Source organism: Marmota flaviventris, chromosome 12 (genome assembly GCF_047511675.1).
Source record: "Marmota flaviventris isolate mMarFla1 chromosome 12, mMarFla1.hap1, whole genome shotgun sequence".
Lineage (NCBI taxonomy): Eukaryota > Metazoa > Chordata > Mammalia > Rodentia > Sciuridae > Marmota > Marmota flaviventris.
In genome coordinates, this window is record NC_092509.1 from 18,517,658 (window position 1) to 19,094,373 (window position 576,716).

General features: G+C 36.9%; 1 pseudogene; it reads left to right on the top strand.

Annotated features, from left to right (window-relative positions):
* The first annotated feature begins 173,494 nt into the window (after nucleotides 1-173,494).
* On the top strand, nucleotides 173,495-174,310 carry LOC114102529 (nucleophosmin pseudogene; annotated as a pseudogene).
* The last annotated feature ends 402,406 nt before the right edge of the window (nucleotides 174,311-576,716 follow it).

The window sequence follows — 576,716 nt, forward strand, 5'->3', positions numbered from 1 at the left end:
CAGGGACCTTCAAAACTGTGGCCATGCAGGACCATGGCAAATAAGGGAAAGCCATCATTCTAGTTTCTGTCTACTGCCACCTGACAGTCCTCATCACATGTCAAGAAACCTGAAATGAACAGAATTCCAGGCCTTGTGTACTCCGAAGAGACAAAACTATCAGATGAGGTATTCATCTGGTTCATGTTGACATTATTATGAGTATTTTATTTAAAAAAAAAAAACGCAATAGCAAACTGTGTTACTTTGGGAGAATATGAGAATTTCAAGTATTATTTTATCTTTTAGGATTTAAGTAGATTTTAAGCATTAGGAGTTGCTATATAATTTTCACTGTGAGGATTTGTAAATGTTTGCTTTTAGTCATATATTAAAGATTTTGACAATACCTACGTCTTTTTTATTTTCCTGAAGGACTAGGTAGCATAAATGTTTGGATTCTTATAATAACATAAGATGTGTTGATTACATGTTTTGCTGTTCTTGTAATCTAAGTCCGTTCAATTTAGGACTGAAATGTGATATGTCTCAGAAGCCTAACTCATTGATAAGTCCAACTTCTGAATGGAGTGAATGGTATGTAAGATTTCTAGTAAAATATCTCATTTTAAAGAAAACTCAGTTCAGTTACCTTTCTTGTCTATTAAAATAAAATGCAGTTTAACTTAATGTATTCAAGTAATTCACAGGCATTGTATAAAGAAATTAGTATTTAAAGTGCATTCATCTTCATAGTGAACCTAAAACAAAAAAGTAACAAACATAAAAGTAGCAACAGATTATCTAAAGCAATAAAGTAAAAATGTTTATAATAGTATGAAAAGGAAAACACCTTGCCTGGAAAAAGCTAGGAACCATACATTTTAAAACAAGTTTTCCATTCACTGGTTATGGAAAGTCAGTGCTAACCAAATCCAAACAAATGAGGATTTTACTTTACTTTGATTTGTTTTATTTTGTTTCACTGCACTAAGAATTGAACCCAGGGATGCTCTATCACTGAGCTGTATCCACAGTCTTTTTTCTTTTCTTTTTTTTTTTTTTTTATTTTGAGAAGGTATTGCATTGAGTTACCCACATTGGCCTCGAACTTGTGCTCCTCCTTCCTGAACCTCCTCAGGATGACAGGAATGCTACACCTTGTTCAGCTCCTAAATTTTATATTATATTATGAATTAAGGATTAACTGGCTTAGCTTTCCTTTTATTGCCTGATTTAATGATTCTCAAAAATTTCCTCAGTCCAAGTGGCTTGGGAGGCTGAAGCAGACTAGATTGCAGGTCTGAGGCCAGCTTCAGCAACAAGCAATGTAGTGAGACTCTGTATGAAAATAAAAATGAAATATAAGGGGCTGGGGATGTGGCTCAGTGTTCAATCTCCAGTACCAAAAAGGAAAAAAAATACAAAAAAAAGCCTTTCCCAGTACTCCAACTTGATATTAATAATTTTACCAATGCCTGTTATGGGGAACAGAACATATGGCCTTCCAGCTTCTCCTTGTCCACGCAGTGTAAAGAAGAAAGCAGGAAGATTTCATTTAGCATAGTGAGAGGTTACAAAGAATAAGGGACATGAGAGGGAAAACAAGGTGGGTGCCAGGATTTGCATGCAATCAGTGACAAAACTTGGCACTTCTCTGTGCTTCTGTGTTTCAAAAGTCAACAAAGGAAGATTATTAGAAAACCTATATGAGCATATAATAAGCACATACAGAAGTAGGTAGGTATTTATGATGACTATTTATTTTGCATTATGAATTCCAAGACATCAGACATTGGGATATTGGAGAATATGATTTAGGAAAAGGTCAAGATCAGCCATGGACTTAGCAATCAAGGTAGTGTGTAGGTCACCTCTTAAAGAGGAGCTTTAAGGGAAAAAAGGAAGCAGGGTCTGGGGACAGGTATTTAATAATCAATGAATTTTAATATTAAAGATCAGTGATCTTTAATAATCAGTGAGGGAGAGTATTTCAGCACCTATACACAGTTGGCCCTCTCTCTCAGTGTGCTGCAAATATGCAGGCAACTAACCATGCATGGAAAAATACTTGAAACAAATGTCTGTATTGGACATGCACTGAAGGTCTTTGCCTGTCATTATCCCCTCGCTGATACAGTGTAACAACTGTTTACCTAGAACTTCCTTTGCATTAGTTAATAGGAGCAATCTTGAGATGATTTAAAGTAGATGAAGATGTACATATGCTATATGCAATACCGTGCCATTTTATATGAGGCTTTGACATCTGAGGTTTTTGATATCTGCAAGTGATCTTGACACCAATCCCCACAGATACTAAGACATTTATAGTTGCCTATTAATGTGCTTATTTGATAGCATGAAGATATAAACATATTTCACTTAATTTAGGTAATACTTTAAAAGTTGCCTTGGTATGACCTGTGTCATCTTAAGTGCTGGAGGGTGGCATGGAAGCCTGAGAGTGTTACATGTGATACTCTGCTGCATACCCTCACATGGTGCGTCATGCATACCTGACTCAGGATCTGTCTATAATTGTCACAGTTCAAAATTTATATAAAATGAAAAATAAATTAATTTTATTTTTAAAAAGACTAAAGAACAATACTTTATATGGCATGGAGTGGTGTGGATTTCAAACAAGCTACATTTAAGAATGTTTTATTACAAACTTCAAGAACATGACTGCCTTACATTAGATCCCTGGAGAGGAAGAGAGTGCATTTATAGCTGTAAGCATAGGACCTTCAGTTACCAATCTTTCTACCTCTAGCTCACGGTAATCAAAAGTCCTGGCTCTGCCTGTTAGGAAGCAAGGGGTACTTTGAAGGTAGGACAGTCTGGTAGCCCTTTTCTTTGTCTGAAAATGTCAATTCGGCGCTGTGTTCTCTGCTTCAGCCTTCATAACCACCAGCACTGCCATCTTGTTTTCTCCATGACTGAAGTTCTTCTGAGTTTCACATTTTTTAATCAAATGCTACATGTTTCTGAAAACACAGGTCATCACATTTAAAGGGATTGTAGACACACATGTCATTTGTACTTGTGAACACAGAAGATATCTGTCTATATTTGTTGTTCATATTGTGCTATGTAAGGCTCCACTTGCAAAAATTAGTATAAAAGAGGAAGGAGTTTGATTAGCAATGAAAATACATAGTCTAGGAAAATGGCTTCATTGAAGCATAGTTACACATCAGAAAATTGACCTGTACAGGCCATGTAGTGCAGTTCTACTGTGGTCCACGTGTAAAACAATCCTCCCTCCTCAAGAGTTCCTGCCCGCCACTTGGCACCATGCTCCCAGCTTTCTTACGATGAGCTTAAGCATGGGATTTTTCTCCATCACTTTTACTTGGAAACTGAGCGCTTACTGGAAACGAAGTTTCTTACAGAAAATTCAGAATTGGTTGTTATTTTTTTATTCACTCTTGTCAATCTCTCAGATAATGTCTAATTCATTTAAAGTGATTATTGATATATGTGGGTGATATCTACATGTGTATGATGGTTTTATATTGTTAGATTATTTTTTTTCTTGCCCTCATCCCTATTCTGACTGATCTAGTTTAATTAAGTTTTTTGTTTTGGTTTTTACAATCCTAAGGATCAAACCCAGGGCCCTTACACATGCTTCCCCATATTTTCAAAAGTATATTTTATCATAGTGATGTTCACCATCATATAATGCTACTGTTTCCCATTCTGCAGGTATTCTTAATTCTGCCATTGTTGTTTTCATTTATTTGACTTATCTGCAACCTATAATCACCCAGTATTCTCTTATAATTACTTGTCTTAGGCCATTTGCACCACTATAACAAAATATCATACACTGGGTGACTTAGAAACAATAGAAATTTATTTCTCATTTTTGGAGCCTGAAAGTCTGGGATCAAATTATGTGTTGGTTTGGGCTCCGGTGAGGGGCTGCAGACTTCAGCATGTCCACACACTGTGGAAAGAGGGCTGGTGGGCTCTGGTGAGGGCACCAGTTCCATTAATGAGTGTCCCACTCTCATGCCCGAATCACTTCCCACAGGCCACACATCCCAGCACCATAAATATAGGAATTGAGATTTTAAAATGTGAATCTTGGTGCTCACAAGCATTTAGTTCATAACACTGATTTAAACAACTTCTTTAGATCAATCAAGATTAAGAAAAATAAAAGACTATATTTGAACATTATTTGTTCCTTTTCAGTGCTATTCCAGGTTTCTGACTTCCATTGTCTTCCTTCTGCCTGAGGAACTTCTAAGAGTTCTTGTAGGGCAGATATGGTGGCCATGAATTCTTTCAGATTTTATTTTTCTGAGAAAAATCTTTCGTTCTCCCTTACTTCTGAAAAATAATTTCACTCATTCTAGATTTCTACTCTGACGTTTCTTTTTATTATTATTATTATTATTATTATTATTATTATTTTATTTTATTTTCAACATGGTATCTATTTCACTCTGCTCTCTCCTTGCTTGCATGGATGCTAAAGACAAGTCTACTGTAATTCTTATTATTGTTTCTCTGTAGTTACAATGTATTTTATCCCTATAGCTTCTTTCAAGATCTTCTGTTTGCTATCATGTTCTGTAGTTTGACTATGACTTTGCTCAAGTGTTGTGTTCTCTTGTTTTAATTGTGTGTGGGATTTTTTTTTTCAACCTGTGTGGTTAAACATTCAGACTTGGAATGAATGTCAGGAAGGAAGAACTTTACTATGCTCACAGATTCCCATAGGGGCAGCTCAGCATGCCACACAGGGTGATGGAATAGCACACCAAGCTGGTCAGGTGGCAGAGATGGGGACAATATGGACAAGAGATTTCATTGTTTTTGTTTTTTTTTTTGTTTTGTTTTGTTTTTTGAGGAAAGGATTGTTAAGTTAGAGTGAACAGTTTTGGGACTAACTAGTTTCTCTAAATTCAGCATGCTCTGGGGCATGGGAGCTGCCCTTAAGAGTCCAGTGCCCGTCCCTGGGTGATAAGGCAGGGAGTAGTGGCCTTGAATGTGAGACACCAGAGAAGGGGTGATTGAAGGTGTGGGCTCTGCATCAGTCATTGTCCACCTAGCTGGAAGGCCAGGTAGGAATTAACTAGCCTGGGAAGGGGCTCTCCCTTGAGGGTTGGTGAAGCCCCAAATGTCCTACTGATCTCTGTTGAATTTGAACCTCTGACGTTCCAAGTGATTATTGACATGATTAGAATACAATCTGCCACTGTTAACTGTTTTGTTTGATAATCTCATACTATTTTCTAAAAAAATTTGTCTTCCACTCTGTTTCTGCCGTCTCTGATTTAAATTGGGCCTTTGATATGATTACATTGTCTTTCTCTCACTACTCCAATTTTCTTTCTTGCTGTTCCAGTTTTTGGTGGTTGCCCTTGGCCATGCAGTATACATTTACAGCTTATAACCAATCGGAATTCACTTTCAACTAACACTGTGGTACTTCAAGCGTTGTACATGAACCCTAGAGCAGAAAATTTGTATGTCTTCTATCTCTTCCTTTGTGACAGTGCTATTTTTATTTGAAATAATTTTATCTGTTAGACTATTAAAGACTAAGAAACATAAAAGTTTTTAATTTACTTTCATTGATGCCTTTTCTTATCTCTTTCCTTGTTTATACAGACTTGAATTTCTGACCTATTTCATCGTTTCTCAAAAATATCATATATATATATTTTTTTTTTTCCCCTGCTAGGCACGTCTAGCGACAATTTCAGTCGATTTTTGTTTGTCCAGATTTAGGAATTCAGATTATTTAGCCTGCAAGGTCAGCTTAAGTTCTGATATTCTAGGTTTTAACATTTATTTTTACTTACATCAATTTCCAGTGCCTCGTCCATACACATTGTGCCCTTTACCACTCAATTATATGCTACATTAGATGTGACATTTAAAAAATAAACGTTTATCTTGTCTTCTTAGGACTCCCTTGTAATCTCGTCTGTGGTAGGAAAGACGTTGTTTTCTGTTTCCCCCATCACACCTAGGAAATGCAGGATGTTTCATAGATTACCATTCCACAAACCTTTCAGTGATTAATTATTGGAATGCTCTAGAGCTAGTGAACTCTTCTTCAATAAAGTTATTAGATTTAAAAAATCTTCTTTTAAAAAAAAAAACTGTTCTTTTCTTCAAGTCCATAGTCATTCTGTTCCAGTGGTGCCTTACACCTGGGAGATGCTTAAAAATAATTATTAACTGAAAGATGAAGGGAAAAAAGTGGAGTTTCAACAAGAGCCTAAAATTCTTGAGGGGCTGGGACCATGAGGGCAACCCTTCCTAGAAATTCAGAAAATATTTTTTTAAAAAATACACCAATCAAGCAGCCAAATAGACCAACCTAGTGCATCCTGAACATCTTGCTGCGGTCCCAGGAATGAGAGCTCAGTGTGTCGAATGTGCAAAAGAAGAGGATCCTTGCTGGTACCTTGATTTGTTCAGTGACTCTCTTACTGTCGTTTTGCCTTCCTGTTTCCATGCATAACTTGCTTTTATACAAGCAGAAATGACCTTGTTCAATTCTTGTGGTGTTCTTGTACTATAAGAATCCTGTCAGAAATTTACTCGGGGATGATTTTGAAAATTTAAAGTGAAAATTGTGACTCGGCTATGAACTTTGCAGAAGCAGTAGCCACGGTATTTTTGCCTTCCCATCATAAGCTGTCACCTAATCTGTAAAATATCCCACGCATTGGGAGCACTGGGAGAGTGAGATGTCCTTACTTCTGTCAATATCCCTGCCATGTGTCCTGCACACAGGACTGAACGCCTCTCAGTACTTGCTAGGGCCCTGAGCATTCCAGTCCACATTGACCCAAATCTACACATCTAAAGACAAAAAGTCTCAAATCCAGCTCTCCCTTTTATCAACCATTCCTCTCTCTCCTGGGAAGTCTCTCTGCTACTAATCCAAATCCCAAATGACTTTGAAGTCAGCCCAATTTCTCTCAAAGAGTACTTATAACACTATCATCCTTTGGCAAACTCCTTTGTCCTTAGAGACTCCCAGTAATGTCTGAGAATCAACATACTATTCTGGTAATTTATGTATTTTAACCTTGTCAGATAAAGCAGCATTTTGCACAAGGTGATTGATTCTTAATTCTCATCTGTGTTTCATATAACTAAGTTGCTTTCAAGAAGACATCAAATAGAGTGCATTGGTATCCCAACAAATACTTCCCAACAGCATAATTAATAATGATCCAGCCTCTATTTGGTGCCAGGCACTGGGCTAATGACTTGAGAACAGTCTCCTTGTTGTCAGCATTTTACAGTAGAGCAAGTGGAAATTCACAGAGGTTATAGAATGACAGGGTGCCGTTTCTCAGCCCATAGCCTAACCCTGGAGATCCCATGCTTAACCACAGTGCTATTGACATTGTGCCCCCGCTGCAGTGTATCACTCTGACCACAATGAGAACATTTTATTTAGTGATCCTGAGGCAAGATCAATCACTATGTCAACAATGGCAATGTTTATCCCAAATATAGTTTAGGCTCTCTTACCTATACCACCATACAAGAGCGCTGACATTTCCGTGTTTATAAATAGTTTGAGAATTGCACATTCATCATGATGCAGACTAACCTCTTTCATCTTACATCAAAAGGTGTCTATGACTGAGTCTAGTAAATATGTCAAGCAAGTGCTTTAGGAGCCCTCCGGCACAGCGGGTACCACAAATAGCACTTTTCTACTGGGACTGTGGGAAGGTTAACAGGTACGATATGAAAAATAGTGCTATGTTCAGGAAATGAAAAAAATCATTTTTAAACATATCTTTTAGGTTGAAAAAAGTTATATTTATAATTAGCCAGATGGACTCAGTTTAAATGATCCCAGTTTAGTTGGTAACATGCAAAGCACCCCAATCAGGAGACAGTGAACTTAGTCCTCCTTCTTTCCACCAGGTGTACTCAGGTGTGGCCCTTGGCCACATCACTGTCAGAGCTCCAGCACACTGGGGCTAGTGCTTCTTGGGCTTCCCATCCACAGGGAACACAGCAAGTTGCTGTCTTTATCTTCTACATGACAGGCTCAGCATTCAAGGGGTAGTGATGGTAGTGTCATGGCCCAGCTTGCTTCTCCTGGGGGATCCTCTGTGGATACCTGGGCTGCCTCAGAACCTAGTGTCTGGAACACTGAAAGATGGGGACATGCAGGTCTTTTCTGTGGCTTTGGACATGTGTCAGCAATGCTTGCCCCTTAAAGTGTTTGCTTTGACTTCTGCTCTTTGAGGGGAGGGAGCTTCATTCTTCAATTTCAGTGTGATTTTGGTGAAAAGGATAAAAATACATCTCAGTGAATACATAATATAATAGAAAACCCATGATACACAGAGCTTAATGGACAGTAATATACAAATACCTGGACTTAGTCTCTAACTTAAGGACACATGTCTTCCCTTTCAAAGATGGGTTAAGAAAAGCAGAGCAAATAAGCAACACAAAACATGTTAAACTCTTCTTTAGTCCCAGTCCTAAAGAGTTAGGCCTTCAAGCTGTCACCAGCAAGGATGAGAGCATTAAGGGATTGCACACCATGATTTTACTCCTAGAAACAATCTCGGTACTTATTCACAACCACCTACAACCCCATAGTTTAATTAGACTTGAGAGCTGATTTCTCCATTTTCAGGGAGAAACAGGACATTCTGAAAGAATGAGTTATTTTCAGGGGACTACAGTAATATTTTTATTAGAGGAAGCAATCATATCTTTTATTTTCTATGGAGTGAAACATAATCTTTATAATAAATTACATAAGTAGACGAGCCTACCTAGAGTTTTGTACAGAGTCAACTAGGAAGACTGAAAGTTTGGTCCTCATATACTAAACATTTCCCCTCACGTGAATGACAGAGGCACTTAATAATGTTCTATTTAACATAACATCCTCAGGGAATGACCCTTAGCTTCAGAAACCAAGAAATCTTCTTCTAAACATGTCAAAAGTTATTTTGTTTTTTAGTTAGATTCTAACATCAACCAATTTCATAATTCTAGGGTATAAGCCCAGTATGCCAAATTACTGATAACCTTCCATGTAACTGTTCATATAGATAAGGACATTCACTTATGGTACCACTTTCATAATTTTTATAATATTTTTGAGTAATGATTTGTATAAGAGCTAGTTAAAACTGTAATGATGGATTAATTTTCAAAGAAAATTTCACATCATCATGTTCATCTTTGATGATATGGGATGTTTCGTTTCATTCTTATTTAGTGCATAACACAATGTTTTATTCAATAAATATTTACAGTTTAATTAAAAGTAATATGTTCACTTTTTTATCCATAAGATAGGCAAACTCAGATTCAAGGGTTGCACATATTATACATTGTACCTCCTTAGTCATGTATCAAGTTGAGAGCTCAGAAATATCTCCCAATTCAGTTATAAGCGAAAACAACAACAACAAAAAAACAAATATTAAGTGACTTAAGTGACAAAAGAAAATATGCATGGTATCTAAGAGAAATGCTATAAACATACCAAATTAAATGTTCAGATACTTAATATTAATGAATTACCACTTCAACATAGGGATGGTTATACCAAGTATATAGCAGTCATAACTTACATAGTGATTCAAAGAGAGAGCACTGGTTTTCTTTTATATTATTGTTAAATCCTTAAATTGGGATAAAATATAGAAAATAAAAGGTTATCTTTGCATCTTTCTATTTTACTTAAAAGCATAAAATAGCAGCAACTGAACTAAAAATATACTCAGAAAAATCGGCTGGTGTTAACTGGGAAGTCCTGGAGATAGGAGCTTCAGCTGAGCTCATGTTAACTTCTTGAACCTGGGCTTCTCCCTTTCCTCATGCTTCTTCCCTCCATGGCAATGCAGTTCAGCCTGGGAAGGCACTATACAGGGGACAGTGGCAAACAGGACAGAAGACAGACATTATATTCTAGTGGGTAGTGATGATCTCTCTTTAAATCTGTTCCAATTAATCAGCAGATTTTCCCTCTGTTTCTCCTCTCCTTCTTGCTTTAATCCCATCATTTCTTTCTTTGAATTAATCTTTTTTTTCACTCTTTGCCCACCAAAACATAATCCAGACATAAAACAAGGACCACCGCAACGCTCCCCTTCCCTCAGAAGAAGCACTTCCTTCCCGTGGAAAGATCCAGGGAAGTGGAGACGCCTCCTGCCCTTGGGGATCAAGTTCTGTGACTGCCTTCCCTTCCCTGAAGCTGATGGAGATCCCTCTGCTGAGCCTGCATCGGGCCTGACATTTCACCACCATTAGGCAAACATTATTCTTTCTGTTGGTATTTGTTTAGTGAGCAATATACTCAGTGGTATATGATTTATGTGAGTCGCCATCTCTTCCTGGTGGCTTAGGCTAAATTATGATCCAGGCGTTGCAATTTAGACACACAATGGGGACAGATTACTAAACTCTCCATATTGTGCCACCACCAAACAAAGTCTTATTCCTTATTCATTGTGTCACAAAGAGTGTTCACACTTCTAAAGAAAATGTGGGCTAATCTGCAGCTGAAACAGTTCTGGACTTTTTAATATTTTCAGAGAATGTATATATATAAATTATAATAGGATTATTATAATTATTGTATATTATCATATATAACAGTCTCATTCATATAAAGAAATTCATCTCTTCATCTATCCTTTCCTTATTGTTTTTTTTTCTCTCCATCCTTTCTTTCTTTAAATTCGTCTAGTTTTACTCTTTCACCACCAAATGATAAACTAGACATAAAACAAGAATAATGCTTCATTTTCATATATGTACCTATATATGGACTGATGTGAATAGGGATATTTTAATATTGCAATTTAAAGATAAATTTATTGCTGTTTTCGATTATCTTAAATTAATGAACATACATGAATAGTTTCTTGGGTAGACTTGATTTCCTCTCTTTTGTCCAACATAATTAGCAATTGCATTTCTTCTCACTCTGAAGCGCGTTTTTGGTTTAGAAAACGAGTTTTCATGTTCACCCTGATTGTGAAGGGTAGAAGAGTGAGCTCCCACCTGCCATCCTTTCGAAAGCTATAGAAGACCCCAGGTCTTCTTCATCACTATTACAAAGAAGAGTTCAGAGGTAAAATACAGTTTTAAAAGGCAGAATCAGAAACACTTTTAAAATTGGAAGACTATGGACATAATTCTCATAGTTTTTATTATGCTTATGTTTGGTGTATGGGTTTCTGGGATGAGTTTCTTCAAGAAAAAAATTTCTTTTAGGTCATTTCCAAGAACCAGGGTTCAAAGAAACATACTTTAAGCAATGTTGTAAGGCAAAATTAAAGCTTCCTTATACTGAGTTTAGACTCTGCGGCCATATAATTCTCCCATATAATTCTGTGGCCAGTAACTTTAGATACCCAGAAAGGGACATGCATAGTAGCAAATAATTAGCCAGTAGCACCTTCCCAGGCCTGCAGGAGAAATGTATTACCTGCAGACCACAAGCCCAACACAGAACAGAATGGAGAACAAAAATGTGGCATGCTACTTTGGAGAACCAGATGGAGAGAGAATAGATAGGGAGAAATGCACTTGGAAACTGTGATCAGTACATATATTTCTGAAGAAATCCTAGAATGAAGAAAAGAGACGAGGAATGGGATCTAAGAGTTATATTTTCACCTCCTATCCAGAGATCAAGGGAAAGAGAATGGGAAGCAGACACTTGGTAGGAGGCTTGCTGAGGGATGAGTGTATGGGATGGAGGGGGCTGTGTAGGTGTCTGACATCCAAAGCCCAGGCTGAGTAAGGGCAGGACAGAGTTCTCAGGCTGTCCACCAGAGCACTGCTGTCTCCAGCGGCAAGCTCAGTTCCCTCTTACAGCTTCATCTCATGAAGTCAGCCCACCCTGGATATCCATGACCATCTTCCTACTTTAGTCAATGACTGTGAACCTTAACCAATCTGTAAATTCTCATTTAAAACAAACCTAGTGAGGTATGGTGGCATACTCCCATAATTCCAGAGGCTCTGGAGGCTGAAGCAGAAGGATTGAACGTTCAAGGCCAGCCTCAGCAACTTCAGGAAACTGTAAGCAACCTAGTAAAACCATGTCTCAAAATAGAAAATAGAAAGGGCTAGGAATGTGGTTCAGTGGTTAAGTGCCCAAATAAATGAAATAAAATAAACTATCTGATAATTCATAAATTATCCTATATAACCACATTCAATGGAGGCCTAATTCAGTCCATGAAGGGTAGATATGTTGTGACCCTGGTGAGATCATGTTCTAAGATAAGAGCTTCCCATCCAGAATTTTTTACTCTGCCTGGCCCTCACTTAACCTGGATCCACACTGCTCGTTTCATCTTCACTGGTGCTGTGAATTTCTTCATGTCATCTAATGTCATTTCTCATTTCCCAAGAAAGAATTAAAACTTTAAGATGGGTGTGGAGGTGCACACCTGTAATCCCAGTGGCTCAGGAAGTGGAGGCAGGAGGATCACGAGTTCAAAGCCAGCCTCAGCAAAAGGAAAGCAACTCAGTGAGACCCTGTCCTAAATAAAATACAAAATAGGGCTGGGGATATGGCTCAGTGGTCAAGTGCCCCTGAGTTCAATCTCTGGTACTTATAAAAAAAAAAAGTAGGATAACCCAGTTAAATCCTGGCCTTTCATTAATTATTTCAAGGTGGGGGAAGGATTCCAAAAGAACATTACAGCAGAAGGAAGGGCCAGTCTCAAAGGAAAACTGAAGTTCCTTGGCCGATGTACACAATAAAAATAAAGCAGTTGTTCTTTGTGTTGCTGAGGCAAAAAAAAAAAAAAAAAAAATGGATTAGCAGCAAAAGTCCTCACAGATTGCAGACCCGGAGTTTGTGTGGATTCTCCCCTTAGGTTTCTGCTGGGACTGATTAGAAAGGAGAAGGCTTCTTTAAGTGTGTAAAAATGTAACACCAGGATAAACGTCCAAATGGATGCAAATGACCAAGAGGCTTCATTCACAAAAATCGAGTGCAGTTCACCTCCCAATGATAGTGGAATCTAATGTGTAAATATCCAGAGCAAATTAATAAAATCACACAGACAGAAGGGGGTTTTAGACTGGCATACTCTGGCAGCTCAATCCAGGTCCTGGGCAGCTCCTCACCCCTGGAGAGTGCATCTGGTAGAAGACCAGCTGAGCAAGCAAACAGAGAAAATAAAACACCAGGAATACTTATAAAATTAATCTAGAATTTGGTTTCATTTTCCCTGTTAAAAATATTTATTTTCATTCGAGTGGAGTACAGGGACCTTCAGATAACAGATATTACATCCAAGAAGCAAAATGTCTACTTTACTCCAAAGATGAAATAGAAATACGTAATTTATACTAGCTGTAAGTAATTTAGATATGAGACAAATTTCATTTCATCTCCTAAGTTGATGCATTTTTCATATTTTTGAGAATATAAATATCTAGGTTCAGATAAAAGCCTAAATATAAAAATATATCTCAAGCCTTTATATTATTTATAAAAATGTTTTCAAATATTGAAAAAGAAGATATTTCTGAGGTTATTGAGAACGTTAAGAGGAAAAAATTCTGCGATAGCCTTTGAGGATTTACAGAAGGAAAAATACTAACATTTAAAAACCATATTCTATAAAAATGCTGACTTGGATCCAAGATCATTTTCTGTACTTATCTACTCAGTCTCCTCTTGCTGTGCCAGAAATTGTACAGTGAGCTTTAGATGAACTGTGAAAACGAATTTGAGGATTTTCAAGGTAAACGAGTCTTTGCCACAAAAGCAATTTCTACTTAACAAAAACAGCAGAAAAAGAAATAGCTGCGCTGACACTTTGTCCTAGAAAATTAGCACATGAAAATGAATGTCATTATTAGACACATATTTTAAGCAATTCACAGCTAACTTAAATTTTGAAGGGCTTCTTCATACAGCGATCAGATTAGTGTTTGATTTACATATTAACGATATATTTAGTGTAATTAGTGTTTATCTTGCACTGAACAATATATTCCCATTTTTATTCAATATGTAAATCCTGCAAATGTACCAATTGCTGCACATCTTTGCAAAGATGCACGGGCTCCCTGTCTTCTAACCCAGGAACCATTTAGGAGCAATATCCTGCTATATGTTCAGGTACATATATGAGCAAACAGGCATCACAAAGTAAGGATATATAGTAAGAATCTGGATTTTCCTTTTACTCTTTCATAAGAGATTACAAGACTCTATGAGAGTATACATATTTAAATATATAATTTATAAACAGTATGCATTATTTATATAGAACATTTGCAAGCAGTATTAGTCTTTATAATGTATTTGAAAGTGGTAAGACCTGTACATTTGGGAATAAAAAGCTGTCTATGAAATTATTTTGGTTTTTGGTTATTTAGATTGGTGATTCCCATGTTTACAGATGAGCAAGATTTTAAGCCAAAAATTGTCTTAAGTTGTTTCATTTTGTTATGTAATGCTGATAAAAAGAATGATTACTGTTAAACATTGTTATCATTCCATCTCAAGATATAATAAGGACATAACATATAATACTTTAAATAAAATACTTTTGTTTAGTGAAAGCTCTCCACAGCTTTCTTTCCTAATGGCTTCTAAATATGTCTAATCTTTAATTTAATCCAGGGATCTACTGCTTTTGAAAATCAATTCCATTCATATTGAGTGAGATTGAAAATGCTCTTTATTTTTTTAAGAATTCAAATAACTAAAAAGAGTTATGAAAATAATCTAGAAATGTTTTCTGGGTCAGTCCAGAATTTAAATTGTATGTATTTTCCATCACTTTTCTGAAAACCAGCTTTCTTAAAGGAATTTAATGTTGTTTTTCACTTTATTTTTACAACATATTGGCCTGGCCTTGTGTTTCCTTTTCATGTTTGTATATGCAAAAGTTCAGCCACATTGAACATACTATAATTACTCTTGTCCTTAAGTAGCCATATTTCTTTATTATCTGATAGCAGCTTGCTACGTCCCTCTCTTGTCTAATGATACAATTCCAGTGAATGTTATCAGACTCTGAGAAAATTAACAGCCAATGCTCATTCACTTACAGCAGCTATATAAAGCTATATAATTAGCTTTAATTAAAGTCTCTATCACTTTTGCTGCATTTAAAATTGGGGAACTTTTTTTACTACATTTACCAGACCAAGTTAAAACCATCTTAATGAAATAAATAGCATTTATTTTGGATTATTCATATTCACAAATATTGTTTCTTTATAATTTGATACTATTGTCTAAACATTGTTATTTTTTGTGAAATACTACAGCTACATCAGAATTTACTGAAACTTTCCTGGAACCAGTCCTCGGATGTATTGAACTACCTAATCTTTACCTTATTACAGACTCATTAGGGACTCTGTGGCTCGTCAAAGACTCTAGTGCTCATTCTTTCATGTTTGTAGCAAGGCCCTGTGCTTAATCACCAAACTCTTTCTCTGTAGCTAATTTGCTCTTCCTTATGATCTCCCTTCCACAGGTCATGGGCATAGGATGCACATTAATAGAATCCAATAGAATAAATCTAATTTGATTCAACATTTTAGATAGCTGTTTTAAGTAAAATGTTTATCCCATAGATTTTCTTTTAGTCTAACCCTTTTGAAAAGTTTGCCCATATTATGTTAAGAAGGAACCTGGAAGGGTGAAAGCTGAGCCTTGACCTTGCTATTGAGGCTTCCTGCTACCTGCCAGAGCTCCTCTGTGCCCCCGTGTCTTGATTTCTATTCACCTTGGACCCTCCTCACCTGCATGAAATGCCCAGTCAATTTCTAGTGCTCATAAAAACATCATCTATTCACTGTCCTACATTGTTCAGACTCTGGATTCTTCTAAATGGGCACAGAGTATGTTCTGGAAATCAACTGTGACTCTACCATCCATCTGCCTCATAAGACGTGGCTAAAAACTCACTTCAGCTTTGGTTCAGCAGCCGCTCTGGCAGAGCACCTAGCTGCCTCATCAGAGGAATTTGGTGCAAAAGCACATCTCTGACCCCCTTTTTCCCCACACAAAGTGGGTATCTGCTCCTCTCAAGAATGCTTTCTGCCTGCAGATGACATGGTTGAATCCCAAAGGGTAAAGGTTGGACTACCTGAGTGATCTCAGAGTCTAATTTGGAAAAGGGGCAAATGACCACAAGTTGAATATTGCAAACCTTGCAAATTTGTCTTCAGAATTTAAAAACAAGAGAGGAGAGCTGGGCTTGGTGGAAATGCCTGTCATCCAAGATACTCAGGAGGCTGAGGCAGGAGAATTTTTTTTTTTCTTTTTTTTTGAGAGAGAGAGAGAGAGAGAGAGAGAGAGAGATAATTTTTTAATATTTATTTTTTAGTTTTTTTGGTGGACACACTTCTTTATTTTTATTTTTATGTGGTGCTGAGGATCGAACCCAGCACCCTGCACATGCCAGGTGAGTGCGCTACTCCTTGAGCCATATCCCCAGCCCCAAGAATTTTAAGTTCAAAATCAGCTTGAGCAGTTTGGGGAAACACCATTTCAAAATAAACTTAGAAAAGGGTTGGGGATGTGGTTCAGGGGAATAGTGTTTGCCTGGTGTGAGTAAGGCCTGGGGTTCAATCCCTAGTACCTCAAATTAAACAAACAAATGAATACCCTGAGAGAAGAGATAAAGGGCATACATACAGTGGCCATCTGGATTTCCATCTCCTCTTGCTCCCACCAATGATCCCACTTTTTTACTCTTCCCCTTTAAGGTGCCCAAAGACAGAGCTCTTCTGGGGAACCTTGCTTGTGCTTGCCGGATATGGGCATCAACTTTCTTTGTTTCTTCTTCTTGTGCATAATATGAATATGATGTTGGGGATAGAACACTTTCAACTTCATGGACAGAGTTTTGTGGCAATAGACATGAAGACAGTAGCCACATTGTTAAGATGGTAGAAAGGGAAGAGAGAAGGAAATGGGATGTGGATGTTGTTTTGGTGTGGAAATTATGGTCAGGCAAATCTGGGAATCGCAAATGTCAGGGATGTTCCTCACTGTGACCCCCAATCTAGTATGCAAAAAGAGCTGGAAGAATGTTTGAAGAATAATTAAACAGACAATTCAAAAAGAATAATTGGTTGATTTGTTTTTCTTTATTTTAACATAATTTTTTTTTAGCCTGGAATTTTTATTAACTAATCTCAATAAAAAATTAATACATGCATAGATTCTCAAAATTTATTTTACTTCTATTTATTTACTGTTTTCTTTATATCGTGGTACTTGTGATCAAACTCAGGGCCCATGCATACGAAGTACTCACTCTACAAGGAGCTATAACCATAGTCTGTCATCTCAAATTTTAAATTAGGTTAATCAGGTTGTTTTTATACGGATTTCTTTTGTTTCCAAAACATATCATGCTACTCGAATCCACTGAAAAATTGATTTTGATAACCAGATTTTGATAGCATTTTTTAATTTTAATTAAAACTAAATAGAAATCAATTTTAAGCCTTCTTACATCTTTATCCAAATTTTAAATAAAAGTTCTAATTTAAATATCCTCAAAGTACATAATTTAAAAAAATTAAAATAAAATTTATGCCCCTAGAAAGTTAGCCCATCAATTAGAATTATGTTAAAATATTCATGTCTGTGCAAAAACAAAAATGTTGAAAATACATGGAGAATTAGAAGCATTTCTAATCACAGTTAAAGCAGGTGCCCATTCAAGTGAAAGACGATAAATCATACAATAAAAATAGTAAGAATTTATTTAGAAAAGCATGGTCTAATATTTTCAGCTTGGTTATCAAGTTATCAGGACTTCAATATTTGTTTCTGATTTTGTTCATGATCACCTTTACATTATCTCCAAATATTCTCCTATTAGTACAACTCTATGTTGAACTTGCTGAACTGCAGTAATTATTTTGAACAATATTAGAATCATCATAATTATATTCTCTCTATGTGTAATCAGTGGGATAGGTGAAGATTATTCTAGGTGATGCAAACTTAAAATTAATTCAGAAAATTGTCGTTTGAAGATTTCTGAAGAAATTTGTCATTTCATGTGAGTGTATGCTTTTGAACATTCTAATCATCTCTAATTACTCTTTTATTTTATTCTGCACAATTGTTATGAATTGCTATCATGAATAGGAGTATCAATGAATATTTATCAAGCTCTTATTTATTCCAAAGAACATCGTTTTATATCCCTATCAAATTTCCTGTCTTCCTCCCACCTTCTCGTCCTCTCTTAGAGAAATCTTAGCATGATTGCTTAAATTTTGGTTCACTAATGAGGCTACAGTTGCTAATGGTAGCATTAAAGGTTACGTTGATTGAAACAGCTTCTTACCTGTATCTATGGCCCCAGAACCTGTGCTTTACAGAAATTAGAAAAATAGTCCACAGTTCATCTTGGGAACAATTCAATTTGTTTCATATCTAACTTTACTGTTTTCATAAAATCTAATAAAACATATCACATGACATTTTGATATTAACACCTCCTTTTCTTCATTTAACACTATTAAAATACCTACTGAGACAGATGGGTGGAGTTTAGGGTACAACTGGGTATTTAAGAGTCATCTGTCCCTATACTCTGTTTTATCATTTCATATTCCATGTCAATAAAAATGTTCTATTCTAAGTTCACAATATGAAAAAAATATATTATTTTTGTGTATGTTACATTCATCTATTTTTACACTTATTATTTCTTGGAATATGGAACATGTCACTGCTATGGAAAACAAAGGGTGGTGTGGAATCAAAAGCAGGGGCTGGAAGTTTTGATTTTATCATTTTAAATGGTTTTGAGCATTATATTTCAAATATTAATAAGGCCTTGGCCATACTTCTGCTCAGTCATAAATATGTGGTATGGTCCTGATCAAGTAGCGTTTATACTGAATCTCCACAAGCTAAAAAGGTTGGCGGGAACATTCTCCAAAACTTTTAGCAACTCTTAGCACAGCTTTATTATGCATATTTGGTCTGACATGGTTCCTTAACAAGATGGATACATCATATGGAATAAACACTGAATGTGGGAATTCAGGCAAACTATGGAACTACTAACATGAAACAATATAGTGTTGGTTCTTTAAATTAAGAATAATCTGCAATGGGATTTTTCTTTGTTTCCCTACTGCAATTTGCAGCTCCCTTTCTTAAGGGTTCATTTTCATGTCGCAGTTGATTTTTGTAAAATTAGTATAGTTTTTGAAGTACAATTTTTTGCTTTATGATTTCCTGCCCCCACTCCCTCTCCATTTAATTTGCTAATACCTAAGGGTGTCAGATAAAAATCCTCAAGTCAAACAAGGAAATGAATTATTATAACCAAATTTTTTAGGTTTTATTGAATAGTATCTTTTATGTTGATATTCTGAAAATAATTTTTAACATGATAGTAGCCTAATATAATCTAAAGTTAATAAAAGTTTCTAAATTTCAACGATATTTAATCTGGGGCTTAAGAAATGAATAGAAGTGGCAGATAAAGAGAATGTTGGATGGAAAGAGGACCTATCCTGTTGGGCATACTCAGCTAGGCTGCGGAGCTGGTAAGACTTAAGGACAGAGGTAAGATAAACTGTCACACTCAGGACACAAAAGTACATGCACTGCAGGACAAAATGACGCTAGAGATAATTTAAAATTCTGTTCTAAAATATATATTATATCGTAAAATAAAGTCTGGTTATGCACTTTGCCATTCCAAAACGCCAAGCACCACCTTCACAAAACTATGTACCTCCCCAAACATAGCCAAAATAACATTTGTTCCTCCTACTTAAACAGTAGGAGAAAACAGAATTAAGAGAAGGCTAGGACTGGGGCTGGGGCTCAAGGGCAAAGCACTTGCCTAGCATGTGTGAGGCACTGGGTTCCATCCTCAGCACCACATAAAATAAAGGTATTGTGTCCATCTACAACTAAAAATAATATGGAAAAAAGTGATTTTTGTTTGCTATTGTTCCTGTGTCTCTGGGTAGACTGGAGAAACTTTCCTAGGTGAGCTCTTGATCTGGATTCAGGTACTGGAGCCTGGTGTGGGTAGCAGTGAAGTGCTGCTAGCTCCTTCTTCTCACTTCTTGCGTTTGTTGATGTTTTCTTTTCTTTCCAATGCAAGCCAGGCTGAGTACATGAGAAGTAAACCAGCACAGAGCCGACATTCTAGGATGAGAGGGTCAGGTATCATTTATTTTTGTTTATTTGTTTGCTTTTAGCCAGGATATGTATATGCTAGAGAATAGAGAATTCAGTGACCACACATGACAGAGAATATTGTTTTGCAAAAAAAAAAAAAAAAAAGGCAGAAAAAAACATAGAGAAATGCATTACTGCAACTTCAATGATCAAAAAACAAAACTGCAAATTTTTAGGGATAGGGAAATTCTGTTTTTCATTTACTTAGTTATGACAGCCAAGTGTCCCATTTTCAACAAATAATCAGGAAGCTTACAAAGGGATAGAAAGATTTGGAAAATTCAAAGGAACAAAATACAGTGAGACTGAGATAGGATTAGGATAAAAAGAGAGACATACTGAGCTTTAATGGAAATGTTCATGAGTCATTGAGATGCAGAAGGCACAGCTGCAAATCTTGGACAACCGACCCTTGGCTCTTGCCTGTTTAAAATGAGGGAAATAGGCAAGTTCGGGGGAAACTGGTATGAAATTGTGCAGCAGCTCCACCCAGCTCCACCTCCAGTTAGCTCCTAATATAAACCCTCTAAATATTGGACCCTGAGCCCCAGGCAAGGCTTCTCATTCTGCAGATAGCACGCATTCTCCCTTGAATGTGTATCTACTTCCTAAATAAAACACTGTCTATGTCTTTGTTTGGGTCAAGATGGAATTCTTTTCTTTCGCATATGCCAAGAACCCCACTGATCCTGAGTGAAATTCCTCTTTCCCTCAGGATTAAATTGATAAGAAGGTCAATTCACTAAGAAGATATAAAAATTATAAATACCCATTCATCATCTGCAAGGAGCCCAAAACATATAAAAACAATATTGGTAGGATTTAGAGGGGAAATAAACAATTTTCCACTAATTTCTGGAGATTTTAATGCCCCTCTGTGAATGATGTATAGAACAACCAGATAGAAGATCAATACTGAAACAGAGGTCTTCAACACCGCAGGCAATCAGAGCAGAATACATACAAACACATACAACACCTCTCACAATGGCAGAGCCCAGATGGTAAAGTGCATGGGATCACTCAAAAATACACACAGATCATGGTCCAGGGTAAGCTGTAAGTTAGTCAACAGAAGTCCATGAAGTTAAAATGATTGAGATAAATGGTTTATTTTCTTATCACAATTAAGTGAAACTGAAAATTACAGCAAAAGGAAAATTGGAAAATTCACAAATACCTGAAAATTAAATATAGGAATGGCATCTTCCAAATCTTGAATTTGGACATGCTTCTTATATAAGACTCTCAAAGAATGGGCAGCAACAAAAACATTTATGTAATCTTAGTTTATATTAGAGTTGATAAAATTTTAAGCATTTTTGCATCTCTTTCAGTGTCAATTGCTGTGTTACCTTTTGAGGATGTTTACCTTTGGAGAGTCATTTGGGCCAGTAGCTAATATTTTATGTGAGAAATAAATAAGCAAATGATGGTTCAAACCACTGTTATTTGGGATTATTTGTTAACACAGTGTGTTATCTCATGGACTTCTCCAACTTCATAATGGCATTGATATACTTTTCTACAAATCTTTAAATTCTACCAATTACATTTATTTAGATATTTAAAATATTGAGATTTAAAATTTTAATTAATTTTCCTAAGTAGAAAACTGGTTGTCTCTGTTTCTTTATTAAATATTTCCTCCATTTCTCAGTAATCTGCAGTGTCCTGTCATAGTTTAAATTGTTCTTCCAAATCCGAAGTATCTTCATTATATCTAAATTGTGCTCTACCCATATAAAATTTGTGAATTTTACCATATAAAATTTATGAATAGTCTCAGGTGAACTGAAAGAATAACCCTTATTTGGAGTTTGATATTTTGTTGAATATGGAACCATTTACAACAAGGTAATTACAGTATTTAGCATTGCATCCTCGATTTATTTTTGCAGTCTTATAGTAGTACTAAGAAATCTAGTATAATGTGAAGAGAAGTGGTACTAGCTTTTGACAATTTCTGGTGTTTAAACATCTTAATTGTATCATTTCATTTTTGCATACAATACTAACATTTTGTATGTATTTTTTATAAGGTAAAAAATGTTCATTTTATTAATTTTGAAAATAGATTTTTAAATACTTGAATTGGTATTAAATTGTGTGTGTTGTGTGTGTGTGTTTTCTGTGCCTATTGAGATGAAAATACTTTTTTCACTTAACTAATCAAGATAACAACTTGTGGTATACATTTTCTAGTGTTGAACTAACCTTATGTTCCTTGAATAAATCTGAGTGGTCATATCCTACATTCTAGAGGACAAGTGCAAATCTGAAGAGCATGGTCTCTGATGTTTTCTCCAGGGCATATGATGTTTCAGACAGGTTCTCTCCATGTTAAATGATGTTGCAGGCCAAGTTTCAAGTTGCTGGGGAGAAAATACTTCAGCCAGTACTTCCTACCACCTTCTGTACACCACTGTTTTGGGGAATTTCCTGCATTCTAAGGAGGACTTTTCCACCTAAATAGCTTCATTCCTTCAACATCTGATTGTTCTAGCATGCTGTTCCAGCCTCTGTAAAGAACTTCAACTCCACTTTTCAGCTACACTGCTGACCTTTATGTTCAGAACTTTAGCCTTTTTGATGTCCTGTCATGTCTCCTGCCCACCTCACCCCAACAACTTAAAGCACTTCTTGCTGACATCCATTCTTGAGTGCCTACCTGCCAATCATGCCAAAAAAGGGGTATCCCAGAAATTGGGGTTTCCCTGAGATCAATGATTGACACAGGTAGGAAATGAGCTCAGGATACTGGGTGAATAGTCTGCATTGAGAGATTCCAGGATTCCCCCTATAGTGAGGAAAGATCTCAAGTACTGGGGTGGTGGAGAAGATTGAGGCCCCCTACAGACCAGAGCTGACTGCATTAACTCTTACTATGAAATTGAGGACTTTCAGTCTTACCTAAAGGAAGAGAGAAGAAAATGAAAAAGTTATCAGTGAGAATAATCTGTATACACAGAAACTAGTATTGAAAACACACTAAACAAACATGGCTATAGCTTTAGCTGCATTTGGGATGTAGTCTTGTCAGGAACCCCACTCCACCAAACCTGTCCCTAGTGCCTTTGAAGTGGTGAATCAAATATATATGATGATAAACTTTTCAGTTTATTACATTTTCATATTATTAAAAGCACATCTATAAAATGGAACTTTGTTTCAGTATCTGGAGATAATGTTTAATAATAATAAAGTCAAATAGGGCATATTCTCAATTCAATATTATTCTAGTTATAATGATTTATGAAAGTCGTTATTTTGAGCAAAACTGCTTATTAAGCGACACATTTTTATTTCCAAATGGACTGACTCGTATCTGTTTAACTAGCGCCGTGGCCCCATGGCTGGTGCTGTGTCAGGGTTCCTGTGTAAAACAGTTTGTCTAATTAAAATGTGATTTCAAAGCCTATTTGTTATTACTTCTATTATCTTCTTGTAGGGCTCCAGAATAACATGTTTATGGCTTCTGCAAACTCATCTAATTTAATATTTGCCTAGTAACCCAAATGTCCTCATTTAACAACAGCTGCCCTTGGAATGATTTTTTTTTTTCCACAAGGCCAGTTAAATTTTAACTCATTGTCACTGCGATAGCCTACTCTGCTTTGGTATGTGAGCCTTTCAGATGGTGAAATTGGAATTGCTAAATGCAAGTGGTTATTAATTTGTTCTCAGTACAAAGGATGCAATTATTCATCTAAAAATAAAGCTCTTAGAGTTGGGAGAAAAGCAATGAATGGAACAAGTCCTCATAATTTAATATTCTTCATTTTGATTTTCTGAGCAGATCTTCCGAATGACATTTAGAGGCCAGAACTGAAATTATTAGCCAGCATGACCAAGTAATTCAAAGAGCCTTAATGATTTTTTTAGAAAAATGTAAAATGAAACAATGAGGGTGTCTTCAGAATACTTGTCCTTTCTTTGTGGGGGTGGAACTTGTAGAACCCAGCTCTGAGGTTAATGCACACACACCTGTGCTCTAGGTATGGCAGACCATGACTCAGGAGATAGGAGAAAGACCTGGAGACCTACATGTCTATAAAGTCCAGAGGATGCCATTGCTGCAGTCCAGAGTTCCACACATGGGGTAAAAAGGATGTAAAATTATGCTCAAGTTTTTATTTGTAGGATTTGAATATATTGTGAACTGAAATAATTAGGGGGATCCAAGCTATTTCCTCATATAGGTGTAAGGAAACTATTTCCTTGTATAGGTGTATTTCCCCCTCTACATGGGCAGAGGGGAACTGAGACACTATTAGACCTCAAAGTATATAATTCAAACACTTATGCTTTTAAAAATTACTGAAAATGGTCATTGAAACTCAACTTTCAGTACTTGGCTTTGAATCCTTTTGATAAGTTACTTACTTCCTCCATATCTGGAGAATTGTGTAGCTAGTGAACAAGAAGCATAGTTTGTAAAGGGCTATTTTTAAATGAAATATTTAATGTCTGTGATAATATTTTATATTGATACACAGAATACCTTATCATGCATTCCCTCAAAAGGTTTGCTAGAGAATATTTGGCAAGCCATTATATTCTGGGATACTGAAATTTATTCGTGCCCTTGAAATTAGAGAAAGGGAGAGAATAGAGAGAGGGCTGTACTGTTAGTCTCATGGAAAATAGGAGTCACTGTTATTTGAAGTAGCTATGGGGATAAAAATCCACAGACCAACTTTGCCTAGGTATGGTCTCTTCTGCTGTCTAGCCTCACTTAGCTAAAGAATTACACTCAACCTGACTGCCTGGTCTCCTTCGTTGGAATATTACATTATAACCTCCAGAGCCATGTGATGTCTCCAATAATCAGACTCTATTCCATCTTTCGATTGTCCTGTGTGAAGGATAAAATTATGTCTTACAATCAAATCTAGCACATTGACTTCTGAAAATAAAATCTGACTGGAACACAGTCATCTTGTTTATGTGTGTCTGTGTGTGTGTGTGTGTGTGTGTGTCTATGTACATCATCTGTAGCTGATGTCCCACTACAATGGGACAGTTGAGTATTCTAGCAATAGGGAGTGAATGACCTGAAATGTCTAAAACATTTGCTCTCTAGATCTTTCAATAAAAAACTTTGCAACTCTGTTCTAATGGACCCTTCCTTGCCTTGTCTTTTTTTCAAAAATCTCATTTACTCTTTCCCATCCCCACTGTCAACGGATAAACTTTTTTTTTTTCGTTTCTATAAATAAGTCAATGAAACAGAAGCACCTCTACTCTGAGACACCTATGTACAGCTGAGCCCAGAGGATTAGCGACCCAGCAATAATGGATAATGCGTCTTCCAGGAGCAGCCCTCTCTCTTCTACTGTAACTCTCTCCCCATTTGCCCACTCAACAAGTTGCACTCGGGCAATCCTTCCCTTGCTCCAAAATCATCAATTTATTTCTTCCTGAATAATTCACATGCCATACCTAATTCCTTCCATTAAAAGGAAATATGTTTTTCCTCTGTCCTCAAATATAACACATCATAAAACATCAGTATATATGTTAATATTTGTTGGTCCCAATTCATCCCAACACACTGACCCAGTGGCTTTTATCTTCCGTGCCATAAGACTGCTCCTCCCGTGGCTATCAGTGACACCCAGGTTGCTTACTCCAGGCCAATTTTTGATACCAAGTCTCCAGGGACCTATCTACCATGTGGTGGACCTGAGCACCCCTTCTTGCTACAGCTCTTCATTGGTGTCTACAACATCACACACACAAGGATTCTTTTCTGTCTGGTTCATCCCTGGTCTCTTCTCATTTCCACCACCCTTCACACTGGAGTAATCCAACCTTTAGATCTCTTTTTCTATTTTTACTTCCTCTGTTAGTTTCCCTCCCCAGTTTTAAATATGATCAATCTACTCACCGACCTTAAAAATTTTCATGAATTCCACATTTATGTCGCCAGCAACTTACCTGACACCTCCACTGGATCTCAGACAAGAATCATATGTATGGTATCCACATAAGCTCCAATTAGTTTTTTCCCAAAAAACATTTCTTTCATGTCCCTTCATGTTGGCAAAATCTCAGTATATCATTGTTAAAGCAAAAAATTTAGATATCTTAGTATTTTCATAGACACAATCCACCATCAAATCCTGCCAGTTTTTCTTCAAATTATATCCAGAATACAAGATAGTCCCACCCCATCCCCATCATCCTGATTCAAGTTTCCACCATCTGTCATTTGGATTTCCCATTAGGATCATAATGGCTCTTGTTACCTCGACCTTTCTCTTCTTAGAACTTACTTTCCACAAAGCAGGTGATTACCCATTCAACACAATGAAATTTATGTCACTTTACCTTGTGGTTCCTTCAGCCATTCTGCAAGAAATCCGTATTCCTTAAAATGACTTCCAAGCCCTATGGTACATGCCTGCCTTCTCTTTTTCCTGCCCAATCCCTTCCTCTTTTCTGTCCCTCCAACACATCAGGCATGCCTCTGCTCAGGAACCTTGCATACATTACTCCCTGTGTCTGAGATGTTTTCCTCAGATCTTCATCTACTTCAGATCTTTGTTAAGATGGTACCTTCTCCATTACCCTTCCTCAATCAAACTGTTAAAAATACAATTTTTCTGAATGACATTTCCTATCTTCTTTTCTCCTTGATGAAGACATGAATTTTTATCTCTTCCATATTATCTGTTTGAGAACATGAATAAACCCTGCCTGATTTTGTGTAAACCTTCTGAATGACAAGGGTTAATTAGCTTCTGATGAGGTCTTCCCCTTCATTTCTCTCTCCCTCTCTATCACTTCCTCTCTTTCTCTCTTTAAGAAATAGTAGGGTACCCACACAAACTGCAGAAGGCCTGGCATTCACTGAAATGACCACATCCATCCCCAGAAATTTCCGGTCTTCTTTCTCGTCCTTGGTGCTAATGCCTCTAAACATCTTCTGGCACATCACCTGGGCCCAGACAGCTCAATGCTTCCCCATCCTATGTTCCCTTGGAGCGAAGTCTTGATTTTCCCATGCCTTCAGTTTATCCAGCCTTTCCACATTCCACGCAATTTGCCAGTCATGGAGAACGTAACACTGAGCAGGCAAGGCCAGATACTTGAACCCAAACTTGTGGAGCATCAGTGTCATGTGGAAAGTGGGGATTCATGAATTTTCACAGAATGGTTGTAACTACAAACAGTCCTGAGTATAATAAGCTCAGGTTACATGGTAAAGGGAATATGTAACAGGGTCCCTGACTTCTTTGAGGGTGTTGAAAAATTTTCCCTAAGGAAGTGACATTTTTGATGACACTCAAAGGATGAAAGAAGAAATCAATTAAAACATTGATATAGAGAAGGTACAAGGGCCCTACAGGAGGAGTTAGAGATCCTGAGGTAAAGGGACAGCAGTACTGAAGCACAGTGTGTAAGGGTCACACACAGAGGGAATATGGGTGGGAGAGGCCACATAAGCAGTCGCAACCCTGGGAGGTTTGGTCTTCAGCTAGGAACCAGGGTATCTGCTGCACAGAGTTAGCAAGGGAGGAGTCTAGCATGACTTCTTTATTTGTTGAATGATATTAAATCATCTATCAAAGCCAATCATGTCACTGTCTTAGCAAGTACAGGATAACAAGGCTGTGAATCCTTTAATAAAATCATTCTAATACTAGGAATTTTATGCTGTCAGCACAATAAAGGGAAGAGCTTTGGAGACTGGCATGTGTTGGTCAGATACTAAAAAGTTTCTCCTTTCAGGAGCTCTGAGTAGGAGAGATGATCTGGAACTTGGAACACAAAGGGACATAGTAGGGAGGCCGAGAGGGAGGGCACCCTAAAAATACACTGCAGAAAATGGAGCCTACTTATAGGGAAAAAGTCGTATCTGAATTTTAAGAACTAAAACTGTCAAATATATGTTTTGGTTATCTCTAAGTTTGATTCTACAAATTGAATGTGCAGAGGGAGATGTCAGACAGATTTTATTATCTTTCTCTGACCATGTGTGGTATGATTTGGCATTTTATGTGCTATAGTTTTTGTGTATTCACCATGGTAACATTTGTCAACAATTTCTCACAGGGAAATGAAATTGTGTTATTGGATATTTTCTTTGGGTGTTAATTCTTGCACTTAGAGAGTCCCAGAAAATTAATAGTAGATTTCTAATTCCCAATTATTCATCCCAATTCAAATAAGTGGGTAAAATATTTTAGAAGTGGTATTTGTATCAGCAGATGAATTTGACCCTGAGAATTTGAACAGAATTGGATGACCACATAAATCACACTAATCGATTTTTCATTTCAATGGTTTAAGATATATTTGCCTAGAAAACTGTGGGGAAGACCGAGTTCTATAATGGCTACTCAGAACCAGGTGTGATACATACAGTGATTTCATTTGGAGTAATAATTTATTATCTAGTTTTTAAAATTTTGACTTGAGCATTTGTCAATAGAGTCCACAGGAGGAAGAGACTCAGTGAGTGAATATTTAAGGTAAATTTCCCATAGGGTGATTCGAACTCTTTTTCAATAAAAAAAAAATTAGTTCTGGGCCAACATGGAGCTCAGTGGTAGAATGCTTGTCCAGCCTGTGCAAAGCCCTGGGTTCAACCTCCAAGCATGAGAGAGAAAAAAAAAGGAAGGAAGGAAGGAAGGAAGGAAGGAAGGAAGGAAGGAAGGAGAAGAAAAGAATGAAAGAAAGAATCAGTTCTTTCTGGATGAGTTACTGGGTTTTTAGAGAGGCAGTGGAGGGGGAATGACAGGTTAGATGTGCCTCACATTGCAGATGGAATCTTGATGGTCCTCTGGATGGATTGGGAAGATAAAGGAAATGGAGTCCAGAGTCACCTCACAACTCAGGCCTGAGTCTTAGGATTTCAGCAAAAGGCCAGAAATGTGAGGGAACGTGATGCAAAGGTTGGCTGAGAAAAACGTAAGATTAATATTAGGTATATTGAATTTCTTGATTCTGGGAAAGAAGCATTTATCAATGGCCAACCTTACAGCTTGTAATTTATGAAAATCACCCCTGGGTGTCATGCTGCCTTCTTTCTCTCCTTTCTCATTCAGGTGCTTCCTCTGCAAGTAAATGTTGGAACGATCTCTAGTAAATCTCTAGTAAACACTCAGTGATTCCAAAAGCATCACGGAGAGGTGTGAGATCCAGGTGTACGTGAACTCTGTAGAGGCGAAGATCCTCTTGGGTGAGACCCTCTGTGCTTTCCTCTTCTCCACTGAAACAAGCAGAGCTGCAGGATTCTGTGTCTACCATTTTGAGGAAGGGACACCTGGCTAACTGGCTGAGTCTGTTGTCCCGGGAAAGAGGTTAACAACTGTGTGAGGAATGACCAATTAACCCACACTCTGCAATTAATGGGACCAGACGTCCTCACTGTAATTACCATCTCAGCCTAAGAGTCCATCATTACATAGAAGTGAAATCCCCTAATTAGCTGGGATTTAAAGAATAGACAGAAAATTAAAATGTACAGGGACCAAGAGAGAAGGATGGACTTGACTCAGAAGATTTTAGAAAAGGCTGACTTCAGGTCATTAATATCTTTTTTGAGATTTTAAGGTGGTTTGTACACTTATACATTATCATATAGAACACTAATAAAAATTACTATGTCAGCCCTTTACTATTTCATATCTGATTTCATGTGATCCCGGAATATAGATAATTATAATCCATCTCCTGCCAGTTTATAAAGGAATGTGTACTCTGTGCTACAGTATTAATACATATATCTGAGCTGCTACTTTTTAAAAGATGTCCACTCCATAGATTTATATTTTATGTAATTTGGGGTGTATGAAGTTTGGTGGATGAGAGGAATCTAAAATTCTGAGATTTTTGTTATTGATATATAATGCAATTTCATAAAGCTGAACTTAAAAAAAATCTCCAGACTCTCAGTAGATAAAAGTCTCCTCCCATTTAATGTTACAACACATGAGAAAAGATTTATTTGAGAGCCATAAATGTTATGACTAAAGACAGTATGTAATATTCTTGTTTTAACAATAATTAAACACAGATGATTCTATTTATTATACTGTAGCAATTTCCCAATTGATTTCAAAGAGCACAAACTTGGATGCTTGTAAAACTGAGGGCTGGTTATTTCTCTGGAAATCATATTTGCTGACTCCTTTTTGAAGGAGAAGAGAGTAAGAGGTCAAGGAGCATGGCAGACGATGAGGGAGGGGTGGCCAGGGGCAGGGTCTCAGCCCTGGATGGATACAGCTGAGGAGAACTTTACCTTTACTTTGGTCCAGAGCCCAGCACCAGCTTTTTTTTTTTTTTAACCACCACCACAACAACAAAAATGGTGCCTTGACTTAGACATGTGCTTGTGCAGAGGGTGATAGAAGGTGGGCATGACAGCTAGAACATTCAGGAATCACATATAGATGATAGATGTTAGACAGAACCTGAGCCCATAGGAATACAAGACAGGGACTTTACAGTCAAAGAAATAAAGGCTCATCTAAATGGGAAGAGCCCTCAAGCATTTAGAGTTTATACCCTATTACTGTGAGATAAATGCGTTTTTTAAAAAAGTTTGAGATGCTCTCACAAGTGCATGTATATTTTAAGGATTTTCAAGATGAATGTGAATTATTTGTGTAAGCACGAAACCCAAAAGTGGTGTGAGATGAAATTTCTTCTTAGACTGAATTTTATTATATGGTTGTCAAGTAGAAATTCCTCACTCCAGTTCTTATTTTTACTACATCTTTAAATGTCGATTTAATTTGATGAGTATGCAAATTGTACCTGCTCCATAGAAACAACTTGAGCAGAAGAAATATTTGGTGTTTTTTCTCTATTACATGCTCTTTGACTAATTCCATCCTCAGATGCCTTCAGCCCTCCCTGTAGCTTCTTCCTGGTGCTTTTGGTTCTCTGCTCTATGGAAAGGCCCTCAAAATAGTGACCCCAGGGGTGAGTACTGTCTCTCTCTCTCTCTCACATATCAAATCTCTTCCAAATTCTCTTTATCGATGCTTGAAACCAGATGCAATTGAAGCAATTTCTAATTGTTTTCCAGTCCTTTCAAAGAATGGGTTTTCCTAACATCTTTGTTTTCTCACAGTTTTTCATTGTTCTATGTGGTAATCTCCTGAAAACACTTTTTGATTGCTGAGAGCCACAGCTGAGTCAGTATGGTCCCTGGCATTTTGCCAACAGTATTGGTTGAGAGGCGAGGCATTACTATCAGCCTCTGCTGCTACTTTGGAGTTCTCATGGGGATTCCCGGGGATTCCCCGAGAGTTCCCATCGGTTGGGGAAGTGCAGGAGGAGGGATTTCCGGAGGAGATATTTCCGGTGGCTGGTTCCCGGACCAGCCACATGGCGTTCAGGAGGAGTTGCTGGTGGAGTTCAAAAATAAAATTTGTTCCTGCTTCAGTGGCTCGTGATTTGTGCCCAGTCAGACTGCAGCATTTGATTATAGAAAGAAAATGGTTGCCACATCCCTTTAGGATTGGAAATTCTCACCATACATTATCATTCCAATGGACCCTAAATAGCTTTCTTTTCTTTCTTTTTTATCTTCTTCCTCCTGTTTTTCTTGTCATTTTTTAAACAAGCTTATGATTTTCTTAGTCTTCGCAAACTCAGAGGCACATACATTGAGGCTAAAACAAACACTAAACAAGACAAAAATTCCTATTGCAATGCCCTCTGCCGGTCAGGCACACAAACAGATCAGGCCTCACTGTGTTCTCTCTGGAGTCTCTCAGCCTGCAGGTGGAAAGGGCTGTAAGAGAAGAGTAGGCAGCTGTCTCCAAGGGGTTGAGCTGTCTGAGTGTCTCCCTCCTCACAGATTCTGCCTAGTCTGCTCTGGGTGCCTTCAGGAATCACAGGAAATCCACATAGGAAGCAATGAACACTCCTGGCTGTGCCAGGATCCTGGGCATGTGGAGGTGACTAATGGAGGCAGAACTGGCTTCCCTCAGTGAAGGATGGAAGTTGTTTAGATGTGTTCCTTTGTTCTCATTCCTAAAGGATCAGGGCCCAATCCCCTTCAGAATCAGGGAAGTTCCCCCATGATAACTAAGTCCTATGCTTTGCCTATACAGACCTAGAATCAGGAAGCGGAGTGGTCATTATGGGGGTGGTGTGGCCATTAGCCTGGAAGACCTCTGGCATGACCAGCTGGAAAAGGAGAGAACTTCTAGTAGGACCTGCTGGGGATTCAGGACTGTCTGAAATCCCTGTCAGGGTCCTCTTTGCTCCTGGGTGGACGACAACATGTCAGGCAACAGAACCTTACCCATAACCATTCCTCCTCATCAATCACCACAAGAAGACCTGAGTCCCTGTGAGTCTCCAGTTCTCACTATAGTTTTGTTCTTTCTGGAATGATACATAGTTAGAATTATACAGTATGTTGTTTTTTTCAGACTGAATTCTTTTATTGAGTAGTTTGCATTTTAATCTCCTCCATGTCTTTCTCTGGCTTGATTCCTCATTATTATAAATGCTGAATGGTATTCCAGTGTGTGCATGTAGCACAGTTAGTCCACTCACCTACTGTAGGACATCTAGATTGCTGCCAGTTATGGGTGACATTTAATAAAGTTGATACACTCAATCATGTGTAGGTTTTTGTGTGAACATTGAGTTTTGAACCAGTTGGGTAAATACCAAGTAGCACAATTGCTAGACTATGAGGTAAGAGTGTTTAGTTATATAGCATATACTTATAATTAATATACTAATATATTACATACTTACAGTATATTATATAATATATATTATAACTATATATAAGCATATTCAGAATCTATTTCTCTTGTAGTTAATAAAATAGAATAAAATTTTAAGAGCTACAAATATTTTAGCTCATTTAAATTTTAGTTTCACTATTTATCAAGCCCAATGATTCTAAGTCTGAAAGAAGAAAGAGGTAAGCAGTTTCTAAAATTATTCTTATATTTTGCATTTAAGTCCCATATATAAACAAGAAGACACGTAGAGCATATTTACTATTTTGGACGACCATAGACTAATTAAATAGAGTTTAACATTCAGACTTTATGGATCTTAATTCATGTAAAACAAACATTAAAAAACTACATTTATTTGAGACAAAAATTTGAATATGCACAAGTTAACAAATGACTTTAAGGATTTTTAAAAATTTCTTTTGGGCATGACAATATGATCGCTATACTAATCATCTCTATTTTCTTCAATCAGAGATGCCTAGCAGTTAAGTATTGATGATTTAATGACATGTTATCTAAGATTTGTCTTATATACTTCATTGATGGGAAAGAAGAAAGAAGAGAAGAAGGATAAATAGGGAGAAAGATGAAGGGAAGGAAGGCTAAAGGGAGGAATGAGAAATGAAAGAAAGATGTGGGGCACCATCAAACAGGTGGGGGAGGTTAATAAATGTTTGGTGCTGGGTGATACCATATTGCACATGGGAGCTCAGCATACTCTTTCTATCATTCAGTGTGTTTGAAATAATAAAAGGTTGAAGATGAAATAGTTTATAGGTAAAACAAGATCTTTGCTTTCTGAGTCATTATGAGCAAACACAGAGACTCCTCCTGTCCTCTCACTGTGCCCTTGCCCTTCACTTAGTGAGGATGGCCTTGTGATAAAACAGAGCAGATGTGTACTAACAAGTAGTAAATGCCTCTGTGTATGTGCAAGTCAATACCCGGTAGCAGTTCAGGTCAGTTTCACATTGGTGACAAGGCTAATTATGGCTCATAGGTGGTAATGGGAAGTGAGAAGTCAATTTCATGACATTCCCAAGGCTGACCTGAGACATCGCTGCTTCTTTACCTAATTAAGAGCTTCCCTGTGAGAGGAGAAAGGGAGGGAAGGAGCCAGGCCACCAGCAGAGCCATGGGGAAAAGAATTGCATGCTCAGAGAGCTGGACATCCATCTCATGGGGACATAACTGCACAGAGAAAGAGGGAAGGGATGAACAAAGAAGGGAGGGTAGAGGAGGGAGGCAGGCATGGGGGAGGGGGGAAGGAAAATGACTTACTTTATTTCGTTTTTCCCTTAAAAATGGCAAACCGTTTTTTCAAGCCTGACCATGGCCTCCCAAGTGTACTAGCACCATTATGTGATGAAAGACACCACTCTAAACATCAGTTGGGTTCAATACAAAATGGCTAAATTTAGGTCCCAGAGGTGACTGTAATCAATGCAAAATAAGAATCCAGAGGTTCTGAGTTCCACATTCACATTGAAATGACTCGGATTTTAAAACCACAATGAATATTTCATCAATCATTGATAACATTGTTCAAGAACAAAGTGATGATTGCCTGAATATAAAATCCGTCTTGTTCGAGGCTCTGGAACTGCCTCATTCATCTGTCTGCCTGGAAAAGGTGTGAGATTTCAAAGGGAGCTAGGATTAAACAGGTCTTAACACAATTCTGATTGCATGCTATTTTTCCTAGGCTTGCTCTCCCTTGACAAGATAATCAAAGTGTTGTGTCAGGCCTGTGTGCTTGTGGGAGGCTATCTCTGAGAGAAGCGATAATAAGGTATGTTGTAATTGACATGCTTTCTCCAGTACAGATGCGAAGTTCCCATTCTGGGGAGTTCAGATGGTGTAAGGTGTGAAGCCACTTCTCTTCCCACATCCTTTTCTGGTGGGGCCTCGTGTTCATACATACTCTATGATTCAGAGCACTGTCTTTCATCTTGTAAAGAACATGCAAGAGATTTATGATACTTGGAGTAGTACAGAAGTGTTTCTTCTCAAGTGTATAACCCTGCCTACCCCCCATAATTAAAACAGAAATACAGTCTCCTTTTATTCTCTCAGATATCTTGCCATGATGAGGCTACATTGCCTGACCCAGTTGTGATTTTTATGAGGTTAATATGTAATATTAACATTAATTACCTGGATGAAGTGTTTTCGAGTTTCTCTACTGTATCTTTGGTTTTCCCTTTTTCCATTGTATGCTCTGGAAAAAAGTCATTATGCACAGCCTACATTTAGGAGGTCATTTTCTGCCTTCCAATCTATGTAAAATACTTGTAATTATTGGTTTATTCTTTTCTATTTGCTTATTTATGCAATATCTATGTCAGTGTGGACTCATGGACATTTATTATACACTTGGATTATAAACCAAGACAACTGCATTTCTATTTGTACTCAAAATGTTCCAACAGTGGTCACTGAGAATTTTTTGTCTCCTATGATCTTTGTGATTTCTGGTTGTTTGGTGGAGAACAGTCTTACTTTCTGGCACTTCAATATGCTCCAGGTTCATATTATATATTTCCTGCACAGTGCTAGAATATGACACCTCTCTAGGGAACACTGGTTCCTCTTATAGAAGAAAGAGATTAGAAATCCCCTGGCTGTTGGGTGGCACTACTGAGCTGTTGCTTCTAAGGTGGCAATTGGTAGAGAAATGCCCCTATTGATATTAACCCATGTATAAATATGTATGTGCCAATGTTTGTATATATATTCACCATTATGTGTATTAAACCAAACATGAATTCATGCCAGTGCCTGAAACTCTCTTCCATTATCACATGCATCCCTGCAGCCCCATTCCCTTCTTTATCTGTAACTTCATGGGTCCATCAGAGAGCACTGAACACCCACTATCTACCATCCATTTTCTTAAATGTTCAGTTCCAGTGTTTATGTATAGCACTTGAAAATCATTAAAACCCTTTCCCTTTGAGAAGCATCTTTATCAACTAGAGTACAGTGCTTCTGCCTAGTTCCTCCCTTCTCCACTAATTTTCAAAGTTATAGAGATTACTAATATTTTCACCCAAACTCTTCAGGGATGTCATTTCACACTTTCTTTTGTCCCAGTTTGCATTTCACCTTGGAATCCTGGTTTCATCTAGAATTGCTTTCTTTTTTCATTTGTATACATTCAATTGCACTGTTTTTGCTCTAAAGTTCCATTAATTTGACAATAGAATAATGTTATATATATACCACTGTGAACTCATCATAAATAGTTTTACCAGTTTCACTCTGAAAAGTGTCAGGTATTGCACTGATTATATTTTTCCCTTCCCCAAATCACTGACTGATCTGTTTTTAATGTCTGTGGTTATGCATCTCAAAAATGCCATGTGCATTTGCGATTTTTTTTAAATATTTCTTCTTAGAGAAAAAAAGTTTTTCCTCAAAATGAAGATTATTTGTTGGTGAAAGTGAATATAATCACTGTTAGTGATTTGAGCCTACTTGGCATTGAATGAGGTCCTTTTCCTTTAAAATTCACTTTTCTAATAACTGCTTTTTTTTCATCATATTTCTGATTCATGATGGATTTTATATTTATTTTTGGCACATTTTAATATACTATCAGTACTTATCTAAGATGCTTTTATTTGCTTACCATACAGAGATTGATTTTCTTCAGCACACTTTCAATCACTATTAATTCACTGCTCAAAATTCTCCAATGATTATTATTTAATATTTTAAAAATTGTACTGTATTCTAAATCCCCTACCTTGATTTCTACCAATATCTCACCTTTTTTCCTATAATATATATTAATATAATATAATTTCCTATAATATATATATCCTATAATATCCTATAATCCTATAATATATATATATATATATAATATAATATATAATTTCTTCCTCTCCTATACACACCTCTTATATTTCAGTGACCTGAGGTGTGATCTGTGATCTGTCCTAGAATTTCTTTTTGCAAATTTTTTCCTACTTCTTTCCTTGAGGAATCTTTGGAACATTAATGTCATTTTACAAAGTAATTTCGGTGAATGCAACTCACATGTGTGATGTTAAATAAAAGAGACACAAGAATACATGTTACATAAAGTCTCAAACAAAGCTTTCCTGTTGTGACAAAGGCCAAATTTGAAGTGAGCTCTGAAGTTATTGACTAGGAAGAGGGGCATTGGAGCCTGTTAGTGTGATGGTGCTGTTCTCTGTCCTTATCATTGGTTACATAGGTGTTTCTGTTTACAAATTCATCAAGTTATTCAATTAAAATACGTAAAATGAACCCCTTCCCAATACCTGAAGTAAAAGGAAAACTGGCATTATAGATATATGTAAAAATCCTATTATTCAAATTTTAAAAACCTCTCTGTAGAGAAAAGTATAATTATTCATTAAACTGTACACCAGCAACTTCAGTAAATAATTTTACATTTCTCTTATCATTTTTTCTTTTCTTATTTCTGTAAAATAACTTTACAGAATTGAACAATTAGTACTCATAAATAGGACCATAAGCTACATACCTAGATTCCTTTCATTTCTCTTTTTAAATACATTTCTACTCTTTCCCATGTACAAATGATAGCCAAAATAATATTTGTACAATATTTATATTATGTTTTTATTCATGTACTTAGGATCACTTTTTACAATTAATTGCATCTAGTCAGCCCTGGTGGCACACACCTGAGCTCTCAGCTATGCTGGACGTTCAGGTGGAGGAAAGGCTTGAACATCTGAGTTTGAGGTCACTATACAAACAAAATAACTACAATTCATCAACAATCTGCTTGTACATTATCTTATAGTTTACAAACATTATAAATTAATGGTTATATTTAATCATGATGAATAAAGCAAATTAGTACTATTAACTGTATTTTTCAAATGAAAAAGTGAGCTTCAGCACTTAAATGATATATAGAATTGCATAATGTGAAGCAGAAAAATTAGAATTAAAATATCTAACTCTTCCTACTCCACTTTGATGTGAACTCTTCTTTACATAAAGAAATGTAATGTAGTTGGCAAGCATGGTATATTAACAATGAAGTAATTCTTTTTTTAATTAATTAATGTATTTCACAGTAGAATGGATTTTGACATATAGTACACAAATGGAGCACAACTTCTCATTTCTCTGGCTGTGCATGGTTGAGAGTCACTCCAGCAGTGTAATCATACATGTATATAGGATAGTAATATCTGTCTCTTTCTACCGTCCTGCCATCCCCACAACCCCATGCCCTCCCCCCACTCCCTTGAAATAATTCTTGATATAAAAGATCCATATGTTTATAGGCACAAACTCAGTAAAAAAAAAAAAAAAAAGAAAAAGAAAAAGAAAATATTGACCTCTTGAGGTTAAAGAACTCAATGTAGCCTAAAAAGAAAACATAGGGCCAACTTCACAGAAGGTGATGACCAATTATTTAGTGAATGTATATTCTCTCCTACTACCTGTCTGTTTCTCTTTCTCTCCATCTCTTTTTCTTTTCTGAATCCAGGTGCAGAAAGTATAGCAATTGATATTAACCTGAGTGTGATTAGTTGGCTCTTCAACATTCATTGAATTAGGTTGACTTGGTAATTTGATTGCTATGCAGATGTGAGCAGTGCTGATTACATTAAAATATGTAAAGGAAATGAGGAAATATTGCCAGACAACATGCAAAAAGATATGGGGTTCCCTACTGCTCAGCACATCCTTCAGGGGAAAGAGATAGAATGGTGAGTGACATGATGGCACTTCAATGTTCTTTTCCATTGAAGTCCACACCCCTCTTTTAAGGCAGCTTACCAGAACTTTCCAGGCAAGTTTGAGAATTTTCACATAGATCAAAAAATTCAAAAAGTATCCCATGTCTTATTTTAAAAATAGTTCATGAATGTCCTCCTGATTAAAATGATAGTTTCACAGGCTGTTGGAGTGGGGAGCATTTTAAGAATTAAGCAAGTATGTGAGTTCCAAGCCTCTATCATATGACTAGAAGGAAAATGCAACCAGGAGGTATCTTCTGTTCCAGTCACCTGAGCAAATAGCACCAGCTTGGAGAAGTGAGCAGAATGCTGTGGCTTGAAGGTTAGGTGGCACTCATACTGAGTCCTCTGCGAACAAAAACTAAAGTTTGACTCCTTTTGCACAGGCTGAGGCAGCACAATTGTGGTGCCCATGACACTGCTGAGAAGTTGGGAAGCACCTGAGTTTGTGCATATGGCCTGGCTTGAGGTTGCAAAGTTAGGAGACTTAAGACTAATTATAGGAGCATAAAACTTCATGATCTTCCAGAGGAATGTCTTTGATGTTTGGGAAATGGTAGGGAAAATGCTTTGCCATTATTTCTCAAAGACTAAGGATTAAATATGCTGCTAGATGAAATAAGGAGACCCCATTAAATTTGAATTTAAGATGAACAAAACATGGCCTTTTTTGTGGATTTATGTCCTATGAGTGTACTCTATTTTTACTTAATGAACCTGGATTCATCTCACCTATGATTTCCAATGCTGATTCCCAGGAAGTCCACAGGAAAAGTAGAATAATTTCTAAAGGTCATTCATAACTGCCAAATGCTACGTAGAAATAGTCTTTTTTAAATAGACAATTCCAAATAGAGAAGACATGATCTGTGATGAACAGACTCAAGAGTGTAAAGGCTGAGAACACTTTACTTCTGCATTTCCCAAGATACCAAGTTTCTTCCTCAGAACCCTTTATTTTTGCTGTATGTAAAGAGTTTTGTGAGTGTGGGTGTAGCATTAAAGCAATTGGCACTTAAATCTGAGAACAATCAATCAATACAATATACTATCCTATGTTTACTTTGGGATTTCTTGCAAATATTTCAATTACATAGCCCCTTTTTAAAAAATAATTAGTCTTATACTAGTCACAAGAATTTAGGTCAGATAAAGCTCCCACGAACCACTCTGAACAATTCAGAGGACAATAATTTGATGTTCATTTGCAAATGTGAAAAATATGGCCTTTATGTCATGCATTTAAAGCTTCAATGTATATAAATGACAGCTTTCAGTCTCTTCTGAAATGAAACACATAATCTGTCATTGATATTACTTTTTCTTGAATAATTCACACATTAATCTTCCTAAGGTTATAAATTAAAGTCTCTTTTTTTTCCTGAAATATGACAGGTAATTAGCCATTATCGAGCATCAAAACAGTCAACTTATTCCCCAGAGTTTTTCTGGATTTATACTTCCATTTAAGTCCATTAGCAAATTGATAAGATTTTTTTCTTCTGAAACATAATTTATTAATAGTTTCACCATGCTTATCACTGAATATACGTTTACATGCTTTACATTTACATTTTGAGAATCCATTTTAACTGTGCTGCACAATGTAATATCCACTGGCTAAATATGATTATGGAGAATTTACAATATTACTAGTGTGAATTGGGACGTATGCAAGTAAAAATATACATCAAAGTTTAAAGATTTATGATGAAAAATCACATTTTACATTGGTCACATGTTGAAATAAGATTTTTAATTAGTTGGCTAAGTAAAATGCATTGTTAAAATTTCACTTCTGAGGCAGGAGGATCGTGAATTTAAGGCCAACTTCAGCAATTTAGCCAAGCGCCAAGCAACTCAGTGAGACCCTCTCTCTCAATATAATACAAAATAGGGCTGGGGATGTGGCTCAGTGGTTGAGCATCTCTGAACTCAATCCCTGGTACTCCCGCCAAACAATTTCACTCTGCTTTTCAATATGGCTACTAACATTGTGAAGTTCTTAAATAAAGCTCCTATCATGTAGATAGTACCATGTTAGACAATTTCATGGGGGTTGTAACTGAGTTGCTTTTTTATGGTTTATATTCCTAGAGATGATTTTTTTCAATAGTAAACAATTTTCACTCTCTATCTTACTTTACTTAGTGTTAAACTCACTGAAACCAGATTTGTGTTTCTACATTGCAATACATTTTCTCGAATATATTCATATTTAGTAATCAAGTTGATTTTGCCTTCAGCTGCCCCTTGACAGGCCTTTCTCCTGCATGGGGCTTGCTGCTGTCAACGGCCTTTGGAAAGCTGTTTATCTGGCTTCTGTGCCACTGATTTGTACAGATTCTCTATTTATTTCTCTAGTATTTCTAAATCTCCCTCCTGAGTTCCTCATCCTTCTTCTCATAAGGACTGAATTGCTCCCTATAGTCCAATATGGTTTAACATGTGCCTATAATTTATCATGTATGTACTTATACACACATATATAAACTAATTTTATATACTTCATGCCAACTCATATCTATGTAAATTTTAAATATGTTATTAAATATGTATAGGAGTAGGTAATAGTCAAATAAAAATCAATCTCTTTCTGAGATGCTCCCAGGAGTGTCAGTTCACCATGTGCGGAGGCAAAAGCCATGTTCAATCTTGCAGAATGCTCTCAGGTGAAGAGCTGTAGATGTTATCAGTTGGGGTTAGCTGGATCCCTGATTCATAGGCAGAGAACCAACAGTCTTGGCAATAGTAGCTTATGACAAGAATTTACTTTGTGTTCTCAGGTCTGAGAGTAAACTCAGACTCTTGAGTCCTGGTGAAAGAGCCTGTGCTCAGCAAGAAGTCAAATAGCATGTGGGCTGGCCTTGCTATTTTTTCTGGAAGGAGAGTGCTGCTGTGGTTATGTCTGTAGAGAGTGCTCTCAGGAAGATCTCCAAGGAGCAAGAGCCCAAGTGTGCAAGTACATTGGAGTCTGCTTAGAGTCTTTCCCTAACATTCCACCCACACTCAACGTTGCTGGGGTGAGAAAGGGCACTTCATCTACAGCAGGACTGATACCACATCATAATCCAGTATTTTAAAATTTGTAAACATCTCCTGAAGTCTTTCTTTTGTTTCAATGAATAGTATGATTATCAAATTACTCAACATAAGCTATGTTATAAAACATGGCTCCAAAAACCTAAAAAAGGCTTACAAAATATGTTTGCTTATTCCTCATGCTAATGTTCTGCTATCAATTCAGGAATTGATCATATTTACAAATCTATTATTCTTTTTGATTATGGCACCACTAGAATGCACCAAACATTAAACCTTCACTGAAGAACTAAACAAGTAATTTGTGAGTCAGAGGAGACAGACTTCTAGAAAATACAGACAAGTTATTTGGTTCGATCTTCTTCTAAGTATTGTTCTCAAGCTGGATATTTTTTAAAAATGTGAATAATTAGTGAACAAACTAAATAACCCTAAGGATTTGCAGAGGCAAGACCTAGAAAAGAGAAAATGTCCAGAGAGGCGAGCTAAGCACTTGGTGTTATTTTTACCATTGAGGATTTTGCGGGTTATGAAAGTGTTGGATAAGAGACGGAAAGGTGAAAGTCAGGATCACCCTGCAGAAGAAGAAAGGACTTTCTGTCCCAAATTTGGGTTCAGACTTATAAGCCACACACATAAAGATGTGAAAAGGTGGTTTACATAATGAGGTTTTCTGGGAAGATTCCCAAGCAGGTCTGACAGTGGTGTTGGAGGCAGCAGGGAGAGGAGACTGGCTTGAATTATGTTGTTGTTAGAGGGTAGCGGTGAGCTGGAGGCTTCCAGACTGGGAGGCTGAGTCTCTGTGCTTTGTGCTTCCTGCCAAGGCAAGGGAGGCAATGCTGGGATTGTCAACTGGCTGGAGCAATAGGGAGAGTGGAGGGACTTGAACAGTTAACAGAAAAATAACATCCAAAATGAAGGTAAGTTCTCTACTACAGCCAAGCATGGTGTTCCCCAGGGGCCACATGTTAAAGCTCATGATTTCAAGATGAGGCCCTGACCGGGCACTTGTATTTTCATGTTCACTATTGTGTCGGGGCAATTGCCATCCAAGTTCAAGTTGTATGAGGGTCTATATGTATTAAAAGCAGAGTATCCACAGAGAGAATTTAGGGTTCAAGTTCTGCCTCTACTATGCACAGTGTGATTTTGGACAAGGTCATTGGTATTTTTATAGCATTTTCCTCAGCTATAAACTGAGAAACACAGTGCTCTCTAAGTTATGATCTCAGAATCACACAGCAGGGCGAGGCCCTCGCTTTGGCAGAGTTGTGTGAGACTCAATGATCAGACAGATTTTATTCTCCTCAGACTTTGCTCTTGAACCTATTAAGTGCTATGAATTCTCCTGACCTTTTCTCTATAGTAACTTTATCCAGTAGTTATCATGTAAATGTGGTAATTATTAAAACTTTGAAAATAAAAAATAATTGATATTAACTTGTTATTTTGTTATTTGCAACATTACCAAAGCTTGTTTGAATAAATATGCATATTTTAATATTCATATTTTGGGTCTATAAAGTCTTCACCTACAAATGAGAGCAAAAAAATAAGAGAAGCTAATATCCTTCCTTTTCTGACTACTATTTTGAGTGGACATGGGTTAGTTTTGTGCAGCGAGCAGCACTAGAGAAGGTTGCTGGTGGCTTAGGCATTGCAGCTCCTGTGTGTGCTAGTCTCTCTTTATCACAGAGGTGACCCAGCTCTAGTGAGCAGAAGACTTCGCCTGGGAACTTGCCGATTCTTCCCTTGGCCCCGTCTGATGTACTCAGGGAATCTAGTAGAATACTTTCCCTCTCTGGCTTAGATAAATTCAGTTATAACATGGAAAGCAGTATTTCTGTTCCACCTTTTTTTTTCTTTTGCCACTAGTGAATATACCATGAAAAATCAGTTAGTGAACTGACTGAATTAGAAGTAAAATTATAAGGATAATGAAGCAGCTAACCAACCAGCGTGGACTCTAGGAACCATAATATTGATGTACTGTGATGTGCCAGCTGACCGTTCTACCTAGAACGGTTTAAGTGTGCTGTACATTTTGTTAAAGAGAATTTTGTTAACCTATGACAGGCAAATATCAGTGAGCTCACAGAAGGAATGCTCAGAGCCTCCTGAAAAAAAGAGAAGACAGCAGGAATGGTATCCGGGGTGATACATATCCACAAGACTGATGAGCACGGGAGAACTTGACCCAGACCTGAGTCAGGGACCAGGTCCCTAGGCTTGCAAAACAGAGAAGGAAGGATGAGAACAATGAAAAGAAAATTTAGTCTACTTCACCATTTTACCCAGGATCAGCGCTGGCCTTGTGCCTAAGGCTTTTTGTAAAGATATGAAGCATTAAAATTACTAATTATAAGCACAATTCAAACCATTCCATAAGGCCTTTATGATTACACAAATGCAGACAAACTTTCTAATTGCTGCTATGGGATCCTGTGGTGTCTGATATTGTATTAAACCACGGTACTAGCATTTTAGTTACTTATGCAAAAATCACATCAGCAATTGATAGAAATATTTATCAGTGTGTTCACTAAAATGAAAATGCACTGAAGCAAGTAATAACATTTAAAACAAATAGGAAAGCCCAAATGAAAATGAAGCATTTGAATAATTACACAGTGTGTAGCCTGGAATAAATGATATCAAAATCCACTTCTGTTTCAAATCAATAACACTGAAATGTGACAGAATCTTGATGATACTGTATAGCAAAAATTTAATCCATAAAAATATACTTGTAAAACATTTCCAGACAATGGGATATTTGCTTTTCTTCTTTAGCACAAAGTGATTGGCTTCTGGAAATCATTGGCATTTTTTTCTTTCATGAGTTATTATCACATATAACTCATACGTTCTGGATTCTGACTCTAGTATATTTCACATTCATTTTTCAAATTATGTAGGAAGTTATTGGAAGTTTATATATCTTTTTATTGGTAGTTTGTTAAAGACAACATTTGACACATAAGGTCACATGCATCTTTGGATGTTCTGTGAATTTATTTGTCAAGTTCAAAGTGTTCACAACCACCCGAGAGTCCTATTCTTGGCTGTGCCAGCTGGGGGTGTCTTTGGTAACTTCTGTTCCTAATTGCTATCATTCTTATTACACCCTCCTTCTCTTAGTCAGTAAGTTATTAATGAATTCATCTTCATTCATTGAAAAAGTTGCAGAATAATTTGTATTTCATTTCATCCAAGGTTTTAAGTATCACAGAAATAATGAAACAAAAAGGCCTGGGTTCTTTTTGGTCTAGTGGAGAAATAAGCTTTAGTTTACTATTTTATGTGATGGGATACTAAATAATCATTTTTTATCCCCCAAAAGAGTTCTGCTTGTTTGTTTTTTCAGAACCTCATGAGAGTCCCTATATTATTCTCTTCTGGAAAATAATTGAACAAGAATCTGAATGTCAGTACCAGGGTTCAGGAGGATCACCTGGACCAGGTCAGCTCAATTTCCAGGGGCTAATCCTACAAGAATGTATTGGGTCATAGTGGCATGTCCAGCAGGAGAAAAGGATGGCCACTGAGGGCTGGAGCTCGCTGGCGGCTGTGTGCAGTACTGGCGGGCGTACAGAGTGTATCCTCCTGGCTCTAAAGCAACGTGGACATCTGCCTGCAGCTCTCTGAGTTGTAAGTCTTATGACAGCACTCCACTGGGGACACCCTCATCACACAGGCCTTCCCTTCAGGCCATTATTTGTTCATTACATCAAGGACTCTTGTAACTCTAAGAGCCCTCAATAAGTCAACAGATCCATTATCTCATATTTATGCAGTTGTGTCATTCCCATTTGTCAGCGGAAGCATTGGGGACCCACAGATGTGTGCTGGCCTCTCCAGGCCACAGAGCCAAGTTCTCATGGTTAGCATTCCAGATTCTAGGTCTGCAGGAGAGAAACCTACGGTGCTTTTTAACTACAAAGTGAAAATCACTCCTGTAGAAACTTCAGCCTAGCAACCAGGACTGCATCTATTTTAGCTTCCTCTAGCTGCTTGAACAAAATACCACAAAGAAGGCGCTTGGAACGTCAGAAACGTTTTGAACCATAATTCTGGAGACCAAAGTTAGATAACAGTGTCAGTGGATTTGATGCCATCTGAGGGCTATGAGGGGAAATCTGCTCCCTGCCTCTTTCCTAACTTCTAGTGCTTTGCCCATAAACCTGGGCATCCTTGATTGGCAGAAGTGATGCTGCAATCACACATTTTCACACGTGGTTTTCCCTTTCTGACTTCTGACCAGATTTTATTTTTCTAAAAGGACATCAGTCAAATGGATGATAGGACCCATTCTGATGACTTCATCTTATCTCTATTACTCCTATAAATACCCTCTCTCTCTCATCAGCTCATATTCTGAAGTCCTGATGGTGAAGACTCCCATTTATCTTTTATTTGGGACCCAATGCAACCCGTAACAGTATCTCTAAAAATCTCTGAGTACACTGCATAATTTTAAGTCATTTTCAATGCAGCAAGGGTGAACTGTGGCATTGATATTTCTTATGTGGAAAATAGCTCAGAATGAGAACACCTGGGCATGGGGATGTGCACAGGAACACATGTGCACTGAGTGAATGATGACAGCTTTTCAGGGCGCTCACCTGTAATGCAGTCTTTCCGCACTCAGCTCTGCTTGCCAAGCCTTCCTCTGTGGTTCCACCTTTCTTTTCACAGGCCACTGGGGCTTTTGCTCAACCAGTAGTCCTGGATCCCCTTGTGTCTGAAGGCCTGGCTGCTTCCCAGCCAATGGTGGATCAAGTGCTTAGAAGTGCTGGGTTTTGTTGTTAGTGTGTCTCTTCCCATAGAACAGAGAGAAGCCACAGCAAGGCGGCTTTCTGTCTTACCAGGAAGAAGTAACACATATAGAAAAGCTTGAAATGGAAGGAGACCCTCATTGCTACACAAAATTACATATAAGAGGTTGTGAGGGGAATGGGAAAAAAAACAAGGAGAGAAATGAATTACAGTAGATGGGGTAGAGAGAGAAGATGGGAGGGGAGGGGAGGGGGGATAGTAGAGGATAGGAAAGGTAGCAGAATACAACAGTTACTAATAGGGCATTATGTAAAAATGTGGATGTGTAACCGATGTGATTCTGCAATCTGTATTTGGGGTAAAAATGGGAGTTCATAACCCACTTGAATCTAATGTATGAAATATGATATGTCAAGAGCTTTGTAATGTTTTGAACAACCAATAAAAAAAAAGAAAAGAAAAGCTTGAAAGGATTTAGATTTCAGGATGTGGGCATTATTTTAAATAGAAATAAATGACATGTATTCTGGGGTTACAATACACATGATTCTCTTTTAGACCCAAAGACCGTTGTTACTTCACCAGAATCTAGTAGTGTCGAGCGGAGTTAACCTAGAGGACAATGTTCTATCTGCATTGTGACCCTCAACATTTCTATGTTGAAGAACTTAGTCTTAGGACCTCATAGTGTGACTGTACTTGGAAATAGGGCTTTGACATTATCATCATGGTAAAATAAAGACCATTATGGGGAACCCTAACCCCATATGACTGATGTGTCATTTTAAGAAGAAGAGATACGGACACACAGAAGAGCCCAAGAGGAGGAAACACTGTGTGGAGCCATTCAGAGGTGGAGGTCCTTACATCATTGAGGGAATGTGTTGAAGGGAAGAGTAGGACCCTGGCCCTTTCTTCTTTGTTTCTTTACTTACTGGCCATGATGGGACTGGGTTTACTCCACATACATCTGCCATAATAAGCTGCTATATCCCTAAATTAACAACAAGGCCAACTGATTATTGACTAGAACCTCTAGAACTATGAGCCAAAATTATGTTTTTTTCTTTATAAATGGATTATCTTAGCTATTTGCTATAGTAACAAACAGCTTACCAACACCTCCTACAACAGAGAAACATACAAATTTAAAAATTTCCTCCAACTTTTCTTAATATTTCCTTTTATTGGTCAAAACATATGCAGAACTATGGTATTTTTGTTTGTTTGTTTGTTTGTTATAAAATTCTCCTAGACAGTCTTGGGAATAAAGTAAAAATGTATAGACTGCATACGTATCCTCATGCAACTTCTACTCTAGATGGTGATCATGCAAGCAAAGTCAGGAGACATTACACTGAAAGTTCAAATTTCCATTAGAATTACTTAGACAAAAAGTTCTAAAATACATGGAGGAGAGGGACTTATGGTGAAAGGTGCAGATGTCAGGAAAGAAGTCATTGGAGGTGAGATTTAACAATGAGTAGGGTCAAGGGTAGCATTTAAATAAATATATATACACACACATACACACACAGATCATACAAAAGATTTTATCATTATAAAATATCTGTAAAGATATGACAAGATGCTCAATCTCTTCAGTAATAGGTAAAACAAATATTATTGCTGTAAACACACCAGAAAAGCTAAAGTAAGAACATACAAAACACAAAGAATTATTATTGGGTAGACTTAACCAACACACTGCCCCTATGATGCTGGGGGAGGAATAATTCTGATTACGCAGTAGGAATTCTGTTCGGCAGTATTCCATGGACTTTATGCATATACTAACCCAACCCATGCAGTCCTAGATAATTACCCAACAGAAAGGGATACAAATGTTCACCAAAGCCATAACTATAAATCTTTAAGCGTCACTGTATAAAATAGCTCCAAACAAGAAACTGCCTAATTGTCCATCCCACTGTAGGGTAGATAAATAATCTATGGTATAGTCATGCTAGAATATGGGATAGTATTGAAAATAAAATATTTACAAAATATTAAAAAAAAAACTCTTAATGAACCCAACCAACAAAATATTAAAAGAGATTAAATATATCAAACACAAAGTAAATAGTATAAAATTCCTTTTATCAAAATGTTTAAAGTAAACACAATATCTATGATATTAGAAATTTGGACACTGGTAATGCTTGGAGGAATTAGTAGACAGAAACATGCAGATTTCTTCTAGAATACTGCCTACGGCCACCTCTTCTCTCACAAACATCATTCTGCAACATAATGCCTGCTTTTCTGAAATGAGAGTTCTTGAAGATGTCATTTCTCACCTGTATTTTTACGGCTGCCATCTTAATTCATCACCTCCCATTCATGCTGACGGAAATGAAGAGGAAGAGCTCTATAAACCCTCACATTTCATCCAGGACATAGATTTCAGCTCTTTTATCTTGGTCATTATTCTTAAAGATTCTTGAAATGGTTCTTCCAGTAAGCTTTCCATCTTCATCTGAGGTCTGTGGTCTTGTGTGTTTTATAGATGTCTGTGGATGTCTCTTAATCCTTTAATTAACTCAGTTCATTCATACATATTATAAATCATCACCACCACCATCATCATCATCTTCACCATTATTCAGAGGCATGAATGCCTTTTTCACTTTTGAATCCTTTAAATGCATCCTGAAATTGCCAGTATAGTCACGTATTTGAAGTCTGAAACATGGACACAAAGCCATGCCACAGTGACTAATCACACTTCTCTCACTTGCAGTAATGCCTTGTGAAAGGCATTGACTTTACATGCTCCCTTTGAAGCCTCAGGACATGATTGCAAATGACATGCGTGACATCCAGCATCCCCTCCACCCTTTTTTTCCTCCCCGACATGTTCACAGATTATACTGGAAGTTGGAACATGGAGGTAAATGGCAGCTCCCATCACTTAATGAGACATTTATTAAGAAAGTAGGACTGATTATAAGCTGCAAATTAGCCATAATGTAAGTAATCAGCAGAGATGTCACATTGGTAGGGGAAAAATGATAAACAGCCAAATGCTCATCCCTGTGCTCATCAAAAAGTACCTGCAGTTCATTACAGAAAGTAATTTGCTGGAATCCCAAGATGTAGGTGAAGGAAGGAAGTGTTTTTTTTTTTTTTTCTTTTTTGCTGAGGAGCATTCATCAGTGTTCTTCTATGTTATTTCAATGAAGATTTCATAGATAACTTAATCACACCTTAGAGGTTTTTAAAATTTGCTTCAGTAATATGGATATGAGTTATAAAGTAGGAGTAGTCTCAGACTACAGAATGGGTCAACAAAGTGAAAAGAAATAGTATTCTAAGAAGAAAATTCAGCAATATAAATGTGTTAAACCATTCCCAATGGCCACATCTACCCATCATTCAAGAAATCATAAAAGGCAATTGTGATGTATTTCTAAATTATGTACATGCCCCTAAATAAGAATATAAAAGGAAAATACATATAAATTTAGTGGATAAAATCCTTATTTTAGCATTAAAAAGGTTCAAGACTTACATCACAGTTTTGGAAAATTTCGTTGGGAAGATGTCTAATGTCATAAAATCTCAATCAACACATTAGAAATCTTGATTTTTTTCATTCCTGGGGCTTTGAGAAAAATATAAACTGCACCCAAGCAGCTTCCGGATTGACAAAAAAATTAACATTATACCAGGTAAGATTCCAAATTGTTTGCATTATAAAGTTACTTGAGATAAATACCCTTTTCATCCCCCCAACCTAAGAATATATATTAATGCTTACTATTTGGGCATAATATTATGAACTTTGAAAAATAAATATGCTATTATTACCACCTTATCCATTTTTTTTGCCAAATGAAATATGTGTTTCTGGAAAGAGATTTATTCAAGGTGAACACCTCCAACTGTTCCCACCCACAAGATATCAAATAAATTTAATACACTAAAAAGAGAATGGAACAAATAAACTCATTAATTTGGTGTGCTAATAACCACAGAACACTATTTTATAAGAAATTTTCATAATCCTGGTGATCACTGGAATATAAATGTCTTAAACCAGCTTGATGTGTTCAATTCTTTTGCACATTTTATACGATTCTGCCTCTGCCTATAGTCATTATTGAATTATGATATAATATGTAGTCTCAAAACAAACTGTAAAAGATTGCTTTTGAATTCATAATATCCTCATTGATCAATATATCCTTTCTTGGATCTTTGTGAGCAAAATATTCAAAGAAATATATAATAAAATCTTATCTTTTCTTTTAGCATTTTTCAAATGACCTTTAAAAATAGGGAGGATATCACATGATAAAATATAGGTGATACATAATAATTGTTATATACTATATTATATTTACATATATATATACACAGATAATTTAATATATAATTCATCACAAATTCATAATTTATCTTAAGCCATTTCAATCTGAAGTCAGACTTAAAACACATAAAGCCTTCCACTTGTATGTGTGAATCAAATAATTTCACATTTGAAATTTCTGTTGTTCATGAAAAAGTCAAAACTACAATGTAACTTTTGGAAAAGCATGAATTTTATTTCTTTTGTAATCCAATGTTATTCTCATAAAACTAGCAGGTGCTGTTTTGATAACAAACCTATCATTATAGGAAACTGTAATGTTTAAGAATTTGAATATATGACAATGTTCTACTATATCCAGGGTAGTTGAATTTTTTTATTTGAAGCTCTCCAAGTTATATTGAGGATTGATCACCTTCAATTTTGTATACTTTGCATTGCTAGGATTACTGAACATTTAGTTATGTTTCAGAAGACTTTGAATACAGGTGAAATTTCAGCTTTGCCTCTTTAAGTATCTCACTGCACAAACTAAAGTTAATTTTAATTGGCAATGGGGAGGAGGAGAGTTTAAAAAAAATCATAAAGAACTGAGAAGAAAACAAAGGTAGGTTTTAGATATTGGGATACTTAAAAGATACCCACCTTACATTTTCAATCTAAGGATGAGGAACACATCCCATTGTTTATGTTTGGACAATTATTGAAGGAGCCACCATTTTTCAAATCTATCATATGAAGAGATTCAACTGAATGTACCTTTAAATTTAATGAAATTAAGAATAAGCTCTAAAATATTTTCCCATTATTTAAACTTGTAGGAATATTTTATTTTTTATATTTATTGTTAAGATATCTCAACTATGAAAAAAAGGTTATCTCAACTATCCAAAAATTTTGGGAGAATCCAAAATTTGAGTTTGTATTACTAAACTAGTTTGTCATTCTCAATGTTTCTTTCACCTGCCATGTAATACAGTTGAATGTCCTTTGGTGGAGCTTGAAGACAATCTCAACTCAGAATTTCATTCCTTATCTGTAAAATGTTTAAATTACTCCCTTTTATGAAAGCAAGCAATACTCTTGACATTCTTCCAATGACTTAAAGACCAATGTACAAGTGATAGTTTTTTTACCCGTCAGAGAAGAATTAGTTTTTTTCTAGTTTAACCAAACATAAAAACATTGGTCTGCATGAAAAAAACTTAAATTCAGACTCTTTCTTTAAAATGACAAAAATATGTATTTCATGCATTAGCAATATTAGAAAATTTTAATGTAGAATATGAAAGATTTTAATTGTTAAATTCTATATTGATCATTCACACATCCCAGCAAAGCTGAAGCCATTGAGCATTGTCAGTAAACGTGAAAGTACTGGTGTCAGCTCCTGTGACTCTGTCCTCTACTAGCGTATAACCATCATTCTAATGCCCATGATCATTATTTTCTTACAATTTTATCATCTCTGCAGGCATTCTTAAGACTAACTTCTTATAATATGTTTTCTGTTCTATGCAATGAAATCAAAGAGTACATCACTCTGTTGTGTTTGGTTTCTTTTATTGAACATTATATTTGTAAAACATTTCCATGCAGCTGCAAGTTTGCTCATTTCCATTGCGGTTATGTAACCCAGCGTATAAACATATCAAAGTATTCATTCAGCCATAGATGGACACCTGCAGGATTTCTAATTTGGGGTTGCTACAAATAATCCTGTTATACCCATGCCTGTATATATCTTCTGGTATTTATAAGCCCAAATAAAGTTCAATGCAGAGTGGAAGTGGAATTGACGGTTTTTAGGCTACACTTTAAATGACACACTACTCTTTACTGTGATAATATTAGTTTATACACATGCTGGCTATGGATAACACTTTTCATTGCTCAAATCCTCACCACAATCTGTAAACAATGCAATGATTATTTATCTTGCTAGAAAAAGAAAAAAGGAGATACACTTTATTCTTCCTTTCCTCCTACCTTCCAGCCTTCCACCTCAGGTCTACATGGAAATATTGCAGGTTAGGTTCTAGACAAATGCAATAATGAAAACATTATAATAAAGTGTACACAATATTTTTGGTTTCACAGTATATAGAGAATTATATTTACTATAGTATACTAAGTGTGTAATAGCATTATGTCAAAAAAAGCATATATCTTAATTTAAAATACAAATCTAACATAGCTTTCCTATGTACACATAGGAAAATACTTAAGTGAATTCCACCTTCATGCCCACTCACAAGATGGGTCCTAATTAGAATAAGATATATTCCATGCTTGTATAATCATATCAAATGTATTCTACTGCCAATGTATAACTAAGAAGGACCAATAAAAAATCAAATAAACAAAAACAAAAAATCAAAAGTAAATAAAATTTCCTTTTTTTAATGTTAATGATCATCTGAAGTGTCAGTGAATTCTGATCATTTCACCGGTGCAGGGTCTCGCTGCAGTGTTGATGGTTGCTGATGAGATTAGTGGTTGCTGGAAGTTAAGGTGGCTGTGGCTATTAAAATAAGACAACAATGAAGTTTGTCACATCAACCGACCTTTCCTTTTGTGAAAGGTTTTTTCTGTCCCATATGTTGCTGTTTGATAGGATTTTACCAAAGGTGAACTTCTTTCTGAATTGGAGCCAATGCTCTCAAACTTTGTACTGCTTCACCAACTACATTTATATAGTATTCTAAATCCTCTGTTGTCATCTCAGCAATGTCAACAGCATCTTCACCAGGAGTGGATTCCATCTCAAGAACCACTTCTTGGATCATCCACAAGCATCAACACCTCATGCAGAAGCTTTACTCTCCATTCTAGTGCTCTTGCCATTTCCACCACATCTGCAGTGACTTCTTCCACTCCAACTTATATCCCTCAGAATCATCCAGGAGATTTGGAACCAACTTCCAAACTCCTGTTGATGATGAGGCTCTGCCCTCAATGGCATCTAGACTGGAGAATCTTTTCAAGGATGTTCTAAAATTGACATTGCCCAGCTCATGAGAGGAATCACTCTCTATGGCAGCAATAACCTCACAAAGAATAATTCTTAAATGATAATATTTTAGAGTTGACATTATTATGTCATACATGGACTGCAGAATGGAGGATCTGCAAGCAGGCACAACAGCAACTTTAATCTCATTGTACATCATCATTAGAGTTCTTGGATGACAGGGTATATTGTCAATGAGCAGTAGCATTTTGAAAGGCTTGAATGACCCAACAAACCAAATTGCAAATAGATGAACCAATGTGCTGTCATCAGACTTCTTGTTCCATTTACAGGACAAAGACAGAGTGGGTTTACCATCCTTCTCAAGGGCCCTAGGATTTTAAGAATTGACTTTCACTCCCCAGCTGCATTAGCCACTTACCAGAGAAAGCCAGTCTGTCCTTTGAAGTTTGAAGATAGGCATTGACTTCTCCTCTCTAGCTACGAAGGTTAAGATGGCATCTTCTTTCATTACAAGACAGTTTCCTATATACTGAAACTTCGTCATTCATTGAAGCCACCTTCACTAACTATCTTAGCTATATTTGTATAACTTTGTGCAGCTTCTGCATGAGAACTGGCTGCTACACCTGCACTGTGATGTTATATAGACAGCTTCTTTCCTTAAACCTCTGCTGGTTTTAGACTTTTCCTCTGAAGCTCCCTCACTTTTCCTAGCTATCATAGAATAGGATAGAGCAAGGACCTGGCTCTGGATTAAACTTTCCTTAAAGAAATGTTGTGACTTTTTTGAGCTTCCATCTAGACCACTGAAACTTTATTCATCTTAACCGGAGGTTATTTCACTTTGCTATCATTTGTGTGTATGCTAGAGGGGCACTTTTAATGTTTTTTCATGAACTTTTCCTTTGCATTCACAACTTCACTAGCCATTTGTCGCAAAAGGCCTAGCTATTGGCCTGGCTTAACTTTTAACATGCCTTCCTCATTAGGCTAAATTCTTTCTAGCTTTTGCTTTAAAGTGAGAGATATGCACCTCTTCCTTTCACTTGAACACCTAGAGGCCATGTAGTATTGTTAATTGATTAAGTTGATTATCATTATTTTGTCTCAAAGAATAGAAATAGGGAGGCTCAAGGGCAGAGAGAGAGGTAGGCAATAGCTGGTGGGTGGAACAATTGAAGCACACACTATCAATTAAGTTGGCCATCTTCTGTGACCTCAGTTTGGGTCACTCTAAAGCAATTACAATAGCAATATTAAAAATCATTGATTACAGATCACCATGACAGAAATAACAGTGAAAATTTTGGGAATATTTTGAAATTTACCATAAGGAAATAATGGAGGGAGACACAGAGACAAGATACAGAGGCAGGGAGATGGCAGAGAGGCTCCTTGTCCAAGCAGCCACATTTATTTATACCAATAGGACACATTAGGTCATTAGTACCGTAACTACATTATTGTGTGGAGTACCAGTAAGGTTGCTTATTCTGCAGTTACATTCTACAGTTATAATATGTAATGTTAGGAGCTTTGTAAAGTTATCAAGAAAGTCCATTGTCTGAAGTTACTGTTAGGCAAGCAGATCCAGGAGGACCTGAGCTTGGTGAAACATTGTAGTTATCAAACAAGCAAGTTCCTTTATTCTCAGGAATTATGTGCCTAAGATCAAGTCATAAAGAACATTGCTACAGCAGCTACAGGCATCCCATGTCTTTTACAGGGAAGTTTCCCAGCAGTCAGGCACTCTGTACCTTTGCACAGAAACTTCCAAGCCACCAAAAACATGCCACAATCATGAAGTTAACCAGAGACCCCAATCCCAAACACAGAACCCCTACAATTTACAAAAATGTGACATGTGTACATGAAGAGAGCTCACACTATTGAAAGTATGATGCTGCTAGACCTTCTGGAAACAGGGAGCAGGTTTGCCACAAACCTCCAGGCTTTATAAAATGTAGCGACATGCAATAAGCAAGTACACTAAAGTGAGGTATGTGCATAATTTCATCCACTGCCTGAACCTCTGGAACACATTTGTTTGGTGGTTAGGAATTGAATTTTTGTTGTCACTGGAAAAAATCTGAAATGGTACGCAGCTAGCTAGAAACCAATATTTTATTAATCAAGGATGTTGAAAATATCTTCCCCCTATTATTTGACTTGTCTTTTTGCCTCAGTAAGAGTGTTTTCTTTTGGTGGACTTAAAATTTTATTTTTAATATAGTTATATTTTATTCACATTTCTTTTTATGGTCAGAGCTTTTGACAAACTGTTAAAATACTTTTCCTATCCTGAGATAATGAAAATATTCTTTATTAATTATCTTTTACAACTTTAACAGTTCGTCTTTCAATAAGCATAGTCACTTTCTACATAGACTTTTTTACTGATGTCATGTGAGAGGATCAGTTTTCTTTTTTTTTAGGGATACCTAGTGATGTCAAATTTTGATACCAATGTGCTGCTTTTATGAAATTAATTCAGTGAGTACAATTAATCTATAGAATTAGAGATAATAATAGGGATTGCCACTTACAGGAGGGGAACTGATGTCATGCTTATTGGTAAGGGCTGGAAGCTCTCATGCTGAGATGAAGAGGAAGGCCAGGATGATCTTAGCTAATATCACAGAGGTCCTGGCTGACAAAATAACACAGAAACTAAAGTAAAGTGTATAGAGATTGGGACAAAAAAGGTAAAAATATCTTTGTTCTCAGATTAATGCAGAATAATCAATAACATTCCTAAAATGAATAAGTGCTTATGAAAGAGGTGCAAGACACAAAACTAATAGAGAAAAGCCACTCTCCAAGGAACCAGCAAAGAACATGTGGAACTTGAAAACACTATACCATTCATATTAGCACCAATAAACAAAAAAAGAAAGAAAGATTTAGGTATAAATTTAATAACGTGTAAAATCTACATAAGAAAATTTACAAAGTTGTTTTAAAAAAACTAAAAAAAATCACCAATGGAGAAATATTCTATCCTTTGCATATAGGTAGACTCAAGATTGTTTTCAAAATTTTGGTTATTTTCAATTTGATCCGTAGATACAATGCAACTCCTGTCAAAGGCCAGTATGATGTTCTGTGAACAATGACAAACCACCAATTCAAATTTATAAGGAAAGACAAAATATACAGAATAATGAATACAGTATTGAAGAAAAACATCAAGTTTAGAGAAAAGGTAGCACCTAACTTCAAGAGTTATTGTATTCAAAACTTACTAGTATGTGTGAAATAGTAAACTCATAGATTGACAAAATAGAATAGATATAGAGTCACACAAATATAGTGAACCAATCTTTGACCAAGGAGCATAGACTGTTCAGTAGAGAAAGCATGGACTTTTCTTTTTTCTTCTTTCTTTTTAATTTAAAGGAATGCATGTTTGGAGCTGGGATTGGTGATGCATGCCTGTAATACCAGGAACTTGGCACACTGAACCAGAAGGATCACAATTTTGAGACCCACCCAGAGCAACTTAGCGAGACCCTGTCTCAAATTTAAGTAAGTAAATAAATAAAATTTAAAAGTACTGGGGATGTAGCTACATGGAAATGGCACCCCTGGGTTCTGTGCCCAGGACCAAAATAAAAGAATGCATATTTATTGAGAAAGATTTAGGGGATATATAAAAGCACAAAGAGCAATGAAATCAAATTACCTGCCAATAATATAATTAAACTGCATGAATGCCTATTTGTATATCTGTACGTATACATATATTTGTCTGCCTATCAGTCTATCTTTCTTCAGTGAAGTGGTGTTCTTTTCAACAGATGATACTGAAGCCACAAGATATTCACATGCAAAAAAAAAATGTCTAGGCATGAACCATTCACTCTTTATAAAATTATCTTGAAATGTTTCACAGATCTAAATACATAGCAAAAACTGATAAAATACCTAGAAGAGAAGAAATTCTAGGTTACCTAGTTTTAGATACAATATCCACAGCATGATTCATGTATGAAAATATTAAGTATTAATAAGTTGGACTCCATTATAATGAAAACTTTTGCTCTGTGAAGGCGCTGTTAAGAAAATCAACAGTAAGCTGCAGGGTGTTGGGAAATGTTTGCAAAACACAGATCTGATAAGGAACTGGTATCCAAATTATACAACGCACTCTTAAGATCAGTAATACGAAAACAAACCACCAATTAAAACTGATCCACAGATCTGAACAGACATTAATTGAAGAAGATATATAGATGAAAAATAAGAATATGAGAAGATGTTCAACATCATATGTCATTAGGGAGCTACAAGTTAACACAACAATGAGATATGATTGTACATCTATTAGAACAGCAGAAAGCAAAAATATTGAGAACACTGAGTGCTGGGGATAGGGAGTAACAAAGTCTCCTTTTTACCGTGGAAATGTAGAAGTAGTGCAGCCAGTTGGGAAGCTGTTTTGCTTTTTTGTTGTTGTTGTTTGTTTGTTTGTTTTACAGGATAGGAATATTAATGAAAATACTAGATACATGTATACAGGGGTTGTTAGTGGTAATGGACATCCATGCCAGCCATTCTCACTCAAATGGTTCAAGGAAAAAATATTTGTTATTATTCTTGTGAAATCTGTTTGTAAATTTGAAATTCTTTTAAAATTAAAAAAAATCTTTAGCATCTATGATTTTATTATGATCCAGTAACTTTCTTCCTTTTTATTTATTTTAAATTGTTGAAAAATATGTTCACACAAATTCATGCAATGGATGATATGACAGCTTTATTCATATTCGTCTAAAACTGGAAGCAATCAAGATGTTCTTCAGTAGATGTCTGAATGAACCATTTTATTATGATCCAGTAACTTTAAAGAGTAGTGTTTAACAATAAGAAGAAAGCATCAATCAAGCTGGGCGTGGTGGTGCATGCCTGTAATCCCAGCAGCTCAGGAGGCTGAGACAGGAGGATTGTGATTTCAAGGCCAGCCTCAGCAATGGTGAAACCCTGTGTCTAACTAAAATACAAAATAGGGGATGGGGCTTAGCAGTTGAGTGCACCTGAGTTCAATCCCAATACCCATTCCCAAAGAAATGAGAAATGATCAATCAAGACATGAAAAGACATGAGGAATCTTAAGTGCTGCTAAATTAAAGGTGCCAATCTGAAAAGGCTATAGAATCTATAGTTGCTGCTAGATGGCATTCCAGAGAAGGAAAAACTATGGAGTCAGTAGAAGTATCAGGTATTGTCAATGGTCAAGTGTAAGAGGGGACAATTAGAGCACAGATAATTTTTAAGGCACTGAAAATATTGTTCCTGATACTGTAACAGTAGATACATGCCAGCATGCATTTGTCAAAACACCTAGGATGCACAGCATTTAGAATGAATCCCAATATAAGCTTTAAATTTTTATTAATAATGTATTAATGGGATTGGGGTTTGTAGATCTATAGTAGAGTGCTTGCCTAGCATGCACAAATCTTTGGGTTTGATCACCAAAATGCAAAAATGAATAAATAAACAAATAGAGATTGCTTCATCAATTTAAACAAATGTAGCACACTAATGAAAGCTGTTAATAATAGGGGAGACGGTGGGAAAGGATACTATGGAACTCTATGCACTTTCAGTTCATATTTTTGTAAAAAAGAAACTGCTCTTAAAATAGCCCTTTGATTTAACAAAATGCTAGCTGCAGCAGTCACATTTCCATCTTCAATAAAATCAGGGAAAATGGGGAAAGTAAGAATGGACGTAGATCAAAAGATGGAGGTAAAATCAGGAGAGAGACAGGTCATCTCTAAAACCTGATCAGATCTGTGCTGCTGTTGGAGAGGCGGGAGCACCCAGGATGTGAAGGTTTCATGCATGGAATGCATCTCTTTCCTCAATGAAATCAATAATCAATAAGATCACAAAAATGCAAAACATTTTAATACTTCTTTAGGTTTGGACAGGTCTGTTTGAATTAACACAAGCCTTTGAAACTTCCAACTAGAAAAGCCATATGGGGAGTCACCGACCCCTCTAGCTTCCAAGAGTCTCCACCTGCGACGTTCCCCTTTCTATCTCATTGCTGTAATCCGTGTACAGTACCAGCCCTCTGCCACAAAAATAAAACAATACATGTCACCTTACTCACTGAACTGACAAGGTATTAAGGAGTTAATAAGCAAATTAATTTATCCTTTTAACCAGAGAAGTAATTAAACTCCAGAAGAAATCTGACTCATAATTGAAAATGAGTAATGAGCAAGCAGGATATGAGGGAAAAATGAATTTAGTTATTAAGAGAGGAAGTTCAGGCTAACAAGGAGGAAGCATACAGTGCATGCTCCACCTAGGACCTGCAGCTGGGGAGGGAGCAGTACAGATGGAGCTACTCATCACAGCACACAGCTAGGACGGTGCTGAGTGGGTGCCATGCAGCCCTTGAGAACAGCAAACCATCCCTGACATTATCATCATGCTCTTCACTTTGATAGGAATACTCTTATCCTGTGAGCTTTTGAAAATTGTACTTGTTTAAAAAAAAAGTGGGGGACATTTTATTTAACTCATTTTCTTTTTTTCTTTTGTGTGTGTGTGTATGGAAAAAAAATTCTCAGCCAAGCGTGATGCATGCCTGTAATTCCAGCATCTTGGGAGGCTGAGACAGGAGGATCATGAGTTCAAAGCCAGCCTCAGCAACAAGGGAGACACTAAGCAACTTAGTGAGGCCCTGTCTCTAAATAAAATACAAAATAGGAGTGGGGATGTGGCTCAGTGGTCCAGTACCCCTGAGTTCAATCTCTGGTACCACCCCCTCCCCCAAAAAAGAAAATTCTCCAGTTTTGCTAACTTTGTTGATAATGGATTCATGGCTCCTTATATACAAAAATGTTTTTGATTTCATTCTGGTTAATAAATTGAAATGAGTTGGCTTTGGCGGGAGCATGTTTTGTGCTGTTCGTTGTTTGTTTAATGTACAATGACATCCTTCCACTGTGCATTTGGATTCCTTTTTCTCTTGGATATTCAGACCCCCAGTTCCCTGTCTGGCTTCTGAAAATGTCTTTCTTTGGCAGATCATTCTAAATCCTTGTTGTGCTCGTTTTATCATGCTTTTCTTTTCTTTCTTTCTTTTTTTTTTTTTTCATTTAGTGATTTTGTCTGAGAAAGAAAAAAACACATAATTAAGGGTGTATATTCTGAGTTATTGTATGAACACAAAAGGGGAAACTAACCAGTTCTTTGGGCCAACTGAAGAGAAAAAAAAAAAAGACTCCCGTTGGAGTCAATGACCTAAAATGTTTGTTTTTGTAAGATGGTTTTGAGCTTGGGAAGGATAGAGCCAACTGCCTAAAGTAGTTCAAGCTCAAAATTCATGGTTTGCTGACTCTCTAAATTACCTGGCACCCTGTGCTCCTGATCTCAGCTACTGTACACATTGGAAAGAAACAGACTTTAGAAAGGCAATATGGGTATTATGTTAATTTCAAACAATTTAAAAATACAATAGAAACTGCTTTGAAAATCAGATGAATCCTCAAGATAATATCAATATGTTGGCAAAGCACCAGTTTTTCTGGGCTACAATGAAATTTTAATGCATAAGTAACAGCATGCAGGAAATGCCCTTTATTTAAAGGATTTACTTTATAGCATGAATGAGACTGATACCCACCAATGACATTGTATTTTATAACACTTTTTGTATCTATTATTTGGGAGGATTCAGTTACCTTTTCAAAATAGAAAACAAATATTTTCCGTGACAAATATCCATTTAGTTTTTGATGTCAATTATTGAGGAGATCAAAGTGAAAATCTACCTTGCAAGCAAATCTGGGAAATAAATTAAATACAAAAAATAAGGAATTTGGAAGATGACTGATACTGAATCCTGGCTTTGCCACTTACCATCCAGATAACTGTACCATGTATAGCCCTGTAGTCTCCTTTTCTCATGTACGTTGAATAAAAAATTTATAATCACACACAAGAATAATAACAAAAATTAGGTGGATACAGTAAACAAATGTCAATCAATGTTACCCAAACAAGGAGAGAAATGATCCCTGAGTTTCCTGATGTTTCATGCCTTTGTAAGAAACATTAAGTAATATTTAATAAATCAGGCTTCACGGTATGGCAGGATCAAGAGGAACAAAAAGGTTTAGATCTTTGTGTCACTGACAGGTTGTAAAGATTTTTGATTATACGCTATAACCCCACATGGATCTTTCCCCCAGTTTGCAGCCCTCACAGTATACTGAAATAACAAGAGCACTAATTAGCTGGCAGCAGCTTTGGCGGTCAATTCAGAGACTCTCTCTCCAAACTTGGAGGTTTCAAATTGGTTGCCATGTTTTGAGAAACCTTCATTTATGTAGGCTGACAGGAATTTGTGAAAAGATTCCAACAGATTAATATCACAAAGCTGTGAAAATCAAAAACAAACCCTGTGGCTACAGAGAATATCTGAAAACAAAACAAAATAGAAACACAAACTTTTTTTTTGGCTCCAGATGATAAACTTTTCTGAGACAGCCATCTCCATACTTAAATGGCATTTGATGGGTCTTACAAAAATATTTTGTATAGATAATTCTTTATAGAAAATACCAAGAAAGATATTTTCATTCTTGGGAACCTATTTTTTCCCTCTTTCTGTATTTTACACATATTTCAGTACAGCCCAAGTAAAAGGTTACAGGAACAGAGAGAAGTAAAGTGAGAGAAAAGGAGAAGCCTCATTCTGGCATTGAGGCGCGGACAGGTGGGACTATGTAGTCCTTGCAGCAGAGATGACAGTAGGCTTTAAGGTAGAAATGAGGTCCAGTGTAAGATCTCTCAGACACAGCAAAAGGTTGATCTTTAATTAAATTCCTATAGCCTAAATGTTACAAACTAATTTTTAAAAATTTGTTTGTAATTAGAAACATAATTTAAAAAATTTGTTTACATTGTAGTTGAACACAATGCCTTTATTATGTTTATTTTTATATGGTGCTGAGCCTTGAACCCAGTGCCTCATATGGCTAGATGAGCACTCTACCACTGAGCCACAACCCCAGCCCCAGAAATATTTTAATAAAACTTTCATCTGCAATAGTTTTAAAAGGCACAAAATATCTAATAACTTTGAAAATTGTGTTGAAGTCTTTAGACTGAATAACTATAAACTTTCATACCAATACAACTGAAACTCTATACTCTGTTCGTGAATATAAAATCTTAATTTCCTGAATTTGTCATCTTCTTAAATCCACATGTAGATATAACAATTCTAATTGTAATTCCATTAAATCTAGCATTTGGGCATATCCATGATTACAAATTTTCATGAAATTTCAAAAGTTGCTTCTTAAATTCATATAGAAATTTAAAAAGTCAAGAAATACTAAAATTCTTCCAAAGAAAATGAATAAAGAAATAACTTCAAAATTATTCATCATTCAGACAGTGTAGTATTGATGACACAAAAATAGGCAAAACTATGAAATAAAGGGCTAAGAAATGTGTCTGGAATTTAATATTCAACAATTCAATTGCATAATACTGCTGAAGAGCAGAAATTGGTAAAAATAGAGGTAGAAAAAATTATTTATGCTGGAAAAGTAAAAATGTGTTTCCTACCATATATCTTAACATGTGTTTTAAGCAGAAAAAAATGATTTAACTTTCAAAAACAAACACTGATTTTTATAGACAAAAAAAGTCACATATGTAATCTTACCTTTCCTTCAACACAAATTCATAAACATTAAAGAAAAGATTAAAACATGAATTTTGATTAAAGTTTTCTATCCGTGCAAACATAATTAAGAAAATGAAAAGGAAAAAAAAGATAAAACAAGAAGGTATTTACTAAAAGATAAGAAGATATTTGCCACTCTTATAACTCACATTGGATGTTTTTGTATGAATATATGTGAAAACCCCTAAAATAAAGAAGAAGATAAAAAAAAACTAAAGAGAATAGGGGCCATAAAACATTCATAAGTATCTCAAAAGGAACAATAAATGCTAATAGGCATATAAAGAGTTTTGTGCTTAAACGCACTTAGAGAAATAATAATAAAAAACATGCTGGGGCATTGTTTACACCAGTTACATTGGCAAAAGTAACAAGTCTAATAATATTAACTCAAGAAATGAAAGCCTTGTTGCAATGAAATGTGATGCTACCTTGTGAAGTTAAATATCCAGACTGTGAGGCCAGATAATCTTATTCCTCAATTTATATCCAAGACCAACAAATGAAGGAATGTTAATAAAACTGTTGCATAAAATTCAAGAAGCTCCTGTGAACTTTCATTGAAAGGAGAATAAATAAAAATATAGTCACACTATGAAATATTAGAGAGAAGTTAACATGAATAATTCACAGCTCCCTGCCAAAACGTGTATGAACTGCAGTAGCACAATTCTGAATGAAAAAGCAGATCCTCCTTTAAAAGTACAAAAGCTTGTACAATTTAGTAACATATTTTAAGGGACTAATATGCAAACTCTATCAGAGGCTCAAACAATTCAGTAGTAAGAAAACTAACAACTCAATAGAAATTGGACAAGGATCTGAGCAGACATTTCTCAAAAGAAAAAAAAAATGGTTTTTCTGTGTATCCCCTCCAAAACCCTGTTTTAGTCCCTATTGCAGTGGTGTTAAGAGGTGGGGAGCCTCTGAGGGCCTGAGTAAGTCATGAGGGATCACCTTCATGAACAGACCAGTGCCTTATAATAAAAACGAAGGGACCTAGCTCTGGCAATTTTCACCCCTGTGTCTTCCACTATTGAAAAGGCAGTATTTTAATCCTTGGGAAAAGCAATAAGGCACCTCCATTTTGAAACAGGTAGGAGAAAGTAGCCCTCACCAGAGACTTGAACCTGTAGATCCTTGATTTTGAGCTTTTTAGACTCCAGAGGAGTGGGAAATAAAATTTTCATCTTTGAAAATTCTCAGTCTGAAATACTTCATTAAAGCAGCACAAGTTAATAAATACAAAGGCATACCAGGAGCTAACAGATATATGAAAAAAAATGTCCAATATCACCAATCATCAAAAAAATGCAAATTAGAACCACAATTAAATATCACCTTACACCTGACTATTAAAAAATGGCAACAGATAGCAAGCGTTGATGAGGAGGAGGATAAAAGGAAAACATATGCATTGTTGGTAGGAATGTAAATTAGTACAGCCATTACTGAAAAGAGCACATAAGTTCCTCTAAACCTAAAAATGGAACTGACATTCCAACCAGCAATCCCACTACTGGCTGAATTCAGAAAAAAATAAAAGATATTGAAGAAATATCTGAACTCCCAAGTTCATTGCATTATCAACAACAATAGCTGAGATGAGGAATCAGTATCGAAGTATCCATCAGTGGATGAACAGAAAAAGAAAATTTTGCATATATACACAAAGTGATAGATTCAGCCTTAAAAAAAATGAAATGCTGTCCTTCGTGACAGCATGGGTAAACCTGAAGGACATTATGTTAAGTGAAGTAACTAGATGCAGAAAGGCAACACTGTGTGATCTCACTGTGTTGTCACAAGTGAGTGACATAGAAGGAGAGAATTGATTCGTAGGGATAGGCTGGGGGGATGTTGGCCAAAGGAGGAGGGAGTCCAGCAGGTCACTGCACAGAAGCTGACCATGGTCAGTAACAATGTGTTACAAATTTGAAAGTTACTGAAAGCAGATTTTAAATGTTCTCACCACAAAAGCACAAGAAGAATGTGAAGTGGTGGGTATATTTATTAGCCTGATGCAGTAGTTGTGCAATGCATTCATATTTCAAAACATCATGTTTTATCCTATAAATACATCATTTTACTTTGACAATTAAAAATAAAAACATTTAAAAATGAAGTAGATAAAACATAAACATAAATGAAAAATCAAACTCTAGTAATGTCATACTTGGCCATACAAGGAACAGTTGACTTAAGGAAATGACGATTAAGAGAGAGCCTCTTTCAGTAGAAGAAGTCTAAATGCTGAGCTGAAAGATGAGAAGGAATAAATCATGTGCACACTGTGGGAAAGAACATACTAAATTTAAACACGCGTGCACACACACACACACATACACGTGCAGTGGAGTGTATCAAAGGGTCTGGGAAAGACCACTGTGAACAGCAGAATGATGTTTGAAGGAGCCTTGCTTCCTCAGGAGTAACCATAATACTGCTCACCGCCTTACCTGCTTCTCTAGTTAATGCTACTTACCATCTCTGACAAACGCCGAGCAAATGCACTTCTATCGCTATGCCTAGTGAAATCGTGCAGGTTTCTGGGGATGTATTTAATCAGTGTTTTCCCAATGTTGATATGATGCTATTATGGTGATAGGGAAGGGAGGAAAGGGGATCCATGATAGGTGGGAAGCCTGAAATAGCATCCTGTTCACCACCCACTGACCCACCCACCAGGTGGGGCCACTGGCAAGCAGGGGTGTGCAAAACCTCAGCAAGTGTTTGGGACTGAGACACATCCCATGATGCTGACAGTCAGCACCGAGCCTCTGACCACAGACCCTCCTCAACTCACCCCACACTCTAGGACGTGTCACTGCCCTGACGCTATTACCCAAAGCTCCTATGAGAGCTGTCCGGGTGTGTTTTCACTGACTCCTGATCCAGTCTGTCCACATTCTATTGTCAGTAATGACCAGCATCTGGGTGTCCGCTGGTCACATACATCATTTACTCAGCACCCCCCCTTAATCAGAGTCACTTTTTTCCAGAGCAGCTCTTTAAGAGTAAGTGAGGGGCTGGGACTGTGGCTCAGTAGACAAATGTTAGCCTTGCATGTGTGAATCACTGGGTTTGCTCCTCCGCACCACATAAAAATGCATAAATAAAAAATAAAGGTATTGTGTCCATCTACAACTAAAAAAATATATATTTAAAAAGAGGGAAAAAAAAGCCAAGAGCAATGGCGCATGCTTATAATCCCAGTGGGGTTCAGGAGGCTGAGACAGGAGGATCACGAGTTCAAAGTCAGCCTCAGCAATGGCGAAGAGTTAAGCAACTCAGCAAGAACCTGTATCTAAATAAAATACAAAATAGGGCTAGGGATGTGGCTCAGTGGTCAAGAAAGTGCTCTGAGTTCAATCCCCCGTACCAAAAAAAAAAAAAAAAAAAAGAGTGAGACTTTGGTCTTGCCTTAGCCAGACCCTGCAGGAAGTGTACCCCAGTGGCTGTGGGCTTGTCTACTCCTATTTCCCCTGCTTTTTTTCTCTCTTGATAACAGCATCCATTTTTCCTTTGAGAAAATGTCTGTTCTCCATCCCATGTTATTCAGAAGGAAATTCTTTCTCTTCATAGGGTATCCCAAATATTTTGAATAAAAGTAATTATTTCATTCTCCACCCTACTCTGTAAATAGGACAGTAGTTTTTTTCAAAGGTGTGAATTTAAAACAGTTCATTAAAAATCCATTAAATGACCACTTTTTAAAGTTTTTATTATTTGAGTCAGCATTTTTAGGAATATGGATTGAAATTGCTTAAAAATAACAATTCAGAGGAGTATTTCAATGCATATAAAACTCCTAGAAAAATGTGGATGTGTATAACTTTGCTACATCTTATTCATTTTTGATTTTTCAGAACATAGTAACATTTTCAATGTTTAGATTTTTAGTAGATAACATCAGAAATAGAATTTAATGTGATATTTTTTGCTATTCTGTTGCTTAATCAAAATATTTCTAATAGATGATAATTTGTGCCCTGTAGTTATACTGCCAGCACAGTGCAATGGCAGGAAGATGCATACACCAAATAAGAGGAGCCTAGTCCCAGATGAAGGAGGGAAGGGGCAGGAGGAATCATTCCTACATCTGGAAACCTCATGGATATTAGCAACACACCTCCCAACCTTTGCCTGGCTGGATTTTCAAAACTACCTCCTTTTTACTTTCCACTTTCTTCTTTAATACTTGGGGTTCTATTGCTGCTATCTTATGCCTATCCCCCCATGGTATGCCGGATAAGATGGAAAGAACTCTCTAATTACACAAGTGGGGAAGAATCATGTACAGGGGATGTTTGCAACAGTCTAACCCAGCAGCCTCATCTGTGCTATCACCTGATTCAGATGATGAAACTCTGGAGTTTGCGTTGCTGCATTTGCAGGGGCAGGAGGTGCCTCATGGGAGGCAGAAAGAGGACTGTGTTAGAGAGGCTACCAAGGTGGCACCCACGATCCCTCCAGTTAGAGTTCACATCCCCTTGTGATCTCCCAAGTCTGGTCAGAAAGAGTCTGACTTGCTTTTAACCAGAAGACCACTGTGGCGAAGAGGATGGGTGTCCTTCCATGATATTGTTTTATTCAATTCTCCATCTTACCAAAACCTCACCCTAGAATCTCACTGACTTTTCTGAAGAAGCAAGTAGCCACATGTCCTGTTGTCCTACGGGAATGAATTCTGCCCAAAGCCTGAGGGAACCTGGAAGGAGACTCTTCCCTGGTTGAGCCTGAGCCTCCGTAGGAAGCTCACAGAGACCCACCTAAGCCATGTTAAGCCTTCTGATTAAAGAGACAGTGAATAGTGTTTGTTCTAAGCAAGCACATTGGTGGTTATCTGTTGCACCATGTAGAACATTAGTTCAGTACCCACTGTTTTGCCAGAGTGAAAAATACTGTTTTACCACTTTTTGTTTGCCTAGGTGGACATACATTTTCCAAGGCTAATCACAGCTAAGAGGCAATATTTTGTTTCTCGTAAGTTTTCTATGTTCTTTGGGGAGAAATAAAGTGCAGTTCTGATTGATTTGGGGCTATGAGTTTGGTCTTAATATAAAGAATCTTCTAGGAAGTCATTGAAGCAATCAGCACATGCAAAATGGTGGCAAAAGCACATTAGATTAACAGCTCATCTCCTCCAAGGATGCTATCAGAGAAAACAGCTGTAAACATGGCATAAATTCGATTCAAGTTAAGCACAGCAATCTCGTTCAGGCTATTGATCTTGTCCCTAATAAATTAGTAGGTGAATGGCTGGCTGGGTAGAACAAAGGTTGTTGAAAATTCCTTACCTATAAACACTCTTGAATGATTCTCAACCTCGCTTTTCCTCCTTGATTTTGTAAAATACAGCATAGGGAATAATCCCCATTTTATCTAGGCTTTAGTGTTAAAAGAAAACAGTGCAGTTCCAGCAATTAATACATGGTTTATAGAACCCCATATGGTGTACAAACTGATCAAGGAGGCACAGATTACATCAGAGATGAGATTAAATAAAAGGAATAAGTAAGACTTTCGAGAAATGAAAGTGTGCTCCTACTTTGAGGCAGGGAAGATATTTTAAAACATATGTTTTGCTGGTTAATATATGATAAAACTAAATTGGTAAACTATCATCAGTTAACGGAACCAGTAAGCCAAAAGAAGGAAAACAAGAAGGAAAAAAAAACCCTTCATATATACAGCAAGTTCTTCCAAAAAATGGGCAAATGCTGCTGTAAATAAAGGTACAATATATAAAGTTAGATGTACAACAGTACTTACTCTCTAAATGTGGCCTTCAGCAATTTATTGACTACTGAAAAAAACATATGACAGTATGAAGCCAGCAAGCAGCAGATAATAGACTATCTTGAAAGAGGACCCTTTTATTCTACACACAGCAGTAGGTGATAAATGGCCCTAATACTGGTGCTTACTATTTTCTTCTCATTTTTCCCCCATGGCATATCTCAGATCAGAGACTAATAGCCCCCCAGGAGAAGATACCCTGACACAACCCCTTCCATCTGCGATAACTGCAGTTATCAAACATCTGTCTGTAACTTGCAATAGGGACAGGCTGAGAGCTTGTCATTTGTCTACCAAAACACTTGGTATTTTCAGCCATAAAACAGGAGAAAGTAACATAATGTAATTTATTTGTGTAAATGCGAGAGGCTTTATGATCCAAGAGCCAGAGTTTAGCTAGAGGCCTTCACAGTATTAACTATTTCTCTTAATACGTACCCCAAACAATAATGTCTGTCATAAAGTTTCCCCCACAGAGAATGGCAAACTTATTTCTAAACTACCTAATTGTGAGACTTTTTCTAACCTCGTGCTTTAGAGAGAAAAGGAACAAACAACAGAATGCCATCAATTTCATTGTATCATATGAAATTCCTAGGGTCCGGTGCCACTCAGCTCATGTGTAAGCATTTAGTCCAAACATGGTTTAATGTTACATAGAGACAGTTACCTGAAAGTTTTAGTGCATCTGCACAATATTCCCTGGACACAGATGGTCACACCTCTTAATGAGCTGAGTGTAGGGCTATTGTTCCAACTACCACCTTGCTAAAGCAAGTACAAAATTTCCCATTTAAGAAAATATTTAATTGCAATTATAACTTGCTTGTATTTGTTTAGCTGTCTTCAAGTGGAGCATTTCCAGCATCTTTCAAATCTTCATGGTAAAATGAAGGAATGATTCCCGAGAGGCGTTGGGAGAGTTGTTAAGGTCAGAGCTGCTGAGCCATTTTGAGACAGGGGTTTAAGAGTCATCATGAAGACAGAGAGCAGTTAAAGGCTCTTGAATCATTTAATAAAGAGAAGACTGAAGGGATGCTGGGACTCCTAGGAAATCAGTGAGGAGCAGGGAGATAGTTCACTAGTGGTGGGTGCCTTGTTCTTTGGTGGATGTGCAAGCACTGCCCAGGTTCCTTTTAGGAACGATGGTCTTTTATTTTTTTTCATTCTTGCAGCTGGGAGTCATGCCAGCAGACTGACATCACTTGTCAGCCCCTGAAAGATTCTCAGTATTCCTACAACCATGCCCTCTTCTATGCCATGCACCATCATTGATTGGTCAGCAGGGAACAGAAGGGCCTGGCCTCTTCCTCCTGCTCAGGCTGGGATGGAAGGTTAAGTCTTCTCTTGAGCTCCCTTGGGATTGCCTGAAAATTCCATTGATTCCTTGGTGCAGACGCTATACAGTAATAGTGCAGTAAAATTAGTTATCATTTACCAGTAGCAGCCAGAAAAGTGCACCAAAGACTGGGTGATGAGGCTGGATAGAAAAGTGTTTACTTATTAGGAGAAAAAGGGGATCAAACAGTGAGCAAGGTCCCCAAGAGGTGGTGCTGAGGACTCTCCCAGAGGCAGGGAAAAGGAGGATGGCAGACACATGGAGGTAGAAATTCCCGTATTGACACAACTCTATGTCGGGCAAAAGTGATAACCTGTTCATTGGAGTGAGGGTGATGAGTGAAGAGCCTGAGGCCATGTAATACACTGTGGGCACCTGTGGATGCTGCAGCCCTTGCCACACCAATGAACAACATACCAGTGCAAGATTCTGGGATCATGAGGAAGGTCTGTGATCCTCTTCTGTAGGTCAGGGGTACTGGTCACAAACCTGGCTAACATGAAGCAGTAGGTATAACAGTACCGCAGAACAACAGGAGCCAAGTGGTGATGGCCACCCTTCACTAACCAGAAGAATTCAATTACCATAATGACTAGGAAGCTGGAGGAGTTTTGTTGTTGTTTTTTTGTTTTGTTTTGTTTTGGTTTTCAATTAGGGAGCTTTGATCCATAGGGAGTTAAAGAAGTTTTAATAAAATATGGTGTCTGTAGACCTCAGTACCAAGGGTTGCTCCTCAATCTGATCAGTAAAAATAAAGTAGAAATGTACTCACTCCAATAAGATGTCAGAATGCCTTGTCCTTTTCCAAGAGGATCTTGTTATCAGTTGCAGAATCTATTGCCTGAAGGAGGGTAGTAATCTCTTACAGCTCTAAGGAAAGTATCCATGGGCAGGAGATGTGGCTCTGTGGTGGAGTGCTTGCCTAGCATGCATGCATGGGCTCTGGATCCTAGCTAAGAGGAAAAAAAAGCTAGAAAGTTTCCAAATCTTCCTGTTATCATTACCTGGGAGAACACACACTGAAGAAAGGGACAACCAAATATTTGGAACTCTTCTTCATACAAAGGTTCTGTTTTCACTATTACTTTCAGGACTAGTGTGACACAGAGCCCCCTCAGAAAGCAGAGGCAGTGGGAGGTCAGCAAAGGGAGCTCTGACTCATGTCCAGCTCACAGTGGTTCCTTCTTGGTCTTATCCATGTGAGGATTATTTCTCTGATCTCCAGTCTTCCATGGTCTTTGAAATGACCCTCACAATTGTTCCTTGTCTTATGGAGTGATGGTTACTGTATTTAGGAACAGCAAGTGTAAGTTCTAAAACTCTTTTCCCAGACAGAATTCATACCAAGAGGAACATTACCTCCTAAAGGTGGAAGGGTAAAACTCAGAGCCAGCAGTAAGGACCTAAAAGCTGCAGGTGGCGAAGTCACCAACATATCTCCATTTGCTTCAGCAGAGTATCTTCTTCAATGACAGACAGATCTCATAGCATGGAGAATAGTCTATCTGATCTCCAACTGTGGCCTGTCTTCCAGACAGTTCCTGAGTATGCAGCCTTTAAGCTTGCAGATACACTCTTTCTATTCCTTCTTAGGAGGAAGATCAGAAACAGTTCTTGTTCACTTGAAAAAAGACCAGAACATGTATTTACCAACAGAGCCCAGAACTGTGTAAATAAAATTCCCAAACTCTCTGTCATACTCTACAGACAGATGGACCAGTGTGATCCCACAAGATATCACAGTCTCATCTCCTCATCGATACCATGCTGAACAAGAAGTGACTGGTGCATTTGAGGCCACGGTAAACGCACAAGCTCCAGAAGAGACCCAGGAAATCACAAAACTGTTAGTTGTGCAGGCATGCTAAGATACACCTGCATGATAAAGCTAGATTGTTGCACATCCTTTTTTATATGCTACTTTTATTGCACAATGTATGAATAGATACTATCATCTGATTTTTAATTCATAAAATATAGTTAAATTTAGAAAATGTATATTTAGTACTAATAAATAGAATTAACAAACCACATCTTCTTATTTCAAAGGCTGAGGGAGATATTATTCTATTTAATCTTGGCGTTTCTGCCCAATACTGCATAATCATCAATCCACATATGCAAGCTATTTCATACACAAATTCTACCACTCTGTTCCTCTGTTTTCAATCTTGCGTTGATTACAAAATTTATGACACTTGAAAATTTTTGAGTCATGACTTCTCCACAAGGACCTAAAAACCATGATTTCCTTGTTTTATAAAAATATGTAGCTCATCCATGGGGCAGGGGGAGGGGGAAGAAAAGTAAAAACAACAATAACATTTTCTCTTGGCCCATGGCCTCTTTATATTCTTTGCTCATGTTGACAGTCAAACTCCATCTCAGAATCTCCTCTGATTATTATGAAGCTACTCTAACCAGATTATTGCCTCACACTCTAAAATCATGAGCTTCATCAAAGTGCTCAGTTTTGTAAAACTAATGGTCATCTCAGTCCTTATTCTATTGTCTAACAATAATAATTGAAATGATTGGTAATTCACTGTTTATTCCCTCACCTTCCAGGAAAATACATCACCCTGGTTTTCCTTTGAACTGATACTGTGGACTGCCTCGTGCTCAGTGCTGGAAAGATCTCTACTTTCATCCATAATTCCATGATGAATAGATCTAATGACATGGTTTTGTTAACCAAAATCTATGTAGCAACAATACCTCCACATTCTTATATCTCTACTCTGAACTTTTACATGAAATCCAGACTCCCACTCATCTCAAACAGAGACTAACTGATTATTTCCTCAGAGGTTTTGTGGAGAGCTCGGATTTTAAATGCCCAAGCGAAGATCCTGACTTCCAGCCTCCTCATCAGTCTTTAACATCTCAGTGAGTGGCAATTGCATCCCTGCCTTTTTTTCCAGAGCAGAAACCTGAAAGCTATTTGTGATTCCTCTCTTTCCTCTGCAGTCCATGTTTGATACTCAATTTACAAAAGGATTCTGAATCCACACACTTGCTGCCATGTTCATTTCTGACTCCTGGGTGATTGCAATGGTCTTCCAAGTAGTGCCTGGGTTTTTGACCCTCGCAGAGCTGCAAACTATACTCCACTCAGCAGACAGGGAAACTATTGACCCACAAGCCAGAACTTGCTGCCTTTCCCTGACAATGAAACCCAAATCCTGGGCAATATGCCCCCATGTTCTATTCCCATTTATCACTCTGACCCGCACCCCCCCCCCCCACGTGACATCTCCTTCTCACTAGGCTGTAATCACACCAGCCTCAGTGCTGCTCCTCACACTGGAAGGACAGTCTCCTTGCACAGTCTGCTTTCTCTGGTCTCCTCTAAATCAGTTCTGGGTGGATCCTAGACTTCCTTTTACCTTGCCTTATTTTTCTTTGCAGCTATCACTTTCTAGCAGTGTCTTAATTATTGCATTTATTTACTTACTTCCTTACTTGCTTGTTTCTCTTTTGTCTAGCTCCTTCTGTAGTAACATGAGCCCTGGGAGGAAGGCCACTTGACTTCTTTTTTCATTGTTTGTTCTATTATAAGCACTTTCCACAGGGCTTCATGCATCATAGATGTTCAATAAATATTAAAGGTTATAAGGGGGAAAGGAAGGGAGAGGAAGTGAAGAAGGGAAAGTAACTCAAAAGAAAAGGAAAGAGAGAGAAAGAAAAGGAATAGGAGGGTGAGCAAAGGAGAAAAACAGAACGGGGGAGAGAAATAAATAATAAGGGAAGAAGGACAGAAGAAAGGAAAGTAGTTCATATTTCAATGAATGACCCTAAAGTGACATCTATATAAACAACCAGAGTGTTATACTTAAAAATACCTACTTCAAGGAATTGAGTCAAACACTTTAAACTTATAATAAAATTCTATTGAAATTATCTAATATTTATCTAATCACTAATAATTAAGAAATGTCCATATTCTACTATATTTGCCTCATATTTCTCCCTTTTAATTTTAGAAACATAAAACCTTACAGATAAAATCTCATGATACCTTTGCATTAGCTTCTCTCCATGCTTACAGATAACCCCATGCTATAATTTATATAGATAGATATGTATATAGTGATGAATACATTATATATATATATATATATATATATATATATATATATATATATATATATATGAATATTCTACTTGCACCAGAATTCATCTACAAATAATGCTGTGTGTGAATTCCATAGTATATATAACATTGTATAAGTGAATTGTTCTAGTGGCTGTCCCTATCTTACCACAGTTCTGCATGATTTTTTGATTTTACCATACTGCAAAGGTGATAGGCAATCAGGAGATACTGTACTTTGGATTTTGAATTCTAGTCTTTTCCTGGAATGGCAGTAAGTGGCATGATACTCTCTTGAGATCCTGGGCAGCAGCAGTTAGCTGCAGTTTCTACATAGCCCCATAATCAGGAGATAAACAATCCACATCCCACACTACACTCTGTGGTCAGTGTTTTTCAAATATTCAACGAACGAGATAAGATAGTCAATACTACATTATAAAATAGGCTTGTGTTCAGTGCTTTTTCTGTAGGCTAATTAAGTGTTCTGAGCATGTGAAAGGTAGGCTAGGGTAAGCTATGGGGTTCAGCAAGTTATGCATATGAAATGCATTTTTTTTTTTACTTATTCTCAACTTGCAATGGGTTTATGGGGACGTAAGCCCAATGGTTAAGTTGAAGAGCATCTGCATAAATATCTTTTTCTGATATCCTTTTATCTCTAAATATTATGTATGTGAACTTTAACTCTGTGTAGATAGATGGATAGATTGTTAGTTAACTCCAGTTTATAATGTTGGTATAGAAATATCACAATATATTTTATCCCTCTAATGACTAATATTCCATTCCCTTTTTTCCCACTGCTAACAAAAAAAATTACTATCTTTGCACAGTTCTATTATGCCTGTATAAAAACATTACCTAGAACCTACACAGCTTTCCAGGAACACAAAAGTGAATTTGCCACATCATTAAATTTTGGTGGTGCTGTGGAACTGCTGTCCAAGGTAGTTTTCCAAGATACATCAACACTAGCAACTTCTGAGTTCCTGTTCCACATACTTTTGTGCACTCACTCAATAGCACTGATTCCTTATTGTAAATCCAATTCATTAAAAGTGGAATTTCAGTGTTCTTAATTTGCATTTCTTTGATTGCCAGTGTGGTTTTTAACTCCAAGTGGTCGCCCCAGTTACAGGGCCAGTCATGCAATGGAGACTTGTTTAAGTTTCAGCTTTAATAACTTCACAAGTAAAGCAGCCTGTATTATCACAAAACTATATCAATTTTTTGCACTGTTGATATTCTTATGGTCATTGCTTTTAATATAAATTTTAATTCTGCTCTTGCACTTCTGACTTCCTTTAGTTTTTCCTCATAAACAGTTTGTGTTGATTCAACCTGATCCCCCTCATTATGTACCTGGTTCCTGGTGGATCTATCTCTCCTTTCATGTGCCAGAGGCTGGGTGATGGCCACAGCCACTTGTCAACTGTCTGGTATAACTCAAGGAGGATCAGAGGTGTAATGAGGTCTGTGCTTTCCTGTTGCCTGGTCACCTCTTTAAGAGGAAGATGAATAGCACCTCCCTGGTTTGAAGCCCTTGTTATGTCTTCCTTTGCTTCAAATATGGAACAATAGAATGTTCTCCTAACCCAAGGAATCCTGTTCTCACAGATATTCCTCCCAGGACGCTGCTATTATTGATTCTTTGGAGCATGCTTTTCACATTTGCTATTTTCTAACTTCATTCTTGGAATAATAACCCAAAGCGTAAACTCTTCTCAGCGCCGACAGATCGCCACCTGTACAACCTGGTATTGCCAAGTGGCATTAAAACTATGACAGGCTTCACGCATCAAAATGGGTCTTAACAATGTTGATTGCCAAAAGCAAGGGAGGCGCAGGCGGTGCCAGGGTTCAGGTCAGACAGTGAGGAGCCCGGGAGCACCTAGGCAGCTTTCTTCCTTTCTACTAGAAAATAACTAACAAAATAGTTTGGGGCTACAAGAGCTGCTGTCAAAGGCAGAAGAAATGTCAAAACAAAACTTTTATTTTTTACCTAGTTTTGTCCTGTTGAGTGAACTTGAACCATCCCACAATATGATTTTATGTGACTAGGGACAAAATAAAAATCATAGATTTGGCTCAAGTGACAGCATATGCTCGCTTAATTGCCACTTAAGGTTTCCACGCTGCTATTTTGCTCCTTCAGTGATTCTGATTGAAGTAGTTACTATTTTGAGTTCCGTTAATCCCTGGTATGTTAAGGAAACATCTACCCAAGAAACAAGGAATAGCAATTCTTGATGACAGTAATTTTACTTAACTCATAAATAAGAATATTAATATGCCATTCATAGTTTGTCAAACCCTATGCCATATATTTGAGATGTAAAGGAGTATTTGGGTCTCTTTAATTTAATTTATATTCTAGTTAGGAAAGTTCTTATGATACAAATAATAATGATATAATGCCAAAAAAATAAGATGAGAAAAAAAATCATGTAGTCAATGTGACTCTCCAAATGAACAGAAAATAAAATAATTCACAATTCCATGACTGGGTCCTCATCTTATACCACCTTAGGCTCAGTCAAAAGCGCCTTGAGCCCTGTTCAGAGCGGGATGCTGCAGTGCACAAATATACTGTCTCCCTGTCTCCTTAGAGGGGCTGGGGTCAACTTAGTCTCCTGTTCTGCTGGGACTGTTTCTTTTACTGATATCACATCAGATCTGCTAGAGAAGAAAAGGAAAAAATGGTTCCATTTTGTGTTTGTGTGGGCCAGCCAAGTCAGGCTTTGTCTGTGAGCAGCACAATTAGGCCGCAGTGCTTTCTGATATGTGTTAAATGAAGCCAGCAAATTGGTCAGTGCCTGTTTTGCAAGTGGTGTTGATGTGTCTGAGTCAGCAGTGGCCTGCACTCCATTAAGGAATCTCATTTGCACAGTTGTCAGGGCTGTAAATAAGTAATGAGCGCTTGCCTCCATGTAGAACTCTCTTCCTGGGAACCGGGGATCCTGCACACTGGAGGTGCCTGTCAAGAGACCTACTTCCACCCTGGTATTTACACCCCGTTACGCAGGAGACCAGCTTTTAGGCCCTGTGCACACAGTACTTGTGAGGCAGTGACTGGGCAGATGGCCACCTGACTCATTGCGTGGATTTAGCAAGGAAGTTGCTAGCCACACTCCTCAGTGCGGGTCAAATTCTTTTCTCCTTATGAGACTCTCTAATTCCCTGAGACACAATAGAAAAAACAAAAGTTTCTTTAAAAATGTAGCTTTGAAAGTGTTTCTCAGATAAAAAAAAATTATGAGATATTCAAATTAATAGCAGGGATTTCTACGATATTTTTCCCTCATATTAAGTATCTCAAGGAAGGCAGAAGCTACCACTTTCCTTTCCTTCTCTCTCTGTGGCTCCCACAGTCCTGCTATGTGCCCTGTATTCTTGCTACCTCCTGTTTCTCTGTAGCTCTGCTTTTCACCAGCTAGTAGCCTCTCTCCTTCGAAATACAGCAGACCTACCATTCTGGATTTTCAAGTTCTCTAGTTTATCTTTTATCAGGCCCAATAATAAAGGAGTTCAAGGGTGGAGGTTGCAAAAGTAGAGGAGGGTCAGAGGTTTTTGTTTTTCCAAATGTAATTATTATATTTATCATTCAGATCACACAATTGCTATGTATTAAATAAATGACAAATCAATTTGTGTAACTATTAGTATTTACAAATTACAGAAGAAGAAAATAAGATCTAAGTATTTTAAGACATCTATCCAAGAATAACTTCATTGTAAGTGGCAGTTGTAGAGAATAAATTTGTTGCTCTCGATTTCAAGGCTTTTCAGATTATGATATTCTGGCAACCAGAATACATTTCTGTGTAGATTGAGTTATTATATGTCACAGGTAGAATAAATGCCAAAATACATGCTAATCAGACAATTAAGAAGCCAGTTATTCAAAGAAGTGCTATATTTCCAAAGTTTGGGGCCATTATAGTGATTTAGATACAATAATATTTATTTTGCGTTCTTAAGTAAGCACTTCTGGATCATAGCAGATGGTATCAATTATGAGATAAAAAACATATTTTGAAATTGAATCCAAGCATGCCATATATATATATATATATATATATATATTTTTTTTTTTTTTTTTTGGATACACTAGGTTAGTAGGACAGAGAATTAGAGACTTTAATCTTTGTTTTGTTCCCTAGATTGTTTTAAATTACAAAATATTTTAAATAAGTAAAATTTGAATTTGCAGGATAAAAATGCAAAGATAATATGGCTCCCAAGCATTTTTTTTTTTTTGAACTATGAATTGAACCCTGGCATGCTTAATTGCTGAGCTACATCTCTGGTCACTTTTTCTTTTTTTATTTAGTTATGTATGTATTTATTTGTTTTTTAAATTTTGAGATGGGTTCTAAGCTGCTGAGGCTATCTTTGGAAACTTGAAATGCTCCTGCCTCAGGCTCCCAAGTTGTTGGGATTATAGGCGAGCACTAGAGCACCTGGCTAGCATCTTAAGTTAGCGTGGCACATTATTTACAATGAGTGACAGATGTTAATGTATTTTGATTAAGTACAGTTATCCTTTATTCTGATTCCTCCAGTTTGGGCCTAGCATCCCTTCCTGTTCCAGCATCCCACAGGGAAACTACTAGAGAACCAAAGATAGAATCCGACACCTACTTAGTTCTACAAGGCTATTGGGCTGTGAGCCGGAGGCGGTGAGGAGACATCTGCACCCTGAGTGCGCTTACTGGTAGGTAAACAGGCAGGAGCAGCACAGCACACCCAGTCTGAGAGTCTCTGTTACTAGGTCCTGTGATTTGAATGTCCGTGTCCCCTTAAGTTAATGTGTTGAAGCCTACGCCCCCAGGAGAGGGTATGAGGAGGTGGGCTTTGGGGGTGATTAGCTTGTGAGGAGGGAGCCCTCATGAATGGGATTCAGTGCAGCTGCAGGAGGCCAGGGAGCTTGTGTTGTCCTCCCACCAGGTGAGGACACAGCTGGGAACCAAGGAGCAGGCCCTCCACAGACACCTGGCTGCCTGGGCTTTGATCTTGGGTGGCCCAGCCTGAAAACAGGAGGAGATAAATCTCCAGTGTTCATAGACCACCTGCTCTGAGCAACCCAAGCCGACTTGGACTCTGTCTTCAATTCCTTCATCTTATTATCTTTAGCATGTTAGCATATCTAGCATACTATTGATTTCAGAAATGTTAGTTTTTTCCTTAAAGACAAAAAAAAAAAAATGACCCAATCAATAAATGGACAAAGGAAGTGAAAAGTCACTTCACAGAAGAAGAAATACGATCAGTCAACAAATATAGGAGAAAATATTCAATACCTCTAGCAATCAGAGAAATGCAAATTAAAACTACACCGAGATTTCATCTCACTCCAGTAAGAATGGCAATTATCAAGAATACAAGTAACAATAAATGTTGGCAAGGAGGTGGGGAAAAAAGTACACTCATACAATGCTGATGGGATGGCAAATTGGTGCAACCACTGTGGAAAGCAATCTGCAGATTCATCAGAAAACTTGGAACGAAACCACCATTTGACAAGCTATTCCACTCCTCAGTATATACACATAGGACTTAAAATTTGCATATTCTAGTGACACAGCTATATCAATGTTTATAGCAGCTCAATTCACAGTAGCCAACCTATGAAACCAACCTAGGTGCCTTTGAACAGATGAATGGATAAAGAAAATGTACTATGCATACACAATGGAATATTACTCAGCCATAAAGAAGAATGAAATCATGGCATTTGCCTATAAATGCATGGACCTGCGACTACTACTAAATGGTAATAAGCCAACCCTAAGAAACTGAAGGCCAAATATGAATGTTCTCTCTGATATGCAGATGCTTACTCATAATAGGTAGGATGGGGAGAGAAAAGTTCATTGCATTAACAAATGGGAATGAAGGAAATATAGGGGTGGTGGGAATAGGAAAAACAGTAAAATGAATCAGACATAACTTTCCTATGTTCCTATATGAATACACAACCAATGAAACTCCATATCATGTATAACCACAAGAATGGGAAGTTTTTTTTTTTTTTTTTATTTTTATTATTTTTTTTATTTATTTATTTTTTTTAAATTTTTTATTGTTGGCTGTTCAAAACATGGCTGTTCTTGATATATCATATTTCACAATTTGATTCAAGTGGGTTATGAGCTCCCATTTTTACCCCATATACAGATTGCAGAATCACATCAGTTACACATCCATTGATTTACATATTGCCATACTAGTGTGTGTTGTGTTCTACTGCCTTTCCTATCCTCTACCATCCCCCCTCCCCTCCCCTCCCCTCCCCTCCCCTCCTCTCTTCTCTCTCTGCCCCCTCTACTGACATTCGTTTGTCCCCCTTGTATTATTTTTCCCCTTCCCCTCACTTCCTCTTGTATGTACTTTTGTATAACTCTGAGGGTCTCCTTCCATTTCCATGCATTTTCCCTTCTCTCTCCCTTTCCCTCCCACCTCTCATCCCTGTTTAATGTTAATCTTCTTCTCATGCTCTTCGACCCTACTCTGTTCTTAGTTACTCTCCTTATATCAAAGAAGACATTTGGCATTTGTTTTTTAGGGATTGGCTAGCTTCACTTAAAAGAGGGAGAACTTCCAAATTCATTCTACGAGGCCAACATCACCCTGATACCTAAACCAGACAAAGACACTTCAAAGAAAGAAAACTACAGACCAATATCTCTAATGAACCTAGATGCAAAAATCCTCAATAAAATTCTGGCCACTCGGATACAAAAACATATCAAAAAAATTGTGCACCATGATCAAGTAGGATTCATCCCTGGGATGCAAGGCTGGTTCAATATACGGAAATCAATAAATGTTATTCACCACATCAATAGACTTAAAAATAAGAACCATATGATCATCTCGATAGATGCGGAAAAAGCATTCGACAAAGTACAGCATCCCTTTATGTTCAAAACTCTAGAAAAACTAGGGATAACAGGAACATACCTCAATATTGTAAAAGCAATCTATGCTAAGCCTCAGGCTAGCATCATTCTGAATGGAGAAAAATTGAAGGCATTCCCTCTAAAATCTGGAACAAGACAGGGATGCCCTCTCTCACCACTTCTGTTCAACATAGTTCTCGAAACACAGGCCAGAGCAATTAGACAGACGAAAGAAATTAAAGGCATCAAAATAGGAAAAGAAGAACTTAAATTATCACTATTTGCAGATGACATGATTCTATACCTAGCAGACCCAAAAGGGTCTACAAAGAAACTATTAGAGCTAATAAATGAATTCAGCAAAGTGGCAGGATATAAAATCAACACGCATAAATCAAAGGCATTCCTGTATATCAGCGACAAATCCTCTGAAATGGAAATGAGGACAACCACTCCATTCACAATATCTTCAAAAAAAATAAAATACTTGGGAATCAACCTAACAAAAGAGGTGAAAGACTTATACAATGAAAACTACAGAACCCTAAAGAGAGAAATAGAAGAAGATCTTAGAAGATGGAAAAATATACCCTGTTCATGGATAGGCAGAACTAACATCATCAAAATGGCGATATTACCAAAAGTTCTCTATAGGTTTAATGCAATGCCAATCAAAATCCCAACGGCATTTCTTGTAGAAATAGAGAAAGCAATCATGAAATTCATATGGAAAAATAAAAGACCCAGAATAGCAAAAACAATGCTAAGCAGGAAGTGTGAATCAGGCGGTATAGCGATACCAGACTTCAAACTATATTACAGAGCAATAGTAACAAAAACAGCATGGTACTGGTACCAAAACAGGCGGGTGGACCAATGGTACAGAATAGAGGACACAGAAACCAATCCACAAAACTACAACTATCTTATATTTGATAAAGGGTCTAAAAGCATGCAATGGAGGAAGGATAGCATCTTCAACAAATGGTGCTGGGAAAACTGGAAATCCATATGCAACAAAATGAAACTGAATCCCTTTCTCTCGCCATGCACAAAAGTTAATTCAAAATGGATCAAGGAGCTTGATATCAAATCAGAGACACTGCGTCTGATAGAAGAAAAAGTTGGCTACGATCTACATACTGTGGGGTCGGCCTCCAAATTCCTCAATAGGACACCCATAGCACAAAAGTTAATAACTAGAATCAACAAATGGGACTTACTCAAACTAAAAAGTTTTTTCTCAGCAAAAGATACAATAAGAAAGGTAAATAGAGAGCCTACATCCTGGGAACAAATCTTTACTCCTCACACTTCAGATAGAGCCCTAATATCCAGAGTATACAAAGAACTCAAAAAATTAGACAATAAGAGAACAAACAACCCAATCAACAAATGGGCCAAGGACCTGAACAGACACTTCTCAGAGGAGGACATACAATCAATCAACAAGTACATGAAAAAATGCTCACCATCTCTAGCAGTCAGAGAAATGCAAATCAAAACCACCCTAAGATACCATCTCACTCCAGTTAGATTGGCAGCCATTATGAAGTCAAACAACAACAAGTGCTGGCGAGGATGTGGGGAAAAGGGTACACTTGTACATTGCTGGTGGGACTGCAAATTGGTGCAGCCAATTTGGAAAGCAGTATGGAGATTTCTTGGAAAGCTGGGAATGGAGCCACCATTTGACCCAGCTATTCCCCTTCTCGGTCTATTCCCTAAAGACCTAAATAGAGCATGCTACAGGGACACTGCTACATCGATGTTCATAGCAGCACAATTCACAATAGCTAGACTGTGGAACCAACCTAGATGCCCTTCAATGGATGAATGGATAAAAAAAATGTGGCATTTATACACAATGGAGTATTACTCTGCATTAAAAAATGACAAAATCATAGAATTTACAGGGAAATGGATGGCATTAGAGCAGATTATGCTAAGAATGGGAAGTTATACTCCATGTACATACAATATGTCAAAATATGTTAAAAAGAACAAATTCAAATATTTTAAAAAATTAAAAGAATAAAAGAAATGTTAGTTTTTATTGCCCAAAGCTTGGTGTGAGTCCTTCTCTATCTTTTCCCAACTCTACATGCTTCCTTATTCCTCTGGGTTCTTAAACATGTTAGAGTTCTAAGAATCATCCTTCTCTACAGATAGTACATCAGTCTCATTTCTAGGCTGGTGTTCAGAGATTGGTTATTCTGTTCATTAATGGACATATTTCCCTCCCTTTTTTTATAAATCTTATAACAGATTCTGATTGCCAGACTCTGTGATCCTCATCTTCTCATTGTCAGATAGTTTTGCATTCTGGTGAATATTAGGGTTTTGTTCTGGGATGTGGTTAAATGGCTTAGAAAGGTTTTGCCCCTACCAAGCTTGCGGTAAGGCTTTGCTGTGTGGGATGAGAGCAATATTTAGCTGAGGGCTAATTTTCCTCTCTACTGAGGCAAAACCCTTCTGACTACTGTACTGAATACTCCTTGAAATATAAAGTTTTACAGTATTTCTGGTGGAAATAGGAACTATCCTCAGCCTGATGTTGTTCCCAGCTATTAGCTATTGTTCCTTCAAATCTTTTCTTTCTCCTGTCCAATTCCATCAACAGGAGTAGAACCGAAGGCAGACCCTGGGCATCAACAGTTCTCTCTCTGATCCTCTGCTTCCTGGTACCCTGCTCTGTGGATTCTCAGATAGGGTCTCTCTGGAGTCCCAGACTCCTCTCCTGCACTGACGCCTGGTCAACCCTCTCCACCCACAAGACTTAGGCAACCAGTATGCTCACCACACCTGTTTCCCATTTCTCAGAGACCATTGCCTGATGTCCAATGATTTATATTCTGTGGCTTCATACAGCTAGTTTTTAAGTTATTTCATGTGTGCACATGTGCGCACACACACACACACACACACACAAATGTTAAATCCCTTTTGCATCATCTTAGATGAATGAACCCCCATGTGTGCATTTTGAAGATATAACATTTGAAATTCTTCCCAGCCTTTAGAAATGGAAGAAATAAATTTCCACTGTTTACAGACGTAAGATGTATATAGCATTATTTCATTTAGAATAAGCATAAGAAGTTTGAGATTTTACTATGAGTTAAAGATTTGACAAGTTTCTTTGTGTGTGTATGTGTGTGGAGAGGGCTACTGGGGATTGAGCCCAGGAATGCTCTGACACTGAACCACATTCTCAGCCCTGTTTTTATATTTTATTTTGAGGCAGGGTCTCTCTAAGTTGCCCAGGCTGGCCTCTAACTTGTGATCCTCCTGCCTCAGCTTCCTGAGTAGCTGGGATTGCAGGTGTGCTAGTTATTTCTATCAAATACATGAGCAAAACTTCACATAATTACAATTATGTCAAAAAATTTTAAAAAATTGTCTTCTTGAGAATTGTGCCTTTATTGAATAAATCCTACATGTCCTACACAATGTTAGAGTTAATTTTATTTAAGTCTTATGCAAATGTTGTTATTCCAAAATAAAGGAGCAGGAAAGTATAATTTGGAGAAAGACAATGGATTGATAAATATGATTATTTAGTGAGTACATAACCCAAGGAATATATCTATCTGACTTAGAGAATTTATTTTTTAGTAGAACATTATGCTTTAAAGATACATATATTTGTATTTTACAAATTTGTTTTAAAATAAAAATTAGTTTGATAAAAACATATTACCTTTCCCATGGATGTTCTATATTAAACTTAAGGTGTGAAGCTTGAGTTATTTTACTTTATTGTATTTCTCAAATAAAGGCATTAACAACCTTATGATATAATTACAAATCACACCTATAAGTCTTCATTGAAGGAACCACAAAGGGAACATTTAAGTTAATAACCCATGGTTAGGATTTGAAAGAGAAACTATTAAGATTCAAGCTTGATGATAAAACAGACCCATTTCAGTAAAAGTTCTGAGAGAAAATTATGAGTCCAAACTCCTCAGGAGATTATACTGCTATAGATTGGAACATAAACGCACAGGAATATGGATGATGAATATGCTTTAAAGTTCGTGAATCTTTAAATGGAAGCTGGAAAAATCAGGCTGCACTGAATTTTTATGATATCCTGTGCTTACTGGATACAAGAAAGCACAAAATCAATATTTTTACATCATATCCAGTTATCATAGTAACTCCTAGTTAGAACTTGATACTTAATATAAGTGCTTTTTGTTCCCGAGCCATTTGGAAAAATTATTTTAAAAACCCTATGTAGATATTCATTTAGATGAATAGTAAGCATACACATAATCTTTTATAGTATGTCATTAGTTTTTCCATTTGCAAAATTAATAGAGACTAAGTTGAGTACTAATTTGAAGATACTTGGTGGAATAGTTCTTTCCTCCATTGAGATATGATTAATAATTATAATATGTAATGTCTAAACACTGTCTAATGAGCCTGAAAACACTAAGTTAAACAAACATATTAACCTTCTAGCATGAGTTGGAGTTAGTGTTCTACAGAAAACCAAACCTTTCTCCATGACATAGAAAATAGTAATGGAATCTCTTGCCTGTGTTAAGTCAAAAAGACTGTCTTTTATTTCTATGTCGTTCAACAGTGGCTATGAGACCAATGCACATTTAAAAAGTTTAGTTGAACAGTAACTTTTATTCTGGGGGAAAAAGAGAACATTTAATGGTTGGGGATTTCATTGATGAGGGCCATTTTGACTGATCATCTCTAAAAGCCAATTAGCAAGAAGAGAGGAAGGAAAGAGGAAGTCTTCAAAGTCCCTCTCAATGTTCTTCTATGTTTATTTTCAGGAAAGATTCATTCACAAGATTTTAAAGTATCATTCTTTTATTTGACTATTTTTTTATTCATCTCAAATTTGTAAATAATTCCATTTGGCACAGAGACACAGATCTAGTAGGATAATCACTTTTCATTTTCATATCTCTACATGTACAGGGGCAAACCATCTGGAGAAAGAGCTGGAAGAAAGCCAGGCAGGTCTGCTGTTACATTTAATTTAGCCAGTTTTTATATGATGTGAATTGCATCTGAATCCCTGATCACATTCAAATCAGTGACTTTCAGTCTTGCAGTGTTTCATAACTGATGAAAGTTATGCAGCTTTGTGTTTATGATCTAAATTGTTAAAATTATTCCATAGGAAATAATAATAAATTCAATCATAATATTTTCAATTAAACCCAAGCATATGTTATGTGATTAGGCTATTGCCATGTTAAAAAAAAAAAGAATATACAACTTACTACCTTGACCTCTTACAATCTAGTAAAGACCGCAGACATGTATAAGTCAACAATCACACAATGAAAAGACGATTACATGTATTTTTGAAATGCAGACTATACCCAATTTAAGAAGGCTCAGCTGAAGGCTTTTTGACTTACAAAGTCAAAAGCGGTATGCATTCAGTAGAAACCATACTTTGAATTTTTATCCTTTCCTGGGCTAGTGGATGTGCATTGTGATCCTATCTTGCAAGGCCGCAGCAGCAGTGAGCCGCAGCTTCCAGTCAGCCACAAAATCCCAAGGGCAATCACCCCGGACCACACAGAGCAGGGTTGCTCTGATGTTCAGTAGCTTGGGTGAATGAAGTGCTTTTCCCACCTAAGATACTTCAAATTTACAATGGATTTATCTGCACACAATTCCAACCCAAGGAACACCCGAATATCCTCCACCCTGATGCTACAATTATAGTCTATTCTTTCATCATTGTTCACTGAGAATATTGTAATAATTTTCAAATTAATGCCTCTGCCTGAGGACCTTTTCCTTTAAATTACCTGAAATCTTAAATGTGAACTCCAGTTTTCTTTTATCCTGATGCTAAAGCTCCATGGTCTTCCATTCCTTCTGAAGAGTGGAGAACACAAAACCAGCAGGTTATCACCTCTTTGTTAATAATACCTGCAGCAATCACATCCTGCCACCCCTGTGATCATCTCCAGTCACTCCACACTTCTCACCTTTCCCATGGTCAAAATTCACACACACACACTCACACACGCACACACACACACACACACTCACACACACAGATATCAACAAGCTCTCCTTTTTCTGGAACATCCACGATTTTCAAGAAATTGAGTCATTTAAAATTGTACACCTTTGTCAATTTTCCAATGTGTTCAATAGTTTTTCTATCAATGTTAATGTATATTTATATTAATAACTGTCCTAACAAAAATATAAACAATGCCAGGTGTGGTGGGGCATGGTTATACCAGCAGGTACCTATGAGGCTGAGACAGGAGGATTGCAAGTTCAAGGCCAGCCTGGGCAATTTAGTGAGACACTGTCTCAAAGAATAAAAAGAGTGGTAATGAAGCTCAGTGTCATAGTGACCCTGGCTTTAATCCTTAGTATTGCAAAATTAAGAAGAAGAAGAAGAAGGAGGAGGAGGAGGAGGAGGAGGAGGAGGAGGAATAAAGAAAAGTAAATATAAGCTATTATAAAAGTAAAAAAGGGAAGTTGTTTTTACAAATATGGGCTAAAGAAAATTATATTCAATAGCCTACTAACTTAACTTTGTCTTGTAAATACAGATAGTTTCTAAGATAAGAGAATGAACAAAACAGAGGATTACCAAAAAACAAAACAACAACAACAACAAAAACTCCAGAGATGGATATCTTCTTCTCTCCCTATTGTTCTTTTTTCAGGTTATGTGATATCCTTGGCATGCAAAAATAAAGTGGATGGTCTGTGTTGGAATTCTGCTGTGTCTTATGTGGGATTTTTGTCAGCTGCTTACAGAATACCTATCCACCACTTACCCCTCACGGACAGAATCTTAGCTTTTTCCATGGCAATAAGACAGGTAAAAAAAAAAAAAAATTCTTCTTCTTCGACTCTTTTGAAGTTATAATACATTTACACAGGTCCTAGTCAACCTTTTTTCTGCTGTGACTAATGAATCTGACCAGCACAACTTTAGGGGAAGAAAAGTTTGAGGACTCACAATTTCATAGGTTGTAGTCCAGAGAAGGCTGGCTCCCTTCCTCAGGGCTCCAGGTGAGGCTGAACATCATTACCCAGGAAAGGGGGGCAGAAGGAAATGGATCACATCATGGTGATCAAGAAACAGAGAGAGACTCCAACTCCAGATACAAAATATATACCCAACAGCCATGCCCCTAATTAACCACTTCCTCCAGCCACATCCCACCTGCCTCTAGGTCACACTCAGTTAAGCCACGCCCACCAGCCACATCCCACCAGTCTCTAGTCCCCACTCAGTTAATCCCATCAGGGATTAATTCACTGATTGGGTTAAGACTCTTACAAATCTAATCATTTCTTCTCTGAAACTCCCTGCATTGTCTCACACGTGAGCTTTTGGGAGACATCTCATATCCAAACCATAACAACATATAAGAACACAAGCAGAATTTACTAGAATTTCTGACAGAACATTTCTTTCTGTACACGTCTATTTCCTTGACCTCTCACTATGCCTTTTTCTCTTCTGTGACAAAGATTTGAAGACCCAAACTGAGTAGCTATTATACAAACACGGCAGATTATTCTGTGAATCAAAGTAGCCTCACCAGGCCTTAATAAAATGACATCAGCAATGACCTATCTGTGGTTTCTCGTTATAAAACAAACAGGCGGGCTGGGGATGTGGCTCAAGTGGTATCGTGCTCGCCTGGCATGTGTGCGGCCCGGTTCGATACTCAGCACCACATACAAACAAAGATGTTGTGTCCGCCAAATACTAAAAAATAAATATTAAAATTCTCTCTCTCTCTCTCTCTCACTCTCTCTCTCACTCTTAAAAAAAATAAATAAATAAAACAAACAGGCTTCAAGGTTTTGTTTTGTTAATTCATCCCAAAGCCAAATACAGTTTTTGACTACTCCAAGTCTATAATAATTATTGTCATAGACTAGGAGGAAAGAAACATAATACTCCAGGATATACTGATAAAATATTTAAATATATATCCAGCAACTTTTAATTCCACCAGCAGTTAGAGGCTACCTCATGGGTCTACCATTCAGCGATTAATATATGTTCAATATGAAGATGTATATTGATAAACATGCCAATGGTTGATTTTGATTCTGACATCAAACTAATAACATATTGTAAATGGAGTATCAACAGAATCATTTGTGAGTCTTTGTGACAAAATCAGCAAGATATTGTGTCAGTGTAAGCTTCTGTGAATAGATGGATCAATATATTGAATTACAATGAAATCTGAAATAACTGTAACATAATTAATCCAACCCCTCAGTTTTGCAGAATGGACTTTTACAGGAAAACCAAAATACAATAATACTGGCATATAGGACACTTTTTTGAACACAAAATAATGAAAATTATAAAAAGCCCAGAAGAGAATTTGAAATTGAAATATCCCTATTTTGATATTTTTTAATGGATCATTACAACTAACATTTAAATTTAGAATACAGATTCCCTAATAAAAATTCTAGGCCAGATAGACTGATGAATTTGAGTGAAATTTTTAAAAATTTAAGCCACCAATACTTTGTTTTGCTTTGCTTTAGCTTGAACTAAACAGAGAAGAAAAGCAAAGAAGTTCTAAGGTTGAGGCAGATAGACTTTGTCACATATAAAAGTGAGAGAGGAATATGGGTTGGTAGAGGCTTGATGTATACAGTGAAATCTGAAATTCACACCCAGTGCATGAAGCAAGGAGCCTAATCAATTTCATTCATAAATATAACCAGTAAAAACAAGACTAGTCTCTTTCATTTAAGTCCATTTTCTCTATTTCTGCTGTATTTCCTAGAATCGCTTGGGCTGCATCCTCTCTTAAAACTTCACCTACAGTGCTGTTGTTCACGATGAGGAATGCTCAGATCTCAGTCATCCTTATATTTTAGCTCATCCAATACAGGAAAGAGGCTTACTTCTCTCTTCTTTGCAGTGAATTTCTCTCTCTTCCTTTAACAATAGTTGTGTAGCACTTATACTGACATTCCAAACAACGTGGGGGTACAAATTGTTATTTAAATGAACCTCCTGGTTAGCTGGGCTTAGTCATATTAAAGTTTAGATGTGACTCATGCACAATTTAGAGGAGAACGTTTTAGTTCCATATAATTATTTCTTAAATGTCTGCCACATTTTAAGATGTCATACTTTTAAATGATAACGGTGCCTTTCTCTAAAGAGAGGTCTTCGATCATCCCTGGCTCCTAGGAGGTGTCCTCTGAACCTCTGGACTTGCCCAGGGGCTGGATTACCTTTGGTATTCAGGATGGACCCTTCAGATCACATCTGATAGTTTAAGACAAGCAATGACTCAGGGTGGGGACTGGTCATGGCCAAAAGACCAACTACATGATTGAAAGTGGGAATTTTGTGTTCTGTGTTATCAGTTGATTTAGCAACTGAGTTTATCCATTGGGGCAATCAATCAAAAAATAATGTCTAATAAGGAAGCCCTGGGAAACCACAAAAGCTTGGGTAAGCTTCCTGGGTGTCAACACTGTGCTTACTGTCACACTTGCAAACACCACTGATGCTCGGGGGAGTGTCCAGAGGACAATGGATGCTTCCTAATTGGAACTCTTCTAACTTTGCCCCTTGTGAGCCTTCCTTTGGCTGGTTCTAATTTGTACTATTTATTTCCTTATAATGAATGAGCATCATGATAATGGTTTTCAATGAATGCTGAGAGTTTCTCTAACAAATTATGAAAATTGGAGGTAGTTTTGGGAAACTTTGGAACCATAATCCAGCTCAGAAATCTAGGGCAGATTGAGGAATGTGGAGAAATGTGCCCTTATCCTCACAGTGTGGCCAATTCTGGGTAGAGCATTGATTAAATCTCTTTAACACTTGATCTCCAGATGTATCTGCTAAAGACTAAAAGAGTAAATATATTTTTACTTGATAAGATGAATATATTCAATTTGTCATATCTTCCAAAAAATTCATAGAGTTTGGACTCTTAATCTCAGCCTGCATTTGTCCTGTGGGAATCTTTATTTATATGAATTCTATTTGGGGAGAATTTAATTCAGCAATGATCATGCATAAAATGCTATCTCATTTGAAACTGAAACCTTTATACCATGGACCAAATCAAAATTATGATAATGAAACACCTTGATTTTCATGAAGGTCTTTTTTTTAAATGCTGCACGTGCTGTGTCTCTATCTATTACAAGGCCTTCCTGATTTTCACCACTCTTAAAAAATCCAGATATAAGTTGTTTTTCCCAGAAATGTCTGTGCTGTCATGATATCAGCACGTTTAAAAATTATCAGAATGCAGTAAGTGTTGTGAAATTTCAGGGTTACCAGGAGGGATGCAAGGTCTAAAATGGCACACTGGGCATTCATGCTCCATGCTGGGCCAGATGGAGCAGCACAGAGCTTACAAATGACAGCAGATACTTAAAGTATGACATACTTTTTCAGTAGTCAAGTCAACAAGCTAGACAAAAATACAGCACAAACCTGGTCAGAGCATAATGACAGTTGAAACTGTCCTCACAACATATGTGTAGCTAAGGCTTTCATATACCCTCCTTCATTCACTCTTGGTGTGGAGATGGTCTATGGGATCAGTACATGATCTACATGATAACATTTTATATTTAAAGAGTCTAATTTACTCACTCAGTGTCAAAACGTTTTTCACTACATCATTTTATCATTTTGCCACAAAATAATTTGTTTTGTAAACTTTTTTTTTTTGGTGCTAAGTGTTGAACCCAGGGCTCTCACATGCTTAGCACATGCTTTACCATTGAGCTACATCCCAACACCTAATTTGTCACCTTTTAAAGATCCTGTCCCCCTTTAAGAGCACCTTATTCCCATCTCAGTTATCATGATATGTCTTATCATTTTTTTCTTCTTTTTTTAATTCATGTTGCTGATTTGGGATTCTCTTGCTATTAGAAAAAATTATGTTTTGTATGACAAAGACCATATTGCTACTACCTGTGAGCTTTAGACTAACATTAAATAATACATCCCTAAGTTTCAACTACTTTGCAACTATTATAGACATATTCTCAGACCTTCTTCCTAATGGTCCTAAACTGATACCCATGTGACAAGGCATCTTCGGCCTCTCTAGTAAGTGCCTGGTTAGCAGTCTCAGGGCATTCAGTGTGTAAAACCTTGTCTTCAGAGTAACATATAGTTTAACCATCTGAACTAAAAGAAAATTAAATCAATAAGCATTTTATAAGGGAAACAGGCAGCTCAGTGCTTAATTTGAATCTGTGAAGCTCTCTACGGCTTTGGGAAAATGTTAAGTACATTTTTAAGAAGACATTCCAGTTCCATCAACAGAAAACGCAATCCCCTGCTACTAAATGCAATCAAATCAAAACTCAAGAACACAGAATAATACAATCCTAAACTCTAGAAACAGTCCACCAGACCCTATAGACACATCTCTTCTAAAAGTGTACGTGCTGGTGCCCATTACATATTGCTGGAACTTTATTTCTAAGGATTAAAATACATTTTTCTTGATTTCCAGAGGGTCAGTCTCTACCTGTGAACCAGGCTTTCCCTCTGTTAGATAAGTGAGAATTACTTTCTCCAAACCACTTGTCAGTTGAGTTTATGGTTATATCCCAACCTTGAGCTTTGCATGAGATTTCAAAGATAGAAGAGAATCAGAAGCCTATTCTTCCTCCTGCAAAAGCATGCAAGTAATGGATGAGATTCAGTAGTTATAAGACTGTGGAGCAAGCTGCAGTTTGCCCTGGAGAGTTAAGAGTCTCTCTTCTGCAATTCTGTGGTTTTTGACATTTGCTGGTTCTGCAAGTGATTAGCCTAAGATGTACCTTCCTTCCCTTCTGATTTCCATCTCTTTCATTGGTTTTGTAGGTACCACTGTCCCTGTATTAGAGGACCTACTATTCAAGATACTTGCAGTATTTTTCCCCCTAAGTGACAGAGTCATTGCTCTTGAATTCTTCAAATACCATCAAGGTGACCAATCATTGATTATTGCACTTGCTTAGTGAAATGCATGCAACCTTACTGTTGCTTAGTGAAGTTCTTATTACTGGATAATGGCCATTGAGTCTGGAGTGTAAATGTTGATTAAAATTAATTTTAATATAACTTACTATTGTAGTAAAGGCAAATAAAAATGCATAAGGTTTGCATAGATCCATGGAGAGCCATCATTTTACCTATGGCCAATGAGTAGTCACTGGTGATCTTTTTCTATTCGTTATGCTGTATTTAGCTTTCCTTAGATCATTGATAAAATGTGAGAATCTAGAAATTATAAAATCCAATGAGAATGTTATTAATCCATTTAAAATACAGTGTAATAATTTACTTTAGTAAAAACCCTTTAATTTTAAGGCTCTTTCTCTGCACTTGAGTTTCTTTTCTTTCTTTCTTTTTTTTTTTTTTTTTTTTTTGCTCCATAAAACTCAATTAAGGATAGATTTCTGAGAAGCAGAACTTCAGATGGAGATTCTTGTGTCCGTGATGTATTAATGAAGTGCTCTCAAGATCAATTTAAAAGGAATTGGGGAAGCAGAATAGAGAAAGGGGAGACAGTGATTACCCCTTGATTTAGACTGCAATCTATTCCCTCAGCCATGTTGTATAGGAAGCCCAGAGGTATCCCACTTTGAGTCAAAGAATACTTGAACTTGATACCTTCATATCAGTTAAGTTGTGGGATCTTACTAACTGAAAGTCATATGTAACCTCTCAGGTATTTCCAGGGTGACAGTACAAGCTGGGGTGACAGCAATTTTCTGTAAAAAGTACAGTTGTGAGAGATTAATATCTAATACCCATCAGCAGTGGGGGTAGAGCTGTGGTCCTTTGAAGGTGATTAGGGAAGATCACCAATAGCATCCCTATATAGGATTCACATCTTTATATGTTTGAAACTCCAAAATTATAAAGAGATAAGTCATAAGTCTTTCTTATTCCTGTCTCTTCAGTCACTGTATTTTTAAATCCCTTTAGTGTATCAAGTTTCATAGACATTTTTCTCCTTTCACATTTTTTTGTATAAGCAAAAGAAAAAATAAATACAAATTCTTTTGTATCATGCCCTTTCCATACATGTGAAATCTACAAAAGTCTGATGTAAGAATTCAGTGTCTGTGGTTCTGTCTGCTTTTCTAACTCAAACTATGGGGAGCAGTGTCTCCCATTAGTATATCAAGATCATACTCATTATTTCAATCATCTAGTAGCCCAGTGCTTATAATTCACCCACTGAGTCTTTTCTTACTAGACTGGAGTGTGCACTAGTAATCTGTGTTACAGAACCACATCCATTAGCACATGCTGGGGTAGAGTTAGTGCTACTTTATTTGAGATGTGGTTCCAGGGACACAGCCAGCTCAGCAAAGAGGTTTAGACACCGAGGCCATCCAAGATCTGTACTGTGAGGCTAGAAGGCTCAGTTGTACCTTCCTTCCCTTCTGATTTTCATCTCTTTCATTGGTTTTGTAGGTACCACTGTCCCTGTATTAGAGGACCTACTATTCAAAAATAAATACTGTGAAAATTCACAGTTCAGAGTTATTTATTAATGGATCTAATAATGGCAAAGCCTGTATGCAATCCAAAATAATCCAAAGGATAAACTATTCAACAAAGGAATACAAATGACTGAAAAATCATCAAATATCTCATTATTCATCTCTACTCTGAAGAAAAACAAGAATTTTGAAACACTGAACCTTGCTCATTTCATAAAATAGTAGTAATAATAGTCAGATTGGCTTGTATCACACTGTACTTGTCATAATTTATATCCATCAAACCTTCTGATAAATCCCCTCTTGGCAAAGCCTAAGGATTAAGGAACATTTTATGATATACCATAATAGAACTTCTGATCCCATTGGTTTACTATGATGCAAACATAAACCAAAATCCTATTGAAGATTGGTATAAGTGAAATTTACCGAATTACTTTCAACCTTGTATTGCATGATAAATAAAACATTTTGACCCCTAAAAGAGAAAAATATCCTTATTTTGCATTTTATGTCAGAATCTAGCATGTAGAACTAGAAACAACAATAATGTTAAGTAACAAAGTACATGTTCAAGTTAGTGCAAAATATTTCTGACTGAAAATTGTTTGAATTTTAAAAGCAAACCAAAAGGACTACTTACTCTCTGGGGTATTGCAGTGTCAAAAGTACTTGTGATTGTGGAACTTGATACTATCCATCCTCCTTTTTGACCTCAACCAAGAAAATCCTCTTACATGCTTGTCTCTTGCCCAAGTAGATTAATGAATTCAGGATATAATAGGTCCCTGAAGTGATTTGCATGTATTGATTAAATGTCATGAATGAAACGCTGCAGGTTAAATTACCAGAGACACACAAATGGAGGAAGCACAATTGTAAGCATTGTTTAAATAAATTACTTGGTGATTCTTCTTGACACATGATTATATTCTTTATATTGACCCCGGTGTCTGTCTAAGTAGGGAGACCATGACATACAACTGTAAGTAGGAAGAGGAACTGTTGACGGTGGAGTCTAACACTCTGGGAGCCTTCATCTCCAGGAAACGCTTCATTATTTCCTTATAAGTATAAATTGAAAGGTCTCGGTTATATGATTAAAGGACATTTCATAAAACGTAGACATTTAAAAAATGTGCACTGGCACTGATGTTTATAAGCAAAACTAGATTATACTCAGAAGATTTTGACATAGACTACAACAATAATGTTGGCTAAACTGAGAGAAGGATGAGCAAAATAAATAAGGATCCCAGCCTGAGAGTCCCTACACTAAGTAAGTTAAGGAAAAGAACAGCTCATATTAAAGTTCACAAAGGTCCCAGTGCTTGCATTCCTTATCCCTCTCTCCAGAGCTCCTTGGAATGATTCTTATGTGACCCTATGTGGTCAGCCTCATGCCAGGTCAGAAGAGCTCTTGGCTCTTCTGTTCATGTGGGATCCCAAACAGCAACGGAAGCCACATCACTTATTTCCTAACAACAATATATGTCTCATTCTTCAGCTGCCCCACCCTGTGACTGTTACCACATGCAGCCTTAGTTTTTAGTTTCTTGTAGGTAAATAATTTCCAGTAACCTAAGATTTCTTCCTGCAAGGATGTTCTATGTGTAAGAATGGCCTTTAGCCACACTCTTCTATGTGTAAGAAAGGCCTTAGCCAAGGCCTTTCCAAGGGTCAGAACTGACCAAGGCATAACACACCAATTTAAAATGAATGAGACCATGTATAAAACAGGAGAGCAGAGAAACAAACGGGAGGACACTAATAAAACTAGCAGCAAACGAGTGAAAAGGACGTGGGGAAAAGAACAAGAGGGGTTGGTTCATGTCCACCTCAACAATCCTAGTACCAGAGGAGAATTCAAAATGTGTGAGCAGCCCCAGGGCTGTTGAGGCCCCTCATGCTCTTCACTGATCCCAGGGAAAGAACTTGGACAACACTATGGAGAGGGTTTGGCCATTTTATTACTCATGCACTCTTCCCCGCAGCAGTACAATGGAGGGCTGTCCCATGCCTGCAAGCAGGGAGAATACATGGGACAGTTTGTATGCCTACTTCAAAGGTGGATTTCTTCAGATGCCCCATGAGCACCTTCCTTTGCAAACAAGACCACCCTGCTTTGATTCTCACCTAAAGGCTGAAGGAACAACTGTCCTGATGGGAATATGCAGCAAAAGGCTTCTAGAAGACAGTCTGAAATAAGAGAGTCCTTGAAAAAATTGTAGAATAGTTGAATGCTTGAAAGCAAAAGTGAAGATATAGTCATACACAGACTGCAGCTTGTAAAGTTAAAGTAAAAAATAAAACATTTACTTAATTATTCTGCTACTATGACTATTTTCGATCTTAAGCTAAAATCCATTTGCTTCCTCCTTTATTTTGGATTGGATATGTCATATTTGGTTTGACTTTAATCTCTAATAATGCATGATTTCTTTTAACTTTATACTCATTGATTAAAAACAGGTTCACATGAAGAAAGTATATATATATAGTATATTATTATTCACACAGTATTATTCTTAGTGATATGTTGACTAAATGCAAAGCAAACTAAAATGTTACATGGATTTTAACCCTATGAAAGTGTATATGTGTGTGTGTGTGTGTGTGTGCCGCGTTGGTTACAGATATTTAAAAACCAGAAAAAAGAAAAGACTGACAAATAAAAGTTGATAAAAGTTGATACTATTCTCATCTCACCAAGTTAGGAGTCTGGAGATGTTTTGTAATGTTATAAAAATAGCATATTGGGGCTCAAGGGTATATTACAAATTGTGAACAAATTAGAAATGGATAATAGGGACAAACTAAAAGTAAGTCTACAATTATATCATGAACAATGGAAAACACAGAGGAACAGGAAGAGAGACATATAGATAAATTATAGTTTTACCAGATTAAAAAAATCTGTAGATAAAGCTGATAAATTATAAAGTAACTACAAATTTATTGTATGACATCCCCACTATGAACTACAAAGTTGAATGGCTTGATGTTGTCTCTGAACAGCTAGATCAGTGCAAAGGTAGGTAATGAGGCAAGTGTGGGTTTTAGCAAATATCCTCTGTATTATTTGAAATTCTAATAAAAAAATAGCAGAACTGGAAAATGAGATGCTTCTGAATATCATTTAGCTAATTATTGATTCAATGAGAAAAGGGCTTGGAACTTGTAGAGGGTTTCAAATTCCTTCACCATAACTGTTCATACAACTTGTTAAAGAAGTTTTCTGGTCCTATCACAATTCCTCTCTGGTAGGTCTGTAATGCTCTCTGGGAAGGTGTTTTGTTAACGCATTGTGATTTTATTCTACTACACAGCTCATTCTGATAACATGCCACAATTCTCTACCCAAAATTAGAACTTGCTAGGACTTCTTAATTTAAGAGTCTGTAGAAAAGGAACCAGCAACTTAAAATTCACTGAATAATGTTTTTACTTACATGCTTAAAAATAATTACCTTTAATTCAATCACTTCTATTTTCTGAAACTAAGATTTGTTCTTAGGAGAAAGAGAAGTACTTGGAATTCTTTCTTTCACCCAGTTATTTCTTTTACTCCAATGTTGATTTTCAGTTCATGCTATTAATTATACATTAAATTTGTTATAGAATGCATACAAGTGAGAGTAATCCACACTAACACACACCAGAGGGATAAACTTTGTGTATTCACTATAGATGACAAGACCATTCACAAGAGGACTTGATAGTCAGAATTACCTGCTGCAAAAAAGAACAAATAGATGAACATTCCCTAAAAGGCACTGACTGTGTTATTAACTTTCCAAGTGTTTGTCTCCTCTGTTTGTATGTGTCTGTTGAAGGAGCCAGGAGGGAAGTTCTTCTCCTCTGCTGTCATTTAGTCTTTCTTTGCAGCTCTGCTTTGTCCTTCCCAGGATGACCTTCCAGGTCAAGGTGGAAGGGACTCTTCCAGCAGCATTCTGTTCCTACTATTTTTTTTAAGTGACAAGTATTGAATCCTTTATTATGTTGAGCTTTCTGAATAATTTCCAATTTATAACATGATAAATGATTAGTCCTTTTAAATTTCATATTTGAAATCAATAAATGACATTTTCATTGCTGAAAGGAAAAGGGAAATAAGAAAAAAATGCAAAGAAAGGGTTAATATTGGCCTATTTGAGAAAGAAAATGAAAAGGAGTCCCCCTAAGGGCTTGTGCTTCATCTTACTGTGTATTGAAATGTGAGCTGCAACCACCCGTCTGGTTAATAACAATTCATGCAGCTGTCAATCTTTTTGACCAATGTCATCAATATTTTACACTGCAAAATAACAACAATTAAGAATCAGGACCACAAGAAGCACTTGGGGCAAAAGTGTTTCTAACACGATAATGAAATCGACAATACAGAGCCAGCATTTCCAATAGGTATTCTAAGGAAGGTTTGATTGTAATTTTTCTCAACAGTAGAAACTACTGCTCCTTATTACAAATGAGAACTAGTGCACTGGAGAAATGACGTAATATCAATCTATACAATCCAGACAGAAGTGCTTCTGGGACAAACAATAATGCTAACAATGGTAGTCAATTGCTCATGGCTTAACTATGGCTAGGTTTTATCCCAAAATACTAGAAAAATTCCAAATTAAGCAATAACCTAAATTAAAACAAATCTTAGCAAATTTCTATTTGTTGAATAATCAAGTTTACAAAGCATTAAAATAAAAAAAAATCAGATCTCCATTTTCCCTCCAATTCGATTCTTATGTTCTAAGACAAGTACAATTGACCTTAGTTTTATTTGTTATACTTACTGCTGAAAACATAAAACAGTAAGGAATTAAATTCAAAATTGGGTTTTATTTATTACATAAGCTTGAGTTGAGCTATTGCACATTTTCATGTTATTTTGGGTTCAGATTTTAAGCATCTTTTTTTTTTTCTTTTGCATTGAAATTTACCAATGAGAGAGGAACAAAAATACACCTGTGGTCACAGTCCAAGATTAGGTTAATTTACCTCATTGAAGCCAGAGGAAAAGCACCACCCCACACATACACCCTTGAACCTTATGAAGTTATGGGTAAAACAGATAAGGACATAGAGGCTTACAAGATGACTTTGGGCAGGAAATGGTAATGGTGGGGCCAGCCCTGCATTGTCTGCAATAATGGAGGCAATTTGGTGACCTGGTATCTCTATAAGATTTTTGTGCAGGTTGGTAATGCAAGGCTAGAGTTTCATTGATAAGAAAACATTAATTACTCAACAAAGGACATATTAATTGCTTTTGCACTTGTGCTTCTACCTGGTCTGTATTCTGATAAGAGCACTGTTTCTGCTAAACAGAAAAAGGAAAAAGTGACAAAGATTTACCTAGTAAAATAGGGTCAGACACTTTTAGAGGAGGAAGTGCTTAAATCTTTCAAGAAAAATGTGGCCTTCCAGGAATTCATTGTTTTCCCATCTCAATTTTTTCCTTTTGTTAACATAAGTAATATTGCAGGGTAAGTGAACGGAATTAGGTTCCTATAGCAGGAGAAGATTTCAGCTGCAAATCACTAAAACCTACTCAGTCCAATTAAAGTAGAGTGAGAGATTGTTAGAGAACTTTCAGGAGGTGCTGAAGAATCACATTGCATTTCCAGTCAGGCTCCTATTGTACCTGGGGTAAACTCATAATGTATCCATTATACACATAAAAGAGAAAAACAAACCTAATTACAAAAGATGCTACCTTAACTTTACATAGTTACATGTACATCAGACTCAAATAGCCAATATTTCTTCTCTAAATCATTAGTCCTTTATTCGCTACCATAAATTTAAAAACCCAAATTCTGGTTTCCTACCCATCAAAATGGGCATTCTTGGGAATGCTATGGAAATGCAAATTTTGTAGCTCCACTACAGATCTACAGAGTCAGAAACTCTGGGGGGCAGATGCTCAGAAATCTGGTTTTAACAAGGTCTTTGGTGATTCCAAGGCAAGCTCAAGTTTGACCCATTGCTATGGAGTCAGTGTACTGTGGATAGATCCAGGATCTGACACCCTCTTCTTTACTCTCCTATTCCCCTAAGCTTTACTTTCTCTCTCTCTACTGCATCATGCTCATTAGCAGCTCTGTCCACTACATTAGCAGATCCCAATGCAAACTGAAAATAGCAGGATCCTATCCAAATTAATTGATTAATTTAAATGATTGTTTTTAAAAGTGCCAATAAAATTAAGTAGGAGAACTAGTTTTTTCTGTTCATCTCAATGTGAGTAACTGCAAGGGAAGTGTGAGTGTCTCTTCTTGAGATAATAAGTGTTAAGCTTATATTTGAAAGCAGGTGGGTTCTTGAATAGAAGTCCAATTTTATGAGAATAAGATAAAGATTTGAAACATTTATTTTCATTAAAATTTAAAAGATGCCCCCATAATTCATCTATTGACAACTTACAGAAATCCGAAGTGAGAAAATCCTCTAGTCTATAATTTTTATTAAAAATAAACACAGCTTTCTTTGGTATCTACACAAATGATCTCAGTTGAGTTCTGCATTCTTCAAGATTAAAAGTATTACCTCTGCTAACAATAAGAAGAAAGATCATAAAGTCTATCCAGGTTGTAGAGATGGGTCTCAAACATGGATATTCTGACTCCATGTTAATGGTTTTCCTTTAAATAGAAGAATTCCCTTATTAAATAACAGGCATTTTATCCAAATTCAGAAAAGAGTGGCTCTAATGTCATCTTACATATGAATTTCAAGGGTATTGATTTTTACCCATAATGAAGGTGATCTCCTCAATGTCAATATCAAGAAGCACAAACAAAATTTTAAGTAATTTATAAACACATGATACTACTAGAAAAAAAATTTATTACCAGCTAATGGATCTTCTCTACTCATTCCTGTATTCTGGCAGTTGACAGTCACATAATGATGACATCATTTGGGCTTTGGCATTTAGTCACACTTAAGCAGAGGGAATTAAATCCAATTGCAACTTAGTGCTACTTATCCAATGCTATGAATGCCTTGACTTATTGGAACCCCCTGGCAAAGCCCTCGGTGTTCTGTGAGAATGAGATATTTTCACCACAGTCAAGCAGAATAATACTACTAAGGATGAGAATAGAATACATCAGAATTCCTATTTTTCATGATTGAGGCTAAGGAAAAGTGAAGGACCAAATCAATTTTCTGACCCAGGAAAATGGCTTCATATGGTCTCAGAAATTGAAGACATTATAAATGTAATCTATTTTAAACTTTTTCTACTAGTTATAAAGAAGAAATATAACTCTTTTATTGGGTACTCTGAGAAAGAACCATGTTTTCAGTTACTATGTTAACAAAAATTAGCATATTTTAAAATGAAAGGATTAATTTTAATAAAGTCTACTGGTTATAATAATCTATTCTTTTGTAGTCATAAAATAAAATTTGTTTTAATGCTTACATTTATGATGCTTTTGATGAGAAATAATGCTGAAGTGTGGTCAGGGAAAGAAGTGAGAAATAATATTTTAAATAAATACTCTAATGTATTTGGAGATATCGCCTAGCACTTTCATAAAGATTTAGAATCAGGGCTCAGAAAACTGAGTCCCAAGCTCTGGATTTGAGTTTATCACATAAACTCACCCCAAAATGGGGGTGATGGTCTTACCTGGTAGTATGTATGTGTCTACATGCATAGACACACACACACATATTTCAGAGAAATTGATAGAATATAAGAGAATTGTTGGAAATGTGTTAGTGCTCAGTTTTTTATTAGTTGAAATTCATGTATATGTTAAATCATGGAATAGTCAGTTGAAGCACAAATTACCACAGTTAATCAGAATGAGGTATCTGCTAAGTAAGGGTTGTTGTCTCCTGAAATGCTTCAGAAAATTTGGGAGTACTGAATTGCTCCTTCTCTAGGAAGACATTCCATGCTTTTTGCTGATCCTCAAAGGCTGGAACTATGGTTCAGAGATTATATCCTTTGTCTCCATAAAATCCCTTCCAGTGAACTGCACTTTGGTATTATACTCTATCGTAAACTTCAAATGCATAACTTTTCTTGAAATGATCACAAGGATGCAACTACCATATTTGTTGTAGGAATTTTGTGTCATAAAGCTTTGTCTATTATGTGACAACAAAAGAGAATTGTGTCTCCAACGGAGGTTCAGGGCCACTGTGTTCCTGTGGAATCATGAAGGTTCTTCATTGAACGTATCCTTGTTGAAAGCATATTGCAACCCTAGCTCTGACTAGGGAACCCGTCCTGGAGATTTGGGACTTCCTTTTTCACAGCACAACCACCCCCGGACTTCATGAGTTTTAGACCCCAATGTGGATTGAACATTGTGAAAACTATGGCTGATTGCATTTTCTTCCTTGCTCAGTGTATTAGGAAGTGCTGAGGCTTATTTATACCCATACCCTAACAATCCTGTGAGAGAGGATAACATGTATTTCTATCAATTCCCATGTTGTGCCTTTATTTTATTTCTCTTGGTCTTGACTTTATTTATAAATTTTGAAGCCACCATAAATTTCCTTGAAAATAAAACAATAGATAAAATATAAAATGAAAACAAACTTGGTAAAATATTACCAAATTATTTAAAGCAGAGAATGTGTTTTTACCTCAATAAAAAAAAAAAAAATTAAAAATAAACTTTTGCTTGATTGGAGAGAATTAGAATACACATTACACTTTCTTCATTTTACTTAGGTTTCTAATAACCCCAAATAAATATCCAAGTAAAGAGACATACTTTATACAAGTTCAGAGAATTTCTGAGATAATATTTTTAAGATAGTCCTACAATACACCTATGCATATTGCCAAAAGTTGGTTTTATGCAGGATGGGTTACATAAAATGTGGGTTCCACTTAAAATGGAAATGTAAGATCCCTTACCAAAAACCTATTAAGAATTTTAAGACAGTAACAGCTGAACATTACCCCAATATTGGGGACCCTCTAGGGAGGATGACTGTGTATGACTTCCAGGCTTTATTCCAACTAATCTGTTCATTTAAATAATCAAGTTCAACTTTTGGTGGCTTGATTTTCTTTCTTTCTTTCTTTCTTCTTTTTTTAATGAGCAGTTAATCTTAGAGAGAAGTACATTTCAATGTGCATGTGTAGACAGAGAGGATATTGTTCATTGGTTTAGTTTCCGCCATGGGGAAAATTCATTGGCAAGATGTTAGCACATCTCTATGATATGCATCCATTAGAATGCTGTCAATCTGTTACAAGGAACAGCTGCTAGTGATGGGGAGGATTCTATGGTGGTATCTCACAGCATCAAAGAAACTAAAAACATGAAGTGTTCATCTTATGTATTTCATGTACAATGTTCCAATGGGAATATCTCTGGTGACCTGCTGGGATGCCCAGTGGAGGAAATCAGGATCCTAAGAGTTTTGTTTTGGGAATTGTCATGATTCTTGAAAAAAAGGGTCTGGAGTCTCCTACATGACTTTCACCCTCTATAGGAGTAATCTAAATCCCTACTTTGTATAACATTCTTGGGTTGAAAATTATGATCCTTTTTATTTTAAAAATCCTAATGTCCAGAAATGTGTTATAGGTTGGTTACATACCTTTGCAAAAACAAATTAAATAAACCAAAAATAATTACCAACTATGAACTCTTATAAATGATCAATGTAAATGGCAATATTGTAGAATATAAGATTGCAATATACAAGTCAACAGCAATTTGAAGAAAAAAGATATAATAACCAAGATAGTGTGGTATTATCTAGAGAATAGACATAAAAGATCAATGTAACCGAACAGTGAGCCCAGAAACAGATTCATGTAAATATAGTCAATAGACTTTTTTTTCACTTTTTTTTAAATTTTTTATTGTTGGCTGTTCAAAACATTACATAGTTCTTGATATATCATATTTCACACTTTGATTCAAGTGGGTTATGAACTCCCATTTTTACCCCATATACAGATTGCAGAATCACATCAGTTACACATCCATTGATTTACATATTGCCATACTCGTGTCTGTTGTGTTCTGCTGCCTTTCCTATCCTCTACTATCCCCCCTCCCCTCCCCTCCCCTCCCCTCTTCTCTCTCTGCCCCCTCTACTGACATTCATTTGTCCCCCTTGTATTATTTTTCCTCTTCCCCTCACTTTCTCTTGTATGTACTTTTGTATAACTCTGAGGGTCTCCTTCCATTTCCATGCAATTTCCCTTCTCTCTCCCTTTCCCTCCCACCTCTCATCCCTGTTTAATGTTAATCTTCTTCTCATGCTCTTCGACCCTACTCTGTTCTTAGTTACTCTCCTTATATCAAAGAAGACATTTGGCATTTGTTTTTTAGGGATTGGCTAGCTTCACTTAGCATAATCTGCTCTAATGCCATCCATTTCCCTGTAAATTCTATGATTTTGTCATTTTTTAATGCAGAACCAAGGACCCAAGGCAATATAATGAAGAAAAGATAGTTTTTTCAATAAATGGTGCTGGAATACATGGGCATCCAAATGCAAATCTCCCCAAAAATATGATCTTGAGAAAAATCAACTCTAAATGAAGCACTGATCCAAATGAAAATCATAAAACTTTCATCAAATTCCTGAAAGATAACATAAAAGAATACCTATATGACATTGGGTTTGGGATGAGCCTCTGAATATGATAGCAAAAACATCAAACATGAGAGAAAGAAGTGATGAGGCAGACTTCATTGCACTTAAAATTTTCTGCTCTACAGAAGTCAATGGCAAGAGAGCAAAAGAATAAGACAACATGGAAGTAAATATTTGCAAAAATTACATATAAGAAAAAAATATGGTTTTAAAATAAGCAAAAAGCCTGAAAATTCACCTTATCAAAGATATACTGATGACAAAAATGAACAGAATCTTAATATTATGTGTCAAAAAAATATGACATAAATACATTAAAATACCACTACTTACTTAATTGAATGTCCATAATTCAGAATACTGACGATACCAAGGGCTGACAAGAGTCTGGAGCAAGAAGAAACTAATTCACTGCTGGTGGAAATGCAAAATGTCACAGCTACTGATGAAGACAGTTTAGCATTTTCTTACAAAATTAATTTACTCTTATCATACAATCCAGAAATCGTTTCCTTGGTATTTTCTCAAAGGATTGAAGAGTTATATCTATGTGAAAACCTGCACACACATTTATAGCATCTTCATTCACAATTCCCAGAACTTGGAAGCAACCGAGATGTCCTTCACTGGCTGAATGAATAAACCGTGTTACATGCAGACAATGGGACTTTATTTAGCACTGAGAACAAAGGAGTTTTCAAGCCATGAAAACATCTAGAAGTGTGTACAAAGTTTACTACTAAGTGAAAAATATCAGTCTGGAAAGGCTACATAGCTAATATCAGATATACATCCTATTCTACAAATGGCAAAACTATGGAGACTATAAATAGATGAGTGGTTGCCAAGGGCTGGAGGGAGGAGAGGAGGAATAGGTGAAGCTCAGAGAATTTAGGGAGCAAAGAAAAACTACTCTGTATGATCATATGTTTGTCCAAACCCATAGAATGTTCACCAAGAGTGAACCCTAATGTAAACTGTGAACTTTGGGTGATGATGATGTGTCATGATGAAGTCACAAAAGGTGAAAATAGCACTCAGCTGGAAGTGGACTGCAGGAAGGGAGGCTGTGTTATGTGCAGGCCAGGAGCACAGGCAATACGGGATTTTTGTTTGTTTGTTTGTTTTTTGGTACCAGGGATTGAACTCGGGGCGCTTACACTGAGCCACATCCCCAGGCCTTTTAAAAATATTTTATTTAGAGGCAGGGTCTCGCTAAGTTGCTTAGGGCCTCGATAAGTTGCTGAGGGTGGCTTTGAACTCACGATCCTCCTGTCACAGCCTCCAAAAGCTGCTGAGATTACAGGTGTGCACCACTGCACCCGAATGGGATGTTTTTTATCTTCTGCTTGATTTGCTGTAAACTTAAAACTGCTCTCATATAAAGTTAATTAATATGTTTAAAATAATATGGAAGAATAAGATGTCATTGAAATACCTACTTGTATTTTATATCTTAAAATGCAAAAGCAGATCTTAGCGCTGAGGAGCTAGTTCTGTGTAAACCATTCTGGGAAGTCCTTCTTAGGATTACATTTTTATGACTTATTCCCTCTCAATATACAGTTCTTTCCATGTTTCTGTGTCTTAGTTAAAGCATTAATTTTGGACCCAAACATCATTTTCTCATTTCTACCCTTTGCCTTCTTCATGGAAATGGATGACATGCACTTGCAATCCTTCAAGCTCAGGCTTCCCACCTGGAAATTTACCCTCACTCCCAGGGCTTCTGTACACGAAGTAAATAATAAATGTAAACAAGTACTCTGTGGATAATCATTGGAAAGCTGACTGAGAACTTGAGAGCCATGGCCTTCAAAGCAATCTGTACTCTGGTGTTGCAGCTTGAAAAATCTTGTCAGGTCTCCTATGTTCACAGGTGATGCTTTCTATTCCTGCCATGGGAAAATTCTCATTATCCTTAGTGTTAAGCATGAACACCTGCCAGTGGTTGCCCATCCCATTGCAGGTGCCAATTCAGTATCCTGAGTTTACTGTCTGTGCCTGCTTTAAGGAAGTTAAGTTATACATATTACAGGAAGTGAGGTAAAAGCACTACAAAAACATTTGCCTTATGTCAAATTGGCAGGCTTTGTTCAAGCTAACAATTTATTCTCTTCCCATAACTGTGAATGCTGCACATTTTGTGGCTTACATTGCCATTTTGTTTTAAAAGACATTATGGCCTGTAATCTTATTTCATTTGGTGCTAGTCTGGTAAATGGCCATTTTTCATTTCAAGAACTTCAATCTAAGTACTGAACGGTGGGTTAATATTATAAAAAGTACACCCTAGGGTAATATAAAGAGATGGTTGGATTTTAGAACCTAGTAAAGTAGTTATTTACTCCAAAATGGGACTACTTTAATCAACAAAATGACATAGAACAAATATGTCCCTTCTTTGTGTTTCAAGTTATTTGAATGATACTTCACCAAACTCTGAAGACTTTTCATTACATACTTTTCTTTAAGTGTTGATTTTAAATGTTATACCAATTTTCTAGAATCATAATGTGTATATGAAATATATATGTATACATATATATTTGATATGTTAATGAATAAAATAAAATAAATGTAACTATTTGCAAACCCTATAATATTTTACCAGAAGTTCATTGTGAGGTGGTTAAAAACTGTCTTATATGGTGGTCTTCTATGAACCTACTCCTGTCCTTTGGATGTGATATAATAGCTTCTTTAATATAATTTGTTAATGTAAAATACTTTATATCCAAGGCCTGTGTATCATTTCTGGCATAAAGCATTTTATCACATGGTTATCATTCAAATGACCAAATGGAGACAATGTGACCACTTTCCAATGCTTCCTACCAGCAAGAGGACCAGTAAGTATGCTGATAGTGTCCTATGGTGACCACACAATAGCCCAGTAGGTCGTACAATGATCTCATTCTGCAGTCAAATGCAGCAGGCATGGAGAGACCAAGTATGTGTTTAAGATTATAGGTCCAACAGTGATCAAATATGGAAACAATTCCTGGACTATCTGGATTCTCATTCTGTCCTGTAATTGTGGCTATTCCTCCCTCTGTGATTCTCCAGTTATACTGTGCTATACTATAGAGAACTCCTGACATGGAATGAAGTGTAATCATTCCTCCAAGTGAAGTAACCATGCACAGTCGCTATGCTCTAACCCCTGAAAAGCCAATGTGACTGTATTGCAGACTCCAGCCCTGGGTCCCACTACAGCTCTGCCTGGTCCTTCTTTAAGACACAAGATCTGATGTTGCCCCAAAGGAGTGGGTTGACTGGTTGTGGCCACAGTCCATGATTCTCCCTGGGGGAGTGACCCAGGGCTAGCACAGATGGACCTGTGAGAAATGAGGAAGTAATGCTGCTCAAGCCTGTTGGAGCTCACATCATACCACTATCTGACCCAGATGGTAAGTATGGAGCTACGTTTGCCTAATTGGAGTTTGGTTTGGTTTTGGTCCCCTTCCTTCTTTCTATAACTGTAATCCTACCTTTTGGAATGGGGATATTGACTCTGTCATTATATATTAGATTATATAACTTGCTTTTAATTTTACAGGGGCTCACAACCAAGACTTTGCCAAAGGTCTTGGAGGAGACTTTTGACTTGGACTTTTGGGCAATGTTGGAATAGTTAAAATTATGGGAACATTTGGAGGTGGACTAGGTGCATTTTGCATTATGAGATGTACATGAGCTTTGGGAGCCAGTTCCAGGTTGTTATGGTGTGGACATAAGGTGTCCCTCAAAGCTCCTGTGTTGATGGAGTGAAATAATTAGATTATGAAAGATGTAACCTAATGGGTAGATTCATCCACTTGACAGAATAATAATTTGAATGGACTGGGTTTTAACTATATGCAGGTTAGGAGTGACTGGAGGAAGTTAGGTCACTGTGGGCACTCTGAGTTAATATTTCATTCTTGTTTCCTTGCATTCTTTCTCTTTGCTTCCTGACCTCCATGAATTGAGCAGCTTGCCTCCACCACTACTTCGGCCATGATGTTCTATCTCGCCTCAGACCCAGAACAATGGACCCAGTTGACCATGGACTGAACCCATGAAATTGTGGACCCAAAGAAACTTTCCCTTCTCTAAGTTCTGTTTAGGTATCTTGGTGACAGAGATGCAAACTGAGTAATACTCCCTTTAGTGGAGTAAGGGCTATTCTCCTACAGCAATCTTCTTTATCAAAATAATTAACAATCTGTATTTGAACAGATACTCTATCAGGAAAGCTATAAAGAGTTTCATGAAGATTTTATACCTTAATGCATCCAAATGTACATATATTTGAGATTACTCCTATTGAACAGGAGATATTGAATAATAAAATTCTTAATAATGTCATGTTAGAAATGAGACACAGTGTGACTTCCAAAGTCACACAGATATTCCATTTCAAAGCCAAGAATGAAGCCAAGATATCTAGCTCCAGACCCAAGGGTTTCAGACTAGGCTTTCAGTTTTGTTCTCTGCAATGTCTCAATATTTTTACAGATGCATTTTGGGCCTTGTTACAGTGGTTCATAATTATAATTCAGTAACTTGGGAGCTAGGAGGATCACAGTTCAAAGCCAGACTCAGCAACTTAGCAAGACCCTATTAAAAAAAAAAAAGACTTTGGGATTGAAAAAGGAACTTGTACTTGGGATTTTCTAACTCATGCTTGAATTCGAATATACATAAGTCAAAACTTTTTTATGGTCAGATTTTTCACCACCATGACCAAAATACCCGAAAATAACAAATTTGAAAGAGGTAAAGTTTATTTGCCGCTCAATGTTTCCAAGCTCTTTGTTAATAGAGGTCCAACTCCACTGCTCTGGACCTGAGGTGAGGCAGAACATCATGGCAGAGGGTGTGGAGGAGGAAAGTGGATCAGGACATAGTAAAATAGGAAGGGGAGAGAGAGCATGTGTTATGCTCACCAGGGACAAACTATATACTCCAAAGGCATGTCCCTCGTGACCTACCTCCTCGAGTCACACTCTACCTACATACAGCTAACACCCAGTAAATCCATATCAGTAGATTAATCCATTGATTAGGTTGAAGCTGTCATAACCCAATCATTTCATCTTTGAAAATTCTTACATTGTCTAACACATGCCTTTTGGGGGGCACCTCATATCTAAACTATAACAGCATTTTATGTAAAACTTCCTATGCTGTTTTATTCCTAAAGATCATTTTAGATCTTTCTATTTTCACAATCCTATTCCAACCCTGGCCTTCCTATAGATATGTGTGTGTGTGTGTGTGTGTGTGTGTGTGTGTGTGCGCACACACACATGTGTTTATAGGGATCCACGAAGTATATATAATCATTTAAAAAAAAAAAAACATGCCTTAGCAGCAACTGTAATACAGGAGGAGGAGAAAGAGGACAATAGCAAGACAATCAGACTAGTGAGGACTTCTCCTTGACTTGGCCTGATGATAGTACATCAATTTGTAACAAAGACTTTTCTCCCTTCTGAGTTTCTCTTGAATTTAAAGTGCAGCCTTCACAGGACACATGCTTGTTCTTCTCCCCGTGTCTTACAGACATTTAACTTGGTACTAATGTGAAGTACTCTCCACCTGCCCATATATCATTACAAGAGCAAGGCTTCCTTTACTTTTACTGAAAATCACTCATAAAAAGTCAAAATGAACACATCATCACCATAAGTACATGTATGTTTGCATGAATGGTGTGACCCTATTTTGTGTACAACCAGAGAAGTCAAAAATTGTCCTCCATTTGTGTACAACAAATCAAAGGGTATTCTGCTGTCATGTACAACTGATAAGAACAAATAAAATTTTTTTTAAAGTTAAAATATCATTTAAAAAGAAAAAGAGCAATTTTAGAAGCTTCAGAGAAAAGAGAAACTTTCTAACTTTATCAAATTGACTTGAAGAATTATTTTCCAAAACACATGGGCCCCCTTCAAGCCAGTGTATACATGTGCCTGTTAAAAGTGACAATTTTCAAAAAAAAAGAGCATTATAGAATGTCCCAGTAATTTATAATATTTAAACATACATTTCTATGAGACACCCTTTGATCATTGGATATCCCAGCTAAACTGATACATGCTATGAGAAACATTGTTCCAGTTTGTCTTAAGCTTTTCATAGTATAATGTTCCCAATGATGGAAGCTCCAAGTTAAAGGCATGCCATGGAATATTTGAATGAGATCCTGCAGTATTTCAAATTATTTTAATATTTTGATGTTAGATAGATGAGTATATATCCTATACATCCCTGATTATCTGTGCCTTAACTCACAAAAATGATCAAAGAAAAGAACTAGTACAAACTGGCTTACACTACAGCGTGCAGTGGGCAGGCCTAGTATTCTGGTTACAGGTTATTTTTCTTCACATGAGACTCATCTCAAATCTGTCCATTGGGCTAAGTGGGTGATGGGCAGTTCAGCATCCCCTAGGTTGCACTTCCTGTCTTTCCACCTGCCTCTTCCTCATCTGCCTGTATAGTTGATTGCCTCCCTTTATTATGTGGGCTGAGCCTGCCCTGAATATTTCACCTTCTCAATCACTTCAGCCAGGATTACCCTGAGAGGAAGCCCTGCTCTTGTAATGATATATGGGCAGGTGGTGAGGACTGCACATTAGTACCAAGTTAAATGTCTGTCTGTGAGATGCAGGGAGAAGAGCAAGCATGGTGTCCTGTGCAGGCTGCACTTTAAATTCAAGAGAAACTCGGAAGGGAGAAAAGTCTTTGTTATAAATTGATGTACCATCATCAGGCCAAGTCAAGGAGAAGTCCTCACTAGTCTGATTGTCTTGTTATTGTCCTCTTCCTCCTTCTTCTGCATTGCAATTGCTGCTAATACATATATCGTGGACCCCTATACACACACACACACACACACACACATCTATAGGAAGGTCTGGGTTGGCATTTCAACTCTATCACAGGATTGTGAAAGTGGAAGATCATTTTAAAAGGGAAACAAAACAGTTCCTTCAGGATCAGGTAATAGAATGTACCTCTATGGCTAATCGTATAACTGATTCTATTTTGGCTAGTGGACAGCTTTCAGATAAAAACATTTAAAGAGTAAAAAATAAAGTGTACTTTTGGATACCAGAAAATTTGTCCCTAACCTGACAAACTGTGCCACCTCAGAGGGGAAATACCTTCAGGCTCCCTTTTAAACTGAGTCGTGCTTCAACCTGCCTCCTTCTCACCTTCCATTCTGGTTCCCACTGGCAGCCAATTGCAGCTTGCCCACCATTTAACAAGCTCACCGGATCCAGCCTCTGAGCTCCTCTTCTGTACTGGACTCTGTCACTCGGAATTGAGTCTAAAACAGTAACACATATGCTTAAATCCAAATGTGGTTGAAGAAGTTTCCTACCTAACATCCACAAAGTACCTGCATCACCCGGCAGTACAGTCTACAGGCCCTAAAGCAGGTCCTGGGGGAGAAGGTATCTTCTTGCCCTGTGGACTCCATAGTCAGGGAGCACTTGCCACCTCTGGGGGACATATGATGGAATAAGGTGAAACTTACAGCACTTTACATTTGCCATATGAACTCCATTCCTCAGTTCCTAAATACTGTGGGATACACACTACCAGTCGTAAGGTCTGACTCCTCGTCCCCCAATATTCTGGGATGCTAGAGTTAAGCAGAGGGAAGAAAACAAGAGTGGGGGGCAGTTCTTGGGGATAAAGGAAACTCAAAAGAGAAGAAAGGAAAAATTGATCTGTGAAGGGACTTTAATTAATAGATGATCAAAGGAGGAAATGAAGGCGTAGTTTATATCTCCTCAGGAAGGCACCATGGGCAATTAGAGACAGGGATTTCTTTCTGACAATGGATCACAACTTCCCGCCTTCTCAGATGATATAAAGCACAAAATCAGGGGATTAAAACAACATATGTTGTCTAGTGCTTTTTACAGTTTGCAAAGCTCTTTCAAACAAATAATCTTATTTGATCTCCATAAAGTCAGCGAGGTTGCAGGCTGTCTAAAGCACTCAGTATGTGGTGAGGCTGTCAGGCCCAAGCTCCCATTTCCTAACAATGACACTCTAAAGCTCCTTGGACAAGCAATATCGTGAATCACGTGGCCAGAACTGTACGCGTTCATCTCCTCTTGCCTGCCAAGAAATTTCCCTTTCTAAATCAGATTGGAGGTGATATGCAAAGTCACTTTAGGAATACAGTAGTCCCTGAGCAATTGACTACATTCTGCTTAAGAGAATTAGCATATCAAAAGAAAGACCCTGTCAATAAGAATTAACAGAAGTGAGCTGAGCCCCTTCAAGTTGTGGGTTCCATTTCACAAAGAAACTGTGCATTTCTGTCGTCAGTTCACAACTGTGGTGGAGATGAGCCCACCAGCCTAACTAAACCTCATGCTATTAAAAACTGCCAATAATGAACTGCCTTTGCTCTGATATCATACTTAAGGAGAAGTCTTCCCACAACTTGGCTCATATGCATGTTTTCTCCAGAAAAGCAAAGAACACAGAACAATCCTATCCATAAGACACTTTTATTGCATACTGTACTTCAACAAATCTTCACTGGTTTGCATATTGGTTCTTTGATCCATTAGTATTAGTGGTCAGATGGTGTAAGCAATGGTCACTGAAATTTCTGACATCATCCCCTCCTCCCAACTGTCCTTTCAACCTTGTATCCTCACACTGGAGATTTTAGGGAAGTGGTTATGTTATTGAAGGTAAGGGGCCTGATGTAGAAGGTGAAGTGTGTTGTAACTATCCCGACGCCCAAGGTCAAGAAAGTTATTACAGGCGCTGGTAAAAAGGAGCAGAGCCAGGCACAAGTGCAAGGTGTAGAGACAGATTTTATTCAGAACTGCTGTGGAAGGGAAGAGTTCTATGTAGTCCTGAGCTCCTTCCTTCTAGCAACAGAGACAGCTGGGGGCTGACAACAAGCCAGCAGAGTGCTCAGTGTTATTGTTGTGTAAAGACACAGAGGGGCACGTTTTTACTTCTCTATTATTTCCTGTAGGTGAATCTCCAGAGGAGGAACAGAAGCATTCACCAAGCTTCATGTGCATCTCGGTATTTCGCATGTCACAAGACACATCTTTATAGAAAGGGGATGTACCAATTTAGATCGCAATCAAATTTTTATGAGTAATTCAGTGTCCTCCTAACCTTGCCATCTTTGTGTGTTATAATTGAAAATACTAATTTAGCAAGTGCAAACATTTACCATAGGTTTACTTCATTTGCATTTCTTTAATTACTTTTGATGATTCCGTTTTCCATTTCATCTTGGGTGAATTTCCTGTAGCCTTCTAAAATGATTTAGTTACGTACTTTATTAAATTATAAAGTAGTTAATCCAGTTATGATTTCAAGCTTCAATAATGTGGCTTTTGTAGGACCTTAACACATTTGAAATGACAGAGTGGATTAGGGACTTCCCAGGCACCTTTAAAATCCTTCTGATCATACACTTAAGTATTTTGAAGGTCTGTAGTCTAGTCTGTTGCATAATTATTTAACATTCTCTCTGAAATGTTTTACAAAAATGACCCTAAGTTAATGTAGCTTGAGATAAATTACAAAAAGATAATGTGAAATAAAAACAATACTAACAACATTGCATGAACTTTTATTACTGTTTTGTTGAGCTAATGTTATGTATTGTAAATGACCTCTTTTGATAATATTCACTTGTCTATTGTTCTACAGCATTTTAAGTTTGACTTTTGGAAATTAAGGAATTGGCACTATATTTTATATAATTACTATCTGAGGATAGTAGTTCTATAGCAGGACTTTAGTTCTCCTAATTTACTTTTATTAGTCCTGCTTAATTTCAAAAAATGACAAGTTCTGTTTTGTGGAGATTCGGAAAATCACCAGAACCTGGAACTACACACTTACGGAGAAATAATGTTTTAAATACAGTAAATGTTTTTTTCATCACTTGGGCTATTTCTTTCAAAACTTAAATTTCAGTCATCACTGTCCTCTTTGAGTCTAGTGGTGTTTAGGAATGCTGCAGAATGCATTTCCTGCATCCTGAATGATGCCTTTCAGAGTCACTGGTGGGCGGGCTCGGCCTCTGGGGGGGAGGGGGCTCTGCTCTGCTGTGTCTCTGTGACCTCCCTCATAATGACCCACTCACCCACTCAGATACACTCTTGTATCTCATTGATAAGGGTTTTCTGTGGAGTTGAGAGAAAAGTCTTTCTCAAGTGCAGATAGATTACATCTATTGTCTCGGGGCCTGTCTAAGTGTTCTGTCACTCCATTAGAGAAGGAAATTAAATTGACTTGGCACAGGTTGGCCCCTCACTAAAGGAGGAAGCTGATTGTACCCCACTGCCTCCTGTGCTTCCAGGTGATTGCAAATTGATTAGTTGACAGTAGGTTCCAATTCCTCCCTAACTATTGAAATTTTAAGCTGACCCATTCGTGATCATGAAGATAAATCTCATCTTTTAATTTCAGAAATAAGCAGTATCATCAATCCTTTCTATGATTTCAAGGACTCTATGACTTCCATCGGTTATCACACACATCTGCTGATTACTGGAGAGCCTGCCATTGGAACTGCTGGCCTGGCTTCATCGCCTTACAGAGCCCTCTCATCACTTCTTCCATATTGTCACAACCCAGGAAGTGCTACTAGATTCTCTAGATTTTCTTGTTATTGAATTTATTGCCATTTCTACAGAAAAATGAATAACTTATTCAATATAAAAAAAAGAAGAAGAAGAAGAAGGAAGAGTTGGGGGAATAAAAGGCTCAAACAGCTGAAATTCTTTCTGGTCCTTCCCTGTGTATAGTCACATTAGAATAATGGGTATTTTTGTCCAGTGCAGGACAACTTCCCAGTTAACTATGTAATTTGATCATATAGGCTGAGATTCAAATCACCACATAATTATTCACAGATTGTAAGAAAAACACTTTGAAGGTTCTATATAATTGGTATCAAAGAGTACTGACAAGGCTTTCAGAGCAGGCTAATGCATCCTGAAGTGAACAAAGATATTTAACATATATCACCAGATATTCTTGATAAGAAAGCTCCTCTTGCATTTTTAATTAGGGACCTTTGGGAAGTGCATTTGCCCCACCAGGTTTCTGCCATCCAGTGTCTGCACCAATAATAATTTGCTAAATAGCACCATGTGCCCTATAAGAAGGAAAGCCAACTACAAAAGCCCAGGCGAACTCAATTCCCAAGCTCCCCCTGAGGAGCAGGAGTTCCTGACTTCCTCCTGTCCCCCAGGGCCAACAGCAGCACAGTGGCTTCAGTATCTTCCAAAGCAGCATGTCCTTAGATGGTCTGACCCTAACTGCTTCGCTTCATGTTAGGTGGGGATCTATTTGCATTAAGGAAAAGGACACAAAGCTGACAAATAAAATTTGTGTTTTATGTGATTCAGGGAAAACACTTATATCAGCTCTGGATCAAATGTCTAGGACCATCACCAAGGCTTGGCAGACTAAACTTGGGGAAGTCCCTTCTCAAGCAACAATGTGTTTGACACAGTTGGCTTCACCTAGGAATAACTGTTTCTACTGGTACAAACCTTGAATTCTGAGGCAATGATAGACAGAATGATAGACAGCAAAATGAACTTGGGAAAAAACCTTAAAGAAGGAACAAGTGAATGAGCAACTAGAAGTCATGTGACAACACTCAATTCTTTCTGTCAATTTGTTTTAAAGATGTTTTATAAATGCACCCCAAATGGCCTTCTGTCTTGCCTTCATTCTAGCTTCATCTAATCTTTCCTTTGACCATATTCTGCTGGCTCAGTTTAACAGGTGTGGCAATGTAGACTCCACTGTCCATCTTGAGAATGGTTAAAAACACCTTGACTGGTACCAGAGTCAAATCCCAGGTGGAAGAGCAGAGTCAGGAAGGTGCAGCTCTGCTGCAGTCTCACCTGAGAAAGCTCAGCTCGGCGGCCTCACAGAGCCTGCCAGCCCTCCCTGGGGAAATTCATGTTGGGATGCTGTTTGAAATGGCTGTTGATTTGTCCATGTAATGAAGACTTTATTGAGTGCTTCCTGTGCTAGTGTTCTAGGCATGAAGCAAGGTCGACAAAAGATGCACCCAGGGAACTTATTTTCTAGTAACACAAAGTTAGCTGGGCGAGAAGAGTAGCAGGTGAAAAACCAAATGAACTGGACAAAATACAGTGAGTGGTATTTTGCAGATAAACAATAAAACTAATTAATTAACTAATTACTAAACATATATATATATATATATATATATACAAAAAAAATACCCAAAATGGTGCAGGATGATGTGAGCCAGGATGAACAGAGGATGAGAATAAACACTAATATATACTAATATATAGTCAAAGCAGTTCCATTTGAAGGATGTAATATTTAAAAGTAAATATAAATGAAGTTTTAAAAAGGTGGATGGCCTAGGCATTTATCTTTAACTTATAAAGAAATCAGATTTGTAGTTTGCAAACTTTCCCAATCTGTAGCTTAACTCTTTCTGTGTATTTAAAAGAACAGAAATTTTAATTTTGGCAAAATCTTGTTTCATGTTTAGAATATTGTCTATCATACTATATTTACTACATAAATAAATAAACTATTATTGCAAATTGGCACCTAATGTTGATTTCCTGCATTATAGTTTTTCAGATACAGGCTGAACTTTGTATGTTGTAGTAGAGAAATCTTTCCATACCAAGTCATTTTTTTTTACATTTTCTTTTCAAAGTTTAAGACTTTTGCTAGCATTTAGGTCTGTATCATTTTGCAATTTCTTTTTAATATAATAAAAAGTATGTGTTAAAGTTCATTTTTTTTCTTGCAGTGGATGGCCAATTGATGCACACCAATTGTTGAAAAGAATATTGTTTCTTAATTCAACTGCCTTAGTATTTTGTAAGTGAATCAGATATTTATGCAAACATATACATATACAGTAGTTTATTTTGCAATTGATCTCCAGATCTCTGCTTTTTCCAATGTCATAATAAGATACTCTCATGTTTACTGATGATTATAGAGAAAGCCTTGAAATATGAAAATAAATATCCTACAAGAATTGCTTTCAAAAATCGTACAATAAATATTTTTTCTTGTCACATAAATTTTAAATTTAGCTTCCCGATATGTACCAAGAAATCCTGCTGAGGTTTTGTTGGAATTACTTTTAATCAAAAGAAAAATCTGGGGAGAATTTGTATCTTATCAGTATCGAATCTTTCAATGTACATGTCTAGTATATCTTTTTACTTATTGAATCTATTCTCAGCATAGAGACCATGTAAAACTTCATGAAATTTTTATCTATATTTTAGGGATTTTGGTACTATTTTAGATGGCATTGTGTTTTAATTTTAATTTTCTATTTCTAATTGTTCATTGCCTGTACATTTAAATATATTGATTTTATAGCCCATGATTTGAAAATGTGTTAGTTTTGTGAATTTTCTTTGCAGATTCTTTAGTAAGTTTTTTTTTTAAAATAGAAACAGTCTTGTTACTTCTTCTCCTACATGTTTGAATTCTCTATCTTTTTCTTGCCTTCTTGCACTAGTTAGGACCTCAAGCACCATATTAAATAGGAATGATGATTACAGACACTTGATGCTTTGTTGTGCTGTATGTGTGTGCTTCTTTTTATTCAGGTCAAAGTATTTTCTCATATTTTCTAACCTCATTGTTGACTAAAACAGAAGGCTTAACTGTTGATTCTGAAATCATAATTTATATAAAGTAAACCAAAATAACTCTATGCAAATTTCAATATTAATAGGAATATTACTCATAATATTTGTGATAATTAATTCCTCATCATTGTACTTTCATCTTTCACCCCCCCCCCTCTTAACCAGGTGTTTTCTAGTCTATTATGACTACTATGGCAAAATATCATAATCTAGGTGGGTTAGAAACAACAGAAATTTACCTGTCACAATTCTGGAGGCTAGAAGTCCTTGATCAATTGCTGACAGGCTTGGAGTCTGTTGAGGGCCTTCCTCCTGGTTGCAGGGGTCCTCTTGCTCTGTCCTCACATGGGAGAACAGGAGACTGAGCTCCCCAGGGTTGCTTTCATAAGTGCACTAATCTGATTGGTCCAATGACTGCTTCCCAAGGCCCCACCCACTGATGTCCTCACCCTGGGGTTAGTATTTCAACCTGTGAGTCTGAAGAGACCCAAATGTTCAGAGCACAACATCTGGGGGGGGCCTTGAGGGAAATTTTCAATTCTATCTGTGACTCTCACTTGGCTTCAAAGGCTTGATCTCTTGCCATTCTATCACCTTCCTCTGTCTTCTGTTTGTATTGATAATAAAATGAAAAAAAGTCATGAACTGCTTTGCTTTATTCTGTGTACTCTACCAAATATTTTACAAACCTCATCTTATTCTTAAGACAATAAAACTTATGAACAATTCTTCATCATCCCTGTTTCACATAAAAGGAAAAATCCAAGAGATTAAAGAGCATGTGACACAGAGTGGGCAGACAAGTGTCACTCTGCCTCTGCAAGACCCAAGTTTCTATTCTATACTACTTTAAAATGTAGATGCCCATGCACTCTGCAGATTGTTTTTTTAATGTTTGAACAAAAATATTGTTTAAACAAGTGCTACTATTGCTTTTGCTGAATTATATTTATTTGTAATTTATTCTTATAAAACAGTAGAATATTTTCTCTGTCTTATCAGAAAAAAATAGGTCCCTCATTTCAAAAATGTATCCATCTCTTAAGAAAACATCATGGATGGAGAAACATCCTTTATCAGGTCTAATTCCTGATGGAGATCCTGGCATCTGCTAGGCCCCTGACTTTACACGAATCAGTGAACCTGATTTCTCAGTGTTCTCATCTAGAACATGAGATTAACATCACTGAATCTTTTCCATATTTGAGGAGAATTAAATACAATAATGTGTCACCTGTGTAGCAAGGTCCCCCATAGACAGTACAGACCTACTCCTACATGTTGGCTTACATGTTTCTTCTGAGATCTCTTATATTTTATTTCCTGCTTAATATCTCTGGTATCCTCTCCTGACTCCACATTTCCCACTGTGTTTCCCTAATATCTAGTTCCATTTAGGGTGCCCATTTGCAGTAACTTCTTAAGATTGCTCTTTCTCTTTGACCATAGTTCCTCGGAACCTCTAAGTTATTCCAATGAGAACCCCAGGTCACTGCTCCTGTTGTCTCTAATTTTTTACATCACTGAAGATCAGGCTGACCCCAAGAAATCATGAAATATAGCAACCTCATTCACACCATCACATCTCCATACCTGCTTCAAATTCTTGTGGCAATTCTTCATCTTTTAAAAAATAATTTAGGGATAATTATGTATCCTGTGTTTTCCGATAGTAAATAAAAACATCTGCATCAATGATCCTAACTCATGTTCACAATTTCTCCTATGAAACCCTGGGAGTCAGAAGACTTCCAAAGCTCAGAATTTTTGCCCATTAGAGTAATGGTACAGTGACAGCAAAAGTTATCATGTGATGCCTCAAAAGGGTTTGGAGACATGGCATCCAGTCAAACATGCTGATAACTCTGTAGGGAAATATGCAGATATTTGCCGTCAGTGCTACATAAAGACTTTCATAAATAGGATCTTGCTAGCTCAGCAGAAGCGTGTTCCCCATGAGCTATGATAGTAGTGTCATTATCAAGGACTATCAAATTTGGGAATCAGAGATAAGGAATTGTGGGCCTGCAGCAATTCATATTTATAGACACTAATACTAAAACTTACAATTAGATTGCCATCTGAATATACCTAAGAGGAAAAAACACAAAAGAAAGATTAAATATTAAAGTGATTAGATCAATGCAGCTAACACAAAATACCCATGGGCCTGTTATATCCAGTTCTTATGTAATTATATTTATTCAATGGGTTAAAAATGCATTAAATATGCTCATTGCTCTTGTTTAAAGTTGAGTATCCAAATATGAGGTCATTGGATCTGGTGAATATTTGGATCAAATATTTGTGATTAATAAATAATCAGGAATATCGTTTAAGCTATTGAAATCCATAGGGTAAAACAAACATTTTTGCAATTCAATTATTTTATGGAAGCAACCAAATATACTTTTGAAAAAACAGTTTTTCCATGTATTATTTGAAAACAAACTTCAACCATATCTCATTGAAATCACCTTGTATAAACTCTCCTATACAGTGTAGATAAAATGCTAAACGTGTGTTAAGCATGGTTGGCCCTCTAAATATTTGATCAGGGTCAAGATGGTTAATTTTGGCATCAGGGGAGACAGGGGATGGTATGGTGGTCTTAGGATTTGCTTTGTCAACAGAACCTCTGCTCATCAGCTTGCTTTTGTGACCCTTGAAGAACTGAAAGGTGAATGAAAGCAAACTGATCTCATATAAACACAATTAAGCATGTGCAGATTCTTTTCTCTGATGAAACTGTTACCAAGTCAATCTCATGCTCCATTTTCTCTTAAAAAGCAATATTTTCCTAAATCTGTCTAATCTTCAATTAATCATTAAGAGGGACTTATAGACTCAAGGTTCAATCCACTCACACAGTCATTACCAGCAAGAAGCCTGGTTCACATGATCTTATTGATGATATCTTACAGGTTAGCAATTCATTAGAAAGTTCTTAAAATTAAAGAAAATATTCCATGATCTTTGCCCATATAGAAACTAAACTAAATTCCCAAAAGTCCAAATTATATCGTTGCAAAACTTACACATAACATCAATGAGCAAGTATTGCGGTCTCTGTGTCTATTTGAATAGGCAATGTCTCAGAGTTCTTCGAATATCTACCCAGATGCTCTCAAAAACAATTTAAACAACATTTTTAGAGATTCTCTAATGATTTTAAATAAGATTCTCTAATGCTTTTCTTAAATCTTACAAAATTATCAAACACTCTCAGTGTGATTGAAGGATAGTGGTTTTCTTTATAAACTTTGGAATGCTAGCTTCCATGACATATTAGTCAAGTCAATGTAAAACTACAGTACCAAAGTCTGCCTTTTAGAATACATTTTATTTTATTTGGTCAAGAGAATTTATTTTGTGTTATTTCTTCAGAAAGTGTCCCTTCTAAGTCTCCATAAATTGTGTCTTTATGAATTTGTTATAATAATATTTTGTCAATTGAAGTAATAGTTTTCCTATCTTTACACTGAACAATAAAATATTTGTTCCATTTTTAGTGAGGCACAAAGGCAACTCATCAATGTATGGAATAACTGAAGCAAATATGCTGATCTTTCTAAATGGACTTTTTAAAGACATGGCTATTCATTCATTTATTTATTTTTATGACCAAAATATATTTGTGTGCATTATATAAATATAAGTCCCATATTCCCATATGTCCAAAAATCCTTCTCATATACCATTAAAAAACAAGCTTCTTGATAAGCCAACACCCCCAAGGGCCTTGGCTTAGTGGCAAGAATAGGATCCCAGACTCAGGTAGTTACTTCCTGAGAGCCCTGGCAATAAAATGTGTTTCAACAGAATCCCACTCCTACCTCAAAGGACAGTCAGGCACCTGCCAGGGAATGACAACCTACATCTCTTAATTCACACACTTCTAGCCAGAAGCCTCTGCTTAACACATGATTGGCATTTTATCTACACTGTATAGGAGAGTATATACAAGGTGATTTCAATGAGATATGGTTGAAGTTTGTTTTCAAGTAATACATGGAAAAACTGTTTTTTCAAAAGTATATTTGGTTGCTTCCTGTCCTCAGAGAGATGTAGCAACTGGCTCACAGGCTTTCCAATTTCATGACATCTAAAATCAGAGTGGGCATAGCTTCCCCAAGTCCAAGTATAGAAAGATTAAGTGAAATAATATTATATGGAAATTACTATTAAACTTTGTGCAGGTAAATGGAAATGAACACTAATGAAATATAAATAATAGTGGTAATGTAATACCAATAAAAAAATGAAAGCAAGAAGCATGACTGGTAATAGCAGCCCAGGGGTGCTTAGAGTGTATCCGGATTCCTTGACAGCAGCTTTTCTTCACCCTCAGGAACAAATGTTTGCCAAGGCCAGTGAACATTGACTTCTAGAGATGTCTCACCTCCATTCACTTCTTCCTATATTCTTCCCATATGATGGCCTGCTCCTGGATTTCCCAATTCCTAGTCCTGCAAGCAACACACCTCAATGAAACCAGAGTGGTCTGACAGAACAAAGCAAAATTATTATCCTGTGGGTATATAATTTTTTGAATGTTTTCCATTGCTCTTCATAGAAACATCAGCTGCTTCTCATGACGTGGGTAGTGTGTTATAGGCCTCCATCTGTACCTTTCCTTGACATGGCTTCTTCTCTTATCCTATGGTCTAGCCAAGGTTCTTCTCTCTGTTACCCAAACATGCTATGATCCCTTCTACCCCAGGAAATTCACACATGTTGACTCCCCTGCTCCCAAACCCTACTTGGCTTAACTAACACTGAGTTCTCTTAGATAGTATTGTTACTGCCTGTCCAAACTAAGAATTTTTATTTTATTTTTTTTTCATAATTTCCATCAGAATTCTTACTTTGTTTGTATCTCTTTTCTTCTTCTTTCCTTTAGTTTTTGTTCATGATTTTCCTTAATGTGTTAAAACATGCAATAAAATTAATACTAAACATATTTATAATTGCTGATTTAAAGTTTTATCTAATCTACTCCATGTTTTGGTTTCCTTATGTATATGTTTTTTTTTTTTTTTAATTTATATCTTATTTTTTTTTCTTTGTGACAAACTGTCTTACTTTTTAATGTTTTGTGATATTTTTGTTGTTGACCTCTAGATTATTGAATAGGATAGCTAATAATTCTGGAGGTCAGATTCTGCTGATCTTAACTGTTGAGGCTTTTTGTTTATTTATTTATCCACTCTGTTTTTAAATGATTGAGATTCTTGTCATGTGTGGTCACTAAAGTCTATTTCATTAGCCTGTATTCAGTTACTATTGGACAGATTTCTTTGAATACCAAGAGCTAAAAAACATGCAAGCAAACAAACAAATATAAACATATAAGAAAACAAAAACAAAATCCCACAGTTTCGCAGTCTTTGCAGGTTGATTTGGCAGTGGAGGGAGTCTCCATTCTCACTTCCCAGCCAACTAGAAATGATTCCTTCCTGCCATCAAGTTGCTACAAAAGAGTAGCATTTTCTAAAAGTATGTTGAATCATTCTCTTATGCACTTCCCCTTGCATATAGATTATTTAAAATTCCTAGCTCAAAAAATCAAATAGACAAAAATACATAAAAATTTTTCCTAGAGGACCTTCGTGTCTCAACAGCTCCGAAGTTAAAAGTACAGAGAAATTAGATCAGGTCTATGAATGAGTCATGGACATAAGGATTAGAAAGGACTCATCTAGCTACAGAAAAATATGATGATTGTGTCAGAGTCTGGGGGTGGGTGGGAGCAGCAGAAATAACCATCAGACTCTTCAGTCATGATGTTATCATCTTTCACATCCTCAGCAAGTGCAGGTGACACCATGGTCAGTCCCATCACACGTGTCCATGTGTCTATGGAGGTGAGAGAAAAAAAAAAAACAGAGGACGCTGGGAGTTGTTCAAGCACCCATATTGGGAGATGCATGTGTCTGCTGCAGGACTGTAGCTTAAGGAAAGGAAGCCAGAGAGGCACTGGCTGCGTGAACCAAAGCCTGCTGGTTATTGAGTGACAGCTGGAAAATAAACATTCTGGTAACTGCAGAGAAAGTGAAGTTTGAGGAGTCAGTGAAAGTGGAGTGGACATTTGTGTATGTTATTTTGTCTCTGGTGCTGTTTAAAACAGAGCATTGTGTCTGAGATTCTGCCAGAGCTTGAATCCATGTTTACACAGATTCAATGGTCAAGCAGTTGGTCCAGCTCATCCACATTAAATGGGAGACCCTGGAAAGGAGGTGATAATGTCTTTCACAAAAGACTTCTTGACAATACTGATATCACTGATGGAGCTTATCAAGCATCTTCAATTTACACAATAAACTTATAAAGCTTCTTCTAGTCTGGCTCTGTCCATGTATAGACATGACCTTCATAATGACATTGCCTATTTGGGCTCCCAAGTGTTTCATTAAAAAAAGAAGGGAAAAATAAAAAAAAGAATAGCAATGATCATAACAGCTTGCCTTTTAAAATCCAGAATGTTTTTAGTCACTTTGTTTTAAAGGAGACATCCTTTGGGTGGCCGTTTCTCACAATGCCCATACTCACCAGCATAAATATTGATGAGGAATAGAAGGAGTCCTGGATTTCAGCTTTTTTAATGTGGCAAGACAAGTGAACAGGGCTGCTGAGGAGAAGTAGGTTTGTGATTTATCTCAACAGAAAAAACCTCCTGCTTCAACTTATCACACGCCTCAGAGAGTCACTTGAAATGTGATTCGTCTCCGGACACCACCCCACGACCATTCCAGTTAGTCTTTGCCCAGTGGGCAGTGAAATGACAGTAGCTTTGAGCAATAGGGCCTGATAATCCTAGCTCCATTGACACTGGAACACATTAGAAGGAAAAAACACTAAGAAATTAAAGAAAAGCAGGAAATGTGCTTAGAGAAATCTGTAGTACATAGTAAATATTCAAGCCCTTTGAATATTTTTGTTTCTTTCTTATCAACCTGCCCAATTACTAGAACAGATGGAAGGAGGAAAAAGTAATTGAATGGAAATTTAAAATAAATGAAATGTTTTTAGAAACTCCACTGAAGTAGCAATAATGGTACTTGATTCCACCGCAATAAAGGGCCACTGAGACAAATAGACTGTGGCTTTTGTGCAATTACAAATTTGTGCTATGGGGGTTTGTAGCTTTTATTGCTAATCTTTGACCTACAGAGAACAACAGCTATAGCCCAGACGCTACTTAGGTTCTTACAAAATACATCAAGATGCATGCCTTGCTCTGTGCAGAGGTAATGATAGCTTAGTCACACAATTGCTAATGCATTTTGAACAATTTAATTCTCACCACTAGCTCCTTTATGTATAAGCAGGCAAAAAAAAAAAAAAAAAAAGCAAACAAGTAAAAACAAATTAAAAACACCATGACAGTGGAAAGATGCTGATGCCAATGGACCCTATGGGGCTGAGATTTAGGCAAGGCGTGTATGGACTGAAATTTAGGGTTGTTCTCTACTAGCAAAATTTATCCATGGAAAGCCTGTGATATTAGTGAAACCTGTAGGTTTAAAATATAGAAATCTCCCATTGACAGGAGCAGGTCAAACACTGTCATATTGTTTGAGAAAATGTTTAAGGTATTGCAGACCTCGGTAAATAAATTTACATCTCACCAAATCAAGGTCCACATTTAGTAGCTAATACTCAGTAAGGACAGGCACTCCTCGAGGTGATCTAATGCAGTTCACTTTATTGGATACTAATATCACAGTTCTCTGAGGAAGAAACTGTTATTCTAAACTACTTACAAATGAGACAACTGAGACTCAGAAAGCTTAATAAACTTTCTCAAGATCATACTGCCGTAAATCATGTGTCCTGGGATTTAAACTCAGTCGTCTGTTCCCAAATCTTCGTCTTTGAGAAATTATGAATTATCACCTTACTAAAAATAATGTTTAGCACCGTCTGGATTGGTGCTGGAGGATGTAAATAAAACACTCTGTGCCTCCTGCCTGAGAGAAGTTACTAGTATATCAGAGTATGTAAACTGACATGTTTCTCTCCCTTACTTTTACTATCTGTCTAGCTATCGTCTATCATCTGTCCAGATCATCTATAATCTATCATCTAGCTAGCTACCAATAAATGTATATATCTGTATATAAGTGTTCATACATACAAACTATATATAGGCCTAATTAACAATATTTATACATAATAGAGCATTAATCAAGTCCAAGATCCATGCAGACATGCGGCCATACAGAGCACCATTCATCATAAGAGAGAAACCTAGGCCACCCTTTGAAAAGCATAGAGCAAGGTCAAGAGTACACAAACTGGACTCATTTTGTGTGGGTTTGGATGCCAGTTTGACACCCTCAAGACTGAGGGTCTTGGATGACTGGGTTAACCTATCTGTGCTCTGTTTTCTCCTCCCTAGGATGGCCATAACCACCTGCATCCCAGAGGACAGCTGTGAGAAGATCATGCTTTAGTGTAAATAAAGACTTCCAGAAATTTCCTCATTAATTAAGCGGCAGGAAACGTTAATCCTGAGATTTGAGGCATGGGTTGGATTTGGATAATTAGGAAGGAAGTGATAGAAATTTTGGCAAAGAAAATAATACTATAGCCAAAGTAGAAATAAGTGAGCTTGACGTGACCTTGGAACAGAACAGCTCTGCCTGAGAAGATCCAGTCATTTTGTGTATACAGGATGGAAGTTGGTATGGCATGGATTTGATTTCTTCAAAAGTTTCCTAAGCTTCCCCCTGGAAATGGGCTCTTCCCAGGCATTTTTATTTTAATTATAGCTTCCTGAGAACACACAGACTGTATCCACTGGAGCAATTCTGGTGGCAGTTACCACCTCCGGTTGGCAGAATATTCTAAATGTGCTCACATTTGTGTGTCCCTATAGACTCATGTCATGTCATGTCTGCCAACAGTTTTGGGGAACACGGTTAACTGATAGACAGAAAGTAGACTTAGAGAACCATATTTCATCAGTTGAATTCACCCATCCTTTGTTAAAATAATGGACTGATGAACTAGTGAAGCACACAAATACTCTGGAAAACTAGAGGTTCAGCAGGATTCAACTCCACTTTCATTACAACCTAAAGAAAAGAGCAAAGAAAACTTACAGGGTGGCTGTCATTTAGCCAATAATACCTGCAATTGTGACTGTGAATCTGTTCATTTGACTGCAGGTGCCTGACGGAGGAGAAGATGATGGTGCAATCTCATGATCACGGCTCTCCTTGTCCCTCCCAGTTCTGCTTCTTTCTTATTTGTGCCATTTGGTCCTGTGGCCTACTCAAGGGAAGTCCTCTCAACCCCACTGTATCAGCTTAAGCTGTCCATTCTTCCTGCTGCTCAGCAGGGTCAGAGTGCCCTTGTACACCACGCCCAGCCCCAGAACACAAAGCAGAAGGCACATACTAAAGAGTGTGTCTCCTTCCAAGGAGCCCTGCTGCCAAGACAGGCCCTGCCTCTACAATGGACATCTGCAAGCACAAAAAAATATTTTAAAATATTGATTTAGGGGCCTTCCCTTATTTTTAACAAAACCTTAAATAATATGAATTATTCCAATAAAAGCATCTGCTTATAAAATGAGATGAACCACCGTTTTGGTGTGAATGTCTTAAGAAAATTATTAAGCTTTAAATGTTATCTATGAATCCTAGGGCCATGCCGAGCATGTACAGTGGTGTTGCATGACATTATTATTTATTACATTGGTTATTATTGAAAGTAGCACTCTCATGGAATTTCACTTAAATAATAAAATAAGACTTTTTGTTTCCATAGCATCAATTCAGGAAATACTTCCTAATTATCTAAAACCTTGATAAGCAATTATCTTCTTAGTATTCTTAGTAAGTACCTAAATTTGGATGATTCTTCTCATTTTCCTAAGTGTGAAGAGCCTAAATTTACTTGATTGCTCAGTATGTGACACATATGGACAGTAATGATCCCTCCCGCTAGGATATGGAGCATGTGAAGAATCCATTCTCAAATTATACTTTCTCTCTGCATGTGAATTTGCCCAAAAAGCAATGAAATCTCTAAGGGATGGGTGTAAATTTCCTGTTCACTTGTCAACTGTATTTCTTAGGGAAGCTTTAAAATTTTTGTTCGACTGCCCTGAGCTTTGCTACCATGGGTCACTCTCTAGTGTATAATGATCCCTGAGCTTTTTGACAAATATCTGGGCTGCTGCATCTGTCCCCAGGCCTCCTTCTCCTTCTTCGGTTTGCTTTTCACACTCCAGAGGCACCTATCTCATTGTATCAAGCATAGCGTATGCTCTAAGAAACTTGGCCTAGATTGGACCTGGCAAGAAGTTGGATTCTGATGTGGCACAGACAGATGTATGCATGTCAAGTTTCAATCCATTGGATCCTCTTAAGGAATGCAGAGTTTGCTATGGTGTCAGACACTCAACTGGACTAATTACATGTATGGATTTTATCACCTTATAAAAACTCCTTTAGTTCCACGTACATAGAAAATATATGAGACCACATAATATGCTGTATAACAAGCTGTGCAATTGCCAGGCCATGGACCAAGAGGATACTAGTTATCACAGGACATATTTAACACAAATACTTGTATAAATGTGTACTTTTCTTGATACATATTACCTTATACATCTATCATCCCAAATCTTGTAATACAATATTATTTTTTCTTATCCATCCAGTCCCACTGGAAGCAGCTGTTACTCTAACTAGGAGGTGTTCTTTATTCTCTTCAATTCTTTTACTTTCTTGCCCATACTTTTCTTAAATATAACATAACCAACTTACAGATGTGAATGATAGCACCAGACCTGTTTTAGCACATTTGACAATTATTTTAATGAAGATTTGTACAAGTATCATCTTTCTCTATCTTATTATATCCATGCATATGAATTCAAACACATGCTTCAAAATGGAGACCATCTCTCTATCCATTAGCCCACAGGCTCTAAATTTAGTATATGTTGCTGACTATTAGCTTTGCTGTATTAAAAAATCACATCCAGAGAGAAGAGGGCATGTCAACATTGGGTATCAGTCCAAACAAGATTGAAATATAAGTCAGGAATTATTATTTTACTTGACTTTGTTTAAATACTATTATTTTTTAAATAATAATAATAATAATAATAATAATAATATCAACAACTGATAAATAGCAAACTTTTTAAAATAATCAGTCTGGTAGAAAGGAGGAAAACTAAACCTAATATTTTGACTCTCATCTTCTCATCCACACATAGGTAAAATTACAGGATGAAACACTGTAAATTTACTCTTTCCTTCTCATTTCTTTCCTCTAACTAAATCTAAATCTAAATCTTTTAGTCATAAAAACAAAATGAGCTTAAGTCTAAGAATTGAATAATTTGGATTTGTTTTAAAATATTTAAGGATTTCTGTCAATTGAGGTTTACTTGAAAGAGAAATATAGTCCACATGTGAATAGCAAAAGTTTATAAAAATAAGAAGTGGAATATTTTGAAAGATTTAAAATGCATTTATGTTTTATATTTTGTAGTACAATGCTGAAAAAACATTGTCTTAATTATTTTACTATATTGATTTTACTTTGTAATCTATTTGCTGACCAAACTGTAACCTAACAACCATATGTTTACTCAATGAGTGAAATTCATGTGGTGAGAATCTTCCCTTTTGCAATGTCTCATTTTAAGTATATTTAACAACTTCACAGTGAATGAATTAGCATAAGTCAATTCATCATGAACTTTTCAATGCTTATGGTATGGCCAGAATGATTGGTTATCCACGTTACAACTAGAGCTGAATCTGAGTGCCACCCACCCACCCACCCCAGGATGTGGCCAGTGGGACAGGACAAGGTATTCCCTCTGACTTCACCCTTGTCACCTTCAAGCATCACAGTAAATTTCCTTTCATAATTTTCATTATGCATAGTGTCATCCTATGGTGTGTATTTAAGTTCAATTTTCTTACAAAGAAAAAACAAAACTTATTCCTAAAAACCTTAGGTAAACATAAAGCTATCAAAATAAGCACATCAGTAATAATTGTATTGAATAGCATAATAGTTACTGATTTGGATGGATTTTTGAGCTGTTGGGAGATCTAGGAAAGTCCAGGTGGCCTTCTGCTTCTGACCTCTACTCAGCAGCTGCCATTCCTTGTTGATGGCCGATCCTCTTGATGGCTCTAACTATTCTTTGTCCAGTTACGCCTTGTGCTTACTAAATATACATTTTGGGAGATTAACTCTATTATTGCTTTTTAAAAAAATATTTTTTAGTTGTAGATAGACACATATCTTTATTTTTTATTTATTTATTTTTATGTGGTGCTGAGAATCAAACCCAGGGCCTCATGCATGAGACGCAAGCATTCTACCACTGAGCTACAAACCCAGCCCCAATATTATTGCATTTTTTGTTACAGTACAGAGAAGGCTGGAGTTTAGTCTTAAGCAGACAGAGTCTCCAGTTGGTTCATGACACATAATTGACCAAATGTGTAACCTCACTCTGCTGGATTCACAGACTGTGCTCAGTATTTCTTAGAGGAAGGTCAGCTTTAAGTGCTTTCTTATTTGCAAAGTCACAGATAAATAATACAAGAATAAATACTTAAATACTTTTATGATTCAAAATAATAAATAATCTTTTGAATGTGGAGCTAATATGTCTGCAGAAATATGATGCAATTTTAAAACACTTGAAAAGCAAGAAAAACTCATTCTAATTTCTATTTTTCTTTCCAATTTCCAAGTCAATATGGCAGGAGTATACTAGGAGTACATGTCAAGGATCTTGTAGTCTCTCCACCGGATACACAGTGAGAAACTAATGACTGAACCACATTTAGTAGATGAGATAATTTTTATAAATAATAAAAGTAATTGTTCATTTTTCAGTAAGAATTTCAACATGTTGTTAACTACATACTTTCATATTCCTATGGCCACAAAGTGTTTCAGTCACCAGAGTGAGTTTGGGAGGAAATGTAATTGAAAAATAGTGTTTTCATTGTAGTTAAAAAATGTTTTAAAAGAGATGACCCTGAAATAACAGGGTTTTTTTAACCTGTTTATAAATTCAATGGATCTCTTCAATTGTTTGGAAAAATGCATTCAAATGAAAAAATACTTTTTATTAAAATGTAAATGGGAAAATCAAGAGTCAAGTAAACTGTACTGGGTATCATGGCACATGTCTGTGATGCCAGCTTAGTCAAAAGGATTCTAAGTTCAAGGCTAGCCTTCAAAATTTAGGAAAACTCTGCCTCAAAAAAGAAGAAGAAGAAGAAGAAGAAGAAGAAGAAGAAGAAGGAGAAGGAGAAGGAGAAGGAGAAGGAGAAGGAGAAGGAGAAGGAGAAGGAGAAGGAGAAGGAGAAGGAGAAGGAGAAGGAGAAGGAGAAGGAGAAGAAGAAGAAGAAGAAGAAGAAGAAGAAGAAGAAGAAGAAGAAGAAGAAGAAGAAGACGACGACGACGACTGGGCATGTAGCTCAATGGAAGAGCATCCCTGGGTTCAATCCCTAGTATTGGAGGAAAAAAAAAGAAAAGGAAGAAAGGAAAAAAGGAACAAAGGAAGAAAGGAAAAAAGGAAAGAATAAAAATATATAAATACCAAAAAATACATATATTTATGATTTTTATAAAACTGGTTTTCATCCAGAAATCTCAAATTAGAGAATATTATAAGAGTCATTTAAAACTAAGCTCCAAATTTTCTAGAAAACTTGAAATGGAATCACCATTTGACCTAACAATCCCACTCCTTGGTCTATACCCAAAGGACTTCAAATCAACATACTATAGTGACAGAGCCATGTCAATATTTATGGCAGCACAATTCACAAAAGCTAAATTGTGGAACCAACCTAGATGTCCTTCAATACATAAATGAATAAAGAAACTATGGAATGTATACACAATGGAATATTACTCAGTATTAAAAGAGAATAAATTTATGGCATTTGCAAGTAAATGGATGGAGTTGGAGAATATCATGCTAAGCAAAGTAAGCCAATCCTAAAAGAAACAAAGGCCAAATGTTCTAATCAGTGGGTGCTGATCCGTAATGGAGGGAGGAAGCATAGAAAAATGGAGGAATTTTGGATTGGGCAAAGGCGTGGGGAGGAGGGGTAGGAGAAGGGGCAGTAAAGTAAGTAAGATGGTGAAATGAGGCAGACATCATTACCCTAGGTACACGTAAGGTTGCACAAATGGTGGGACTCTGCATCATGTACAACCAGAGAAAAGAAAAGTTGTGCTTCATCTGTGTACAATGAATTTAAATTCACTCTATAGTCATGTATAACCAATTAGAAAACATTTTAAAAATAAATAAAATGTTAAAAAAAAAACTAAGCTCCAGTGAGAATTGATAACTACCAAGTATGCATCTTTAGAAAGTTTATGGAATCTTTGCCTAAATTCCGTTTTTGTATGTACACATTTGTTTTTGAGTAATTCCTTAGAAGCTTATTACTTTCCATTTCTACTATATATCACTGTAAAAACTTGGAAACAATCATGCAGTTGAATACTGTCACACTCAGATTAGGAAAATTATAGCTAAACCTGAACATTGTTCTGTTGTATGGATTCTTTTCTTCATGTCTTCTGAATTCATTTAGACTTTCATTACTAAAGAATGGAAAATAAACCAACAGTCTTTGTGGAGTATTTCCTACACATTAACGTTCTAAATACATTTCTTCATCACCAGTCTTGCTGCTGGCAGTGTGGTAGCTATTTTTTTCTCTATTCCCTGCAAGTGGCTTGTAAATATCTGAAGGCCTACAAGCTGAAGAAAGAGGTTCTATATTAAGGCGTGCTTGTTGTGCTCATTAATTACACAGGCACTTACATTTAGAAACCAGATAAAGTTTCACTTCATTCAATACACTGTTTTATTTACTTATTTTCAGCCTCAAACAGGCCTAGAACCTGAAATTCTATCTGTAAGCAGCAGTTTGAAGGTAGGGAAACAACTTACTATAGAAAGTAAATCCTGCCAATCATCTTCTTTTACTTAGCTTCTTTATGGAAAAATTTCAATCCATATTTGTGAAATTCTGAGCAAAGCTATAACAGTTCTGGCTTTATTAACATGTCCATCTAGCCTGTGCATTCAGTTTATTTTTGAAAATTGTCATTCATCAGATGCTATATTCAATGGTGCAAATATGTTCTGGGGGGAGTATTCTTATTTTTCATTAAAACAGGTATTATTTAACAAACCATTTTGTATAATTGGTTTAAGTTGCATGTTAACTGATGCTCCCATAAGGCCAGGGATCAGAGTTCATTTCTGTATGTTAACATCATACTGCCTATATATATATATATATATATATATATATATATATATATATATACACTTGTTCTGTGGAATATGTTTTCCGATTTCCTCCTTAAATCCTAATTCATGACATCTTCAGTGTAGAACTAATGATATTACAATGCTAATTATTGATTTGTATAATGAGTAACATATTAAGTGTTAATGATTTTCCCATTACCTTCCAAATAAAAACGTTCCTCCAATAATAGAAAGTCCCCTTAATGAATGACTGGTGAGAATGTAGCTTAATCTACTCTTTTTTCACTTGTATCTCCATCTAGGTGTCTGGATACAGCAACCAACCCTGAAGGTACTCAGAAGAATGATTCAAATGAAGCATTAAGAGTTTACAACAGGGTCTTTATCTACACAGGGAGCTTTTAAAAGTTTCTGTAACTGGAATTATCAATAAATGAAGTAAATTCACAATGCAAAAATAATGTTTAATATAAATTCAGAAGCTTAGTGTTTTGAATGGTGATCTCCTAAAGGATGTGTCTGTGTCCCAACTCTCAAACCCTATACTACGGCCTCATTTTGAAAAAAAAATAAAATAACAGTTTTGCAGATATTTATGAGATGAGACTCTTACCAACAGCATATAGTTGTAACTTGTCTTTTAGTCTATTCTAACAATCTAATTCTTTTAATTGGAAAGTTGAAATAAAATTTAACTTCAGTGTTATTATGGGTAGATGATTGTTATTTCCTGCTATTGTGGTTAGTTTGCTATATATAATTTTGGCTTGATTTTCATTTAGTTGGTTGCCCTTCTAGAGTGAGCTTAATTTATCTGGGAGTTTTGGAGTTCTCTGTGTGCAGTATATTTTTAAAATATTCTTCATAGTGCTGATTAGTAATCATGAATTCTTCTAGTTTATCCTTATCATGGGAAGTTTTTATTTCTGTATAAATTCTGAGATAACTTTCTATGCTGAATAGAAATCTTATTTGGCAATGGTTTTCTTTTAGAGCAGTTTGGGATATTCCACTCCAGACCCTCCTTGATTTTAGAGTCAGAGTTGAGAAATCTGAAGTAAACCGTATTGGTTTGTCTCTAAATGTGTGTTGTGTTTTTTGTTTTGCACTTTTTAATATTCTCCCCATATTTTATATTTTAGCCATTTTTATTATGGCATCTCTAAGAGCGGCTCTTTTTTGATTGTGTCTTTTTGAGGTTATATATATATATATATGCCACAGTCCGGCTGCAGCAAAATAACCGGGGGGTGACGAACAACTTGTGTACATTGATACAGCAGGAGTGGGAGCCGTTTATTGTAGGACAGGAGGGGTATATATACATTCCACACAGCTTATCTTAATTAACATAAACTAGATACAGCAGTCAACCAATAAGGAATCTCCACACTTAATGGCTCGCTGGCGTTACTTCACAAACCACTCCCTCTGGCAAAATGCCAGGCACCATCTTGATTTGTTTACAGACTCTAACATTTCCCCCTTTTGTTTAATTTAAATAACAACCATAGTGGTTTTTACACAAACACATCAAACAATCTGCTACAAGCAGAAGGGGAGGATACAAAATGCCACAAAACCAAGCCAATTGATGGCTCCATGCAAGAAGCCCTTGGAAAAATTATACCAGCAATGACACTGTTAGCAAAGATACTGAGTTACTATTTGTTGTAGATTACAGTTTGTTGTCTCAGTCCAGGTAAAGCAGTGTCTCAATAGATTAACTCACAGTCCAGGTAAATCATAGTCCAGGTAAGTTCTGCAGGCAGCTAGCTTGATCCGAAGTCTCGTCAGGTTCTCAGCAACACTGGAAATTCTTCCACCTTCGTCTTCACTGGCACTGGAACAAGGCAGGAACTCCGGATGGCTAAAGAAAATCCTGTACCATTCCAGCAGGCGCTAAGAAAACAAACTTCTGAACAATTTAGTACATTATCTCAAGATTTTTTTTACATTTGAAATAAGCCTTAATAGTGCTTATTATTCATTAGCTTCCAGGTGTGGGAGAACCATTGTAGTTACTGGCCTTGGAAATGATCAAACTTCAGGGACGCGGGTAGCGTTTTCTGCCGGCTGCAGTGTCCCAGGCAGCCCCAGATGGCCCTGGGTGTGTCCCGGACTCAAACTGCTTCTGGGAACAGGGAGCAAGAGCCCGCGAGACTGTGCCTCCAGGTCAGGTCTAGATTTGGGCTCGAGGCAGTGGAAGAGCCGGCTGCTGCCACCTGGAAAGTCCTTGCTGCACCGTGACAGGCTCACGCACGTGGCAGCCGCAAAGCCAATTCACGCACCCTCTGGTAACGAAAAGTATTCAGTAATAGCCTTTTGCTGCAACTTTTTTCCTGATAATCCTTCCTCCTCTGAACTTAACTTCTTTCTGACTAGAGTTCCTGGGCTTCCATCAACACATGCCCTAACTGCTCTTGGTTCCACTGGGGTGCCTTCTTCCCTTAGTAATTTACTTAACACCCCTTCCATATTTTCGTCACAACGACAATACAACATTTCAAGACAAAATAAGACACAAACATACTGTATCAATCCTCTCCATTTTCTCAAAATGGCCATTTTTCCTCTCGCCCTATCTGCCTAGGGATGAGCATATTTGCTCCATCCTATCTAGGGACGGGCAGCTTTTTTTTTTTCGTCACTTACCCCGGAGTGTCCTGGGGCTCCCTGGATGGGCCACCATCTGCCGCAGTCCTGCTGCAGCAAAATAACCGGGGGGTGACGAACAACTTGTATACATTGATACAGCAGGAGTGGGAGCTATTTATTGTAGGACAGGAGGGGTGTATATATATATTCCACACAGCTTATCTTAATTAACATAAACTAGATACAGCAGTCAACCAATAAGGAATCTCCACACTTAATGGCTTGCTGGCGTTACTTCACAAACCACTCCCTCTGGCAAAATGCCAGGCACCATCTTGACTTGTTTACAGACTCTAACATATATATATATATATATATATATATATATATACATATATATATATATATATATATATATATATATATATATATAGATAGATAGATATATCTATATCTATATATCTTGTATGTCGATGTCTATCTCATTTCTAAGGTCGCAAAAAGTTTCTGCTACTATCTCATTGAAGTGGTTCTTAATGTTTTTGGCTTGTATCTCCATGTACTGTTCTATCTCAATAACTCTCAGTTTTGTTTTCATGATGTTGTTCCAGAGTTCTTGTATATTCTGATCATGGTCTTTTTTTTCTTTATTTTATATTTAGCATTCAAGTTCATATACTCTGTCTTCGAGGCTTAAAGTTCTGTTTTCAGGGCTTAAAGTTTTAGTTTGATTCATTGTGTTTCACTTCCAAGAGTTCTGCCTGTTTTTTGCTTTCTTCAGTATCTCTATGTCTTCACTGAGATGTTCCTTCACCTTCTGTATTAGCTTTCTTAATTTATTCCCTAGATCTTCTTTAAGTTCACTGAACATTGTAGTAATCAGTTATTATCATCTTTCTCTATAATTCCTTCCACTTCCATACCTATGAGTTGTGTTGTTGGGATATTGTGAATTTGGGCGAAGATTTTTTGGCCTGATTCCTCATGTTTTCATAGGTATTGGACTTGCCCATGAGTTGTGTTGGATTCCTCTTCTTCCTTTTTACATGTGTCCATTGGTTATCTTTTTTCTCCTAGAGGCTTCTCTCTGTTTCAGCTGCATGAGTAGATGTCCGAGAGTGGGATCTGAGGTCATGTTTGAGTTTTTCCTACTTGTGCCTTCTTGTTGGATTGCTTTATTCTTTACCCTATCCTATGTGTTGAAGTATTCTTGAGACTCAAGTGGGATAAGTGTGTATATGTGTGTATGTGGGGAGTGAAGGCTGATGTTTTAAGGTTGTGTTGTGAGTGGTGTTCAGCAAAAAGATCTTTCTTTTGTGAGCTTGAAGTGATTCAATCTCTTCCAAGCTCCTCTTAGAAAAAGGGAGAACAAGGAATTACAGTACTATTAGCAACTGTTGGAAACCTTAAAATAAATGTCCAGTGTCTACTTTGATGTCTGTAATACTAATGACCGCCTGTAGAGTAATGGTGGGGTCAGTATTTATCATCAGTATCAACCGTGAACAACCATGAATGAGATCAGACAATAATCAGCAGGTGTCTGCTATGTCACCAACTGTATTAATAATCACTACACCATGTGTGTGATATAAATTACATAAACTACCTAGTTTTATCAGATAGAGGAATTACAGCCCCTTAAGTGAAGAGAAAATACAGTAGGAAGGCAAGAGAAAGCTTGAAGTATTTAAAAAGCAAGCAGAAGGGAAGCAGGAGATAGCAGATGAAGGGTAGGAAGATGGAGGAGTAAAAAATAACTGAAGTAATAAAATGAAGGAAGAGGGAACAGAAGAATTTGGATATTAATGGGGGAACAAATAAAGAAGGGATAATAAGAGGAACAAAAGCCAAGATGTGAATAAACAAGAAAAAGACCAAAACAAAACAAACACACATAAAAATTTACTCTGCCAAAATCAAACTGCAGCTAAATAAGAAACAGGAAAAAAAGAAAGCAATTGAAATGAAATAAAATATGTGTGTGTATTTATATATATATATATATATATATATATATATATATATATATATCATATACATATATATTTATATATATGTATGCATACATACACAGAGAGAGGGAGCCTATTCATTCAGTAACAAAATACACACACACACACACATACACACACAGACACACAAACCCATATATACAAACACATCATGCAGAACGGAAATATATTTTAAAATAACATAAATAAACAAATTAAAAACAATTATTAAAAATAAAAAAGAGGAAAAAGGGGAAATATAAAAAAATTCTTAATGAGACAAAAAGGGGTTTGTGTCTACTGAGATGATTGAAACTGGTGAAGATGGATGTTCATTGCTTCAGCTGTTGTGCCGTTCTTTGTATTTAATTTTTTCAGCCCTGTAACACCTGGATCAAGGACTGTGGTTTCCATGTCCCACCCTTGATTCTTTCCACGCTGCCAGCTGTTGTGACTAGGAGCCACAGCTGGCTGCAGTAGGACTCAGCTTTCTGTGCCCCAGGGTAGGACAGCGTAGCCTGGGCAGGATGGGGTATCCTGGATAGGCTGGGATAGCCTGGGTAGGACCGGGTAGCCTGGGTAAGCTGGGATAGCCTGGGTAGGCTAGGGTGGCCTGGGTAGGAGTGTTGACAGCTCGTGTCATCCCATAGTGGGGCTGGTGCAGAGTTCCAGTTGGAAGCTGAGGTAGCTGGCATTTGGTCTTGACTGACTCTGGGAGCTCTGTCAGTGAGTATTTGAGATTTGGTCCACATCCCACCTTGCTGGTCAGGTGCTGATCGCTCCTAGATGTCTGGGTCTCAGAGGCCCCTGAATTTTCTGTTTAGAATGGGGACTGTAAACCTTGACTGGCTTCATATATTCCACCTCCACTGTTGTGAGTTACCCAGATCAGAGCTGGGGGTGGCCGCGCCTGTCTGACACCTTCCTGGAATCTTCTGCTCCCACAATATGCCAGGGTGCTCTGTCTCCTTAGTAACCCCAGCCTGCATCCCTAGGCACAGACCTCTGCACCTGTTTCAGCCACACTGGCTGGTTCTCATGGATTCTGCCCACAGTAGGGGACTCCTGGGTCTCCAGCGACTTCCTTCATGATTCCTGATCTCCTACCTCTGCTCACCATGTTGCTGCTCAAAAGTGGTTCCCGCCACATTGTGATGATGCCGCCTGGACTCTTTGCCCTCGGAGGATTTTTTTTTTTTACATATGTGTATAGAGTTTTACAGATGTGTTGCATTCAGTTTATCAATGACTTTTTAGTGATTTTAAATGATAGAAAAATATACATATGTATAATTTTCAATAAAATTTCTGGAATTTTTAGATCTTGTCATATATAAACATGTAATTCTTCATTATTACAATAATTTCAATGTAATTAATTGTTTCAATAGCATTAATTTAATTCTCATTACATTCTCAATTACTGTATACCCTAAGAATTGGTTTTTGTTTGTTTTGTTTGGTGTCAGGGATTGAACTCAGAGGCACTTGACCACGGAGCTATATCATCAGCCCTTTAAAGACAGGGTCTTACTGAGTTGCTTAGCACCTGACTTTTGCTAAGGCTGGCTTTGAACTCCTGATGATCCTCTTACCTCAGCCTCCCAAGCCACTGGGATTACAGGCATACGCCACCATGCCCTGCTCTAAAAATTGCTTTTGAGCATTGAAATTACTAATTCTTCTTTAAAATAAGGAAAACAGTATCTCCTACAGTAGCATGTGATAAGAATTATTTTAAGCACTAACAATTTTAATAATTAGCAATAATAATGATAATTAGTGATGCCACATCAATGTTTATTGCAACTCAATTCACAATAGCTTAAGTGTGGAACCAACCTAGATGCCCTTCAATAGATGAAAGGATAAAGAAACTGTGGTATATATTCACAATGGAATATTACTCAGCATTAAAAGAGAATAAAATTATGGCATTTGCAAGTAAATGGATGGAGTTGGAGAATATCATACTAAGCAAAGAAGCCAATCCCAAAACACAAAGACCAATTGTTTTCTCTGGTAAGTTGATGCTGAACCATAATGGGGGATGAGGACATTGGAAGAGTGGAGGAATTCTGGATAGAGCAAAAGGGAGTGTGGGGAGGGGAGGAGGCAGGGGAGTAGGAAAGATGGTGGAATGAGGCAGGCATTATTACCCTAGGTACATGTATAATTGCACAGATGGTGTGACTCTACATCATGTACAACCAGAAAAATGAAAAGTTGTGCTCATCTGTGTACAATAAATCAAAATTCATTCTACTGTAATGTATAACTAATTAGAACAAAGAAGTAAATAAATTGCATTCTCTCCATAAAAAATAACAAATAAAAATTTCTAAAGTTAAAATTTCATAAATAAGTCAAATATTTTCAAAGATAGGTATTGCCGCAGTCTGGCTGGGCACAATTCAGGGGCCACTTGTCAAAAGAAACAAACTTTATTTTTAGAACACACACACCACACCACACAGCTCCTCAGCAAAAACCCTCAGAGCCCAACTGCCACCACTGGCTTCCACAAGCCTCTCCACCTCCCCCCACTCCTCCTGCTCTTGAGGCTAATTGGCTGGGTTGTGTGGGTAGAGCCAAAAAAAAGTCCCCCAATGAGCAGCTCTGTGGTCTGAAAGGGCAGGGAAACAGCCCAATGAGCATCACCGCAGAGTAGCCAATCAGTTGGCAGCTAGAAGTTTGCTAGGGCCAGCTGTGAGCCAATCATCAGCTGGCAGCTGGAAGTTTGCTGGCAGCTGGAAGTTTGCTGGGGCCCCTTTCGGCTGTGGCTCTCAACAGTGTATGTACAAAGGAGAAACTATCAAAAAGATGAATGATTTTGGTTCTCTTGAAATGGGAGAACTTTATCTGAATACTACTACATAAGGGAGATAACTCCTGATGGTGGCCGTCTTAGACCTTACATTTTCGGAGGATTTGACTCTAATCCCTTTACATTCAAAGACTTCCCCCACCTCTCTGGATTAGTTCAGCCTAGATTAGGTCAGCCTCCCTCTCCATTCCACCATATTTTACTAGTCACATTTTTCTCTCTCTGTGCCTGTCTCTCCCTGCCTTCTTCTGCAAGGGGTTGACCTGTCTGTAATGTATTATTATTTTTTTTTGTATTTTGTTCAAAGTTGTTATTTCCTTGTTTTTGTGTCCCTATGATTATTTTGCTAGCTGATGTTAAATTTCAGTGAGTTCCCTTAGTCACCCACCTTGCTCAGGAGCATCTTCCAACTGTTTAAGTCTTGAGTTGAGGAGCTACTGGGAGTACACCCTTCCTCTGATCTGACATCTTCTGCCCCGGAGGCGGGAGTTTTCTTAATGGCAGTAGAAGTATTTGTTTCTGAGTGTCCTTTCTTTGCTTTTTAACCACCTCCTTGGATGCAAACCCCAAACCCCCTTCTGATGCACACAGCCATTATATTCACTTGTTATTATCTTCATCCAAATCCTGACAAATCTTGCTGGTCTGGAGCCTACTCATCGTTTTATGTGATTTTACATTTTTTCTCTGCTCTGATCCATTAAAAGTTAAGTTTAGAGGTTAATTGTCAGAGGTCACTTTCCCTGTTGCTGCCCTTCCTCTGCTAGCTCATCGTAAATCCTTGTTGGTTAGCAAGCCTAGGTTTTCTGACCGCCGAGGAGCAAATGCCTGTGACATTACACTTATCTTCAGCTATCACTAATCCCAACCCCAAGTCACAAAATGTTGTAGATAAAATTAAATTGGATAGAAAAGGTAGCTGACCTTTAGATAAAGTCATTTTAAAGAATTTCAGTTAAACGTGACAAAATAAGAAAATAAAAATGTAAGACTGTTCCAGAGGGAGAGCTGATAAATGGCTGGAAAGAAGTTTCTTTCTCTAAAATTATTCACTCTTTGTTATCAAGAGAAAAATAATCATATATTAAGTCAAATATGCTCTCTGCACATTTCCTGCTTTGAAAGAGGAACTATATCTTACCAGGAAGAAAAACAACAGCACCAGGTGCATGGTTCACAGCGTTCACTGGAGACATTTAAAGTCTTATTCATAAAAGGCCAAATATTAACTACGTGATAAAAACTGAAAATTAAGTTTTTGTTTTCAGAGGAACTTCTTTGGCTGCTGTATTTACTATATTCTGGCTTGGTAATTATTCTGAATTTACCATATAAAAGACTTTCAATTATAGCTTTAGGAGGAAGTGACTACTTAGCATGCATACAAATTGAAAATTCCAGCTTCTTCTAGTCTAAGGCTTTTCACAGATGAAAATGTAATTCTTATTTTTAGATTTTTAGAAGATGGAAGCTGTAGTCAGAAAAATTGCTAGACCATGTTTGCTGGTCCACTTCAATTAAATGATACTCTATTTATTCCTCAAGTAAATTGGTTTTTCACAAGGATATACTAGCATAACAGACACTCGCTCCTATCTTCTCCCACATATATAATCTATTTTGGGTGACACTTTCAATCGGGTCATAGAGCTGTATTAAATTATCCAATCAAATGGGTTAATTCAGAATGTCTTTAGAAGGTAGTCAAAGTTTGCTTTCCAAATTGTCAGTCCAGACACAATGGGCTAGATTTTTTTTTTGCAAATTTTTGTTTTTTTAATTAATACATTATAGTTACATACAGTATGGGGGTTCATTTTGACAACCATACAAACATGGGATATAACTTGCTCTACTTCAGTCCCCAGGATTGCCCTTCCCTGTATTCTACTCATCTTCCTTCTGTTTACTTATAGGATTTTTAAATTGCTGCTTTATAGACATACATAAAAGTTAAAATCGCTGTAGTACATTCACATATGTATGTAGCATAATTCAATCAACTAAATTCCACTGATATTCTCTTTTCCTATCCCTCCTCCCTCCCCTTCCATCTCCTTCCTGTACTTCATTGATCTCCCTTCCATATTCATGGGATTCCCCCCCTTTTCCCCCTATTTTGGTCTAGCTTCCATGTATGAGAAAAAAAAAAAAAAAACATTGACTCTTGAATTTCTGCTGGCTTATTTCACTTAGTGTGATGTCTCCAGTTCCATCCATTTACCAGCAAATGCCATAATGTCATTATCTTTATGGCTGAGTAATATTCCATTGTGTATATGTATCACATTTCCTTTAACCATTCACCTATTGACAGGCACCTGGACTGATTCTATAACTTAGATATTGTGAGTCCTGTTGCTATAAACATTGATGTGCCTGCATCACTACTATATGTGATTTTATTCCTTTTGGATACACACCTAGAAGTGGGCTAGATTTCTTGAAAATGCATTTCACCCTGAAACCTCACTCACATCCCCACACTTACACTTATACTGACATACACCCAGAGCATAATCTTTAGTCTATACTTTCATTGTACATTTTAGGGTCATGTTTCTTAAGAAGAGCCTTTGAAGCTATCTCTGGCATGGTACTTTTTAGAAGATGTTTTGAATGTGCTTCAATACTTAGACTTTGTCACTTACATCCATGTATTCCAGCTCTTCTCTAAGTAGTTCTGGCTCAAATACAAGGTGGTTATCCCTGCAGCATAGGTATTTTTCCTCCCCTCCTAGGCCAATGGGGTAGTTGTGTCTGTCTTTCTGATAATGATGGGTGATGTCAAGAACAGGCACCAATCCATATGCACACGTAATTCTCAGCATCTCATCATATCATGTCTGTTCAGCTGAGGTCAGTCAGTCCTGTGACTGAGTCCAGAGTCAAGATGGACAGCCATCATAATGGCCCATGGCAAAGAGCACTGGTTTCTAGAAGAGGACAGTTGGGTTTTTTGTTGTTGTTTTTTATCTACTGTCATTGATTTTCTGCCCACAATTACCTTCATCCCATTTGAAAAATAAGCTTAAGCCTAGCATCTCCTCAAGTCTTCTCACGTATTAAGTTTGGTATCCTGGATTTTGTGACCTATATTAGATCCATGTTTTATGTCTCTTCCATCAGAGAACTTTGAACCAAAAAGATAAGTGATCTGCCTCCCAAATGCCAAATCCACAATTGGGAGCGAAGGATGGATGCCCATAGAGTACAGTTCCATTCACAACTGAGACTGGAAATGGGTAGCAGAAACAGGTGCAGAGTGTGTGCAGAGGTCCCTTCATCTTGGGGGAACATTGGTGCAGCCCACTAATTTGGCTTCTTCAACTTTTCTTCAACTTGCTTCACTTTCTGGACATAAGCACAATTACTTTGGATTTATCAGGCTGCTATAGCACAAAATAATTAAATTCTGAGAGCATTTTTTTATTATCCTGAGGCTATGTTTTAACTTGAGATGTCCTTCTTTGCTGGAAAGAAAGAAGAAAAACACATTTACTCTCTAATCCACCCAAATCTTGAAATTTCTGTACTGTATGTAGAATTATTTTGAATAATGCCTCAAAATTGACCAGCACATTACAGAATCAATATATTTACTGAAGTAACTCATCACTGAAACATCACAGAGACAGGTGATACTTTCATCAGTCTGCTTACAAGTCCCCCCCCCCCTATACAAAAGAACATTAGGTGAAATTTTAATTTTCTAAACTGTCAGAAGAAACAATTTTTCCAAATGTTCTCAACTATCTAACTAAGGTGTCACACTCCCCCAACTGTTTATAGCATTTTCCTTACTGTTTTTAAAAAGTTCATTAGTTTTGTCTACACATAACTATAACCAGCCAACCTTGTTCCAAAGCAAATGCCAGAAAGTTAGTGTTTTGTTATGAAAGCACTTTGGTTTAATAGCATTGTTATTGTATTATACTTTAATTATTCTAGTTGTATTGCATGAGAAACAACCACAAAACTTCAGAGACATAAACAAATGCATTTGCATTTAGCTCACAAGTGTGCACACTGACTCTATGGGCTGGAGTTGTGGGTAGTCTTCTGGTCCTTGCTCATATGTCCAGAAGTTGACAACTGAATGCCTGACTGGCTCATCAGATTGACAGTGACAACTCAAATTTACTCTTTGCTCCCATCCTTTTCTTGGGACCTGTGAACTAGTCCAGGCACATCCTTCTGATGGCAATAACAAAGGCAATACCATTGAGGTCAGACCCCATAGCACAAACCTCTTCATGCTTCATCTTGTATCACTTTGCTGGTATTCCATAAGCCAAAACAAGTTAAGTGTGAAGCTCAAGGTCATCTAGGGAGAACCCTGAAATTCTTTGTGACACAGGGTGAGGACACAGAAAAAGAGGAAAAAACATAGCAGTTTGATCATCTATCACATAAATAAGAAAGCTTTCAGTTTCTAAGTTCGGCTGAATTTGAGGACTTTGTGAAGTAACAGTGAATGCAAATACAATGAAGAACATTACATACTTCAGAAAATACAACTTTTGGAGTTAATTACATTAGTACAAAATAATCATTATTTAACCCTTTCTTCTTATTTTCTCTGTAAGTTCTTCTCTTTATTTTTCAACATAAGAACCATTATTTCTCCCAGAGATGGAGAAGAAAGCATCCAAGGCAAGAGTTTTATAGAAAACTAAGAAGGAAAAATGGTAAAAGATATTTCAGAGTAATATAAAGCAGTTCTCAGCAGATACCGCCAAACACTTCCTCTCAAAGCCTTTGCTGCCTCTTTGGGTTCTTGGGTCACAGTGTGCACCAAGTTCTAGATGCTTCTTGTCTACACCACTTCTCTGAAGCTTCGAGCAAGTCTGTGTCCAGTGCTGCTGCCTTATCGTCTATAGTCCTGCACTCTGGGGAGCTTCTAGAATTTTTGTCTAACCATGAGAAAAGAAGAGATTGAAAATTGTTGGAGTCCAGTGAATTTGAATGCTGAAGATCCACTGCTGGGCAGGAATCCAGGGACCAGCAGCAGACAGGAGCTCGGAGCCCAGACTCATCCTCTAGTGCCCCAGGGGCCTTCCTTGATCCAAAGTCAAACCCAAACCTACCTGAAAGGGTTTCTTGAGGTTTGCGTGAGCAAATCTCTGGATGAGCTGACACACATCAGTGGTTATACATGTCACATGTTTTTATTTTAAAGAAGAAAAGATGTGCACAGTATTATGCCTCGACTTCATCTCATGGTTTCAGGGACTCCCTTCTCCTGCCTCCCTCTGGACACTGGAGGCCAGGGTGTTTTTGGTCACTGCCGTTTGTTTGTTACAAAGCATCCATTGACAAACATAATACACATCCAAGGATTCCAAAATTTTTTTCCAACTATCCCTGCCTTTTCTTTGATCCTTTTTAAATTCACTGGTCTCCACCCCTTATTTTATCTCTTCCCTTATTCTGTATCTATTCTACCTTTCACCTTACAATACACACACATAAATACCCATACACAGAAGACTTCAGGTCATTAGATTTTGTCTTTGTCACTATTTGATTTTGTCACTTATTGGCTTGTCTCTTTCTATAGTGAGCCCCAAGCATACAGCAACCTCCTTTTCAAGAACCAGTTTACTTTCTTAACACAAAAACTGACTGAGAAACCACAATCATATCTGACATACCATGGCTCATTGTGGTTTGCTGTATTTTCCCAAGGAACACACCAGATAGCAAAGTCTTTGCAACAAAAATGTACAATATCTGACTAAAAACATTCATCTGCTCAGGAAGCTTCGGCTTTAACGTATTGCCTATGCTCAGATTCAACAACTTCAGAGGACGTACGTGACAATGTTAACTCTTTGCAAATTCCGAAGGCAAGAGAACTCCCTCAGATGTACCATACCATCTAACAGCAAGCATGGTTCTTAAGGGTGATGCACTGAATGTGCTGTTTCTACCTAAGATCAGGAGCAAGACAAGGATGGCTTTGCTGACCACTCATGTCCTACATGGTCCTGGAGGCTGTTGCCAGTGGTGTGCAATAGGAAGAGTCACAACAGGCACAGCGTTGGAACCAAAGAACAAAGACTGTTCCTTGGTATGAATGACATGAATGTCTAGGTAGAAAATCCCAACGTGTGTGAAAGACACCAAGACCAATAAGTGATACTAGCAGTGCCATAGAATATAGAATCAACATAGAAATTGAATGCATTTCTGAATACTCACAGGAGTAACTGAAAGTTAAAGTTTTTAAATGGTATGTAAAATATTAGTTTTACAAAACAATGATTAACAATGAATTTAACAAAATGTGGGCAACATCAAAAAGTACAAAAATAATAATGAGGGAATTAAATATGTATCTATCCATCCATCCATGTTTCCATGGACTAAATAAATACTTGGAATAATGAAGATGCCTATTCTTATCCAAATTGAGTTATAAATTAAAAGAAGTCCCAATCAAAATTCTAATGGTTTTGGGGTGAATACAACTTACCAAATAAAATTTAGAATGTACGTGGGCATTCAAAAGGACATTCAAAAGGACAAATATGTAGTATGAATATTGTGAGATTCAAGATTTACCATAAAACAACAATAATCAAATTAATACATTATTGGCAAAATACAGATATAGGTCAACTGAAGACGAGAGAGAGTCCAGAAATAAATACACACTTACATTATAAATTACTTTTGACAAAGAGGCCAAGATAATTCAAGAAGGAAAAGGCAATCAATCATTCATAACTGGAACCAGAGAGTCATACAGAAAAAAGCACAACCTTGACCCTTATCTCATGTCACCACAACAAACTCAAAATTGATCGATGACCTCAATGTGAAAGTTTAAGCTCTCTGATGTCTAGAACCGCACTGTCCATCCATATTGTAGTCACTAGCCAACTGTGATCACTGTGCATTTGAAATGTGGTGAGATGTGTCTTAGGTGAGATGTTCTAAAGTTGTAAAACACACCAGATAGAGAAGTCTTTGCACCAAAAAATGTAAAATATCTGACTGATAACATTCATCGTGATATTTTAAAACATTATTTTGGATATATTAAATTCAACATAATATTTGATGAAAATAATTTTCAGGCTACTTTTTGCTTGTGCAACTTGGCTAGTGGAAAATTTAAAGTTGCATATGCAGGTCACATTCTATTCATCTTGGGCAGCACTGAAACACGCACACACAAAAAGAAAAAAGTTTACAACCATGGTTTAGTAAAGATTTCATAGATGAGGTGTGAAGGAACAAACTATGTGATAGCTGGATAAATTATGTTTTATCGTGATTTAAGATTTCTTGTGCTTAAAATAGTAATGAGGAAAAGAAAAGGCCAAAAACACAAGACTTTAAGGATAAAGCTAGGACACAGTATTCAACTGAAATACATCAGTAAAGAAGACTTGCATCTAGAGGAATATAAGAACTCTTATAACTCACAGGTAAGAAGATATTTAAGCCAGTATTTTTTTTTGGTGGGGGTAAAGGGAATTGAACCCAGAGTTGCTTAAACACTGAGCCACATCCTTAGCCATTTTTATTTTTTATTTTGATACAGAACCATGCTAAGAGCTTAGACATGCTAAATGCATTTCCCTGGAAAGTACAAATAACTACATTAATATAAATTGATAATGTCTAAATCAAAGCATTGAAGAAGTATTTAATACACCCCTATTATGGATAAGCTAACTGAGGGAAATTGTAATGAGCCTATGATTGGAAATACCAGTGTCTAACTAAGCATAATTTCATGGTACTTAACCTCTGTCACGCTGACTTCTACAGTGACCTGGGAAGTTGGACCTAACTGGAGTCTACTTACTACTTAATAGTGTTTTTCTTTACTTTAATGTGTGGCATAGCCATGGACAGAAACCAAAAAAGCCAACCTTTCAGCCATTTGTTATCAAAAGGAATGGCTCCTATGTGGAGTCATGTCAATATATTTCCCTTCTTAACCAACTACCCAAGTCCTCACTAAGAAAAATAGGAACCAGAATCCTATTAAGAGTTTTAATAAAATGAATAGGAAACCTTGTCTTTCACATACACAGACATGAGTAATAAGATATGACCTCGCCTTACCCATTGAACTGACAAAAACACAGTCAGCAGAAATCAGAACCCAGGGACCCCACCAGGTGACATGCAATGGTGCTCAAAACATGAAAAGGCATAGAACTTGTGATATGTAAGAAAGACAAGAAAAAGTGAAGTTTTATCTTTTATAAACACAGAGGTTAAAACAAGAATCAAAAGAAAAGTTAATCTATATATAGTTTCAAAAGACCCATCAAGAGAAAGTATATCCTAGTAAAAATCACCTTCTCTAAAAAGGCAAAATTCTTTAAAGTTGTATTCTAAATATAGAGACTAGAAGTTGATTTTTAAAAAAGTACTGAAGAGGGTATATGGTGCTATAATTTCTTCAGAAACAGAGGATTAAATATTGATGCCCAATCAATAGATAAGGCATCTGAGGTGACAAGTTAAGTGATTGTAAATTAGGCTGTAGACAATAATACAAAGTCCTCCTCAAGTCCTTGTTCAGTTGGCCTTACTACCACATTTGTTAAAAATGGTTTTATTTTGTAGTTTAGTGAAAAATCAAATCCTTGATTCAGCTCTTGAAAGCCTTTCTTAAGGGAGTTGAACTTTCTCATGATTAAAGATAAATCCATGCCCCTTTCCTTCCTTGAAGCATCTGTTTTATGGGAAGGACACCCAGGGTATAGCAGGCACCACCGCAGCCATGTAGCATATGCCACACGTAAACAAAAGAGCCATGCATTTGTAATTAACACCAGGTTTCTACTCCATCTAGACATAAACAAAACACATTAAAAAATATAAAGCATCTCATGGCTCCGAAGGTAATCATTTTATAAAGGGCTCTGAAATAAAAAGCCATTTATCCATCATTTTATTTTTTTCTAAACCCATAGGGATTCCGAAAATGATTCTTTTGTGTGTGTGAGAGTGTGTGTTGTTTTTACGAGCTGTGCCCTAGATCCTAGCTCCTACTGCCATTAAAATATTCAGTCATCTGTGTAAAAACAGAAGGATTGTGGATTATATCCTAGAGGTAACCCCAAATTGTCACTGTCAGATAAGTAAAAACTGACTTTTGGCATCAACTGTATCCAAAGGAGCAAAAATGAGAACAGGAGCAATGAGAATAATGCAAATGTTTTGTATTACAAGTGAACAAAGGAGATTAATCTTATATGCTTTTATGAAGAGGAAGGGCCAGTTCATAGCCCTCGCAATCAGTCCTTACTTCCCTCGTAAATGAGCAGCTTAGAAAGGAAAAAAAAAGGATAATTTACAACTTCATTCAGAGAAATACAATTGTAGGAAATCCATATATGTGTGTAAGTATGAGTGTATATATAGTGTGTATGGATATACATGTGTAGATACATAGTATGCATATATCTATATATTTTATATAGGTGCATGCACACATGCACAATAAAGTTAACAAATAACACTGATTCTATGGAGAATGTAAGAAAATTGTGTGGGATTGGCCTCTGGAAAGAACATTGCTGCTGAGCAATATTAAGTATCTATGGGACTGGCTACTCTGAACTATTAGAACCATCCTGCATCTCCTTGTTCCTTTTGTCAGCCTCTGGACACCTTTTACCTCCAGCAGTTAATTCTTTTACACCATATTTTCTCAGAACAGTATGGTAAACTTATACAGTATATACTCTCTCTCTCTCTCTCTCTCTCTCTCTCTCTCTCTCTCTATATATATATATATATATATATTATATATATATATATATATTATATATATATATAATATATATATATATATATATAATATATATATATATATACACACACACACACAGTTATGCACACACATCATATATGTAGAAAATTCCCTAGAATTACATAGATTTTTACTTTACATTTAATTAATTAATACACTTGTTAAAACATAGTCTATGATTTTATTATGTTAACTAAGTAACATAAATTACATTGTCTGTAACTTAATAAATAGTAATCATTTCAGAAGTGGTATGAAAGAGAAGAAAAGAGGCATCATGAGCAAAAGCAATCTTCAATATCCCCACTGTTCGCAAACACCTTCTTGACTATATTTTCTGTGCCTTGTCCTGGTAGTAGGTAAGAAAGGACAACTCCATGAGAGATAAAAGAGTTGTTGATATGATATGGAAATTGGAAATCACTTTTTATCTGGGACAAAGTCTAGCTCTGTCTTGAGACATGTGGGGAAAAAGAATCTCTTCAGATTCAAAATCAGATCTAGAGAAAATGACCATTAAGGAAGAGGAGGAAGAGTCAAATAAGGGCAATCACCTGTCTAAATGTGACATGGGGAGATCAGAAAGAGGAAACAGGTGGAGAAAAATAGCAGTTTGAGTGCTCAGATTAACCAAAGTATGCCTGAAAGAATGGAGAACCTACATCAACACGGCTGACATGGAGACACAGAGTGTTTAAGTGGTGATGAGGTGCAGCTCACATTTGATCCTAAGATGAGATTGCTGAAAATATATTTGATAGTGGAAATTATGATTGCCTCCAAATAATGATAATAATGATGCTTCAAGATCTAAACAAGTCTCACATTTCCCTTTTACTCAGTTTATTGTTGTTCTCTAACTTGACTAACTTGACCTTTCAACACACATCTTTCAAGTGCCTGTCTTATGCCATCTTGCAAGGCTCTTGGGAACCTTAGTGAAAAATGTGACCTCATAGTAATTATGAGAAAAACCACTAGAGGAAAGCTGTGGAAATAGGAGTACATTTATATATTTGAGATTTAGCTGGGAAGTAAGAAGTGTCAGGCTGCCTCCAGGGTTAGGCATATGGGATCTGAATAAAGGGTTTGACTCTTCCTGTGAAAACCCCAGTTATTTTTTAGTGGGGATTCTTTGCTCACCATGGCCAACTCTTTCCAATATTATGTGTCTATGTTTTACTTTGTTTTGTTGCCCTCAGCAGGTCAGTTTAGAAGTACTCGAAAAATGCTCTTTCCTTAGAGTAGAACAGTGCAGGGACTTTTTTGCTTTTTCATTTTACAATCTATCCCAGACTCTCTTCTATCCTCACTAAGTGCAGCCTCCCTGGGACACTCAATCCACTTTCATGAGGAAAAGAGTCATTTCTGTGTCAATCACTCCTGCATTCTCATCACCAATCTAAATATGATTCTCAGACCCCCCAAATTCATACCTAACTGACCAGTTATCATCACTTCTGTCCCACGGGCTTTTCCAATTCAGCCTATGTCTCAGCAAAAGGAATGAGCATTGCTCACTTTCCCAGGTCAGAGGCTTCAGCATTTCAGAGTTTCCTCCATTCTCTCACATTCAGCCTGTCAAACACCCAGATGTGAGCTGACTCTCCAACACTGACCAGTAGGATTTAGTCTCCTATTATCCTTTTGCTCTCATAATCTCTTATAGTTCCTCATGCCTGAACACAATAGTCTGCATTTTGGACAAAATGAATAATGTCCACTTTCCAAAGTGTATATTCAATTAAGTTGCAGAAAGAAAGGAATCCACAGACCAGGACACCAGCCCTATTTCTGACTAGGGAGGATCCTGACATATCATCAAGCCCATCCCAGCCTCTAGTTTGTCATGCAAAATATAAAATTGCATTAGGTTATCTCTAAGGTTTATTCTAACTCTCAAAGCTTTTATCATATTTTTAATAAAACTAAACATGAAATATGCTGAACTTTTAAATTAACTACCGTATATACTTTTCTGATTATAAATTGCACATTGGCTAGGAAGACTTTGAATAATCAGATTACAGTTCCAAAAGCACTTGCTTCCAACTCTTACACGTAGTTAAAAAGAAACAGTATAAGTGATACAAAGAATGATTGGTAAGCTATCTTTCAGAGGACATGTATATTTCCTTTGAGGCACAACCTTTATGATTGCTCCTTAGTAACTTGAATGAGTCTTTCTCACATCGTTTCCCAGCATTCTGTAAATAAACAGTTTTATTGGAGTGCTAGGTGGGGCTTTATGGCCAGACCATGGCTCTGTCAGCACCAGGAATGTGCCTGACATGTTTGATATTAGCTCAAGATAAACCAGGTACATTCTGGCTTGGATGAAAACCATAGGACATGCTCCTTCTCTCTGACCCAAGTTACAAGAACCCACTGGTTTTGTTGCTGCTCTTCACTCTGCTATGTCTCCAAGTCCCCAGTACATTTCTCTCTGTAATCCTGCATCTCCTTCTTTCTTTCGTAAGCCTCTGGACACCTTTTACCTCCAGTAGTTGGTTCTTTTACACCATATTTTCTCAGAACAGTATGATAAACTTATACAGTGTATACTGTATATATATATACACACACTTATGCACAGACATCATACACACACATCATATATAAGCATCGCATATATACACACACACATATATGTAGAAAATCCCCTAGAATAACATAGATTTTTACTTTACATTTAATTAATTAATACACTTGTTAAAACATAGTCTATGATTCTATTATGTTAATGAAGTAACATGAATTAAATTATCTGTAACTTAATAAATAGTAGTCTTTTCAGAAAATACTACATGGAATTTACATATTTGGAAAAGTTGATGGTAGATGGGTGTTAAGATGACAGAAGAAAGCACACCCTAAAATAAGTGAGGTGAATCAAAGTGAAACCATGTTGAACCACCTCCATTCTTCCTTTCTTTCTATCCTTTCACCTACTCCATCTCCCTCAAACTACACCATGACCTTTCTATAAAAACTGTTCTATTACTCTCCCAGTTAGAAAACTTTTGCAACACTGATGAGGGTCTTTCCCTAAGATTGCATTCTCCAGGAGAATATTCTTGGCTCTCCTGAAGAATGCCATGCCTACCTGTTTTATTGTACATATGCTACCATGAGTTCATTAAAGAGCACATTAAACTGCATGATTCAGTTGTGCTTGGTTTATTTTTTTAAAATTTATTTTAGGGTGATAAGAACATTTAACATAAATTCTTCCCATTTTTTTCAGTGTACAGTACAGTATTGTTGACCATAGGCATGATAAAAACACCTAATTGATAGGAACATCCAATCACATTACATGTTAGACTCTTTTATCTGTTGTACAGGAGATCTGTAGAGCTTAGTCATCTTGCAAAACCGAAACTGTATACCACTGAATAGCTCTGTTTTTGACTCCTAATTATCATAGTAAAATTGGCTAACAGCTTCCAATAATATCCATACCATACAGAATGCTTTGCTACTCTGAAATTTCCCACACCAGATTAATTAGTCCATTACCTTTAAATTCTGCATCACAGAAAGTCTCAGCTCATGGGAAAATATACATAACTTATTTGCATAATGTAATATGAATGGTTTATAGTAGAATTCTCCTTTTTTTCTGAAACCTCATGATCCCAGTCTTTATTGTCTGCATACCTATGAGCATTCTAGTCTTCTGAGTTCCTGCCAGAATTGCCAGTTAAACTCCACTTATAATATTCTAAAGCTTTTCCAGCTTGCAACTCTAAAATTGTCCAAATTCCTCTCACAAACTCCAAAAATCTCCAAAAGTTTCTGAACCACACATTCAGGTTAATCATAGGTTAATGGCCCCACTCCTGGTACCAGTTTCTGTTCTAGTCAGCTTTCTGTTGCTTTGACCAAAGGACCTTACAAGAACAATTTAGAGGACAAAGATGATTTTTTTGGCTCATGATTTCAGAGTTCCATAGTCAGCCACCTTCATTCTTCCAGGCTCAATTTAAGACAGAACATTATAGTGAAGGGCAGAGTAGAGGAAAGCAGTTTATTACCTGTCAGCCAGTAAGCAGAGAGAGCTCCACTCATCAGGGACAAAATAGAAAACCCAATGTAAAAATTCCAGTGACCTACTTCATCCAGGTACATCTACCTGCATACGTTTACCATCCACTTCATCCATATCAGTGTATTAATCCACTTATTAGGTTACAACTCTCACAATCTCATCATTTTACCTCAGAACTTTCTTAAACTGTCTCACATATGAACTTTTGGGCAACATGAAAATCTACCATATCTCCCAACCATAATGTGAATGAATGAAAGCTTATGTAAATTAAGCTTCTTTCTACAATGCAATACCTTTCACAATTTTCATGAAATTAAGCTTGATATTTATTCAACAACTGGTGTTCTCTAGCATGTGGGGAAGAATTCTACTAGATGAAGTAAGACACAGGAGGCTTTTGTGTTTGTCCTCGAAATCCCATCTAGTGTTCATATTTTATTTTGCACATAAATATGAAACACTGCAGTATGCACCACAAAATATTTTAAGATTATTCTCTGGATAGCAAAGACTCTTAGTATTATTTTAAATGAATAAGTCTTAAAACTACAACTTTGCCTCCTAAATTAATTGTCACTATATGAAAAACAAGTTTCACATTGAGATTTACATGGAATCTGAGAATGAAAGAATATTACTTACATATAACTGGTGAATGTGAATACTCTCCTACACACATATTAATGTGCATAAAAAAACTTTATTCATTGAATATCAGTAAACTTTAGAAGCCATACTAATTAAGGAAATTTGTAAGATCCAAAGTAGACTTTTGTCAAATCAATATGAAATGACTTTTGGATGATAGGATTCTCTTAACACTTTCCAGTAATACAAGTATCTATGAACAATCAAATCCACTTTATATTTTTACATGGAGATAATCCTAAATTTTATGTTAACTATCTATCTATCTATCTATCCATCTATCTATCTATCTCACTATGTCAGTTTTTGCATAGCTGTGACCAAAACACCTGGAAAGGATAATTTAGAGGGGAAAAAGATTATTTGAGGATGACAATTTCAGAGGTCTCAGTTCATATATGGCTGACCCCATCACTTTGGGCCCAAGGTGAGACAACATCTAATGGGTAAAGGGTCCACTAGAGGAAATCAGCTTAGCTAATGATGTGTTCAAGAAGAAGAGAAAGAGAGGGAGAAGGGAGAAGATGCCATAGGGAAAATAGGACCTTCCAGAGCATACCTCCAAGAGAACTATCTCCACCAGCCATGCTCCACCTCCTAAAGTTACTACCAAGTAATTCAAACTAGTACAGACTGATTAGGTTACCCATCTCATAATCTGATCACTTTGCCTCTGAATATTTCTTCATTAACAGAGTTTTTTGGGGGGTACCTTATATTCAAACTCTACCTATCTATCTATCTACTATCTATTCATCCATCCATTCATCCATCTATAGTGTCTGACCAAAACTACCTGAAATATTAAGTATTTTATTATAAAATAGGCTTTGCAATTAGATGGTTCTGCCCAAGTAAATTCTTTGAGCTAAGGTAAAATATGATGTTTTATAGGTCAGGAGATTTAAACGAGTTTTCAACATACATTAGATTCAGTTATCAGGACATAACTCTATGGTACATTGAGGAATGTGCGTGTGTGTGTGTGTGTGTATGTGTGTGTGTGAGTATGCATGTGTGTATTTAAGTGGTTTGGAATTCATGATTTGAGAAACAATCTATACTTATTTTAAGCTTATATCATACTTTTATATACTTAATAGTGTCCTCTAGAGATTGGCTAACAATATCATAAAATATAACTAGATAATAGTCACCAGTAATATTTACTTTCTCTCCATGAACTACAGATTCCTTTTCTAAAACCCAGAAGATGTACTTGTTAGCTGACATAGCACAAACGTGTTTTTATGCAAGTTTTAGGGGAATATTAAATCCATCTAAATATTAAATCCACCATCTGTAAAATAAGACTGTGTTAACAAGTTGTAGAAGAGTCCAGGCAGATTAATGGACATGCACTTGTCGGCACTGTCCTGTGAGAAGCACTTGTGCTGCAGGCCAGGGTTTTTTTTTTTTTTTTTTCTTGGACTAATATGTTAGCCTTCTGAAAATAGATGACATATGGACAATTTCTCAAAGATTTAAAAATAAGTCTGAGCTTTAATATTAAAATGAAAAAATGATCATAGAGTAGATACAATTTTTAATATGAAAGGTAGTAAAGCCAGATAACAAGTGAATACAAAATATTGAAGAAATATTTTTTTTAAAAAAAACATGGAAAGAGATGAAGATGGAGAGATTGGCAAGGGGGAAGATTGGCAGAGAGGAGAAAAAGAGAGAGAGCAAACAGGTAACAATGGGAAAGACCTAAAGAATGGGGGAGAGAAGAAGCTATGGAAGGTCAGGGGAAGAAGGAAGAGGAGAAAGAAGAAAAGAGATGGAAAAGGCATAAAACTTGCAGAGAAGAGTGGAGTCCAGGGATGGGGAGCGTCTCCTAGTAGCTTCCAGCCTTCAGTTGTTACCATTATTCAACTCTAGGCATGTGTGTGTGTGCAAGAGTGCATTTTGTGTACTCATGCACTTTGTGTGTACAAGTGTGAATGTGCACATGCATACTTGTGTGTTTGTGTGCCTTCATGCGTTCATGTGTGTGCATTGGATGTTATGTGCTTTTGTGATCAGACACACACACAAACATTTGGATTCTGTGAAAATGCTTTATTCAATTTTCTTTTTTATATAAATAAACTTGATGCTGGTGTCTGTTGGTTTCAAATCCAAAACAGTATTTATATCCTTTTAGTGTACATGTAGCATCCCCAAAAGCTCATGCATGAGATGAGGCAAGAAGGTTCAGAGGAGAAATAATTGGGTTTGAAGAGTCTTAATTCAATCAAAGAATTAATCCCCCGATAGGGTTTAACTGAGTGGAGTGGAATTGTAGTGGTAAAGTGTAGCTGAAGGAGTAGGTGGGAATTGGGGCATGGTTTGGGGGCCTGTATTTGTATCTAGCGAGTGGACTCTCTGCTTTCTGATCATCATATGAGCTGCTTCCCTCTGCCAGACTCTTCAGCCATGATGTCCTGCCTCACCTCCAGCCCCAAGGAATGGAGCCTGCTGTTTATGGATTGAGACATCTGAAACCTTGAGCCCCTAAATACACATTTCCTCCTCTACAGTTGTTCTGGTCAGGTCCTTTAGTCAAAGCAGCGAAAAAGCTGATGGAAACACACACTTTATTATTTTTCAATATCTTGTCCACTGTGCTCCCAAAGACTGCTCAAAACTATTGATCTGCTATGTATGTTAACACAAAAAAATCAAATCCTAATTCTATATATCTGAATTTATTCCATTCACCTTTCCACTTACCAGGTGAAAAAAAAAACAAAAAACTTGGCTGTGCCCTTGTCTTTCAGGCATTTTGAACATATTACTTCAGTCCCTTAAGCCTCACTACTATAAATATTGTCCTTTTGAATATTTAATAAAATAATGTATTTTAGGACCCTAATCTAGTGTCTAGAGCACTTTAAGTATAAGAAAATATTTATTATGGATATGTTTTTTTAATTTTTATTATTATATTTTTTAGAATATACAACAGAAAACATACAGTAAGCATTCAACACATAACAATTATAAATATAATTATGAAATATAAAATATAGTTTATTAATATAAACAATTTCAATTTCAATTCAATATCCAGCATCACACAAAACAATAAAAATAACAAAGACATTTTTATTAAAATGAGAAATAGGGCAAAGTACACAGTATATAAGTAATTACATCTCAGTCAAAATCCCAAATGGCTTTTATTTTGAAACTTGACAATATAATTGCACATTTCTTCTGGAATAATAATACATCATAATAATTAAGGAAATATAGAAGGAAGACAATGGGAAAGGACTTTCACAATAAGATATTTCATAAGCTATAATAAATTTTAAAATAGTGTTAATTCAAGAGTAGACATATTGAGAAAGGAAAATAAAAACCCTCCAAACAAATGCATTGAAAGGGATATATAATATCTAATGGGTCAAATTTCTGATAATTTAGTATTATCTATATAATGTATAATATAACATAGCATAATATAATAATATATATAATAAATAGCATTATGATTATTGGTTAGCACATGGAAAAAAATTCAGGATTGAAAAATTTGTTTTATACAGTTTGTTAGCATAAATTATAGACAGACTAAATATTTAAGTATAAAAAGGAAACAGAAACATTCTAATCATGTGTTTAAATAACAATATTTTTGAATGAGTTTTTTCAAATGTCAAAATGCTTAAAATAAAAGTCAGAATTAATACATTCAATACTCTGATAGCATTAACATCACATCAACAAAATGTAAAGACTTATTTTAAAACAGGGAAGACTTTTAGAATTCTAATAAAAAGTACTTTGTACCTTTTATAAAAGGTCTTGCAAAAAACCCCAAAAGAACAATTATAACCACCAGCAATAAGAAGACATTGACAAAGTATGTGCTAAGACAAGTTTTTAAAAATAACCTTTTAAACATATGACAAGAAAATCTTCAGCTTTACCAATAGCTGCCTGCTGAATTTGGCAAAGAGAGAGTTGCCAAAACCTGCAGCTGTGATTCTTTCAGTTCCTTTATATTTTTGAAACTATGGCACTGTGTACCTATCTACACAAGGAGCAATGCAGCATCTTCTGCATGAACTGACACCATCTGACATTCAGAAATGCTTGATATTACCTATGGTAAGTTTCCTATTTTGGAATATACTTTAAAATTAAAACACCCGATCCCATTGGGATCTTTGACCTTCCCCTAAAGTTGCAGATGTTCAGTCTCATTTTCCTTTTGTTTGCTTTTCTGCCCGGTATGCCAGTCTGGAGAATTTATTTAGCTAATCTTTGACTTGCTCGTGTATCTAATTCCAAATCCAGGCTGTTGCTCTCATCATTTCTTTGCAGTCTGTAACACTTCCTTAGGTAGTTCTCAGTGTGACTCTGCTTGTGATGAATCCTCAATGTTGCCTCTTCAGCGTTCTTGGTTTACCTTTATATTTGAAAGCCATTGCAATGCTCTGCTTCCAGTTTTAGCGGATATACTGATCCCAAGCTCAGCCTCTCTTACCTAGCTCTTGAGCCCTGTGCTAAGTCACATGCTCTGCTCAGCTCTACCTACTCCTACTTTTGTTCAGCATACACCTTCTGAGGAACACCAACTGGGGGGACTCTGTAAGTAACCTGGTTTGTTCTTTTTTTTCTGGAAACAGTGACTTATGTATTTTGTCCACTGTCATAGCTTTTCTTCACAGGGTTAGTCTGATCCTTAGTTCCCCTCACTGAGCAGAACCACAAATCTCCAGCTCCACCAGAGATTTCAATAATAATAATAATAATAAAATTAAAATGTTCATTTTTTTCTCCAGTGCCACAGGCATTAAATATATATATTATATTAATAATTATATATAATAATTATATATAATTATATATAATAATTATATTATATATATATATATATATATATATATATATATATATATAGAGAGAGAGAGAGAGAGAGAGAGAGAGAGAGAGAAAGAGAAAGAAGCTTACTCAGTTTAAATTGATGTAAAATCATACTGTCAATTTGGCAGTATACCAAAATCTATCTAAAATATGCAATGTCCTTTGTTTAAAAAATATGTTTTTAGTTGTTGATGGATCTTTTTTATTTTATTCATTTATTTATATGTGGTGCTGAGACTTGAACCAAGTGCCTTACACATGTGAGGCAAGCACTCTATCACTGAGCCACAACTCCAGCCCTGCAATGTCCTTTGATACCCCAAACTAATTCCTTATTATTTTGAGGAAATAAATATAAATGAAGACAAGAGTTGTGAGTAGGAATAAATAAATGGAAATGTACAAAAATCATTTGAGAAAATTATCGGTTATTGATTTAACCTTCAAGCAGCCATCTTAAATGTTAACAACCATCTTATGAGATAAGTTTCGCTTTTCTCTACTTCCTCTTACCGACACTCCCCCCACCCCCATTAGTGACCTACCCCATGATACCATAACCCTAAGCCAATCCCAGAAGGACAGGACCCTTTTGCTCTGGAAAGCCCCATGGTGCCATGGACCTAAGCCAATTCTTTGCTATTCCCCACTCACCTAGCTCTGATGAAAGCACCCCTGAGCCTATCCCATAGCGCAACAACTACAACTCCAAACTCCTACCCCATAAAAGCAGAACAACAATTTGGGGTCTCTCTCTTCTCTCTATAGAGAGATGCCCTTTGTCAGCCTGGACAAATAGACTTTCGTGTGGATCTCTTCCTGGTCTTTGTCCTTCTTTTCTCGCTTTCCCCTCTCTTGCTTTCTCACTTTCCTTTCAATAAAATTAATTAAAAACAAGATTATACAGCCCTTAGAACATTGATTTTTAAATGACTTCTCTCGGAGCTATTTAGGCCAAGAAAGTAATTTTTATTTCTATTGTGAGTTGTACTGGGAAGCGGCTAAGCCAAAAATGATGCACATCTGGGGTCCAAGGAGGGACCAAGACAAGGGGAATGATCTGTAGAGTCTGGCTGTAATATGAGAAGTAGCAAGGATGGGTTCCCTCAGCCTCAGCAAGAAGGACAATCATATTGCAATATAACAACAATGTGTGTGAACTTCTCACCAACAATAATCAGATGTAAATATCTGGGACAAAAACATTCTAGAATTGCAAGAGACGTGTTTATTCTTCTCTCATGCAGAACAGAGGTGAGCACTACCAGTATGGTAGGACAGATTGTCCTCCATGATGTGGCTCTGATATCAGAGCAATCACTCCAATTGTGGTTATATCTCGGCTAACAGAAAGGAAGAATGGAAGAAAAGAGAGCATTTTCTTTTTTTTTTTTTTTTCTATCGTGAGGTTCAAAAGTTATGCATGTAACTTCAAATTCCTAACAACCAGATCTTTGGTCCCACTATTATTTGCTGAGGAAATTCAAATAGATCTCTACCATTAAGCATTTTTTCTTTTTTTCTTTTTTTTTTCTTCTTTTTTCTTTTTGGTATTTGCCTCCAACATGAACCCTATGCTCCAGCTTTGTGGTCAGAAATTTTTTTTCCCATAAAGGACCAGATAATAAATATTTTAGCATCTTCAGCATCTCAGTCCAACTACATACAACATGGGATCCCAAATAAATAAAATCTATTCTCCCTGTTTGGAGTGTATGGGACAAAACATCATCTTCAAGAGGCATTACATAAAAATTAAGCCAAAAATTATTAAAAATTCATAAAAATTTGATCAAATAGGAATTTAAAAGCTCATGATACAAGCTACTAAGGATTATTAGAACTTGAAATATCCCATTTATTTACAGAAGCATGTATTAAAAATGTATTTAATATACTCAGAATGTTGATGGAGTATAAAGAAAAATTTATATAGCAAATATGGGTTTAAGTCTGAAAATCATAAATGAAAAATAACTTTAGTCTAATTTTAAATTTATCCACAGAGAAGTGCAATGTATTTTAGAAGGAAGCCAATACAACTAATTAAAATTAATTAAATTGCAATTACTCGGTGGTATAGAAAGGGAGAGGGGACTATTGTGGCTGGCATTTCAAAAAATATCATCAAACGACCAAGATATTAGCATGCTGCTGGTGAATGTGATATTTATACATTGGCCATTGAAGAGAAGATCAAATTGCCTTTTTATGTTAGAAATTGGATAAAGGACAGGAATCAAGTAAATCCAAAGTGTAATTTTCTCATGAACGTGAAGTGATGGGACATGTTCAGGTCAAATATAATGTGTGTCACTGTACAGCTGAGGTAGGAATCTCACATTTCTTTGGCCCTGCTCTAAAATTTGAAGTGCCATGCTTTTATTTCCCACTGAGACAGCTGTTAAAATTTTCAGATGAGAACAGCCCCAGCTGGCACGTTTTAAATGAAAATACACGTGGGTAATAACCGTGAACTATGAAGTACTGCCGGCTAACCAGGAATCAAATTAGGTGTAAGTAAAAGCTTTGTTTATATTTCTTTTGCTTTTAAACCTTTCCAGAGAGTTAATAATAACATATTATTAGCACAAAGATGCATGGATTAGGAACCCTAGGAGACAAAACTGTATATTTAGCTTCAAGAAGCTTCCAAGGGGTGAGTGTGGTGTGTGTGTGTGTGTGTGTGTGTGTGTGTGTACATCTGCATATCTGTATGTGCCTGTGCACAAAAATATTTCTTCTCATGGGTACAGAAGTAAGAATAATAGAATACGTATAGATAGTACGTATAGATTTGTACAGACTTCTTCAGTTGGGAACAAAACTTACAGACCTAAGGCACTGCCTTCTTCAATCTGCTTTGACCTACTTCCTTTCAGGAAAGCATGAAAGGAAGATCGTTTTCTGTACCAGTCGGACACTCTGGGTGAAGTGGAGGACTCAGCACTCGGGGCTCTTAATCAACAGTCATGTTCTGGAAATGGCTGACTGTTTTGAGAAGGGCTAGGAATATCATTTGCCTCATTCTCTTTCCTGCAGAAGAAGTTTTATGCCATTTCAAGTCCTTGTTTCACAAAAAGTCTAATCTAGGAACCTTTTTTTTAAAGAGAGAGAATTTTTTAATATTTAGTTTTCAGTTGACACAACATCTTTATTTTTTATTTTATGTGGTGCTGAGGATCGAACCCAGCGCCCCGCACATGTCAGGCGAGTGCGTTACCGCTTGAGCCACATCCCCAGCCCTAATCTAGGAACCTAATGAGGATTTGAAACTGCCAGGTATGAGTGAGAACTCTGATGGAAAAGGAATTGAAGGAGGAAGAAAAAAGAGCACTGTATTGTGTGTTTCCTTCGTGTGCACTGTAGGATTTAAATTCTGGGGGGCACCTATGTTAGAAATTACCCTTATTTTAATAATAAGGAAACATGCATAGATGGTTTAGAACAGGGAAGCTGCATAACTTGAATGAAGAATTATTCCATCTGAAGAAGGTGTTTTTCATGCCACACGTATATAATCTAATGAATGTATGTTATTCAAGTTCCCATTGAGTATTAGAAGTGAACAGCAGTTGAACAATTTAAGAAATGTTTTTAGTTGTTTTGCAACAAATGTAATTTTCACATTGACAGAAATAAACAACATTCAGATATTTTCCCTGTGGGGAGAGTTCACATCAGTGACTATTAGACTTGCTTGGGAAGTGTATTCACAGTACAATGGCAATAAGAGCCAAGTCATCTGCCGTTGTCATAAATGAGAAAGTGGAGCTCCAAGCATTTTGCCTGCATAGCCATCTGACAGATTTGGTTGTCCCCATGTGGTCTGCTCAGCAAAGGAAGGCTTTTAGGCATACACCACTGGCAGCTCAATGGGATACCAAAGAGTTCTCATTTGTGTGCTGATGTCCTCCAAAGTTCCCTGGCTTCAAACATCTGTAGGTTAAAGCTTTTATTTTTTTTAAGTGTGAGAACAGCTCTTGACTAATGGGGAACCTACGATATTTCAAAAATGAAGACCTCTTCGCTTCTTCTCTGAAAATATGGTGCCCGAGTATAGCTATGATGACATTTTTGGAACAGCTATTTTATAGAATCAGAGTAGCAGGAACCTTGGAGTGGATGTACCCTGGTCCCCAGGACAGAAACAAGCTGAATGACATTCTCTTCTAGACTCTGCAATTTTCCAAAGAAGACTTTTGATTGTTAAATATCTTTCACTATTCATTCTTCCTTTTCTATGTCCTCATCTATATTTGTCCCTATATTTCATTCATCTATATTTCATTTCTCATCAAATACCTTGACTTTGTTCAGTTTCCCCACTTGGAATTTTGTCCCAGACTATTGCCATTCTCTGGCCATTGTACCCTCTCTGGATCCATTGATGAGTTGTTGCTGTTGAGTTAGAGCAAGGCACCAACCTTAAAACAGAAGTCTAGATATAGTTCAGACTACACCAAAGTCACAAACCATGGGATTGAGAGACCCTTAATGTGAGCTTAATGCACTCATGGTAGCAAATCAAGATGGGAAAACCTTCTCACCTGCCATACTTTGGAAACCACATATTGCATTGCATTTATTGCAAACTTATTTGTGTTTTTCTTATAAGATTTTACCATGTCAAAAATAACTATCTTCTAATGCAAATCTAGCTCAAAAATTAAATAAATACAGCAATTAGAAATAATCTCTGTTTTGCCTTTTTAAAAGATGAATCATTGCTTCAAATAATAAAAGGAAATTTTTAAATATATTTATTTTTCATAGTATATATCTCATCCTATTTAATAGCAGGAAAAGGAGAATACTATCATTTGATTGCTGAATTTGGTTGCTATACCCCCCAGAATCCCTTTATTTTCTGGTTGCTCAGTAAACTAAAGATCATCTATAACTGTGATATCATGACATTTAGCTTAAGGAATTAAGATATATTTAAACATAGCAAATCACCTGTTTCAGCCCTGTGAATCTTCTTGTGACACATATATTGCTCTAATCTGGTTCACATGTATCCTCTGTCCTCTATTCAGAAAGTTTCCTGACCTGTGACCCATGTCATATTGTTAATCATAATGTTACTCATTAATTCTTGACAAAGAGTCAAACACTCACCTTTAATATCCACCTCTCTAGACTGGCACACAGCTCAACTCTGCCCTTATCTCTGGCAATTCTGATGGATTAAGCTAAGAACCATTAACTGGAGTTTCAACGGCTGTTTCTCTTGGGGAGGTATCGTGGTGCATGGAATAATTGGAAAAAATTGGTCTCCTCATATTCTGGTGCAGTAGATAGAGAACCAGAGACTCACCATGGGGGCAATGTGATAAAGCTTAAATTCATTTCTACTGTCCCATTCCAGAACTCATTATAACACTATTTAATTTTTTTATAAGACAATTGCCCAGGTTTCTGGACTGCTATGCCCCTACATGGGTTCATTCCATCATCAAAACATTCTCATTCGGTTACCTACTACATAAAAGCCTATTCACTAAAAAGTAAATGGTAGAATCCATCAGGTATTATGTTCAATTTAACAGCTGCTTCCTGTACTTTGATGTGTTTTAGTCATTGAAACTGAACAAAGAGAAAAGCATTTTAGACAGAAACACTTTGTAAGTAAGCGAGTTTGAAATTATTTTGACAGTTGTTTCCTTTTTCTGTGCATCATTGTCTTCCAAGTAACAGATAATTTGAGTAAGGTAGACAAATATGGAAAATGAAAACCCTTAGTTTGAAAAGATCCACATCTCAGTCCTACCTAAGTTGATCTCAATACATCACAGACACTTCGCTTCTCTGGATTGAAAAGCTAAGTGACTGGGCTGCATTGGTTGTGTGTTTAGCTGAAGTGTTGTGCTCCTTTGGGAAAACAAAATAATATCCTTGAGACACTCTTGTTTTACTATTAATATTTTATTTGTCCTTTGAGAAATAAGCATTAACTTAGGTTAACTATAGTGTAAAAGGTTCTGGACAAACCAAGGCCCATGAAAGATTTTTATTAACTTAAGCATATAGCTTAGACTAGACCAGTGGTGATCTACGTATCTTATACTCAAGGAGTAAGGAGTTGAGTACTAGTTCCCCTCCAAAGATGTGTTCAAGTCTGTTTCATTGATACCTATATGTGGTCTTATTTGGAAACAGGAGCTTTGCAGATGGAATCAAAGTATGATGTGGTCATGCTGCATTAGGATGGTATCTACTCCACTAACACTGTGATTTGGACTTCTGGTGTCCAGAAATATGAGTGTTACCTTAGGCCAATTTTATGTGACACTTTGTTATGGCAGCTCTGTCAAAATAAAATGCATAGTAGACCTTGGGCTCCTGGAATGTTGGCCTGAGTTTATCTCATTATGGCTCAGAATTCATCTACTCTAAATAAATAATTTCCTAACCAAATCAGAATTTCATGGAAAGCCAGGAAATGAACATTAAACATATGTGAGTATTTTAAACTGTGCATTAAATTTAATCATTCAGAACTGAAGCCACTTAATAAACTGTATTTATCCAGTAGCTCAGGACTCCTACTGTAAGATATGTACACTACTTTCCCTCTTAGTATCTCCAGAAAATACCTATTTGATTCAAAGGGTAATGTGGAGACCCCATGGCTAAGTAATGAGTTGGATCAGGTGGTGAAGGGTGACATCCCACTTGTGGGACAAGGGAGCGTCATGTGCCTCCCAAGCCTTGTGATGCTTGCGGAACAGCACCACTATGTTCCCCATGAGGGATATGGCTCAGTCTGTGAAACAAAAGACCTGTTCTTAGATTTACATGGTCAATAAAGGAAAAGACTAAAGATTTAAGCCTCCTGACCAAAAGGGCTAAGAATGGAAACAGCCAACTAAAGCAGCACAGAACTTTGGACTTGATGCTGAGCTGGTAGGGGCTCAAACAGCAGCACTGATGGAACACGTGGAACAAGGACAATGACATGCACAAGTGGTGTCAAGCATTGCTTCACTGCTGATGTGTTAGGTATCATTTGGGTTTGTACTGTTGAGAAAACCCTATTGTGCATAATAAATTCTTCAATATTTATGCAGTAATTTGGGCATAGGTATTCATTATAAGTTTGAAGATGTTTGATTTAAAAGAGTTATGCACTGATAAATAAAATTTTCAGTTGAATTTCTATCTTGGACAAAAACCCCAAAGGAAAATGACTTCCAATTCCTAAACATAGTACATTCTCTAAACCAAATAATATGGAACTTTGAATTATGGAATCATTTGTTTCATACTCACTGTTAATGCTAGTTTCCCTCTCATTTTATTTTCACTTCTATATCTGAATCAATAAGGTCAAAGAAGTAGAGGTTTATTAAGCCAACTTAAATGTATTATGCTCACAGAAGATTATGCAGTTCAAAATGCTTCAAATTAATATCATTTATGTTGCATGAGTACAATGAAGAGAAATGAGGAATGAAACAATTCAAAGAGGAGTAAAGACACATTGTATTCTAGAGTCTCCATTCTCTAGTGGCACAGATTTTTTTTTCAATCCATAGCCCAAGATAATATTCCATTACCTGTTGACAAATACTTTATATTACACCTTTGGCTGTTTCTACCACATAAATGACAATCTTGTCAATTCCCGAATATTGACACAAACTTCTTGACACTGGATGATACTTCTAGCAACTAAAAAGAAAGGAAAAATGGAAAAGAAAAGCATGAAATATTAAATTTATATTCTACACATTTACTTATGACATGGACAAAAATCATCAAGATAATGCTTGGAAATCCCCTTCATCTTTTTTTCCTATTCATATGTGTAGATGATTATATATTTTCCCTATTTTAATACTCTTCTCCCTTTTCTAGCAGGAAGTATCCTGAGTTTTTTTGTTTATTTGTTTCATTTTTTAAACAGGGGTGTTTGGTGAAGCATAATTCACATGAAAGCTGTCTGATTTCTATTTATATACTTTTGAACCTGAGAAGAGAAAGATTTGGAGTATATTCAGAAAACCATGAAAGCAAAAGTGTTTCCCCCAGATTGTCAGAAAATGTCCAACTCGGGAAGTAGGAGGAATACCAGTGGTCATTTGGATCAGAGTGTGGGACATCTTGTTCACTGTCAGGCAACCCCATGGTCCTCACAAGAGCTCACTGCAGCAGGCACAGAAGATGCAGAGGAAAGTAGAAGACCCTGTAGCCATGGGAGAGCGACACATGGGACTTAATGCTCCCCCTGGTTCCAAGGGACGCTCCTGGAACCAAGTCATGCCCCAGGGAGAGGATTACAAACATGACTGAAATGCAGCAGTTGACACTTCAGCAGCATTGTGGCTTGAAGAGAAGACTAAATTACATTATAAAATAAACATTTTATGTCTTTCATGTATATTATAAATTGCTGTCTGCCATATAGGATAAGTTATGGATGTTATTATTTATCTTTATAAGATGCCCATTTTTGTGCATCTTAACTTTGTGGAATTTTTCTTAAGATGATTAAGAAATCCCTTTGAAAATAAATCTAAGTAAGGAGGAGAAAGACTTCTACAATGAAAACTATAGAACACTGAAGAAAGAAATTGAAGTAGACACTAGAAGATGAAAAGAACTCCCATGTTCATGCATAAGCAGAATTAATATTGTCAAAATGGCCATACTACCAAAAGCATTCGACAGGTTCAATGGAATATTCATCAAAATACAATCACATTTTCCATAGAACTAGAAAAATAATGGTCCTAAAATTTATTTTGAATAATAAGGAGCTAGAAAAGTCAAAGCAATACTAAGCAAGAGAAATGAGGCTAGAGTCATTATACTTGATCTAAAATTATACTATAAAACTATAGTATCAAAAACAGCACAGTATTAGCATTAAAACAGACATAAAGACCAATGGAATAGCATAAAAGAGAGATGTAAATACACATAGGTATAGTTTTAGAACCACAGAACAAGCCACTGTAAGTAGGTCACTTGTTGGAATGAAAACAAATTCTTCACATAGACTGCAATTCTGTAATTTATTTCATGTGTATCGTCTCAATCACCCCTCTGTATTTCTTTTCTGGGAAGAAAGTGATTCTGCCAAGTATCACGGATAAGTTAAGTGCAATCATGTTACTGAATGAGTGTGTGTATCTATCCCATCCCAAACCAAGCAATGTCAAAAAGCCAGTTTGATGGATTTTTCCTTAAAGAATAGTTGTACACTATCATTTGGTTTTCTTGTTATTATTTAGATATGACCAAATTTTGTGTTAAGCTAATAACAATTTATCACTTTCAATGTCTAGTAGAAATGCATATACCATATATAGATGTATGTTCAGGAATCACACAACCAAATCATTCAATGACTCCTTAAATTATTTATGTCTGTGACTTCAAAATGCACTATTTCCAGAAATAAACTGAAAAGATGACTCCTTGTATAGGGAAACTTACCTAAAATCATTGTATTGGTAGTTTTGCCTTAGCACTTTGTAAGTAAATCATAGGGTTGTTTCCATAAAGTCCTTTCTACAAGTAAATAATTGGTCTAAATCAAATAATAGCTTTTGGACTCTTGGACCATATTAGAAAGTTATTTTCTTAAATGATTAACCAGTTTATATTTTTTTAAGAAGTTTATGAGAAAATCCATGGCTCTGACCCTTCCTGACATTTCAGCAATTTTTGAAATTGTCACTTTTCTCAAAACTTTCCTCACTGAACTTTTTCTTTTATAATTTAGGACACAATTAACAAAGGTTCCCTGTACTGAATGCTCCATTTAGTGATTTTAAAGTAAACATTCACTGAAAATGAAGTAACTTTTATAGGTTCACCCAATGATAATTAATACTATTCTCCCTGATGGACATTTTACAATTTTATAGAAATATCATATTTATTTTTAGTTATCAGATGAATACAGTTCTAAATAGTATACTTATTTCTTGATTATCAGTAATGTGATATTAAATATTTCCCTGGATGAAATTTAATAAAGTATACTATAGTCATTAATTTTCAGACACTAAAAGTATTTAGTTTTCTGAAATGAATTCAGTTTGCTTGTTATACCTTGTACTTTTTATATACTGCTGAATTTGATTTCCTAATTTTTTGTTGAAGAATTTTGCATCTGTATTTACTAGTAAAATTGATGGTCTCTTTATCCTTCTGTATTTTAATTTATGATTTTTTCTTTCAAAGTGTTCAATTTGTTTTGTAGTATAACTGTTTCATTTCTTCTTTAAAATACTCATGTGAATTTGTTGGTGAATAAAGATGGGCCTGGAGGAAATGGGGGTGGGGGAGAGAAAAGGAAAGAGAGAGAGAATCTGTAGTAGGAAACTAAACTAAGTGACATTAAGATATTTCTAAGTTTTTTGAGGGAAGTCTTTTTATTTGTTTGTTTGTTAATTATAGTGTCCATTTATTTAGAAACAAAGGATTACTATTACTTCCTATTTCTTCTTGTGTAATTTTTGTAAATATTTAGTTTAAGACTGTTTACTTGAACTGGCATATTCAAATTTATTGACAAAAATATCATGAATAATGTCCTTTTGTTATCCTTTAAAAGACTGTGTGAGAGGAACTAGTGACTTTTTTTAAAATTTCCTAATGTCTTCTGTTGTGGTGGTGGTAGAGATGTTATTGGTTGAAGGGTAGGTGTTTATGACAGAGGAAGGGAAAGAAGAAACAGATAAATGAGAGAGACTATGTGTTGATTTGTGTAATTGTTTTTACTTTTCCTAGAATAGTCTCTGAAAGAGGCTATTAATTGCACTGGTGTTTTATAAGATTTAGGTTTTGGCTTTATTAAAATTTTCTATTATATTCTGTTTTTTATTTCATTAATTAATATTATGATATTTATTCCCTTCTATCTATATTCTTTAGGTTTTTAGTTTAGATGCATAAACTCATTGACCTTTCTTCCTACTTTTAATAAATTCTCTTTTAACATGGTGTTATCTACATCCTACAGATTTTCATGTCTAATGTTCCATTATTGCTCTAATCAGACTATTTCCTAGCTGTTGTGATTTACATGTTTATGTATTCATTCTCTTTATAAATATAGTTCTATTAAAATATATTCAAATTTTCTTTTAATTCAATTGTTAGGAGTTTCTACATAAACGACCTTGTGGTCTGAGAATATAGTTCATATGATTTCAAGCTTTCGAAATTTACTGAGGGCTATTTTGTGGCCCAATACGTGTTGGATGTGTATAAACATGTATAAACATTCCCCTTTCTTTATCACTGGAAAGACTATATGCTCTTCAGTTTTTAAAGGAAGTGTTCTATATTGTGAGAAGAGATTAGATTTACTGAACATGTTTCTTAATTATTCTACCAAATATCCTTACTATGGTTTCATTTTTTTTCTTCCATCAGGTACTGAGACAGATGTGTGAACATTTCTCACCTTGATTGTAAATATATTTTTTCTTTGATATTATGAAATACTATTTTCATATATCTTAAGGATAAGGAATTGGGTACACAAAACATATTACATTTTCTTGGTGACTTATAATTTTCATTCACAAAAACTTTCCCTCCTTTACCAAATAATACTTTTTCTACTGTGTCGATAGGTCTGCTTTTTTAAGGCTAGCATTCACATGGCATAACATTTTCTTGATCTTTTTTTGTATTTTAATACTGCTAAATGTGCTTCTTTTTAGCAGTAGATAATTGGGGATTTCATTTTTTGAACATTCAAAATTTAAAAATTTACTCATAATTGGAGGATTAAATTCATTTTTATTTTTAAAAATAAACTATTATTTTAAAAAAGTTTAGAACATAGTATAGAGAGTTTCCATAAAACCCAAACTCCATTTCTCTATTATTTGCATCTTATTAAAAAAAAAAAAAACAATATGGAGCCCTGGCATGGTTCCATCCTGAGCGCCTGTTCTGGGAGGCAGCTGTTACATATTTTTCATCCCTACCACCTAAATGCATGCCACCACCCCATGGATCATTTGATGGAGTTTTGTCCCCTGAGGCACAAGAACTAAATTTGGGGTTGTGAGCTGAAGGCTGACAAAAATTATCACTTTAAGATGGGTAATGATGAAAACCAGTTGCAGTTCTCACAAAGAAGGGTCAGTTTAGAGGCTTCTAAAATGGAGGAACACACTTCAAAGCAGAGGCGATGCATAATGATGGCATCCAATTAAATTAACACTGGCAACTTTGAAAATGTCTGTGCTGCCAACTGGTTCCTATGAGGTCTTTGAAATCACACCAACCATGGTCTTAGGTTAACGTGAGGTTCAGAGCCTATGCCCTTAGTAGCTGTGGAGTAAATGCAGAGTCAGAGCATGAAGAGGAGGAGAACATAAAACTGAGAAGTGCATCTGGAAGGCCACCTGCCCCTTGAAGGGGTAACAAGATTCCACAGAATACAGTAAAACTCGATGCTGATAAAGATGACAAGGATGGTGAAGATGGCAGTGATAATGATGGAATTGAAGAAAAAGCTCTAGCAAAGAGATATATGAGAAAAAATGCACAAAAATCAAACCAGTATGGAAAAGACTCCAGATTATCAACAACAAGATCAAAATGTCAAAAATCCTTCAAAAAAAAAACAGGAAAAATCTCCTAAAACACTCAAAGAGCCCACATCTTTAAAAGACATTGAAGCAAAAATGTAAGCAAGTATTGGAAAAGATGTTTCTTTTCCCAAAATGGAAGCCAAGTTCATCCATTATATAAAGAATTGCTTCCAGATGACTGGCCAGGAGGCTATTGAAGATCTTGGGCACTGGGAGAAGTCTCTTTAAGAAAATAGTGTGAACCTGAACCATTTGCTAAAATTTTCCATCTTATTTCACTTCTGTAACCCTTGATATCTGGCTGTCCTTTTTATAATGCAAAGTGAAAACTTTCCCTAGTTGTTTGATAAATATTGTCCAGGTTCCATTGCCAAGACTGAGTCGTCCAACATGTCCATTTAGTTTTTGAAGATTTAATTCCCCCATTTGCTAGGTTGTGAAGTATGTATGGAACACTATGATAGAACATAATAATAGCAGTGGTCACACATGGAAATGGTGGGGAGACAAAATACACATGTGAAATAAATTTGGTACATTAATAAAATAAAAAGATTGATACATTATCAAAGATTAAAGTCCCTAATTTATTCAGATTTGTTTAGGTTGTACACAAGGTCTTTTTTTTTTATTTTCGGTTCCAGGAGTCCAGTCAACCTACTCTACTACATTTAGGTGTCACAACTCCTTAGCCTTCTGTTACTGAGCAGATTTCTCAGAATTTCATCGTTTTGATAACCTTGGCAGTTTTCAGGCATTCTAATCATGTAATGTACAGAATGTCCCTTGGATGGGGTTTGGAAAAATGTTTTCCTCACAATGAGAACAGGCTGGAAGATGGGGAACCCTGTGCCAATCCCTCACCTCACACTGAGTGTGCATACTCTCAATCTGTCATCCCCTTAGTGTGACCTGGATCACCTGCCTAAGTTGTTTTCCTCTGGGAAGTTTATTTATTTTTTTCTCCTCATACTTTCTCTACTGCCTTCTTTAGAATGGGGTCACTTTACATACAATAAAGAATAAGGAGTGCAGTATCTGCTTCAATTATTTAGAACTTTTCTGTAAAGGCAATCTGTCTCTTTGCCATTTAATCAACCACTTATTTATATCGGTATGGACCCATAGATATATTTATATTTGGGGCCTTTTTTCCATTTCACCATTATTATGTGTGCAAAATATATGATTTCAGCACTTTTTTCTTTCTACTTCTACAAGATGTGAATAAAGTGGACTTTGGATTATGTGTAAGTTCTGAGTACTTAAATAATTATACAACATAAAATGGCAAAAGAAATGAGCCTCCTGTTACAGAAGAGTATATTATATTACCAGTATGTCTAGAATTGTTTGCATCTATTACTTCTTTATCATAACCACTTCATGGTCCCCATTTACAAATAAAAAAACTTAGATTTTAGAAGTCAACTAACTTAGCCCACATTCAATATTTAGAAAATCATTAGACTGTGACGTCAAGCTCTTATGAAGGTTTGAGCATGTTTTCTTATCACTATATCCCTTCTTGGTATTTTCCTCTGGGGCTCAGCCCATTGTGTCCATATTATTTTGCTTGCAGTACTTTCAGAGATCCAGTGTTGCTATAACTCCTCTAGGTCCCTATAGCCTCCTTGAAAAATTCAGGTAAAACTATCAGTTCCTTAGAAGAGGAGACAGTCAGAAATTCAGGAATATAGGAAGCAAAGAGTGAAAAGATGGAATGGTATTCCAGAGCAAGCACAGGCACACTGTGGTGCTTTCTTCTCAAGCATCAGCTTCAACACTTAGAGAGCAGGTGAGGGTCCAACAGAAGAGAAAACGAAAGAGAGAGATGATCACATAATCTAGATATTTATCTACCTGAGATAGATATTTACATTCCTTGAAAAAGTGTTAGCAATTTGTACACACAATGTAAATTTGAAGATGCATTTGCAATTTAAATATTGATCAAATGTATTGACTACCAGACAACGTTCAGAAAGCTTAATATTCATAACAACCCTATTAAGTCAGAATTATTATTATATCCAACATAGAATGAATATAATAATTGTATTCGTAAACAAAAATATATGTAATATTTGAAGTATGCAACCCACAGTGAACATCACTGTTTATCTATCCTGAAACTGGATGATTATTAAAGGAAGGAAGTTTACGTTGGCTCATGGTTTGGGAGGCTGGGAAGTCTCTGAAACTGGGATTTTCTTAGTGGTTAAGTGTTGTTGATTACTCATACAATCAGTTCACTTGTTATGATTCTGGTTTTCTTTTTCTTCATGATCCAAGATTAGTGCTTCCCATGTTTCTAAGAATTTATCCTTTTCATCTAAGTTATCTAACCTGTTGACAGAGAGTTGTCTTAGAGTCTTTTTATTTCTTCAAGGTTTGTAATGATAGCACTTCTTTTATTCTTGATCATGGAAATATCATCCTTTTTTTTTACTTTTATCAGTTTAATTAATGTTTGTCATTTTTATTTAATTCTTTAAAACACCGAATTTTGGCTTTGTTAATTTTCTCTTTTGTTGCCTAATTTTTATTTCACTTAGTTAGCTGCAATCAATAGTATTTCCTTCTTTCTGGCTCTATTGGTTTAGTTTGCTCTTATTTTCTATTTTCTTAAGGCAAGACATTAGGTTATTGATTTGAGATCTCCTTTTTTTCTTAACATAGGTGTTTATGAATCCAAATTTACCTTTAAGCACTATTCTAGCTGCAGATCATAGGTTTTCATGTTATGGTTTTGTTTTTATCTGACTCAAAGTACTTTCTAATTTTCCTGGTGATTTCTTCTTTGAACAGCTGTTTGCTTAGGGTTGTGTTATTTGATTTCCACATATTTGTGGGTTTTGCAGATTTTCTTCTGTTGTCAAGATCTAATTGTATTCCACTGTGGTCAGTGAGCACACTTCACCTGATGCTCCCTGAGTCCTCTTTATGGCCTGTCATTGTATCAGTCCTGGAAACATTCCCTGTGCACGTCAGGAGGATGTGACTCCCACCTTTTGTGGCGGAATGTCCTAGAGACATCTGTTAGGTAGAGCTAGATCTAAGTGCTGTTCAGCTCTTCAGTTTTCTTGTTGATCTTCTGCCTAGTTATTCTATCCATAATTAAAAATAGAGCCATTCAGTCTCCAACTATTACTGTGGAATTGTGTATTGTTGCCTTCAATTCTGTCCATTTTTCCTTCATGTATTTTGTGGCTTTATTGTTCAGGAAATACATGCTCATGTTGTTATATTTTTTGATGAAATGATTCTGTTTTCATGATAGGATATACTTCATTATCATTTCTCACAACTTTTGTGTTGATTATTTTTTAAATTAATATAGCCATCACAGCTGTCTTTTGGTTACTGGTTCTGATACTTGGAATTTAAAGTTCCTCCCGAAGCCCCTGTGTTCAGTTCTTGTTCCCTGTTTGGTGCTCTCAGGAGGTGGTGGAAACATTGGAGATGGGTCTAGTTGATGGTCTAGGGTCTTTGGAGTTGTGTCTTTGAAGGGGCTAGTGGGACATAAATCTCTTGCTCTTTGTCTGCTTCCCAAACACATGAGGGGAGCATCTTGCTCCACCAACGTTTCTCACAATTTTGTGCTCCCTCAACACAGGCCCCAAAGCAATAAAGCCAATTAACCATGGACTGAAACCTCTAAAAACGTGAGCCAAAATAAAACTTTCCTATTTTCAAGTTGATTATCTCAGGTATTTTGGTATAGTAATGAAAAGCAAAATAACACAACTTATCATGTCATAGCACATATCACCTCCATCCTTTTATATTCATCCTGTATCTAACTTTGGATTAAACTACTTCTTTTACAGACTGAATTTTAAATGTCTTCTTTTTCTGTGTTTTTATTGGCACAATCAATTCATTTGCATTTAAAATAATTACTGATATGTAGAATCTCTTTCTGCCACTTTGATATTTTTCCTGTCTGATTTCAGGGGTTTTTTTGTTTGTTTGTTTTTGTTCTCTTATTCCTTAATTACAGCATTTGTGTGTGTGTGTGTGTTAAATGTACATTTCCTAACATCATTTTATTCCATCTTGGTTTCTTTTGCTGTAATTTGCTCAGATTTTCAATTAGCATTTTTACTTAATGTAATTTGATTATAATCAATATTAGATTAATTTCAATGGCGTTAAAAACTTTTCTTCAATATACTCCTGGCTTTTGAACTTTATTACCATACAACTTATATGTTTATCCATTAAAATCCCATCAACACAGTTGTATAATTATTGGTTATACAATATAACCAATATGGTAACAACCTAGACAGTTGTCTCTTAAAATAAATAGAGGACTTTCAGTTGCTAGTCTGATGTATTAGAGGCATTAAAGAACTTGGGAGTCATGGCTCTTATCTTCACATGAAAAAAAAAGCTACCCCCCAAAATAAAGCAAACCTCTGAAAATATCCTTCTCTACTTTTATACTCCAGTCTCAAGAATTGACGTTAAAGGTCAAACTGAGCCATCTACCAGCTTGAGAGGGAAAATCCCAGCTGACCTAGTTTTAGGGACTCCCCACACTTTTGTAAGCTTTATCTCCAGGAGATTTCACCAGAATCTCAGGGTAAAGTGAGAAAAAGTCCCTATACTTCTAGAAAGGAAATGAAACTTTTAAAAATATACCAGTACCTTTTGTTTTTGTTAACAAAGTCCTACTCTTAAGGGGAAATAATCTAGTAGAGTCTAACAGATTTATAGGAAGCAAACAATGTAGCTCTGACTAGGTTTCCTATCTCTCCTGAGGAAGGAAAATCCTAAGAAGAACGTGTGCAGGTCATAGTCAAGGGGCACAAGCTCAGTAAGCAAGGAGCCTAACTTTAGGACCACTGAAAGTTTGTTCTCCATCTACACCTAGCCACCAACAGGGCTCCTCTGTATATCCAGGTGTTATATCTTGAAGAATTGCAGACTCAGATTCTATTTCAGAAGGAGTCTCTAAGACACCCCAAAGGAATTCTTAGCTCCTGAAAAGCTGCAGAAAAGTAGCCCCTCACCCATTTAATCATTAAACCTCACCATAAAGAGCTAATTACCTCTTACCCCAACCCCATCTAATACATCCTCTCTGACTTTCAACAAAAAATTGCAAGACATACTGAAAGGAAGAACAGATAGAGAAAAAAAGTAATAAGCAAAAGTATACTTCTTTTATATTTAACTCTGTAGTTATTTTATTAATAAATAACTACAGAGTTAAATATAAATATTTTTAATTTAATACTGTAGTTATCAGTATTCTTTGTTTTTTGGTCTTCATTTGAGTTGATTTCTAGTGTCCTTTTATTTCAGCTTACAAAACTCCCTTTATTATTTCTTATATGGCAGAACTATAGGAGAAAATTCTACAAATGTTTGTTTATTAAAGTTCTAATTTCTCTTTCATTTTTCAAGGATAATTTTATGAACACAGAATTTTGAGGAGTTGATAATGATGTCATTCCACTGTATCTGACTTCTGTCATTTTTTTTATTTTCAAAGAGAGTCACATGTTAATGCCACTAAATAGATTCTCTGTGATAAGTCATTTTCCTCAACTGATGAAAATCAGTTTTATTTTATTCTGGTTTATCTAGGTGAGAATCTCTTGGGTTATTTTTTGTGCAATTCATTCCTTATTGAGTTGCTAGATTAATATTTTTAACATATTATTCTTGTCACCTCATATTCTTCTGACTCTATTCTGTATATGACAGTATGCTTGATGGGGTTCTGCAAGCCTACGGACCTGTCCTTTTTGTCATTCAGGTTTGTATTGTACATCTCAGAGAAGGAAACCTTGATGAGTTTATTTTCAAATATAATTAATTTGTTTATGAATTATTTGTATTAATTTATATATTTATTTCTTTATATAAGTAGATATAATTTTAAATTTCTCATCCCAGATTTATTCTTAAACCACATTAATTAATTTTTACTTCAATTTTTATGCCCTTTAACTTCAGAGTTTGAATTTGGTTCTTTTATATAATTTCTGTCTCCACTGATATTGCTTATTTGGTGAACTATGTTGTCATACTTTCTTATAATTTTTCAGACACAATTCCTTTTACTTCTTTTTTAAATGTATTTATAATGGTTTTTTTGAAGTGTCTCTCTACTAAGCCCAACATCTGGGCTCCCTCAGGAACACTGTTGGCTGCTTTTTTACCAATTTTGTAGAAGGTTTATTCTGTTTCTGTGAATGCCTCTCTTCTGCTCTTGTCGAACACTGGGCTTTTTAGAAATTGTATTATAGCAACTTTCATTTCTGATCCTTCCCCAAGGTAAGTCTTCATTGCCAGGTGTTTTGTTTGTTTGGGGTTTGTTTTTCTCCTAGATGCTTTTCTGTGGATTGACTCTTCTGAGTTCATTCTGCAGGGTCTCTGTTCCCCACAGTGACTCCCACTGTGTTTCACGCTAGCTATAGCCTGTAAGTTATTCATTTTATTTTAAGCCTTTCTTTCCAGGGGTAACCCCTGGGTTTGTGTAGTTCAGTCACCTGCCAATGATTGACCAGATTTTTTTCTTCTGAATGTCCTCCATTTGTCTCCCACCCTTAGTCGAGAGGCTCTGGGAGGGAACATATGCCTCACTCTTAATGTGGCTGAAGAGAGCCTTGCTTCCACTTTCTGCTTAGGCAGGACCTCAGGGTAAGCTGGAGGTGAATGATAGAGGTTTTCTTTTTTCCTTGATCTTTCCCAAGCATATGCACAAACTTGTACATGCATGAAACTTTCTAGATCCTTAAGAATATGTCACATGTTTTAAAGTTCCTTCTGCTCACCTTGTTCTCCAGGAATTTCTTTTAAATTCCCAGCCAGACACTTGTCCCAGCTGAATTGCTGCCTTATGGAACTGTGACCTGTAAGCGGATTGATTGCTATTACTTTAGCAGTGGTCTTGGATTAGTATCTTTTATTCACTGAATTTAGCTCTGAGCCAAATTAAATTACCAAAGAGTATTGAGGAGTTAAATCATGGCTAGTTTTTGATTTGGAATAAGGAAAAATGAAATAAACGGCAAGTAACTTTTTATCATGATTTTTATTGTATTATAAGACTAATTCACATATCATAATTTTTCTTGCTCTCTGTTTACTATTTTTATGACCTCTATATGTTCTCATTTGCTTCATTATTTACCATATTTGTTTTATCCAATATAAAATAGTTATTAATAGCAATTTTAAAAGTACAAGCTTGGGTCAGACATGGTGACACATACCGGTATTCCCGACAACTTGGGAGGCTGAGTCAGGAGAATAGCAAACTCAAGACCAGCCTCAAAAACTTACTAAAACCCTAAGTGACTTAGTGAGGGTTGAATAATTTTTTTTTAAAAAATGGGATGTAGCTCAGTGGCAAAGTTCCCCCTGGGTTCAAACTCTACTACCAAAAGATAAAAAAAATACAAACTTATAATTGACTCAAAAGAATGCATGTTAAGTGCACAAAATGTCATAGGTTGTCTCCCATATCTATTTTTGATTGTCATTCTCACCTAGTTTTCCATTTCTCTAAATTTTCCTTATACATTACATTGTCTATATTTTCTTTCTTAACTTTACCATCACTTACATAATTATTTTCATGACAATAACCTTAAAATTTGTATTATCACCAAAAGCTTAAAAGGAAGAAAACCCTTTTAATGGTGAATGGCTTTGATTTTGCTTACTTCCTGGGCTATGGTAGTTGGGATATTGAAATGCATGTGATCTTTAAGAGAGCAAAATAGCTCCACAACTTCTCACTCTCCAAGCTTGCATGTTTAGTGATTTCAGAGGTAACATTCAAAGGTGTTTGCTATCAGATTTGAAAGCCAGGGAACAATTAAGAGGGAAAGAATACCCCTCTGATCCTTTGTTCTCTTGTTGTCTCCCATTCTAACACAAAGCATATGTGGGGTTTGAGAGCGAATGCCTTACTCTAAAATTCCTCTCATTAATTTTCTTTCTATTTCTCTTTAATGACTCATTATATTATTGGAAAATTTTCTATCCTGGTGCCTTTTGAATCCTGTCAAAGCCTCTTTACCTACCCTCACTTCATAATTCATGTGTCTATATTACTTATACAGAAATAGGTAGAATTAGCCTCAATCAAAATCACCACCTTGTACGCATATCATGCGGAGTCCCAGCATCACATGTTGGTTTGTGTTTTGATTCTGGCCTGGAAAATAATTCTTTTCACTTATGAATGAAAGAATCTGTCATTCAGGTTCAAGTCCAGCCTCACCAAGGCAAAGTCTATGATATTGCTCTAAGCCATGTCTGTGTTCCCATCCTCAGCTTGGAAAAATTATTTATCTTATCCATCTAATAGGTCACCTTTGTTTCTCATTTTTAATTTGGAACCATCAAATTACTTGTGAGTTGAAGCAAGTTCAGAGTCCAGTCAGTTTATTTTCAAGGTTGGTGTTTTCTGGTTTTAAACTACTAACATGGTTAAAAGGGAAATCTAGAATATTTTACCTTATAGAACAAAATTACATTGTTCTATAACTTCTATAAATGTCTTCAAGATAAATTATAATTTAGAATAATTTTTAATTTACATAAATATTGTGAATATGATATAGAAAACTTCTAATTAACCCGTACCCAATTTTCCCTATTGTTTATAGTTTAGTAGATTATATTATTATTGCATGATTTTCACAATTAATGAAATAGTATTGATATACTACTATTAACTGAAGTCTGCATATTGTTTGGATTTTCTTATATTTTTACATAATGTCCTTTTTGGGTCCAAAATCCATTATATATATCCCATTGCATACAGTGATCATGTCTCCCAATCTCTTTGCTGTGACAGATTCTGATACTTTCCTTGTTTTGGATGACCTTAACAACTTTCAATATTGTTTGTAGAATATGGTCCTTTTGGGATTCATCTTATTTCTTTCTGTGATTAGACTGGGATTAGCAGAGGTAAAATTCTGCTTTCAGCATACCATCCACAGGGTACTTAATCAACATAAAATTATGTTGATGCTAATCTCGATTATGTGGCCGAGGTACTATTTGTCAAGTTTTTTCACTGTAAAGTTATTCTTCTTATCCCTTTTCTATTCTATACTCTTGGAAAAGAAGTCACTATGTTCTACAGTAGGGAATTATGCTCTTATCCTTGAAAGTACAGTAATAAATGAATATTTGGAACTCTGCATAGGTGACTCATCTCTTCCACATTTATTTATTTAATCTTTGCTTTATATTTGTGTGGGCTTATGGATATTTATTTTATGCTTTGTGTTATAACCATAATTCAATCACTATTAATATATTTGTTTTGCTTTTCAATTTTTTTTAAGCATGGGTCACTGTAGTGAAAGCCCCTTAGTTGCCTACTCACCACTTGACATACTCCACCATTGTGTGTATGTGTGTGTGTGTGTGTGTGTGTGTGTGTTGCCCTTTCTTAATTTCCAGAACTCTCAAATGCTCTAGGTTTTTCTTGTATATTTCCTTCTCTGATCCTTGAATCAGTCATTTCTCCAAGAAGCCATGATACTAAAGAGTAATATTAGAAGTCAAGTTTTTATACTTAATGTGCTCACTGCTACTGAGGAAAAATTACTCTAGGTCCTCAGAGCTGACACAGCAAGAAAATAAACATGTGTGTAATAGCCCACACATACACACACCTACCAGTATTTCTAGATGGAACTCTCTGTGTACAGATCAAACTTAACATAGGTTTCTGGCAGGGTTTCTGATTCTGACCCATTATAAGAGTCATTCTAGTCTCCTTTCTTTTCCCACCCACAACTCTTCAATGAAATAGTGAGAACCTGGCTCCAATACTTTGCCATCCATTCATTTAAGGGATCAACTCCAACATATGAGTACAATAGTTTCAGAACTATGCGTCTGTACCTGTGAATAACAACTTCACCAACTGCAGTGCAATGATTATGTACAGATCCTTTTGTCTTCAGTCTCGCACCTCACCTGTCTCCATATCACCTGAATCAGCCTTCACCAGCCCCTTAGTGAGGTGGCTTCATTTGTCTGTAATGCAGTTATGTTGTTTTTCACATTATTCTCAACCTGAGGATCTCCCAGTATTCCAAGTGCCTTTAAAACTTTTTTCATATGTTAAGGTTTTTTCTTGCCATAAAGTCCTTTAAGTTTTGCTGTTGTTGGTTTTTTTGTTTGTTTGTGTATTTGTTTTTGTTTCCAGTGCTGGGGATTGAACCCAGGGCCTTGTGCGTGTAAGGAAAGCACTCTACCAACTGCACTATATCCTCAGCCACAGTTCTTTAAATTTTGACAAATGCATGAGGTCATCTCTTTTCCACTGTAGTTTCATACAGAGTAAGTTCGCCATTCTAAGAAAATCGCTCGCAGCATTGCTTATCTACCCATCAACATGCTGAAATATAGCCACCAATGATCTTTTTACCTCCTCTCTGGTATTATCCTATTCTTTTAGAATGTTCTTTCAAAGGGCTCATGCACACTATGCAGCCATTTTACACTGGCTTCTTGAGCTTACATTTAAGGTTCATTCATAGATTAGCATGGCTAAAAAGCTCATTATTATTTTATAAGTAGTATGTTCTCTTATATGAAAATTTAACTATTATTCCATAATTTGTATATTTATTCTCCTTTTGAAGATAATCTTGTTTGATTCCGGGTTTTGGTAGTCATGAATGATAATATAAAAAGTATTTTGTGCATGTTTTTGTGTAGACATAAAATTTCAATAAACTTGGATAAATAACTAGTAAAATGCCTGATTTGCATATATCATAGCCATGGTGAGACTTATCTTTATAAGTCTTCTAAGGTGAACACACCATCAAATCATGGGAACTCCGGTTCCTCTAAATCCTCTCTAGCAAATGTATTGTCAGTTTTTTTTTAGAGTTTTGCCATTCTAATGGTTGTATGTGATTGCTCAATTTGCACTTTCTAAATGGCAAATTATGTTGAAAGTTTTTTTTTATAATAATTTCCCACTAAAAGTGGATAGAAACTATCTTCCTTAATAAGAAGTTTCTTTACCTATTTTGCCCTTTTAAAAACTGGCTTCTTTGTTTTACTTATTGTTTGAAGAGTTCTTATATTTTGGATACAAATCTTTCATCACACAGATGTTTTGCAACTATTTTATCTGAATCTGTGTCTTATCATTATCTTGATAATGTCTTTCACAGAGCAGACATTTTTTATTTTAATAAATTCTAACATCCAGTTTTTCATGGATTGTTTACTTGATGTCGTATCTAAAAACCACTCCTGTAACATTATAAGAACACTTGTTCTCTTATCTTTCTGAAGAAAATAGAGCAAATCTAATTTTGCCTCTTCTATATACTAGCATTGAAGTGTATACGGAAGAATTTGTACTTCCTGCCTCACTCTTTTGGTTTCTTTCATGCATTTGTTTCTGTATGAAATGAATTTCCTGACTCTCAGGGATATCACTATTCTCTCCAATCTCTCAACCTTACCTAAAGGTCAGTTTGTACCACTAGTGTGGTTCCATTAAATGGACTGTCAAACCCAATTTGAGTGATGACCCTGGGAACCCTCTGCCCCTCAGAGTGGAAGCATCTGTGCCACTGGGTGGGGACTGCTGGCTACTGAAGGTTCTCAGTGGGTCCCTCTCCAAGATTTTTTTTTTTCTTTAAACAGAGCTGCCTTGCTTCATTTATGCCCCTACTTCAGCAAAGACAGCTGAATTCCTCAATGGCACTGTCCTCTGTTCCATGTTGGGACAACTCATGGGACATGTTTGTACTTCATCCTATTTTAACTTGTCCTTCTATCTGGGTCTCCTTTGCTCACTCCTTTGCAGCTTTTATGCCTTAGAACACTCCCAGTCCCTGGTATACCTTCTCCAAGTTAAGTCATACCTCCAAGTTTGTTTCCTTTGGATTTTGGCTTAATATACCCACTACTTAGAAAAGTATGAAAATATATAAAATGGTGAACTGCAAAATGCAGTGCTCCTGGTTGCTTGCAAATCACAAAACATGCAGCACAGTTTGTGGTTGCAGGCAGTAATGCTTTGCCCCCAGTCCTCAGGAGACTGATGTTTTAGTGAGAAGATTGCACAACCAGCAAAAATATATCTGGATTTGGAATAACAACAGAAAAGCAGCCAACATAAAAAGATCTTGTGATATAGCATTCTGCCCATTGATTCGACTTATTTTATTTGACTGAAATGTAATTTTCAATGTGCTCTTTAGCACAGAGGTAGTGATTGTCAGCGATCAAAAGTTAAATGGTTTTAATCTAATGAGAGCAAAATAATTCATTATAGTGGACACTGCCCATGGACTTCCTCAAATCCTACTGATTTCAGTAATTATTTTTTAGTGATTATTTCAGCATCAAATTGTGGGGGACGCCCACAAGCTCATCCACATAACCCATAATCCAGCAAAAGGTCACTCTGTGGCCTCCATCTTGACACTGGGGGGTTCACTGGTGGAAATAATTTCACATTAAAGCCCAGAATTGTGGCTGCCAACAACCCTTTGGCCAGTAGGAGGAGAGAAGTATTGAATGGATGAGTTTGCCTTTTTCCATGAATGCACCATTCTGAGGCATGTGCCAGGTATTCCTCTGAAACAGAGCAATCAATCACTCTTAGCCCATTAGTGAATATTCCCACTGTGGCCTCAGCCTGTGACCCTGCCCTGCCACCTATTTCCTTGTCCTAGACATTATACTGTTCCCTGGATCTCATTCTAAAGTTTGTCACTTGCACTGAGCTCATCTCTGCTCTGGGAAACCCAGACTAACCGATGTACTACAAATTCCAAGAGTTACCATATCTTCATGAACATCTTGTCCAAGAGGATATTTTAAAATTCATGAGCAGCATACCTACCACAACGGTACTCACCTCTCCATCCCATGTCCCTCACCATCCCTGGGAACTCTCCCTCATTGCTTATGAAATGACACAAAGTAGAGATAACTTACTTTTTTATTATTTTCATTTTTATTTGGCTTTTACCAACAAAGGTCCATTTGGTAATAAACATTACTCACACACTACCTTGCTATAATAGTGTATTTATCACAGTGATGACACCCTTTCTCCTTCTGATAACTTATTTACATTTCCTCTCTTCCCCTCTTGCTGATATATTATTTTCTATAAAAGTGAGTGTGTGTGAACAGTGTTAGGGCTAACATTTTTTATCCTTTAAATTTTTGTTTTCTTTTTGGTTTCCCTGTGGGTTCAAGTGGAATTGTCTCCATGCTGCTATATTTTTAATTCCAACCTGCCATTCTTTCTGGCCTCCTGCCAGGCCAGGAGCTGAAGAAAGAAATTCTCTTAGCAATTATGAATATGGCTGAGATTAATGGATAAGGTAGACTGTAGGCCAGTCCTCCATCATATACAGAAGCAGATGGGAGTGAAATACAATTTGCTCTCCATGGATTTGGTTAAATGACCTGAATGAACATAAAGGAATGTAAACAGTTTGTATTCCTTTCTTTCTGAACTGCTGTCATTTTAAATCTGTAGAAGTCACACATGAGAGATTCAGAATGAAATGTTCTTACATGTGGGAAGTGGATTAAAAGAAAATCATCAAATTAGGGAAGTATCATGTTCAAATGAAGTCATGATTCATAAGAATCTTCAGTAAGATGCTTGTATTAAGAACTCATTCATTGTGGAACGTCCATGTTCCTAGAAATGACAACACATAAAGATGAATAGATAGATAAATAAGTAGACATATAGGTAGAATAGATGGATGAGTGGTAGATAAACGTGTATGGAAATGGAAATACAAGGATATAATGTATAGGGATGTATCCATCTCTATATCTATTTACCAAACTTATTCTTACGTAACATGCTCAGAGACATAATATTGTCATAATATTGACTCAATTTTGCTGGTAATAAAGCGAGGAAACCTAACGAACATGAGTTCAGTAAATATCTGAAGTCCTTGGTTTAGCTTCTACATAGAAGAATCATATTTGAATGTAGTCATGTGACTTTATCACCAATACGTAGCCTTCCAATTTTTAAGTAATGTTGTCTATTAATTAAGTGACTCCTTTGTGTTGATTGCTTCACATATTTTAATTCTGTTCATAATAGTCTAAGGGCAGTATCTCATTTCACACAGTTGGTAACTGAAGCTCTAAGACACTAAGTAATTTCATGCTGGTATGTGGAGGAGGTGCTACCTGTCACTCAGGTTGGGCTGAAGCCTGTGGTTTTAACTGTTATCTCTGTTGCTTCTCTACAATGAAGCCCTAAACTGGTCTCAACCTCAGGTTTCCTTGGTCTGTTCTTCTTCTCTAAGAGGTTCACTTCTCATTCCAGAGACATCTGCATTTTTCCTGCTGTCCATGAATCTGATTATTGAATATTCTATCTTTTAACTATTCAACAAGAGTGAATTTTGTCTCTTTTTTTCCTGATTTTTCTCAGAGCAATTAACTTTGTGGGCATTACAAGTGAAATAAGGAAGGAATTAAATCTCTTTTTTGAAGATGTATTTCTTTGTAAGAGTTGAGCTGAAAATACATCACATATGAAAAATAATGTGGAGATCTCTCAAAAACTAAAAATAACTCTACCATATAATCCAGCTAGCCCACATCTGGTATATATACCAAGGAAATTAAATCAGCACACTAAAGACATACCTTCACTCCCATGTGTGTTGAAGCACTATTTTGTGTAGCTAAGATGTGAAATCTAACTAGGTACCCATCAACAGATAAATAGATAACTGGATAAAGAAAACCTAGAGATGTGTGTGTGTGTGTATGCACACATATATATATTCCATTGTGTGTGTGTGTGTGTGTGTGTGTGTGTGTGTATATATATATATATATATATATATATATATATATATATATATATATAATATATATATTCTATTGCATAATGAAATCCTGTCATTCGGACCAAAATGAATTTAACTGAAGGACATTGTGTTAAGTAAACTAAGCCAGGGCCCGAAAGACAAGTACCAAATGATCCTATCCATGTATGGAAGCTAAACAATGTCAACCTAAGTGTGGAATAGTGATTACTAAGGGTTGAGAAGAGGGTGAGGTGGATAAAGGGACATCGGATACCACTGCAAGATAGGAGAAACACGTTCTGGTATTCCACAGCACCAAGGGCCAAATATAGCTCACAATAATCATTTATATACTTTATAAAGATCTAGAAGGGAGGAGCTGGAAGGCTCCAACTCTAAACAAATGATAAGAAGAGGGAAATGCTAATCATTCTGATTTGATCTGTGCATATTGCAGGCTTATGCTGAAATATCATGCTGAACCCATTAATATGTACATGGTAACACAAATTTACACACAGATCTGGAAAGTAATGGTCTATGTCTTAGAAGAAGAAGGAATGTTATTTATGATTCATAAATGTTGGAACTTAATGGCTTGTGAAGCAAGTTGGGGTACATGGAACTATTTCAAGATGAGTCTTGAAATAGGGTAGGTGGAACCAAGAAAGTCCCATCAGTTGCCATAGCATGCGATCAGATGGTCATATTACAGAATATATTTCTCTGTTTATCTTTCTCAGGACTAAACACAGCCCCTTGTATCCCTGAATCCACTGTCTCTCAGGCATATTCTCTTCAGCCCTGAGGATACTGGGGTGTTAAGTTACTGAGTTGGATAAAATGTCCCTGCTAAGTCTGAGGTTTGTATTTGAACTAGAAGCTTCCAGAAAATAGAAAGAAATAATTGTTCACAAATAATAAGTGGACAGCAATTATGCACTGAACACTCTTCTAATGTGTGATATTGGACATCCCAGGTAGAAAAGTCCTCTGCCATATTTATATTTCAGCAAAATCCTAAGACTTGATTATAAAGAAATCTCTTCAAACAGGGAGATAGAGAAGGTGATTTTATAACTAAGAAGATTCTCAAATTATTCCTTGCAACTATTTGCCTTTCATGCCCAGTTAGACCTGGCTATAAAATTTATTTAAACACATTAATAACCATAGTCCAATAATTCAGGATCACAAAAATTGATGCACTTTAAAAAATTAGTTGTCATTCACAACAGAGTGGCTTCTAAGGACAGACACACCTGGATGGTGTTTCTTCTAATGCTGAATGAGCTCCTTACAGATCTATCATAAACATTCAGGATTAAAACATTACATGCCATGAGAAACATTGCTTCTAAATTATCACGGACTTGCATTCTGCTCAATAAAACTCTTTATCTGATTCTATCCACATTTCTGGAAAGGCAGATGATTGCTGTCTTATATCATTATGTTTCCTCATCTCCTGCCAACTCAAATGATTAGAGGCAATTCTAAAACTTTCAATCCTATTGTTCCAATGGGTCTGGGAACAAATTTACAAGTACATTGTGAGCATCAATTTTCACATTCTCAAAACTATCTCTATAACTGAGGAAACAAAACACCCTTCTCCCAATTTGTAAGGGGAATTTGGAATTTGGACAATGTTGGAAAGTTCACGAGCCATTCAATGCTGGATGCACACACCCACACGTGTAAAATGATTGCCTCTTTCTAAGATCAGAGCACATCCTGTTAAGGAACCATAACTGTGCTGCATTGATCAGATGAGAGAACATCACATAAAACAGAGTCCACTATGTAATCTAACCTGCCCATTTTCAGGACAGATTTCAAGTAGCTTAAACCAAACTTTCCCACATAGGAGCAGTTGAAAAAATGCCAAATCTAAACCAGGCAAAATTGTTATGTGAGGGCTCAAATTTGGCTTCAGTTTTACACAAGTAAGAACAAAGAGAACCACTTTCACCTTATAAAAAGGAAAGCATAATTCCTTCTGGAAACAAAGGTTTTTTCCTAGCCTTAGACATAAAACCAAACCAAAAGAAACCAGAAAGTATAAGTCCTGTACATAGTCCTTCCAATAGATAATAATTAGCTTTGAAATGAACAACATGATCAATAATATTTCAGTCAAAGGGAGACTTCCATCTTGACCCTTGATACTATCAACTAAGCATCATTCAAAAGGAATTTTATTAAGAATAGAACCATAGAGCCTGGCATGGTGATGCAGATCTGTAATCCCAGCAACTTGGGAGGCTCAGGTAGGAGGATCTCAAGTTCAAAGCCAGCCTCGGCAACTTGGTGAGGCCATAAGCAACTTAGTGAGAACCTGTCTCAAAAATAAAAAAAATTAAAAATTAAAAGCTGGGGGATGGATGTAGCTCAATGGTAAAGCACTGCTGGGTTCAATCCCCAATACCAAAAAAAAAAAAAAAAAAAAAGAATAAAACAACAGACAGTCGCTATCTATTTAACTCAGTAAACTTGAATTAGTAAAAGTTTACATAACAGATGATTAAAAAAAAGTCATAGCCACAATAGTGTCTTGCTTCCTAAATTTTCCAATAAAGAGAAAGAAATGCATAAATTCATCTACCAAATAAACGATTTTTCCTCCACTGTGTTGATGGTAGAAATTTGAATTAGACAGGAAAACTTCTTTCTTGGGTCTTCTGAAGTATAAGATGAGGTAACTGAAATGTAAAAATGGGGTTAAAATGATGGAAATGCAAAAGATTCCAGACAAAAATAAAACCAGAATGTATTGGAACACTATGAAATTATTAGACACTAAAAAAAAGGGAGGAGCTGGAAAACATCAAAAACATTGGAACTTTCCATTATACTGTAATTATTAAAGAAGCCAGGAGCAAAAACAGTCTCAAGGTTCAAGAAAGTGTATTCTTTGACAATATTCTTTGACTCTACTAGGCCCTACCAAAGTGAAATGATGGTGGCCCCTTTAGTGTGCCCTGTACCTACACAAGCACGTGGTCTTACCTCTGCTGCTTTAGGTCAGAAGGTACTTTCCTGTTGACTCTGTCCAATTCATTTTGTTCAGGAGTTGAGACTCTCGCGGTAAGCCATTTACATTCTCCCATGTCTAAATTTCCAGACTTCTCTTCCCAGGTGTTTATGAGAATCCACATGGTAGACATTCTGCAAGTAATGTATCTATGTGTGTGTGTGTGTGTGTGTGTCTGTGTGTGTGTGTGTGTGTGTGTGTGTGTGTGTGGTGAGTGTGAGAGAAAGAGACTGAGTAGGAAGAGAAGTAGGACTTATTATTCTACATATCACTAAGCCACAATCAAAAAGTCCCTATATCTCATTTTCCTTCTGATTCTGCTTTCTGTGTTGTAGACATAGAGCAGATGCCCCTGGTCTCTCTAGCCACCATACCTAGCTCCTTACACAATATTCTTTGACCCCACCTGAATTGAAATTTTGCACTCACAATTCTTTGACTCTGGTCCGAGTTGAGAGTAATTTTTTATCTTGGCAAATACAATGTTGGTATTGGCCCCTGTTTTCCGTAGCTTCTTCCTGCACTTGACATCTTACAACTGCTCTGCCTTTACCTGGCTGCCAGGTCACTGCGCTGCCCAATATTTTCCCATACCAATGCTCCTCTGCTAGTTTCAATGCTAAATATTAGGATTCCCAGAACTTACTCTGGTCCTTTTTTCCATCCTTAGTTTCTTCCTTGGGACTTCACACAGACGCAGGACTTCACACAGAGTCTCCAGAAGTAGACTAATATATGCATATCAGAAGCTTCACTTGTTAACTTCTGTCTAGAATACAGGTGAACAAAGAATGTTATCACATAGCTGGAAAGGGACATGAAAAATCAAAATCCAATTTTACCTGCATCACCCAGATCACATAGACAGGGTTCTCTTAATGAAATGGCATTTTTTCTTTACCTCTTAGTCACCTGGTCACGTCAAAATCCATAAAATTTCAACAAACTAATATTCTACCTTTATATCAGAACTTTTAGCCATTGCTGCTGATACAGCTCTCTGTGGTGTTTAATGTTCTTTATTACTGAAGGAACCTAAGCTTGTCTTTTTTATAGTTAATAATCTGTCATTAGTAAAAACATTATTCCTGAGAACTCTTATTAAGCCCTTGAGCAAAACCTGGAAACTCTATCACTCAACATTCTGAACTTTAAATATCTTTGGCTCATTGACAGCTTGTCCTCACCTGCATCAAAATCAGAATATGCAGCAGTGGAAATTTCCTATAGTATGGGGCTTGTGTATAGTTGGTTTTTATTTTATAAAAACCCAGCCACTGCGACTGGACACTTGATGCAGATGATATAGGGTAAAATCAGCTCTGCCTCAAATTTGCGAATGTGAGTAGAAAAGAGTCAAAATCTTAGAGGTCTGGGAACCCAGCAGCCCTGTTGGGTGGAGCAAAGACATGAGATGAAGTGAGGAAGTAGAAAGACTCAGCTTTCCGGGGACACTGATCAGATTCTAGTGCAGCAAATGAGACCCCATCTGATAGAAAAGCAAAGTATGGTGCAGAAATCAGGGTGTGACATTCTAGACAGGGAGCGGAAGGCACAGACTGCAGAGGGAAGGACCACGGGGTCAGACTCACTGCATTTGCCCGAGATCAGGAGGAGAAAGGCAGTGCCCTGTAGGAAGGAATGGCCCTGGATCAGAAAGACCCAGACTTATGTCTCCTCTTTGGAACTTCCTATACTTAGGCAAGAGAATTTACTGTCAGATTTTTCTAAGTGTCTATTATGACACTTACTGCCTGGTTTTCTGGCTTGCTGTGAGTTTTCAAGGACTGGTAAGTGTGGTTCCTAGAACACAAGAGACTTGTGATGCTCCTCCTCCTTGCCTTGAGATGCTCGGTGCATGCTTGGTCCCTGTCCTCTTCTCCTGTCTCTCAGGTCTTTGCTGTTTCCTTGCTGGTGCTCTTTATCTCCCCTCCTCCACCTTCTCATGGCTCCTATTTTGTCCTCCATTGAGACTCTCTTTTTTTCGATTGCCATTTCTCTCCCCGTCGACCCTCTTTTCCACTGACCCTTAGTCACCATCCTGACATGCTTTCTACCTATCAAACTAAACCAATTTTCCCTTTATTATTTTAATATGAATGAAAATTAAAAACAGTTTAGAGAAGAGGAAACACTATATATCAGGAAGTCAATTAGGCCCATCTCAGCTAAATGTCTCATTTAAGATTTTGCTTACTTTCTAAAATGGAAATACTAGAAGTGATCAAAAGGAGTATTTTCAGCAAGGATGGGTAGTTTCTAAACCCTGTTTTTGTTGTTGCTGTTGTTGTTGTTTTTGAGATGGTAAAATATTTCCAATGTAGGCCTCCAGGCAGAAGAGTATAAGGACCCTGGTTTGTGGTCTATGCTTCACTGTATTTTTCTTCTCATTGGAAAGTTAGAAAATAAGAGGATACCTGAAGCTTATGCTGTGGAATATATGGTTTACAACACGGGCATAGACATAATCATGTTTGGGAATTCTGGGATTTGGCCAAGGTGAAAAGATTATATCTGATCCCACTCATTATTTCATCCAGAATTGAGTTTGATAAGAAAATGGGTCCCGTTGCTTTTTGCAGCACATAGCACTACCAATTTTGAAATGGTGAGAGAACTTAATTATATAGCCTGTTTTCATGCATTTACCTACCCATTCACTTTGATACTCATTTAAAAGCCCACTGTTTCCTTAGCAACCTCTTTTTTCTTTTTCCCTTCCATTGTGTCTTATCAGTTAACATGCTCTTAAAAATGTTTTAAGGGGAAATTACAATTTATAACAATTTATCTTGTTTAACAATAACCTGACCATTGTTGTCATCCTTTTCACAGTTCAAAGAGAATCCTGTAGCAATGATGAGTCTTGCAACACGATGACGACATTCTTAGGAGTTTACAGGTAGGCAGAATGAGAAACTATTTGATGTGGGTCTAGCAAGATCTTTTTTAAGAAGTCTGTTCTGGAGTTGAAATAGCTGCCATGTGCCAACAGTTCACTGTAGACCACAGGGTTACTTCTTGGGCTTGCTAGACTATTGCCGACAGCTCCAACCTGAGAGTCTACCTTATGTGAGTTCTCTCTCCCCAAGGATTAAAAGAGAAATAGAAACAACACATTCTGAGAGGCTGACTGTTGCTGCATTTATGTTCCTTTCTACTTGGCCCAATTCTAAGTATGTGACTATGGTTTTTGCATCATCTTTTACTGGCACCATGATAGCATCGATCTAGTGACATCACATTACACATTATTTTTCTGTGATAGGTCATCACTTAATGTTAAGTGGCCATTCTGAGTTTCACAACGAAACTTGTCCCTGACCTACCTATATAAGGAAACACAGAAGGAAGTCAGTCATCATGTGTATGAAGCTCAATTGACAAATGGATGTTTGATGAACATAAGAAGCCAAGGGAATCCTTGTGACCAAAAGATCATTATAAAAATTTTCAAGTGAGCAAGGTTGCTGTCTTCTTGGAACTGGAAGATAAATAGAAATGACTTTGAATCACATAACTGACTGTGTTCTTAGCATCTGCATAGTCATGGAACATGAAACTTTGGTCAAGAGCTTCACATGGCCCATCACATGGGCTTTCAAGTTGACTTTACATGATGGCTAACTACTCTAGAGAGATGTTTTGCCTATTATTCTGATTGCTGAAATTATCAAAGTTTTAAATAATTATGAAATCAGAGCCAGTATGGAACGAAAAGGGAATTTCTTTTACTTAACTGAAAAGTACCCATCTTCAGTACTAGCACTATTTTATTTCTTCCCATGTGTACAGAAAACCAGATGATCCAGGTGAGTTCAGTGGTGACAGCTGATACAGGGAGAGGTAGAATGATGTCTTGATAGTCCTCCATGCCCAGAACTGGATGGGATGCCCAATGATTTCACAGCACCAAGTTTTACCTAAGAAACATCAGTGCATGCTTAGGTCTCACCTTGAAAAATCGCCGACATCTCCTAACGTCTTGGAAGCTATGATTTGCCTTCTGTAGCAACTCCCATTGTTTATCACTATTGTTCTGCAGTCTTCTACCAGGTGACTGTCTTGGACCCTGGCTTTTTTTTTTGGAGATAATGATATCACCCTAGTTTTCTATTAGTAGCTCCTGAAGATCTCAGGAGTGATCATACTCCTTCTTCAACATCTGGGAGAACTTGACTGGTCTTCCTTTATTTGGCCATTCCTTACTTGATAAAAGGGAAGAATACTGAATATCTGGGGGAAGAAATCACCCAGTATCTGAAAAAACAAGGTGAATTTGTCATTTACACAAGAAAATTAAAGTCCAGCCTTCTTGAGCAAAGCAGGGAGCTGATATTACATGGGAATTATGGCAGAAGATATACAAAATCTAATGAAATTCCAGAGTCAGGAGAGATTAGGAATTGACTGACCTTTTACATATGAAAATGTGTTATTGGCATACATCTGTTGCCAATGGACCAACTTTAAGAGAAGCTCACATTAAATATACTTGAAACAATAAGAATTGTTTCATAAGGTTTATTGCAACTCACTATATTTTAATAAATAGGGTATTATGTTACTCCATTATATGAAAAGTTATTTGTAACTCACACAATATATTCAAGACTTCCTTTATGAATAATAATATACTTTTTCCCCTAAATTGTTACTACTTCCAACTTTGCTACAATAAACTCAATTGCAAAACTCTGTATAGATGATTCCTTTACACCAAGTTCTTAAAATTGGAATTATAAACCAAGTAACAGGAACAGTTGGATGATATTCACATACAAATCCAACTGTACCTGGATCTATAGTCTCTAGTTTGTATGTAGTTTTTAACTTTTTATTTTGAAATAAATATGGCTTCACTAGAAACTGCAAATAAGGTACTGGAATGAATGTGTAACATTCAGTTACTTTTCCTTGATGACTACAATGGTAACTTTTTCGTAGTCATTGTATAACATCAAAACAAGAAAGTGACATTGGTATAGTGCACAGAACTTACCCATATTTCTTAGTTTTACATATAAGCATGGGTTGTATGTATACAGTTCTAAGTAATCCCAAATTCTAAGTAATCCCACGTGTAGACTTGTGTAACTACCTCTGTTATCAATGTATAAATTGGTGCCGATACTCGTACCTCCTTGACATGGCATCGCAAACCATGTCATTGCTTATCACTGAAAACCGGCAACCATTCATCCATTCCCTAGCTCTATAAATTTATGTCATAAATGGAAAAATATAGAGATGACCTTATCATATTCCTTGAAATATATCCAAGTTGTTTGAACTCGATGGGTTTCACCTTTCCCCCATTAAAGGACATTTGTGTTTTCTATTATTATGCATATAGCTGACTTGAAGGTTCATAATTTTGTGTGAGCACAATTTTCATTTCTCTGAATAAAGTATTCTGATCACAACTATTTGAGGGTTATATGGTACATGAATGTCTAGTTTTATAAGAACCTGCCAAAATATTTTCCACACAGTAATATCATCTAACATCCCCCTCAGCAACGTATGGATAATCCAAGTTCTCAGCATCTTCTTCAGCATAATCAGCATTATCATGACTTTTTTTATTTTAAAATAACTATGTAGGAATAACTCGTTGTAGTTTTATTTGTGTTTTAATGGCTAATTGTATATAATATCATTGCTTATACTTAGTTGCCACCAATATATTCATTATATTGAAAGGTTTGTTCATGCCTTATATCCTTTTTTTAACTTGAGTAAGAAAATCCCCTTTGATTTTTCTTTTTTTATTGGTTGTTCAAAACATTACAAAGCTCATGACATATCATCTTTCATAACCCACTTGATTCAAGTGGGTTATGAACTCCCATTTTTACCCCAAATACAAATTGCAGAATCACATCGGTTACACATTCACATTTTTACATAATGCCATATTAGTGACTGTTGTATTCTGCTACCTTTCCTATCCCCTACTATCCCCCCTCCCCTCTCCTCCCATCTTCCCTCTCTACCTCATCTGCTGTTGTTCAATTCTCTCCCTTGTTTCCACCCCCCTTTCCCCTCACAACCTCTTATATGTAATTTTGTGTAACATTGAGGGTCTCCTTCCATTTCCATACAATTTCCCTTCTCTCTCCCTTTCCCTCCCACCACTCGTCTCTGTTTAATGTTAATCTTTTCCTCATGTTCTTCCTCCCTGCTCTGTTCTTAGTTGCTCTCCTTATGTCAAAAAAGACATTTGGCATTTGTTTTTTAAGGATTGGCTAGCTTCACTTAGCATAATCTGCTCTAATGCCATCCATTTCCCTGCAAATTCCATGATTTTGTCATTTTTTAGTGCTGCATAATACTCCATTGTGTATAAATGCCACATTTTTCTTATCCATTCATCTATTGAAGGGCAGCTAGGTTGGTTCCACAGTCTAGCTATTGTGAATTGTGCTGCTATGATCATTGATGTGGCAGTATCCCTATAGTATGCTCTTTTAAGGTCCTCAGGGAATAGTCCGAGAAGGGTGATAGCTGGGTCAAATGGTGGTTCCATTCCCAGCTTTCCCAGGAATCTCCATCGTGCTTTACAAATTGGCCACACCAATTTGCAGCCCCACCAGCAATGTACAAGTGTACCCTTTTCCCCACATCCTCGCCAGCACTTATTTTTGTTTGACTTCATAATGGCTGCCAATCTTACTGGAGTGAGATGGTATCTTAGGGTGGTTTTGATTTGCATTTCTCTGACTGCTAGAGATGGTGAGCATTTTTTCATGTACTTGTTGATTGATTGTATGTCCGCCTCTGAGAAGTGTCTGTTCAGGTCCTTGGCCCATTTGTTGACTAGGTTATTTGTTATCTTATTGTTTAATTTTTTGAGTTCTTTGTATATTCTGGATATTAGGGCTCTATCTGAAGTGTGAAGGGTAAAAATTTGTTCCCAGGATGTAGGCTCCCTATTTACCTCTCTTATTGTTTCTCTTGCTGAGAAAAAAACTTTTTAGTTTAAGTAAGTCCCATTTGTTTATTTTTGTTATTAACTCTTGGGCTATGGGCGTCCTATTAAGGAATTTGGAGCCCGACCCCACAATATGTAGATCGGAGCCAACTGTTTCTTCTATCAGGCACAGAGTCTCTGATTTGATATCAAGCTCTTTGATCCATTTTGAGTTAACTTTTGTGCATGGCAAGAGAAAGGGGCTCAGATTCATTTTGTTGCATATGGATTTCCAGTTTTCCCAGCACCATTTGTTGAAGATGCTATCTTTCCTCCATTGCATGCTTTTAGCCCCTTTATCAAATATAAGAAAGTTGTAATTTTGTGGATTGGTCTCTGTGTCCTCTATTCTGAACCATTGGTCCACCCGCCTGTTTTGGTACCAGTACCATGCTGGTTTTTTTACTATTGCTCTGTAGTACAGTTTGAAATCTGGTATCGCTATACCTCCAGATTCACACTTCCTGCTTAGAATTGCTTTTGCTATTCTGGGTCTTTTGTTTTTCCATATGAATTTCATGATTGCTTTATCTATTTCTACAATAAATGCCATTGAGATTTTGATTGGCATTGCATTAAACCTGTAGAGAACTTTGGGCAATATCGCCATTTTGATGATGTTAGTTCTGCCTATCCATGAACAGGGTATATTTTTCCATCTTCTAAGATCTTCTTCTATTTCTCTCTTTAAGGTTCTGTAGTTTTCATTGTACAAATCTTTCACCTCTTTTGTTAGGTTGATTCCCAAGTATTTTATTTTTTTGAGGATATTGTGAATGGAGTGGTTTTCCTCATTTCCTTTTCAGAAGCTTTGTTGCTGATATACAGGAATGCCTTTGATTTATGCGTGTTGATTTTATATCCTGCCACTTTGCTGAATTCATTTATTAGTTCTAGTAGTTTCTTTGTAGACCCTTTTGGATCTTCTAGGTATAGAATCATGTCTTCCGCAAATAGTAATAATTTAAGTTCTTCTTTTCCTATTTTTTATGCCTTTAATTTCTTTTGTCTGTCTAATTGCTCTGGCTAGTATTTCAAGAACTAAATTGAATAGAAGTGGTGAGAGAGGGCACCCCTGTCTTGTTCCAGATTTTAGAGGGAATGCCTTCAGTTTTTCTCCATTTAGAATGATGCTAGCCTGAGGCTTAGCATATATAGCTTTTACAATGTTGGGGTAAGCTCCTGTTATCCCTAGTTTTTCTAGTGTTTTGAACATAAAGGGATGCTGTACTTTGTCAAATGCTTTTTCTGCATCTATTGAGATGATCATATGGTTCTTATCTTTAAGTCTATTAATGTGGTGAATAACATTTATTGATTTCCGTATATTGAACCAGCCTTGCATCCCAGGGATGAATCCTACTTGTTCATGGTGCACAATTTTTTTTGATATGCTTTTGTATTCGATTCACCAGGATTTTATTGAGAATTTTTGCATCTAAGTTCATTAGAGATATTGGTCTGTAGTTTTCTTTCTTTGAAGTGTCTTTGTCTGGTTTTGGGATCAAGGTGATGTTGGCCTCATAGAATGAATTTGGAAGAGCTCCTTCTTTTGCTATTTCTTGAAATAGCTTGAAAAGTATTGGTATTAATTCTTCTTTGAAGGTTTTGTAAAACTCCGTTGTATACCCATCCTATCCAGGGCTTTTCTTGGTTGGTAGTCTTTTGATGGCTTCTTCTATTTCTTCCTTTGTTATTGGTCTGTTTAAATAGTGTGTGTCTTCCTGACTCAATCTGGGCAGATCATATGACTTAAGAAATTTATCGATATCTTCACTATCTTCTATTTTATTGGAATATAGGGTTTCAAAAGACTTTCTAATTATCTTCTGTATTTCTTTAGTGTCCGTTGTGATATTGCCTTTTTCATCCCGTATGTTAGTAATTTGAATTCTCTCTCTTCTTCTCTTCTTTAGCATGGCTAAGGGTCTGTAGATCTTATTTATTTTTTCGAAGAACCAACTTTTAGTTTTATCAATTTTTTCAATGTTTTTTTTTGTTTCAATTTCATTGATTTCCCCTCTGATTTTAATTATTTCTTTTCTTCTACTACATTTGCTGTTGTTTTGCTCTTCCTTTTCTAGGGTTTTGAGATGAAGTGTGAGTTCATTTATTTGTTGTTTTTTTTTTCTTTTTTTGAGGAATGAACTCCAGGAAATAAATTTCTCTCTTAAAACTGCTTTCATTGTGTCCGATAGATTCCAGTATGTTGTGTCTGTATTGTCATTTATCTCTAAGAATTTTTTGATTTCCTCCTTTATGTCCTCTGTAACCCATTGATCATTCAATAACATATTGTTCATTTTCCAGGTGATGCAAGATTTTTCCTTCCTTCTTTTATCATTGATTTCCAGTTTCATTCCATTATGATCAGATAAGGTGTATGGTATTATCTCCACAACTTTATATTTACTAAGAGTTGCCCTATGGCATAATATATGGTCTATCTTTGAGTAAGACCCATGTGCTGCTGAGAAGAACGTGTATCCACTTGATGATGGTTGAAATATTCTATATATGTCGGTTAAGTCTAGGTTATTGATTGTGTTATTGAGTTCTATAGTTTCTTTATTCAGCTATTGTCTGGAGAATCTGTCTAATGGAGAGAGTGGTGTGTTGAAGTCACCCATAATTATTGTGTTGTGGTCTATTTGACTCTTGAACTTGAGGAGAGTTTGTTTTATGTACGTTGCAGCACCATTGTTTGGTGCATACATATTGATAATTGTTATGTCTTGTTGGTGGATGGTTCCTTTTGGTGGATGGTGTCCTTCTTTATCCCTTTTGATTAACTTAGGTTTGAAGTTGATTTTATTTGATATGAGTATGGCCACTCCTGCTTGCTTCTGAGGGCCATGTGAGTGGTATGATTTTTCCCAACCTTTCACCTTCAGCCTGTGTATATCTTTTCCTATCATATGAGTCTCCTGAAGGCAGCATATTGTTGGATCTGTTTTTTTTAAATCCAGGTTACTAGCCTATGTCTCTTGATTGGTGAATTTAAGCCATTAACATTTAAGGTTACTATTGAAATATGATTTGTACTTCCAGTCATGTTTATTTATTTATTTATTTTAGTTTGGCTAGTTTTTCCTCTTTGGTTATTTTTCTCCCCCTCTACTGAGATACCTCCCACTGTTAGTTTTGGGTGCTATTTTTCAATTCCTCTTCTTGTAGTATTTTGCTCAAAATGTCTTGCAGTGCTGGTTTTCTGCCTGCGAATTCTTTTAACTTTTGTTTATCGTGAAATATTTTAATTTCATTGTCAAATCTGAAGCTTAATTTTGCTGGATACAGTATTCTTGGTTGGAATCCATTATTTTTCAGCATTTGAAATACATTGTTCCAGGATCTTCTTGCTTTCAACGTCTGTGATGAAAACTTAGCCGTTAACCTAATTGGTTTACCCCTGAATGCAATCTGCCTCCTTTCTCTCGTAGCTTTTAATATTCTCTCCTTGTTCTGTATGTTGGATATCTTCAAAATTATGTGTCTTGGAGTTGGTCTATTACGGTTTTGAATGTTTGGGGTCCTGTAGGCTTCCAGGATTTGGCAATCCATTCCATCTTTCATATCTGGGAAGTTTTCTAGGATTATTTCATTTAATAGGTTGTCCATTCCTTTGGTTTGAACCTCTATACCTTCTTTTATCCCAATGACTCTCAAGTTTGGTTTTTTTATTACATCCCATATCTCTTGGATAGATTGCTCGTGAGTTTTAAGCATCCTTTCTGTATTGACTATATTCTTTTCAAGTTGATAAACTTTGTCTTCATTATCTGATGTTCTGACTTCTACTTGATCTAGTCTATTTGTAATATTCTTGTTTGAGTTTTTAATTTGGTTTATGGTTTCCTGCATTTCTAGGATTACTATTTGATTTTTTTTAAATCTCTATCTCCTGGTAGAGTTTGTTCTTTGCATTTGAATTTGTTTATTTAATTTGTTTTCAAAATATACTTTCATTGCTTGGACTTGCTGTCTCGTGTCTTCTCTAATATTCCGTTCCATCTGAGTTAGGTATGCCTTGAGTTCTTTCTCTGTCCATTTTTCTGATGCCTCTAGGTCCTCCTGTAGATTTAAGTTGTCCTACATTGTTTGTAATCCTTTTTTCCCTTGTTTTTTCATGTTGTTCACGTTACTTTCCAGCTCTGTTTGACTGCTGTGTTTCTGCTTTCTCTTATAAATTTGTTTTGGTTTTGTATATCTCTGTTGTCTCTCCTTTGTGGTGGGAGACTATGCCTAGAAATGTTGGGCTTTATTGTACTTTAAAGCTGATTCATTCAATTCATAAAAGGCTTCCGGATTCTGTATGCATATAGTGATTTGTTGTTTGTTCTTAGGACTTTATGTTTAGGTTAGGTGCTATGATGGTATGAGGGTTAGTATGTCTTGGCTACTTTAGAAGATTGCTCTACTTAAGGGGGATATTAACAGGTGATTGGATCAGGGTGTTTGGTAGTAGCTAGGTATTTAGGAGTCCTATAGACAGCCTGGAAACATTCACCTATTTGCATTTAGACAATTACACGTAATGGAAGACATAATGCTTGGGATGAAAGTTGGGGGGTAGTGGAAGGAAGGTGCTCTTAAAAAGAAAGAAGGAGAGAGAGATACATAGATTAGAGGATAATGGAAAGAACAATAAAACTTGAAATGGAAAAGAAAGAAAGAAGGAAAAGGGGAGAAAAGAACAAAGAGAGAAAAAAAAAGAAAAAAATTGAAGTCTTAGAGATCCATTTTCTTCTCTTCCAGTAGGCGGAGCTGTGCCCTCCGAGCCGAAATTCTGCCCTCTATGTGCCGACAGCAATCCCTGTAAGGCGGCTCCTGGGAGTCTCACAATCCTATCAGTCCAGAGCCATTTCACTTCTCCGGCCTCTTCCCCTTCCTTCCACCAGCCAGCCAGCCAGGTCCTGTTCACCGGAGGTGGTTCCCCAAGGATCTGGTTACACTTGCAGCCCCACCGTGTGTCCTATTTCCCGAACGACTGAGCACTCTCTCTGTCATTCATCTAAGCCCCAGTGCTGTGGTGCGGTGATCTGGGAACCAACAGTTTAATTTTTCCGGACCCCTTTGGTGGGCACGCCCCCGGAAACTGGCGGCTAAGACCTTGGGTGTCACCGCTGGTGGTAAGGGGAGTTAGGGATCAGGAATCCCCTCTGCTTCCCTACAGATACGCCCCTGGAGAGATTCCCGAGGTTTCCTGGCTGCTTGTATCTGGAGGGGGTGGGAGTCACACACCTGCTAATGTGGATTCTGCTGGGAAGGAATTCTGTCGGCCGAACTCTGGTGACGTTACCTCTCTGCTATGGCGGGCCCCAGGCTCCTTGCCAGAGTGTCCGAAGGGAGGGGTGGGACTGGTCTGTCTCTGGTTGGTTTCAGTTCCCGGTTCGCTATTTCATGAAGGCTTGGCTAGAGACCTCTTCCTAGAGTCCCTGCACCGCTCCTGCTGAGCTGCGCCTCGGAGGCTAGCCACCCAGTCGTGGGGGCCGCGGGCGGGCGGCTGATGGTCGCCGAGTCGCGCGGGCAGCGGCTGGCAGGTCTGCACTGCGTGGCGGAGACTCACTCGTCTGGGGCAAACTGTCACCTCCAAAAATCCTACTAATTCCCGGCCAGTCTCTCTTCAGTGGAATTTTGCTAGGAGTTTCTCAGCAGGTAGAATCTAAGCGTATTAATGTGTCTCTCTGACCCCGTTATTGAGGAGGTACTGAAAGCGCTGCCTCCCTGCCCGCCGCCATGTTGGATCCTCCGCCTTATATCCTTTTACTAAATGAAAAACATTATTCTGTATAATTAAAAAGCACTAATAAAATAAAGGAGAAATAAACTACAGCTGAGTAAAATTTCATAGAACTGTATATGTACACACACAGTAGTGTATACAGAGCTGGTGACATCTGAAAGAATTTTACTAAATAAAGTTTTTACATGTGAACCAAAGTTTACATATTCAGTCACCAGCGGGGGAGTATTTGAGTTATGTCTAGTTTGAGTCATTTTTCATAAAGCTAAAAACATTCACACACAGATTTCTAGACCCCAGAGTGGGATTATGACATCACATGTTAGGAATAGGTTTGAATTTATACTAAACTGTACAATAGCTTTTCAGATGTAACATTACAATTTTTTGCTTGACCTTCATGAATGAGAATTCTAGCTAGCACTGGCCACTCTGCTGGCCATTTGTGGGTGGTCCAATATCTGAATACCATTGCTTTCTATATTTTGTTTCATGTGCTTATGGTGCGAGACAGATCTTTGCTTTGGCACCATGGTCAGAAATAGAAATCTGAGTCTTCAACTTTAAGTCTTATGTCATAACTGTTCTGTGTGTCCCTGTTATCTGCGATCTCCGTGTTACTCTTACTTTATCCAATTATGCCAAATGATTCTGTTGCACAAAATGTTTTTGCAAAATGTTGATTTTCATTAAGATATTTGACTCCTTATCTAATATAATGTCATTCTTGTCTTAACTCTCCACGGGTCCTATATCCACATGAAACTTGATTCTGTACTTTCTTTTCTTTTTTTTTTTAAAAAAATTAGTTGTTGATGGACCTTTTTTTATTTACTTATATCTGGTGCTGAGAATCAAATCCAGTGCCTCACACATGTGAGGCAACCACTCTACCAATTGAGCCACAACCCCAGCCCATGTTCTTTCTTTTTTTTATTGTTTTTTTTTTTTAGTTATATATAACATCAAGATTTATTGTGACATAATTTTAAAAACATGGAATATAATTGTCTCTAATTTAGTCCCCCAGATTTCTCCTTTTCCTCCCACTTCCCTCTTTCTGTTCCCTTCCCTCTACTCTATTGATATTTTTGCTATTTACTTTTAGGTTTTTTTTTCCTTTATTTTTGTTAGTGTCTTGTGGATATACATTATGAAATATTCATATATGTACATTGGATAGTTAAGTCAGGTTTATTCCTCCATTTTTCCCTTATTCCATCCTTTCTCCCTCCCACTCAGTCCCCTACATCTAGTATTCTGTTCTTCTATTTAGATGAAACCCCCTGCCCCATTCTCCCTTTCTTTCTCTCTCTGTCTCCTTTTTTTGCCCCTTATTTTTGGCTAGCTTCCTCATATCAGAAAGATAATCTGACCTTTGTCTTTCTCAGTCAAGTATATTTCACTTAGCATGATGTTCTTCTGTCCCATTCATTTACCAGCAAATGCCATAAGTTCATGTTTTTTTAGTGCTGAGTAATACTCCATTGTTTATATATTCACATTTTCTTTAACTATTTATCTCTTGATAGACACCTAGGTTGGTTCCATAGTTTGGTTATTGTGAGTTGCACTTTGATAAACATTGACGTGGCTGTATCAGTATAGTATGCTAATTTTAAATCTTTTGGATACACCCTAGGGAGTAGGATAGTTGGATCATATGGTGGTTTCATTCCTAGTTTTTGTGAGAAATCTCCTTACTCTCTTCCAGAGTGTTTGCACTACTTTGCAGTCCCACTAACAATGTATGAATGTACCTTTTTCCTCAAATCCTCAATAATACTTTTTATTAGTTTGTATTCTTGATTATTGTCATTCTGACTTAAGTGAGATAAAATGTGAATGAAGCTTTATTTTTCATTTCCCTGATTGATAGAGATGTTAATTTTTTTTTCATATATTTGTTAGCCAATTGTAATTCTTCTTTTGAGAATTGTCTAGTTAGTTCTTTTACTTGTTTATTAATTGGGCTATTTGGGATTGTTTTGGTGTCAAGTTTTTTTAATTATTTATTCTAACACATAGCTCTATATTGATGTCCTCGCCACAAGTGACTTTGCTCTAGCCAAAACTCAAACTCCTTTCCCTTGACCAATCCAGGACCTTGTTATTAATATTAACTTACAGGAGCTTCAGTGTTAAGCACTCAGTTCTCTAGTGGCCACCATACTAATGCATGAGCTCCATAACCACAATCATAAATCTCCACCTTCTTCACCAGATCATTCAATCCAGCCCTTCTACTTCCCTTTTAATTTATCTTACCATTCATGTGCACAGCTCACCACTTTCTCCAATTAATTTTATGGCCCATAATTCTAATCACTGTTCTATTGAGATTTTCTACCTTTTCTCTTTTTTCCCTCTGTGTTAGTAAGCTTTTCATGCCTGTGATCAAAATGGCTCATGATGTCAGAGTCAGAGGCATCAGTGTATGGTCAGCTGGATCCATGGCCAAATTTTATATATATATGGCAGAAAGGAATGACGGAGGATTGCCTCTCAGCTCATGGCAGCCAGGAAAGAGAGAAAAAAAAAGAAAGTAAGGGGCCAGGGATAACATATACTTCCTAAGGGCATGTTACCATTGACGTACATCTCCAACCATGACCCAACTGCATGCAGTTTCCATCATCCCCCAGTAATCCATTCATCTATCAATGGATTAAACCACTGACGACATAAGAGACTTCATGATCCAATCACTCCCCCAAAGCCCAACCTTTGGACATCACTGTATTGGGGTACGTTTCAGATCTAAACTATTATACCTTTCTCCCAATCTCCTGACTAAAACTCAATATTGGCTAAATCAAAACAGTTTCCTATTCCAAACTTGTGCGTACTATTTTGAACACTGGAGGGAAACAACCTCACCAGTTGTGCTCATGTTTATTTATAACCACAAACTTTAAGAGGTGTTTAATTCTTGACCATCATTTCATTTTCGACGTTATTAATATTCTACATAGATATGTCATTGCTGATACCTTTTCCACCCTTCAAAAACTTCCTTTATCTTATTTGCAATTTATAATTATGAAATGCAGTCAAAAGATAATGACAGTACAACCTCACTACTCCATCCTTCCACATGGGTATGCTTGCAGCCATCTGCCTTCCCACCTGTTCCTTGAGTGGATGGTCCATCTTTGTAGAGGCTGACCGTTTCACACATGTACCGCTTTTTCATCCACTTTTGCCTTTTCAGTACAATTGCTCCAAAAATTATTCTTTCTCTTCTATCTCATCAGATTTCTCTGCTCTGATGGATCTTTGGGTCAACATACCTGCATATTATTATTTATTTCATCTTAACAAAGCAAAAGAAAAAAAGAAGTATATTAACTCTTGCTCTAGCTTCCTATCTCAATTATTTCCCATCCTTTCTATTGAGCCACTGGAAAAGCCCTTGTGAAGCTTTATGCTATGTCGAAGGGTCCTTTCTGGGTCATCATCTTGCTTCACCCAACTGCAGCAATGGTCAGGTAAAAATTAGGGGTTAAAAGTTAAATGGAAAAACCTGGAAACTTCTAGATGAGGACAAAAACTATTTCCATTATTTGGAAATTAGAATGGATTTTGGACTTGGCTAGTAAATCCATCAACAGGTAAGGAGAAAACTAATTTAAAACTGATGCTTCAAATTAAGAGGTTTGATTAAAGCACTTGCATAGAGAAGTCAGCAAAGTAGAGTGGGGGAAAACAAGGGATGAGGAAGTGCCCACAGATTTCCAGAGATGAAGACCAAACGCATGGGATAAAATATTACTTGAGGTCTGTAAAATGGAGATTATGGAACTGTCACTGCCTGGTTGAAGCTGTGGCAATATGATCATTGAGACATGGTACCCAAACATGGACAAAATATGTGGATATGTCCTGATGTCTTTTGCTCCATCTTCATCAGTCTTCCATCAGCATTTCCCATGGGCTCATTACGATTCCAGCTGTCAAAAGAGTCCAGACCATACAGTCTGTAGAATTCAGCCTCTCTGGTTCCAGAACATGGTAGAAAAGGAAAGGCAAAGTAACCACATTCCATTTGTGAGTCCATTTACTCAAATTTTATCTAGATAAGGTCTCATTGGTCCATATTTACCAATGATCTCCTTCAAAGCATTGATCACATCTTTAATGTACTTGAAACCATAAGTCCCAACAAAGAATTTGACATGTGATACTAACACATATAACAGTTAATAAAATGAAAATATCTTAAACTGGAACATTAAAAAAAAATTCTTTTGTGTAGGCCAGATGTTTTTCAACATCTTTACTATGTGCAGTAAAATAGCCACAATACTCAAATGTGGCCAGATCCAAAGTAAAATGTGCTGAAAGAATATTATACTTGCTTGTTTTTAGAGATTATGAAAAAAATGTTAAATGAGTCATTATATTTTATATGATTCGTACTTTGAAATATTTGTATATACCATGAATTTTTTTTTAATTACTAAAATTCAGTTCATGCGTTTCTTTTTCTTTCTTCATGTAGCCGCTGGGAAACCTGTAGTTAATTATGGGGCTCACAATTGTGGTTTATATCACATATCTGTTGGACAAACCTGCTTTGTGTGATTTACAGAGAGACATCAAGAGGCGGAAACCGGACTTGAACTAGATGATCATCATGTTGTTCTGTGTCTACATTGTTAATAAAGCAGTGAGAGTAGGACTCACCATCCTGAGAGCCTACTATGAGCCAAGTACCACACCAGGGGATTCATAGATGGGGCTGAGAGCAACCCTGAAATGTATTAGGATACCCATTTGCTCTCAGATGAGAAACCTAACTTCAGAATATCACACCCTCAACCTCAATGTCAGCAACAGGATAAACAAAATGCAAATCCAAGATACTCAGTGTCCTCAATTCTGAGCAGTTATATTACTTTCTTAGTATAAGTGAACTGAAAGAGAAAAACAGGTTGAAAGTTTATAAATAGAAACTAATAACATGTTTCTGAATATCCTCAACATGGTAAATTCTAGAGACACTTCATAACTTATTCTATAATGGGGCATGATTAAGGCTAAGCAGAATTTCTCATTTGTGAGCTTGTAGATGAAGAAATATTAATAAGGGAATCTACATGATAAATGGCACGGTGCCAGACAAGCCGGTTATCATTAATCACATAGTGTGCACAGTGTATGAGAAGGAGCCGTCCTGCCAACAAAAGAAGTTTACACACACACACACACACACACACACACACAGAGACCACCCTTTTCACTCTAGGGGCTTACTTCTCTATCACAAGGGGGCAATTAAACAATAAACAGGAAAGATAAGAGGAGGACTACTGATAATACATCAGAAAGCTGGAAGGGGCTGTGGTTTATGTAGGAAGCCTAACAATTAAATCATTTTAAATTATGTTTTATATTCTGGCACTAAAATTAGATAGAGAAATTTATATAGAGGTATAAAAACTTAGAATAGCCTTCCCTATGCTTCTATAATATGAGAAGGACAGCAGAAATTAATTTTCCTGCATATTTCTCATTTTTAAAAAAACTTTTCCCTGATGTTGCAGTTACCAGGTTATGGTTTTTTAGAAAACTTCTGTTTTCACTCAATCCTGGGTACCCACAATATAAATATTATCCAAATTAGAAGTACTTTTCAGAAATGCTTTTTCTTCTTTAATCCACAAGAGACATTTCTATAAGGTATTGTTCAATTAAAATAAACATGCCCATTTTAAGTTGCAGAAGCAAAGAATTCTATTATTTGTGGATAAATTTTAGTACCTATAAGATAATATATTAGAGATTTATTTATTTGCAAGAGAAAGGCACACAAAAATGTTGTCCCATGCTATTTTGATTATTGTGATGACAAATTTAAAAAAAAAAAAAAAAACTTTGGGGAAAAAGGTCCTGGAGCAGCAACAGTTTAGGACATGAAGAAAACTAGAAAGGATCACATAGAACATTTAGAAAAAGCAACAACAGAAACTGAAATTCTACATTTGCAGCAAAAGCAGACCAAAGATCATCAAAAATGTTTCTGGGACATTTTAGAACATTTTTGGAGTTCATTACTCAAAGGAAGCGAAAACTATAAAAACAGATGTTGAATAATGAGTATTTGGTTGTTTCATTGCTGGAATCAGTCTGGGTTCTATATGTACACTTTCTAAATTGGTGCAGTCCATTAAATGAGGACTATTGTCGCTGCACTAGGTTTGGCCACGTCAAAATTTTTACTCACCTTCTGATTTCTTTAGAGACTATATTCTCAGTAGGAAACTGAGTAAAAGAAATCATTTCCTCTCCTTTTTCTTTCTGTACAGCATATGGCCTATTCCATCCTTTGAAAACTCCAATTTGTTTTAGTATTCACGAACCTTCATAACTAATTTCCTGAGCCAAACTATAATTACTTTAATTCTACACTGCTGGAGAGAATTTGAAAACAGGACTTCTTCAGGAGAAAATTAACTTATATAATGAGTGAAGAGATAAATCATATTAGCTCTAATTAAAGTATATTAACATTTTGGTTGCATATGAATAAAAATCAGACACAATGAAAGCAGGCTTCTCATAAAGAGTCAATTTATGGAGATTTATGAAGATTTTAGGAACTTGCAAAATTTCATTACTTAACATCTCTATTAAGATCTTTACAAGCATGCATAATGAAAAGGCTAATAAAAGATTTAATAAATGGACTTTTGCTTAAAGTCACACTGATTCAGTGCAAGCAAAGGTTCTAAACCCCTAATGGAGATTAAAATGATAATTGTCGATTTTAAAATACATATGCTGACTACATAGTGCAAAGTGGAGAGATAGGAGAGTTAGGAACTTAACCCAACTATCTTCAACCAAAGTAAATTGATAGTTTCTCTCTACGTCCCAAGACCATGATGATTACCTCAGTCTTTTATATTATGTAATGCATTATCTAAATGAGTACAGAGAAAAGAAACATAAATGTCTCACTACCGTAAAACTGTATTCCAAATGTATCTGTTTTGCATCAGTGGAAAATTTTCTAGATCTTTCTATGCCTAGAACGAATGTCTATCACAGGTGAATTTGTTTAAGTTCAGCTTGAGAGGAAAATACTCTTCTTCAAACTTACACAATGGCAGTGCTCGATGAAATAATTTTCGCCAGCATTCCTGAATGACTCATAAAAAGAGATGCTCTCAAACTAAGTCACAGAGAAAAGTGCACAGTGAGCAGCAGGGTCTGTGTGTCTAATTTGGAGATGAGATTTGCAGCCAGCATTCGCTATGGTGCTCTCCAATTTCCATGAGAGCAAACGTCTCATTTGACATGGCATTCAGATCCCACTAAGCTCCATCGGCCACCAACACTTTTATCCTTAACTGTTTAAGTTCCCATGGCTGGAAACCTTATATTGTGGGTCCAACTTTCCTGTCATTTGCTCCACAACCTATTTACAATTGCTAGTTTAAAAAAGGATATCTTCAAACAACATGCCAATACAGTAAATAAAAAAAAGAAAAAAAAAAACCTTCAAAGCTTCATAGAAAGTAGTTGTTTACTCTCAAAAAAATATGCACTTGCAGATTATCAAACAATATAGACAAAGAATATCCCAAGCCAAACATTATGGAAATTTATTTTGGTTTCACAATTTATGCATTGCAATTTGTTAGTACAAACAAATATTTTCCTATGTGGTGCTCAGTTGTTCTTTTACAGAGCTAAAATGATACATGACAAACTATCATTCTACATGTATCATCTCTCATTGCTTAAAAATATTTATTAGATTGCCTTTTTTTAAAAAAGAAACAAAACTCTGCATTCTATTTCTAAAATTACCAGGAACAATGAAAGCAGGTAACAGAATTTTCAAAGAACTTAGAGAATAAATATCATTTTAAAAGCAGACAAAAAAGAAACATAATTGTAATGGAGAGACAAGAAAACTTATGATCAAAGACTTTCTCACAGTATGCTGGGAATACAGGATATATTCTTTACAACCTTGATACAGCAAAATAAGTATAATGCATATTTTAAGAAATATATTTAAAATTTCAAACAGACATGTTTATAACGTAAGAAAAAGAAAGGGAAGAGGCCAGAGGAATAATGATGTTATAAAAGTAGAGACTTCAGCCAGGAATCCTTGATGTGGACGAGCTTGCAATGGCTATTGCTGTAGAATGCTGGTGCAGAAGATGCTCCAAATGTTATTTTCAGGGAGAACAGACTAGTGGCAGACAGAGGCACACAATCCAGAACCCAAAGGGGCACCTTAATGTTTAAAGGCCAAATGTGGGCAGTCCAACAGTAGATGAGACCTGAAGATACACAGCATCTATGTACAAAAACTTCAAGTTGTGGCCTTATTTTACAAGGGTCTCTGTTTTGTCCTTGACAGAGCAAAAGCAAATACTGCTGAGAAATATACCTTCAACCCATGGTCTAAGAGTTTCCAAAGATGAACCACAGTTGAAAATGGGTGCACCCCACCACACACACACACACACACACACACACACACACATACATGCACATACTACAGACAAAATTAAGACAGTAGGAACAAGAACTGGGGCAAGCAGAAACCAGAAAAATCACACACACACACACACACACACACTCACTCACATACACACATACATACACATACACAGATGGGAATTAAGAGACAGACTACAAATTTAAAAAAAAACACAAAGGAAAATGCTCATGTGCTCAATGACATTCTAATTAAAAAATCTTATTTATCAAAACATATAAAAATTGTCATGCATCTTGTTTAAGAAGTAACATACTTCTTCTAAGATTAAAAAAATACTCTTCTATACTAATTCTAAGAAGCTTTCAAGATTTGTCATTTGTATTGAAGCCTTTAACTTTCTTGGAATTGATTTTTATGTAAGGTGTATGGAGACCTCATTTCATATTTTTATATATATTAACAAACTGTTTTGTGATTTGATCAACAGAAAGGAGTTCATAAAAGTAAATCCACTACAGATACTTTCTGTTTTTTACTTATTTCTTATGTATTTTGAATGTCATTATTCCTGCTTTCAGTACAAGGAGTGAAAGCTAAAAAGCCTCAGACAGATTTAAAAGATAATAGGGGAATGTTACAAATATTAGGTTTTCAATGAGAGAGAAGCAGGCTTTTCAAAAGAGATTTGGAAAACATCCTGTTTTGTAATCAAGATTAGGTTGTTATGGTTTAGCTGTGAAGTGCTCCAAAAGCTCATTTGTAAGACAAAGAAAAAAGGTGTATAGGAGAAATTATTTGGGGTATGAGAGTCTTAACTTAATCAGTAAATTAATCCATTGACAGCGATTAATTTGGAGATAATTGTTGGCTGGTCAGGTGTGGCTGGAGGAGGTGGGTCATTGGGGGTGTTCCTGTGGGTATATATTTGTTGAGCTGAGCTCATCTTCCTCTGCTTTCTGATCACATGAGCCACTTCCCTTGGCCACACTCTTCTGCCTCACCTCAGTGCTCAAGGAATGAAGCCAGCCATCTAGGGACTGAGACCTCTGAAACTGTGAGCCCACGATAATCTTTTCCCCCTCTAAAATTGTTCTTCTCGGTCTTTTAGTCACAACAGTGAAAAGCCTGGCTAAAACACAGGTCTTCTCTGAGACTATAGGAGCTGAGCAGCAAGACCTTTTCTTAGTGCAGATTTAGAGTCACCAAGCTGTATATACGGTTCGGGGAACATTCTAGTTATAAGCTGAATAACTTAAGAAGTGATTGCAGTATCAGTGGTATTGAGATGTCCTATTTGGTGGTTGTGATTGGCTCTAGATTTAGGTGTGCATGCATAGATCACTCCATTGATATTGACTTGTGAGGCACTCCTTGGGTTCTCAAATACAGTCCCAGAGAATCTGTAGGATGTGCTGCTTGATGCACATGTCACAGCTTAGTTGAGGACAGCATTTGGTGATACTTGTAAGCAACAGAATGCAGTCCTCAGATATACCTTGCCCAGAAGTTGCTTTTACACCTGGCTAATGTTAACTTTTCCTATTAATTTTTGTGTAATGTCATACAAAAAAATAGATATATCCTTAGACAAACACACAGTGCATTTATTTTTCAATCTTTGTGTGTGTGCCTCCAATATAATTTATAATATGCTGCCAATTATCTATTTTCCATTAAAGGTGTTCATACCATTACCTAATTTGTCAAAGTTTTGTCAAATGTTGCTGGGAGCCATTAGTCAAGTAGGTATGACAATTTCCTTGCCCAAGTTAATGCACTGGTACACCTAGTGAAATCTTCTCAGGCTACCCAGTTCAAAATAAAACTAAATGATTGGGAGTTACTTGCCAACTTGGAAGTAGAATTCTTTTAATTTTCTATCCTAACTGTTTAAGTTCTCTGGCATGAATTATCTGAAATCACAAACTAAACAATTACCTAACCCCAACTTTTAACTGCAAGATTATGCAATGCTTCAAACTCATTTAGATACCAGATTGTTACAATAAAAAATCATCTTTTAGACACACATTTAGCCAAGATCATCCCCAAGAAACAATCTATAATAACCTTTAAAATAGAGAGACCAGATAAGAGAAACATCTCTCCAGGTTTTTAACTTCCATTTAATTATGACTCCTATCAGTGGTACCATAGATTTCCCCATGAGTGGACCAGATGTTTTCACAGAGGGGCAACTATAGGTGTAAAATCAAGGGTCTCAGTGTGACTGACTTTACTGCATTCAGTGTCCCTTCTTTTTAAGTGGACAGAGATGGAGCAATCCTTACAGTGCAGGGAAGAATGAGGAAATTCCCCAAAGCGAAAATGGCTCTGGTGGCTGCTGGGAATCCTCAGTTTCCCTTTTACTTACAGGATTAGCTCCTTTGGATAGATCCAATCCCAGGCAATCTGGCATATCTCCTAACTTTCCAGTAGAGTCAATTTTTATCTGCCTTAGGTCTTGAAGGGGGAAGGGGTTATGTACTTTAATCGGCCCAAATTTTTCTCCTGATTCTTTTTCCACAGTGAGTCCAAGATTTTTTCTCTTCATGGCAGATATCATAGCTAAGTCTACTTTACACTGTTGGCATAATTTAGGATTTTCCCTTAGAGCAAAGAAAATCTGAACATACAGCACCTCACACCATTTCCTTTTTTGTAAATTTTATCAAACTGTAAAATTGTATTAAAATTGATATTTCCCTCTGGTGGCCAGGTTTCTTCATCAGAGAGTTTGTATTGAGGCCAGGCCAAGAAAATGAGGCAATTTTCTTGAGCGTCTGAGGTTCAAATTTATCCCAATTTTTCAATACGCAGGCTAGTGGTGCACCTGGCGTATTGGAGAGAGAAGCTCCTGTCTGAGTGAGAAGAACAGGACTCAGGCGCCCACGCCGCGCCAGAGAAAACTGTTCCCATTAGGGACGTCTCCCTAAGCTTGAGCTTCCTAAACGGTCCAGAAAACCCGTCTCTCACCTTGCTTTGCCAAGGGGTTTCTGGTCCCCTTTAGCAAAGTGCTAGGGTCTCAGTTTGCCCTGTGCCAGAGACCCTGGGAGGATTCAGACTTAAGGGCATTACTGCTTATCCTCCCGGCCACTAAAAACCCATTGCAAAAGAGAAACATGCGTTCTTTTGTTGCCTTTGCTCTGTAGACTAAAGGAGCCACCTAAGTGTTAAGGGATATCTACTGGTTGTAAGGTAGCAGATTACCAGGAGTTGATTCTAAAAATGCCTCTCTAGCAGCTTAGGAAACACAACACATTTTAAACATTGGGGCGGTAAAACAGACTAGTTAAAGTTACCTATGCATCTTAGGGAACCTGGGCAGATTTTGCTAATTATCCCATGCCTTTCTCTCAGTCCTACAACCTGAATTGCTAACGTTTCTGACCTGCGAAGGAAGGGGAGCATCCAGGAGGAATGGATGCGAAGTTGGGAGTGTTGCATGGCCCATATGGAGGCAAATGTTATTGGGGCTTTCCCTCAGTGCCATTCATCTACGGATCACCCTAGATACCCCTGAGGGCTGTCGGAAGGGGGCTCAAGAGAAAGGAACCTTAGGAATCGTCTGAGTGTAGCCCAGACCGGAATTCTGCAGTTGTTCCAAACTCCTTCCTCCACCTCCACGCATCCTAGGCAGACAGGGATTCGGGACACTGTGTACTCACGCCAATTGCTCTCCGGGCCCAGACAGAAAAGTTGGAAGCGGCTTTGGCAGAACCCAACATGCCTGCTCTGTATTGAACAGGTGATTGAGAGCTGTCTAGGCCGGGAAACCTCTCACCCGAGTCTTGAAGAGTGGCGGCTGCACTAATTGCGTTTAAGTAGCCGTCGGGTGCCCACCTTACCCTCCAGAAAGAAAGAGAGAGAAAGATGCACCTCAAACAGACATGGGGTGCGTGCACTTACCTCGGTGTAGAATCTTGGTCTGGGACCTCCAATGTCACTGTGTGCCTTAGGAAAGTCTTCTTGGACTATCCAAGCCAAATGGTGTAACCAGTCCAGTTTTTCTTTTTGTTCTTTAGGATACCATTGGAGCCACAGACTAAACAGAACTCTATTTATATTGATAACATTGTGGATGAAAATTAAAAAAAAATAGTTATTCTTTTTCCTTTATCCATGGTATTATTTTAATAACAGTGTAATAAAAAATTCCATGTTAATCAAAAATAGTTTTTATCCTCATCGTAAAAAGAGATAAAATATTCAACAGAAACTCTTAATCTCTGATTGATATATGATATATAACGTTGCTAACAAATACTAAATATTTCTGAAAGCTACTGAAGAATTATCATAATTGGTTTCTCAAGTCTCTGAACTGTCCTCATTCACCTGATCATTTTCATACTTTAGTGATTTCAAGAGTATACCTGCAATTATGTATGCTACTTGTTATTTTTGGAAAATATCTTCTATTTTTTCTTCCTAGAATAAGAAGGAGGACATTTATAAGGTCAGAATTAAATATGAAAGTCACCTAGAGTTAGATCCTGTACTTAATGTTTTGACAAATCTTTCTAATTACAAGCTTGGCAATGCCCACACAGGTTACATCTATATACAAAAATGCAGAGGTATTATCTTTGTCAAGATGCTTGTAAATTTACTGAGCATGTTGGAAAATGACCCCTTAAATTTCTAGTGAAAATGCTTCTATTTTCAGAAGGGTTTTGCAAAATGCATTTTCCTTTGGTGTTATATGCATGACCCTTCTGAAGTAACATTGAGTCAAACACTTACCAAGTGAGTTAAAATTGTAAAATTACTTCTTTCTCAGCAAAGTGCTGGATGAGTAACTTTAATTTTCTGAGTCTTTGGCAAGCATGTGACTACATTAAGTAAGTCATCAATCTTCTTCCTGGTTACTGGGTACAGCACTTATGCTGACTCTTTTTGCAGCCCAACCTGGAAGTCTCTCTAATCAGGTAGATATTCTTTTACCTCCTCCCACACCTTCTCATGGGTGCCTTTGTTTACACCTATGTAAATGTTTAATAACTTTCCTTTTTTAAGAGAGAGAGAGAGAATTTTTAATATTTATTTTTTAGTTTTCGGTGGACACAACATCTTTATTTTATTTTTATGTGGTGCTGAGGATGGAACCCAGCGCCCCACGCATGCCAGGTGAGCTCGTTACCACTAGAGCCACATCCCCAACCCTAATAATATCTTAATTTTATAATAATTTTTTTCAATAAATAGAATTTACTCAGCTGATCAGCCACTTTAATCCCTAAGGTTTTCATAAAGACAATGATGATGATAAATTACAGAACATGAGTGTGTTTTTATCCCTAAACTATTTTGACTTCTTGAACTTAATTGGTTAAATTGAGCAGAACTGAGCCAGACGTCAGAAAAAGAGGTATAAGGCAAATACACCTGTATATAAACATTTTAGAAGTAAGTAATGGGTTAAGTTTAATTGATTGTGTTCATTCTGCTTCCAATCTGTGCATTGAAATAAACTTTTAAGAATGAGGAAATCCATGGTAGATTTGAATTTACCTGACAACCCCCTGCTCTGGGGGACATTTGCTGCACACTCAACCTGCCAAGGCAAGGTGCTTTACCCAACTAGCACAGGAGAGGCATTAATTCTATCACAGACCTATTGGCTTTACCACAGCAAGAGGATATGGCTTAAAGTCCTTGAGAGGTCAAAGAGTCTTGTTATATTATTTCCCATAGGCAGATCACTTGCCCCCTTACAGTATTTGAATAAATAAAAAATGATTTGAACATGGAAGAGGATGTATACCTTTCTGAAACCAATTGTTTTCCCTCTCAAAAATCCTGGCTGCAATGGGGTTCATCTGTGTTTCCTGTAATATCATTCACAACTGTAAGATGAATCTTTCACAAAATACCCAAGTTTATTCTGTAGGTGCAGAATACATAGGATCCCCCTCCATAAATTAACATTGCTTTATCTGTAACTTATCACTGATTCTGAGTTGATGAGCAAGTTGTGCAGTTTTATTTCTGCTTATCATTGCACACTCTTCTTGAATTATTCTGAACTCACAAGCATTTCGAAAGGCAAGACACATTGATTTCCTCATTATGTCAGGAAATGGCAAGTTAAGCAAATTTCTAAACCCTTTCAAACTCCAAGGTCTGTTCAGGAGTGATAAGAGGAGACACCATGTGTAAGTTGGTGAGTTTTTGTATTGAGACAGTTCTCAGTGGAAATATTTTTGTCCTGGAAATGTGTCCTCTCCAAAGAGGAGAAGGAGCTCAAGGGCTAATTCACTCGCAGCATCCCTTAGTGTTTTCTACACAGTGGGAGACCATGGGAGAGGGCTTTGTGTTTAATTGTTTTTTACTTGTATATTCTGCATGCAATTTTCCAAACCTCCTTAAAAAGATTACTCTGATATAAAGATTGATTATCCTCATTAGCTACAGATTCATGGTAACAAAGGCAAAAGTAACATCAGAATTGTTTAATTCAGCATTAAATGCATAAGGTGCTGAGTCATGAAAACTAGTCACTTCTTAAAACCTGAACAGAAGATTGCCAAAATCAACCTGCTGGTCGGTTGGCCCAAAATGTTTTTCTACAGAACACTACTTCACACTGAGTCTTAAAAGTGTACTTAGTAAACAGAAATGACATAGGCGGGTGAAAAAAAAAATTAAATCAAAATCTTAACTGTAGCTTAGAGAAGTATAAATTAAAAGGACATCAGTGGGCAATTTGAAAGTTCAAAGGAATAAAAAGGAGGATCTTCTAAGAATAATCAGTTGTAAAACTGTGAGTGAAATTCCCTGCAGCTCGGGAATTTCCATTCATGTTTGGAGGGTTTTTTGACATTTCCATTAACAGGAAAAAAAAAAAAAACACAAATAATTGAATCTATACAGATTTGACTTATACATAGGAGAATTCTTGAGTGCATTGAAGACTCATTTTATATGTTGCAATTAAAAAGTACATAAAACATTGATTTTATTGTCTCCTGGTGCTTTTAAAAAGATTTCTATGAAATATGGTAAGGTCCGGGGACCATGGCTTATCAGTTCTGTTTCTATATTCTCCAAAGAGATTGGAAGCAGTGAAACAGGAAGACAACTGGTTCCTAAAAGATTTTAGGAGGTTTTAATTCATTTTAATTCAACTTAGTTCAGTAACTGTTAGTTCATGGTACAGTTCATATGCTCTTACCTAACTACAGAATCTTACACTACATGAACTCCAAGTGTTTGGGGCGTTGTTTTGTTGTTTTAACCTAAGCTTATGACATTAAATAGATGACCATTCATTTCACTCTTAATTTCTATTTTTAGCATAAAATCCAAGAAATAAAAGAAACATAAACATTCTCAGAAACTTCATTTAGTTCCTATCAATGCTGAAACCCAGTATTTAGGGACAAGGACAAGCTTGTGTAGGGTGCACTGACAACCCTCTCCTTATTTATGGGAAGATGTAACAGTCGAGAAGCATCACAAATGAACTCAACAGGAAGTCAAAGCTCTGTTTAAGAAGAAGTGTTGGAGTAGGTTACATTCACAGACTGCCTTCTCACAGCTTATCAGATTTTGATATTTACCTATTAATCTATTAGTAGGAAGAATCACAGATGTTAATTGACCTATCAAGTTTATTTACATAGGTAATAATCTTCAAGCTAAGACTCAAACCCAGATTTTCTAACTCTGTATTCACATATTTGAGGGGTAAGTTTTTGGCAAACCGTATTCACAAGGGATACTCATGCTTTTAGGACATAATATAGAATCACATGAGAAAATTCAGTTTGATCTTGAGAATCATATAGCCCCATTACACTTTAGATACAATAGTCTTAATTTAACTAGTCAAGGTATGTTTGCTAGATGGAAGTTTTAACCTGTAACACAACTTGTATAGGTTAGTGAAATAATATATGGCATCAGGTAAGCTGGCCATTTACTGAGAAAAGAAATGAAAGCTCATTTGTTTGTTTGGCTTTAAGCAAGCATACTTCCCCTCTCAGGATGCCTTAGAACAAAGGTAGCAGGAAAGCAAGTGTAGATTTTTTTCTGCAGATTGATCCAAAGCAATAAGATCTTGGATGATTCTGGTTCACATTCCTCCTTTCCCTAAAATAATTTGTAAACAAGAATATTTGTAAGATCATCTAATAATGTTACATGATATCATTGGGAGGTTTCTTATGACCAATCTATGCTAATCTTTGAAAGTGGAATGTTTTATAAACATTGCTGATTCATTCCAGACATATACATTGAGCAAGAGGAATGGCAGTCTTGGGACAAGAACCACAACTGAAAGGTGTCCAGGCTTTCAGGATGCCCTGCTCCCCAGAACACTCACAATGTGTCCCTGCAGGGTCCAGGAAACGTTGTCCCTGACAACCAGAGGAAAGCCACATACATGTAAATGAAGTTATAAGAAAATAAGGAGAAAAATTAAAAACCTGCTTCTTCTTTGTATAACAGTATAAGCAAGCAACTATCCCTGGACTCGATGATGACCTCAAGACACACAGAGAGCACGCACTCAAATACCTGCACCTGCATTAGTAGACCCAGCATTCTGTGCTCCTGACATAATCCGAATTCTAAAAATAAAATTCAGTGTTTTTTTTTTCTTTTTATTATGTTCATTTCAGGGAAATAAAATATGTACTTATTTCAAGTAAGGAAAACCTTTTTTTTTTCCTTCTGAAAATAAAAGAAATGCAATCAAACTCCAATTACCCAACTCTTCTGCAGCCCTATGAAAGATTCCTGATTATTAGAAACAATTCTAAGAAGTCCCTGATAAAGAACATGCTACCAATGAAGATCATTTTTTTTTTACAATTGAGCCCCTCGTTAGGTTTTACAGACATGGAAATTCATCTTTAAATTAGTTTCTAAGAAAAAAGTTTTAATATTATTTTGCCTAATATTATCTTTTCCTATTTTTTATATGACACAGGGTTTTTTTATTATATCACCTTTTATATAGTAAGATTAATTCACCAAAGCCAATTTTGCTTCTCACAATACGTTACTTGATTAGCACCTGCATTTCCAGTTAAGCTCTCCAAGTGAGTTTAGTTCAGGTTACCTGTGACACTTCCCAAGAAAGAGAGACTTTCATATAAATGACCATTAATAAATGATAAAATAAGAATGAAAAGTATCTATTATCCAGCACCTTCTATGTAGCAAGACAAATTATTACTTTAATTGGCCAGTTTTCCTGATACATAAAAAAAATGTTATATGTGTTTTACAAATAAGAAATCTAAGAATGCTTCTCCGTAGACCTTCTGACATACACTGCCACATGTGTTAAATGGAAAACAGTGATCCAGTTGTCTCAGAGTGGTAATGTTTAAATCCTTTGGTAACTGAAACTCTTAATTTCCACTGATGTAAAAGAGAATTAAAGAACAAAATGTCTATGAAATCCAGACAGGACCTTTCACCTAGTGATCCTGCTTTAAAAACTTTAGAGTGAATTGGACTTGGAAGGCAAAACATAAAACCAAAACAATACAACAAAAATAAAGGCAATAGTGCTTAACTACTCTGTCCTGTGTATGTGTGTGTGTGTGTGTGTGTGTGTGTGTGTGAGAGAGAGAGAGAGAGAGAGAGAGAGAAAATGCTTGTACAATTTATCTAACTACAAATAAAAAAAAATAACCATTAGAAGTCAGGAAAGAATGATGGTTTTCAAAATGTAGGTGTGTAAAATGCCTTCCAACTACAAAATATCTCAAACTACTCATGATTCTGATTTGCTTTATGCTCACTTGTGAGCAAGACGCATGGATATTTAAAAAGAGCATTAAAAATATGTAAGTAAAAAAATTAGTAGATGCTATTGGACACTTTTTAATTAAGTCAAATGAGGGTGAGAAGAATCACCTCATCAAAATATTTTTAAACATTTTTGTTTTTATTAGCGCATTATAGTTTCACATTTAGCAGGGTTCATTTGGATGCAAAATATGTTATATAGTTGGAAAAACAAAGAATAAAGCAAATATGTTTGAGTTTTTGTATGGACAATAAATAAATACATAGTAACAATAATAATTAAAAATAATAATAATTAAATTAATTAGAATTTTTTATTCTCTTTTCCTATTGAAAACATCAGAACTTAAAAGATAAGAATAAAGCAATACTAGTCAGTGCAGTGGTGGGTGCACACCTATAATCTCTGTGACTCAGGAGGCTGAGGAAGGAGGATTGCAAGTTTGAGACCAGCCTTAGCAATTTAGTGAGGCCCTAAGCAAACCTGTCTAGCAAGACACTGTGTCAAAATAAAAAAAAATAATAAAAAATAAATAAAAATAGTAAGGCCCTTTTCAAAATAAAAAAGAAGAAGGACTGGGGATGTGGCTAAGTGGTAAAGTGCCTCTAGGTTCAATTCCTAGTACCCAATAAATAAATAAATAAAGCATTACTTTATTGCAGGGGTCAAGATACATATTTCAGTGGGTGATAGCATGATTGTAATTAAACAAGGGATGGAGATGAGAAATACATTTAGGTTGTGTCCACTAAATACCCCCTTAGATGAATGGCAGTTGCGGCACTTGCTACTAAAGGATATGTGAATGCTATCTAGCTTCACTGAACAGACAGAAAAGGGCCCCTGCGTCATTCCCAGCAGGATTCCCAACACCAGTCACCTCCCGAGACATAACTTGTAGAGCCTACCAGGTGGGAGACAGCACACCACGGCTCTGCCCTGAGATGCCATCGCTCTGGTTAAAGTACTGCTCCTGCATCCCTCTAAGAAGAAAGATGCTGAGGCTGCAAGGTTTCTGTCTGCCAAAGGTTTCAAAAATAATTCTGGTAAATGGTTTCTTGGTATATTCCAGCGGCCCTGTGCCCGCCATGGGGTTCAAAGCACAGCTTCCCTTTGGTTTTAAAGATCCAATATGCTGGGCATTATCAGATTCTCAGCATTGTTTAATCCAGCAGGTCATTAAGCAAGAGATCTTGATTTTTCAGCAGCCACTCCCACATCTAGGGCCTCGAAGACTTCTGCTTATCAGTTTGCTATTGATCTGAATGAAAAGGGAGTTAAGCTAAGAATTATCTTCACTTCTGAAATAGGGCAAAGCTGGCAAGAAATAGAAAGGTGAGCACATTTAGAGATGAGGCAATCCAGTGCTCTAATTTTCTTTCCCACTGCTCTTAGAACATGTGCACAAGCAGTAAATAGACACCATAGTCAGTGAATTATTCTCCCCTTTCTTTTCACAGAAGGGCAAAAATCACTAACACTTGAACAAATATGCTTAAAGATGTCCCAACCAGTCATTACTACCACCCTTTTCCTTCTTAGCTGACAATCACTCCCCTCTGCAAGGTTGTGTGTGCAATAAAATGCAAATTAGTTATATAATTAGAGTTAATTATGTTAAAGGGGAGAGAGGGACTTCAATGTGCAGCTTTTAATTCTAGAGTTCTCCAAATAATAATTGACATGGAATTCAAACAATTCCAATAATGGGAATTAGAGTAAGTATCTTCACCTGTCACCGAAAAAAAAATAATAATTGGCAGAAATGGCAACACCCAAAATAGTGAAAGAACATCCTCAATTATGAAGTTCAAGAGCATAGAAGATCTTTCTATTTACTAAGATCTTCTTCAATTTCATTCCTTAGTGTTCTGTAGTTTTTTGTTTTTTCTTTTTTTTTTAGAGAGAGAGAGCGAGAGAGAGAGAGAATTTTTTTTTTTTAGTATTTATTTTTCAGTTTTTAGTGGACACAACATCTTTATTTTTATGTGGTGCTGAGAATCAAACCCAGTGGCCCGCGCATGCCAGGCGAGTGCATTACCACTTGAGCCATATCCCCAGCCCACTGTAGCTTTTTTGTAGAGATCTTTCACCTCTTTTGTTAAATTGATTCCCAAGTTTTTTGTTTGTTTTTGTTTGTTTGAGGATATTGTGAATGGAATAGTTTCCCTAATTTCTCTTTCAGAGGATTCATCACTGATGTATAGAAATGCATTTGATTTATGGATATTGATTTTATATCCTGATACTTTGCTGAATTCATTAATTAATTCTAGAAGTTTTCTTGTGGAGTTTTTTGGATCCTCTAAGTATAGAATCATGTCATCAGCAAATAATGATACTTTGAGTTCTTCTTTTCCTATTCATATCCCTTTAATTTCTTTCATCTGTCTAATTGCTCTGGCTGGAGTTTCAAGGACTATGTTGAATAGAAGTGATAAGAGAGGACATCCTTGTCTTGTTCCAGTTTTTAGAGAGAAAACTTCCAATTTTTCTCCATTTAGAATGATGTTGGCCTTGGGTTTGGCATTCATAGCTTTTACAAAGTTGCAGTACATTCCTACCATCCCTAGTTTTTCTAGTGTTTTGAACATGAAAGGATGCTGTACTTTGTCAAATGCTTTCTCTGAATCAATTGATATAATCATATGATTTTTATCTTTAAGTCTATTGATGTGATGAAATTTATTGAGTCCATATAACCACAGTCCTGCAGCAAGCAACACCCTGAGTCTAACACCTGCAGGCCAACCCAACAGCCTAAATAAAGTAACATTAGAATGAGGTGCTCCTAAAATTTCCCACACCATCCTTGCCGGGCACATTTTCATTGAACTCAGTGCTTAGGACCCACTTTAACCTACCAGCTGCCTGTCAATTTCTCCACATTTATGGTTTTGATTGTTATTATGTGTTTCATATTACCATTTAAATATTTGCTGTTCCTTAGGTTTTCAGAATCCCATCTGGTGCCCTCAGCTTATCATTGTATCCAAAATATGTCCTTGCTTGAACTCGCTCTGACATTTAGCATTATGCTTTAAAACAAGGTTCAAAAGTCTTTGTTCTTTCCCTTAAGCTTTGGCTCTATAACTGCTTCAACAATAAAAAATTGCCAAAGTGGCACTGTGCAGTTCTCAGGTCCAGGCCTTAAGAAATGGGCAGCCTTGACCTGGCACGGTAGTGCATGGATGTAATCCCAGCTGCTAGGGAGGTTGAGGCAGGAGTATCACGAGTTCAAAGCCAGCCTCAGCAGAAGCAAGGCCCTAAGCAACTCAGTGAGACCCTGTCTCTAAATAAAATACAATATAAGACTGGGGATGAGGCTCAGTGGTTGAGTGCCCCAGAGTTCAATCCCTGGTACAATCAATCAATCAATAAAAATAAAACAAGGTTCAATGGAACTTTAAAAAAAATTATTTCAATATAGGTGTTATAAAGTATGGGGGTCATCTTCTGAATTTCTTATTGTTTCTGGATTTGTTTTCTGGATGTTCCTCTCTTAACCTGCATGCAGCATCTTGGAGAATGAAGATGACAGACTAGAAGACTGAGCCCATGGCTGGGTCAAGCAGATGAGATAACTAGTTGACCCATTGCACCAGAATCATCCTTAATGCCACTTGAAGGACTGAGAATGGGAAAATCTCTGTTCCTTTGACATAGCCAATGTGTTAAGGATGCAATGATTTTCAGGTGGTATTAAAAAATAGCCCGGCACAGGCAGTCCAATCAGTGAGATAGGTAAGGCTCATTTTTATTCCATAATTTAGTTTCTTGCCTTCTTTTTTAAAAAGAAAACTAGGTCAGCAAAAATGTGAAAGTGTTGTATAATAATCACTACAAATCACTTGGAGTTCTGGGTCAAGGGGTTTTAACCTGGTAATAAATTATCCTTCCGAGATGAGACTCAGAGTTAATTATGTCCATTACTCTAATTTTATTTCATATCTAGAGGGGAACTAAGGAGAAGAGATCACAAATAACTCACCACCCAAAGCTGCTACATTTTCCCTTTAGTGTATTGAAAAATATTCTAAATGGATCACACCATCTCTACCAATGGGTCTTTCATTTTAGGCTGAACAAAGAACCAAAAAATTGTTAGGAAAGCTGAAGAGTAATTTTTGTATTTGTAGATGACTGTTAAATCTGCCTTTTGGTCATGATTGCTCCTCCCAGGCCGTTAAGGGAGGCTCTTTTCTTTCTGGAGAAGCATTGCATACCCAGTCTGATATGGCACATTCCTGCCCCAGGACTTTGGCTCTAAAACAGAGAAAGCCTAATTAACCAGAAGTCACTCAATCAATCAGAATTTGCCCTACAGTTAGAGGTCAGTCACAAAGTCATTTAAAAAAAAAGTCTGATCCAGAATTTAGATAAAATTACCTATATCCTTTACTTAAAATGCAACCCGATCACCTGTGCTTTCTTTGAATGACGGAATGAAGCTTGGTAATGATTACCCCGACAAAACCGCCAGAACTTCGGTCATTAAAATGATTCAATTATGGTTATTAGTCTGTACTCGCTTGTGATGGAAATGGAACTTGCCTATTTTAGAATTATTTCTAACCACTCAAGCTTAAGAAAGGATGGTTTCTGAGAAATTTTCATTGCTCAAAAAGAATGCTCAAAGTTGTTCTATAGCTCTTTGGTGTTTGCGGTAATAAATGTCCGTCCTATATATGCTGTTCGGCAGCCAGACTTCAAATTGCATGTAGTTTGAAATGTTTCCTATGGGACATTCTAAATGGTTTCTTAAGGCACTTGCATTTATGTCCTTCAATCTTAATCCCTTTTTTGGTGGGCTGGGGTCCTTAATGTTTAGAGTGGAAGGCCAGATCTTTTCTAAAAAAACAAAACCTTAATGCCTTCGTATTACATTTGAAGATAGCTATATATGACACACACACAGGTAATTCTTCTATGAACTAAGTTCTCTTAAGGAGCCATGGTTATTCTTTCAGAGGCATAAATATTTAATAGTCTGAACCCCATCCATATCTGGAAAATATATCCTGCTAATACAACAAATTTGCTGAATTATCTTGAGCAGATCATTTTACATGGGGTCCTCTGAATTTTTTCCTTAATCACTGGCTCCAAAATGTGAGGTAAATCTACTTTTTGTGTCTGGGGCCATATCCCATAATATACTCTCAGTTATAAAGGGATGAAAAGCTAGATGTACCAAATTATTTAGAACACTGTGTGTGTGCATTCAATTTTAAAACTTAACTGCTAATTCTATGGCAGTATGAAAACACCACCCAGAAAGAATTTCATTTTAAATAAGACCATTGAGGCTTTTTCTGTATTATGAGCATTCAACATGAAATTCTAGAATGGAATTATCTTAATAATGAGTAAATAAAGTATATAAAATTTTAAAATTTTTTTACAAAGTAGCACACATGTCTACAATTTGAAGATCTGCAGTCCTCCAGAATTGATAACAGCATTCTGAAAAAACTGATGAATAATTTTACAATGATCGGTCAAATGGCTCTTATACCATTGATCATTATTGGAACATTATAGAAAATGAAAGAGCGAGGCATTGTTATTTTCTTTTCAAGAGAATAAACTTTATGAGAGAAAATCAATCTAAGAAATATATCCACCAAAGAAAGCCTGTTTTGGTATTTGATGATATTAAGGAAATATTTAATTATTTATTTTTAGGGGTGATATTATCATGGGTATGTTTATTAAGAAGTTCTTGTCTATTACAACACATAGTATTTATAGGAGAAATTATATAATGTTTAGAATTTTCTTTAAAATAAATAAATAAAATGGGTGTTTTGAAAGGAGAAACAAAATTTGCAAAATTTTGATGATTATTGAAGCTAGATGATGGTTTCTAGCTTATTTTGGTTTCTACATTATTTTCTCTGTACATGCATAGAAAGAGAAGGCAGGGAGCTCAGTGTCCTTCCACATAAGATATAAGTCCTACAGGATTTGGGGCCATCCTCATGATGTTATTGAAATTAAAGACTTTATCTTAAAGTCCTCAGTTGCAATCATAATCACATTGGAAGTAAGGGCTTCAATAATTTGGGAGGGGATGAATCACAATTCGGTCCATTTCAGAAGGGATATAATCAAATTAGAATCTCAGTAAGACTTTTCTGGAAAGAGAATAAGGAAGGAGAAATAGGTCCCAAAAATTTGAGAGTCTGCAAATGGAGGTATAAGATTCCATATATGAGTTATGGAATCACTATCAGAACATGTATTAAAATTACTTTAAAATACTTTGAATATGGATTTAGGCTGGATTCATGAGAGATTTTGTATAAAGAAGCTGGAAAGAGTCACCTGAGATAACCCAGGTCCCTGGGTCAGGCCCCTGCTGGGCCATGAGTACAGTGTCAGTAACAACTGACAGAGGTGAGAATAACAGGAAGAAAAAGTGAGGTACAGTTTGGGAAATAATTAAGTACCAAACTAGAGCACAGTTGTGTACTAAAATGAAGGTCCCACCATCCAGACAGGTCCTAGAGGCCAACTAGAGAAGGCGGGCCAACTGGAAGGAAAAATGGCTGTGTGCAACCACAGTACAGAATGCAGCAAGATTCCCATCACTTCTGCATCACCTGGGGCAAATGACAGGGGCCCTGTGACTCCAAAGAGCAGGTCAGTTTCCTTAGTTACTGGTGCCATGTGAGATAGCTACAGAATCCACACTTCTCTGAAAAGTGACTGAGAACACACACTTCGAGGGTATGGTCCTGAACAGGGTGTCCAGAAAGCGTCAAGGTTTAGTGCCTAGATGCCCCAGTGTGGGGCTACCTCTATGAAGAAATAAGAAATGTTCCCTGATAAAAATACATTTACCTAGGGTGTTAGGATACCTAAAGCCAGATCAGCCACCAAAATGTATTTATTTTTCCTAATGGAACTGAGGAGAGTGATGGTATCAGTAGTGAGGGGCGAGATGAACAGGCATTTCAACAAGCTGGTTTAAACCTGCACCCTCAATGTTCCAATCTAAAAGCCACATACTTAAACTTTGAAATAAGAGAATATTTTATGACTTTATCAACAGAATTAATGTTTCATATTATCCAAGAAGAGCCAATAGGGCAGAGGGCTGTCACCCTGCAATACTCAATGAACTGAATTACTCCTTGAGGAAATTCATGCAAAACCACATGGAACATGGAAACAGATGCAACTTTAAGTCTGAGATGTCACTGGGATATGGGGTGGTGTGTATATGTAAAATATATATAACATAATATATATTAAATATAATATAGCTTAAATATAATATAGCTTATATATATGTAATCTCCATTCCAGTGTTCATATATATATTTGTAAAATATACATATAACTATATTTTATAAATATATATTTGTGTATATATATATATATATATATATATATATATATATATATAAAATGAGGTTAGATTAGATTAGATAAATAGACAGATAAAAACAGCTAAATAGGTAGGTAGAATAAGGCCAAAAAGAATCTTAGAGAAACACAATATAAAATTACAAAAATATTGACTTACATTCCAGAAATTAGATTCTGGTTTTTATATTTGTCTTTATGAGATTTCAAAATTTTACACAATGAAAATGAATTATATTTAATCACAGAAATAAAAGTCAAACAAGAGAAATCCAGGCTGAGGAAGACCTACAAAGGAAAATATTGCAACAAACAGTTGAACAGAAATACTAAGAGTGTTCTTAGTCATCTATGAGTTTGTGGTCATGCTGAGAGCCATTGCCAAGTAGGAATGACGCATGGCAATTTCTTTGTCAGCCTACCCCATGTTGCTTAGAGGAAGGACTCTCTATTGTGGAAATGGGCTTGCCTTGGACCCAGGTCATTTGCAGTGACATTGCATGAATGTTTGAGAAAGGTGACCCTGCTCAAGGACCAGGGTGGATCCGGGTTTAGGGAGGATCCTGCTGGATTAGGGTAGGTCCAGGTTTAGGGTGTATCCTGCTGCCTCAGGCACCCGCCTGCTCCTTGAGTTCCCGTTGAGTTCTCGCGGGATTCAGAGAGTATTTGGGATGTAGAGTGCCGGTGGATTTTCCCCAGAAAGTGTGTGTAGAGTGCCGGTGAGAGTTTCAGGAATAAAGAATTGCTGTTTGAATCTACAAGGCTGTGGGTGGCTTGTGATTTTGTGCCCAGCCAGACTGCAGCATGGTCACACATCACAGAGAGTGGACAATAATTTGATGAAAAAGTCAAATTATTTTAATGCCCCAGTCAATATTCTCAGCTTGATTTGGGGGGAGTATTATTAAAACAATTACAATAACAAAATTGAAAGTCTCCAAAGAAGTCTATAGCATCAATCAAATATGATGACTCCTTCCTAAATCACCATTTAATAGTCTTTTAAGGCTATTGATTTGAAGCATTTCATCAATGCTATTAGCATCATTAATAATAACTTTCATGGATCAAGTATATAACACTTGGTCACGTAAGCACTAAAATCTTTTACATTTATTACTACTAGTTCATACAAAATTTTCAGGATGAGAATTATTTTTCCTATTTCACATAGTTTGAAAAATTTAAGGCTCAGATGATTAAGTAACTTTCTGAAGGCACATAGTAAATATTGGATTTGTACTCTCGAATACAAGTTAACCTGTTCCAATAAAACTAATTTATTAATTTCTTTTTCTTAGGAGCTCTTTAAAGAGAGTTTCTTAACTAGTTTTTTACAGACAGGAAATCTCTTGAGTATGGTTGAATGTATCGTCTTTCAAATATTGTGAGCTTCAGTAAGCACATTGTACCTAGTACTTCCATTGGAAATATCAAGGTCAGTTTTTTCTTATATAACACAAGAAAATTATTCTCCCTTTGAAGAAGGAAAAACACTGGGTTTTGTCTTGTAAGAACTAAACACATCCAAGAAGCTGATCCTCTTCCTATGCCTGTTGTATAAAGACCATGACATACAGAAGTATATATACACACAGATTACAGCACAGCCTAGGACAGAGGGTACAAGAGCATTCTGTCCTCTTTTTCCAATTTCAGACACTGTAACAATTAAGTAAAATAAACCTATCTTTCATAACATAAAATATAATAGATGCTGTGTCCTGTACTACTGGTAATTCTGAAAACAGGATGAGGGGCGATGGGGAATAGAAAAAGCAAACCGACATGAAATGAGAGAAAAAGTTGGGACCTGGTGGGCACCAAACCCTAATGGAGTACCAAGACCAAGAGTCAGCTCAGCATGTCTATTATATAGGTTTTATAATAGGAAGGGTTATTGTGGGAAAGTTTTTTTCAAAGCAAGCATGGCCAAGGCCATGAGTATGAGCAGTCCAATTATGATTATCAGCTTGCACCCATAACTTTCTAAGCAGCTGGCATCTGAAACTGAAAGTAAAGGACTAAATAGCTCTGTGAGTGGCACAGAACCCCTTATTGAACAGGACATCACCAAAGCAACTGGCACCTTCACACCAAGAGTTCTCCAGAGGGGCATTGCCTCTGTCACAGGACAGCTTCAAAACCCATAATTCAGTCACCTCTTCTGACACATAGAGGTAAAGAAGATCAAGCCCTCCAAGTGCAAGGAAAGCACAACTTTCAATACCAGTCAATGTGCTAAGAAAACAAAGATTTATCTCTGAACAAACTGGAGAGGAGGAAAGAAAGGATCTTTGGATGTGTCATATACAGTCTTCAGTGACGTCTCATGCCCTTTAGATTAAATACCCCAATCAACCTGTCTCTACAAACCATCCAATGAGCTTCCCACATCATCTTTCTCATCAGAGCTACACCCTGGTCCCAGTTTAACATAAGGCCGTTCCTTGCAAGAACTTCTTAATAAGTGCACAATACAGTACAGTTATATGCACTGTTGTGAACAGCACACTGTTCACAACAAAAATCTAGAAATGGTTCAACTTATGTGACAGACTTTGTATCCACTGAGCAGAAGTTTTCCATTTCAACCTACTCTCAGCCATTGGCCCCCACCTTTCTACTCTCTAAATCTATGAGTTTGACTGCTTTAGACACCTCATCTAAGTGAAATCGAATAGTGCTTGTCTTTCTGAGCTTGGCATATCTTACATATCATAATGACTTTCAGTTCATCTATGCTGTTGCATAGTTGCATATAATAGGATTCCCTTCATTTTTGAGTCTGAATGTACACACACACACACACACACACACACACACACACATTTTCTTTATCCCTTCACCTTTCATGGTCTTTCAGACTGCTTCCATTTTTTTGATTATTGTGAATAGAGCTGCAATGAACAGGGGGTTCATTATCTCTTCTTGATCCCTACTTTAATTCTTTGGATGTGATTTGGGATTGCTACTTCATATGGTAGTTCTATTTTTAAATTTGGAGGACTTTCACTACTGCTTTCCATAGTGACTGCACCACTTTACATTCCCACCAACAGTGCACAGGGATTCTAACTTCTCCATATTCTCATCAACACTAACAGCTATCATTTCTCACAAGAAGAGGTAATGCCATTGATCTTGAAAATTCCCTGAACTTGACATCAAGAGTACAGAAACAAAATTAAAAATAAAGTGGAACTACATCAAAATTAAATGTTTCTGCATCATAAAGGAAATAATTTCAGAGTGACAATGTAACCTATGTTTAGGAGAAAATACATTCAAACCATACATCCACTAAGGGATTAATAGCCTATAAGGAACTACAACACAAAAACAAAAAAATAAATATATAAATGAACTGATGAAAAAAATGAGCAAAGGTTTTGTATAATAGACACTTTTCCAAAGAAGACATATAAAGGGCCAATTGATGAAAAAGAGATCAACACTACTAATCACAGGAAAACACACATATAAACCACCACAATCAGCTTCACAGAAGAAAAAATATACATGGTAAACAAGTATATGGAAAAAATGTTCAACATCTCTAGCAATTAGAAAAAAGCAAACTAAAACTATACTGAGATTGCATCTCACTCCAGTCAGATTGGCAATTATCAAAATACAAGTAACAAAAAATGTTGTCAAGGATGCGGCAGAAAAGGTTCACTCACAAATTGTTTGTGGGTCTACAAATTGGTGCAACCACTCTGGAAAGCAATATGGAGATTCCTCAGAAAACTTGGAATGGAACCATGAGTTGACCCAATTATCCCAGTCTTTGGTATATACACAAAGGATTTAAAATCAGCACACTCCACTGACACCATCATATCAATGTTTATAGCAACTCAATTTACAATAGCTAAACTGTGGAGTCAACCTAGATGTCCTTCAAAAGATGAATGAATAAAGAAAATGTGATATATATATATATATATATATATATATATATATATATATATACACACACACACACACACAATGGAATATTACTCAAACATAAAGAAGAATGAAATTATATCATCTGCCGGTAAATGGATGGAACTGGAGACTGTCATGCTTAGTGAAATAAGCCAGTCCCTAAAAGCCAAAGGATGAGTGTTCTCTCTAATATGTGGATGCTAACACACAATAAGTGGGCAGAGGAGAGTAGAAGTTCATTGGATTAGACAAAGAGGAATGAAGGCAAAGGGGTGAGAATAGGAAAGAGAATAGAATGAATTGGACATAACTTTCTTATGTTCATGTATGAATACACGACCAGTGGAACTCCACATCATGTACTCCATGAGAATGGGATACTAATTAAAATTATACTCCATGTATGTATAATATGTCAAAATGTACCCTACTGTCATTTATTTCGAAAAAGAACAAATTTCTTTTTAAAAGTTCCACATATTTAAACACACATACACACACACACACACACACACACAATGAGAATCCTCATATACTGGGCCCTTCCCTATCAATGGCTCAGAATGTGAGGTCCTCTCTGAGAGCTTCTCCCTGTTACCTGGCTCCCATCCTTCCACGGTCAGCTCTTTCTCTTATTCTAAATCGGAATTTCACATTCATAGAACTATAAAGGCTTTTTCCTTAACTATATAGTCAGTTGCTTTATTTTTATTCTTTGATTCCCTTATAGCATTCTTTTCAGATACATTTTGTACTAATTTTCTCATATCTTCTGATTAACTGCTGTCAGGATATAAGATCTATGAGGACAGGGACTGTATCTCATTTATTTTGGGTCAAAACAGCTCTAACGTGAGTTCTGATCCATTGTAGGGGCTAAATATATGTCTGTTATGACTAATTCAGAACTTTATAGTCCATACCAATGAATGGGAAATTGGAATTTCTCCCTTCTGTTCTTATTATTTCATGAGTGATGTGGTTTAATTGTGACTCTGTGTTGGTACACAGGCACATGGAAAGGCTTATGGTCTAGAACAGATTTTCAAGACTGTGGTTTTAGAAGCACACAGATGCTCTCAAAGACCTGAAGCAGTGACCATAGGAAAGGGTAGGACATGGCTTAGCAGGTAAGGATAGCTGGATTTTTTTTTATTATTTTTTTATTTGTTGTTCAAAACATTACAAAGCTCTTGACATATCATATTTCATATATTAGATTCAAGTTGGTTATGAACTCCCAATTTTACCCCAAATACAGATTGCAGAATCACATCGGTTACACATCCACATTTTTACATAATGCCCTATTAGTAACTGTTGTATTCTGCTACCTTTCCTATCCTCTACTATCCCCCCTCCCCTCCCCTCCCATCTTCTCTCTCTACTCCATCTACTGTAATTGATTTCTCTCCTTGTTTATTTTACCATTCCCCTCACAACCTCTTATATGTAATTTTGTATAACAATGAGGGTCTCTCTCCATTACCATGCAATTTCCCTTTTCTCTCCCTTTCCCTCCCACCTCATGACTCTGTTTAATGTTAATCTTTTCTTCCTGCTCTTCCTCCATGCTCTGTTCTTAGTTGCTCTCATTATATCAAAGAAGACATTTGGTATTTGTTTTTTAGGGATTGGCTAGCTTCACTAAGCATAATCTGCTCTAGTGCCATCCATTTCCCTGCAAATTCCATGATTTTGTCATTTTTTAGTGCTGCGTAATACTCTATGGTGTACAAATGCCACATTTTTTTTATCCATTCATCTATTGAAGGGCATCTGGGTTGGTTCCACAGTCTAGCAATTGTGAATTGTGCTGCTATGAACATCGATGTGGCAGTATTCCTGTAGTACACTCTTTTAAGGTCTTCAGGGAATAGTCCGAGAAGGGCAATAGCTGGGTCAAATGGTGGTTCCATTCCCAGCTTTCCCAGGAATCTCCATACTGCTTTCCAGATTGGCCGCACCAGTTTGCAGTCCCACCAGCAATGTACAAGGGTACCCTTTCCCCCACATCCTCGCCAGCACTTGTTGTTGCTTGATTTCATAATGGCTGCCAATCTTACTGGAGTGAGATGGTATCTTAGGGTGGTTTTGATTTGCATTTCTCTGACTGCTAGAGATGGTGAGCATTTTTTCATGTACTCCTTGATTAATTGTATGTCCTCTGAGAAGTGTCTGTTCAGGTCCTTGGCCCATTTGTTGATTGAGTTATTTGTTATCTTATTGTCTAATTTTTTGAGTTCTTTGTATACTCTGGATATTTTGAGACCCATCTCTAACAGAGTACTGTCAGATGCCCTGTTTTGTATCTGTAGCTTCCATTCTTTGAAAAATAAAATGGATATACTGCTACCAAAAAAAAAAAAATCTTAAAATACACAAATCTAGACAAATTGAAGTAGATTATTTAAAAAAATTATCTTCATATGCACATTAATAAATTGAATACTTTAACATCTTCATATGCACGGTAATAAACTGAAATACTTCTGGATAGTCAGCTTTGACTACAATATTGAACAGATTAATAATTAAAAATTTTGACATTTGGAGCTGGATCTATAGCTCAGTGGTAGCACACTTCCCTCACACATGTGAGGTACTGGGTTCGATCCTCAATACTACATAGAAACAAAGATTTTGTGTCCATTTACAACTAAAAAAATAAATAATTTTTAAAAATTTAACATTTATTAGTCAAACTACCCTGTATGTTTTTCAGTCTTAACATGCTTCTGCATGCACAGATGCATACCACACAGGATTTGGTATAAAGTTTGTTAAAATTTTACTATAGCTGATTGCAGATCACACTGAGATTGAAAATAAATTTCCCTTTCCCACTTTTAGTTCTTCCAGCTGGTTACATATGATGCTTCCATAGAGGTTCAGGATCCTATGTTGTCTGATACATTTTATATGCCATTGAGAGAAGTGTTTTATTTATGTATCTGTGAATTTGGGAAGGATCTGATAATTCCATTAGAGAAGAGACCTTAAGAATACCAGAGGTATTTAAAGATGCTCCTTTCTCAAGTTACCATTTACCACTAATACCTTTTTCTTCACCACCACTATGGCAACATTTGACTTAAAAGTGGCTTCCAGCCGTTTAGCATGTCAACATACTTCAGTTCCCACAGGCCATGTTGATGGCCACATTAAACAATAGCACCCCTTTCTGGATCAGAGCTTCATCTTTACTACATTACTTGAACAGGCCTGAAGTAGTTCTTATATTCCGGAGTTGAATGCTGCCCAGCATCTAAGAACTGAAAGTCTCATAAAAGAAAGCACAGAGCTGAAGATCAGAACAAAATATATATCTATAGGCCATAAACTCTATTTCCTTCAAACAGTGTTCTTTAAAAACTCTTTAGTACCATTGATGAAGTCCATTCATGGATGAACAATCAAATAGTTATATCTTGAGGTGTACAAAGTTAAAAAAAATCATAAAGAAAATTTATTTTGAGGAAGATCAATGATGACTGCTTATTGTAAATGTCTTGAAGTTATCAGAAAAGCAGTATTCATTTCAATGGAGGACAAAACTGCAAATTAGGCCCTGGAAAAGTTAAAGAATGATGATCTGCAGAATATAATGGACCACATGAATATGTCCAACTAAAGAGCTATAGATAATGCATGAGACATCAGGCACCGTGGAGAGAAGATGAGGACTGAAATCAAGAAAACGTTTCACAATGGAAATGAATGAGGTGAGTACAAGAAGTTTGATTGAGAGATACCATTGATTGGGTGAGACAAGTAGGAACGCATCAATAGGGCATCCAGCATAATTGGAGGAGCAGAATGTACTGTAAAGGTAATAGAAAAGAAATCCTGGACTCTATCAGAAATGTGCTGAATCACTCACTCTCTGTTCCCATCTCATCAAAGTAGCAGATGGCCAAGAGCTAATGAAGCCAGAAAACATCAATATCTGTTTACAAGAATTGTTGGTGAATGTCAAGAAGATGCTAAGGATTCTGAGACTTTTCCGCAAGATTTAATGTTTGGATGTAAAATCATTAGTTATTTCACTATATCAAAGGGGTAGAGAAAAAAAGTCTTTGTTTAAGAACCATAACTCTAGAGGAGCAAAGAGCAACTCCTTTATTCATTATAAATATTCCAATAGGGAAAAATCCCTGTGATAGAAATCAATAGTCCAAGATCAGCCACTAATTATCTGTTTGGCCTTGAGCAAAATACTTAATATTTCTGGCATCAGCATTCTCCTGTACAAAAGAAGGTGTCTAATGATTTTTAAATTGAGCTCTAAAGAACTGGCAGAGATGCAGGGTGCCTCTAAGGCACTGGAGGCAGAAGAGCCACTAGAGGAGAAGACAAAACACTCCCATCTATACTTCTCAAAACCCACACACACTTCTTTCAGGAAGAGTTCTTTATCGAGAGCTCTGCTTTTCTCTGAATAAGATTTCCTTCAAAGAAATGATTCCATTGATGAAAATATATTTGAAAAACAATAAGCTTGATAATGCCTCCTAAGTCATGGATCTTAGATTGAATAATGAAAAGTAAATCATGCTCCAAACCTAACACTGATCTTCTATCATCTAAACACATATCCTTTCACTATCAGGAGAATGTGGCAAAAGAATTCAATTGGAATTATTCCACTATTATTATAATATATTGAGCTATGCTCCTTATAATATAATGACACTAATAGTAAGCTATCCACTGCTAACTAGATCTTAACCATCACAGACAACTTTACTCCAAGAATATATTTTAAGTCTCTTTCTCTTCTTTTCCCTTTCCTCCATATTACACCCAGGACAAATGTCAATACTTACTATTTGTCCTTAGCCTGTCCTTTATTTTCCCAAATCATTGTAACTTTCTGGCTACTCCCAGTTCTAAGTTTCTAGTTTTATCAATTTTTAAAAAGTGATTTTTTTTTATTAATACCATTGTCACTTTGCTCAGAATCACCACAAAAATATGCTTTCTAATTTTTTGGAAGCTCTCCAATTTAGGAAAACCCATGCCTGTCATGAATGCTGTTCTCTAAGTGTTTGTAGATTTGGTCCTTTCTGAGTTATGTTCTTACTGCATTTATTAATCTTTTGTGATTGAGAGGTACCTGTGATTAATCTCAGCTAATGACTTGTGAGCAGAAATTATTGAATGTCGTTTTTATTATGAAGCATCTAGTTGCTGGTTAGAAGATTTCCAGAATACTCTCCTGGAAAGATAATTGCAACCAAAAGACCTGACTACAACAATTTTAAAGGAAAAAAAAATGTTTATTTGGGGGTTCATTGTTTTGGAGGTCTCAGTTCATAAATGGCTAACTCCATTCTTTGTGGCTTAAGGTGAGACAGAACATCATGAGGGAAGAGTGTGGCAGAGGAAAATCGCTCAGGGATATGGCCAGGAAGCAAAAAGAGATCCCTACTTCCGTATAAACCCCAAGGGCATGCCCCCAATGACCCACCTCCTCCAGCCACACCCCATCGTCCTAGAGTTACCACCCAGTTAATTCCTATTGGGGATTAACACCTGATTAGGTTAAGCCTTTCTTAACCCAATTATTTTGCTTCTAAACTTTCTTTCATTGTCTCACATGTGAGCTTTTAGAGGACGCTTCATATCTAAACCATAACACAAGGTGGCCTTGGATGGCTACAGTGGCAGCTTTAGAACAGCTTTGGCTCTCAAGAAACTCCAATAAACCAAACCAGATAACCTGGATCCAAATTCATGGATTTTCAGCGTGGATGAAAAATATATCTTGGTTCTGTAAACCATAAAAGATTTGTGGATTGGAAATGTTAATGTTGCAAAACCTGGGCTGACCTGAGAAAAGTTGTGTTATGAAGCTAAAGACATTCATCCCTCAAGTGAGCACATTCAGAATGTGGCCTTTTTGCAACCAGAATTTCTTCATCTCCTTTGCAGGCCTCTTCAGTTCATCTTGGACAAGACACAGAATTTCTGATCACCTTTTGGTAAAAACTCCAAGTCTCACATGAGTAATCTAAAATATTATTCTCAAATTTAGTCCAACATGGGTCACACTTCCCCCCTCTCAGCTTTAGCTCACCTCTGGTGTGCCGCAAGATGCAGAAGGCATTTTTATCCTGAAGGGAAGAAAAGGCTCTCTAAGATGCTGTTGACTTGCATTCGTGTCCCCTCATATAACATAGCATCCATCAAAATTAAATGAAGAAATTGATGCTTTAATCCAGTTTGAAACCCAAAACCCAAGAAAAATCTTAAGATAAGATGCCACATTCCTCTTTTATCCAAGTTTGCTTCCAACAAAGGAATAAACCCTGTGTCCTGCAGCCTCTGGTTACAGCACGATGAACTCTCAAAGCCCAGGGTGGTATGGATACTCTTCCTGGGTTCAGCAGAATTTCAATGTTTCAGGTTTCCAGTTTTATCATTTTCCCCCTCACAGCTTTTCATCCCAGCTCTCATGTCTGACAGTTTCATTTCTATAACTCATTAAATATTCAATGATTCATAATAACGATTTCCATGTAATTTTATTGTTCACATTCTGGCATCAACTTCTTGTACCAAATAACAAAAGTCTAAATACCCACTTGAAATAAGAACGTTTCAGTTTCCATTTTCATTGCATTAATATTGTCAAAAGGAGCTTGTTGTAAAAGATTTCCAAATATTACAGAGACTGTCTCACTATTATAACTCTGTGCAAATGGGAATTAGGAAACAAAAAGCCAGGAATGCAGGAAAAATTCAACCAATATCACACTAACTGGAGAGGAAGCTAAGAGAGTGTGAAATCAAAGAATAATCAATTTCCTAAAGGAATCAGGTGCCGCTGCATGTCACTGCAGATTATCTCAAGGGCATGAGAAAGGCAGAGAAGGCTGCAAAAGTTTGAGCAATAGATATACTGAGTAGGAAGTCTGAATTTTTCCACTGGCAAAAACCATTTCTGCCTTGCACCTAACATTTGCAGTGAATTTCTAGATATTGACAGGATTGTGTTGTCAAGGGGAAAAAATAAAAGGATTTGCACTTACTTCCAATGGTGCTTGCTGCATGAGGACTTGATGACCCACATAGTGTCTCCTATGACACATCCACAGGAAAGGTAGTTTATTAACATGTCTTACTCAAATACTCATATCCTTTATTAGTGTTTTTCAGAACTCTAGCTCAGAAACTCAGATTTTTTCCTGTCTTCATTACCTTTAATGTAGCCTAGCATCTGTGGTCCAGTGTCAACATCATTCTCCCTAGTACCCTCACTCTTTTCATGGAATGACAGGCAACCTAAGTGGATCAAATGAATCAAGTTCAAGTCCACTTTCATGTTGTCACCTAAGTAGCTACACACTGTGGAGAGAAGTTGCATACAAAGGAAATAGACTCAGCTGGACCTTAAAGCTCAAGGGCTCCAATGAGACTCTCGGGGTGCCACACCCATGGTTGACAGATCAGGGGTTCCCATTGTCTTAGAACACGTGCCAACATCCTAAATAAGCTCCCAAGCCATGTATCCCATGTTTCTACCTCCACCTCCAGCTCCATCCCATTCTCTCTCTGCATTCTTCTCTGTCCACATTCGCATGGGTTTCTTCCCTCCAGGAGACAGACTATTACTTTGTCTGACCTTGAATTCATAAAAAAAAAAAAAAAAAAAACATTCAATTTTGCTCCTTTTATCATGGGGAAGTTCTTGAGACTTTAAACTTGTAAAAGGGCCAAATATGACACTAGCATCTAAAATTCCAAACAAATTTGGTTAGGAAACTGAGGAATTTCTTTTTTTCACAGTTAAAAGAGCTAGGAAATGTAATTTTAATCAGGGCAGAAACGTGCTCAGATGTGTAAAAGGAAGTCTGATAAAAATAGAGAAGTCATTTATTAATATAATAAAATGTACTGCCAGTATTTTGAGAAGGAAAACACTATTATAAAGAAAGCAAATATGGAATTTCTTTCCCAGATGTTTTGAATCTCTCAGACTGCTACTACATATTCAGACCATTAAAACAAATTATCATTGAACCTATTAAATTGTCAATATCTTCTTTTTACTAATTGAATTTTTGTTTTCTTCAGTTCCAAGGATCAAACCTAGGGCTCTACATGTGCTGGGCCTCATCCCAGTCCATAGCTGGCATTTTAAACCTATTTCATCTGTATAAATACTAGCTGAATATTCAGATGCACAAATATGAAGAAAAACAATATTTTTGATGAGTATTCAATGAAAGACATACACCTAGGCTTACCATAGCCACATTTAGTTGTTCCCAAATGACCACTGGCAGTGTGAGTTCCTGTTTACCAGAGCTTCCATGTGCCCCTGATTCAAGTCACTTGTTATCTATGGAAATTGTTCCATCATCTATTTCTTACAATAGATTTCATGCAACATAGCTATGCTGCCTAATACTGTATTCACAAGCCACGTGTGGCAATTTGAACCTAATTGGAATTAATTTAAATTCCATGCAATTAAAAATCCTGGTCTTCAGTCATACTAGCCACATGTCAAGTGTTCAATTGCCACATGTTCCTAGTGGCTGCCACATTAGACAGGGCAGACACAGGGCATTTCCACTAGTGGAGAAAGTTCTTGGAGGCAGTACCTCCCCACAGCTTTGTCTTTTATACTTTGTATGATCAATCTTCAATATGGAAAAGAAAATTTGAACTTAATGCTTCGGTTAGCTTTTTGTGGATGACAAAAATACCTGACAAGAAAAACTTAGACAAAGAAAATTTTATTTTTACTCATGGTTTCAGAGGTTTGCTCCTTGGTCTGCCCACTTCATTGCTTTGGGTTCAAGGTGAGGCAGAAAATCATGGTAGAAGGGCATGGTGAAGGAATAGTACTTGGCTCATGGTGGCTAGGAAGCAGAAAGAGGGACAGGGGTCAAATGGAAGGTGAACCCTTCCAGGGCACCCCTCAGTGATCCATCTTGACCTACCAGGTTTTCCCCACATCACCTACAGACACCACTTAGTCCATTTGAACTAGGATAGATTGATTACCTATAGGTTTCATATTCTAATCATTTCACCTTTGTGTGTTCCTGCATCATCACCTTTTCGGAGGGACCTTATATTCCAAACCATAGCATTAGGTTCAGGCAACATAGGCTAAAATAACACCTAAAGGCCTCTTTCATATATGTTGGAATTTCAAGCTACGTTCCAGCTGCTAACTCAGTAATACGAACTGTCAGCTTCCTCCTCTAACAGATACTAATTTAGTTTAGGAAGAAAGCCAAACAATAATAGTAATTGTAATAGTAATAGCGATGATAATTATGGTTAATGTTATGCAAATTGCTGGAAAACTGTTGCTATAAAAAGACTAACTTCATAATGCTACAAATGTATTTCAACTAAGGGCTTCTGCAAAATTGCAGACCACTTTAATATCTCTTCTGCATCTGTCCTTTCTGTTCTATTCTCTATGAGAGGAGCCTCCTAACTTTCATTTCTTCCCTGTTCCATATTATAAGCATCTAGAAAATGCATGCACTTAAAACTGATGGCAAGAATAGCTAACATTCATTGAGCATGTACTACATACTAGACACCACTGTGCGTGCTTGATGCACGTTGGTCCATTTAATTCTCCCAACAGTCAAGGGACAGTGATAATTGGATTAACTCCAATTTTCAAATAAGAAATAAGATATTAAAAATAATAAGCAATGTTCTTATTATTACATAACCAGGGAGAAACAGACCTGAGATCTGAACTTAGGGTAGGGTAGGATATAACATACCACCTTAACCATTATCTCTTTTTCCAGATGCCTGAAGTAAAACTCAAAAAGACTTTGAGATTCTAAAGAAAATGCACATACTCATAAATCAAATTCGGTTTTTATGACTGTTTCATGAGTATTGGGTTCTAAAGCTGCTATCTTAATTTGGGCAGCTATAACAAAGTATCACACACTGGGTAGCATATAAACAACAGAAATTAATTTCTACACTTCAGAAGGCGGAAAGACCAAGATCAGGGTGCCAGTATGCTTGAGTTCTGTTTAGGAGCCACTTCTGGGTGGCAGTCTTCCAAGTTCTTACTGTGCCCTCCAGGGCAGAACAAAATGAGAGGGATTTCAGGAGTCCTTTTTATTGGAACATTAATCTTTTTCCACCCTCCATGAGGGCTCCACTCTCATGACATCAACACTTCCCAGGGCCCCACCTCCAAATACCAGAACATCAGGGATTATGCTTTTTACATATGAATTTGGGTGGGGAAAGCAAATATTCAGTTCACTGTAGGAACAAGCCATATATTCCTTTCTTGCTATTACAGTTTGACTTATACATACCAATGCCCATTAAGGTCCTCTCTTCCACCCTCCTTCTGGAAACAGGATTCTGCACTCTAATGATTCCATTTTGTAACTCACAAAACAAATTGGAATACTCCCTGTTCTTGCACATGTGACTCTTTTGCATTTGGATAAATCTTCCAAATGCTTCTTGGCAGAGACAGTTGCCCACCAAATATTTCTACTTTGCTTCTTTAGCAAAGTGTTCTGAGAAGAGAATGTGCTTCCAGAAAATATTGTTTCTACCATCCAGTAGCCCTGTAGCCATCAGGAAGAGCTTTTGCTGGTAGAAGTCAAATAGAGCTGATGTCTATTCCTTTATTTCAGGGGCTAAAGAGCAACTTGCCTTCTCACATCCCTTTACTGATTTGATGAAGATTTCCATAGCAACCCTGAAAGCTGCTTATTAAAGATGGCGGTAACACAGGATGGAAGAACATTGTATCCCTGAATAACTTCCTGGAGAAGAGTCACTTATACTCTTACAATCAACATTCATTTTTCAATTTCAGTTGAGGGGATTGAAACTTGATTTTCTTGAAACTCCTGAGATTTGAGAGGGAGCATATCTAACATTACTTTAATAGATGAGATTATACCAGGATGAATATTGCCATCAGGGAAAGTCAAAGACACATGGTGTTAATGATAAGGCAAGAGGGCAAAGCATCTGATACTGGAGTCAGGAAAGTAATAGGCTCAAGTTATGCAATGGCAATACATTTAGAAAAAATTCATAAAATAGGAAAACAGACACTATCAAGTGTAGCATCTAGAAATGGTCAGATTCTTGTGGATTGCCTTTTTTTTTTCTGTATAAGTATTACCAAAATAATAAGAGTCGTGATATCTCTGGCAAGACCTGGCTAGTGTTCACAAAAAGATCAAAAACAACCCAGTCCATAAAACCAGGGCCTGACAAAGTTGGTAATAATAAATACTCTTGAACCTAAGATTTTAAGAAAAATGACAAAAGATTTAAAGTAACAAATGCACAGAAAGACTTCTCAAATGAACAAAAGTACTAAATCCTGACTAAGATTATGTCTTCCCATGTCCTGCTCCAAGTAATCTCAAGAAATATCACAGCTCGAGAAAGGAAAAGAAATAAGCAAGTATTAGAATCACAGGTGTCTTGGAACATGATACTAAGTAGAAGACAATGAATCAGAAGTTTCCTTAATTTTGGAGTACAATATTGCTGAAAAAATCACAAATTCAGAATAAAATGTCTTTGGCAAGTTTCATGCCTCAAACTGCCTTTTCCAATAGTAGGGTGCAGGTAGGAACTTCATTCCCCATTCTGAAGATAAAGGGATTAAGAACTCCAAAGGTGACAATTTTCCCTATTAAGTGGTGACAAGTAGGTGAGCTATAGGACTCTATGACAGTCCATTCACCAAGCCAACTGTCTTCAAAACTTTAAGGCACAGAGATTCAAATGTGGAACACATTAAGGGCAAACTAAAAAAATGCTGAACAACTATATAACCCAATTGAGATTTGGAATGAGGATAACCATTGGAAAAAAACCCTCCATATTACACATATAGAGCACAATTTTTCATTTCCAGAAAAATTGTGCTCTATATGTATAATATGAATTGTAATGCATTCTGATTTCATATATAACAAGTTAAAATTTAAAAAAATAACATCTACCAAAAAAAAAAAAAAACCCTGCAGATTATTTCTATGTATGTTCCACATATGAAGAACCTGGGTACCATTCTAAACAATAGAAAATAAGGTGGCTCACACTGAATTATTAAAATGTTATAATTAACTTTATGAGTAAGATGAAAATAAGATAAGAGGTATCTCCTGATCAGAGAGAGTTTTATTTCTTGTGTCTTTTTAACCATTTGCTATCAGTAACAGCATAATAAGAAAAGTATATGTTATATATAAAATGTTAACTAATACTAACAATGAGGTTTTTTAAAAGTGCTAAGTGACTTTCAGACAGAATCTATCCATCACAAGGCCTTTCTAAAGGAGGAGAAGAAAATTGTTCTAACTTTAAAGATGAATTATATCACTTTGTAGATTTCTGTCAAATGAAGCATTGAAATAGCATAGACTGAACATAAAGCCAGATGAGGTATTATTTAGAAATGCCCTTCTGAATTATACTTATTCAGTGTGGAAAATGGTATCTATTTCCTAATAGACTATGTGCTGTTGAAGATAAGAAAGATGTTATTTGAAGTTTCTAAGAAATAAATTTTGTCATGATAATGAAGGAGTAATGTACGTGGATCAAAATGGCTTAGTAATCACGTAATGAAGATAAAAAAGAAATTTGATTATCCTAATTAATGATGATACTACAAAGGTGTCTGGAGAGCAGCATGGTGCATGTGCAAGGTTCATAAATACTATTTGGTTATTTGCAAAACTGCTGCTGATTGTGCTGAAATATTAGAGGGTGTGTTGATATTTTTACAATTTCAGATGAGTTGCCATTTTGGTAGAGAACTGACTTCAGAGGGAGAGGGAGCCTGTGGACTGCAGGCAGCAGAATTGCTCCTGCTGCCTTCTCCTGTATAGACAGAGTATGACTGTGGATAATGAACATCTGTGAAGGGAGCTGGTTTGAGATAAAACAGCTTAACACCATGACCTTAAAATCATATCATGTGTTAAAAATTGTGTTTTAAAGCCTTCTATGAAATCTAAATTATGCCCCCCAAAAGCTGTAGATTTTAAAATCTACTTGAGCCAATATGGAGTAGAGTGTATTTTTTTATACATTAAAAAATGTGATGATAAAGCAAACCAACACTGAGGATAAAGAAATAACTGTCTGTAAAAGATCAGGTGGCGTTTTTCATTCTTGCTGTTTTGCCAGAGTGCAGGTGTTAACAGATACCACAGGACAGTGGAGGTTTCACAAAGCTGTAGGACCTGGTCTTGTAGGTTGAGTTTCCTGAGATGGAGATTGGCCTGTGGTATGTTCACTAGGGTGTGCTCTGCAGGGCCTCTGGGTCACCACTCTGGAAGAGAAATGGGAAGAGAGCAAGCCTAGGCAATGGGAGGAATTGTGGTGCATCTCAACTGCAGCCTCAGCAGAACCTTCGAGGACACTGCTGGGTGGCCTGTCACCCCTGCATCAGCAAGCCCTCATTGCAAACTGTCCAAGAAAACCAGCTTTCCTTATACAGCCCATTCCTATAAGAGGCCAAAATATGAACCTCATTTCTGGTGGCAGTCTCTGCAGCTGGAAGGATAAACCCTTAGAGCACCCTCTACAACCAGCAGCTATGAAGTGATACTTATAAAAGGTGGTTTTGAGCACTGTGGCCAGGAAGAGGTAGAAACTGACCTTTCTAATGGAAACTGAAAGTGCTGCATAAAACACATAACTTAAAAATATTTTTATTGCACCCCATGTTTGGCAAGGCCAAATGAGAATTGTGTAGAAGTCAACATTGAGCAAAAGCAGTCAGAAAAAGATGAGTAAAGCTCTGAAGTTTGCTTTTTATCCTGAAGACACCTTTCAGATACAAGTGAACTTAAACTTTGCTTTTTTAATTTTTTTAAGTTTTGAGAGATACTAGAAATAGGAGATAAGGGCTGGGATTGTGGCTCAACAGTACAATGCTGGCCTACCACGTGCAAGGTCCTGGGTTCAATCCTCAGCACAACATAAAAATAAATAAATGAATGAATGAATAAATAAATAATTAAATAAATGTATTGTGTCCAACTACAACTAAAAAATAAATATTAAAAAAAGAAATAGGAGATAATGTGAAATGGGCTGTACACCTTATGTGAAATTAGATGTACACCTTATGCTACAGTGGAATTCCAATGGCCACATCTAAACATCATGGTAAACTAGCAGTTAACAGAGTCTGAAAAAAAAACTGAAAGAAAATTATCTAATCATATTTGATAATTGGGCCAAGGGGAAACTATCCTACCCTGAAAACTCTTCTCCTGCCAGATCCTCATCTGGACATGCAACCCAATTTCCTAGCACCTGGGTGGTCCATACAGAACCTTATCAGAGAACTGATAATTGGCAGTATGCCCAGTGAATTTGTAGAGTCAAATGCAAATTTTCTCTTTAAGATCCCACAACAATTCCTCACAAACAAGTTTTTGTGAAATATAAGTTCACAGTTCATAATCACAATAATCAAATAAAGACTGAACTATCTGGGTATGGGGTGAAGGTGGGAGTTCATAACCCACTTGAATCAAAGTGTGGAATATGATATGTCAAGAAATTTGTAATGTTTTGAACAACCCACAATAAAAAATTAAAAAAATAAAAATAAAGACTGAACTATGAACAAGAGCCAGTAGAAAAAAAATAAGCAAGATCAAAGACAATAAACCTTCAAATATTATATTAATCAGGCCAGAATGTAAAATATTATATTTTTTAATAAAAATAAGATTTTAAGTTGAGAAAGTTCAAGGAAAAATATCATCCAAGAGATTTGAAAAAAAAATAAATAAGACATGAAATAGAATATATACAAAGTGGAAACATAATAGGTGAAAAAAATCAGTGAATAAATTTAATCACAGATTAAACATATTTGAATACAAAGTATTCCAGCTGCAAGAAAATGTTAAACACATTATCTAAAATCCAGCACAGTAGGTAAACTTTTGAAAATACTAAAGAGAAGCTAAAAGGCAAAGATTGAAATCTGAATGGAATGTATGTAACTGGAGTGCTGGATGAGAGACAAAATACAGAAAACAAACTGTAAAATGCCGATATTTGGGAGTATATGGATATATGAACTGATTAAAAATATAATTTTCAAATTCAAGAATCACAAAGAATCTCAACTAAGAGTTGCCAAAAAATAAATATCAATACATCATAGACAAACTAAAGGATTCCAAAACTAAAGTATCATAAAACAGGTAGATGGTGAGATATCTACAAATGAATTATATTAGGACTGTCTATGACTTTCAACAACAACGGAAGCCAGGACCCAGCGAGTATGATCAATATATTAAGACAAAAATCAATGTCAATTTAGTAATATGACCAGAGAAAATGTGTTTCAACAGGGAGGACAAATAAAAGCGTCTTGGAAAATGAAGTAGAGTGGTTTTGCCATCACCAGATCCTAAGTAAGAGAGTTTCTAAGATAGATGTTTCTGGAAGTAGGAAAATGGAAATCGCAGACAGTAAATGTGGGGAGCAGGAAGTATTGAGGAGAAAAGAGAGTCATGGTGTGGAACATTGGGACATTGTGTGAGTGTTTTTTAGTTGGCAAAAGTCTCTGGAATAGGAACTAAAGACATCCCCTACTAATAATTTGCTAGTTTGGAAGATTTGTGGGTGATAGAAGTCTTTTTCAATTTCTTTTATCAAATTCTAAATTCAAATATGCCTATGAAATGAATAAAATGAAACTAGAAAAGTGTTTGCCACCAAAATAATGTAGGAAAATGAGGAGCAAAAACTTTGTATAAAAACTCAATTGAAGTGCAGAAAGAATTAAAGAAAAACAACTGGGAAGTGCTGACACCACATACATAATAAAGCTGGGAAGACAAAGTCTGGGCTTTGGCTGTGGGGGACAGTGCTCATGCAGGTGGGCAGCAAGGAGACCATGGGAGTGTGAGAAGGTAGGCAGTCAAAGCCTGGAGCAGGCATCCCGGAGGGGCCCAGCAAGGTTGTGGCCACTTATCACCTTAATTTCAAGGTCAAAGCCTTTCTGAAGGCTGAAAGAGCTCTCAGAAGTTAAGCGTCTCAACTCCTCATAACGTAACAGTTTTTGACTTGTATGCTTCTAACCTAGCCTTGGAACAGATAAATCTATAAGTGACAAGACAATTATGCTTAATTACATGAAATCTGAGATGTACAATGTTTTTGACCCACCAAAACAGTAATTACATGTGGTTCACTTAATATAAATAGATGTAGGCAAGTCTAATGTCATCAACTATAAGAACTCATTTTCCTATAATCAGTACAGATACAGACTGTACTTCTACACTTTACACATTGAATATATATTTAAAATTAATTTGCTTCTACTTAGTAATTAACAAAATAATCTGGAAAAAACTATGCAAATAATTTTTTAAATTGGCACATTGAAGTAAAAGCATTTCCAGTATAAAATGTTGATTTGTAAGCATTTGAAAACAGGAAAAAATAATTAATTAATTAATTAATAGACAATTACTTGGAGATATTATTCTGACATACAATTTTGACTTCAAAATTCAGATTATAGGAGCATGATTAGAAAAGTTGCAATGAAAATATAAACAAATGTAGTGTCATCCTGCTATATCAGTGGATGGATGGATGGACATGGATGGATGGATTCCTAAGTCCATTAAGTAATTATTGCAGTAGAGGTGTAAGAAAGATTCCTAAATTAATAAGTTTCTGGACTAATAAAAGACATTTTAATATAAGTAAGTGTGGTAAATTCTGTAAAGTAATATAAACAAGAACAAGACATGGCAGAGAATAGGTCAACCAATTAGGGAAATTATGGCAGCTTCTTGGAGGTGGGCTTTGGGATATACTACTTACAGGAAGAAATATTCTTTGGCTTGAAACTGTTCCATTAGTTCTTTAAAGGCATCCTGGCCACAGACTCTATGAGGGCACCATGCATTGACTAGTGTTACTCGCCTCTCTGACTTGCTCACACTTCTTTTGGGCTGTGTGAGAGCTTGCACAACTTTTAATAAACAACAGGGTGCTATGTTCCTGTGACCTCATTCCCACCCACCAGGTCCCTCTGGGCAGAGACACCAAACCATTTACCAGCTGAGATATCATTTATAGACCCATGTGACCCCTAATCAGTCATGATATGTCCAGGGTCATAGAAAAACAGACTGGGAACACCCATGAGTGCCAGTGGGAACTAACATATTATAGGTAAATAAGCCTGTATGTGAGTGCAGTGCCAAAGATGTAACCCAGGGCCTCACCCACACTAGATAAACCCAGTACCACTGAGCTACACCCTCAGCCCATTTACTTTTACTGTTTTCACTTACCATCTTCCTCAGCCGTTTGGTGGCTCAAAGATTACAAACTTTAGGCAGTTTTCTTTTATTCATTTTTATATCTTGCTATGTGGTCTTGGTGGCCTTCATTTCCCCGATTGGCTCCCATGTGTCAGATGGCATCTTACATTTTGAGTGAACAAGTAGCCCTGAGGCATCTCCTACCTTCAGGACAGTGGACACTTCCCTGACCCACAGATTGCATGCAAAGGAAAACTCTCTTTCTCTGTGTGTCTCACCAGCATTTGTGCAATAGCTGGTGTGAACTCTGATTCATATGTGAGTTAAATAAATAGTTGAGATTATCCTACGGGGCATGCTTATTTAGGGACATTTTGATTATGTCAATTCATTTAAAAATACCTATAAAACATAGCTCAGAAGAGAAAAAATGAAAAATAAAGTAACACAAAAGGCTGCTACAAGACTGAAATAGAAGGATCATAGGCTTAAAATCTGCACAACCATAAAAAAAGAACTACTATTAAAAAAAGTCTACTATATAGGCATCCCTGGTCTTTCAAAGTTACAAAATTATGGGAAATTCTCATAAGAAGCTAGAGGAAGCAGAAGAGAAAGGGCAAGAGAGAAGTAAAGAAAAAGAAACGTCATACCATATATTACTTAATATTTTAGTAATACTTAATATTTTGATTATGTTTGGGAACATTACGCAATGTGAATTATTTCAGGGATTTTGAGATGTTTGGGAGTTGGTATCTTGAAAAGTCAACATGTTCTTGCTTAGGACCCCCAGAAAGCAAAAGACATTTGGAAGTAAGTCAAGAGGTTAAGAAACAGGAACAGACAGAAGGTCCTTCTCCACAAAATCTCTAATGTAAAAATGCCTGAGAGGAGTTACCATATGCACAAAGCCACAGTTTAAAATCCCCTGAACCTTCAGGTTTTCATTACTGTTGTAATTCCTAACATCCAATTCTGTTTGCTCTTATCTTCTCATAGGGTTCCAAAGTCCAATACTTCAGCTTATTTGCAGCTGTTCCTTGACCAAATATTAAAAAAAAAAAAAAAAACAGGACTCTTTTATAAGGCTGTGGTTCACTTAATATAAATAGATGTAGACAAGTCTAATGTCATGAAAGACAGAAGGAGTCAAAGAGAAAGCCAACCCTGTAGATGGGCAGATTCCAGATAGACCTTTGCCATGGCTCTCCAGCCTCCTTGAGAGCCTTGGAATGAGAAGCTGACCTGGGAGCTTTTAATGGAAACAGGGGCAGTGTTACTCACTGCAGAGGTGGAGCCCAGGCATACTTCCTAAGAGCTCTGTAAAAATGAGGCAGCCTCGTCTAACTCTTTCAAAATTTTGACACCAGGAAAGCCATGGAGGAAGGACCCACTTTTACACATCCAAAATATAAGTGACTGCTTACATTTCATGATTGTTAATAACCATAAAATTTTTACCAGGTAAAATTACAAATTGTTAGCTATTTAACACCCCCCAACACACAACAGAAACACACTCCTGGTGTTTTCTTGCCTTTTAATTGAAAATAAAAACAAGATATACCTTTAGGTGTTGTTGCAAGAGCAAACTGAGATGATTAATTTAAGGGTAATCATTAGAATTCTTTAAAGCTTAAACAATTCTTAGCAGTTTTGAGGTTTGATGTCACCAAACACCAAGCTAGTTAATTTAACATACTAAATATTATTATGCTAACAATAATTTAGTCCATTAAAGTAACTTTAAATTTAACATTTATCAAACCTCAGAATTTGTGTATATTACAATAGATGAGTTATATATGTCAATGTTGCATAGAGTATTTTTACTCTGTTTTACTGTAGAGAAAATTATTTCTATTGGAGACTTTTAATTAACTCCTTTTTATTTGGTAACATGAGATTAGAGAAAGAAGAAAATAGTCCCTGAATTCTAATAAATTTGAAATTCAACCCAATCTCTCAAGCAGTATTAGGTAATAAATCACATCCTCATACATGGAATCATGTATGAGGATGTGATTTATTATATGCTTAAAACACACACTTTTATGATCACAACTAATTTGTCTCTAATGTATCCTAATGTATGGATGTACTAGGGATTGTCTATCCATCAGTAGTACCAGGCATCTGGATTGTTGCCAGTTATGTTTATAAATAAAACTACTATAAGCACGTGTATGTATGTTCTATGTGAACATACTTTATTATTAATCTTAGACAAATATTTAAGTATAAGAACTGCTGAGTGTTATGGTAGATGTGTGGTTAATTACACAAGACATCCCAAACTACCTTCCAAAAAGAGTATTCTATCTGGTATTTTCATCAGCAATATATGTGTATATGTGTATCCAGTTTCTGCAAATCCTCACCAGCATTTAGTAGAGTCCGTTTTTGTTTCCTGTGGTTTTCTTTTTTGGCCATTCCATCAGGAGTTTAATGCTGTCTCACCATGGTAATGATTTACATTTCTGTAATGAGTATTTATGATGACTCTATTTTTGCAAACTTATTTGCCATGTTTATATCACTTTTGGTAAAATAATTCTTCAAATCTGTACCCATTCTTACTGGATCATTTATTTTCTAACTACTGAGTTTTAGCGTACTTTATATTCTGAATATATTTTGAATATGACTCCTTTATTAGATAAGTGCTTTTCAAATGTTACTTCCCAACCTAGACTGAATTTTCACTCTTACTGAAAGTGAAAACGTTCTTAATTTTAATAAATATGATTTCCTAGTAATATTCTTTTATGGATCATGCTTTTATATCATTCCTAAGAAATCTTCACCTAAACTACCGACTAAAATACCTTTTCCTGAATTTTATTCAAGTTAATTTTGTACATTTTTGTTTTCATTATGTCTTGAATGACTTTGATTAAATTTTATATCTGATGAGAAGTGGATTATGATGATTAATTTTACATGACAACTTAACAGATTATAGAGTATGCAGATACTTGGTCAAACCATTTTTCTGGGTGTTTACACATGCATGATTTTCACCTTCTAATGGGAAGATTAGGCAGACTATTCTCCATCATAATGTGGGTAGGCCTCATGCAATCAGTTGAGGGCCTTATTAGAAAAAAAGACTGACCCTTCCCAGAGGGCTATGAAATTCTCTGTCAGACTGTGCTGGGACTTCATCTATACCATCCACTCTCCTGGGTTCTCAGGCCCATTCATTAGTCCACAATGTAGATTTGGTATTGCCAACTCCCATAATCTTGTGAGACTATTCATTACAAAAATTGTCTTTGTATAGACATGAACACATTCTAGTGTTCTTTTCTTTCTTCTTTTTTTTTTTTTTTTTGGAACACTCTGAATAATACAATTGGGAAAATTAATTGCTGTTTGTTATGGTATGTAAATGTCCAGCATGTGAATGTCTACTTATCCTGTGTCTTTTGTTGTGAAGGTTATATATTTTTAACATTGGCTTATGTTTCACAAATCAACTAACCCTAATAGCTATATCTATTTACAGTTTGGCTATTTTGTCGATGGACCTACATGTCCTTCTAGGAATTTCCACTGACTTGATTAATGTTGACATTTTAGTAAGTTATAAAATTATAGTGTTAAGTCATCCAATGTTTTTTTCTTTGAAATTAATTTTACAAGTACAGTTTTTTCACCTATCTTTATAAGTTATTAATAGATTGCCAATTTTCATGAAAAATTTCATGGGAGTTTTTATTATTGAAATCATATTTAATCTATTGATTGATTTCAGCGAAATTTTCACTGTAAGATAAAGGTGTTTAGATCATCTTAATTTCTTTAAGGTTTTTCTACTTTATCAATCAGTCCTGCTTATATTTTGTAATATTTATTACAAACCAATAAAAAAAAATAAATGCTTGTATTGTAAATGTTATTTTGCTTCAATTTTGATTCCATAAGATTTCTAATGTATAGAAATGCAATTAAACATTAGTTTACTTTGTATTAAGTTACTGTACAAAATTTAATTAATATTTCTAAGATCATTTTTTATAAATTCTTCAGGAGCACAGAAAACCATGTTGTCTAATAAATTAAAGACCTTTTTAATTTCTCCTTTCCAATTTTTTATGAATTTAATTTGATTTTATTGTCTTATTTTACTGGCTAGGGCCTCCAACACTATAACAAATAGGGTTAATGAAAGAAGACATTCTTGCCTTTTTTCTAAATCTTAGAGGGCAAAACCCAGGAGGAGCTCATTTACCAGGAATGAAGTTAAAGAAGTTCATCTGGAAACATCTTTCTTGTGGTAAAAGAGCTAGTAGCTTGTTTCTATCACAAATAAATGTTGAATTTTCTCAAATGTTTTATTGGCATCATTTCAGATAATTATATAATCATTTTTGTTTAGTCCATTGATATAACTAAAGATGTATATATTGATTGATTTTCAAATGTTTCCAAAGACCTGCATTCCAGGAAAAATCACAATTTGGTCACAATGTATAATTCTGTTTTATATATTGCTGCTAAGATATTATTGTATTTTAATAAATGTTTTATTTATATTTATGTGTCAAGCAATTTTATTTTTTTACAATTTTCCATTTAGTTTTGCAAATGCAATCCTAGAGTCATAAGCTAAATAGGAAAATCTTCCCTCCCACTTTTTAGAAAAGCTTGAATAAATTTTATAAAATACTTTATATAATCATATATAAAACATATGAACCTAGAATTTTCTTTGTTATAAATTGTAAAGCATGATTAAATATATTTAGTAGTGAATTATTTAAATAATCTCTTTATCTTTGAGATGACTTCCATAATAACTGTCTTTCAAAGAACTTAGTTAATTTCTTCTAAATTGTCAGACATATGGTTGATGTAATATCATCAATGGATCTTTTTACTATCTCTAAATTCTGTAAGTAACAACCTTTCTTTCATTCACAATATTTATAATTCATGCATTATTTTCTTTTTTCTATGTCTGAGTAGGCATTTGACAATATTATTTATCATTTATAAATAACTTTTTGATTTTTACTGATTTCCTCCTTTTTATTACTGTTTAGTTTTATTGATCATGCATCTTTTTGACTTCCCTCTATTTTCTTTAACTTTTTTTCCTCTTTGTTTTCTAGTTTCTTGATATAATTGCCTAGGCCAATGATTTGAGTTTCCTTTGTAATGTAAGTATTTAATGCTAATCCTTTTCCTCCTACTGTGTATTATGTTCAATTTTAAATGTTTCCCAAATTTTCACGTGATCTCTGATACACATGTTATTTAGAAATATGCTAATTAATTCACAAATATTTGGTAATTTTTATACTTTACTGTGAATGTTTTTTAACTTGTTTATGTGTGTGTGTATATATGTGTATATATATATATATATATATATATATATATATATATATATATATATATATATATATATATAATTTTTTCTTTAGACAGTTTTTCTATAAAAGACAAGTATTTTAGGCTAAGTGAGTAGTGGGTTGAATAGTAATCCCCCAAATGATATGCGATGTCCCAATCTGTGGGAACTGTGGCTATGATCATATTTGGGTAAAATGTCATTGTAGTTCTAATTACGCTAATAATTTAAAGATGAGATAATCCTGGGTTAGACTGGGTCCCAAATACAATAACAGAAGCCCTCATGAAAGAAAGGCAGAAGAATATTTGAGAGGCAGAATCATACAAGGAAGGCCAGACAAAGATGGTAGATTGGAAAAATATGGCCGCACACTGAGGAACATCTGGAATTTCCAGTCACTGGGAGAGGCAAGGAAGGGCTCACCCTCACAGCTTCGAAAGGAGCAAGGTTCTGCCAACAGCTTGATTTCAGATTTCTGAACTTTAGAACTAAATGGTTGTTGAGAATAAATGGTTGTTGCTTTAAGCCACAAGCATGTGGTATATCTTACATCAGCCCCTAGGAAACAGAAGCCCCTTGGCATGAATGGTTTCCACTGGGGCAGCGGCTACTTTTCATTCTTATTGTCCCCCTCCTTCATCTTCATCTTCACCTTCATCAACATCTTTTTTCCTCTATTTTTTCCTTTCCAACTTTAAAGTATAAATTAAACCAAAATTAATAATTTTTTATTTGGAGTATATAAAATATGTTTTTTTTTTAATTTTTTATTGTTGGTTGTTCAAAACATTACATAGTTCTTGATGTATCATATTTCACACTTTGATTCAAGTGGGTTATGAACACCCATTTTTACCCCATATACAGATTGCAGAATCACATCAGTTACACATCCATTGATTTACATATTGCCATACTAGTGTCTGTTGTGTTCTGCTGCCTTTCCTATCCTCTACTATCCCCCCTCCCCTCCCCTCCCCTCCCCTCTTCTCTCTCTACCCCATCTACTGTCATTCATTTGTCCCCCTTGTATTATTTTTCCCTTTCCCCTCACTTCCTCTTGTATGTACTTTTGCATAACCCTGAGGGTCTCCTTCCATTTCCATGCAATTTCCCTTCTCTCTCCCTTTCCCTCCCACGTCTCATCCCTGTTTAATGTTAATCTTCTTCTCATGCTCTTCGACCCTACTCTGTTCTTAGTTACTCTCCTTATATCAAAGAAGACATTTGGCATTTGTTTTTTAGGGATTGGCTAGCTTCACTTAGCATAATCTGCTCTAATGCCATCCATTTCCCTGCAAATTCTATGATTTTGTCATTTTTTAATGCAGAGTAATACTCCATTGTGTATAAATGCCACATTTTTTTTATCCATTCGTCTATTGAAGGGCATCTAGGTTGGTTCCACAGTCTTGCTATTGTGAATTGTGCTGCTATGAACATCAATGTAGCAGTGTCCCTGTAGCATGTTCTTTTTAGGTCTTTAGGGAATAGACCGAGAAGGGGAATAGCTGGGTCAAATGGTGGCTCCATTCCCAGCTTTCCAAGAAATCTCCATACTGCTTTCCAAATTGGCTGCACCATATAAAATATGTTATAGCCTGAGATTTGGTCTCTAGGTCATGATTTGATATATTATTCAGTAATCATTTGGATAAATTATAAAAAATGTGCTGTTTATGTGTGTGTGTGTGTATTTATCATTCTTCACATTTCTAGACCTTTAACTTTCATTGTGTCAATCTAGTTTATCTTAGGTATCATGTTCCTTCTGCCTGTAAAACTTCCTTAACTTTTTATATGGCCCTGGTATGCTCCAATGGATTATTTCAGATTTTCTTCATCTCAGAACAGCTTTATTTCATCATCATATTTGAAAAACAATTTTAAAGGTATAGAATTTCAGCTTGATAGTTTCTTTATTGGTCCTTTAATGATGTTATTCCATTATCTTCTAAATTACATAACTTGTGGTGAGAAGTCTATTATAATTCTTATTATAATCTACTCTTGTTAATTGTGTATTTCAATTCTATGTAAAATATTTTCTTTGTTTTTTTTAAGGGGGGGACATGCCTGGCTACTTCCTAGAAGTTGTCTTTATCACAATTTTTCAGTGGTTTGAATGTCATGTATATGCGTGTGTGTGTGAATGTTGTGTTTATTTTGGTTTGGCCAAATTTCTTTAATTAATTTTGGAAAATCAAGAGTCATTGAAACTCAAATACATCTTGCTCTACTTTTTCTCATTATTTCATTATTTTACTTTTTCCATTTGACTATTTTATGTCTACTTTGGTTCACCTTATACTACATTACAGTCCTGGGATGCTTAGTTCATCCTCTGACTCTTAATTATTTGCTTTTCTTAGTTTGGATGATCTTTATTGGCCTATTGCTTTTGTTTGTTTGTTTGTTTTTACTTCTACTGATGAGTTCATTGAAAGAATTCCTCATCTTCCACATGGGTTTTTCACCATTCTTTTCATTGAATTTGTGCTTAAATTGTCCATTGTCTAATGACATCTTCCAATTGTGTATGTTGTTCATTATTTTCACTGTAAAATTTCAACACATTCATATGGTTATTTTTTAATTCCAATAAAATTGTTGCAGTAGTTAAATACATTCTAAATCTTATTTTGTGAATTTTTTGTCCCTTTTTTTAGTTCTTCAATCTGTTTTAGAATTTTGTTTTGCATACTTGACATCACATGTAGCTCAATAGAATCTGTGGTACATAGTATTTATTTGTGATAAATAGCACTTGTGCTTGGAAATGGCTACACTCTTTATTCTTTCAAGTCATTACTGTGAGGTAAACTTGGTCTAAGTTGCAGTTGGGCTTGAATTTTCTTAGTTATTTCCAGTGAGCAGCCCATTTCAAATTTCTATCATCAAGATTTTTATGTAAGTGCCAATTCTGGAGTACAAGGGAGAATTTTCTTTTCTTTATTGGAAAATTATTTTATTCAAATAGAATATCTAGTTCAGATCTAGATAGAATTTTCTTAGTATTGTTGTTATTGTTTGTTCCACTTTTGCTTTCAGTTCTTCTCTGCATGACTGTTTTATCACAGAGGAGACTTCTCTACTTTATTGCTCTTTCTCTATCAGTATAAAGTATTGTGGGTTAGTGCTTGCTCAGCTGGCATAGGGTGGCAGTACTGTTCTCTGCCTTTTCCTTATGCAGTTTTATTTTTAATCAGGCTATGAATCTGACTCTCATGCATGAATCTTTCTCAGTGCTTTGGTCTACCTTATCACGATAGTCCAACAGTACATGGTGCCTGTGCTGAGTCTTTTCAAAGACAGTTCTCCCCCCATGGCACTTCACCTCTCATGGTATTTGTGTTTAGCAGCTTTCTGTTACAGTAGCAGCTGAGATAAACAACTTAACCAAGGGGAAGATTTATTTTGATTCACAATTTTGAAGGTTTCAGTCCATGACTGATTGTGCTGCTGTAGGTCCGCGGGAGCTCAATGTTTCATGGCAAGAATATACAATGGAGGAGACCCACCACACCAGTAGCGAGAGATAGAGAGGAAGAGGCTGGGTGGCCACACCCCCTTCAGATGTGTTGTCCCACTGACCTGATTGCTGCCCACCAGATCCTACCACCTTAAGGGTCAACCAACTTTCAATAGCAGCATAGACTGAAGACTAGGTCTTTAACACATAGGCCTTTAGGGACATTTGGGATCCAAACTATAGCAGTACTGCCACAGGATCCTTTGGTCAGGATGTTTTTCAGACCCTTATCTTGGATGGAGAATATTTATATTTATATCTTTCCATACTAATAATGTGTCCTTACCTGTGCACTGAGAGCCTCAAAGTTCATAGCTCCCTGCTACTCCTGTCAGGGGCCTAAAAATACCTTGCTCAACAAGGTGGATAGATGCCTGGGAAGAGTGCTTTGTACCTGCCTTGTATTTCACACCCCTTTTCTGCATCTGCACTATCAAGACACTCTATCCAAATCACTAGTCTACTTACTCCCTGTTACCTTTGTGAATTCCTAGTATTGTCTGTTTAAACAAATCTTCAAGTAATTGCAAACTTACCTTTGCCTGACACTCCCGGAGTTCCACACCATCACAGTGGCCCATGTTGGACATGTAACTTGAGCTGTCTCCTGTATGTCCTCCCACTCTTTGTGTGGCGGCTTGCTTCTTCCATAGGTGCACATCCTCATCTTTTTGAGGAGCTTGTCTCTTCCTGGAATGAAAGCTTACTTGGTTTTATTGAGTATGGGACTCTCTGATAATTAAAAACAATTTATATTTTTGGATTTTATCTAATTAGTTTGAAGGCAACACTCATTCCAGCTAATATTCTTAACAGAGTCAAAAATTCCCACAAATCCTCATATGATTTGATTGAGAGATCTATCACCGTATTTGACAAACTTCTCTATACATATGCAAATTTGCCACTTTTTTTCCTTCATACATACTAACTATGACTGTACTCCTCCAATACATGAACATGCTGTCTTCCATTATGTGAAATCTTAAAAATACAATGGTTTTTTGATGATGATGTAAAATTCGGGGTCAACAAAGACAGAAACAATAATCTTGGAAAATATTGAGCAAAAAATGTCTTTTTCTGTGTCTTCTTTTAAATTTATTACAATGGTATTGTGAGAAAAATTTTGTTTGCAAATAACATAAAACTGTACCATTCATATTTGATAAAATTTCCTGTTATTTTCCTTTTATCTTTTACATAGCATGGTGAAAGATAAATGTTCAGTGAAATCTTACAAATTTTCTGGTCCCAGATTTCTTTGGGTTCCTTTAAACTATTTCAGGAAACTGAAAAGTCATGACCATTGAAATAGAAAAAAAAAAAAAAAAACAAAACAGTTCCTACTTCTAGTGACCAAATAAATTTCTGATTTAAAAATGCACTTGTTTCATACTAACATTCTTTGTTTAACATATTTGGTTTCATGTCCTTGCATTGACCTCTATAAAGTCTTCCAATCATCACTAGAATTACTTATTTGATGGGGAAAATAAATACTTCCACTTACATCCTCCAGATATAATGTAAGGATAAATGCATACAAGTACCACCATGTACTACTAACATTTTATTTCAAGCCCTTATTATCAATTCCTAGATTTTCATAAGAGCCTACCAGAAAGGAAAGGGGAGGGAGAGAGGGAAAGAGAGTGGAAAGATTGTAGAGACAGAGAGGGAAAGAAAAGAGAGTACTGTTATGGTCAGGAAGTGAGGTGTCCCCGAAAATCTCATATGTGAGACAGAGAAAGAAGGTTTAGAAAAGAAATGACTGGGTCATGAGAGTCTTAACACAGTCAGTGCATTAATCCTCTTATGGGATTTAACTGAGTAGTAACTGAAGGTGGGTAGGGTGTGGCTGGAGGAGGTGGGTCATTGGGGTTGTCCCTTAGAGTATTAGTGAGCTGAGCTTAGTCCCTTTCTGTCTCTTCTTCCTGATCATCATGTGAGCTGCTTCCCTCTGCCACACTCTTCCTCATGATATTCTGACTCACCTCAAGTCCCGAGGAATGGAGCCTGCTCTCTGTAGACTGAGACCTCTGAAACTTGGAGCCCTCAAATAAATGTTTTCTTCTGTATAATTGTCCTCTTCATATACTTTAGTCATCATTTAGTCATCTTTTAGCAGCAAAAAGCTGACTAAAACAGGTACAAATATTCCATTTACAGCCTTCAGTGGCTTTTCCTATACACATAATAAAATATATTTAAATATATTCTTAATGGAATTGTATACAGAGTTCCTATAATCTGAGTTCTGCAGGAATATGTTGCTGTCAAATATTCTGTTTTATTATTCTAATGTCAGTATTAACTTACGTAGATATTTTGCCTTTGGTTTGGCTAATGAATGGATAATCTAAAAAAAAATGTTCGTAATACTTCCTTCTCAAATTCTCTAATACAATAAGTCAAAACCCCACCTTTCATCTCTTTTCTATGCCTTCACATTTTAAAATGGCTAGAAATGCCAGAATTTTTTTTTTCTTTTCAGACATGAAGTACCTTGTCTTATATATTTCCCCTACTTAAATTTTTATGAAGAATTATTTTATTAATACCATCTTTTTGTGGATGTAGAATGTCAAGTACATCATAAGGAATTTTCACCAATGGTTGGAGAAAATTTGAACACAACATATATATGAATATTAGTGTGCAATATCAATAACTCTGTGGATTAGTGATTTTAGTGGGTTAAGCCTTGACACGATGTCTTTGAAATGCTTTAGGATGAGTGGCTATTTAATCTGTGTTTGCCTATTGCTAAGGAAGGATATTTAGTGTAATCATTCTTTATAACTTCATGGGATCACTGCCATGATCCTTCTGTGTTATTGGCCATGTAACTTGGTTTCTCACTTTGCTCTAGATTTTATTCAATAAGAATGACATGTGAATTGATCAAATGTGTAACAAATTTGTGTAACAAATAGTGTCATATATGTTTCTTTTTTTTTTTCCTAATTGATAACCATGTCCCATAGTCTAACCACAATGCTCAGCTAGCAGGAAGTCCCTAATTTCTTTCTGCAAGGATATTGATATACTTCAAGGAGTTAAAAAGAATGAAAGATTTGATGATAATTACACATTGATTTTTGACAGCAAAATTACCCATGAATTTATATCAATGGCTTTTTTTGGCTGTGTGTTTGTATATGTGCTCTGTATATGGTGGGGAGTATGTCCTATTATTACCCCCATATTTCAGAAAAAGATAAGTTCAGACAACATGCCCTAGGTCAAATATCTGTAAGTTTCAGAGCTGTGGTACATTTCCATAAAGCCTGCTTATAACTTCACATCCTTAAACAGCGAGATACACTCCTCTTTTTATTTTACCTATAAATACATGCATTGTCTTATTATTACATGTAAATATTCTCATTGAACTGTAGCATAATTTCTATTCACATACATTTTATGTACTTCATAAAAGATGAGAGAATATTCAACTTATTACATCGCATATAACTGTCAATTTAATTATCTCTTTGCCCCAAGAATCTTAAAAGTATTCAAGACAAAGACTTTATAATTATTGTTACAGCCCCCAAACCCATAATAACACCTGGCCCGAAGTAATAGAAAAATAACACTTTGAAGAATGGACTAATACCAAGACTTTTTGTGCATTTTGAACTTAAGCAAAAAAATAGTCATTGATGCAGTGTCAAAAGACTTAAAAGGATGTCATGCTTGCAGACCTGGAGACCACGGCCAGTAATTTTAAGGCTTTGTGTTGCCGGTAGGAATGCTCTGCTTGGGATGTTTCTGCCACCTTTTTCACTTGACAGAACCTGACAAATTTTGCCTCCCCTTGAAGGCTTTCTGGCCATTCACATCTCCTGTTTGGCATAGATCACATGTGTCTTTTCCCCAGGGGGACAAATAACTATTTCCACAGAAAAATCTCAAATTGTGTTATAAAATGACCCATATTTATTACAGCTGGATAACCATGTTTGTTTCCCTAATGTTCTGTAACGTCTTTGAGATTTGGGAACTGACTATATTTACGTATCCAGTTTTAGCTCATTTCCTCATTGATAGTTTGCATTCAATAAAGGTTTTGAAGTATTGTGTTTGATATTTAGAGATAAACATGGTGAATCAGTGAAAAGTGTATTTTAATAGGCACAAGACTAAGCATCATGATGGAATTTGAATGAAAAGGAAAGCATAACTTTTAGTCTGGGAAAGAATATTCTATATATCCCATAAAATCCTCTTAGTAATTATAATAAACATGGTACATTGATTATTGTACATGATAGCATCTTATTGGCTGGAAAGCACTCTTCGCTTCCTCCAAAGTAGCATCTGCCACGCTTCAGGTTTCTACCCTTTTGGTCACGTGAAAGGAATTCTTTGCTGGTGCAATGTCCAAGACATTTAATAAAGTGCATCTATTAAATAGATATTAAGGGTTTTCTAAAATTAAGGAACAAACATGGCAAAAACTTATTATCCCCTTATAGATTATACAGTAGTAGCCTCTTATTTGGGGGGGGGGCATATCTCAACAGCCCCAGTTGATACCTAAAACCATAGACAGTACCAAACTCTAAATATACTGTGCATTTTGCTATCTGTACATACCTATGTTAAAGTTTAATTCAGAAATGAGGCATAGTCCAATATTAACATATAATAGAGGATAATGAAATTGAACAAGTGTAACAATATAATAAAAGTCACGAGAATGTGGTCTGTCTCCCTGAAAACATTGCATTGCACTCACCCTTTCCTCTTGACGATGAGAGATGATGCCTGCTGTTGGGAAGAGATGGAGTGAGGTGAAGAATGGAGACACCACGGCACAGCATTGAGTGACTCCTGACATTCCCCCTCAATGCCCAGGACACCATTCTGAGGATCATGATGAAATTTATGCCATGACACTCCATCCTGCCTGGGCGGTGAATCATTCCAACATCTAGCTCACCCATGCAGCACACACTACCAGCCCATTAGTCCCTTAGTGGATGTTTAAAATCAGATTGACAGCTGTGGTTGGAAAGGCTTGTGTCCTAGGAATCCTCAGAATGGTACACTATTTGGAGCTTATGTATTGGTTATGTATTGGTTTCTGAAATACTCCATCTAATATTCTTGTCTCTGTTGACCATGGATAACCAAAACCCTGGAAAGCAAAATTGTAGATAAGGGAGAATTGCAGTATAATAGAATTTAATCCTATTACCTGGATGTCTCTAGACATTTGGGCAACTGGACTTTTTTGACAAATGGATATATACAAAGAGAAAAGTAAGTTTTAAATTTTAGGATGTGTATTATTCTCTTTCAGATAAATTTAGAAGCTATCATAATATGTCCATCTACCTTAATACACATATTAGTGATCTCATCTAAATTGATGATTTAAAGTTATACCAAATTTTATAAATATAATAATATCAATGAAATAATCAACAAAGCTTGGTTATTAATACTAGAGCACTCAATATGCAGTCTTTTGTGAATATGGATTAACAAAAAAATAGCAAAATAGGTGAGTACCTTAATAAACAATAAACTTTATTTTCAGCTACAAATTTTTATTAGTTTTATAACAGAAATAATAACAAAAAGATAACTTTTAGCAAAAGTATCATGAAATTTTTAATAAAATACAGAATTTTATTATTTGCTTTAGAAATAAAATCTGAAATACAGGGACTTTAGAAAACGAAATTGTATACAATTTGATGCCATATCTCAAAAGAATGTGCATGCTTTCTATTTATTGTCTATATTTTCCATGTAATTTATCTCTATAGAAATAAAATTAGTGATTAGAATTTTAATTCTGGTTTGAATTTGAATCAGAAGTTCAAATACCTTTCATTGAATTTCTCAGGAAAACTTTAGAAGCACTTGAGTTCAATACACTCCTCTTGTCAGTATTTTTTCATTAAGATATGCACTCTCTTAAAATAAATTTTAATGAATGTACAAGTTTCCAAATGATTTCTGATCTTAATGAAAAAAAATAATTTCAAAGAAAAATCCCTGGATAATTAAATATCACTCATGAATATAGCACAAAGAATTACAATGGAAGAGATAAACAGAAAGTTGTGGCCCTAAAGTTTTCTACAAATTTGATATGAGGAATCCTTTAGTACGGTAGAGGACTTTGATTATGGGCTTTCCCTGCATGTGGCAAAATGCTACAGCTGTAAGGCTTTGTCTGGCATTTTTGTAATTTAGGACAGTCTCAAGTTCTGTCATGCCTTTACTGGGAATTTCTGGATAATAACAAACAAGTTGTTGAAAATTGAAATAATCAGGAAAAGTATTTTGAATGAATAATTTTAAGAAATTTAGTGTGTATTCCTATGAACTTAATATTGGATCAGAAATTTTGTTTACATGAAAAACAAAATATCTTGAATTCAATCTTGCTGTAACATTTGTGGTCGAATGTGGTAAACCAAACACTGTAATTCACAATGAATGATTAAGCAAAATCCAGTAGCCAGATAAGTCAGAGTTCTCTCTCACCAGATTCATTCTGTAGAAAGACTGAAGCCAATTAATTCCATGTTCTTTGATTGACTCCCTTATAAAACATTGCCTAAAATTTCCAAAATAACCAGATAAAATGAACAGAGAGGTGAGGGTGTTTGTGCTTGGTATCCAATAACTGAGATGAGAGAGGGAGGGATAGAAAGATAGAGGTATTGAGAGAGTCTAAGGATGGACTATCAACACCATCAGATAGCACAACACTCTGGTTTAAACAAGCCAACAAATTTGTCTCAGGATAACCTCAACTCCACGGGATATCTTCACTTGTTTGGTCACTAATTAAATATGTTTTGCAGATGCCTGCTCTGGGCTCAACACTGTTCTTGATACTAGAACATAGCAGTTGACAGAACAATGATCCTTGCCTCAAAGGACATTCTGTCACATTTAACACAAAGAACAACCATAGTGATGGCCAATACTTGTGTACCTCTTTCTATGTGTCCAGCAAATAATTATTGTCTTTATTGAGGAAACCCAATCACAAAGCTTTAATTATTTCCCAAAGAATCACAACTAGTGTGGTAGACTAAATAATTTAAAATAAATTCCCACTCTAACAATAATTTTTTCTCAATAAAACATAATTTATAAATATATTGTTCTACTTACAAGAAATAAGGGATATCTCCAACTTACCTTCAACTGCTACTCATCTAATATCCCATAACTATCACCTACAAAAAATGTGTTATGTGCATTTATGAATATGTCAAAATGAAACCCACTGTTACATATAACTGTAATTCACTAATAAAAAACATTTTAGAGACAGAAGGTTAAAGACTGATGTAATAGTAGAGCACTGAATGCTGCAATTAATCCCAGTAGGTGGACTTATACTGTAAGCAAATGCCAATATATTAAATCTGATCAGAAGATGAGACCTTTAAGCATGAGTAGAAGGGCTGAGTCTGCTTTTCTTGCAATAAGTTTAGGAAATGGGAGGCAAACTGTTTTAGCTGGGGTAGCTTCCAGAAAGCAGAGCTTATGAAAATGATTTACAAACAGGTAGTATAGTTCAAAGAGAAATTCCAAAGAATTCCATGTATGTCGTGCTGTTAAAAGAGTCGCTATCATCAAGAACTGAGTTCCAATCATCCAGAATTCATTCGGGTTTTAATAAATTGATGTTCAGAATTTGCTGCCCAAAGGAGAGAAGAGAGAAGAGTTCATCAACTGGATCTTGGCCCCCAATGCATCCTGTATATAGCTCACTACTAAGGTCTCCTTATTCTACCATGTTGCTCTTAATTTTCTAAACCTCCCTCACACATTTAGCCATGCTTCCCTACTTTCCATTCTTGTCATGAAATAAGCATTCTCCTTGCTCAGATCCTGTGAATTTCTTAGTGCCTATTCCCGGAGGTCCCTCATTTCAATACTAGCGTCTAAATGAATCTCTCTTTATTCCCTTCTAAGTGTTTTCTCAAATAACTGCTTTTAGGAAGACTTCCTCTGTCCACCATGTATCTTCAGACCAACGCTGAAACTGTGTATTAATCTGTCTCAGTTTCCTCACTTATATTAATCAATGTCCAGTACCATATACATTTTACTTCTCTAACTTTTTATTGTTAGTATATCCTCTCCAAGAATGTAAACCCATTTGGAGCACAGACTTTTGACCAAATTGGTAAAGTTTCCTCTCCACCACCTAGGACAACCTGGCATGTAGAAAGACATCAATGCATACTTCCTAGTTAATGAAATACTTTATTGAATGAATCATTATTTATTAAAAATAAATAACATGAAGAAAGTGAAAAAGAAAACAGACAAGTGAATGCTATGCAAAGGATTACACGGACAAATGTACAAAAATGATGAATAATTTTACAGGAAAAGAGCTCACAATGTAATAACATACAAAATAGGCTCAAAATAAGTAGCAATTGGGTATATGCAAATTGAGATTCAAAAGAAATTCCATTTCACACTCACTGGGTAGACAATATTTAAGAAGAATGATAATATAAAATATTGGTGAAGAAATAGAGAAATGGAACTTTTGCACACTATTCATAAGAATTCAAATTCATAAAACAACGTTAGAAAACAATTTGACATCATCTTGCAATGTTGAGCATTTATATATCCTACAGCCCAGAAATTACACTTCTAGGCAAAAAACTTCAAAAATAAAAATTGCAAAAATATGCTTTAATATATATTTGTACTAGTCAATTAAATACAACAAAGAAAATGAACTAAACCCACAAACAGGCAGGTGGATCTGCAAAGACCATGTTCAGCAGATCAAAGCTCAGAATGAACATATTTGTATATATTTAAAAGAAACCATCATCCAATAATATCTCAGTGACACACACAAATATAAGAAAACTATCAAGAATGAAAGACCCACATGGAATTCAGATGAGAGTTTACCATGGGGAAATGAAACAGTTATGGGATTGACAGGTGCTCAAGGAGATGAAGTACTACATAATTTGGGTGCTAGGTTCACAGTTATTAATTGTACTTTCATGTGCTATAACTTACACTCATGATCAAAATGTATTACATAACCAAAATTTTAAAAAGAAATCTAAAATTGATTTATCCTCTCTTGCCTTTGAGTATCCAATCATTGACTAAGGTGGTTTCAATCCTTTTCCAAAGCATTTCTCTTTGAGTAACCTCACAGCTAAAACTCTTGCTGCATTGCTCCCATCTCTGTTAGTAATCCTGACCTCTTTCCTGGGATCAATGAGCTGGACAGTTGAAACAGATTCAGCTTTCTCATATTCCAGTGTGCAGGACTCACCAGGCATTTACTCTGTCCATAAAATTTAAAATCTATGGCATCACATTTTAAAATCTTCCCAAAGTGTCATACCCTCATGGAATAAAGAGTAAACATTTTGCAGTGGTTATTAGACCCTCATGATGGACCCATTCTTACATTTCCACCTATTTTTCCTGCTCTCTCCCAGGCAGCCTGGGCAGTTCTTACCTTCTCCATTATATCACCACACTCTGCATCTATAGCATCTCTGAGATTGACAGGCCTGAGGGGTATCTGGGGGCAAAGATTATGGCATCAAACTGCTTCACTTCAAAGTCAGCCTCTGCCTTTCCTTGAACATGTTACTTAAGCCTTTATACCTTAGTTTACTTGCCTGTTGAATGCCATTGATGATGGTACCTATCTCATGAGAGTGTGTGGCAAGAAAATCAGTTAACATTTGTAAAGTATAACATTTGTAAAGAAACTCTCCTTGGTACCTTCTGAATATCACATAAATGTTGCACAAAGATAACTAGAATGTCTTCTACTACTGTCTCCAAGAAATCCCTAGCTTCAACTTTAGTTAAAACTCTTTATTTCTTCTTGAAAGATCATGAATCCTACCCGTTGGATGCTCAGGAATATTGCAAGTTGGCTGTGGAATAGATATTTATTAAAAAATAGTTTGTATGAACTTATAATTAATTGCATTAAAAACCAAGGTGATAAATGTTCAAAACTCATTACTCTTAATTATGCTACTGCTAGTTTGTTTTTAAGGGGCAAAATTGTATAATCCACTGGAAATTCCAAATAATCACAGGACATTGTGCAGTGCTTCACCACGTGGGCTTCACTGCCTTCGTAGTGGTCCCTTGCAACTCATGGAATAGACAAACACTACACATCAGGACCTGATTTAATGTCAGTTGATTATGTATATTTAGGAAAATAATTTTAAATGATACTACTGCAGATTATTGAATTAAAAAGCATCATCATATATGCAGCAATTAATTGGTGAAGAGCACAAAACATTGATGAAATATATGTCTACTATATCACAGCTATTATTCACACAAGAAGTTAATCACATGTTGATAAAACATGTTCTGACATATTACTCCGTTGGACTTTTGTAAGTTAACATTTATATCAAAGCTATGCTTGTACATCAAGCACAACCACAAGTTACCTAAGGATATATGAATTAGCCAGGGAAATCAATAAGTCATGTGTGTGAGATCCAATTGGTTATATGAAATGAGACTGACTCTAGAGACCATCAGGGCAAGTCAACTGACTAAAGAGGCCAAAGGATACTTGCTGTCCTTTACACTGGTCATCAGTATAGATTCACTGATCATTTCTAAAACCCTCCCAGACTTAAACCACAGTCACCATAAGCCACCATTTTTTAGAAATTATAGGAATGTGTGAAAACACATACAGCTATGTACACACATGCACATACATGCATTGTTTGTACGCAAAAAAGGAGTTAGGTGATAAGGAGCAATTACAGCGCAAGTATGAGTTCTAGAGGTCACATGTCTCATTTCCCTTGTTTCTCACTTATCCTGATAGCCAAAATTCCTCCAGTGATTTGACTAAAACTATCCTGAGGTACACCTCAATGGTGGGTCCACTTATTCCCAGCGGACCTCCACAAAGGCAAGAAAGGGAAAGAGATGGATTTGGAAGAAAAGTGAATCAAATTGTTATTTACCAGCTGAGCTAATGGGGGCACAAATGCATAATGTAAAGGACTCCTGTGCTCTGCAGTAGCATTCTTCAAAATCAAAATGAAGTTTGCTATCAAGGATGGCCCCTCAGGAGGGGTGGATGGGCTGATCCTAGACATTTCAACCAATCATCAGATAGTGAGGAAAAGAAAAGAGGAATAAACTCAGAACAAAGTGGTAACTGCATGCTACAAATATTCAAACTGGAGACAACCGGAGATGGATAAAACACAAGTGATGGGGGGATAACAGAGAAGATCCTTCTTGCTGAGGCAAGGAGAAGGGCCAGTCTTGAGGAGTTCCTGATGACTATTGCAGATATTAAAAATCAGATGTTTGGTGAGTCATTTTTCCTGCTGCTAGAATATGAAAGGAGGAGCCTTCTAACCAACTGTCCTCTCTCAAACTTTAGTCTAGCCTGGTCTCATGCATTGAATTATTTATCTTAGTAATAAATTGAGCAGGGTCTACCTTACAAGTGAAAAACTTCTGTGTCTACACAGTGACTATGTCTTTTTTCCAGCCCCAGAACTCAGTAATGGGAGTCATCCTGATGAGGGAGAGGGAGGGGGAGTCTACCTGTAGAAGATTATTTTGGGCTTAGATTTACTGAAAGGAAAAGTCTTCTTAAAATGTGCCAAAGGGAGAGCTCAAGAAACCTAGACCAATGAAACACATAAGAGAGCAAAAGTATTATTTTTCTGCTTGGAAGAGTCATTAACTCTAAATTTAAATGACCTGCAATTGGTTTCTTTTTCATTTATGCAATAGTCACTTTCTTTTCCCTATAATTCAACAATCAATGCTGACACATGAGATGCTGGTTAAATCTCCTACACCATTTCCTATTGAAGCTTGTTGGCAAACCAAACCCTCAACTTTGTATATCTGCTCTCTCTACCAATTTGGAAGAATTTCATGCTAAGAACCAGGTACACAGTGCTGGGGAAATTGTCAGGAGCACAATTAACTTTTTGTGAATGCTGTCGTGATATGGGGCTGAGAAATGAGAAGAAGGAAGCCCCATGGAAGAGGAATGAATTACAAATTGAAGGTTTTATTTTGCATATGTCCATGACAGCAATAGATGAGTAACAGCCTTTGGATTTTCCTCCTAGGGAAAAGTTTCATGCCTTGAGATGCTACTGGCATCACTTGTCCTTGATCAGTAATTATTTGCTAGGTGAACCAGGAATTCTTAAACTTTATGCATCAAAAAGAATTCACTGTCACATTCAGAGATCAGCAAGACAGGGATTTTAAGTTTTTTAAAAATTTGTTTGGTTAAATGAAGACTAAGACTTCTTCCTTAGTCTTTTTAAACCACTTCTTCCAGTCTGTATGTAGAATTTTAAACATCTGTTGCTATAGAACCTAAGACTTATTAGTAATGTGGTCATTGAAGGGAGGTCAATTAATGTTACCAATCAATTAACATTGTTTGTAAGTTAAAGATAAGTTAAATTAGTGTATTTTCATTATTATTTGAAAAAAAAATCTTAAAAGAACATTCAGCCCTGATTGCTCAACAAAATTAGCTTTACCACAGAAACTTTAGAACATAGCAAGCCTCGAACAGAAAAATTCCTTTAAATAAATTAGAGGCAAAATAAAAATTTATAAATTAGAAATTTCATTGATTTTAAAAATTATTAAATGACATACATGTAATATTTAAGTCCTTGATGGAAATTATTTTTTGAGCCCAAGGATAAATAAAATTAAGAAGACTCGATATTATTCCTTCTGGTGTTAGCTATTGCTTTCTCTTTATAATATCACAAATATGTGGCTACTATAATAATCCTACTCTGCAGCATTTGGCTCATTTCATCAAACATTGTGCTAGCCATTTAATACACAAGAGACCAGAAAAGTACCAATAACAGCTATGTAAATAGGCTTTTGTTAAAAAATGTCAGTAAACAAAATTCCATAAACATTTATGGTGACTTTATTGCTAACCTTTGTTTCTGCATTGCTTTATTGTGTATTAGTTAGCAAATCTTGTTAAATAATAGCAGATACTCTTGCTAAATAATATGATACAATTTTTAGTATATCAACGGACAAATCTTGTATGACACAGAGATGTGGCCATCACAGAAAAGATGACAAGCTCTAACTTATTTGAAAGAAGGAAAAAAAGAAAGAGCTATTCAGTGGCCTTGAAGTATTAGGGTCATAAACTGATAAAATTATCCAGAAAAGCCTTAGAGACATCAGAATATTCCCCATTTAAGCAGCAATATGTTGAAGAATAAATTTCCATTTTTAGTAGTTCAGTTCTATCCTCTGTAACCCCTAAAGGGCAACGCTGCTCAATATATCTTTGTAAGGACAAAATCACGACTGTTTGGTGTGCTTATTTAACAGCTAGTGTTTATTGCCATGTCTGCCTCTTAAACACGCTGATGCAGGGTTGATGGAGGCCGCCCCTATTTTTTCTTAAAGGGAGTTTTGGTAAAGATTGAGGAAAATGATACTCTATTGAAGGTTTTGAATTTCTCCTCTCCCATATTCAATATTGATAGATATAGATAATTATAATGTTTTAAATACAATGGAGCATTGGGAGAATCATAATGTTTCAAATGAAATGGGGAACTGAGAGAAGCATTTCATGATTCCACAGGTACCAGTAACTTCATAAAACTATTGCCTACAATGAAACATGCCAGCTTATTGATTTGTTAAGACACAAATATTTGTTAACTATCACATTATTTTCTTACCAATTTCATAAAAATAGTGCAAAAGAATCTCACTTTTTATATATATTAAAAATAAGTTACTTATTGGGCTGGGGATGTGGCTCAAGTGGTAGCACGCTCGCCTGGCATGCGTGCGTCCCGGGTTCGATCCTCAGCACCACATACAACAAAAGATGTTGTGTCTGCCGAAAACTAAAAAAATAAATATTAAATCTCTCTCTCTCTCTCTCTTTTAAAAAATAAGTCCCTTATTAATATCATGTATCAACAAAATAAACATCTCTAAAAGCAAAGTTCTTTTTTTTTTAAAGACAGAGAGAAAATCTTTTTTTTTTTTTTTTTTTTTGGTAGATGGACACAACACAATGCCTTTATTTTTATATGGTGCTGAGAATTGAACCCAGGTCCCGCCTGTGCTAGGCGATCGCTCTACCGCTGAGCCACAATCCCAGCCCCCGAAGTTCTTAAATAATCATTAATTATTTCTCAAAATCCTAGCTAAATGAGATAGGCATTATTTCTTACTTTTGATTTCAGTAATACATGTGAGAGAACTAGATTCAAAAATAATAGATATTATTTAAAATAAATATTTTATATTTCAGTCTATATATTAATCTATATACATATGTTTATATGTATATAAAATCATTTAATTTCTTCATCTTAGTCTCATAAACCTAATGCAATATTTAAACATTGGCACAATAAACATTCTTGTTACAAAAATTCATACTGATTTATAGCTGCAGGTCATCTGATACAACTGACACAATGTCCATGGGAGAACAAGGGCCCTTCATTTGGAGACTCTCTTGCTGGTTGCTAGTTCTCAGGATAATGTCTGGCTACTGCTCATGAATGGTGTTTGTTCTCCAGATAGATCCTCAGAAGCTGAGTGAGGTTCTCTAGTGCATAAACATGTGGGTATCTTCCAAGGCTGAATCCTAAACCATAGCATTCTACCTAAATAACCAGCCACTTGGCATCAAATCTAGAGATGTGGTGATAATCATGGAACTGCAAATCTATAAATTTGTTGCATTCTGTAGAATTATTTAAATTGACTGAAACATAAAGCCTGGGTGAACTAATGACAATAGCATAAATCATGTCTACGTCAAACAAATGAAATTAGACTAACTTGACATAAACCCTCATATAAATATTATTCTTTTATAAAACACAAAAATGTAATCCCCAAAAAAAGATGAAAATATACTCTACTTTTCATATCAACATAATTTTCAATTTCACCTATAAAAATAGTGTAGAATAGAATCTATATAAAGAGAAATAATCCAGAGAAATTCACCAAAAATCATATTCTATGAACCATGTTTACTTTATCACTTAAGAAAATCAACAAAAATTCGAAGGTTAAATGTAATGATAAAGCACTGTATATATCCTGTTGTCAGAAAACCTGTTTTGAATACTCATCAGCTAATTTTCTCTGAAATACCAACCTAAGCCTTTGTCAGTAAACAAAGATGATGCATTACTATTTCAAAGCAGAATTATATGGTTGTAAGACAGAAGTCAGCACGTGGCAAGTTGGAAACTCTGAATGCAAAGTGAAAAGGGAAGTATTAGTTTTTTCTTCATGTTTTCTATCTTCAATAGACTTGTTAATTAAAAACATTATATCATTGATGTGGAATATTATTAAAGAAAAAGTATGGACTTAAAAGGAGTCCATTTATGAAAATTAATTTGTATTTAGTTTGAAGGGTCATGAAAGGAAAACAAAGCTACTGTTGAAATGAGTATTTTGGAAAAAGTAAAATCTTGATAAAAATGAAAAGAAGGCTACAATAAATTGAAACAAAATGAAATATATAGAAAAATGTTAGAAAAAAATTAATGGAACAAAAAGTAGTTGCTTTATAAGATAAATAAGATAGACTACAAATAAGAATGATATGAGAAGAAAGAAAAGATTCAAGCAAAATAAGCCCAGAACACAATGTGGTGTTGGCCAATGCATATTGATATTGCGGGTGCTGAATGAGGGGGGCTGGAGGGGCTTCCAGAGTGGACAGTGTGATAAGCTCAGTGAGGCCTCTCCCCAAGAGACAAATCCATCAACATGGTTAAAACAGAGGTGGCCAAACCCTCCACTCCATCTCTAGACACTGATTGTGGGTTCACAGCAAACAGAATCACACATTCAAAGAATCTACAAGAATTCCTTGGAGGAGGGAGTCACGTCATTTGTCTTCAGACTGTACCATTTCCCCATCCAGCTCTGCGTTATGGAAAGTTATTCCTGCAGACTTTTGAGACAGGAACAGGAGAGCTTTTCTGTTGTATTGGTCCACAGGTCACATGGACAAATTCCAACTCCCCCAGTTCTGTGAAGTGGAAGGTCTAAACAAGGCATTTGGTGACAGGCAGGTGGCAAGAGTCTCTTCCCCTACTCTCTATTGTTCTTTCTGTAGGGCAGATCTGGGCAGGACTGCTCCCCAAATTTCCGCAACTCTGTGGGTCACAAGCAGTGTTGAGCAGACATGGCAGCCAGTGGTAAACTCCATCCCCCTCAGCTTCCTGATGCAGGAGATGCTCCTGAAGAGATCAGAATCCTGTGCACATGAGGAGATTTTATCTCTTCTGATTCTGTAATGCAGTGTCATGATTTGGAGATGATGTGTTCCCCAAAGTTCACATGAGACAATGCAGGAATATTCAGAAGTGAGATGATTAGATTAGAAGAGCTGTGACCTACTCAACAGATTGATCTATTCAATGGACCACTGTGCAGTAACTGTAGGCAGGTAGGGTGTGGCCAGAGGAAGTAGATCGTTGAGGGTATGACTTTAGGGTTGATATTTTGACCCTGGTGAGTCAGTCCCACCCCTTCTCCTCCCTTACCCCCACTTCCTGGCCATAAGGTGAACAACTTTGTCCTGCCATGTCCTTCTGCCATGATGCTCTGCCTCATCTCAGGCTCAGAGCAATGGAGTTGGCTGACCATGGACTGAGACCTTTGAAATCATGAACCCAAACTAAACTTCCCTCCTCTAAATTGTTCTTGTCAGTTATTTTGATCACAGCAATAAAATTCTGAAAACCAGAATATGTACTGGTCAGGCAGTGACTCTCCATCACAGCAGCAGTTTTACACACACACACACACACACACACACACACACTGCTCCACAGGGAGGAGGAACAGTCAAAAGTGAAATTCTGGTATCTACACTACTGTTTATATCTCAGGAGTCCTGTTGGCAATCGTGGGATCTAGCCCCAAAGACTGGAAATACCCAGTACGCAGGTCCTGCCTGAGGGATTCAGCTGAATTTGAATGAGACTATGAGACAAGCTGTGTGCAGGGCACTTCTAATTAGATAAAGCAATCAGTGAAGGCAACAGTGTGGTGTGATAGGCAAGACACTTAATTGGGAGATCCAGGAAATAATCAAATAATTCTCTGGTAAAATGGAAGTCATCCCTGGTGATCCCAAGATGGGATACTAAACAAAATTCCAAGCTACCAGTCTTTGGCTAAATGTGGAGCAAACTGTTAGAGTCTGTAAACAAGTCAAGATGGCGCCTGGCATTTTGCAGAGGGAGTGGTTTGTGAAGTAACGCCAAGGAGCCATTAAGTTTGGAGATTCCTTATTGGTTGACTGCTGTATCTAGTTTATGTTAATTAAGATAAGCTGTGTGTAATGTATATATACCCCTCTGGTCCTACAATAAACGGCTCCCACTCCTGCTGTATCAATGTACACAAGTTGCTCATCACCCCCCGGTTATTTTGCTGCAGCCAGACTGCGGCAGCCAACTCATAAACCCCTTGAACTGTGAAAGCAGTCTCAAAGCAATAGCCAGACCTGGTAATAGTAAAAGGTGAAGACTTTACTGGCTCAGTGAATCTAAAGAATAAACTTAACCAACCAGTCACTAATAGCTGCACTGTGCTGATCTGGGGACAACCTCAGCAAGCCAGGCTTCCACTTAAAAATGAGGAAAAATATCTGAGCAGAGATGTCATGCTGTATACATTGTAAGGATACATGTGTCACAGAGTTAGTCTTCACAAGTCACCAAGTGAACAAAAAGCAACAAGCTATTGATAAAACAGTGTGTGAGGGGAAAGGGGGATCCATATCCAAAGTGTTACAAAATGTTGTCCTAAGCATTCATTTTCTAAAAAAAATGGAAGTTGTGTAACATGCAAGGAGAAAAATGGGACCCTACAAAGGGGAAAAAACAAACAAAAGAAACCTCTTTTGAGGAGGATCAGCTGTTGAAGAGAAGAGGCAAAGACTTCACAATAGCTACTATGAATACGTTCACACATCTGAAGAAAGCAGCGCTTACAGAAGTAAAGGGAGGAAGATTAATGACTTATCAGATGGACAGAATCAGTAGAAAAGAGGTAGAAATTTTAAAAATGCAACAATATGAAAATTCCAGAGTTGAAATGTAGAATAACTGAAATAAAACCACAAATAAACTCGATAGTAGATTTGAGCTGGCATGGTTTAAAAACAAAACAAGGCACTAGAAAATGTCTCAGTAGATATAGGGGGATGTAGGCGGATTATGTGAAAATAAAAGGGATATAAGTAGAGTAAATAGAAAGGATTGAGAGGAAAGGAGGAGGGACAGGAAAAGGAAGGAACAGTGGAATGAAATTGATCAAATTATGCTATGTACATATATGCCTATACCACCATGAACTCCAACTTTATATGTATCTACAAGGAACCAACTAAAAAATAATAACTAAATAAATAGCAGTAAGACAAGTAGAATAGAAGAAGGGGAACAGGGGGAGGTCGGAGGGGAGGGAAAAAAGGAATTTCTAGGGACTGAAACGGAACAAGTTAGATTCCATGTATGTGTGATTATGTCAGAGTGTGCCCCAATGTTATGCATAATGCATCAATATAAACATTCAAAAATGCATTAACAAGAAGAAAAAAAATACGAAGATGTTTGATTTTAAAAGAATTAATCACAGAGAAAACAAAGATAAAATTTTCATTTGACTATGTTGAACAAAAACTACCAAGGAAAACAACTTCCAATCCCTAACCACAGTTCTTTTGCTAACCCAAAAAACACACACCTTTGCATCAGGGCTTCATTTATTTTATACTCATAGTTAGTGCTAGTTTCTCTCTCACTTGAGTTTATTTCTAGATCAGAATCGATGAGGGCAAAGAAGTAGAGGTTTATTAAGCCTAGTCAATTGTATTTTGCCCACAAAGGATCAAGCAGTTCAAAATGCTTCAAATTAAGGTCCTTTACCTTGCATGAGTGCAATGTAGAGAAATGATGAAGAAACAATTCGAAGAGGAGTAAAGGACGAATTCTATTCTTAGTTTCCACAATTTTTTTTTAACCTGTGGCTCATAGTAATATTTCACTAACTGTTGGCAAATACTTTAGATTACACCTTTGGCTATTTCTCCCCCACAAATGACAATCTTGTCAATTTCAGATATTGACACAAACTTCATAAAACTGAATGGTCTTTCTAGCAACTTAAAAGAAAAAATGGAAAAGAAAAGCATGAAATATTAAACTCATTCTCTGTACATTGACATATCTCATAGACAAAAGTAATCAAAATACTGCCTGGAAATACTCTTCAATTTCCTTCCTAAATCTATCTGTAGGTGTTTATATATTTTCTCTGTATTTACCCTCCTCCCAATTTTATCAGGAAGTATACTGAGTTCGTCTTCTTCTTCTTCTTTTTTTTTTTTAATAGAGTTTGGTGAAGCAGAACTCTTCTGGAAGCTGATTTTTATTTCTACATGTTTGTGCTTCAGCAGAAAAAAAAGATTTCGGAGGGTTTTAAGAAAACCATGAAGGCAAATGTGTTTGTTCCAGATTGTCAGGAGATGTCTAGGGTGAGAAGGTAGGAGGAATACCAGCGGTCATTTGGATCAGGGTGCAGGACATCTTGCCCACTGTCTGGCAGCCCGGCTGCCTTACAAGAGCTCACTGCAGAAAGGAGAGAAGAGGCAGATTAGAGTAGAAGACCCTGTAGCCATGGGAGAGGGGCACGTGGGAATTAATGCTCCCCTCTCAGTGCCCTGGTTCCCAGAGATGATCCTGGAATCATGTCATGCCCCAGAGAGAGGATTACACTCATGGCTGAAATGCAGCAGTTGACACTTGGGCAGCATTGTGGTTTGAAGAAAAGACTAAATTACATCAAGAAATCAAATTCATGTGTGTTGTGCAATTGTTGTATAACATATAGGATAAGTTATGGTTGTTATTATTTGTCTTTATGAGAATTTTTGTGCTCCTTGTATAAAAGAGCAGCCCGGGTTGGACCAGTAGCCTACAAATCTTGGCTATCTCATCCATTTAGCTATTCCTAAATCCCAGGCCTAACTGGAAAGTTAGGCTGACCATTTGCTTAAATATTTGAATATTTTAAATAACTTCACAAGTAGCTCTACAAAGATAACTTAAGAAACAATCTCTTCATTTATTAAATTCTTCCCTTAATTTTCTACTGAAATATTTTTAGCTTTCAGTTTAATAAATTTTGTCATATTTTTCCAAAATATTCTATATTTTTCCCTTTAAAGATATTTAAAATTAGTTTTCAATTATTTACTCTAAATATGTGGAAGTGGTTGATTTTTTAATACTGATTTTAATACTAAAATTTTTAGATTTTCCTATATCCATTCTATTAGCTTTCCTGTTGATTTTGTGTAATTTTTCTACATAGACATCAAGTGTCCTGGAGATAAAAATGGTGCTATTTGTATGTACTTCATATGTATACCTGTCTTCCTCTTGCTTGTCCTAATGTACTGTAAGCTAGAACTTCCAATGTAGTGTTGTAAATCAATGAAAAAAGAAGATATAGTTTTCTTGTTCTATAAGTTTGCTAAGAATTCATCATTAAATATAAGATGTAAGTTTTTCAGATATTCTCCTTATGAGACTAAGAAATTTCCTTTCTATTCTTAGTTTGCTATGAGTTTTTGCTTTATGATCATAGGAATTTTTGTTGTTGTTGTTGTTATTAGCTTCTTAATGTAAATTTATGAATTACATTGGTTACTGGTTACTTTTCAAATGAAGAAGAAACTATTGCATCTCTGGGAGGTATATATATGTACATATCTCTCTACATATATATACATACATATGTGTAATTCAATTATACATTTCACTTATAATAGAATTAGATTTATAGACATTTTGTTAATATTTTCATCTCAGTTCATGAGAAATACTGTTCTGTAGCTTGTGTGTTTGTAGAGGGGGATGTCATTGTTTTTTCTATCAGAGTAATGCTTGCCTCATAGAATGCACTGGGAAGTAGTTTTCCTCTTCATTTTTTTAGAAGACTTTGTATTTTTATAATTTATTTCTTAAAATTTTTGTAAAATTCAGCAGTAAATCTGTCTCGGTATGTTTTCTGTTTGTCAGTTGTAATGAAAGCAATATTTTCATATTTCAAAATTTGACTTTTAAAATAAATATAGGGCTACTTGGGATATCTTTTCTTGATGATACTTTAATACTTTTGTCTTTCAAAAGAAATTATTCCATATAGTCTAAGTTATAAAAGCTATTGACATAAACTTGTTATGGTAGTCTTTATGTTTTTTTTTTTTTTTTGCTGTTGTTGTTTGAGTTTTTTGTTTGTTTGTTTGTTTGTTTTGGTGCTGGGATTGAACCCCAGGGCCTCCTGCTTGCTGGATAGCCACATCTCCATCTCTCTTCATTGTTATTGAAACATATGTAGCATATTCTGAAGCCAATTCGTAGCCCTTAATCTCAATTTAGATATTTATATCTATACTCTTTGTCTCTCTGTGTCTGCATGTTTTTCTCTCCCACTCTCTTTCTCTCTCTCTCTCTGCTTCTCTATTCTTTCTCTCTTCTGATGAGTCTTGTTATAGAGTTATCAGTTTTAATAATCATCTCAAAGAATCAGCTTTATATCTCTTTGGATTTCTTCCCTCTTTTTTTCTCTTTTCTGTTTCATTGACATCTATTTTAATTATTATTATTTCCTTTGTTATAATTTATATTTATTTTCATTCAGAGTTTTTCTAGTTTCTTGAGGGTAATCTGATGCCATAGATTTGAGACATTGTTTAAATTCTATTGTAAGTTTTTGTTGCTATGAAACTTCCCCTAAGTACAGCTTTAGCAGCATCCCAAAAGTTCTGATTAAGTGTGTGCTCTCATTCGTTCAACTAATGCTACATTCTGATTTCTCTCTTGGTCTCTAAATGAACCATGGAGTATTGAAAAGTGCAATATTAAATTTTCAAGTATTTGGTGGTTGTCTAGAGATCTCTCTGTTTTAATTATTAATGAATTTTATTTCAATCAGAGAACATAGTTTGTAATCTGGAATCCTATAAATTTCTTCAGACTTGTTTTACATCCTAGTATGTGGTCAATGTGCCCATGTTCTTTAATAGAATGAGTCTGATATTTTGTGCTAGAGTGATTTATACATATAAGTTAAGTCAATTTGGCTAACAGTTTTGTTTAGTTCTTCTATAATGAAGTCTCTTGACCACGTGAATTATCAGTTTTTGAGAGTTTTGAAATGTCTAACTGTAATTGTGGATTTGTCTATTTCTTTTTTTATTAAATTGTTTATTTATTCTAATTTGATGTACATGATAGCAGAATGCAATTCATTTCATATTTCATGTATGAAGCACAGTTTTTCAAGTCACTATACACAAAGTATTTTTACACCATTCGTGTCTTCATATATGTACTTAGGGTAATGATGTCTAACTCATTACACCATCATTCCTAACCCCTTGCTCCCTCCCTCTACCTTCTTCCCCTTTGCCCTATCTAAAGTTCAAATAACCCAATCAATAAATGGGCCAAGGAACTGCACATACATTTCTCAGAAGAGGATATACAATCAATCAACAAACATGAAAAAAATGTTCAACATATATAGCAATTAGAGAAATACAAATCAAAACTACTCTAAGATTTCATCTCACTCCAGTCAGAATGGCAGCTATCAAGAATACAAAAAACAATAAGTGTTGGTGAGGATGTGGGGGAAAAGGCATACTCATAAATTGCTGGTGGGACTGCAGTTTGGTGCAGCCAATCTGGAAAGCAATATGGAGATTCCTTGGAAAACTTGGAATGTAACCACCATTTGACACAGTTATCCCACTCCTCGGTTTATACCCAAATAACTTAAAAACAGCATATTACAGGGACACCGCCATATCAATGTTTATAGCAGCACAATTCATAATAGTTAAATTGTAGAACCAACCCAGATGCCCTTCAGTAGATGAATGGATACGGAAACTTTGGTATACATTAATCAGTATTAAAAGAGAATAAAATCATGGCATTTGCAGGTAAATGGAGGGAGTTGGAGTATATAATGCTAAGAGAAGTAAGCTAATCCCCCCAAAAACAAAGGCCAAATGTTTTCTTTGATATAAGGATGTTGTCTCATAATGGTGATGTGTGGGGGAACATGAGAGGAATGTCTGTTTCTTTTTGTATTTATTTTTCATTTTTCTTCATGGATCATTATGTTATGCCCCTAAATGTATACTTCATAGGGTTATTAAGTTCTCTTGATGAATTGGCCCACTTATCATTATAAAATAATATACTTTGTTATGAGATCTACTTTGTTACTTGGAAATACTTTGCTTCTGATATTAGTAATCTATTCCAGTGTTCTTTTGATTAGTGTTATTATGGCATATCTTTTCTGAATTTTTACTTCTTAAAGTTTTATTTAGCTTAGCATAAAATAGAAATTTGTTCAGGTATTCCATGATTGGCTTCCTGAGCCATAATGTCAAGATTTGTCCTTCTTTAGTCTCCAGCAATTTGAAAATTACAGTTTAAGTTTCCCTGACCCAGCTCTTGTTCCTAGGAAGTTTTCCATTATGTGAAGACTCTCTCCATAGGCCTGCCTGCCTGCCCAATTTTAGGAGCAGGAATTGAACTATGACCTCAGTTCTGTGAAGAATCCAAGAAAAGTGGTTGATTTCTCTGTTCTCTGAGCTCTTCCTCATTGTGTGACCTCTAGTAAAGCTTCAAAGTTTCTCCCATACCCAACTGGAAAGCAGAAGCCTCATTTCAGGTTTTAAAGTTGTCTTTTCTTACTTATTTATATTTAATATATACACATGGTTAAACACCCCAAATGGTACAAAAATACTATTTAGTTTATTTATATTTCTGTTATAGCACATTCGACTCCAGGCCCCATTCTATCAACCAAAATAACAATTGTTCTTTATTTATACACATTATGAATATATAAACACACATGCATATAAAAACATCATTAAAGGGGCTGAGGTTGTGGCTCAGCGGTAGAGTGCTTGCCTAGCACGTGCTGGACTCAGGGTTCGATCCTTAGCACCACACAGAAAAAATAAATAAACAAAATAAAATTATAAAAAAGCATCATTAAAAAGAGTAGCACATTATACACACTTGCATATCTTTATTCTTCTCTTTGGGTTTGTTTGTGATTTTTAAAAATACACCCACATTTTTATGTAATATCTTGCTGCTTCTGCTGTATTTTCAATCTTTTCTCATTTGGAAATTTTAGACCAAAAGGAATGTGGTAATACTCCAACTTTTTTATGTATCCGGATAGTTATAGGGATGTCATTATTTGAATAATCAATCTGTTCTCTTCTGAATGCAATTTTCACCTTATAACATTTACACTCGTCTATGAATTCCATGTATCTATTTAATTTTGCATCATTTTTCCTATTAGGTTCAGTATTAGTTTGTCCTGGTCAACAAAGAGAAAATTTTGCTTTCTGTTGATTAAATTACTAGATTATTTGTATGAAATTAAGACATTCATCTTGAGACTTTGTATCAGAAATTTGCATATTCTTTGATCTCACTTTTTTGAAATTTTTCTACAAAGCAATTAGATAATAATTGAGCAAATTTTGTTATATTCCAATTAAATGCTTCTTGCACAAGGAAAGTCACTCCGAATAATGTGATAGCAAGATGTTTCTGGGAAAGTGAAGTTAGGAAATTCTCAGTCCATAATCTGCACTCACAGTGACTTGGGTTAGGATAAAGGGTAACAGTGACATCAGCAGTTTTGTGACACATAGTCTGCTCTGGGGAACACATTGCCCTAGAAGAAACTGTACCATGAAATTGGTTCAGGGATTATACATTTGTCTACTTTAAGACTCTGGAGACTGCTGACAATCTCATCCCAAAGATGAAGGATTTGGTCCTTAACAATCCATACTATTTCTTGGCAAAGTTGAAAAGGAAGTTGCCCAGAGGCTGGGCACTGTTTCTACAGCTACCAATCAGGAAAAGGGGGGAAAAAGAAGATCAGGCACCCAAAGATCAGTTGATTACTCAGAAACTTGCAGTTGTGGGATTTTTATTCTTGTCCTATGAACCTCAATGCCAAAACCACAAAGAGAAGATAAAAAGGTCATTTTGTATGAATATATAACTTATAAAAATTATGTAATTATTCTATAAAGACTCAGTTTTCTGTTTTCTTGAATGGGCCAGAGAAAGTGACCCATATAGTAATGTTCCCCACCTGAAACTGGACTTATGACATACCACATCTGAGTTCTCAGTGAAGCTTATAACTCAATAAATGCAAAGAAAATATGACAATTGCCTTAGTGTAAGGTGCAAAAGTTTAGTTAAGACACAATTGTCTTAACTAATTGAAATAGCTGTATTTGCTTCCATGTGGCATAAAAAGCCCACAGAAGTGCATACATTTGATATCCCACATTTTTATTAGTGCTGATTGGCTTAGGATAAAGGGTAAAAGAGCCACACGAAACCCATCTGCAGAGAGCCTCATGAAAAGAAAATAATTTTTCCCTTTTGTTTAAAAGGCACTTTAGCAGAAACAACAGGAGCTGATATGGACTCTGAATTTCTTCTATTCAAGAAGTAAATTATTTCACTGGTTTGTTCTGTACTTCAGGTAGTCAATCAACTTTTAACTGTGCTTAATCCATACATGTCTTACTTACAACAACATGAAAAATTCTTCCCTGGCATAAAAAAATGTTCAAGTTTCATTGATTGGCTGGTTCATCCAGAAGCAGAAATTCATGGGGTTTCTTAAGGATTATAATCAAAAATGTAGAAAAGCCATCAAAAGAAATAGAGAGTAGCTGTGACTCTCAGTGAATGATTAGTCTTATCTAAATCAGTCTGCAATATTACTGAGTGTACATTTTGCAGAACTAAGTCTAATAGGAAATTTAGTTTATCAATTGAGTGGAAACTGGGGATAAGAAGTCATTTGTCATTTTCTTTTGTCTTTCCCTTTTCTCCTCTTTTTTGGAATGACTAATAGAACCATGAACAGATTTAGAAAAATTGAGTATGATACTTCATACTTTTCTTTTTTCATCCCGAGCCTTGCCAAAACAGACTCTAATATGTCTTCCAAAAAAGGAACGTGTCTCTTTTCTCCTAAGAATATGATGCTCTAAAATATCAAAAGAGAGTTTAACAATTTAATGTGCTTCATAAGTTCCTACCCATGCACAACTTGCTGCTTAATCATGTGTTAAATCTTTTTAGCTAATCGTATACATGAAGTCAGGTTTGACTTTGTGAATGCTTATAAAACTTGTCTAGATTTGTCTGATTTTTTAGCTTATATGCTTAAGCACTACCCATGATTCTTACATACTTGTATGTTCTTGTTCATATATTCAGTAGATAATGCTAATAAAATTACTATGTGACTTTCTCTGGTTGATATACATATATTTACTCTTTATTATGCTTGTGTTTCACTTATTTTGTCTCTATCATATTGTCTTACAAATCAATCCAAGATTCTGTGGCCTGAAACAATAAGCATTTACTTTGTGAGTTGGAAGATCAGTGATTGAATCTGGGCAAGGCTGGCAGTTCTAGTTTGGGTGGGACTTGCTTATATGCTTGGAGGTTGGGTTGGGTACTGAGGGAGTCTGACCTTGACTATAAAATAGGCCACTGTTTTAGTCATTTTTTTGCCACTGTGTCCAAAAGATCTGATAAAAGCAATTAGAGGAGGAAAAGATTATTTGGGGGCTCACAGTTTCCAAGTTCTCTGTCCATAGACAGTCAGCTCCATTGCCCTGGGCCTGAGGGGAGGCAGAACATCATGGCAGAAGAGTGTGGTGCAGGACATCACTCCAGGGAACAGAGAGAGATAATCCTCCTCTCACCAAGGATGAAATATAAACCCAGAAGGCATGCCTCAGTGACTCATATCCTCCATCCACACCCTACCTGCAGACAGTTACCACCCACTTAATTCTTTGCAGGGGATTAACATAGGAATTAAATTAATTAAGATTCCTATAACCCAATCATTTCACCTCTAAACTTCCTAGCATTGTTTTACACATGAACTTTTGGGGAACACCTACTATCCACCCATAATAGCCACCAAGTGTCTGTCACTCAACTCTCTGTCTCTTCCACTTCAAAAGGCCAGCTCAGGATCCTGAAAACGGTCCAGAGAGATCCTAGGAAGATAGGAGAGTCTTCTCAGGGCTCCCCCTGCCACTGGTACATGTTCAGACAGGGTCAAATTCAAGGACAAAAAGGAGACTCTGATGGTTTAATATAGGACAGCAAAGTCACCTAGCAATAGGCATAGTTAAGGAATTGTGCCATGGAAAGAACTAGTTTATCTCAGTTGACATTAAGTATTTCAGTTCAACCAGATGGATCAATATATATATATATATATATATATATATATATATATATATATATATATCAATAAATTATTAAATATATATATATATAGAGAGAGAGATGTATATATATACATTTTATATCCATTATCTCTCTCTATATATATATATGTAAATATATATATATATATATACATATATATATATTATATATATATTTACATATATATATATATATATATATATATATAGAGAGAGAGAGAGAGAGAGAGAGAGAGAGAGAGAGAGATGCATGTATATACAACATTTTTTATCCATTCATCTGTTGAAGGGCACCTAGGTTGGTTCCATATTTAACTATTGTGAATTGAGCTTGTTAACAGTGATGTGGCTGCATCACTGTAATATGCTGATTTTAAGTCTTTTGGATATAAACAGAGAAGTGAGATGGCTAGGTCAAATGGTGCTTCCATTTCAATTTTTCTGCTTTTCATAATGGTTGGCATTCATACCAGCAATGTATGAGCATGCCTTTCCCCCCTACATCCTCACCAGCACTTATTGTTGTTTGTATTCATGAAAATTGCCATTCTGACTGAAGTGAGATGAAATCTTAGAGTAGTTTTGATTTTTATTTCTCTAATTGCTAAAGATGTTGAACATTTTTTCATATATTTGTTGATTGATCTCACCAAAAAAAACAAATAACCCAATCAATAAATGGGCTAAGGAACTGAATAGACACTTCTCAGAGTCAGTGTATTTAAACTTCTTGTGATGTAGCTGGCTTTATGTGTGTGTGTGTGTGTGTGTGTGTGTATATATATATATATATATATATATATATATATATATATATATATGAGAGAGAGAGAGATAATGGAATATTACTCAGTCTTAAAGAAGAATGAAATTATAGCATTTTCCAGTAAATGGATGGAGCTGGAGAATATCTCACTAAGTGAAATAAGTCAAATCCCCCCAAACCAAAAGCCAAATGTTTTCTCTGATACTCTGATGCTAATTCACAATGGGGTGGGGCTAGGGAAGAATACAGTTACTTCAGATTAGGTAGAGGGGAGTAAAGGGAGAGAAAGGGGCTTGGGGGTAGGAAGGATAGAATTAATCAGACATTATTACCCTATGTATGTATATAACTATACAACTATACCACATCACGTATAACCAAAAGAATGAGAAGTTATACTCCATTCTATATGATGTATCAAAGTGCAGTCTGTCATGCACAACTAATAAAAATAAATAAGTAAATAAATACACTTATTCATTTAATCTTCATCAAAGACATTATTACTGGTCTACACTGTCTCTTCCAATAAGAGTTCCCCTTTGCCTTCCTGCCTGTGACAGCAAGCTGGATTTCAAATGCAAAGTGAAGGCTTATTTAAAATACATCATAACTAACTCCCTCACATTCACCAGAAATTTTTTTTTACTAAACATGTTTTCTCTATGTATCCAAAGATAATTAGTTCAATTACCTTTACTGTAAATTTGATTTACAAATCAGGAGAGAGTTTCCCAGTTAAGATAGAACTAGAAATTTTAAAAATGAAAAAGAAATGAATTATTTTAACTCTAAAGATAAAAGTTAGATTGTTGATTGGGCTGCAAGAAATACAACAGGCATTTCATTTTTCAGTGTACCTTTTGGAAATATTTATAATATCCTTAAATCGTCTCCCATTTAAAGGAGAAATAACAAATAGGCCGGCATCAAATCAGATAATAAGTGCTTTAGAATCATCAGGTATTATCAGAGCCACTATTATAATTTTCATACATATGGCATCAACTGTATTCTTATCAAAACTGCCATTGTTAATGGCAGCAACAAAGCCCCAAATCTGTCTAATGTTCTGTGGCTTGCCCTCTATTATAAATGTTGTGGTCTCTGATGTTACCTTTCTGAAAATGTTTCCACCTATTTAAAATGATATGCAAAGTAGAGTACCAGATTCTTTTTCTCATTCCATACAGGAGATACTATTCTTGATTAAATTACAAAACTCAGCACCACAAACTCTATTACTAAATTACGTGATTATGATCTCCATCAAAGAGCCCCATTACACATGCGGCAGCCTGGCTGATTGTAGGAAGTGGTTTCCTCTTCCCACAGAATTCCATGACTTGATTTCCAGAATTTTTTACTGCAGCATGGATACACATTTGGGCTTATTATAGTAAATGAGCCATCAGATTATGTGCTCATAAATTTCAAAGAGCCTTTGTCAGAACTTAGGCAGATAATTTCTCTTTTCTTTAAATGTTATCTCGGATGTAACAATGTAAATTAAAATTCTTGGATTACTTTTTAATCATATATAGAACAAATTTTAGAATAATCTTTGTTTCTAATCATCACCATAACATTTAGGGTATTTAGAAATTCCAAAACTTTTTCCACATGTTCAAACATTAAATTAGCATTTATTTATTTATTTGTTTATTTATTTATTTCATACATGACAATAGTGGAATGCATTACATTCATAATTATCCATTCACAGCACAATTTTTCATAACTCTGTATATAAAGTATGTTCACGCCAAATTATGCCATTGTACATGAGCTCTCTTATTGATTTTTTTTGCATTACAATTCTTAATACACCTTTATATCACAATTTATCATATCTCTGTTTGTATATAAGGTATGTTGACACCCAATTCACATCTTCATACATGTATTTTGTATTATATTAACATTTTAACTGAGAAAGCTGGAGAGTCAGTAGGTTAGCTCTCCCAAACTTATTTTTTATGTATATTTTTCATTTACACTAAAAGAAAATGTAAAGGCTGAGGTTCGGGTTTAATGTATGTCAGAATGCAGCATAATACTTTTCCAATTTGGGGATCAAAAGCAGTGTATTTACTGTATCAAAGGCCCAATTCTTTACCCTTTCCTGTAACCACAGTGCCAAATAACTGGATTTCCTGGAATATATGGATTATCCTCCCCGCACACTTTGAATTTGTATTACCTGAGTCAATCTGTGGACTAGACTGCAGTCTCCAGACTTGGATCAAGGGCCTGTGTGCTTTGCTGGCTTCCTTCCACATTCTGCCATTGCTATTGGAAAAGGCTTGGCCATTGGAGAACAAGCATGAATTCCCCCAAACAGTTCTGCCCTAATCACCAGCCAACACTGGAGGGTGAGGGAATCTGAACTCATTCATGGGGCTGTTGAGCTGCTCTTCCCAGAGGTAAGCACCATCCATGCTTATTATTGTTTGTCACCAAATATTTGTTTAGATTTACATCACAAAATTAGTGAAGGACTAAATTATTAATATATCCGGTTAGTAGTAGAGAGCAGGATATTGATATGAAGAATAAGCAAGGCTGTGCATAAATGAAAGGTTTATATTCCATTAAAAAAGCTGTCTCGAAGCTCAGAGCCTAATTAGAATTCATTGTTTTAATCATTTTGTGTTGTTAGAAATCATTCACATGTTTTACATGTATATGTGCAACACCTTCCCACTCATCAGGAATAGCCTTTCATATATATGTGAGATTTGTGGAATGTACCAACACAGTCATATGCTGCGTGTGTGTGTGTGTGCACGTGTATGTGTGTCTGTGCATGTGTGTGAAGGACTTTTCTTTCTTTCTTTTTCTCTTTCTCTTTTTTGTGCACTGGAGACCAAGTCCATGGCCCCATGCATGTTAGACAGGTGCTCTCCCACTGAGTACACCCCCCACCCACGCATCTGGGGCAGTGGGTAACAGAATAAGGTACAACGGGCACAGAGCTGTCCTGAGACTTGGATCAAGGACCTTGCATGTTTTGCTTGTTGGATTTTATAGAAAAGAAATGCCTAGAACCCTGAGAGTTCATTAATGAGTGTCTGATTCTTTAAAAAGGAAAATAATTTAGTAATAAACAGGTCCTATAGGGACTTGTGTGGTAGCAAAAGTACCTCCACAGGGGCTTAAGAAAATGTGATTTGAAATCCAGCTCTAGAGTTACCTGCACTTGAGTCAATAAAAATAATTTCAGCCCCATTTGCCTCACCTGTCAAAGCGGAGTCATAATATCCTATGTAGAAGAAATGGCATGTCTCTAATTTTCATGTGCAACTATATTTACATGTATTTATTTCATACACAGTGTTTTGTAAATTTTAGAGCACCATATCAGCATAAGGTACAATAATTGAACATCATGGTCTAACATTTCAAATACCTAGTGCCTCTCCCACTGATTTTCTTTACCCTGTCATTTGAGATTTATTTATTGAATGAATTGAATTATGTGATAGATATCAATAGCTCTTTTTTATTTCCTCACATCCTTGGACTGCTGACCAGGGACCAAGGGTACCTCTGACAGGTGGACTCTAGGGTGACATCAGCAGGAGATGCTGCTTCTGGAGATGCGTCCACCCTCAGCAAGAGCCTGGGACCACAGTGTGGGAGAGAATAATGCAGGCCTGGCGCAGCCCTGGGAGACTGCCAGGCAGAGGTCACCTCGAGCAAATTCTGATCTGGTTTTCATCTGGAAGCTATTTTTTTTTATCTGACACTCTATTTAGAATCTATAAAGTAGCTTAGTCCCTCTTCATTCATAGCCACTTGCCCCTCTTTGAATTTCCTGGACACGGGTTCTATAGGCTGGAACCATAACTGATTCTGTATTCGTATCCTGAAAACACGGGACAGGTAGTCAGATTTCACTCTCCTGTGTCATTGGCCTGTTAATTATTTTGTACACATAGACCAGCCTTAGATTTACTTGTCAAAAGAGGTAAGGTCACTTTATGAGTACTTTCATTTCAATTTCCTAGGTGTCTTTTCTGATTAGAAAAACCTATAAACTATGTAGCTTTAAATTTATAGAATCATTATTCCTGAAGGTTTTGCTGTCCTTCACGCTCAGAGATGGCACAGCTGACCCAGGGATGGTAGAGCTTGTGCTCTCAGTTCCATGGTGATCTACTCATCTGTTCTATCTACATCTCACCATAGTACCTTGTCACCAACAAGGGACATGATTTTTTCATCGACCACAAGGTTAACAGATCCATTCACAGACTCAAAATACTTTAGTTTCCAACTTTTCGGCTTGGAAAAAGAACGCATTGCTCTGTGTACTATGACAGAAACTTCAGAGCTTACCAAGTATCACTTCTCCACACAATAATTCTGCCGACAAAACATTGCAAGTCACTGAGGTCATACAAGAATAAACATGGATCTTAGCTCACTGGGGTATGGTTTCTGCTATCTGGTCTGTGCTGGGCTGATCTGGCTGGGCTCCCTAACACTTCCAGGCCCAGCTGGGTTATTCAGACCCTTTTACCTGGTCCTATGCATGTTAGGGGCAGCTAGCTGTGGTCAATCTGCAACAGGTTTGGCTGAGATGAGGGGAAATTGGCTCTGACAGTCCCACCTGGGCACATTATTGAGGTCACAGGCAAGCATGCAAGGGACAAACAGATACCACAAGAACTTTTTAAAGCCTCTATTTCTTTCAAGAAACAGCCAAGAATTCATTGGGTAAAATATCACTTCTCTGGGCCTGAGCCAGAGTGGACAGATGGGAATGTAGCTGAAAAATTGGGGTCATTATTGTCATCTACCAAAGATTCACAGGAAGAAATGTATGGCTTTTACTGCATGTACCTTTTCAGTCAAATGAGATAACATGAGACCTTCCATTCTGCCCTTAGTACTCGCAGATGAAAGCCATGCATTCCAGTGGGAGATCTATATGAATCTACTAGGAAAGTTAACTTTTTAGATGGGCAATGTTTTAGGTGAATGGAAAGAGGAAGATAATATTCTGAATATCTTAAGTATTGAAGTAAAAAACGTATTTCAGTTTGAAAATAATGAAGTTACATTAATTTGCACACTGAACAGGTGAAGATACTTTTTAAACACAAGTGGCCTCCGTGTGGCACAAACAATAGAGGAGAATTCAATGTCACACCACTGAGTTAAAGATCATTTTCTTCCTTAGGAAGTGGCAGCAATGGCAATTACCTACTTCTCTAGTATGTTCTTTTGAAGGAACTTAACCACAAATGAGCCAAAGCTGGCCTGACCAAGTCAGAATGTTTTTCTGATGAAAACTTAGCAATAAAGAAAACATCAATTATTTTCCAATCTATTTTTGTTGTTGTTGTTTTTACTAATTTTATCATTCACCAACAAATGAAGTTTATCGTAGAAAAATGCTTTTCAATTGTTTTTAGAGAAATACTTCTGTGATTAAGATTGGTGTGCCTTTAGTCTTGTAATCTTTTCATATTATGGGCATTTCGAGTACTTGTCATTTTCATAAAATGAGAACATTTTCTTATGTATGGTAAGTAAAAGTGGAAAATAAAATATGAAAGTGTCTGGTGTTTCATGAATTTGAAAAATATATTCTCTGTGTAAATTGCTGTGGGGTATAAAACAGAGCTGTGGGTGTGGTTTTTCATTTATTAACTAACAGTGCACATGTTTAGGTGTCAGAAGTCCATTTTCCATGGAAGACTGCTAAGCTGTAGTGGAACAGCTGGAGATGAGAGCTCACTCACCTTCCCATGCAGACTGAAGAGGCATCGGGACAACTTGAAGAGCATCAGGGAGTAAATTTAAATCTACAGAGACTCTCAAAATTTGCTTGGAGAGCTCCAAAATAAAACAATGGATTTAATATGTCTTTAGGAGTACACTGGTAACCAGTTTAAAAAATGAGACATATTTGGGTATAATTCCCAACAACATTATTATTTTTTTTAATTTATTTTTTTTTATTGGGTGTTCAAAACATTATAAAGCTCTTGACATATCATATTTCATACATTAGATTCAAGTGGGTTATGAACTCCCAATTTTACCCCAAATACAGATTGCAGAATCACAACGGTTACACATCCACATTTTTACATAATGCCCTATTAGTAACTGTTGTATTCTGCTACCTTTCCTATCCTCTACTATCCCCCCTCCCTCCCCTCCCATCTTCTCTCTCTACCCCATCCACTGTAATTCATTTCTCTCCTTGTTTATTTTCCCATTCCCCTCACAACCTCTTATATGTAATTTTGTATAACAATGAGGGTCTCCCTCCATTACCATGCAATTTCCCTTTTCTCTCCCTTTCCCTCCCACCTCATGTATCTGTTTAATGTTAATCTTTTCTTCCTGCTCTTCCTCCATGCTCTGTTCTTAGTTGCTCTCATTATATCAAAGAAGACATTTGTTATTTGTTTTGTAGGGATTGGCTAGCTTCACTAAGCATAATCTGCTCTAGTGCCATCCATTTCCCTGCAAATTCTATGATTTTGTCATTTTTTAGTGCTGCGTAATACTCCATGGTGTATAAATGCCACATTTTTTTTATCCATTCATCTATTGAAGGGCATCTGGGTTGGTTCCACAGTCTAGCAATTGTGAATTGTGCTGCTATGAACATCGATGTAGCAGTATCCCTGTAGTATGCTCTTTTAAGGTCTTCAGGGAATAGTCCAAGAAGGGCAATAGCTGGGTCAAATGGTGGTTCCATTCCCAGCTTTCCCAGGAATCTCCATACTGCTTTCCAGATTGGCTGCACCAGTTTGCAGTCCCACCAGCAATGTACAAGAGTACCCTTTTCCCCACATCCTCTCCAGCACTTGTTGTTGTTTGACTTCATAATGGCTGCCAATCTTACTGGAGTGAGATGGTATCTTAGGGTGGTTTTGATTTGCATTTCTCTGACTGCTAGAGATGGTGAGCATTTTTTCATGTACTTGTTGATTGATTGTATGTCCTCCTCTGAGAAGTGTCTGTTCAGGTCTTTGGCCCATTTGTTGATTGGGTTATTTGTTTTCTTATTGTTTAATTTTTTGAGTTCTTTGTATACTCTGGATATTAGGGCTCTATCTGAAGTGTGAGGAGTAAAAATTTGTTCCCATGATGTAGGCTCCCTATTTACCTCTTTTATTGTTTCTCTTGCTGAGAGAAAACTTTTCAGTTTAAGTAAGTCCCATTTGTTGATTCTTGTTATCAACTTTTGTGCTATGGGTGTCCTATTAAGGAATTTGGAGCCCGACCCTACAATATGTAGATCGGAGCCGACTTTTTCTTCTATCAGACGCAGAGTCTCTGATTTGATATCTAGCTCCTTGATCCACTTTGAGTTAACTTTTGTGCATGGTAAGAGGAGGGGATTCAGTTTCATTTTGTTGCATATGGATTTCCAGTTTTTCCAGCACCATTTGTTGAAGATGCTATCCTCCCTCCATTGCATGCTTTTAGCTCCTTTATCAAATATAAGATAGTTGTAGTTTTGTGGATTAGTCTCTGTGTCCTCTATTCTGTACCATTGGTCCACCCTCCTGTTTTGGTACCAGTACCATGCTGTTTTTGTTACTATTGCTCTGTAATATAGTTTTAAGTCTGGTATCACTATACCGCCTGATTCACACTTCCTGCTTAGAATTGTTTTTGCTATTCTGGGTCTTTTATTTTTCCATATGAATTTCATGATTGCTTTATCCATTTCTACAAGAAATGCCGTTGGGATTTTGATTGGCATTGCATTAAACCTATAGAGAACTTTTGGTAATATCGCCATTTTGATGATGTTAGTTCTGCCTATCCATGAACAGGGTATATTTTTCCATCTTCTAAGATCTTCTTCTACTTCTCTTTTTAGGGTTTTGTAGTTTTCATTGTATTATTAAGGGACTGTGTGAATATTGGGGAATTTACTTAAATCCCCAGTGCCTAATTCATAACCTGTAAATAACTTATAGGGTATAGACAGGTGTGAGTGGTAGGAATAGAACATGAGGTTAAGGGAATAATTCTATAAAATGGGCCCACCGTGCTGACTGACCCTTACATGCTTTCTTTTCCAAGAAGCAATTTATCTGCAGCCCTGCCTGTCTTAAGTGGATAGACTATCTCACTTTACTCAGCAATCAACCTGTTATCTGCAGGAGAAATGTAAGCCCAAAGGGGAAGACTTTTGTAACCCTTTACATAGAGCAGATCCCAAAACTTAGGGAGATGAGGATAATTCCTCCTAATTTCATATGAATTTATGGTTAAAAATGACTCATCATGGGTCAATGTGACCTAGAATTATCATGTCAGTGGGGATTTGGAAGTCTGATGTCACTTTTCTGACAGTCAAGTCAAGAGGTGAACCTGCGTGAGATTCAGGAAACTTCTCTGGGATCCCAAATAAAACTGGGGTGCAGTTGAGGCACATTGTCCCTCTCATCTCTGAGAAGATCCACTCTCTCCCTTGAGTATGTCCCCTTTTCCCTTTTCAACATGGCTGAAATCTTCCTGATTTGATCAAAAGAATCAGGGTTTGAAGGAAGAATCTTAGTACTGCCTCATTTTCCTGGAAGTCCCCACCCCTATAACAGAATAATGATACCTACTTAGAGAATTCATATGTCATTCATGCAAATCATGTACTATATAGGAGATACAATAAATAAGAAATTTTAAATGGAGTTAAATGTAGCCCAGGCAACAACTCTGACTTATTCTGTCTGGTGGCTTTACGCGTCATCTGATTTTAAATCCTGAATGTATATTTAGCAGGCATCACTCATAATAAATTAAATTCCAAGTACACTGACAATCTCATGTACATCTGCTAGAAATTTTGATTTGGAAAAAAAAAAAGTGAGAAAGCAAGGAAACAAACTCAAAATTTAACCAGTGGCTCCTCCATTACAGTGGGGGTGAACTTCCTACCCTCTTAAGTCAGTTGCCTTGGGTCAGCCCTCCTGGGATTTTGGAATTCTTATTATGCTTTTGTCTTTTGATATTTTTAAATGATTGACTTTCTTACCAGCAAATGTACATTTCTAATTTGACTTTTCTGTGAACAACTAAAAGAAGTAGGTTTAAAAAGGGGGTGGGACAAATGGTCTAATGGAAAAATTATAAGACTTGTGAGCAGACCAAACTGGATTTGAAACCTATTTCTGAAAACAAGTAGTTATGTGTGTTACACATTTTCTTCAGTCTTCAGATTCTGTATCTACAAAAGAAAACAACAACAACAACATATATCTTTCTCTTTAAGTAAAATAAGTTGTATACACCAACAAGAGCACAGTTTTACTTCAATTAATATTCCTCCTTTTAAAACTATTTTTTTTAATTCTTCAATTTCTATAAGAATTTAGTTAGGAAGAATAAAGTTTTGTCTAGATAATGGAAAAATCATACATGCATCTTTTTATAAATTATTATCAGATATAATTATATGATCAGTCAATTAAATAAGAATGAACCAAAAAGTGAAATTAATATTAATGAGATGTACTTGGGATGTACTCATTTCTTTATGTAAAAATGTATGTCAAGTTTACAGTATGTAAAATATTAATTTTCCTGAAACATAAATTTGGGAAATTCCATATTCACGTGTCTATTAGAAAAATGCTCTCCCCTAAATGATTGCAGATTTTCTTAACCAAGTTCCCATTTTTCCTTTGTTGTTTGTGATCTTTATGCTTCTAAGTTTGTGTTTTATATAGCTTTTGCCTTGGATCCCCCTTGTTTCAATCCTCTAAACCTGTCAAGAATAACTTAACCTGTTTTATTGTTCCCATAAATTCATATGTAACTGGTAGCTAAATCCAATTTGTGTCAATCTGTCTTTCTTTGTAGCCTATTCTAAATCTCACAGCATGTTTCACAAAAGTAGAATCCTATTAACACCAAATAACCAGCTCTGTATTTTATTCAATAGTTATTATAGTCTTTCTAATGTCACAGTGCATAAAAGATCTTGGTCTCACCATCTATATAACACAGCAAAAATTTTAAAACTTTTGTATATTTGTGGGAGAATTGTAGGGATCTATAGTGTTTTATAAATGATTGCACAAGATATTGCCTTTGCTTTCAACTTATATAAAATTTCCAACACAATTTAAAATGATTTGACAAAGAATTTTCAAATATCATTGAGCATAAAGTGGCTTTACATTGTAAATATAAGTAATTTGATATTTCATTATCAAATCTTAAAGGTAACTTACAAAAATTGAAAATTAAAGAAAGTATTATAATTGATTCGATTGAGGTTACTGCATAGTAATCTCAAGGGAAAAAATCATACTGGAAGTATAGAATAGATGGAATCATGTCCTTGTGACCATCCCATTTACAATAGTAAAGAAACATCCAACCTATGATATAATACTATGTGCCCTCCTCTGCATATTATCTAATGTGGATGATTTTTATTCACTAGAGGAGTTCCATGATGAATTAATCCATGCCCTCCAATAAAGAATGCTAGAAAACAAAAACTTCTTTGCTTTCATGACTTTTCAATTATCTGTGTATTATTAAAATATGGGGATAAAAATTCAATTATCATTATTGTACTAAAAAAAATTTTAAAACATACTGTACTTGTGCACTAGATGATCAATTATGGAAAATTTCAAGTTTACATTAAGCTTGTTATCCCAAGTACATCTCATCATGACATAACTGGAAACATTGAGAAGATTGTGGTTTAAATAACCTCTGTATTAGTTTTCTTGAAGAATGTGATTTAAATAAGCTCTGTATTCATTTTGTTTTCTTTTATTTGCATAAAAAATTGTCACAATCAGCTGCTTAGAACTGCACTCATTTATTAACCCACATAGGTCAGAAGTCTAAGTGGGACCAACTGGTTTCTCTGCTCAGGATCTGACAGGGCCTTTGAGGTAAGTTGTGAATGTCTAAGTTCATTTGAGGTGGGATGGAAAGGGAGAGAAAAGGGAAATTGCATGGTAATGGAGGGAGACCCTCATTGTTATACAAAATTACATATAAGAGGTTGTGAGGGGAATGGGAAAATAAACAAGGAGAGAAATGAATTACAGTGGATGGGGTAGAGAGAGAAGATGGGAGGGGAGGGAGGGGGGATAGTAGAGGATAGGAAAGGTAGCAGAATACAACAGTTACTAATAGGGCATTATGTAAAAATGTGGATGTGTAACCGATGTGATTCTGCAATCTGTATTTGGGGTAAAATTGGGAGTTCATAACCAACTTGAATTTAATGTATGAAATATGATATGTCAAGAGCTTTATAATGTTTTGAACAACCAATAAAAAAAATAAATTTAAAAAAAAAGATTTGGGTGAAACTACATTCTGGAGGTTGTGTGTAGAACACCTCATTCCTCTGTGTGTTATGGGCTTGGGTCTCTCTTTGCATGTCTTTCCTTTTCTTATGGTCCACCCAGAGTCACAATGCATGCTGGATCCTGCTCTCACTTCAAATCTCTTGGCTTCTTTTTTCCCAGTTGGAGGAAACTCTGTTTTGAAGGGCTGGTGTGATAAAATTTGGCCTGGGAGAAGGGAGGAGTGATACCTCTTTTTCCATATAACATAATACAATCAGTGGAGAAATATCTCATTATATTTACAGGTTTTATGCACCTCTAAGGAAGGGAATTAGACAAAGATGAAGATTGTTGACACTTTTAGGATTCAGCCAACCACAAACTACCTTCAAAATAAAGCTACCCGTGCTTCTCATTAGCTCATAAAGTTTAAGAAAAAACATACCCCAGTTGGAACCTTGTGAGCAGGAGGACCCAAGAGGAAGAATACACAAGGGGAAGAACTCAAGAATGGAGGGTTAATAGTGCTTTGTCTTTCAGAAGTTTCCCTTTTCATAAGTTAAAGGTGCTTGCATAAATAATGCTCTATTAGAATTTTACCTAAACTTTTGGTTTGCTGGGTTATTCCAAACCACCTTAAAAATTAATTGACAAATAATATTTGTACACATTTATGGGGTAAAACATAATAAGTTGATTATGTATATAATGTGTAATGAAAAACTCAGGGTAATTAACATCTCTATCTCCTCAAATATTTACAATTTCTTTGTGTTGGGATCCATCAGACTCTTCCAGTAACTTTGAAATATATAATAAAATTTTGTGGATGACTCTTACTAAAGCTCTTGTTATTTTTCTTGCACCATTTGGTGTCCTACAAAGATGGTCTTCTTTCTCTAGTTTCTTCCCCTAGACATCTTTTTTCTTCCCAACACTAGCTTCTTTGTGCTGATCTTCCCATATCTGTAAGAGCAATTTCATCTGACTCCTGAAGTACAAAATCACATAGCTTTCTGCCAACTGGATTTTCAGCTGAATAATTTCAAACTTGATATGGAAAAACTTGAATTGAATATTTTGTCTCCAAAACATTTTCTCACTTCTCCCCAATGGAAACACTTCCCAGATTGAAATCTTATTTCTTCTTGCATACCATTTTTATGAAGTAAGAAATACTGAACTGTGCTATTATTTATTTCTGCCCATTCGTTTTCATTTTACCCATCTTTTACCAGTCTTTTATTACCTTTCTCTGCACCAGTGATTTTTAATATGAAAGGATTTTTTTCTCCAAATAAATTTTGGGTTTTTTCCTCCTGCAAACTAAATCTCAGATAAAACATCACTATGTATAACATGTAAAATTTTATTTATTTGAAAATTCATTGCTGTTTATTTGAGATATTTAAACATTAGGATGCTCTCTTATTACAACATCAATGATTAAATTAAATTTGAACATTCTCAAAACATGATATTTCATTAGGTATGAAAAATATTATCTTGGGGTAGGTTTAATTTGATTTTTACGTTAGTCTATGTTGGGGAGCATATTCTTGAAAATTTTATTATTTTTTTTTGCAATATCAGAAAGTTCTCAAGTAGAATTTTCAGACACTTAAAGAAGTAGTGATAACACATTTTTGTTCTAAAGCATCGGCCTACAGCATGCCTTCCTTAATAGGAAAAGTTTCTGTACAGACTGAGGATCAAGGATAGAATTATAGTGACTTTTCATCAGAAATCATTCAAACAAGAATACAATGCAGTGCAATATTAAAATACTTACAGTATTAGTGGGGGAAAAAAACCCAACAAATTAGACTTTTACATCCGTATTTCACCAAGGACCTAAGCCATCCTGCTCTGAACTCCTGGTATGTTACTGGAGCTACCTCCATGGGCAGGTGTAAGCTAAAACAAACAAACAACAACAACAAAAAAATAAAACCAACATGGTTTTTACGAGACATGATTAGTTAACTGATAGGCATAAAGCTAATCACAGTTGGAGAATCACTGAAACCATAGCATGGGTATTTGAATGGTGATCCATCTTGCTAAACTTAACCTGAAGGATGCAAAGTCCTGACACATATGTGACCATGGGGTGAGGACCTACCTGCCACAAGAGGGATCAACTCCTCACAGGCCTCATGGTTTCCACTCCTCGATGAGTCCATGCCAGATGCCAGGTTAACCCTTTTCTTTTTCCCCTAAGAATAAAAGCAAATATATTTTCTTTCTTAATTCAATTTGAGCCATATTTACCTTAACTTTCAATCAAAATATTTTTAATTGTATTGAGCATTTGCTTTTTGAGGACGTAGTTTTCTTCACTAAGAATAAAGTTGAGCTAGTCAAAAAGAAAGAAAATCACATTTATTTGGGCTAATTAGAATTTCAATCAGGGAAAGCACAAAGACATACAGTTTTGAAAATGTTCTCTAAGCCTTTACAAAATGGTGGCCATAATTAAAGTTTAAAACTGCAAGAACATTGAAGGCTACATCATTTGCTTGTCAGCAATTCTGATTGGCACTAACAAGCTTTAAGCTGTCTTATAAGAAAAATATTGAGTGCTATTTCAATCCATAGGTAATTTCAGAGAATCAGGGGGCAGGACTGCTCACAAATTCTTAAGGAAAGCTAGTGAGTTGCACTTTGGTTCAGTCTAATGGTTGAGTTTCATATATGTCTGGCATCTGATTAAGAATGACCTACTCTGTTTTAAGCACCCTGAGCCATTGCTGCTCCATTTTGATATTTTTCCCTTGACATCTTCTAGATAATTTGTGTATTCATGACTCTCAAAGGTTGTAGAGAGAATAGCTGTCTTAGAACTACTTGAGACTGCTCTAAGTGGTATGTTAAAGATGACATAATTTCTTCAAGTTTTCGTTCATCAATGTTAGAAAGTTTTATTAAATACCTATGATGTGTGAGAAAAAATGGATAACTTATCAACTAAAACCAAATCCTTCTCCCCCAAACTGTGAAATCTCAATTATTTGCCATGTGGGTTATTCTGAAAGGTTGGTGTCTTCCCTGTGCCTAACTCTTATGTATTTAGATAGTAAATGTGCTAATGGTTTTGGAAGCAATCTTTCTCAGTGTACATCAGCAATGTCCTTGCTTTTTTAAACAATGTATAGTTATTATAATTTAAATGTTTTTTGGCATCCCAGGTTACCATAATGCTGTTTCATTGGGTGAACTCTGTGGGCATGAGATGAGGAAAGAATGTTGGACCTCAATAATCCCACCCAGGGCTAAGCCCCAAGTCACTCATCTGTTATCCTACCTGGCAACTCTTCATCCTAGGAACTAGCAGCTCTCTGAAAGTGAATGGGTTTTCTTCTTGTTTTTATTCCTTCTTGACAGGTACTGTAAACTAGTGATGCTCAAGTGAGGTCCGTGGGTTCGCAAACCATGAGTTATCTGTCTGCGATGGGATAAGGGCAGGCATTAAGAGTAACCATTGTGAACTTTTTATAGCAACTTGACAGAGTAATTTTATGTCTATTGGATGTAATAATAAAAATGTTGGTCCTGAACTTTTATGTCTTTTTATTTTTCTACTATTTTCTTTTTATTATATTGTACAAAAATATTGATTGCAAAAGATTGGAAAGTAAAAAAACAAAACAAAACAAGAAGTATCACTTGTCCTTCCTTCCCAATGAACACTGGGAGAGGCATGGCTATAGATGCTAATCCTTTACCAGCTTCTGAATTTCCCTGAAATAGGTTTTTGTTTTACATGTGTGTTTGACACTGACCTTCTTTTTCTTGTATTAGGTTTATACAAAATGTATTAGTTCTATCGACTCCCATGAATCAAAAATTCTTGTCCATTTGTGAAGGGGAGAGGGTTCAGGATTTTATAAATCATTTATTTTTGCTTGATGTGTGTCTGACAATAGTAGCATTTATATTAATTAGTAAACAGAAAATGCTTAAATTCCAGATGATGATGGCAAAGAATTACATGTACAATGACAGTAAATAGATTTGAAATGATGAATCAAGAATCCTTTCTGTATCCAACAACATAAATCTAATATTTGGACTCTGTAGCAATGTTAATATGTGACTCCAATCAATGACAACATAGCTCGTGGGTTGCTTAATGCCACATTCCAGCTCCTAAATTTCTAGCCTCATTCCCCTTCTCTTTTGCCAAAATCTTCTATATCCATGCTTAGCCATAAAGATAATACATGTCCAGGTGTTTATTTTGATTCTTTTAAGTAATACCTTATAGCTAGAATTAAACTACTTCTCAAGAGATGCCTGTTCACGTATTTTCATATCTTGACTAGAGTAAGTGGCTGAGTATATTTATTGAGTTAATGTAATAGGACCAAGCATTAATTAGCCCAGCAGGTTAGTGATCTCAGTCCCATAAATTAATAAATTACCTAATTTATCAAAACTTACTTTCTCCGCCACAAAATGGAAGTATTTAAAAACTCATTGGTAATGCTAACGTTGAAAATTTCACAACAAATAAGAAATGATATACTAGTCATACACTTGCTCTGTGGGAGAAGGCAGAAGGAGTCATGGTCTTTATTTGACTAATAATACATTCACTTCCTCCATGAGCCAGTAGGCTTCTGTCTGCAAGGTGCAAATGAGGCCATATTTGGAAGCTGACCTTGGGCCAACTTTATCTTTGCTTGCAAAGCAGAGCTGCAGCCCTGGTCAGTCTTTTTAAAGAATGACTGCAGGAAGCAGAAGCACATCAGAACTTGGCATTCCTATTTCCATATCAATACTCAGGCTCTTTCAATGATAAGGAACTTCAAATTAGTGCTGGGGTCAGGGATCTGAACGCCTATAGAAATGCCTGCATAAGTCTTATTTAATTCAATCAATATTATGTAATATCAAAGTTTAAAAAGTTAGTTAATGGCTTTTTGAAATATTCCCAACTGAATTTAGGAAGATAAGGGGGTGAAAAGGATGGGAAGAATATAGACACGGTCAAGAGAAGGAAGGGTACCTCAAGGAGAATGTGGCTTGTGATTTAAAATATCTCTTTTATAACATAGGACAGAGAAAAAAATCTTTCCTATATTTTTTCTCCTTATATTGTAGATTCTTCATGCTATTTTCTCAAAATAATTACCTATGAATCTAAACTAATTGAAGAAAAGAATAGAGAATTTTTGAAAAGCTTGAGTGAGATAATTTCTCAAAGATGTGAAATATTATCATATGAAAATCAAGATTTAGTATAAAATAAAATATTCCCCTAATTCCCAATTATTTTAAATAGACTCTAATGAAGAGATAAGAATATTAGTAATTAGCATACCACTATTTTTATGTAAATGGATCCTTCTAAATTATTCTAAAACACTTGTTTTCTTCATCTAGTTAAGTATATTCTTATAGCTTTGTTTATGTTATGAATTCAAGGAATATATCCTTTATTCACATATAGATGAGTAGCAACATCATTTATGCTTGATATCTAAATTATAAACTCCAAATTAATAAGAATGTGTTATATTAATGTTTGTTAATTATATCATGGATGTCCATCACTCAGTTCATACATGCTTATGGGAATATGACTACCAAAAATAGTGGTTCCAGAATTTTCAAAGTGCAGCTAAGTTAACATGAAATTTTGCTGTGGGTATTAAACTCTCATCAGAGAAAATATTTTTAAAGGCACAGATGAGTTCAAAAGTCAGTCGACTATATCCATGATACTTCAGAACTCATATTCAAAACTGAGATTTTAAATTTGGAGACTAGTGTTCTGAGAGGGTAAAGAAATGCCTAATTGGGCTGGGACAGAGCCCTGAGTACACAAATCAAGGCTGGAAATTTACTAAGAGATAAATTAAAAAAAAAAAAAAGCAGAACTCTGGGATCATAAGAAAAAAAATGTACTTAGCACAAAATAACCAGCTGAAAAATATAACTCAATACTTGGAAAGAAGAATTGGAACTGAAACCCAAGGCTGTACATTAATCAAGGACTGAGGGGAAGGCCACCCTTGCAGTAAAATGGTGAGAGATGTGGGGAAAAAAAAAAAGAAACTCTGAACTCTGTATGAATATGGGAGTTAAAAGGGGGAAATGTGCTTGCTTAAACTCTGTGTGAAAACAAATAAAAATGTAACTTCCTCACACTTCCCTTGAGAAAATCACAGTGTTGAGCTTGAGCCAAGTGGAGAACCTAAATTTATGCTTTCAGTGTGAGGTAAAATTCCAAGTTGAGAAACTGTGTTAGTCAGCTTAACAATACTGTGACAAAATAACTGAGATAGTCAACTCAAAAAAATGGAAAGGACAGCAGCATGTGACAGAGGAGGGAGGAAGCAAAGATAGAGGCTGAGGTCCCAATGTTCCAATCCAGGTCATGCCCCCAGTGACCTAACCTGCTTGCATCAGATCCCACTTCCTAATGGTTCCACCACCTGTGAATAGTGTCACAGGCTGGGAAACAAGACTTCAACACATGGAACAGCAGGTGACATTTGAGATCCAAATTATAGCAGAAATTAACATACAGGTCAGAAATATTTTGCAAAAGCATATGCAAAACCTTTGTGGGTGAATATTCCTATGCAAAATCTTTGTGGGTGAATATTCCTATGCAAAATCTTTGTGGGTGAATATTCCTATGCAAAATCTTTGTGGGTGAATATTCCTATAGGATTTATGTGGGGAAAAGAGAAACAAAACTTGTAAAGATGAAGCCAATCAAGACAATAAAAAAGTACACAATGATCTCTGCTACATGAGAATCCTGATTCAGAAACAACATTCAACTGAGAGTCAAGATTTTTCAGACATTAGAACAATATTCAAAAGCAAGAGGTTGAGGTACTGCCATGACTTTTCCTATAGTCCTGGAACTGTAGAACAGGCTGCAAAGCAGAGGACAAAATAATCACCCTGTTACAATGATTGTAAGAGACCAGAGGCATTTAGTAAGAGTGAGCTGAACAGTACCCCCACTTCCTAATGTACCACCCCTTGTGTCATTGAGTGGATGGGTCTCCAATAACAGCGGCAGGGCTAGAAGTGAAAGGAAAGTGGAAGACACTGAAATAGAATAGGTCCACCTTCGGGGAACTGTGCAATGAAAAGTCTCCCTAGAGGTTCTGCAGAAAAACTCAGTTGTGACATCACAAAGGAACCAGCATTTGGGCACTTAACACAGGGTCATGACATTCATGAGCACTACGTAGTTAAGAGAGAATTTTGCTGCTCCATTGCTGTCCTTTCCACCTCAATGCACCAAAGAAGGTAAACAAGAAAAAGAAGAAAGTGGTAATGACAAAGCATACTACCTATGAAATAGCAAAACCATTTCAGATGAGAATGCTGTTTTAAAATGATTGTGTATGCTAATATAAAAAGCATTCCTAACTCATATGCATTGTTGGAGGAAATGTAAATTAGTGTAGCCATTATGGAAAATAGTATGAAAGATCCTCAATTGATCATTCTATAATCCAGCTACAGGATATATATCCAAAGGAAAGGAAATTAGTATGTAAAGACATCTGCATTCTCATATATACTCAGCATCGTCCATGGCAACGAAGATAGAGAATCAATGTAAGTATCCATTGATGGATGGATAAATAAAATATGGTATGTTTATATAAGAGAATACTATCCACCATAAAAAAATAATGAAATCCCATCATTTGCCACAATATGAATGAGTCTGGAGGGCATTATGTAAAGTGAAATAAGCTAGGCACACAAAGACAAATACTGCATGGTTTCACTCATTTGCAAAATCTTAAAAAAAAAGTAGAATTCAAAGATAAAATGGCAACAATAACAAATGCTTGGAAAGGCAGGGGGAGAGAGAAAAGGGGAGAAGTTTCTTAACAGGTACAAAGTCATGCACAATCATGTTAAGTTGTTGTGTTCTAGTGTGACTGTGTTTAACAACCACACAATGCACATTTCAAAATAGCTAGAAGGAATGATTTCAAATGCTCTCATAACAAAGAGATAATAAGTGTTTGAGTGATGAATAAGCTAGTTACTCAAATTTGATCATTACATATTGTGTATCTCTATTGAAGCATCATATTGTACCATGTAAATATGTATAATTATTATGTCTCTTAAAGATAAAAATACATTTAAAATTTTCTTAAGAAAGGAATATATCATTTTGGAAAAGGCTAAATTTGAAAAGAACAAAATAGAGTCTCTAGAAATAAAGTCATATTGCTGAGCTTAAAAACTCATTGAAGATCACTGTTTATAGCATAAAATACAAAATATGATTTTTAAGAAGGTAAGAATTGAATATAGAAAATTGAATACTTACAAATTGGCAAAAGAACTAAGGATGAGAAGTCTAAGGCTGTCAATCAATAAGTTCATTGATATCAATTTCAATGCACACTTTTGTGGTCCAAAGTCAGAATACAATATCAGGTTTACACTATCACTCCACCTGGTGACTGCACAGTTACTAAACACAAAATAATCTCTTGATTCTGCAAATCTCATAACTAAACCAGGGAAGATTTATTTATTAAAGGAGGAGGAGGAGAAGAAGAAGGAAGAGGAGGAGGAGGAGGACAGAGACTCCCAACTTCCTTTCCAGACACAGTAAAAGTAGGTGACCTGAACATCAACCACTTGCTAAATCATATACCACAATTTTACAGTATTATACTGGTGCAACTTAAGTCCAGTATCCTGATTGTAAGAAGAGTGTGAATAACACATAAGGAGTTTTTTACTGCTCTGGAGAAAATTACGCATCTAATGCCAAGTTCTGTTGGCCCAAACATAAGAAACCAAAATATAAGCATGTATTTATGGTACAAATAGAACTTCACAAGAGATTTACAGTATATTCATATTTGTTAATTGTATTTAGGACTTTATTTTTTTTCTTTGTGATGCATTTTTCTTTTTATCCTTTACTCAAATGAAATAAAACAATCAAGAGAAAATTTGCCATGAAAAATACATGTCTTTATTCTTTAGTTCAATTACATCCTTAGTATATAACAAAAGCAACATGATAGAAGAAAATTAGAGGAGTCACAAACTCAGATTTTATAATCATAAATTATTCTAACAAAGAAAATAAGAAGAAATGTCAATTCACCAGTGAGGGCGAATACCTATATTACTACATAGCTCAGATTTTAGAAGAATAAGTCAAAAGAGTTGGAAGAGAAGGTTAATCAAGGGCAACTTCAAAGAGTAGCACAAATTCATAAGATGTGTCAGGAAGACTAATGAATTATATCAAATTAAAGACTAGAAAGAGCTGATGCTTGCAAAGAAACTGATAACGACCAAAGTGTAACTTAAAAAGAGAAAACTATAGCTTTATATCTATACTGAAAAGAAAAAAAAGAAAAAGGTGATTCCATCTCTTGCAGCAGGTACAATGTAAATGGTTGAAAAGAATTTGCTTAGCTTAGCAGAATATGAAGTATCTTCAATCTTTACAACCAGTAATTATTTAATAATTATAATAATAGCCAATGTTATTAATAAATATTTTCTCCAACAATATTGTAATAAATACAACATGACCTGGATTTGAGTGTGTGCTCTATTTTAATTTTTACATTATCTGAACCAATTTGATCAACTTCTTTACCTTAGCTGATATGATATTATATGTGTGTGTGTATATATGTGTATGTATATAGATATGTGTGTGTGTAGATATATATAATATATATATAATATATATATATATTATATATATATTATATATATATTATATATATAATTATTGTTTCTTTCTTTGCTATTCTATGAGATTATTATAATGAAAAATAAAATCTTGGTAAAAATAAACAATGAAAGTTACCAATACTCTCCCCTGCTTTTTTTCTCATGAAACAGAATAATCTAGCTTCTGCACCCTAGATCCTACATTATTAACAGAAACTAAAATTCATCTTAAATGGAGAAACAGGAAAATTAATGTATTGAAATTAATTCAGATTTATATATTTATCATATTCTTCCTGTAACACTAAAAGCTACAGATATTACTAGGAAACTAATTATAGTAATCATTTTGAAATAATGTAGAAAAAGGAAATCATGAAAGAATTAATTCTAATTTTCAAAGGGTAGAAGTTAAAGATTATGCTGCATATCAGCAGATAGATTTGAAAATGCTCTTAGAATAATTTTGCAACTTTTTATTAAGAAGTACTGGGAAGAAAGCCATTAGTAATCATTATGAGGTCACAGGGTCATCATCACTCCAATCTAAACTCATCTTTTTTATAGAATGTTTAGACTAAAGAGCAAGAGAAACTCTGTAGACATTGAATAACTTATTTTTCCTATGTAAAAGTGTATTACAGCTTTTTACAGCAACTGGGAAAAATAGTTGGCCAAATTTAAGCAAATGATTATATTATAGACCAAATTTAGCTGCAGTATTAATGAATACACATTTAAAAACTGAGTGTAGATTTCCAGAGAAATACTATAAGGTGATGTCTTGTTCAAAGTATATTCTGCATTTCTATCAACAACCTCAATAAAATTATATGTGATTCCCTTTAACAAATATAAAAGTTATTAAAAACTTTGCCAAATAATATTTTGAATATCATTTTACTTCAATAGATTTTAAAAAGTCCAGTTATATATATAGAAGGTAACAATTAATATGAGAAGATTTGAGATTTTTTAAAACTGAAAATATATATTTAAATTGAGAGAAAAATGACAGAGATATTTAAATGACCCAGATCTTCTCTGAGAAAATTATGAAGAAGTGAACTCCAGAAAGAAAAGTTGCATAAAGTTCAATAAGGAATGATAAAGATAAAAAGTCTAGCTTGTTATAATATACACTTATTATCTTTTAAATAAAAAATGATTTTAGGACTATATATATTTATTTCAACTTTGCCTCATGAAGTATTAGAATATTTAATGAAGCAAATTGGGTAGACGTTTGTTCACTCTTGGTCATCAAATATGCATTTTTTCCCCAAAGAATCTCAGAAGACTCTCTAAAGTTTTGAAAAATAAAAACAAGATGAATAAATTGATATATGTTTTCTACAGAATGTGAATTGCTTTGTACCATCATAAATTTTTAAAAATGTTAAATTGAATTATTTTGTTAGGGGCATTCTCTATTTGTAAACCATATGTATGACAAAGAGTTGGTTTCCAAAAATACTTGGGAAACTCATACAACTAAATAATAAAAATAAAATAAAAATAAAAACTTGATGAAAAAATGAACAATAGATTTAAATGGATATTTTCCAAAGATGATACAGAAGAATGTCTAACAGGTATGTGAAAAAAATGCTCTATATCACTATTCAGAATACCTGGGAAATACACATCAAAACCAATATATAACCTCACACTTCTTAGGGTGACTATTATTTAAAAAGCCAAAGAAAACAAGTGTTGGAGAAGACATGGAGAAAATGGAAACTTTATGCTCTTTCGGTGGGAATGTAAATTGGCAAAGCCATAGGGAAAACTCTCAATCTTTGATAATAGGAATACAAATGGCAGATTCAGTTTGGCAATTGGAATGCACTTTGACTATTTTCAAAAAAACTAAGATTAGTGTTACTATACGACCTGGCAATCATGCTTCCAAATGAGCTGATAACATATGTCTTTATCCAACGTACAGAAAAAGATTTATGGCAGCTTTATCAGTAATTATCAAAACTTAGAAGCAATCGACGTTCCTTCAGTAGGTGACTAGATAAACAAGCTATAGTGTATCCTTACAGTAGAATATCATTCTGTGATAAAGAAGTAAGTATTAAGCCATGAAAAGATGTGGTGAGGGGGGTCTCAAAACATTTTTCTAAGTGAAAGAAGACAGTGGAAAAGCTATGTCCAGCATGATTCCAGCAATATGACATTCTGGGAAATGAAAATCTATAGAGATAGTCAAAAGATTAATAGTTGCTAGAGGTTAGGTGGGGAAGGAGTGAGGGCTGAAAAAATAGAGTACTAGGGATTTTTAGGGCCATGAATCTATTTTGTAGGATACTGAACACACATCATTAAATATTAGTTTATGCATTTGTCAAAATCCATGAGAGGTATGGCACAAAGAATGCACACTATGGACTTCAACAAAATGTATCAATATTAGTTCATCAAAGGTAATAGATGAACTGCACTAATTCAAAGTGTGTATAATAGGGGAAACTATAGGGAGAGAGTGGATATTTGAGGACTATATTCAAACTATGTACTTTTTGCTTAATTTTTCTGTAAACCTAAACTCCTTCAAAAATTCAAATCCATTAATTTAAAACAACATCAAAAATATGTATAAATCTTCATCTTCATCTTAAATAATTCCAGAATTTTTCTGAGTAAAGATATGTGTAAGTGAATGCCTGTAAGAGACTGCAGAGAATACCAAGCTGAGGACATGAGAAAGGATGTGCAAAATAACATCAATGTTTCTACTTTGTAACTTTTTTCAAAAAGAATACATTAATGTGTAATGTGTGGTTTTTGTGATAAAAAATAATAGATATTTCAATTAACAATTCAGATTTAAATGAAAGGCAAAATTTAAGTTGAAACTAAAACAATTGCACACATAATTACAGAAGACATTTAAACACTTTATGCAAATATTTTCTAGAGGCTTCAGTGTGAATGGTAAAACATATTATTACCTTTTAGCGTTTAAAAAAATTCAAAAATGATGCAACTTCAGAGATGCATTAATAAAATTCTAATGTCCAAATCAAGGACACTGCCTGCTGGTTGGCATTCCAGGTGTTTGAAATGATGGGTGATTAGTTAGCTTTTTCCATCTGGAAGTGTTTGCATTCAACTGAACTTTATTAAGTGCTTCCTCTGTGCCAAGAACTGTGCTAATATGTTCCCACGCATCTTCTTACACCATGTGCCACATTTCCTTGCAGTGAGATGCTGATGGAGAGTTATTTGTTTCAAATAAGAAGAAGAACAGAGTTGGTGGAACAGCTGCTACCATCTGTCTCCCAGTGAAGTGACTAATCCCAGGTTTCATAAAACATTGGTTATTGTTGCTATTATTGTGGTTTTTAGAAAAGAGATATTACCAATAAATTCCTAAAACAGTTGTGAATAAGTATTAAAATACATAAAGAAGAAAAAATTGAGAAGATGCCTATGACCCATGTTGTAGGTGTTTAAGATTTTATCCCCGTGAACCAGTTGAGGTTTCATCAGCATGAAAGGAGAATGTGCTTTCTATTTAGACACACCATGGTAGGAACCCCAGATGCACCCCTACTTAACAAAGTCATTTCTTACCTGCTCTGGAACTTGGGACTCTCATTCCTCAGACAGATTTAAAGAGATGTGACATAGGGACTGTTTTGAGGAGATATTTGGAATGGTAAGCTCATAAATATCTATAAGCTCTATAAATACAACTTTTATCAGTTATAATTGTTATCAGTAGTATTTCTCTATATATATATTTATAATTTTTTTTACTGTCTTGACCCTTTGATAAGCTAAAACCCCAAACTCTCCCACTCAAAGGAGTAGGGGCTTCTTTTAATATCACTATTTTAGTTCGCTTGTTATCACCTATCTACATGTGGAATTGCTTTCACCATTCTACTTTGTAAAAAAGTCTATCAGTGACACTAAAGTCTAAAATCTGACTTACAGTTATCTAAGATTAATGTTACGTGTGTATGTGCGTGTGTTTGTAAACATGCTTATACAAGACTTAAAATGGGCCAGAGATTACAGCAAAATTAAGGACATCTGCAAAAACATTAAACTGAGCACCCTTGATGGCATTATGAGCAATGCCAGAATATGACTTAGAAACCTCATAAGTCACACAATTTTGGCCTTAAAGAGAGATATAGTTTAATGCTGTTTATCAAGTTGTTTCAGCTATCCTGTGAAACACACATCACATACACAATGATTGGGTCAGTAAAATTACATTTTTATCTAACATAAATTCTAGTTACATAAAAGCCCATTGTAAACTCAGAAATGTACACCAATTTCCTTGCAAAATTGCTACATTTTCTAGAAAAAAATCCATTAAAATTGGCCAAAACAAAATAATTCTTTAAAATCACAAAACAGCATGCATGGGATAATTTAAATGAAAACTCTCATTGCAAGTTCAAAAGAAAGTGAAAAATTCCTTATATGGCTTTTTCTTGGGATCACCTATTTAAATTAACTGAATGTTCTATATGACTCAAGAGGAATATCAGGAAAGGGCACTCATATTGAAAATGCTTTTCACATTAGCAATCTCAAAATCTAAATTTTCTTACTTTACAATAATACATGTTTGAATATATTAATGAAAAAATAACATAGACATTCAAAGTACACAAAATTGGCTGAATGCATCATATTTTCCTGTATGCAACCTCCTCCTTACTCATATTTTACTATCATATCTGTCACTATTTTGGTGTTCATATAGTTTTTCTATGTTTCCCTCTTGCATTAGTTTCCTGGGCTCTAATCCATGAATATAACTGAACTCTTCCAAGGTCCGTCATGTATTAAACATCTGAATGATGCACACATTGCGTTCATCTCACCGTTAAAACACAAGGCGAATGAAATTATGAAATTTGATGGCAAATGGATGGAACTGGAGACTATCATGCTCAGTGAAATAAGCCAATTCCAAAAATCCAAAGGCCAAATGTTCTCTCTGATATGCTGATGCTGACTCACATTAAGAGGGAGGGAGGAAGTATGAAAGTTTATTGGATTAGACAAAGTAGAATGAAGGGAAGGGAGAGAAAGGGGAATAGGAAAGATAGTGGAATGGGTCTTCCATGACTCTCCTGTGTACATATATGAATACACAGCCAGTGAAACCCCACTTCATGCACAACCACAGGAATGGGGTCCTAATTAGAGTAAGTTGTACTCCATATATGTATGTCAAATGCACACTAGTGTCATTACACCTAAAAAGAACAAATGAAAAAAAAAAAACACAAGGCTTTTTATTACTTACTTGGATGAAAAAAAAAAACCCACATTTTTAAAAACAGAAGAGGATGACTCTATGTAAATAAAAGAGTACATGGCTTTATAGCATGAAATTTCCATCTCATTCATTTGTATCCAGAATCTCCTAATCCCTCTGTCAATGATTTCTCATTGCATTTGAAGCAATGATTGTTTTTTAGATTTTTGCTCCCACAAATAATTTCACTTTTCCCTTTAATGAGAAAAAGTCTACCTATACCATGTTGTTTCCCTGTATTTTAAGCTTAGTTTGAAATAAAATATCTAAAAGGGTATATTTTCTTTAGAAGATTTTGACTTCATTCAAGAACTCGATGTTCAATCAACACAGCATATTTAGAATATTATTATTTTATCTCCTCTTTTGCATTTAATACTTGATATTTTTGCTTTCTTGGACATCAAATTTATGTAAAACTTCTAGTCTTCAGTTGTTCATATTCTGGGTAAAATTAAGAAGACAATATTCATGAGTTGAGGTCTGTGAAACAATGAATAGCTTTCTCACTTGATTAAATATTGAAGAAAAGCTGGGGCACTTAAACAGCAAGTACCACTTATTTCTCTACACAATGCTAATGTGAACAGTGTTAGCAGCCTAATACACAAAATAGAAGAGAAAATAAAATATAGTAAAAAGATTGATTCAGGTCCCATGTGTGTGTGTGTGTGTGTGTGTGTAGGTGATGGGTGGGGAAGGCACAGAGGGCAGGGTAGAGAATATTCTGTCTGGGAAGTCATTTTCTTTAGACTGATTTCTGTGAAGGGTCTTTCTTTCTTGCAGGCAATCACCTTCGTTTGGGAAGAAATTTGCATAATCTCAAGAAGTTAATTCCAAGAATGAAGTCCCCACATTTATGTCCTGTGGAGCATGCCCCCTGTGACTCTTGGTGGTTTTTAAAGGAGAAGCCGAATCTGTATAACATTAGAAAAGTCAGTGTTTGAGAGTCTCCAAGGCAATTGTCCTAATGGTTAGAACTGTGAACAGATAAAACACTACAAAGTCACACTCAAAAAGGGGCTGCTTTTCTTAAGAGTATTGTAGAATTTCTTCAAGTAATCCAGACAACCGGCACAGTCTCTCATAGGTCCTTTCCAACAATGACTCTAAAGATTCTCATCTAAATTCTCTTATAAGAATTCTCTAGAATTTTCCTGTAAAATTAAGTTTGGGCTGGCTTCATGAATGAGCCATTGTGTTGAACAGTTAGCCAGGTTGCTTCAAGACCAGATTGCAGTAAGTGATAATCACAGAAGGCCGGAAACTTTCAGTCCCCAAACAGTATTCACAGAGCAGGATCAACTTCACCCAGAAACTCAGTCTGGGAAATCAGATTGAAATCAGGAGTAAGATTATGAAATGTACCAAGTAATTTTTTCAAACCCAGAGAACAATTCTAAGTGAAGCAACATTTTAAGACTATTAAACTAAAAACAAATGTTAGTAGAAAAATAACCATATTGAGTTGATTTTTTTCTCCATTAACCATTCAGATTTTAGAGCAATCTTTATTATATTTGATTTATGTAATTAAGATTTGAAAGAGAAATAGATTCAACTTTAAATTATTCTGCTTTATGTAAAATATTTAAAAACTGCTATAAAAGTAGAAAATAGAAATTTATGTTAAATTAGAATTCTAAAGTTTCTTTAGATTGAGGCAAAACACTTAAACGTATGAAGACATTTTTATGTAGCTTATTCAGACATTTATTTTTTAACATCCATCCAACAAGAAATTGGGGGATTCCAAACACAGTCCTCCAGTTCACATTTGGAAGACATCCCGTCTGTCCCCATTGCCTATTCCGTAGTCAATTCCTGAGATGTTCAATAGTGGACAAACAAAGGAACAAATGAATGACCCCAAACTTAGAGCACATATAATTGTGTGCTTCATATCCTTTAAAAGGTAAGTTTGTGGTACTAAATAGAAGCAATAAATAAAGATATATTAGAACCTGAGACAGAAGGGATTTTAGTAACTTCAGTATCTGCCTAATTTCAGATCTCCATGACATGAAAACAAACACATTGGACATCTTTGAAAAGTACTCTAGGATGGTATTTGAGTAAAATCCATTCTGCTCCAAGATCTTGTTTCCCCATATCTACAGTATTTGCATAAAGAATTAATGACATACTGTCAAGCTGTTTGAATTAACACTTGATTAAGTAACAGCAAATCCGATGAGCTGTTACTATGTTCCAATTGTCCTCTACATGCAAATACAGGAGTCCCCCTTATCCCTGAGGAACATGTCCCAAGATCCCCCAGTGAATGCTTAAAACTACAGCTAGTACTGAACACTGTATATATTATGCTTTTCCTTTACATATTTATATATGTCCATGATAGTTTATAAAATAAGCCCAGTAAAAGATTAACAATAATAATTAATAAAATATAGAAAAATTAAAAGGATATACTCTAATGAAACTCATGTGAATGTAGTCTTTAGTCTTTCTCTCCCCAGATGCCTTACTGTTAAGTCCTTGCCCTTCTTCCTCTGGGAGGAGGTGAGATGATAATGAAGGGAGTGACCAGATGAAGAAGTGGGCGACTGACTTGGTGTTGGGGGCGATGTCAGGGCTCCTTGAAAACCAGCTCTGCCACATGACCACAGTCCATCTGACAGCCTGACAGGGTTCCAAGTGACTAAAGAAGGGCACCAAAGGTCAGGGTGTCCACAGTGCAGACAGGCTGGGTAATTCACATCCCTGTGGTATAGAGTTGGATGGCATGGGATTTCTCTAGGCTCCTTAGAAGGGCACACAATTGGAAATTTAAGGATCATTTCTTTCAGGAATTTTAGTGTTTTTAGAACATGGAGAAAAATGGGTGACTGACACTACTAAAAACCAAACTTCAGCTAATGAAGGGCTCATGAAATACAGAGACAAAGAAGAAATTTCCATCTTCTCAAGGAATTCTGTAGGGAGGATGACCATTTAAGAATTAAATTATTATGGGGTGTTCTGAGCACTCCACAGCCTTCAGGAGGAAATGACATTAAGGATACAGGTAAGCCTTTAATGATCCGGGCCTTGCGTATTTCTTCAGCATTATCTTACACCTCTAGAACTCCATGGTATGTACCTTTTCTCCTACTGAGAACTTTTCAACTTCCATGAACATTTCTTTACCTGTCAAACTTATACTCATCCTAAAACATTCAGCACACGTCAACTTTCATTAGCAGCTCTACAGAAGAAGCTTCTTCACCTCACTGACCCTCAGCCACGATCTTATAACTGAGATCATGTAACTGATGTTGAAGGGCATGTGGCTGTTTTCAAATAATCAGAGGAGAAGTGACTTGACAATCAATTTTTATTGAAGGGTCGCATATATAAAATTTCATCATACTTTTCAGATTAAACACATATAACGTCAAATCTTTTGCATTTTCAAAATCACTAAAAGAGGAACAAGAGTCAAATCACAAATGTAAAAGTCCCTTCCTGAATGTTGGGTGCAACACGATCTCAGGGAATGTAGGTCAAGACTGAAAAGCACAGGAGTCTTCCCTGGTAACTGGCAAGGAGGGGAGAAGCCAATGCTGGGCGCATCCTCTGAGGTCCCATGCACCAGGCAACTCATTGAAGTGCTGCACCAATGTGAGAAGTTATCCTGTGTCTCCACATGGCAGCTGCAGAAGGGTCGCCTAGATGTGGGTTTTCAGAACTCCAGGGCCCGACTTCACACCAAGTGCATGTTTGATTCTAATGCCTTGCTGTGGGCTGATAAGAGATGCTGCAAACTCTCATCTTCAGTAGCTCATCTGGTAGCAAGTGCTGAATGAGGACCAAAAATGTAGTGCAGAAGAGAGAAAAGAGGATTCAGAGTTCACCAGCCCTGTGGGTTGAACAGTTTGTTTGAAATTTTCACCAGGTTAAAATTATAGGAAAGGTAGCAGAATACAACAGTTACTAATATGGCATTATGTAAAAATGTGGATGTGTAACCGATATGATTCTGCAATCTGTATTTGAGGTAAAAATGGGAGTTCATAACCCACTTGAATCTAATGTATGAAATATGATATGTCAAGAGCTTTGTAATGTTTTGAACAACCAATAAAAAAACCCATTAAAATAAAGAACAGCAAAAAAGAAAATAAATAAATAAATAAATTTGGATAATTAATAATGATAAACTTTACAAAAATGAAGAAAAATTGTAGGAAGTACCAAAGAGCAGCTTACACAGAAAGAAAATGGTTAAATAGAAAATACATTAAAATATCTGTAATGCAATGGTGAGCCATAAAGATATAGAACATAAGAAAAAAAAAGCATTCAGGAAATTGTAAGTCAAAATAAGACTTGTTGTATATCAAATAATAGTTTCTGTATGAAAAATGTTGGAAGGAATAATAATCAAAGACAGTCTCTGAGGTTTGGATGAATACTCATGTTTGAAAATGAAATGAAAATACTCATATTTGAAAAGAAAAAAAAAATTATGTTTTCTAAGTTCATCTGAAATATGATGGTCTTCTGAACTTTTTCCATGATGTAAAATCTGTGGCCAGCTAAGAGGTGTCCTTTATCATCCTTCTTCCCTGAGACACAGTCCTCCGTCACCTGAGGTCTTCTGAGCGTTCCATGTGCTGGATGACTGTAAGGGTGCCTTTGATATCATCAATAGAGGGGAAAGTTCACAGGACCTGGAGACCTTTACTATGCACATTTGGCTTTTGACCTTGACATTACTACCATTTGACCCAGGTGTCCTGCTGTTTACCTGTTTATCCATTCTATTTCCAGGTTCATGCTGTATGTATCTAACTAAAAATAGGTGATCTTATTAGTTCAACTGTGTTTTCTTTAGAAAAAGATAGTTTTTAGGCATTTTCTCCACAATTTTAAGGCTAGAACTTCTCCTATAATCCAGATCATATGACTAGCTCTTACTACCCAAAGATGCAGAAGTAAAAGATGAGCAAGACATTGTTAAAACCCAATCATCTGGGAATGCTTAAATACCGGTAAAAATATAAGTAAAAGCCTGCCATAATTGATACACTTTTAGAACATTATTCCCACTGAACTTACTTATCTCAAAATTACAGTCTGCATTTCCTTAACACAGTGGGAGATCACACAAAATAATTGGTCCTACTACATTATCAAAATACCATGCTAAAGATAAACCTCCAATCAAAAAGGTAATTAAGACCTAAATCTGAGCATATTCAATTACCTCTCAGCACTGCTTTTGTATTTCTGGGAATTCTGCCCTAAGAATAAGCTAAAGTTCAGCTCAGATTTTCTCTAAAACATTGATATAGGAAAGAGGAAGTAGCTATTAATATGTATCCTCTCACTTTCTTAAACAAAATCTTTCATTTATATATTGATATAGCTAGATCTGCAGGGCTCATGGTTTGGAAAGAGTGATGAGAGCCACACTCACATCTAGACAGGAAGATTTATTAAAGAAATCACTTCCAGGACTGCTCAGCTGATGGTTGTGTTGGGCAGAAAAAAAAATCACAGTGTCCCCATCTTTAGCAGAAATAGCTAATGACAAAGAAGGACAACAGACATTGGGGGATTATGTTTGTAGGAAAAGACAGCCAAATTGTTCTATGATTCTTAAATCCTATCAATGTTGATGGAGGATACACCTCCTGCAAGTCAAGGCCACAGGCTAAAAGCTGGAATTCTAAATCTCATTTTCCGTTATGCTTCTACTGCTTGTACTTTCAAACCTATAACCCTAAATTGAGTGACTAAGGACTACTGCTCTCTTAAACAGTTCTATGAAAAACAAGATTTGAAGATTGCTCCAAACGCTTTGCGAATTGAAATTTCAACCATTCTATTAGATTAGGGAAAGAGATTGCAGAAATTCCCTTTTTAAATGCAAACATTTTCCTGGGAGGGAAATACCAGAATTTGCTTTCTCATCATTAATCTCATCATTAATAAATGATGGGAACTTAAATGAAATTAGCTCATTTTAAACCTCCTAATGTAAAGACATGAATATTATAAATAAACTTGATTTTTAACTATTTATTTTTTCTGATTGTAAATCTAATTCATATTCACTGAGGAAATATAAAGGGTACAGAAAGTACAAATAGAGGCATCACTATTGGGAAGCTTCCTGCCAGGCTTTTTCCGATATGTGTCATATATTTTTAATAAAATTGCATTCTGGCTTCATCTCCAGTTTTGACTTGTGTCTCATTACTGACACAGTTTTGAGCATTTCTCTATGCCATTGATCATATTTTTGCAGAACAGAGACTCACAGATAGTGTCTCATCTTCTTGTAAAGATGGACATGGTCTCCAACATGAAGAGTCTGGAGATGCTTGGAGGCACAGCCACTGCAGTGCACGCACTGTTCTTAGTTCTTTAGATAACTATTGCTTAATCGTGGCCTCCATCATAAAACCTGTTTAATTGCACCTCCCCCAAATCTCCCTTCCTATCTATTCCAGGCTCTTGTAGCTCAGAACAGGTACATTGCTGGAAAGGTAAACAAAAGGCCAGAAGAAAGCTTTCCTTACTAAAGATGTGGACACTGAAATTTCTTTCTGCTTAACACAACCATCAAATGAGCAGAGTTTTGGATGTGGTTCCTTTTATAAATCTGCCTGACTGAATGAGAGTGTGACTCACCATTTTTTTCTAAACCATGAGCTCTGAAGTTCTGGCTACAGGGAAAAACAGATGAGGATTTGGAAAAAAGTGAGAGCATACATCTTCATCGCTATTAACAGCTGTGTTTTGTAGTTTCAATTCTAATGGCATTTCTTGTTTGTTAATAGTCTCTTTCTTTGCTACAGTTCTTTGCACCAACAACCAGGGGTCCCGTAGATTCTGGCTTTCTAACAACACTCTGTGTTTACCCAAACTGCTCAATGATCATGTTGAACAAACTCTGGCTCCTTGGGTAGCTTCAGTGGAGGAGAAAGACAACCTCACAGTCTCTATATTCCCTGGTCTTGGGTTTCCTCCTCTGTGGGTTTCACATGGTCCCTGGTAACCCCTCACCCTCAGGGGCTAAACTCAGAGATAGTCACTCTCCACAGTGTAGCCTGTACTGAGAACCTGGGAAATGAGAAGAGAACAGAAGCCAAGGACCACCAACAAGCCAATGGAGATGACTGTTCTTCAGGTCCTGGTGGGCCCAATCCCATCTTCCCAGAGACTGTAACAGGGTACCAATGCCACAGCAGAGACCCTGCTTCCTCACTTCCTGTGAACACCAATGGACCAAATGGAACCTTCTGAATCCAGCTAAAGAAATGAGTCACAACAACCAGAAGTTCCTGTTTCACCTAGCCAGAGGCCCAGCCACGCATTCAAGTGTCCAGTGTCAGGGTCTAGCTATCTTCTTTCCATAATAAACTTCTTTGAGAAAACCAAATCTTCTTGGAGGAGAACATAGCTCTCACTGTCTATAATATGTTCTCTCTCCTGATAGCCTCCATGTTGAAAAGCACAATAAAATAAAATACTACATCACATTACACAGTGATAAACACTCTATGAACAGGAGAGACATGAACAGAAGCTGAGAGATAGACACAGGCCACACAGGAGATGTTGGTGTGGATACTTGGAAAGAAGAGAACTCCCACTCAGTTTCCCACCATCCCTGGTACTTCCTAGGCCTGCACATCTGGAATGTGTGGATAGTGCATATTTAAGGTGAACTACTGAAAGTTTCTTTCTTTTGGAAATATGAATAACTGCATTTTTTTTTCATGTGCAATACAAGACTGTGTTATGGAGGGAGCAGAACATCTTTGTCTCTCATTTTCTTTCTCTCTTTCTCTCTCTGAATTTTCTTTTAATCAGTGCCTGAAGTAAATCTCTCTGGCTGCAATGATAGCTATTGAACATGAAAGCTGTAAACTCCCATAATTGAAATGCCCATAAAGTACTTGGTCTTAAACTTCACCCTTTTTTGGGCAATGGGCATAGCACAGGTGGAAATGCCTTAAATCTTCGATTTCATACAATAGCAAAGCACTCAAGCCCCCGTAAAAGAAACCAAAAGTTGAGCAATAAAAAGACCAGACTTTTCTAAGGTTTTTAGCTGCCTCTGTCTCTTGGTTGCAATCCCTCTGTAGTACAGAGAAGCATACCATGAACATGAGACACTATCCCCCTCTAAGAATCAGCCTAGGAGTTACCAAAGAGCCTAAAAAATGTAAACCCCAAAGCATAACTAGGGAGGAAACAATTATGACTAAAATATTGAAAAAATACTAAAATTAATGAGATGTGTATGCACTGGTTCCCATTCTTGTTCTTTTTAATATTAACTCACCTTTACATGCAATATTTTTAAATATGCTTCTTAAAAATGTATGAGTAATTGATTTATCTTGATGGAATTCATACAGACTGTAAGAGAAACCGTTGAGCATATGGTGGAAGCTGCAGCGTACACTGGTGTGCAGGTGAGACAGTGACCTACAGGAAATCGCAGGAGCAGAAGAGGCCACTGCAGGAAGATGTCAGGAATGATACACCCTGTGCAGGTGCCACAAGTGGAGAATGTGCCCCAGCATGTGTGAGGAACATCAGTGAACAAGATTTAAGGAATAGTGAACAATGATGTCAGCAAGACAGGGCAGACAGATAGCAAAAGCCTTGTTGGAGTTATCAGAGATATGAGCAGTGCACATAGTGGGAACCAAATGGGGGCTGGGAGGGGAAAACTAGAGGTGCTTTTAAAACATGTTGCTCTGAGAAGATCCCACCACTTATGGGAGAGAAAACAAAGCATAGGCAGACGTCACTAGTAATCTTGCTACCAGCACAAATCCTGAGGATTACAAAGGATTAACTCATGGACTCATTCCCATCAGAGAGCAGAGACTGCAAATAACCAATTGGCGCAGATGTCTAAGGGTGATGAGAATCTCTACAGAGAGACCAAAATTGCTTCAGCAGAGTACAGAACAAAGACAAGGCCTCCATAGGAGCTCGTATGAAGAAATCAGTTAACACTTCAATCCATGCATAGAGTCCAGTGTGAGCTGGAGTAACTGCTGAGGATAACTAGGAGCTCTGGGGACAAAGGAGTTTCCATGCATGAGAAAGTCTGGGGTAGGCAGAATACCAGAGCATGTCTGCTTGGTGGACAGGCTTCAGCTTCTGCTGGTAATTCTTTTCAGGAGAGAAAAGCCTTGGCCCATCATTGCCTAGTGTAAAAGCAATGCAAACCCATTTTCACCTTCCATATTTCTAGTAGCCATATTAAAAAAATAAGCAAGTATAATTAATACATTTCAATTAATTAACACATTATTTTAGCACAATATATTTGAGTTATCAGCCCAACATGTGGCTTGTATAAAAATTATTAATGTGATTTTTTTGTCTTAAAAATTTAGTGTGTATTTTGTTCTTAGAGTACTTCTCAATTCAGATTATAAATTTTCATCAGAAATGTTGGATCTGTACTGAAACTTCATAAAAATGTCATCTGAAAAAGTAGATTCACATATGCAAGTGGCTTCACACACATCAAAGATTTCCAATAGCTGAAACTAATATCAGGTTTTCATTTTAATTATCTAAATTAAAAAAAAAAATTAAATTCAGGTCCTCGTCACACTGACCATGTTACAAATATGGTCAGATTAACAGCGCAGCCTTGAGCTGACCAAAAGACACAGGGACGACTCACTGTATCTGGAAGAGAAGAAAAAGATCTCTGACCCAGCAGGAAAGTTTTCAAAACTGTTGAAGTACAACATCTTGCACTAAAGCAAAAAGAGTTCTGCTACCTTGAGGGAAGTCACAAGAAATTCTTTCCTGCCCAAGAGCAGTCTCAGCAACAAGGGAAGTTTGGCCATTGTGAGAGTGAGGGGCAGCAATACTGAGATGGCCTCTTGCTTGAGACCCAGGAAAACAGGTTGCCTGTAAGACTGAGGTGTCAGGAGCCAATCACACTTCAGACAACCACAGTCTACTGAGTGGTGGGCAGGGACTGGACATTCACGCAGTGTGGCAGGCAGTGCTGGGAGTCCTGAGGGCCAAGGAACCTGGAGAAGGAAGCTCAGTGATAGATGTACCAGGTCCTGGGTTCAATCCCTGGCACTGCTAAAAATAAGGGGAAAAAAGCATCAATCTGACTCATCTGACTCATATTCGAAAATGACCCAGATGTTTTAACTATTACATAAAGACTATAACATCAATAGTTCATATGGTAATAAATACAATGCACTTGGTGAATACTTAAACTGATGGGGATTGCTAATGTAATGAAATTATTCAAAGAAAACAGAAACATTAATTATTAAAATAAAAACACTATTTTAGATGATAAACTTCCTTGACAGGCTGAAATCAATGTTCACCTCTAAGCCATACATAGGAGCAATTGATTTTTAGCAATCGTCCTTAGCAAGTCAGGAGAAAGGAAAAGATATTTCAAAAAGTATTGTTGGAAAAATTGTATGTCCATATGTAAAAAAAAAAAAAGATAACTTTCAACTCTTGGCTTGCATCTATGAGAAATCAATAGTTAACATCACCTACAATAGTGAAGCATTGAATGATTTCCCACTAAAGACTGCGAAAAAAGCAAAGATAACTGCTCTATTTTTTTAAAGCACTGTACTGAAGGTGAAGGTTTTGCCCCGAAATAAGGCAAGAAAAATAAATAATGGGAATACAGATTTGAAATAATAAACTTGCTTTTATTTGAAGACATGATCAACCTATTTAAAAGCCTCAAATATTTTATTTAAAAAAAGCTACTGAAAATATTATATGAATTTGCTAAGACCAATAGATATAAGTTCAGTATGAAAAAGTATTTCTATAAAAATAGGAAAGAATAATTACAGATTAAAATTGGAAGAATAATATTTATGAAATTTCCAAGCTGTAAAGCATTTAGAAGTATATCTAAAATTGTGGATGCATTTATTGAAAACTGTAAAATATTGACAAAACTTTTAATAGACCTAAATTAATGGAGAAAACACTATCTTCATTGATATAAGTAATTCCCTTTGTTTGATATTTAATTCTCCCTAAATTTATCTGTACACTTAATGCCATCTCAATAAAAATGCTATTTGATTTTTTTGTAGAAATTAATAAATTTATTCCAACATATTTCTTTCATGAGAGTATTTAAAATGATCCCTTCCCACTGATTTCATTTTACTGATTTCCTATCTATTTATAGTTGGAAAGACATGATCTTGAGCTTGACTACCACTTCTGGCTCTCCATGTGGATCTGGAAGACAGCCAGGTCAGTTTCTCACAGTCTTTGTAGTTCTCTCTTAAAACATTTTATATCATGTTTCCATCTTTCACAAACATTCTGTAATTCCTTAGTGTACAATCAATCAATCAAGAAGTCATTATTCTTGTGTTTGAAGCTGTCGATGCACAGGTTGGGTCTACACAGGTCTATATATTTTGTGCCTACTCTCTATCCATTTCCATTGAAGGGAGAATGATTCTCAATGAAATCTTTAACACATCTTTATGCTTTCTCATACATTTCTTTCTATTCTGAATGCACTAATGAACACCTCCATATATTCTAATCTTATCCAGTCTTCAAAATCCAGCTCAGATTTCAACCTTTCAAAAACTAAACATGTAAGTCAGAATTATGTCTGTTCCCAATATTTCCATAGTATTTCTGACAGTAAATCCAGTTATGCATCCTTCACAATGGTATAGCTCTGCTCAGTAAATATTCAATGAAGAGAACTCCACAGTAGTCTTGGATGAACTTGGTCAGGAAAAGATTTAACAGAGTGTGAAGAATAGATAAAAAGAAAACTCAAATAAGCTTTCCTAAATGTGCAAGTCTAGATTCCAAGCACATAACAACAGACAGCACTGGTTATTCATATTCCCGTTAAGTAAAATTCATTAATTCAGAAAGTATCCACTAAACTCAAATGAAGATGCAAGGAAAAGAATTCCATCACTGAATTACAGGAGAAAATATATCAAAGTTGTTTTTCATTCCAAGAGCTACTTTTAAGAATTGACCAAAAAATAATAAAATAGTGAGTTTCAATTTTGAATATGAAAAGTTTGTTAATATGAAAATAAATTAGTTTTCAATAGCATAAATTAACTTATTGTAAAAACATTGTTTTATTTCACTGGTTATAAAATACCTTTCTTTTTGTAAAATGATCAGCATAAATTTGTTTTCTCCCACTCAAAGAAAGAAGAGAATATTTGTTAGCTAATGAAAAATAGTATCTAAAAGTATCTATAGTATGTGAGAAGCTGGGATTTCACATAAGTTTCCTTCTTCTATTTTGACATAAGTTGTTTACATATGCTCATTCCTGTGTGTGAGTTAGAGTTGATAGTCTTCTATTTGTTCCTTAAGAGTGCTTTGAAAGGGCTCCAGAATAATCACCAGAAATACTATTCTTTCCAAACCTGAATTAGAGTATTCAACTTAGATAACATTGATGTATAATAACACTAACTATGTTTTTATATATGTTGATCTTTTTATGAGACTTGCAGGTAAAAGATGTTACCACAGCCCAAAGTGCGTCTGTTCCCATTGCAATTTGTCTCTATACAGGGAAAACAAGGACTTTCCTAGAAAATCACCTTATCATAAGGACCAGGGATTTCCCATGTAGCACATACAATTATCATTTCACATTTTACATCAATGGCCTTCTCTCTCAACATCTCAGAGAAAGTTTAGAGTTGAATTATTTGGGTTATATGATGTTATATAACTATCTTTTAAGGTACATTTTACTATTTTATTTTAATAAATTCTGAAATATAAGGAGATGGGAAATATAGAGAATCAGAAATTACAATTTAAAACTATAATTGTTAACAATGCAAAACCCAAGATGGTGTTTCAAGGAGCCTCTGGTTATATGTGGATCTTGTTTGAGTCTTCTTTAAACCTTTTCCAAAATCAACAAAACAGCAAAAAAAAAAAAAATGCTTTATCTAATGTGACTTTAAATATTACTTTATTTTAATATTATGGACAAAAAAACGTGAAAAGAAAATATTTCTTCTGACTACTACACATAAATCATGTAAATCACAACTAGGGATTAAAATATGGTGTCTAGCTAAGATGACACAGCCCTACTCCTCTCATGCTATCCTTCTATAAAGAAAAGAAAAGCAATCAGATAACACAACATGAGAAACAAAAATAATAGGAAAATTGTGATGGGTGGACAGAAGGATGCAGACACCCTGGAGACCTCAGAACCCAAGGAATGTCTCTGCAGTGGAATCCCTGGGTGTCCCTGTTGGCAGTGATGCATTTTGAACAATGTGCCTTTTACTCAGAACCACCAACAGAATTACACTTAGATAGGCCTAAGAAACATCTAGTCTCTGTAGCCACAAGACAGATAAAAGGGCTACCAAAAAGCCCAGTGCCCAGATCACTGCAGCCTCACACCAATGGAAGAACAGCCCATCACCAGCTTCAGTAGTGCCATACAAGAAGTACACCTTCCATCCCTCACTTGGTAGGAGAGGGATGGTGAATTCCCCCTCAAGTCAGTATTAGCAGGATCTGAGTTTCCATCTTCAATAGGCAGCACTGAGAAAGAACAAAGCCATGTCAGTCAGAGGTGGTCAGCCCTTGACTGTGCCCATTCCTGATTATAACAGGATATAGTGAGAGAGTCTCCAACCTCATGTGGAGGGAATATGAGTTACAACCCACTCTCCCTGGGAAAAGGTCAGTAGGAAGAGAGGAGAGCTTCCCCTAAATACTTGGCTATTAGACTCTGTGCATCAGGGCATACGTACCGGGGGTGATGTTAGTGGGACTAAGAAGAAACTAAGCATACATACCCAACTGGTCCTCCACCTTAGCCTCCACAGAGATTGATTGTCATCCAAAAATTAAAAAAAAAAGATTAAGTAGGATTTGTGGTCTCATAATATAATGTTTGAAATGTCCACAATTTAATTGAAAATAATTCATCATAATAAGAACCAAGAAAATCACAACTGGAATGGGAAAAAGACAGCAATCATTAACAAGAAGATGAAGTAGATGGTAGAATCATCTGACAAGTTTTTGGAGATAGCATCATTAAAATGCCTCCACAAGAAATTGTACATTTGTTTGAAGTAAATTAAAAATAGGAAATCTCAGCAAAGAAGTAGACATTATAGCCAAATAACCAAATCATACAACAGAAAGGTACATTAAACAAATTAAAAATGAAAACAACTCACTAGATGGGCCCAATGGTGGAGCAGAGGAGATAAAAGATGGAATATGTAAACGTGAAGATGGAATAAAGCTATTCATCCAACTATTCATCCAACTTTTTCTCCACAGAAAGAAAGTAATTGGGGGAAAAAAAGGAGTTTCTAGAGAAAAAGAAAAAGAGTAAAAGTTACTTAAAAATTATTCCCCAAGACAACTCCAGTTTGGCAAAGAAAAACATGTCTTTAATTCAACAGGCTGAGTGGACCTCAGATAGGATAAATTCCCCCCAATTGCATGCCAAGCACATCACAATTAAATTTCTGAAAACTAAAAGCAAGCAAGAACGAAAACATAACCTTGACAGTGGCCATGGGAAAATCCCATGCTGCCTGAGGGGGACGTGAACAAAAGTGACGGTGGGTTTCTCATCTCAAATAAGAATATCATCTGGCAGGAAGAGTTGCTATCGTGTCAGAAGGGACAAAGTAATCTTTATTTTGACTTTATCCAAATCAGGATAAAATGTAAAAGTCTACATGAAGCATTTTGGATGTTAAAGATCAACTGGAAAGATACTGGTTCCCAGTATAAAATGATGGCAATAAGATAGTGACAGAAAAAGGTCAGGGTCTGTTTTACTATGGTAGGGTCCTATTTTTTTCTGTCATAATTGACCAAAATTATCCTCTTATCCTCCGTGGCTTATCTCCTTCAAGGAGACTACGTCAGTGCATCTTGAAGATCACATGGAATAGACTCAAAAAAGATGAGAGAAGTTATGTTAAATGTACCCCAAGATTGACTTGTATTCTTTTTCTTGGCCATCTGAATCTTAGGATGCACTTGCTCTTGATTATATGACCATATCCAAAATTACACACCCTCAACATCCTTGTTTCAATAGTTTTATGTTCTGAGGAGACTAAATGTCATAGTTACTGACATAGTTACTGGTTTGTAGAGAAAAAAAATGTGTAATTAATGACTACTATATAACCCAATGTTTTATATTTAACCACACAATTTGATTTTCATCTCCATTTTTTTAATCAACCTCCTAATAGATAAAATCAGGTAAGAAGATTTGTTAACTGATTTATATGAAGTACTGAAATATTAAGTTCAGAATTAGGCAGGGAAAAGTCAGAAGAACATGTACTTTCCTAACATCCCCGAGTGGAAGACACAATAACTCCAAAAGTATTAAAATTATAAATATACATGATGTCAGCTACAACACTACTGAAATTCAGATCACAGTTCTGACATTTCTGAAAAAAAAATATAATAAAACATGTTTCCATCAAATTAGAGCATAAAAACCAGTAAATGACATAAAGGGTTTTTATAATACAGTTGACAATACCACTTTGCATAATTAAAAAAGAAGACTCCCTTATTTCTGAGAATTAGCCCTCAGTCTCTACCTTAAATATTTTGTGTTGCTGTGCCTATGCCAGGAACCTAAGTGACTGGCTAAATACAACATGAGGAGGAACCGTCCCAGAAAGACGTGCTTTCAGTGGAGTAAATTAGGATTCACTTGGCATAGAATGATACTCTTGATTAAATATTACTATTTATCAGAAGAGATTAACCTGTATTTGGATTTGAGCTTATACAAAGTGGAAAGTGGTGAATGGAATGGATATTGGGAGGTCAGAGGAGTGGATGAAGTTACAAAGAGCTGCACCACTTTGTAATCTGCAATTTAGAAGCACCATCTGCTGGACCAGGCTCTCTCCCCACCTCCCATTTTCTTAGACCCAAGATTAGAGAGAAAATAGATTCTTTGCATCATTCTGCTGTCACTAACTTTCTGAAGTTGCTCTCCTAAGCTTTGGTACCTTAGTATCATTGTTGATTATTTGGAAGATAAATATTGAACGGTCAGCAGATTCCTCTGGCTATTACAGGAATGTAATTACACTTTAGATTGGCCCTACAGAGATGGAGGTGCAGGCAGTGAAAACTGGGGAAAAAGTCAGGACAAAACGAAGAAAGGACAAAAGGACAGAGACCACCTCCACTGATACCAATAAACAGAGAGAGAGAGAGAGAGAGAGAGAGAGAGAGAGAGAGATGATGATGTGGCCAAAATTAAGAATTGTTGAAGGTGGTATATCAGCAATCTAAGTTGTGAAGACAATGTTATCTGAATCATATAGGAATTTAAAATAGTTTCAAATAAATTGCACATGAAGCTAGAAAACATACCTACTTTATGTGCTTTATATTAATTGTATGTAGGTTGATTTTAAAATTCAGAGTCATAATAAACAAAACAATAACCCAAAGCATTTCTTGATATATAATAAACAGAAGGTCTATATAGTATAAAAATATTAAAAGTAGTCAGTTTTATTTATTAAGGAGTAAAGAACGAATACATCAGAGAATATTTTCTACACACAATGAAAATAAAGACAACCCTTGCTACTAATTAGCCCTTTTAAAAATTCAGAGCTAGTTTTGTAATAGAAATTTCACACTTTCTCCTTAACCTGTTTGTAGTAAAATTTTCACACTTTCTCATTAACCTGCTATTATTGAGATTCAGAATAACTGTGAAAAGCTGAATTAAAGTATATTTAGCTGAATAAGCCCAATGAGTCTGACCTGCACAGACAAAATTAATAATTTAAATTTTAAGGAAACACTGTTTTAGAAAAGAAATACACAAGAAACAATTTTAAATGGCAATTACCAAGTCTGATGTCCATTATGAATTTTATGTAATACTATTTAAAATATTTTTTTTCAATACATTTGGACCTAATTTTTCCTGAAGTTGAATCGCTGATATATAGAGAAAAATTTGCAACTAAACAGAGTTTTCTCTGTGAAATATTTTTTCTTAGAAATTTATTATTTTCAAGAAGAAAATGATTGTTATATTTAAAAATGAAATATTTGTTTAACATATAAATCTCATGCTAAATAAAATTTAACAATCACTTTTTATTGTACTGATCACCATGGTGGATAGTACGGTCATAAGCAGCCTTTAGGCATGATTGCATATGAAGAAATTATCCTGCATGTAGAAATAGCTTGGCAACTGAAAATCTCATTCAACTCCTCTTGAATTTCATGTTTAATAAAAATAAATCAGGCTAAGGAAAATGAAGTATGAAGCAATGTGGATAGTCTTAATCTAGTTAGAGCGGAGTCAGACAGGGCGCCATGTCCCACGTCAGTGCAGAGACCTTCCCCAATACCAGGTGCCTGGAAGGTTCTCTGCACAGCTCCTCATATCTGACATTTAAATGCTTGAGGAGCAGAGTCTAAGAACTGTTTCCTTATGGTTGTTTTTAGATAGTCAGGATATGTAACAGACCATATTGACTGTGCCTCATTTTCCCCCTATTTTCTTATTGTGCTAAAAAATAAAATAATGCACAAGATCCAATTAAAAAAAAATGATATTTACCTAGGTCTTTCTACACCCAATCTGCTTTGTTTCTTAGTTCTTCTAGAAGTTTATTGCAAAGATAAATAACAAAACACTCTTTTAGATGTTAATTTATGAAAACATTTGTAGATATTAGCTATAAAATGTAGGAATTAAATTCAGTTACTCTGTTCTCTTAGACCTTTAAGCTCCACTAGTATTGCTTACTAATTTAGCTTTTGATTACCTCCTATTTTCCTGCCACTTGTACTGTGACTTTATATTGTCAAATACAATTGTATGTTTACTTTCACTTCTGTGTTCACTTTCTATCCCCTATATTTACATAGTATTTAGTACTGAAAAATTAAATTATATTTTATTGTGTAATGATGAAATACAGCCCATAGAGCTTGGTGCAGGATCCAGTTCAGAACTCTTGACTATTATTTTTCTTTACAGATCTTCTGTCAAGTACCCTGTAAATTCCAGGGAGAATGTTCCTAGTACATTTGCTCAAAGCCATGCTCATTTTGTTCACTGTTCATAAAAGTTTTGTTTGACCTTTGTGTTCTAATTGTAGATTTTCTCTTCTCTTTGTTTTATTTGGGAGAGGAATCATGTTGAACTGAGGATAATATCACTACTATTCTCTTTCTGTAGCAGTAAATCAATTCCCTTTGACTACTTGGAGACATTCTTCTTAGATCCACTGACTACCTCTTCCAGCTCATAACTATCAATCAGGCCTTTTTTACTTGTATCCTGGAAATGTGTACTATTTCTTTAATCTTTTTGTTAGCTGGGAGAACATTAGATATTTTCCAACAAAGTAAAGCATTTGAGGTAAATGTCTTATTCTATGGGTGTCTTAAAATAACTAGCTGATCAATAACTTGGCTGGATGGAGATATTTAGGTTCACATTTTCTTCCTGAACTTTGGACAGAAAGCACAAATGACATTAATCTAAACATCCCACACCTCCAAGTAGAAAGTCACCAGAAATCAACTTCTTTTCCATTTCTCCTCCCCCCCCCCCGCAGGACTCTGGTTTCCACAGAGGTGTTAACCACATTCCCACAAGTAAAATATCTCACCAACAAAACGGCACCTGTAGTTACTCTGACCCCCTCTAAGTGCCAACAGGTAAGACTTGGCACCAGCCACTCTGCTCTTAATTCACATCCTTCCATCTAGAGGGAAGAAAGAGATGCTGCTTAGGTACAGAGAATCCTGGCCATACACCTTGACAAGTGTGTTGCAAAGCACCACTGTTCTGCACTCACAGAATGCAGAACCTTGAATTAAGCCACTTGATGTTGTACAGACTACCACTTTAATGTCAGATCCAGTAGCAGTCAAGAGTTGGCATAGAGAATAAATCCAAAGGAAGATACTATGCACAATCTAAGTTGTGTCCTCTCAAAAGACTGGCCATGATCTTCAAACCATGCTGCATTGTCATTTCTCTCTCTTATGTTATGAAGAACTTCCTCCCAGAATGGTCTTCAATTCTCTATGCACATAAATCATTTGAGACACACCAATTTGCGCTGTTTTGTTACAGGAATCTCATAAGCAAAGAGCAAAGAACATGATACTAGAAAACTTATCTATCATATTTATTACTTATATGTAGCTTTACAGGTTAAAAATTGAAAGTTAATATGTGTAAGGATGATATTTTAAAGAACTGAATAGAGAATATTGAAGATTGATTGTTTTAATATAAAGCCCCCAATTTTGAATCACAATTAAATATAAAAATGCATATATTTAGGATAAAAATATATTCATGGAATTTAGTGCTACTAGGTAAATATTCCATTATTTATTAAGAACAAATACATTTGTAAAGGATGAAAAATGTATACTGAGAAGCAAAAATTGTTTCTACACTTGAACATGTAATTCCCAGAGAAGGCTGTTTTCTGTCTCTGAGTTTTGTTCAAAAGAAACTTCTCTAGCCTGGACTAACCTCAAGAAGATGAGTGAGTAAATGGGCAAATCTCCAAAGGACAAAATAGTATTTTCTGTAAGACACATAACAATCTAACTATCAGGAGGACTGATGAGATGGCTATTGTCAGGTGGTTATCTTAGACCAAATACCTAATACTAAAGTAAGCATTGTGAATGAGAACAGAGAAATGTCTGACTTGTCTGTGGTGGAGAGAATCTACTCATAATGAGCTAATGGTATTACTCTTCTGGATAGGAAGAACAGTCATTTATTGAAATCAAAACCAAACTGCATAGAAAGTAAATTAAATGGGCAGCTTATATCTAAATTCTATTCTTCTGATCTTGTCAGGGAAAGCACCAAAAATGTTAATTTGTTTTTTTAAATCTACTTTGTATAGTCTCTAATGATTCATCTCTGGATATGTAGGCATGGTTTATACTATTAACATTAAGGTCATCCATTGACCTTAATTGACAGGCTATTCTTAATATAAGTGATCTAAAGTGACTGTAAAATAATGCACTGTGCAATGGATTGTGTCACTTGAACTTTCAGAGATTAGAAATAGGGCTGTCCTCTCATTTTTTAGATTGTTCCTTTCTGTGTTCCTAACAGCTATCAGCCATTGAAACTAAAATTAAAATGTGTATGTTCTACTTTTCATGAGTTAACAAACCAGTAAAACAGAGATGCTCAGAGCATTCCTGGCTGAGAAGGTAGGTGGTATTAGCCAATTTCTCTAGTGTTTGGCAGACTCAGAAATCCTTACCTTAATTGACTGCTTCATATCATGATACTATTTTATCTCTTTTTTTCAACAATGAGAGAAATTGTAAGAAATTGTAAGACAGGAAAACACAGACTTCAAGGAGTTTCTTATGGTTTCAGATGCAGCGTCAGCCAATATAAAGATAAGTGTGCAACCTTCCAGCCTCAAGGCATCCACCCTTCATGGCTGCATTGAACTTGGCACAGCCAGAGGCTAGAAAAAAGATTTTTCCATTCACAGCCTTAACTAGGAGGAGTAGAATGATCTGCACCTAGAAATAAACATAGATTTCTTCAGAAATTCAGGAAATTTTCACCTCCATCAAACACAATTATGTTGAACATTCTTAAATAAAAAGGCTCTTTCAGGAAAAAAGAAAGAAAGAGAGAGACAGAGAGAGAAAGAAAGAAAGAAAGAAAGAAAGAAAGAAAGAAAGAAAGAAAGAAAGAAAGAAAGAAAGAAAGAAAGAAAGAAAGAAAGAAAGAAAGAAAGAAAGAAAGAAAGAAAGAAAGAAAGAAAGAAAGAAAGAAAGAAAGAAGGAAAGAAAGAAGGAAAGAAAGAAAGAAAACTCAGGTACAGTCCCTATTCCTCCCAGAAGTGTACTGTTAGAAGGCTGGGCATTCGAGGCAACAAATACTTTAAGGGAAGAACAGCTAAGGCATCCACATCTTTTAGGGTTAAATCAACAAACAAGTATTCTTTGGTATACGAAAAGTTAAGACAAACTAAATGAAAAATAAAAAGCAAGAAGTCAAGAGCTGGAGACATTGTGGTACTGGATATTTGGTTCACTAAAATTGAGCTTCAAGATAAAAGCATCAAAATTGCACGGACAGAAAAAAAGCATGTCATAAAACTTGATTAACTAAAATGCTGTTATGATTCTTTTCAGATTCTGCTAAGCGTTCCATAATCAAGGTGGGAGAGGATGTCCCTGGATAGCAAATTGTGTCTTTCCTCCTTTTCCCTGAATTTCTCTCAGCAGGCCTTTCCATCATACCAGTCACAAGAGGCATAAACAAGGACAGACACAGGAGCTTCCAGGACCTGTTTGATCAAGGACCTAAGCTGCCAGCTCACAGCAAGTTTGGAGCCATGTCTAAAACTCCAAGATCTTATTTCATGTTTTTTCCTTTGTCATTGTTTCTTGAAATGTATGGCACCAAACATTATGGTATATCCCATACTTTAATTGCATTTTTTTCTAAAATTTGTTTCATATATATATATTCCCTTAGTTATTTTTTATAATGAGAAAGAGGAAAGGGCATTCTGTGATCCTATTTCCCGGCCACAGTACTTGAAAACTGAGTATACATGATATAATTGAAAAAATCAGTTGATGATAGGAACAAATAATATAAATGCCTTAAATTCACTGGAAGAGTGAAAAGCAACATGACCTATTCCACTTGCAAAAGGTCAAAGACAAAGAAATAGCCAAAAAGCAGAAAAACTTAAATTCTGCTATTAATAGAAGACAAATTAGTTTAACTCAACTAACAAAACCATGTTACCTATTATTTCATTACCACGTATCAAAATCAAAGGCAAAAATTGAAAATTTAGAGTAATAAGAAGAATATAATTATAACATATGAGTGAGTTTTAAAATGATGGAAGAATTTAAGAAGGAAAATATGCTTTTTTTCTATAAAAGGAAAAAATAGAATTGAAACTAAAGTAATTAAATAGAACAAAGAGAATCATGTTCTAATGTAGCAAAATAAAGATAAAGATAAGATGGGCATGAATTTTCCCGTGCCAATAGCTTGGGGAAGCATAGGCACAAAATAAGTAATATAAAATAGGAAAGATTGAAAGGATACACATTAGAAAAATAATATTTCTAGGTATAAAAAAGTAGGCCTTCCAACAAGGGAACAAGTATTTAAAACAAACCAACAAGCAGAATGCAATATCTAAATAAAACAATAAGTTTAAGATATTAGTTATCAGAGTGTACCCATCACAAAGTGAGTTTGCCTGCCATTAAAGTGTATGTAAAAGATTGACCAAAATAAATTTTTATAGAAACAAAAAGAAAAAAAAAAAGTAATGAAGTCAATAAAATAGCTCAGCCACCTGGAAATTAACAAAAGAAACTGAGAATTAAGACAAGAGAACACTTATGTCAGTCACTCTTTGTCCTGGACCCCCTCCCTTCTAAAATGGGATGACTTTGAAGACACCTGTTATCTGCTTTCTGCCATCTTCTGCAAAGCCATATTTGAGAGACTCCCCAGATTGTGTCCTGAATACCAACTTGTTGTTTCTCTCAGATAAAGTTTTGCTGTAGCCTACCTCATCTCTCTCTGGCCTAGCTATTTTATGGACTGGAAAATTTTGGATATAGCTTAATGAGGAGATTTTAATGTTGTCAGGTGGCCCCTGAAAACTCAAAGATGTTTTAATACCTGATCCGAGCAAGTAGTCTATTCCACCATTATTTTCAGCCATTGTAAGTTGATTATCAGCCACAGAAGCAGAACAGCCTACAAAAAGGCTTCCTTCCTTCCTATTTCATTAGTCTTTCACTGCAGGCAGAATGAAAGCACTAAATGGTAAGTTAATTGTTTCTTTGCTGCTATGGTTCCCTGGGGTACATTGTGTCATTGTTAACACTGATATATTAAGATAGGCACTTTATGGTGGTTGCCAATCACAAAATACTGATGTGTTTTCATTTTGACCAGCTGCAAAAATGCATTCAGCTCAGTTCCCTGATTTTGGTATTTCTTTGAGGACTCTCCTAAATGAAGACAGTGATCCTGCACTTCGATGGGTAGATAGACAGGTATCAAAGCTTCCATGAGATTCTCTGAAGACCAAGTCGCTATAGTACTGACTTGTGTTAGAAGAGTAAGAGGATTGAGGGGGAGCATGTTGGTTCCATGCCTCTTTTTCTAGAGAAGCAATCATACCTGGGGAAAATCATTTTTTAAAAATGCAAACATTTGAAGTCTTTTGAATTGTCCAAATCGGATGTACTGAATAAGGAAATGCTTATTTGAGACATATCAACGAGAGTTCAGTAGGAACAGCAAGTCTCTGTTCCTCGTGGCCCAGGACTTTTTCCCAGCAGACTCCTCTCAGCTCAGCTTCACAGACCCTCCACTCAGAGCTTCTCTGCTCAGTTCCCTAATACAGACTCCCCAATAAGGAAGAGCAGGCCACCGGCATTTCTCTTCCCCTCAAACTCTGAGTTTCAGAGACTAAACTCCTGGCGATTTTTCTGATCCCAAAGAAAAATTAAACTTCTCCTATCTTTTCAAGGGGATCAAATGGTTCTGATCTGGCCTAGAACTCCTGAGGTTCCAGGATAACTGCAGTGCTATTTCCCTTCCAAACCAAACCAATGAAGCACGAACTTCATGTCATCAATAGGCCACCTTCAGGTGAAGGACTTCTAGCATTTATCCAGTCATTTTTTTCCTGTACTTTCAGGAGAGAAGAGAGTGTTTGTCTTTCTCCCATTGACTTCTGCGACTATGTAGGAGATTTTACCATCTGACTCAGCCCCAAGGATGAGGTCAGGGGTAAGAGGAGAACATATGCTGATACAGAATGTATCTTATGAACATTCAAGATAAAATTAACAAATATGAATGTTAAAGACCCAACAGTGGATATTTGCATATTTTTAGTGTTTAAGGGTTCTTTGGGGAGGCAGGAATACCAGGGATTGAACCTAGAGACACTTAGTCACTCTTAGAGACTGAGCCACATCCCCAGCCCTTTCTTATACTTTGAGACAGGATCTCCCTGAGTTGCTTAGTGCTGAGGCTGTCTTTGAACTTGCAATCCTCATGCCTCAGCCTCCAGAGCTGCTGAGATTACAGGCCTACACCACTGCCCCTGGATATTTTGGTTTTAACTGTGGATATTCTTCAGATACTCAGTAGATAGATGGGTTGAAATGTTCAGTAAGGGCCAAATGGCAGGGGATATGGAGTAAATGCCTACCTCCTCTTAAATCAGATGTTTAAAAAATGCCATTCTTAAATATCTGTGGCATTGCTTTCCTGTACTTTAAATGATAGCATCCAAAGATTCGTTGTAATAGACTCTGATTAAAATGGCCTAATCCTAATGTGAATTGTCACATGAGGCTGTTCAAACTATATGTTCCACTAACTCTCCCTATTGCATGCCCAACTAACACATGTAGATATACATAGATAAATGAAATGAAGATACACTTCAATTGCATAATTAGAGTGTAAGTCAATTTGCAATACCTTTGTTACATCAACTTTGACATTGATGGCAAGGAAAAAAATCTATGGTGGGGCAAACATACAATAAATACTTTCATTTTTTGTGCCTACAGTTTCCTGCAATAGTATACCATGTGAGAACAATCCATTTCTTCAAATAGGAAATATCTCAAAATATTATCTTTGATTACAGTTGTTTAAAACTGATGTTTAGATTTGATAAATATCAGGGATTCATTAAATACTATTGGTGGAAAACCATTTATGCTCTAATTTGAAGGAACAGAATGACCAAAATTGAGCTTTAATACTTAAATAATGAGTCACAATCATTCATATTTATGAAAAAAATTCCTAAGCATGAATATCCACAAAAGCCCCCACAAAAGCATCAAAAGATTTGCTTTGTTTCATGAAACAAAGAAATTATAACAGCATAAGTTTTAAGAATATGAGAAAGTCACGGAATAGGAAAATAGAAAAAAAATTGATGCATAAAGTAAAATAAGTAATCAAATAGCATACCACTAGATTAATCACTAAATATTACAAATTATTCAGAAACACTGGACACTTGTCCAAGAGATGAGTCTCATGGGCTATATTAAGGTAGCAGGTGGGGAAAGGGTGAAAACTTTCATTCATATTTTTAGAATGGTGGGAAGGGGGACAAAATACTGCCCTGAAGAAGAAGCTCAAGTCAGGAATATTGATTCCAATGGAAGGACTAAGGGATAAAGCCTACAAAAGGTACTTGCTACTGCATTCCTCAAAGAGATGAATATAGAGGACAATATATGATCAAGCAAAATCAAGTGTGTTCAACTTACTGCTATAAGCTAAACTAATACTTCAATGGTGTCTTAGTAGTATCCCATAAGAGGAATATTGTGGGAAGATGTTTATAATTGTCTAAGCTGGGTCATTTAAGAGTAAGTTAACCAAAGTCAAGAACTGATTCAAGTTTCAGAGTTTTATAACTTTGAGTTGGTGGGCCAAGGGAGTTAGGGGCTTAGAATGAGTATTGATGAGTAAGATGTTAGTCTGGGTCAGTAATGTATTTTTCAGTTGCTTCATAATCTCAGATTATAGGAGCAGTGTTTCCCGGAACACGTAGCTAAGCTACATTTGCCTATCACAAAAACGTTCAGAAGAAGTCAGGGAGTATCCTCTGCCTCTGAACTGCTTATTATAGGGGGGTGAATGTATGGTTAGCCCTGAAACTTTTAACACAGGGACAGTAAATTATATTGGTTTAAGTTCTCAAAGTTAAGTCCCACTGCCAGAGACAGATTTTGGCAGCCATTCTTGATCTATGTTATTCTCCAGAGAGGCCACAGCAGTAAATCTATGGTAGCAGACAGAAATGCAAAGGGAGAGAGAAAGAGGGATAAAGACAGAGATAGAACTCTTGACATAATCACAGTGCCTACTAGTGGGCAGATAAAAAGTCATAAGACTAATAGGCATTAAACAACTAAGCACATGGTTTGAAAGCTGTTTAGTCACGCCAATAAAACAGCTCAGTCAAAAGGTGTAGAACCACAGAGGAATATTATTCCAGGGACACCAAAGCCACCACTGATGATAGAACAGGCAGTTTCCACGGGAAAACTGGGTATCAGGGTGCTCCTGAGACTAACTGGACTGCAAGACTTCCACAAGTCGCCTCTGCTTAGACCAATGAGACATGGGACAGAGCCATTGCAACACCAACCTTGAGTCTGAACATCCATCCCCATGTCTCTGCGTGATCCCTCTGAGAGAGTATGGAAACCCAGACACTAGATAGGTGAGATCTGTACAGACAACAATAAATATAATCATATAGTGTATTGCAAAATATCAGAAAATTCTGGAGTTGAATTTTATGCCAAAAATAGCATTTTGTCACTGTGTGGGCAACTAGTGTTCTATAATTTCTTTTATAAAGGGGATTTTTCAATAAAAATTGCTCTCAATTTCTTGTGAAAAAGATTCTAATAATGAAAGTATGAAAAGAAAACTATTAATAATGAATGATATTCCCTGGTCACCAACGTAAATACAAGAAGAAAAATACAAATTTAAGTACACTCTTAAGTAGAAGTTTAATTTGGCATCTTATGAAACCTGAAAGCAAAAAGAATGGGTTTCAATGTAAAATCCTGGAAGGAAAAGTGCTAAATTGAGGTAAAACTATTCCTGGAAATTTTCATTTATCTTTATATAAGCAACTTTATATATTAGTTATTTACCTGGGGAGATGGATTTACTGATCTAGTGAGACTCAATGTGTTAAGATTCAATTAAAAAATGTTCTAGACATGCAAAAAACTAGAGGTACCAGGGGAAAAAGTAAAAAACCCAAAGTAATATGTTTGAGGAGAGGAAAGAAATGTTTAAAGCCATAATAATGACATATTGACTTTACAGAGCCCAGAAGATAGATATTTTGGGTTGGGTATAAATGGTAGATAGAAATTCTAGTACTAAGGAGATAGCATATCTAGAAACATAGTCATGCCTAGAAAAAAATTTTTAAGACTCTGAGAATATATAAATGCCATGAAGAAAAAAGTATAAAAAAGTATAACAGTTCATTAAATAATCCTGGTCTGTCTGCTCTCTGTAACATATCAACATGTATATATAAATATGTCTTCTGAGCAGAGATAAAGACAGATATTTTAATTTTTTTCCTAAATGATTCTAAAAATGTTCCCTCATTCTTACCCTTACATACCACATTGAAAATCACTGGTATGTAGAGGAGAAAAAAAGTAATACTATTCCTTGTTGATAATTGTGAAGGGTCTGCTTTGAAACCTATTGGCTTTTCACAATGTCAAGGATGCCATCAGAAGACAAGAAAATCCTGGGTCAGAGACAAAGGACTCTATCAATCGAAGTACAGCAGGAGTGTCAGCACATCTGCATGTGGTCTCTCCTTTCCTAAAAGAACAACCTGGGGTGGATTGCATTAGGGAAGAACTCATAAACTAAGAAACCCAAATATTTTGTTATGGACAGTAAGTGTGCCAACTTTTGACCCCACAGGAAGGCCCCTTCCTTTTCTTCAAGCACTGTTCCATACACAGATGTCTTTGAACTATCTAGTTCAAGACAAGTGTGATTATTGCCTTGCTTGCAAAATATGCTGAAAAGGTGAAGTCAATGGAAAATTTCATGAATATGTCTTCCCCATATGATACTCATAACACTTTAGAAAGACTTTAAGTTAATTAATTTTTTTCATGCATTCAAATTTGTGAAACATTGACACTTTAAATTATGACAAAATCTGAGAGGGGTGATGGACATAAGTTGAAAAAAATAGTTGTAAGAGAAAAGAAAATGTGTAAATCCAAAAAAAGAATTGATTAGTGATATAGTCTCGAGTGGATTTATAAAGGATTTAGTTATTGTAACCTGGGGTGGACTGCAAGGGGGTTAATATTCATTAAATGAAGCACAGGGAATTGTGTCCAGCCCCACCCAAAATATGCCCATCTAAAAACCTCAGAATATAGCCTTATTTGTAATGAATAAGTAATAATCTTGAAAGGAGATCATTCTGGACTAGGCTGGACCATAAATCCTATGATGGGTGTCATCAAAGAGAGAAAGGGGGCACAGAGAGATTGAAAGAGCACAGCAATGTGAAGATGGAAGCAGAGATTGAACCGAGGCAGCCAATGAAACAAAGCATTTCTGGAAGGTTCCTGAAGCTGGGAGAGAGGAGTGGAATAGACTGTCCCTCTGCATCTCCACTGGGAACCAACTTGGCTGACATCTTGATTTTGAAATGCTGGTCCCTAAAACTGTGAAAGAAGACATTTGTATTGTGTCAATCCACCCAGTTTGCAGTAATTTGCTCCTGTGTATATGTGTGTATAGGGGTGTGTGTAACTGTGGATTGCTTAAATTGAACTACTGAACCATAATAGGAATGTGGCTATGGGAACAGGAAGGTACAATAATACATCATTGTCGTGACTAATGAAAGAGATGGCTGGGTGTTTCACCTGTTCCTTTCTTACAATAACTGTTTGGTGTCACTCTGTAGTAGAATAACATTGTGTACAACAGCTATTCATTCTAAGAGCTGAGTGGTGCCAAAAGCAATTAGCACTGCATTTGTCAAAAACAGTGTCTTAATTCAGGTATTAGAGTTTGGCAGAGCCTCTAGGATTATCATGTTTTGTAACAATGTGGGGTTGTGTGTAAGAAAACACACTGACAATATTTCAGTTTTAAATTGTTTTGCTTTAAAAAATATTTTGTAGGGCTGGGGATGTAGCCCAGTGGTAAAACATTTGACTAGCATGTGTGAATCCCTGTGTTCCAGACCCAGCTCCTTCAAAAATAAAAACATGAGAATATTTCGTAATAATGTAGCATCTCATACTGATAATTTTAAGTAATATAACAAGGTGGCATTTTATAATCTTTCTTTCCATTTTTCATGTAAACCTGATAAAATAAGCAGAAATTCCTACCTAAATTATTTAATTAACATATCCCAATATAAGATAGTACCTTGCAATCAAACTTGAACCAAACATTTGGTTTAAATTATTAATTGTTATCAATCTTCGTGGAATACACTAAAGAATATTTTCTGGTTATTCATTTTTAACTGAAATTTCAATCTGAACAGGTGAAAGATGGAAATTATTTTCTGATGATTTGGAATCATTACTGGAGTTGCAGGATCATAATCCATGAAAATACCAGTAAGCAATGACTTTTTAAAGGAGTATGATGAAGAGCTTCTCAGTCAATTTGTTCCAGCTTAGGGGCTGCATTGGCAACCACTGTGAGCTCCCTATTAGCTCAGCCCTTAATATTAACCACAGGATGGTCCTGGTCACAGCAGGGACTAGAAAGTTACCCAGGACAGCTGCTTTAATATCTCAATTCCATTACTAAGACTTGAACATTATTGATATTTTTAAGAAAGATAAAAATTCCTCATATCTCACCTGAGGACCTCTGACACTCTCATGTAACAATTTTTCTCTTCTTGTAATAAAGATTAGTAATCTCTTACTTTTCTGTGTTAGTATGAAAAAAGCCACATGAAAGGGTAAGGACATACCAGACCCAAAGGCACTCGCAAATTCTCCACCAATGTTGTTCTTTGATTGACACCCTGCTCACTTTCTTCTTGTGTTTGTCAAACAATTTAAGGGTAAACCTGTCTGAGAAGGATTCATCTGTTCTTTCCTCTAACAGATGTTTACTTATCACACTTCTGTCCTGAGATGTAAAAAAGATTATGGTTGGGTGTATTTTTATGCACCTGACTTCTACCGTAATAAAAACAAAAATGCAGGCGGCATTGCCAAATGAATTGTCTCTCCTCACTGATGGGGAGGTTTCCAGACCGCCTTCTGTTGTCTCCTTCCAAGCTGGAACTAGTGAGTACTAGCACTGGGGCCAAGGTAAGTGGAGCAATTAAAAAGGCCATGAATGGGAAGCAAGATGGAAGATCTAAGAGTTGATTCTCATAGCATTTAGTAAAGATTAGGCTTTTCTTCTTAGTATCCTGAAATTTTATTTGATTACTGTTAAAAAAACATAGTTTCATTGAGGTCCAAAAAGATAAAGACCCATGTTTCACAGATTCTAAAAAAATATATCTTTAAAAGCACATGCACTTATGTATACACATGGACGTACAACTGAAAGAGAACCTCACGTGTTTATTAAAAGTTAACATGCTAATACACATAAATAAATAGAAAATCAACAAGAAGCTTATTAAAATAAATTATGGTAAATCAATACAATGAAATGAAACTGACCTTTGAACAACCTGAGAGTTATATATGTACTGACAAGAATCCAATATTAGATATAAAACTATAAACTTTAATTCCATTTGTATTTAAAAGAATAACTTGTTGATTAACATAAAAATATTTTAGAGACAAACTTTAAGAGTTTTACTAATTGCTACCTTTGGAGACATCGTGAGGATAAGGGATTCATGGCAAAGGAATTTTTTAAAAGTAAATCTTTTAGTGTGAAAATGTGTTTATATATATATATATATATTACTTTGTGCATGGACATCTTAACACACACATAAACTTATATAATTATACACACACTTATAAAGAGGCTTACTTAGATCACAATTTGGGAGACTATAAATGCAAGATTAAACAGCTTCATTGGTTTGGTCACTAGTGAGGGCTTCACGGAGGATGGCATCACACAAGAAAGACATCACATGTCAAGACAGGAAGTCAGAGTCCAGGGAGGAGGACATCTCACTCTCTTTATTACAACCCACTATCTCAAGAACACACTCCCAGAGACCAACATTACTCCCTTCCAAAGATAGCACCCCTGATCCATGGCAAGGGAGAGACTGTGTCCTTGTCCTGTAGCTCAGCAGATCTCTTCCAATCTTTCTTTCTTTCTTTCTTTCTTTCTTTCTTTCTTTCTTTCTTTCTTTCTTTCTTTCTTTCTTTCTTTCTTTCCTTTTCCCTCCCTTCCTCCCTTCCTTCATTCCTCTCATTTCTCTCTTTCTTTCATTGTATTGAAGCTTTAGTTTTATTCTTTTTCCTCCCAAGTTTCCCCTTGGTTGATTTTCTTTGGGGTTAGTACTACAGCCAAAGAAATGCTAGTTCTGCATCATAATAAGGAGTTCTCCAAAAATAATAATTTGTGATAACTTTTAAACTCTTACATTTCTGTCCTTCCATATTTAATAGAGAAATCATTGTTTTTTAGACATGTTTTTAGACATCGAGGAAGAATTCTGTGTAACCACTTATTTTACAACGAAGTGAATAAGTTATTGGAGCTGCCTTCAGTAAAGACCCTTTCTGTGACACCCAGGGTCCCTTCTAAACTTCAGTCTAGTGCCATGCCTGCCTTGTGAGCCAGTCTGCAGACTTCCTTCTATATTCTCAAAGTAAAACAAATCGAAAAATGTTAAATCACTTCTGCTAATACAAGTCTCCAAATAAATGAAAATGAGATAATTTACAGCAGTGAATTCTAGGCAGAAAACAGAGAATTTGAGCATTTTTTCCTGGCTCCATTCCCTTGCCCCACCTGTATCTTTATTACAGGTACAAATGGTGCTAATCTCATGGATGTGATTCAGCACATGAAACCATATCAGCTGAAGCAAGAACAATTTAACCGTTGACCCAAAGCCCCAACTGCAACACAGATTTCGTTTTGTTAAGCAGAAGGCAGTGTGAGAGGTAAAAAGGTTTTTATTTTTATTTTTTTATTTTTTTGGCTAATGAAATGCTGAGGCCAATTGCACAGGCAAAGATACCAGATATGTACGTAGGTGGAGGGGAATTTTGCTTCCTGAGAAACCAGGTGAGGAATAAAATGTACTCGTTTCCCTCTGCGTTAGACATGGGCCTGGGTACCTTATCACGGAGGCTGCTCCCATATCCCTAATGCTCTTCCATGTCCAGCTATTATGGCTGTGTGCCTGGTAAATGGATAAATCACACCGTTTCCACCTTTTAAAACAGGGAATAAAGATAATGTGAATGTGCAGGCTGACATGGAACAATGAAGTGTCCAGAATGAGGCATTTTGTTTAAGAGATGGGCGAAGGAAAAGGCTTGACGAGGCAGAAGGCAGACCTCTACGGGAGATGAACTCTCTTGATTGACAAGGCTTTTAAACAACTGCTTCCCGGTGATTGACAATCAGACTGGAGAACAGATGAGCAGGTAATTGCAGTTCTGTATTATCTTTGCATAAATACCAACGCCCTAAATAGGCCTGCCAGCTTGGAGAGAGACGGCCCACAGCCCAGGGCTGCCAAACCGAACCTCTGCCAGGAAGAAGAGAAGGTCGGGCCCCAAATTGCTGTAAAGTGTGTGCTGCCTTCAGATTCCTTAAATACCAGTGGGACACACATTATCTCTGGAGGCGGAAGGCCAGAGGTAATCCCAGGCTCATTACTTATTTGTGCACGATCCTGGGTGGATAATTTAGACTCTGAATTTCAGTCCTGAGTTAAAATAGAATTAACACTCACTTCCTAGCACACAGTTGTTCTGTGAAGCAAATCAAACTGTGAATACAGAAAGACTTGTATTATTATTATTGTTATTGCTGTGCTTCAAGTTCTCTCAAAACACTTGCTACACAGCATTAAAAAAAATTATGTTTATTGAGCTAATTGGACATTTTCTTAAGTAGAATTGTAGCTAAGTCCTTGTCGCATCATAGGGACCTAGGATAGTGCAGGTGAAAGCAGGAGATTAACAAAATAATGCGAACTAAATCAACTCCAATTTGTTCTAAGTGCACTTTCGAAATCTGAGAAAGCCTCTAAAACTATAAAAGCCTCTAAAACCATTCATCCTCCTGTTCATTCACGAAATGGCCAATAAGGGAAAATGAGTAACTCCTGGATTGAATTCTTTTTAAACAGAATGAAAATTCCCCTCAATTATGACAACAGGAAGGGTCAAGCAGGTTAAAAACAACAGTCCAAATTGCAGCCAAGGACATAGTCAAAGAGAATACTGCTAGAAAGTGCCATGGGGGGGGCTGGGGTTGTGGCTCAGTGGTAGAGTGCTTGCCTAGCATACACGAGGCACTGGGTTAGATCCTCAGCACCACATAAAAGTGAAATAAAGATATTGTGTCCACCTAAAAACTAAAAAATTAATTTAAAAAGAAATTGTGTTAAAAAGAAAGAAAGAAAGTACCGTGGGGGCTACTTTCCAGGACATCACCCCGCTGTTCTGTTCTCTGGGACTTCCTGTGGAGGAACACCAGCCATGAGGGATTTGTGTTAGGAGATTAAGTCACTTGCTGTCCCCACTGCTCAACATTTTTATCAGTGGAAAGGTCACTAAAGTAAATTATAAAATCTATTTGGAAGATAAAAATAATAAAAGGGTCCTCACCTGAAATAGGAATAGTGAGGAGAGGTTGCTGCCAAGTGGAGACCCACTCTTCACTTTTTCTCCTGGGTCACAGATGCCCCAGGTCTGCTATCATGTTGTAGGTAAAAGTGCCCCTGATTTTGTTGTGGGGGCAACTCTATGTTCTTCAACCCCGAGCCTCAGAATCATATGAACTAATATTTACAATTAATTGTCCTGGGTTCTGTTCTCTCAACAAAAACCAATTCCAGGAATTGGCATTTGGGGAATCTGCCCAGATATTTTTGAGTCTAAGCATGAAAGCAAACATCATCCATCCTCACATGGAGCAGACTGCCAACTATTTTTTTTTTTTCTAACTACCTAAATTTCCTTCATGTCAATTGCCCACCGTCTGCTACCTGTCTTGCACAGCCCTGAGCAACAGATTGGATTCTCCCTGTCTCTGACTCCTATCCCTTTGTTATGAAGCTTGTATAGAAGCAAAGTCAAAACCAGAACCTTGGATATATGACAAGGCAAACCAGATGAATATGGGTAAGACCCAATCAGGAAGAAGTGGGAAAGCTAGGAAAGCCCCCTGGGATATGGGAGCCACTGGTTTCCTTCAGTGAGGAAACTGGGATTGGATCACTAAAATGTTGTCATCTGGTCCACCTCATATTGAAGCAGTATAGCTACTGAAAGAATGAGCAGCCACTGAGGTCACAAGCTTGACTAGGTTGACCATGTGAAAACATCCTACCTGAATCGACCTCGTGGCTGTCAGTAGAGTATTTCTAAGATTATATGTATTATCAACCTGTGTCTTTTTACATCAGAATCGGTGACCAGTTAAAAATGAAAACAGTTTTCTTCTCCCTCTTCAGCTTCTTTGAAATCAACAACTGCATGAGTGTTTTCCTTGGGAATTTTGCTTTAAAATGCAAAATCATCAGTGAATACCCATTAAGAAAAAGAAATGGAAGAAATCCCTCCTATCTTTAGAATTTTGTTGTTAATTTTCAAATGCATATTGTGGACATGTGCATGTTGTCTGTCACTCTTCTGCTCATCTAAATACAAGGAGAGCTCTACCTCAAACACTCTTCAGTCTGAAAATAGGACTAAACAATTTTTTAAATGGATCAATTTATCCTGATGATGAGAAAAAACTGTCAGATGCTTTTAAAACCCATAAAAGAGTCTGTGAATGTACGCTTTTCTTTGGAGACTATTATACTATGAGCATTGAGTTTGACAGAGGAATAGTTTAAATAAGCTCTAAAGAGATATTTCTTAAATTTAGAAGTTTAAGGAATATTACAACATATTTACTCAATTATTGACTATCCTTGAACAGATGAACAACTTTTCATATTTGTAGTCATAAACAACAGTATGTAGTAAAGTGCTTTTGTTGCAAAACACACAATCAGTAGACACAACTACATATTAGAAATCGTTTACTCTTTGGAGTTTTACAAAACCCAATAGATACCACGCTCTCACCTGCCATTGGGAATGACTGCCTTCAAAATTACATGCAGAACCCTTGGATTGCAGCTCTCTCTAGTTATCCATCTTCTGGTGGCCGGGAACAGCCACCCTGATGGCTGGCACAACAATTTTTCTGCAAATGCATTCATTTTCCACAATCAAATAGGTAACGAGTGACTTTTTGTTGTTTGTTTATTTGTTGATTGGTTGGCTTATTTCTTTGCTTGTTTTATTTGTGTTTTGGAGTTCTGTTAGGTTTGGCTCTGCCTTCTTTTGACTTTTTCAACTAACAATATGGCACCCACAGTTGAAGAAACTGTGAAGTAAAACTGGCTTCTGACTCTGAAGCCCTGAGGATCTCAAACTAAGAGAAGTTAACCTAAAATATTTAAAAATAGTTCAATTAAGCATTTGATGAATTCAGGATTCTTCTAATATGTCTGAGAGGCATGTAAGAGAGAACAAGGAATTTGAAGACCTGATTTGGAAGGCTCAAATCTTTTAGCTTCAGTGGGACCTAAGTTGAGGTGCTGGGAAACTATAGGATGAATTGATGTGGCTGGAAAGAAAAGGAGATGGGGTGACAATAGCATATGAGGTTGCACACTCTGGGTGTGCTCTATCATTAGCCAAGGTCTCAAATATTGGACAAGAGGAATACACTGCCATTTTTTCCCTCTGAAGCCAACTGCAGACACCATTCATCTCACATGGCATAGTTTCCTTCTGAACAAAGAAGGGACCTCAGAGTTCTCTCCACCCATGCCTAGGCAGCCACCACCAATCAATCAGAGATTCTGTGCAGAAAAGCAGTTAGTGCCATTGCCATAGAATTTCTGCTGGTCTAATAAGAAAGCAGAGCAGACAGCTGACACAGCTGACTGAGAGTTCACAGAATTCATTCTAGTAGTCAAATAATGAAGACCTCAGCTCATTTTTTTTTTAATCAAGCTATTTTAACACATAACTGCATTTCCCTACATTTTTTAGTTTATTTGATATTTTTTTTGCTCTACAATTATAGATGTATAAATAGGTCCATAACTCTGTTATGCACATTACCTGCTTACATTTTTATACTATATCTTTATTCATTTTTGTTTTATTTTACTTTAAAAAGACTGTCCTTTTGGTTAATTAAGAGTCTACTATTGCTGTAATTTCTGTTTAAAAAAAAACTTTAGTGCTCTTCTCTTCATTCTAACATAGCTGCAAAGACAAGTCTATTTGGGAATAGAATAATAGGTATTTTATCATTTCCATGTGAATTTCCCACCCACATGAACTTTAACATGAAGTAAATAATTATCAGCATAATATGCCAGGAGGAAAAGTTGACCTAACATTCATTTCCAAAATTACAACCTGGGAGACTGTGACCCCTCACAGTAGGATGACAGCAGGGAGCTTTGTCATTTGAATATAGGAGGTACTGTTCTCATTTGAGCCAAACTTCAGGTGAGAATAACAAAAATATTGGCGCTACCACAGAGGACAGGCTCATAATGTCCTGTTTAGAACTTAAGAATCTTTATAGTTTCTCTTTGTCACACAGAATGCTGTTCAGAGTTGCACTTTAGCTCTGGGTGTGAATCTTTTATCTACTATGTGTTGACCCTGTGAATGTGCATCAGTCTTCTTCTTAACGGAATATAGATAATAATAATAATATGCACCTTACAGTGTTTTTTGAAGATGAAAGTCAAGGGCCTAATAGACTTCCATGAAAATCACTAGTTTTCAATAATGTTCATTTTTGTAGTCATAGTTACATCTGAAAATATAAAAATGGATCCTAGTTAATATGCACTGAAGAACATACTATATTTGAACATCTGCTTTTATAAACATCCCAAAGTCTTGCATATGTGTTCAATTCTCAGATACATTTAAAAAATGTCTGTGTGACAATCAAAAAATTCAATCAGTAAACAAGGGGATAATCATTTCTGGTTTCCTTTATTCCTCATAATATTTCTGTAAATATTTAACTCCATTTTTATGATTTTTCAAGTTTGGATTAAATATACCTTTGTGGATGTACATCTGATCTGCAAAATTGTTTGTCACCTTGTGATGCCAGGCTTCATTCAAAGTGTGTATATTTCAAACAACTGTAAAAGTTTCCCAAAATCATTAGGGATTTTTGCTACTTTCTGAAAGAATCTGGCTCCATCCAGTAGGAACATATGAAAGTGAAGTAGTGGGATGCTCTTATTCCCAACTGTGCTGGATAATTCTGGGTGTGAATATAAGACAGGAGAACTGCAGTGAGGCTCTCTAATAGCCAACCGCAACTTGCTCGCATGAATTCAGTGCAATCTGTTGTTCCCAGACGTCTATAAATGTGAAGGGAAAGGGAGGGTGAAACCACATGATTTGCATAAAGGCCCTCAGTGTAATGATTCAATGAGTTTCCAACTCTTTTGTAGCAAATCCAAAAAACTATGGAACCACCCAAACATTTTTTTGGAAGTCAAATAAATTTAGGAACTCTTCCATATTAATAAGGAAAATAACATACAAAGAACACTTTTTCTTTTAAAAAAAATCATCAGAAAATGCATTAGATAGACTTCCCGTGTCATTATCAAAACACCCTGAGCCACGCGCAGCTAGATAATTAGTTACAAGGATACACAGACATTTTCCCCATGATAGTATTTTGTCCTTATTTTAGTATGATGCAAAATTGGTAATGTGAACATGGTAAATATCAACTCAGGGACCTTGCATAAATGAATGAAAGATGTAAAGTTCTGTTTTTTAAAAGCCTTAGCTGTCATGAAAAACAAAGATAACAACTTTTTAAATGCATAATGAACACAGATGTGTTTTCCCAGGGATTTACCAGTCAAATAGAATTTTGTGAAAGAACACTCTAGATTTAGAATCCCATTCTATCCCTCTAAATCTCCCTTGATACTTTTTCCCCCCAGAAATCACCTTTTACTACTGACTACAGTCTCCCATTGATGATGTTGAGCAATCCATAAACACTGAATGAGACTAAACTACAGGTTGAAAAGTGTCCTTTGTAATTTCTGCGCCTGGTTAGATCACACCCAATTTTTGCTACTTACCACTGGTAAAGGAAATCTATCAAGCCCGTTGAAACATTTATAATGACATTTTAACTCCCTCCTATTGAAAATGCATTGAAAAGTATTCTGTAAGTGCAGTATTTAGAAGGAAGCTATTATTTGGAAGAGGAGGCAAATGTCTGAGCCCGCTGTTTTAAAATTGCTTTCCAAATTCGAGGCAACATTTTACAAAGGAGGTTCATAATGGAGTCTGAGCTGGGCCCCGGGGATGTGAATGCCATATCCCATGTTGTGTCATCTATTGACCCTCGGAAACTTGATAAAACGGAAGACAGATTACCCTGGTCCTCTATGTGTTTAAGTACCAAGCTGATCCATAACTTTCACAAGAACCAGAAATCATTTATTGTCAGTGCTGTCCAGAATATATCCTGACAGTTCAGTGGGAGTTTCACTGCCATTTATTTTCAAATCAATACTCAATTACGAAGAGGAAGATTCACTCCCTTGCCCATTTTCAAGATGAAATTATGGGCTGAAGCAATAACACTTAGTCAAGGCGAACCCCCGTCTATTAACTCAAGATGGTCCGGGAACCAGCCAGATACTTTATTAAAGTTCACTCCCTCTCGCTCTCTCTTTTTGGCTTTTAATTAATCACTGTGAAAAAGGCCTTTCACATTGTGACTGATGACCAGAGAAAACAATTTTCTCCTAACTGCCTTTTAATTTCAACTCTGGGAGAGCGCATTGACCGAATCTCACAACCACCCATCAATGCTAGTTTTTAATGTGTTTTCTCCTTTGTTATTGAGAAGAATGGGGCACGATGAAGCTCCATGCTCCTCTTCATAACTCAAGTAATTGATTCAGTAAATGCTGCACATTTGCTACTGGATAAAAAGTGTTGTCAATGAAGATACTATGTACTATATAAATTACTCCATTAACGAGAAATAAAGCTATTTATGGTTTTTAAAGGAAAATGCAAGCAGTACTAAAAAAAAAAAAAAAACTGGGATTGCATTCATTTATCCTTTATATAAGCGACTACTCCTCACCTCTGCTCTTGATATCATTTGGATTGTAACTAAAATGATTTTAAAAAATAAGAACCTTAAAGATGGAATCATAAGAAAGCTACTCCTCACAACAGTAAATCTGAAGGACCAGCCAGCCCTGGGGAGATGGACTTTGTGGGCACTGTACATTAGACGGTTTCAATTGCACTTTAGATTGATGGGTAAACAGAGACATAGTAAAATTTTCCAAATGTATTCATTCGATAGGGACCTTTGTATGTAGGTGCTAGTAGCATACTCTTCAAAGAATAGTAAAATTTAAAAAAGAAAACTCTCTGTTTTTCATAGAAAGACAATTTTCCAGTCAAACACATTGTAACAAGAAATGACATAAGAAGTTTCCATGAAATTCTATGTATTTGACAGCATTTGATTGAAATTCCAGACACTGCAAAAATATACATCTAGAAAGTCAATGAGGAGACTGTGTTTCATGTTTTATATCCAGAATCATCACCTAGTTGAATCAAAGCCATTTTCTAAGAGGTCACAAGTGTAAAGAAGGGGGACATTCTCCTGGTTCAGTAAAACTGTCACTTGGATCAGATAAGAATTATTCAAAATCACTGATTTCCTTGTACTAAATTGCCGCAGTCTGGCTGGGCACACAATCACGAGCCACCACACAGCTTGTAGATTCAAACAGCAACTCTTTATTCCCGAACTCACACCAGCCGTCTACAATCACGTTCTGGGGAAATCCTAGTTCTCTGCCCAAATCCACCCCCACTGGGCTTCTGTCTCCCCAAAAATACTGTCTGAATCCCGTGAGAACTCAAGGGGAACTCAGGCAGCAGGATACGCCCTATTCCCAGCAGGAATAACCTTAAACCTGGAACCACCCTAAACCCGGACTGTTCTAAACTGGGAACGCCCTAAACCTGGATCCGCCCTGGTCCTTGAGCAAGGTCACCTTAGATGCAATGTCACTGCAAAATGTCCTATTTCCAGGAGTCCTTCCACTAAGCAACCTGGGGTACGCTGGCAAGGAAATTGTCATACCTACTTGGCTAATGGCTCCCAGCACTAAATATTATTATGTAGGAATGGGAGGTATTTTATTTATAATCAGTATATCCCTCACCTTCCAAAATTCTACAATTTATAATACATTGTTGCATTCAAAGGAAAAATTTAAATTTAAGAAGAATCAGAAATGAGATAATCTGTAACTTTGATCTGTAATAAAATTGTTTTACAGAATGTAAATGGGCTTTAACTTCCTAGCAATCAAGAAAAAAAGCAAAATATTAACTGTTAACATAGTTTTCATTTAAAAAACACTAGTTTTATTAAAGAGTCTTTTTATCAGCAGTCTGCAGTATTAATCTTTATTTCCCATATGAACATCATTAGGGTTAATACATGGCTATTTCTTCAAAATGGCTCGTCCTTCCCATTTCTACTAATGTAGAAATTTTAGTCCCCATTATGAGATATTAAGATGTGACATCTGCTTTAACCTTTAAGTGGTGATTAGGTCTCTGCCCTCATGAACGGTTTAAGTCTATTCGTGTGACTAGTAGATTAATGGGTTTCTTCAAGGGTGGGTCTGCTAAAAACACCAGCTCCTCTAGGTTTCTCAGGTTCTCCCCAATTTCTCCACTTGAGATGCCCCTCACTGCCTGGGAACTCTGCCAGCCAGAAGGTTGTCACCAGATGTGCCTCTTCAACCTTGAACTGGAACTGTGAAGCAATATAAGTCTCTTTTCTTTATAACTTACCCCTTCTGTATTGTTAAGTTATAAGCAATATAAACCGGAATACAGAAGACTAAATATGAAAAATCAGTGAATATGTGAATACAACTGAAATCAAAATCAGAGAAAAGGAAGAACAATGAATTCAACGATGATCTTGTAGTAAGATATTTAGTTGCTGGACCTTACATTCACAATTTGTTTTGTAGGGGTGCAGTTGAGCAGAGTAGAGTGATGTGGTTCTCTAGCAGTCCTTTTCCATGGAAGGAATCTTAGGGAACCTAGATTAAGAGGTGGTCACCATTTCCCTCCAACTTTTTCAGGTGCCAATCTTCTCAACTGCACATTGGCTCTAAAGATCCTAACATTTTCCAAGTACAAATAAAATGTAATTCCTACCTTTACTTGTCAATTACTAACACTTATTTACGTTTCTGAATCTTTGTTTCTGAGCTCAGTTCTGCTTCGTGTTAGATAAAACATGTTTCCCAGATTTTACTTGTCCATTGATAGAAACAAGGCCACACGAACAGTAATATGTGTCTGGTTCACATTCCTAGCTACCTCCTCATTCTAATCAAATCTTCCTCATTTAATTTGGGTTACTGGGTGGTGTTTCCCATGTACACACAATAGTCTTCAAATTGGCTTGGCAGAGTGAGGCTTCCTCTGCTCTTAAAGCTTCGCGAATGACAACATCCTTATTCTGCCAAGAATGCTCTTACCAACCAATAAAGCCATGAGGGTTGATGAGGTGTCCTGATGCCATGACTGCGTGGCTCTGCTCAATCGAATGCTTGCCTCACTCACAGGGTGAGCAAACCAAGGAGCAGAGCTGTACCCCAAGGAAATGCTGAGTTATGATCTCAAAGTCACACAGATTTTCAGTGTTTTCCAGTAGCCTCAGAGGTAAATCATGGGGTTAACTTGGAGGGTAACTGAAGCTACCTTCCTCTAACCCTCATTGCAAACTTTTCCCATGGTTGGGGAGGAATTGCTCATAGACCCCAAATATATGCCGATTTGCTTCACTTAGATCAGCCCTTTCATAGAAGGCCTATGCTGCTGGATGGCTGAGGGACCCACTTAGGTGAGAAAAAAAGGGATGGGCTGTAGTCAGTCTAGGGCTTTCTGGTCCTACTCGAAGTTTTTCTACTACCCTGAAAACAAAAAAGACATTAAAATGTTTTATGGAGTACAGACAATAGACAGATGTCATATTACATGATTAGACTTGCATTTTGAAATTAAATTACCTTGTGGCTTCTCCGGGAAAACAGACAGAAGATAGATCAAATAGAAGGTGGGGTAGGGTCAATCAAGGAACTTTTACAGCAGCAACAAAGGGGAGATGAGGAGATGAAAGAGGTGGAGAGAGTCAAGTATCTACTAGAAATGATTTGGTGATACATGGGTTTGCAAGACAGGAATGAGGAGAGTCACAGGTGACTGAATGGTCCAGTAAGTTGACCAAGAAAAATAACCTGGCTGGAAGTCTGGAATGAGGATGAAGATGGGAATTCAGAAAATATTAAACACATCTAAAAGATTCACTATTAAATTTAATATTGAATTATTCTAAATATTTAAATATCTAAAATAATAGATTGGGGAGAAAGCAAGAGTTTCAGAGAAGAGAGAAGAATTTTGCAAGGGAAATATTAGTCTATTGTTTACATGCATACACTTTATGGAACTTAAATCTAAAACATACCTGTGGCTCCTTCAGGAGATGGCGATGAAAACAAAAGAGACCCTGGTCCAGGTGGAAGGCAAAAAATGTCCTCTGTCCTATCCCCACAACATGTGTATATGCTGTTCTGAGAAAGTGCAGATGAGTTTCCTTAGCTCAGGAAAAGTTTTAGGTTTTTCAAGTTTGCTAATTAGATGAACTTGATCTGAATACCTGTCCTGGATTATATTGGTGAGGCAATGCAATCTTACAATACAGAAGAAGGGAGAAGAGAAAACATCTCCTATAAATACAAGAAAGACTTTCAGGTGTTTTGCAAGTACTTTTTCTATAAAGTAGGAAGTAAGATCATGTGTTAAGAATGATGCATAAAGGGATTGGAAGAGAGTGAAGGTGTTTGAAATATTACATAATTTTGTGTGAAATCCATGAACAAGCAAGCCATAGAAACACATGTATCTATTCCACTTATGTAAACAATGAACATAACCTTAGTACCTCTTCCAAATTAGGACGCCAAAGTCAAAATCATTGTTGCTATGGAGTGAATGTCTGTGTTCTCCCAAAACACATATGTTGAAATCCTAACCCTCAGTGGAATGGGGTTAGGGACTGGGGTCTTTGGAAAGTTATGAGTAGGTCATGAGAGTGGAGTCCTCATAATGGGATTAGAACCATTCTAAGAAGAAATATAAGAGTGCTTGCTTTCTCTCTCTTCCCCATATGGGGATAAAATGAGAAGGCAACAGTTCTGCAAACCAGAAAGAAGCCTTCCCCAAACACCTCATCTGCTGCACCTTGATCCTGGACATCCAGCCATTTCCTTTTGCAGAACTGTTGAGTATTAAATGTTTATTGTGTAAGCCACCAGTTTGTGGTAATTTGTTATAGCATCCCAGACTGACAAAAATGATAGTAAACATATTTTCTAGAATAACATGACACTAACTTTATTGAAAAATAAAAAATACACACTAAGAAGATCAGAGGTCCCAGCTATTAAATACCCATCTCCAGTGTCTTCTCTGATGAACAAAGATCGTGGCAAGGCTCTTCAAACTGCAGAACACATGTGGAAGTCAAACATAGTGCAACTGCAAACTCTCATACTATTATTACCATGATATTGCTATGGTAATCCAGAAGCAACATCTGAAAGAAACTGTGTCTAAGAAGAATTTAGCCAAGTTTTTCTGATTTATTGAGCATAAAGAATAAATACTTCCTCTAACAATGTTATATTAAGAAATCAAATAGCTGATGGTGGTGCATACCTGAAATCTCAAGGTCTCAGGATGCTGAGACAGGAGGATCACAAGTTCAAGGTCCTCCTCAACAATTTAGTGAGGTCCTAAGCAACGTAGTGAGATCCTGTCTCAAAATAAAAATAAAAAAAAATAGAAAGGTCTGGGCATGTATCTCAGTAATAAAATGACCCTGGATTAAATCCCCAGTTTTATATACACACACACACACACACATAATCTTAAAACTCGAGTGTATAGTCTATTTTCTGTGGCCACAAAGTTCTCCAAGCCTTATAATTGCTTATTCTGAAAGACAAAATTACCACCTGAAAGTATTATTTTTAAAACATCTTCACATGAACAAAGAAGATGAAATGTATATGTTACCTGATATTGTTAGTATTTCCTTTTGCAAGTTATAAGGTTGAAGCCTCCTGTTTTAAAGTTTTCTAAGTGTAAAAAACTCAGCATGCTCAGTTCTGATTCAGAGGGCTCAGGTTTCCCTATTGCTATGCATTCTCTTTATCCACTGCTGATTCAGGTCAATAGTTGTCAAAAGTAGGTGTTTACTTTAGTTCTTAACTTTGACCACTGACTGTATGTAGTAACATTTCATTTTTTTAAGCATATGCTAACACAAATTTTTCTATCCTTTGTTCACATCTACTATTCAGAAGTACATGTTGGAAATGCCTGAAATTGAGAATAAAGTTGAATGAATCTCTTGCTTATATGTCTGGACAACTTAATAGTAGTCCAGTGCTTGGAGCTCCAATTCCTTTATTCTTCCTATTATTCTTTCAACAAATATATCAAAAGCCAAAGAAAATAGAAGAATTGATTAGGCAATAATCAAGTGTTACTCTTGAGTTGAAAACTATATTTTTGAGATGTATCCATGTTACACACACTGGTGATACACTCATTGGTTGTATGAATATTATAGAGTTTCATCATTTTTCTTTTCATAACACATCTTCAAAGTCTGGCTTTCCCAAAAGAAGGTGGTCTGGACATTTTTATGACACCTTTTTGTTAGACATATATTTTTGTTTATCAGAATAATTACCTAGGAGTAATGCCAGTGGGAATGTTGAGTAAGATTATCCAAACAATAATGAGAACATTGACAAAAATAATCAAAATTAACCTTTTCAGGACTTTCAAAATTAACCATAGACTTGAAACAACCTCTGGAATGTTTATTCAAAAACAAACCAAACAGACTTCACATCAGTAAAAGCTGAGCGCTTGATGACATTTTAACTTCCCATATCTACATTCTCTTCTCCCTGGATCTGGGATAGTCTTAGAAACTAACAACCCCACATCAACATGAAAATCAGCCATTTAGGAGCCAACAGAGGAAGCCTGGTGTGTTCATAGCTCTTCAAAAACACCATTTTCAAGACACTCCCTTTATTTGGCCTATTTTTATAGTTTCCTAAAATCTCCCTTTTGTAGGCTTTGTCCCTTACCTCTATCAGACCTTGCTCAGTGCAGGCAGACCTGGGATAGTTACTGAAAATAAGTAGCACTTACTAAACATAGGAGGTGACTGAGGAGATGATACAAGTTTGGGGTGGAGGTAAGAAGCTTACTAAGAAAAAGAAATCTGTTGTGTAAGCTGCAATCAGGGATATTGAAATTTCTGATGTATTCCTGAGAGTCAACAAGTTCACATGCATGTTTAAAGGTATATATGAGCACAACAAAGAGCTAAGAAAGACCTAAATTGTCATCTCTGGTTGACTTTGAGGCTCTGAAAAAGCAGAAAGTGAAAACTAAGAGAGAGTGGACAGCACATACCTGAGTTCTAAAGAGATGAACCAACATACATGAAGTTAAAAAATCCTGCGATACTGGTCCCAGGCACTTAAGGAAATCTTTGTCAAGTCATTAGCCAACCACAAAGGTAATCTGTCAGAGACTATCAGCAATAGGTCATCAAGAAACCAAACTTTGCAAAACTTTTGAGGCGTGACTGAACAAACAAGAACAAATCCTAACAGAAGATCATATTTCCAGGATGGCCATACTACACCATTTAAGATATAGCTTTTTTAACAACAACAGCAACAAAACAATATTTAACATACAGGAATAAGTACTTATACATCAGATAAAGAGCACACAGTAGAAATTCTCCCTGAGGAACCCCAGAGATATTGGGCTTATTAGAAAATATTATGTATGAGCCATTTTAAATATGTTCAAAAAACTAAATATAAGCACATCTAAAGAACTAGAGAAAAATAAATGAATAATGTTCTAAGTAGAGAATGTTAATAAATATATAGAAATTGTAAAAAAGAACTACATAGAAATTCTAGAGATAATTCCAGAAATTAAAATTCACTAGAGTAGAAGCCCAACATAAAAGCTAACTTGACAAAAAAAAATGTGAGCTTAAAGGCAGGTCAGTTGAAATTATACAGTCTGAAAATCAGAGAGAAAAAAAAACAATTAAAAATAAACAGAGCTTCAGAGACCTCTGAACTAACATCAACAATAATAAGTTGTGCATAAGGAGATTTGCAGAAGGAGAGGAAAGACAGAAGGAGCGTGAAGTGATTTGAAGAAATCATAGCTACAAACTCCTCAAATTTGATGAAAAATATTATCTACATATACAAAAAAAAAAAAAAAAAAAAAACTCAATCACTACCTAAGTGAAATAAATACAAAGAAATCCCCAGCTAAATACTGCATAATCCAATTGTTGAAAGAGAAATCAACAAAGGAGTGAGTCACCACATATAAAAAAAAAATCACAAGAAATCTACAGTTTATTTCTCACTGAAAACTATGAAAGTCAGGAGACAGTGAAATGACATATTCAAACTTCTGAAAGAAAGAAAGTGTTAAATTAAAAAAGAAAAAAGAAAAGAAAATGAAGTTCTTCGCCAGAAAAACTTTCCTTCATAAAGAAAAAGAAATCAATCCTTCAAACTTTACTGAGATTATTAATTCTTTAAATTAATGTCTTTCACCATATTGGGAATTTCTAGCTATTATTTCTTCAAGTAACTGATAAAGTATCTCTTTGTATTTTTACTTAACTAAAACCATACATTAACATGCATTTAAAAATTGTAATATAGTCTGCTAATACTCCAAAACACTAAGAGTTCTCGTAAGGAGGGCTCTTGTGCTCCCATTTCACTAACAGAATAATCTGTAGAAGATAGTAGAAATTTTCTTCTAGGATTACAAATAACTGTTGCAGATTTTAAGGAGGGCTTAAAAATTTGTTCTTATCAGTTAAACACTCACTAGGTAAAAGTGAACATTGGATTGAAGACAAAGAATTTAAAGGAAAATATCCACATATCCTCTTTTTATTTTAAATAATGAGAGTAGCAATATCACCATTGCCATGTTCCACGATTGTAAGATGCTGCTTTTTCCCTCTCGTCTCTTCTTCCTTCCTGTCTTTTGCATATCATTTATCTGAAAAGGATTCATCTCATGATGTGTTTGCTGCAAACATAGTCATCATTACCTGTGTGTGTGCATCACACTATCCCTACTAGATGTCATAGGTTTGGAAGAAATTTCTAGGACAATAATGGGACACACAGAAGACTCTGTATTATCAATGCTGTTACTCTATCCTTGGTTTACGGAAGTTTACTATAATGTGAGTAGGGTTCAATGTCAATGCCATTGAGAAACCCATAGACTGAATAGCTTAATGAAAACTGTATTCAGAAAACTCAAAATTTTAAGAACACAATTTGTTCATTTATACCCTGTTTTATGTATGAAAAGAGAAATATATGATGAATATTTTTTAAACAAATAGCTTAAAGATTTTTTCCTGTAAGATAATTTTGAATTTTTAGGTGATATTTTAGCTAGCAGCATTTTTGCCTTTAAAATGTGACATAAAATGATAGTATGTTTTTTGATCAATGGCATTTTAGATTTAATGAAGTGTGTATATTTGGAAACCATTACCCAGTCGGCATTTTCTAAGAGCATTATTAGGCAGTATATAAAGGATCCAGTTGAACCAGGTATTTACATCATAAGTAATATAATAAATTCTGAGAACATTAATTAAAATACTATCTCCAATTATTGTTTCTAAAATGTTACTTACTTTTATGAAAATTGCTTAATATACTCATGTCATATATTTCTTTTATATTAAAAAAAAGCTTTTCCCCAAATGTAGCTATAGAATTGTGTAATTTTATAAGATGATGCAGAAGATAAAAAATAATGTAAAAAATTTTCAGGATCATGTAAGAAAATGTGGGGTTTTAAAATAGATATTATGTAATTCTCACCACAATTATTTCAATTGTACTATATCTTATAATTTTGAAAAAGTAAAATGATGAAAGATTTAAACTCATCAAATCTAAAATGTCAGTATTAGTCGTAAAAGAAATATCTTTATTTAGTAATATCTTAGCAAGGAAAAATAACGTTCAGCTCCAAGAGGTAGATTTAATGTCGTTAATGTAAGGTAAGTGACAAGAGTAACCTTTTAAAAATATGTGGATTAAATGTGTTCAGAAAGAATATTCCACAAAATGTTTATTGTTCACTGTTATGTTGATCAATTAATCCTTCCTCATTCATGGGGAAATCATGCAACAATCAAGCATCTTTCTGTCTTAATAACCATTGCATCAGAAAGCTCTAATTGTATATAGAATTACTGGAAAATATTCAAATGAAGTATAAATCACCTTTCTTAGTACCTGTTTCTTTTCATTTTCATTATTTAGAAACATACCACATCCAACTAGAATGTTCTGGAGAGACTGTTTTCATTTTTAAATGCTATTACTCCTGCTTTACTCATCTGGTAAATAAAAGTGAAGTATTAACTTCCAACTAGAGAAGTCTCTGTGTTCAAGGAGAGGTATGATGGATAATTTAGGGTAAAATTAACAAGCAAAAAAGGAGTCATAATTGCACCCATTAGATTTGTGTTACTCCGGAGCACTTGCTTCACAGCTACCTACAAATCTCATCCCTAGAAGATAAACTGATCTCTTTCAAAACAAAATCACTGACCAAAGGCACTGGGATGACAAGAAAATGCTCTGGCAGTCTCCACTCTCTGGCAAAGGTCTAACTTTACATAACCACCATCTGAAAGCTTGACATCCAACTACTGCTTTATCATATGTGCTATTTGCATCAGCTCAAGGGGGTAAGGAGGATAGTTTGCTTTTATGCTTATTGAGAGTTACTCCACTTGACTACTTTGCTCCTAACTCCTACTATTTGCTTCTGTTAAGGGATCCCAAATGTCTAAACACACACACACACAAGAAAGAAAGAAAGAAAGGAAGGAAACCACCTATCAAGGAAAGCAAGGCATTTCTCTAGCAGAGAAGTTAAGAAGGAGGGGAATGGTCACACAACTTGCAGCATCTTTTAACCAGGTCTTCTCACAGTGACATCATTGCTATGTGATTTTTAGGAACTGCAGATTTCATAACTAGCCATGTTCCTTACTATTTTTAAATCATAATATTTTTAAGCCAGATATACTTTTCTTTTTCTCCCACTAAATACACACATAATACATACAAGCATCAATACAACCAAAAAAAATGAATAACAGAATATAAATTTTTAAGATGAATGATATTTATCCATAATTTTCATTCTATAAAATTGGACTGCAACAGATTCTGAGGAATTAGTTCTAAGCAAAACCATCATCTGATTTGGTTTTGAGAATGAAGAGAAATGCATTAAGAGTATCACTCTCATTATTTTTTTAATGTAACACATAGTCAAGATTAAGGAGAGTGAAATTAAAGAAAACTGAAAAAGTCAAAATATTAAAATACACTTAAAGTAAATATGTGACCCAAGGTGTCTGGAGATATCTTCCCCCCTCTTCCTGCTCATCTTTCTCTTACTTCTCTTCCTCTTACTTTCTTCCTCCTCCTCCTCCTCCTCTCTCTCTACCCCACTGCCTTGGCTCTTTATCCCTGTCTTGTTCTGTGTATCTTATAGCTCAGACTCACAGGCTTCTGTTCCCAAAATCATAAGAGGTAAATACTATTTTCCTCACCTGTACAAGTGAGCAAAAGGATGCAGAGTCATGAAACCCTCTGCAATGGGCCTCGTGTTTATTTGGGGGCAGGGTGGGATAAGCCCAGGTAGCATGACTTGGGCACCAAGATGCTAACATGCATGATACCTTTCTCCCAGTGCCTCTCTGCTCATTTCCAGCCTTTGATGCTGTCACAGAACAATAGAGGGTGGGTTCCTGTATCCAGTGTGGGAACCCCCCACATGAGCAGGACCATTCAGATGTGCTAGGTGGAGGCAGATGTCTGAGAAGAGCATCTCAGGAGAACCACCTTAGGGTGAAGAAGAAGGGTGCAGGAAAAGAGGAGTTTGAACAACTTCAGGCAATGAAAAAATTTGCAATTTATCTTGACAATGATCGGTTGCAATTGGAAGATGTTTCCCTTTAAGAAGGAGATATTGAGTCTTTTAGGGAGGAAACAGCTTAGTAAAACCAAACCAAACCAAAGTGTCCTACAGAAGTGGAAATCAGTTTTGCATGTTTTCCTTCAGAAGCAGCCTGTCCCTGCTAGTGTCACTCACCTGTACTCAATGGGCCTTGAGAGCAGCTTGAGCCCTACTGGGGCTATAAAAGTTTAACTCAGAGGCCCTGGGAAAGTGCTGGTAGAAGCTAGCTGGGAAAACCTCATCAGTATCAGATTCCTGATGGCAAATGCTATTTATAAATTTGTGTCTTTAAAAAAAAAATGGGAAAATAGAACACAAAATCTAAAGTTTATAAAATAGCTTTAAGTTCCTACAGCAGATGTGGAGAGGGTTAGATTCATGAGGTGCCAGCATTGTTAGCATGGATCCTGTGTGTATGTGTATGTGAGCATAGTTATAGGCATTGGTTCATACATCTGTCTTCCATTTTCCCACCCATCTCTTTATTCATCCATCTATCCATCCATTCATTTTCTCTTTCTTCTTTTAAGTGATAATAACCTTACACATCCCTTATGAATTATCTAATCAAAGAAAACTTTGCAAATATATTCATTTTCTATCTGCATGAGAACAAGAAATTACCTGTTTGGAAAATTAAACTTTACTTAGGAAGAGTTCACAGGGCCCTTTGCTACATTTTGGATACAGTTGATTGTGTCCCCCACAAAATTCATGGGATAGAAGCTTTCTCCCCACTGTGATGACATAGAGGTGGAGGATCTTTAATATGTGGGGTTTATGGCAAGGTAATATTTTGTTGCAGATGCTGCCTCAGAGGGAATTGGTGAGTTTCTCATGGTTGTCCTAGTAATTTCTATGAGAGCAAGTCGTTATAAAAAGAGCAAGACTGTCCACTGAATCTCTCTAGCTTCCTCTCTTGCAATGTGATGTCTTCCTCATGTGTTATCATCACTCAGACGCCATCTGTCATGAGACCCTCACCAGAGGCCAAACAAATGGGACAGCCCAAACTTACATTTTTGGCCTCCTTACCATGAGCTAACTAAACCTTCTTTCTTTATAAAGTATCCAACCTCAGGTATTTTATTACAGAAACAAAAGATAGACTAATGCACTCATGTTCCTTTCTCCCTCAATGTTATTCACTGAAATACCAGTGATACTTGTTCATGTCCTCTTGTGTTTGATCCATGGACTCAAACTTTCCTGTTTCAGCCACTTCTATTTGAATGGAGAATTAAATGAGATTTCATTTCTGACCATGAAACTGTCATTCATTTCTATTACCATCCTTTCCTGTGTAGCTTTCCTCTGAGGTGCTGAGTGAAAGAAACCCTTCTCAGATGCCCATGAAACACCTGAATTCATATTACAGCCCCCTGCATCTCTTACTTGTCTGATGTCAAACTCACCACATATCAGGAAAGAAAACAAGATCCCTTCTTATCAGATTCTGTTCATTTTAGTGAAGCTTAACCCCTACCCTCCTATCCCATATTCTAAATTCTCTGGAATGTTCTATTGGTATTCTTAGCTTTTTTTTTTTTTTTTTTTTCATTTGAAGCTACAAAATTTCTTTCCACCAAGTCTGCCCTTTGGAAATTGAAAGTATTTGACTTAACAAAAGATTACTCAACTCTTATTTTTTTAAATGCCCAATTAGGAGATCAAAAAACTCAAGAGATTAATATTTGTTCAGTACTTATGTGTTCTTTTACCTGAGGCGATAGAGTTTAACCTTATAATGTAGATGTAATAGAGGAGAGAAGAAAAGTAAACATATTTTGGCATTTTATCAAAATATCATGCCACAAAAATATTTTGCCATGTGTCCCACCTTCTGTTCTGGGCCCACATCTCATTCGCATGCATTAATAGAGAAATAAACATTCTTCTATAAAATAATAAGGTGGGTCATTGATCTCAGAGTCAGTCCTCCATTCTTCAAGAACTTTACTTGACTGATTCCATCTTTCCTACACTGTCCTTCTCACTATTAACCATTTCTATAATCATGTGCATACTATACAATATTACTTTCTAAGACACAAAAATACAAAATCCTTACTCCCTCTCCCCTCAAACCAGAATCACATATACAACTCCCTTCTTGATAATTACATCTCATTTCTTAAAAATTTCTACACCAAACATATCTGCACCTAGTGTTCTGGTATTTCCTTCCTAAACCAGATCCTCTTTTTATTCCCTCCACTCAGACATTGGCAATTCAATATTTTTTTTAGACACACAGGTGAAGAACCTTGACTCATTCATTGACTTCCCCCACATTTGGTTTACCAGCATATCACACAGGACATATCATCCCTCCCTTGGTCCATGCCACCACCATCCATTCTCCATTTCAGTAGGTTATATGGTAGTGATGGTGTTCTTCTCCTTTGTGCCCCCGGTATTCTGCTCTCAACACAACAGTCCGAATGAGCCTGTAGGATTGGAGGCCCAAACTCCATGGCGGTCCACAAGACCATCCATGGTCCAGCCTCATCTCCATTCTGAATTCAGCGGCTGTGTCCCCTGCCTCTGTTCTCCCATCCCACCTGGGCTCCCCTCCTCTTATTCTGCAGTGGCCTGTCTGTCCGCTATTTTGTTAAAGTTCTCCATAGGGTTACAACAACAAACTCCTTCAACTCCTTGCAGTGTGAACTCACAACTTGCTCTACTCACAAGCCACCCCTTGGGAATACAAACCCTCCCTCACCCTAACTCCTGTATGGATTCTCTTACCTTGGTCTTCATCCATATGGCATGCCACTATCTTTTTTTTATTTGTTCTTCTTAGAGTCTGCCCCTTCAAACAGAATGCATGCTTCATGTACACAAAGGAAACACATTTTGAATCTTCTAAATTGAGAGGCATTATTGTTTAATATTTTAAGGCAGGGAATATTGTTTACTAAATATGTTTGTTTTATTGATATCAGCAATAAAGACATAAGGCCTAGCCAGGAGCAGTAGCTCATGCCTGTAACCCAGCTGCTAGGGAGGTTGAGGCAGGAGAATTGAGATTTCAAAGCCAGACTCAGCAAAAGCGAGGCACTAAGCAACTCAGTGAGACCCTGTCTCTAAAGAAAATACAAAATAGGGCTGGGGATGTGGCTCAGTAGTTGAGTGCCTCTGAGTTCAATCCTCCTCCCCGAAAAAGACATAAAGTTTTACTTGAATGAACAAATCATCTTCACTTTAGAACTATAAAGTCAAACAAATTATTTTAAATTTGCCTGCTGTTCTGCAGACACCATATTCAATGAGATTTTAGCAGCAAAACACATTATTTTGATTCATGTTTTAGATACACCTGCTGTCTAATTTATAGTAGTGTATTTATAAATAGTTAACTTTATTTTTAAAGCCACATTTTCTACAAACACTTCAGATTCTATTGCAATGGAAACATAGCTGAATTTAACATACATGCATCTAATTCACCACATAGCTACAATATCAAGATTTTTTAGAAGAACCAAATTAAAAAAAAAAAGAAAAAGAAAAAGAAGAAAACTCTTGAAAATCTCCTTTTAAGGTCAGCTAACCTACCAGGACAACAATGCTCAGGTATAAAACACTTTGCAGGGCTTCATCCTGATAGCTGACAATGCAGTTTCAAGATAAAACTTAGAGGAGCATGACAGCAGCTGTGGAGTCCTGGAATTTCTCCCCTTTCCTCTATGACACCTTGATAAGGCAATTATAGCATAATTACCTTAACAAGTGGCATTACAGGAAATTATTGTCATTCTCCTGTTAAAATAACACATAATCACCGGCAAGTGAATTATAGAATCCCCAATCAGCATCTCATTACCTACAGTTGGCTCTGAAATGAGTGCAATTGCTGGGCAATAACTGACAAGGCATTTGAAGGGAAAAAAATGGGAAGGAGGACTGTCTGGAAAATCAACAGGAATACAACCAAGTTAACCCCCAATGATCGAATTTGCAGCGAAACAGAAACATTTACTGGTAGTTAAAAAGCCCTGCAAACCTGGCACCTTCTTTGTTTTCTATAAATGTTTGCTTCCCTTTCCTGCCATCTTGATTCTTTCCAAGACAGTTACATTCTTCGACAGAGCGGCAAGTCATGAAGCTGGGTTCTGTAAATGACACCATTCTCAATCACATGTCACTACGATGAAAACATTTACTTAAGCCATTCACTTCTTGATAAAATAATTTGCTTCCAAATGCAGTTCGGTTTTAACAACAGCAAACACTATTATAAAATAAATCTTTATACCGCATTCCGTGTACCTTAAGGCCTAACTTTTCATTCAGGATCTTAAGAAATGTGATTGACAGAAAATAACAGAGTCAAAGTTAGAAGATTCCAAGTTGCATTAATATCAATGGAGATGGGGACTGAGGAAGATGTCTGCATATGGCTGAGATGTCCACCCAACCCCCAGATGGAGATTTAGTATTCCGTTATCTCAAGGCACAGTAAAGGAATTCTCCTTTTTTCCCAAAACTTAGGGTGTTCCGTGTCCTTTTGTTCACCCTCTCCCCTGACTCCAGATGATTTTGGCTACATAATTGTCAATATATGATATGCAAATAAATGGGGGTAGGGAGGAACCCCAGGATGCTACTGAGTGTTCACTACACCACCAGGTGAAATTAAGGTTTAACTTTTCACTACTATTTCATGATAGTGGAGCCTTGAGTTTCACTTTTACCAAGAATGTGAACAAAATATGAATTAGAATTCACATCAAGTGGTGAGTGAAAGAAGCAACTGATTTTAAAAACAGGGGAAAAAAGAGGGACAATCTTTCAGCCCCAACAAGTGGTTCACTCTGTGTGGGTGCTAATGTGATTAAAGTCAGCTAATATGACTAAAAATATAATAAGTAGAGTTGAGGATACTGTTGAGTTGTGGAGTGTTTTTCTAGCATGCATGAGGTCTTGGGTTCAATGCCTAGCACCAGAGAAAGAAAAAAAAAGTAGAAAGAAAGAAAGAGAAAATATAACTTAGAGAATCACTTATGGGTTTATGGCACCTGATATTTTCAATGCCCCCTTCCCCTTTTTACAGACCTCTCCTTGTATTAAATCCACTAGTTTAAATTCTCTAATTGGTGGGCAACCTCTGTGACTATGCCACACAGTCTACTTCAGGCTACCAGGGTGAGGAAGAGAGGTCATGCTTATGCAAGCTACTATCATAAATAATAACCACAAAGAATGCTGACAGAATGCTGAACTGGGTAAACTGTCAACACAGATTCTAAATGTACAAAGACCACAGGATGGAGAGAAAGGGTGATACCAGCCCAGGCACCCTGACTGAGACATGGAGGTTTGTCACATCTCAAGTTCCCCACTATTTCCAAAATGCAATTATGTTTTTGATGTTATAGCACTTAATAGTTGGAAATTTTTAAATAAAATTTTAACAAACAAAATGAGAAAAAAGTACCTGTCCTAAGTCTATGTGCCATTTGTACAAAAATAATTGCCAAGCTGGGCATGGTGGCATACACCTGTAATCCCAGCAACTAAAGAGGGAGGCTGAGTCAGGAGGATGGTGAGTTCAAGTTCAGCCTCACCAATTCAGCAGGACCCTAAGCAATTCAATGAGACCCTGTCTGTAAATAAAATATAAAAAGGGGATGGGGGTGTCATTTAGTGGTTAAGCACCGCTGGGTTCAATACCCAATACAAAAAATAAAAGCAGCTTGCAATGTCAAAGAGTCTGCCCTTTAGAGAAGGTCATAAAATTGACTACGAATGTGATCAAACCCTCAGAGAAGTAAAATTTAGATTATTTCAGCCAAGTGCTATTAAAAAAAAAAAAACATTATTCATTTTTAACCTCCTATATGACACAAGACCTGGGAGACTATATTCCTTTTTATTCCATTAACTAGCATCCAAAAATTAAGGTAGACAGACATTTGAAATTTGTGAGCAAAGTCATTGTACTGGTCGTCTCTGTAAGCTTGAACGCAGCCTTAGTAGAGATCACTGCCCTTTCTTTAATATTAGGCTGGTCCATCTTGGATAAAGGGGCTGATTTTACCCTCAGGCTAGACCTTCTGGTCTTAAGTATTTTTTATTGTATAAATAGGACATAGATATAGAATATGTATTTTTATCCTTTCTGTATTTGTTGAAATTTCACTTAGCTGGGTACAGGGGCATTTGCCTCTAATTCCTGCAACTTCACAGGGTGAGGCAGAAGGATAGCAGGTTCAAGGCCAGCCTGGGAAATTTAGAAAGACCCTGTCTCAAAATAAAAAATAAAATAAAAAGGGCTGGGTTGTAGGTCAGCGCTAAAGTGTTTCAGGGCTCATCACCAGTACCTAAATAATAATAACATAAAATTATCAACATCAAAATACTAATTTTAATAAATAAAATTCAACTTACATTTTTTCAGATAAAAAGTTCTATGATATCGTGAAGATGATCATGTTTGGCAACTACTGGAAAGAATGAGACATGGCATACCACCACCTCGCTAGTCAGGGGCCCCAGGCTGGGTATCAGGCTTTCTCTCCATCCTTTCTGTGATATTTTTCCAAGATCTACTATGACAGTTCACTGAATTCATCATTCTGTCAGCATTTTTTGTTCTTATTATTTATGACAGTAATGCATATAAATGCCACCTCACTATTTACTCTGGTGGCTTTCATATCTCACCACTGTGCAATCCAGGGTGGTTTTCCTTTTCCTTCATTTATTTATCCATCAAACATTCATTGCATTTCTTAAGTTCCTACTGTATTTGATGCAGCCTTGGTAGTGAGGGTGAAGAAATATAAAAATGTTTGCCTTGGAGCAATTTCATAGGACATGAGCTCAAAAAAATGCAATGAAACTTTGAATGAAACGTGAACAACAAGTTTTGAAAATTATAATAACCAACAATTTCATATTTTTGCTTTCTGTGCAAATTGTATTATGCATACCTTCCTTTTGATTCTTCTCTTTGTTCCTATCCTCATAACTCTTTATTCACTAAGTTTTATATTAAATGGAAAACAGGAGGGTTCAAACTATATGTCACTCAGAATGGATTCATCCTTGACAACTGTTAGCTTCAGGCAAGCTTTGGCTTTGAAAATAGGTAAAATAGTGGTTGCTATAAAAAAAAAACATGGGGGACTATAAGCACAGAGCCGTTTTCATAGAGAAGATAAATTTATTATAGAAGTTGATTAATTTAAAGGACTTTGGGCAAAAGATACTAACTTGGGAATTATACTCATGTAAATAGTAACAGAAGTCATTGGAATGTGAAGTCTTTATGGGAAGAAGGGGAAGAGAAAAGGACCAAGACAAAACATTGAGGCAACCATGTTTAAAGAGTAAAAAGAATTAGAGGCTCCAACAAGTGCTACAGAGAGGTCAGCACGGACTAGCCTGGAAAAAATGTTGGATTTAACAACCAGAAAGATATTTGCAACTTTGAAAATAGAAATGAAGGTGAGGGTCAGGCTTAGGGAATGACAGTCAGAACAGAAACAAATTCAGAAAAAAAGGAATTTGTCAAGTTTTTAGTTTTCAGTCGTCTTTATTCATTTAGAAATACTATGCAACGGTTTTTCCCATGTTGTTAATTTTCTAATTTTGCTTCTATAGTGCCCTCAGCTCTTGAGATGAGAGGGTAGAAGCAAGACTCACCTCATTATCAACTTTGCACACTAGGTTGCATATTAGAATAGCATAGGAATAAAATATCTTGCTGCTAAATTTTAGAACTATTGCTTATCACTATTTCAATAGCTAATATTACTATTACATATGATAATTTGACGAATTCACTTTTTCTTTCTCAGAAGTTTTATGTCTTTTGCTTAATACATTTTCATTTTATAAATAACACTTCACAGAGCATGATTGTAAATGCAATCCTGAATATGCCGTGGGATTTGGTTAGTTGTTATTTTATTTAGTGATTTCCCATCCATCTGTGTAATTAAAATTGTGATGTATTTTTTCTATTTACTCTTTGAGAGATTATGATATCAGGATTAAACTAATTCCACAAAATAAATTGGAAATCTTCTCCAGTTTTTTTTTTTTTTTAGTGATCTGTTGCAGTTTCTATCGTGTGGAAATTACAATTTCTTAAGAAGATTGAAAACAACAATAACCTGTTGCCACAACACGAAAGAAATTTTCAATATAGAGCCATTCGTAGAAAGAATTTTGACTTTGTTTTTCAAAATTTTCATGGTTTATTTTTTTCAAATTTTCTATTTCTTGTAAAAATGCTGTATTCATGTTTTCTAAGAAAAAAATGTATTTCACAGGAGTTGAAATAAGCATAGAGTTAAACATTAAATGCATTTAAATAGTATCTTGGGATATTGCTTCTATGAGTCAGTTTATGAATCAACTTATAAATAGGAGAAAATTCAACTCAGTCCTTACTTTTACCTGTAAGCTCTCATTTTTTAAGAGAAGCAGGATGTTGTAATGTTAAGAATACGGACAGAAAATCTAGACTTCTTGGGTTTAAACACAGGTGCATCTCTACGATCAGCATTCTCAAATTCCCTATGCCTCAGTTTCCTCATCTATAAAACAGGGCAATAACAGCAACTGGATTAGAAGACTGTGATGAGGACTAAATTCATTAATTCACATGTAATTTCTTAGAATCAGTACCTGACATATATTAAGCCTTCTGATACATATGAATTATCATTTCTATCAACACAGCATGAACTGGCCTTATGATAATATTTCCCAGCTAAACTTGAGTCTGAACACTGTACGTGCCTTGTAGATATGTGTACATGTGGATTCTCATCAAAATGATATTTTACAGGTGATTTCCCAAAAAAATAAAATTTATAAAAAGTATTTTTAAAGTAATAGTAGTGATGGAAAGTCTAAGTTCCCAAAATGACTCTTGTGAAGGTCATAGTCTAAACTTGTATGTCTGCATTGTTTTTTTTTTTACCAGTTTAAATAATTATCTGATTAGGCTATAAATTATTCCCCGTGCTTTTGAAGTCTCTCAATGAGTTCTAGTTGGCTCTTATACTTGGTCACAAATTTGAAGGCCAAATACTTTCTTAAACTGTACCAAGACAGTACAAAGACCTCTCTTCTGCTGGAAGAGGTCCTTTTCATGATGCCTGACTGTCACTTCACTCCTGTCAGAACCTTTACATGTGAAGGGACCATCACCATGTATCATCACATACAAAGCAAACTCTTGCTTTCTAAATATTCAACTTCACAGATGCCTGTCCCACTGCAGAGGGAAAGATTGAAGAAGGGAAGTGTGGGAAGTGGCAAGAAGCATAATGTGGAGCTGGAATTATGAGAAGTCACCTGAGAAGCTTTCAGAGTTGAAAGGATCCGGGTAGTAACAATACAACAAAGGTAAATTAATATGGCTACCCATCATTCCAAACCCTACCCAAAGCCAAAGGGGGAAAAAAAAATCAAGTTGGAACAAGTTTAAACAACAAAAACCTAAGGGCTTAGCCACAGGATAGGAGTTTACACTCTGATTCTTAAAAGCATCAAAGGGAAATGATATAACAGGATCGCATGAAACTGAGTGCAGGCTCTTCTGCAGATTGGTAATGTAAGTAAATAATCATTTAAAAAGCTTTCCTATCAGCTGTGTTAGTCAGCTTTCTGATACTATAAGAAAACACCTGTTATAATGAATTTATGAAGAAAAAAAGGTTCATTTTGGCTCACAGTTCTGGACATGTCATTTCATGATCAGTTGGACTCATTGCTTTTAGGCCCGTAGCAAGGCCACGTGCCAAGGTGGGAGCATGTGGCAGAGTAAAACCACTCACCTCAGGACTGAGAAGCAAAAGAGAGAAAAAGAAAGGGTCCAGGGTACCACAGTCCCCTTCAAGGAGAACCCTTAGTGACCTCATACCTCCCACTAGGCCCCACCTCTTAAAGGTTTCACCACCTCGCTGTAACATCACTCGGGGGAACAAGCCTTCGACACATGAGTCAGTAGGGACCATTCTATGTCCAAACCACAGCACCAACTGTGCTTACAGAAGAGAGCCAGCATTACAATATTTGAACGCCAACCTCTCAAAGAGAACTTCAAACGTTAGGTCTTAGCAGATAACAAAAATGGATTGGTACATATTGGAGTTCACACAGAGGCAGAAGTCATTTGCAAATAGACATTTGCAAAGAAGCCAACTTTTGTTTTTGATCTCAATGTATCCTGCTTGACTTCCGACATTACACTAAATCATTGATGTTCCAGGCAACTAAGCGCCAAAGAAAAGGACTTTTATTCTTTGGAAATCTGAGTAAAGTGTTTCTGTTTTCATCAATTCCCATACAAAAACAACTGGCCTTGGGGCAGAGGTGAACAAATATCCAGCCCGTTAATGTGGATTAATTAGGAATTTAGTTTTCTGGAAAGGCCCACAAAGTCCTATACATGCTTTCATAGTGAACAGTTGGTGAATTATATTTTATGATTCAGCAGCACCAAAGCAGTACCTTCCAGGATGTGTCTGACATCTACAAACAGCTTCTGGAAGGAGGAGACTTCAAATCGAACTCTGAGGCCGGTAGAACAAGCTGTTTGTTCTGTAACTTGCTTTATTGATATAAAATGCTCAATGTAATCTGTGTAAGCTTGAATAATGGAGACTTTAGAGGTTCGTTTTTCTTTCTTAAGACTTATGCACCAAACCAGCCCACCCATACGTGCCCAGCCAGAAGCAGCCATGCCTGAACGTCGCACCCACTGGAGACCACACTCTCTACCATAGTGCCTTCAGATTCTCTCCACTTGACTTACCCCCGAAAAGGAAGTAGGCCTCATCTGTGCAGGACTTGGGAGCAGAAAGGGGGCACACACGGCTTGGCAGTGTTCCCTCCCCTATCTATTTGCACCCGACTGTCTTACAGGACATATATACTCTGCTCCACTCTTATTAAAGGCTCAGGTTTCTAGCTCTGCATGTGGCTGGGTGGACACATCTTCCTGATTCCCAAGTTCAGGAGCAAAACCATGGAGTTAAGAGGCTACAATTCTTTCCCCTCTCGCAAAATAGCACACATCATTGTTATGTGGCTTAGTCTTGACTCCTTCTTAGCCTTTTTCTAATAACTCTAAGTTTAGGTGAGAGAGGGGTGGCTATTTGTGAGCCCCTCAAACTGTCACCACATGCACTAGAGATATCTATTAGAGATTTCCTCTTCAAATCTAATCTCATCCTTAGGAGTGTTCTATTAGAAAGAGACTGCATCCCTCGTTGAAATAAAATGAATATTTTGTGTGAGAAGTGAGGGAGCAGACCCTTCCGGATATTTCTGGTATTTATTTATCTTCCTTTTTCAAGTCTTCCCATTTTGAATCCCTCTTCACTAAGGATATATAACCCTCCTTTCTTCTGTTTCCTTTACAGCAAATCAAGCAAACTCTCCAATTAGAAAAGAAATCATGCAAAATCAACAAATGGAAATTTATGGGAAGAAAAAAGATCAAGATGATACAATGGCTGTGATGTATACATTTGGCCCGACAGAAATTTTGCTTTAGGTTTCAGGGAGTATCATATATTTGGGGAGAATTTTTAGCATTATTTTCCTTCTGTACCAGCTGTACCCATACATAGAGATCTTCCTCCTGTCAAAAGCCATCTCTTGGATATTCAAGACCTTTCTTTATGTGGAGGGGAAAAATATGCCTATATGTACTTTAATTTATTTGTCTTATTGAAGTTACAGTGAACTGTAATCACAAAAGTAAGGATGAAGACTAAGAATAAAGATTTGAATAGCATATAAAACAGTTGCTAAAATACCTGTGTGTGTGTGTGTGCATGTGTGTGTGTGTGTAAAATCCCCTTCTTTTGCCAAAAAAAAAAAAAAAAGGCAAAATTCTGAAAGGAACATTTCAATTGTGGAAACAAGTGCCTGAGACACTCCAATCCTGAAACTTGTTCACCCACTGAGCTCTCTCCAGTACCCACACATGGATATCTGGTCCTACTGTGGGAGGTTGTTAGGAACTGATACTTACTAACATAAGGCTTTCACTTCCCAGTCATTGAATCTTGATGACTTTCATTGAAGGGAAAACTCATAAAATCATGTTACTTATACACCAATAATCAAGTGGTGTCATATATTGTTAAAAGATCATAAAATGTCCTAAGCTTTTGAAAACATGTTTGGCTAAACAAAATTTAATACTTTTATCAAATAAGCTTGGAGGAAAAGAAAATTTAAATGGAGATAGGATTGGGGAGAATATAAACAGTGATTATAGAGGACTGGATCATGCTTCAACATAGACAGAGAAGGTGAGTCTCTTCTAACCCAATGCCCTGCATCTTGGAGAGCTACTACTGTAGGAAGCAGATCACAACATCCCAACCGTCTCTGCAAACCAAGGAAGCTGGCATTCGTTGCTAGTAAGTACCATGGCTCCCCGCTGCTCCAGGGACTGGGCCCACAGCTTGGAAATGCAGGGACTTAAACACTCTAGAGAGAAGAGAACCTGGGGGTGAGGGAGAGACTACAGCTCAAAGTGTTCTTTCTTTTCACCAGATGGATTGTCCCAAAATGTTGCAGTTTGTGACTGTTTCATATGATTATTTGAAGATGTCCCATGAGCCTGAGCAAACGGCTCTTGGGACACAGTGGTGGCCAGCCTGGCCAGACACCCCTTGTTTGTTCTTCAGGCTTACTGGTGTCTCTTCTCTTATTCTGTTACTCTTGAGTGCCTCAGTTTACACTACCAATGAAAGTACTAGCATGTATTTGCCTCATGTTCTATTTTCTAGAAAACCCAGGGTTATGGTTTGGATACAAGGTGTCCCCCCAAAGCTCCTGTGCAAATGCAGGAATGTTTGAAGGTGCCTTGATTGGATTATGAGAGCTATAAACTAATCACCCCATCCTAGTTTGAAAGGACTAAATGAGCAGAGCATGGCTCGAGGAAGTAGGTTCCTGGGGACTTGCCCTGGCAGGGTTTATTTTCTCCTATGGCCTCTTTCCCTCTCTCTTTCTTTCTGCTTCTTCTTAGCCATATCCTGATCTGATTTGCTCTATCACCCTCTTCCACCATGATGTTCTGTCTCACCTTGGACCCAGAGCAATGGCTTCAGCTGACCATCAACAGAATCTCTGAAACCATGAGCCAAAATAAACTTTTCTTCTTCTAAGTTGTTCTTGTCAGGTGTTTTGGTTACAGTGATGAAGAGCTGACCTAACACAGCCAGTCTAAGAAAGATTCTCTCCACTTGACTTACCCCTGAAAAGGAAGTGGGCCTCATCTGTGCAGGATTTGGGAGAAGAAAGGGGGCACACACAGCTCTGCTTCTTCAAAGTTTTATTCTTCAAAGAAAAGAAAAGAAAAATCTTTTGAGAAGTTATGTGAAATTATTCTAAAAAACTTACTTGTTAAATGGAATATTAAAATTTGTGCTTCAGAATTTATGAAGTTGTTCTCATAATATGGGACTTTGAAAAGACATATGAATCATTCAAGTACTTTATTAGCCTATTGTTATCTGTGATGAGCCAATATTTACCATATAATTATTTACACCTTTGCTAATAATATGGGAACTAATAAAAAATCTGTGTGGGCAGAGTAATTGCACTGGGTCACCTTGGGATAATTTTGCAAGGTGGCCTCCAGCAGGTGTTCATTTCATCTGATTTTTATCATTTTTTCTTATGTCTGTTACATTTCATCAGAGCATAGTAATTATGTAAGATAGCAAGTGAATTCTAAAGAATATCATAAAATGATAATCACAGGCTTGGTGAACATATGAATAAGATACTAGTCCTCTATTTTCATGGTGTAATAAATAAATACCTTGGAACTAGTTTTTGTAAGAAATGGAACAAAGACATTGGCAAATGTTAAATATATGACACACATAAAACAGAACAAATTTTATTATATTGCTAAGTTGAAAATTGAGTTTCTCTATTCATCAACATAAAACCATTAGATTCTACAATTTATTTATCTGGGATTTGGGGAAAAATGTTTTCCCTAGGTTTGATTTAAAATTATCAACTATAATTCTGTAAGTACTTTTTATTATCCTTCTTCCTATGCCAAATATAATTTATTTCTGGGAAATGATAATTGGGAGATGGCCTTAAAAATACCTGATATAAACACTTTTGCATTGTATTTTAGACTCAATATTTGTTATTATATTGCCAGAAACATCTTTATGATAACATAAAAGATTTTCCTTTTATAATATAATTAGTCTTTAATTAAATTTTGTTTTATTTTTAAGATGAGTTGTTTTTCAGTGCTTAAAGTGAAGTTTTTTTGTTTTTGTTTTTTTTTTTTTTTTACTTTATCAAGGTTTAGATGGGTAGGGTTCTCCAAAATTTCCTAAAGCAGGGATGTTCAGAAGTAAAGGAATTCAATTGTGAGAGCTGTAACCTAATCAGTTCATCCTAGTTTTAATGAATTGACCAGGTAGTAATTGTAGGCAACTGGGGCATGGTTGCAGGGGGTGGGACAATGTGGGACATACTCTGAAAGGTACATCTTCCAGGTGGCCTACTGTTTTCCTCTCTCCACTTCCTGTCCCTACCACAAGATAAGTAGATTTCCTCTGCTGGGCCTTTCAATCATGATGTGTTTCCTGACTTTGGGTGCAGAGCAATGGAGGAGTAGGCTATCTATTAACCAAAACCTCTGAAACTGTGAGCCACAAATGAACTCTTCCTCCTCTAATTTTTCCTTGTTGGATATTTTGGTCACAGCAATGTAAATACTAACTAAAACAGAAATTGGCACCAAGAAGTGGAATCATTGCTGTGACTAACATGACCACATGGTTCAAAAGTATTTGCTGCTGGTTTGTGAGAGGAATTATAAAAAATTTAGAAATGGAGGCTTGGAAGGTTTATAGAACACTGTAAGTGGAGCTTAATGGGCAATTCTGGCAGAAGCTCAGAAAACCAGAATGGTGATTCCAATGTAAACTATGCTTCTGAAATTTCAGAGGGAAATGAGAACTCTATTGGGATTGGAACTACAGACCACTCACATTGTATTCTGGCAAAGATCTTGGCTTCATTTGCTCTTGTCCTGAGTCTTAGTGTGATGCCGAACTTAAAAATGATAGACTAATTGATATGGTGAAAGAAATTTCAAGGTAGCACAGCATTTGGGCAGTGACATGGCTTTTTGTTTGGCAGCTTTTAGCAAGATTCAATGTGAAAAAAGAAAATGGAACAGAAAGCAGACAAAAATAATTTTAAAAGGTGTAGTTTGGCCATAAAAGTGCATGTAAAGCTGGGGCTTGCTGAATAGATTACAGCTCCTAAAGACATGCTAAGTACTTTGCACAGAGAAATAAGAAAGATGCCTTGAAGGCATCTCAGGAATTTGCTAAACCAAACCCACTACAGTCTCAATGATAAGGAAGAGAAAAACCTTTTGAGAACATATCTTGGGGATGTCCTGCTCACACAGCATAGTATAAAAAGTTGTTTCAGCTTGCTGAGCCACAGACACTTAGAGGTTTCTAGAACTGTGATTCTATGGGTCCCAGATATGGTGTGAGCTGTTAGCAAACCTTGGCATCATCCACATGATGCTGATTCTGTAGGAATACAGCATGCTCAAGTTAAGGGGTCACGGAGGTTTCTACTGAGATTTCAAAGGAAGGACTGGTAGGCAAGGCATAGTGTAGCAAGGTCAGAGTCCCTGAAGGCTACCTCTGAGAGGGCAATACATTAAGCTATGAAGATATAGTTAAAGTTGGAGTGAAGACCCCAGAAATTAAGAGATGCCAATGAAATGGATTGTCTGCTGAGAAGAGCTGCTGATTTTGGAGAGAGCCAGGCTAAAAAGAACTCATGGGTGTGTTTCAGTTGTTGATGGCCAAAGGGGTAGGAATGCTAAGCTCTTTGGAAATAACATCTCATCACCAGGTGTCCAGGATGCTATACGCAGAGTTACAGGCCAAGTTAAAGGACCAGTTCAGTTGGGTCTCAGTCTTGCTTTGCCTCCATCCTTTTTCTATATGCTACTGTACCCCCATTTTGAAATGGGACTGTTTAGTCTTTGCCACTGTATACTACATATATATAATGATTGACTTTTTACAGGAGCTTACAGCCAAGAGTTTGCCTTGACTCTCAGAGAAGACTTTGAAATTATACTTGGGACAAAACTAAGACTCTTAAGACAATGGGATGCTTAGTCATAGAGGAAATGGATATTTCACTGTGGGATAGACAGTGAGTTTTTGTGGGGCAGGGGCAGAAAGTTATGGTTCGAATGTGAGGTATCCCTGAGAAGTTCCTGTGTTAATGCAGGAATGCTCAGAGGTGGGATGGTTGGATTGTGAGAGCCGTTCATCTGAGTTTTAATGAATTGACTTAAGTGGTAACTCTGTGCAACTGGGGTATGTCTGGAGGAGGTAGGTCACTGGGGGACATCCCTTGAATAGTACATCTTCCCTGTAGCCCTTCCCCACTCTGCTTCCTGACCCCGCTATGAGTGAGCAGGTTTCCACCACCAGGCCCTTCTACCATGATGTGCTTCTTCTCCTTGGGCCCAAAGCAATGGGGTCGGCCATCTATGAACTGAAACCTCTGACACCATGAACCTCAAAGAAACCTTTCCTCCTCTAAGTTGTTCTGGTAACAGCAAAGCAAAAGCTGACTAAAACAATGTTGAACCATGTTTTGGTAGTAGAGTAAAACAGGATGATTGTATAGAACATAATTTGAGCTTCTTAGGTATGATTTTCACTTAGAGAATGAACAATTTCATAAAAAATAGGAGTAGGTTGTTCTGTACAACAGAAAAGAGCTTTTAAATCATTGTTAATAAATTAGGCAAAACAGACATTTATTTCCATTATCAACTGATAAGACATGACAAAAATGAAATTTCTCTTCCTTCAGTTTGCCTTACCCCTTCATGTTACCTGCATGAAACATTGACTACTTTATAAAACAATAATGAACTTATAGCTTTTAAAAAAATATATTTCAAACTATAGGATTATTTCATGTTTATATTAGTATTTTAAGCCTGTTTATTCATTTTATTCTAATATGACACTAAGAATTCTGCCTAAATTTATCATATTAAGATGTTGTATAACTTGAATATACAATTTATATTTATCAATTTCACCTCAATAAAGCTGGAAAAGTAGAATTCTCAAGAACTCTAAAGAATTTTTATTTGCTTTGCTAACGTTTAGATAAGTTGAATAGTAAGCATAAATATCCCCACCAAAAAACATTCTGCCTTAATCTCAGTAAAAATGATAGAACGATTCGAATGTAAAAATATCAGGCATAAAGGCAGGAAAAGATGGAGGAATGAGATGGACATCATTACCCTAGGTACTTGTATGACTGCACATATGGTGCAACACTAGATCACGTACAATCAGAGAAATGAAAAGTTATACTGCAACTGTGTACAATGAATCAAAACGCATTCTGTGGTCATATATACATAATTAGAATAAATAATTATTTATTAATAATATTAATAATTATTCCAGGACCACTCCAGGACCACACTTCCTCTGCTTTATGTGCAGAGAAAATTAAGTACATTTTATTTCTAGTGGGGAAATCTAGTTTTTAATATAAGTACAATTTATTTCTACTTGGGAAATCTAGTTTTTAATAAATTTTAGTAAAAATGTGAAAATCAGGCTTAATCAATAGAAAACTGATGACGCTGACATTTGTGTTGACATGTTGTTTGAGTCATATTTTAGTGGATTCAGAGGGAAAATATACTTAAAAAAGAATCCGAGGAAAGCAGAATTCATCCTGCTGGTATTTACCTGACATTTCCTTCTTTTGCAATCCTTTCTCTCTCTTCACTATTATAGATCCAACAATCCTTACTTTTCTTCAATGAAGAGAGAGAGAATAATGGCCATGTCAGATAATTAAGGGGAAATTTACCCAGAAACACACACATACACAGGCACTTGCACGTGTGCGCGTGCACACACAGACACACACACACACACACACACACACACACACAAAGCAAAACAACAGCAAGAAACTTGACAACTGGTCTCAGGTTTCCAAATTTCCATTTTCACTTTATCAATTTCCTTCCCTATAAAAAGGGGGCACGCTGCAGTTGATGAGCCCATCTCTCACAACACAATTAACTGCACGTCTTACAGGGAAAAATGGCACTGCTAGGACAGCATCCGGAATACCCATCTCAGATGCCAGAAAAACAGCAGAACATTGAGCAGCACAAACAGAGCTGTCCTCTGATTTTTAGGAAGTGCCAATGAGATGAGTTTTCAGGGTGACACATAACTTTTTTTTTTCTTTCTTTTTGGTGGGAAGAAACAGCTCTTCGGATGAGCAAGAAAAAAAGTCTTTGTAAAATATTTCCCACTTTAATCCACTTAGACTTTAATGCATTCTGAGAACTCTGCCTTGCCCGATAATGCTGGATGACTTGCTGACAGAGGTGCTCTAAGACCTTCAATTATAATTCCATCGCCTGCTTCTTTCACTTTTGATAGCCATATAATCATAGTCACAAATAAAGAGAAAGGTCTGAACCAAATACATATGCATGCTAAGCACTTTGAGAGGCTCAAATTATGTATTTCTCACAGTTTAAAAAACAAATAAAGAAAGAATTGCATTAGCATTGCATAGTAGGAATGTATATGAATGCAACTGAGGCAATTCCCAAGCCGACCTAAGAGAAATTGGTGAGATTTTAATTTTAGTATCCTGAACAAGGATTGCACGGTGGTTTGTGGGAGCCTGTGATTAACTTTGTCTTTTCAATTTTTCACACATGAGAAGGAGAAACCGTGGAGAATCTTCGTTTACCTTCTCTAGACTTAGGGTAAGTTTCTTGCTCTCGGTGATTAAGTGTTGTTATAAAACTTCGTCCACATCTGTTCCTGTATTCCTAGAGTCGACGCTTCACAGTGAGTCTTTTAGGTTGGCATAGAAGAATACTTGTGGTATTCTATTTCACTAATTTTTTTCCTAATAAGTTCAAATAATAAGATCAAATAAAATTTAATATTGACTTAAAGAACTCCGAGTACTTGTTTGCATGCGGCAAGGAAGTTGTTCTTTGGCACCCAGGGATTGTTAATCTAAGAGTGTTTATGAATTCTGGGAGAAGTCCAGTTCTCTCTGACACATCTCCTGATATCTGACTGTTGTCACATCTGCCACACTTCAGCACACAACTCTGTCTGCTATGGTGACCATACAGATGTCACAAAGGAGAGGCATGTAGTTACACTCTCCTCACCTGCAGCGTGTAGGCCTGGATCTCCAGTATGGTCATCCTTTGGTATCTTTGGGGGGTTGGTTCCACAACCCTTTCACAGATAAGAAAAGTTGTAGATGCTTAAAGTATTTTCCCATAACCTACATACCTTCCCCATACAGTTCAAATCGTTTTGAGTTGCTTACAATACAATGTCAATTCCATGAGAACTTCTTGCCAGGCCCAGTGGTCCATGACTCTAATCTCAGCAACTTTGAAGTCTAAGGCAGGAGGATCTCAAGTTCAAAGCCAGCCACAGCAATTCAGCAAGGTGCTAAGCAACTTAACAAAACCCTGTCTCAAAATAAAATATAAAATGACTGGGGATGTGGCTCATTGGTTAAGCACCCCTAGGTTCATTCCCCGTGTTGAGGAGGAAAAAAGAAGGAAGAGGAGGAGGAGGAGGAGGAGGAGGAGGAGGAGGAGGAGAAGTAGTTGTTGTTTAGAACCTCTTAAAACCTGGACTTGCATTTCCCAAACTTCCTACTGCATTCCATTTGTCAAAGCAAGTCCAGTCCACTCCTTCATGAGTGTGTCTTATGATGGAGAAAGCAGCAATCCTGAACAGGGGCATACATACAGCCTGGGAGGAGGACTTGGAGCCCATCTTGTGCAATCCCACGCTAAGTATTTTCTCCCAACCAGTGTGTGTAACCATTAGAGAGCAGGTTGCTATTACACATAAAGGAAAGAAAAAAGAAGATGAAACCCCAGAAATTTGGAAGAATTTTTATACGATCTTGTTCAATGTTTGAAGAGTTAATAGAAGATAACTTTTTATGGGTATTGTTAGGTAGCTAGTCAGCTATGGATGGGTGAGCAGGGAAAAGACAATGAAGGACAGATGACAACCACAAGGAACCTTATCTGACAGATAAGCACCTGAAAAACAGGGACTTGGTATGTTACAACCTCCCCCAGACATAATTACACCCCCTTAAGAAAAATTATTGTTTCAAGATCATGTCATCCTTATCATGAAACTATGTCATAAACCCCAATCAACCTGATAGTCAAAACATCAAGACCCTCACAAGGATGAGGGCTATTCAAGGTGTAATAGACTGATTAACGTGGCAGAAAATTGAGGGAAAAATGGGGAAACTCAATTTCCTTAAAAACTTACACTTTCTGAGCACCACACCATCCTCTTTTGAAGCCAGTCTATCTATGAAGCTCCAATGTTGTCAATCATAAGTCAAATGTTGGACCTGGGCAGGACTCTCTGGAAACTTCCCTGGGAACCCAATAAAACTGGATGGCAGGAGTATCCTGACATCCTTCTTTTCCCTGGGTTGACCTACTCTCTCCCTTCAGAGTGTCATCTTTTCCCTTTTCTATCCCTTCCAATAAACTCATGGCTGTTGTTCTAAGTGACATGTCTGAAATCTTTCTGGCAAGATCTGAAGAATGAGGTGAAGAGAGATGATGATTGCCTCAGCTTTTTGGCTGGCTTCTGCCCAGAAACTGTATGAGTACTGAAAAATCTCAGAGCCCTTAGAAATGCAAATTCTTGTCATTTCATTGTATAAAATGCTTGACAAACTGAATGGCTAGCCAAAATCAAATAAAAATAGAATATGGATTCATTAAAACTGGAATGACATAAAGGCAATGATCTGATGTTGAGTTATAGGAATTGGAATTTTAACCTTTACTCATTACTTTCATGTATGTATGTTTGTGTACATTTAAATTTTCTGTGCTTATTTCTACCTCTCTCCTGCTATTTTTACATAGAGTTTGCTGGTGGTAATTAAGTTTATAATTTAATCTGTGAGCTTCATAATATTGAAAAAAGATTCCAACAGAACACAAGGAATAATGAAAGCTACTGGAGACTTGATAGTCTATGCACCTTGTAGAGGGCAAAAAGTGTGTTCAGCTGGATAAGAGAGAATGGTATGAGTTTAGGGGGTAAATAAGTGTTATTCAGTTTAAGATTAGAAAGGAGGTTATGTGGATGTTAGGCAGCATTTACGTTCATATCATATTGGCTGTTCAGCAAATGAACCTCCAGATGCTTTTCTATTGAGGTGAACTCCTACCACCAAAGAGGAGAAAAGACCCAAGTACAGGGCAGCCCAGGGCAGGATAGTTCTTCCCTCTACACATTTTTGGTTACAACATAAGCTCTCAGTCTAAGTAAACCAACCAGAATTTTTTTCCCTACGTAAATGGAATTTGAGAGATAATAAAAGAACAGAGACTTTAAAATATTAACTGACATCTCTTTTGTGGAGTTGAGATGTATGGTGGTAGAGGTCCAGAGTAAACACTAAAAGAGAATAACAGCAAGCTTATTTTGCCAATAAATTCCTTTTCTGCTTTATGTGTTCAGAGTTGATTTTGGTAGTTTGCAACCAAACTTGGGTGCAAAAACGCCTGAGTTTCATAAAGAGGACAAAGATCAGAAAAGGGTTTATATACAAGTTAAGAACTAAGGCACTGTCTAACTTATGTAATTAACAGTGTTAATTATCTGTTGGAATGCTATTGTGCAGAGTGGAAATCAGCAATAGAAATTTGTGTTAAATATTCAGTTGCTGTTATCAACTTGTGCCTTTTGCTTGTTGTCAATCTAGAGATGTAAAGGAGAGGAGAAAATGAAAGAAAATATTTAAATAAAACTGGTGGTAAAATTGATCATTAACAGTAGAAAAATAACATATTCTGTAAAATAACATTGTTAATATTTTATTATATTTAAATCAGATACTTCAAAAATAAGGCTTGTTTATTTTATTTTCAATAATAGTGGTAAGAATAATGAAAATCAGCCATCAGATGTTTTCTGTTAACATGTAAATGAGAGACTATAATTGAAAATTGTGACAAAAAGTATAACATTTTTTTCACAGAATTATTGAATAGCATCTTAAAAGCCTCTAGGAATTCTCAGAAAACAATCTTGTTAGAAAAAGCCTATTTATGTTTTACTACTTCTCTGTTTTAAATTATTCATTCTTGCAAAGCATACTTTTACTGCAGTTCATTAATTTTTAGAATCTATAGGTTTGTAGAGCTCAATTTCTTTAATCATGCATGTAAAATTAATTATTAGAATTTTTTATTTTGCTGATTTCAGCAAGTGTGTGGAACCACACAACATAGCCTTCAGCAAAATATGTAGCATCTAGCAGAAAAAGGAAAAATGATTCTTATTTTTCCTTAAAATGAATTTCTTATTTCAATGGCTTGTATTCAAGTCATTAGGGTAAACATATCAGTTTCTTTTTGTTCATATTTTTAGCAGGAAATTAGAAACAAAACTTACACTTATTCTCCAATATTCAACCATACTATGAATTAGGAAATTAAATTTCCTAGTAGTATACACCTATTTTATATGTAAATATGTTAGTTGAAAGCAGTCACAAGTAAACCAAGCAATGTATCCATTAATTTTCCCCCATTATTGGATAATTTTAAAAATCTGATATAAAAAATGATTATAAAAGAATTATAACTCCGAAAAATAAAATTCTACTTGGATTCAAGTGTAGTGCTAACTTCCCTACTCAAAATGGTAATCACTTAGTTTCTAGGGTATATGATTTAATAATCTTGGTTCCATTTAGAACTAGATTTAAAAAGTAACAACTTTGGCTTTTAAATACAAATGCTATGAAGAGAGAATATGAATGTCCTAGCAAAATCATAATTTTGTATGAAATCTTTGTAGGATGCCATATCAGCCCAGGAGTGGCAGAAGATCATTTTTAAAATGAGATGAGAAGACCATGAAGAGGCTTAGTTCTGCATCTTGACCTAGATCTTTATCAACAGAAGTAAATGCTAGCCTCCAGCAATGGCATGCCCAGCTTGCACAGGTGCACAGATGAACAGACAAGGTCTATGCCTCCTTTCTTTTCTAAGTGACCATTTCCCTGCCACAGCAAAAGCCTGGCCTTGAACCAGCATTCATTTACCCTAACCAAATGCTATCATAGGTTAAACTTAACAACTTGAAGTTATTAGAGTATCTTAATGATCTAATTGAACTGTGAAGTCACAAAGGTGTATATTTAGCTGTCCTTTGAACACGTGTGTTTATCAGGAAATTTAATTATTTACTAAATATTCTGATTAGATGCTAAAATATACCATCTAGCTTATTTTTAAGTCTCTGTTTAATGACATAAATAACTATCCTTCTATCTTGGATATCCTTCTGTCTGTCTTCTTTTTGTTTTCAGATATTTGCTTTTGTCTGTAGTACACCAAGTATTTTATACATTTAAGTCCAGATTCTGTGCACTGCATACAAAATTTGGAATCAATTTGACATACTGAGTTATGCTGTCTATCTCCTCATAGGATTTTATTTTGTTCTGAGAGACAGATAAGGTAGATACAGATTACCTTAACTGGGTCTGCAATTGAATTAAAGCCAACAGGAGCTTCAGTTGAGTTGGTAAAAACTTGAAATAACAGACAGCTCCTCTCCCACCACCACATTTTACTTTCACAAGTTTATGCCTCCTACTCCCAGAGAATTGTTTAAACATCTCCTTCCCTGTGCAATCAACACTTCTTTGTCCTTGGGCTTCTCCACTGATAAGATTCTCAGTAGCTCTTCCTTTCAAATTAGAAAAGACTCAAAACTGGAAGCAAATGTTATCTCCAAGGGCATATTTCTTCCCTTTGAGATCTTGACTTGTTACATCCTCATTATTTAATAGTTCTCTGATGCTTCCTATTATGGATTGAATTAAGACCCCCAAAATTCATATATTGAAGCCGTAATCTCCAGTAGACTTTATTTGGAGATAGAGTATTTAGGAAGTACTAAGACTAAATGAGGTCATAAGGAAGAGGTCCTAACCCAATAGTACTTTGCCTTATAAGAATAAAAAGAAAGAGAGAAAGAGAGGAGAGAGAAGAGATGAGAGAGAAAGAAAAAGAGAGAATAATAACTCTTAATGAGACTGACTAATTTATAAGATAATAAGTATTTCTTACTGTTCTAGAGACAAGGAAGTCCAAGATTGAGGGCTGCATATGTGGTGAAGCTTTCTTGCTACATCTTAACATGGTGGAAGGCATCACATGTTGAGAAAGAGAGTGTGTCAGCTGTGACCCCTTTTCTTCCTATGAAGACACTTATCCCACCATGGGCCAATTCATGATCTCAACTAACCCTAATTATCCCCCACTCTAAATAGTATATGCATATGAATTTGGTATCAAGTTTCTACTATGGGTTGCATATCATTTGAGTGTTCCCCAGGACTCCACTGTGGGACCCTACAGGTCCCCTAAGACTTGGTCCCCAGAAGTTGAGGAGAAACAAAGGTTATTGGGAGCACACCTTTGAACAGATTGAGGGACAATAGTCTCTCTGCTCCTGGTTGAGATGTAATCACTAGGTGCTTCTGTACCCACCCATACCCAATTGCTGTCTGTGCCAAGATGTTATGCCATGAAAAGATGACCTGTTTCATAGACCCTGTGCTGTGCCATTTGGGTTTTTAGCTTCCAAATCTGTGAGCTAAATAAAATTCTTCTTCTTCATTAGCTTATTTGAATATTTTGTTTTAGTGACCAAAAGCTGACTCATATGGTGATATTACTGAATTCTTGCTTTTGGCACTATAAAAAAGTCATCATACTATCACAATAATATTGCTTTGTTTTCTAAACTAGGGCATTTCTCTTAACTACTTAAAGACAAAAATACTAGGAAAATAGTTCTACACATGCTGAAATTTAAATAATTCTCAAGGCAAATTTGGTTTTCTTTCTCATAAACACATTGGGAATCACTAACTAGTGACACTTCTACTCACATCCAAATACCTTGCAGGACAAATCAATATGCTTGATATTTTATCAATTGTAAATAATCTAAAAGAATACAAAACATTTTTCAATAAAAGACCAGAGACTAGATTGATAAAATCAGAGGTTCAACATATAACCACATTTCTATTTTCTCTGAATCACTTTATCTAATTTTGTTATGGGAGTATGTCTAATGGTCCCTATCCTACAATGGGAGAAAGTACTAGCCATTTAGCCATGAAGCAATTTTGAAATACCAATTTTAAATACTTCCTCCTATTAGAAGTGGCATAACCAAGTGCACAAGATTCAGATGAGTAATAATTTTAGGGCACCAGATAATACGAATTCTATATCCTTATTTTTGCATACTGCTTTGAGTTTTAAAATTGATTTTTGTGTATGGGTGGAGAGTTGAATGATAAACAAAGAAGGAAAGGAAAGGAAAGGAAAGGAAAGGAAAGGAAGGAAGGAAGGAAGGAAGGAAGGAAAGAAAGAAAGAAAGAAAGAAAGAAAGAAAGAAAGAAAGAAAGAAAGAAAGAAAGAAAGTGAATACTCACCAAAATTGGGAATACTAAGAAAAATACAACATGGTATAGTACAGTAAACCAGTGCTAGTAGCCACTGGAGGCATTAGGACCTTGAGGCCTAATCGATAAGGAAAGATGGCAACTATCAGGACCTAGAGAGAGAGGGGCTGTGGATGAGGCCCATCCATGTAAATGATAGTCAAGGAGGAGGGGCATAGCCCAATCCCCTTGTTGGTGTCTCCTACCTACTGAGCCCAAATAGGAGCCAGCAGTTGGGAGCATACTGCTGGATAAGTTCCAGGACACAAAGTGGGGTGCAGGATGGAGCCTGGAAGGAAAGACAACAAGGGCAGCTTGCATTGCTTTGGCAGACACTCCTGGAATCCAGGGAGGAAGAAGCTGTGAGCTACAGTGAGAAGATAGGAGGACAGATCAATCCAGGGACTTCAGTGCAAGGGCAGTAGTGTTGTCTCGAGGAAGAGGACATACAGATAAAAAGAGATGAAGTTCAGAAGCCTAAATAGAACTCCAGGCTGACCTTGAGGGACTGAGGATGTGACCTCCCGCCCTGAGCAGGGATAGGTTTTGCCAGGGTTTTACTCCTGAGGGCATGTGACGATATGGGGCAGCAAGCCATGGTCCTCACAAGCTCAAGTAATCAGTAAAGAAGTGTCACTGACAAGAAAGAGTGAAAAACCAAAGATTTCTGATGAAGGAAACACTGAAGGTCAGACTCACCTGCTTGGAGGTCTCTGGAGGAATCTTCTGTCAACTCAAGTCTTTTCACTTGCGCTCAGTAGGCATTAGAGATAACTGGGAGGGTTTTTTTTTGTTTGTTTTTTTGTTTTTTTTTTTTTAAGAAAATTGATACCCACATCCCAGCCCTAAAAATTCTGCTTTCATTTTTCTCATAATTCTAATATTCAGAAAAGTTGAGAAACAGGAATGTCCCTCCTGGGTTGATGCTTAGCTCCTATGCTGACTTGGGGTATAAAGTCTTTGAACAGCTCTGGTTGAGACCAGACCTGGTCCTCACACACAAGCCACCCTTTCCCAACACCCACAGCAGAGTTGATTATAAATAATCACTGTTCCCCTCTAGTTCAGACCTCCTCTTAAAATTGCCATGCACACAAACACACGCTGGAGGGGCCTACTTAGGTGAAACCGGTTTGTACTTTCAGGTCCTTGGTATTAACCCTTTAATGCTACAGCTCTTACCATCTTTCAGGCCCAATGCACCCTAACCACATGGTCTGGATATATGGATAAAGATGTCCACTTCCCTTCGAAAATGACAAGACAGTGGTTGGCAAGTGAAGTGCAGGAAACTAGATTCTTCTGTCAATCTTCAGAGAAGTAGCCTGTTGACTCTTTCCATAGGGCAGGTGCAAGGCTCAGAAAAGAGGGACAGGCAGGAATGGATGGGTGAGGGGTATTCCCAGCTCACACTGAGACTATATGAGCTGCAGGGAATCATAGAGAAAAATCTGTTTCTCATCGCAAGCTCTATTCCAAGGAGGGAAACTGCAGAACTGAGGCAAGGGAACAAAACACAACAGTTATTCTTTCCAAATTAACCAGCCTGGTAAAGTTCAAACAGAGGTTTCCCTCCCTCCTAGGGGAGCTGTTTAGGGGAATCCTTCCTTTTGGAACCAGAAATGGAGGACAAGTACATCCTTACAGATAAATTTCTCAATGACAGCATGTAGACATTTGTGATATGGTCACTGAGGGAGCTTACTGACTGAAATCATGGAAACTCTGCTGGAACGTGGTGTCCAGTGTCCCAAATAGGCCAGGCACTTGGGACTTGTGGGTGGAAGTGTCCCAACTGCCACCAGGAAGTTATTAATTAGAGTCCAATGAAGGTGGAATGTACAGTTACACTTCCAGCGTGCAAAGCCACTTATGCTAAGGCAAGTTCATAAAAAATGCTATTTGTTACATTAAAAAGGTAGAAAGAAGGAACTGAATAAGTCAATGGCAGAAATAAAACAAGGACGAGTACCTTGGAATACCATGCCATTTTCAAGTGAGTTAACATCTTCATTTATTCATCAGAACTGCAATAGATCATAAGACCAGTTTTTATTAAAATTGACTGTTTCTAGAATATGGCAGATTGTTAGTGCTCACCGAGAAGCCGCGTGTTCAGCAATCCTTCCCAGCCCTTTGTAGAAAGACAGGGCTGGGGGATACTGCTAGCCAGCCAGCTGTGGATTGAAGAACCAAGTAACCGTGGCATCCAAGAGGAAGTGCAGCAGTAAGTGGTTCTCCCTATTCTTCCTCCCAGCAGAGACTGACAGCAAGAGGACACAGCAGAACTGCCAGCACAAAGCAACCAGGACCACAGGACATCTCGGGCAGAACAGCTCTGTTGGAGACTCACAGGACACTGTCAGGGTGATGTGCTAACCCAGTGAGGTGTAACCTCACTGAGGTTTCAAGGCAAATACGTCGCCTTGAAAGAGATTGTCTCTGATGGCAATAGGTTTTTAATGTGTCCTAATTTATGTATTTTACCTTTTTAAAGCAAATATACATGAATGCATTGATATATATACATGTGTATATAATTCAGATAAGCCTTATTGTTGGATGTATGGCAAAGAGCCACTTGGGAGTGGCCCTGTGGGAAGATTCTGATAAACATAGGAAAACACCCAAATGGCTGGACAAAATGATAAACTCTGTAATTTATGCAAAGGAGAAATCTAGACACAGCAAAATCAAAGACATGTCTTTTCTCGGCAGCATGCTGTTTCACTTTGAAAGGAGTTCCCAGAGTTGCAGAGAAATGAATCCAACTTCCACCTAGCTACAAATAATTTGAGACATTCAGATTTTGATTTCCAGTTCACAGATTCTTAGCATCAATTTGTAATTTCATTACTACACAAAGGGCAAAAATTCTTGAGAATTTTTAAACATGTAGCACTAACCACGAAAAGTCAAAGTCTTGAAGAAAGTAACTGAACCTAAACATAACTAGTAGTTTAAAATTGCATTACCTGTTCTCAGTACGAGGTCACTTTATTAATGCATATATTATAACATATTATGCTCTGATCTAGACCTGCCTAGCTAGCATCCAAAAGCGAACAGCACACACACCCTATGACCTGGAATCTTATTTATAGTTGACCTCAAGAAGCTCTTGTCTCTCTTTGTCAGCCATGCACCTCATTGAGGTTTCTGAGTTTCCATTTCATGGAGCAAAGGTGAACTGATTAATAATAGTCCTCCTTTTACAAAATACTATCCCAATTGTTATAATAATGTTGATCACTTTGGTTCTGTGGCAGCACTGACACCCTGTTCAAACAGAAAAAAAAAATGTACCAAAGTCATTGTGAGTGAGAAAGGATGCAAGCTTAGGAGAGAGGTCACGCAGGGAGGGTGGCGTTTCCTCTCTGGTTAGAGTTCAGGCTGTAGACTTTACTCAGCAACAGAGAAATCCAGCCCCATCCACCACCATGTGCCTTGGAATTTCATAGAAGGTAAATTTCATTGGAAAATAGGCAGCTTGGAGTCAAGAAGGCCAAGACTGAAGAAAAATCTTTGTTATTAACTTTCTATGTGAAACTCAATCCAAGGTTACTCACTCAAATGCCTTGAAGACAAGACAATATGGCAGGCAAAGGCTAAGAAGCTAACTCTCTGGCCCTTTACTAAAAGTTTGCAAATCCCTATTTTAAATAATCACAGCATATATCATATTTTGCTCTATGAGTAATGTCATGAGTTTAATTGGTTTTTCAAGGCCCGAGAATCCACAAACCCCACTCCAATAGCAGAGCTCTGAAGTTCAGTGATTACCCCAAGGAGCCAGCAAAGTGCACAGTGCTCTAGTTCCACAGGTCCAGCTCACAGGTCGAGCCACTGGGGTAAATTACTCCCCCTCCTGGGTCTCAGTTTCCTAAGCTGTAAAATGCGCAGTATCGTAATGCCATTTCAGAGAACACTTTTGACAACTTTATAATGTATAGGTACATTATAGTATATAATGTTTGACACCTAATAGAGATTTGAAAATTGTTAGGGTTTGGTTTGCTTATTTTAAAATGTGCACACTCACACACACACACACACACACACACACATACATGCACACAAATGTACATATCACCTATTTAAATGGAAAGTAAATCATCTCCTGAATATATACGATGATGATATCAACAAAACAAATTTATATTCTTGGAGAGAGTCTCAGGAATACATTGTCACTGGCTTGCCAAATACCATCCACCCGTTAGATAAGTTTCACCACAAAAGAAGTCAAAAAGTCAAAAGAGAAACAATAAACTCAAATTACTATGAAAAATATATATGAAGACCAGACAGAAAAGAGTCAGAAAATATTGTCTAGTATTATTTGTCTAATATTCTATAAAACAGAACTGAGAATTTCAAAAAGCAAATTATATGAAAAGTCTCATTATCTGTAGTACCACTGGTGTTCTCTACCTAATGGACAATTGAATATTAGTCTTCACAGCAAATTACGTGCTAACTGAAATGGAAAAAGAGCTGGAATATAAGATTCTGCATGTTGATACGTATCAAAGTATCTTTTTTCCTTGTGGAAATATGCGCTGAAGATGACATTCTGAAGCAATAAAAGAGAAAAAAAAAGATAAAGAACATTAAAAAACAATTCAGCAATGTTTAAAATATACCTTGTTTTGGGTTTCATTGACTTTTGTTCTTTAAAAATAGGAGCTTTTTTTTACTTTCAAATATGACACGTACCTTGTTCAGCCACACTGAAGAACAGTACAATTTGTTGCCAACCATATCATCAATTCTGTTTTAATCTTCCCTGGGTACTGAAGTAAAACATGCTGAGCTGTGATTTCCTTTCTGTGGCAGGAGAAAATTTACTAAGCAATACTGCTCCTTTTCCAGTCGGGTTTCAGACCCACCTTCCCTCCGGGGCATACCCTTTCTGCAGGGAGAGAGGAAGCCATGTGTCTGGGAACCATGGTCTGTCACAGTGTGTGCTCCATTGATTAACCATGAAAACAGTAATGGAACTGCCATTGATCCCTGAAATGGCTCCTCCGAAATCCTTTAGGACGTCCACGGGGTCACTACTCATGTTTCCTTGCGAGGATAAGCTTCAAGCTATCTGACTGCTTGCTAACGGCCGCCCGCAATAAACTACTTACCTTTCCATTACCAGCTTAACAACTGCCTGCCAGAGTGGAGTGTATGAAAAATAGATAAAGAAGCTCCCAAACTTCACAGCTGCAGAGAGAGTATTTTGCACGACTGAGTTGAGAATTTTCAGTCTGGAAAATAACTCTCCTGCACACCAGGAAGTAGAGAGTGACTCCATCTCTCCTTTTGAAGTTTCAGAATTTTACAGTCAAAGATCTGGCTACTTCTTGCATTGCTTTTAACTTCCCAAAGTACTTTCATATTTCCATTGCTTGCTTATTTCTCAAGGTTTCATATGATTCCTAAAAATGAGGGAATTCATGCCAAAATCATGACCAAGAAATATTAAATGGCCATGTTAGAGTCACTAAAGCCAGGATCTAAGTCAGATACCCACTTGCCCACCCATATGCACAACCATCTATCCATTCACTCACCCACATATCTACCTATCCATTCATCTATCTACCCATCTATCCATCCATCTATCTAACCATCCATCTACCAACCCACCCACCCACTCATCCATCTACCCATGCCTTCATGTATCTATCTATTCATCTACCCACCATCTATCTGTCCATACATCCCAGCAAGGTTCTTGCCACTGAGTCAAGACAGATAGATTAATGTGCATATTTTTTTAAGATTCTATTATTTCCATCAAATCATAGCAGACTAATAATGGCAAAACCTATACAGGATCTAAGGAAAATTATCTATATAAAAAAAAAGTGTATCACCATGCCCTTATATCACCAGACAAAATTATTTTGTATGAGCATCAAGACCAATGAAGTTTATTTCTATCACAAATGAAGAATATTTAGAGTACTATGAACTTAAATTAAAAGTATTATTTTTCTGGGAAAAATGTGGAGGAGGTAGAAAGTTCTATTCCAGTGCATACCCATAAAACACTACCCCATTAACGAACCTCACACTTGTCCTTACTTTCTTCAAGTCCCAGAAAAGTTTGTACCTGACTACATTTTACTGACTGTTAGTCTTCAGTTGCATGCAAATCTCACCTGAGAGGTAGCTGATCTCTTGTGTTTATCTATTCAACACCCATTTAGTAACAACAATACCTGTGATAAACAGAATAGCAGATGTTTGCTGAGCACTTACATTGTACCTCTCATTATGCCAAGTGAGTCATAAATACTATTTCATTTAATTCATAAGATGATACTGCAAGGTAAATATTTTTATTATCATCTTATTTTACAGGTGAGAAAAATTAAAGCTTTGAGAATAAGTATCTGGACTAAGGTCATGTAGGGAGGGACTGCCAGATTTAAACCTAAATATGTGCCTATCCATAACCCAAACCCTTCAACTGAGCTGATACCTAGAAGACAAATCAAAGTTTCCTAAGCTCAGATGACTGACTCATGAGCTCAGAGTGGGTAAGAAAGGCAGAGCTGCATCTCAAGGTGAGATGTAGTATGAGGACAACTTTACTGGAGGTTGAGAAGTGAGACTCCGATACCACCGAGGTTGACAACAAGGTATAATATCAGGGAGGGATCTCAGAGGTTAGCCCAGAGACTTGGCTGGAACTTGAAGGAGGAATATTTTTCAGCAACCCCATGTGCAAGGAGAGGGCATAAAGTGAGAGAGAATCACAGAAATGATTTCAAGGTGCAAAGCATTGTGATCCACTCAGGAAAATAGCTTGTGTTCTGTGGATTATTGAGAATAACTGATGGAGGTAACTGGAAGATCATGGTTTTAAATAACACCTGGAGATAGACCCAAGGAAGCAGGGAAAGATGGGCCATAGGCAACTGAGACAAAGGGTAATAGGGTGAAGAAACAACTTAACAGGGTTTAAGGGGAAGTGCCAGGATGTGTTGGGCTGTGTGGGGAGAGTGTGATGGCCAGAGTGCAAGCCCCAAGGCAGCACAAGCTCACACATTCTGGGAGCAGAGAAAAGGCCTATGGGAATGGAATGTTGTAAGCAAGGGAACTTGGGGATCTGTGTCAGTTTATTTTAATTGCTGCGACCAAATTACATGACAAGAACAACTTAGAAGGGAAATAGTTTAATGTAAGCCCACAGTTTTGAGGTTCAGTCTATGGTGGGCAGACTCCATTGCTCTGTGCCTACGTTGAGGCAGAACATCATGGTGGAAAGAGATGGTGGAGGAGAATTGCTCCACTCATGGATGCCAGGGAGCAGAGAGAGAGAGAGAGAGAAAGGGACCACATGGAAGATGAACCCTCCCAGGGAATACCACCAGCAAACTCTCCTGCTGGGGGTCTTTCTTTCCCACCCTCCCAAGTCCAAATGCCTTATGTTACCCACTCATGAGTTGGTAAGCTCATGTTTACAAGTAATGACCCTGAAGTTCTTGGAGGTTAAGTGGCATGTCCTCCAGCCATGACCTACCTGCCTATAATAATCATCCAGCTAGTCCATTTAAACTAGGATGGACTGATTAGGCGACAGCTCTCATCATCTAGTCACTTCACCTTGGAATGTCCCTGCATTAACACAGGAACTTTGGGGGACACCCCATATCTAGACCATGATAGGGCCCAACCCAGTGTTTTGTAGATGAGAACATGCATCCTGGTCTGCCCAGGAAACTCAACTGCCACAGTTAGGATCTCAAATGTTCCCTAAAGACCCATGTGTTAAAGCCTTAGTTCCCAGGCCAAGTTGCTCTTAGGAAATGATGAAATGTTTTAGGGTGGGGCATTGTGGGAGGTCTTTAGGTCGGTGCTGATATGCCCTTGAGAAAGATGGTAGGGTCCTAATCTCTTCCTTTTCCTCTTTTTCACTTCGCAGCCAAAGGCAAACAGATTTGCTCTGTGACATGGTTCCCACCATGCTGTGCTGCTCAACACAGGTCCCAAAATGACAGGTCCAACTGTAAAATCATGAGCCAAAATAAACCTTTACTCTTTATAAGTTAATTATTAATTATCACAGCTATTTTGTTATAGGTTGTCATGGCAACATTCTCAATAACCTTTCCTGTCTTTATCAAAGTTGTCCCAGTTTGAAGGATTGATTTATATTGTCATCTGACTATAAGCCGTATATTCTACCAAGCATGATGCAGAGTCATTGTAGGTTTTGGGGCAAGGAGTACCATAATTTATGTTTTAAAAATAACACTCAGATACTCTAAGAGCAGAGTAAGCAGCCCCAGAACATGAGGAGAGGAAGAGGGCCCCGGCAGGCTAGAGCAGTGAGCTAACAAAGTTCTGGCATTATTTGCTCGCGACAGAAAGATGACAAGGAGTTAACAAAGAGCTTCTTATGAAGGCAGAATCCAACAAAACCCAGCCAGGACCAGGTGTCCAAGCTGACCATCCCTCACAGCCATTCAGGCCTGCCACTTAACCTCCAAGAACTTCAGGGTCATTACTTGTAAACATGAGCTTACCAACTCATGAGTGGGTGACACAAGGCATTTGGATTTGGGAGGGTGGGAAAGAAAGACCCCCAGCAGGAGAGAAGAATGAGCTTGTCAAAACCGACAGCATAGATGACAGCACAGGGACCCAGCTGGAGCAGGGCAGCTGCCATGTGTGAGACCAAAAGAAAGTAGAACTCCAGTCGGGGTCAGGATTACCATCGTGCTGAGATAGGCAGAGAAGCTGGCCGACCCTCAGAAGTGGAGTTGGAAGGCAAGGCTGACCTTTTGACTTCCTTCCTGCAGGTAAGGTTAGAACCTCTTGAGCACTGCCTGAGCAGCTTGACCAGTGTGTCTACAACAAGGCACCCATAATGCACGCACTTTCTTATTTTAAATTTTAATTTAAGTTTTCTTTTTAAATATACGTGACCTTAGAGTATATTTTGACATATTATACCTACATGGAATATAACTTATTCCAATTAGGATCCCATTCTTGTGATTGTACATCATGTGGAGTTTCACTGGTTATGTTTTCATATATGTGCCCAGGAAAGTTATGTCCAGTTCATTCTACTGTCTTTCCTATGTCCATCTGCCTCCCATCCCTTCATTCCCTTTGTCTTTTTTGACTATATATATATATATATATATATTAAGAAAAAAAATATATATATATTTCTTAATCCATTTATCTGTTGAAGGGCACCTAGGTTAGTTTCATAACTTAGATATTGTGAATTGAGCTGCTATAAACACTGATATTGCTGAATCACTATAGCATGCTGACTTTATGTCCTTTGAGTAAAATATCTGGTTCAACTGTTGGCTCCATTCCAAGTTTTACAAGGAATCTCCATAATGCTTTCCAGAGTGGCTGCACCAATTCATAGTCCCACCATCAATGTATTCACATCCTCACCAACATTTATTGCTACTTGTATTCTTGATAATTGCCGTTCTAACTAAAATAAGATGGAATCTCAGTGTAATTTTAATTTGAATTTCTCTAGTTGCTAAGGATGTTGAACATTTTTTCATATATTCATTGACCATGTATTTCTTCTGTGAAGTGCCTATTCAGTTCCTTTGCCCATTTATTGATTAGGTTAAATTATCCTATTCACAGCAGCCTCAAAATAAATAAATAAATACATAAATGGAATATTTGGGAATCAGTCTAACAATAGAGGTGAAAGATCTGTACAATAAAAACTATAGAACAGTAAAGAGAGAAATTGAAGAAGACCTTAGAAGATGGAAAGATCTCCCATGTTATTGGATAGGCAGAATTAATATTGCCAAAATGGACATTCTACCAAAAATGCTATGCAGATTTAATGCAATTCCTATTAAAATTCCAATGATGTTCTTCATAGAAATATAAAAAAGCAGTCATGAAATTCATTTGTAAAAACAAGAGGCTCAGAATTGCCAAAGCACTCCTTAGAGAGAAAAGTGAAACAGGAGGCATCACAATGCCAGAGCTTAAACTATACTACAGAGCTATAGTAACAAAAAAAGGCATAGGATTGGTACAAACACAGAGATGGAGAATACTGAGATAGAATAGAAGACACAGAGACAAACCCACATAAATACGGTGATCTCATACAAGACAGGGTGCCATAAACATACATTGAAGAAAAGTTGTCTCTTCTACAAATGGTGCTGGGATAACTGGAAGTCCATATGAAACAAAATGAAATTTAACTTCTAACTCTCACTCTGCACAAAACCCAACTAAAAGTCAATCAAGAAACAAGGCATTAGGCCAGAGACCTGTGCCTACTAGAAGAAAATGTAAGCCCAACCATTCATCATGTCAGCTTAGGGAGCAAAAAAACACAAGAAGAAACATCAAGAATCAACAAATGGGATGATATCAAACTAAAAAGCTTCTTCACAGCAAAAGAAACAATCAATAACTTGAAGAGAGAGCCTACAGAATGGGAGAAAATCTTTTGCCACCTGCTCCTCAGATATAGCATTAATCTCCATGATGTACAAAGAGCTCAAAAAGCTTAACAATGCAACCACTTTCTATGTTGCAAAGTTCCTAACACCAGCTTCTAATACATGAGCTGATATAATTTCATTAGGTTGCATTACTGTGTTCCATTTTCTTTTAGAGCATGGAGTATATTTCATGGCTAGGCCAGAGTAGCTGATTACGCTCTGATTTTGGGTTGGATTCTTCACAGGTGCAGGAGGATGTCAATCTCTGCCATAACATCCCTGTCATGATCTTTGGCACATGGCCTTTTGTCTCCACCTCTGTCACCTGTCACCCAGGAAGTCCCCAGGCTGTAATCTCACCATCTATCACAGCCATACCTACAGTACAGCTTCAGCTTCTCCACGTGTAATATCGATCCTCCAGATGTTCTTAAAAATGTAATTAAATTATGCTGCTTTTCAATGAGTAAAATGTACTCTGAGAAAAAATATGATCACTCATATTTTAATGTTTAAAAGCACAAAGATCATAAAATGAGAAAAAAAAAATAATACCCAATAGCCATGTGTAAGTGATATATGTTGAACAAAGTAGTGTTTTAGTAAATACAGATATTTTGGATTGAGTAAGCATGTCAGTTGGTGGAACAATGTCAGAATCATGAAGCATCAGATAAAGTATTGTGCTTTGCAATAAAGATAATTTATTTAAAGAATTAATTTTTTAAAAGAATAAAATTTTGTGAATTCTCTTTGCATTCTAGCAAGTAGGGGCCTCACTAAAGGTTCAGTTTGCTGCATCTGCATAGTAGTTTAGATGCTGAAAGAAAATTTACTGTGCAATGAACATTATTATACCCTTGCTTTCATTTTATAAGTAGGCAGTTTTCATTACAATTTTAAAATGTTTGAAGGTTGACAATATAATAATGAAACTCAAATATTAACTGTTAAAATGTTGCTTCATTTTTCTTTAGAAAGTGTGGAATATGTTACCAGCTAAAGGTAACATATAAGAAAATAAAGATAATCTCTCCAATTGCCAAATAATAAGATCTCCATTCACTTAAAACTAGTCAAAATAAAGCAAGGTAGCATTTTACTTACTTCAGAAAATATAAGGTGCATATAAATAAATCAATAATAAATGCATAAATTGATAATAATTATAAATTTTGTTCTGTGTAAGAATGATTATACCCAAAATATACTGTCTATGCTTGGAAGGAAAAGAAACTAAAGTTTGAACTTGCCATTTCCTACCAGTTGTTAGTGTCTCATCCTTCAAGTCAATGCATTTCTTCAATATAGTGTTAGCAAGACATGCACACCAGTATAGTTACATATATCATACACACACAGATCCACATGCATCCTTCCACATAAATAAAAATGGATATATATATATATATTATATACACACACACAAACACACACACACATATACATACACACACGAAGACTCTTATAGGAGTATATGCCACATGTATACACAAATGAATGCAGATGGGTGTGTACAAGTTTATACATGCATTGGCATATAAATCATACACACACAGATACACAGATACACATATATGCTAGCAAGGGAATGTGTGAATGTATTCTTATATTGGTATGTATAAAACATACACAAATTGAATTTTCTCTGGATTCTAAACCAAGCCAGGACAGCACAGTTTGTGTTGGTAGTGCAAGACATTTGGTTTAATTTTTGCCCATTCTGCACCTCCTTTCAAACAGAGGATTTGAGAGTCCAGCCTTATACCTTTTTTAGGGAGGCAGTAAGGTAAATCTAGACACCTATAGAGAGACATTCTGCTGTATTTAATTCTCTATCCTGCTTCAGACAGAAAGTAAGACTGAGGATTAACTTGTATTCCTTAAATGCTATAAAAACACATATTTTGAATAGGAAGACTGTCAGCTGAGACCAGCAGAACTCTGTTCCCCAAGTGCTCAGAGGTCACTATTGCACAGGGCTAGGCCCCAGCACACTGGTCATCATGGCAGATGTTATGGTTTGGATGTGAGGTTTCCCCCAAAATCTCATGTTTGAGACAATTCAAGAAGGTTCAGAATGCAAGAAATGATTGGGGTGCCTCAATCCCATCAGTGAATTGGTCACTTGATGGGATTAATTGAATGGTAACTAAAGGCAGGTGGAGTATGGCTGGAGGAAGTGGGCATTGGGGGCATGGCTTTGGAATATAATTTTTTTTTATCTGGTGAATGGATTCTCTGCTTACTGGTCATCATGTGAGCTGCTTCCCTCTGCCACACTCTTCCTCCATGATGTTCAGTCTCATCATGAGCCCCAAGGAATGAAGTCTGTTATGTATGGATTGAGACCTCTGAAATCGTGTGCCCCTAAAAATTTGTCCTCCCCTAAAATTGTTCTGGCCAGATCTTTTAATAGCTGCAGTGAAAAAATTTGACTGAAGCAGAAATTAGTATCAAGAAGTGGTACCAGTCAGTGATTGACCTGACCATGTGGTTAAGAATATTTTGGAGCTTTTTGGAATGGGTTGGAGGAATTTTGAGATGTACAGCAGTACAAATTGGATTGTTATAAGCTGAGCTTAATGGCTGATTCTGGTGGGAGCTATGAAGACCAGAATGATCAAAGGTCTATGGATAGTGAAGACAGGCCTCAAGATGTTTTAGAGGAAAAGAAGAACACTATTGGTAATTGGGGTAGAGGCTGTTTATGTTATGTTCTGACTGAGAAGTTTTCTGTATTTTGCCCGTGTCCTGAGACTTTCTGTGAAGATGATTTATGTATGTATGTATGTATGCATGTGTTCCATTTGTACACAAATGGAACACAACTCAATTTCTGTGGTTGTACATGATGCAGAGTCACTCAATTTGTGCGATCATAAACATACATAGGGTAATATTGTCTGTCTTATTCCACAATTTTTCCCACCTCCATATCCCCCCTCCCTCCCCACCACTTCCCTACCCAAAGTTCTTCCATTCTTCCCTTGCCCTCTCTCCTGATTATGGATAAGCATTCACTATCAGAGAAAACATTTGCCTTTTGGTTTTTTGGAATTGCCTTACTTTGCCTAGGATGATATACTACAACTCCAACATTTACCTTCAAATACCATGATTTCTTTTTAAGGCTGAGTAATATTCCATTGTTTATATATACCACAGTTTCTTTATACATTTAGCTATTGAAGGGCAACTAGGTTGATTCCATAGTTTAGCTATTGTAATTGAGCTACTATAAACATTGATGTGACTCCATCACTGTAGTATGCTGATTTTAAATCCTTTGTGTATATACCAAGGAGTAGGACAGCTGGGTCAAATGGTGATTTCATTTCAAGTTTACCATGGAATCTGCATACTTCTTTCCAAAGTGGAAACACCAATTTCTAGTCCCACTAGCAATGTATGAGTGTGCCTTTTCTCCCACATCCTCACCAACACTTATTGTTACTTGTATTCTTGATAATTGTCATTCTGACTGGAGCAAGATAAAATCTTACAGTAGTTTTGATTTGAATTTCTTAAATTGCTAGAGACATTGAACATTTTTTCACATTGATTGATTGTATATCTTCTTCTGTGTAGTATCTGCTCAGTTCCTTAACTCTTTTATTGATTGGGTTTTTTTTGGGGGGGTTGTTTGTTTTGTTGTTGTTGTTGGTGGTGGTGTTGTTGGTGGTGTTCAGTTTTTTGAGTTCTTTATATATCCTGAAGATTATTGCTCTATCTGGTGTGCATATGGTAAAGATTTTCTTCCATTTTGTAGGCTCTCTATTCATGTTACTGATTGTTTCTTTTATTGAGAAGAAGCTTTATAGTTTGAATCCATCCCAATTATTGATTCTTGGTTTTTCATTTCTTGTGCTTTAGGAGTCTTGTTAAGGAAGTTGGAGCCTAATCCAACATGATGAAGATTTGGGCCTAATTTTTCTTCTATTAGGCATAGGTTCTCTGGTGCAATTCCTAGGTCCTTGATCTACTTTGAGTTGAGTTTTGTGCAGAGTGAGAGATAGGGATTTAATTTCATTTTGCTACATATGACTTTCCAGTTTTTCCAACATCATTTGTTGAAGAGGCTAGATCTTGTGATGCCTTCTGCTTCACTCTTCTTGCTAAGGATTTCTTTGGCTACTTCGTGTCTCTTGTCTTTCCAAATGGATTTCATGATTGCTCTCTCTATTTCTATGAAGAATGTTGTTGGACTTTTAATTGAAATTGCATTAAATCAGTATATCTCTTTGATAGTGTGTCCATTTTGACAATATTAATTCTGCCTATCCAAGAACAAGGTAGATATATCCGTCTTCTAAGGTCATCTTTAATTTCTTTCTTTAGTGTTGTAGAGGTCTTCCATCTCTCTTTTATTTTAGGCTGATTCCAAAGTGTTTTTTATGCTATTGTGAATGGAGTAGTTCTCCTAATTTCTCTTTCAGGGGATTCATCACCGATGTACAGAAATGCATTTGATTTATGGATATTGATTTTATATATTGCTACTTTGCTGAATTCTTTTATTAGTTCTAGAAGTTTTCTGGTGGGAATCTTTTGGATCCTCTAAGTATAAAATCATAGCATCAACAAATAGTGATAGTTTGAGGGTTTTTTTTTCCTATTTGTAGCCCTTTAATTTCTTTCATCTGTCTAATTGCTTTGACTAGAGTTTTAAGGACTATGTTGAATAGAAGTAGTAATAGAGGGCATCTCTGTCCTGTTATAGTTTGGGAGGGAAATTTTTTCAATTTTTCTCCATTTAGAATGATGTTGCCCTTGGGCTTTTACTATGTTGAGGTATGTTCCTGTTATCCTTAGTGTTTTGAATATGAAGAGGTGCTATATTTTGTCAAATGCTTTTTCTTCATTTATTGAAATGATCATGTGGTTCTTATCTTCACATCTATACATGTGATTAATTATGTTTATTGATTTCCATGTGTTGAACCAACTTGCATCCCTGGGATTAATCCCACATGATCATGGTGCTCTATCTTTTAACATGTTTTTGTATGTGATTTGCCATAATCTATGTTCATCAGGGATTTTGGTCTGAAGTTTTCTTTCCTTGATGTGTCTTTATCTGATTTTGTATCCAGGTGATACTAGCCTCATAGAATGAGTTTGGAAGGGTTCCCTCATTTTCTAGTTTGTGGCATAATTTTAGGAGTATTGGTATTCATTCTTCTTTGAAGATCTTGTAGAACTCAGCTGAGAATCTTTCTAGTTCTGGGCTTTTCTTGGTTGGTGGGCTTTTGATGGTGTCTTCTATTTCATTACTTGAAATGGATCTGTTTATTTGTGTATGTCCTCCTGATTCAATTTGTGTAGATCATATGTCTGTAGAAATGTGTCAATATCTTTGAGATTTTATATTTTATTGGAGTATAAATTTTCAAAAGAGTTTCTAATTATCATCTGTATTTCAATAGTGTCTGTCATGATATTCTTTTTTCATCATGGATTTTAGTAATTTGAGTTTTCACTTCAAGGATTTCTGTTTGGTTTGTTTTTCAGAATCTCTGTCTCTTTATTGAAGTAATCTTTTGCTTCCTGCATTTGCTCTCTTATCACTTTATTGAAGTGATCTTTTGCTGCCTGTGTTTGCTCTCTTATTTTATCCTTTAAATCGCATATCATTTTAACTATGTGCATTCTGAACTCCTTCCCTAACATTTCCTCTACTGTGCTGTCAATGAATTCTATTATTGTAGCATCTTGGTTTCTTTGGGGTGCTTTCTTCCCTTGTTTCTTCATGTTGTTCCTGTGTCTTCCCTTCTTGCAGTGCAGATCCAAGGTATTATATTATCTACCCTATAGACTTATAGTGTCCCTGAAGGTTTCTAATACCTTACCTTTAAGGGTGAGATCAATACTAACAGCACATAATGCAAATAATGTGTGGCCTTAAACCAAATAGCTCCTATTAAGACATTTACAGTTTTGTCACAATAAGCAGAAATGATATGTTCAATTATTATCTACAATATAAACATTAGGTTTGAAAAAGGGTCTACAAGTTCTACTGCTGGACAAAGAGAGAAATGGGGTGGTGTAGGATGAATGTCTATGAGGCAGGAGGTGATAATATAGAGGTATTAAATCATAGGAAGCATGATAAAAGAATCAAAAGAAGTTGGTTATTGGCAGGATAAAAGAGAAAAAGAGACTGGGCAACCAGATAAGTGAAAGAAAAATATATATGGGGAGAAAAAGTTAAAAAGAAAAAGGAAAAACGTAAAAATAAAACAACATACAACGAAACTGAAATATACTACTAAAACATCCCAGAACTCAGTAGCCTGATGCTTGAAAAGTACTTGGTTTCCCAAATGTTGGGGATGCGAGGGCGGGAAATGAGAGAAAAAAAAATCTCAAAGGAAAATAGAACAATTGTTTCTGTTGGAGTTCAATATCTTCCCTGCTCCCTTCTCATCGGATACGTGGGGATGTCTGGAGTTTGCTGGTATCTTCACCCTCAGGTTGGTGAAGGTTACTAGGGTGGGAGGGTTAATCTTAGAGGTGGAACTTTTGGAGGTGGGGTATAGCGATTGCAGGTCTCTGTTGGAAGACTGAATGAACCCCAGGAATCTCCTTTGGGGTCCACTCTTGTGATGTGAAAGCCTGGATTTAGCCCCTTACATCTCCTGTGGACCCTGCAATTCCTGGTCTCTAATTGAGTCTCTAAGCTGTTTCGCTCTCACCACGTACTCCCTCTACTGCCCCCCACCCTTTCAACTTCCCAATCAGAAACCTCTGTCTCTGGAGGTCCTGAGCAATGAGTGCTGGGACCTGTGGGCCTGTCCTTGAGAGCTGATCTGTATTGGACAAATCAGGACCAGGTGGTGAGACCTGCAGGCTGGCCACATAGCTGCAAGTGCAGGGCAGGGTGGTGGCTGGGGAGGGTGTTGAGAGACTGGGGATTTGGGAGCCAGAAGACCCTACTACTTGCCAAACCAACAGGACCAGGTAATTGGTGGATGCCAGATTGGGGAGGGAGTGGGGACCAAGTTGTTGTTGATTCCCAGTAAGTGCTGCCCCAGTTGGCTCTGGGAACCCAATTGGTGCTGGTCTGGTTTGGCTGGGCAAGCTGGGATCAAGATGCCCTCACACCCTCTTCCAAACTACTGACCCCATGCAAGGCTTTCTCCTGCCTCTGCAGCAAGATGGGAACTATTAGTACAACTGGCATGGAGACCTCAGGTGTAACCAAGCCTGCACCTTGGTGATGGTATATCAGGCCCTGGCTATTGTCCCTAGATGGAAGCAGCTGCATCCCTGGTTGATGGTGCTGGTAACAGCTAACCTGTAGGTACCTTAATGTTGGGCTTCCAGGTCCCCGCCAGTGTCCCAAGATGGAAGTTTCCCCAACTAGAAATGGTGATGGCAGGAGCAGAGGTACCCAAGATGGTGGCAGAAGTGTCCCAAGATGGAGGCAACCACTTCTAGAGGTAGGGCAGTGAGGGCAGGTCATGTGGTGGCTTTGGGTGGCCACTTCAGAGATGCAGTAATGTGGAAGATGGTGCTGCTGCGGGCAGCTGCCTCCAGGCCCTGCCAGGTGTCCCAAAATGGAGACTACCACATCAAGGGGACTATGGCAGCAGTTGCAGTGTCCCAAGACTGAGGCAGCTGGAGAGCCCCATGTTGGTTACTAGGGTGGGAGGGTTAGTCTTGGAGGTGGAACTCTTGGATGTGGGGTATAGCGATTGCAGGTCCTTATTGGAAGACTGACTGCACCCCAGGAATCTCCTTTGGGGTCCACTCTTGTGATGTGAAAGCCTGGATTTTAGCACCTTACATCTCCTGTGGACCCTGCAATTCCTGATCTCTAACTTAGTCTCTAAGCTGTATCTCTCTCACCACCTACTCCCTCTACTGGGCTGGGGAGCTGGAAGAGGTCCACACAGGCGCAGGAGGTCCAGAGCAGCCTTGAAGCTGATTTTTAGAGCAATGGATTTCTTAATCAGGTGGAAGAAATTTCTACACAGCATAGCATTCAGAACTTAGCATGGATATTGCTAGCAGCTTTTATCCAAATTTATTGTGATAATCAGGAGCAGAAAGAAGAACAGAAAGATTTGAAAAACTTGAACTTAAAGGCAAGATTAAAACTGGAGCTAAGAAAGTTATAGTTGTTTAAGACTTTTACTGTCACTAAAGAAATGCTAAAGACTTTGCCTAGAGACTTTAAGATAGTTCTCTTGAGGGCATCCCAGGAATTGGCAAGACTACACCCATCTCAGACTCAAGGAAGTAAAAGTTATCTTGAGAAGAGACCAGTGCACATGCTTCTTATCCAAGGGAGGCTAGGAATTTTTTTTTTCTACATACTCAGCCACCCAGGATGCTGATGCATCCAGGGTCCCTGGAAGCTAGGCTAGTGTTCATGAGGTCAGTAGAAGTTGGTGTCAAACACGTGGTGCTGGTTCTGTAGGAATGCAGGATGCTGGAATTAGGGGATCATGGAGACTTCCACCAAGATTTCAAAGAAAGGATTGGGAGGCCACGCAAAAGGTCAGAGTCCCTGCAGGCAGCCAGCACCTGAGAGAGCAATGTGTGGAAATTTGAGGAGGAAGCCAAAGCTGCAGTGGAGACCCCCAAGATTAAGAAATGCCAGTAATAAAGGACATCATCCTAGGAAAGTTGCTGGAATTGAGCAGAGTCAAACAACAGAAAGGCCACTTGGGCTGCAACCAACATGGCCACAGAAACAGAGCCACACAAGCCCTTTTGGAGAAAACACCAAAATGCAATGTGTCCCATATGCTACACATGGGACTATAGGACTTGTTTGCCCAGCTGGATTATGGTCTTCTTTTGATCCTATCTCTTCTTTCTATGTCCCTAATTTTGTGAATGGAAATATTTACCATGTACCTTCATATACTGGATACATGTAAATTGCTTTTAATTTTGTAGGAGCTCACAATACCCGAGATTGCCTTGAGCCTCAGAGAAGACTTTGGACTTGGACTTGAACTGCCGAGACTATGGGGACTCTTGGAAATGGACTAAATGTATTTCCCATTGTCAGATGAGTGTGAGCTTTAGAGAATCAGGAACAGAAGTTTGTGGTTTGGATGTGAGGTGTCCCCCAAAATCTCACAATTGAGACAATGTAAAAGGGTTCAGAGAAGAAATGATTGCGTTTACGAGAGCCTTAACCCAATCAGTGAATTAATCACCTGATAGAATTAACTGAGTGGTAACTGAAGGCAAGTGGGGTGTGGCTAAAGGAGGTAGTGCATTGAGGTCATGGCTTTGGGGTATATATTTTATATCTGGTGAGTGGAGTCTCTGTGTCTGCTTTCCGATTATCATGTGGGCTGCTTCTCTCTGCCACGTTTTTCCTCCATGATGTTCAACCTCAGCCCCAAGGAATGGAGTCTGTTGTCTATGGAGTGAAACCTCTGACCATGTGCCTCTAAATAAACTTTTCCTCCTCTAAAATTATTCTGGTCAGATCTTTTAGTAGCAGCAGAGAAAAAGCTAAATAAAACAGCAGACCGCAAGCAAGACACACAATATAATGGATGGATAAGTCCTGACCCAAGATACACATACAAATGAGGTAGAGAAATTATTGAAGAAAATTAAGAAAATAAACCACAAAGAAGAATAAAGTGTTCATAGACTAAAACTGAAAATGTATGTTCTAAAAGAATGCCAGATAAACGTGCAAAATTGTTCCAGGTTAGCAGGAAAGGCCTTTCAGCCTCTTGCTCTGAAGGAGTTGGTGATTTTTCTCTATGAGTGATAAAAATGTTTCTCCCCTGCTAGTTCTAAGTGCAATGAGAAAAGATAAAAATAAAAATTTAATTTTAAAATCCCATTCATAAGCACACTGAAAAGAATTTTTCCCTCATAATACTGGCAATATGCATTTGCAAAAGGAAAATAACAGATAAAATCTTCCATGTGAACTTTGTAAGCCTTATTTATTCAATGAAATAATTTCCAGGAAAAACAAATTTAAATCAATAAGTATTGCGTATAAAAGCTTAAAGATATTTTGTTAAAAACTGTTTAAAAGATGATTTCAATTTTTATCAAACTTTTAAGACACTTAACACCCTCACTCTTAAAGTGCCTTCCTAATGGCACCCATTTTAATGATTTATGTAATTTGAAGTGGTTATTTTCCATACTTCATTACTTTCCCCCAAATGATCATTGATTTGATAATTACTTGATATTTTAAAGCCTGAAGACATAATGTCCTTGAAAATGTTTTAAATGTCTTGTTCTAAGAAAAAAAATAAATTACATGAACTTAGAGATGATTTATTTTTTTCAAGAAAGATAAAGATCATTTTATTTTATCTTAATCAGAATGATTTAGGCACATATCTTATGGAATAAATCAACATATAGCTTATTAACAGACCATAAATAAGGCATTTCCTCTGACAGAATGCAAATATTCTTGCATTTTTATTAAGATGACTCAGCTTCTCTTACTACTATGATATGTGATTTTGTTTGCATTAAATGAGCTGACATCTAAATATGAAAAGTTTAACTATGATCTTTCCCTTAGTGAATGTCTGTGTCACTTATTTACATATAGGTCTTGTCCTTCACACTTGTGTAAGAGTTGAATCAAGGTACAGTTTGTATACACTATAAAAGACAGTTTTATATAAGCAAATACAAAGCACTTGAGTATGTTATGGGAGATGCATATTCTTTAATCTGAAGAAACTGAGATGAGATTTTAGATGGGGTATGAGGGAAAAATAAATTTATGCAGAAAGTTGTACATCACTATAGTTGAATTAAAATACATTTGATGGTCATCTTGTAGTTTAAAATAAGGAAAAATATCTGGGATTTTTCTTGGGAAATGCCAGTATACAATAAATCAGTTCTCTTCAAAAAATTATGTATTCCCATTTTATGTTCATATTTTATTTGTTTTTAAGTGTTTTTGTTAGTGCATTATTGTTATACATAGTAGTGAAATTCATTTTGACATAATCATACATACATAGGATACATAGGATATAATTAGCTCCATTTTGGTACCCAGTGCTTCCTTTATCCCTCCCTTTCTTCCTCCCTGTTTACCTCTTCTATTGGTCTTTTCTCTATTTATTTGTTGTTTTATTTTAGTTGGTGCTTTTCAGATATACATAAAGGAGAAATTCACTGTGGTATATTCATATAAGTGCATAGCATCGTTTGGTTCATTTTCTTATCTGTTCCTTACTTTTCTGTTCTTCCTCCCTCCACCTTATCCCCTTCCTTTGCTCCATTGATCGCTCCTCTATTTTCATGGGCTTCCACTTTCTCTCCCCTCCCCCTTATTTGTTCTAGCTCCCACACTTGAGAGAAAACATTCACTTGACTTTCAGAGTCTGGTTTATTTCACTTAGCATGATGCTTTCCAGCTCCATCCATTTATCAGAAAATACCATAATCTCATTCTTCTTTATCACCGAGGAAAACTCCATGTATATAAGTATCACATTTTCTTTATCCATTCATCTGAAGCTGGGCACCAGGGTTGGTTCTATAGCTTGGCTATTGGGAATTGCACTGTATAAACATTGAACTCCTGTATCACTACAGTGTGCTCCTTTTAGTTCTTTTGGATAAATGCCAAGGAGTGGAGTAGCTGGGTCATAGGATGGTCCCATTCCTAGTTTTTTGAGGCAACTCCATACTGCTTCCCATAGTATTAGTACTAATTTGCATTCCCACCAACAATGTATGAGCATACCTTTTCCCCCACATCCTTGGCAGCATTTATTATTATTTGTATTTTTGATGATTGTCATTCAACTGGAGTGAAATAAAATCTCAAGGTAGTTTTGATTTGCATTTCCTTGATTGCTAGGGATGTTGAATATTTTTTTCCTATATTTGTTGTCTATTTGCATTTCTTCTTTTGAGAAATGTCTGTTTAGTTCTTTGGCCCATTTCTTCATCGTTTTTTTTTTTTTTGGTGTTAAGTTATTTATATATTCTGGATCTTAGAATGTAGACTTTAAAAAATTGTCAGAGGGGCTGGGGATGTGGCTCAAGCGGTAGCGCACTCGCCTGGCATGCGTGCGGCCTGGGTTCGATCCTCAGCACCACATAAAAACAAAGATGTTGTGTCCGCCGAAAACTGAAAAATAAATATTAAAAATTCTCTCTCTCTTTCTCTCTCTCTCTCTCTCTCTCTCTCTCTCTCACTCTCTCTCTTTAAAAAAAATTGTCAGACCTTTCTTGTCTTTTCTTTTTTCTTTTTCTTCTCTACTATTATTTTTTTCTTGGTTTGCATTTCTGTCTTGTGCATACATGAGTCAGTTCTGAAAGAAGAAATGAGTATAGCTCCTTCATAGATATCATTTGTGACTCATACCAAAATAAGCATGTCATATTCGGCTCAGCAGATCTCAAGTATTGCACCTGTCATTAACATATGCAAAATAGTGTATAATTTTATTATGCACAAGACACAAAGCTAGTTTTTCTCTAGTGCATTAAAAATTGCTAATATTAAAAAGAAACATTAAGTTGTCTCCTAAAAGAAAAAAAACAACCTATTTATCTAATGTTAGCATTTATTATTATTATTATTATTATTATTATTATTATTATTATTATTATTATTACTACTACTACTACTACTATTATTTGGAAGCTGGGACTGAACTCAGGGGTGCCTAAGCACTGAGCCACATCCCCACCCCTTTTTATTTTTTATTTCTGTGATGTGGTCTTGCTAAGTTGCTTAAGACCTTGCTAAGTGGCTGATGCTGACCTTGAACTTGTGCTCTTCCTGCTTCAGCCTTCCAAGTTGCTGGGATTACAGGTGTGCACCAACATACCCGGCTAATATTAGTTTCTTAAAAGTCAAATTTTATATGGTTTATAGATATATTAATTCAAAGCAGAGAAAGTGTTCTACTCAAATGGCTTAACTCTTCTCCTTTGAATAATTTTTTTATTCCAAAAGTTTAACTATGTTCCCAAATAACTGAAATATGATAGAGTATAACAGTCCAGTGAAAGCTTTTAATTAAGAAATACAAAGATGTTTTTGTGCTCAGTTTTGTGCTTTGCTTGTTTTTTATATCAACAGAATTCAGCTCTAATACTTCAGATGGGATTTACACTCTGCTCATTTCTGTCAGTAGCAGATCAGATCAGAAGAGCAGGGTTCCAGCTCCCAGAAAAGGGACCTGAAACCAGGTAAGCAGTGGGTGCTCCCCAGGTGTCTGCTAGGGAAGGAGCAGGGCAGGTTGCCAGGAATGGTGGGCGTCCTTTCTCACGGGGCCATCTGTGTGGCTTTAAGGTCCTGCTCCACAACGCAGAGAATGAAGTAGAAACTGCTATAGCCTGGAGCTGGGAGCACCTGAGAGAATCCTGGCCCACCTTGCCAGCAGGGTTCTCTCGGCAGTGAGCTCATCCAACCCGCATGGCTCCTCCTGTCAGAGTAGGTGTGGCAGTTTAATAAAAGGAGCCTAGAGAATCACACCTAAAAAACAGTTGTTTTCTCTAATATGAAAGAATTCCAGGCATGGGATTAAAAACATCAAGGGTCACACAGTCCAGGGAGCAGTGTCACCACAGAGGAGGCAGGATTTCTTCGTCAGACCCTGTCATCCCCAATGCAGCCCCACTTAGGAATGCTTAGAGGTAGGCTCTCAATATGCGATGAGATATCGGCAAAATATACCTCTGACAAGGGGTTAACATCTAAAAAAACTAGAAATTCAAACAAGTTAACAGCAATAATAACAATAATAATCTGATTTAAAATAGGCAAAAGAACAGAGTAAACACATCTCAAAAGAAAACATGCAAATGAACCACAGCTGTATATAAAAAAATAATAATCCTTAACACCACTATTCAGTAGGAAGACCCAAATAAAAACCACAGTGAAATATCACTTTGCTCCACTGAGAAAGGTTGTCCTTAAATAATAACAACAACAACAAATGATGGTGAGGATATGGAGAAAACAGAACCTTTATATACTGTTGGTGGAAATGTAAATTACAACAGCTACTAAGGACAAATTATTCAAGTTTCTCAAAATAATAAAAATAAAACCATATGATTCAGCAAAATAATCAAGATAAAACTGTATGATCCAGAAATCATATTATGTGTGTGTGTGAATGTACAGTTGCTGAATAATATAGTTTCATATACATACACATGTGTGTTCACATACACATATATATGTTCAAACTATATGAAGCCAGTATTTTGAAAAGATATCTGAAATTTTTTTTTTATTGCAGCACCATTCACAATAACCAAGATAGAGAATCAAAGTTAGTGTCCATTAGTGAAAGAATATATACACAAGGGAATACTATTCAACCATTAAAAATAATGAAATTGAGATGTTTGGCAACATGGACAGATCTGGAGATGGTAACATTAAGTGGAATAAGCCAGGATAGAAAGAAAATGGCCACATGATTTTACTTATGCAGAAGTTTAAAAAGCTGAACTCATAGAAGTAGAGAGTTGTATAATGGTCACCAAAGAGTGCAGGGGCATAGGGGAAGGATTGGGAGAAACTAGTTAACAGGTGCAGAGTCATAGTGGTGTCTATCACACAGAAAGGGGATGAAAGGTAACAATACAGTATTGTATCATTCAAGACAGCTAAAAAGTGAATTTGAATGTTTTGTCTAATGTTTTGTTTAAATGTTTGCATGGCTGCAGCCATGGCTCCCGTGCAATCCCAGGACAAGGGTTAGTGTTTGCAATGACAGGTCACATAAACATCCTGAACTTATCATCATGCAACATGTCCATGTGCTGAAACATCATACTCTACCCTATAAAGATGCACAATCCTGTGAATAACAAATAAATAAGGTGCTCACTAAATAGAATACTTGTTGAATGAATCAACATTTTAATCAGACCTAAGAGTTGAAGCAGTGAATCTTAGATTGTCTCTAGCAAATCATGGAACACTATGCATGTCACTTGATTCCATGAATTTATTTTATTTATTTGTCTATATAATGCTCCTTTGGGAATAAAGAATGCAGTCTGATGTGTAGAGTGGCCATTATGCTGCCGTTCACTGTCCTCTGAAGAGAAGTTTCACTTCACTTTCAAATTCACCTTTACCCTGGAAGTACTGTTTCCAACCCCTCAGCCCCCAGGACAAGTGTGCATTGTTTTATAATTCCAACTGGGGTGTGATTGTGTTTCAATAAATACTAATAAATAAATGTGGGCACTTGACACCAGAGTAGCATCAGGTTGAAAGGAAGAGAAGAGCAGGAGAGAGAGGGAGCCATCTGTTCCCGCAGGCTGCCGCCATGGCTCCCTGGGCAAGCTCAGGACAAGGGTGAGTGTCAACCACTGTCTCCCTGGGTCCCAGTGGTCCAGTGTCGTGCTGGCACGGGGGCATAAGCTACCCAACATCTGCAATAGAAATTAATCAGGAACGCACTGCATTTTAGATAGAACAATCTGGAAAACGTATTGAATTCAACTCCCATTCTTCAATGAATATTTTCTCTGAGGATACATTCTTTTGTGAAAATATAAATATCCTGTGCATAACACAAATTGGAATTATTTCACACATTAAAATATAATGATGAGTTTTGTGTCATAAAATTACTCTAAACACCAAAAATAAACATAAGCAGTTTCTTACCTTTCTGAAAAATAGATCTACAGATTTATTCAAAAGTGTGTATTATTTTATTATGGAATAGAACACTCTAGAAAAAGTTATTAGACATTTTTTTAAAAAAGTAAATCCATAGTTTCTCAGAGATTTTTCCAAGAAAATAATAAAAAATTGTCTGCAGTAGAACACATACAGTATTCGTGGTGAAATGAGGACTTATTAAGCATGGGAGCCTGAGAGTTGTCAAATAACTTTAATGGAGCAATTTTATTCTTTGTATTTTGAATTAAAGTTAATAACAATATGTGCTTTGATTATTTGTATTGCTTCCCATTTTATCATGTCCTTGCTATCATTTCCTCACGTGGTGTGTATTTAACCTTCATCAGTGGATACACACACACACACACACACACACTTATATGCCACAATTCAAAGAAAAAATGTGTGGAAATGCAGAGCTGTATTTTACCCTTCATTTCTTCCTCAAAACAAAACAAATTTTTCTTTAAAATGTAAGCAATAAGAAATTGACTCTGACAGAATAGACTGATTGTTGGAGAAATTAGAGGTATTATTAGGGCTACGGATGTGGCTCAGTGGGTGAGGGCCCCTGAGTTCAACCCCTGGTACAAAAAAAAAATTGGAGAATTATTATTGGCAACACATATGAAAAAACAGCATGGTAATAACTACTCAAATAACTTTATAAGTAAAAATGAAAAAGAAATGATCTTAATCAAAAAATTAGCAAAGTACATGAAAAGAGAGTTAAAAATTATGAACAATGTGAGGAAAGTTAAAATTCACAAGTGATTTATAAAGTGAAAATTAAAAAACATTCATTCATGAATTTTCTCACCTGATTAAAGTTGATAACATTGTAAATCTCATATGAATATAGTGAATAAAACTGTATTTAGAGGATTCCAGAAGAAAGGAAGACTGGGATAAGAAACTCTAATTGTTACAGATGCACAGGAGGTGCTGGTCTAAGTAGCTTTGGAAGTGAATTGTCTGTTGGACCAAGGGCAAAAGGAATGTGTGTGGCAGTGCAATCTGGTTGATAAAGTCATTCCCCCAGATATAGATTAAATGCAGGTTAGTGTTCCACATGTAAACAGGAACTGAAAATTAGACAAATGGATGGCAGCAGCAAGATTTCTTTTTTTTTCACATTAATTTTTAAATCTTATCTTTATCAGATACACGATGATATGGTAAAATACGAATATATTGTAGAATGGCCAAGTCAAAATAATTCTATTATGCACTACCTCTTATACTTATCTTGTGTGTGCGTCTAGAACACTTAAATCCACCCTTAGTGGTTTTCAAAATACAAATACATCTGTGTGAACTGCAGTCGCCATGTTACCATGTTGTACAATGAGTCATATTTCTCAGGACTTGAGTTACTAAAGCAAAGGAAGGAGCCTGGGATGAACCACACCTGTGGTGGTTGGCTAAAATTGGGGGCATCAGAGCAAACTTATGTTCAGCTTCATACAGAGATGGGTGTAGACAGAAACACCATTGCATGCATATACATGGGTTGTTATACTCACACATTTCTTCATCATGTCAGCTCAGAGGACCTGAAAGAGGACCCTATTAGCAACAAGCCCGACCAGCACCCAGATCTTGCTTTCTGATATCATTCTCCAAAAGTAGGAACCAGAGTTCTTTAGGGAAACAGCTAATTCTAGGACTGAGGCAGGAAAAGATGAGACTGGTATATTGAGTAGATTAAGAAAGTTAAGGATATATTCAAAGTATATACAAAACAAAAAGCACCCCATGTTGAAGGCAATATGTCAGAGGGGCAAATTTGAAAGAGCTGCCAATGGTCAAAGCTGAATAATTTGGGTAAAAAAATAAAGTAAATAAAATGATATTTGATTATAACCCCAAATAAATAATTAATATCCGAGAGTCCATACTAACATAAATAAAGAGTATCAAAAACAAAGAAAGTGTAAGAAAATGTCACAACCAAGAAGGATCCATGGAAGCATGATAATTAAATATCGTGAGGTATCCTAGGTGAGAAATTAGAACAGAAAAAAAAGACATTAGGCAGATTTTAAAGAAATCTGAATGTTATGCCTTTAATTTCATGTATAACTATCCACCAATTTTTACAAATGTACTAGACTGATGGATGATGTTGATAATAGGAGAATCTGAGAAGTCTTTGGGAATTCCCTATACTATCTTTTCAATTGTTCTTTAAATAAAAAACTGACCTAAAATGAATTATTAAAGATAAAAGGAAAATGAAAAATAGATTACAACAACAAACACATGAAAACTTCTCAACTCTAGCCTGACTCAGAATAGAAGTCATAAATGTGGCCCACTGCTTCTCCTACTACCAACACCTCTATTCTATCTTTATTTTCTATAACATCTGAAAAAGGAAGTCCAGGTATGTTTCAGAAGCACTAAAGATGTTCACTGACTAAGTCTTTTCCTAGAAAATTTCCTCAAGTTAATAATAAGAGATAGCTTTTTGTGCAAGACCACACAACACAACAAGTTTATAAATAAAGATGATATCAAATTTACAAAGTTCAACAATAGTGACTTGAATTATATAAACTGTGCTGTCCCCGTTATGCTAGACTCAAGGAAAAGTGACAGCTCTTTTTTTACTTTGATCCTAACTCTTGACTTCCAAAAAGTGTCCAAATAAGGAAAGTTCCAAGTTCAAGGTCTTTGACTTGTCTGTATAAATGGGCAGAGTGTTAATGAACGAGTGAAAATAAGCTGCCTTGGGGGAAGTCACCTTTCCTTTTGGATTCTCCTTCCTGGATCCTAATGATCATGGGGTTCTTATTACATGGGAAATGAATAGGAGCTAACTATACGCAGAGTGGGAGCAGGAAGAGTACTTTAGGCTCCTGTAGAGGAGTAAAAAATAGAGTGGGAGTCAGACTCCTGTCAGTTTTACATGTTCCCTTGTTCAGAGGTTGACCTGTGTGTGTGCACATATGCATGTATACACATGTGAGCATTGCATGTTCATGTAGGCATGTGAGCCCCTGTGCACATGCATGTTTGCATGTGAACATATAGATTCATAGTTGTCTATGTGTGTGCATGTTGTGTTATTGTGGGCATGGGCACATATGTATATGCAGGCATGTGTGCATGTATGGGGCATGTGCACGACATGCAGTTCTGTACATTTGCTTACACTTATGTTTGTCTGCAGCCTCAGGAAGGAAGAAAGTGGGAGAAAGGAGATGCTGTGTTTGTGAACTAAGGATTCTGGGTTGCAGCTTTGAGCATCCTTTTCTATTTACAATGAATGGCAGGACTGGCGATTTAAGTTATGAGTTTCATGTATAGAGATACAGAGAGATGGGAAACTCAGATTGCTAAATCTTTACATCAGAATATTAGAAAAAATAATAATTTAAGTTTTCTCATGTTACCAATTATTTCTCAATTAACATAAAATATTTGTATAATCAAAATAACAAAAGAAAAATTACTTTGTAAAATAATTCCAATAGCAATTTTAAATGAAGTCAGTGAGAATGAAGCCCTCCCACCATAATGGCTATTGTGGGGTACATAGACCATGCTATTTGCCATGAGACAGTTCGGGAGTTTAGCCCAACACCTTTTTACCTAAGTCTAAAGGATTACCAAAACCAAGGAAAACACTGGAATTCAATTTATTTTTTTAAGTCAAAATGATCTATTCTTTTCTGTGTTTAAGTGACCAACTCCTTCACTTCAATGACTTCCTAAAAACACACCTGCTCAAGAAATCCCCAGGATGCTTCTTCATAACTTCTGACTTGAGTGAGCTCAGCACTGGGCTCAGGAAGATATTAATTTAAAAAGAGAGAAAAAAAGATAGGATGTAATGAGCTGTGAAAAGACTGTATGTCTGGAAAGAATAACACTGAAAGATACTTAATATAGGACCAATTATTTGACTGGCACTTGGATCTTGCCTTTGTAATGACTTCAACAGAAGAAAATTTCAACACAGGGATTTTTTCAACAATATGTACAGCATTTATGAGGGTACAGAATAATGATGCTCAAGCCAGAACGTCTCTAAATACACATATGATCCACAAAGGCTTTAGATAGATCACAGTCTCTGTGTCTCCTGCGTATCCTATGTCAGGAATGGAGGGGGAATAATTGTATTTATGTAGCAGACATTTACATATGGGCAAATATAAAAACTGCACAAATAAATATTGACTTTCATTATCATTAATAGTATTAATAATAAGTTGGTGTATTGAATAGCAAGAAAAAATAATGTAGTAAATAAATCAGAAAATAAACACATTATAATGTTACTCAGAATACATTCATGATGCCTATAAAAAGGTGTTCTATATAAAGCTACATATAAAAGGTATCATTTGAAAAACTTCAAATACACATATCACAGAGAACACTTCTTTAAGGCAGTCCTGAAAAGAATATAAAGAAATGGGAGAATTATCCTAAGAGAGCTAAGATGACAAAATTGAAATTTTCTTCCTGAAGGTAACTGAAAAGGAAAGGTACATATTCTGTATTTCAATGAAATTAAGATGCATCATTATTGGCCAAAATTATATATCTCTTAATAAAAGCATGAAATGACTAGGTGGTGGCACACAACAGCTAGAAACCAGGAGGATGTGATTTTCAGGATAGCAAAATTGGGGGTGGGTGAATGATCCACAGAAAGTTATAAGACTGCTCAATTGACTATGGCATTGCCAAGGGTAAAATAGATGAGCAGCTAACAAAGGTACCTCTCCATTTGTACCAACAAAAGGAATAAAGATGAACAGTGACCAAGATTCTGCAGTAGGCACCCTCAAAATTCTGATTCCTTGTCTACTATTTGAGACCTAGAATTAAAGTCACTGATGGAGGGAGGTGTTAAACCCAGGCAGAAATTACATAGATCCTGTAGATAGAAAGTAGAAAGCTACAAACTCAGTTGGTACCCCTACTTATTGCCACCATGCCAGAGGTGGTCATTTCTGCTAGAGCTAATTATCACAGATCCTGCTACATGGCACGTGGCCACCAATGGGGTGAAAATCTTGTTTTTTAGTCTTACAGGGTAAAAGGGTCAGGAATAATAATCCTGGAACTGTTCTATGCTCTAATATAAAATTGCATACATGTATAATTTTGTCTAAAGTTTATGGTAATAGCCTTAGCTTCTTTCATAATATAATCTAACAAGATCTGGATCAGATGAACATCTCTCAGGACATCATGTCAAGTTACCATAGCAATAATATCCTGAAGACTGGATACAATTACAGAGAAGTTGCTGATATCATTTAAGTGTTGATAGGGTGCCCATACTTCAGAGGGTTCACAAATAAATCCTCTGAAGATCCCGGGGGCTGCCACATCCATAAGGTATTTGGAAGTCCAGTGTGCAGGAGCATGCAGGGATGCCCTAACTGAATAAAGGTAAACTGTTGCATCTTGTGCTTCGCATTCCCAAGATGGATGTGTGGTACCTTTGGATTCTTTGGGTCCTGAAAGCAGCATATTCCCCACCTGGGAGAACTACTCAAACCCATACACTGGACACTAAAAAGGCCATTGCCACCTTTGAGTGGGTTCAGAGCAGGAAAAGTTGCTGCAGCCAATGTAAGCTGTAGTAAAAACAACCCTCCCTTTTGGTCCATGTGACTCAGAGTCAGTGGTATAAAGTAGTGGGGAGAGAGGTCCTGTAGTGTTTACGGCAGACCTCAATAACAAGACCACAGTGCAAATCCCTAGATTTCAGGAGTAAAGTCGGGCTATCTTCATTAAAGAATTACACACCTTTTGCAAAATACTGCATGGAATACCACCAGATCTTTGTAGAGATGGAGCAAATTGTGATCATGAAGTACAACCTCCCAAGATCCAGATTTTATCAACCAACCAGTCCTGAAATTGGGTCTCCTCAGAAGAAGTGATGTCCTAGAGTCACAAATGCCATAAACAAACTGCATACCAGACACCACAGCACTCACCAGTGTGATCCCAGTGGCTCTTCTATCACCTCATGCCTGGGAACATCGGGGGAATCTCTGAAAGCTGTAGAAGGGAAAAGTCTTGAACTTGATTTGTTTCTACTTGACTTCCTCTTTCCCAGAACTTGTACTTCAGCCTATCCCAGTTTATTTCTCATTATCAAGTCTTTCAGGAATTCCATCTATCCTAATTTCAAACATGTTCAAATGTTGAACATCATGAATTCAGTGGGCACACAGTCTGTGCCTGAAATAGAAACATCCAGAAAACAGAAAGAATCACGGCTTCCTTGTTTTTAAAGTAAATCTACCTCTAATACCTCCAAATAAGTGCTAAGGAAAGTATCACCTGTATCTAAAAAGGTCTTGTAATCGATGTTCAAGAGTAGCACTGTCAAGATGACAAGAGAGAAGCAAAACCTTGTTAAGAACTCTTCATTTTGAGACCGTGCTGTCACTTTAAAATGATGTTCAGCTGGCCTCCAACACTACAGAAGCTTTTCAAAAAAAAATCCAGCATGAAAGGCAAGTTCAGAATCATCTGGAGAATATTTTAAATATGAAAAATCCAGTCTGTCTTGACAGTTTCTCTTTTCAAAATGTCAGCAAACATCAATGTTCAGAAGACCAATTTCTAGTCATCTTTCAGGGTAGAGGGGAGACAATTATAAATTAAACTGAGGGCAAAAGAAAAAAAGAGAAAATTCCTCAAATTCTCTTTGCATCAGCATGTGTTGAAAGAAAAAAAAAAATCTCTCCACATTGTCAAAAAAAGAATTGGAGACAAAATTTCTGTGAACTGTAGCCAAGACAAGCACACATTTTTCAGATTTTTTTCCCAATGACTTCTACAGGAAGATAAAAGCTGCAGTAACTGCTCATAGGGAAGTAGGGATGATTTATCTCCTCAATTACACTTGATGTCAAGAACCACCAAAGCAGAGGAGGGCTTCACAGGACAGTCACACACTGCACTCAGGTTCAAAGCTGAGCACTTCACAGTCCAATGTGGCTCCAAATAGGAAGATGGTGTCTCTGCGAGGTGAATAGAAGCTCTGGAAATTTTAAACTGATAAAGCAAGTGGCAGAATTGCCAGCCAGCATTCACAATCTTAGCAAAGTGTTCAGAATGGTGCAGGGAAAGGCTGCTGAGACATATCTCTAGGGAGGAAGGAGCTCTTTACTCTGGCCCATGAGCTGAGTCGCCACCCCCTGGTCTGCCTATGAGCTGAGTCACCATTCCCTGATCTTCCCTCAAGATACAGCAACTGTAGAATTTGTCAGAATCAAATCAGAGTCTGCTCCATCAATCTCTAACCAAAAAATAAATAAATAAAGGCAGAAGACTATGAAGGAGGGCACCTCATGCTTGATAACAAGAACTATCAAAAGAGACTCTTCCAGAATCATAGCTTTGCATGGATTATACTTCTCAAGGATGTCTGCCCAGGAACAGCTGTCCAACCTTGGACTGACTGGTGCCATCTTGTTTTTGATCCTTGTAGCCAAGGGTAATTGTTTCAAAATAATTCAGGTTACTCTCTTCCTTTCACCTTAAAAAATCCTTGTCTTCCTTTACCTCCCTGAATGTACGGTTAACTGGGACACTCCCCTGCAATGGGGTTAAATTCTGATTAAATTCATTATCTTCAGAGAATCTCTTGCTATTTTTTTTCTTTATTCTAACACAACTTAACTGTGGAAGTGGACAGTAGACTTTAAGAGTCAGCCCTCAGAACTCCCAATCTCTCTCAATTTCCACTCTTTCCCCTAAAATGAAAATTGTAGTTCTGATTTTAGAACAAACATGCTGTCAACACTAATGATTGGATTGTTCCAGAAGATGATCTTGTTAGGTTTTGGAAGAACAGGAAAAATACTTAAAAAATCACTGCTTGATCTGACATCAGGTTGCAATCCCTAACATCTCCGACTTACTGATATTTAAAATCCTTCCATTTAAGATCTTTTTCAGTCCCTATTAATAGGATTCATAGTTTAAGACCCATTAATTGCCTCACTTTGCTTTAAGTAAATTCATCAAATTATCCTCTGACAGCAGAGCAGGTCAGAATGGTAGGAGGAACAAGGCACCTAAGTAAACTAGGCCTGATGAGAAGCCCAAAGAGGAAAGAATTTGTGGAATGAAGGCAGAGGGCATTTTGCTTGCTTCAACATTTTTCAGAGATCCAGCCTTATAAGGGACTTGGCAGTAGTTGGACCTGGACTATTTTTACATAAGAAGAGTTAAAACACAAAACAAGGTATTTAAGAAAAACTGTTAACTTTCTGGGAGTAATAAAGGATAGGATCTTATTTATTCAAAACTTAATTTTCATCATATTTATTAATTCAGATTTTATCAGTATATAGAACAGTCAATAGGAATTATTTTTCTCACACATATTTTTTTTTAAACTGGTCCTCTCTTTCCTTCTTACTTTTTAAAAAGCAAACCTGCAGTTTTATCCCTCTTAATAACACTACCCTGACTGGGTTACTCTGAATGCTGGTAGACCACTTAAAAGTTGTAGTTGATCCAATTTGCTTAAAAAATAGCTGCCTTAAAGAAGTAGTGACAGGTACCCAACGTAGAAAAGACTTTGGTCTTTAGTGGCCTCCCTGATGAGAAAGTTCTTTCCTGCATTGCAAGAAATGAAATTTCTGTCCCCTCCCTCCAAAAAACATAAACCATGCGAACAGTATTTTAATTTTTTTAAATCAGCTAATAATTTTCAATGCACACAATCAACACACCCAAATTTCACATTTTAGTTGTGATCTTAATAGTTTGGGTTCTGTAATGCATATGTCTGTTTCTGATAAAAACTGAGAGGGGAGGGAATCTCAGCTCTTTATAATCCACTTTTAGAAAGCTTGGTTATTACAAGGGAAATGCAAACCTCTAACTCTAAATATTCAGTTTCAATTAGACAGAGATGTCATTGCCTACCTAACATGGTGTAATTAATCCCTTCACACTTTCCCTGTCTGCATGCTGCAATATAACTAGGGGTTGTCCATCACCTCCCAACTTCCACAGGTGAGTAATTATTATGATAATTAACAGTTATGGAAATTAGCAGAACAGACCTATAGTGTGTTACAAAAGAAGTCATTGTTGCACTGTACATTTAGCTTTATGTAAGTGCACGCATGCTCAGGTGTATGCTTACCATGCACATATCCCATGTTAAAGGTTGCTTTCTTTCAAATCTGAGCTCCTGAGGGTCTTGAATATTCAGAGAGAGGATTGCATCTGTTTGAGTCTCTGTCAGATAAACAAATATTTAAATGTAAGCAATATTGGAAAGATTGCTTTAAGCGCTGAAGCATAGCATGGCATTTAGGATGAAAACCAATTGGGCCAGCATCATTGTAACTGACTGCAGATGACTGGAGCAGGAGGCTCATGGGAAGCACCAGGCACACATATCCCTGAGGCTTCCGTAGACTGTGTCTCATCTGCTTGAAGAATTCAGTTGTAAAATTATTGAGGGAAGGTGATTTCACCAATACATACCCAGAGCTTGGTTGCTGAGTTTGCTTAAAGCCATCATTTTGCTCCTCTATGAACCAGGCTCTCTTGAAAGCAGGCACTTTTCTTCCTGATTTATTTTCTTGTTAATTTGTGTTTATATTCTATTTAAAATCAATGCTGTGGGACTATACTTTCTTTTTTTCAAATTAATAACTCCAATCTCATTTATTTTCACACCTGATGACCCAAACATGATGAATATTTAATATAAAGGATGACAAAATCATATCATATTTTAAAACCTCAACTAAATACAAGAACTTTAAAACTGAAGAGAAAGAAAAAAGACCTCTGTTCTCAACTGGAAACTTTCAGATAGGTAGAAGGTTGAGCTTCTTAAAACATGCTTCATGTAAAATAGATGTAGGGCAATCTAAGCCCACGGGAGATGGGTACCTTAAATACAGAGAGAAGGTGCCACAGCCCTGACTAACCAGGATGTGTACCCTTATAAAGATGTTGTCTTTCAGGTTCTCCCAAATGAATCTCACATTCCCTCAAAGAGCTTGGCATATTTCTTGTCTTCAGAGCAGTAGACAATCTCTCCAATGCTTCCACCCCAGAAAAAGAAGAGAGCATCTCTCCCCCTCTCAACACACTCCCCATTCTCTGAACCCTGCAACCACAATGTGAACATGTAAACAAGCCTGGGTGGGTTTGTAGGTGATTGCAGTGACAACTTTGCTCTGGTACGTCAGCCCACAGACACACAGAAAGACCAAAGGGACTTCTGAGCACACTTGGTTCCTGTGCCCTTGAAACAAGCGCTGTGCATGAGCAAGTCAATTCCAAATCATCAGGGCCCTGCTCAGATCCGGAAAACAGTCCAACAGACATGCCAGTTTCATATGTGAATAAAAATGAATATTTATTTTTGCTTCCTGATGTCATCTTTTTTATTTAGCTTTATTATAAAATATGCATAGCATCAGATGTACCATTTTTTTCCATTTTTAAGAGTCCAGTTTAGTGGTACTGTTTTTAATGTTCTGCAACTATCACCACCCTCTGTCCACAGAATATTTTCATCTTGCAAAACTGAAACTGTAACCACTAAACAATAATCCCCAACTCCCTATCAACCCCTGGTGATCCCCATTCTACTTCTGGTATATAAATTTCATTACTACAGATATATCATACATATATGACAGCTATCTTTCATTTAGCATAAATTTCTCAAAGTTCATCAATGTTGTAGGATGTATCAAATGTCCTTCTTTTTTGAGGCCGAATTATATTCCATGCTATTCATAGACCACATTTGATTGATTCATTCATCTGCATATGGACACTTGGATTGCTTCAAGGATTTGGCTACTGTGGATCATGCTGCCTTGAACAGGGGTGTACAGTGTCTCTCTGAGTCCCTGTTTTCAATTCTGTGGGATATTTATCCTGAAATAGAATCATTGGCTCCTATGGTCATCTTAGTTTACTGTTTTGAGAAGGCATTCTACAGCTTTCCACAGAGGTTGCACCTTCTTATACTACCACAGACAATGAGCAAGTACTAAAGTTTGGTCACATCCTCACCACATTCTGTTATCATGTGGTTTCTTTTCTCTCTTTTTTTGTATTACTTTTTTAATAATAACCAACTTAATATGTATAAAGTGGTATCTGAGTAAAGTCTTGATGTGTATTTCCCTCGTGATTAGTGATGCTGAGCATCTTTTCATGTGTTTATTAGCCATTTGATTATCTTCTTTGGAGAAATCTTTATTTAAGTATGTTGTCAGAAACATAATAATGTTTTTCTTCTGGTGGTGGTTAGATTGTAGGAATTCTTCATAAATCTTATACATTAATTCCAAATCAGATATATTTTTTGCAAATATTTTCTCCCTTTTCACGGGTTGCATTTTTTACTCTGCTGATATTGTTCTTGATTCTAAAAAAGTCTTCATTAAGTATAATTTGTCTTTTTATTTTGTTACTTGTATTCTTGGTACCATCCAAGAAGTCATGCCAAATTCAATATTGTCACACTTTCTTTCCACATATTTTCTAAGTGTTTTGTGTTGACTATTGCATTTAGGACTTTGATCCCCTTTGAATTAATTTTGCATATAATATCAGGTAAAAGTCCAACTTTATTCTTTTGCTTGTGAATATTTAGCTTTCTTAAAATTATATGTTGAAACACTGCCCTTTCTCCATTGACTTGTCCTAGGAAACTGCTGAGAATCATTTAAATATATAAGTGAGTGTTTCTGGATTTTATTCTGTTTCATTGATCTATGTATTTGCTTTTATGTCAATATGACCTGTTTTGATTACTGTAGCTTTGTGGTAAGTTTTAAAATCAAGGAAGGAAGATACCTTCAAGTTGTCCCTTTTTCAAGGCTTTTTTGGCCTTTGGGGTTCTATGGGATTTTATATGAACTTTAAGATGGGTTTTTCTGTATTTATGGAAAAATTGCAAATTACCAAAATTTTAGTGGAGACTACATTAAAATATAGATCACTCTGGGTAGTATTGCTATCCAACCCATGGACATGAAATGTCTTTCCATTTAGTTTTGCCTTTTAAAAAATCTTTCTGAAACACTTTATAGCTTTTAGTATATAAGCTATTCACCCTGTTGATTAATTTCCTAAATAGTCATTATTTTGCTTCTATTATGAATTAAATTATTCTCTTAATTTTCTTCTTGCATTAATCATTGCTACTGTTTAGAAACATCCCTAACTTTGTGTATTGATCTTGTGTCTTAAAACTTTGTAAATTTGTCTCACAGTTTTGACAGGCATGTGAGAGTAGGGGTGTAATATTTAGAATTTTCTACAAATAAGATCATGTTATGTGGAAATAAAGCTAACTTCTACCTTCCAAACAGGATGGCTTTATTTGTCTTTATTGCAAGATGTAAGTCACATAATGCTTCTCCCCTCCCAGCATCACGCTTTCCCTTTCCCCACACCCCATATTTCCTTCTGGGGATGGCCTTCTGTATGTGCTGACTTTGAAAACTGCCAAAGGCCCTGACTCAAGAGTCTTCCTTCTGGCCACCTTTATAATTTTGTTTTCTTGATTTCAATTAAAGCTACTTATATACTTACTTATAAGGCAGTCCTAGAGATTGAACCCAGGTCTTCTTACATGCCAGACAGGTGCTCTACCACTGAGCTATATCCCAACCCAAAATTACTTTTTAATACATCAATATACTGCATGGATTCCCCTTAATTGTGCTATGTGTTCAAATTGAGGACAGTAATCTCTCATGTAAAACATGGAGGTATTGTCTTCTCTGATTTGCATTTCTCTGTAGTACCCTTCCTTCTTTAAGCTACTTATTTTGACTCATTGATTCAACAACAGTGTGTGCCAGCAATGTATGGAGCACAAGAAGAGAAGTGGTAAAGAGACAGTGTGGTGAAGAGTACTCAGTGATCACAGTCACACTGCAGGACCTGAATCCATGCTCTGCCACTTCCTTTGAGCTGGGCATATCACCAAGCTTCAAAGTCTATCTACAGTCTCAAAATTTGGAATAATAGCAGCACTTCCTGCACAACCTTTGGAGGAATCATTGCCTGTAAAAGGCATGTGAGTTTAATTCCAGAGTACTTGGCTTAGAGTAAGAGTCAACAAATATAGCTGCCATTCTTACTAAGACAGTTGTCTGCCCTCGTAAGATTTCAAGAAGGTAAACTAAAGACAGTAACCCAGCATTAACAAGTACAATAAATGTTTCAAAAGGGGATATTATGTGTGTCACCATGGGACATTACAGTTCTCAAGAGACCTCCAAATCACCTTTTTCTATCCACATTTGGACCTACTATCCTATAAGAGAATCAGCAGATGAGAATTTATCATAATAACATTGAAATGGAATGGGGTGCCTCATATCTGTAGGCAAGTGGACTTCCTAATGCTGAGTTCTAGAATGAGACAGACTTATCCAGCAATCGAACACCACAACTGTGAAGCAGCCCCTCTCTGGATCCCCTGGACCAGGCAGGGAGCTCTCCAAAAGCTTCTCCCAAGAAGCAGCTCATCCCACAGAAAAGAGGAAATGAGCTGTGCCCACTATGCTTCCTACCACATTCAAGCAGGTTTTTTTTTTTTTTTTTTTTTTTTTACCAAGAAAGAAAAATGCGGACAGGGTGGAGAAAAGCCTGGGATATGAAGCTAATAGTCATGGAAGTCCCTGCCAGGAGTGGGGCAAACATCTCTCCACCATTCCTGTCCATTCACTTAACCCACTTCACCCAGCCATTACGTAGATCAGTGCAAATCAGATTGTTTTGACCTACCTGGAATATAGGTGGCCTGAAGACTGTGCACTGTGATGACAAGATAAATTAGAAACTTCCTATTATCAGATTAAGGAGGATGCCATGCCATCGTACCTGGTTGGAGTATCCATGCATGACTGACAGCAGATTCTGCTGAAAAGGTAGGCTCTCCTTACAAGCAAGTATTTTTAGTTTTATGCCACTGTGGCTTCCACTGTCTCTTGTCTTAACATGGAAATGCTTAGGCCTAGGACAGCAGCTTCCTAGGACAGAGTTCTCCTTCATCTGTTATTAATTAACCCATTGTCTTTTGTGTTCCATGTGATGGTGAGTGACGCTTGAGCACATGAATCTAAGGCCGACACCTCCAAGCTACCTTCCCTGGTTCAGAATGTAGAATGTGAATTGGGCAGCTGAGTAGTTCAGAATAAGTAAGCCTGGCTTAAATCTTTAAAGCAAAACTCACTAATACTGAAAAAAAGAAAAAGAAAAAAAAAGACCATTTTCAATTGTTTTATAGTTTAAAGCTTGCAAATATTGCTTCATCCCTGAAATCCGAAAGTCCTGTAGTTGAAAAACATTTATTTTCCTCTGTGGTCAAATCCTACCTCAGGTACTTCGCTTAAAAAGAGATGAACCTGTGTAATCCCAAATCAACACTCAAACCAGCTCCAACCTCATTTTTTCCTAAGGCTGCTAGATATCTTTCCTGTGTGCTTGAAGTTGCCACAAACTACAGTATTACCCAAGGTGAAAACATTCCTGTTGGCCAGCCCCTGTGATCCAACACCAGAACTGTGAAGCAATTTCTTGTATAATGCCAGTTACTGTCAACCACAATGTCAAATGCCGTGGCCTCAGTAAAGCCTTACTCTCCAGGCTTTAATTTGCTTATGAATTTGTTTTTCTCAGTGTTTCTCAGTCAAAGCATAAGGAAGAAAGTACCAGGAACCTATGCTCTGGGGAGGCTCCTCTGGGAAGGAACCTATGTTCTCTTAACATGAAGCGCATCTCTTAGGCTGGAGAGCAAGCTGTGGCACACCGGATGAGTTCATTCACCCCTTGGTTATGGGAACAAGAGATGGAAGGAGGCTGTGTCTTCCAATCAGAGAAGACATCCATGTGATGGGCTTTTAACCTATTTTTCTATCCTCTGTAGTCACAGACATATATATTTGTGGCATTCAATAATAATTATCATTGCAATAACTAGTTTAGCAAAGCAGTCTTAAAATAACTGGCTCCTGGAATGTCATTTCAGCTTCAAGACCAATAGAGAGCTAAACTGAGTGGTATTTCTGAGTTGACAAAGGAAAAATTTAATTAAAACTATAAGTGACCTTCAAATGTCAGAAGTAAATAAAACGATAACAACCGCATTTTTGACAGCTGTCACCGGCTAATGGGAATGCCATAAAATCTCATGATCAGGGAGCATTGGCATATCCAATGTGTACTAGACTCATCACCATAAATTTTGTCAGATAAGTGCTCAGCCCGATAATAATCTTACATCAATGCACTGAATTAGCTTCAGCTACACTGATGGAAAGACAGGTAGGAAAGGGATCATCTCCATAACAATGACAGTCTCCCATGCTGACAAATAGCTGAAAGAATGGAGATTATTTGCATAAAAGAAAAAGCAAAGAATCTCAACAGAGATGATGAGGGAGCCTCATCATTACTACATTTTGTGACCTTCCTTTTTCTTTAATTTGGGTATTTGCTTTTGCTGTGCTTGAGCCATTTCTCTCTCTTTCACACACGCACGCGCGCACACACACACATACACACACACACACACACACACACACACACACAAGAAAATAAACTGTTTACAGGATTGTCCCTCTAAAAGAGTTATTTGTCCTAGTACATATGAAGTTACCTCTTTTAAATGATGCTGGCATCTGGAGATGCAGAATTTTTAACCTTTGAGCTGATTCAGCTGGTCAGTGACTGGCTCTGCTGCTGAGGTGTCAGAGAGAGAGACTCAATGGGGTTGAGGTTGTTAATTGATTTGGCCACTTTGTTGAGCACAGCAAACCCTGCTGGCTCACAGTTTCTCAGTTTTAAATATCCTCTGTGCATAATGCCAAGGCCCAGCTATGGAAACACAGAAGAATACAGCAATGATACAGACACTTTTACCATGTTTGTATCTGTCTTACAAATATTTTACAAGAATGGATTAAGTGTTTGAGGAAGTTATTTAAAACATACTTCCTACCAAAGAGGAAAAAAATACAGCTCCCACATAATTCCTAGAACTATTGTTATTAAATATAGTGCATTATTTAAAATCACTTTTTTTTTGGTTAGGGGGCTACTGGGGATTGAACTCAGGGGCACTCAAACACTGAACCACATCCCCAGCCCTATTTTGTATTTTATTTAGAGGCAGGGTCTCACTGAGTTGCTTAGTGCCTCACTGTCGCTAACACTGGCTTTGAATTCCTGACCTCTTGTTTCAGCCTCCTGAGACTCTGGGGTTATGGGTGTATGCCACCAGCCAGGACTTAATATTTTAAAAACAGATACATTAGGAACATTGTATCAGTACAAATATGGCTTTAGACATCTAATTATTATAATCTATAGAAGTAATATTTGGATTTGGAACAAAGGGCCAATCCAATCTGCTACCTATTTTTGTAGGGCATGCAAGAAAACAATATTTTTACATTTTAAACAATTCTGTATGTTTCTACATAGCAAGTTAAGCTTTGTATCTTGGCCCTAGACCCTAAATTGTGTTTCATCTAACCCTTTACTGAATAATATTGCTGACTTCTCTGCTTACGAACAAAGAAGTACAAACATGAAGCCAAATACAGTGTGTGGGTAGTTTTAAATGTCTTATGTAAGGTGGGTGGTTCTTAAGTTGTATGTAGCTATCTCTTAGAATCTACCCTAATGTACAAAAGATATGAAGGGCCATACCATATGCATGATCACAATTAAGAAATCAAGATGGGCACAGGCCAGTAATGCCAGCATCTCAGAAGGCTGAGGCAGGAGGATCACGAGTTCAAAGTCAGCCTCAATAACTTAGTGAGGCCCTAACCAACTTGATAAGACCCTGTCCCAAAATAAAAACTTCTTAAAGATAAAATAAAATGAAAAAGGGCTGGGGATGTGGCTGAGCAGTAAAATGCCCATGGGTTCAATCCATGTTACCAAAAAAGAAAGAAAGAAAAAAAGAAAGAGACAAATGAATTACCAGTAGAATTAGGAAGTTGATTTATAATAAATAAGCATAGATTTGTAGACATTGGGCTAGATAGGCAAAGACTGAATGAAAAGTCTGCTATCATGGCAGAAACTCAAACTTAGTTTTTCCTTGAAACTCAAAGATCTTTCTATTTCTTATGTTCCATCTAAAAAGAAGTTATTTCATTTGATATATCTCAGAAACAAAGAACCACAGCAGTTTTTCATAATGTAACAGATTTCTTTCTTATATACTTTATACTACTTGCTCATAATTTGGACCATAACACTAATGTTTTCCTCCATGAGGTTCTAGTGAACTAGGTTTGGGGAAATCTGTGATTTCCTAACCTGCCCGGAATGTTCCCATCACTGTGTTTGCAGTGGATCTGGAATTGTCTTTACATGTTCAACAGCCTGTTAGATTCTTGGAGAAAGAGAACATGTCTCATGGCATTCTATCACTGTGGGCCTGGCATAATGTTGTCACTCAATCAATATTAATTGTTCTTATAATGATTATTATCACTATTATCATTGCTATTATTTCCTACCATAGCATAAACCTTATTAAATTTAGATCAGTTTTTGAAACAACCTCGCATTTGGCATTTCAGGGGCAGAACTATTTAGAAGCAAACACGTTTCAGCTTGCTTTAAAACAAAAGAAAGGATACGCTTCTTCTGTGCTTCCTTGAAGGCAAAAAAATATATAAAACTTTCAAGTTTTCTAAAGAAGTGACTGCAGACAAAAGACCTTGCTACAAGTCCAATTTGATTAGAGTCGACATTAGCTGGAGGGGAAGACCAAGGTTGTGACCAGGGAGTGTAATAAACATTTGGCTTGGTGCCTCCTAGGTAATATCCAGTCAGAAGCTAAGCCCTATGGAAATCTTTAAATCAGGCTTGGCTAAAAATATTCAGATACTTGCTATCAGGCACTAAGCAAGCCAAAGGGCAATGGTAAAAATAACAAGAAAATAAAATCTTTATTTTTATTAACTGAAACAAAACACTCTGAGTAGATTCTAAGACTCTAAATATGACTGAATTAAAGTTGAAATTTAATCTTGGGTAATTTATAACAAAGTAAGTTATAACCCCAGGTTTATAATAAATTTAGAAATATTAGAGAGCAATATTTTATTAGAATTATAGAGTACAAACCCAGTGTGTTATTTGAAATTGAAAACCTAAATATGAGCAAGCTCTTTCTGATGGTGACAAAGTTACCTGGTAGAAGACACTAAGTAAATATGAAGTTAATAAAATAGATAATTAAGAAATAACTCCTCTTCAACCTCTCATATGCACTTATATTGAGTTTAAAATTGAGCTAAGGCATTTGGATGTTTATTTTAACCATAAAATCTCAAATAGGAAGGAGAAAGGGCGAAAATATAATATGGCATAACCAGCCAGTTTAAGATTGCAGCCGGATCTTAAACTCTTTTTTTTCTGTTTTCTTTCTTTTTTTTTTTTTCGGTTGGGTTTTTATTAAAATATATAATTTTTTGAAGGGGTGTACCGGGGATTGAATTCAGGGGCACTCAACCACTGAGCTACATCCCCAATCTATTTTGTATTTTATTTAGAGATAGGGTCTCACTGTGTTGCTTAGTGCCTCACTTTTGCTAAGGCTGGCTTTGAACTCGCACTGCTTCAGGCTCCTGAGCCTCTGGGATTATAGGCATGAACCACCACACCTAAAAATTATATCATTTTTAAAAAATAATTTATGGTTTTGAGATATATATGATAGTAGAGTGCATTTTGACATATTGTACATACATAGAGTGCAATCCATTATCATTTAAATACTATTCTTGTGGTTGAACATGATGTGGAGTTACACTTGTTGTATATTCATATGTGAGCATAGAAAACTTATGTCCAATTCATTCTGCTGTCTTTCCTATTCCCATTCCCCCTCCCTTTCCTTCATTCCTCTTTGTCTAATCCAATAAACTTCTATAATTCCCTTCCCTACCCTCACTTGTTAAGGGTTAGCATCCATATATCAGAGAGAACTTTGGCCTTTGTTTTTGGGGGACTGGCTTATTTCACTTAACATGATAGTCTCCAGTTCCATCCATTTATCAGCAAATGACATAATTTCATCTTTTTGTTATAGCTGACTAATATTCCTTTGTGTTTACAGATCATATTTTCTTCATCCAGTCATCTGATTCATCTGTTGTAAGGCACCTAGTTTGGTTCCATAGCATGGATATTGTGAATTGAGCTGCTATAAATATTGGCGTGGCTGCATCACTGTAGTATGCTGATTTTAAGTCCTTTGGATATAAGCTGAGAAGTGTGATAACTGGGCCAAATGGTGGTTCCATTCCAAGTTTTCTAAGGAATCTCCATACTGCTTTCCAGAGTGGCTGCTCCAATTTGAAATCCCACCAGCAATGTATAAGTGTGCCTTTTCCCCCATATCCTCACCAACACTTGTTACCTTTATTCTTAATAATTGCCATTTTGACTGGATTGAGACAGAATTTTATATAGCTTTAATTTGCATTTCTCTAATTGCTAGAGATGTTGAACATTTTTTTCACATATTTGTTGACCTCTTGTATGTCTTCTCTGAAGTGCCTTTTCAGTTCCTTTTTCCATATATTTATTGGGTTCTTGTTTTTTTTGGTGTTAAGTTTTTTAATTTTTTGCATATTCTAAAGATTATATGAGGTGCAGGTGGTAAAAATTTTCTCCCATTCTGTAGGCTTTATATTCATGTTCTTGATTGTTTCCTTAGCTGTGAAGAAGATTTTTAGTTTGATGCCATCCCATTATTGATTCTTGATTTTACTTCTTGTGCTTTAGGAGTTTTATTGAGGAAGGCTGTTCTTGAGCCAACATGATGAAGAGCTGGGCCTACTCTCTTTCTCCACTTTTATTCAACATAGTCCTTGAAGCCCTAGCCTGAGCAATTAGACAAAAGAAAGAAATTAAAGGGATACTAATAGGAAAAGAAAAGCTCAAACTATCCATATCTGCCAATGACATGATTCTATATTTAGAAGACTCAAAATACTCCACCAAAAATCTCATAATCAAATTCAGCAAAGAAGCATGATATAAAATTAACACCCATAATCAATTGCATTCCTATACATCAATGATGGTTCAGGTGAAGGAGAAATCAGGAAAACTATTGCATTCCCAATAACTTCAAAAGAAAAAAAATAGTTGGAACTCTATCTAAAAAGAGGTGAAAGATCTCTACAATGTGACTGTAACAATAAAAAAAGAAATTGAAGAAGACCTTGGAAAATGAAAAGACCTCCCATGTTCATGGATAGGCAGAATTAATATTGTCATAATGGCCATACTACCAAAAGTGCTACACAGATTTAATGTAATTTCCATTAAAATACCAATGATGTTCTTCATGGAAATAGGAAAAGAAATCATGAAATTCATTTGTAAAAGTAAGAGGCTTAGAATACTCAAAGCAATCCTTAGTGAAAAAAGTCATGCAGAAGACATCAGAATACCAGGCCTTAAAATTTACTAGAGAGCTACAGTAATAAAAACAGCATGATATTGGCACAAAAATAGAATTGAAGACTAATGGAATAGAATAGATGACACAGAGACATACCAACAAAAATAAAGTTGTCTCATACAACACCAAGATGCCATAAACATACCCTCTTCAACAGATGGTGCAGGGAAAACTGAAAATCTCTATGTAGTAGATTGAAATTGAACCCCTATATCTTACTATGTACAAAACTTAAAGTGCATCAAGGACCTTGGCATTAGACCAGAGATCCTGCAGCTACTAGAAGAAAAAATAGCCTCAACTTTCCATCATGTTGGCTCAGGAACAACTTCCTCAATAAAACTCCTCAAGCACAAGAAGTACAAATCAGGAATCAATAAGTGGGATGGCATCAAACTATAATGCTTCTTCACAGCAAAGGAAACAAACAAGAACATGAGTAGAGAGCCTACAGAATGAGATAAAATCTTTACCACCTGTACCTCAGATCTTTAATTCCCATACGTCCAATAGTAGCATAAACTTATAAATCATGGTGTACATGCACAACAAAGTGCTGTGACAGAATGAGCATGAACAGTCTGCAACTATATAAATAACCAGGATGACACACACCTCACAGGAAATGAGAAAAACTAGCACACACACACACACACACACACACATACACACACACAAATGCTTCCCATAGGTTCCATTTGTAGAAAGTAGAAGAAGACTCAAGTAACCCTCATTCTTAGACATCCAGCATGTCCAAGACAAGGACATGAGGACCCCTTCTTGACTCACAATGACCATTCTTCGGTAAGGGTGCTAATTACAAAGGTATGCTCAGTTTGCAGAAGTCATTAATCAGTGCACTAAAAATTGTATCGTTGAGTTCTCACAGCTCTTCTTTCTAATCTTGGTAGATTTTATTACTACCATGCCCTTCATTTCCCATACTAGAGAGGCCTGCTTCTGGCCTCAATTCTGTGGTTTGCTGACCATCTGTGGAAAATTATCTGCTAATATGTTGGTGCTATCCTTGCTCACATAACTGACTTGACGCCGGGAACAGGACTGTTATACAAGTTCTACCCATGTAGGAGGCATCAGTGTGACTGCATGAGTCTGCTCAGCCCCTCCCTTGTTCTCTTTTCCTGACACAAGATGGATATAGCTTAGTTCCATCATAAGAAGACACCTGGAAAGCTGGGAACAGATACATGAGTTAGACCAAGCCACCTTTAGTCTTGGCAGAACTTTAGCCAAAGCAAACCCTTAGCCAGTTCTCAGCCTTCATGTAAATGAGGGAGAAATAAATATATGTTGTTGAATGCCACTAAGAATTGGGTGTTGCTAGGTAGTAGGACAAAACAAACTAATGTAGAAAATGGTACTTAAAATGGAATGCTGGTAAAACAATGAAGCTAAAATGATGGGATTGGCTTGAAGGTCAAAGGATGGCAAAAGAAAAATATTGTTAGAACCTGAAAAGCTGATAGTGAGGCAATCGTGAAGCATTTAGCAAACATTTCATATGTGATAACTGAAAAAGTAGATAATATACTCAATTAATTCATAGCTCTGGGTGAACAGATTTTTGATACAGAACATTGTTAGTATGATTGAAGATGTGAGCTACAGTAGTTAGAGTATTAAAAGAAATAAGAGGTCCGAAAAAGAATAAACCTGTTTACCAGAAAAGATAAATGGGAAAAAAAATGAGATTATTTAGAAATTCTGGGAATTTCAGGATTGGAAACTGGAAATATTTCTCTTCTCTAATAAATAAATAAAACTGAGAAAGTCTTGGAGCCAAGCGTGTTCCTACCAGGAATTCAGGAAGCATCTAAGTCTGATTAAGATTTAAATTAAGATAGGTTAAAACAAACAGCAATTCAAGGATATGACTCTTATATCTTTCCTTAAACATTTTATCTAAGGTGGTTGTCATGAAATTTTTCCCACTGGAAAAACATAGTTTGAGGTAAATAAATTAATTACAGTATGGTCCTATAGAAGCCTGATAAACTCACAGGATGGTAATGAAGAAGAAGAGAAAGACAGAGAGAAAGAGAGAGGTGTTGCCCAAAACCTTGGCAGCCTTGATTAAGTCAAACAGTTCCTCTGTGAGCTCTTAAGCATCTTCATGGACTCCAATCTTCTGTGGGCAGGAAACAGTCTAGTTAAGCAGGTTAGCATCTGAGGAAGGCATATCCTCCAACATCTTCTTCAGAAGCACCCAAGGAGAGCAATGGGAAGTGGGCCTCCAAGGGAGAAGTCCTTGTTATTACAAAGCAACACCTTCAGCGTGTTCCCAGCAGGAATTCAGGAAGCATCTAAGGATCAGGAGTTTCAGTGGTTGCCACTCTCTCCTTCCTTCTCTGTAAGGGAGCTTGGATTGTGGTTATTCTGCCAGTCTTCCCGGCTGTATGGAAACAGGAGTAAGAGGCAGTATGCAGGGAACTTGACTACTTAGTTTGTTGTAAAACCCCAGACCAAGTGGAGCCACATCTAAACCCAAGGCAGACCTTACATTTTGAGCCTGATGCTGAGATTGGATGTGACCTTTGGGGTTCATTCCTTTGGTGGAAGGTTTCATTAATTGGTGAAAAAAGTCAATATTTGTGATCAAGAAAGAAAGTGATGGTAGATCATAATGCATTTCACAAGTTTCCAATCCATCTAAGAGGATTTTACATGCTGTTGTTGTGGACAGTGGATTAAAAACAATGGTCACAAACTATTTCTTGTCTTCAGTCTACCACCATCTGCAATGATATTGGCAGTTCCTGCCATAAAGCTATGTCTCCAGATTTTCTCCATATGACATTGTCTATTTGGTGGAGCAATACAAAGTCTGACATGAGCAGAGATGTAGAAGGCACTTGAGGTTTGGGGCTAGCCTCTCACTCTCTTTAACTCTGTTGTCCTGTGAAGAAGTCCAGGCTATAGTACTTAGTGAAACTCAAGATACAGTAATTCCCTTGCCCCAGCTGACAGCAAGTCAAAAACCAGACATGTCAGGGAGGCCATAAGGGAACAGCCAGACCCTAATCTGACCAACTGAATACAAACACATAGACCACAAGCAGACATTGGTTAAGACTCACCCAGAGAATAACGACATAGTGGATCCCAGTTAGATGGGCAATCCAAGGGAGAGAGAACTCAATGAATTGTTTTTGTTCTAAGCTATAATGCAACAAAATCTCACTTAGTCACTCTTTGACCTAGCTGCCTGCTAGAAGCTGATATTATACACCTGCCCCCATGAACATTGGTCTCATTTTGATGATGGAATGAGGATGACACATGAGTTTCTATGCATTGGTGCTGCCTCCATTTATCATTCTCTTTACTCTGTCAAGAAAATGGCATGCTGAGTGTGAGATTACTTTTTTTAGCCTGAGTCCCCACATGAGAGGACATGGAGGATGCAGAATTTTGTGCACAGCCATGATGGATATGCGTCTTTCATGTAATATAAAAAACATTGTTATTAGCTGTTATTATTAGCTGTTGTTACTTCAGCAAAATTAATGGATATATAAAGTTCATATGGGTAATAATATTTGTTTTACATTATAAAGGAATGGAGGCTCAGAGGAGTTCAGTAACTAATCTAAGGTCACATAACTTATAAGTGATAGGGACTGAATTCATGTTTAACTCCTTCTAACTCTAGAACACATGGTTGGGTCATCTATACGGAAAACTCATGAAAATTATAATGAAATCTATTGCATGGATAAGCAAGTAGGTAATTTAATAAAAAATATCTTCTCATAGTTTGTGCCTGCATCTCACTCAATTTTGAAATCAGAGAATCAACAAATTTTCTAAAAAGCTGTGAAGAAATTATAGCCTTCAGTGAAAGTGAGGCTTTAAGGAATTTTTATGTTGGAGAATCTTTTTTCATTTTAATAAGTCAATTTATATGGCTAATGTACAGTAAGCTACTTGCTCCACAAACCATTCTTTTGTGAATGAAAAAGAAGGATCATCTTCTCTAATTGCATTGCTTCTGACAGTCATCATTGTCAGGGCCTCAGAGAAAATAAAATTAAAAGTAAAATGTGAACACTATGAGGTTATTTAGGACAGCTCACTTCATTAAGTCTATTCTGTACTGCTTAAGCTCTTAACATACATTTTTTGAGGTTGAATATCTTATTTATTTCATGTGATTTCACTGTGTGAGTATTTCAAGGAAATCCAAGAAGAATTTGTCTCAGAATGAATGTTTTGCTGGTAATTTGAAGAAAAAGTAAAATGGGGAATGGGGAATAGAGAATGTCTTGGTTTGGCTGAACAAATATGGATTTAGCAGCTGAGTTATTATATACAAGTATTGTGTGAAATGTGGATACAGAAAATAACACGTATTCTGAGCTTTCAAAAATGCTTCTAGCATAGTGTACTTGGAGGTACTTTAACAGATACCTTCAATATAACACTGTAAGCACTGTGCTATGTTTGCACACACTGCTGTTTATGTTATGAATTATAGCTACATCAAGTGAAGGATCCTATGTGAGAGATAGGCCAGGGAAACACTGAAAGGAAGTGAGGCATGAAAGCACCAGACTGAATGATTTTAGATTATTTTTCTCTTTTACCTGCCCTGAAGATTACCACTGATGCTGGTTGGCTATTACTCTCTGGTCATAGTATTTACAAATCAATACCACCAAACACATTACTATAATAAGGTCCCGAGAAAACAGCAAAGTAGTTGTTAATAAATTAGTTTATTTGCCTATAGAACTTCCCTAATCCATATCCTAATTCATTAGGAAAAAGTTTTATTGCTGTGCTCATCTTATTATTCCATTCTGGATGACACTGATTGTACAGATTCACCAAGATACAACAGCGCTAGAATTCAAAACCAGTTGTTCTACTTCTGAGACTCACAATTATTCAGCCACATCATATTGTGTATAAAGCTTATGAGAATGGCCTGGTATAGTATGGTACCCAATAAAGTCTCCAGAAATTGCTTTTCTGGCTCCCTGACATTCGGTCAATGACATTTATTGAGGGCATTTTGTATGCTTGTAGTTGATTCAGGCCTTAAGAATGTAGTAATGACCAAATAGACAACACCCTTCCCTCATTGAGCTCACATTCCTATGTAGGGAGTGGAAAACCATTAAACATGCAAGAAAACTCAGGGAGATAATCAACAGGGAGATGACAGAGCTTCTAAAACCTAGGAGATCTGGTGAGGAGGATCCTCCTCAGGGAATTTTACTGTACTTTGAATGCTCATACACTATAGAGTTTGTAAGGGTCCCGCGAAACGTCGGAGAAAGAGAACACCAAGTGACCACTCATGCAATTGGCAGAAGGGGGATTTATTGAACCAGCATGCTGGGGCTCCATGCCCACTCAAGAAGGGAAAGCAGCCCAGAGCCCCGAGCAGGGGCTGAGCACTGCTTAAGTACACTTTTTGGGGAGGGCGGAGGGCTTTGTATACATCAGAACAAATCATCATGAGGCGCGGGAAAATTGAACAACAACTCCTAAACATGATTAGTTCATTCATTGGCGGGAACAGGTCAGGCTGGAGTGATAGGTCATTCCTAAGGAGAGTACACATTCAAACTGATTGGTTCAGGCCCTGCAAGGCCTGCATGCAACCACACAGAGCCCTTATTAAACAACCAAATAGTCAGGGGAAATATTTACTGGGCAGTTCCAAGCATTGTCTTAACAGCTACAGAAATTTCAGGTTTTGCAGGTAGCATAGAAACCTAACAATACCTAATCCTTTACATTTTAAGTCAGACCTTGCAGCTTAGAAACTTTACAACACCCGGTCTTTTACCCTTTAACTTTTACACTTTAACTTCAATTTCTTTTACCCTTACAAGTTGACAAATCAGGCTTCGATCCATCCGAACTATTCACATCTTAAGATTTCTAGGCCCTGAAAGAAAAGAGGCATATAATTTTAAGTTTACTTTTTAATGTAACCACACTTCTGAATCAGTTAATATATGCCCATCATTAAAATATTCATCAGCATGAAGTGCTTATTTCCTATAAAACCCTCTGCAATCAGGCCAACTACTTAATTGACATGTTTCTGTTTCCACTTGAACAGGCTAAAAAGGGTATCCTTCTACAGTATCTTTATGAAGAAAAAAGTTGGGCAATTAAAATTCTCATGGAAAGTTAAATTACCCAGAAGTAAGCAAACATCCCCATAGGGTAGTACAGCAGATAAATCATCCACAAAACACAGAAAATACCTTAGCCTCAAAGAGTAAAAGGCAGAGATGAACCCCAAACCCTACAGTAGGTATGAGGAGCTCAATTAAATCAACTCTATCTCTTCTTTTTGGGGGGGTAGGTTTTTTTGTGGTGTTTTGTTCATTATGAGTACACTGAGCACTTTTCAGAGGCTGATTGTATTTTTACCTTAAACAGAATAGTGAATCTGAATTTTGGTGGAACATGAAAATCATCTGGGAAGTTGTTTTAATTGTCAAACTGCCAAATTTGGCCCCACAGACTCTGGGCAAGAATCAGCAATCTATGTTCTTCAGGTGATTTAAATTTTCATCCAGAGTTGAGAAACACTGGCTTGGTCTTAATAAAAGAATATTTCATTCAAAGGCATGTAAAACCTGGGCATTGACCACAAAGCAGGCAATTGAGTCAGAATCCTTATGGTATTCTTGCATTTAAGCCCATGCTGATCTTCAGTTGCCTTGCTTACTCTGGAGCGAGAGGGCACATCTGTTCCACGTCCATGGGCTGTGCATGTTCTTTGTTATAAAAGGTATTTGTTCCATACATGCCTTATTTTCTAAAAACAGCCTTAATTTCAAATGGCATCTTTCTTTATCCCCTAGAAATGATCCATTGTTCTGTAATTGTTCTCTTCCACATTTTATTTTTCTTTTGGCAAAAAAAAAAAAAATAAAATAGGCAAAAATGTTCTTTTCTGCTCAACTAGTATCTTGAGTTTGGGTTCAGAAAGCAAAATTGCCATCCCTAAATATCTTTGTGGAGATGAATGAGCAGAGAAGAAATTTCAGATGGTTCTGAAAGGTATGAATTGAAATGGATGGAAACTGATTTTCAGGACTACAAGAGACTTCTGCCCTTTCATCCAGTCACCTAGGGAGGTTAGGATTAATCACTACCTGCTAAAAATGATGTAATAAGTGAAGTCAATCTGAATGTAGTGCTAGTGATGCTTGTTCACAATTTGAAGCAGAGAAATTCGATTGGAGAACCTGCTCCTAGGCCCTGGAGCTCATCAAAGGGAGAAAGCAGGAGCCTAAGTCTAGAACCTTCTGCTCTCAATGACTGGACTCCATGGCTTTGACCATGAAGCCCAGCGTGTATCTCCAGGTTCTACAGAGGAAAGGGGGAAAATCAGATCACCTAGAAGCTTTAAAATAAACCACAATTATCATAAATGCTAACTATATTCTAAAAGCCAGATGAGGTCAGGGACCTATAGGGTATTGACTTCACTGGAACTTGAGAACAGAACTATAAAACTTCATTTGAGGTAGCCTGAGCTCTACCCTGGACAGATGAGTTCTCAATCCAACATCTACATAGCAAGAAACTTTGGCAGTCACCTTTCCAGTTCATGCTGTCTACCATAAAAGTAAAGTTATTTCCATGCCAGTACAGCGTGGTAACCAGCTTTAATTTCTCCACCCCTCCCTTTCTGTGGCTTCTTTGAAATGCAAGTACAAATCAGTACCTTTCCCTTGGTGTTCAGCACAGATCTCCCTGTGCTGCTCTCATGGTTTCATGGCTTCAATAATTTTCCATATTTTCATCAACAAATGGGAATCTTCATCTTAAGTGTCTTTGCAAGCAGCTTACCCATGTCCCCATTCTATATGATCCCTCACTTACTGATTTTTTTGGACAGGCTACTTACATCCAGCATAAATTTCCCTATACTGTTTCTAAGATCAGGATATCAATCAACCTTGTCACCCAAGTTAGAAATATCTGAATCATTTTTCTACTCTCTCTAGTTGTCTATATTCAGTCACCAAGATATTTGGTATATAACCCTTCCATTTTGCACATCTTACTTATGCTAGAATTAACTTTGTTCATATTTTCAAAACCTCCCTTTCGGCTACTGAAACACCTCAAATGTTTTTGTCCTTCCCTTCTTCCCATTGATCTTCCATATCACAGATATAACCAAATGTAAAAGAAACTGCACTGATGACGTCAAATATATGGACAAAGCAAGGACCACCCTACTGAGCTTTGGTAGAAACACAGAGGGAAGCCTGGGGTTATTTATGGACATAACCTTCTCAATGATCCTCAGCAACTGGTTGTGCATTTTCTGGAGGAGAACAATGACCAGGACACAAAAGCTTTAGAAAGAACATGACAGACATCGAATCATGAAATAAATGAAGAACTGTCGAAAGAACTGAAGAAACCAGGTGTGGTGGCGCACACCTGTAATCCCAGCAATTCAGGAGGCTGAAGCAGGAGGATATTGAGTTCACGGACAGCCTTAGCAACTTAGGGAGTCCCTTAGCAACTTACTAAGACCCTGTCTCTAAATAAAAAGTAAAAAGGGCTGAGAGTGTGACAGTAATTAAGTGCCCCTGGATTGAATCCCTGGTGAGAGAGAGAGAGAGAGAGAGAGAGAGAGAGAGAGAGAGAGAGCAAGCAAGCGCACGCACTCTGGAGATATTTAGCATGGAGAAGAAAAATCAATGGGAAGCAAAATCACTTCATTCAAATATTTGAAAGAGCATTGCCGCAGTCCGGCTGCAGCAAAATAACCAGGGGGGTGACGAGCAACTTGTGTAGATTGATACAGCAGGAGTCGGAGCTGTTTATTGTAGGACAACAGAGGTATTTATACATTCCACACAGCTTATCTTAATTAACATAAACTAGATACAGTAGTCAACCAATAAGGAATCTCCACACTTAATGGCTCGCTGGCATTACTTCACAAACCACTCCCTCTGGCAAAATGCCAGGTGCCATCCAGACTTGTTTGCAGACTCTAACAGAGCATAATATGGGAAAGAACCTTGTATATACTAGGAAGTATCAAACAATACTAACACCACTATCAATAAGTGGAAGCTATAATTACCTTCAGAACCCATAAAACCCAAAGTATTTTGACAATGCCAACTTTGAAACAGCAGGCCAGCCCCTCAGTTTGTGTTTTCCTTTCATTGCTGTGACAAATACTTGCAAAAAAATAATTCAGAGGAAGAAAAGTTTGTTTTAGTTCATGGTTTCAGAAGTTTCAGTCCATAGTTGGCTGACCTCATTGCTCTGGGTCCGAGGTAAGGCAGAACGTCATGGTGGAAGGACATGGCGGAGGAGAGCTGATAGACTAATCAACTCATGGAAGCAGGAGGAGAGAGAGAAGAGGGAAGGAGCCTAATAGAAGATAAACCTTTCCAGGCACACCCCCAGTGGCCTGCATTCTCCAACTAAGTCCTACTTCCCAGTAGTCCACCCAACTACCAGTGGATTAATCCACTGGTGTGGTCTGGGTTTATGATGCAATCACTTGCCAAAAATCCCATCTCTGAACACATGAGTCTTTGGGGGCCATTTCCCATCCATAAGACAGTTTAAGAAGTCAGATGATCTCTTATAAGCAATACCCTAAGTAGCTCCTTCGAAGGAGGAGAGAAAACACAGGGCTAAAAGATATTGAAGATTCCTCCCCAATTTAAAATGTTTAACTGCATTTTATTGCAAACATTTAGAGGAACTCGTGGGTAGTATTTTTGGTCCTCCAGCAAGTTAACTTTTCTGCAAACTGGTCATATCCTCACAGCAAAATTCTCCTGAGCTGAGGTAGTTCTCCTCCCCAACCTTGCTTCACTAAAGTAACAAATGTTACATTCCATTACGGTGGGACTTATTTTCCTCGTGTTTTAATCATATGAAAAATTAGGTTGAATTTGCATTTACACAGCATTTTATGATGTAAGTTTCCTAATAACGCTGCAGCCTGCCACGGCAGTGAATTGCATTATCCCTAATGGTTCATCAGTTCTGAGATTTAGTATTTGATCTTGTTTTATTATCTTCCCCAGCTATATTCTATACCTAATTTTTCCCTGAAATGAACATTATTGATTTACTTATTAAATATTGTCTGCCTACTGCAAATTTTTTCACATAAGCAATATGATGAATCCTTTTTAAAAATAATGATTATCTCCAACACAATGCCCGAAATGGTAGTTTTATAAAGAGGGTTTGAATGGATTTGAACTAAATTCAGAGTATAAAAACCATCCTGGGCTTTCTTCGTAAAAGCTCATACACTGATTCCATCTTCTTGAGAAAAAGAGTAATCAATAAGTGATTATATTCTTAAAATAAATTACATTTCAGGTTTTGTTCTGTCCAGAGCAGTTAAGAAGCAATGATTACTGTGGGTTAAGTCTGAGGGCAAAAAAAGGAACTTGATAAGTTATCTGCATTATCTGAGGAGATACTTCAGAATAACATTTAAAGACTGCAGTAAAATGAACACAATAAACACTATCTTCCTTCCCAAGACACACTGCTTGCTAAATCTAATCATAAGTGACAGTAGAAATAAAGACTACTTCAGAGTCCTTCCTTCTCCACAGTGGTATTTGTCTCTCAAAGTCTGGACTTTCCCAGGATCTTCTGGTGTCCCAGGGTTGTAGCTCCTGCCAATCAGCAGTCACCCTATGCAGGACCACTCTCAAATGGTATGGCTGAACACAGCCACCATTCAACTCTTTTCAGGAGTCTGGGAACTGCCTGGCTAGTGGATTGTAAAACCTACTATTTCATTTCCTGCTTTGGCCTCTTGAACATAATCAGGAAAATGAAAAATTCAAATTGCCTGGTTCATTTTAGAAAGATAAAATAAAACTGATATTTAACCCTGGTAAAAGGATATAAAGAAAATTGTGTATTTTTTTCCCATTCTCTCTGGTAACTATGTGTACCTAGAAAGGACTTGAAGAACTGAAACAGGTTGTGGCAGGATGTTGCTCCACTGCTCTGTCCCCAATCAGCTATTGACACTCTTCAAGATTTGGAACTTATGGCAGTGTGTGAGTGTGGGAATGTGTGTGTGTGTGTGTGTGTGTGTGTCCCCACCAATTAGAAAATCCATTCACATGCTCCAATTTCAGTAAAAATAACAAGAAAATTGAGAAGCGAGCAACATGGACTATAAGAGATTATTTGCAGTAAATTCATAGTAAGAGAATTAGTAATATGATACTGAAATAGTATGCATAAAACAAAAGGAAAAAGAGAAGAAAATAGTGAAGGTATGAATGTCAATTAGAAAAAAATATATAAATTCCCTATAAATACATAAAAGATAATCAATTTCATCAATATAGTTGATTATAACATAAAACAAAATTGAGATATTTTGCTTAGTGGATTGTGAAACTATAAAAGCTAAAAAAAAAAGAAAAGAAAAACAACAGTGAGGGGATATTTTGCAAAAATCTTCACGAAAAGCAGCTTAGAATTTTAAATTTAAATTTTTAAAAATTTTAGAAAAAATTAGAAATTTTAAATTTATTAAAATTTTGATTGTACATTTTTACCATGCAATTCTGTATTAGTGGATCTATCTAACTGTAATGGCCTCTGTTTAAAGATATCTTTATTAAAAGCTATTTTTATAACAATGAAAATTACCTGTAAGGACAATACATTGCAGTCAGTCCATCAGTAATAGATCAAAAGGCTCAAGCCTTGGCTCCAAGGGCATTTCCTTACTCATACCCAAATATCATTTATTTTTTTTTTTCAAATATCATTTATTTATGAGCAAAACTGAATAAATACACAGCAGAACTGAAAATGGGAGGTGAGCAGGGCATACTTGGAATAGGAGCACGCAGATTGCTGAAGCATGGAAATCAGGTGAGATAACACTCCCCTGATAGAGAGAACCCTGTGTTGTCTTGGGTGGGCAAGAAAGACAGAGGAGTCACCCTGGATTGGGGGCAGAGAGGGTTCATGGAGAATTCCAGGAAAAAAAATCATAGGGAGGGGGCTGATATTCAGGAATGTGGGTAGGTCTGATGCCAGATGCTTGAGTCACATCCCCTCCCACTTTCTATTTTCCAAGGGAAATAGGAAGCAAGGTTATCAGGGAAGAGTAGGCCTCATGGATCAGGAACTGGAGGCACAGAAGGAAGAGAAGGAGCCTCCTAGGAAAGCAGAAAATCACACGGGGTTGTTCTGTCTGCCACCATTCTGCTATGCACTATTCAGAGGATGAGATCTCTTGAGGTTGACACAACGGAATTTGAATGAAACTTTGGGACTAAATGAACATTCTCCTCCAGCATCCTCAGCCACAGATAGAGTCAAGGCTGAGTCTCACCAGATAAGTGAGGGGAAGCTAGACAAGTGAAGAGAGCCTGTGGTAGGCAGTAGGTATGAAAGGTATATTACTATCAAGGACTTGCGCACATCTGCTGGGTGAAGAAGGAAGAAAAGATGTGAGTGCTGTGGAGGAGGATGGGAGCATGCTGGCCTGAGAGCATCATTGGTCTTCCCTCTGCTCAGAAAGCCGTTTTTCTCCAAGAAAACTCCTCATATCCCTTAGAAATACCAAATAGATATTGAAATCTCTTCTCGATCTTGGTACTTGATATAATTTTCTACACATCTTTATTAGCACTTTTCACACTGAATTTAATTATTTTTATGGCTTTCTCTTTTTTTATTATAATGATGTTTGCCTGAAGATGAAAATATGTTTACTCACAGAGGTGAGTATCTTAACATAGTGTCTGGAATAGGCACACAAGACTGTAGAAGCATCCTGTCTGTTGGTTAGGAGAGCAGGTAGATGATAAAAAGGAAGAAATGGAAGGGAATCAATATTCATAGCCCCTAAGTGAGAGGGGAGGGAGAGTGAGAGAGAGAGAGAGAGGACAGAATGGAAAAAGGAAGAAAAAAGAAAGAAAGTAAGTAGGAAAAGAACATGGCCCATAAAACTATCTAGATAACAAAGTAGATAACATAGACAAAATCATCTGCTTCTTTGAATTTTGTTTTTTTTAGTAACATCCTGTCCCAGATATCCCTCTTGTTCTTCATGATGTGCCAGATTACAAATATAGTTTCAGAGTTAAACAATTAAACCCAAATTCTGATTGATTTACATGAAGACTTTTGTCCTATTCACAGAACATCTAACAGTAGAGTCAGTGGGGAGCCTTCTTCTCCACATACTCTCTCAGGGCCCCAGGCTGATGGAGACTCCACTGCTCAGGCACTCAGTGTTGAGGGGAAGAGAGAGCAGAGGGTCCCATGAGAGTTTCCCTACTCTATGTGCCATGTTCCATATTCTGCCCACTGCTTAGCAGCCAGAATTAACCAGAGAATTCTGTCTCATAGCCCGATGAGTGAGAAGTGGGTGTTGAGGAAGAAAGGGTCATTCAGTGAGCGCCAAATATCTCCTTCATTCCTAACTTTTTCTGTTTCCCACCTGGCTACATCAAACAACTATAGAGGAAAGCTTTGAGACATTAAATATAACCCTCCTTAGGAGTTATTTGCATGGTAAAAGGGGACTTGAGACAATGAAAAATAAAATGGAAGGGATGGGGCTGGAGCTCAGTGGTAGAGCACTTGCCTGGCATGCACAAAGCTCTGGGTTCAATCCCCAGTACCAGGAGGAAAGAAATGAGGCATAAAATACAAGATGCTTAAGTGGAAGGATGGCAGAATAAGGGGTTGCAAACATAGATGACCACACAGCTTCTCCTTAAATTGGAGCACCCAGAGAGACTACATCCCGTAAACCCAGATGCTATAGAAATGTGAGACAATCAATGTGGTAGAAATATAAAGGCAAGAGAGAAGCACAAATCAAGTTGTGATGCAACTACTCAATGAAAATCTCATTTTATACTACCTTGTATCAGAGGACTGCATCCTTGCATGAACATTAACCAATTAATTTACCCAGCACCTCTATAAGATATCAGTTATTAGGAGCTAAGCAATTAATGTGCAAGAGAACGAAAGCATTCAGCAAAAGCCCAGGCAGCGTGAAATTAGGGACCACGGCAGAAGAGGAATGCAATTCCTAATCCTTTCAAGAGGGTACTGAGTAAAAGCATCCTTGTTATCAAAGACTCAGGGAAGATGCAGCTAATCTCCAAGCAATTCCACTACATGAAAGTGTATTTTAAGTTTAGGGATCATGAAAGAGGAAAGACTATCTTTTAAGAATAGGATGGGATATCTTTTTATGCACCTCTCTTCTACACTTGAGCATCTCCTCCACTGTTACATTCCTGAGTCCACTGGGAATGTAACAATGTGCTTAGGTGGACTGGCTCCAGGGAGGCTTTAGATTCACCACCTGCCCTGATAAGCCCCTCTTCTTCACTTCCTGCCTTTTCGTCTCACACCCTCTCTTGCATTCTGGCAGAATTTACTGCAATCATCCTGGTGACATGTAACCCCAAAGTCGAGGAGAGAAATACAGAGACATTCACTGAGGGCAACAAAGGCTTCCAGGCACAGTGGAGTGCGCACAGGGGAACATCAGTTAAACCTGGATGCAGGGTGACTGTACAGAGAACTTGATTCTGTAAATATGGGGGAGTCACTGTAGCCTTCAGTCAGGGAAGCAACAGTCTCAATTGGACATGTGACCAAAGGACAAAGGAATCAGGCATGTGCAAGATCTATGTGGCATGTGCAAGATCTACTTTTTGAAGGCTGATCCCCCCACCCCCCAGTTTTTGCATCCATGTAGTAGCAGTGGATAGGATGCCATTGGAATGAGAGCAATTCGAGAGGGATGCAAAAACTGGGGGGTGGGGGCATCAGCCTCCAAAAAGTAGTCTCCAAGGATATGTCCATATTGTGTGGGCATACATGCAAGGTCAGCGAGGGAAAGTAAGGCTTCTAGAAAAATCCAGGAACTTCCTTGGATGATTTAATATGGGGAGAATTAATTAAAAAGAGAAATGGGGCCCAGCTTAATTCCCACTTCTTCTATGAGGCCTTTCTTGCACTGTCTGGCTAGATTTAATTATCCCTCCTTTCTGTTCACAGCTATATGCTGGTAATTTCCACGCTAGTGTTTGTCTCATTTCCCTGGGATTACGGTTAGTTTTTGCATATCTGACTCTAGCAGAACATTATAATTCAAGCTGTCATTTCTATTCCGTGCTTCCCCCACTAGCGCTGAGCACAGGACCTCAGACAGCGCTCCCCAGGGAATGAAGTGAAGGGGTTGCCTTTGCAGGACGAGTTTCCTGGGGTGAGGAGAGTCATCACTGTAAAGATTGCTCCTGAACCCTTGGTTGAAGACACCTGCCTGCAAAAGGTTAGGTACAGGAAGCTGTTAGAAATCCTGCTCTCATTTACATGCCTATTATGTTACAAATATTAATTACTTTTGTTGCCACTTTGTTTTGTTAGAGTCCATTATCCTTGATGGCAGTCTCTGGAAACCCAAAGGACAGAAGAGTGACAGATGTTTCCGTTCAGAGTTTCGATGGACAGGAATGTAATTTTCCAATTAGGACTGAACATTACAAATAGAGTTCTCTCTCTCTCACTCCAACATATTACAGTGCAAAAATGCATGTTTGTGAATCCTATTGTGGATTTAAAATATGAATAACGAATTTCTATTCTGAAAGCTCAAACACTAAGAAGCCCTGAACACTATCTTTACATGAATAGGTAATATAAATATTTTTCACAAATTTTTTGAATCTATCCATAGTCTTCCTCAGCCCACCCCAAGACAAGGTTAAAAACATCAATGTCTTTGTCATAGGTGATGTAGGCAAATACTTATGCCTTACTATTCTCCCCCTCAAAATCATTAAATAACAATATAAAGAGTTATATTACTTAATCAGCATAAATTAAAGATGTGTTGACTCTGAAATAAAATAGAAGCTATTTGAATATTAGGTGAGGTCCTTGCTTTTAGGAAACTGCTACCTTTTACATAAAGCAAAGCCATTTCTCTGCCCTGTCCCTCTCTCAGTACAATGAGGATGTCACAAGGACATTTTCACTCTTCCTTGGTACTTAGGGCAGGGCGTGTGGCTGACCCAGAGTCACAGTAAGTAATTTTAAAAAGGCTTATCATTATCTTGACAAAATGCAATGTAGGTGTGCGTGATTCATTTTTTAATAGCGTAGTCAGGAAATAAAGAGAGGAAGCAGGGCGGAGGATCACACCGGGCAGCGGCGTCCTGTGATATTAATTACTGGAGACACGTGCATGACATGCTGTTCATTTGTTCCTCACTGCAAGTGATCTTATCTCCACTCACCACTGCTGATTAGCATAGGCAGCCTCCAGACACTCTGCGCTCCCCCATCCTTCATTGTTTGTCGCCCTGACAGAAAAAAGCACAGGTTGCCTTTCTTCACCATAGCCTGTGCTCTGAAACACAGCAGACCATCGGCCCTTCTTCCTTCCTCCTTCCCTTCCTTCCTTCTTTCCTTCCTCCCTCCCTCCCTCTCTTCCTTCCTTCCTTCCTTCCTTCTTTTTGGTTCTCTTTCCCTGTGCTCTTTCACAAATGCCCCTTAGTGGAACTTGAGCCTGGGGTCTACCCACCAGATCTCTTCGCTTTTCAGTGCCCACCCCTTCTATAAGATAGCCTGAAAAGCCTCCTGTTTTGTCCTGTGGTGTGACTGTCGATGATGCTGAAAGTACTGTTGTAATGATCTTCAGTTCCTTCCATGAGAATAATATTTTCTTTATAGTATATTCTGAAGATTTAAAATAATGCATATGGAACAGCCGGCACAATACCTCAGCTCAGGTAAGTACTCAATACATAGGAGTTAATAGCTATTATGTAAAATTATCTGATTGTGTGAAAATATATTCATCCACATGCCTCATCTGTAAAATCATCATTACTGCCAATGTTTATGGTAATCATCTCAACTAGATGGTCTGTTTAGAAACCCAGGTCTGTGTAGTGCGACAGACTAATTGATTATGGAGCCATGCAATAAGTGCAATAAGTCACCTATTTGCCGCCCAACATTTGCAATCAACTCTAGACAATGTGCTAAACAGTCAGGTGGGCTAGTGAGGCTTACTTACCAAGGAGCTAGATTTCTTGCATTTAAATTTTAATTCTACCACTTAACTTTGAAATAAACCATTGTTCAGTGCCCCAGTCTCTCATTTATAAAATAGAGCTCACAATCATATCTAATTTAGTAGGATTATTTTGAAGATTAAAGGACTTCATATGAACAATATATGTACATATATATATATATATATATATATATATATATATATATATACATATGTACATACATGTATGTATGTATATATGTATATATATAGTGCAGAGAGCACAGCTGGACACCCAAGGACATGTGTGCTCTCTATTATTAGTTTTGCTCCAAAGAAGAGCCATGGTGGCACCAAGGCCGTGGTTTTCAGGTTGTGTACATCACTCACTCTTCCTCCCTGTTTGCATGGTATCTCCTATGTCACATGAAGATCAGGCAAAAATGGTGGTGAGATTGCATTGTCTCTAACCCCCAAATCCCTCTCTTGTTTCCTCTTGAGAATAATACAGAAATCAAAGCAGGAAAGCTAAGTGAAAGAAAAGGCTGTCATCCTAAAATCTTAGACCAGCCTAACATTCATAAATCACTCACTCTATATCTTTGGTTGTGCTGCTATCCAATGATTCAGGGTTTCCTCCACCTACAGGGCCATTTGTCCAGTTAAGCAGATCATGGTTGCCCAAGGATACCTGACTGGGTGGAAGGTATGCACAGGTATGGAGTTCCTCCCTGTAATTCCCACACAGTTGCCTCGCACAGATCTGCACTGACTGGAGGAAGAGGTAGCCCAAAGAATGAGGGTGACTCTACAAACCTAATCTGACACAGGGAAGGCAGAGAAACTGTGTTCAACCACCTATCTTCCAATATATACAGTTAAAGTTAAGTTGCTAAATATGGTTTAGAGTTGATAACAAGTGTACAATGGAAGTAAGGTCAACAAAGACACCTAAAAGCCAATATCTGCATATCATAGGAATTTTTTAAAAGAAAAGAGCAGGAAAAATTATATTGGCAAAACTGAAGAGAGAAAAGATTGGGGTGGATTCAGCTCTCCAGAGAACATATATTATTTTTGTCAATATGTATGAAATATTATAAAAATAAATCATATGAAACAATTGGTGTAAATATTAGAAAACATTATGTTCTAGAAGATCTAATATGGCCTATACTTTGTTTAGGCTATGTTGGAAACTCATGTTTACCAAAGGAAAAAAAAAATCCAATATTAGTTTTTTTTTTTTAATGAGATAGGGAACTCAAAAGCCATAAAAGAAAGAAAAAAAGGACAAGAACTGTTGAGAGCCACAGCCGAAGGGGCCCCAGCAAACTTCCAGCTGCCAGCAAACTTCCAGCTGCCAGCTGATGATTGGCTCACAGAGGCCCCAGCAAACTTCTAGCTGCCAACTGATTGGCTCCTCTACGGTGATGCTCATTGGGTTGTTTCCCCGCCCTTTCAGACCACGGAGCTGCTCACTGGGGGACTTTTTTGGCTCCGCCCACATGACCCAGCCAATCAGCCTCAAAAGCAGGAGGAGTGGGGGAGGTTGAGAGGCTTGTGGGAAGCCTGTGGTGGCAGTTGGGCTCTGAGGTTTTTCCTGAAGAGCTGTATGGTGTGGTGTGTGTGTTCTAAAAACAAAGTTCATTTTTTGATAATGGAGTACCCTCTATGGTAGTTTGAGAACGGCATTCATTAGCCCAATGTCTCCCTCTATGGCATCGTGGGAAAATACCCGGTATTCTACTCCTTTGATACCTAGTTTTGTTAAACCCTCCTCCTATGGGGCAATTCCTTTTAAAGTGTCCTGTTTGTTCACAATTGTAGCATGTTTTTGGCCTGGCATCTAAAACTTGTTGTACTGCAGCTGCCATGACTTGCCCTTGTTCATTAATGTCTCTACATAATTTAATATATGTGTTTAAATCTTCATGTTTCCATGGTCTAATGACTTCTCTGCACCAACGATTCGCTTGCTCATAAGCCAGTTGTTTTATTAATGGCATTGCTTGTTCTGTATTCCCAAAAACTCTGGTAGCTGTTTGAATAAGCCTATCTACAAATTCAGTGTAAGGTTCATTAGCTCCTTGTATTACCTTAGATAATTGACCTTGTAAACCTCCATGTCCTTGTAAAGTCTTCCATGCCCTAACCGCATCTATAGCAATTTGTAAGGATCATATGCAATTTGTTGCTGCTGATCCTCATAAGTTCCCTTTCCTAACAACATATCTAGATTTCTCTGAGGATAACCAGCTGCTGCATTTCGCCTAGCCAACTCCTTGCAAAATTACTCATTGGCAACCTTATGGAAAACAGGTATTGTCCCCCATTTAGCACAGCTTTACACATATTAGCCCAATCTGCTGGCGTCATGTTCAAGTTGGTAATGGATTCGACCATGCTTACAGTGAAGGGTGCTTGAGGACCATAGGTTGTTAAAGCCTCTTTTAGCTGCTTCACTCTTTTGAAATTTAAAGCATGGTGAATCTGCTGCCCTTCTGCCTGCTCAAATACAGGGCATGTTAATATTTGAGATCCTGTCTCAGGATCCCAACTATCAACTGCAGGGGTTGGGGGCTGCCCAGCATATGGAGGTGGCGCTGTTGGTTGGACACTTACGCCCTCTGGTGATAGAAAGGTGTTAGTAGCAGTCTCCTGTTGTAACTTTTCCCCTGATGGCTTTTTCTGCTCTAAACTTTCTTCCTCTGTCTGACTAGCTCGAGAGACCTTCTCTTTTACTTGAATCTTTTCCTCTGTCTAACTTGAGAGAACTTCTCTTTTACTTGAATCAATATGTCTTCTCCTTCCTCTACCATTGTCTGAACTGGAGGCTTTGAACTAAGCAAACAAGATACGAATGTCCACAATGGCAATGTGCCAACTGGCAGAGTTGCTGGGCTTTTCTTTTCTATTCTTTTTAAATCTTCACCATGATAGTTCCATTGTGATATATTTAACAACTCCTCCTTAAAAAGCCATGGGCTACATTTTTGTATTGTATCAACGTATGCCCTGACTGTTCTTGATTTTACTGAGATGCCTCATTCCTCTAACAATTTACTTAACACTCTTTCGGTTTGTTTTTTACTAATTTCTGATCCCATATTTCTACTATAATACAACCCAACAAGATAATGCCAAACAAAACCGAGACAGAATGAAATAAAAATGGAACAACACAAAATCATTATATCAGCCTTTCTATCCTCCTGAAATGTCCATCCGTCTTTTCTCCCTATCTGTTCCTCAGACACAAATAGATTTTCCTCAGATGTGAGTGGTTTTTCTTCCATCTCACTCATCTCCAGGGACAGGCAAGTTAAAACAAAAGCGAAACAACAAAAGAAGAATCTTAAAATGGCTACCCATCCTCTCGCCCTGCCCTCAGGGGCAAGCAGTTTACCTCATCGCTTACCCTCAGTCATTCCCCGTACGGGCCACCAAATGCCGCAGTCTGGCTGGGCACAATTCAGGAGCCACTTGTCAAAAGAAACAAACTTTATTTTTAAAACACACACACCGCACCACACAGCTCTTCAGAAAAAAACCTCAGAGCCCAACTGCCACCACAGGCTTCCCACAAGCCTCTCAACCTCCCCCACTCCTCCTGCTCTTGAGGCTGATTGGCTGGGTCGCGTGGGCGGAGCCAAAAAAAGTCCCCCAATGAGCAGCTCCGTGGTCTGAAAAGGCAGGGAAACAACCCAATGAGCATCACCGTAGAGGAGCCAATCAGTTGGCAGCTAGAAGTTTGCTGGGGCCACTGTGAGCCAATCATCAGCTTGCAGCTGGAAGTTTGCTGAGAGCTGGAAGTTTGCTGGCAGCTGGAAGTTTGCTGGGGCCCCTTCGGCTGTGGCTGTCAATATTAGTTTGTTTTTTTTTTTTTAAATGAGATAGGGAACTCAAAAGCCATAAAAGAAAGAAAAAAAGGACAAGAACAACTTCCAGATGAGAAAAAAATAACATGACCAATAAGCCTAAAAAGATGACATGATAACTATTTATCAAAAAAAAAACAAAAAAATTGAAGTTAATGATTCAAAACATATTTTCACCAAAGAAGGTCAGGAAAGAGTTTGCAAAATCATAACATCCTGTAGAGACAAGGTTATAAGCAAAAATGTACTCTTATATTTCAGATGGTAATAGTGAGAATTGGTATGACCCTTTAAGAAAGTCATTAAAGACCACATCATGTATGTAAAAGCAGAGGGAATCCTTGATATGACAATCCCAATGTTGACAAATTGGGATTTGTCAAAACTACCACCAATAAAAAGATACATGTGTACTCATTATTATGTTAGTTGTATGTCTCTCAATAGAGAAGCATGAAATGCATTGAAACTTTATTTGCTCTTATGTAGATATTTTAAAAGGGAATGATCTGCATGGACTTGGAGGAAGATGGATGAATAGATGGATGGATGAATGAATGTGTGGGTGAATCTTCTATACTCAAATAAGAAAAACAGGGTAAAGAGTAATGAGTACAGCCTCACTTTTTCAAGTGAGTGTGTGTTTGTGTGTGTGTGTGTGATTATTTTTGACAGTGCAGAGAAGGTTTTGAAAGTATGAAAATGTTTTAACATCAGAAAAGTATAAAATTACAAAAAAAACAACACTTTTTAAATAATAATCTTTCACATGATCTCCAGATAAGGTAAGTTCAAGGTTCTAATAAAGCTAGGATTAAAATACTAATTAATGAAGAAATAAATGTAATTTGAAGTTCTTTTTTTCTGCGGGATTTGTATTGCCAATTCTAGATGTTCAATATCTGTTCTTTCAAGGGCAGGGTTATGAGTAATCTGTTGTAGGGAAGGCATGAAACTATGATCCATGACATATCTTTCAAGGTATACAGTTATGTATTTAGATTGCAAAAGCAGTGTGTCCCTGAAGACCTCGTCCATGACAAGACTTGGAACAAGACGTTGGAAGTAGCAATTGAGTCGAATGGAAAGCTACTTGGTGATGTTTTTTTCTGCCACTGAAAGTAGTAGTCACTGATTAGAAATAATCTAATATTAAAAGACAGCAGTAAAAAGAATATTTTTCTGTTGTCTTAAAAAATCAGAAAGTAAAACAATGACCCAGAGTTCTATGATACAGCTTTATGATGCTATAATGTATCTGCTATATCCTTATATGAGAGAGGACCACGTTTTATACAATTCCATTCTTTAACACACCTTACCTAGTACACCATAGTATGCAAAGTCAAATGAAATTATACGAGGAGTAATCAAAATGTCTCCCGTGATATATACAAAAGGAAGAAACAACATCAGATACAGAGCAATTTACTTAAAATTACACCAGTGAATCTGTGTTCCTTTTGGTGAAATACCTGAAACCAAGACACTAGATAGAAATGCAAGATTTTCAGGAATGGATTGATGTAGCCTCATCTGCTTCCTCCATGAAGCAAAATTTGACTTGACCAGCCCAGGGCTGAAGTGTTCCACCAGCACTTTTTGAAAAACTCCAGTGTCCTTAAAGACAAACTATCAAACCAGGGTCAATAGTGAACATCTTGATAAGGATCCATAATCCGTAATTATATATGGAGGGGTTCCTTCTGTAACAAACCTCCCTCTTCAGGCCACTGAAGGGCAGGCTGTGAACTGGAGACCCTCAGCTCTCGTGGGCAGAGAAGGGTTTTATTGAGCAATACCAGGAGGCACTCTAACCACCTGGAAGATCTAAGTCTTGTTTGATACTCCTGGGGTGCTCCTTGTCTTCCCCAAGCCTCATATTACTCTTAAAGCTGGCACTCAGGAAATACCTGTGGCAAGAACCCAGTAGACCTTACTCTTCTAAATGTGTTAACTATCCTGGACAGGATTTGTCTTTCTGCTAAAGAGCCAGCACAGATCTTCACAAGATATTTTAGATATTCTTTTTAAATAGGATCAAGTTTTATTCCATTTGTATTTCAAAGTTAAAAATGGTTTCTGATTAGGAATTCTCTCCATTTGTTGCTGGGAGACCACAAACTAGAGACCAGAATTCAAGAAAAACATGGTGACAGATTAATTTTGTGCTCATGTGTTTAACAAAATTAAGCTAATGGTTTCCATTTTTGCAGAGCAAAACCCAAATTTGGGGCATCTCTTTACAAATCAAGTCTGACCACAGGGAACCCTGTTCCCTCATGGCTGTAGCCTGCAGGAGTAGATTTACTATCCAGATGGGAGGTGGCTCTGAATTTCGAACCCACAACTCACATGAACGAGACCTGAACAAGCGCTGATTTGTGACACATTGGTTTGAGGCTGCAGCTGCACCTGAGGTGGGGAGTTCTGTTGAACCCAGAATGGTCCTTGATGCAGATAAATGTGTCCTTGACACCGTGCCCAGCTCTGGAAAAATAATTTCTTTACATGCCTTTACATTTATAATAGTTCTTGAAAATTGCTACATTTAAAAATTTCAAAATGTTTTTAACTTACTGTCTTCTGAATGTAGATGGTGAGATTAAAAAGGTCCTTATGAGCCTGGTGTATATTTAAGTGGCTACTTAATAAAAGAGCCCAGGCTCCTCAAAGACCATGACAGGATTACATTTGTAATGTAGTCAGAACTCAAAGGCTCCTGTGATTTTCAGTGATATTTCCATGTAATCTCATGAAGTCATACACCATTGATGGCATATATATTATTGTATAATTTGCAAGTGAAGACTTCAGGCAAAATAAGAATTCCACCTGGAAGATCTATGCTAATTCTTTACAACAGCTTCTCAACTTTCAGCAAGAAATACGTGTCTTAGATGCTTCTCAGTTGTAATAACCAACCAATATGTTTCCTGGGTTTTTAATTCAACTGCTCCTGACATGTCTAGCTTTTTTTTAACCTAAGAAATGAAAAATATGTGATTAAGTAGTTTTCTATGACAACAAAGCCTCATTATTCGGAGAGTATGTGTTCACATGTATATAGGAGAGAGAACAAAAAGAATATGGGTGAGCTTATTTGAAGGAAAGAAACAACTTCAGGTAACAATTAGGATCTGACAGTGGATATTCTATTGGAGAGATACATCACAAGTTAAAAAATAGTAATGAAAATAATTTACAATCTTTGTTTGAAATTCATGCATTTCCTGGTATGCTTGTAAGACTAACAAGGGGGGATGTTTGTGAGGCTTAACCATTGTTCAAGCAGCCAACCATTACAGAGAAATAAATGTTCCCGAAGAATAGATGCAGAGAGGCACCTGCACATTACCTCTGCAAAGGATATTTAGTGGGGACCAGGGAGGAGAAAAACTATATCACAATGTACCCAATACTCATCAGCATACCAAAAATGACAGGAAATTGTTCAGTATTGATCAAAGCCATCCTAATTTTTGAAATCACTTTTGTAAATAATATTGTCTATAAATGGTGGTATTTTAAACTCAGAAGATAGAATGGCAGTTCTTAAATATAAAGAAATTATTTGAGAACATGTGAAGTAGGTTTGTGTGTAGATAGTATGAGCATAATTGCAGTCATCTTCCTTTCCCCCACCCCCACTTTATGAATACTGTTCTTATTCCCAAGAAATAGAAAGTGGCCTGAGATAAAACCTACAGGCCCAGAGACACGCCAGTCTCTCCCTGTTCTCTCACGACAGGAGACGACTTACTGGCCCCTGAGACGGGGTCGTACTGATTTCCCTGTTCTCTCCTTGAGAACATAAAGGGACATGCCAGTTTCTCTCTTCCCCCTCTGAGAGATAGGAAAACTGCCTGTCTCTGTTCCCAAGAAACACACTTGCCCTCCACAAGATCAGGGGATGCTCACTATGTCAGTCAAGACTGAACCCATTCCTCCCCCGCGGCCATGATTCTAGCCTATAAAAGGTAACATTCAAGGGGGAGTTGCTGCTGCTGCTCTCCCTATCTGCACAGAGCAGCCTTGTGAGGCTCCTGACAATAAACTCACTTCTCATCCCTGGCATGTTGATCAGTCCTGTGCCACTTTTCTTTCAGATAGCACCTATGGTCTGAGAGTCTTTATTTATAGTCATTACCATTAGCAGCAGAAAGTTGACTCCATATAGAAAACTATATGGGATTTACAAATGACTCCATTTTCTCCTGCAACCTTTTCTGAGCATTTTCAGATCAGCTGGTTTCCGGGTTCTGTTTGCTTTTTAGGGAAGAGCAAAAGGGCAAGGGTCTGCATAATGTCCTGTCTACTAAATGAAAGTCTGGCTTCAGCCCCTGGAAGTGGTTGCCTTGACTCCTCCCAAAGAGACTCACTGCTCTCAATTTGAAGAGCATTAAAAGACAAAATGCAGTACCTGTTTAAATTGCTTTGACCAAGAAGTCAAAATCATTCTCTGAAAACCATGACCTATACCAGCACTTAATAAAACATGTGCTATGTGGACTAATCATTTGTGGAAGAAATATTTATTCAAGAAGCTAAAATACAATACCCAACTTCTCACTAATCTGATAGGAGACACTGCAGTTACTTAGAACTTGGAGGATCCAGAGAAATGAGCAATGACCAAAGTCTTTGCCAGGCTTTCCACAGAAGCTAGTTAGAAATATAGCTACAGAAATCTCCTGAAGAAAGTCTGTTACACAAATTTGGTATTTCTAATTAACAGTAAAATACTCATTGTGATTGTCCAGGCCAAGCCAGACTTTTTCTTACCTTTGTCCAGATAACAGACTGAGGAATCTTGGTACTGACATTGACTATAGGAACACTAACTTTCCATAGGGAAGGAGTTCTGGGTAAAGCTCCAAGTGACTCTCATGGCAATGATGAACTTCACCTGAAAAGAAAATAAATGAATAAAGATGTAGATATATAGGTATGTATGTAAAATATGAACATGTATATATGTATATATATATATATATATATATATATATATATATATATACATACATACACACACACACACACATATATATATTTGAATTTCTAAAATATATGCTCATTTTACAAAATTTAGATAAACACATGCATGTGTATGTTGTGTGTATTCATGTGTATGTAAATAATTTTTTCCTGTAACCACACAGCCCAGAGATAACCAGTGTTATGTTTTTGAGAAATTTTCCTATTAGAAATATTGTGGATCTTTAAGATGGCACACCAGAGAGAGGCAGCATTCTGTGTTGCTCTGTGATCCAGATCTCACCCAGTTGAAATACTGCATCTCTGAGAGTGTTAGAGGACCCCTATCCAGCTGCCCTCTGCAGAAATCACCAGTGCTGGGACCCTGCACAGGGCTCCTGGCTTCAGGGTTCCTGTAGGACTCAAAGCCCAAAGTTCCCGTCCACACAAGACTTGGCAAGCACCTTAGCAGAATTACCTATCAACACATCTGCAGATCGCCAAGACTTCACTCCGCTCCCACTTAGGTCACTCAGCTGCTACCTACCAACTACAACGCCATTGCTTGTCTCCCCACAACCTCACCAGACACCCTGGCACTGAAAGCAGACTGCTTTGGCTCAATATTCTCGCCATATTAGGTTGGGGCAGTTTCCAGATCGGATCTCCAGGGCCAGTGGATTTTCACAGAAATCACCAGCACTGTGACCACCCGCACAGAAATCAGAGCCTCTGGGCTCAAGTAAGTCTCTGGACTCTGGACCCAAAGTCCACAGTTCTAGCTCCCGCACAGCTCACAAGAGGTGCTCACCTCCCAGCACCTCTGCAGGACTCCAGACTGCGCGCCGCTCCCACGCAGGTCACTTGGCTGCTACCTACCCACAGCACAAGGCCATCGCCCAGTTCCCCCCACATCACCAGACACTCTGGCGCTGGAAGAAGACTGCCGCCATCTTGGAAAACCTTCCTCACCATTTTGTGGTGGGTGTGGCTATCAGATTGGATCACCATTTGAACAGGTACCTGATTTCCAATTCCTACCCCCTCCTCAATGGCGTTAACTCAGCACAGTAGCCACCCAACACCAGAACAGCTCTCAGTTGGACAGAAGTGCAGTGAGAACAGGGTGTCACCCACCTGGTGGGGACCTGGGGGTGAGAGATCCCACAGTTGGGACCTGATAAAATAAGAGAGGGGAGGGAACTAAAGTCTGAAGCATAACAGAGAGATCAGGATTTGGGAAATATCCGGGCAAGAAAGGGAGATGATACAGGGGGCTCAAGTCAGACGAGTGGTCACAAAAAAGACCCATGAGGCGCTGTTTCCCTGCTGGGACTGGTGGGCAGCACTTCCCGCTTCCAGACGCTCCACAGCAGATCCAGTCTTCGTGCCCTGGTTACCTACACCATCCTGAGGGCACCTACTGGGTGAGACAACCCCACCTACTGGATGAGAAGAGAAAGAAACAGATCTCTAAGAGTATTTTTTTTCTCTCCTTTCTCTTCTGGCCCTCACATCCCCAACATATGTAAAACCAAGAACTTTGCATGAAATAGGACTTTGAGGACTAAGTTACCTGAATAATATAATATAGAGGAATTGCATAAGGCCCATTTTTTCTCTTTTTCTTCTCTTTTATTTCTTTCCCCTTTGTGCTTTCTTCTTCCTTCACCCTCCAAATTATACTATTTTAACATATTGTATTTTTCTGAAAACATGTGTGTTTGTTTTATGTAATCTACTGTCTTCCCACATAATTGTCTACCTCAAATTACCTCCTATCTATTCTCCTGCTACTAACCCTCTTCACTAGATTTCTCCTTCACATTTCCTAAGATATATTGACTCAATACCCTCACATCTTCTCCCCTCAACATTTCGTCATACACCTGACCGCCAGTTCATTGTCCACCACCAGAAACTGTAAACCTTTTATGAAACTAATGATTATATATTAAATAATAATTGAATCCAACATTTCGAGACATTGAGATTAAACTGTAAATGTCTTAATAACAACAATTTGTTCATAGGTGATGTATTGCTGATATTGGGATCTGTTAACATTTTCCTTCCCCACAAAGGAGAGATCCTGGAATCCTACAAGAGCACTACAAATCTATAGGGCAAAAATAATAACACACCAGATCCACAGAGCTGGAAAGGAAGACCCATGAGCAACATGAAAAGACAAGGGAAAAAAGTACCACAAACAAATCAAGACAACACATCGTTAGAAGCATTGACAGATACGGCAGAAAAAAATGACAGAAAAAGATTTCAGGATACACATGGTTTAAATGTTTTGGGATCTCAAAGAAGACATAAGACAATAAATACAAGCCGTGAAAGATCAATTCGACAATGAGCTACATAAACAAATACAAGAAGCAAAAGATCACCTCAATAGGGAGATAGAGGTTCTACAAAAAAAAAACAGAAATCCTTGAAATGAAAGAAATAACGAACCAAATTAAAACTCAAATGAAAGCATAATGAAAGAGGTGAAAGATCTATACAATGAAAACTATAGAACCCTAAAGAGAGAAATCAAAGAAGACCTTAGGAAATGGAAAGATCTCCCTTGCTCTTGGATAGGCAGAATTAATATTATCAAAATTACCATACTACCAAAAGCACTATACAGATTTAATGCAATTCCAATTAAAATCCTAATGGCATTCCTCATAGATATAGAAAAAGCAATCATGAAATTCATCTGGAAAAATACTCTTATTTTAAAATAGCTAAAGCAATCCTTAGCAGGAAGAGTGAAACAGGTGGCATCACTACACCAGACCTTAAACTAGACTACAGAGCAATTGTAACAAAAAGAGCATGGTATTGGCACCAAAACAGACTGGTAGACCAGTGGTACAGAATAGAGGACACAGAGACTAACCCACAAAATTACAATTATCATATATTAGACAAAGATGCCAAAAACATTCACTGGAGAAAAGATAGCATCTTTAACAAATGGTGCTGGGAAAACTAGAAATCCATATGCAACAAAATGAAATTAAACCCCCTATCTCTCACCATGCATAAAACTTCACTCAAAATGGATCAAGGATTTAGGAATTAAACCAGAGACTCTGTGTCTAATAGAAGAAAAAGTAGGCCCTAATCTTCATCATGTGGGATTAGGCCCCAACTTCCTTAATAAGACTCCTATAGTGCAAGAATTAAAACCAAGAATCAACAAAGGGGATAGAATCAAACTAAAAAGAAATAATCTGTGAGGTGAATGGAAAGCTAACATCCTGGGAGCAAATCTTTACCCCTCACACATCAGATAGAGCACTAATCTCTAGGGTATATAAATAACTAAAAAAGCTAAGCACCAAAAAACAAACAAATAACCCAATCAACAAATAGGACAAGGACCTGAACAGACACTTCTCAGAAGAAGATATACAATCAATCAACAAGTATATGAAAAAATGCTCATCATCTCTAGCAATCAGAGAACTGCAAATCAAAACTATGATACCATCTCACTCCAGTCAGAATGGCAGCTATTATGAAGACAAATGACAATAAGTGTTGGCAAGGATGTGGGGGAAAAGGTACACTCATACATTGCTGGTGGGACTGCAAATTGGTGCAGCCAATATGGAAAGCAGTATGGAGATTCCTTAGAAATCTGGGAATGGAACCACCATTTGACCCAGCTATCCCTCTTCTCAGACTATCCCCAAAGGACTTAAAATCAGCATACTATAGGGACACAGCCACATCAATATTTATATCAGCACAATTCACAATATCTAAACTGTGGAGCCAACCTAGATGCCCTTCAGTGGATGAATGGATTAAAAAAAGTGGCATATATACACAATGGAATTATATAAATATAATTATATAAATATAAAAATTATTATATTTACTCAGCAATATAAGAGAATAAAATCATGGCATTTGCAGGTAAATGGATGGTATTGCAGAAGATAATGCTAAGTAAAGTTAGCCAATCATGCCCCCCCCAAAAAATGCCGAATGTTTTCTCTGATACAAGGAGGCTGACTCATAGTGGGTTAGTGAGGGGGAACATGGGAGGAATAGATGAATTCTAGATAGGAAAGAGGGGAGGAAGGGAGAGGGAGGAGGCAGGGGATTAGCAAGGATGATGGAATGTGATGGACATCATTATCCAAAGTACATGTATGAAAACACAAATTGGGTGTCAATCTATTTTCTATATAAACAGAGATATAAAAAATTGTGGTATATACATGTAATAAGAATTGTAATGCAAAGAAAAAACAAAGTACATGTATAAAGACATGAATTGGTGTCAACATACTTTATATACAAAGATTTAAAATCTGCTCTATATGTGTAATAAGAATTATAATGCATTCCACTTTCATGAATTAAAAAATCAATACAAAAAGAAATTTTGTGAATGAGTTTATTGTAAATGAAATGGTATTGCCTTTTATCATAATATTATAACCTTATCCCATGCAATTTACAAATTCTTCCAAACAACCATTCAGGTAGCATAATAATCAATAACTATTAGATAGTTTGGTTGTTGTTGTCACTGTAGCAAGTGATTTCATAATGAATCTCTTGGTATATAATCTGTGTCCTAAAATTTTTTCTTGAACTGAATTTATAGATAAAATTTCTGAATGAAAGCATATTGAAAATGTTAAGGCTTTTGATACATATTGGAATTTTTTTTCAAAAAACAAATTCTTCCGGGCAGGGGTGCATAGGAAAAATGGAGGAACTTTGATTGGGCAAAGAGAGGGAGGATAGAGAGGGTACATGGCGGCAGGAAAGATAGTGGAATGAGATGGATATCATTACCCTGGGGACATGTATGACTGTACATAGAGTGTGACACTATATCATGTACAACCAAAGAAATGTAAAGTTGTGCTGCAATTGTGTACAATGAATCAAAATGTATTCTGCTGTCATATGTACCTAATTGAAATAAATTAATTAATTTAATAAAATGAACTCTTAAGAAGAGAAGCAATTTCTATTACCTGCAGAAGTCTATTCAAATGCCTATGTTTTTGGAGGTTTCCAACACTGAGAAATCTTCCTAAAGGAGAGATGGTCCATGTCTTTGCAAGACAGAAGTCACCAATGGGTTATGGCTTTGCAAATCAAGATGAATGGCCCAGAGCAACCTGACTCTGCGTGGTCCCCAGGCAGCCATCACTGGGAATGGGATTTGATAGCACTGGTCTGATCACTAGGCAGTGCCATTTGGAAAGAGCTCGGGGTGGGACAACATTCCAGAGAGTGTTTATGAAAAGGACATCTAGCCTTCTGTAGAGGCGGCCAGAAAAGCAGGCCTCTGTGGTTTTACGTATGTGTGAGTTGGTTTCAAGTATAAAAAAGAAGGTAATGCAAACACAGCTTTGTCTTAAAATTGGGGGGTTGAAAACTGCCCTGCTATGGAACTAATCAGTTACCCTCTGATTCTCAACATGATATGATGAGGAGGACTCAAAAAACATCAGTTTTATGGGATCTTTTCCTATTTAGTACCTTGACTGTAAATACTTCTTCTCTGGAATAACAAAAACTGATATGTGTAGTAATAAAAGTACTGCAGATAGTTTTATTATTTTTTTTAGCTACAGTCTCAAGAAAATTAATGTGATAATGATAAGGAATAGACAAATTTTCACTAAATCTTTCCTGTTTTATATAGGATGTTTGACATAGAATAAAGCCAGCTTAAAATGTGAAGAAAAATTGACATATTATCTGTAATTTCAGATCAAAGAAATGGGATATGATTATAATTTATACCTACCTTGAGACTATGTCTAAGGACTTTGAGAAAATACTTTTATGAGTGGGGAACCTGTCTCTCAGAGTATTAATTAAATACTTTCTCATCAAAAGGTATTTTTAAAGTCTTTTTAGTAGTGTGAATTAATCATGGACTGCAGCAAAGTACCTGAATCACACAGAGTTTTCTGAGCCCTTTAACTTTGTTTCAAAGCATACTAAATTTAAGAAACGAATCACCAAATCATTAAGGGTTCTGTCACTCCTTTCACAGAAAAATTGCTATGTCCAGTTCACCACATTTTAAGTTGTTATTGTTCATAATGATAGAAGAAACTGGTCCTTTCCACCAGAATTTTAATTGTTTTTAAAAGAAGCTTATATAGGAATTCATAGATTCGGGGTTTTCACTAGAATGAAAATGGTTACCAGGGCCAGAAATAACTGGTTGAGCCTTATTAATCAATCTTACATTCACTCAAAATAATTCCAGGGCAAGTTTTGCTTGTATGTGCTTCCTGCAAGCATGCCATGAGATCTGCCTTGAAAACAAGGCTGTCCAAAGCCTTATAAAATATGTGAAATGAAATAATTGGCAATGTATAATTCACTACAATTCTTCTTATTTTGTATTTTGTTTGGAATTATTTATGTGTCAGAAAATAAGTGCCTGACAATAGAGTAGGCAGTTAAATAGGTATCAGTTGGTTGAAAGTGTGGGTAGAAATATCTGTTACTACTGCCATTTGACAATCCATGGAAAAGCATCTGTGACGTTTTGTTCCCTGCAAACCAGAAGCCTCTGGAGAGAAAGCCTTCCTCCAAAGTGAAATACAGAATAGCAAGAGAGCTCTGCGGGGGCACAGCAAGGGAGGCAGCCTTCCCACCAAGGGCCTGGGTTATGCACTGGGTGGTCATTTCCATTTATCAGATGTGTATGAAGAGTACTTGGTGGTGTCCTCATCTCAGCTCAGGACTTGGACATTTAGAGATAAGGAAGTCACAGCTTAAAAAAAAAATAACCTACTAACCTGGATATGTATTTTCTTTGTATTACCATAGACTTTCTCTTGGACTCTATAAAAAATATCCCAGCCTGAAATTTTCTGGTTTTATTTGTTAGGAATACTGTTAAATCAGGAAATTCAAAATGATTCATTCATTCCTAACTCATCAATATACTCTGCAATCAATTGTACCTAGAAGAAATGGAGACTTAGGCCTGGCTTGTTTTTCTGACATCCACTGTATAAACCATAACAACACAATCTTTGACACTCTCATAATGTCACTTAGAATACTTTAAAGATGACACCCTCTTCCTAATGTGTCAATGTGCATGCATGAACTTGGTTCCCTTTAGCCAGAAACTAACATAGCTGTCTGGTGATTTTCCAGTTACTTAAAATTGTTTAAGACATTACAAGCTCATTGAGAATTTCAATAAACTTCCTAAGGTAGAGGATTAAATGCTCTAGAGTATTCTTGATGTGAAAAAAATGTGGCCTTCAATCAATAGCTGACGTATCTCTCCTTATTCTTTTTTTTTTAAATTCATTTCCTCCCTACTGTTTTGTAGAAAACATTTTTCCCTAAGTTGTATAATTCCATTAGAACTGTCAACTTGGAAGATCAAACAAAGGTAATGTCCACAGGATGGTAGAACAAATGGAAAACTCACTCTTTCAGTTGATTGTGCCTTTAGGATGATATAAGGATGGACCCTGCCTTCATCTGTCACCACTTAGATGAATTATCACATCCTCTGAAGAATCTACCCTGATTTGCCCCTTCTGAGCAAGGTGACATGTTTTATGACTTCAGCACTATGTGTTTATCTCTATTAGAATGACCTTTCTCCACCACTAAAGTAATATTTCATTGCAGGCAAAGATTCCTTTCCACGTCTGTTATTCCCTGCACGTAACATAATTAGGAAATCTCAGTAAATATCTTTTGAATGGTTGATTGAAGAGAAGCAAACTCTTGATGCTCAGAGATCTCTCACAGCAGGTTAGAAGCCATGTTTCCATTGCCAAGTGGACGCAAGAACTGCAGTGAGAACCACTAGACCCACGTTGGAAATTATAACCTAAAGTGAAGTTGAACTGTCAGAACTAAAATAGCATTAAAATCACAGCCTGGAATTTAGCTCAGGAAAGATCCAGAAAGGTCATTTTGACATGTGCCATGTTTAAAATGAAGATGTTAAAGAATCAAGATCATCTTGTGCAATACATGTCTTTCCAATCTCAGATGTGAGAAAGAAGTCTACGGAGAACCACCCACCTTCATTTAGAGCTATAATTTCATCATAATTTAATATTCAAATATGATTTTTATGTTCACTGTGTTTGTATACTATCATACATTCCTATAAGGCTTCTGGGAAGAAAATGGGACAGGAGAGCTACAAATTCGTCTGTTTCTGAAATAAATCACCTATATCTACACCTATATCTATCTCTTTCAGGACAAAGGTTTTAGAATTTTCCTGTTTGGACAGGGTCAACTTTGTCCCCAACTGTGTTAGAAGTTGACAAATTCAAATCCCTTTATCCAGAAGACTAAATCACTGGCTATTTTGATAGTTGAACATTTTTCTCCCATGAATCCCAGGAGAAGAGAAAAATGCAAGTACCCATTATTAATACATTCCTTTGTGATTTTGCCCCAAATTTTTCACTATGAAAAATGAGTGCTTACCACTTAAAACTGGCTATGGGGTAAGAGAAAAAGCCAAGGAGGATACTTCTGAAAGTCATCTCTCTTTATATAGTAGTAAAGGTGATGTCTCAAATGAGTGCAAAAATAAACAAACAAACAAATTAATAAGCAGACTTGTCCAAGCAAAGTCACTGGATTCCAAAACTTTAAAGGTCAGAAAATCCCAGGTAAAATTGGAGAGCAGTTTAATTACCACTCAGCCTTTCATTCAGAATCTACTCCCTTACAGAAGGAATCTTTTGAACCTTGAAAACATTCCCTAAACTGGCAGATGAACAACATCACAAAAATGTTAGGAAAATAATTTCACTTCTGCCAAACTTTTCAGAGACTTTAAATATTAATATATACTACAAATCTACAAAATTATGATATAGTGTGTTTTCTTCCAATTCATACTTGATCATAAACCACTTTTCCCAAGGCACAGCTATTAACTCATCAAGAAAAAGTATAACTCACCTTGGGGTAGGGATGAGGGTTCAATGCATCAAAGGTTTGATTTTTTTAATATATAAGAGAAAACCAAATATAGGAAATTTAATAGTGATAGATTATAAAATATGGTGAAATTAGAAAAATGTTCCTAGTACTACATTTTTGTGATGTTCCCATGTGTGATATTTTTCTAAGCCCAATTTCTTTTCAGGGCTATGAGGAAGTGCTGGTAGCTCCAGACTGAAAATTGCCTTTTTAAAATTTAGACATATAAAAGTTAGAGAGAGCCTGAGTTTCACCCTTTACTTTATTTTTAAAACGGCATAAATCAAAGTAAGAAAAAGAAAGGAAGATAGTGTTCTAGAGATAGGCATTGCACAGAAATCCCTGACCTAACAGAGTCTTCGGTAGATGTTCTACAGCAGGGCCTTACATTTCTAATTTGTAATTTTACCATGTTTGCTCTCATCTTGTTTTCTTGTCAAAAATTAATTAGGAAATCACATACAGAAATCATTAAGTCCTTGAGGATTTTTTTTTTTTTTTGCAACCATTTGTGACTAAGGGGAAAATGAAGAATCCTGATATAAATGTTCACAGCTGTTTCTCTGAGCAAGTATAGGTGAGACCTAAAGAACAATTTTTTTCCCCAACTATGGATTTTTCCATAGTAAGGCACTCTTATCATTCCAATTTGAGACACTGCAGATGTACACAGATATTCTTTAATTCAGTCTTCTGGTACCGCTGTGAAGTTGTTAATCTTCACTTAACCTATTTGTGAAATGAGCAAAGTGTAAATTCAATTCAATTCAATTCAATTAATATTTATTGAGAAACCATAGGGTGCACAGCACTGCACAAAGAACTTAAGGTCAGGCGATGAATCAGACACACACTTTTTGACAAGCATTCTATCTTCTGTCTCCGGGGAACATTTACTCTAGCTTAGAACAATATGAACAATCAAAATTAGAGTCATGTCAGAAAAGAACTCCAGCGCATAATAAAATCAGGTCAGAATGACCTAAGCCCATTTACATATGAAAGGATTGAACAGAACTCATTCTCAGAGTTCTGCCCTTGTCCTACAGTGTCAGCTAAATCGTGGAGTGTACTTAGAGGGATGACGTCGATCAGCAAATTGAAGAATATTCCATAGACTTCCCAAAATGCTTTTCTCCAAAGATTTCAAATAAGTTATTTTGGGTCCTGAAAGTTTTCTGGGCTTCCAAGGCACCTATTTAAATACAGATAGGGAAAATGATTCAGTTTTTGTATCGCTCTGTTCCTTTTTGAAAATGAGAGAGGAAGTGAAATGCTGGAACTTTTACATCCATGCAACAGCAAAAGCCATGTGACCTAACAACGGTGCAGAATATACAGAGGGGAGCACTGGGCCTCTGAGGAAGCTCATAATTGACACTATGGCCATCCAGATTTAAGAACCAGAACTGAAAACAAGATGAATTTGTAAACTCTGTGAAATTGTGCACAAAACATCCAAATAAAATATTTTGATGCTGAAGCATAGCATCTTATAGGATCTCACAACTGGATATTCTGGTTTGGACACCAATGTCTTAAAGAGCTTGGATATTATCACAGCTGTCCTCAAAATAAGAATAGCTGGACCCATTGAAAGTCAATGACTTTCCGTGGACTCATTAGAAAACTGAGGCCTCAGAGCAAAATGAAGAGAGACACAGTCCACTCCTGGGTACCTACGGCAAGAGCTTCTGGAGCTGACGCGGCTTGAAGTGCCCAAGTGGAGGTTTTGATGGACTGCTGGAAGCTGAGTATGGACTCTGTCAAGCTCAAGAAGGCCAAGGTCAAGAAGGGAGATGGAGAAAGGACTCCAGGAATATGTTGTCTCTGTTACCTTGAAGCATAGCCACCAGTAAGCACAGCCCATGCTGGAGTGTGATCCTGTGTGGGTGTGTTTAGTCAGATTAGCATAAATCCATACCCCCCCCCATGCCCATTTACCACAGTTTCTCTTATCTGATGCAAGATGCTTGACTTTCCACAAAAAATTACAGGCTTGCTCAAAGACAAGGAAGGGGAAAAAAAAAAAAAAAAAAACAGCCTCCAGAGACAAAACATTCAGTTATGACACAACATTGAAGTTATCAGACAGGAAATTGTTAATGGGTCATAGAAGCAGAGAGCTGGGAACTCTCAGAAACAAAAGAAAATTCCACAAATGATTTCTCAGAATTAACCAATAAAACGCACATCCAGGACAAAGCCGTATATAGAGGAGAAATTGTTAAAGAAACAGCTAGAATTGAGCAGCATATCCACAGAGACTAAATTGGGAATCATCTGGATAGAACATAGAAGAAGAACAGGGCCTAGGTGCCATATGAAGCCAGCCACAGTATTTTTTTTTTCAACTTTGTGAATACACAGATGAAGAAACTCTAAAGTCACAAAATCAGAACAGATATCCTAACTCATGAGTTCTTCTAAAAGTTCTGGGAAAATCCTTTTACACTGTTAATTAGCAGCAAATGATGGAGTACTAGTCCATGAACTTTCCTAAAAGAAGAAAGAGTAAAATCCAAATAAAATCCACTATTAATAAAAGGATACCAGAAAACAAAACGTAAAACCTGCTGCTTCAAAAGAAAAATTTTCAAAGAATAGCAAGATATGAAATCAGAGCATAAATCGGAATAAAAAATAGGAATGAAATGAGAGGCTAAGGAAAGAATTAGAAATGTAGAACAAATGATTTTAGAATTATGGATTTATTAAAAGAATCAGAAGAGAAATAAAACAGATAATGCTTTAAGATCATTCAGAAGTTAACAACTAAGGCTGGGGCCGTGGGTCAGCAGTAGAGTGCTCACCTAGCACATGCACCACGCTAGGTTCGAACCTCAGCACCACATACAAGTAAATAAATAAGATATATTGTGTTCAACTACAACTTAAAAATTTTTAAAACAAAAAGAAGTTAACAACTAAGAAGAAAACAATAAAATGAAAAAACAATCAAAAATATTTTTTAAACGGAGCATATAACATGTTTAGAGGATGGACAATTTAACAGAAACTTGTAATAAGAATCTTCAAAACCTCAAACGAGAGAAGAGAAGTAGAGCCAGAACCTATAATGGAATGAGGTTTTCCGAAAGTAATGATAAAAAAATGGAACTATCTGTTCAAGGATCATAGTGAACAGCTGAGACACTGGCTTAGCATCACCAGCTGCAAGAGGTGATCTTGCCAAAGAGCTGAAGCCTAAAGGACCACATGTGCTTTGGAAATCCTTGCAAAAGAAGAATAAGTCATTCAAAAGGCAGAGCAAATCAAATCATGGACTTCCGAATGCATCATTTTTAGCTAAAGAAAAATTAAGACATTTAAAATAAATACCCAGGAAGAAAATGGGCAACCCAGGAGGTCCCACTGTCTACCATGTCCCCTGGGCCCTGGGTGTCACTGCTATCTTTGCTTTGGAGTCAGTTTCCCACTTCCTGTGTTCATCTCAAAGCCACATCTTTTTTTTTTTTTCTCCTTGTCCCTTTACAGTCTGATCTGGTGCTGGACAAAAGAAGAGGGGCAGAAGATGTTTGTATTCTGTTCAACCAAGTTGGACATGTCCAGGTCACTCTCCTCAAATGTTAAAAGAATTTTCTTCCTCTCCACTTCCAGTCTTTGACCTCATTGTGATCCTAAAGACTTATTTCCTCATGTATCTTTGCACCTCAAAGCACATCAGTGTCCCCTTGCTGCCCACAGAATCAAGCCCATTACTTTATAGAACACTCCAGTATATATGAATACATGCAGTCTCCCACCTAGCACTGATATTTCGCACCTTTTCCCCTTATTTCACTCTCCACATTAATCCTTTCTTTCTCCAACCCAGCTTCTGCCTATGGTGTTCGTCTGCCTTTCTTTCCCTTGTTTGCATCGCATTTGCAATACAGAGCTCCATCTAAATATACCCTACTGACAGCTTTCTGTATTTCCCACACAAAACAGAATGGGTTTCCTCTCATGCTATTATGTGTCCTTCTTCCCAAATTCCTAATTCCTTAGTGGTGAGTTTTATGCTATTTTTAACTAAAGCTCAGGTAGCTTGTTCATTGTGTTATACGTAGAAGCCCTTTAGTCGTTATTTGTTATATTAAAATAACTCCCAAAGAGTGAAAGAGTCAAAATTATACAGGGTTTTAATTTTTCTTTGGTTATGAACCCATGTAGATTTGATGGAAGACAGGGTCTCTTTCCTAGGAAAAATCAGAATGCCTCAGAGACTCATACACGTGCGTGTGCCTCAGATACTTTCCATACATTGTCCACAGATCCTCAATCTCTGGAAGCAGGCCTTGTGTGTAACTGGCTAAAAGAAGCGGCCAAAGGTGCCATGAGCCAGAGCAGAACCTGTCCTCCTCGTGCTACACCATGGCCCCCCGACCTTGAACTGGTCAAGAGCACACTGCCCCCTTCCTACCTTTCTAGCTGCCACCTGACTGCAGTCCTCCACATGTTAGCACTGCATGGAGGAGAACAGTTTTGTGCTAACTTCTCATCTATCTCCCTCTCCTCCTCATCATCAATCACCCAATCACAGCTACCAAACAGAGAACGGAAGAGGTGATAACTAAAATATGAAGGTGCTCTGGATTTCTCTAGGTGGGTGCTGCAGTTTCAACTTCCATTATTTTCCCATTTTATCTTATTTTTTAAAAATCAATAATTTTATTTTATGGACTGAGAAAAAATATGTTTCTTAAATACAGGAGCAGTGTGAGATAATTGCAAGATGTGGTAGGAGAAACTTGAACTTAGTCTTGGTTTTCGCTTTTTATAACAACTAAACAAACAACCTTTTGTGGAGGCTTCTGAGATACAGTCTCTTCATTTGTAAAATTATTCAGTGTATTCTACTTCAAAAAATTAGAGAATGAGATAAATGGTTTAAGAGAATGTTTTGTACTATTATACAAAATGTTAATGCTAACTTTAGGGATATAACACCTTAAGTTAAACTAACTCTACCAGCTTCCATGACAGTTTGTGGGATCATAGACACAGATGGCTGGGTTATTCCAGCTGATGAAGTGAAGAGGACCTGATAGGAGGACAATGGTCTCTCATTTCTGCATTTACTCCATTCATTTGGAAGATTGTTAGGTGCTATGCTTGGCCCTGGCTGCTGAGCAGGGAACATCTCAGAGAAGGTCCCCTCCCTTGGTGTGCATAGGATCTACAGTGGGTAGACATGCAATAAAAGGTGCACCTGTAAGTACTCTGGGCCATCTAGACTTTGATTCTGCAGGTGCACCATAGAAAATAAAGGGAGAGTTCTCTGCAGAGGATGAGGAGTTTTTTTTCCTTTGTAGAATGGATAAGAAACATTTTTTTGAGAAATAGCATTTGAACCTTGAAGAAGCCAGGCAGGCGAAAAATTTGGGAAAGTGTAGTCCCACCTCAGTGACAAGCATGAAGATGGCTTCAAAATAAATGACATAGTCAATGGCATTTATGTCATCTGAAGAAAAACTCCCTGTTGAAGTCAATCTTACACTAAGAATTCAGTTGGAGGAGGGGAGGCATATACTGGATTCCTGGGGGTTAAGACTTCAGTATATGGATTTTAGGAGCACATAATTCAGCCTAAAACATATACACACTGAATTCCAGGTAGGAGGGCCATGGCCAAAGAAGAGGAACATTGGAAAGTGAACACAATTTTCAAAATGGCATCAGTGTACTCCCTATCCCCCTGTGTGATTTGCAAGTGTTTACCATAATGTTGTGTTCACAACACACACACACACACACACACACACACACACACACACACTTTAGTTTATAACAAATATTACAGAATCTTTAAAAGGAGTGTTAATTTGAGGACTAGTGTGTTCCAATTAGCCATTCTTATTTAAAGCCACTTGAAGAAAATAAGCAAGTTGTCCCCTCACTTATAATTGGTAGCAATGTCATTAACTGCCCAGGTTCCTCTGAATTGCAGTAGCAAACTGTTTACTCACAGCATTAAATTCCATAGGCAAGTGTCAAGTTTGTAAAATAGAATTGAGCTATGTTATTTTTTGTCATTTTGAAACAACCCAGATTTTTAGAAGAAAGAAAGTGGAAGGGAGAAAAAGAGGGAAACAGAGCAAAACAGTCGTCATTCAAATATAGTTGGTGGCGTACACTCCCCTAATCCTGGTCAAACATAATATTGTGAGAATTTGGTATAAATGTTGGCCTTTTTGGAAATGGATGTGACAATGAGAGTAGCTGAAAGCTTCTAGCTACATTTCTTCCAGCCAAGGTTGAGACCCTGGATCTGTGACTAGCTCCTGTCTGCAGCTTTCTTCAGACAGTCCCTCTGCCTCCCCTATCCCTCCCTCCACCTCACTCTCTCTCTCCCTTTCTCTCCCTCCCTCAGAAGCAAGCCCAGCATTTTCACCCAGTTATGAACAGCATCATGAGAATTTCTAGCATTTTTAAGGCAAACTTGATTCCAATAGTGTTTCCATAAAGCAATGCTATTCTGTATGTTTAATGTTTTCAGAAATGTTATATTAAAAAAAGGTTGTTTTTCAACTTATAGAAAAACAATTGTTGTTATTATGTAATTATATTTCAGTTTTTTTTCCCATAACTTGTCTTGAGAAAAAATTCATTAGAATTATGCATATGTACAAATATATATATATATGGATTTTATTATATATATTAATATTTGGAAGCTACTGACAGTGGAATTCAGTGATATATTCATACAGAAATAGCATCCTCCACTATGGGATCTGATTATGTCACTGCTGAGTGGTGCTCTATACAGGGCAGACACGCAGGGCATCTCACATCCTCAGAGAAATAGGACAAGAGAGAAAACAAACAGACAACAGTCGGTCCCAGGTGCCAAGTTTCATTTTTTCTCTATTTAATTACTTAGAGCACATGGTTAGATCTTGCCCATCTTGCCCACATTCACAGTATGGGGTGACACAAGTAGTGTCCAGAAGTAGGGTCACTGGGGACTGCTCCAGAAGCAGCCTGCCATAATTAAACAGGAACAAACAAATAAATGGCAAAAGCTAATCAACCCTTGAAATTCCATGACTGGCCCATTTATGACTGCCTACTTGTCCATGGCCATTGTATTTGTTTTCTTCAGAATAAAATTTTAGTTGAGTGTGGTGGTACACACTTATAATTCTAGCAGCTCAAGAGGTTGAGGCAGGAGGATTGCAAGTTCAAGGCCAACTTCAGCAAATTAGCAAGGCCCCGAGCAACTTGATTTTCTCTCAAAATAAAAAGTGCTGAGATGTAGCTCAGTGGTTAAGTGCCCCTACATTCAATCCCTAGTACCAAAAGGAAAAAAAATAATAATAATAGACATTAGTCACCCAAGCACTTGGATTCTTCTTGTCCAATAACAAATAAGGAAAACACAGCAAAATAAATTCTGAGAGCAACAAAATTACACCCCTGCCTGGTAAATTTTGCACATCAACTTTAATAAGCACAGCATCATTGCAGTAGCAGCTGTAACTGTTAAACATGTTTGGTTTTTAAAAATGTAACATTCAGGAAGTTGTTTTTTTTTTAATAAACCTGGATAATTCTTGTCTCAGAATAAAAAAATATCTCCAGTTAATGGTACTTTCCCTCCTTCAACCTAAAGAAAAATATATCCCATTTATCTCTTGTAGGCATTTTCCAATCATCAGTTTCTTGGCTTTGAATTTCATTTTAAGGCATTTAGCAGCTTCATAAAAACATTTTCTGATTAAGATACAATTTTTTCCTTCTATTTACTTTGTAAAACAACAATTTAAGCTGGTACTGCTCTTTGATTTGCTACAATTATTTAAAGTCTACACCTTAAATTTATTTTTAAAAATCAAAATATACATGTTACTTCATCTTAACAAATGATGATGGTTCTTAAAATGCAATAGGTAGATGATGATACAAACAAATAATGTTATTTCAAAAACCCCCATCCCAAGAATTTTGTTCTTTAATGGAATTATATTATTGGTCGGAAATTGAGATCATACTTAATGTTTTGTTGTTAAAAACAACACTGCACAGAGAGGAGTCTTCCATCTACAAGTTTATAAATTCACAGACCTAATAATTCTGATGCACAGATCCACCTTTAGCTATGACTTCTCCAGTACAGGAAGAGAGAGAAATTTGGTTACAATAGATTAAACAAAGGTTATATTTATTAACCCTTGTTTAATCATCACAGCCAAGCAAACAACTTTAATCAAAAGAATAAAGCTGAAGCTCAATATTTAAACTGTGCATAAAAATAAGGCATTTAATCTAATCGAGTTGGCCCACAATGAACATGCCACATTTAATGTTTGCATTTCAAATCTGGAATCCATTCCCTCTATCACTCTAATTCCTTAACCCAATTTGAAAATAGTTTGCATTATATGCTATCTCACAGCTTTTTGTGTTTGCTCACCAAATATAATGTGTTTGAAGACTTGGTCTTCCTGAATGTCACATTGTTAAAAACCAAACGTGTTTAACAGTTACAGCTGCTACTGGCAATGAGGCTGTGCTTCTTAAACGTGATGTGCAAAATCACACCAGGGAGGGGAGAGAGTCTGATTCTCTATCTGAGGCTTGAAAAATTGAATATATATGTCTCTCTCTCTCTCTCTCTCTCTCTCTCTCTCTCTCTCTCTCTATATATATATATATATATATATATATATATATATATATATATATATGACTAGGTTAAATACTACATCTAGATGAACAAATTAATAAGAAGTTATTTTCTCATATAAGTTCTCCTGTCCAAAAAAAAAATCATGTAGCAGAAGTTTATATGTAAAAAAAAAAAATGGTAGAGAGTAAAAGATCATGAGTCCACCATCATTTGCTGAGTAAACAGAACAAAAAGAGATGACACAAACCTTTTACTCTTAATTTTCCCATCACATTATTAGTAATTTTTTAGTACATCTCAGGAAGGAATATCAGCTGGAGAATCTCTCACTCAGGCTAAGGGTGGTGCCTTAATAAATTAATTAAGGACAGGACAATCTCTCTCATCAGTGTGAGAAGAAGGAAGATGAAGAAACAAGTGTTTTAATTGCTTATTAGAAGTTGAGGTCCAGTTTTCTAGTTTTCCATTCTCCAAAAAAATATTATCATGAGTTTATGGAATGATTGATTCTGTTTTCATTTTTTAAATTTACTTGAATTTTAATTTATTCATTGAACAATTAGCCATTGAGTTCCTGATTTGAAACTGGTGCTGTTCTAGGCTCCAGAATGTATCAGTAAGTCAAATCTCAAATGATCTGTCCTCAGGGAGCATTCATTCTAGTGACAGAGACCATAAAAAGGGGAAAAAATGAAAAGAAAGTAAAATAAAATTAAATAGCATATTAGCAGATGGCATGAAAAAAACTGCAAGGGAAGGACGTGGGAAGTGTCCAGATTGGGCTGCAGTCAAGGAGACTGTCACTGAGACTATTAACAATTGAGAAAGGTTTGAGGAAGGAGGAGCAGCAAGCCACTGAAGATAACGTCCCCTAGAGGGACTGGTTGCCGGGACCCCAATGCAGAAGGGGCTGGTGTATTTGTAGCTCAACAAGCAAGGGGAGATGGGTGGGCAGGAAGAGATGGGGTCAGCAAAATGATCAGGGGTCCACTTAATTAAGGCCTCTGGCGGGCTTTTCTTCTGAGCTAAGTGAGGACACTGGAGACCTGGGGAAGGATCAATTTGTCTGCTTTCTGGAAAATGGTATAACTCAGTGATGGGGAAGGTGATTTGGATGAGTGTGATACTATTGCACAGATGTGGAGAGAAAGATCAGATTTCAGCAGCTTCTTGAAGATACAGTTAACAAGATTTCTTGCTAAATTCAAGAGAAGTTAAAGATGATGCTACAAACTTTGACCTATTGGGCTGTTTCTTCTCTTAGAGGGGGAGAAAAGAGATCAGAAAGTCCATCCATACTGGGTTTGAGATGTCCACTGATCATCAGAAGGAGGACCAGAAAGCCAGTTGCATAGGTGACTGTGGAGTCCAAGAGCGAGGCTGAGCAGAGAGACGGGCTGTGGCGTCATGAGCATATTTGCAACTGTGATTAAACTGCAGAGCCAAAGAAGTCAGTACACACGAGAAAAGCCCAAAAACTAGAACCTGGATGCTCCAAGATCTAGAGGACAGGGAGGCACAGAGAACTGAGAAAGAGAAACCATTTGGGGAGGAGAGAGACCAGGAGAGTGTCATTCCTGAAATCCAAGGCAAAACTGAGAAGGGCATTGAACATAGCATGGAACACCATCAGCCACCCAAGTTGAGAGCTGGTACTGACCTTGGAGATCAGCCTAGAGAGGTCATAACAAACTTGACAATGCAGTTCTAGGACTGATGGGGGAAACGTGTCTAAGGAGAAGTTAGCAGAGAACAAGAATAAAATCACTGGAGACAATCCAGATGGGACATTCATCATTATTTAGGTTTTTCTTCTTTTTAAAATCTCATGGCTATGGCAAAATAAAACATATCACAAAAAATTTGCCACGACAAACATATTTTGGGTGTTCATTTCAGTAGGCTTCAGAGTGTTTTCAATGTTCTGAAACAGATGTCCTGGATATATTCATCTTGTAAAGCCAAAACCCTGTACCATTAACAGCATTTTCTCTTCATGCTGGCCCTGGGATCACCATTATACCTCCTGTGAAAGAGGACAATTTTTTTTTTAAATTTTTTATTGTTGGTTGTTCAAAACATTACAAATTTCTTGATATATCATATTTCACACTTTGATTCATGTGGGTTATGAACTCCCATTTTTACCCAATATACAGATTGCAGAATTACATCAGTTACACATCCATTGATTTACATATTGCCATACTAGTGTCTGTTGTATTCTGCTGCCTTTCCTATCCTCTACTATCCCCCCTCCCCTCCCCTCCCCTCCCCTCCCCTCCCCTCTTCTCTCTCTAACCCCTCTACTGTCATTCATTTCTCCCCCTTGTATTATTTGAGGACAATTTTTTAAAGTAGCTTGTTGAGAAGATGCAGGGAGTGAAATTAGACTTTTTAACCTGTGTTATGGTCTGGATGTGAGGTGTTCCCCAAAAGCTCATGGGTGAGACAATGCAAGAAGGTTTAGAGGGGAAAAGACCAAATCAGTAAATAAATCCCCTGATGGGATTAACTGAGTGGGAACTGAAGGCAGGTAGGGTGTGGCTGAAGGAGGTGGGTCATTGGGGGTGCGCCTTTGGGGTATATATTTGTATCAGGATGAGTGTGATACTATTGATCATCATGTGAGCCACTTCCCACTGCCACACTCTTCCTCCATGATGTTCTGCCTCACCTGGAGCACAGGAATGGAGCCAGCTGTCCATGGACTGAGACCTCTATAATTGTGAGCCCCCAAATAAACTTGTCCTCCTTTACAATTGTTCTGGTCAGATCTTTTAGTCACAGCAGCAGAAATTCTGGCTAAACAACCTGTATCCTGGGTGATGCTGGCACCATGGATCCACACTTTGGTACAAACTGGCTCATGAAAAAAGTTCTCAACCTTAGCTAAATCTTGGAACTTTCTGAGAAGTTGTAAAAAAAAAGTTCTGAAAGCTGGAACCCTCCCATAGACAATCCAATTTAATCGATTAAGGGTTTAATTTGAGCACTAGTATTATTAAAAGTTGCCAGGAGTTTCTAATTTGAAGCCAATTAGACAATCACTGCTCTTTAACAAAAAGAAAAGAAGTAAAATACCTGGGTACAAAGCTTAGCAGTGAGGAGCTTAGGGGGAGCTCCAAGCTTATAGAAATTCCCCCACTGACTCAAGGTGGGAAGCCAGATCAGCTAAGATTGGGGAAAGAAGATGAGATTTTTATAGGCTATGAAGAAATGAAAGAGTCTTCAAGGACAACAAGAGTGTGAGAAGACTAAAGAAATATGTGTTAGCATAGTTTGTAGTTATAAATCTAAAGTGAGACCAAAGTGATTATACATTTTTTTTTCTCATCCTACATTTTGCTTTTCTGAGTGCATCTATGGAATAAGCAGAAGTAGATTTAACTATAGTCATGGTTTTTCAATATACCACTTAGATCAAATATAATGAGAGCAGAACAAGAGAATGGTTGTAATAATTAAGCATGGTGGGAGAGTGAAATTAGTAGAATCAGTATTCTGTTTCTGAAGGAAAGAATTCTGAAGAATTCTTCCTCAAAGTCCTTACTCTAAATTGTTTTGCATGTAAAAATTGCAAAGAGTGAAAAATAATATCATGCTTAAAAATAGAGCCTCTGCCTGAAGGCACTCACATCTAGTAACCTAAGTAGAACATATACTTTCACACAGGACAACACAAATATTAAAAATTCTGGAAGGGCAGCAGAATAAAATAGACATTATTATTGCTGTATGTATATAGGTGACTGTAAGACCAATGTGATTCTGCAACCTATACAATCAGAAAAATGAGAATTTATACCCCATTTGATTCAAATGTATGAATTGTCAAGATCATTGTACTGTCATGTGTAGCCAATAAAAAAAAAAATTCCTTTGGGGCTGGGGATGTGGCTCAAGTGGTAGCATGCTCGCCTACCATGTGTGAGGCACTGGGTTCGATTCTCAGCACCATGTAAAAATAAAATAAAGATATAAAAAAATTTTCATCTTTTAAAAAAAATTCCTCAAGATTTAAATGTAAAGTATTATGGTATCTTAAAAGAATGGTGCACAGTCTTTAGGGATAAATCAGAAACACTTCATGAGGAAAGTAGTATTTCAGTTATGCCTCAAAGCATCATTTGGATTCTGACAGAGATAAGATTAAGAGTAAGATGAGATTGGGAGAAATTCCAGCTGCTGGAAATAGAATGAGCAAAACCACTCAGACCTGTCATCAAATGTTTCTTGGTGCTCCACCCATCTTCACAGCAGGATGGGATATCGATGAGAGAATAGCAAGTATATAACAGCTCACTCCCTGCTTCCAACACAGAGAACCTCAAATAGTGTATCCATTAGGCATAGAGTTGGTTTCAAATATCAACAAAATAATGGGGAAAAAATACTAAACAGAAGTGGCTCAAACAACTACCAAAAAGCTAATTTTCTAAAAGAAAAACAAAGGAAGAATTCCTGGCAGGTAGGTACTGGCACAGGTTCAGATGTGTGATGATGCTATCTGGAACCGGGTTCACGTAACCTGGTCCATGTACCAGCCTTTGACCATGAGCTTTAGTTTCTCATCATCTTGAGAACTTCGAGTTCTCATGATGGCTGTTGTGCTCCATGTCATGCCCACTTATCATAAGGGAAGAAGAAAGATGAGCAGGAGACAGGGATAAAGTCACGACAGAATGTGATTTTTAATAAAGCAAGGAAAGGCCATTCCACACCTGCATTACCAGGCTCCAATTACTGGCCACTCTCACACAGTGGAGGTAATCCCTGCACCTGGGAGGCTGTTAGGTTGAGAACTTAGCCTCTAGGCTATAGGAAGGCAAAGAAAGAAGGCATGGGAGTGGGTACCAAATGAGCCACCCAAGAGAGTCTATCACAACTACTAAACAAAGTAGTTCAGACCTAAGGTGTTAGTCAGTGAACAATGAAATAGTTGAATGGTAGGATCGTACTTATGTTTCACAAATGTGTAGCAAAAAACATGTGTAGATCATAGAGAAGTGATAAAAAATTGCAAGTTAGGAGATGAGTTAGAGGCTTGTCTTATGTATAAATAAAAAATGATGAGACTTAAGTAAAGGGGACAGAAAAGGAGGCAATAAAGGTATTTGAATTTAGGAGGAAGAAAAAATATGTCATCAACCAGATACCTGAAAGTTGTTCCTGAACCAAGTTGGAAGAAATAAAAATTTAAAGTTCAAACTAGGAGAGGCCCAACACCATCTTTCTTGTTGAATACAGAAGTATTGTAAAATGTTCCTGTAACATGTTGCTAGGTACATATGGCAATAATAGAAAAATTCAGGAGTATGTAATAAACTTTGAATACTGCAATAAGCTCTTTAAATAATAATTCTTTTACTACATTTTTAAAAAATAACATATAAATCCTAGGAAGATTCCTGGCTTTACAATGGTTAGGGGATGAGGGAGTGGTAGAATGGAGTGAGGAACCCAGACATCTCCGACTCAGCTGGACCAGATCTGAATGACAGCACTACAACTCTTCCTGTGTTGCACAGGTTCCCGCAGCATGCCACCCAGAAATGGGTGCCCAGAAGGATTCCCACATCAGCAAACACAAGAATAAATAGAGTGGAAGAAGGAATAGGGGACTGTGATTTACGTAAGAGCTAACGAAGCCAATGTTAACGGCACTGGATAGAGTTGCTCAGTAACCATCATGGTCTACCTCATTTCTCATAAGTTCAAAACTATTTTGGTCACTTTGATAATATGCTCTGGATATTTTTGCTGTCATTCTTCAGCATTACCTTTCCTAGACTCTGACACGTAGGTGAGAAGCCACCAAGTTGAATTCTCAGTAGTACAAGTGCACATCTTCTCCTTGGCCCCAGGGGCAGGACTATCTTAGACTAGCCTCCTTGTGTTCCTAAGAGAGGGTTTCAGTGGGGCCTCCCAACTCATCTGCCCTGATAAGAATCCTGCTTCTTCCCTCACCTAAGTTAGGGAAGCATTGAACCTGTCATGGTTTAGACTTAGACATTAGGCGTTCCCCAAAAGCTCATATGTGTGCGACAATGCAAGAAAGCTTAGAGGTGAAATGATTGGGTTATGAGACTCTTAACCTAATGGTGCATTAATTCTCTGATAGGAATTAATTGAGCTGTAACCCCAGGCAGGTAGGGTGTGGCTGAAGGAGGTGGATCATTGGAATGGATTCTTTGGGATATATATTTGTCCCTGAAGAATGTCTCTCTCTCTCTCTCTCTCTCTCTCTCTCTCTCTCTCTCTCTCTCTCTCTCTCTCTCTCTCTCTCTCCTTCCTGTTGCCATGTTCCCAGCTGTTTCTTCCTTCACACCCTTCCGTCATGATGTTCTGCCTTACCTCAGGACCCAAGAAATGGAGCTGGCCATCTATGGACTGAGATCTCTGAAACCCTGAGCCCCCAAATAAACTTTTCCTCCTCTAATTATTTCTGTCAAGTCTTTTGATCAGAGCAGCAAAAAAAAAAAAAAACCGACTAAAACAGTACCCAAGCAGTAAACATCTTTTAGGAGGACACCTGCATTTTTTCTCTAATTCTTCTCTGTTCTTTTCTAATTTTTGACACAACCTTCTTTCATTCATGTTCTACATGAAGAGACTGATGCAAAAATAAATTAAATGATTTCCCCAGATGCTGGTAAAGCAGTGCTCCAGCTCCCAGGGAGCCACCTCTATGCAAAGGACTGTGTTCTACCACGAACGGTGGCTTGCTCAGCATATCTCCTGCTGATGGCTGCCCTTGCCAGCCATTTACGCTGTGCGGCAGGATGGCAGCAAGGCTGATAATTGCATAGTAAATCCTATATGAACACTGGGAAGCTGTGTCTTCCTGAAAATTACATGGTAAATAATTACATTTGTAGGGAACAAATAATTCAACTATTCGTTACCATGTCAAATGCAATTTTAAGATCTGATGAGGCAAATCTTGTTTAGGAGATGAAAACAGAAGATATAAACCAGATAATTGCCAAGTGATTAAACAGGAAGTGCCATGCGTGTATGATTAATGCAAAATGTGCAGATAGGCACTGGGGAGGGTTGGCCAGGGAATGAGCTGGGAGATCCCCTGTGGAATGTGTGAGCCTGCCCATCGCTGCATGCACAGCAGCAGCAAATTCAATAAGAGGTGTGGGGCTCATTTGCTCAGGACACAGCAGGCCACTCAGGGTGATTTTATTTATGTGTCTGACCTACTTAAGACACTTTCTTTTCATGTTCTCTATTTCCACTATTTTGTTCTTGCTATTTCCTAAATTCCCTGTGAATCATCTTTCCCAGTATTTTCTATGCTTTCTGCTTTGCTCTTTAAGAGGAACCTCCATCTTGGAATTCCTTCCTTGCTATCTGCTGTTAAGAAAAGGAAAGATTTCTTGTAATTCTCCTTTCATTTATGAATATTCTTCATAATCTGTTCATGAACCATCTTTCTCATGTATTTCATGTGTCAGCAAATCAGGTATGGCCTCTTGCTTATAAGATGACCACTGGGCCCAAGAGTACCTTCTGGACCATTATTCCTATAGTCCTAAATTTCTGTCACCTGCAGCCATTGTCATTCCTCTAGTCTGCTCTGGTGGTAGTGGAAATAGGCACAGAGGCAAAGCCTATGTCGTTCCACTGCACAGCAGCCCCTCCATCTCCAGTATATTGTACATCCGGTGGTTCTCCTAAGAGTGGCCACACTTTGTCCTTACAAAGAGGAACATCCATTACACACAGAAACCCTGTTCTCCAAAGGTTTGTAAGAAACAAATAGTCATTAGAAAATAATGAGAAACTGGAGACTCTAAGGAAGGAGTAAACTTAATTAACTACCCCCAAAAGTTACCAGATAACTTCTTTGAGCACACAGAAGCCTCAGCACTCCAACTGACAAATGTCCATAAATAGGGTCTCATTTCTTGACAACGGAAGCTAACAGGCTTATGGAAGGAGACAAAACCTGCTGTAAAAGATATGTCACAAATGAAAGGGCAAGGTGAGATGGAAGAGAGGTAGGATGAACGGGCTTTGAGGAAGGCAACCTAGAACAGCTACACTTGGTATTACAGGTGTGCTCATGTGAAGAGGGTCTGCTAAAGGTCGAGAGTTTAGTGTTCCCACTCCGTACTCTATTAACTTAACCCTAGTAGTGATCATTCAGAGAAGGTGATGAGATGCCACCATTCAAATGGGAAACCGAGGCCAGGGATGGTGAGCAGCCTGTCCTGTTAGTGTCTTCTGGAGGTGGCAAAGAGACTGTTCTCACACTTTAGGTATCAGATTGGGAGCTGGGACTTCCTTCCTTTTCCAGCCCTATTCTCCATCTGGTCAATCTCTGCTACTTTACTAACTTTAGGCATCATTGGTCTACTGATGATTTCAAATTTGTGTCTCTAAACAGAACTTTCTCCTCAAATCCAGCTTCATTTAATGGACTCATAGTGTCTACAGGAATATGTAAAATACAGATCTGGAGCTAAACCAGCCCCACCCAAATTCTTTTCTTGAAGTCATAACCATGTAGTAAACTAATGTTTTTTTTTTACATATAATTAGTCACATCTTAAACTGATTGTTCTGCTTTTCTCCTTCAAATCCATCAGCCAGTTCTATGAGCATTGCCTCTAAATACACCTTGAATCTACTCTTTTCTGTCTCTGCTATCACAATTATTATTCTAAATGAGAATGCTTAGTCTCTTGACTTTTCTTTTTATACATAATTTTTAACTAACTATTTCACTTAATATTAACTAAATTTCCAGAAAGGGGAAAGAGGCAGAGAAAAAAATGTGAAAGAAATGATTGATAATTTTGCTTTTGGACTGTACTCCACCTTTGATGAACACAGGAGTTGGAGTTTTTAACTGCTTTGAAATATATAAAATTTCCAGGAAGGAGTGAAAAGAGTTTTTCTTCTTAAAAATTAGAGCATGAGAAAGGATAGAGAACAGTCTACACCACCTATTTTGGATTTTCAAACATATGTTATTCTTATAATCCTGAAATAAACAGGTGCAAATACATATGTACACAGCTATATGCCACTTAAAAACATACACACATTCTGAGAAATGTGTTATTAGGCGATTCTGTTGTGCAAACATCATGTAGTGTATTTCTACAAATTAAGATGGCTAAGATGTCACTAGCAATGCATTCTTTAGGGACAATCTTTTCATATAAGCTCTTTTATTGACCAAAATGTATTTGTGATGGGTAATTTTATTTGACTGAACCACAGGGTACCAAAATATTTGGTTAAACATTATTCTGGGAACTACCATAGGGGTGATTTTAGATGAGATTAACATTTGAAGCAGTCACTAAGCAAACCAGATGGCCCTCTCCAATGTGGGTGACCATCACTTAATCAGTTGGAGGCCTGAATAGAATAAAAGGCTGGCCCTGCCCTCAAGAAAGGACTGTCCTTCCTGCCAAATGGCACCAAAGCTGGTACATTGGGATTTCCCACCTTTGGATTCAAATTGAAATATCACCTCTCCTGAGTGACCACCTTGAAGATAGTAGATCTTAGGGCTTGGTAGCCTCCATAATTTTATAACCCAATCCCTTATTTTGTATATAGATATATGTGTGTGTGCGCATGTGTGTGTGCCTGTGTGTATGCATATGTATATGTATATACCTTTGCATATATATACATGCATGCATACATATATACACACAAATACATAAATATATACTATATATATATACATATTTTATATATGTATATGTATATGTATATATATATACATATTTTATATATGTATGTGTTTATATATATATATATTATATATGTATGTATGTGTTTATAGGTATATATATATATATATATATATACCTATAAACACATACATATATAATATATATATATACCTATAAACACATACATATATAAAATATATGACATTAACATATTAATGTTAATATATTATCTCTTATATTATAAGAAATAATAAAATATATTATCTCTTATAGTATATGTCATTATGTAACATGATATATAAATATAGATATATATGCATGTATATACACCTATCTCTGTGTGTGTGTATATGTGTGTGTATGTGTGTGTGTGTGTGTGTGTGTGTGTGTGTATATATATATATATATATATATATATATATATATATATTTTGTTTCTCCAGAAAGTCTTGGCTAGGGACAGTTTTGTCCTTGGTGAAGAATCCCTGCTCTGATCCCCTGCACCCAGCTTCTTGAAGGGTTCCAGCTCCATATCTGGACAGAAGGTGACCTCTGGCCATAGGCACAGGATGGCAATGCTTGTGGCAGGGCCACCTCTTGTCCCTACAGTTCTTTCTTGACAGTGTTTCAGCTCTGCTCGTCATTAAAACACGTGAACTATTTCACCGTGGGACATTTTCAGAGGAGATAGATGGCGGGCTGCGGCTGACTGTCTGAAGGGAGATGGGTCTCGGAGTGGCGCTAAGTGGTTTCGGGGCCACTGGAGCGTGGGCCCGGCTGCGGAGGAGCGCTCTCTGATAGATCGTTAGCAATCCTCTCACTCTTTCCCAGACAATCATATTGACTTCACATTAGATAAACATGAATCTTCTAAACAAGAGGTGAACACACAGGAGTCGTCCTCCCCTCCGTGTGCAGGGGAGAGGCGGTGGGACACAGTCCACAGACTGTAATTCCGACTGTAATTACCTTTCCTGGTGCAGTGAGCGGCAGTAACAAATGAAGCCGCAGCTCCAGAGCTGTGTGAGGAGAATCAAAGGGTCACCCCCTCTGCAGGACCAATTTCTGTTTAGAACAAAACCCATTATTAACAAATCAGAGCCATTAGAGGAGTCGCTTTACGCCTTTTCTTTATTGAAGAAAAAAAGACTAAAACAGGAGAGAGGCGAAATGGTTGTGAGAGTGTCAAAGGGAACTCCAGCATGCTCTGAACCACCCCTAGACACACCAAAGGCAAAGGCCCCACCCCTCAAGCCACCAGGCCAGTCACTCCAAAGAGAAGTAATCCTAAGTCCCGTCAAGTATATTCCTGAAAATATTTGAAAATTTATTACAGCAATATGTTGTATATTTCATCTGTTTATGAAATTATATATGTATATGTAAATAACGCTGCCATATGATATAGACTATGTAATGTAGGTATATGTAGGCTGAGCATTCCTAATACGAAAATTTCAAACCCCAAAATGTTCCAAAATCTGAAGTTTTTCGAACCTCAACATAATGCTGTAAGTGGAAAATTCCACACTAATTTTTACTTATGAAGCACTTGTGCTTTTTGAGAATTAGCATTCAGTCACTAGAGCCTTAGAAATAGATGCTTAAGCAGTATTTCTCAAAATATAGGTACTTACCCATAACATATCAAGACTCATCTTCTCTCTCTTAAACCCACGGTGGTAGAACTATGCAGAAGAGCAGAGAAAAGTGAGAGAGCATGGTCATGACATACCTGAGGGAGGCTTGCACATAAGTTCAAGACACGTGCAAACAGCAGGAGCTGCAGTTCAGTCATGTTCACTAAAGGAACTGCCTGCAGGAACTCTCAGTGAGAGACAAATGGAATGTTCTAGAATACTGCTGTCTACAGGTTAGCCCAGCAGCCCATACATTTTGGTCTCCACCAAAATAATTTCAACATTGCTTATGCAAAGCCTGAGCCAAGGGCTGGGAACCTAGGGAGGAATAGGAGAAGGAAGTGCACTTATAGGGGCTGGAGACAAAGGAAGTATGGACATAGACCCTCCTCACAAAAAGAGCACAAGGCACGTGAAGAGACAGCAAGCCAACATATGAAAACGCAAATAAGATAAAAGATTCCAGTCACTGCAAGAGACAGTAACAGAATTCACACTTGATTTTATGCCCCCAGAATGCCAACTTAATTATACAGATAAGAATTTCTACATGAAGATAGTGACCTATCTCCTGAGACAATAGAGAAGTTTTAAGGGGATTCAAACTTTCATAGATCAGGAGCTGTAATCACAGAGAGTGGAACAATGAGAGAGAACCCACACAGATCAGAAGTTGCCTAATGTGAAGGGCAGAAAATGATTCAATTTGCATGGAACTGTGAGGTTACATCATTTAGGACAAACCATGTGAGTTTAGGAGTAGATACTTGTAACCATTATTAGTATTTTGGAACAGAGACAATGAAGAAAAGGATCTGCTGCATTTATTTTGTTGGCTTCTGTTCCAATCACTGCTTTCTTCTTGCATAATGTGCATGAGGGCAGAATTTTTTCACTATATGGTATGCATTCTAATTTTATGGAGATATCAATATTGAAAAATTGGTCCAATCTGTTCTGACAATTGTAATAGGTTCAAGGCAAGACAGAAGTCATGATGGTTACTTGCCATCTATTTCAACATCTTAATATCTCTTTAGCAAGCTACTATGAATTTTTCATCTGTGTACTTATTTTTATTTAAGTATATTTTAGATTTATTTTAATTACATTAACAGATTCATATTGGCAAAAAATAAAACAGTATTAAAAGATGTATGGTGAGCTGGGGATGTGGTTCAAGCGGTAGCGCGCTCACCTGGCATGCGTGTGGTCTGGGTTCGATCCTCAGCACCACATACAAAGAAAGATGTTGTGTCTGCCGAAAACTAAAAAATAAATATTAAAAAAAAATTCTCTCTCTCTGTCTCTCTCTCTCTCTCTCTCTCTCTCTCTCTCTCTTAAAAAAAAAAAAAAAGATGTACGGTAAAGACTAACAAAACATCCATATCTAGTTCTTTTCTTCTTAGGCACACAAAAAAGTTATACACTTTGTGATTAAGAGAGGTTGAGCCATAATTTCTGATTAATGAGCTGACACATCACTTCTAGTCGGAGATGGTAGAAAAGAACCTATGTGATCTTCCAGCTTTTCCTTCCCCATGGAGGAAAGTGACAGGGAACTCCATTGGAACCTCTGATGTCCTGGTCACGGTGGTGAAGGGGTGTTGAGAGGACACAGTGGTTCAGGGAACCACCCAGTGAAATGGTCTAACTACAGAGGAATTAGTGTGGGGTATAAACCCTAATGTGCGAAAGCTCTGAGATTTCAAGCTTTAATTACTCACCTGATAACTGTAAGACCTGTTGTTACAAACAACACTCCTGGTCCAGATCACCCCATTGCTTTCAACAATATAAAGAAAGGCTTTTTTTTTTTTTAGAGAGAGAGAGAGAGAATTTTAAAAAATATTTATTCATTTATTTTTAGTTCTCGGCGGACACAACATCTTTGTATGTGGTGCTGAGGATCGAACCCGGGCCACACGCATGCCAGGCAAGTACGCTACCGCTTGAGCCACATCCCCAGCCCAAGAAAGGCTAATTTTACCTCTGTTTATTCTGGTATTTGTCTTGTTAATTTTAATTAAGATACATTGTTATTTCTTTGTCAATTTTAATGATTGCTGACTGACTCCTCTGATGATTCATACATGTTTTATACCCATGATCTTTGCTCTCATGCTCCTATTGTTACATAACAAATTTTCCTTAAATTGCTACTCAGTGTTTACATTATTATTTTTTACTTATTTATTTTTATGTGGTGCTGAGGATCGAACCCAGTGCCTCGTACATGCTAGACGAGCGCCCTAACACTGAGCCACAATTCTAGCCCTCAGTGTTTACATTATTTAATGATTTAGACATTGTTCATAGAAGCACAAGTGGTGGACAGTGATTATATTTGAATTTTATTAACATTTGATTTTCTTGAAGTTGATTATCTCCTCTTGGCTTTCATTTGCTGAATTTTCTATTTGTCTGTTCTTATTCTTTTTTCCATCAGAGCATTCCATGCTTATCAATATTTCTCTAAATTTGCAGGAATATTAAGCAATAAATCTGCTCCATTTAGATCCTCTTCTCCCCACTGGGGACCTGCCACTCTCCAGGATTGCCACATGGCTCTCTTCCTGGGAATACCTTGCTGTTCTCTGAAATGAGAGCCACCACTTCCAAGTGTTTCGCTAATGCCTATTATTTCTGAAACAAATACTCCCACAGCTTCCTGAGAAAAAGTGAATGAAAAGCAATACAATATTAAATACCTGTCTCTTTTTCTCGTACCTGAATGAAAGCTGCATAGATACAAAATTCTCAATTGAGAGTTACTCATTTACAGCATCCAGATTTAATTCTGAGTTGTCCAACTTTATGCTGACCCCTAGTACCCTATTTTGAGGCCTGTTCTCCAACCCTATAATCTTCCTAGAAGCTTTGAAATTATTTTGTTTATCACCAAAACTCTTTTATAATTCTTTGCCTTTGTTTGGTCTGATGTTCTTTGAATGTGCCCGAGCACTCCACAGGCCCTTGCAGGGAGAACATGCAGGTTCTTGACACTCAGCTCTTACATTAAACATTAACTTCACACATTTTTTTGGTGTGCTTTTTCTGGAATTTTCATTCATTAGTTCTGCACTAACTACCCCTCTAATTTTCATAAATTTTCTATTTTTTCTTTCTATTCTATACTTCATGGGAGATACACTTGTCTATATCTCCTGGATTCTATGTTGACTTAATTTTCATTTTCTCCATCACATGTTAAACTCCCAAGACAAACTTTGTATGTTCGGCTCTTTTGTAGCATCTTGTTCATCCTATTTTTCCAAGCATAAATAATTCAGGAGTCTCTTCTTCCCTTATAATCCGTTTCCTGTGGATTGCTTTCTCTTTCATGATTAGAAACTTTCTTATATCTAATGAACTTTGCCAATTCGATATTAAGGGTGAAGTATTAAACATTGATTTGGATGTTCTGAGTATGGAGACACAGTTTTTTACATTTCTAGGCTTCACAGTTAGGCTGAGCCTGATCAGGTTGGAGGTACCTCAAAAGATACTACTTGTAGTTCTCTCTAGGACCATTCAGTTATTTCTACTGAAAATAGTCTAGGATCATCTCCTAGGGGAACATTTCCTTGACTGATGGATTAGATTAGGGGTAGGGAGCTGGAGGTCCCATCAAATTTTCCTCTAACTCCTCCCCTACTCTTTCTGAGCACATAGAATTTCTTTTTTAACTTATCTACAGCACAGTCCTTCTGTCTATTTCAGCCACCTTCTGACAATGTAGGGCTCTTCTGGTAAGTGGCCTCAATTTTCTTCTACGTTCCCACCACACAGGAGCTTGGGATGATGTCATCTTCTGTTTGTAAATACAGTGACCTTCTCTTCCTCAGATTAGCTAAGAATCTCTTTTTACAATATTACTTCCTATATTCTGTTTGTCCTTGTGGATTTGAGCCGTCTACATTCTTTACTATCACTTTAGTGGGGATCCAAGGAAAGAGGGAGAAAATAATGAGTGGAAATTATGAGTTCCAAAGGTTGTTAGTCACTTTTTAAAATAGTACAATAATTCCTTTTTGGACTTAAATCCACATCTTTCACACTTAATAAGGTATCTTCTAAGTTTAGCAACCTAAGATCCAGTCAGTTAGTCTTATAAAACCGTGCTGTTGTTTATTTTCCTGAAAATATAATGAGACATTAGAAAGGATCTTAAATATCATATAATTTAACTTACTTATTTCCCAGAGAAGACAAAGGAGATTCAATGAAGTTAAAGGGCAACTTTAACCTAATAGCTGATTATTGGCAGATTCCAATCATGAATATATTACTTTTCCCCGATAATCCAATGTGCCATTCCTCATGTCTTTAGTTATTATAAGCTCCAGTCATATTTTTCCAAGACTTCGCTTTTTAAAAACCTAAGTCTATATTATCCAAGTGGAAAGATGATTAGAATAAGGGAAACATTTTAAGTTTTTCAAATAAAGATGACAGCTTCTATAAATCCAATCTATTCATTTTATGTGAAAGACCAGTATTTTAAAGTATAATTATTGGCTAAATAAAACAAAGTAGCTCCCTTCAAGTCACGAGAAGTGTAACTACAAGATGAAACATGTAGAATCTCAATATAGCTCTTATTAAGTAGGTTATTAAACATTGATTTAGGCACTGTAAAGGATTCCCAGGTGACCACTAATAGACCTTCATAGCTATCATGTTCACATTTGTGTTTGTTTTTCCTCCCTAACCAGCTCCTCAGACAGCATCAGTACACAATAGAGAAAAGATACTGAAACATAATGAGGAAGCCCATTTCCACAATACAAATAGCAGAAAAATGGTCACACTAGTTTGCAATAACACAGGCTTCCAGGGAGGATGTTTCCAAATGAAGATTTGGTCATTGTAAAGATGGGACAATAAGTCTAAAAGCATGTTTGTTTGTGGAAGGGCTGGTGGGGTGTTGCCAAAGCAAGCCAGTGACCCCAGGCTCTTCAGAAGCCCAAAGAAACCTAGGTCCTGAAATGCCCCCCAATCTCCATTTGGTAAGGGCACCGTCTGTTTTCCATTATCTTGTATAACCCCCAGTTCTTCCAGTTCTAATATTCTCCTTGCTCCTATTACACTTGCCTCCAAGCTTTCAAATACTGTACCCTGACATGTCTTCATTTCCCTCTTCTCCTGTCTGGGTGCTAAGCGTGGGATGGCACCTGGTGTCCCTGCTCTCTGATTGCTCTCCCTGCCTGCCCTAGAGCAGTCCAGATTGTCTCTGCTTCGGTACGGGAACCAATTCAATCTCCAGCGTCTCTCATCTCACCTTCCTTTTAAATTTTATTTTTCCCGCAGATTTTAATTATTAACCCTGTCATTTTATACACTCTAAGTTTTCTCATTTGCTCCCATTGCTGAACTGCTAGCCATAAACTGATGACACTCAGTATGTATCTTCAATGTCCCTTTGTTAACCATCTTATTCCCAGAAACTGTAATAAGTCCTTGCGGCATATTGTCTCTTTAATCCACAATCACTCTTGTGGATTAAAGAAGATGCACTTTATGTAAAGAAGAAACCCAGACTGATAGTATTGACTCCTCATGTCAAGGTCACACAGCTGCTGAAAGTCAAATCCATGCTGTATCCATCCATCTCTTTTGGTTTAAACCCAACTTTGCTGCATTTCTTCTCTGCTAGAGCTCCCTCCTCACACCAGGTCTGCATCTTCATATGTGCACTTGAGGATGCTACAAACATCCATGAGTGTACCCTTTCCTCCCTTGTCCCCATCTCAGCACACGGTCTCTCACCCATGCGGTGACCCAAGAAAGAAAGAAGAGAGAGAGCCACCGTGGATTTTTCTATATTAATCTCCACCTCCTATGGACTTTCAAGCACTCTGAATTCTACTGCCTAAATACCTATCAATCCACTCCTTCTGTCTTTAGTGCCATATTTTAGAGCCTCATCCCTCATAGACATTATTACAATAGTCTTCTAGATATTATCCCTAGGTACACAGTTTTACATTATTTCTTCACAGAATGCTGAAAATATCTCTAAACAAAATATTTTAATCTACAGCATGATAAATGGGGCCCTCTGTGATCTGACCCCTGCTTACATTTTAAGCTCACCTCTTGCTACTGAAAACACTATTAGTTATTTATCCAACATGTATTTATTGAAGCTTTGTGTTAGGTACAGGGAAAAAGAGAAGTTACACACCCAACCTCCAGAAAACTTATATAATATGAAAGACAAATCAAGGAAATTGTTAACACATAACCTAATAAATTCAATAATAGGGAAGGTGGAAGTACATACAAGAGACTATGATTTGAGTTAGATAAATCTTCCTAGAGAAGAAGCAGCTAATCCCAGGAGAAGCAAAAAGAGGGATTATGTAGTAGAAATTTCTCCAGATAATAAGAACAGAATATCCATGCCTTTGAATCCTGAAGAAGCATAGGCCTTTGAAGAACTGAAAGAACATCATCAGACAGAGGCACAGAATATCTCATGAGATGGCAGGGAGGAATGATGGATGACTTTAGACAAATCAGCAGTGCAAGGGTCAAAAAGAGTCCTCAAGGTCATTTTGAAGAGGTTGGACTTGATCCTTGAAAAAGTAGAAGACTTTAAGCAATTTTGAGCTGGAGGACAGTGTATTCTGACTTAAATTTAGAAGAATCATACTGACTAAGTAGGCAGAGTGGAAGGGCAGGGGCAAGAATGGAGACTCCTAGAATATTCAGGGAATCATGATGTTGGCCTGGCTTAGGAAGAACACAGGGTAAATGGAATGGTGTGATTGGATGTGAGAAATTGACATATATATTATGAATGAATGGAAGGTCTGCTATGTATAAAGTTACAAGGCAAAATACCCAATCCAAATTCTTACTCTCCATTGTGCATTTCTTGAGAAACACCCAACACCTCAAACAAGCATGATTAATAAGCCAAGAGCTAAAGTAATACCCATTCCTTAGGATAACCAGAAGGAAACTATCATCATGTCTTTGCATACACACTTTGAAAAATCAGTAAGATAAATAGAATGGAAAATAAGAAAATAGCAAGCAAAAGTTATGTGATAAATTTCTAAGGGGTTTGGGGTTGGGGGGGAGAAGCAATACCAGAATAAATAAATAAATAAATATAAGTACAAACTCTCAAATAAAGATAACTTAAAAAATGGAAGGGTAAATAAAATAGGGTTAAAAGAAGAAATAGCAATAAGCTAAAAACCCATGTAAATACAGAACCAAGAACAAATTGTGGAAACCATGCCCTTATGGAGCAATTATTAGGAGTTAGACTTCATGGGATTTGATGACCATTAGGAAGATGGGTGTCATGGTTTAGATGTGAAGTATCCCCCAAAATTCATGTGGAAGCCAATGCAAAAAATTTCAGAGGTGAAATGATTAGATAATGAGATTTGTAACCTAATCCATTGATATGAATTGACTGGGTGGTAACTTTAAGCAGGCAGGGTATCGCTGGATGAGATAGGTCACACAGGGTATGACTTTGGAGTTTATATTTTGTCCCTCATGAGCAGAGCTATCTTTGAGTTTCCTTGTTGCAATGTCTTGAGCTGCTTTCCTAGGTCATGTCTTCTGCCATGATGTTCTTCCTCATGTTGGGCCCAGAGCCCAGTCATCCAGTGACTGAATCTCTACAATCATGATCCAAAGTAAACTCCTCAACATAGGTCTTCTTAGGTCTTTTGGTCACATTGATGAAAAAGCTAACTCAAACAATGGGGATGCCAGAAAAAGAGGACCCAGGTATTTGGACAGAGTTCTGTATTTGTGGCTGAGCTGTAATAGTTTCAAAGCTAGTTTTATTTTGATTCACATTTTAAAATTTAAGTGGATTAGAAACACAGAGGAAGAAGTTGGGCATGGTGGTACACACCTGTAATCCCAGGGGTCTGGAGGACCTCAGGTTCAAAGCCAGCTTCAGCAACTTAGAGAGACTGTAAACAACCTCGTGAGACCCTGTCTCAAAACAAAAATTAAAAAGGGTTGGGGATGTGGCTCAATGATTAAGCATCCTTGGGTTCAATTCCTGGTAGGAGAGAGAGAGAGAGACAGAGAGACAGAGAGAGACAGAGAGAGGAGAACACAAGAAGAATCTTACACTAAGTAAAAAATTAATGATTAGATTATTTTGCAGAAAACTACCTACATGTTAATTATAAACATAGACTTCTGATAAATCTTAATTTTTTAGAAAAGGGAATAAAATATGGAAAATTGATATAAAAGGCTCTTATGACTCTATCATCTAACTATGAAATTAATTTGGAGATCATGTCATAAAAGAAGGTCACCTCGTCCTGTGAAGATGGGGAGAGCACAATCCCATAATATCTTTTCTTTGCAAACCGGTGAGAACAGACTTACCCCAAGTAGGAAAACGCAATTACCAAAGGTTGTTATGCAGTACAGCCGCAGCTCTTTCCTGTCTGTCAAGAGCTGAAGAGGATTTATTAACCAAAGTGGTGAGCTGAAGTTAACTCAACTGTCAAAAATGACCAATTTTCAGGCTTGAACTTGGTTCAGAGCAATTTTTGCTCTCTTATTTCTACATATCAAATATATATATGAAATAGACAGTTACGAGAAATGTTCACCCCCTCATTACTTGTCATAGAAATCGTGTAGTTTGCCTTGAGTGTGTAAGAGGAAATACCAGATTACTGTGATAAGAGCATTGGCGAAGACAACTCCGCAAGCCTTGGGCTCTTCCACTGTGAACAAAGCCAGACTACAACCCCCACTGCTACGGGAGCAGAGAGCTGCATGCTGGAAGGGGCCTGGAGTGCACTCTGCAGTGGACTCTCATGTGGACAGTGTGGCGAGGCACCCAGGTCTCTGGGAAAAGAGCTCAACCTTCCTGGATATCTGTTGATCCATCTGCATATCAGGTAAGATGGGTAATAGGTAGTCATTACTGAGCTTTGGCTTTTTGCTACAAAATTATTAAATTGCTTACCAAAAGAAAAAAAAAAGAAAGAAAGAGGAAGAGATCAATACAAAATTAAAAGGAACCAGGCACAATAATCCCAGCAGCTCAGGAGGCTGAGATAGGAGGATCTCAAGTTCAAAGCCAGCCTTAGCAAAAGTGATGCACTTAGCAACTCAGTGAGACCCTGTCTCTAAATAAAATACAAAATAGAGCTGAGGATGTGGCTCAGTGGTCAAATGCCCCTGAGTTCAATCTCTGGAATACTACTACTACTAATAATAATAATAATAAGTTAAAATAAATAAATAAAAATTAAAAGGATTGCCCATCTGGGAAGAGAGGAAGGAAGTACAAATGCACTGGGAAAGAAAACTGGATATCTCTGTACATATTTTATGATTTTGAGTATGGAAACATGTAAATATGCTGTATAATTTTAACATATCAAATGAAATCAAATAAAAGAAAAATATACCTTAGCAATACCATAAAACATTGGATGGATTGAATTAAATTAACCATGTATTTCAAGTTAGAAGCTTATCTGTAAAGTTGAGAAGAATTACTTCAACCAACTTCATAGTGCAGTATTTTGACTGCACAATCCCTAGTGTGATAAAATCACAGAAAAAAAAATCATAAAGTTTTCTGAGACTCTGGAGAGTAATCCCAATGGTAAGGTTATTTTGAGACTATTGCAAATGTTATTTAAAACCTGTTAGGATAAGCAAATGAGTAATTATGTTATTACCATTAGGAAGAAAATTTTCATATTAAGAGAGAAAGGTTACAATACAAAGTCAGAGAAGTTAGGAGAGGCCCTTTTAATCTTTAGTTTTAATACACAGTATCTATATGGAATCATGTCTTGTCTTTCTAAAATATACATGTGTCTTCTTCTGACAACCATAGGTGACCTCTCTAGAGAAACAGCCCTTGCAGTGCCCCCATGATAGCCACTGAACACTGTTTCCATTGTCAAAAAAGCAGAGCTCCCCATAGAAATACATGTTTCCAGGTCTGAGACAAGATGAGGCAAAGGCACATTGTGATGCTCAAAGCCAGAACCCTATCAAACACCACAGGGACCATGTCAAAGGGCAGAGAAATCAACTTGAAGGGGATCCAATTGGGGCAGAGATGAGATAACTGTGAATCAAAAAGACAATGATGGTGGCAGATGAAGACACACACCAAGAGATTCAAGGCCATGAGTTCATAATCATTCAAACAAAGGAGGCTAACATTCACAGAGGCCACTTTGGAATGTCACTAGAACATAAAATGTCACTCTAAAAATTGAAAAATGGAGGAAAAAAATCAAGTAATGGTCTGCCCTTCTTATTTGTTATAACCTAATAGTAGTTCAATAAAAACTCCTCACAGTAGAAGCCAGCCACCATGAAATGCCCCTTGAGTGCCCTAGATTACAAGGACAGTGCTGGTCAATAGGCCCAGCTCCTGCTATTTGAAATCCATTGCTTTCTGTGCTCTGAGACTGAGCTTCCCACCAGCTGCTTTTGGCCCAGGACTGAAAGGACAGGGACATAGAGAAGGCCCATTCATGGAGACAAAGCCTCACACCAACTCAGGCTCCCAGAATCCAGCTGCCTCTTTCTTAAAACTGGGCTTTCTGAGCCATATGCTGAGTTTCTTCCTGTCCCACCTCAATTTTAAAATATTATACATCATTCTTTTCGCTTGCTTGTTTTCATGTCTGAACTCAAATAGTGTCAGGAAGAACTCAAAAGCAAGTAGTTCCCATTTGAGTCTATCAATGGCTGAAGACTATAGGAAAAGAGGATGTTTCTATGATCCAGATGAATCAAAGTGTTAAAAACTTGCACATTTGAGAAGGAAATTCCATGCAAATTCCATATTGAGGGTCAATGAGGGGTGGATTCTTAATTTCGATTCACTTCCTATTCTTCAATAAGCTGCCCTTTCAGTTTTATAAAATCAACAAACAGAAAATTAGCCACAGCATGGAGACAAAGGATAGTGAATATGGTTGAGCAACCTTGACTGAACAAAAGAAACATGTAAACAGTTTTCTATACTAACAGGAAAAAAATAATTAGTATACCCTGTGCATATTGGAAATCATATGTATAATATATATGTATGGGTACATATGTGTTTGTATATGTCCAGATGTGTATATAGGAAAATCTCCTAAGTGTACATAGAGAAAATCAACACTTTCATGAAAGGAGTAAAAGCAAGCTAACTCAAACTTCCTCTGCAACACTAAATATGAGAAGCAATGAAATAGCCTATTCAGGTACCAGAAAGAAAATTTCAAGACCCCCCAAATTTATAATACAATCAAGATATATTTCAATGTGAATGAAAAGACTATTATTTTTAGACATGTAAAAACTCAGGAATATTCAACAACATATCCTGCATGAAACTATATTCTAGCTGACCAAAAGCTGGATATGTCTTCAGAGCTGCAGATGATGGGTATCATTAGCTCATGGGCATGCCCTCAAAATCCAATGAATTATGTTTGCAGAAGACACTGAGGGGTCCCAAGAGGGCTTCCAGGGACTCCATGGCATCCTTTTCCTGGTGGTACATCAACTCTGGTCATAGTTGATGCTCCTTTAAACAATGGCTAGTGCTACTTCATTCTAGCTTTTTATGACCATGGTCAAGTTATTAATCACAATGTATCATTTTGCTGGGAAAATTAGTGAAATCAAAGAAATATATTAAATATATTAAAATATATTAAAAATTTAAGAGCGCATTTTCTGAGAAGTATGGCTCTAATTAATTTGAATTCTCTTTTATAGATTCTAATGTATGTTTCAAAATTTCTGAAAGCCAGGATAATGATAAAGAATCCCTGAAAGTACATAATTTGTTTATGCCAAATTTATTAAAGCAAGTTCAAATACATTCAGCAAAAGATGGGAAGACTATAAACCGATTAGCAGTGGCTCCCACAGTTATACCTATAGGCAATGGGAGAGTCAGTAAAAGTGTAATATTTGTCAGTGAGTATTAACTTTTATATATTCTCTGAATGCTTAATAGTGAAATCATACTCAAAATAACATTTGGCACTTACTATTCAAAAAGCACTACACAGGCCCTGGAGGAGACAAAGTTACCCAGGCTATGGTCTCTATTCTCAGATGTGTGAATAATATATGCTCTCATCCTAAGAGATAAAATGCATTTCATGAATGATCAAAATTGCAGTATTTCTGGGAAGCTGGGCTATCTGGAGTGCCTCAAGAGACAGGTAAACTTTGATGTGTGGGAATTATACACACCTGAATCTCCCAGGATGATTCAGACCTGTAGCCATAGTAAAGCCGTGAATTCCAAGTGATACAGAATCTGTGACATGTGGGCAGGTTCACATGTGTGGCCTGAGCTTAAGCCTGGAGGATTTTGAATGCCATCTTAATAAACTGTGATCGATTTATTAGTTGGGTGGGTGCAGAGCAGGGGAAGGGGCTACCTGGAAAGACTAAAGCCAAACGAGCATGACTAAGCATGGCATGCTGGTGTCTGCTACCAGTGAGAAAAGTAAATTGCTACCGACTAGGGAGCAATTGCCCTGATTGAAAGGAGGTTTAGAAAAGGGATTAATCATGGGGGGTAGTTGCTGTAGGAAAAGGGACGTAGTAGCTCCATGCTTCAAGGCGTTACCCACATGAACACTTATGAGAGTCAATGAGTGCTGTGGACCGACACAAGGGGCCTTCCATAGGGCAGGTTCTGCATTTGCAAGTGCCCCTGGCTGCTCCCCATCAACAGGATGTACAATGACCATCATCCCTCTAAAGCCACATGGACAGGAATTTATATTCAACTTTTCCTATAAAACCCTCCATGCAAGTGAGAACTTCTTAAAATAAAAAATTAAAGTGGATATTCTATCTTGAAAGAACTCTTTTACATTAGAATAAAATGAAACTTCCCTCTTTCCATCAAAGAACGCCTTCCATTTGCCACATAAAATGCAGAAGGAGAACATTTTTAAATTTGAAAATCTTAAACCTGCTCTTTCACTTTCACAGATAAAAATCCATTATTTCCCGATAACGTATTGGCCAGAGCAAAGTAAAACAAGACGTGATTGGAACTGAAAGCCATCCAGTTTTATTTTTCCCCGCTCCTCTGATTTAGTGAAGCCTGCCTGTGTGCAGATGATAGCTACGAGCAAAGGTTGACATCAATTGGAGCTTCAAGAAGAGCTGTCTCTGTATGGGGAAAAATATCACCTTTTTAGAACATGTGAGTAGCGCCCGACAACACAGATGAGGCAAAGGAGATCAATGCAACAGAAATAGTTGTCACATAATGATTAGTGACGGATCCCTCATAATAATCTCCTTCAATAGACTGCACAGAGCAGAGCTTGATTATTTGAACATATCAGAGTGTTAATTATGGCTGGGCTGCATTTACAGCCTAATTTGTATTTTTACAGTATGTGACATTTGAAAGCTTGAGGTAATTTTCAGTATCTTATTAGGTGTTTGAAATTCAGTTTGTAGTGTTAGATTCAAACACCAGCCTTTTCATTTAGCACCTATTTAGCCAAGTGGACTTGGGAGGGGAATGGCATTTGGAAAGCAATGGAATCTCCAGGGAGTCTTAAGAGTAAGCATCCATCAGTTTCCATTAGCAGAACCAGAGGTGAACATTCTATATGGCCAATATAGAACTTCACCTCCACCTTCAACAACAGGAAATTCAAACACATATTAGTTTTGAAGCCTCTAAATCAGTTTTGTGACTGATCCTTCCTGGGAGTGATCACATCGCTACCCCTATCTGTAAAACTCAGATACACTCTTCAGCTTCAAAATCTTAACCAATGTGTGTATCTCCCCTTGAGACACTGATAGAATTGTTCACAGGTCTTGGTTTCCTTTCAGAACTCCCCCAAAATAAAATAGGACAAAATCATATTCTGGAAGGAAGTAAAACCTTCACACTCCTTGAAAGGTTTGCCTACTCCAAGCAGAGCTCCAATGAAGAAGTGTGAGTTATAACACCTCAGGTTATTGAGCTTAGCCCATCCCTGTGCCCCAAGTCTCCAGGGGAGTAGATGAAATGGACAAAGTCAGTTCTTAAGAAAAATGAAAAGCTCCAGAATCTAGATGCAGGACCACCCTGTGTTTGAATGCACTCACCATACGTGGATGTAACCCATCTCGTTGCTTCTTACCTGATTCAATCTCTCAGATGAATTCACATGTTCTTGAAAGACCCGTTTAGTCTTTACTCCTCTCGGGAGAGGCAAAGAAAAGTTCTCCCTCCCTTTGGGTTGTGTTTACTAGTATCTAATCTGATAAGTGTGTCAACTTTCACATAACAAACAAGTGGATTTTTCCATATTGAGCAGACTTACATTTGAATATCTATCAACCAAATAAATTATTGTCACCCACTGTATTTGATGCTTATTATAGAAATTTTAGGCAGCCTTATTGGAAAGACATACATAGAAATACTAGAACTTTGCTTATCAGATCACACAAATAGATTAATTAAATCCATCTTGAAAAGTGTTGATTTACAGGAAAAGATATTTATTTTACTAATTTAATCAAAGAGCTTTGGTTATAAATGCTTAGTGTTGCTTCGCCCAGTTTGAAAATCAAGTATTTATATGAGACTCATTGACAAAATTCTGTGGGGTTTTTGTTTTACATTTTTAGCATGTTAACAAAAGTACATGTTACTGAGGCTGTGAAATAACTTTAACAGATTGAGCCATGACGTTTAATTACACAGAAGGAAAACAAAGTCCTCTGATTACACTATCACTTGCTCCTTGGAAGTTCTGATCAGGAGTATTTTACTTGGTCAAATTAAGGTACATTCAGTGGTCAGAGGGACATTCTAGGCAGAGATGTTGAGTTGGTGATTTGAGGACGTTAATAGCCAGTGTGGGTAACTGCATGATCAGTCCAATTAGCTCACAGATTTTAAAGGAAAACAGGACTTAAAATCCTCATGTCCCTCCCTTTTTTTCCAATTATGTTGACTTTTTCACACATTTTTACTTTTTAGGTAAAAGCTATCAGATAAAACAATTTGATATGAATAAATTCTACTTGTTCTTTTTGATGGAAAAAACATAGATTTTCTCAAAAAAAAGAGATTTTTGTATAAAAGAATATATTACTTAACAATCCCCATGAATTTTTATTCATGCCCATTTGAATAATTTTCTGTTTTGTTTTGTTTTTTCCTGTCCTTGGGCATATTTTTCTTGCCATTAACTTATATTCAGTTTGTCAAATTCAAATTAGCTGAAAGTAGTCTCAAAATTTGAGATAAATTTTACAACAGAGATCAGGGTGAGCTATAAGCATTTTAGAGGAATGGCTGAAAATCTTTCATTCCAAAAGGAAATAGGCAATGCTGACATAAAGAAACGGAGTTGATCATGTGTGGATCACATTAAGAGAATAAATGACAAATCTCCACTTCATTTTAGACTGTGACCCAGGATCTAATCTTTTCTGCAATGTTAATGATCAATACCGTTTGCTGCAGCTAACTCAATCCTGGTATGCTCCTCGTCAATCCTTACAGTGGCTGAAAGAACCAGATCAATTTAATGGCTTGATGTCATTATTGCATTGTAGCTTTCCTTTCTTTTTAAAATATTTATGTTTAGCTTGTACATATTTTCAGACTTGCATGTATTTCAGAGTTTAGAGAAGCACAACCTATGTATTGACTAAAAACTGGAGTTGAGTTTTAAAAGCTGATCCAGAGTCTACACCTAGCTCTCTCCCCTACAACTTCCCTTAATGCCAACACACACATCATGTATAAGTTCTTGGATTTTTTGGCTAATACCATTCCAAAACAAAAGTCTTCCCAAACCTTGACTATAGTCTCAATATCAAGGGGATATTCTGAGAACAATGGGAATTTGAAAGTGAAAGAAAAAAAGATTTAAGGAGAATACAAAGAGGGAGATGGCAGAGTATAAAGTACCAGGAATCTGTCCCCCACAACACACACACACACACCCTTAATAACAATTGCACTGGCAGAATCTGCACAAAGAAACTATTTGAGAGCTCTGAAGCCTATTGATGTCTTACACCTTCCAAAGGATGTTAATTTTAACCAATATCAGCTCTTAGCAAAGTAGTAGCTAGTGTATGCCTTGTTCACATGTCCCTAGATCAGTCTGCACACAGTTTTCAGGAGCGAGGATGAGAAATAAGGACCTGTTCTTACAGATATCAGGGATTCAATTTTATTGCTGATTTTGTTTCTGATCACACAGCTGCAAAGTGAGTGGTTGTTGATGCATCTCTCCCATTCTTATTAGCCCCTCCTACTGAAGTGACAACTATGGGATTTAAATGAATAGTATCTATCCCACTCAATTTTTATCTTTTTCCTCTTTTGGAAGCTGAATGTTAACGACTAAGGCATTCAAAACAAATTTATATATGAAGGAAATTGGAGGTTAAGGATATAGGACCAAAAGAAAGTCTTAGAAAAGACCAGCAAAGCCTTTATGTTTACAATTGGCTGAAAGTTAGCCTGAAACAATTATTTTTTAAAAATCCATACAGAAATGATTACAGTAACAACAAAAGCAAAACCATGGGGAAGGAAAAAAATTTGATTTCCAGTTACTGTGTTGCTAACTTCAAAGGTCAGGTATTCACCAAAAAGAAGGGAACAAAACAAAAAGCAGGAAAGTATAGCTTATTCACAAGAAAAAAATTAAATAGACACTGTCCCTGAAAATAAAAAAGAGAAAGAAAAAGGAAAAAAAAAAGACATTAGACAAAAACTTCAAAATACTTCCCTTAATGATGCACAAAGAACTGGAGAAAGTCCAGAAAAAAAAAATATGTGAACAGAACACAAATATAGAATAGAAAGAAGATGCAAAACAGAAAGAAAAAGAAATACTGGAACTGAAAAGTACAATAACTGAAATAAAATATACTAGAGGGATTAAAAGGTAGACGAAAAAAACCAGGGAACTTCAAGACAGGACAATTGTGATTACTACATCTGAGGAACAGAAAGAAGAAAGACTAAGAAAAGTGAACAAATTTAAGAGATCTAAGGGACACACACACACACACACACACACACACACACACAGTACATTGTGGAAGTCCCAGAATGAGAAGAAAATGAGAAAGAGGTAAGAGAATATTCAATGAAGTGATGTCTAAAAACTTCCCAATTTTGATGAAAAACATGAGTATAAACATCAAAGGAACCCAACAAACTCCAAATAAAACTGAACTTAAGACCCATACTAACAGATAAACAGAGACAAAGAGAGTCCTGAAATATCAATAGAGAAGTAACATATCATGTGAAAAAATCCTCAGTGAGATCATAAGCAGAGTTCTCATCAGGAACTTTGGAGTCCAGAAGTTAGTAAACTAATATGTAAAAAGGATAAAAGAAAAAAACTCAACCAAAAATTTTTTATATCCACCAAAATTGTTTTCAAACAGTAGGGAGAAAAGAAGATACTCAGACAAAATCTGAGTGACTTTGTTACTACTATAACTGCCCTACAAGAAAAGTTCTAGGGAGTTCTGCAGGAAATGAAACTTTCACTTCTATAGAAAGGATGCTAGACAATAGCTCACACCCATATGAGGAAGTAAAGAGCTTTATAAAGATAAATATATGGGTAATTGTAAAGGCTAGTATTATATCACAATGGTTTGTAACACAAGTTTTTTAATTTTTCATGACTTATAAAATTAATATGTTGGAAAATTATTAATCTAAAGCTAGTATTACTTCAAGTTTGGTTTGGTTTATAACTCCAAGTTATGTTTCCTATATAATTTAAGAGATTAGTACAATTTCAGTATATCTTATATTATGTTTAGGAGCACACAATGGATAAAGACATTATTATATGATATCAATACCTGAATGGATGGATTATGGAGCTGGAAGAGGAGATTTTCTGTGTGCTATTGAAGTGTTATGGGTATAAATTATTAAATTATAATTTTAAGATATTCAATGTATTTCCATTGTATACACAAAGAAAATAGAGAATATACACAAAGGAAATGAGAAAGGAATTTAAAAATTGCACTATAAAAATCAACTAAGTATAAAAGAATCAGTAATTCAGGAAATGAGGAACAAAAAAAAGCTAGATGATACATAGAAATCAAATGGCAAAAATGACAGATCTAGGTTTCTCATTATCAGTAATTCATTTAAATGAAAATGGATTAAACTCTTTAATCAAAAAGACTGAGAGGAGTTGAAGAATGAACAAAAATACAAGCTCTAATATATGGTATATATAAGAGATACTTCATATCCAATGAAAAAATTGAATTCAAATTTTAAAAAATGGAAAACTATATTCCACACAAATAGTAACCAAAGAGAGCCGAGATAGCTATAAAAATATCAGAAAATTATTTTGAATCAAGAAATTTTACAAAATACAGAGAAGGAAATTATATATTAATAAGAGTTGCAATATGACAAGTGGATACAATAAATATAAATACTCATGCACCTAATGATATATGATAAAATATAACATCAAAATATATAATGCAAAAACTGATGGGAGAAATATGTAATTCTAAATAATAGCTGCCTATTTTAATACTCTACTCTCAAAAATAGATGGAAAAATCAGACCAAAGATACGTTAAGAAACAGAGGGTTGGCCCGTGAGCGTGGTCCAGAGGCGGAGGCGACGGCAGCAGGGTTTCATTTCTAGAAATCTGGACTGGAAACAGAAGCAGCAGTTTGTATAATCCCAAGAACTTGCTTATGCCAGGAAGCTGTAAGGGCAACATGAATATCATTGAGGAGATCTAACATAGCAGCGGGCGGGGAGAGATCAAGTCTCTGACCTCTTCAACTGCGTGGGCATAGGGAGCTGTAAACTGTATAAATGCTGTTTGCCCAGGATCACTAGGCAATGCTGAGCTGACGTGGATCTGGGGTGTACAGTCTGGGCCCCTCAGAACACACACACCGAGCCCGGATCGGCTGCATCCAAGCTCCGGTTCACCTGCTTCTTGTGACTCAGCACTAACAATCCCGCTGAAATAACTGGTTGGCCCTTAGGAACTTTCAGAGGTAAAAACCAACCGAGCCTTCATAGGCAGTGGCCACAGGATTGAAACGGGGATTGGGAGAGACAGTCAGGACCCACCCGTTGCACTGGTCACCCGGCAAAGGGAACGAACGGTCACCATTTACATGTGATACCACCTTGGCAGAGAACTGACGTCATGGGGGGAGGAGATAACTGCATTGAAACCAGTGCAACAGGGCTCCCAGGAGCAGCAGACATGGCGTGTAGCCAGTATTGTGGTGAGCGTCACAGGTGAGCGTGGCCTGGCTTGAAGAAACACAAGAGAAGGCCCTAGGCACTCAGGATTGGAGACCCGCCCAGTCTGTGAGGAAGAGCTGCTACACAGTGATTGGTTCCCACTTAGTGAGAGGAGAAGCTTGACCCAGTGGGCACAGCTCCACCTACTGGAAGAGAAATTAATCGAACTCTATGACTGCATTTATTATTATTATTATTATCATTTTTTTTTCTTTCATTTTCAATTTTTTATTGTTGTTGTTCTTTAACTTTTTTAATGTTTCTAATTTTTTATTATTATTATAATTTTTTTAATTTTAATTTTCATTATTTTTATTATCATTATTATTTTTGTAAAAAAAATTTTTTTCTTTTCTTTCTTTCTTTATTTTCTAACTTTTTTGTGTGTGTTTTGTTTTTGTTTCTTTTGTCTTTTCATTTCTTTTTAATTTTCTTATTCCCCCTTCCTTGAATTCTACCTGCCTACTCTCATTCTCTTTAGTGACTTCTTCCCTTCCCTTCTAATATCTTTCCTCCCAAGCATCAAATAAATTTATAAGAGTAAACAGTAACTCAGCAGTCAAGCAGAACAAGAAGTAACATGAGCAGCATAAAAAAGCAAGGAAGAAAAGGGGTACAAACAATGAAGGACAGCCTAAATATTCAGGAGGACCTAGAGTCAGCAGAAAAATGGTCATATAAAGAACTCAAGGAACACCTTAGACAGATGGAATGGAACCTTAAAGAGGATACGAGACAGCAAATCCAAACAGTGAAAGAACTCTTTGAAAATCAATTACATAAACAGATAAAAGAAGAAGTTAAGCATCTTTATCAGGAGATAGAGATTATAAAAAAAAAAAACCAAACAATAATTCTAGAAATGAAGGAAACGATAAACCAAATTAAAAACTCAATTGAGAGTATCACTAACAGAGTGGAGCAAGTAGAAGCCAGAACGTCAGATAATGAAGACAAAATATATCATCTTGAAAAGAGCCTAGCCAACTCAGAAAGGCTGGTTAAAAATCACGAGAGAAACATCCAAGAGATATGGGATAACATAAAAAAACCAAACCTACGAGTCATAGGGATAGAAGAAGGTACAGAGATTCAAACCAAGGGAATGAGTAGCCTGCTGAATGAAATAATTACAGAAAACTTTCCAGAAATAAAAAAAGGGAACGGATATACAAATTTTAGATGCATACAGGATACCGAGCACACAAAATCACAGTAGACCAACGCCAAGACACATTGTTATGAAGATATCCAATATACAGAACAAAGAGAAAATATTAAAAGCTACAAGAGAAAGAAGGCAGATTACATTCAGGGGTAAACCAATAAGGTTAACAACGGATTTTTCATCACAGACTCTGAAAGCGAGAAGATCCTGGAACAACGTATTTCAAACACTGAAAGACAATGGATGCCAACCAAGAATTCTGTATCCAGCAAAATTAAGCTTCAGGTACGAGAACGAAATAAAAATCTTTCATGATAAACAAAAGCTAAAAGAATTTGCAGCCAGAAAACCAGCATTGCAAAGCATCTTGAGCAAAACACTACACGAGGAAGAAATGAAAAACAATAACCAAAACCATCAGTGGGAAGTGCCTCTATAAAAACAGAGGGCGGGGGGAAAGCTAACCATGGGGAAACAAACTAAATTAAATAAAAAAAAAAAAAGAAGATAAATAATCAAACATGGCTGGAAGTACAAACCATATATCAATAGTAACTCTAAACATTAATGGCTTAAACTCTCCAATAAAGCGACATAGGCTGGTAACATGGATTAAAAAAACAAATCCAACAATATGCTGCCTCCAGGAGACACATCTGATTGGAAAAGACATACACAGGCTAAAGGTGAAAGGTTGGGAAAAAATATACCACGCACACGGTCCTCGTAAGCAAGCAGGGGTGGCCATCCTCATATCGAATAAAATCGACTTCAAGACTAAGTTAATCAAAAGGGATAAGGAAGGACATTATATACTGTTAAAAGGAACCATTCACCAACAAGACATAACAATTATCAATATTTATGCACCAAATAATGGTGCTGCGACATTCATAAAACAAATTCTCCTCAAGTTCAAGAATCAAATAGACCACAACACAATAATTATGGGTGACTTCAACACACCTCTCTCACCATTTGACAGATCCTCCAAACAAAAGTTGAATAAAGAAACTATAGAACTCAATATCACAATCAACAACCTAGACTTAACTGACATATATAGAATATATCAACCATCATCAAGTGGATATACTTTTTTCTCAGCAGCACATGGATCCTTCTCAAAAATAGACCATATATTATGCCATAGGGCAACCCTCAGTAAATATACAGGGGTAGAGATAATCCCATGCATTTTATCTGATCATAATGGAATGAAACTGGAAATCAATGATAAAAGAAGGAAGGAAAAATCCTATATCACATGGAAAATGAACAATATGTTACTGAATGATCAATGGGTTACAGAAGACATAAAGGAGGAAATCAAAAAATTCTTAGAGATAAATGAAAATACAGACACAACATATCAGAATCTATGGGACACAATGAAAGCAGTTTTAAGAGGGAAATTCATCGCCTGGAGGTCATTCCTCAAAAAAAGGAAAAACCAACAAATAAATGAGCTCACACTTCATCTCAAAGCCCTAGAAAAGGAAGAGCAAAACAACAGCAAATGTAGCAGAAGGCAAGAAATAATTAAAATCAGAGCGGAAATCAACGAAATTGAAACAAAAGAAATTACTGAAAAAATTAACAAAACTAAAAGTTGGTTCTTTGAAAAAATAAATAAGATCGACAGACCCTTAGCCATGCTAACGAAGAGAAGAAGAGAGAGAACTCAAATTACTAACATACGGGATGAAAAAGGCAATATCACAACAGACGCTACAGAATTACAGAAGACAATTAGAAATTATTTTGAAAACCTATATTCCAATAAAATAGAAGATAGTGAAGACATCGATAAATTCCTTAAGTCATATGATTTGCCCAGACTGAGTCAGGAGGATACTCACAACTTAAACAGACCAATATCAATAGATGAAATAGAAGAAGCAATCAAAAGACTTCCAACCAAGAAAAGCCCAGGACCGGATGGGTATACAGTGGAGTTTTACAAAACCTTTAAGGAAGAATTAATACCAATACTTTTCAAGCTATTTCAGGAAATAGAAAAAGAGGGAGCTCTGCCAAATTCATTCTATGAGGCCAACATCACCTGATTCCGAAACCAGACAAAGACACCTCAAAGAAAGAAAACTACAGACCAATATCTCTGATGAACCTAGATGCAAAAATCCTCAATAAAATTCTGGCGAATCAGATACAAAGGCACATCAAAAAAAATTGTGCACGATGATCAAGTAGGATTCATCCCTGGGATGCAAGGATGGTTCAATATACGGAAATCAATAAATGTTATTCACCACATCAATAGACTTAAAGATAAGACCCATATGATCATCTCAATAGACGCAGAAAAAGCATTCGACAAAGTACAGCATCCCTTTATGTTCAAAACATTAGAAAAACTAGGAATAACAGGAACTTACCTCGACATAGTAAAAGCTATCTATGCTAAGCCTCAGGCTAGCATCATTCTCAATGGAGAAAAATTGAAGACATTCCCTCTAAAATCTGGAATAAGACAGGGATGCCCTCTATCACCACTTCTATTCAATATAGTTCTCGAAACACTGGCCAGAGCAATTAGACAGACGAAAGAAATTAAAGGCATAAAAATAGGAAAGGAAGAACTTAAATTATCACTATTTGCAGTTGACATGATTCTATACCTAGAAGACCCAAAAGGGTCTACAAAAAAACTACTAGAACTAATAAATGAATTCAGCAAAGTGGCAGGATATAAAATCAACACACATAAATCAAAGGCATTTCTGTATATCAGCGACAAAACTTCTGAAACGGAAATGAGGAAAAACACTCCATTCACAATATCCTCAAAAAAAATAAAATACTTGGGAATCAACCTAACAAAAGAGGTGAAGGACTTATACAATGAAAACTACAAAACCCTAAAAAGAGAAGTAGAAGAAGATCTTAGAAGATGGAAAAATATACCCTGTTCATGGATAGGCAGAACTAACATCATCAAAATGGTGATATTACCAAAAGTTCTCTATAGGTTTAATGCAATGCCAATCAAAATCCCAATGGCATTTCTTGTAGAAATAGATAAAGCAATCATGAAATTCATATGGAAAAATAAAAGACCCAGAATAGCAAAAGCAATTCTAAGCAGGAAGTGTGAATCAGGTGGTATAGCGATACCAGATTTAAAACTATATTACAGAGCAATAGTAACAAAAACAGCATGGTACTGGTACCAAAACAGGCGGGTGGACCAATGGTACAGAATAGAGGACACAGAGACTAATCCACAAAGCTACAGCTATCTTATATTTGGTAAAGGAGCTAAAAGCATGCAATGGAGGGAGGATAGCATCTTCAACAAATGGTGTTGGGAAAACTGGAAATCCATATGCAGCAAAATGAAACTGAATCCCCTCCTCTCACCATGCACAAAAGTTAACTCAAAGTGGATCAAGGAGCTAGATATCAAATCAGAGACTCTGCGTCTGATAGAAGAAAAAGTTGGCTACGATCTACATATTGTGGGGTCGGGCTCCAAATTCCTTAATAGGACACCCATAGCACAAAAGTTAATAACAAGAATCAACAAATGGGACCTACTTAAACTGAAAAGTTTTCTCTCAGCAAGAGAAACAATAAGAGAGGTAAATAGGGAGCCTACATCATGGGAACAAATTTTTACTCCTCACACTTCAGATAGAGCCCTAATATCCAGAGTATACAAAGAACTCAAAAAATTAAACAATAAGAAAACAAATAACCCAATCAACAAATGGGCCAAGGACCTGAACAGACACTTCTCAGAGGAGGACATACAATCAATCAACAAGTACATGAAAAAATGCTCACCATCTCTAGCAGTCAGAGAAATACAAATCAAAACCACCCTAAGATACCATCTCACTCCAGTAAGATTGGCAGCCATTAGGAAGTCAAACAACAACAAGTGCTAGAAAGGATGTGGGGAAAAGGGTACTCTTGTACATTGCTGGTGGGAATGCAAACTGGTGCGGCCAATTTGGAAAGCAGTATGGAGATTCCTGGGAAAGCTGGGAATGGAACCACCATTTGACCCAGCTATTGCCCTTCTCGGACTATTCCCTGAAGACCTTAAAAGAGCGTACTACAGGGATACTGCTACATCGATGTTCATAGCAGCACAATTCACAATCACCAGACTGTGGAAGTAACACAGATGCCCTTCAATAGATGAATGGATAAAAAAAATGTGGCATTTATACACCATGGAGTATTACGCAGCACTAAAAAATGACAAAATCATGGAATTTGCAGGGAAATGGATGGCACTAGAGCAGATTATGCTTAGTGAAGCTAGCCAATCCCTAAAAAACAAATGCCAAATGTCTTCTTTGATATAATGAGAGCAACTAAGGACAGAGCATGGAGGAAGAGCAGGAAGAAAAGATTAACATTAAACAGATACATGAGGTAGGAGGGAAAGGGAGAGAAAAGGGAAATTGCATGGTAATGGAGGGAGACCCTCATTGTTATACAAAATTACATATAAGAGGGGAATGGGAAAATAAACAAGGAGAGAAATGAATTACAGTAGATGGGGTAGAGAGAGAAGATGGGAGGGGAGGGGAGGGGGGATAGTAGAGGATAGGAAAGGTAGCAGAATACAACAGTTACTAATAGGGCATTATGTAAAAATGTGGATGTGTAACCGATGTGATTCTGCAATCTGTATTTGGGATAAAATTGGGAGTTCATAACCAACCTGAATCTAATGTATGTAATATGATATGTCAAGAGCTTTGTAATGTTTTGAACAACCAATAAAAAAAAAAGAAACAGAGGGTTTAATGTAACCAACCACCTAGCAGTAATAGGCATATAAAGAACATATTATGCAACAAAAACAGCATTCACATTTTTCTCAAATTTACATGGGATGTTTTCCACAAGTAAGTCCCAATAGATTTTAAAAGATAGATATCATACAAAGTAGCCATCTCTGATCACAACAAGAAAAGTTAAAAAAAAGGTAAAAACTGAAAATCCACAAATTTGTGAACATTAAAAAGATACCTTCAAACAAAAAATAGATTTAAAAAAGTAAAAATTAGAAAATATTGAGAGATAAATGCAAACACAACACAACATAACAAAACTTAAGGGATCACATCGCTGTACCAAAATATAGGAAGTAATATTAAGGGGGAAGTTTATATCTAAAATGTTTACATTTAAAAACAAAATGATATCAAATCAGCAACCTAACTTTCCAAATTAAGGAACTAGAAAAAGAAAAGCAATTGAAACCTAATGCTTGCAGAATAAAGTGAAACAGCAAAGATTAGAATAATGAAAAGAAAATTATAGAATAAAAAATCTAAAAATTAAGAAAATCAAAGTTGATTTTTTTTTGTAAATACCAGCAAAACTGTCAAAACTAACTGTATGCATTAAGAAGAAAAGGAGGAGATTTGAATTGCTAACATTAGAACTACACTCAGAAGCACAGAGTGGGGATAATTCTAACAATTCTACAGAAAAAAAAGATTATAAGAGATTACTATGAATAATTGTATGACAAAAATTGAATAACAGATTAAGTGCACAAATTCCTAAAAACACAAATCTTATCAAGACTAAATCACAAAGAAAGAGAATATCTGAATACATGGATAACTAATAAAAAGATTGAATCAGTAGTAGGCCATTCCTCAACAAAGAAGAGTCCTGGCCTTGATAGCATCATTGGTAAATTCTGCCAAGCATCTGAAAAACAATTAATGCCAGTTCTTCTCTAACGTTTCCAAAACATTGAAGAAAAGGGAACACTTGCTAGTTCATTCTATGAGGCCAGCTGGCCAAGATTACCCTGATACCAAAGCCAGACAAAGATACCACAAGAAAAAAAAAAAAAAAAAGCAAACAAAAAATCCTTATGAACGTTGATGCAAAAGTCTTTCTCAAAATATTCCTTCATCAAATTCAGGAGCATCTTCAAAGCATTGTACACAATGATCAAATGTGATTCACTCCCAGAATACAAGGAGAGTTCCACATACCAACACCGATCAAAGTAATACAGCATACTAACAAATTACAGTTTTTAAATTTTTTTTAAAAAGCCATAATCCCCTCAATTTGAAAAAAAAATCAACACATTTTCAAAACAAAAACAAAACATTCAACAAACTAAGGATAGAAAGAAACTGCATTGGTAGAGTAAAACCCATTTAGGAAAACTTTGTAACAAACATCACACATAATGTAAAAGAGAAAGCTGTTCCTTTCAGAGCAGGCCAAAACCAGGATAGGCCCTGTCCCCACTTCTTCAAACATGTCTAAAAGTTACAGTAAAGGCATTTAGTCAGCAGAAAAGTGGCCCACAATTGGAAAGGAAGAAGTAAATTAATTTGTACTTGCAGATGATATGATCTCAATGTTTAGAAATCCTTTAAGACTACACACAGACAAAAAGATTCAAAACAAATTCAGCAAAGTAGCAAGACTGAAGGTCAGCAGTCCTAAATCTGTTCAGTTCCCATGTACTAATAATGAACAATCTGAAAAGGAAATTGTGAAAACGAGTCCATCTACATTAGCATCAGTAGGAATCAAATCCTTTGGAATTAACAAAAGCAATAAAAAAGACTTATGCAACCAAAACTACAAACAGTGCTGAAAGAAATTTTAAAAGACATAATAAAGTAGAAATACATTCCATGTTCACGGGAAGAAGGATTTATTATTAAGCTGCAATATTTCCCAAGGTGGATCTACAGATCTAATGCAGTATCTACCAAAATCCCATGACTCTTTTACAAATAAGAAAACTCATTCTAGAATGCATATGAAATCAAGAGACTTCAGATCATGGAAACCATCTGATAAAAGAAGGATACAGCTGGAGTATCCATATGTTCTGGTTTTGAAACTTAATATAAAGCTACAATAATGAAAACAGTATTGTACTGGCATAAGGACAGACATATAGACCAATGGAACAGAAAAAAAAAAGACATGAAATATGTCCTTGCATTTGTGGCCAATGAGTTTCCACAAGGATGCCAAGAGTGTCATTGGAGAAAGGACAATCTTCAACAAACACTGCTGGGAAAACCGGCTTCCACATGCCAAAAAATAATAATAATAATAATAATGGAGTTGGCCCCTTCTAACACCATACACAGAAATTAGCACAAAATGCTTCAAAGAGCCAAAACTATAAAATTCTTAGAAGAAAATACAGTTTCATGACATTGGATTTGGCAATGACTTCTTGGAGATGACACCAAATGCAGAAGCAACAAAAGTTAAAAACAGAATAGGACTTTGTGAAAATTGAAAACTGTGTGCCTCAAAATCAGAAAAAAAAAAAAAAAACAGAGTGAAAAAGTAACCAGTAGATTGGCAGAAAATATTTGCGTATCATATATTTAGGTCCCTTGTGCCCTGTTGGTGGGAATGTAAAGTGGGTACAGTTGCTGTGGGAAACCATAGGAAGGTCCTCAAAACTTAAAAAAAAAAATAGAATTGCTAAACAATGCAGCAAATTCTACTTCTAGATATATATCCAAAATACTCAAAATACTCAAATCTGCGTTCTGGTATAGCTCCTTGGTAGAGTCTATGCGTAGCTTTCCTGAGGCCCCTGTGTTTGATCCCCAGCACTGAAAAAAAATAAAAAAAGAAGGGAGGGAGGGAGGGAAGGAGGAGAGAAAGGGGAAGGGAAGGGAAGGGAGAAAGGACATTATAACCCATGAAACAACATGAATGAATCTTGAATAGGGAGTTATGATTTGAGGCATACAGATTTTCAGTTTTGCAAGATGATAAATTCTGGAGATCTGTTTCAGAGCAATGTGACTATATTAACACTGCCATAGGCTTAAAAATGGCTAAGACGACACATTCTGTAGTATGTATACTTGACCATAATAATAATAAAAAAAATGTTTCAAGGATATGGTGAAAAGTCCTTCATTTTGAAGAAACAGAAAGAAAGAGAGAGGAAATAGGTAGGTATTTAGATCTGGCCAAACTTACATAAGGCATTTCAACAGCAACTGCTTCCCTTAGCTTGAAAGCTCTCCTTAATTCAGGAGAGAACAAAGCCTCAGAGGTGCCTTGCTCTCTAAGGAGGACATCAGACATGGGAGTGGAGACAGCTTTGTTTGGCCAGCTACACCTCTGCCCTCCTTGCCCTGCAGTAGCTGGGGCTGACCCAGGGAAAAGCTGGGCTGGCAGAAGCCACAAAGGGTGAGCCTACTACTGATCAAAACCCATCACAACAGCAGGTGTTTCTATGGTGATGGGAATAAGCTGGGGATTTAAGGATTATGGGGAATGGAATCTGGACAGCCAGAGCAAAAAGCCAGGTGGAAGGAAATGTGCAGAACATTAGAGACTCTGTAGCTGAGAAATATTGATTTCAATATCATATTAATCTTCACATTTTCTGAGAAGGGACTTAACATAAACCAAACTAAGCTGTTCCTGTGAACCTTTTAATTTACTATTCTAATGAAGAGGGGGAGCGGTAGCTCTTTAGGTTAAACAGACAGTGAATTTGCAAATCACAAACTACCAGCTTTGTTGACTCCTTAGGAGGAGTTGCTGCTGAGCCGTGCTTCTGGAAAACTGCATTGCCAAGTTTTGGCAAACAGTTGTTTCCATTTCTTTTTTATTTAATATCTAGCACGAAAATAGAGCCATTCTTAGTAAGACTTTCTTGTTTCTTTTCAACATCACCTCCCAGGTTTAGGGGATAAAAAGGACAGCATAATGGACAAGACTTTTGTTAAATTTTTCATTCAAACCACACAGATTCTGGATGGAGTCGGAAGTATTAAGAGTCTTTGGAATTATTATATTGGAGCTCAAACCACAAGGGAACAATGTATTTTGAGAGTCACTTATTCCTGGAAAAATAATTCAAAAATATCTCTATGAAATGTCATCCCCTGGAGAAAGACAGGCATAGTAATATGTTTTAAATTGTTTTTTAAACTTCCAGGCAGCCATGAAAATTTCGGGAAGACTGACACATAAATAATTTTCAGTCTATGTGTATGGTCCACATCTCCTTTGTATGGAATTATTGAAACACAATTTTATTTTCAGTTTCTAGAATTTTCTAAGATGTCATGTAATTCTACAATTTTTCTTTTACAACTTTAATATACTTATTTATTTATTTATTTTAATTCTTTTTTTTAATTAGTTGCCCGTGACAATACAAGGATCTTGACGTATCATACATTTGATTCAAATGGGGCATAATTCTCATTTTTTCACGTATACAGGTTGCAGACAACTTTAATATATTTAAAGAGCAGACAAGGCCAGGCACAGTGGTACACTCCTGTAATCCCAGCGGCTCAGGAGGCTGAGGCAGGAGGATTGCAAGTTCAAAGCCAGCCTCAGCAATGGCAAGCCACTAAGCAACTCAGTGAGACCCTGTCTCTAAATAAAATACGAAATAGGGCTGGGGATTTTGCTCAGTGGTTACGTGCCCCTAAGTAAAATCCCCAGTACCAATAAATAAATAAAATAAAAAGAGCAGACAGAGTGACACAAATTATCAAAATGACTTTAGTTGTCTCCTTGTTGTGATTTCTTTGGAATTTCTCCTTTCCTCCATTCAGAATTCCTCACTCTCCTCCCTCATCCCAGGCATGGGCTTCCTTCTCCACTGAGCCACTGGGCACTTGATTCAACAAACAATGGTCAAGGATCCACTGGGTAGAAATGAGTAAGCTACCCGTCAGGCTTCATGCCCATGTCCAGCTCCCAAAGCCCAGGGAGGAAAAAATGATGACCAGGTTCCCCAACTTATCCACCCTCTTCCCTGAGCAGCAGAGTTCAGGCCCATTCCCATCTCTTCCTGAATGTCAAGGCCACACCCAAATTCAGTGAGGCAGGGCAGAATAATCTCTTGTCAGGGAGAACTGGGACCTGACGAAAAGAACACCGTCAACCATGCATCAGTGGACCTGCATGGGCTAAAGCACTCGGTGGAAAACAGGGTCGCCACTTTGCTTCCTAGACATTGCCAGATTCCACTAATGGAAAACAAACATCCTGCTATGAAAAGTAAATAGAAGAAAAAAGGTTAGTGTCTAAACATACAGACTGAAAACCTATATACCCAGCAAATTCTAATCCAACGCACACTACGTAATAAAATCATATTGATAACACAAAATAAGCAAAGACAAAAGATACCTTTAAAGTTACACAGAGTCGTGACAGATGAGTAGCAGTGGCAGGATGAGTAGCAGTACTGACAGAAGCATGGCAGTAGTAATGGTTGTTTTGATATTTGTACTCTTACGCTTAGGCTGCTCAGGTCCTGGGTTTTCTGCACCTGTTAACTCAATTATTACAACAGTGTGATTGCCAAAGACATTATTATAAATAATAACAAATACAAATGGAGACAGAAAGGATTAAATTAATTACCCAAGGTGACAAGAGCCTTGTTCTGACCTGCCACTTCATTCTGTTCATATGTATGTGTATGTATATAATTTGTTATTTATATATATAATTTGTTATATATATATATATTTATTTATTTTTATTTATTTATTTACATACATTTATTTTATATGTACATATAAATAAAGGGTTTTATATAACATGCAATGAAAGGTTCATTAGACTTATAGACTTCCAAGTTATAAGTCTTTATTTATATACAACTGTAAACATCAAAATATGTGAAGCAAAACCTGGGAGAATTATAAAGGGAAGTGAGAAATTCCCATCCCTGGCCTTTTAAGCACACAAAAAGTTGTTGCACACAGTCAGTGCTAATAGATACCACTGAATGCAAATTACATTATCTGACCACATGCAGCTAAGGTAGGTTTGAATCAGAAGATATCCAAAGTAAACCAAAGCAATTCAATATTTTAAAACATACACAAATTATTCATTGCTCAAAGAAAAAATGTGCAACAAGAAATCTTCCAGACTGGACTATAGTAAAAAAAAATCAAAAATTATAGTATGCTTCTGAAGCACTACTTAGAGAAAATTAGGCCTCCAATGTTCATAGAAAAAGAAGAAAGGCAGAAAGTTGATGAGTTGAGCTCCAACTTCATCATGCTCTCAGAGAACAGACCCAAAGAAAACAGAGAATAGAAAATAATAAGGAAAAGTGCAGAAATCAATAAGATTGATAATACCAAGACACAATAGGAACCTTGCACAAGATCAGAAAATTGTTTGAAAGTGTATATTCCAAACTCTTAACAGCAGTTATCTCCCCAAGGAGAGGAGAGTAAAATTGGAGTCAGGGTGTATAAAATGAGGAAATTTTATTTTATAGAAGATACAAATAGGATACACACACACGCACGCGCACACACGTATATGCATGCATCTATATAATTTTCATTTTTATAATAAAAACATTTGTTTTAACATTACCAAAAAACCAAACAATGTGTGTAATACACTGTGCATACTCTGAAAAAAAAAAATCTAAGGAAGATGCACAGAGAGAACAGGAGGAGCACCACAGAGCGTGGAGCACACCCAGGCAGAGTTTTGTAGAAAGTAGTCTCTGGGGCCCCCAGCCTTCCTTTCTGTTCTGCCTTCAGCCTGGAAGTTGCTGATACCCTGAAGTTGCCTTGCTGTAGTTTCATTCAGACCTTTACAAGAAGCACCCAATTCTACTTTTTTTTTTTCCTTTCCTGTGTCCTAATTTCTTTGTTTTATCATGCGTATTTTAGGAGAAAACAAATATGACTGGATCAAATAACATTGAAGTACAGAGGTATTGGACCATCCTCGTGCTGTTTTTTGTTCTTTTTTCTGGTTTCTGGTACTGGAGTGCTCTACCAGTGAGCCACAGCCCCCGCCCTTTCTACTTTTTATTTTGAGACGGGGTCTTGTTAAGTTGGGGAGGCTGGCCTCGAATTTGTGATCTTCCTGCCTCAGCCTCCTGAGTTGCTGGGATTACAGGTGTTTGCCACTGTGCAACTACCATGGCATTTTAAAATCATGTTTCAGCAGACAATTGAATCTCTAAATGGTGGAACATTATGCAAGAGAAATGAAGATAACAATTTCAGTCACTGGGCAAATGTTTCTTGAATGGCTACTCTGTTTCAGACACTGTACTCAGTTTCAGTTTTACAGAAATGAGAAAAATGAAATAAAAAATTTCTTCATTGATATTGTTTTGTAGCTTAAAACAAAAGCAAATAAACCAGACACTGTGGTGTGCACTTGCAGTGAGGAGCATCACTTGAATCTTGAAGTTCAAGGGCAGCCTGGACACCACAATGGGACTTCATCACAGAGAGGGACATGAGGTGGGGGGGGAAGAAAATAAAGGAGGTAAAAGAAATACAGTAATTCCAGATTGTGCTATGTGCACAATGTAGCATGACAATATAAGGAGGACAGAAAAAAATCATTTTCCTTTCCTTGGGAGACATTATTAAGCCGATGTTTTCAAGGTAAGTACGTTCTCAAAGGAGTGGGTCAAAGATTACTGAAGGATCATGAATACAAGTATGTATCAAGGTCCTGGGGTGGAAAACCCCCTCGCAGCTCCCAGTGATAGAGAAAAGCCTGACATGGTCATAGCAATTGAGCTGGAGGCAAAGGGCCAGGAGACAGAGACATAGGCAGCATGCTAGACCTTTATGGCACAACACACTGGGTTTTATTCTTATGTGCCTCGGAGAATACATTTGGGGAACCAGAGGGATCTTCCTAAGCTTCATAACTTCTGTATGACAAACCTTACCTACTTTAAATGATAGCATTTTCTGGCACTGTGGTAATTTTATAGCTATACATCTTGACTCCCCTCTAAATTATCATCCCCCAGCAAGGGGTGTATTTTATACTTCTTTGATATCCATTCCACTAAGCGGCAAGCATATCTGGTATTTAATGTGTTGAATTGAGTGAGCAGATTCTTGCTCCCTCCTCAGAGAGCCTGGTAGGCTGCCGTCCCTTCTCCCCTACGTGGGCATGCCTGGATTGTTATCAGAGAAGGCTCTGGGTGTGTTCATAAAAGCACCACTACAGCCTGTGCATCCCGCTGGTTTATTGCTCTTGACATGGCATGTCCATTACATTTAACAACCCTTTACTCGCTGCCACATTTTATCCTTGTTGAGCCAAGAGAAGGAGCCTACAGGCTATGCAAGATTACTCCCAATTTAGAGACCTTTGAAATAGGCAGGAAAAAAACATACAAAGAAAGATCCAGGAGTTCTACATACTTAAGCACTGGGCGGACCCTTCCAGTTAACCTAACCATGTGCTTCAAATTGAATATGTAAAACACAAGTCAGGTTGGGTGGCCCTTAGGAGCAATCAGCACAGGCAGAGGGAGTTCATCTAGACTTTCCTTTGTTCACCCTATGAGGAAACTTGAAATCAATACCTCCCTTCCATGATCCAGGAAACCTACATGGTTGACAAGCCAACCGGAGACATTCCTGTGCATTTCTTTCACAAATGACATATCAAACCAAGAAAATGATATATCTGATTGTTTGGTCCTTTGTTTAGCATTCTTTCTCATTTACCACATAGCACATGAGCTTACAGAGAAGGTAACTGAGACAGGCCAACTCAATAGGGACCTAAACCAGCCAAGCCTCAGTAACTGCCCCAACTCTGTGTCCTTCTAAAAATTTAAATCCCAGATTATCCTGTTCACCTCTGTCCAGTGGATCACAGTTGAGGAGTATTCAGTCAATTTGGAAATCAGACTTGCCAACAGCACCACAATCTTGGTCAGCTTGAATGCAAACGAAAAGATTCTCCAGGAAGGAAAGACCTGTCAAAAATCTGGCACCCTCTGCCTGTGTGGGAGGAGCTGACATTCCTACTGAAGTCCTATTCAATTAAAATTGCCCATTCAGTAAGGCAGAAAATTAACAACAGAGAAAGAACATCGAAGGCTGGAAGAGGGATGTCTGAGACAGGTTGCCAAGAGCTTCTCAAGCTGGAGGAGAGAAATGGAAGACAACAGGTGTACAGCTTTGGAATGAAAGTTCTCAATTTCACAGGGGCAAGATTTCACGGTTAACCTCCTGGCATAATTTATGTTGTTTGTGCCAATCCTTTCTCATAGTGGAAAAGCTCAATTGCATTTGACTTTATCATTTTAAGGGAGCAGTTGGCATTTTTATTTTTCACAATATGATTTAAAAAGATAAAGTGCACAAAATGCAAAAGCTGGGTGAGATGACAGAAAGCTGAGCCTGTATCTGTGCTCCAAATGCAATGGGAGTTGCACATCAGGAGACATTTTGTATTATTAAGGTGACTACTCATCCTAGTTTGCCTAGACGGGGGATTTTCTTGAAGGCAGAAGCTGTCTGTTTTTAAACCAGGGTCATATACTCATTGTGCTAAAACAAAGTGTGGGGAGGGGTATTTCATTACAACTGGAAAAGTGCAGAGGTACCTGTGTTGGGTTTGCATGATTTGTACCTGTGGAGAGAGGTAGAGATCCAACTGGACCTCTGAAAGAAGCAGGTGAGTGTGGTTCTTGCAGGAAAACATCTTTTACTTTTCAGAATGTGGTCACAGGGTGAGAAGATGATGTAAAGAAGAGCAAGTGCTAAAGAAAATATTGGCCCCAACACAGTGCTCATCCTGGCAGACTCCGCCTCCCTGTGAAGGCTGGTGGAGGAGGCCTGCAGAAGGAGGGCCCTTGTTGGAGCTGTGAGTTATCCATCTCATGCTGAGGAAGTGTGACCGTGGGACGCTACCCTGCCATTACAGAGCATGATGGAGCCCAGTCGCTGGTAGCCTCTCCTTCATTTCCTTCCCAAGAGTGTCCTGATGTCCCTGCTCATCCTCCTATTATTTTAATCACAGATGAATTACGGTGGGTGTTAGGTGGGTCCCTGATCAGACATATTGAACAGCATGCAAATGGAGAATCTGATTCTGCCTCCTCCAGGTTGACCCTCCCTTCAGGAATTCTTTGCCCTGTAATATCCTGGTTTTCTTGTATTGAAAAAAAAAATTATGATCATAGTTACCAAAGCAAGACATGGTGTCATTTACCTTAATCTCCTGTAAGCTTTCTGCTATTAAGAGAAAGGAGACTCCAGGTAATAGCTATATCAGATCTGCCTTTTCCTAAAAATTCCCCAGTTATTCCACTATATAATATATACAGAAATATATACTTACATGCTGTTTTTAAATGTTTTCCAGCTATTTTATCTATGGATTTTTGTGGGGGAGAGAGTTGCCAGGGGTTGAACTCAGGGGCACTCAACCACTGAGCCACATCCCCAGCCCTTTTTGTATTTTATGTAGAGACAGGGTCTCCCTGAGTTTCTTAGCGCCTCACTTTTGCTGAGGCTGACTTTGAACTCACGATCCTCCTGCCTCAGCCTCCCGAGCTGCTGGGATTACAGGCATGTGACACCATGCCCGGCTATGATATTTTCATCCTGTATTTGCATATGCTGCACTGAAACCCTGTCTTGCATTCTTCTTCAGAGGCCTTCAAAAGAAAAAGAAAAAAAAGCCTGAATACAAGAGAAACTCAGTGAAGGGGGCATGTTATCCGGGGAGGGGACTCCCATTGCTGCATGCTTTGGGTCAAATCGCTTTAATAAAAATCTAACACTCTTTACTTTTTTTTAATATCATGGAGATACAAGAAGTGATAGCAATGAGAGGGGGTTTAGTTTATCTGTTTTAATATTGTCTGGAGGAAATCAATGTAAAAATCTCTTAAATGAGTGAGGATGAGGACGTGACATCATGGGCAATCAGTAATGCCATGTCATGAGAAGACTCAGGTCTAAGTCCTCAGGTCCATGGTGCCAGGCATTAGGGACACTGAAAATACTGGCCCTGTCCAGCATCAAACAAGTTTACACTGCAGGCTGATGACACTAATAATGGAGAGAATATCTTAATAGAACTTATAAATGAGTACTTTGCCAAGCTCTGTGTTCCTCGGTGAGTTTTAAAGATTATTGTCTCTGTAAATATTTTTGGCAGGTAACCTACATGAGAGGATCACTAAGGTTTTGGAGGCATCTCCTGGCATGGGCTGGTGGTGCTGAGAGGGCTGGCAGGGAAAGGTGAAGACCCCTCCAAGCTCTACCAGGCTTCAAGGACGCAGCTCTGTGACCAGGAGCTTGTATACACAGCATGCAGAACTCAGGAGGCTCCAGTCCTTCTTCAAACCCTCCCACTTCCCACCTACCGCACAGTTCTTCCTCCTTCGGGTTATAAAGGAGCAGCCCGGGCCCCTCTCCCCTGACCCACCACTCCATTCCAGAAGCACAGGCTCCCCAGGTGGCAACCGGTTCCTACACAGACAGCGTTTATATAAAGGCTTTCGCAGCTTTCATGCAATCTAGGTTGCAGGCCTATTTCCTAACATTAATTCTCTCCCTCCGCGGCGGCCACATCAATTCAGTACTTTATAAACTATTTCAGGGATCCGATTTATCAGGCCTGACAGTGCTGCACGCTGAAATAAACAGCGCTGCCTCAGCCTAGCGCACTCCGTGGCTCCTATTTATCATTATTTAATTCAAGGGCCTAAAATTCTCTGACATTATTAATAGTAAGATGAATCACTGGAAAACTACAGAATCTGTGACCAACGAGGCTGAAATAATCCATTTTGGTGCAAACGTCTAGGCGGAATTGCATTCTCTGATGGCCTGCGCGCGGTCATTAGCAGCCGTGCATGCATGGGTGGTGGAGCACCCAAGCATGAAGCCCCTCAAGACGGAGACTTCGTGGCAATTCTCTGCCAAACAGCTCACGCCACGGCTCCCAGGGAGGAGGGGAGAGAGAAGAGTGTCAGCCCCAGAACTCTTCTACTGAATCTGTCACTCGATTTTTAAATGCACTAATTTAAGCAGCTTTGCACTTGATTAACTCTGTCTGCTTTTGAACTTGGGTGGGAGGTGGACCTGGGAATCTATTCCTCAAATTATAAGAACAGCAAGACCGAGCTGCCTGGAAGGCACCTGTTATCAGGCATTCAGGATGTATATCTCAATATCTTGACTTTATTAGCGTCTCATTATTAGAGTGTCTTTTTTAAAATTATTATTTAAAGAAAAAGATATTTCCACTTTTAAATACAAGTTTTCTTTTTAAAAAGAAACCATTATGGAAAGGAGGGGAGGGAAGAAAAAACTAAGAAGGAATTTGCTCTTCTCTTACTCTAAGATCCAGAGGAAACAGTGAGTATTACAAGTGGATTAACTCCTGGACAAGGTTAATGGTCTTTAGCAAAGCTAGGGAGTGACTATAACAATAAAATGATCCCTCACATAATGATATGTTTCTTTTTTTTAAGCCTAGCAGGATAATCTTCATGAAAGAAAAACCTTCTGAAGTGATTTTTAAATGTTATAATTTTATAGTTGACCCAAGCACTATCAAGTAGGATTAAAATTAAATCTTCTCAATCTTAAATATTTGATGGGAAGCGAAGTGCTTGACTTTTCCCAGCAAACTTTCCCAGAAATACCAAAAGGGAGATTTCTTATAATTAACTTCAACTAACTATCCAAATGTTAGCATGCATTCTTAACTTCTATTTTCTGAAGAGAAGAATGAATGTCTGGTCCATATGCTTTTATAATGAAGCCCACCCATCTTTTATTTTATTTTATTTTTTCCTTCAACAAACCCCTTGAATGCAGGCACTGCACTGGGCAATCAGAACAGACTAAATAGTGTCCATCATTGCCACGTTTATTGGTGACAACACCTACCAGACAGGGAGCTACACATCTTGCTGTAAGACATTTACTTTCCCCTTGAAGAATATATATTTTGAGATACTCATAAAAAATAGGACTTGCAACTTTTAAATCCAAAATTCTCAACATTTTACTGTTGCCTCCAAAGGTTTGTAAAATGATTTTTAAATTTATTTTTAATTGATGAATAATTATATAGATGGAGTACAATGGAAAAATTTGATTCATGTACACATTGTAGAAGATGAAGTGAAGCTAATGAATATGTCCATCACCTTACCAACTTATTTTTTTGTATGTTTGGTGAAAATATTAAAAGTCTCTTCTTTTAGAATTTTTGAAACATACTTTATTATTCACTGAAGTCAACATGAAGTGAAATGGGTCCCTAAAACATATTCCTCCTGAGACTTGTCTATTTTACTCAGCCTCTGTCCTTTCCCCATCCCTCCCCACTCCACAGCCTTTGATGGCCGCCTTTCTGCTCTGTTCTTATGAAGTCAGGTGTTGGACTCCACCCATGAGAGATGTGGTACAGTATTTGCTTTTCTAAACTAGGCTTATTTCATTTAGTCTAAGTATTCCAGGCGCTTGTCTCTGTTTCTCCAATGTTCCTCTTGAAGACTATGGAGCCAACTTCAAATAGCTTAAGAATTGTTTACAAATCAAGTTCTGCTTAAAGATGGTCACTTAATTTCTTTTCCTCTTCTAACACTAACCTAACTCTATATTATCAACATATGTGAAAAATGTCTGTGGGCAGTGTTTGTAAAAGGGGAAAAAAATGAATCAGTTCATGCAATTTATATGTATACTCTGTTCAATCTGTCTTCCAAAATGGGGTTGTATCAGCTACTTTATTTTCATGGCAGATCTTTTTTATACCCCATTTAAGGAGCAACCAAGACTTGCTGGATAAAGGATGACCACAATGTTTTTACTTTCTGATGTGTCATGAAAGGAACTTGGGATGCATCTATTCTAACAATAAGAACAAAGCTCAATGAACTAGAAATCAAGGATGCTTGTCAGAGAGAGAGAGAGAACTGGGGTCACAGAGCAACCCGCTGCCTCCAAAGCTGGAGATACAGTCATTGGGTACAAAGCATCAAAATTCCACAGAGTAGAAATTCATTCATGAGTAGAACCATGAGGGCGAACATGATGTTGATGTTGATGTTGGCATCATCAGACCAGAGAAGTAAATACAATGATGATTGATATCTTAAGGGTCTAGTGGGAAAAATTAACCCTCTGCAAAAGCCAGATGGTTAATGTAAGCCAGAAGATGGAAACAGTAAGCAAGAGTCACAGGAAATGCTAGATACCCCAAACACCAAAGTAGAAAGAAAGACTCTTTTGATGAGCTCATCGATACAATGGACACAGCCAAGAAAACGATTGGTCACACTGAAAATCTGTGGTTACTCAGTGGTTCTGAGGTTTCCCCAGGGAAAATTTTGCCTGCAACTTCATGAACACTGTCCATAGTGCTAGGCAGACTGAGGTGTCAGGCAGAGGAAGAAACTCCCAGGAAATGGGTATTACTAAGACTTCAACTGTTTTTGAAGATTCAGAAGTATTTATTTTCATTTGGGCTTCACTTTTGCCTTTTCTACTTTGTCATTCACTTCAGTGCACCTATCAATATTAGGAAGATTCAATCAGTTCAGTAAAATAAAAGATTGTATTTCAATTGATAAAAATTCAAAGAAATACTTTTCTTTTTTTTAATTTTTTAAGAGAAAAAGAGAGAGAAAGAGAGAGAGAATTTTTTAATACTTATTTATTTATTTTTTTAGTTTTCGGCAGACACAACATCTTTCTTTGTATGTGGTGCTAAGCATCGAACCCAGGCCGCACGCATGCCAGGCGAGCGCGCTACCGCTTGAGCCACATCCCTAGCCCAAGAAATACTTTTCTAAGTAGCAAATATAAAACAAGTAAGAGCTGAGATCTTGGGATGGGAGTATGGCCTAGTGGTAGAGCCCTTGTCTAGCACATATGAGGCCCTGAGTTCTATCCTCAGCACAGAAAACAAAAGAAAAAAAAAAGAATTAAGAAAGTTTCCCTATACACATTTCTACCTTTTATCTAATAGAATTAAGTGATTAATTAATTGATAAAAACATAGTTTACGGTATTTTATTCCTGAATTATATGGGATGGACTGCAAAAGATTCCATTCATCTCTAGGTTACTGACATGGAGTGACAGCTATCTTCTCAAAACTCTATCTCAGCAAGTATAGTGAGAATCCCAGAATTGTGTGAAGCATGCTTAGATTTTGATCAGTGGCTCTCAAATACTAGGGAATCATTCCCTATTACAAGAAGTGATGTATTTTCTTGATAGTCTTTCCTCTGCATTCTTAATCCCGAGCAAAGTCCCAGTTTATCCAAAAGCAAACTTTGACACCTAAGGAACAGATTTCCAAATAACTACAGGGCTATGGTTAGCATTATCCAGGTCCAAGGCCTGCCTGACTTTTCCAGTAGCCTCTGAGCTGTTGTGCCTGGCCCCATGGAGAGTCAGAAGTCACATCACAGAACACAACAATCCTTGATCCTGTTTGAGACCAACTTGAGTGTAATCTAGAATGGACACTTCAGTTGGATCCTATGAAGAAGAATTATCATGGGCTTTTGCAAAAAGTCATTAGATAGAGTTGGAAAAATCACCTGCTGGGTCCCAGTAGTTCAAGGCTCAGATACTCTCTTAAATGTTACCCAGTACGTTTCCTTTCCTTCACCCAAATGGGACCCAGTGTTCTCAACCTTGGCTATGTAGCTCTATACTGTCTTCCCATCTAGTCAGAGTACCCTACATGTCCTTTAATGCAAGGCTCAGACCAGTGACTGGCTTTAGTCAGGGTTAGCACATGCAATTCACAGAGGCTTGTCAGACACCTTGTAAATTTTCACTTTTGCTCCTACCACTGCCATTGGGACCTGCCTGGGCTAAACCATAGCAAGATGACTATGGGGCTCTAACATCCTATCAAATTCCAACTATCAGGTAGGTGAGTGAGCCCAGCTAAGTCCAAAAGATCACCAAGCCCCAGAATAGCTACCTACCTAGAGTTATGAGCTGTGAGCTAAAGACAGGCCTCCTGTTTTAAGGCACTAATTTTTATTGTGGTCCATTATATAACACTATAGTAGCAATAAAGAACTGAGACACTTGGTTTGGCTGATTGCATTCTCTTCTGTTTCTAACCTTGTTCTAATAAAATGTTCTTGCATCTTCCCTTTAGTGTATATATCAGTCACACATACTTGCTAAGTAACAAACAACTTCAGATTTCAGAGGCTCCCCCAAACAATTATTTCTTTCTTACTAATATTAATTAAGGGCCACAGATTTGCTGGGGTGCTGTTCCAGGCTGTGGATCTAATGTAGGTTGGCTTTAGCACATATCTTCTTTTTCTAGGATTCACCCTATGGGTGCTATGTCCTTGTGAGACAGGGCAGAAGCACAAGAGCCTGAGCTAGACCTTGAAATTACATATAAGACTCCTGCTCATACGGTCATATCTCCTCACATTTTATGGCTCAAAGTAAATCACACAGCCAAACCTGCTATCAGGCTGGGTAAAGAAACTCCTTCTATAGAAAGTCAGGGCAGGGACAGGCATAGATAATCCAGATAGGAAACAGAAAATTGTAAACAATAGTGAAGTCCACCGGAGTGTGTTTTAGCTGAATCCAACATGAACATCCCAAGCAGTAAGAAGAGTCTTTTGAGTTTCTTCAGATATACTAAAGGCAGTAATGTTATCATTCAACTCAAGTTTGAATGACAGCCAATAAATTTAATCATTTGAGAAATAGTGGAGAAAATTGACCACTACTCCTTCCCTTTGTCATCTGTGACACACATGACAGGAAAAGTGTCCTTACAGGATGCACATACCTCATGGAAATCATATATGTAGAAATCCCTTGCTCTAAAAACATAGTAGGTGAGATTTGTTTAGGCATAAGGTATACTGTTGTTGGCTGTGAGTTCAATGTCAATGAATCCAAAATGCATGCTAAACACACATACTATGTATCCAGGATTAACAAAAACATTTTAACCAGAGACTTTCAGGAACCTGACCTTACACTTGCCCTTCATGCAATGGTTCAGGATTCATGGCAACTTTATAAAGCAAAAATTGCCAAGAGTGACCAGAAGCAGCTGTACATTCAAATTTGCTTTGAGATAAGTTCAAGTATTTACACAATTAAAGATATAAATGCTTTAAATGGCTTGGTATGGCACAGGTCAGGTTTTACCATTACTTTATTTCAGGTTATATCAAATACTGTCACCAAATGATTTAAGATAAAATATTTTGGCCTTCAAAGCTTTTTGATTTTGAAATCTCAAATGAGGGACTGAAATGGCCCACTAGCTGGCACAAGTCCCTGTATTTTCTACATAATGGAACTGTGATCAGTGCATTTATTTAGTATGTTGTTTATCTACACATAAATGCTTCATTTGTTGAAGCTTTTAATCACTTTTAAATGTTCTTACAATTGTTTATATTTTTCTGTTTTTAACAGAACTCTTTTTTTTTCAATTATGTGAAGGTAAGTTTCAATTGAGCACTGTTGAATTCTCACAGGTTTGAGAATCAAGTATACATCATAAAGATTCCCCAAAGCCAGCCCCTGCTTCCCTGTTGTACTGGGACACAGCAGAGCACAGGTGAGTGAAATTCACAGACACTGTTCACATCTCATCTAAATTAGCACTTACAACTTCCCTCCCATCAGCTCTCTTATCAGAACAACTAATAAGTAGCAAATTGGTTGGTTTGAGTTGTACCTCCTGTCTCTCTCCTGGCTCTCCCTAGGGGACAGTGCTAATGAGAAGTGATAGGACCAAAAACCTGGTGACAGAATGGGAGAGAATATGTAGCAGACTCAGAGCCCTAGACAGCTGGGCTCTGAGTGCTTAAGAGCTGTCTATACAATAGAAGAGAAAATTGGGGATACTCACCCACAAATGTGATAATAAAATATATATATATATGTATAAGATAAAACATAAATATATAAAAGATCAAATTTACTCTTCTTTCAAATAACAGCCTTAATTTATCAATAATTTTTTAAAATTTTTTTCACATTAAAAATAATATTAAGGGAAATATATCATATTTTTATTCAGAAATTGAGATCTAATACAATTTAAAAGGCATGAAATATGCCTCTGCATTTCAGTTGTTTTAAGTATCTTTAATATTAGGTATGTATTTTACACACACATATCCATACACACACACACACAGAAACTCAGAAACACACACATAAAACCTCATATTAATTTAAGAGATCATAACCACTTTAGCAATTTGAGATCACAGAAGGGGATAAAGAATTAATATTCTTTTCTTTCTTGGATTAATAGTTTTTCCTTTTCTGATGACTATTATTACTTTTACTTTAAATACATAATTATTATAGCAATTAGAAAAATTATATATGAATTAACTTAATTGAAATATGTATTGTTAAAATCTTAAATAAATATTGTTTTAAATATACCTCTAACTTTCTGAACAGTCTTTAGTAATTTATATGATTAGTTAAGATTTCAATCATAAATCCATGAAGGAATAATAACTAGAATTTAGTTGTTATATGAATACATCAATACAAGAATTGTGGAATATGATGTGTATGTGAGTGTGTGTGTGTGTATACTTTTGTAACTAAATGTGTGTTTTTCCTTTATACTTGAGAAATATGACCATCAATAATATATGAAATGACTACTTTGATTTTTAACATAATTCAGTGTTTATTCAGACTCCTGTGGGTAAAAGCCAAATTGTCATAGACAGTGGTAAATAAGCTGAGAAGAAGGGGAAAATAATGGAAGAATATAAAGTTTATCCTTGTGTCTAAAATTCATCCCTGTTTTCTCAATATGGGGAAAGTTGTTCTAAAGAGGAGAGTGGTCTTGTGTATGATACTACCATAAATCTCTGGTTTTCCATGGCAACCAAGGCAGTAATTCTGATGTACCTGTTTTCTTCTTGCTTTTATAACAGCATCTGTACCCTGACAAGCCATGGGGTGAAAAAGGGGGACATTAGCACTTTTGTGTGCCATGGTTACTGCTGTGTACATAAAAACTCTTTTATAGTCAGTATCCTCTCACTCCATTTCCTTGACATATAGGCGATGGGGATTATATTTCTTGAACTTTGGAAAACAACACCACTTATGAGTAGCGAGTAGCCAATACCAGACTAAGAGAGAGCTGGCTCTGTCCAAGTTTAGGTTGCAGATGGAGAAGCTTCTGTGAGTCCACACCTGTGATTCCCTCTAACAGGGAAGAAGCAACGAGGTAGCAGAGCCAAAGAGAACATCAAATGCCTGCCCAATGACTAAACAGGGAGGTGGAGAATGGAAGCCTGTTCTACATAGAGAGTGAAGAATTTGGGCCGGAAACCTCACTGACAGAAATGAGTCACAGTGGGCCGAGAGGAAAAGCCAACAGTTGCCCAGGGAGCTGGCAACTCCAGCTCACTTTTTCTTAAAGCAAGCCCTTTCTATTAGGGAGAATTCCTCTGCCATTCTGCATATGAACATCTCAGAGGAGTTTCTTTGTGAAGGGAATTGCTTGCATTTAACTCAGACACCACTATTCACTGGCGTTCTCTCATGTTTGGTCCCATGGCTTTTAGTGCCGCTCGAAACCAGTTTCTTGAATATGTGTGATTCATGCTGTCGCTGAGGTCTGAATGTTCATGTGTCCCCATATTCACAAGTTGAAAGCCTAACCTCCAAGGTAATGGATGGTAAAAGTAGCCTTTGGAAAGTGATTAAGTCAACAGGCAAAGCCCTCATAAAAGGGACCCATCATGGGAGGACACAGAGAGAAGGAGCCAGCTATGAACCAGAAAGACAGCCCTCAACAATCTCTGGACCTGCCAGTGACTTCATCTTGGTTTCCTAACCTCCAGAACTGTAAGAAATAAAGAGCTATGGTCCATAAATCACCCACTCTCTGGTATTTCTTTATAGAAGCTCAAACAAATTAAGAGAAGACCCACATTTTCATCTTACACTGAAACCCAGAACTTATGAAGCCCATTTAGATACAAACTCAGCACCAAAGACCACCCATTTATACCTCTAACCTTGACCTCTCTCTTAAGTTTCAGACCCCAAAGCAGGTACCAACATGAACTTTGAACATGCACCATTAATAGGAGTCTCAAGCTAACCATAAATGAACTTCTGATCCACCACCAGCTGACTCTTCCCAACTTCTCGACTCAAGAAAATAGCAGCTTCATCTGTCCAGATTCTCAAACCAAAACCTAGCAGTAGCCATGAGTGCCTTCTTTTTTCACACAGCTTCCAATTTATCAATGCACCCTTTCACTTCTGCAAAGACACACTTCTCTAGCATCATACAACTTCCCCTCCTACTCTTCACAACAGACTCCTAACTGCATCCCTTGTTCCACTCTTATCCTCTTGACAGTTTGTTTCCTAACAAATTTTCTTTGTTCACCTATTTATTTATTTATTGGTAGCAGAGATTGAACCCAGGGGTATTTTACCACTGAGTTACATCCCCAATCCTTTTTCTTATTTTTTTTTAAATTTTGAGACAGGGTCTTGCTAAGTTACTTAGGGCCTCTCTAAGTTGTGAAGTCTTGCTTTGAATGTGCAGTCCTCCTGATGTGGCCTCCCAAACCAGTTATATGATATTTTAAATGAAAATTATATCTGGCTACTGTCCTGCTCAAAAATCTTTCAGTGGCCTATCATCGCACTCAGAATAGAACCCCAAATCTTTACCCTGTCCTACAACATCACCATGTCCTTATTCTGATGTCAATGCCCAGGATTCATCTATTGTATCAAGCATGATTCTTATTTATTTTTGCTCTGTGGTTTTTCTAGAAACTGTTCTGCCTTGGTAGTCTCTAGTCTTTGCATAACTCAGTCATTCTCATTTGGTATCTTCTCTTAAATGTCACTCTTGTAGAGGACTTTACTGAGAAGACAATCTGCAGAGCCCCACAGTCATTTCCTAGCACATGAACTTGATATATCTAATTGCTCGTCAACTTGAATAATTATATGATAGCTGAAGCTTCTTGAAAGTAAGTATTTAGGCTGGTTTGCTCACCACTGGATGTTCTGGACTCAGAATTGATTCAGGAGCATACCAAACCTTCAATAGGTATTTGTCCATTGTGGGAATAGGCCCTTCTCTTGTAAGATATGTAAGCCTGTATCTGTCATATGTTTACAATTACTGAAAAAATTTTCTTCTACAATTTTAGTGTTTTAATATTGCCCTATACTGTAGGTTATTCAAACATAAATAACACCAATCTTGAATCCCCTTTTCTTTAAAGTACCCAAATATCACATCACAAATAAGAGGGACTTCTTTTTGTCTACATTATGTCACTCACCTACTGGTCACTTCAGACTTCATCAAAACACATACTATATCCATTCATCTATTGAAGGGAAATAAGATGGGTCCATAGATTAGCTATTGTAAGTTGAGCTGCTATAAACATTGATGTGGCTGTGTCACTGTAGTACGCTGATTTTAAGTCCTTTGGGTATATATTGAAGATGTGTGTAAAATATGTCAAAATACACTCTGCTGTCATGTATAAGAACAAATAAAAAACACATACTTTAAACAAGTTTAACTCAACATGACTTGAGTCTGCTCATAAGTTTTTTGGGGTGCCATAGTGCCTTAATAGCACTCAGAATGCAGATTTGTGCAAGAACCGAAGGCCCAAGACGCTCAGAACAAAGCTAGGTGAAAATTCTTAGACACACAAAAAAAGCTCTCCATCATAATGCTATAATTTTTAAATTTCATAAGCATTTGAACTTTCTCAGAGAACAATTGTAGTCTCAACTGTAGCATCGACATCTCCTACATGCTGTATTTCACATACATGCTGAGGTCAATTGCCAGGTACAGGACCCTGAAGTCCAGCCAGCTGTATGAATCCAAGTGATACAGAGTATGACAAGGTGTGCTGACACCAGCCACCAGCCTGTGTTTAATACAAATAGGTACACACACACACACACACACACACTAGCATCCTCAGGAATAAGAGTACAGGAAATGGAAAATAGATCTGAAAAGCTCAACTTGACTCAATCCTTGAACAAAGGCCTTCATTGATTTAAAACAATTGCTGATTTCTCTTGATTTCTGGTAGTCCTCCCTGTATATCAGAAGTTCATTTAATTTACTGTTTTTCTTCATTGAAGGAATTCGAAAGGCACGAATATATGTAGGAGAAGTAACTAAACATACTCTGAAAGTATTCCTTTTAAGTCTTCATTTAATCCAATGCAGGAATTTTGAGGGGACTTTTTACATGATCATAGCTATATATGCATATTTCATATATAATTTTGTCTGTCTTATGAAAATTTTCACATAAAATGACATAAGAACTTTCATATTTGGCAATAACAGGGACTTAGTATACAGTTGTAGTGTAAGTTAATTTAATGGTTTCATTACATGTCTTCAAAATACTGTACATAACTTACTATAATATTACCTCGCTTTCTTCCCTTTGTCCCTCTGCATCATTCTTTGTTTCTTTTAAAATATGTAAATCAATGGATGTGTAACTGATGTGATTCTGCAATCTGTGTATGGGGTGAAGGTGGGAGTTCATAACCCACTTGAATCAAAGTGTGGAATATGATATGTCAAGAAATTTGTAATATTTTGAACAACCCACAATAAAAAATTTAAAAAAATAAATAAATAAATAAATTTAAAAAACCTGTTCTGGATGGAACCACTGAATCACAGAGAATGACATGGACAGATGTGAATCTTTACTGATCTCTCTGTCTCTATCAAGGTCTTGATAACAAGTGACAAGCCCAAAACGTGCTGTTTGAAAAGTTTAAGCAGTTGGAAAGGGGTCTGAACCTTTAAATATGGAGCATATGTAAGATCATCCCACCAAACCTCAGCCTTTATCAGATAAATCTTGACACTCTCTAAACAGCCTGGATTTGCCAGGAATTCCCAGCAGAATCATTTTCATTCCTTACTTTTTCTCCAACATGACTCCATCTCTCCCCTTTCATCATGTGTGTCAACGTGATGATCCTGAGACACTGAGGACCTCTTAGCCAGCACTTTCCATGATAGCCAGACAAAACCTCAATATACCTGTGGTGCTGTACCTTACATAGATTTGACCCTAAGTAGAGGGACCATCATCAAGGTTATGGGTATGTTCCCAGCTACAAGGAAAGCAAGAGGAAGGACATGGTCAGCTAGTCAGTCACTAGTGACTGTCCACCCCAGTTCCCATCCTCTGCCACTGCAGCCCTCCGGTACAGCCAGGACAGTCCTCCATGCATCCCTGCATGCTGTGCTCATTCCTGCTCATACACAGCACATGTGTGCACGCAAACACACACATGCCCACACTCAAGTGCACACAGACCCCTTTGTCCTACACCTCCTCCTTTCTAAGAACCACACAACCTTCCAGGTCTCTTTGAAGAGCCGTGCTCCAGGATGCTTAGCTCCAAGGCTGTAGTGTATGCTGCTCTCCTTCTCTTTGATTTGTCAGCCTCCCTCCCTGTCTCTTTCATCTGAGCAGTTAATAATACGCTGTGAATCATTACCTGAACCACCCCATATGCTGTGTCACTCCAGCTGGGTTGTAATCTCCTGAAATTGGAAACTGTCTTGCATTTCTTTTGTATCTCCATAGCCCTTAGCTTTTAGCACAGGACTATGAACAAAGATTAATCTCCCCTCATGGGCAAATGACTGAAGTGATGCATTTTTCCATTGTCTAAGATAACAATCTTGCTGGGAGGGAACTGTCTTTTTCTTCCTTTTCCCAGAAAAAGACCTTCCATAAGAATAACTCTGAAATTGTGCACTTCTTCCTCCTCCCTAGGTAATCTGAGGAGTCCAGAGCAAACTTGGCAAAACCAATTGTTCTTTACCTATGGTAACCAACTGCCTTTGAGAAGGACATATTTGCCTTTGTCCCTTTCTGCCATGATTCTTAAAGGCTCATCCCACCAAGACAGGCATTGATCAACACCTTTAGTCAGGGGGATATTATGGTAAGTCTTTTTTTTTTTTTTTGGTACTTGGTATTGAACTCAGGGTCACTCTACCACTGAGCCATATCCCCAGCCTTATTTTGTATTTTATTTAGAGACAGGGTCTCACTGAGTTGCTAAGCACCTCCAGGTTGGTAAGGCTGGCTTTGAACTTGCAATCCTCTTGCCTCAGCCTCAGCTGTAATCCCAAACTGCTAGGATCACAGGCATACACCACCGTGCCCAGCTTGGTAAATCTCTTTTCATGTGGAAATAAAGTATGAAGATGCTCACCTGACTCCTGAACCACATTCTTCCACAGCTTTATCCATTCAAAAGTGATATTCTGTTCTGTATCTGCCTGACTCCTCTGTCTCTCAAATTACTTTTAAATTTTGGTAGTGAAAAGAAGGGCATTGTTACTCACACCCCTTCAGATTTCATGTAATACCACCCGAATTTGCTCTTTGTCCCCCCTCCTCTTGTCAACACTGCTGCTCCAGCACCCACAATCCTGAGGCTGCAGAGCCGGCAGCCCTGCCTCTCTTGAAGCAGGAGGGGGATGGAAGTTGTCTACAGCTACTTCCAATGAGAAGAGCAAATGTTCTCAGAAACCCCTTGGGCAGTACTTGGCACAGTCAGGTTCAAAACCTCCTTCATCGGTCAGGCAGTGGGATTGTCCCACCATCTCTGCTTCCCTCATTCTTGACAGAGCTCCTGGCAGGCTAACAGGCTGTGCCACTCTCAAACTTTCTGGCCTCAATTCCCAAACAACCAATGCCAATTAGTTGCCTTGAGAAGCAACCCAAATCACCCTGCAAATGCATGTCCATAGCCCGGAAATAACAATTTAAAAAATAGATTCTCATAGGTAGTCCGTCTCTGACCTGTCCAACTCTGCAGCTGGCTATTTAGGTATTTAGGGGAAATGTACACAGGATAAAGAAAAACTGAATCCTTTACAAGTGGAAACAGAGTTCAGCAGAAGTTTAACCCTGTGTTATTCAGCTTTTCATCATTGAGGTCAAAATACCTGACAAAAACAACTGGGAGGAGGGAAAGTTTATTTTGGTTTCAGAGATTTAGGCCATGGTAGGCCAATGCCATTGCTCTGGACCCTCAGTGACATAGCACATCATGGCAGAAGGGTATGGCAGAGGGAAGATCCTCTGCTCATGGTGGCCAGAAAGCAGAGAGGGGGAAGTTGGGGCTGCAGGGAAGATGTCCCTTCCACGGCACACCCTCAGTGACCCACTTTCTCCAGCCAACTCCACCTGCTAGTTACCACCCAACTAGTCCATTCAAAAGCGAATGGACTAAGTAAGAGCTTTCATGATTCAATCAATTCATCCCTGAATTAACACAGGAGCTTTTGGGGGACACCTCACATATGAATTACAACAAACCCTGAATAACTTTTCCCCCAAACAAACGTTTTGTTCTATATTCAATAGAACAAACTCTACAGACATCTCCAAGAATAAGGCTAATTATTTTTTAAAAGGCCATGCAGGAAATTTAAAACACATTTAATACTGGAAATTGACTGCTGTGGTTCACATTTAGATTCCCAATTGCATAAGAATTTCCCATGCATATTTTGTCTAAATAAAGCACACAATGTTGTGATCAATCATTCCAGCTAGGATGAGCACTTAGGGTCTATCGTTTGAGGAATAAGCTTTTCAACATGTTTTAAACTGCATAATTTTCTGGCTGGTAAATAATCTAAGTAAAACAAAAAAGAAATTTTCATAATCTTGCTTCCCACTAGTGCATTTTAAATTAATCAGGTATATTTATTTGGAAATACAATAAGCTCATGGCACACACACCCAAAAATCCCACAATCATTCATAGAACAAAAATATATATAATTGATTTTAATTCTTCAGTAATATCACCATTTGATAACATTGAGCTTCCTCTATGAAGAAAACCTTGTCTTTTTGTTAAAGGTCAGACTCAAAGGTTTTATTATTATAGCCTTTTGTTTTGTTTTGTTTTTTCGTTTTTGTTTGTTTTTGTTTTTGTTTTTTAGTGCTAGAGATTGGACCCAGGTGTGCTTAACCACTGAGCCACATTCCCAGCCCCTTTTGTATTTTATCTACAGACAGGGTCTCTCTGAGTTGCTGAGAGCCTCACTATGTTGCTGAGGTTAACTTTGAACTCACAATCCTTGTGCCTCTGTCTCCAGAGCCACTGGAATTATAGACATGCATCACCACATGAGGCTACGTACTGGGATTTTTAACATCCTTATCACTTACATTTATATTATTGGTATCATAATGAATCCAGTGATTAATAGTATCAAATGCTACTGAGAGATCTGGGAAAATAAGAGTAGATTAGTGTTCAAAAGGTTGGGCCATGAGGACACTACTGATTGCTTCAATAAGACGAGTTTGTTGAACCTCTAAGGACAGAAGTCTTCTGAAGAGCGATAGAGAAACAGCTTGAAACATTTCAGTAAGTTGGAGGGAGGAGGGATTAAGAAATAGCAAATAAATAAACTGGCCTTAAGTGAGTATTTCATTGTTGATGCTTGCAGTTAGGATATTAAGTGTGTTTCTAGATGGATGTATACAAAGAAAGGGAAAAAGTGAGAGTTGACAGCATGCTGATTTATTTCTCTTTAGAGTAACTGCTGCTTTCTCTTCCATGAAGTCTAGTGGGCTATCCATCCGGTAGGTGACCCTCTCCTTGCTTGAAAGGTAAGGCTGACCCAGAGTCTCAAACAATGCCAACTGAATAGTCTCTCCCTGTAACCTGAGAGCTAAGAGGAACACAGGGATTCCAACTGCAATGGTTCCTCCAGAAGCCCACAGCTGGAGAAGCTGTTCCTGCTCAGGCACTGTCCATAGGGTTTCTATCCATGTTCACATGTGTGCTTCCTGCCTCGTTCTCTATTCCTACCTCCTCCCAATGAATCCCTTTTTGCTGAAGTTATTCAAAGTCAGTTTCTGGTACATTTAACCAAGGAACTCAGGTCTTCCCCAGCTCCCCTTATTGAAAAGAGTTGTTTTGACCTGGAACAACACAATGGTGCACTTGGTCTTCGCTGTCTTCATTCCCTACAAATACAGTGACCACACACATAGTTTACCTGGAATATACTCATCCTGACTGATGGGTTCAGTCTCAAAATCATCTCAGGCTTGACAGTAACTTCCATGTTCACCTGCATGTACAGAAGACAGCTGTCTCCTTTCAACAAGGATCGTATATAATTATACTGCACCAATAAAAAAGAATTGTTTCTTCTCTTGATCACATCAGGCAATGTTGTGAGTGGCAAACAGGATTGAAGCCATGTGTTCTTTGAGTTATTAGGGGTTATTGTGACATTTCAATGTGCTAGGCAATCTTCTAACCACAGGAAATAGAAGAGAAATAAAACACATCTGTTTTTACCCTCAAGGAATTCACAAACTAGTGTCCCTGTAAACAGAAGATGACAGCAACCACAACACATGATATGGCATGAGTCTTGGAGTGCTGCGGAGATACAAAAGAGAGGAAAGCAAAACAGGGATGACCTAAGGAAGACAGGGGGGAAGATGTCTTAGAGGATGTTAATTCCTGAGATGAGAGTCAGATGATATAAAGGATCCCATATGGGCAGTGACCGGGTTGACTGCAATGCTCTCATATCTTGGTTTCTGTATAGGAGTCTGAATTAGGTGACTGTCCAGGTTTCCTCCATCATTGATCAAAGAAGCCACAGAGGAAGCTCATGGAGGCTCATGTTGAGGTGAGTGCTACTTGGTGTTGTATAAGGCAAAGGAAATAAGAGACTGTGTCAAAAGATGATTGGAAAGTTGGAAAGGCAGAGATACTTCTACGGTTCTGCAGTGCTTCTGGGCAGCACTAGCAAGAGCAAAAGATTGCCAGTTTTGTGCCCTGGTACACACTGCAGGGTAAGGCCCACCATCCCCAAGGAGAAAAAAACAAAGTCACAATTATCCAAATCATGGTAGGACACAAACTCAGCTATTTGTTCTAAAACAATGCAAAACTCTCAAGTTTTTATCAATAAAGACACTTTTAAACAGCATTGCTAAATGATGAACAACCTCATGAGAAAATGGTTTGTTTTCACATGAGATTCCACATCTCCAACCACCATCTCACTTTTTCCCTCATGTTGTACTTGTGCTTAAAAGGTTAGTTAGGATATCATCTCGCACTTCAAAAGAGATGGGTGTCTGTGCCCTAAATGACACTTTCTTCATTGTCTAAAGATGAGCTAAATAGTCAATTCTTGTTCCTTGACTTTTACTCCAACATTCCATCATTGGTTGGATTTTTTTTGCAAGAATAATAGCTACTATTTATTGATCACATACACTGGTGCAGACAAAATATATATACATTATCATCAATCTCAAAATGGTGTCATTATCAACAGTTTGCAGGGAGGCTCAACAAGATTAAATGGGTTGCCCAAGGTTACAGAAATGGTAGCTATGCAGCTGGGTTTAAGCCAGATCTGCCTCTCTGCAAAGTAATTGTTTTCCTACAAAACACAGGCAAGCATAGACATACTGAAATAGAAAGTGGCATAACTTGGAGATTACAGTTTTGCCAATAATTGTGGAGTAAACAGATCAGAGGATAAGACACCTTTGTGCAGGTTTGTTATTTCCTGTCATAATTAGAATTTTTCAAAGATGTCATCTAAATTTACAGCACACCTGTGCTCATGACACAAGTGAAAATATATCAAGATAAGTGGGCTATCTACAAAAAAACAACATTATATTTATGTGCTAATTTTTTAAAAATAAATTATCATAAATGCTAAGCTTAGGGTACATGGACAAAATATTTCTCTAAGACAATCAATCTCTTGATTTAGCAAATAAATTGGATTTCTTTCCAGTCATCTAGATATTTAAGGTCAATGAGATGAATTTCATATTGTATCCTGATCATTAATAAATCCTGGCTTGTCCTCTAATATGATATTGCTTTGGATTTAATTAGATCTCTGCATCTCCCCCTGTGATGAAGTATACAAAGATAAGCATTATCATATTTCCCACTTACACAGGTTTAGTATTTTAAACTATGAATATTCTGAACAATCTTCTGATTATTTTCCAAATCAATTATCAAAAAGAAAAGCTCTAGGTAAAAATTCTAAAATCAAATAATTTAGTCTTCATAAATTGTGCAGTTTTTAAAAGGATGCTATTAGTTGTATAAAAGTGAGATGCAAAAGCCAAAATAATGTCAAAAATTACCAAGAAGAAAATAAAAATAATTAGGAACATCACCACTTTCTTCTTTCCAAAGGCAATGACCACTATTATTTTTGCTGAATGTTCTCTTAGACAACTCTTGGGCTATATATTCACATTTTAGGTACATAAGTAACATTGCATGGTATTTCCTAATGTGCTTTTATCTCTCACACAGTTCTCTAGAAGTGCCTGTCCTGAAACTGAGGAAGAGCTAAAAAGAGTGAGTAGAATCCTCCTCTGGGATCAGGATATTCTGAGCCTATCTAAAGCCGGGTCAAAGTCACCTTCTCTTCCTACTCAGGGGCTGCATTCCAGCACATGCATTTTGGGAGTTCCTTGATTTCCAGAAGCAGCCGTGGACACACCGTCTGGTTGACTGAATATTAAGGGATGTGGGTCCCCCGGATGGCATCAAGCCTGGAGAATACTGTCTTGGTCCCCAGCACTTGCAGGTAGGGTTTTTGGTGTCTGATGAGCAGATGCCAGTGGTCCTTGCAGAGTTGTGTAAGGAGGGCTGTGTGTGCCTCCCCACCACATCTGCTATAAGGACGCCATCACCAGCACGTCCTTGTCATCACACAGGGAGCTCTTGTAGGGCCCACAGGACAACAGAGGTCTCCCCATAGTTGTATTTCTTCGGTGGTTGGTTAAATAGTTTGTAGGTTTGACTTTACCAACTCCATAAACCATTCGACCAAAACCACAAAGACCACTACTAAGTCCAGAGGTATTGCTGCAGTGCAGGTGACGAGCACCCAGCTCAAACTAGCTCAGGTAATGAGGATTTCCTCTGAGAGTTGGGGCAGGGAGCCTGTAATCACAGGGAGTGGGCTTCTCTCTTCTCTTCCTGCATAGTCGTTTGCGTCTTTAAGTCAGGGTTATAATGGCCACGAAAGTTTGGGGGATCCCATGCACACACACACACACACACATAAAAAAAATCCAGAGAATATAGCTTCCATCTTTGCCAGGATTTCCTTTCTTAGGTCATTTTTCCCAGAGCCCCCCAAAACAGCAGTCTTTTGTTCTTAGGTCTCTTTGTCTAGTCTATTGAGGACACAGTGTTGCATGGTCAGAGCCACCAGGGACAAGGTGTGCCCTTCTGCCGCAGCCCGGCTGGCTGGGCAAAATAACCGGGGGGTGACGAGCAACTTGTGTACATTGATACAGCAGGAGTGGGAGCCATTTATTGTAGGACAGGAGGGGTATATATATTTTATACACAGCTTATCTTAATTAACATAAACTAGATACGGCAGTCAACCAATAAGGAATCTCCACACTTAATGGCTCGCTGGCGTTACTTCACAAACCACTCCCTCTGGCAAAATGCCAGGTGCCATCCTGACTTGTTTACAGACCCTAACACCCTTCCTGAGTTACAAGTTGAAGAACATAACCCAAGCTCTGCGACACAAATAAGGAGGACTTCACTTCCTGGACACTTCTGCCTTGGCCCCAGGCAGCTGCGTACATCATGCCCTGCTCCCACTTCTGCTCCTATCATTCACTTCCTGATTACTTCTCCCATTCTTGTAGACCTCTCTGCATCCTTTGTAGATCATTGTTGAAATCACTCATGTACACGTGTGTCATACATGAAAGTCTGCGCATACACATTTTTGGCATTTGGTTAAAAGGCAACTTTACGTACACAATTCATTTTGATTTATACAATGGCCCTGGGGCAAATGCAGTGTGTACTATGGGATACTTTTTAAAGCCGACCCTGTAGAATAAACCGTGACAGAAAGTGAATAATTGGAGAGTCCTCCAGCTGTCATATTGCCCATTTCAAATCTGAACCACGTTCTGTGATTATGATCTCTGTTTTGTTTTGTTTTGTTTTTCCCTGCAAGCCTGCCTTTTGCACATGACTGTGTGTCTGTGGAAAATTCTTCCCATTCCTGGCAGATAGAAATTCCAAAAATATGGACCTGTGAAACATCTGGAATGTTCTTTAATGTTAGGAAACAAATTACTTAAACATAAGAAAATAAATCAAGTATCTGATTTTGTATCTTGGCCAAAATTACAAAAGATATGGGGATGCATTTAAACTACAAATCATTTTAATAAAAAAACTTGAAATTTTCATATAAACATGTAGCAGCTTAAAAACATTGAGTGGCTTATAACAAGAAAAAGTCCTAAAGAAGAAAAGAACTTGACAGTGGGAAGGTGTTCTGCCTTCCTGGCCTCTTTTAATGCTTATCTTGTATATGACCAACTGGAAAACTGATTTTCATCCCGACACCAATCTTTAACTCAAAAAATTGAATAAGGGTTAATTTTTATTATTTCCATGATTTCAGACAGTACATTTAATTCTCTAAAATACTCTATGCACACTTGTCAGTGAGCCACTTATATTTGGGCAAAGTTCCTCCAAACTTCAAGGCAAGGTGAGAATTATGATTTTTTTTAGTAGGTATAATTTCAGTAGACTCTTTTGAAATGATATATGTCACCATTTCAATATATTTCCCTATTGATTCCATCTCAAAGGAATAGAACTGGTAGCAGTTTTAAAAGAAAAAGAATAGCAGGTACAGATGAAGTCTATCAAATAATGAATTCTGGTCTACTCACATCTCTCCCACTTCTCCGGGACCATGTTAGTTATGGCTCTTCTCTACTATTGGAAACAGCATTAATTCAATCAACATAATTTCATCAGTTTCATTTTTCTTATTTTCAGTTCCTGCCGAAAAGCATTGAAAGCATTTCAAAAGATGGAGAACATCTTCAAAAACCCTTTCCACTCACAAATCATAAAAAGTTTTATCATTTACAAAGCTTCTTTCCTTACCTCGTAAATATGTTCTGCAAAGTATGTAACATTTTTCCCTATAACTCTCAATTATTTATTTATTTTTGGTAGAAGTCAGGGATGTAGGTATTATCTACTATCAAGTCCATTGACAGAGTTAAGATGGTTATTTTTTCAGGGACTACATCACAGTGGTTAAACTCATAGACTCTGAAACTAGTTCTATTCCTCCTCCACCATGTGGTAACTGTATGACCATGGGTGGATTCTTAACCATTCTGTGTTCCAGTTTGTCTTAGGCCAAGTAGTGATTATAAAGGCACTTACTGCACAGGATTATTATGAAAACTGAATGCATTCATATTTTTTAGAGAGTCCAGGCCTATGCTGAATAGATAAAGTGTTGCAGGCATTTGCTTAATAAAATATATAAGCAAACAGTCTGATTAAGGATATAATCACATCTTCCCTAAGAATGCAGCTGTCCCTATTGCTCTTTTCCATCTCACCCCAATTTCCCCAGTGAGTGGGACTTCAGCATGTTAACTGCTCAGCACTGCTTGCATGACCTAAAGGCAGTGTGGTCAAGAAAAGTCAAACTCTTGCCAGGCCACAATCCAATGAATTGCATGGAGGAAAAAGCACACTGAAAGATTTTTTGAGGAACTATTTGAAAGTTTTCATTTTAATAAAATCACAAACCTGAAATAAATTCCATTTCTCACTTCATTTCCCTGATTCTAGTAACCCAAAAAGAGATAGAGGGAGGGAAGAAAAATGTCACTACCTTGTAAAAGATTCAAATTATGAAATTGATGTTCAAAGAAAATGATTTCAGGAAAAAAAAAAGAATGTGATATTTGCTTAGTTTAATATAACATTTAGTAACATATGAAGCGCCTATTATTAAACCAGAAATACGATAGGGGGAGGATATAGACACCAGGAAATTTTAACTTTCCCCAGTGATAGATCCATTTTGGGGCAATAAGAAGTATGTTCAATTAACAGTACCCTGGAATAGCTACTGTGTTCAACAAAACATGCCAGGTTACTACTGATGACACTCTTAAGAATTGTAATTCTTCCCTCCATGGGCTATTAATGTGATGCAGCGTAGCACTGTTCCATACAATTCCATGTAAATCAATAAAGACTTAAAAAAGACTACATAGATTTTAGCACAACTTACGAAGAAGATTCCAGGATAAGACACAGTATTTTGTCTTGACATGCAATTATTTCCTCACTTCTTGGAAAGTCTAACATGCAAACACACATACATTACTGTTGAGTGAATGTTCCTTTTTCAGATGGTTTTGGCATGGAAAAAAAATCCACTTAAGAAGTAAAATTAATTCCTTAGGAAATCTTGAGCCAATATTTCAGAAAAGATTTACAGATGTTCTTGAAATTATGAAAAACTCTAATAGTATGCCATAGTATGAAATTAATATATGTAGGTAATCAACACAAACTAATTGAAGATTTGTGTTGGGCAATAAAAACAATAAAAAGGTATGACATTGACAAATTGTTTTTCTACTCCCATCTGTGAAATACTCTGAAACTTCCTCAAATATTTTGGACCAACCTAAAACTTATTTCTCTTTCTCTTTCTCTTATGCTTCAAAACCACAACAGATAACCTCTATGCCAAGATTAATCTTTTCCAGGTATAAAAGGATTATACTAAGTGGAGCCCAGCTGGTAATAAACACCAAATTCATCAATCATTCCAAATATATAAATCTCATCAAAAAGAGAAAATGGAAAACTTGAGTTAGTAAATATCTAGATATCTGAGAGTAAACTCCATCTATCAGAGATATGACCAACTTTAGTACATTAGACCAATAGGGCCTCTTCTTAAATGCAGCCTTTATCAGGCTGGGGGAAGCTTAAGCATTGAAATATTTTTGCTTATAAAGCTGAACAGGATGAGAGAAAACCTAAACAATAATCAAGGGGTTAAATTTCATATTGGGTGGGGGTATTTTTCAGGAAATTAGTATGTTTCATTTAGTTATGAACAAACTTACCCAATGGGAACCACTAAGAGTAAATTGAGTAAATATAAACTTCAAATATAATCTCCTAAAAACACTCATAGGGAAATAAACACCATGATTTGGTCAGAGTGAAATATCAAGACCAATTTATTTCTTATCCCTGTTGAAGAGGAGAGCCCAGTATAATAAAAACTTTCAAGGCAATTTTCTCAAAAATTTACAGAAAAACAGAAACCTCTTTTCACATTGGACCCTTCTTCACGTACAGACCAGAAATAACACCATGCTGAGCTGGAGGTGATTCTTGAGAAGGAAATCCTCTTTCTGGAATGTGGTGTAATCACAGTGGGAAGGGAGAGGTGTTTTATTTTGTGTTTCTCCATTCAGTGTTTACAAATATGCTGCTCATGACCAAAAACAAGTTATATAAATACATATTATCTTCTAACTTTCAGAATAAAATTGCTTTCGTAGGCAAATCAATCTCTCACAAGCTACATCAGTGAACCTCACAAATCCAATGTGCACATCTTATGATTCCACTTAATATAAAAGTCACATGATACTGATAATTGCAGAAGTCAGGAGAATGATGTCCTTTGAGGAATTGGCAAACAAGTAGAGGCAAAGCCCCAGCAAGGCTGTATCTTTTATGAGGATTATAGGTTCACAAGTGAATTTACTTGGTGAAAATTTGTAAACTGTATACTTAAACTTTTTGTGTTTTTAATGCTGTAAATTATACTTTAATTTTTTAAAAGTACCTGAATATGCTACAATAAGTTTTAGATTTAAAAAAATTGTTTATCAGCTGACAAGTATGCAATAAATTGAAATGAAAAGGTCAAGAAGAATTGCTGCATTACTTTATCATTGTATTGCCTTGTAGATTTGCTGCAATTTAAACTCAGGGCCTTGGTTTCCATGGAACTTTGGGACTCTGTGGAGCAATTGTGGTTGATCCATTTCATTTGATCACACGAAGTTCCCTTGGGCATGTGGCACTGGTGTCAAGGAAATATCATTGGCACCAGGTATCTAAGGGAGACTCCAGGAAGCTGCTCATAAACTAAACCTGATTAAAGTCTTATGACACTAGGTTTAGAACTTCTGAAAATTCTTTCTTCTAATATGCAATGTTTTTATTTGTTTGACTTTTTTAGGATTTTAAAATCTTTTGTAAAATGCAAAGGATCAAATTGGGATTTCCTCTCAGCTGGGCCTTTGCTGCCTATAAACCACAAATATGAATTTAAGGTATCCGAATGCTCAGACTTCCTGGGGGGAAAGTACACCACACACACACACACACACACACACACTCACACACACACATTCACACACACAACATATGTGATATCACATATATGGTATATATGATGATTATATATACCCACACAGAGAAATATATATATATATATATATATATATATATATATATATATATATATATAATTGATAAGCAGCTATCCCTGAGTTATTTCTATCAATTCCTTTTTTAAGATCTTTTTTTATCGATCTATCATTGATTCCTGAGCAGCTTCATGATTTTATTTGTACCCATGTAATTATTGTAAAATCAAGCATTTCTCATCCATAAAATTAGAGCTTGGTATTAACAAATACTAATCACACCTGGTAGCTACAAAGCATTGTCCTGTGACCATAGGTAGTGGCAGGTAAAGAGGAAGAACAGTGAAATGGAATCGGGAACACACAGCACCATCTCTGTCTGCACAACATCTCTGGCTTCTGCAGGCGTCTGTGGGCATCCTGAGATAACAGGAGGAGGAAAGCCGTGAGGTGAAAACAGATTCATGCATTGGAGCCAAGTATGGAAAGCACTGGGCAGCAGAGCCTCCTGCCCTGAGATCACCACCAGCAGGACCCACTCGATGGTGAGGAAAGAGGGAGATGGCTGCCATCTTCTCTTCAGGCTGCTGTAACAAAATACTGGTGTCTCATAAATTACAGAAAATGTACTTCTCACAGTCTGGAAGATCTAGTTATCAGCAGGTGTGGTGTCTGGTGAGAACATGGTTTCTGGTTCATAGATGGTGCCTTCTAGGTATATCCTCCCGTGGTGAAGGAGTGTGAGCTCTCTGGGTCTCTTTCTAAGGGCACCAACCCCATTCATGAAGGCGCCACCTTTATGATCTAATCTTGTTCCTGAAGTCCCCTCCTAATACCATCATTTTGGGCATTAACTGTTTCAATAGATGAATGTAAGGAGAACACAAATGTTCAGACCACACCATTCCCCCTGGCTCTGTGCACCAGAGAATTGGCAACAATGTAGAAATCAGATGATTTTCAGATTGGAGGTGTCTATTTGATACTTGCTTAATTTCTTCAAGCATAACCTTATTTGGTAGATGGACTCCATCTGTTTTTACATGTCCCTCATTGTCTAGTAGGATCTCAGACTTAAGAGGTAACCAGTGTTGAATTAAAGTGAATTTCATCACTTGCCAATTATGTCTTGAGGTGCCTCCCATAAGCCATTCTGGTAAACTTGCCATTACTCTTCTAATGATGTTCTGTTTCCTTATGCATAAAAACATTTCATATCGGTTAGAAAACAATGTTCCTTGTCTCTCAGCCCAACCATGAAATCAAAAGCTTCTTTCTTGCCTTCACTAAATCATCATTCTCCAGAATCAATTGTGTGTGTCTGTTTTTGCAGATGATTTGACTGAACAGGCAATTATGATAGAATTATTTTTTAATGAAGAACAAACCTTTCCCTTGTTTTCTTTCATATTCTGCACTAAAATGATGGGACTTCTCCCAACATTTTAGCATTCATAAATATGTATATGTTCTTCATTATTTTAATTTTTTTCTCTTTAATTTTAAATTATAGAGTTAACTTTTACTTTTTTTCTTTTGAAAGCATGTAGTTGTGCTTTCATCTGAGTAGCACTACACTCAGGCTTTAAAACTGGTGTACATATAAACATATGTATATATTTGCATTTTTGTGCACGGCAAATGGTGAGATGGCACAGCCCATTAAGCAGGCAGTTCCAGCCATAGGGAGGCACTGAGGGGATCAGTCTGCAGCAGCAGTAGATATAATTTGCTTCCAATGCACTTACAAAACTGCAAGTTTGGCAAAATCCACTCATTAAGCTCCTCGTAAATTTGCCAAACAGCATCTAGGAGGAGAGAAAAAAAAAATTACTCAAGATTTGGTAGTTGTTATAATGGCAATATTTAATAATAAACAAAAGTAAATATTTATATCCCCTTACCCACTTTGCAACTTTTTTTTTTTTTACTACCTGGGATTGAACCCAGGGGCATTTAACCACTGAGCCACATTTCCAGCCCTTTGGTATTTTATTTTTTATTTTGAGACAGGGTCTCATTAAGTTGCTTAGGGCCATGCTAAGTTGCTGAGGTTGACTTTGAACTTGTAATCCTCCTGCCTCTGCTTCCCAAGCTGCTGGAATTACAGGGATGGCCTCATATGCTTTTTAAATACAAGTTATTTCTGAATTGGAGGAATTAACTTATAACTGATCAGATCTACCCATTACCAAATGTCACTACAAAACATTCCAACTGCTCACAACCATTAAAATATCATTTTTCATCAAATGTTGAGTGGAGTTGGGAATTTTGATAAATCATTAAAAATTTTTAAATAGATAAATCATAAAATGTCTCACTGAAAAAAAAAATAATCTTAAGTACAATCAACCAAAAAAAAAAAGTAGATGAGCAAAGGAAGATATAGAGGAAGGGATGGGGGCAAGGGAGAAAAAGAGGGGGCAAGTGTGGGGGATATGACCTAGAATCAAATTTCATGCATTTACAAATCTGTCAAGATGAACCCAACTACTAGATATAACTATAATACTCTAATAAAAATATAAAAAAGGGAAAAAAGAGTCCTGTGTGCTTTGAAATATGTTACTCATTGCTATGCCTATTTAAATTTAAAACTCCATGAAGGGGGAAAACAGGGGACACCACCATGTTACCAAGAGATGAGTAATTATTTATTCCCAAATTAATACTTGCATTTAATTCACAGATGGATTCCACCAAAATAATTTAAGGACCTAGAAAAATCCAGAAGGAATATGGCATTATGTAAAAACGTGGATGTGTAACCGATGTGATTCTGCAATTTGTATTTGGGGTAAAAATGGGAGTTCATAACCCACGTGAATCAAATGTATGAAAGATGATATGTCATGAGCTTTGTAATGTTTTGAACAACCAATAAAAAAAATTCCCCATTTTAAAATTCCAAAAAAAAAAAAAGAAAGAAAAATCCAGAAGGCCCAGGATGTTTGAGTCCTATCTTTCCATTGTTTTCCCATTCAGTTTAGTTTTATATTGCAGGAAGTCAGTGACCTGTAAGTGATATAATCCACACATCGTCTAATATCACATTACTTTTAGTATAAAATATTAAATTTAATTAACCTGTTGAAGAATGACCATAAGATCATAAAATTCAATTTTATGCCTTAAAATGATATTTGAATAATTAATTTAAAAGTTATTAGTGCTACTACAAGACCTGTCCATTCTATAACTTTGGATCCAATTGGCCAAAACACATCGAATCGGAAACAATGCTAAATAACTTATTGTTGCTTAACAAATACTCAATTGCTAGATTTACTTAATGGAAACATGGCTGAACTTAACATACTGGATTTGTTTTAACTCAAATGTAAAGCTAAAGGTGTCTGTAGCCAAATTCAAATCTGAAAATTTAAAATTGAAGAGAAAAAAAAAAAAAAGAAAGGGTGAGAAAACCCCAAAGCAAGCAGATAATTTTAAAATGGTATGATAAAATGAGAGGATGATAAAAACTAGAGCAGAAATCACTGACATTGAAAACAGGAAACTAATAGAGAAAATTAAGAAAATAGGAATCTTGTTCTTTGAAGACATAAGTTAAACTAGAGCCAGGCAGAAACTAATCGTAGTAGAGAAAACACAGATCCAGATGAGACCTGAAGCCTGGGATATCAAAGATCCTGTAGCCAGCCATTCAAAGGATTATAGGGAGGATCACAAAAACAATAGGGGTTATCACAAAAACTTCATTGGACAATTCAGGAAAATCAGTTCCTGAAAGCTACAGACTACTAAAACTCAGGCCAAGGTAAAGTAGAAAACCTAATCCTGTAATCATTGGAGAAATTTCATTTATAACTATAATACTCCTAGTATATCTCAGGGCCACATAGCTTCACTGAAGAATTTTACCAAACATTTAAATAAGAATTCACAGTAATCTTACACAGTTTCTTCCAGAAAACACAGAGGAAGACACTCTTAACTCACTTTACAAAGTCAATATTACCATGTTAGGATGAAGACACAAACACAGAGTAGGAGAAATTATTTTTAGACCACATTAAAAGAAAAACAAGTATCTGGAATGTATGAAGTCTCCAACCTCAAAAGTAAGAAAAAAATAATCAAATTAAAAATATGCCAAAGACATAGGCAGGTATTTTACCAAAGAGGATAGACAGATGATACATGATCATAGGGAAACATGTTCAACTTCATTTGCCATTACAAAAATGCATAGCAAAATCAAAAAGATATCACTACCTTACACATTTATCAGAAAGGCCCTAAAGAGCAGCAACAATACCAAATGCTGGCGAGAGGGAGGGGAAACGTGTCACTCAGGCATGGTGGTAGGATTATAAAATGGTACAGCTACTTCAGAAAGGAGTTCAGCAATTTGTTATGAAACTATACATGTAATTAACATATGACCCAGGAATTATTGAGAATTTATCCCAGAAAACTACAATCATTTTATCAAAAAAAATGTGTTTATTATCTCTTTTATTCATAAGGGCAAAATCTAGAAACCACTCAAATGTCATTTGATGGGCAAACGGTTAAACAAATATTCCATGCATATCATATATTCAGCAATAAAAACAAATGAACTCTTCATGCGGACCACAACTTAGCAAAATCTCTAGACAGTTATGCTATGTGAAAAATGGTCAGTTCCAAGAGGCTACATATTCTCTGCTTCTACTTATAGAACATTCTTGAATTGACAAAAAAAAAATTAGCACATTAGTAGTTTCTGAGGTAGAAGACAAGAGAAAGTGCTTAGATAGGCCATATATGCTGAGGAAGTGGGATGGTTATAAATGGCCACCTGAAGGATCCCTGTGCTAGTGGGACGTCCAGTATCCTCACTGTGGTCATTGGTGCACAAACTTATCCCTGTGATCATATTTCCAACAATTAAAGGCAGGCACACCCCCACCAGTGAGTGAAACTGGGGAAATCTGAACAAGACTGGTGGATACACAGGCTGTGATGTTATCAGACAACTGCTCACAATATTATCACTGAGGGAATCTGAGTAAAGGAGTCATGGGTCTTTGCATTATTCCTTACATATCCTTATGAATCTATGATTAACTCAAGACACAAAGTAGAATAAAAAATTTGCAAAGGATTTTTAGATGGATTTCAAATACAAACAAATGGCAGTTATGAATGAACCCATGAGTCTTCTAGCAGCTATCAAATCCTGCTACTATAGGACGTAATACTGCTGCAATACTGTCTGTCTCCATCCCATATAATTTCTACTTGGCTACATGACAACTTGGGTTGAGGATATGCTCATAATTTGCACAAATGACTGTATTATGTCTCATTAAGGATCATAAATACCAATCAGCCTAATCACAAAAGTGCTGTTTCAGTGTTCATATGACTATTTAATCTGGACGATGCAGACAAAGATGACTAATTTTATGTTAAACATTGTGTTTACTGCTATGGAGAAGAGAAATACATCTCTAGTGTGGTTTTGAATGAGCCATATCTAAAATTTTGCTTATGAGATTTCTTGAGAAAGAAAAGTGGGGAGAGAGTAAAGTGGGAGAAGATGTGGGATAACACTGTAGGGCAAATCCTAAGTGTGGAGTCAAGCAGTTCTGACATTGGATTCTGTATCTGCAACTTTATAGCCACTGGAGAAATTAAAGTCTCTTAAAGATTTCCTCATCTGTAAAATAAGAATAGTAGTCATTTAATTTTGCAGATTTGAGGAAAAGATACTATACCTAAGAATTTTTTTGTTCTATTTTTTTATTAACATATGCTAATTCTTCATATTAATGGGTTCAGTGTGAAATTTCCATGCATGCAAACAGTGTCCCCTGCCACATCCATCCACCCTTCTACCGCCCTCCTCTTCCTACACACACTTCCCAATGCCTGGTAAACATCATTCTAGCTTCAGATAATCTTCTTTTAGTTTCTACAAATGAGAGAGAACACGAGGTACTTGTCTTTCTCAGTCTTATTTCACTTAACCTAATGGCCTCCAGTTCCATTCATTTTGCTGCAAATGACAGGATTTCATTCTTATTTTTAACTGAATAATACTCCATCATGTAACATACACTTCTCAAGGAAGAAATACAAATTGTCAATAAATACATGAAAATATACTCAATATCATTAGTCATCAGGAAAATACAAATCAAAACTTACCCCAGTTAGAATGACTATTATCAAATAACAATAATAATGACAAAGCCTGGTGAAGATGTAGAGGAAAAGAGACCTTTATACACCACTGGCGGGAATGTAAATTAGTACAGCGGCCATGGAAAACATTATGGAGTTTCCTCAAATAAATAAATAAATAAAAAGAGAAATACCATACGAACCTAAAGTTTATAATAATAGTTATTGGTCAATAACTGGTAGCTATTATTAACTGATAAATAATGATTCATATACTTCTGTTTACTTTGTAAACATGTTCCCTTCCACTGAGATTTCTCTAAAACTGGTAATCACATGCTTATGCATTCTAAATTCTGCAAAAAAATGGGAGACATAGACATGGAAAAGAAAGCATTTGTCGTATTGCTACTGAACATGGTTTAGATCCACTCCCAAATGGGCTTCTTATTACCAACTCCACCCCCTGCACAGACCTGCCTGCAGAAGGAAGAAAGGTCTACAGAAATACTATTTACCCAGTAAGTTAAATAAAGTTCCTCTTCAGTCGCTTAGATCAATAATTGAAAAATTTAGGTACCAGATGTACCTCTAGAAGACAAGGTAAGGTCCAACAATGTCCATGTTTTCAACTAGTATGCTATGCTGCCCTCCTAGGTATTCCAATTCTACACAGATTCTCAAAAAACAATCTTGGGTTCTGATCTATTTTCTTAAAAAAAAAAAAAGAAAGAAAGAAAGAAAAAAGTTTATTTTACATTATGGAGGTACAAGAAAAAAAACATTTTTCTGTACTGCATCTCTGTAAGAAATATCAACAAAACCACTAATTATTTTTATAGCAATCTCTTACCAATCCATAGATACTCATCAGAACCAAATTCTAAGGTAGTGAGCTGAATACTAAACTTGTAGTCAGAGGGCCTGGGCTTGAAATCCTGTTCTGCCATTTAGTAGATGAATGAATTCTGGCGTATGAATCATTTATCCCTCCTGAGCCTCCATTTCCTCATTTGTAAAATAGATATAACATCCTTCTCACAGGATTATCATGAGAATTAGATGCAGCATTGGAAAAAGCACTTTGTTAACTATAAAGTGTCATAAAAATACAGCATGCTAAATTAATAAAAAGGAATCTGGACCATCTCTGTGCATAACTATACCTCTTTTGTTACACCCTCTTTTTGAGGCTGCTGCAGTGACCCAATAGGAAGATAGATTAGCTGGAATGAGTTTTCTACCTCCTAGCTAGAAAAATCATAATAAATATTTAATGTTGTATCTTTATAGCTTTTTTATTCACCTTTATTCTCCTTGGATTTTTATGTATTTTCGCCCTTGTAGCTGCTAAATAGTTTACCTTTACTTTCCTCCATGGCACAAAGAACAGAAGGAACCCATTCATTCTTACACCCATACTCAAATCTCTATTAGACCCATCCATATTTCCATGGACAGTTGCCTATACAATGGATTTCAGTTGCCTCTCAAGCTGGTTTCCGCTTCTTTTCATCATCTCTCTTCCTATTTATCCATCAATGCGCTGAAAATAGAATCAGATCCTGCCATGGATGTGGTGCTTCTAGTACATCACCATAAAAGTGGTTCCCATGATGGCTGATGGCATAATCCTCTGAGCCACTGCCAGAGCCATGGTGGGACCTGGAAGAATTTCTTGATTCTTGATGATAACACCTAACTTCTCAACAGAAGCCCATATTATATGAAGCCTGATCTCTCAGTACATACTCAATAAACATCCATGTGGCTTGATACAGGTTTATGGAGCATTCACCATCATCACTGTGTCAGAAGAACACTCTAGAAACCTGCTTTCAAGGGAATTGAAGTCTAACAGGAGAGGAAAGGCATCAGCCCAGAGGAACGGCCAACTTCTCTGCAGAGGCCCGCACAGTGAGCTAGCACCATGAAGATGTATTTGCTTCAGCAGAGCTCATGGATAGCCAGTCATTGGCATGTTACCGAGCTTTCTTACAAAACTTAGACCATATTTTTAGTATAAATTACAAACAAGTATTAACCCATTTAGATCATTTGTATTTTTATTAAATCCCTCTAGGTTTTATTTTACAACATTTAAATTATTTCTTCAGATTGTTGCTAAAATGTAAACCTGTAGGATGTTTTCGATAGAGTCAATTTTGCTTTGCTTTGTCATATTTATTGTTGGTGTGCTCATTTTATCAGCCTATTCAGAGTTTCTTAATTTTCATGGCTTTTAAATATTTGTGTTAGTTTTGGCTTATGTAAAAATTATTTCAGTAGGCTTACCTTAACTGATATACTACAAGCCAATTCATCAACCAGGACCACTAGTACATTAGTCTACTTGAATGCCTTTCCTAGCATGCACTGGTGCTGATATTTTATCTTAACTTCCTACTTTCCTTTTTCTGGTACTTTGTTTTTGCATAAATACACTTTTTTTTTTCTCATCGCCATGCCAAAGGACAGTAAATTCAAAATTCACAATGCTAATCTGTGGAAACTAAGTTTTCAATGTTATTCTTGTGGCTAGTTATTTTTCACACTTGAGCAGTACTGCACATAGAATTCTTCAGTTTCAGTTTAAGTGCTGCCTTCCCTAATTCTCCAGGAAGATGGTAAAACTTCCCGTGTGTCTACTTTTCTTTAGACATGCCTTAAATAAAGAACTGTTGAGATTGAAGCAGCCACGTCTACCCCATCCCTGGACTGTCACAGTTAGTCTCTTTATCAGCAGTATGGTAGGTTTCTTTTAGGCTTCCATACAAAGCATGGCCCTCCCCTCCCTCCTCTGTGTTCTGAGATGCTGATCTGCATGAGGTCTCCAGGGCCTCCAGCTAGGTATATAGCATGGGGAGCCCCAGAGGGTGGAAGACAGAAGAGGGAGAGGTTGGAGCTCACTCTCTCCAGTGCTCAAGAGCTCTGCAGGCTGGCAGTCCAACTTTACAAATGGGTCCTCCATAGGACTGGACTAATTGACCCAAGTTACCTTAACCCAACTGCCTGACCTCTAGAGCTGGGTAGTCACTCACCCTGTTCTTTCTGTTTGCTTCCCAGGACCTCCCCACCATCTTTTAAACAGTGCCCTTATTAAACTCTTTCAAAGACCATTTGAATGAACTTTATTTTTCTTTTCAGGATTCTAATATAATTAGTGACAAGTTCAGAGCCTGGGACATAGAATTGGTTTATTTATTAATCTAATTATAAATAAACTCATATGTGTCAATAGTATTACCATAAATATATAAAATGGCAATAATGGCTCCAGGAAAAATACAAACAAAAGAGAATTAACTTTGAAATTATAAACATATAATTTGAGAATGAGGAATGATCAGCACGTACCTGAATTTTTCTATGTAAATAAATTAGTTTTGAGATTTAGTTGTCTTGTTCTTTACAGTCAGAATATAAATGAAAAAAAAGAATTATATCTGACCTCAATTTCATTTTTCAAAATAAATCTGACCTATAAGACATATGTCTTAAAAACTTTCCTGTTTGTGACCTTATTGCAGCTGCTCAATGAACATATCAAAGACTTGGGTCAAGGAGTCAAGTCTATTATTCTTAATAGAAAAGGAGAACATGACTCCATACATGTGAAAAATCCTCACATAGCTAAAGGGCTAAATAATGTACCCCTGCTATGTTACCTAATTTTAATCAGTACTTGATAATCAGCTGATAAAAATGGTTTAAATTGTTTGCCTAGGGTGATTTTTTATTTCTCAAGACTCAATGATTTTCTCAAAAGCCTCATCCATTATCAACAAAGAAGATTAAGTCAGCAAATGAGACTCTGAGAGCTATAGTGAGCCATCTTGTGGGATGGGAGTCCAGGGACTATGGGGACCAGAGATACCTAACTTCAGGACCTACCTCTACCTCCTACTGTGTTATCTTGTGGAAGATTCACCTACACTTAGCCTCAGGGTTTTTACTCCTGAAATGTGAATAATCAGCAATCTCATCTTCCCGTGAGAAACAAATGAGTTAAGACCTCTAAATTTTCTAGAACACTACCTAAAAGAACTTAGTGTGTGCCTAATACCTGCTAGTATCTTTCTCATTAGCCTGACAATGAAAAGATAAATACTTCTTGCTCACTGTAATAAAAACTAGCTTTTCCCATAATTCTCCATACAAAGATATGAGTCACTTGTCTACTCAAGGTGTTTATGTTTTTGAAAACATAAATCCATAGAATCGAGCATCCATTAGCTTTAGGTGCACTGTCAGAATCCTGGTACCTGTGTGTCTCATCAGACTTGGGTTCTCACAGAAGCAGAGCCGTGCTGTGTCCTCCTGTATTGTTTTTTTTTTTTTTTAATTTTTTATTGTTGGTTGTTCAAAACATTACAAATTTCTTGACATATCATATTCCACACTTTGATTCAAGTGGGTTATGAACTCCCACCTTCACCCCATACACAGATTGCAGAATCACATCAGTTACACATCCATTGATTTACATATTGCCATACTAGTGTCTGTTGTGCTCCGCTGCCTTTCCCATCCTCCACCCTCCCCCCTCCCCACCTCTCCCCTCCCCTCCCCTCCTCTCTCTCTACCCCCTCGACTGTATAACCCTGAGGGTCTCCTTCCATTTCCATGCAATTTCCCTTCTCTCTCCCTTTCCCTCCCACCTCTCATCCCTGTTAAATGTTAATCTTCTTCTCATGCTCTTCGTCCCTACTCTGATCTTAGTTACTCTCCTTATATCAAAGAAGACATTTGGCATTTGTTTTTTAGGGATTGGCTAGCTTCACTTAGCATAATCTGCTCTAATGCCATCATTTCCCTGCAAATTCTATGATTTTGTCATTTTTTAATGCAGAGTAATACTCCATTGTGTATAAATGCCACATTTTTTTTATCCATTCATCTATTGAAGGGCATCTAGGTTGGTTCCACAGTCTTGCTATTGTGAATTGTGCTGCTATGAACATCGATGTAGCAGTGTCCCTGTAGCATGCTCTTTTTAGGTCTTTAGGGAATAGACCAAGAAGGGGAATAGCTGGGTCAAATGGTGGCTCCATTCCCAGCTTTCCAAGAAATCTCCATACTGCTTTCCAAATTGGCTGCACCAATCTGCAGTCCCACCAGCAATGTACAAGTGTACCCTTTTCCCCACATCCTCGCCAGCACTTCTTGTTGTTTGACTTCATAATGGCTGCCAATCTAACTGGAGTGAGATGGTATCTTAGGGTGGTTTTCAAAAACTATTTTGAATCCTTATACTCCAATAAATTAGAAGATAGTGAAGGCATAGATAAATTTCTTAAGTCATATGATCTGCCCAGATTGAGTCAGGAGGATATAGACAACCTAAACAGACCAATATCAATTGAGGAAATAGAAGAAACCATCAAAAGACTACCAACTAAGAAAAGCCCAGGACCGGATGGGTATACAGCAGAGTTTTACAAAACCTTTAAAGAAGAACTAATACCAATACTTTTCAAGCTACTTCAGGAAATAGAAAAAGAGGGAGAACTTCCAAATTCATTCTACGAGGCCAACATCACCCTGATACCTAAACCAGACAAAGACACTTCAAAGAAAGAAAACTACAGACCAATATCTCTAATGAACCTAGATGCAAAAATCCTCAATAAAATTCTGGCGAATCGGATACAAAAACATATCAAAAAAATTGTGCACCATGATCAAGTAGGATTCATCCCTGGGATGCAAGGCTGGTTCAATATACGGAAATCAATAAATGTTATTCACCACATCAATAGACTTAAAAATAAGAACCATATGATCATCTCGATAGATGCGGAAAAAGCATTCGACAAAGTACAGCATCCCTTTATGTTCAAAACTCTAGAAAAACTAGGGATAACAGGAACATACCTCAATATTGTAAAAGCAATCTATGCTAAGCCTCAGGCTAGCATCATTCTGAATGGAGAAAAACTGAAGGCATTCCCTCTAAAATCTGGAACAAGACAGGGATGCCCTCTCTCTCCACTTCTGTTCAACGTAGTTCTCGAAACACTGGCCAGAGCAATTAGACAGACGAAAGAAATTAAAGGCATAAAAATAGGAAAAGAAGAACTTAAATTATCACTATTTGCAGGTGACATGATTCTATACCTAGCAGACCCAAAAGGCTCTACAAAGAAACTATTAGAGCTAATAAATGAATTCAGCAAAGTGGCAGAATATAAAATCAACATGCATAAATCAAAGGCATTCCTGTATATCAGCGACAAATCCTCTGAAATGGAAATGAGGACAACCACTCCATTCACAATATCCTCAAAAAAAAAATAAAATACTTGGGAATCAACCTAACAAAAGAGGTGAAAGACTTATACAATGAAAACTACAGAACCCTAAAGAGAGAAATAGAAGAAGATCTTAGAAGATGGAAAAAGATACCCTGTTCATGGATAGGCAGAACTAACATCATCAAAATGGCGATATTACCAAAAGTTCTCTATAGGTTTAATGCAATGCCAATCAAAATCCCAACGGCATTTCTTGTAGAAATAGAGAAAGCAATCATGAAATTCATATGGAAAAATAAAAGACCCAGAATAGCAAAAACAGTGCTAAGCAGGAAGTGTGAATCAGGCGGTATAGCGATACCAGACTTCTATACTACAGAGCAATAGTAACAAAAACAGCATGGTACTGGTACCAAAACAGGCGGGTGGACCAATGGTACAGAATAGAGGACACAGAAACCAATCCACAAAACTACAACTATCTTATATTTGATAAAGGGGCTAAAAGCATGCAATGGAGGAAGGATAGCATCTTCAACAAATGGTGCTGGGAAAACTGGAAATCCATATGCAACAAAATGAAACTGAATCCCTTTCTCTCGCCATGCACAAAAGTTAATTCAAAATGGATCAAGGAGCTTGATATCAAATCAGAGACACGCCGTCTGATAGAAGAAAAAGTTGGCTACGATCTACAGTCGGTGGGGTCGGGCTCCAAATTCCTCAATAGGACACCCATAGCACAAAAGTTAATAACTAGAATCAACAAATGGGACTTACTCAAACTAAAAAGTTTTTTCTCAGCAAAAGAAACAATAAGAGAGGTAAATAGGGAGCCTACACCCTGGGAACAAATCTTTACTCCTCACACTTCAGATAGAGCCCTAATATCCAGAGTATACAAAGAACTCAAAAAATTAGACAATAAGAGAACAAACAACCCAATCAACAAATGGGCCAAGGACCTGAACAGACACTTCTCAGAGGAGGACATACAGTCAATCAACAAGTACATGAAAAAATGCTCACCATCTCTAGCTGTCAGAGAAATGCAAATCAAAACCTCCTGTATTGTTTTGAACATGCAGGAGGGACATCCGTTTGGGAATGGACAGGGAACATAGAGATGAACACATTATTAATGCAACCACTGCAACAAGCCATTGAAGTTAGGTCTACAGGGAAGCTCTGAGCTAGGAGGTAAAACATGCCTCAGAATCATGACAGGTAGGAGCCAAGGCAACTAAAACCTCATGTTCATGAATCATTGCAAAAGTGCTGAACCTTAGAGGATGTGGATGTGCAGGAAAAGTAAGTCCAGCCATCTGAAGGCAGCTCCCTGGGTAGAATGATGGTGCTGGCTCCCAGGAGCCCCCTGCTTGCCCAGAAATGGCCAGTGCAGGGGAGTGCAGGCAGAACACCACACACAGCCACCACAGTGCCACTGTGCACGCCCTTCATCTATTCACGCTTGTGCCAAGTTCACTCTATCTGCCTTTCTTCTGGATCGTGCCCAGTTACAATTCTTATAAGGGAAGGGGAAGAGAAGGAAAAAGAACCATTTCATAAAGGTTTTAGTGAGATATCCTAAAACTCCTCTTGACTGCAATGGATCCCAAAGCCATAGTCCATGTTAATTCTATCACTCTTCCACCTGTTGTAGACACCTCTTCACCCATGGTCCGCATGTCTGCTAGTGTAGACTGCATAGCCAATGAGGAAATCCATACTTTCACACCGGAAGGGGTTGGTATTTTTTGTGCCTGGTTGTCAGGCTGTGTGTGTTGTGTATCACACTCACACTTACTACTAGACCAGATGCATCAAAGGCAACCCAGAGACTCTCTTGGGCTCTAGACACCCTCCATCTACCTTATGAGTGGTAACCTCACCTTCTCATGGTAATCAGAACCCAGCCCCTCTGCTCTTGCTACATTTTCACCATGAAGTGGGTATGAAGACAGAGTAATGACCCCAAAAATGTCCTAGGAAATTTAGTCCCCACTTGAAACCTCAATTTCTTCCTATTCAAAATGGCTCTAGACCTGTTGGTATTTTATGGCCAAGTGGCTTTATAGTTTTTAAAATAAGGGAGACTAATCTGGATTACATGCATGGCCATGATAAAAAGCTCCAGTGGAAGAGAGAGGTGAGAGAGTTAGCTTCAGAGGGAAGCTTCCCAAGAAGGACCTGACCAGGTAATGCTGGCTTTGAAGATGGAAGGCAGAGTCACAAATCAAGGACTGCAGATAGCCTCAAGGAAAAGACAAGGCAAATGACTCTCCTCTAGAGAACACAGACCTCTAAGCACCTCAAATTCAGCCCAGTGAGATCTACTTCAGACTTCTGATCTTCCAAACTCTGAGATAAATTTGTGTTGCTTGAAGCTAACTCTTTTGCAGTAATTTATTACAGTAGTAACAGGAAATTAACACAGTGAATTTCTTTATCCAAAATACAGAATGACAAGACAAAAAAACAATCTATAAGCCAGACACGAAGGTGCTGTTCAGGTCACGACTAGAAGAAAGTACAAATCAATAATCAGAGTATGCATCAGTCCTAGAGAAAACACACCCAGTGAGAAAGAACTGTGCGACATCAACACGCAACATGAGGCTGGCAGATCCTCCAGGGCATTCATGGTGGCAGTGACTGGATCACAGAGGCCCATGCCATAGGAACCATGCTTGGTGGCAATATGGGCCACCATGGCTACTCCACTCATGAGATTTTTATGAAAGTGCAGAAGTGCCCAAGAACACAGGTTGATGAAACTCCACTGGACAAGACATTCTGTGTCCCTAGGCAGTGGCTGTTTTCTTGGGAATACTGATGTAAGATGCAGTGTCTGATTGGAATTAAGCAATTAAGAATTAATTTCAATCACCTGATTGTCTTCATATGTTTCTGGAATTCTAACAAACAGCTAAGCCACTCACCTCAACATAGCATCCCATCCTTACCTCCGACCATCTTTCCTTTCAAATAAGTTGGTGACAAATTGATTGCTTGAATAATGCTCTCCCAAAATTTCACCTCATGCTGTCTTTCAGAGCCATCCCTGAATGGGGGCTTTGGGCAGCTGGAGCCCAGTTTTAAGAACCGGAACAAAATCCATCCGTGAATGCAGTCCATAGTCTTTTCAATATTCTGATTAAAGAAATATGGGTAAGGGTTGATGGAGAAGCATCACAATCATAGCGGGAGCTGGTATGAACTTTGGTCACCTCATTATTCAGAAATCTGGTACTCCCCAAACTCACCTGAGACTTGAAACCTAGCCCCAATGTGATGGTACTTGGAGGAGGGTCTTTGAGAGTTTAGATGAAGAACAGAGAGTGGGACTCCATTTTGAGGTTAGTGGTCTTTCTCTTTGTCAGCTTTTTCACTACTGTGACCAAAAGACCTGACAAGAACAACTGGAGAAGGAAAAGTTTATTTAGGGACTCACAGTTTCAGAGGTCTCAGTCCTTAGACAGCCGGCCCCATTCCTCAGGGCTCCAGGCAGAACATCATGGCAGAATAGCATGGCAGAAGAAAGCAGGTCAAGGCATGGCCACCAAAAATCAAAGAGAAACAGACTCCACTCACTAGAGATAAAATCTACACCCCAAAGGCACAGACCTAATGACCCAACTCCTCCTGCCACACTCTACGTGGACATCACCACTCAGTTAATCACTACCAGCCTTAACTGATGGAGTTAAGGCTCTCGTAACCCTTTGGGTGACACCTCACACCTAAATCAAAACAGTCGCATAAAGGGAAGACAGATAGATTTGGATCTACTGTGCACATGTACCAAGGAAAAGCCATAACAGAGTGCAGCAAGAAGGCAGCCATCTATAAGACTGGAAGAGAGCCCTCACCAGGAACCAGATTTCCTGGTGCCTTGATCTTGGACTTTCAGCTTCCAGGTCTATGGAAATAGTGAGGTTGTTATGCAGCCTGAGCCGACTAATACAGCAAGTGTCTTAGTAATTTTATCCCTGAACCAACTCCAGATAGTCACACTCAACCTTCCACTGAAGGTAGAACCAAACCTGGAAGCCCAACCACAGGGCCAGCTCTCAGGGGCCAAATTCTCAGTGCCAACTGTCTTGGTGGGGTTTTCCCAGAAGCAGGCACAGAGATGAAGGTGGCTGCATGGATTGTATCTGGGAGATCCAGGAACACCAGAGAGAGAGAGGCCACTCAGGTAGGAAAGGTTGCATGACAGAGATGGTGGGAAGTGGAGGCTTAATCTCACAGGGCAGTTGGGAAATTGTGACATGCATATTGAGAATTGTAGCAAAGAAGGGAGGATTAAGGGTATCGTTGAACAGACATGCAGATCCTTACAGTCAGGATGTCACCGAGGTTCACTAATTCAGTGGAACCTAGCTCTGTCATGCACACTGGGCAAACTGGGCCACCCCAGCAAGCCCAGGGTAGCCTCCATCCAAGATGCAGATGCTGGGCACTGAAGTGAGTCCAGGATGCTCAGAGCTAGTCAGAGCACCCACAGGGTGATTTGAAAGTACTAATGACACCCTACAACTCTGAACACAGATAATTCTATGAATAATGTATTAGAGTTTGGTGATGATCTTACGTCTCTTGAAGTTGACTACTGTGATTTTGTGAGTCCAAATATGGATTGTAGGTAAATCTGACAGAAACCTGTCAGCAGCTGTGATTGGCAGGAGCTTATATCTGGAGGGGCCAGATACAAACAAACAAAATGCTTTAAAAAAAAGAGAGAGGAAAAAAGAAGAAGCTATTCAATACTGCAACACTGGAGCTGTCACGGAAAGTATGTGACTAATTGTCAGATGGTACAAATGGTGAGTCCTCTGAGAGCTCTGATTGGTGAGGTCTGCCTTAGCCATCGTAATATTTGCTAACTATCATGACCAATCCACCAGATGCTGGTTCCTAATCAGAGATATATTATATTCAATGTGGGACCATATGATGTGGTTCTGCCGAGAAAGAAGTTCAGTCAAGAATCAGGCATTTTTAGACTTGCTCCCTCCAACAATACACCCATAGAAGTGAAGAAATTGCATTACCTATTTCTGTGTGAATTGAGAATTACATGTAAGAATTTTTTTTGTTCAACTTGGCAACTGGAATAAAGTAAAAAAGAAAAAGAAAGCAGAGTCATTTTCTCCTTTAATCAATTTTTTAACCAGAATTTTTTTAAAGATGAATTCCTGCATTTCTCAGCAGTGGTAAGCAGAGCAATGGGAGCTACCGTCACTATAGAGACGAGGGTTGTTAGCTTGTTCAGACCACACTGATGTCTTTGATCATTATGTTGTCATTAGCTTCGGCGGCTGCCTCTTTGCAGTCTCAAATATATACTTATTCATCTCACTACCATTTGTATTTCAGAAGACTCACTGCACTGAGCATTCTCAATCTTCCCCGTGAATTAGCCTCTGGATTGCCTCCTCCTTCTTTGCACCAATCCAGCCCTCCCTACCCCACCTTCCGTCCAGACAGCCTCCCCACTCCATATTCCAGTCCTCAGTGACTTTAAAAGGAAAAATAACACAGACTTACGTTAATTGAGGTCAAGTGTGGCATTGTATTTTATTTCCAAGTTGTGTTTGATCTGTTATCACTAAAAAAATATGTCTTAATATTTTCCGACATTTTGTCATTGTAACAAGTTTATTGGGTGATAGATCTTTGGAGTAAAAATATACATAAACATACGTAAGATTTGAGGACAAACTATGCAGGCATAAATGACAAAGGAGAACACAGGATAAGATAGTCTAAGGACTAAGTGATCCGTATACACCATCAATTCCTAAGGGGTTTTAAGAAAAGACAGAGGAGATGCTGTGGGTCCCTTCCATTATAGATAGAGGACCCTGACCACACAGTACAGTCTGCACAAACATGCATTTGTGTGTGAGTACTTGTAGGAGGGGTGGAGAAACTATGTCAAAATCACCATGGGAATTATGATTATAAATGAAGCAGGAAGCCATTGTTGAGTTTTCAGCACAGCAATGATCTTAGGATTTAACAGTTCACCCCAAATATGCCTCTCTCTGCCCAGCTTCCAAGAGACAACTAAGCCCTAGTATTCTAAGGCACCCTTGTAGCTAACTATTTTTTTTTCTTTTTAACAACAGAAATTTACCAGTTATTGACCATGTTTGAGATAGTTGTAAAATTTGTCATCCCTCGTTTTCTGTTTATATATAGTTCAGATGAAGGGCTGGGGACAGGGCATTGGGTATTATTCTCCCTATGGAGGGTTGAGCATAGGAACAATGAGAAAGTAAAGAGACAAGGAAAACAAGGGAATAATGATCCAAACTGCCCTTGAAATTTAAGATGAGGAGGTAATAGAAACATTGAGGTGGTGAAGAACATTGAAAGGAAAGAAATTTAAAATGTTGTGGGTTTGCCCGGCATGGTGGCACACACCTGTAATCCCATCACCTCGGGAGGCTGAGACAGGAGGATCACGAGTCCAAAGCCAGCCTCAGCAAAAAGCAAGGTGCTTAACAATTCAGTGAGACCCTAACTCTAAATAAAATACAAAAAATAGGGCTGGGGATGTGGCTCGGTGTCGGGTGCCCGTGAGTTCAATCCCCAGTACCCCTCCCCCACCAAGAGGCCATGGGTTTGAGAGGTTGGAGGTTCTGGGTGAGAGTTTGGAGGTGCTGGCCACTCGGTGCAGAGAGCTGCAGAGACAGGAGCTGATTGTGACAAGCTGATGTGGCAGCGAGGGAGGTCCTGTGTGGCAGAAGAATAGAGGAGACAGTGGGAGGAACTTGAGGAATGAGGCGCCAACATGGTTTTAAGGTCTCATGAGTGTATATTGAAACTATAAGATTTAAATCACAAGTGCTTTTAGAATGGTTTTGGAATGTGTTACAAAGTTTTTGAGAATTGAGAGTACTTCAAAACTCCAAAGGGGCAATTTAATGTGAAGAGATGAGAGTCCACACTGGATGCTTTAAGAGGAGAGAGGGATAACGATTCTCAAGCCTCAGTTGAGAAACAAGAAGACAATAACTTTTCCTGTTATTCATGGGAGAAAAATGACCACCACTCTGGAAGACTCTAGATAAAGACTGTCCTCAACAACCAAGAGCTGGGGTCCACCAGAGCAAGATGAAGACACATCCCGAGGACATTAATGATCAACTGGCGGCTGAAAGATCCCACCCCTCTCCCAGGGTTTGACTATTTCTCTTCTTCCAGACAATGTGAATTGATTTTTCTCCATAATAGATTTTCCTGAAGCAAAATCTACAATCCAACAGTCACTGTCACTTAAACAAGTTGTGATTTATTGGTTTTAATCAGGAGCACGCCTGTGACAATACAAACACCATATGAATCAGCCGTAACAGAATCCCAAGACACTTAGCCCTTCCTGAAAACTGACTTCTGATCATTCCTACTTAGTAATTCAAATAGCAAACCTCCTGAGTCTTACAGGGAAGGAAATCAGAGGTGGCTTGGCTGGTGACATGGCACCCGTAAACAGTCACTGGAGTGGCAGTTCTGTATAGATCCTTGGATGGGGTCAGTTTTCTGCAGACCTGAAAAGTGTCACTTGCAGTGGTACCAAGACAATTACACATGGGGCAATCAGATAATCTATAATCCATGCTTCCTGATCAGTGTTCCTCCCCATCCTACAATTTTGTGCACCAAGGGAAACGGGGAAAAGAACCCACGGCTCATTTGAACCCTGTATGAGTACTCACCAACCTTCCTCCAGTGCTCAGAAATTATTCCCACTCCTCTGCATAAAGGGGCAATTTTTAGAAAGATCTAAAACAACAAGTTTAAATGATTTTCTTACTATCTTTGTTTTAAACATGAATCAGGAAACTTTTCTTCATTCTCTGCATGGTGTGGAAGTACTTAAACAGCCAGAGAATTTCCATTTTCTTCTAAGACTGAACTTTCTCTCTTCTGATCTGTCTTCTTCCTTCCCTTTTCATTGCTTTTACACTTTTCTTCTTTCTCCATTTTCTTCTTACTCCATTCTTTTTTAAACTTATTTATTTGTTCTACTTAGGTATATATGACAGCAGAATGCATTTTGATTCCTGAACAATTAGATCCAAAATTTGTTAGGTGAGGACGTAATTGCAAGGAGGGGGCTGCAGATCCCAGGTGCTCATAGTGAGATGCCAGAACCTGAACTGGGGACCGGTAGGGAGAGTGTACAAGCAGAATTGGTGAGAGGTGCTCAAGCAGGTAAAGAGGGTATTTATGTAAAAGATGAGTGCCAAGTGTGGGGCATCAGACTCCAAGCTGGGTGAACAGGGCATCCACCCAGTGGGAGGGATGCATCTGAAAACTGGGTACCAGGTACCTGAGTAGATTGAAAAGAGTGGCCTGGACATTGGGCTGTCCCTACAGGGTTTTGGAGCCTAAGCATTCACAAGGGGTGAGATGGAGGGACCAGCATGCTATGCAGCCCTTTGCAGATGGTAGTTTCTAGATTCAAACATAAACATGTAAGTACACAGATACATAGATTAATAGATTAGATAGGACAGGCAATAAATAGATGATAAATGGAGGATAGATAACAGATGATGCATAAGTAGAAATATGATGCATATGTATCCATATGAAACAAATATTCTATAGATAGACATATATTCTTATCCATCTCAGTAGCAAATGCCCTGATCTTAGTTTCTAAACAGAATTCTCCACCAAAAGAAACTGTGGCTTATTTGAGAAGTGCCCAATTCCAGAGCAGGGACAGGTAAAGCATAAGATGAAATGGAAACTTTGTGTGCCAGAAAGTAAGAAGCACTGTGAAAATGAAGTGACTTACCAAAGCATTGCAAAGCCAGTTTGACTGGACGTCACTGACCATGTGAGAGAAATTTCCACATCCACATAAACAATGACAATAGTCAATATCAACTTATTGAATTATATAGAAAATGAAATGCATCAATTTAAAGATAAATTTAAACACAAATTTGTTTTCACTAATATAAACTAATAAATAAAAGCTTAAGAAGTAGAGTATTTAAACAATTTCACTCTATTGCTATATAACAAATTACCTGAGAACTCAGCAGTTTAACACAGCAATAAACATTTTTATTGCACTGTTTCTGTGGGTCAAGAATTCAGCATTCACTTACCTGGGTTGTTCTTGGTCTCATGGGTCTCCCATGAAGTCCTGAGGTTGCCCAGGGGTGCAGTCCTATTAAAAAAAAAAAAAAAAACTCAACTGGGGCTGAAGGATCTATGTCCAAGATGGTGCCCTCACATGGCCATTGGCAAAGTATGCACCATTTGACCTCTCCATGTGGACCTCTTCAAAAGGTTGCTTGGAAAACCCCATCAGGTCGAACCTGGCTTCCTTGAGATGAGAGATCCAATAGAGAACAAGGCAGAAACTGCTATGTTTTTGTGACTAGCCATGGAAGACACACACTGACCTCTTTGCAATATGCTATTGCTCACATAGGGAGGCCCTGCTCGTTGAAAGAGGAACCACATAAGAGCATCATTATCCGTGATGAAGGGCACTGGGGACCATTTTGAAAGGTATCCACCATAGTCTCAAAGTAGCTACCTATGGAATGTCACCAAGGGGGAATATAGGGAAAAAGGGCAGGGGAGGAGCCTGAAAGATAACACTCCCATCAGGTAATCAAAGTAAATCTCATTGGTAACAAGATATATTGAAATCACATGCCACCTGGTAGGTGGCAATGAGCATAATACGGCATCTCTTTTGGGATAGTGCCACAAGGAGGCACAAGACACTTTCCTTCTCCAACATCTGAGGGATGTTCTATAGGATCGCTGCCCTGTGTTCTTCAAAAATGAAAAGTCATGAAAGTCAAGAAGTGCTAAGAGCCATAGCCAAGTAATATGATGCATGGCATTTTTGGTTGAAAGGTGCCGCCAGCAAGCCATTGAGATGATATGATTATGTTAAGATCTGCATTCATATGGATATTGGAATCCTGCTGTCCACCTCGGGCTGCTACTGGACTCCTGGAGAGTTCCCATTGGTTGGGGAAGTGCAATAGGAGGGAATTCCGGAGGAGGGACGTCCTGTTGGGGTCCGGGAGAACGCCGCGTGTGTTGGTCGGCATATTTCCAGGGAGCATTCGGGGCATTGGCGGCAGTTTCAAAAATAAAGTTTGTTCCTACTTGAGTGGCTGTTGATTTTGTGCCCAGCCAGACTGCGGCAAAGAAGAAATGAAGAAATTCTCCACATTTGAAGAAAACAAAGAGACCGGACAAATCAATGCAATGAGAAATTCGAAACTGGGTCCTTTAGCTGTAAAAGACACTCTTGGGACAATGGGCTGAACTCAAATGGGACTTGGGCTTCAGATGTAGGAACATATGTATTAATCTCTGGTTTTGGATAGTAGCATGTAGGAGAAAGGTCCCAATTTGTATAATATATTTTTGTAAAATTTTGTATGTATAAAATTTTAGGCCTGTTTTTGAGAGCAACTTCCTATTAGGTAGTTTAAAAAAAAAAAAAAAAACTTTGTGGTTCTGATGTGAAACTTTTGTAAGAGAATAAGATTATTTCAATTTTTTTTTTAAAAAGAAGCATAAAGAATTACCCCATGTAACAATCTGATGAATCACCTTTTAGAGCATTCTTCTTTGACAGTAAAAAAAAATTGTTTTCTAGCATTTTGCATTAATTTTCCTTGTAATAGTACAATCTAGCTTCATCTTTGCTACGCACCTCTTTTTTATTTTTCATTTTTGTTGTTTTTTTTTAGATACACATGATAGTACAATATATTTTGATATACATACATGAAGTATAAATTCCCATTTTTGTAGTTGTACATGATGTGGACTTTCCCTGGTCGTGTACTCATATATGAACATAGGAAAGTTATGTCCAATTCATTCTACTATCTTTCCTATTTGAATCCTCTCTCTCTTCCCTTCAATCCTCTTTGTCTAATCCAATGTACTTCTATTCTTCCTAACCCACATTATTGTGCGTTGGCATCTGCATATCAGAGAGAACATTTGGCATTTGGTTTTGGGGGACTGGCTCATTTCACTTACCATGATATACCAGCAAATGCCATAATTTCATTCTTCTTTATGGCTGAGTAATATTCCGTTGTGTATATATAACATATTTTCTTTATCAATTTATATGTTGAAGGTCAGCTAAGTTGGTGTCAAAACTTAACTCTTGTGAATTAAGCTGCTATAAAGATTATGTAGCTGCATCACTGTAGTATGCTGATTTTATGTCTTTGGGTATATTTTGAGGAGTGGGATACCTGGGCCAAATGGTGGTTCCATTTCAAGTTTCTAAGGAATCTCCATACTGATTTTCAGAGTGGTTGCACCAATTTTATGCTCTCTTTCTTGATCCTAATGTTTGAATGCCTTTTTTTCCCTCGATTCTTAATTGATCTT